This window comes from Monodelphis domestica, chromosome 6 (assembly GCF_027887165.1).
Source record: "Monodelphis domestica isolate mMonDom1 chromosome 6, mMonDom1.pri, whole genome shotgun sequence".
NCBI classification, from domain to species: domain Eukaryota; kingdom Metazoa; phylum Chordata; class Mammalia; order Didelphimorphia; family Didelphidae; genus Monodelphis; species Monodelphis domestica.
The window spans coordinates 48679654-49256369 of NC_077232.1; the positions used below are offsets into that span (position 1 = coordinate 48679654).

A 576716-nucleotide genomic window follows, 5' to 3' on the forward strand; every position below is an offset into this window, starting at 1 on the left:
TCAAAATAATATGGTACTGGCTAAGAGACAGAAGGGAGGATCAATGGAATAGACTTGGGGTAAATGTCCTCAGCAAGAACCCACTGTTTGACAAAAACTGCTGGGAAAACTGGAAAATAGTAAGGGAGAGATTAGGTCTAGATCAACATCTCACATTCTATACCAAAATAAATTCAAAATGGGTGAATGACTTAAATATAAAGAAGGAAATTATAAATAAATTAGGTGAACATAGAATATTATACTTGTCAGATCTATGGGAAAGAAAAGAATTTAAGACCAAGCTAGAAATAGAGAATATCACAAAATGTAAAATGAATAATTTTGATTATATTAAAAAGTTTTTGTACAAACAAAAACAATGCATCCAAAATTAGAAGTGAAGCAACAAATTGGGGGAAATATTTATAACAATAACCTCTGACAAAGGTCTAATTTCTCAAATATATAAGGAGTTAAATCAATAGTACAAAAAAAAGGCATTCCGATTGATAAATGGGCAAGGGACATGAATAGGCAGTTTTCAGATAAAGAAATTAAAGTTATCAATAAACACAAGAAAAAGTCTTCTAAATATCATATAATTAGAGAAATGCAAATCAAAACAATTCTGAGGTGCCACCTCACATCTAGCAAACTGGCTAATATGACAGCAAAAGAAAGTAATAAATTTTGGAGGGGATGTGGCAAAATTGGGACACTAATGCACATTGGTAGAGTTGTGAATTGATCCAACCATTCTGGATGGCAAATTGGAACTATGCCCAAAGGGTTTTAAATGACTGCCTACACTTTGACCCAACCATACCCACTGCTGGATCTGTACCCCAAAGAAATAATAAGGAAAAAGACTTGTACAAGAATATTCATAGCAGCGCTCTTTGTGGTGGCAAAAAATTGGAAAATGAGGGGATGCCCTTCAATTGCAGAATGACTGAACAAATTGTGGTATATGTTGGTGATGGAATACTATTTTGCTAAAAGTAATAATGAACTGGAAGAATTCGATGTGAACTGTAACAACCTCCAGGAATTGTTGCAGAGCAAAAGGAAGAGAACCAGGAGAACATTGTACTCAGAGACTGATACACTGTGGCACAATCAAATATAATAGACTTCTCTAGTAGCAGAAATGCAGTGATATAGGACAATTCTGAGGGACTTTGAGAAAGAACGTTATCCACATCCTGAGAAATAACTGTGGGAGTAGAAACATAGAAAAAAAAGCATTTCCTTGATCACATGGTTTGATGGGGAATATGATTGGGGATAGACTCTAAACAATCACTCCATTGCAAATATTAATAATATGGAAATAAGTCTTGATTAATGAAACATGTAAAACACAGTAGAATCGCTCATTGACTATGGGAGGGGGAGAGAGGAAAGGAATGAAAGAACATGAATTATGTAACCATGGAAAATTATTCTGAATTAATTAAATAATTTTTTTAAAAGAAAGCTTACATTAGACTTCTAAGGGTTGAACCAACAAAAGGTCAGGGTGAGATATTCTTCCAACTGAAGACACCTTAGGTTCTGAGTTCAAATACCACCTCAAAGCCTGAGAAACTTAGTGACTCTGAGTAAGTTAGTTAACCATTTTCAACCTCAGTTTCTTCATTTGTAAAATGGTGAATATAATAGGACATCTTACAGGATTGTGAGGGTCAAATGGAAATTTACATATGTATATATATGTATGTATATTTGGCATATATTTATATCATATATTTGTGTAAATATGTGTATACATCCTATATATACACATACATATACATATACATATATGTATAGCACTTTGTAATCTTTAAGACTATATAACCCTTAACTATTATTGTTGTTGCTCTTCTTATGGTAAATAACATTTTTGTTTCTTGTTTGGTCCAATTTCTGCTTTTGTTTTGTTTGACCTCTTAATTAAGTTTATGACCAGAAATTTTCTACTGCCTCTGTCTTCCAGAGTTCTAATCTTGCCCTTGATTTCTTCACTTCACAATTTCTGTAATAAAGATTTTTAGTTCATTTTTATTTATTTATTTTGTGCTTTGACTTCACGTATCATCTTGAACTATTAAATTTTGCTTTTGGTTATGGATTAAAAGAATCTAGACCTAGTGTGTGTGTTTTTTATTTCTGGATTCTTTTTCTTCATTTTTTTACTTTAATTGGGCAAGATGATATTTATTTTCTGCTACATGGATCAATTGGATGTTAAAGTAATCTTCCCCTGATTTTTCACAGATCTTCAATAGTTCTTTGATGTCTCTTCTGCCATGATAGTGTTAAAGAATATTCTTTGACAGCTTCCACTTTTTCTTCTATGATTCCTAACATGTCAACATTTTTGTGTTGCTGTGTGCATTTCTTGAAATGTTTTTATACTTTCTGTAAAATATTGCGAAAGATGTGTTTATTCATGAAGGTTATAACAGATATCAGCTTTTTTAGTTACTCTTTTAGTATTATTTGTTATCCATTTGGGTTCATTAAGTCAAACTAAAGAAGAGTTTTATGGAATTCCAGGTGCAATTGACTTTAACTCTTCTTGAAAATCATTTGAGATTTTGGGGATGCTTTATTTTTAGGTCTAATTTTTGAAATTGGCATTAAGAGAAGATTTTTCAGGTTTTTCAACTTTTCCTCCTTCAGAATTTATTAGCTAACCATTTTTATTTTTGGTTCTGTCTAATTTAAGCTTAGGAATGAAGTGTAATTTTAATAATTGCTCTGTATTAATCAGCAATATGTTATCATTTGGCATTAAGCTGATAATATGGATACATAAAAGTATGAATCATATATAGATATATAAATAATTGGTAAGATCTGTATCCAATTTTGTTATGATGTAGCACTGGTACACAAAGTAGTAATGTCTTCTACAAACCATTTCCTGTGCATTCATCCTTAGAAATCGATGCCATCTGCACAGATAGATTTCCTGGAGGTGGAGTATTGCACTTTTTTGTCATTCTTGTCATCTTGCTTCTTATGATTCCAGGATTCATTTGATGTCTTTTGTGACATACTGGTCATCATGATGGTTTTGAGCATGGTCGACCTATAAATATAATCCTGGACCATACCTCCTATTTCTTAGATTTATATGGGGTGATTACATCATCATCATCAATGTTAATTAGTGTCTCCTAATTTCTACTATGCTAAATATAATCCTTTCAGCTCAGCTTTAGAGCCTGTCCATAATTAATTCTCATTTTGTTTAAAGAGCCTCTCTCCCACCCCCAATTCTAATTTACCTATTTCCTTTTCCTCCATTTAACCATGAAGGCTGTCCAAAAGCAGAAAGGGCTACCTTGGGAGGCAGAAGGCTTCCCTTTACTAAAGGTATTCAAGCCAAGTCTGGACCTTGCCAAAGGGTTGTCTTTTTCAGGAATAGATTAGACTTGGTAAACTTTGAAGTCTCTCCTAGCTCAGAACATCTGTGATAAACCCCAAGATAGTCTAATTATTGGCAGGTTGGTATTCTCCCTTTCTCTTAAACACATTATACTCATTCCAAATCTGTGTCTTTTCTCCTATTATGTTCTACCCTTCCAAATTTTTCTTTCTACTTTTCAGCCTGACTCAAATTTTATTTCCTCTTGAAATCTTCCCCAACACTCTAGCCTACCTTTGTCTCTCTTCTTTGAACTCCTCTGTCTCTTATTGTCTCTACTTTAGCTCTTGGTTGCTTGTATTGTACTCTTAATGTTTTGTGTCTGTTAGTCTAATCTCTCCCATTATGTTATAAGTTCCTTGAGAGTAGGGACCAAGGAATATACTTCTCATATCTCCACAGGATAGAGTAGAGTGTTTGATTTTAGAGGTGTTTAATAATATTTTTTTCATAGAATCTTAATTAGAATGGAGCATGGTGGTCATCTCCATCAACCCATCTGGGAAAAAATTGCCATGACAACATACATGATAAGTAATCATTCAGCCTTTGCTTAATTCTACAACCATTTATTAAGTCTACTAGTAGTAGGCACTATGCTAAGTGCCTTAGTTCATAGAAAGGATTCTGTGAATGCCTCCAGTTGAAATGTTTTAAATAAAGAATATATTATTGATTATATTGGAATGAACTAGTAGTAGTAGTAGTCTCTCGGTAACCGAGGAAGACGATTGTCTTTGTGCGTTTTCATCAATGGTGTACCCTCATGTGACTTTGAAGTCCAAAATAGATGAGTGTGCACAAAGACACTTGTGCGTGAAAGAGATTTAAGTGGAAAAGCTGATGCACAGAGACAGTCCCACTCTCTCGGCGTTGGAAGCCTGGGTCCATTGGCACGAAAAGTCGTTACACCTGGAGACTTCCTCAGCTTCATTGGATGGCCGCATTGTCCTTTGTGCTACAACACACCCTAAGCACTCCACAGTGCTTTGCTGTGTCGCCATCTCAGCCATTGAACCTTCTTATTGGTTTCTTCCGCCTGTTCCGCTGAAGCAGTCTTCACATGCTGGGTGAGCAAAGCCCTGGTTCACCAGGGGTCGACGACCTGATGGCCAACCTCACAAGGTTTAGCCGGCCTGTCGAAGCCATTGCCTGGGGTGTGGCTGCTGCCGCATGCTAGCAGCTACTGGGGGCCACAAGTGAGAGCTGAGTGTCAGTTGGGGGTCAGTGGCTGGAGAGTTGCCCTAGTAGGGCATGACAGGCCCTCCATACCAGAGTTACTACCCCTTCCTGAACACCCCATATACCCCTTCAAACCTTAAGAGTTTTCAGAGCAGCTAGGTGGCTCAGTGGATGGAGAGTCAGGTCTAGAGTTGGGAGGTCCTGGGTTCAAATCTGGCCTCAGATACTTCCTACCTCTGTGTCCCTAGGCAAATTACTTAACCCCCATTGCCTAGCCCTGATCATTCTTTTGCCTTTGAGACAATATTTAGTATTGATTCCAAAACAGAAAGTATGGAGTTAAAAAAAAACTTAGAGCTTTCATCTTGGAAGATGTTTTCGAGATAATACCATTATGTGGGGAGAAATCAGGGCAGAGAAATTAAGTGGCTTTTGTGTCAGTCCAGGCAAATTGAGCCTCCCAAGAAAACTTCAAGTCAGGGATGTGTTGGAGTCAACTCACACTGGTCTGTAAGAGGTAATTGTTAAATTTTCACTGGGATCATTTCTACCTTGCAAACTATCCAACATCACAAATCAGGGCCCAATTATTGTTTTCTTGATTCTCTAGATTTAAGGAAGTGATGAAGAAAATGTTAATAATACAGATTAAATATAAATATACCACACCCCCATTTCACTAGCCCACCTCTGCTTCAAGTATGATAGTCCTGTTCAGCCTCCTCTTCCAAGCTGGCCTCAGAGACTTGATAACTAACCATGAGCTGTATTCATTCAAGATTTCACAAAGTCACATTTGGATATCCTGTTCTGTTGTGAATTATCTGCCTTACAGGGTTCTATTATTAGACAGTTCCGCATGGAGAACATTGTCCAGACCTGTCTCAATCAAACCACTTGGAAGTAAGTGATCCTCTGTTTTAATAAACTGAACATGTGTTTATGCAAACTCTCTTGGAGGAGATATATATTCTACTAAGTAGGTACTTAGGACAGGTGAGACATGGTGCACTTTTGCCACAAATTAAAGCTTTTTACCATGATACTAGGGTGGAGAGGAGAGAGGGCTAGCCTTGGACTCGAGAAGATCTGAGATCAATTCCTACCTTTGACATATGCTTACTGGGTTACCGTTAGCAAGTCACTTAACACTCTTAGTGCCCCAGGAAATTCTTTAAGGACTATAATAAGTTATCGTACACATCAGGTGGAGGGAATTTCAATACTGGGGATTCTCCACATGGTTGAAATCACCAAAAAATGCTGCTTAAAATTACATAATAATCAGTCATAAGAAATCTTGATAGAGGAATTATTTTGCGCTTGAACATCTAACTTGGTCTAATCACCTACTTCTTTAGCCTTCTTTCAGGGCTCTATGGACAGTTTGGGAAGAATCATCATCCCCTGACTATAGCCTTTACAGTAGAATAAACAATGGACCCTAAAACTGTAAGAAGGACTGAAAAGAAAGAGCAGTTGCTCTAAGAATCCAGCTGTTTCCTTTTTCATTTTTTATGTATCCCTGCAACTTGCATATGCTGTTTGCCAGATGTAATTCAAATCTTTGCTTCATAAGATGTTAGGAGTTCAGTTATCAAAGGAGGTAGAAAGCAGATTTGATCTGAGAGGCTGAGTGACCTGCCAGTGGTAACAAAGTTAAGATATGTCAGAGGCAGAATTTGATCCCGGGTCCTGTGATCCCAAATCCAGGGACTTTCCTTCTGTTTCACAACTAGCTTATTTATTTACTTTTTTCTCAACATGTTATGGGTGATGAAAGAGGCCCATAAATTGAAGAGGCTTGGCCAGAGGCCTTAAATTCTGAGATCCAGATTCAGAGCTGGAAAGAACTGGTGGTCAAAGGTCATTGAGCAAAATTTCTCATTTACATAGAAAGAATCTGAATACCAGACTGGTTGAATTGCTTGCCTAAAATTATACAGGCAAGAAGTGGCAGAGATAAGACTCAAAAACCAGGCTTTTAGGCTCTATAAAGTCCTTCTCTTATAGCCCTAATACATGTCAGAGTTGAGTTTTGAACCTAGGTCTCCTGGCTGTTCCTCCCAAAATATCATTGTGGCCTCTTTCCCTATGATTGTAGTCAGCTAACTTTGGACTGCTGCACTTATCTCATAAGCATGCCATTTGTTCATGGTCTCTGCTACCCACTCCCCTCCATCGTAGCTAGGTTCTCCTCTTCCCCCCATCCCTAGAAATCACCTCTTCCATGAAGGCTTCCCTGAACAGCCAGCCCATAGTGATTCCATCTCCTTCTGAATTTTTTATATGTGTATAATCTCTGCCATTTATTTTATATTCACCATATAGAGGGTCCTAAGCTCTTTTCCTTGGTAATGTGGAACAAGGGAATAGATTGCCTCTGGACTCCCATGCTCTAGGGATGTGACCTTTGAGGAGTCATGTGGACTGGATTGAGGAGTTACTTTTAGGTCAGGGTTCCGTTCTTCTCTTTTCTTTTTCTTTCTCTATGCTAGGGATTGGTAAATCTACTTGGCTTCACGTTCAATCAAGCCCCATTGGAATAAGGAAAGTACTTATCAATTAATCATGATTCAATTTAAATTTAGGATTATTGTTAAGGATTTTTATCATGAGAGTCTTTAAAAATATATTTACATGTTCTTTGTAGAATTAAAATTGATTTTAATAATCTCTGTTCTTGGTAGTACAACTTCTACTAGGTTGCTATGTCTGTTCCTGAGCTAAGAATTTTTCTCTAGTTCATAAAAAAGTAATGTGCCATAGTGGGACGAGCATTAGCTATGGAGGGCTCAAGCCACCTTGGTTCAAATCATGACTCTGATACAAGTTTCAAGACCCTGGGAAATTTACTTGACTTCTCCAAGGCTTGAGAGAGTCAATATGACATAGGAATGAGTAAAGTATGAACTGGAGGTCAGGAAAATCTGGGTCACATTATGACCTCATACACTTAATTAGCTGTACGACCCTGAAAAAGTTAATCACTATCTGTTGAAATCCGTTTCCTCACCAATAAAATGAAAAGGTTGGACTCCATGGAAGGTCACTTCCACATCTAAATCAAGAATCCTATGGGCTCTCCAAGGGACTTAACAAAAAAAGTTATCTACCACCTTAGAAAGAACTGATGGAGTTTAAGTGCAGATCAAAGCATACCATTCTTCACTTTATTTCCTTCATGAGTTTTTCCCTTGTATAAGTGACATCCATCTTCTTTCACAACATGATAAACATGGATATATATATGTATATATATATATATGTATTGCATGATTGCACATGGATGTATGATCTATATCACATTACCTGCTGTCTCAGAGAGATAGAAAAATGAGGGAAGGAGAGAACACAAATTGCAAAATATCAGAAAATGATTAAAATTGTATTGATATTTAAAAAATTTAAAAGAATCTTATGGTGTGATGTTTCTATTAATCTCTTTTTTTTGAGGAAAACTGATGGGGGTTAGTGAGCTCTATCAGTGGTGGAAGTTAAGGATTTCTTTTTTTTAGTAGATTGTTAAGCAAACATAAGTACTTATTCATTGATTCTACCAGTATGGTTTGTACTTCTGTCTTAGAATAGTTCCTTTCAGGAAAAAAATTATATTATAACATTCAAAAAATAAGAAAGTCAAACCTGGATTAAGTTCTAGATTGTTAAAAACCTGTGCCATATAAGGGAATAGATCCCTCTCTACTGTGCCTAAGTTACTAGCTTAATCACTGGGAAGTGTAATATTTTAAATGGTTGGTTGTCATAAACTGTAATAATTAAAATAGTTGAAGATATAAATTGCAGTGGATAAAAGAGTGGATGAGTAAATTGTGACCGCAAAGAATATGGTTTCACTTCAGTGTCTTGTTTTAAATCAATATATAAGGTGGTCACCAGGGAAATATTCCCAATTATTTAATATACCCAAGTCAACTGGGTTCCATAGAGAACTTAATCAATACAAATGAAGAATTAAAGAAAAGGAGATAAAGAGAGAAAAAGGGGAATAATGAGAAAAGGGATAGGCCAGCCCAGGACAGCCCTGGCCAACCCACGCCTAAGCCCTGAAGAGAAAGATCAGTCAGTCCTTAATCACTCACCACATGATTTGTCCAAGCAAGGATTTTAGTGACACCAGGCCAGCATCATCTCAGCTGCCTCCACCAGCTCAATCCTCAATCTCCTGATCTAAGTAGAGTTCTCACATTCCTGATCTAAGTACCTTCATTGCCCAAATGGGGTATGGTCCCCATGGGGAATTTTTAAGGTTCACAATCCAACCTTATGAAGTAGGGTCTGAGAATTCTTAAGGTTCATAGAAGTCCCCTATTTACTTTGAAAATATAACAAAAAAAGGCCTGCCCCAATATGAAGTAAACCCAAGAACATACTTAAAATTAAATTCATAAATTTAAGGCAAGGAATTACGGCAACATTCAGACAAGAAAGGGACATCCAATGTGAACATGAAACTCGGCAAGTCTTTAAGCACCCATATTTTGAGCATTACTTAAGAAAATAATTCGAGTCGCTATTAGCATAAACAACACATATTGCCATGTGCTGGGGAGCAAGGAATATGCTTCTTCTTTAGGAATTTACTATTGAGCAATGAAGAAAAGACAGTCATTCACTCATAAAAGGCAGAGCGGTATAGTAAGTAAAGAGAGCAGTAGATTTGAGGGATGAACATCAGATTTCTAATTTAGACACAGATTATCTGGCCTCGGGCAAGCCTCTCCATCTCTCTCAGCCTTAGTTCCCTGAGCAGTTAAATGGGAGTAATATATACCTCTTAGGGGAGGTATAATTCAGAGTCAAAGAGGAAAGAGATTATTAGTGTACTCTGTCCTGTGATGACTATATATGTGGAATATCATATGCAGTTTGGGGGTCCCCATTTTGGAAGTACTACAAGCTACAGCATGTCCCAAGGTGGACAACCAGGACATCAGAGGGCTGGAAACCACATCATATGTAGATTAGCTGGAGAAAATGGGGATATTCAGTCCAGAGAAGAGAAGACAATATAGCAATCTTCAAATATTTGAGGGCCTCTCTCATAAGGAAGAAGGATTAGACTTATTCTGCTTTTGGAAGTTTTGGAGAGGAAATTATTGTCTTGATATAAGGAAAAATTTCCTGATTAGATCTATCTAAAATTGGAACAGGACTTCCTCAGGAAGTGGTAAGTTCATAGAGGTTTCACCTATGACTTTTATGGTTCTGCCTAAATCTGATATTTGTCAGCTCTGTAGTGAACGCACTCTACTAATATAAGCTTATTAATGTCATACATTTATTCAAAAGGCATTGATTGAGGAATGACTACCAATATCATTAAGGGTCCAGTAATATTTGTTGTACTGAGTTAATCAGACAGAAATAGTATTAATATTTTACAAAAGAGGGGATCTGTGTGGGCTACAGTAATCAAGGAATGCCTAATATATACAGAAAGCAGGATTTCTGGTTACATCAATGTGAGATGTGAATTGGGGAAGACAAGATGCGTATTGGAAAAGAATACTCAGTGTTTCCTTGATCAAAGGAAGAAAACGAGGCCCAGAAGTTTAGGGGACAGTAAGGAACCTAACCAACCTGACTATGGCAGAGAGCTTATGTTGGGAAGGTGGGAGATAAAGTGGGATAGTAGAGTGGAGAGCCTAAATATCAGGTGGAATTTAAATATTACTTTGTGTTAATGATGGATCCTATAGTAGCAGGGCAGTGAAGATAAGAGTGTTTTAAGAGGACTAATCTGGTAGTGGTATGTACCATGGTTTGGAATGCCGAGAGAATATGGAAATATGGAAAGAACAATTTGGAGGTCATTTCAGTAATCCCAGCATGAGATGATGAGGGTCCAGAAGAGGATCAGAGCACTGGGAATAGACAGAAAGGAACAGATGCTAGAGATATTTTGGAGACTTAAAAGGAATTAGTGACTGATTTCATATGAAGAATGAAAAGAGACAATGACTCAAAGATGATTGAGGTTTTGAATTTGGACATATGGGAGAATTATGGAACCATTGATGGAAACTGGAAAAGCAGAAATGAAATCTGACTTTTAGATAAAAGAACATAGACTGAACTGAATGCCATAAACAGTGCTGTCATGCTTTTAAAAGACTAAATAATAATGGCACAATACAACCATTACTATTCTATCCCCCAAAGATTTCTACCTTTACCTAAATCTTAAGCATATTTCACAAAATCATACATTGAAAGGTTCTAATTTAACCCATAACTGAACAAGACTTGCTTCTATGATATAGCCAACAAACAGTCATCCTGGCTTTACTTGATGGTCTCTTCAAGGAGAACCCACTAATTCTTGAATAGAACTCTCTCTAACTAGGGAAGGGCAAACTCGATTTTGTCCCTGTGTATTGATAGTACTTGAAATCTTTCAGCAGGTAGAAATATCTGACCTAAACACCTAAATAACATGAATAACTACTTAAAATAGGCTACCAATTGGTTTTCTTCTTCCCATTCCTCCCCATCATGGTTAACCTGCCATGTTCTCTCAGTCCATAATGGTATACTCAGCAGTGGCCTCGCTTGGGGTCTCCACCCATGAAAGTCGATATCTTTAGGTCTCTTACACTGAAGAGTCTTGTCTCAAATACTCTTATCATACCTCCTCCCCAACATTAAATTGATCATAATTTGAAGTTTCATATATTTTTATTTTATTCTACTTGCTCCATTTATTAGAATTACAAGTTACTGCTCTAATCCTGACATGGTCTATTCTATTTTTAGATAACTAATTCATAATAATTATCATTATTCTATGAAGTTAGTGGCAGTAGGGAAAATGTTGACCTAGAAGAGCTGACTTTAGAATCACTTGCCCTCCATTCAAATCCCAGTCATGCCACTCAATACTTCTGAGACTATGTGCAAGTCACTTAATCTCCCTAGGCTTCAGTTTCTTATCTATATAGTGAAGGAGTTGGACTAGATGACCTCTGATGTCCTTTCAAGCTCTAAATCTTGGATCCTCTAATGTCATCATCAGTATTTACTGAGAACTCATTCATTCACTTCATCCATTCAGCAAATCTTTATTGAGCCTCTAATAAGCACCAGCCAGGCATTGTACTAAATCTGGGACATGATGTTACCTTTTCTTTAATCATAACAGGAACTAGTTGATGCTCTCAGGTGTTATGCTCCTATTAGCACTAATAAACTTAGGAAAGAAGGACTTAATTGAGGTATTCCATATATGACAGATTAGTAAAGGACAAAGGTGATCTCCCCTCTCAATCAGTGCTTAGAATAAAATAAAAAAGAGGAAATTTGGATATGGTGAAGAAATTTTGATTTCTTTAGAACTTGAATTCTTAGAACCTGTAAAAAGGTTATTATTAAATATGGTTTAAGGTCTCTTTAATTGGAAATGTCTAAGAATACTCACTCAGCCAAGGCTTGAACAGTATATTTTCCATGGAGACATGGGGAAGAGGGCAAAGCAAGTCAAATGGCATGAATCTGGTTCAGGTTCCACTTGGAATTAACTAAAATGGGTAGAATAGAGTAAATTGACATGGGACTAGAAAACTGTTCAATAACCAATCAATCCATAAACATTTATTAAGCACATACTATTTGCTAGGCAGGGCAACTAGGTGGCATAATGGATAGAATGTCAGGCCCACTTACTAGTTGTGTGGCCTTGACCCTGCTTGCCTCAGTTTCCTAATCTAGAAAATGAACTAGAGAAGGAAATGACAAACCACTCCAGTGTCTTGCCTAGAAAATTCCAAATGAGGTCACAAAGAGTTAGACACACTGAAAAATATGTCTTGCTCTATGCTAAGAGGCAAAAGACAGTTTCTTCCCTTAGAGCTGAGAAGTTAATAGGAACAGATAAAGATGTAGTCCAGAGCTGGGATGGGGAGAATCAGTTGGGAAAATAATGATATAAATGGGATTGGACAAATGTGTTATATGGGTGAAAATCCTATATGAATACTATTCAGATAGGAGCAGAAAAGGGTAGAGTACAAAATTATTCAGAATCAGTTGTTGTTCATCCTTCATTTTCAAAGAGGACTGATGACATCAAAGAGTAATGTCTTTGATGTAATGACTCCTACATGAATTGGATCTAAATTAGGCAGGGTTGCACAAAGTCATCCGTCTCACTTTCTCTTCCAGAATCATCAAAGTCCAGTAGCAAAACAAAGTCAGGATGACCGGCGATAGCCTGGGATGACCTGGGATAACTGTGGATGACCTTGGAATCTTTAATGTCTGACTAAGCTCTAAGAGCTCCTCAGTACCTAATTGAGTCACCTTTGTGGCTGTTGGAATAAATTGTTCTTCTCTGCCCATTCCACCAGAGAAAAACTTCACAAGCTCAAGTAGACGCCCCCCCCAACTCACTGGCAAGTTTGAGGTCTGTCAGTTACCCCCAAACCTGGATTAGCCCTTTTGTTGAGATGGTTTTACCAGGGAGTAACCACTGCATTCTATAGCTTCTTGTAGCCACAGGGAAGAGCTGGGTGAGAGGTAGATATCAGAGGTGGATGAGCAGCTGTGAAAAAAAAGCTTGGTAACCCTCACACCAGAGGTGCTAATTCTCTCTGCAGACTTCATATATTCCTAAGAATCAGTAGCAGTTAGATGGAAAATGACAAGAAAACTCTTAAAACAAAAGTTGAAATAGCAGCTCAGGGTATTGCTCTGGCTTTCAGGCACTTAGAAATGATGATGGACTGGTCTCACACCTGACATGAGTGAATGGACTTGGACACAAAGGGGTCTTGAACATGTTGTTTTCATAATGACCATGAAATGGCAATAAGCCCAGAAAGTAGAAGCCCATCTTCAGTCAGTGTGGGAACTATTGGATGGGCACAGACACAGAATTACAATGAGTGTCATTATCCAAAGTGTCCTGTCTACAATGAGGAGGATGTTGATATAAATAAGAGAAAGGCAAGTGTAAGTGTCCCACCAACAAGAGAGTATCCATATTCCCTTGCTAATGTCAGAGCCCAAGTAACTGAGGACCAGTGTCAGAGTTGTAAACCTAGACACTCTTGATCTGAATAGAAGGCAAGTACCTGGCAATACTGGAGGGATACAACATTTTCTAAATTTGGCAGGCTATTCCTTATCGTGGGCTTCCTGACTATGCAAATATGAAGGCAAAAACAAGTGGAATGAGAACAGAATGTGCACTGTACTTGAGAAAAAAGTAGGCCCTTAGCCAGTAAGCTTCAATCCAGAACAATCAATTTTCCATATTGTTGGACTATTTTTAAAAAAAAAATTGTGAGTGGGACAATTTTTCAGCTCATTCGAAGAGTTTTAATCTACTTAAAAAATAGAATGCAGGGGAGGGGCTTTTATTTGGGTGAATCAGATATAATTCTCTTGTACATTTTATTGATCAAAACCCACCCATAAATTGTGAAGTCAGGATTCAACTCCCCCTTGCTTCCCACCCCCATAAGGGTCCCTGAGATGGCAGCTCATTAACTCTGCCCTGAAATTGTCAGACAAACTGATGGACCATGATAAACAGTGGGCCCTTTGAGAGTGAGTCATGAACATCAGCAATTAAAGCATCCTTGTTGAAAATATACCCAAGACTCTTGAGGGTTGGCTTGACAATCTCAAAGGTCCCTCAGATTCTCTGATGCAAATAATTGTATGGTTAGAACTGAAAAGTATTCCTCATTGTAACCCTGTAAATGAGATTTTGATGATTATCCCTACTAAAGGTGAGGCCCACATCTTCTACTTTGCCATTAATACTTGTCAAATGAACAAATGGAATGAATCCTTGAAATGGGCCCCAGAGTTGCTGAGTCCAATATGGCCCCTTCTCTTTAATCCCTTGAGTCCAATGTTGAGGCTCTCCATTTCCTAGAAAATAACATAGTCTTATTTTCCTGATCATTTAGGCCCTTTACACTTTGCTTTCCACCCAACTTCCCAGCCTTATTCCATGTTGTGCCCTTTTAAGAAGTCTATGGTCAAATTAAATTTTGGGAACCATTTATTAAGCTATTGTTATATTACTCCTATATAAGTCAGGCACTGTGTTGGGGGTTTGGGATACAGAGAATGAATGAGACATTCCACAGCAGCAGGAAGCTACAGCCAGATTGGACTTTTGAGCCCTTCTTTCTTCAAGCTAGGCATGAACTCCCTCCTCATCTTCACCTCTGAGGATCCTTGTCTTCATTCAAGGCTACATTTAGTTGCTACTTTCTCCATGGAGTCTTCCAAGATTCTCCCAGTCCATTTCCTTTCCTCAGTTTTCCTCTTATTATATTTATTTCTGTGTGTATATATACATACAAATATATACACAAATACACACACACACACACACATATAGATGTTGTAAACCTCCTAGGATTCTGTAAGCATTCTGAAGGCACTGGCTGTTTTAGCACAGTGTCTGACACAGGGTCAAGGCTTGGCAAGTGTTTGTTGAATTTCATGAGCTCCTGAAGGCGAGCAACATGAACTAAGACTGAAAAGGTCAGTGGGAGCCAAAGGGCAGAGGGGTCTTCAATGCCAGGTTAGTTGATCATTCTGTACAGAACCACAAATTCTGAGCCAAAAGATTTTTCTAGAAGTCACCACATTGCAATTGGCAGCTCTGGGTCTGAATGAAAGCAATTAATTAATTAACATCACAAGTATTAATCGCCAAATACAAGACATGGGTCTCAACTTTGGTGAGAACTAATTAATTTTTGTATTTTAAAAAAATTAAATGAGACAATGCATATACAGTCTAGTCAGTAATTTTTTTTCAGTCACATCTGACTCTTTTGTGACTTCTTGGCAAAGATACTGGGCTGGTTTTACCATTTCTTTCTCCAGCTCATTTTACTGATGAGGTAACTAAGGCCAACAGGGTTAAGTGACTCGCCTAGGGTCACACAGCCAGTACATGTCTGGAGGCAGATTTGAATTCAGAAATGAGTTTTTCCTGACTCCAGACCTAGCACTCTTGGCAAACTACATTGCTATACAAAGGCAAGCTATCATTACTAATATTATTATCTCCTGCTTCTAGCACAGTCTTGCACATTGCAGGTACTTAATAAGAGTCTGTTGAATTGTGTTTAGGCTCATTGTGACGGTCTATACAGCAGCAACAACTCCAGTTAAAGGGCAAGAAAATATCCTCATGGTGGACTTTACACTCCAGATGTCTGAGTCACAACCAAGAGTGATGAGTGGAGTCTAGGGAACACACCAAGAGGTGCTTAAGCACTTAGTATTTGGTTCTAAGTACTGTGTTTACCCAACCACTCATTTCCTTTACAAAGAGCTGTCTGTCACTGTTGGTTTGCTATACTTGCCAAGAGAGCCTAGACCCAGAGAGGAAGATGACAAATTCTTTCACTTTTCCTAACATCAATGGCTCTTCCTTTAGCCCCGAAAATACTTTTTTTGCCTTAATAAATTGGTACAGTGAGAAAAACAAAACCCTGTTCTAGAGTCAGTGGGCTGGGGTCCTGCCATAGCTCTATTATTTCTATGTGATCCAAGGCAACTCACTTACCTTCCCTGGACCTCAGTTTACCCATCTACAAAATGAGAGGTTTGGCATAAATAGCCTCTGAAGTCTCTTCTAGATTAAATTTATGATCCTATGAATTAATACATTAACAAATATTTACAAAGTGCCTGTTGCCTGCAGAACTCTGCTGAGTAGGGCGGGATATAAAATTTAGACAGCATAGTTTCCATTCTCATTGAGCTGATAATCCAGTAGGGATGAGAATTGCATGTGTGATTTCATGGCTAATAAGACGCTTCCAGGTAAGGCAACTCATGCAACTAAATCAAGCTGGAACCTCCTCTGAAACTTATGGTTCATAAGATCATAGGAGTATAGATTTCCTAGAAAATACAATCTACTTTCAAAACCCTTATTTTCTGTCCTACTAACAATAATAGGACAGAAAGGGAAGGGAAAGGCAAATGAGGATAAGGGACTTGCCCAGTTTCACATAGCTAGGAAGTGTCCAAGGTCAAATTTGAACCCAGGACATCCTGACTCCAGGTCTGGTGCTCTATTCACTCTGCCACCTAACTGCTCCAAAAACATAATCTATTAAGTGTATAATTTGCAAAACAACAGTATAATATATATCACAATCTAAAACAATATCATGAATTAAAATGTAATTATCACTTAAGAGAGATACAGGTAAAGTGCAAGGAAAGTCATGAATTCTAATAATTAAGAGGATAAGGAAGGCTTCATGAAGGAGGTACTATCTGAATTGGATTTTTAAAAAAAAACCCTTACCTTGCATCTTAGGATCAATACTGTGTATTAGTTTCAAGGCAGAAGAGCGGTAAGGGCTAGGCAATGGGGGTTAAGTGACTTGCCCAGGGTCACACAGCTGGGAAGAATCCGAGATCACTTTGAACCCAGTACTTCCCATCTCTAGAACTAGCTCTCAATAGATGGAACCACCTAGCTGCCCCATCTGCATGTGATTTTTAAAAGACATGTAGGAACTTAACAAGTAAAGAAGGGGAGGGAAAGCATGACACACATAAGGCCACATAAGCAGGGAAAACACAAAGTGTGTTGTGGGAGAGGAATAGAATGGACAAAGAACAGGTGCTTGAGTGGAGGATAGAATTCAGAGAGGAGAGTATTATGAGCTAAGAACAAAAATATAGGGCAAAGCCAGACTATAGAACAATTTGAATGATGAAGAAGTTTGACCCCCTCAGTGCACTGACTCTACTATTTTGAAAATATTTTGCTTAAACCTGAATTATAGTGGAAAGAGCAGTGATCAGGGGACCTGGATTTTGGTCCAACTCTTCCATTAACTAGCTGTGTGACTATGAGCAAATCACTTCTCTCAGCCTCAGCTTTCTCATCAATAAAATGCAAGATTTGGACTAGACAATCTCTCAGGTCCTTTCTGGCTCTAATGCATCTTTGATATAGAGCTTTCTCCCTGTGAAATAAGTGTTTTTTAAAAATGGTCTTATGATATCTTTTGTTTTTTAACATGACTATACTTTTTCCTTACTTCTTCACCTCTAAAAGAACCATCCTATATAACAAATAATATTTTTAAAAGAGAACAATAATTAACATGACTGATCAATATATCAAAGAAGAGATTGAAAAGAGATGATATACAATTATGTGCCTACTGCTTCTACAAAGGGTGGGAGTATTTTCTCATATTTCTTCTTTTATGCCATGTTAATTCTTTATAATTTTGCAAAGTTCACTTTTAATTTTTTGTGTCTGGTTTTTCTTCCCATTTATATTTAATGATTATATAGATTGTATCCTTGGTTCTGCTCATGTCACTCTGTATCAACACCTGAAAGTCTTTCCATCCTTCTTTATAGTCATCATATTTGTCACTTTTTATAGCACAATAAAGTTCTGTTACATTGTAGACTACTATTTTTTAACTACTTCTCAAATGATGGTCATCTACTTTGTTTCCAGTTTTTTTATTATCACAAAAATTAATTGTTCTAAATATTTTGTTGCTTATGAAGACTACCTTCCTATCAATGGCCTCCTTTGGGCTTAAACCTAGTAATGGAATCTTTGGGTCAAAGGGGACAGACATTTTAGTCACTTTATTTGTAAAATTCCATAGTGATTCCCAAAATGGTTGTACTGATTCACATTCTACCAATAATGTATTAGTATGCCACTCTCCTAATATTACTTCCATTGACTATTATCCTCCTTTCTCATCTTTGTTAGTTGGTAGGGTATGAAGTGAATCATCAGGGTTGTTTTAGTTTGCTTCTATTGTTACTGGCTTGGAGCACTATGGAGCATTCTTTCATGTAACTATTAATAATTTCTTTTCAATTCTTTTATGATAACAACAAGACTATGTAGAATTTACTCTGGGTTTGAAAAGCATTCTATAAATATTATTTGATCCTTACAATAGCCCTTCGAGGTAGATATTATTATATCTGTTTTAAAGATGAAGAAAAATAACAGACAGAGGTTAAGGATTTGCCCAGGATCACATACTTAGTAAGTATTGGAGTTTAAATTTGAACTCAGGTCTTCCTGATTACAGCAAACCAGTCTGTTAAAAAGCACTTATTAAGCCTCTATTGTGTCCCAGGAACTCTGCTAAATACTGGGGATACAAAGCAAGACAGAAGATAGTCCCTGACCCCAAAGAGTTCAAAATCCAATGAGAAAGACAAACAATTATGCACAAATATACCATATACAGGATAAATTGGAAACAATTGACAAAAGGAAGGTACTAGAATTATAAAAGGTTTCCTGTAGAAAGTAGAGTTTTAACTGGAACCTGATAAAAGCCAGTGAATCCAGGAAGCAGAGGTGCGGAGGGAGAGCAATCCAGGCATGGGGGACAATCAGCAAAACACATAGAAATGGAGTATCTTATTTGAGAAATAGCAAGAAAGTGAAGAGCACTAGATCAGAAAGTATATAGGGGATATAAGGTATAAAACTGGAAAGGTAGGGAGAATTAGATTATTAAGATTTCGAAGTCCAAACAAAGGATCTTATTTGATTCTGAAGATAATAGAGAACAGTTGGAGATTATTGAGCCAAGAGGGTGGCATGTTCGAGACCAGCACTTTAGGAAAATTACTTTGGTGGTTCAATGGAAGATGAATAGGAGTGGAGAGAGACCCGAGACAGGCAGAGCCACAAGCAGACTATTACAATAGGCTAGGCATGAAGTGATGAGAGCCTGCACTCAGGAGGTGGCAATACAAGAGAGAAGGGGACATGTATGAGAGGTTGTGAAGGTGAAACAGGCTTTGGCAACTGACTGGATATAGAGAAGTGGGAGATTGTGAGCTCAAGGATGATACCAAGGTTGAAAACTGAGGGACTGAGATGATGGTGTTGTCCTTGACAGTAATAAGGCAAATTAGAAGCAGAAAAGGGTTAGAGGGGAAAATGAGTCAGTTTGGGACATGCTGAGTTTAAGGTTTCTTAATCCAGTTTGAGATGTCTCAGAAACAGTTGGAAATATGAGAATAGAAGTCAGCAGAGACATTAGGAATGGATAAGTAGATTTGAGAATCATCAGAAGAGATAATAACAAGCATAGGAGCTGGTGAGATAACCAAGTCAAGTAGAAGAGAGGGGAAAAAAAGAAGAGGACCCAGGACAGAGCCTGTTAAGGTTAATGGACACGAACTGAATGAGAATCTAGCAAGAGAGAGTAAGAAGGAATGGTCTGATAGGTAGGAGGAGAGAAAGGAGAAAATGGTATCTTAAAAATAGAGAGAGGAAAATATCAGGGAGAAAAGGGTGATCAACAGTATCAAAAGCTGCCAAAATGTCAAAAAGAAAAAGGATTGAGAAAAAGCTATCTGAGATGGCAACTATATCATTGGTAATTTTGGAAAGAATAGTTTGAGTTGAATGATGATATCAGAAGTTGGATTATAATGACTTAAGAAAAAAGTGACAAGAGGAAAAAATGGAGGTACCTATTGAAGAAACCCCCCTCAAGAGAGATATGGAATGATATGAGTGAGGAAAAGGTCGTGTGGAATTTTTGAAGATGGGGATATCATGGGTATGTGTGTAGGCAGTAAAGAAAGAACCAGTGGGCAGGAAGAGATGAGAGAGTGGGGATGGCAGAGGGAGTAATCTGCTACAGAAGATGGGATGGAGGAGGATCTCTTATGCTAAAAGGGGTTCCAGTATTCCATACACTAGTCAACCCAGCTACCTTTTGAGAACTGTTTGCTTATATGCTTTGCCCCCTTATCTACTGAATAATAACTTTTGGTTTATATATTTGTGCACATACACATGCACATATGTGTAAAATGTATCTGAATTTTTAAATATCATAGATCTCAAACCCTAAACAGAGAAGTCTTATACAAGATAATTTCCCCCCATTCAACCATATTTCTTCTTATCTCACATATATAAATTTTATTTGTATTGTAGCTTTTCATTTTCATGGAGTCTAAATTATCTATTTAATCTTTTTTAAGTACCTTTATCCTTTGTTTGATTAAGAGTATATCTCCCACTTACAGCTATAAAGGTCTATATAGGATTCTGTTCTAATTTTTTGTTTTAGTATGATCTTTAATATTTAGGTAAGGCATTGTGGAATATGGTGTAAAGTGTTGTTCTAAGCCTAATTTCTGCCAGATTGCTTTCAGGTTTCCTAGCAAGTATTTTTTTCCATAAAGAGTTATTTCCTCGATAATTTATGTTTCCTGGATTATGAACACTGGACTATTGAGTTCCATTATTTCTGATCCTCACTCAGTCTGTTCCATTCATCTACCTTTCTATTTTTTAAAACTAAAACCAGATGATTTTGATGACTTCTCCTTTATAATTTAATTGGAGGTCTGGAAGTGATATCCCTCCTTTGTTTCTACTTCTTTTCATAATTTCCTTTGATATTACAGATTTGTCCAAATGATTTTTCTTACCTTAGATATTTCATATAGATATTTATATCATGTTTTATATAGCATATATTTTGATTGCATAGCATTGTCATTTAAATTATGATACATGACCCAGTCAAGAGCACACAATATTCCCCTAGCTATTTATGGTATTCTTTATTGTTTTAAGGAGTACTTTTTAATGAAATCTACAATTAATATTTGGAAAGTAATTTCCCCTTTTTATTTATCTCTTGAATTATTATTATATAGAAATATAGCTGATTTTTGAGTTCTTATTTTGAACCCTGTAACATTGTTGAATCTACTATCTCAAATTGTACCTTTGCTGATCCTCTAGAATTTCCAATATAAAAACATCTATCATCAGTAAATAGGGCAATTATTTCTGTTTCTATCTCTGTCTCGCCTGCTAATTCTTTTAATTTCTTTCTTTTGTCTTATTGCTATTGATAACATTTCAAAAGCCATAAAATGAGTGTGAGGAGAGCAGACAATTTCTTTCTCTATTTTTTGGAAAAAGGATTCATATGATTTTAAAAAGGTTCCTCTCTATACTTTCTGGGGTTTTAGCATAAATAAATGAGTGTTGTACTTTGTCAAAGATTTGTTAATATCTATTGAGATAATCGTGTGATTTTTGTTTGTTTTTATTATGATCATGTTAATTGTTTTTCTACTGTTGAACCATCCTTATATCCTCGATACAATATCAATTTGGACACGACGGATGGTTTCTGGGATGGATTACTGTAGTTTGACAAGATTTTATTTTTAAATCTTGAATGCATATTTATTAGATTTTTCTGAGGTTTTGTGCACTATCCTTTCCTAATGCAGGTATTATTACTATATTTGTCTCATCAAATGAATCCAGAAGGGCTATTTCTTAATTTTTGAGAATCATTTGTTTAGTATTCATAGTAAATATTCATTGAAAATCTAATAGAATTCTTTTGTGAATTTTTCAGTAGTAGGTATTTTTTCTTTGAAAGTTCCTTTACAACTATGGAGACATTAATTTTCTGAAACTAAATTACTGAACATCTCTCATCTTTTGTTAGTTTAGGTATTTTACATTTTTAAGGTATTTCTGTGTTTCTTTTTTACTATTTTGTTAGTATATATCTACATAGGAGGTTCTGATCATTCTTTTTATTTCTTCAACTTTGTTATGATTTCACTTTATTATTTGGATGATTTGATTTTCCTTTATCTTTAATCAGATTAGATAAGGTTTATCAATTTTATTGTTCTTTTCAGAGTTCACTTTTAATTTATTTTTGTTATAGTATTTTTTAAATTTCAGCTTATCTATTTTCTTCATTTTTACTATTTCAGGTTTTGTTCTTTTAATTTACGTTTTGTGTTTTTTTATATTTGTTTATTTTTTTTTACTAATTTGCTTTCTAGTTTTTTTTTAAATGCAAGTTCAGTTCATTAACCTTCTCTTTTCTTATTTTATATGTATGTAAGGATATTATTTCCCTCTCTAAGTGCTGCCTAAGCTATATCTCAGAAAGTTTGGTATTTTGCTTCTTTCAGTATCATTTTCTTTAATGAAATAATTATTAACTTTTATTGTGATTTGTTCTTTGACTTGCTGATAATTTAGGATTTCATTGCAAAGATTCCATTTGTTTTTGTGTCTTTTGTTTTAACTTTCTGAACTGATTGCCATTTTACAGCATTACAGTCTATAAAAATATGTTTATGATTTCTGCTATTTTTCATTATCTTGCAATATCTTTGTGATCTAATATAGCCAGTTTTTGTAAACATGGTTCCTTTCAGCATAAGGTAATTTTCCTTGGTTAACAGCATGATAGTAACTATTAATTTTGGGCTTTAGCTGAAAAAATTTTATTTTGTTTTGTTTTTCCCCGAGCTTATTCTATTCTGTGCCTGCCTTTTGATTTTCCATGGCAGTGGGAGGAGTAGAGAATAGACTCAAGTTACAGTGCAAGCCAGTGAATTGGCCTGCACAGACCTGCCTGAGGGTGAGGGTGGTAGATGGAGAAGAAGAGATGGAGCCCATTTCTATTTAGTACCTGAAAATTTCTCTGAACTGACCCAAAAGGTATGATAGCAGAATATGATTTATTGTATTTCCTTTAGTGAGTAATGCAATTTAGCACTGTAGCATCTCAACTATTTTTTCCATAGTCTTATTAACATTAAATGAAAATGGTAGAAAAGTTGTAAAATTTAGGAACAGGTTAAAAGAGTCTTAGGTTGGATATTTAAAAAGATGCTCTTTTCCTAAAGGACAATACCCTGGGAATAAGCCAGAACAGTTAAATCAATGCACTGCACTGCTTGGTTGGGTGAAAAGATACCTGCATGAACTTGAGTGTTTTTCTTAGGGCATAGGTGGTGATTCAATGGAAAGGAAACTTCATTGTTCCTAGATGAAAAATGTACACAAAAAAGGGTTTAATCATCTCTTTGAGAGAATCTAGAATTTCAAAGTTAGTTTATTATGATCAAAAGTGATTAATTCTTGATCCTGGTGTCTTATGATACAAGCATTTGTTAAAGGTAACTTGAGTAATGCCAAAGTCTACCCTGGGTTTGACCTTTTCAAAAGAGTTCGAGATAACAGATTTGGATGTAAAGACACTCAATTTTGGAGCAAGAGGTCACAGTACAATGGTGCATGGGGCTGCAATGGGGAGATGAGCAGAAATGTATTTCCTTTGGAGAGAAAGGGGGCAAACTCATGGTACAGTTCCCTAATACTCTGAACATTAGTCAACACTGAAGAGTGCCTGTAGATTCTGGGCAATCCATTGTACGCTTGGAGAAATCCATTTCTGGCTTTGAGCTTCTAATTTCAAACATACATGCAGGATGAAGCTTTAAGAATAGTGTAGAAAGAAGCATAAAAATCAAATGTGAATCATGCTGGTGCGAATAGAGAATATAAGTGCGGGGACATGCAGGCTATCAGTTAGGTGCCCCCAGGAAACTGATCTACTGATGATTCAGCCCCACATTCTACTTTACAATATAATCATAGAATGTTAAGGCTGGAAGGCTTCTTCGAGATCACCTCCTCCAGCCCAGCAGTTCTACAGATGAGAAAACTTTCTCTACAGGTTAAATAATTTTCCCAGGACAATATTTCTAGTTAATTACAGACCCAAGTTTAGATTCCAGGTTTCTTAACTTCCTGATAAAGGAGGATTTCCACTCCTGAAAGAATCTAAAAGGATAACTAAAGAAATCAGTTCCATACAACAGAATGAATTAGCTATCAAATGCCTCATGTCCTCCTTACTTGTATATTAAAGAGGATGTTGTTGTTCAGTCATTTCTGACTTTTGGTGACCCTATTTGAGGTTTTCTTGGCATTGGCAATGGTTTGCCATTTCTTTCTCCTGCTCATTTTTCAGTTAAGGCAAACATGTTCAAGAGACTTGCCTGAGGTGAACATAGTTCTGGGGCTACCTCTGAACTCAGGCAGATGAGACTTCCTGACTCTAGACCTGGTACTCTAACCCTTGTGCCACTGAGGGGCTCATTAAAGAGGATGCTCTCCTAACTGATTTTCTTGGAAGAGCTGGAAAATTGTCAGCCATTAGGTATTCAAATTCATAGTGCCTTTTTAATCTAACATTTAAATAGCAATTTAAGGTTTTTAAATGTCTTTATGTTTCAACGGATGAAGGTCAATCATAAGGAGGACTTTTAGATTTCCAGTCTAGTGCTGAGTTTGAATTCTTTCTCTGCTACTTACTACGTGGGTGACTTAAGCTCCAGATGACTCAGTTTCCTTCCCTTTAAAGGATAGGGATTTTGGATTAGAAGACTTCTAAGCTATGATTCTGTGATAAATGCTAATATTTACATAGCATTTGAACATACATTTCAATGGTATTTTATCTGCCTGATCTCATTTGGGTCCAAAATCACTTTATAAATTTGGTACTAAAGGTATCATCACCCCCATTTTAGAAAACTAAGGCTCAGAATGGTTATATGATTTTCCCATGCTCACACACTTTGAAAATGTCAGTGCCAGAATTAGAACACAAGCCCTCCTGATTTCAAATCTGGCAATCTATCTACTATGTCATTTTTAACAGGATAGGATCATAAAATCATAGATTTCAGAATAAAAGAGACTTTTAGAGTTCATTTGACCCCATTCTTTTATTTTACAAATGAGGTAACTGAGGCCCAGATAGGTTAAATAACGTGCCATTAAGTAATAAGAGTTATAAATGGCAGAGACAGTGTTTGAACCCTATTCCTTGGCTCTAAATACTAGACTTCCAGTACTATGCCATGATAGAGTTTTTCACTTTAAAATGTGAAAAATTGTTGCTCCATTCTTACCTTTTCAACTGCTGTGTGAGAATGGAACAAACTCTGAAAAATGTCTGCTGGGAGCAGGTAGTGCTGATTCATTCACCAGAGTTGGTTGTGCTAGAGAAGAAACAAACTTTCAAGTTGGAAAAAAAAAAGAATGGGAAATCTGGGAGTCATCAGGAAATGTTTGATGCTTTAAAAGGACTGACTGAAAGTTAAACAGGTTAATGTGACATTTCAAAGAGATTTTGAAATTCAATAGCCTTCCCTGGCAGCTGATGTTTATTCTGTAGTTGTAAGGCAAATGTTGAATTTCTTCAAAGTAACAATGGTAGTCTAGAATGGCTATATATGTTCAGCACACGGTACAGGGTTGGGTTGTTTCTTCTGGCCAAATACACATACATGCTATACATGCATAGATACATACATAATACACACATATTAACAAATGGAAAAAGCATCTGGTCTGCCCTCCAACCTAGTTTCTTCACAATCAAAGGAAGTTTCGGTTGAATTTATTTGTTTTCCAGGTAGATCAAAATTCACAAAAGAAAGAAATAATTAAAAAGAATATCATATTTAGAATCAGGAAAGGACTGTAGGCAGCTTCCCTTTTGAACCAAATATTGGCTGAGTCCAGAGATATAAGAAGATCATCAACTATCATCTTGTAATGCTGAAGTGATTGGGATTCATTCTCCCTTTTACTTATCAAAAGGTATATTTTTAAAAATACTGTGCTGGTGAACAAACTGATACAATCCACTGAGGATATCTACCTTTCTGTGAAATAATGAACTGTCAGTGTGACCCATGCAAGTTTCTGGGAGCCTATTCAATTATTTAAAGAATTAAAATGGAAAAATGGGAGACATTTCTGAAACAAGCCCCATCTCAGATAAAAACATCTAGAAAACAATGGCTAAATAATGGAATAAATGGAAGTTGTGATGGGAGAGCTGAAGAACATTAAGCAATGAAATATTCAGTGACCTACAATATCATAAGATATTACAGCTAGAAGCAATCAGTGATCATGTAATCCAATCCTTCTAATTTTTATAAATGAGTATATAAGAAGTGGTCTCACAAATCATCTACCACAACCCTTCTTCTTCCACAGTTGGAGCTCAAGGGAGTTGAGGTCTCTTGCCAAAAGTCACACAGCTAGTTAGTGGGAGAAATAAGATCAGAACCCAAACTTTATAATTGCTGTGTAATGAAGATCTTGGATTTGCCCCTGCAGGACATCAGCTAATAAGGCAGGTGCCAATCTTTTGCTACCAAGTTGTGATATAATTATTGAACATTTTTAATCTAGTGTTTTGTTTTTCATCTTCTCACATCATATTCATCTTCCATGAAATTCTCCATGAAATATATTATTCGTTCTTCTCCCTCAACATTCTAATTTAGTAAAAGGCAACCATTTAAGCATTCAGTGAAAGTTTGGAAGAGTTTAGCTGTTACATCTGAATCCCTAGAATCCAAAGGACTTTTTTTTTTAACATTTTGCTATCCCATTCAAGATTCTTCAATGCCTGTTGAACGACAAATGAAATTGCTTCATTCTTTATTGTGTGTCCTGTTCTTATTTTGACAAAATCCAACAATTCCTTTGTTCTCTCTTCCCGACCATTTATGCCCCCTTTCTCTTAATTTAATCTGACTTCCTATACTTTCTTCTTATTCCTAAGGCAAAGGTCCCTTAAGTACAGAAATGCCATACTTTAGGCAAATATGACCTAGACTTGTCATCTGGGATGATGAGAAGAATATGGCACCACTAAAGGTAGTAGGGCTATCAAATGAAATCAAAATTGCAGTGTTTAGAATAGTGCCTAGCATAAAGTGAGTGCTAGGTAAGTGTTAACTATTATTATTATTATTATTATTATTATCATCATCATCCACTTTCTGTACTCGTCAAATTTGACTTGTACTTTCAATTCTGTTCAATTCCAATATTTACCATGTGTAAGTAAGCATATTTACCACTGTGCTGAGTATAACAAAAAAAAATTCCTGCTCTTTTTTTATGCTCTTAAAAATATTATATTCTATTGTGATCTAAGGATCTGGATAGATTATCTGGATAATTAGATACTTCAAGAAAGAGGTTGAGGTAATCATTTTGTTTGTGGAGAACTTTGAAGTCCATCTAAAAGACAGACCTGAGAAATTAATCCTAACAAACCTTGTCTAATTCTTCTAGAAGATATTTCAAAATTGTTCATCTTCCAATATTTAGAATTTTTTCAGTTATTTTTCTTAACCCTCTTGTTTATCTCATTTGTGTTACCAAACATAAGTTGCTGGTAGTGGATAGAAACAGATGAAATCATTGCAAATGAAATAAAGTCTCATTTATTATACAGTCAAGCCTCTTTAGAGTAGAATATTGGTTTTCTTCCCCCAACTATACCTTGCACTGTATACTGTAGCACTGAGAAAAATATATTTCAGGTCAAGATTTCTAGCCTTAAGAGTTTTATTTATAATATGTCACATTGAATTTCCTTTTTGGTTTACTCTCACATTAAAAAACCTGATAATGCTTACATATGCTTAAATCCAATTTTTACATATAAAAAAGATCAAATTCAAACTTTTCTTTCAATAGCTGGGGAAACTAAAGAGAGGGCATGGTTTGCCCAAGGTCACTCAACAAATTAGAACTAAACCACCTTCTAGGGATGCCTTGAACAATTTTTAAAGACTCCATGGGACAATAAGCCAATTTAAACAAAGATCACAGTGTTTTAACTGGAAACAACTCCAGTTAAAAATGACCTTTTATGAGGCTCAAGATACTGACTTTTCATGTAATTTGAATTTTGTTTCATTCCAGCTAGGATAATTTGATGATGGGAGTTTTTTATATGAAAGACTGTAATTTCTGATAGGATAAAATGAGGCAAAGACTCCTACTAACAAGATTTCACCATTGTCTCTTGTTTACTAGTCAAACAACCTGTGCTTGAGAGAACCTCTATTTAATATATGATTTGAAGGTGAATTTCCAGAACCATAACATATTCCCAAGAAAGGCAGAGGGTGATGTACCTCTAGGTTTCTTCAGTAAGGATATAGTTGTCAATAATTTGTGACTTAATTTATTAATTTCAGATCTAATTGGACATCAAATAAATTATAATGTAAAACTGTAGATGAATATAAATACCTATACAAAAGAATAAAAAAAAAGAAGAAGGTCTGGCCTAACGTTATGTGTATTGTATGGAAGTGTAACAAGTACATTTAGTAAGTAACTTCTGTTAAACAAAAAAGTGAATTAAAAACATTAATAAAAACTTCAAGCTAAAACATGCTCCTTGGTCCATTGACTTAATTTGTTTAAAAATAATGCCTTGTTTTTGTGTGTTTTATAAATCTGACTTTTTGATCATCAAAAAAGGGCCTATCTGTATTTTCTTCAGAACTATAAGAGCTAACATTTAACATTCAAACATTTAACTTTTAAACAGTTGTTTGAAATTTGAAAAGGATTCATTTGATCCTCACAACCCTATGAGTTAGATGCTATTGTTATGCTCATTTTATAGATAAGGAAACTAAGGCAGAGAAGTCAATATTTATTTGTGTATATATAAAGTTAGTACTTATATGAGGGAGGATTTGAAATTGGGTCTTTCTTCCTGATTTTAAGTTAAGTGCCAATTAGTTATCATACAAACTATGAAATACAACATTCCAAAAATAAGCAACATCATACTTTAGCAATGTTTTCTGGGATAATTAAAATAAATATTAAAATTTCAATACTGATTGATTTTCCCAATTCATGAAACTGATATAATAAAAGAAAAGCTATAATGCTTGGCACTAAGTAGATGCTTAATATAAATGCTTTTTGTCTTGACTTGATATGATATTATAGCAATTTAATTTTACATTATATGAGCTAAGTCATAAAGCCCCGTTAGATATCAAGCATTGCAATTTCAACAATGAAATTCATCAGTATAAGGCAACTGCTTAATGAGAGACACTTGAAGTCTATAATGCAGCATGATACCTGTGTTTAAGAAAGCTAGATCATTCTCTATTCCCATTGAAAGAAATTAAGTTTGCTTTTCTAGTTAGGATTAATTCATTGAACCACAAAAAGTCTGCTGCAGAATTCAAACTTCTAAATTGAGAATTTAGGGCATAAACTAATGATTACAGTTTCCTACTCTTCTGCTAGTTTGGGTCTATGTATTTAGATAATGTCATAAGGACAGCTGAGACAATTTGTTCCAACACTCATGAATGTGGCTGATACAGGAGCTGTGGAGAACTCAGAACTTGGTCAGACATCAAAGAGCTCAAGGTCATCCACTACCTCCCAGGCCATTGCCAGTGTTGCTAACTTGTCTTGCCACTGGAATTTGATGACTTTGGAAGAGAGAGAGGCTGACAACTTTATGCAACTGTGCCTCCAGTTCAAGAGCAAGTTAAAACATCACCTCCAGGATGCTTTTGGTCATCTTCAAAAAGGACAAACAACAAGTATGGTAAATATTTATTCTCCTTTAAATTGCATTCATTTACAATTTAACATTTTCTTGATTGGGGGCAAGTTGAAAAAAATCCCACAACATTTTTTCCCCTAAAATGAAATTATTTGTCTAGCCTTGGAACAAAGATTCTTGGGCTAAATTTTTCTTTCCATGTTTATGTTCCTAGAGTCTTTCCACAAAATATGATACTAAAATCCCTCAAATCCTGGGTTTTCTTACATCATTACCATTTTATTTGAGCTGTTTCAACAGTTAATTTTTTAAAAAAATGATATGGATAAAAATGAGGGAAAAGGATAAGTGATAGCTTTGTTTTTATAGCTTGATAGCTGCCCGGAGTTTGGCAGAGCGCCCTCGAGGATTGTCTTGGACCTCCTGACTTTCCGGTGTAACCACCTTCTTGTATATCATTTCCCATTCCAAGGGAGATGAACTTCTAAAGAATTCTTCATTTTCTTGATTTAAACACAGACTTTGGGCTTGAATTATCTTCTGTCTCTTTTTTGGACTAAGCTTTTCTGTCACGTCTATTCCATGTAAGAAACGCTTGACAATGCGATCTTCGAGTGAATGGAAAGAAAGGGCAACGAGGCGGCCCCCTGGCCTCAGAAATTTCTGAGCTGTCTTCAGACCCACATAGAGTTCATTCAGTTCATTGTTGACAAATATTCGGAGGGCTTGGAAAGTCTTGGTAGCAATATGGGTCGATCTCTGGAGCAAGTCTTTCCTTTCATACAGAGCAGCAGTAGGAAAGGCACCTGGGAATACATTTGGTAAAGGGAGAGAAGAGAAGGATTGGATTAAAATTTTCTTCTCTGAACTCAGTAGCCCTTTGATGAACTTATGTCCATTAGAAGGACGGTAAGTGCTTCATCTGAGCATCCTACTCCCATCTCCCTGCTTCCTCTCAAATTAATACCTTTCTCCAACTTAGCTATTTTCTTTTGTAATGTCACATATATGCAACCTACCTTAAAGAAAATTAAAGAATGGTGAAAACTTCTATCTGATCCTACTGGGAACTTGTTTTGTGACTATCTATAATTCTTTGAAATTTACTTACCCATTAGTATTTATTTCAAATGCTTAAACTTAAAATATTTCCTTCTTCTGGGCCCATATATGCTTCTCCCCAACCTAAATCAGCAGAAGAGTCAATGTAAGTCTTTTCTCTGTCTGTTCCAACCAGCATGGAAAACGGGAATCATTAAATTTTCTTTGCCCTGTGTGGAACTACTTGACTACAAAGACCCTTAGACAAGTGCTTTTTAGGAAAGGTTTTTCTCCTCGCTACAGCATAGTCATTCATTCTCAGAGAAGGGGAAGTGAGGGTGAAGGATGGGTATGGAAAGGGAACACCTGCCAGATGCTAAAGCCCTTGAGAGCAAAGGCATCTCACGGCAGATTAAATGACTTGTCCAGGGTGGCACAGCAAGCAAGGGTCTAAGAGTATATTTGGACTCAGGTCTTCCCTGACTTCAGACTCAGCCCTCTCTCCATGGTATCATCTACTTTTCAGAGATAATACCGAGCGGCTATAGTAGTGAGCATGTAGGTGGCTCCTGGAATAGAGGTCCAGACCCGGAGTCAGGAAGACCTGAGGTGAGCTCCAAGCCAGCCTCATGTCCTTTCTAGCTGTGTGATCCCCAGTAAGTCACGTCACCCCAGTAAGTCAACTGTTTGTATCAGTTCCTCGTCTAAGAACAGGAGCTGGAGAAGGAAATGGCAAACCACTCCAGTATCCTGCCAAGACAACCCAGATGGAATCACGGACAGTCAGACACAACTGGAATGACTGAACCGCCACAATAACTACTATTAGCAGCAGCCGGAGCAGCAGCAGTCGTAGTACTAGTAGTAGCAATGAAAACGATGATGAGGGTGATGACAAGTTATTTGCACAGCTAAAGAGCAGGAAGTATCTATCACAAGTCTCTAAGTAGAAGATAGGAAAGAGGGAATGCCTGAACTTTGAAGAAATGTATAGAGTGGGAAATCCTCTGCCTCAAATGTACCAACGCTGTTTGCTCTCTTCCTTGTAGAGATTTTATGCCCAACATAACTGAAAGCAGTTGAGGGTGGCCATAATTGAGTCATTATACCCTCCAATTTGTCAGCAATTTCCCCTATTCTCTGTATACAACTGATTGAATGAGGTTAATTCCATTGGCAGCAATCAATCAAGGTCTTGATTAACCAATGACCTGCACATGTAATAAGAGCACCTGCAAATGATTCTGGATTCAAAACAAAACAAAAGCAGTCCTGTGAGTCCTACTTATTCATCCTGGATCCCAGTGTGTAACCAGGCAAACAGAAAAGAAGTCCTGTTCACCATGTTTTTCTTGGATGGATGCCATATTGAGAATGTGATTCTGCTGCTACTGCTGATGCCCTCTAATCCCAACCCATTCATCTCTGTCATGAAAGAGCTGGGGAGGAGCACGACAACAACATAAGATAATGCCAGCTAGGATGATTTGGATGGAGACTGTGCTCTGCTATCACTGTAGTTATCTGTGAAGGCCTGGCAGGAACCCTGAACACTGGCCAGTTGGGTTATGGTGAGACCATTGATTTGATTGTCAGTCAAAAATCAAAGGCACTGAGATCACTGAAAGTCTTCACTTACTGAAAACTACAGCTCTCAGACCCAATAACAAAACTGATGATAAAAGCAAAATCTGATGTTTAAGATGATTTTGAGAGGGCATTTGGGTAGCTCCATGGATTGAAAGCCAGGCCTAGAGATGGGAGGTCCCAGGTTCAAATCTGGCCTCAGACACTTCCCAGCTGTGTGACCCTGAAAAAGTCACTTAACCCTCATTGCCTAGCCCTTACTGTTCTTCTGCCTTGGAGCCAATACACAGTATTGACTCCAAGACGGAAGGTAAGGGTTTAAAAAAAAACCAATATTGATTCTAAAAAAGGAAGGAACTAGTTTTAACTGTTTCCTTCCCTCTTCCTTCCCCCCAAGAATATAACATTAATTTTGGGAATCTTATGTAAGTTTTATTTCACACTTAACACTTAGGCATTCCTGAACCACAAATGTCACAATACTGCAGGATTATAAAATTTTCCCCATAACTGACTAGAGAAGATATCTTAATTTTTTATTTTTGCATTTAACAGTAAGAACTTTCCAATGTCAACGTGGAAATCTAGAGATCCCCAGTTTATTAGTTGGGAGGTAGAAACCCCAGGTTTTGACCTTGTCACAGGAGAGTTTTCCCCATCAGGGAAGGTCCCACTTTGCCAGACAATAATCATCCACTTCAGCTTTGGCCCAGTAGGTAACGATTCAGTCTCGCAAGCCAAAGGTCCCGAGTTCAATCCTCGGAAGGAGGGTGTGATATACTGGGAAAGGCTTCTGGAGACAAAAGAGTTACTTGACTTCGGATGGGGTTTACCTCCCACCTGAAGTGGATGTCTATTGTCTGGTGAAGTGGGACCTTCCCTCAGGGGTCAAATCCTGGGGTTTATACTTTCAAACTAAATAAGCTGGGAATCTCTAGATTTCCATGTTGACATCAAGTTAAACATAACAGTATACAAAATAAGCTGCATCATTCTGAGTGGACACTGAAGAGTCGGTAAAGAGGTGCTATTTAGTTACCATTATTATAGATGCATAAAATGTTAAGTAAGAGCTGACCTTTATATAGAGCCTTTAAGGTTGGCAAAGATATATATATATATATATGTATATATATATATATATATACACACACATATTTGTTATGTTAGTCTTCACAATCACCCCAAATAGTAGGAGGTATAGGTGGACTGGTTTTAGAGATGATGTGCCCTTGACCACATAGGTAGTAAGAATAGAAACACAGCAAAACTTATATGTGTGTGTGTGTGTGTGTGTGTGTGTGTGTGTGTGTATACACATATCTTTTTGTTAAATGATGCTTTCTCTAGCATGGGGAGTGGAGATAAGGGGAGAGAACAGGGAATTTTAATGTAACAAACAAATTTTTTTAAATTAAAAAAAGAGAAAAGACACTGTCTCTCCTGTCTCCAGTTGTCTTTCCACTATACCATTTGGTATGAATAGAAGAACTAGAAGAAGGCCTCCAGGACACTGAGTGGCATCACTATCAAAGACTTATGATAAAGCAAGGACAAGGATTGCTAAAATTTAGAGGGTTTGGATGGGTTGTAATCTGTACTGTTCAAAAGGGGTGTTCGTAGATTATGGATTCATTTTATTATTAGAGAAGATCAGAGAATAACATTTGCTATGTACATTCAACAAAACTTTTGGTAAAATTAAAGACTCCTTGTTTCTTTCAGTAGTATATTATTGGTGATATAAAACACCAAAGGGCACCAGTACCCCTCTTTGACTTGGATGAGTTAATATTTATTTAAAATGTGAAATTTTCACTGTTATATCCAGTTATATCTGTCTAAATATTTATTCTAAAACATCTATGGTTGTCTCTTAAGAATATATTATTAATAAAACATATTTCTTAATAATATGGAAATAGGTATCAAGTGATAACATTTGTATAACCCAGTGGAATTGCTTCTTGGCTCTGAGAGGGTGGAGTGAAGAGGGAATGGAAAAAATGAATCCTGTAAACATGGAAAAATATTTTAAAATAAAATTAATTGCTTTTTTAAAAAAAGTATTTCCTCTCAGTGTGGTATAAATGAAAAGAACATTGACCTTACATTAGATGATCTGAGTTCTAGTCCAAGTTCTTCAACTATGTGAGTATGGACTATATTTACTTAGTTTATCTGCTCAGGCCTCAGTTTCTTGGTTTGTAAGGTGAGTGGAATGTGTTAGGCAACTGAACTCAATGACCAGTCTTGGTCCAGAAGAACAGGCAATCTGTTTTTTCCCTCTTTATAGAAAAATGGGAGACCCTGGATATGGAATGGTGCATACACTATTGGATAAGGTTTTTACATTTACTACTTTTGCTTAATAATTATTCTTTGTTCAAAGGGAGAAATGAGGAAAATATATGTCAATATGGACTATAGTATAAAAATAAAACTTGATAATGTAAGATTAACATAAAAACATTAGGGATGTGCACTTGATCTGGAAGGTTCCTTTTAGATCTATCATTTACTTTAGAATCCACTCACTTTTCAAGAAGAGAATCGAAAATGCAGATATGTAAAGCAAAGATTAGTTAGTCCTGGAATCAGAATTTTACAACTGGAAGAGACTTTAGCCAACATTTAGTTCAAATTTCTTGTTTTATTGATGGGGAAACTGAGGTAAGGAGAAGTTAAGTGATCTGCCAGAGGTCATATCTGTCTAATACATGAGAGAACCAGAACTAGAACTTCAAGTCTCCTGATGCCATCCAAACTTTAGGGGGCATTAGAAGAAGCATTTTGACTTGACACAAACTGTGAATTTGGGAAAATCACTTAAACTCACAGTGAACCAAACTTATAGCTGAGTTGTTTCTACATTGTTAGAGGGAGTTTCTTTATGGTAGAGGACTCACAGTTACAAAAACACCCTCCTGAAAAGAAAAATCAGAATAAACGATCCAAGAATGCAAAAGGAATAATGTTATGCCTATTAATCATATATTATAATAAATCTATTTTTCATTTGTTGATAAACAATGGTATAAATTTGGGAGGTCTGAGACGACAGGAAATACAGAATGAATGAGGCACCATTTTTTTGTAGTTTAATAGTGATTATTTAAATAGTTGATATCGAGTGAATGGACCTTGACTCTTCATTAACCTAAATCCTGCAGGTTGCCTCACAAGCACGTGGGCACAAGATTCTTTTCCCTAATTATACTTTGGCCTCTCCCTCCTTCCCATCCTGCCCTCACTCACCTCCTGCACCTTCTAATTCAGACAACCTGTTTTCTGACATTTAAAGCCACTGCATTTAGTTTTCTATTCCCTTGCCCCTCATTTTAACAGACTGCCTATAGCTAAGGAGGTGTCATCTTACTAACCACAAGTCCACAAGGTTAATGCATATTTTTAGTCTTCTTAATCATTTCCTTTGCTTTACCAGCCCTCAGAGAGCAGTTTACTTGGTCCATTCATAAGCTGTGTTGAAAGACATGCCTTTCGTAAAGAGGCTTGAAAGGTGGAAGTGATTAAAACCAGTATTGAGGTTGTCTGACAAAATGTTGGGAGAAGTTGGGGGAGGGAAGATACTTTCATTTCATTTCTCTATTTCTGGGGATTTTAATATTTTAAAGTAGAAAATCCAGGTTTTCGACAGAAGAAAGCCATTCAAATTATGACTAGTCTGCAATGCCTTCTTTAGGAACTCCAGATCACTTTCGTTCAGATATTTTGGATCAAATGAATTATTTGGGAATTATATCACTTTTGTAACTTTCTTGAAGTTACCGAAGACTTCTAAAGGTTGCATAAAATGAGATAGTCATTGTAAGAAGCCATATTTACCAAACCATTCTATCATAGGTCCTGTGTTTGGCATTTTATTCATCAGGTCTTTTCTGAGAGAGAAGGAATCCTCAAAGCCATGCCTGAATAACCTTATATTGATAGATGTTTTAATGGAACCCAAACCACTCTGCATCAAGTTGCAATACTTTGGCTTTCTAGCTACATTTCCCTTGGGGAAGGCAACATTGTCAGTCTTAAATACTGTGCATCTGGTGAAGGAGGCAACTCCCCTAGTCTTTTATCATGGGAACTGTAATGAATACCTTGTCTTTTGTACTGTTAGGTCTATTGAAAAATAACTTATTGTTAACTCAGGTTATTAAGCTGTGTATCTCTCTCACTCACTCTTTCATCAGTTTTTCTTAACAAAAGTTTAAAAAAGAAATGGTCATTATTGTTGCCACTTGCAACAGAATTAAGAGCACATATTACTTATTTCATGTATAGGATTATGAATTTTTGATCCATTGATCTACACATTGATTTTTCTTGACTTATCATTAAGGAGTAAAGATAAACAAGAAATAAATCCTTCACATAAATTTATTTTTAATAAAAATCAGCTCTTTGTATTCTTTATTAAAATAAATTAATAACTTGAGGATAGAGCAGGGAAGCTCTGGAAATAAAGAACTTAAATAGTTACTGAAGTACATCTAAAGAATGATCTTTAAATCCTGATAAATTGAAGGAGAAAATGCCTTTTGGAGATAATGATCTTTGAAAGAAAAATAGAAAGGCTTCTTGAAAAACGAAACTACAAAGATTCCTCAAAGAGATGATGTTATACAATTCTGGTGAACATATAAATTTCAAGAACAAAAGAAAGACTGTAACTATGTAAGGGGAGGTTCTTATATAGCAAAATTTTATTTGAAAACAGTTACCACTGTTTCAGAGCTGAGAGATATCTTCTTTGTTTTCTAAGGTCATTAATCTGATATGAAACTTCCAAAAGTCAGATAGATTTTGCTGGGAAACCACCTCCATCCTCAAACAAAACAAAGCAAAATGAGCCAAAGCCAAAGAAAAATTAGGATGATTAAATAAAAGTTTAAAGATATTAGGTAGGTTTTTGGATGAATGGATGGATGCTATGAGTATCTATACTTTTATTAATGATTAGCCAATAATAAAAAAAAGAAATTGTGAAGGTGTTTATTGGCATAAATATGAGTGCGAATTTGAACTTCCTCTTGAAATCACTTAAACAAAATGCTGCCTTCAAAATAGTATATACTGCCACAGTTGAAACAAGTATGTAGTCAAGACTCATGATTTCTTACCAGTCATTGACTAAACATACCCATCATCTATTGAACCCTCTGAAATAATGAGCCTTTCAGTGGCAAAGAATGTTAATATTTCTCTTCCCATCCTGAATCTCTTCTTACTCCTTGAAAAAAACATACTATCTTCATAAAAAAATAGGTAATGCTCTGTATATATAAGAATTAACAATATTCACTGAGTATCTACTATATATTAGGTGCTGGGGATGCAGAATGATATGACATTTCACTGGCCATTCCCCATTGTCCAAAATTCTCTCCTCCTGTATCATGACTTTTTGGTTTCCTTCAAGTTTCTGTTAAAATCCCACCATTAATTTTACTCATCTGTAATGATCAGTGCCTGGACAGCTTTTGGCAAGTTATTTAAAATTCTTAATTTTCTCATCTGTAAAATGAGGAACTTAGAACTAGATAATATTGGTGAAATTCTCATTCTTTTATTGGGGCTTCCCCTCTGTAACCAATTGCTAACATCATTTATAAGCATAAAAATTTCAATGCACTTTAACATTTGACATACTACCATGAAAATGTATTACATTTTAAGAAGTTGCACAAAATTATTCCAGAACTAAACATGATTATTTCTCTTGGGGCTATAGAATAATTTATCCAGAGAGCATGAATGGCTATCAGGTCAAAATCCACTGAATAACCATGCCTACTATGCAGACTTTCAAGGAGTTACTAATTTTAGAGCTTGCCACTGTCATATCTCATATCTATTGTAGGGATGAGCTGAAAATATATTTGAGTGTAATGTGGGCTGGGGGCAGGTAGATGCCTCAGTGAATACAGCTCTAGTCCTAGAGTCAGGAAGACCCGAGTTTAAATCCAGCCTCAGATGCTTACTTAGATGGTTGACTCTGAGGAAGCCATTTAATCTTTGTTCGCCTTAATCCACTCAAGAAGGAAATGGCCAACTATTCCAATATCTTTGCCAAGAAAAAACCATGGACAGGGTGGTCCATTGGATCATAAAGAGTCAGATACAACTAAAAGCAATATGTATACCTATATAGATATATGGGCACACACATATGTGTATATATGATTATGGAGAAACAAAAGTAATTAGCAGTTCTTTATTCAAAATAAATTGGTAAGAAATTTGTGTTTTCCTCTTAAAAATTCCTGTGAGTTACAGAAACTTCTGGAAAATTTTCAATTATAATGAATTATTGGTATTTATAGTCAAAGCCAAAGAACTTAAGATGTTTTTCCACAGAATCACAGAACTGGAATGGACTTCAGAAGCTAACTAGTCCTATTCATTCTCAAAAAGACACCCCTCCTACAACATATCCATTAAGTGATCATGTGACTTTTGACTTAAGAACTCCAGTGAGAGACAATCTTTTCCACTTTTGGTCAACTCTTGTTTTACTAGTTTTTCCATACTTGTATTCTACATCTGACTTCTCATAATTTATATCCAGAGTTTTTCTACTCTTGGGGGCCAAGTAGAACAAATCTATTCCTTCTTCCACATATCTGAAGACAATTATCATACACCCACTATGTCTTCTGTGGGCTAAACATCCCACGTTCCTTCAACTGAGCCTCATATGGAAATGAAGTCAATTTGAAGAACACGGATTATCATCTCGACATGACCACCTATTTGTGGAGCTGACATTTACCTCCTAGTAAGACTGACATCAGAGAAGTACACTTACCCTTCTTTTGGTTTGCCTTTACATAACATTTAAGTAAACACACACTAATGTTGGTCGCACTTAAATACTAAATTGTGCCATTTCAGTAAACAATTCAGTAAAGTTCAATGAAAAAAATATGGTCTGGAATTTTGTAGCCATACATAACATAAAGCAGTTTACTGTGATTACAATAAAGAGGAGGATATATGTGTGGATCCCACAAATGATATTTCTTCAAGCTATACATAGACCTGTAGTCAGTTGCAGGAGCATTCATGGGCCTGCTCAGAAAGTCAAGCTAAACATCTCATTAATAGTTTAGGAGATCTGTTGAAAATTCATTTCTGATTTTACCATCCTTTAAACACATTTCAGGGCAGGGGGGAAACCCTGCATTTAACTTTTTATTAAGAGTAAAATTTTTAACATTTTGATCATCAAAACCATACATATTTATTGAGTAATAATAATTAAGATAATAGTTATCTTAATAACTTAATTACTATTTTATATGTATATATATTTTATTATATTTTAGGTATATTAAATATATTATGTTATACATTATATTTCATATATAAGTTTAAATAACTTAATAACTAATAATAAAATAACATTTATATAGCACCTACTATGTGCCAGGAATGGTGCTAAGCACTTTACAACTATTATATCATGGAGTCTAGGTAGTTCAGTGGATGAAGAGTCAGGACTAGAGACAGGAGGTCCTGGGTTCAAATTTGACTTTGGATACTTCTTAGCTGTGTGACCCTAGGCAACTCACTTAACCCCAATTGCCTAAGCCCTTTCTGCTTTTCTGCCTTGGAACCAACACTAAGCATTGATTCCAAGGCAGAAGATAAAGGTTTAGAAAAAAATAGTATCTTCTTTTATTTAATTGAGTATTCACTTGTTGGATTAGAAGGAAAGATAGGAGACAAGATGGCTAATATTCAGGTTCATCCTCATTCACAAAGGAAACTCATATTAAAAATAAAAGAAAATCTTGCTTAGGAACAGTTTGCACTATATATAATTATAGAACACAATTTGTACAGAGAGTCTGTAAGAGATATTTCATTCATAAAAAGCACCATGCTTCTGGCTAGATAAGTGATTTGAAATTCGAGAGAAAAATTATCATTTTGGGTTCCTGGATACTCTTATGCTACTTACACTTCTTAAAATTTAATAGATTCACATGTTAAAATGTATTGAAAATCTTAAGGTTGTGAATGAAATTAGCAATGTGCTGTGACTGTCAATGTGATGTATTGCAATTCCCCAAGAGACTGAGTTTAAAAATTAATTCAAATCTTGCACCTGTTTGCAGGAATTCATCTGTTGAATTTGGAACACATTTAATAAGTCTCTGTGACGCAATTTATGTCATTTTTGCCTAGAGACCCCGAATATAGTGTTAAAGTCTTAGCCATATGAAATCCAAGTAATAACACAAATTTCAAACTGTTAATTAAAATTTGGGAACTAGGATAATTAGAGATTAAAATTGTTTTACAATGAGGAGTGTGTGTGTGTGTGTGTGTGTGTGTATGATTTCTTCAGTGTTTCACATAATCTTTAGCTCCTATTAAAATAGATAACACAATTTTACTATGGGTGCCTAAGGATGACAATTTCAGACGCAATTGGAAAATATCAAGTTATAAGCTTTAGAAAAAAGTAAGACAGAATATTACCCACCCCGCCGAGGTGAAATAAAACTTGGGCTCAGAATAAGACCATTTGAATTTTTCAAACCATATTGCTTAGTACCTTCAATAAAGTCCCACACTAATGCCATTGGGTCAATCCTGGGCTTTCAAAGATCATGTAAGAAGAAACTGGGGACAGTAGCCCTATCATGCCATGGAGTAGAGTCCCAGTGAATGTTGAATTCTATGACATCTGAGTTCACCCAGCTAGATTCACCATCACTAGAGAGAATCCTTATTCATAAACTATTTTTGGAAACAACAACTCCAGAAGATGTTGTATGAAGAAGAGGGTTGTATGCACCACTAAAGGAAGAGGGGCTTATACTGGCAAAGTCATAGTACTCAAAGCCCTGAAAATTATTCTATTACTTGTTTTGACATAAAATGCTAAAAATAAACTGTATATCACAAATAGAGCTATGCGTTCTATTATCTAGCCTAAATTGTCAAGAAGTACTCAAATTTTGGCCCTTAAATAATTGGTTAGAGATGGTCTGAAGAAATCATGTGAGCATAAAGTAAAAGTCTATTTAAGAGGCACCTGCATGTTTAAGCCCCCAAATGAGCTCATGAAAAACTTTTATAGGGGTAACTAAGTGGCTGAGTGGATTGAAGCCAGGTCTAGAGACAGGAGATCCTGGGTTCAAATTTGGTCTCAGACCCTTCCTAGCTGTGTGATCTTGGGCAAGCCACTTAACCTCCATTGGCTAGATCTTACCACTCTTTTGCCTTGGAACCAATACATAATATTGCTTCTAATACAGAAGGTAAGGGTTATAAAAATCTATATAAATATTATGCATTGTATCCACAATATGCTAGGCCCTTTAAGTTTCCTCTAATGGAGGATGGGCCCTTTAAGTTTCCTCTAAATGTCCTCTGTTATGATACAGGAGCTCTGTGGACAATGGGAAAAATCATCGATAATGTGTTTATGTATTAGACACTAAGAGGTAAGATCAATACCTGCTCCTATGGCTAACAACATCAGGGTTTTTTCTGAGGTAAAATATTTTTAAGGGGCAAAAGCACTGGGATAGTCCTGTTGGAAAAAAAGAAGTGCCTACAACAACTATGGTTTCTGTTGTCCTTTTCTATATTCTAACCCAATATTATTTACTGATTCTCCTCCATCCTTCCAACAAAACCTGTGAATGACTTTTGGATTATATGATGAACAAGATAGAGGACTAAATAGTCTCTAATATTCCCATCTCCCAGATCTCTACAAAACAGAAATTATATGTCAAAGATAAACTTTAAATGTCTCCATCATTGAAGCCATCCATCCAGGATCCCAAAAGCAAAAAAACAAAAACAAAAACCATGAACTAACTTCCCACCTAGTATTCTACCCCTACTTCCCACATGACCAATAGTGAGGCTGAACTTAGCTGACCCAAGGATTTGAACAAAGAACCCAACCCATCCCAATGTCATGGAGATCCCCACTCTACGCCGTAGAAGTCTTCTGGGGTTCTGTGCCTTGGCAGCACTCCAGGGACAGAAAGAAAGGGGCAGGAATGGCAACCCAAACTACTCTCCTCCAAAATCCTGAGAAACCTGAACTACAAAAGTCAACTCTGGAGTGCCAGCCCTGGAAAGCTCTGATATGCTGGCTCTAGGGCAGAGAAATGAGGAGTGGATGGGGAGGGATAGAGTACTGCATGGGGACCATGCAACAATCCACTAAGCTTGAAGGAAAGAGCTCAGCATCCAGCTAGCACCAGTTCTGTCTCCCCAAGAGCCACTTGGTCAGAGAACTCACCAGGCAATGAAATTGCCCAGCAGGGGAGGAGGTTGAAGCATTTTGAGATCATCAAAAGTATTCTTAATATAGTGTCCATCACAAAATTGCAAGATGTGCTATTAGTCTGAACAAAATATTTTCCATTATTGAGAGGTATCTGTATTGCAAGGGTAATTTCGATTAGATCCTTCCTCATTACAAATAGCTGAGTTATGAAGAGTGGCTTGTAATGAATGCTCCAGAAAGGATAACAGGTCTTTATAAGGAGGAAAGTTAAAGAAAAATAGAGAAAAGAACAACATGCTTTAAAGCATAGACATAGTAAGTTTTGAACCTGGCACCTAAGTTCATCTTAGATGTATTGAATATGCATAAAGTCAGTAATTCATAAATCCTGCATAATTATTTATTCTGTCAGTAGTTAGATTTAAGGTCATACAACTATTTCATATGGATTTTGTATAACTTGTACCAATAAAAAAGTAAAATGACATATGTAATAAGGCTAAAGTTACCTACAAAATCATAGTTGTTAGAGGATATTATTATTCATCAGCAATCATGATTATTTCAATATGCTTTGTTCTTTTGAAATCTAACCCCACAATATGATATAGGATCAATGATGGAAGAGACAACCCTTAAGACTGGTATACTCTAAATATGTTTGCAGATTATCATGGAGTTCTTAAATTCTGGTTAAAAAAAAACAACGAAAATGATAGCTGAGTAGCAGTAGGATCTCCTCAATCTTCCTATCAGAGAAGAGTACAGCAAAGAAGCAATGCCCCAAAGTTGGAGGGAAAATCATCTTTGCAACAATGAAGTAGAAATGGTTCAAAGTTTTATAACAGCAAGCAAGTTGACTACCAGGGCTGGAGTGCTTAAATAACCATGTGAAACCAATAAGAGTAATGGGGATATTATAGGCTGCTCTTCTAAAGGCCTCCCTTTGTCATAATTAGAAAAAGACACCACAAAGACAAAAATATAGCATAATATTTACCAAATATTCAGATTTGGCAATGATTTAGAAATGTAGGAAATTATTAGGTTGGACATAGAACATTGCAGAAGAATTGATGTTCAAGTTTCTGTATATGTCCTTAAGTGTGAGATGTAAAAAGAAATGGGAATTAGGAAATAAATGAAGAGCCCTCAGTGAAAGATGAAGGAGAAACAGAAGAATAGTGATGGAAATTTTTTAAATAGGCAGTCAAACTTCATAAACAATAGAAAATAACTGAGGGATTGGCTTATTCATTTGTTTATTAGTTTACTCATTCAGCATATTTTTATTTAACACCTGTCATATATGTAAGGGCATTACAAAGAATAAAAAGATGGATATGGTAGCATCACCCCCACCCTTAACTTTTAGTTTGGGAGAAAAGATAAGACAGGCGGTATGTATAGTCATGATACATAAAATACATAAGGGATAAAAGACATGTGCACAAATAACTATGTATTCACAATGCAAAAGGAGAAGGAGATGTGAATGGAATTTTGGAGGAAGGATAGAATATTTCCAGCTAGACATTGTGGAAGTTAGAGCAATACTTCAACTTTTAAATGATGAAATAGAAAAATTAGTTTTAGAGATTTATCTATTGCAGACCCAATGAACTTAATTCTTTTGTACCATACATAGGAAGCACTAATGATATGTTCTCCTCTAGTGTTCTTCCATAAAGCTGGGTCTACATCTATTTCAAGTAAGAGTTGTTAAGCTACTGTTTTGTTGCTAAACATTCACACTGAAGATCAGAAGGCATCTTGTTATTGTATGACCAATGAGTTAAGAATGGTTTTTACAAATTTTAATAGTGTTTTGTTGTATTTTAAATGAAATTTTGTTGCACTTGAATGCATAAAAATTAGTCTTAGCCCACTAGTTGGGTAAAAATAAGAGGCACCCAGTTCAGACTATAGTTTGCTAGCCTCTGCTTTATACTTCATTAGATTTTTTTGAACTGTGTATCCTAGTGGCTGGTCCAAGCCCTCTGTTCCAGGTCATCAAGAGGGAAAATGTAGTCCCAAGGCACATCCATTCATTTACAATAGAAATAGGAAAAGATCTACATGAGATCATGAATGAAAAGAGCAGAACCAAGAGAACATTATATACAGCAACCAAAATATAGTTTGAAGAATGACTTGTGTATATCTATCTCAAGAGAAAGAACTAAATAAGAGAAACAAGAAAGACATAGTTTGATATACACGTATATCTTTTTGTCAAATGATGGCTTCTCTAGTGTGAAGGAGCAGGGAGGCAGAAGATACCTGGGAATTTTAATGTAACAAACTAATTACTTTTTTATAAAAAAAGAAGTGCACTGATTTAAAAAAATATAATAGAAAAAGCTTGGATCCTGGAGTTAGAAGACATAGATTTGAGTTCTAAGATATAATAGTTTTATAACTATACAAATCACAACCTCTTTGAAGCTCTCCATCTGTAAAACAGGGATACTATTTGCAATTACATATAGGCACATGGTAAGAAAGTCTTTTTAAACCTTACAGAGCTATACAAATATAAATCATCATGATCATTAGGATGTGCACAGAACTATGCTGAAATGACTATAAAAAGATGGTAGAGGGGAATAGTCTATAATATAGTTAGGGAGATCCTAGATGATGTCTTTTGGAATTAAAATCCATAAAATTTTTTGAATAAAAAATATTAAAGTAGATGAAGAGTTTGAGAAATAGTGAAAGAGTTGATATTCTTACTTGAAAACTCCATAAAAGTAAAATGGAACATATGGAGGGATGACCTCCATTCCTTAATTTTAAAAAATGTATCCATAACTCCTCAGGGGCTTTCTTTTCCAGATACCCCATACTTTTTCATCTTCATCTCTAAAACAAAAGGAACCATATACAATAATTCAGGGACATTATTCTTGATTCTTACAGTTACCATTGCACTTCAGACATCAAAACAGCTCTTTCATCCATTCTCCCTCCCCCAAATACTATCTTTGATCTATGTGACCCCATTAACATTGGAGTTTTCTCCTCTTGACATTCCTTTAGGATGAAATAAACATTTTAAACTTTGTAAAATGAAAGCAGATGTTTGTCTTTAAAATGTTTCCATATAAAAAAATGTAATAGCTAAAGTCTGAGCAGAAACTCTGAAACCACTGCCTTGGGAAATTGTCTACCCTGTCCACCTATTTCATTCATTTATGCACTCAACAAACATTTCTTCTGCACCTGTTCTGTACAAGATATAAGGAAAGTATTCTTGATACATCTTTCCTTATCATTCCTATTACACTGGAATTATTGGAAGTATATAAATCTCAAAAGCAAGTCAGTAGTTCTATTAAAATGCAGTTCTGGGTAGTCCTCATTCCTAAACTGGCTGCTCACTCTCTCTTAGATCTATTGCCATATTAACTACTTCTTGAAGTCTTCTGTAGCACTGATCAAAGTAAAAGCAGGAAATTATTACTTACTTAAAAAAAAAGCAAAAGGAAGCAGAATAACAAATATGTCTATAAAACTGTGCCAAGGCAAAAAGTGTGAATAAGTAAAACATATACTTGGAGTATATCTTTTCAAATTATTTTTATCTGTAGGCATGCATGAAACATGGAATTGCAAGAAATGGAAAGTAATAGATAGTCTTAGCTCTTCACCATTCCTTAGAGGCTGGTTCAAACCAACCTGGCACCAGAGGAGGCCACAGTGATAGTTCATAGTAGCACTATGTGAGCTGTTTGGGGAGCATCCTTAGACTAGAGTGCTCCATAGTGTAATTATAATTTGCTATGTACTTGATTCATTCTTCCTGGAGTCTTATTTTCTTGGAGATGTCTTGATGCCTGCTCCAGGCTCTTTTCAAGGTTCCTTTTTCAAATAACTTATATTCTGCTAAGGGACACATGTCCATAGGTAAACATATACACTAATTGGGTGGGTAGGCATTACATTTTAAGACTCTAATCAATAAGCATTTATTAACTTCTTATTAAGATCTTACAAAGTGCCAGACATTCTGTTAAATGCTAAAGATTTTAAAAACAAAAGCAAAAACAGTCCTTTACTTCCAAGAGCTTACATTCCCCCTCAGAGGGGGTTTAGAAAGGAAAGCGCTAGCAGTTAGGGAGAGAGAGTACTAGAAAAGGCCTTCTTCAGAAAGTGGCATTTGAATTGAGTCTGAAGGCATAAAGATGGGACGGGCATTGTTATGGGCAAGAAAAAGTAAGTAAGCAATTACTTGCTGTTCTGTTTCCTTTTGTTGTTTTTAGTAAATAATAGTTTCCTGCTATTATTTTGATCAGTGGTATAGAAGGCTTCTTAGAGTATATGGTGGGAAATAAAGTATAAGAATGCTGAAAAGGTAGGCAGGGGCCCAACTTTTGGATTTAAATGCCAAACAAATGATTTCACAATTAATCCTGGAAGAAACAGGTACCCATTTGGAGTTTATCAAGCAGGCTAGTGACATAGTCAGCCCTATATACTTTAGGAAAATCACATTGACAGCTGTGTGGAAGATTGTCTTGAGTGAGACTTAAGTTAAGACAGGGAGAATAATTAGGTGATTATTTTGAAAAGTCCAGGAAAGAGGTGATAAGAGATTGAACCGGAGTTGTGGATGTGTGAACAGAGAGTGGAGAATTTATGCAAGAGATATGCAGAAGGTAAAAATGACTAGATTTCACGATTGTTTGGATATATGGGCTATGAATTAAGGAGGTGAGGAAGACACTGGTGAGGCTAAAAGTCTAGGTTACTGTGAGAATGATGGTCTCTTTGATGGCAAAAAAGAAATTCAATGAAGAGAAAGGTCCAGAGGTCAAAGATAATGTATTTCATTTTGAGCATGTTGAGGTGAGGTGCTGATGGGAAATCTAGTTCCAAATGTCTAATAGGTAGTTGGTGATGTGGAACTGGATCTTAAGAGAAAGCCTGGGGCCAAAGGACAGGAAGATAACATAGATCTGGGAATCATCACCATTGAGAAGTTAATCAAATCAATGAGAGCTGATGAAGTCACCAAGTAAGAGAATAGCGAAAAAAGAGAAGAGGTCCCTGAAAAGAGCCTTGGAGATCACAGATATGGCATGGGAAAAGATATAACAAAAGGCACAGAGAAGCAATGAGAAAGGTAGGAGTACCTAAAGTCCAGTGAAAATCCTGAGGGTACATGTAGGAAAAGATGATCAATATTATTAAATGCTAAAAAAAGGCAACAAAAATAAGGATTGAAAAAAGGCTATTCAATTTGGCTATTAAGAGATTATTGTGAGATACATTGTGGAAGAAGACAGAGTAGAGCATGAAGCTTCCTTAACCTCCTAACACCCTCCACAAGCAACCAAAATTAACTTTTCAGAATCAGTGCTAAAAGAGACAAAAACAGGCAGGAGTCCAGAATGAAGCTGAATAGCCAGAGATAATTAGGGAGGAAGGTTCCTGACTTACCTGGCCTCCATCCCTTCGCCATAGTCTACTGGAGCAAGAGCAGAGCAATAAGGCATTTGAAGAGGGCAGGATTAGTAACCTCACCTTATTTGCTGAGCTCCAGAGCTTGCACCCCTGATTATAGCCCTGGAATTCTCAGGCAGAGGGCCCTGGGAGCAGCTGTGTCTATTGTGGCCTCGGCTCCAAAGATCCTCACTGGCCATAGCTGGATTGAAGGAGTGGACACCACAGAGTCTAGGGGAGTCAGGCCCTGAGAGCAGGAGCTCAAGTCTCATTGCTAATAAACAAAGGACTTTGAAGGACCAAGGAACCCAGACTAGATACCTGCCCTATCCAAGATGTGGGAAGGAGCATGTACCTGTGAGTTGATTTGCTGGGGGACTGGAGCCCGGTCATCTGTGGTCACTCTCAGGAGAGTGAAGTCCCTAGCTGCTGCCAAAGCAAGCTGTATGTTTGCAGCTGCAGTGCCTTATGAACTCTAGTTGAAGCACATGAGGTCATGGTCAATCATAGACTAGAGTTTGAGCAGGGAATGGGGAGTACATCTGACCCTGGATATAAAAACTGGAAAAACTAAATAGGATCTAGAAAAAAACAAAAACACAAAAAAATCCTGAAACCTAATGTAACATCCCAATAAAACAGAATCCTGGTACTCCAGTAAAAAGCCATTAATTAAGTCTATTGGCCTGGCTACTAAAATTAAAATAAGTACATACATAAAATGAGCAAGCAAAGGAGAATGAAGCCAACTGGTATTGGCTCTTATAGGGACAAGATGACCTCTGCTCAAATTCAGAGAACAGTGAGGAAAAAACACTTACTTCAAAAACAGAAAAAAATACAATAAATAGTCACAGGTTCAAGAAAAGCTTTTGGAAGAACTTTAAAAAGACCTCAAAAACCAAACGAGAGAAGTTGAGGAAAAATTAGAGAAAAAATAAGAGAAATGCAAGAAAATATGAGGTAGAGGATTGAGGTGAGGGGATAAGGGAGAGATTCTTAGGACAAAATAAGGAAGCAATTTTTAGAATCAAACTCATATCAAGAAGGAGGGCAGAGTTAGGGAAATAAAGAAGGGATTTTGGGGAAGGTGAATAGAATAAGAATTAAAAGATATGGGTGAAGGGACAAGGGAGAGACCTTTGGAAAGGTCATCCAATTTGGAACTAGGAGGGCAAGGGGAAAGGATAAAGAAAGATTTCTGGGAAGGTTGTGAATTGGAAAGATATTGGTCAAAGGCAATTGAACATTTGAGGAAGCATATGACAGAAGAAAGAAAGAAAGAAAGAAAGAAAGAAAGAAAGAAAGAAAGAAAGAAAGAAAGAAAGAAAGAAAGAAAGAAAGAAAGAAAGAAAGAAAGAAAGAAAGAAAGAAAGAAAGAAAGAAAGAAAGAAAGAAAGAAAGAAAGAAAGAAAGAGAGAAAGAGAGAAAGAGAGAAAGAGAGAAAGAGAGAGAGAAAGAGAGAAAGAAAGAGAGAAAGAGAGAGAGAAACAGAAAGAAAGAGAAAAAAGAGAAAAAGAAAAACAAAGAGAGAGAAAGAAAAAAGAAAAAGAAAAAAAAGAGACAAATAGTGAGGGAGGACAGAGTAGATGGAAATTGTGAATTTTAAAATGATTCCACCCTAATCAGAACGTACTTAGAGGATCTGATTTAGCTATTTCCTGATCAATAACAATAGAGATACTTGGTTTAACAGAATCAAGTCTTGGAAACTATACATTTTTCCACCCTCCTTAGTTCAACAAGATTAGGAAGGTCTGCACCAAACTCAAGATTTAATTAGCTGAGGAAATGGCCTTCAACATACATGTGCAGAAAAAAAGCTGACAGACCCCATGGTTGTCATTGGTACAGAGGAGACACAGGAAAGTGACATAAAATCATCTATATAAGGCATGTCACTTCCTCTCTCTTTCTCTTTCCCTGGAGAGGACTCTGGCTGGCAGCATGCTAGGTAGGCATTCTGACAATCTTGAAGTGGCTACAGTTATTTGTTTAGCGGTGAGTTTTGCCCTTGAGCTGATTCAGGTTTGGGCATCTTGGCTGAGCCCCTTTGGAGGTCAGGCTGATTCCTTCCTCCTCTCCACTCAAAACCTTACTTTCTAGATCTCCTAATCTTCCCGCCTGGTACTAGCCCCTTCCTTCTTCGTTCTTCTTAATCTCCTCCACTATATCAATTAAATCACCATAAAATTTCCAGCTGATTGGGTGTTTCATTAGGATTTTATAAATAAAATCATTGGCGACCAAAATAATTATTACATTCAGTCTCAACCATAATTTTAACCTTTACAAAATGCATGGCTAGTGACTATGACAATGAAAGTAAATGGGGATGAAATTACCCCTGGGAAGAAAATGATAGCAGAAAGGATAAAAAGACAGGACTGAAAATTAGAGACACACAAAGAGTGAAGGTAAGGGATTATGGCTCAGCTGATCCAAAGAAGGTAGTTGTAGTAGTCATGATCTCTGACAAAGTTGGGGCTAAAACGTATACCACTGAAAAGGATGAACAGGCTAATTATATTATGTTGGAGGATACTATGGATTATGAAGTATTTTCAGTATTGGATCTGTATGTACCAAGAGTAATAGCATCCAGATTTTTAAAGGAAAAACTAAATGAGATACAGATAGAAATAGATAACAAAATAATAATAGCAAGGGACTTCAAATTTTCTCTCCCAAAACTAGATAAATCTAACAAAAAAGTAAGTAAGAAGGAAGTTAAGAAGATGAATAGAACCTTAAATGAATTAAATATCATAGCTGTCTAAAGAGCCCATACATACCTCCATGATACTAAGTTCTAAGCCTGAGCATACACATCATCAAAACATAGTTTCTGGTGGAACAACAATTTTTAAGAGAGCATAAATATTATGCAAAAGTCTTACTTTAACACTTATACTATGGATATAATCCTGCATTCCTGAGGGGTTCTGGCATTGGAACAAAAGTTCCACTGTGTAGGACCAAGCTGAAAAGACTTGGTTTTGAAAATGATATGGTCCTGGCAATAAGACTGTTCCTGCTGATTAAGGACTAATCTGGTTAAATATGGTGCTGATAATGTATGCTAACTGAGAACCAGATGGATTAAGCTGATCAAATTAAATGCTGATAAAAACAAGGAAAAACAAGTCTCATATTACGTTACCAGAGAAGCTATGAATTATTTTTCAGAAAACAAGAAGGAAATATACATTAAAGGCTGTAAAACTGTTCATACTCATTGACCTAGGGATCCCATATTAGAATTAGACTCTAATGAGTATTATTGAGAAGGTAAAAAGAAAATAGTCATTGAAGCTTTGTTTGTAATGACAAAATAACTGGAAATAACTCAAATGTAATGATTGGGAGAAATGACTGATTAGATTGTGATATCTGAATGTAATAGATTTTTATGTTATTATAAATGACAAATATTGGAAATATAAAGAAAATAAGGGGAATATAGGAAGAGATGAAAAGAGAAAAAGAGAATAATAGTAACACATACTATGATTATATTTTTAAAAGCCAAAAAATCAAGAGAAAACAGTATCAAAGTAAAACAAATCCAAAAGGAACTAAAAAACAAAGGATATTTATATTAGCACACATATATCACTTACATATTTTAAAAAATTTTAAGCAAGGTAGAATTTGTGTTTTTCACATAAATTTTATGCATGAATTTAAATGTTTTTGATGGTGGTTACTAAGTATATAATAAAAGAATTAAAAACAAAAATAATTTTTAAAAGAGATTTTAAGCTCTTCCTAAATAAGAGAGTGAGAGAGAGAGAGAGAGAGAGAGAGAGAGAGAGAGAGAGAGATATTACTGTACCTTGGTACACATTGTAGGCACTTAATAACTTTTTCTTGGATTAAAAAAGAAATGGAACATTTCTGGGACCACATCATTAACTTGAGTTGCTTTTACAACCTGGGATTAGACCCTAAAATATTGTTAGTCATTAGGGTTGGGAAAAAGCCACTGTGGATTAAGGTTTATTCTGCCCTACTTCATCCTTAGAAACTTAGACCAATCAAAGCTAAAATGAAATCAGATATTCAATTGTTTTTATCTTCCTCTTTATTAAGCTTTGGACTTCCTGTACAGAATTTCTCCAAAAAGACTTATTAAAAGGGAGAAAGAAGTCTCCTTATGAGATGCCACTTGATAATTTACTTGGCATGATACACACATAAAAAATGCACAGTATACAAAGGATTGAACTCAAGAGACTTGCAATGACAGAAGAATAAATGCATTATCATAGGAAGCAACAATTAGAACTATGACTCATTGGTAACCCATCAAAATACTGCAGTAGGTATGACCATTGAAATTTATACAGAATTGGTAATTAAATGTCCTGACAGTTTTATTTCTTAAAAGTGGCAACATTAGCTGGTTACTTTTTGAGATACAGAGTTTACTGAAAAGAATGAAAAAGCATACTTTTTCATTATAAAAGAATATAAACAATGGCAAACTAATTAAAATTTATTGGAGGGATGTAGATAGATTATGGTACAGGTGAAAAATCACTTATAAAGAGTTTATTATGGCTAGGCATTGTGTTAAGAGTTCTAAATCTAAATATATATATATATATATATATATAAATAAATATATATATATATATACACACATACACACAAAAACACACAGTATAATATGAATATAGTAAGGAGGAAGTGTAGTGGGCCTGAGTCCAGGATAGATATGGTAACTATTCATCAATCAGATGCTCAAGATCTCAAGGTAAGAAGTTCCTTAAATTTAATACTTTTTAATAATGTTTGCCAAAGCTTTATGAACAGTATGATTCCTAGTCTTCTCTTTCTTGATACTAAATTCTCCATAGTTCCTAGAGTTTATGTCCCTATACAATCAAAAGAGAATAAAATAAGCATTTATGTTGCACCTACTATGTGCCTGATACTTTGCTATGGGTTTTTACAAAAATCTCATTTTATTTTCACGACCCTGCAAAGTAGATGATGTTATTAACTCCATTTTATAGATGAGGAAACTGAGATTAAGTGACTTGCTCAGGGTCATATACAACTAAAAAGTAACTGAGGTTAGATTTGAACTTTGCCCTTCTACTACATCTCTAGCTGCTTCTTCTAAACAACTCAGTATTCTTCCTTCCAAGGATCAATAGTTATGGCCAGAGAAAAGAATATTTACAAAATTGACAGCATGAGGAGAAAGGAATTTTCTTTCTTGGTATCTTACAAAATAGTTAGATGACTTATTCCAAAAAGTGAAGAAAAGAATATAACTGATTCTCAGCAACTACTTTCAACATAGTTTTAATGTGAATTAATTTTTATTGATTTATTCTTCAACAAGCATTATATTTTGAACATGTATTCAACACGAGTTACAATAAACCTTACTTAAATTTTTCTCGGGTGTTAGCTACATCAAAAATATCAACCAACATTTAAAAAATTCCTCATTTCATATAAACTTTACCAGCATGTAGTTTGGGTCAACTCTAATCATACAATCAAAGATTCTTAAGGGTTGAAAGAGACTACAAACTTTATTTGGTTAAAAAATGAATTACAGAAGTACAAGATGGAAGAGCTGTAGTTAGGAAGCAATCTCAAGTGCCAAAGACATGATAATTGTAGTGGGCTTTGAGTCAAAACTCTGGAGTGGCAATAGAAAAAACTACTAGGACTGTAGATGGAATTAAAAGAAAACTATTATCAATAACTAAGAAGCCTCTGATCCCAATATATTGGAATGGAGTCAAACCACATTTAGAGTGATGTGCTCAATTCTGGGTACCACATTTTAAACTTGATTATGTTCTGGGGAAAGTGTCCAGTATAGGCAAGATAGGAAACTAGGACACAGATGTTGGAAGAACTGATAATGATGAAAAAAGCTTGGAATTGAGAATATTTGTTGGGGGCATGATAGCTGTCTTCAAATATCTGTCACATGAAAAGGTGACTTGATTTGGTCCCAAAGGTAGAGGATGGACTTCTTAACCTCTGGTGTTATTATTTCTAACTCACCTGATATTTATAATCAGAGGAGAAGCAGTACCAGATTTTAAACAGTATTATATAGAGCAATAATTATCAAAACTATCTGGTACTGGATAAGGAATAGAAAAGTAGATAAGTGGAACACAACAGAGAAACCACAGATAGTTGTAAAACACAATAGTAACCTTGTATTTGGCAAAAGTAAAGATTCAAGCTTTGGGAATAAAAATTTACCATTTGGTAAAAATTGTTGGAAAAACTAGAAAGCAATCTGGCAGAAACAAGTTATGGACCAATGTCTTACACCATTTACAATAAGATCAAAAATGGATTCGAGACCTAAGAATAAAGGGAGATATCATGAACAAATTAGAAAAGCAGGGAACTGATCAATCACATAGTCTGATGGAGAAATGATTAGGGATTTGATGTTAAAAGATCTCTCTACTGCAAATATGAATAATATGGAAATAAGTTTTGAACAATGACACATATATAACCCAGTAGAACTGCTTGTTGGCTTCAGGAGAGGGGAGGAAGTGGGGAGGGGACATGAATCATGTAACTATGGAAAAATATTCTAAATAAAAAGGGGGGAAAGAAAAGCAGGGAACATATTACCTATCACATTTATGGACAGAAGAATTTATGAATAAACAAGATACAGAAAGTATCATTAGATAAAAGTGGATCATTTTGAATATATTAAGGTAACCGTTTTTTTTAAATAAATGAAATTAATGTAACCTAGATAGAAAACTGAAAATTGGGGAGGGGGAGTGATTTTATAGATCATTTCTTGGCTAGTTGTCTCATATCTAAGATATAAAGAACTTTCTCAAATTTATAAAAATATGTACCATTCCCCAATTGACAAAAGTTGAAAAGATATAAACAGACAGTTTTTGGATAGTGAAATCAAAGCAATATATAGGCATATAAAAATGTTCTAAATTATTATTAATTTGAGAAATGCAAATCAAATAAACTCTGATATATCTTCTCATATCTATCAGATTGTCTAAATGATAAAAGGGCAAAATGACAAATGTTGGTGGAAAATGTGGAAACATTAGGACATATACCCTGTTAGTGAAACTGTGAACTGATCCCACAATTTTGGAGAGCAATCTGGAATTATGCCCAAAGAATTATAAAATTGTGAATACTTCTGACCCAGAATACCACTGTTTTGTAGGGTGAGCAAGGAAAAGAACTTCTATGTTCTAAAATATTTATAGAAGTATTCTTTGTGGTGGCAAAGAAATGGAGTTGACCATCAATTAAGGAATAGCTAAACAAGTAAGTGGTATAAACTAGTATATGATTGTGATGGAATACTACAGTACTGTAAGAAATAATAAGTAGATTAATTTTACAAAAAACATGGAAAAAACTGCATGAAATTATGAAGAGTGAAACAAGCAGAAACAAAAGAATATTATATACAGCAACAAAAATATTGTTTGAAGAATGACTCATGTGTGTCCACCCCCAGAGAAAGACCTGATAAATTAAAACAAGCAAGATATAGTTTATATATATGTATAAATATGCATATATAACTTTTTGTCAGTTGATGCCTTCTTTAATTCAGGGAGGGGAGGAAGAAACTTGGGAATGTTAATGTAACAAATAAATAAATTAAAAATTAAACAAAAGATGTGGTCTTCTGTAATCAAGTCTTACTTGGGGTCCTTTCTCCAATCTTCATCTAGAATATATGTGTGGATCATTTTTTTAAAAAAAAACTTATAAATACCTAAAAAGAGAGAATAGTTTACAAAGCATAACAGAAAACATCTTGCTTTTAATGAAAAGTAATCATAAATCCGACATATAATTCTCAAGGCTGGGCCACTCATGTGTTTCCTTTTCAATTTCCTTTCTATGCATTTTAAAATTTATTTCAATGACTTTTTTTTCTTAGCAACACTATTTAGCTACCTCCCTGCTCCCCTCCCTCTCTTTCCATGGAAAAAAGAAAAACACAATCCTTCAAACAAGTTAGCAGGGTGAAACAAAACAAGTCCACCACTAACCATGTCCAAAAATTCATGTTTCATTCTGGAGTTAACATTGTTGGAATGTGGGTAGCAGGCTTCATTATTGGCATTCTGGAATTGTCAAGGTATTTAGAGCTTTATAAGTATTTCAAATTTGTTTCATTTTATAAAGCTGTTGTTTCTATATAAATTATTCTCCTGATTCTGCTCACCTCATTTTGAATCAGTTGAACCAAATCTTCCCATGTATCTCTGGAATTCTCTTTTCTCATATTTTATGATGTAATAATGTTCCATGACATTCAGATACCATAACTTATCAAGCCATTATCTAATTGTTGGATATACCTTTGGTTTTCAGTTCTTTACTACAAGACTTTCTAAAAATATTTTTGAATATATGGGCCCTTCTCCTTTTCCTGTGATTTCTTTGGCCATGGGCATAGTAGTGGTAATGGGTATATGTGGTTTTGCAACTTGTGGGTCACAGTTCCAAATTGCTTTCTAGCATATTCAGCACTACCCTGTACAACAGTGCACTAATTGTTTGTCTTCCCCTCAACCTTCCAATTTGTTTTTCTTTCCTTTTGTGCCATTTTTACCAATCTTATAGATATAAGGAGGAACCACAGAGTTGCCTTGATTTGCATTTCTCTCATTAAATATTTGGAGAATTTTTCTGTTGAATATCTTGAATTTCCTTGGATAACTTCCTTTTCACACCCTTTGACCATTTGTCTAACATAGAGTGTCTGTCATTCAAATATTCTAAATAGGGTGTTCCAGAAGTCTGCACCAAAACTCCAGGATCATCTTATTTATCTTGGATATCAGATTTTTTATCAGACAAACTTGATGCAAAGACTTTTTCCTAATAAATCAACTCCCTTCTAATTTGACCTTTATTAATTTATTTGGGCAAAAACTTTTCAATTCTATATAATTAAAATTATTGGCTTTATTTTTTATGCTTTTCTCTTTCCCTGGTCTAGACATGAATTCTTTCTCTTTCAAAAATTATGATAAGCATTTTCTTCCCCCCTCTTTTAATTCATTAACAAGGTACTCTTTTTACATGTAAGTCAAATGTTTATTTGAAGCTTGTGAGATATTGATCTAAAAACTAATTTTTGCTGTAATGATTTCCAGCTTTCTCATAATATTTTTGTTAAATTATATCTTCCCCTGATGTTTGGGATCTTTAGTTTTCTTCAAGTGCTATATTATCAGATATCTTTATACCTAATCTATTCCATTAATCAACTATATGCATGTGTATTTGTATATGCATAGCCCTTACCAGATAGTTCCAATGATCATTGCTTTGTAATATAATGTGAGATCAGTTATTCCCAAGCCACTTTTTCCCCCTTTTTTAATTATTTTGATTGAGAATTTTGATTTTTTTTCCTTAAGATGAATTTTGAAATTTTTTCTAGTTGTCTAATTTGATGCTCTGGCAGTTTCATAATTGAATGAATAAATTAGTTTTGATAATATTTGCATTTTAATTTTACCACACACACTATGAATAATTTCCCTGTTTACCTAGAATTGTCAATTTCTGTAAAAAAATGATTAATAGTTTTATTTATATAATTCTTGTCTTTATAGGTAAGTAGATTTGCAAGTATTTTATAAATTCTACATTTATTTTGAATATAACTTTTCTCCTTCCTTTGGATTTTGTTGGATACATATAGAAAAGCTGATGATTTGTGTGGGATTATTTTATATCCTTCAACTTTGCTGAAGTTATTGTTTCAAATAACTTTTAGTTAACTATTTCTTATGTATACCATCATGTCATCTTCAGAAATTTACAATTGTGCTCCTTTATTTTCTAGCTTATTCCTCAGTTTTTTTCCTTTCCTTGTAGCTATAGCTGGCATTTCTAGAATGGTGTCAGATAATATTTGTGATCATGAACATTCTTGCCTTATCCTTGATCTGACTGAAACATTTATCTTCATTACATATAATACTGGGTCAGAGTCTTCGATTTATAATATTTACTATTTTAAGGAAAGGTACATTTATTCCTAGATTTAAAAGGTTTTTTTAGCATAAACAAAATGTGGTAGTTATCAATTTTCTCCTTGGTGTAAAATAATCTTGTGATTGACTGATTTTGTTATTAATATGGTCTACAAAGTCTATAATTTTCTGAATACTGAACAAATTTTGCATTCCTGGTATAAACTGTACCTGGTCACAGTGAGAAATCTTTTTTTGATGTGTTGATGTTGCCTTTTTGATCATCTTTTATCTAAAATTATTTTGATATTCATTAGGAATACTGCTCCATAGTTTTTTCTCTTTGTTCCTCTCACTGCTATAGGTCATTGATGATTCATAAAAGTTATTTATTAGTATCCTTTCTTTTTCTCATATTTCAAAGTGTTTATGTAACATTAGAATTGTTTTTAATTGACTTATAAAGTCATCTAGTCTATAGTTGTTTTCTTTTGATTTTCATGAATTGCTTGTTCAATTATTTTTATAAATTGGATTATTTAAATTTTCTATTTCTTTTTCTATTAACCTAGGGGTTTATTTTTTATAAATATTTGTATTTCAAACATAAATTTAAATATAATGTTTTAAATATATACCATTTAAATGGTCAGTTTTATTGACATATAAGAAATTTTCTAATAATTTTGGAGACAACATGGTGAAATTCAGAGTCCAGGCCTGAGTCAGAAAAGCAGGGTTTAAAACTGAAATATGATACTAATTACCTATGTCACCCTGAACAAGTCAATACCATTATGCCTCAGTTTCTTTATCTCCTGACTTTTCTCATTTTTTATACCAACTTTTAAAATTTTTTTATAAGTTTAGCAGATTTTTTCTCTTTCAATTCAGCTCATTTCATATTTGATTTACAAAATTTCCATTTTGGTGTTTAAAATCTGCTTTTTTTCTAGTTTATTTTAAATTTATGACCAATTCTTTGATTGTTTCCCTCTGTCTCTGTCTTTCTGTCTATCTATCTGTCTGTCTCTATGTGTTGTGGATCAAAATGTTTAATGCTATATATTTTCCCACAAGGACTCCTCTGGCTACGTCCTATTATAGAGTTTAGATACAGGGTCTTATTGAATCCTTTGTGGCATTTCTTTTCCCCCTACTTATTTTCAATAGATGTTGGAGCATAAGTTGATTTATCTTCCTGGTAATCTTTTTGTAAATGCTTACCAAAAGCACTGCAATACAAGATGAATAACTAAGTCACAAACCAATATTTCTTGTTTTTGGATTCATGTTAACACCAACGCCACTAATTCCATTATTTCCCTCACCAAAGTGAAAGAGCTTTTGAGCCATCCTTTGCTTTTGTCTTCTGATTTCTTTCATAGTATAAATGTCAAGATTGAAAGGGTTCAGAACTTCTAGGAAGCCTAAGAAAAAACTAAAAATACTGTAATTAATGGCTCTTTTCAAAGGTGTGGATCTCTACCCATCCACACCTTCTCATCCTGTGAAATTCTCATTCATATTGTCTCACAAATACTCTAAAGAGGATCTTGTCAATATGCAGGGCACCTTTTGTCTTGTTCTTTCATAATTCTTTATATAGGGGGCCAACCAGGTGGCAGTGGATTGAGAGCCAGGGCTAGAGCTGGAAGGTCCTGTGTTCAAATCTGACCTCAGACACTTCTTAGTTGTGTGACCTGGGCAAGTCACTTAATCCCCATTGCCTAGCCTTTACTGCTCTTCTGCTTTAGAACAATACCCAGAATTGATTCTATGATGGAAGGTAAGGGTTTCAAATAAAATCCTCTAAATATCTGTGGAACATGTAGACTGTTCTACTGGTATAATAATAGCTCACATTTACACTAGCAAAGTATTCTTATATTTTCCTATCTGATACAACAAACTTGGGAGATCAGCATCTTTATGGTCCTCACATTTTCAGAGGAGGAAAGTGGTACTGGAAAATTAATCAACTTGCACTGGGTCATACAGCTAGGAAGCATCAGGAGCAGAATTTTAACTCAGGTCTTCCTGATTCCAAATCTAGCACTCTGTCAACTATGCCACCTTTGCAGTCATACTGCATAACAAGAATCTTCCAATCCTACTGTAAATCTTGAAATTTCTCAGACTTGTGAATGTTAAAAATTTCCCCATCGGGGAATTCACAATTGGAACAATTCCCTACTGGGAACATCCCCCTTTTTGACTGTGAGAACTCGCCAGGATCAGAAATGGGAGGACCTCTACTCCACCCGTACTTAAGACTGCTTTAGGGGAAAAAAACTCCTTGCTAAACAATGACAGTACTTAGACCCATACTTATAATGAGGCAAGGAGTTCTTTGAGCCAGGCCTGTTTTTAGAATTGATACAATGGGATGCTAGGTACCTATAAAGGTCGGGCAACTTGTAAACTTGCCAGGAGCAAAGAGGTGAAAACTTACTCAGAGGTTTTCTCTTGAGGGGATTAGTTGACTCAGCTGTGTTTTCTCTGGTTCAGACTTACTGAGGGGATTAGTCGACCCAGCAGTGTTTTTAGAATGGGTTGTCCTTTGGAAAACGTCTACTGTGATTGGTAGATGTAAGGACTTAAGGGAGGTGACATAGGAGAAAACCCACTATATAAGAAAAAGCAGAATCTCTTGAAAGACAATCCTTTTGGAGAGCTCTTATGAGAATCCTTTTAGAAGAATCTCTTGAGAGAGGCTCTGGAGAAGGGAAGCTCTTGGAGGACAATCTCTAAGGAGGTCTTGCTGGAGCCCCTCTGAGGGGACTCTGTCCCTCTGGAGGCTCTTGAGAGAGGCCCTTTGAAACAGTCTCTGGCTGGAAGGCTCTTTGAGGAGGACTCTGGCTGGAACTCTCTCTGAGGAGATTCTGTCACTAGAATCCTTGCTTAGACAGACCTTGTGGTGAGTGATAAAAGACTGACTGACTGATCTCTCTCTCTCTTAAGACTCAGGTCTAGGCCATGTAGGCTTAAGGCCCTTCATACTTATTCCTTTCTTACTCTCTCTCTATTTCTTTAATTCCTCATTGTATTATTTATTAAATTCTCTATAAAACCCAGTTGACTTGGATATATTCATAATTGGGAATATTTCCCTGGCAACCATCTTATATTTTATTTAAAACCAAGACACTGTAGTGAAACATATTTTCTGCGGTCACAAATTTACTCACCCACTCTTATATCTACTATAATTTATATCTTCCACTATTTTAATCACTACAGTTTACGACCTCAACTATTTTATTACAGTTTATGTCTCTCCCACTCTTTTATCTATCACAGTTTATGGCATACAACTATTTTAAATGTTACACTACCAATTCCTGATGGTATCTCTTAGCACACTCCTTAGGCACATGTCACTGTTGGTAAGGTGTTCTTCTTATACCTATTAAGTATCTTCCTATTTTTGTCTCTTAAATTAGTTGGAATTTAGATTATTTGGAGATTATAGAGATATGATTTACTTCAGACCAGATGCTACATAATTCATATCAGGGACACTATACTATATCATAGATAATTTATATCTATAAAATCATATTAGTGTTAAAAAGGTAACATTTCTGAGATTTTATAAAGATTTTGAGGTCTATTAATTAGTCCCTAATATCAGAATTCCTGGTATCACGAATATTATAATTCTTTTATTGCCTTCAGAGAATCCATCTCTACATATGTGATCAGAGTTAGATACTTGCTCCATCTTTATCTTCACTTATGTTTTAATGGTACTTTCTCATAGATCTGAATAGCTATCATGGTAACAACCACACATCATGCTTCCACTCTAATCGTAGATAAGAACACCTTGTTAAAGAAAAGTTTTTTAAATCACAAAAAATTGTGATTGTTGATATCCTCTTCATTTTTCCTGCCTTTTGACTATAATCACTGCAAAAGCAAAAACTTGGGGGTAATTTGTATTTCCACCTATTTTCTATATCACTGGACAAAAATTCCACTTAACCCCCAGTCTTCTAGTCATGAACCACTTGGCCTGGAGCTGCAGACTCATCTATCACTAGGATTGTATTGCACTAAGTTTTTCTAGCTTGGTAGAACTTGCTGCAATGTGTATTCTGCTGACCAGACTATGAAAAGTGTGGCTGACCCAGATATCTTTAGGAGAACCTGAAGCAGGAATTCTGAAGGTCTAAATCTAAAACTTAAAAATCACATATAAGAAATGATCCCAGTTCAGGGTTTAAGATAATCACTGTCTACCAGCTAGTCTAAACTATACTGCCTTCAAATCCCTTGTGTCTTGTTTCCATGTTTCATCTGGCTAACCATGGTGCTATTATCTGTAGACCTTGAAAGCAGAAAACAACTATACCAGATGGTAATGCACAATGACAGGCAACAGGTAGGATGGAGAAAGTGCTGCTCATGAAGTCAGGAATAACTGGGTTCAAATCCTGTCTCTCACATATACTGCCTATGAGGCCCAGGGAAAGTCACACACCTTCTAAAATTATAAATTACAGAAATGGGTTGCACAGATCTATCACGCTGACATCAGACTACATTAGCAGTGAGGAATTTTCTCTGTTGTTTAACAAGAATCGAAAGATCATTTTACAAAGGGTGAGATTTGCAGAACAATTAATTTTTTTTTAATTCAATAATTTCTGAGAACTTATTTTTCATGTAATGTATTCATTACTTTATATTATGGAAAATTGCTATGTATTTCTATGTCTAGGATCTAGGTCAGAGATACCATCTAGTCTACTGTTTTTTGCATTATCTTTGATCTTGGGAATTCCAAAGAATATCATCCCTTTTAACAGAATTTGGTTAATAGATGAAGGAGAAAAGGGTCCTTTTCCCATGTATGTGACCTGTACATCTGTGGGGATGGGAAGGGGTATAGAGGTTGATGGACCACCTTTTAATTAGTTATTATCAATTAAAGATATCTCAGGATGTTCAAGGGAGCGACTGAATAATGAGCCCTAAAAAATCTATTTATTAGACTTCCTGAACCAACTAGGGTCATTCCTGTTAGCAAGAGATCCATGGAGACCTATATGACTATATTGGTTATGATGGTGGCCTACCCAATAAACCTGATGTAATCAATAAACTTACATTCTTACCCAAAGATCAGTTTGTCAATATGATTTTAATTGTAACAAAACATTAATTGTACCTATTCTGCAATGGAAGAGATATGAAATATATATTAATTTCATTTCTTTATTCATTCAATATGGAATTATTTCCTGCCTATTATGTGCCAAGAGCTGTGCTAGGCTCTGGGGATTCAAAGAAAAAGAAACTTTAAAACTGTGCCAGTTCTCAAGAAGTTTGTAACTAGGAAGAAAAGATTAGATAAGTAAATACTAAATACATGCAATGTGAATAATACCAATTAGTTTAGGACAGAAAACTATTTAGTAACTAAGGGATTAGGAATAGGATTTTTTTTTAAAGAAGAACTGAGCTAAGTCTTAAGGAAACCAGAGTCTCCAAGAGCTGGAAATGAAGGGGAAGACCAAGAGAGATTAAGAAATTTTATAAGATTACACAGGTAATGAATGACCAAGTGGTCTTTGAATTTGGGTCTTTTAACTCCTATCTAGTGTCTTTTCTACCAAACTTCCTTTTTTCCATTTGTCTTCATCACTTTTAATGTAATAATATTTTATGAGTGCCAGGAGCCTGTAAAATAACTTTTTGGAGGGGATAGAAGTGGATACTATTTTTATTTTATGGATAGCCTGGCTGAAGTACTTTCTCCTCACTACTCCCTCTTAGAATCCTTGGTTTTCTTCAAGACTTAATCCAAGTGCCCCCTTCAATATGAAACCTGTCCTCATCCTTCCGATTGCTGGTACCCCCCTCCCACAATTACTTTGTGTTTATTTTGTATGTATTCTCTATATACTCATATATGTAAATGTCTCCGTGTTAGAATATGAGCTCTCTGAGGGGATGGTCTGTTTGTCTTTTACCTTTGTATCTTTTACATTTAGCCCAATGCCTGGCATAGAGTAATTTTTTTAAGAGCAGGAAAAGTATTCACATATTCTTTTCACATATAATTAATATGTCAAAGGCTACTACTTCTGCAAAAAACACATAAATGAACAAGACTTTGTGAGCACATGTTCTTTAGGTTTTCTCATTCAGCAGAATTTCTCATCCATAAATCCCAAAGTCATCGAAGCTTATAATCTTTATATGTTTATCTAGATTTTTAAGGGTTTTTAGAAGGTCCAGTGAAACTGGGAGTATAAAGTATTTTGTAATCAGTAATGTATAAGGTTAGAAAAGAAACAACAATGGGCAGTGAGGGGGGAGGGAATATATAGCCAAAGCCATGGTTTCTCAAGTATATAGAGAACTGGGTCAAATTTGTAAGACCAAAACATTTTCCAATTGATAAGTACCCAAAGGATATGAACCAGGACTTCTTAGATGAAGAAATTAAAACAATCTCTAGTCATATATAAAAAATGCTCTAATTCTCCATTGATTAGAGAAATGCAAATTATAACAACTCTGAAATACCTCTTCACCCCTATCAGATTGACTAATATGACCAAAAAGGAAAGTAATGAATGTTGGAGGGAATATGGGAAAATTGGGAAACCCATACACTTTTGCTGGGACTGTGAATTGATACAACAATTCTGGAAAGCAACATGGAACCATGTCCAAAAAACCATAAAACAATGCACACCTCCCAGCAATACCACTACTGGGTCTGTATCCCAAAAAGATCCTAGATAGAGGAAAAGGATATATATATATATATATATATATACATGTGTATATATACATATACACATATTCTTATAAATGCTCCAAAATGTCCATTATTAATATATATATCATTTCTATGACATAATGCAATTTTATCTTCCCTGGTTGTCAGGTGAGCAGTGTCAGGCAGAGAGGTCAAATTATTTCTCAAGGACAAGTTAGCAGCCACATTTGGAATTCTTGAGTTTCTGCTTTCAAGTCTAGTCCTTACTAATTAAATATATGACCTTGAGAAAGTCTCTTTGAGGCTATTTCTTTAGAAAGGGAAGAGAATGAAGCTCAAACTCTCTAAAGTCCCTTACAGTTCTAACATTTTACATCTTTATTGATTAAATTCAAGTAAAGTTTTTATTAATCACTGAATACATTCAAAGTAGTGTGATAAGCTCAGGGGCTGCAAAGATGAAATAAAGATATAGCCTCCTCGATGCCCAAGGACTATGTAATCTAACATTCTCTACCTACAAAATAATATATTTTTCTTATGGGGCAAATATTTGACTTTTGGTTATATCTTTTTCCGAGAAGGAAGAGGGAACAATATACACTTGGTTGAAGACTGAGAGAAAGGGCATGAGTGGGTCAGTAAGAATGAAGTGGGAAGAGAGAAAGATACATGAAACTGAGTGACAATACAAACACATTTTAAGTGAATTCTTAGGAAAGATACCATGGAATAGCTTATACCCACATAGGATACAAGACCTAACTGTCTAAAATAACCTCCATGTTAAACAAGAAGAAGCATAAATTACAGGGCTTAAAAAATTAAAGGTGTAGTAAATTAGCTTTATTGTGTAAGCCACAATCATCACAATTGTGCAGAACATGATTTTATTAAATTATGTCACAAAACTGTTAAATTATCTCTATGTTTTAATGATCTGGTTGAAATGAAAACTAATTCGAGTTCCCTAAATGATGAGTAATTCTAAGGTACAGGCAGCCAATATCAAGTTCCATTTATAAACAACCCAAATATACCTTCTCAAGGAAACTTGGGCTGCACAATGAAAAGAAACTAGAATGCAGTTTGGTTAGATAAGAGTTTTCTGACTCCTGCAAATGGCACCTGTGAATGATATGTTTCACAGTCCCTACCAGAACTCTCCACTCTCCACCGGCATTAAGCAACTACAGAAGAGGTATTTTTTGCCTCGGAAAACTTTCATCATGGGACACAGCTGTGAAAGAACTTTGGCTTCAAAAAGGGAAACTATAATAAAGCGCCTCCTAGCTAGATTTTGGTTCAGGAGGTTTATGATGGGGAACAGCACAGGAGATGAAATGTTTGGATAAAGCCCTCAGGCTGATTTAGTTAGCATTCACAAAGTGAAATAACCTATACATCACATACCCTTTGTTAGCTGGTCGTTTAGAATAGAGGTGTGAGTCACTAGATTTTATTTTAGGAGCTGGGCAATGCAATGTTACTTTCCCAAAAATATTAAAATGCAGAGATCTGAAAACTAAGGAAGGCTTTGTCATATCTGATATTGGATGGTTATCAACTCCAGGAATGGCTCAAGAATTCCCTTTGCTTTTGTCATTCCATGTTCCCCACCTTGGAAGGCAACAATGATAAATCACTGCATGTAAAATCTATTATTAAACTAATCAGAAAACTACAGTTTTAGAAAAAAAAATAGGAGCTTACAAAACAAAAATAAAGCTGACATTAGAGGAGAGGCAGAATTAGATCCTGCATGACTTCAGGAACAAATAGATTCCTCTGGGAGCTTGAGGGATTAATATATATATATATATTTTTTTTCCTCCTCTCTCAGACACTGTTTGGAATTAATAAGGATACCTGCAACAATGCTGGCAAGCTGCTGGGTTCTGGTGATGGGATAGATGCTGCGTGCCTGAACGATGGCTGAAGCGATTTTCTTGGCATACTTCTCTTCCCCGTATGTTCTCAGGATCAACGCAAGTGCCTGTTGATCTAAGGCATTCACAACATCAGCAGCAGTGTGCATGTCAGGGTACCTACGCACAAGAAGTGCCAATTAGTTCACTGACGTCAGCCTTCATTGACAAGAGGTGAAGCTTCAGAGCTTTGAGACATACATAGGCTATGAGGACTCGAGAGGTTTTAAAATAAGAGCCGAGAATCTTGTAAAATGGAACAAGTATTCCCTTTAGCATCCTTCATATCTATATCAACTGGTCCCATTTATAACATTAGCAAGCATCTAAAACCCATACAATTAAAACATGATCATCAGCTTCAATACATATAAGAAAATGATCTCAACGGAGCTTCTTTAGCCTAAAACAGTGGGAAATATTTAGGGTCTTTTTAATTCTACATCATATCCACATTGTCAGTTATTCTGAATGTTTTCAGTTTGGCAGGTGGTGTAGGAGCTACCAGAGACATCAGAATCTACAGATAAAGAAAATAACTACATTGGTGATGAGAAACTGTATTCGCTGCTTTATAAGTTGGGTTACAATACAAATTCTTTTCAAAGGACCTGAAAGAAACATGTAATTGGCCAGTTTCTGTCATGAGAACTTCTTGAGGAACCACAATGACAATGATGTAATTTGCCACCAAAGAATATTATGAACAAAAAAGTTACACAAAATTGAAACACTAAATCAATCAACAGTATTTATTAAGTACTCATATGTATGGCCTGGTACTATGCTAGTTACTGGAAATTTAAAGACAAAATGACAGTCTTCCCCCTCAAGGATCTTCCATTTTATTGAAGGAAATAACATGTTTGTATTATGTCTCTCTCTCTCTCTCTCTCACTCTCTATCTCTCTCTCTATCTATATATATACACACACATGTAGTTTTCTCATGCACACGTATAAAACTCAAACTATAGAGAGAATAGATATAAAACAGATTACAAGAATTGGCTCAACTAGCAAGATATAGGCAAGAAACACTGCTCAGCATGAATGGGAACTTAGGATGCTGAAAAAAGGGAAACATCATTTTAAAATTGAAATCAAGAACAAGTTAGTAGATTTGAGAGAAAAAAGAATATATAATTTTTAGGATGTCTTAAGTAATGCTATAGAAATGAACCATGAAATGCTGAAGGATTTGAGACTTGACTTGGTTTCTTATTGGGATTCATTAGTTAGTTAGCATTCATTAAATGCTTATTCTATTCCAGGTACTGTTCTAAGTCATCAAAATAATAAACAAAAATTAAATAATCTCTGCCTCAAAGAGCTTATATTCTCCTGAAGGGAAAACAATACATACACAGGTAATAAAATAGAAAATGTTTACAAAGAAGGGCAGCTAGATGGCTCAATGAATTGAGAGTCAGGACCAGAGATTAGAAGTCCTGGGTTTAAATCTGACCTCAGACATTTCAGAACTGTGTGACCCTGGGCAGGTCACTTACTCACTATTGCCCAGCCCTTACCACTCTTCTGCCTTGGAACCAATACACAATATCAATTTTAATACAGAAGGTAAGGGTGAAAAAAAAGAGAAGGAAGGAAGAAAAATTTTACAAAGTAATTGTGAGTTAACACAGAGGTAGCTATGCTAGTAGTAGTAGTATGAATAACTAGGGAAGATAAAAGCTGACATATATTACTTTATAGTTAGCAAAGCACTTCATATAAATTATCTTATTGGCACTTCACAGTAAGTGATGAGAAAACTGTTGTTATTATTCCCACTTTACAGATAAGGTCACTGAGGCTTAGAGTTGTTATGTGCTTTGCCCTGGCAGGTTTCAAATCTACTTTAAGTCCAGAGGTTTGTCCATTGGACTTGAACCTGGAAGGCAGCTAGGGGCTTTAAAAGTCACTCGATGAAGGAGAGTGTTCTAGGTACCAGAGGTAGTCTAGGTAATGGCATAAAGGGTGAAGTGAAATGTCATGTATAAAAAAAGAAAGTAGGCTAGTTTCAAGCATAGGAAGCATGAAGGAGAGTAATGTGAAAATAATTTGGGAAAATAATAGCCAGATTGTGAAGAATTCCAGATGCCAAGAGGGATTCCATGGTTTTGTTTTTTTACAAAATGCAATGGGGAACTACTAAAGTTTATTCCACAGTGGAATGACATGGGCAGCCCCTTGGGCTCCAGGAATATCAAAGTGGCCCTTGCGTGGGAATGGGGGGGATGGTTCTGGGAAGGGAGAGGCTAGAGGGAATCTACTTCAATGGTCCAAGATATAGGTGGTGACAGCCTAAATTTGTGTCATGAATGTGTGAATAGCAAAATGTGTGGTGGTGGGTGATAGAATTGATTAAAGTTATTCACTGATTGGCTATGGCAGATCAAGAGTTAAAGATTACTTGAAGGCTAAAATCCTGGGTCACTAGAAGGAGAGTGATAGAAACAGAAGTTCAGGACAGGAATGGGTTTGGTGGGAAAGATGATGGTGTCTCTTTTGTGTATATTGAATTTTAAATGCCAATGAGACGTCCACATGGAAATACCAAGGAGACCTTTGGTAAAACTGGCAGGGACATGATGGCTGGAGGTGTCAATTTGGTAGTCATTTAGTTATCTATAAGCAGGAACCCCATAGAAGCTGATGAACTCATGGAAGGGGAAAAGAGGGCTCCAGAGTCCAGGCAGAAGGTACAAGACAGGGACAATGAACCAGTGTTGGAAGCCCCCAAGACTGGTTCAGGTTGCTTTCAAGGTGTGCCCTTCAGAACAGCTGGCCCTGAGGCCCTTTTGCTGGCCCTGAGGTTCCTGCTGCTGCCACAGGCTCAGCGCTCTGGGTTGGGGGGGAGGGGTCGTGGGACCTTCCTTCTGCCTTCCCCTTAGACCCGAGTGATCTAGCATTCCGGCTTTTGGGGGGACGTGCCTTTTGACCCGAGTCCAGAAGGAGGGTTCCCAAGCTCTGTCCTGTTGTTAAGTTTGAATTTCAGTCCCCTAGGAGCATTCAGTTTGTGATCAGTAAGGAAGGGTTTTCAGAGGTCTGAACTTTTGCTGCCTCTAAGCCACCATCTTGACTGGAAGTCCTTTTTCCCTTTTTAGAACTTTGCTTTCTGATGTAGTGAAAGTTTTTTTGTACTCGCTCTTAACCTTGCTTGCTTCCAAGATTCAGCAGGATGCACATCATGAGTACCATATTCCTTTGTTTTCATATCACTCTTTAATCAGAAATTGATGGTCACAAAAGATATCTAGGAGTTAAATTTGGTTTGTTGTGCTTTATAAGGTCTGAAGCCTCTTCTTGTAAGACAAATGAAAAGCAAAATGCATTAGCCAACATTTTGTTAGCAGGGCACAACCACCTCAAATTCCATACATGAGAAGATAATTGGCCCCTTTTCTTGTTAGTCACTCAGGGCATTGTTCTTCAGAGGAATTTATTTTTAAAGTTCCTCCTTACACTTCCTGTCACATTCTTCATTTTTCTCTTCTTAGTTCCAGTTCTATATCACTAAGTTCCTATTGGATATTCACAAATGGATGTTTCAAAGGCATCCTAAACTAAACACATTCAAATTTGAACTCACTTTTTCTCCACTAACCCCTCTTTCAACTTCCCTATTTGTTCTGAGGAAACCAACATCATCCTAGGCACTTAGGTTCACAACCTGGGAATCACGGAATATATCTTCTTACAGATGTGGTAAACATTCTCTTATGAGAATTGTTCATGCATGCATAAAGCTACAAAATGGAATTAATAAATAAAATGTCTTGTTTAATCACCATTTTGATACAATTTTATTCTCCTCAAATTTAGCAATCATTTAAAACTGTACAAATATAAAACAAACTGCAAATATAAAAACTTTTAAGGTGACATGCATATTTTAAGGTGCAGCTGGGATGGATGGAGGAGGTGCAGTCTTATTTTGGCATCTTCTGTTTTCTCTACCTTTTTTCCTAGTTTCTCATACGAAAGCAGTCAGCCAGGAAACTTCCCTTGGAATGCTAAAGTAAGAATTGAACACTTTGAAGTCTGACTGTGCATCTTATGTGAAAAACACAAGAAAATCTCCCTTGCCTGCACACCCCAGTAATAGGGTGCTGAGATGGAGGTTAGAGTATTGTGAGACTGGGCAGTCAGGATAGAAAAGAATGGATCAAGGCCTATGAAGAATTTGGGGGAATAGTCATAATTTGAGAATTTCATTTGAGTTCTATGGTTATTATCCAATGTTATTTAGTTCTTTCTTCATCTTTTCATACCTTACATTTTCTGGACAAATTATTTTCTGTATTAGGTAAATATAGTTATAACTGAGGGTGGGTGGGAGTGTGTAGGGAAAAGGGCAAGGGCTATGAAAATGGTTTCTTCTTTAATAGTGGAGTCTCTAGTTTTTATTCTTAAACATTTTTCTTTTGCCCCAAAAAGCAAAAGTAGGAAGGATAGAAATCAGGTTTTATCATTTGTTGGCCCAGGAAACCTGGTTAGAATGGAATGGAATAGAAATAATGACAAAATGTCTCCTCGAACTTCCTTTGAGAAAATGGCCTACAACCTTCAAAAGTAAATTTGGCTTTCATGACATGGCATTCTCCTCCTTTTACCTGTCTGTTTCAGATCAATCTTCTTTGCAAATCATCTTCTATGTATCCTGCTGCCTAAATGCTGACAACCCTCCTAAATCTCTGTTCTGGGATGTCACACACACAGACATACACACACACACATATACTATAAATCTATGTGTAACCCACATACTATAGACATAAAGTATACATACATACATACATACATACATATCTATCTATCTATCTATCTATCTATCTGTCTGTCTGTCTGTCTGTCTGTCTGTCTGTCTGTCTATCTATCTATCTATCTATCTATCTATCTATCTATCTATCTATCTATACACGCACATACAAATTCCAGTCTCCCATCACTAACTGCCTCCTGGAAACATCCACCAAGATATCTTATAAGCATTTCAATTTCATTATGTCCAAAACGGAACTAATCTTTCTTAATCAAACCATCTCTCATCTCCCTATTGTCAAGGAAACCACCATCCTTTTTGTCTCCGAGTTCATCCCCTGCTATTAACCAGGATTCTTTCCTCTCCCTCTGCCGCCTTATATGTATTTCTTGAGTCTTGTTGACTTTACCCGAACATCTCTCCCATCAGTTCTCCACCTTCCTCACCTCTTGACTAGACTCCTGCCATCTTTGAATGGTCATTGTACTGATCAGAGTTCTCACAGCTTTCAAAGCTCTTTGCTTTTATAATGCTGTTTCCTTTTCAATTGTTCTCCTGATTCTGCTCTTCACTCTGCATCAAGACCTCTAAATCATTCCAAGCTTCTTTGCCATCCTCAGCTATTTCCTCACTCCTCGGACGCTTTAATGTGGTACAGCTTTCATTCTCTGCACTCTCTAATCCACAGCTGACAAAAGAATCTCCCTAAAGCACGAGTCTAATCTGTGAGCCTGTGGAAAATGTACTGAACCTAGAATTAGAACACTGGGTTGGAGGCCCTATTCTAAGACTTACTACCAAAATGATCTTGAGTAAGACACTTGATTTTCTTTGGGCTTCAGTTACCTCATGGCTAAGAGGTGGAGCTCGATGGTCTTGAAAGTCACTTCCACTCCTAGATCTGTAATCTTATCCTCAATGTAACTTCCCTCCTCAAGAAGGTTTAGTGTCTCCCTAGTCTCTCTAGGATAAAAGAGGCAGCTCAGTGATACAGTACTTATTAGCAGTATGATCCTGGGCAAGTCACTTAATCTATTTAATTTAATTCACTGGAGGAGAAAATGGCAAACCATTTTAGTATCTGGGCCAAGAAAACCCCATTAACAGTATCGGCATGCTATGGTCCAGTGAATCACAAAGAGTTAGGCACAAATGAATGACTGAAAAAGACCTGGTACAGTGGTGAGAATCCTATTTCTGGAGGCAGGAAGACCCAAGTTCAAATACTGCCTCAGATATTACACTAGGTGGGAGACTCTGGGCAAGTTATTTAATTTTCGATGACCTCAGTTTCCTCAGCTATAAACGGGATAACATCTACCTCATAGAATGAGGATCAAATGAGATAATATTTGTAAAGCTCTTGGCACCGTGCCTGGTACATAGAAGACACTTAATAAATGTTTATTCCCTTCCCTTCCTCTAGGACAAAATATGAATTCCTCACTTTGGTTTTAAGTCTACTCCTCCAGCCAACTCTCCAGATTTAAGACACAAACTCTGTGTTACAGCCATCATGATCTTATTCTTATCTTCATCTGTTTCCTTTGCCTCTCTGTCAAGGCTGCCCCCAATCCTAGACTACATTCCCTCCTCAAGTGTACTTCTGAGAATTCTGACCTTTCTTCAGGGCTCAACTCTTGGTTAGTTCCTATGGGGAAAATCTTTGTTTTTCTCCTCAGGTGTTAGTGCTTCCCTCTCCTCAAATTAGCTTCTCAACTTTGTTTACTCAATGAAAGTCCTGGAAATATATAAACTCCCTAAGAGTTAATTGGGAACAAAGTTAAGACTAACATTTTAGTTGAGCTCAACAGTATCAATTTCATCACAGAAAACTATTAGACATATAAAACTAGAAATTTTTATGTATCTAAAACTTCATTTTGACTAATGTAGCTACAATAATCAAAGCAGGAAAGTTAATTCTCTCCCAAGTGTATGAAAGTAGTAAACAATGATTTTTGTTTAATTAAAAAATTCAAAAATATTCATTTAAAAACTATTATTTTAAATCTAAGGCCCCCAAACAAAAATACAGAGAAATAAAGAAGTCTATAATGGGCAAAAAAAAAACCCAACCCAAAGCTGATTTATTATGTATGTGCAGTTTTAGGTGTGGGTGTGTGATGGGAATTCTACAGTCTAAAAAGGAAATTAAATTCAGAGTGTTGTTGAGAAATTGATTTCTTGTTGTGAGAAGAAGTGTTTTTATCAATACTCACCTGCTACCATCCATCCTCATGTCCAAGGGGCCGTCCTTCCGAAAGGAAAAACCTCTTTCAGGAGTATCAAGTTGCATAGAGGAACACCCAAGATCTAGCAGAACTCCATCAACAGTCCCAGGCTGTACTCCAGCTTTCATTAACATGGCTTCGGCTTGGCTAAACTGGCTTAGCAAAGCTCGAATCTGTTTTCTGGGGTCAAACCATATGTATGGAGAAACAGTTATTAATTATTATATAATATATAATCGATATTATTATATATGTATATAACATTAATTATATATAACATAAATATATATTGAAGAATTTCCCTTCTTGTATCATCATGGATAGAAACTCCTTCTAACAAGTATCATAGATCCTTAAAAAGGGCCATTGAGGTAAACTACTCCGAGTCTACAGATAGATAGACTCTTCCTTGGATTAATACTTATTAGGTAGGGGCTGCTAGATCACTCAGTGGATAGAGAGCCAGCTCTGAAGCCTGGAGATCCTAGATTCAGATATAGTCTCAGATACTTCCTAGCTGTTCAACCATGGGCAAGGCATTTAACCCCAATTACCTAGCCCTTATTGCTCTTCTGCCTTAGAACCAATATTTAGTATTGATTCTAAAGCAGAAGAAAAGGGTTTAAAAATACTTATTAGGTGATACTACTCAGAAATTATCAACATACTCTACTAAATGTCTAAATATAACAGGTAAAACAAAATCTGAACACAGTGATAAAAATATATTATTCTTCCAATCAAGAAAAAATTCATCTTAAACTCTTTGTCCCATGCATGAGCGCATAAAACTTTTTGAATGTTCCTTTATAATTATGAAAAAACCAGATAATCTTTGAATTAATTATTCAGCAAAAGAAACGATTTATACTTGGATTCTCCTAAAATTAACCACATTTTAAAGATTAAGAGTGTCGAACATCTCTTGAAGCATGATAAAACACCAATAAAATAGAAAAGAAATATACATTTTGGTTTGAAAGGATATGTGCACCATCAGAATAAATTCAATACAAAAACAGTCACTGTGATGTTCTGCTTCTTCTATGATAAAAAATGAAGGCCAAATATTATCAAAAGTAACTCTATTATGGGGCAGTTAGGTGGCTCAGTGCACAGAGAGCCAGGCTTGGAGATGGAAGATCCTGAATCTAAATGTATGACGTATGTGACCCTGGGCAATTGCTTAACCTTTATTGTTTTTCTCCCTTGGAACTGATGCTAATATCAATTCTAAGAAAAGGGTTAAAAAAAGTAACCCCTCCAGGACTAATTAGTTATTAGCCAGAAATCTAAAGAAAATTTTTTATATTTATCATCTGTGCTATTTTTCCTTATATTTTTATTTCTCTCTAAGTAGCTGAAATACGTGCTCTGTACAATGCCACTGGAAATTATCTGAGTTGGATTACCTTATATCAATATTCTTTGAACTTAAACAGGTAAATAAAATTTAGTTTTTATTATATGTTTCAACTGAGTGTTTTTATATTCAATATAATTGTTCATTTACTGCTTCTTATACTTTAGGTATAGTTTTACTAAAAATCAATATGAGATTTGGGTCTTGGAATAGCATTGATATTAAATGATTTGTAGTTTAAGAGGTCGAGACATACATATACACATATATGGAATTATTACAGAAACATGTTGAGCTAAAAAAATCCAAATAGGTAAAACACGGTTCAAGATAACATAGTTGCATTGGCACAGATCCATTCCTGTTAACTAGAAAAATATCTCCTAGCTTGGGTACTACTGATAGTATCTTTTCTGTATGAGAAAGCTATAGTATTATCAGAACAAGAATAGAAAGAGACCAGAAAGGACAACTACAGACAAAGCAAGTGAAAAAGTCACTGAAATAAGAAAACTGGATCACATCCCAAAGAAGGAGGGACAAAAAGGATCATGTAAGTAAAAGACTAACAGCAAAGTTAAAATAAATCCTGTGGAAGAAAGTGGTGATGGTACAATTGGTAGAAGTCATGCCAAGCAGACATTAGGAATGAGATGAACCAGACTCAAGTCCTTCCTAAGACCTCATCTTCCCTTTCATTCCCAGCTCATTAGATTGGCTATAAAGTCTGTCCTGAATAGGGATGGAGACTATTATATTAATTGTGAGTTTGACTGAAGAGAGAAAGAGTACTTACTACACATGGACTGAAGAATGAAACACTTGTGAATTGCTTATTTAATACTGCCCTATTATCCAGGTATTCTTTAAAAAATTATACATGGAATTATTTTGCAATTGATATTCAAGTTATATTGTATAAAAATTAATTTATTTCATAAAACTACCAGTCCTTGGCATTTAACTTTATGAAACGTATGAAAATAGGTTAAACTAAAGGAACAAAGTGAAGACAATTTAGCAACTAATAATAGCTATAGGAATCACATTTTCCAGGATGTCATGAAGTAAAGGAATGTTTCATAAGCAAGAAAAAAGAAAGATGAAATGAGTGTTTACATTATAGTACTGCAATTGGGCACTGCCAACCACTGGAAGCTCTTCCGACACACTGTGATGTTCACATTGTGCAACTATTCGATCCAATGACTATAGTATATCACATTTGGATTTTAAAACATTTTCTGTTTTACTGATGCTTTTTTTCACACAACAGTAATTTTTTAATTACCAGTCCCTACTTTCCTACAACCCTCCTCCTTGAACCCCGAGTTCTTTCTGATAAAGAAAAAAATAAGTGAACACTTATCTATATATTGACTGCATTTAACTGCTTATAAATAATAATATAATGTCATATCCTTAATTCCCAATTTTTGAACTGAGAAAAAGAGGTATGTTTTGCATCTCTTCTCCAGATAAAAGTAGTTGTTACAACTAATTAAAATTTGTCTTCCTTTTGACGTTGTTTTTATTCACATTATTGCAGTGGTGGGACATCTTCTTTTCCTGATTCATTCTCTATTAGTTGAGACTTCATGTGAGTCGTCCTATATTTCTCTGAATTCCTCACATTTGTTGTTTCTTACAGTACAACAGTGTTTCATGCCATTCATAAACCACAATTTATTAAGTTATTTCCCAATCAATAGGCATAACCTTTGATTCCAGTTTTTGCTATCTTGGAATACATTTTAGGAAAGATCTTCTGAGACTTGGTGTAGGATTGTGGAAAGCATACTGGCTCTGAAGTCAAAAGACCAGTTTTCAAATCCTACGTGGATACAAAACAATGCATACCCTTTGATTCAGGAATACCACCACTAAGTCTGTATCCTGGAGAGATTAAAAAAAAAGAAGAGAGGGGAGGACCTACTTGTAGAAAAATTTTATAGCTGCTCTTTTTGAAGTGGCATAAAATTGGAAATTAAGGGGACACATCAATTGGGGGATGGCGGAACAAATTGTGGTATAAAATGGTTATGGGATACTAGTGTGTTGTAAGAAAAGATGAACAGGATGATTTCAGAAAGAACTGGAAAGACCTATGTGAAGTGAGGCAGAATGAAATAAGCAGAACCAGGAAAACACTGTGCACAGGAACAGCAATAGTGTAGAATGATCGAATGTGATAGACTTGGCTATTCTCAGCAAAACAATGATCCAGGACAATTCTGAGGCACTTATGGCAAAGAATGCCACCCTCCTCCAAAGATCTATTGAGAACGATTGAGGTCAGAATGCAGATGAAAGCATATGATTTTTCAGTTGTTTATTTGGGTTTATGTTTGGGGGTTTGGTTTTATATATTTATATATATAATATAATAAAACTCTCCCTCACCCTCAGTTTTCTCATCTGTAAAATAAAGGAGTTGGAGTGGATGGCTTCTAAAGTCTCTTCTGGACCTGAATCTGATCTAATGTGTGTATCCTGTGTGTGTGTATCAATATACGAAAACAAAGCCACACATACATAATTATATATGTAAACACATAGCTAACATTTATATAGCACTTACAGGTTCTTAAACTGTTACAAATGTTACTTCATTTGATTTTTTAAATATTAGAATCAATACTGTGTATTGGTTCCAAGACAGAACAGTAAGGGCTAGGCAGTGGGGATTAAGTGACTTGCCCAAGGGCATAAAGCTAGGGAGTGTCTTGAGGACAGAGTTGAACTCAGGACCTCCCATCTCTGGGACTGACTCTCAATCCAAACCTCATTTAATTTTAAAACAACCCTATAGAGGATATGCTATTACATTCCCTATTTTACAGTTGTGGAAACTGAGGCAGGCTAAGGTTAAATGACTTGCCCAGAGTCTCGGAGCTAGTAAGTATCTAAGGTAGGATTTTAATTCAGGTCATCCTAAAAGTAATTTTAACATTTCAAGTTCCTTGACCATTCTGAAAACTGTAGGATCATTTGTTAATTCTCAATGATTGAAAGATTGCTACCCCTACCCCATGTCATTCTCTTTTTTAAATCTCTTAAAAATAAAGTGGTGCCCTAATTTTTAGGAATCTGGAAGGGGTTAGTTCCTGGAATTAAACATTTCTTCTCCATTAAAACTGATTAATTTACTCAGATGCATACATTGTCTTTTTCAAGTCACTAATTGTTTTCTTTTGAAGAATGAAATGAATAGAAAATTAGAATTATAGTGTAAAGTAACCTCACATTTTAAATATTTACCAATAATTATGTTTATAATTATTCATAGAGATGATGACAATGATGGTGACAGTGATGATGATAATCTCACATTTTCAGAAGACCTGTATGTCAAGGATAAAGTATAGGAGAAAGAAGAAGAAGAGGAAGAAAGAGGTAGAATTGTTCTAAGCCTCCCTTCCTGGCCCTTTGCTTTACCTCTGCAATAAACAAATAAATGCTTATTAATGATCTACTATGTGTAATCAACTTAAGACCATATATTATTATAATTCCAACAAGGAGCTTAAAATCTAATAAAGATAATAATACCCATGTACATGAGTAAATATAATAAGAAATCAAATATGTCAAGTTCATAAGAAAAATATAAAGTGCTATAAGGCAGAAATCAGTCAATTGGAGGGATCAGAGAAGACTTCATGGATGTGATATAAGTTTTTTAGGCTCTGATGGATGGATAGGAGGTTAATGAGAGGTGAGGAGTAAAGGGAGGTATCAGGAACAACAAAATCAATGTCACAGAAGTAGAACAACATAGGTGTTTGGAAGATGGGCATAGAGCAAGAACCACAGAACCAAAGGGGGTTACTGTGAGATAAGGCTGGAAAGGTAAAATGCAGCTAATGTGTACTTGATCCTAAATGTCTGGCTGAGCAGTTACCACTTTAATCAGTGGCCATTAAAGATTTTGCTTCCATCAGTAAATGACCCAAGTCTTATACAATGAAGTTTTTCCTAAAACTTTTTTCCCTTTTCTTTTCATATTGACACTTTTTCAGGAATGATATTATGTAAGATCTCCACAATACAGTGAAGAATCCAAACATTCCTCATGATTAAAAATATATATGTATATATATATTTATGGGAAAATTTTGAAAATGTGAGACACAAAAGATAAAAATTTTATTATAGAAGTAACAGTCTTAAAACTGTTTCATAAGTGATGCAGAGCGAGAGGAGCAGAACCAGGAGAACATTGTACACAGAGACAAACACACTGTGGTATCATCGAACGTAATGGACTTCTCCATTAGTGGTGGTGTAATGTCCCTGAACAACTTGCAGGGACCCAGGAGAAAAAAACACCATTCATAAGCAAAGGATAAACTATGGGAGTGGAAACACCGAGAAAAAGCAACTGCCTGAATACAAAGATTGAGGGGACATGACAGAGGATAGACTCTAAATGAACACTCTAATGCAAATACTATCAACAAAGCAATGGGTTCAAATCAAGAAAACATCTAATGCCCAGTGGACTTACGCGTCGGCTATGGGGGGTTGGGGGGGGGAGGAAAAGAAAATGATCTATGTCTTTAACGAATAATGCTTGGAAATGACCAAATAAAATATATTTAAAAAAAAAAAAAAAGAAAAAGCTAAAAAAAAAAAGAGGATAGAAGAAAGCAAAGAGAAATTGGAAAAGAGATGAGAAATGGAAATGTTGTTACTATCCTATTATATTTAATATTTCTGTTACATTTTTACCTAAATGAAGTTCGTGGTTTCATGTAAAAAAAAAAAAAAGAAAGTAGTTTCCTATGTATCAGAAAAATTACTTAGTAAAAGTTGAACTCTGAGTAACTGAAAAAAAAAAAACTGTTTCATAATATACTCAATGCAGGTTCTAAATGTTATGTCAGTGGTAACATATTTCTGAGTGCCTCACCATCATGTCTTCAAAGTGAGAGTGGGAGATTGTATTTTATTTTGTTTCTTTAAGAAAAGCTTAAGAAGGGGGCAGCTAAGTGGCTTAATGGACTGATAGCCTGACCTAGAGAAAAGAGGACCTGGGTCCAAATCTGCCCTCAGTTACTTTCTATTTGTATGATCCTTGGCAAGTCACTTAACCCTCATTGCCTAGCCCTGACCACTTTTCTGCATTGGAACCAATACACAGTATTGATTTTAAGACAAAAGGTAATTAAAAAAAAAGTTAAGTAAAACTTGGCTTGATGTATCTGCTTTTTGGTATTAGAACCAACTTGTTTCCTCCATGTTTTTCCTAGAGTTGCACCAAAAAAATAGCTATTTAATAATGAAACCTATGTTTAATAATAGTTTTCTTGCAGAGATTGAGCTGTGAGTGGGGATTTTGAAGAGAAAGAAGCATTTAGAATTAACAGAACATACAAGGAGACACAGATCACCTGGCAGCAGTATTAATTTTTCTCCTTTCTCAGAGGGGAATGTTCCCTTCACAGTTTCTCAGAAGCCTCAGGGCAACACGCATACCTTTGCAAGGGGGAATGAATATGGAGCAAGAAGAGTCAAGTATAGCTCTCAGGACCTCTTTCTCTCCTTCCTGGAAGTGGGTGGAGTGAGTGAGTGGGGATTTTAGAAGGATTTGAATGAAGAAAATGAATATTTTAGACATGGATGCTTTTATTTAGTGAGAGGTTAAAGACTCATTAAAACAATCTTTTAAAACTCAGATGAAAAGGGTGAATTAAAAGAAATGTCAGAGTTGATAGAGAAATTACAATCTTTAATTTAACCTTCTTATTTAACAAATTGTCTTTGTTTTTACACATGAGGAGACAAACACAGAGAAGTTGACTCTCAAGATTGTACAACCTCTCTATGGTAAAGCCAGGAGAAAATCTGAGTCTAAAGCTCTTTTCATTATTCACTATGAGGATCCTATACCAAACTTGCTATTAATTCCATCACTGAAATAATGACAAATAAGTATTAATGCCAAGTATTAATTGAGAGATTTACTGTGGATGAAGAAGTCCTTTAAATACTCCTGTTTGTGCCTGACATCATGTTGACTGCATCATGCCCCAAGGTTCAGAGATTCTTGGAACAGATCTATAAGTATTCAAAAGCATTTAGCCTGGCCATCCAAACAGGAAAGACCAAGTGAATTTAGAATGTTTGTTTCCTATATTCCAATGTGAATTTGGATAGATACTATGAAGCAGAAGTTCTTAACAATATTTTGTGTTATGGATCCCTTCAGCACTCTGGTGAAGTCTATGGGCCTCTTATCAGAAAAAAAAATAATTCATAATGAAAGGAAATGATAAATATCAGTTTGATGTTAGTGAAAATAAAAATGTAATGTTTTAATCTAAATTTACAGATCCCCTGAAATATATCCACGAATCCCTAGAGATCTATGTGGACCATCTTAGGAATCATAGTTATCAAACTTATCTGAGATAATGAACATCTGGGATAGCCAGTACAAAGAGACAATGATACAGGCCCAGAACCAAAAAGGCAGAGAGGTGGTTGGGAAGGCTATGGGGACAATACTAAATCCTTGTACTAATTTAAAGCTTCCTATGAAAGCATGGTCTAATCTCTTCAAAACTAACATTTTATCAGTGCTTCCACATGACACCAAGCCACAGAGCATCCAAAAAACTAAACAGAGGGCAATGGAAATGGGTATGAGCAGGCTACAACATATAATCCAGATGGAGAGAAACAAAGTTCTGTCATCAAGGAATTACATGTCAGGAAGGAAAGATGGGCTGGTTACAGGATAGGAAGCTATAAATGGACAGTCTAGGCATCCCATGTTACTTGATGTTCGGAGTAAGCAAGAGGGCTCAAAGTATATTCGCTGGATTCAGAAGAACATGGCCAAGAGTTACACAGGACAGTAGGTATGGATGGATACAAAGATCTGTATCACTGGAGGGAACATTCTGAATTAATGAGAACACAAGTCTATTTGAGTACTAGAGTATCTACAGATCTCATTCATAAATGTTGATGCTAGATTAATACAATGCTAAGACCTTGGGGATTTATGGCAACTATAATAGCTATTTTTATGTAATGATTCCATTTTGCTGATTTCCCCACTATATGTTGTAAGATTTAAAATTAGGTTTGACTAAATGTGAGAGTCGCTGTTTATAAAATGTTATTTACAACAAGGTAGAGATATTAAAGTGGGAAATATAGGAAGGAGGCAGAGAATTGTCTGGCCTACCAAACTAAGTGATGATCTGGTGAAGTCCAGCTCAGCCTCCAACAAAGGCTCCCTCAAGTCCAATCTCCACATGGAAATCTCGGTGGCATTTTCAGTCAGAAATCCACCAATGCAAGCCTCTTCCTTCAGTCTAAGTCATGTACCCAGCAAGCCTCTCCAATGCAGAAAGCTCCAGTCCAGGACAAGTCCAAGAAAAAGTGACTGCCTCCAAGAGTCTCCCTTCAGTCCAGCTTACCAACACAGAATGAATGAATGACTCCTCAGAAAAGCAGTTTTCTCCATGTCACTTCCTGTCACTCCCCCACTTTATGGGAACCAATCATAAGCTCCCAATTTGCCTAACACTGGATGGGGCGTGGCCTTTGGTGGTGTGAGCTTTCTCTAGTAAATGACTTGTGAACTCTCTTACTTAATGGTTAGCTAGGTGCTAAGTAGGGGTACTTTAAGTTCTTCATTTGATTAAATTAAATTTTGCTGATTAATTACATTAAGAATAAACTAAGAGAGTCTAATTCTCTCTTGAATTTAAATGGCTCCTGCAAATTATCTAATGAATAAATGTGGTCAAGTAGACACACAAATATTCTTGACATCTTAAAACCATAAAGTGATCCTAAATCTCCAAATGTTATGATAACTGACAATACCTTCTTACCACCAATTCACAACACTTTTGGGTTTCCAATATTTCCTTCAGTAATCAGGATCTTCCTCATTATTTAAAAAAAATATAATAAGGGAAGAGGGGAAATGGATTTGCAACATGTGAAAGAGAAGGATTTTGCAAAGAGAGAAGTTTGCTAGACCCGGACACATGCCATGGAACTGATGATGCTATGTTCTAGAATGCAGGGAAGAGATAAAAATGAACACCAGCAGCTATTGGGGGCTCTTAGATGTCCTGTCTCTTGGGCTGTCTGGAGCTGGAACTTCCTCTCTTTCTATGAAGCTGAGCAGATTTGGTTCCTATTCCCTGGAGTGGATTACCTTTACCCCTGCTGTTCCTGACTGGAGAAACCCCTTCCCTGCTGCTAGTACCTGTCTACTCAGAAGATCGGTGACAGACCAGTCTGTATGGGGAAGGCCAGAAGCCAGCTTAGGCCTAACCCTGCTAGGGTTGAACTCTGCCATAAAGGGTTCAGCCTGAAGCCACTCAGAAGACCTATTTCATTCTTACAAAGCAATCTGGGAGGATTAAGTAGTGTCAGGTTAGCCAGTTAGTCCTGGGAATTTAGACAGACAGGTCAGGGCCTAGGGAGCGTGGAAGCAAAAGAAGCAACCTCTGTGAGATTTTAGTAGGTGGGAGGTTAGCTAGAACCCTTAGAAGTAGGGAATTCTAATACCTTAATCCTCCCCTTTAATTCACTTTGTTTCCAAAATACATCCCTGTCCCATTTTATTCAAACCTCTCCAGGTGATTTGAATAGCTCACTTCACTGAGAGGTACTAAGGAACCAACTCAACCTTGGTACCTTGACTATCAACACCATCTAGGTATTTCAAATCCTACACCACCCTCATCCATGATTCCAACTTCTCCAAGACTAGAACATTAATATTTCAATCAAGATCAATGTAAAGGGTACAATTTTAAATTATATACTCTTTTTATACATCAGTGCATTCATAATGTGAACAAAAATAAAGCCAATCCAAGACAGCAATAATTACTACTAATATAATTTACTCAAATTTTCATCATCATTTTTCACTTTTTTTCCTCAGGGATGTCTGTAAAATTTGAGTTTGCTATCCTGTGAATGAGCCAGTTAAGTATTAAAAAATTTAACAGTAGTAGATTGACCATTAAGCGATGTGTTTTTTAACCACAGCAATCTATGACAATGGCAGAATTGTTGAAAAGTGGACAAAAGTATTCTAAGAATCACAGCTTTTAGACTTCATACAAACACTGATTTAACTATGGATAGGCTAAGTCTAAGTTCTTGGCTTCCTTCAAAAAGACTCAAATCTTAACTTCTGGAGAAGCTCTTTTCTATCCCAAGAATGCAAAGGAAGACATCATCCCTGCACTGAAGGAGCTCACAGTCTAAGGAGGGAAACAAAATCAACTTAGTCCATATCACCATCTTCCTATAGCAAAATGGATCCTTCTCACCAGTACCAGCACACAAGGATAAGCCCATATTATGAGGGTGCTGGACCTTGGCAGGAAGACTCGGGACTGCTAAAGGAAGATGGTGACATAGACTGAGTAGATGAAGCTCCTGGTTAGATAGAAGTCGTTTTCTCCCACAAGTCTTGATGAGTTTCCCTTAAGATGTGTATAAGTTCCCTCTTGTGTATCTTGTAAAGTCCTGAAGCCATCAGACTTAAATTTGTCCTCAGGATAATGTTGCTCTGAGACACTGCATGGCCCATGATGAAAAGCCTAACTGGTCTGCCAGTATAAAATTCATAAGATCACCTTCTCGTCTAATTCTTTCCACCCAAGCAATTTCCTCTCAGGACTTTGGATAAAGCTGCCCCACCACTAAACTGACCAGTTATTAGAATTTTCCTTTAAAATTATAAGCCATTATATATATATATATACATATATATATATATGCATATATGTATTCACACACATCTTTCTCTGATCTCTTGGAAATGTGTTCTGTCCAAATATAGTGTATATGCCAGACCATGCAAAGTTTTCCACTACTCAAGACCATCATTGCTGCCTATGTATGTTGAGGGACCACCTGCTTTTACTCTGGAAAAAAAGGTCGCTTGGATAGGCTAAGCAGTGGCTATATTGTTCTAGGTAAAGATCTGGTAACACTTGAAACATTGCTTGTGAACGTCCACTTGCTCTCTACTAATCAAGGATGCCTGATTTTGTGTGTCGATGACTTACATCAAGAGTGTGTATAGGTAAGATGGTAGGCATTTCAAATGATCATTTTTTGTTTTCTTCATCACTGTTTTTGGTATTAATAATGATCAGCCATTTCCCTTTGCCTTTATCCTCCTCTGCTTCAGATTCATTTTATATCACCTTCCTCAACAGCTTCTTAAGGTTATCTTCTGAAGCCAAGTCCCCTTTACAAAGCTTTGGTCCAGTTAGATTCTTTTCCCCCTTCTTTAATGCCAGTTTTTACCTTCACTATAAATAAGCACATCTAGGACTGTGGCATCGAGACCAAGAGTGGTGGTTCTAGATTTCTTAACTGTGATTGCAGTCTTCTTAACAGGTATTTTTTCTTTTTTTTGTTCTGCTTATCTTCTTTCCTCTTCATTCTTAAGTGCCTTTGGGAAAACTTTGTTTAGTTGAATTACTTGCCAAATGTTTTTTAAGCTGTTTTTCTTCTCTACTGTTTTCCCACTGCTTTATAAAATGATGCTGATCATTACTGGCCTCCATTCTTCTTTGTAAGACTTTGTAAACAACCACTCTTGGCTTTACCCAATATCTCTCTGCTTTTAAGAGAGAGCATGCTGAGTAAGGTGTTTTCTGATCTTGTGGCAACAGACTTATAGTGGTTAAAATTCTATATAAAATTAATGTGTTCTATAAAAATGTCATTTCTGATATACATTTTTCATTGTTAATGTAAATAGTTCAGGATAGAGTTAACTCAAATGTACATGTTAGCTTTTCCTCATTGTTACCTTTATTTCTTTTTACAAATTCTAATTTTTGCTCTCACAAATGACTAACTGTATACCAACAGCTGATTCAGGAATAACTAAAATAAGATCAATAGCAAATTTTTTGCACCTGTTAAAATATATTTTGGTGTGGATCATATTGAACATCTTGGTTTATGGGCATCTGCCAATTCTTTTCTCAATGATAGTGTTCATGATACAAAGACATGAGCGTTTGTGTCCTTTAAATCTTTGGTCTTTCTCATTCCTTTTTCTGGAAACATGCTTTCCCATATTTCTGACTATTCATTTCTAGTTCCTCTTAGAATTTCCCTTCCTCTTCATCCTCCATACTTCTTGCCAATTTCTTTATGTGCTTCTCCAAAAAGGACTGATAAACCTTCCTTCCATTTATCCACAACTCCCTTCTTTCTTCTTGTTTCATTTATAGCAAGAAAATCAAGATTGATATGATTTGTTTCCTCAAGTATTGTGACCATTCATTGATAACTGGGAAAGAATTTCACTTTTAGGGTATCAACATTAAAATGAAAGTTTACATTAAAAAATAAAGTTTATATTCACCCCTTTCATCCACTCTTACTGCATAATGGGATTGTGTAGCCCTGGGGACCATTTTGTATTGTTTTGTGGGGGGGGATTCACTAAATTAAAGTGACTAGGCTATTGGTGTTTAACTTCTCTGTGATTAGCTGAGATGTTCTTCACTCTGTTTTAAGGGTTCTATTTGATGCTTTTCTAGCATTACAGAAGCTGACCAAGCCTCTCTTTTGTTAGCATAGCCTTTTAGAACCCAGGGTAACTTCCACACTGTGAAGACATCAGGTAGGAGAAAATGGTACTACAAAGACAAATCTTTACCCTAAAGGAACTTGCATTCTTATAAGTGAACAGCAACATGTATGTGTGGATAGACGGAATGATGGATACACAAAGAGAGAGAGAGAGAGAGAGAGAGAGAGAGAGAGAGCGACAGACAGACAGACAGACATATGATATCAAAGTAAGGTGTGAAGTGGGCAAAGGAGAGCTCAAGATAAATTGGGGAATGGAGGGAGTATTTTTATTGGAGGAATCTAGGAAAACTTTATGGATGAGGTAGAATTTAAAATTAGTACCAAGAATTCTGAGAGACAGTGCTGAGGGTGTGCATTCCAGAGAGACTGGAGAAAACATTTGAATGGGAAAGGGAAAGTGAATATTATACTTTCATTGAAACATATAACAGAATATGTGAAATTAATCTGGAAGGGTAGTTTGGAGCCAGATTTTGGGTAGCTTTAAATATTACACTAAAGAGAAAAATGAGGTTCAGAAATCACATGACTTGCCCATAGAGACATAGCTAGAAAATGAAGAGACTAATCATGTAGTCTAGTTTCCCTTTTTCTGAATCAAGTGTTCTTTTTACTATATCATAACCATCACTTATGGGAACCATCAACTGATGGCTTTAAAAATATTAAAGGTAGGGGGCAGCTGCGTGGCTCAGTGAATTGAGAGCCAGGTCTAGAGACAGGAGGTCCTGGGTTCAAATCTGGTCTCAGACACTTCCCAGCTGTGTGACCCTGGACAAATCACTTGACCCCCATTGCCTAGCCCTTACCACTCTTCTGCCTTGGAGCCAATATAGAGTATTGATTCTAAGACAGAAGGTAGGATTTTTAAAAAATGTTAAAGATAGACAACAATATTTTTTATCACCTAAAATACGTTGCTTAATTTTGGGGCTTATACAATGTAGAAGCATAGTCCCACATATAAAAATAAAATGACTTAAAACTGGGCTGTTAATATGTATTTGCCAAAACTATAAAATTTAACATATACTTTATTTGGAGCAAAATCATGGATTTAAAGACAAGCTATTTTTGCAACTGCTTAAGATAGATAGAAACCACTCATATTTAGTCACCTACATAAAAGGTTAACCATACGTAATGAATGATAGAGAGGATTCTGTACCCCAAGTCTTACATATTGTGGGAGCAGCACAAAAAGACCAGGGGCTCCTAGGCCCAATGCACGCCAGGACATAAAACTTCTGGGTAGTTAGGAAGTCAGGGGCTTTCCATTCAGCAAGGCTGTGGAAAAAAGCTCAGTGTACCCCAGATTGCAAGGCCTCTGGGTATCCATTAACTTAGGAGCCCTAAGACCCGTAGTCTGTTCTCCAGCATGAGAAAAGCACACATTTCCCTTTCCCCCCAAACACTAGATGTCCGGCCAAGAAAATAATAAGCAAGAGTACTGTAAGAACATACAGTATTCTATGCAAAACTGGGTCTTTCGCTGGCATGTTGAATTGACATGTTACTAATGATTTATCATCCTATAGAAAACACTGCTTAGAACCACCAGGGCAATCTACATCCATTGTTTCCATCTTGTAAATCATTGCTAATCTTTGTTCCTGCAAAAAGCTTACCTAATTTTTTAGCCTCCGTCATTTGTCATTTTCCCTATAAATTGTGCATCCCAAATCAAAAATCAATAAACTAAGTCACCACCCAACCCTCCTGAGTCCCTCGGCATTCTTACCCCTTGGGACCCCCAACCAGGTGGCCCCCAGGGCCTGACAATGTATGATAATGGCCAGTGTGCCCTACACACAAGAACAGACAGAGAATAGATATAAATGACCTAAAGGAACTCTTTTCCACAGAGTCAAGTTAGGATACTATTGCTGTAGGTCAAGCAAGAAATAGCATACGGTACCTGGAATGTTTATCTCCTCACCTTTGTCTTTTGGGAATCTCTGGTTCCCTTCAATGATGAGATCTAATGCCATCTAATGCCATTTCCTTCAAGAGGAGTTTCCCAATTCACCAAGTTGCTAGATCTTGAGGTAGGGACTATCTTATTTTTATATACATATCCCCAACATCTAGCATAGTACTCGTTCCACAATAGATATTATTGATTGATTAATTAATAATTAAAAAGATGACAATTTAATTTATCTAATTGATAATTAAATCTAATTGATAATTAATTGATAAAATAATAATTAAGCAGAAAAGAAAGGCTATACGGAAGATACTACAAAAGTAAGCATGACTATGCCATAATAAATTAGATAGGGAGTTATAGTGGTGAAATGAGAAACAGAAGTCAAAAACTACTCTATTGAGGCTAGGTGAATAAGAGAATTATTAAATTAGTCTTGTCAACAGAAATAGGAAAATAATGATAGTTTTTTGGAGAAAGAGGTATTAAATTTTAGAAATATAAAGTCTGATAGCCTAGTGGAATTCCCAGGTGTAATTTCCAGGTGTAAATGTTCAGAAAGAACCTGAAAATAATTTCATTGCTCAGGAGAAGAGGGAAAAACTGGAAGTATAGATTTGAGAAAGCAATGACTATCTAAGTGAATAAGGTCACCAAAGAAGAGAAGCCCAAGGAAGAACTCTTTAAGGAAGGCATCCAATGAGAAAGTGAGAAAAGGAGCTAGTGTTGGAGACAAAGAGAAAGGAGAATATGAATATTCAGGAGAATGGAAATTAAGGGGAAATTGTCTATCAAGAGGAACAAATGAGATAATATTTGTAAAGCACTTAAGACATTGCCAGGAAACACAATAGATGCTTAAGAAATATTTTTTCCTTTCTCATTTTCTTCCCTTCCCATTCCAGGAATATAACACAATTTGACGTCACTCCAATTGTTAGGAACCTCCTTAAATTGCACTGCTTTGACAAGTACAAAAAGAATTGCCTAAAATTTTTGAATATAAAGGTCCTTTTCCTCTTTCTTTGAGAACTGGCATATGGCACTATCACCTAAGGGTGCATGTATGCTAAGGATAATAAAACCAGTGAATGGCTATTACAACTTCCCATTCCTAGCCTCTTGTTGGAAGGGCACAGTTAGAGTTAAGTCCCTTATGTCTCTGTTGCTAATTTCTTATTTTTTATTAGGCGATTTAGGAAATACTGTCATTCCTTTGTTTTCAATTATATTACTATATACTCTTAAGGATAACAGAGCAGTCTCCTATTGGTACCAGTTGGCTGCCTAAAATTCTAAATAAGTTTGAGTCCTGAGGGACTCTGGCCCTTTGACCTGAGTGGAAAAAACAAAACAAAAAACTGCATGTCTAGAAACCACCCCAGTTTTATGTCCTTGGCTGGGGGCAATAGAGACCATACAAGGAAACTATTCCCTATTGGAATCTGTTCTCCTCTCCACTTTGTGAATAGTAATCAAGTTTTGTGAACTGCTGAACCTATATGACTTGACATGAACTCCCGTGTACTATAGCCTAGGAGTGGTGTTTCTGGGTTAAAGGGTATAAACGTTTTAGCAGTTTTTTAGACATTCATAGTGCCAAATTAATTTCTAAAATGGCTGGACCAATTCACGGCTCCACAAATGCTGTAATGCACCCTCCAATATTTATCATTTTCCCTTTTTGTCAACTTCACCAAACTGATGGCCATGGGAGGAAGTAAAGAGCTGATTTAATTTTCATTTCTCTAATTATTAATGTGGAACATTTTTCTCATAAAATTGTTGATAGCTTAGATTTCTTTCTTTGAAAATTACCTGTTCATATCCTTTAACCATCTATCAATTGGGATATGCCTCTTAAAATTTTGAATCAATTATTTATACATATTGGAAATGAGATTTTAACTGGAGAAACTTGATGCCAACATTTTATTTCCAACTTACCTATTTTTTAAACTTTAGCTATATTTTTATCAAAAAAAATTAAATTTTGAGCAATCTAAATAGTATGCTTTATCTTTTGTGATCTGTGTGCCATAAACTTTTCCTTGATTCAAAGATCAGGAAGGCAATTTCTTCTTTGCTTTTCTAAATTGTTTATGATGGGATCTTGGCATATAGTAGGAGAATTTGATTTATAACAAATTTCTGCCAGACTGTTTTCCAGTTTTCCTAGTAGCATTGTTGAAAAGTGAAACCTTATTTTAATAGATGGAGCCTGGATTTATACTACTATATCTGTTTCCTTCTATATGTTGAGTATCTAATCTGTTTTATTAAACAATCACTTTTTAAATTTAATCTAAATTTTTAAGAAGAACCAAATTATTTTAGTGATTACTGCTTCATAGTATAGTTTGATGCCTTATACCGATAGGGCCTTTCTTATGCCTTTTCTCATAATCATCCCTTGACGTTCTTGTCTTGTCTTTTTATCTATTCAGATGGATTTTATTATTACTCTCATCTAGATATATAGTTATTTGGTAATTGGTAATTTGGAAAGATCTAAAAAAGTAAATTAATTTAGGTACTATTGCCATTTTTATAATACTGGCTTAATCAAACTATGAGCAAATAATATTATTTCAGACTGTCTTCATTTTGATAAATGCCTTATAATTAATTATATTCACATAGTTCCTGTCAGTACTTTAGTGGATGGATTCCCAAATTCGTAATATAGTCAGTAAGTACTTTAAATGGAATTTCTCTTTCTAGTTCTTTCGTAGACTTGCTAATGTCTAAAAATACTGATTATTCATGTAACTTTATTTTATATCCTGTGACTTTGCTAAACTTATTAATTGCTTAGCTGACTCTCTAGGGTTCTCTAAGTAAACCATCATATCATCCACAAAAAGTGATTATTTGGTTTCTTCTTTACCTATGTTTATCCCCTCAATTTATTTTTCTAATCATATTGCAATAGTTATTCTAACACTATGTAAAATAATAGTGGTGATAATATACATGATTGCTTTGCTTCTAAAGCTACTGGCAGGGCCTCTATTTTATTTCCATTACATACAATGCTGGTTCTTGCTTTGAGACATTTACTATTTTCCAAATTAAGAAAATATCAATTTATTCCTCTGTTTTCTAGTGCTTTTACCATAAATCAATGTTGCAATTTGTTGAAAGCTTTATCTGTATCTATTGATAAAATCATATGATGTTTATTATTCTTGTTATATGGCCTTTTATGTTTATAGTTTTCCTAACAAGCTAACACTGCATTCCTGGTATTAATTCAGCATGCTTATAATCTTTCTGGTATATTGCTGTAGACTCAGCTAAATGTTTCATTTGAAATTTTTGTATTAAAATTTATTAGGGGAATGTGCTGTAGTTTTTTTTTTTCAGTGTTTTGAATCTCTTTGTTTCATGAATAAATATTATACTTATGTAAAAGAAGGAAATTAATAGGATTCCTTTTTTATTTTTGTAAACAGCTTGCTTAAACAATATTAGAATGAATTGTACTTTGATAGTCTGATAGAATTTGCTTACTAATCCATCTGTTCCGAGGGCTTTTACTTTGAGAGTTTATGTATACCTCTTTCAATTTCTTTTCCTGGTGTATTAATTTAATGTCCCAGTTCTTGTTCTATTAATGTTGGTAATATTTTTTAAAATAAATTTTCATCCATTTCATTTAAATTGTCAGTTTGGGGAGGCATATAGTTGGGCAAAAGAGATTCTAGTAATTTGCTTCATTTCTATGTCATTTGGTATGTCTTTTTATTTTTGATACAATTTAGTTTTCCTCTTTCTTTTAAAAATTAATTTTGGGGCAGCAAAGTAGCTCAGTGGATTGAGAGTCAGACTTGGGGTCAGAAGGTCTTGAGTTCAAATCAGGCCTTGGACACTTTCTAGACTGGGCAAGTCACTGAACTTTCATTTCCTAGCCTTGTTCTTCTGCCTTGGAACCAATACACAGTATTATTTCTAAGATGGAAAGTAAGGGTTAAAAAATATGAGAAAAGGAGGTAATGAATGGAGATAGAATAGGTTTGGGAAATGATTGTATTTATATAGGCATCTTTTATCTTCTCTTAGCTAATCTTTTTTTTTTTGTATGGTTGATACATAATTACAAATATTTCTTTTTTTATTTAAAAAGTAGATGAAACCCTTTCTAGGTTCTGGTAGTAATCTACCTGAAAATATATAATAACTTCCAACTCACTAATTTTCAAAAATTTCAAAAATAGGTTAACATATAATGCCAATTTTTAGTAGTTATAAGAATCCTGGAGAAGTAAATAATGTATGCATTTGATATATGGATCATTTGAGATAAAGAAGCAAAGAATTTTTTCATCTGAATAATTGTAAGTGTAGGCAAATCTTCTTTAATTAAACATAATTTTAAGTTTTCTAAACTTTTTACCTACATAGGATCTTTGCCCTTTTGGACAATGTTCTGCCATGAGTCCTGACTAGCTAGTTGGTGATTCCCTTACCCAGTCTACTCCTTGGATTTCCTCTTAACCTCCTTCCTTCTTGTTTTTTGCTGTAGCAAGTATATTATCGACTTCTTTCCACTTTCCCCACTAGAATATAAACTACTTGAAGGTAAAATTAGTTTTCTTCTAATTGTATATTTAGATGGTTGTCTCTCTGTCTCTCTGTCCCTCTCTCTGTTTCTCCCCCTCTCCTCCCCTCTCTCCTTGAGGTAGGAAGTCCAGTTGTTATTATCTCCTTTTCCAGATGAAGAATCTAATGTTCAGAGAAGTACTATAAGCTTACCTAGGGTGCTCCTTCATCCTTTGAAAAATTATCACCGTCAATTGAAAAACCGCTTCCTTTTATGTATGCCGAAGGGGACCCGTGATAACATGATCCCTAACCCCTCTTCTTTAGCCAGAAAATGGGTCTTGGGAAAATAATCAGCAAAAGGCCAAGAGACAGGCCAAGGCAGCAGCTTTCTGTTTTTAACAGACTTTTTTGGACAAAATAAAATCTCTTCCTTAAAAATGATCCGTGCCCATATAGTGAACGCCCAATATGGAGGAGAGGTGCAAAGGAGTTAACACTACCCTCTAGGAAAAGGAAAAGTGATCTGCCAGTAAGGGAAGGTGTGAGAAGGGTGCCAGGCAGCACCCAGGACTTCTGCCCTCTGGAGGAACTCCTTCGCTGTCACTCTCTTTTCTTATGCCTTCTACCCTCTTTAGTAGTTTCTTCTCGGTGGTCAGAGCAGCAGACTGTCCTTGGCTCTCTATTCTTAGACTTCTGCCGACTTTGCCCTCCTTTTCATCTGACCATATCAAGTCACAAGTTTTGTAGTTTTTCTTCCTCCTTTTCTCTTTCTCACTCCTCTACCAGCCTAAAAGCTAATCTGCAATTCCATCCTGTGGGAATTAATGTTTGTATAGCCTTGTCTTTAGGGTTATTGCTTGAGAATGACATTCTCAGTTTCTAGGAGTCTTTTCTGATCAATTTGCATATTTATATTGACCTAGAAATTTCCCAGAAAATCTCTTAAAATGTTGTTAAGTTCTCATTAGCTTTTCTACTTCTTGCCCCAAATTGTGCCTGTTCTAGGAAAGTGAGATCCCACTATAAAAGCCTCCTGCTCTCCACTCTGCTAGAGCATCTCTAAAGATGCTACCTTGAAAGGGGGAATCAACTCCTCTTCATTTCTCTCCAGGACACTCTACCAGACAAATCTCTTCACCACGGAAGCTTTCTCGATGACTTCCTCCCGGAAATACTCTCGGCCCCTGGGATAGCCCTCTCTGCTTGGCTGTTCTCTTCCAGAATTTCCATGTTGAGAAGGAAGCCCAGGCTAGCCAAGTCTTTATTCTTCTCCAGGCTATACTCGACTTTCCAGACTTTCTCTACCATGCCCTGCCCTGGGTACCTCTCCCGAAGCACCTGTTTTATGTTCTGTCATTGCCCATTAGGATAGAAGCTCCTTAAAGGCAAGAACTGCCCCCCCATTTACACTCCCAATGGTGAGAACAATGCCTTATACACAGGAAGTGGTTAATAAATATTTCCTAACGTTAGTTCTACCCTGAAATTCTTCTACCAGAGCAGAATTCGCAATAAATTGTGAAAAGAAAAAAAAATTACAGAATTTTAAAGAATTAAGTATTGGTAACATTCGACCAAAGTAAGGACTGGAAGTAAACTCTGAAAACCCATTTCTTCTGGATAAGATCTGGGAAACTACCCTCCACTTCCGCTGGGTATTGTTTCTTACACCTCTCTTCAAACTCAGAGCTTAGCTCATTAATGTTATTAATTAAATGTTTGTCGGTGATCTCAAAAGGCAGAAAGCTTTAGACATAGAAAGATAGTTTTATAATAGAAATTTCTATGGAACAACTTAGATCTTGAACTTGGAAGAGATCTTACAGAGAATTTATTCCAAGTCACCATTTTCCAAATGAGGAAACTGAAGGTCAGATCAATGAAGTGAACTGGTCCAAAATCCCAAAGAAAGGACATGATGGGGCCTGTATTTGAACGTCTAACTTCCAAGACAGTAGTCTTTCTGAAGGACGAGATTCACAATCCTTCATATTAAGAAGAAGATAGATATCGGCGAGTGCTCACAACGTGTGAGGTTGGACAGGGAAAATATGTCCCTCTGACTTTGTAAAGTACGCTTCACAAGTATAACTGAATAAAAGGACAAGGGCAAAGTTTTAAGTACTTATTTTTATGTGTATAATGGCTATAAGAAACTATATAGAGTCACTGTTCAACCACAGGAGATCAATTTAAAAGTTTTTTAACTGAAGTTTTGTTCGTGGAACCCTGCCACATATAATATCACAGCAGAACTTAAATAAATTCAGAGACAAAAAGCTAGTGAAGGTTCTAATAACAAAGGGAATAACATTCACGACTTAGACCAACTGAAGCCAGGAAATTCAGTTAAGGTTGACACTCCATCTTTAACTCACAGAGTGTAGAAAAAACTTTGAAGTTCTGAGCTTTGAAGGTTTGTATCACAATCACAATGCTATTTAAGCAAAAATTCCTTTTTCAGCTTCTTTTTTTCCTTCCTTTTCTGGGGCATTTAAAAAGTCACAGAAACACAATTCATTTAATTCTCAGAAAGATTTATTCATCTGTATTCTTATCTTCCCTGAATTATAATTATCACAGAACATTATGCAAAATCCCCTTTAAATCATCCTTTCCCTAATGTTCCATTTGCTGAGAACCTATATGCCTAAAAATCTACTTTGCTTCCTCCTAACATCTCAATTTTTCCAAAATTCTGATTTAAAGAAGCAAAACAAGGTACATCCATCTCTTTCAAGCATCCCTGTTGAATGTCTGAGATGTGGTTTATTTAACCTCTTAAACTTCAGCTCACATGCTAACAAAGAGAGATATTGATGCCCTTTAGACAGCTGGCCAGTGGTAGAAGTATGGAGGCATCAAGTAGGCACTGTTTGTAGTTCAGGCCAGGAGTATAAACTGCATTTTCCTAGTTTTATACTAGAAGGGAAGAAGAATGCATGAACAACCTTAAACCTTCAATGCTAGATTATTAGAAATTTCAAATAAAATAGAAAATGAAATAAATACAAAGGTGAGCTAATATGTGATATGTTTGATTTTACTTAGATAATATATCTTTTTACTAGTTATTAATATTTGATAAGCCTTAGTTATTAAAGCTTTAATTTGTTTGTTTCAATACTATTAATTCTGAGAACTAGATATCAGAGGTTGATCAGAATGTCAAGGTTAATGAAAACTGTGCTATACTAGAATCAAGGGATACAGAAGAGAAAATAAGAGTTGAAAAGTAAAGTTAATTAAAATATGGTCTTGTGTAAGAACAGAATTTAAATTTCCAAAACAGGCTTTTGACCAAGGATGGAATTCACCTAGCAAGGTGAATAAGAAAATATTTGACTAAAGTTTTGAAAAGCTAATCAAAATGCTTTAAAAACTAATCAAAAAAGGAAAAGGGAAAAGACCCCATATATCCACTAGATACCCTAGAAAAGGGCTACATTACACTGTAGGAATAGCAACAGTTGAGAAATCCATAATTTCACAGAACACAAAATCCAAGAAAGAAATCAGTGATAGTCACAACTACGCAGATTTGTTTCTTAAACGATGTATGCCTTCTGATCCCCCCCCCAAAGTGAATTCTTTTAAAACATAATTCTGTGCACTAAAGGCTATTCAAGAGGGATGAATATGTTGAGGTTTCTGCACCCCTCACCAGTACCTGGCCTCTAGGAGGTACTTACAAAATTCTTGTTCTATGAATGACCAAACAGAAGAGGACTTCACCTGACATAATAAGTCCATTACTACAGTAACACACTGTTTCTTCCCCTGACCTTAAAGGTGTCCTCCTGGGAGGAGATAAGGTCAGATGAGAAGTAGAAAGTTGAACTGTATCAGTGTCAATCTTACAGAGAAAGAATATGAAGGTCTCAGAATGTCCAGGAAAGTTACCAAGTCAATAATTATTTATTGAACACATGCCATGTGTTCAGAGCTATGTTATAGATGGGGAGGACAGAAGAAATTAAAAATATAATTCTTTCCATCTAGGACACAGTATTTTGGCTAGAAATCCAAGACATTTATATATGAAAAAATTACAAACAACAAAGGAAATTAATTTACAATGAAATACAAGCTTCTTATAAGGGCAGGGACTAGTTTATTGTTGTCTTTGTACATACAATAGAGTGCCTGCCATATAGTAGGTTTCCAGTAAATACGTGTTGAGTAGAAACGAGTGACAGGTTTTTGGGAAGAATTAGCTGATTTTGCTTTGATGCATTATGGAAAGAGAATAAGATATGAAGGCTTGAAGTTGATGTGCTATTTTTAAAAATGGGAATTACTATTTTACATTTTATGCCAAATCAACTTGTTAAAAAGTTCTGGTGAGAAAGGTATAGATGTAACAATGTGTAGCAAGCATGCTCACAAACAGACCAAAGTGATGTTGACTTGATAATTTTATAGTTAAGTAACTAAACTTTTCCAAAGAAAAACCACTACATTCAATATTATTAGAAGACTAAGGGCTAGGCAAAAATGAAAGATTATAGAGATTTAGTTCTCAAATAGAAGAAAAAAAATAAGAGATGAATTTTCTCATCATAAAGTAGATTTAAATGCATGGATCTCTTTGGCCAACACAACAAAATTATTTCAAAAACAAAAGTCTGACAATGTTTTCTTGTACAGTTTTAAGAGAAGCCAGGATACTAAGCAAAAAAAAAAAAAAAAGAAGTATTTTCTTCTCCTCATTCCAAACAGTGGTCTCCTTACATTCAGTTTGAAACACTGGCAGAGCTCTGTCTCTATTCTGGCTGGCCCCATTGCTGGCTCAGGTGTTAAGGGACTTGGGCTTCACGCATGGATGCTCAGTGCAGATTTAATACCCTGGGGAGAAGGTCAGTGAAAGCTAAGCAGGAGGAAAACCTGTCTGTAACAGATTAGATTACATTTGTACACAATGGCATTTCCCTCCTTAATTTCCATCCATATGTACTGTTGATAGTAAGCCAAATTTAAGAGGATAAAAAAGGAAAACCCACCTAGTTCTAACAAATGTGGCTTGTAAAGCTTAAAAAGGAAAACTTAAATATAATTTTTGAGAAGGTTCATGTTAAAAAGACATAGGCATATATATGCATATATATTATAGGGTGTAAAAAAGACAAGATAAGTGTTGTGTTTTTATTTTATAAGCACATATATGTAAGCATATATACATAGACCTTTCTTGAACACAAACATGAATATACATACACATAACTTTCTTATTTCTGGGAAAGAAGAAGAATTCTAATTGGTCAAAACTAGTCATAAAATTTTAACCATGTTTCTGAAAAACAGTAGTGCCAAAGGGTAATGCATCGCTAATGGTTTCCAGTGGAATAAATAGCTACTTTGACGTCAAAACTTTGTTACACTCCAATAACTGGTTCACTTGGGGTTTCAGGTACAGCAAGTAACATGTCAGTTTTAAATAAAGTTATAAAAATAGAATGCCTGGCAAATCATAGTGTCGCTATGCAACCTGATACGATATGATTTATATCCAATAAAATGTTAACAAAGGTGATAGATGATACCAAAATAGTATCTGGTGGCTAAGGATGTCCCAGCTTCTTAGATTTTCGATAAAAAAATAAAATATCATATTTCACTCTGTCTTTCTCCCAAAAAAGCATACAAATGGCTGACTATTGTTATAAGGTATGTCAATTTAGAAATATTTACATATTCTCAAAATCCCTTGCTAATGCTCTATAATAGTGTTCTAACTAGCCATCAAGAGTGATAAAGGAGAGAACATTCTTCATAGGAATGTTCAAGTAGTTTAAGTAGTTATTCTCAGAAGATCATTTCCTTTCTGGAGAGAGAGAAAAAAAAAACTCTAACACAGTGCCTTACAACCAAAATTTGGCAAATTTTACTTACCCTCTCCCTGTCACTGAACTAGATGAAGCAAGTAGGTTGAAAAGTAACCAGATATGTATTACAAACATGCATCCAGAACTTGTGCCCTCATGTAGCAAGAACTGTTCTATAAAGTTTTATGTGAAATGACACCCAATTGAGAACAATTACTAGGCAAAATACATAATTACTATATTTTGTAGATATCGTTATATTAAGTGCCTGGTTGCAGAAGAAGATGAATGGGGAAGAGAGAGTCATTTAATGTGTTAATTTGCTCAATATGGATACCTATACCAATCATCTAACAAATGCAAGGAAATGTAGGAGGGAATAAGGAAAACTTTTTCCCTTTTTCCTAGTTCCACGGGCAGATTAGGACAAGCCTCTCTGGAGAATTTTTATGAGAAGATATGAGAAGGCATGAATGAGTTGTGATTTGCTCCATGGTGTATACCCACAGCAATGAGATCATCTGTTAACAGCTTACACGAAAAGTCTGTTGAATTAAAGTTCATGAAATATAGGATGCTGAAGCTGGAAGGAATCTTAAAGGTCATCCTTTCCATGGGTGGAAGTTACCTTCTCTACATCATGGAATGAGATATTGGCTGCTCAAGAACGGGGTCCCATGCCCACTCCTAGTCCCGGCTCCTTCCAACTCACGAGCTAAGGAGACTGCAGGTTATGTACGTGTGTGAACGTGTACATATATATCCCAATTCACCTATGCCTTCTCACTCTATGAAACCTTAATCTGAGTCTATTCAGAAATCCTCTGTCGAGGTCGGACCCAATCTGCCTGTGGTACCAGTCCTTTTAGCCTCTTGTCAGTAGCAGTGTAACACTCAGGCTGCCTATAGTCCATCTCTATCCACAGATAGAGATGGAGAAATAGATATAGAGGCACACAAACCTATATCTATATAATATAAAGTGCTAGCATTATTCATTTAAAATTTTAAAAGGAAATGAAAATATTTTTGCAGGGAAATTTCGGAGGGCATTCATTTGTCTATTTGCTGGCACACATGAGGCATAACTGGAAGAGCATCATTTCATACATGTGGGACGTGTCTCCAAACCTGGGATGCTGTGCTTCTTAGGCTCTGGAGTGACGGGCCTCAAAAGAGAAGGTGGAGAAAGACAAGGTGTATATTCAGAGTTGTGCGTTTTTATTTCCTCTAGAACTGTGTGGCTAATTAAACCTTTACAACTCTCCACCTTGACCCTAGAGTCCACGTTGCTATGGGAGGACACAATGGCACAAGATGCATCTTTTCTGCTACTGTTCTAGAGGAGTACTTGGGTGCCCTTGAGGAGAGGGAGTACCCTTAGGAAGTGTAGAAGAGAATGGAATAATCATATATATAAATACATGTATTTATATATATGGCTTACTAAGTGCCAGATACTGTTCTGAACATATTTATAAATATCTCATTTCTCTTCCTTCAAGGCAAGGAAACTTGATACTAGATATCTCGGAGAGCAGGAATTCTTAATCTGGGGTGTGTCAACTTTAGAAATTTTAGTTTTGATAAACAGGTCAATGTAATTTATTTCCTTTATAATCTTATATATTTTATTTTATGCATTTTACAAAGATTCTGAGAAGAGGGTCAATAGGCTTTGCCAGACTTCTGCACAAGGGGCCCATAACACAAATAAGGTTAAGAACACCTAATTTAGGGCCACTAGAGACAATATGGTTCAATTATATTCAGAGACATAAGATATAGCCTTGAAGAATGGTTTTACCACATATTAAAAAGGATCATACAAATATGTGTGATCTTTGGTATTTAATGTCATTTTCATATTAATTTCCTTATCATTAAAATGGGCATAATGATATTTGTATTATCTACCTCATAAATTAATTGTGATCAAATATTTTTTAATTTTTAAGTAGTTTTGTGTATACTATAAATATGAGTTATTAATATCATCATTCTTATTATTTTGGTTTGTGGACCACTATGATAAGAGGGCATAAGGGCCATTTATTGCCCTGTTCTCATTTGCTATTGCAAAAAGTCATCAACAAAATCAATGAAGACAATAGTGATGTTTTTGATGAAATGCTAATGAAGGCTCTCATAAATGAGTTAATTTGGGCTTGGGTAGAAATGTACTAACATTTATTAAATGTTATAATCTAAACTGCAGAAAAGCTATCACATTAAAATCATTAGAAAGGGCAGAATTAAGTCATAAATACTTCCTCTAAAAAGGTATTTTATATATAAGGTTTTAAATTTTATTCTAAAATTCAAATGAGGGGACAATGGTGTGTCTAGAATTACGCTAGATCACCTCTAGGCGAGTCCTGACGAACTATCTACCTTGTCTGAGCCACAATTCCCTTGTCTGTAAAGAGAATGGATTAGGCCATGCCTGTGGTGCTTTCCAGACTTAAGAATGAAAATTCATTTCAAGGGAAATTATGTGTGGAATATCTAAACTGGCAAATATATTGGGTGTATGGGGTTTACAAATGCTGCAGATGACAATCTTTTGCTCTAAAAGAGGAAAAATTTATGTTGGGGAGACATAATTTATACATATAAAACAATTAAAGAATGATTCTGATAACATATTCTGCCTAGCTGAGAAAGGTAGGTAGCTCAGGCGATAAAGCATTAGGTTTAGAGTCAGGAAGTTATGAGTTCAAATCCAACCTCATGTTTTACTATCTGTGTAAACTTGGGTAAGTTACTTAACTGCTGTCTGCCTCAGTTTCCTCAACTGTAAAGTGGGCATAATTAAATCATCTAGCTCCAAGACTGCTATAAGGATTGAATGAGATAATATTTATAGTGCTTATAAACCCTAAAGCACTATATGAAATTTAGCTATCATTATTGTTATTTTTATTATTATCATCCCGACAATTCACTTAATCCCTCTGTGTTTTAATTTCTTCATGTGTTTTAAGAGGTTGTATACATGACTTCTGTTGTCCTCTGTGGTCTTCAAACAGCTGGAAGGTGATCACATGGATTAAAGATCAGATTGTTTTTAATCTTTGTGAACATGAAGGGCAGAACCAATAGGGAGAATGAAATGGAGGAAGATTTGGATTCTACAAGCATCTGGTTTTACATCCTTATCATCCTACACCTTTCATTCAAGGGGGGGGGTAGGAAACTGAAGGCCAACATCTAGAAACAAGTCCTACACAACTAGAAAAACAAAGGGATCCTAAGCAGAGGTTGCTTATGATGAACTCTAACCTAAAAGACAGAGCTTGCGGACATTCTACCAAATCCCAAGTCATCTAACCATTACATAATGTGTTGGTGATAGCCATTCTGGTCCTAGAATAAATTGTGGAAGATCTCCACCCTCCCTCCAGGCAATGACTTCCTCAGATTTTCTGTGAGCAATGCCAAAGCACCAATGGTACCAATGTATGGAAGGCGCCCATCTGGAGAATCCCTGGTGCTGTTGTCACTCTACTGGTCTTGCTCAAGGACAGGTGTTTTTTTTTTTAATACTTTTTTTTATACTTTATTATATATATATATACTTTTTTTAATACTTTAAGCATTTATATGCTTATTGTCATTATAATATTGTCATTATAATACATCAATATATTAAAATTAAATGATCTGTAAAGTATATACATGTTAATAGTTCTATCAAATTAACTTTATTTCCCTAATTACAATGAAAAAATTTAGAACATTGTCACCTTAAACAGCATGAGAAATATTTAAAAAATTTTTCTAAATGTTTAGAGCTATCAGAATTCCTACATCTCTTCAGAAATAAAATAACATCTAATATCTAGTAATATGATATTAATCCTTCGGAATTTAGTACTAAAATATGAATATTTTCATTTTGAAAAGCCCCCATATAAACTAAGGCATTTGTTACTTCACACCTTACTCTGGACTCTCCAGCTTTCTCCATCCTGCCTCAGCTGTCTTCTCATCCTACAGCATCCCTTCATCCCTTTGGCCCATAACTGGTAAGTTCCTCCAGGAACTTCCGTTTGGAGGAAGTGGTCAGTTTCGCCATGTTCCTCCTTCACTCTTCCCCCAACTTCTCTCCTGTTTGCCATGCTGGCTCTTTTTTCTTGCCTTTGTATTGTTGTCTTTAGCACAGCTCTTGACATATGATAAATGTTTAATAAATGCTTGGGGACTTGACAGTTAACCTTTTTTTCTTAGTTTCAAAAAATGCCTTGCTTCCTTTGACCAGCATTTATCTAATCTAGCACTAATATGTAGAAGGGTTTTGCTAGGCGGTAGGGATTCGAAACCAAGAATGAAAAGCTGTATTTCTCCTCTAGGAGCTCAGAGTCTACAAGAAGGGCACAATATATGTACACATATATCAATACAAAGTATATGCAAATTAATTTCAGAGCTCTGGGAAAATAGCAATAGCTGGCAAGATAAGGAAACATCTCCTTCAAAAGGTGGTCCATGAGCTGAATCTTGAAAGAAGATAGGAATTCTCTAAAGTAGAGGAGAGAAAGGTATGAATTCTAGGCATAAGACAGCCTCTGGAAAGGCATGGAGGACTGAGATGAAATGTCACATATAGAGAGCAATTTTTAAGACATATTCTTTAAATTTGGTATGAAGATATTAATATGAATCCTCCCCAAGTGTTTGAGCCTGGTAGGCCTTGGCTTCCTCATCTCTAAAATTTATATAATAATATTTACAAAATCTACCTCTGAGGGCTAATAAGAGTAGAGCACTTTGTAAAAGAATGAGACATACCCATATACACTATTGTTAATGTCACATATATATTGAAGAAATCTATATGAAAGATTATGTAATTTTAAAGAAACCTAACCTATGGATTAACTTGATATTTCTAAGAGGAATATATTCTAAAAGAAAAAATTATGGACAGTTTGATAACCAAAATAAACCAACTGAGAAGATAACCTAAAGTGAGAATTAATAAACTATGGTCCACATTACCTGTTATGCATAGCCAATGAGCTAAAAATGGCTTTTATATTTTAAAATAAAATTTACTGTCAATATAATAAAGAGAGGCCTTTCCCTATTTCCAAGTTTGCCTACTATAATTTATTTTAAAATTCAAAAAGCATTCTTAGTTCTTTGGTCGCACAAAAATAACTGGTGTTGGCCAAGTTGGCCAGTTTGCTGTCATATTCTAAACTACTGACCCATAACCACTTTCTCATCTCTCTAAAATCTTTATCAGAATCTGGCCTCAGACACTTCCCAGCTGTGGGACCCTGGGTAAGTCACTTAACCCCCACTGCCTGGCCCTTGCCACTCTTCTGCCTTGGAATCAATACACAATATTGATTCTAAGACAGAAGGTAAGAGTTTAAAAAATTAAAATGTTTATCAGCCTTTTATAGATGCCTCTATAGAATGTATTCTTGATTAAAATATGGTCAAAGAAGAGATTGGCTTGTACACCTGACTTTCTGTAGCAGAGCACATATTTATCATTTCCTAGCAGACGGAGTGGTAGAGAATACAAGATTTTTCTGGGAATTGTTGATTACAAAAAAAGCATTTGAGTAGAGTAAAACTTGAGCTCAAAGTCATCTTTCCCCACAAAGTGGTTCCTAAACATATATTAAGATCAGAAAAGATATTCCATTACAGATAAAACATCAGAGATACATTTGCTGAATGATCCTTAGAGTGTGAACATCAAAGTTAGGCACAAAAGGTATCTTTTACCATAATTATGAAAGACAAAATGCACTAAATGCAAACATAAAATATTTATTATATATAAACTTTCCAGGTGTGCCTTATTTGATTGCATCAACTCTGGAACACTAAGGATCTGCCATGCAAATTAGAAAGAAATCAAGTGGACCAGATATTACTCCAAATATATTGATGACACATAGATTACGAATGCTATTCCCTAGTTGACAACATGTACCTGGATGGGCAACTCAGTGATTAGACTATTAGATGTACCCAGTGGGACATCCAGCTTAGGCAAGTCAATCAATAAACATTTAAGTGCTTCCTATGTACCAGGCTTTGTGTTAAATACTAAGTATACAAAGAAAGGCAAAAAACATGAGCTTTGCCCTCAGGAAAGGGGGAGAGAATATTCCAGGCATAGAAAAAAATAATGAAAAGGCACAGAGTTAGGTAAAGAGTTTCTTGTGGGAATAACAAAATGGAGGTCAGTGCAACTAGATCATAAATTGAGGCAAATAGAGGTTAAGTGACTTACCCAGGATCATCAGCTAGTAAGTGGCTGAGACTGCATTTGAACTCAAGACTTTGTGACTCCAAGCCCAGCTCTCTATCTATCCCCTGTACTACCAACTGCCTAGTGGGAAATGTCCCTAGAAAGCTACTTAAATAGTCCAGGAAGAGGTGCTAAGAGCCTGAACTATGGTGTTGGCTCTATGAATGGAGAAAAGAATGAGAAAATAAGAGATTGTGGATGGAGAAATGACAAGAAGAAGCAGAAGATAGCATATGTGTAGTGTGTGTGACATGAACATTAATCGTGGCTTAGAAGAGAACTAGAGGAGGAGAATGGGTCATACTGTACCTTGGACACTTAGCACTTTTGATCATTCTAAGCTTTCCACCTGTCCCTAATGCCCATCATCAAAAAAACAAAAAGACAGTAACCTAATTATATTAATGTGGTTGTGAATCATGACACATAACCTCAGGGAAATCAAAGTTAAAGGAGACAAAAGGTCACTGGAAAAATGCACAGTAGATAAAGAAAAGAGAAAATATAAGGATCATATAATTGCTATCTTTGAAAAAGGAAAGGCAATCCTATCTGAAAGAGAAATTAAAATGACTCTTTGAAGCTGCGGAGAAAAAAAGTTGGTGTCAATGGATAGGAGGGATTAGGAGTCATTTTAAAATCTCAGGCAAATTAAGCATTTTCTAACAATAAAGTATTCTCCCAGGCATGGTTCTGAGGTCCCTGATGTTGGAATCATTAAAATTAGGTTTTGATGGTAATCTGGAAAAGGATATAATAAATGAGATTTTCTTGCACTGTGATAGAGGTTAGCTTAGATCAAGTTATAATTCTGTTTTATCCTTTCCAGTGATATGTGGGTGGATAGGGTGAAGTATCTACCTTGGGTAGGCAAATCAAAACATTATTAATAATGTCATTGTATATGGAACATTAAGTTCAGTGTTCTTTCTTATAGAGCCAGATTTTCCCAATTTTCAAACAATTTTCAGAGAATAAGTATCTTCATAAATTGCAGCAATTTTTTCATTAAATTACCAGTTTAGTAAACTCAAAAAAGAAAATACTGCTTTACACATATTTAACTCTTCAAAACAGCTTAACATTTATTAAATAAATGTCTTCTGAAATGTCTATTTAATCTTATTTTAAGTTGGTCATCCATGACCCAGAAAAGTAGATGAATTATTCAAAAAATGCTTAGCATACTAGCAAAGAATATCTTAAAACACTAAGAAAATCTGGCTCAACGGATCTTGAGTGTACACAAGTTATACACATAATGTGTTAGCAGAAGCTCTCCTCTACATAATAAGATCCCACTTACCTGGTGCTCCAACATTTATTTTCCTACTATATACCAAACCATGAACTAGATAATGTACGTAAAGTATTTTGTAAATTTTAGGGCAACATAGAAATGACCAATAATAGTATTATTATTAATGGAGCAAACAGATACACCTCCCAGTGTGTTAAACTGCTAAAAAAGACAAAGGACACAAATGACATAATGGGCTCTGCGGGAGCCAATACAAATGAAAGGTTTACTCTTATTGGAAGGTGATAACTCTAAACCATAAATCTCCACATACTTAACTGCCTAAACCTCAGTGCTTGGGAGAAAGAGAAGCGGTATGGGAAGAACGAGGAGAAATGCTACTTTTGTTTTTAAGGCAAGGGGATGGGCTGGAAAAGAACACATCACAATAATTCTTGTGGCAGATGACTGTAGAGGTGGAAAGCTGAAATATGATTAATGGTGAGAATGTTAGAAAAACTGGTGACAGTCTAAAGATCCACGAATAGGAAGAGTACCAACACCAAATAGCAGAGTGATCTGGGGACATTCAGTGAGAAGGACCTTCGTTCCCCAATAGTTCTTCAGTTATAACTAGTGCACTGTAACTATTTTAGGCATTTTGCAAAGAACCTGAATGGGTTTCACCATATTTCACAAAATGTGATGTTTCGTTACAATAATCTTTGGGAAAACTGGAAGGAGAGGAAAAAGAAAGGAATAAACACCTACTATGTTCTCAGCATTATGCACTTTTCAGAATCCCATTTGATTCTAAAAGCAATTCTATGAGGTAAGTGCTATTTTAAATATGGAAACTGAGGGACACGGAGGTTAAGTGACTTGGCCAGGGTGATAAACCTTGTAAGTGTCTGCGGCTGGATTTGAATTCAGTACTCCAGGCCTGGCAATCTATTCACTGGGCTATCAGTTGCTTCTTTCCACAGAGTATATAGCACACAATGGAAAACTGAGTAGTATTTATACAAAATAGGAGTGATGTGGCTTTGATTATATCTCTAAGATATATATCTATCTGTCTCTATCTCATAGCTATGTCTATATCTACCAAAAGTCTGGGAGTTAAGCTATAGAATAAACACTATATTATAGTTAAAACACTCTTTAAAGAAGTAAAATAAAACAATTATAAAGAAATATACTACTTATAGTTGGGTCAAACATAATATTTTCTAAATTAATTTAGAGATAAATTAAACAAGACATTAACAAAAACATATGGAACAACAAAAGGTTTGAATTTCAAAGAATATAATATGGAAAAGTACAAATGAAGGGGGCAGAACATTATCATTCTTCAAACTATATTATAACGTCATAGTCATTAAAACTGTTTGTGGTTAATTTTTAAAAAGAGAGAATCAGATCAGTGGGGTTAAAAGTATTTTTTAACATTAGTAATAAGTAAAAAGTATTTTTAAACTAACCAGGAGCATTAGAAGACAGTAGCCCAGTATTTTATAAATGAGAAAAAGGATTGCTTAAGAATAAATTCCTTTTTTATCAGAATGCTGGAAAAAAATTAAAAGAAATGCACAGAAAACTACGATTTAGACCAAAATCTTATACCACATATTATAATAAGCTTGAAATGGCATATGTAACTAGCATACAAGGCGAAAACAATTTTAAAAAACAAGTTCAGGTAGCTTCAACAACTGTAGCTGGGAGGAACATCTTTAACTCAAAAGGAATAGATCATGAAAGATAAAATTATGAATTTTAAATAAATAAAATTTAAAAGCTTCCAAAGCTATTGAAAGAAAATGTTGGTTTAGGTCTTGCCCTGGTCAAATAATTCAAACTAAGGAAATAAGATAGAGGACTTATTAGGAGTGCTGCCATCTTGGAATTCAAATTGTTCAATGCTTTTATAGACAGGAGTAAACAACTACCATATAAGGGCAAAAGTAGTTTTGGGTAAACAGAATTATGAGGAACTGGGATTAGTGGGCATAGACACTTCCACCTCATGAAGGCTAGCTGCCAAGGAATCCAAAGTTTTAAAATGGAGTCACTGACTCAGCACAAATAGCTGACTGAATAATGTAATAAAATCATTGGAGAGTAAATTGGAAAATAAATAGTAGAAAGGGGAAAATATTTTCATCCCTAATAAAAAACATGATGTCCAAAACATACTGGAAATTTATGCAAAAATGAACATGGAAAGCTAGTTCCCCATAGATAAATGAACAAAGGATAGTCACAGTTTTGAAAGAACAGTTTGAAAACTGTAAATCACTACATGAAAATGTGCTTTAAATCACTTTACCAAGAGATTTTCAAATAAAACCCGAAAAATTAAAATGAACCCCAGAACTGAAGTTTCACCACATTTTGCACCAGGTAGTAAAGAGAACAAAAGATGAAAACAAGTCTGTTGAGTGAGTCTGTAGGAAGACAAGTACAATAATAACATGGTGTAAGTAGAGCTATGAGTGAATTGCTGTGACCATTTAGGATTTTAATTTACAAAACTTCGAGAGATATAATTAAAGAATCTATCCTTTTGGCCAAGTGATCCCACTACGCAAAGATCCCAAGGAAATCAAACACAGAAACAGTGAATCAATAAAAAACAAAATATTCATTGGAGCACATTCTTTGTGACAGCAAATAAACAGAAATAAAGTAGATGTCCATGGCATAAAGAAAAAAAAATCAACAACTCTTGTCTATGTATGTAATAGAAGATTTCAGTGCAATAAGAAATTACAACTATGAAGAATGCAGAGAAACCTAAGAGGATTTATGAGAAATGATTTTGAGGGATGTCATTAGAACCAAGGGAACAATTAATATATCCAAAGACTACAATGATGGAGAAGAAAAGGTAATCTAAAGCAAAGACATCAAACATAACAGAAATGCTCCCCAGTGCAGCCAGAACCAAATTAAAACATAATTTGGAAATATTTAACAAAATAAATAAAACTACAATAGAATACTGATCATGTTCACATGTGGTTTTCTAGGATGACATACAGCCAGCCACAGGGATCCACTGGTACACCTTAGTGGTCTTTTTATCTATTTGACTTTGACATCACTGATTAAAAGGAAGTTGAATTTTGAATAAATGAAAAACCATTAAAGGTCCTATAGACTTTCTCTTTCATAAGTAAGAAATAATTAGGAAAGGAAAATGATCTATGCAATTAATGGAAGTTTATGCTTACTTTTTCCCCAAAGCAAAAGATTCAATCTAGGGGAATGGGTGGGAAATGATTGTAATATAAAGCCAAAGAATATTGATAAAACTTTTTTAAAGAAAATATCTAGTTCTAATTGTGGATAGTGTCTTGAACTGTTAGTAAGTTTTTTTTTCTTTTCTCCACAAAGTTATATTTCCCTCTTTGTAAATTATATCTACCATTTCTAGTTCTGTTCTTCATTACCAAGCAAGATAGGATTTCTCATATGAATCCCTATCAAGTATTTCTTAAGCATCTACTACATGCCAGGTGCTAAGTGATGAACATACAAAGAAGGATGAAAAACAATCCCCATTGTTATGTTTGAAAATTAATGTAAACTGAAAGTCCTAAGCATGATCAATTTATTACTTAGGCTAGTAGTAACCAATAAATTGAGTCAATGGCCTCACTCAATGACCAAAGACTATAAAGCAGGACTCAGTAGTCTTGTACAGCTTACTAGTCTTCTTATAGAATTAAGAAATAGAAAAAAACAAAAAATATAACTGAATAAATGGGGGAAACTGTAAATGATTACAGACTAGATAGCATCCCAGGAATGAGACAACATAGTTCGTTAAATCAAGGAAGGTGGGCCAGCACATTGATGGAGCTAGTAACTACCCTGGTCTGATGAGGAATGCTAATTGTTTTATGGGACCCACTTGCATCTTGTAATCTTTGTTACGGGATAAAAACTACCAGGTTTGTTATCTCCTGGTAAGAAAGAAAAATTCCTCTAATTGCACCAAGACAAGAAAGGACACACTATATACCTTTTGGGGATGGTACCAAGTTAATTAGTTGTGTTTAAAGATAATAGATATCCTGAAAGTATCCCAGGGGTTACCAGTATAAAAAATACTTACTTTTCTTTTATTTATAACTTTGAACTAAATCAGAAAGAAAGCTTAATTCTCAAATTCAACTCACAGACATAGAAAGAAAGATGCCTTTAGGTAGATGCAGACTCAATCATAAAAATCAGTACAGCATAAAATCAATTACATTGTAGAATCAATACAGTAGAAATAAACAGTTAAAACTTTTCAAGGTAATATTAATTTTGGTCTCACTACACTCAAGAAGATCACACTCTAATGGGGGGATAAAGCAGGAAATTAAAACATGCAAACAATTATATAACAATAAGCTATTAAGTCAATCAATAAGAATTTATTAAGTATCTACTATATGCCACTGTGCTAAGAAAAGTAAAAGACAGTCCTTGACTTCAAAGAGCTCACAATCTATTGGAGGAAATAACAAGAAAATCTGTACAAACTATATACAAGTAGTAAACAATGGACCGAGGGAAGTAACTAGAACTAAAAGAAATTGGGAAAAATTTCTTATAGAAGGTAGAATTTTTGGTAAGGCCTGAAGGACAGGAGGCAAAAATGAAAAGAGAGAGGAGTTAATAAGTTAATAAGGAACAGCAGAGAAAATATCAGAGGAGAGGTGGAGTGTCTTGCTTTTGGAATAGTAAGGAGTCCAGGGTCACTGGATCAAAGTCCAAGAAAGATATAAAGTATAAGAACGCTGGAAAGGTGGAATGTTATCTATCTATAAAAAGTTTTTAACACCATACTTGATTTTTGAGGTGCTAGAGGTGTCATAGTCAGACCTGTGCTTTAGGAAAGGCACTTTTGTGGTTAAATGAAAAGACTTGAGACAAGGAGACCAAACAGCAGGCTATTATTATCCAGGTTAGTGGCTGTAGGAGAAGAGAAAAGGAAGTATATTCAAGAGATATTGTAAAGGCAAAATTGATGGTCCTTGACAACAGATTGGATATATAGGGAAAGAGAGATAGGGAGGAGTTGAGGATGACTCCTAGAATCTGAGCCTGGGGGTCTATTTATAGCATCTTGGAGGCCTTTGGTATATATTCTCCCAAAATATAAGACTATATCTTGAATATTCTGTTCAGTTTTTGCTGCCACGTTTGATAAATAACATTGGTTGTATGGAAAGCATCTAGAAAGTGAGCAAGATGGTGAAGTCTTAGGATGTCAAAGTTGAATAGCAGGACCTGGGGATGGTGAGAGAGCTGAAAAGGAGGATTAAAGGCACAGGATAACTTTCTGAAGGGTCCCTGAAGACTAAAGTAGGAATAATACATAGAAAGCATCAAAGGGTAGATTTAAACTTAATACGAAGAAAAACTTGCCAACAATTAGATCTATCAAAAAAGTAGAATGATACTTATAAGGTTGTGAAAGAGGACACAAGGAAAAAGGGGATGATATTGGGAGAAGATGAAGAGAAGATTCTTAGTTAAATATAAATTGAACTAAATGACTTCTGGATAGCCTTCCAAGGCTAATATTCTGTAATTCTTTGAAGTTTGGTTGCTATGATACATTCTGTTAATGATGACGAAATTACATTACTTTGAATGTTGCTGACAAGTCAAAGAATGTGGATAAGAGCAGTGAAGATGACGTCCTGGAAGATTATGGATTTTGATTCAAAATTTATTTTTGCAAAAAGAATCCATGACTCACTTTTCTGGAAAAGAGGCAGATTGCCAAAAAGTAAGCACATTTTTTTTTCAAGAAATCAAAATCTATGACTTTCCTGATATTAGCATCTATTCAGTCCTATGTTCCATCCAGAACATTTGTGTGAGCTACATATAATATCATATAATATCTATATATAATATCTAAGATGAAAGTATAGTACAATTGACTTTCATAATGATGATATGAGTCATTAATAATAGATATTTCAAGTCATCTGTAAACAGTACTAACCTAAATTAATGATAAGGACTTATAGTTTAGAAAATACATATTGAATTTATATGTACATTCAAAATTAAAATATAAAAAGGTAATAATCAATTAAAAAAAAAAAAGAAACTCTTACCTTCTGTATGAGAATCTATAAAAGAATTGGTTCCAAGGCAGGAGTGGTAAGAGCTAGGCAAATAGGTTAAGTGACTTGCCCAGGGTCACACAGCTGGGAAGTGTCTGAGGCCAGATTTGAACCCAGGGCCTTCTGTCTTCAGGCCTGATATTCTAGGCACTCAGCCACCTATCTGCCCATGGTAATAATTAGGTATTAAATAATTAGCATAGAATATAAGTCACAAAATCTTAGAATGATTCTCTTTGTTCCAGAATCTGAACACACCCCACAGGTCAGCTATTATAATATATGCTCTAATCACAAATCCTGTGTAGAGCATCCCCAAGAAATGGAAACCTAGCTGCCATTTGCGATGCCTCGCACTGAACATGGCACTTTGGAGGTCATCTTAACACAGCAGGATACAGAAGATTCTCTTAATTCTAACAACACATTCTAAGCCACATTAACTTGGTTGTCTGTCAAAAGTCAAAACCGGACTCATTTCGAGCTCATAGTGCACGGACACCCTGAGGTCCTTTTGTACTTGTTTCTTGTTAACGTGAGCTGCTTTCTAGATACATTTTCTGGCTCGTGGAGTCGTTCAGGTTTTACTTTATACATATCCGTACTCAGTGTAATCCATAGAGCTTCATAGCACTGTTTCAGTCTGCCCAGCACTCTGTTTCCCCACTTACTGAAAAACAAGAAATGTTGCAGACATGCCAAGTATGCCTTCCTCAAAGTGGTCAATGGAGCAGCCCTCCTTCTTACTCATGAGAAGGGCAGCTAAGCAGTGCAGTGCATAGAGCAGCTGCCCCGGAGGCAGGAAGGTCTGAGTTTAAATTCAACCTCAGACACTTACTGCGTGACCTCGGGCAAGTCACTTCCCATGTTTGCCTCAGTTTCCTTCTCTGTCAAATGAGCTGGAGAAGGAAATAGCAAACCACTCCAGTATTTTCGCCAAGAAAACCCCGAATGGAATCATGAAGAATCAGACACAACTAAGCAAATGAACAACAACTCACTCGTGGGCTCTACAGAACAAACTAAGCCCCAATTCAAGATACCCCGTGAGTAAGTCCAGCTCACAAGCTCTTCACAACACGCTTATTTTTACTAGTCCAGAATATATTGTGCTGGATGACACACTGATTTCAAAGCGAAGGCATTTACTTCTGAAATAGGATCGTAAGAAAAACCGTACTAGAACCTTCCCCAGACCTAGGGAGATCCTCTCCCAGGAATCCGGGGAAGCAGGCGATAGGGGCGGGTCGTGAGGGCAGGCGCGTGGCTGGGGTGCCACAGGAAGGGGGATGTATGTATGGAGAGAAGGAGAGAAGGTGGAATCCCATGACCGACGCGGCAGGGCTTCTGATGCTTTCTAGTAATAGTCATTCTGGTCTTACCGGGTCTCGTATCTTCTTATTGTGCCTGGTCAGATACTCTAGACAAAGGGCCAAGTATGGGGCCTCGGGGGTAGTCTAGCGCGATGGATAACAGAGTCAGATAAAAAAACTTCATCTTAATTTAATGAAAGTAATAAGGATTTAAGAAGGGGATAAACAGGAAACCCTAAACAACTAAGGAAATACGAAGCTTTTACCGGCTTCCAAGGGTTTTTTTTTTTCCCCTCCTGGAAACCAGGATACTCTGTCTCTCCTTCCCTAAATAAAACCCCAAATTCCCGATCTAAATAACGTTTTTCCAATAACTTATGAATAATATTTATCTTAAATCTGTCTCCAAAATGTCAGAAGGAGCAGGCAGAGCAGTTTGACTGAGGCCGAGCCAAAGCTCTGCCGATCGCTGGGTTCCCCCAGAGCCCAGAGAAAAGAAAGGATCTTCTGGGTTTTTCTCCGTCAGTAACTTCTCTCCAAGCACAGCCAAATGGTGGGCGAACTCTAAGTGCTGGCACTCCTAAAACGCCACAGGAGCTCAGGGACATCGCTTCCTCTAGGACCAAGTTCCGCTCCCCAGAGTCAGTCAGACCTTGGCCAGCATCTCCGAGCTCCCGGGGCAGGTCAAACCCCAGCTGGGAATGCCGGCAGAAGTCTGGCTTTGCATTCTGAACTGGCTTGAGCCCTTTAGACAGAAACTTCTCTCCCCTGTCACTCAACTTCTCCGAATCAATGACTAATCAAGACTATTCCCAATAGTCTCCTCAACCACTGGTGGCCCACTTTTTCTCTGCCTCCGAGGGATGGGTTTCTATTGGGAGAGCAGCTATTGATGAGCATAACGTAGATGAGAAAGCCTCTAATTAACAAGGGTGGTTGATGCCTATTAGATCATAATTCAATCTACAAGCCATCCGAACCAGTTAAGGACCATGGAGCGGAGCCAGAGATATGATGCCCCCAGACTCAGATGAAATCTATTTCTTTCACTCACTTCCTCATGCTAGCAGACATCTCTTTCCAAAGACTCTAAATGGCTTTGGGATAGGAACTCCCCTTTACTTCAGTCAGCTCTTAAGGGTCACTGCATTCCAAAATATTCTTTTAAATCCCAAAGCATTGTGTGGGTCTTAGGGGTCATGGCTTGTCCCAAACCCCTAAATCCTCTGAGCTAAGGAATACAGACAAGATTAAAACCTAAATCCAGGGGGCAGCTGGGTAGCTCAGTGAATTGAGAACCAGGCCTAGAGATGGGAGGTCCTGAGTTCAAATCTGACCTCAGACACTTCCTAACTGTGTGACCCTGGACAAGTCACTTGATCCCCATTGTCTAGCCCTTACCACTCTTCTGCCTTGGAGCCAATACACAGTACTGATTCCAAGATGGAAGGTAAGGGTTTAAAAAAAAAACCAAAAACCTAAGCCAACAGGTCAAGGTTATCTACTCTTCAGATCTACTTTATAGACCTTATTGGAAATGTCTGACTATCAACAAACCTCGTAGGTTACAAACACTCCAATATGTAATGGGCAGAATTTTATGAATGGGCACCATCACCCTTCAGTAGCTCAGGTTCCCAACTTTAGAGTCAAGCCCAGTTCTTCATTGCTTCTCATTCCCCACATTCCACCATATCCAATCAGTTTCCAAGTTTTATCAAGTCTACTTCTACAATACAACCCACACGCATTCCTTTCTACCCATTTAATGCCTCTGGTCTGTACTTCTCTTCTTTCCTAGATAAAATAAAATCATAGACATCTCATTGGTGTCCCTGCGGCATAAGCCATCTTCCACACAGCGTCCACAGAACATCCCTAAAGCAGAGGCAAAGCCCTGTGGCCCCGTCCTCTCAAAGGGCCTGGGGAGCTCCCGATCGCCTTCAGGACAAACAGCAAGTCCTCAACTTGTGGCCTCTCACATTCCAACCAGGGATGAATCTACCTTCTACACATCTTGCTCCATGGCCAAAGGGCCATCCAAATGGGCCTATACTTGCTGCTCAAGGAATTTCAAGTCCTGTCTCCAGTTTCTGCACCTTGGTATGGGCAGTCTCTGAAGCCTAGGATGGGCTTCTTTGTTTCTTCCTCAAACGATCATTAGTTTCCTTCAAGACAATGGCTGATAAAAAGTAATTACTTAATAAATGTTAACTGAGGGGGCAGTCAGGCAGCTCAAAGGATAGAGAGTCGGCGGGTCTAGAGATGGGAGGGACTGGGTTCAAACCTGGCTTCGGACACTTCCTAGCTGGGTGACCCCAAGTAAGTCATTTAACTGCCATTGCCCAGCTCTTCCCACTCTTCTGCCTTCTAAGAGGAAGTGAAGGGTTACAAAACAAATATAATTAAACAAACAAATAAAAATGTGTGCATATAGGTATAAAGCTAAGCCCATGTGTACATACACAAATGCACACCAAGAACCATTCCTGGATAAATAGACACCAACCCATTTTGCTCTATAGTTTAGCTAAACTGGCCTTCTTGATATACTTATGCTATTTAATGTACCATCTTCTACCTCTGGACTTCCAGACCTGGAGTGCTTCCTTTCCTTATGCCCACCTCTACAATCCCTGGTTTCCTTAAAAAGCCACCTGCCACCGTTTACATGAATCCTTCCCTGCCTCTCTCTCTCTCTGTCTGTCTGTCTGTCTGTCTCTCCTCTCTCTATCTCTCTGTCTCTGTCTCTCTCTCCCTCCCCCTCTCTCCCCCTCTCTGTCTCTGTCTCTCTGTCTCTCTCTGTCTCTGTCTCTGTCTCTCTCTGTCTCTCTGTCTCTGTCTCTGTCTCTCCCTTTCTCTCTCTCTCTCTCTCTCTCTCTCTCTCTCTCTCTCTCTCTCTCTCTCTCTCTCTCTCTCTCTCACTCCTGCCTCCAAACACTCGCAACACTATTGTCTGTGTTTGTGGATGCACCGCCCTCTTCAGAGCTCTGACTCTGCCCCACCTGAGAGCCAGCTAGCTCAGGTTTAAGGGGCCCTGCGGTCCCCCCTCCTAAACTACCAACACAGATGGATCCATCTTTAATACTCTGCCAGAGGAACCAATTACCTCCCATCAAAAGCATTTGCTTAAAGGACGCCGCCTGAAGAGTAAGAAGATGGTCCCCACACAAAGCCGGGCACGCTCTCTCCCAGTACAGTATCAGAGTAGGGCAGATATACATGTCTACAGCTGAAAAGCAACTGAGCTCTGGATTTGAAATGACTGGTCTTGGGGATGATCACGCGGAACTGATGATCAAACAATTCTCTCTCATCTCAGTATAAAAGTAGAGTATTACAGAGGTAAGATTTAGTATATAGCATCATAGGATTTCATTCTGTCAGTTGGTTTCACTTAACTGTTTTGTTGGTTCAAAGGAAATGATTATGGAATGGGAACAAAAGGGAATGATAAAACTTTTTTTAAATGGGGATGGGGAATAAATCTGTAATTTTGTTTGTAAAGGGAACTCCCAGAGGAAGAAACTTCTTTTCCCAATGCAAATCAGTACTTTCTTTGCCACTTGCACTTTTTAAGAGCTTCCTAAAGCCTTGAAAGTCATTGCAGCATCATAGGTCATAGGTATTAAAGGTGGTCCTTCAACTTCGATCTTCCTGGCTTTAAGGCCAATGCTCTATTCACTATGTGAATGATTTAAAATAAATTTTAAAAGAAAAAATCCTTAAAATGTCTAAATAAGTTAAGTCCTCTTTCATAGCTCTCTCCTGTCTCCATGCCAACTTTGTGATCTATATCAGAAAAGGGCTCAGCCAATTTCCCCTACCTGGTATGATCACCTATGAGGCACTCCCACCACATCCCTCCTGGCCCCCTCTCTTTTGATCCTCCTCCAGAAGACCTGGGTTATACTTCACTCACTCAGTTCCATGGACATGATCCATTCCAAAGAATGTCTGCTTGATGCACAATGCTACCCTGCTGCCACTTCTATCTAATTTGTTCTCTCTGAACAAGGTGTCCTCTTCTATTGACATATTGCAGTCATGAGACACATCATACCAAGACTCCGTGATAATTATGAAGCCATATGTACTTCCTCATGTTAAGATCTAGCTTGTTGATTTACCCACATTCTGTTCACTGATAGAGAGACTGTGCTTATAGTTCCTGCTTCTTTTTCTTCCCTGTCATAGCCTCCTATAAATTATTGCTACTCTTCCTGCTATATTGTTCCTGCTATTCTTCTCTACGATGTCTGGATTACCAAGGAGTATCTGGCTAGCATCTCCTCTCCTCCCTTCCATTCTAGCTTGAATTATTCCTAAGAAGTTCACTCAATCTCCAAGTACATATATTCTTCCTAGGCCTTATTAACTGCATTCTATCCCTGGATCAAAGCCTGACATTCTTATAGCTTGAGCCAAGGTTCTAAAAAACAATTACCATTCTCTAATAACTACAATTTTTTTTTCCAGGAAGCAACTTGCTTCTCATATACTCCCTTCCCTTTCAGGTTCTCACTTTCCAAAGAAAACAAAGATAAAAATAATACCTGTATGCTATTCCCAAGACTTCCAGTTTCTTCCTTTTGTCTTTACAATGCCTAAATAATTTTCCAAGCTCCCTATTAAAAATAATGTGATAAGAGTTCAATCACAGAAGAAGAGACCAAAATTGCTTAAGTTGTCAGAGAAGGTTCCATGAACAAGTAGAGAAATTGTTAAAAATTAGGGAATCAAAGGGGAAGGAGAGGACATTCAAGGGAGGGGTAATGATCTAGGAAAACTTACCAAGAAAAGTAGGCACATTTGGTTGGTAGAGACCATTAGTTTAATCTGTATTTGCTGTAAGCAAGTTGAAAAATGTTATTTTGAAAGTAATAAAGTGTAATTATTTTTAAAAGCATTAGACACAGTCAGGAAAGTCCTGGGTTTAAATTTCACCATTTTCTTATCTTTTTTTTTTCTAATTTAAGAGCTATGTGACTATGGGCAAGCTGCATATTCTCTATGAATTTCAAGTGGCTCATTCACAAAATAGAAATAAATATGAAGGTTGTTATGAAAATTAAAAAAAGATAAGGCACATATAATACTGTGAAAATTTTAAGATACCACATAAACATGAGGTTTCACCATGAATAACAGAAAATAATCTTTTTTGTTGACTAATGTTATGACTTCTGTCTTCAGTTTTTATTGTTTTCTCAAAACAATAAATGACAGCATCCTTGAATTTCACCAGCTTATAGCTCTGCTTGTTACACAAGTCTAAAACATTTAAAAATAAATTTAATTAGGATATTGGGTGCAAAAAACACATTACAATTCTTTCAAGTACCTTATAAATGGGAACTATTACTATTATATTTATTATATTTTAATACTTTTAAAATGATAAATATATACATTTTATAAGCAAACAAAATTATAAGTAAAATATCTTAATGTTCAAAACTAAAAAAGATGGTTTAAATCTGTTTTAAAAGGTGTTCTAAAAACATGTATTGTATACATAAGGATATATATTGTATATATAAGGATGTTTTTTAAATATGTATTGTATACTTGCATCATCTTTTTTGAGGAAAAAATATGTATTGTATACTTGCATGATCTTTTTTAAAACTATAAGGACTAGTAAGTCTAGTCCTTATAGTTTTACATCAATTAAAAATACAGACACTCTTTTTAAACCACATGGTTTTAATATTTTATCCATTTCACCCTTTTTGATAGTTAGGAGGCAACAACAATACCCAGGTGCTTGATGGCATGGTTCTGAATGGGACAGTGATACTGGTAATGGGAAGGAAGAGGCACTGCTTTGCCACCAAATAAGCAGACTAATATAATAAAAAGAGCAAGAGGCTTGGAGTCAGGAAATATGGGCTCAAACTCTAGGTCAATGTGACCTCAAGTGATTAAGCTCATTTCCCTATAATATTTCCATTACCTACCTCATGGAGTTATTATCAAAATGAAGTGAAATCATTCATCCAATAAACACTGAAAATAATGTTTTTAAAAGGACTTATAAGCAAGGATGATATAAAGGTTATTTTATTTTAATTTCTCTTTGGAAGATTTTGTAAGCATGACTATCCCTCCTCTTTCTAACTCCCTTTTATGGGTTGTTTTCCATAGAATGTAAGCTCCTTGAGGGCAGGGACTATCTTCTTGCTTATATTGTATCCTTATAACCTAGCATTGTACCTTCCACACAGTATACACTCAATAAATACTTCTTAGCTACCTATTAATCCACCTATTCCAATCTGCCAAAAAGGAAGTCTTGGTAGGTTAAAGGTTTGGAATCAAATACAAGCACCTTCCAAAATGTAAGACATGGAATATGGGCCTGTTGAGCAATTTTATGTTGATCCTCTCAGCATCAGTTAACCAAAGTATCAAGAAGCTCATTCTGGAAGACTGGGCAGGAAGTAATAAAAGTTTTTCAACCATTCAAGTATTTTGATTATCTGTTGAGCTATATTTCAAAAGAAGGATAAACTGACTTTAGTGACTAATACGTGAAAGAAAAGTGGAAGGTGGGTAGAATGTAAGCTACTCACAGTCAAGTTTTACTGTTTTATTTCCATGTTTGTCTCCCAAAAACACAGTATACAGTAGGCAGTTAATGGTTACTTCAATGACACTTTAGTTTCAGTCTTAGATGGTGGATGATAGATACCTCGATATACTGTGCATTTATTAAATGCTTAGTGTATTCCAGGAATGGTGGCAGGCACTGGGTATATAGATAAAAATAAGAAAGTCAGCCCCTTCTCTCAAGGAATTTATGAAAGACAATACACAAAGGCTCTAATAGCTATTATCTTCATCTAATTATAAAATGGTTTCCAAAATTAAATGAGACTAAACCTGGTTAAAGTCCCAGATATGATTTCATAAAATGAGGCTCAATGACTAATACAGAAGTCCTGTTCTCATTTCTGTGTTTTCCATTTAGTTTTCCTCAATATCACTTGGTCCACAGGTTCCCTTTGGTTATTTTCCTGGTCGATTTCAAACCCTTGGGAAACTTGTTAGCAAATGATTTGGAAATAAAAAGTGACGCAAAAAGCTGTGTAAAGCCTTACTAATCGTTAACTCACTCTACCTTCAAGCCACCTGCTGTACCTCTAAAAGTTGATTATGGGGCAAAAGACGTCAGAAGGCCAAAAGGAGAGAAAGTGCGTTTCGTTCCGGATAGGCAGAATGATGCATTATTTCAGGAAGCGTTGTTCTAATTGCCACTCAAGTTTAAATTGTGCCCTGCTTGTGACCTTATGGCTTAATATGTGCGTCAAACTATACAAACTGCCAGTAGACTGACTTACAGCAGTTAAATATAGACAAAAACATTCCACATACCACCAAAACATGTACATCAATCAACTCCCTATTTTGAAAAGTGTATCATTTAGTAGAAAATAGTTCAGTAGCCTTAGAAAACTAGTATTTGGAAATCAGATTATAAAATATTTTCAAGCAGCTATAAAAATAGAAAGATATTTATCCAGGTAGCCTCATTGTAAAACTTCTCTCTCCTAAAGACAATTAAGTTCAGGTTATGAAATGCTTCAATTTCATATCCAAACAAGTATCAAACAAATCATCAATGTTATTGTAAGGCTCTTGATGAGATGGTGAAAATATTAGGAAGCAAAATAAGTATATGTTAAAGAATCAGATGGGAGCTTTTTTTTTTGTTCTAATAGCATTTCATATATAGTTTCTCCATGAAGGATGGACTATATATGTACACATTCACACATTTTTTATAGATGCTAGTTTCAATGATATCTTAAATAGCTCCTTTCAAAACATAGAGATTATCACAATTTATGTCACTCATATAGGGGTTTTTTTTAATTTAAAAGTTGGTTTTGTTTTTAAAACAAAATTTTAAAATTAATCAGGTTCTTCAAATTTTGAAGAATCTTTAGTGTTATGTCCAAATATGACCTATGCCATTATATATATTTAATTAGTCCTTGAAAATAAAATTCTCAGGCTAGAGTATAATCTGGAAGTATAAAGAAACAAACGACTCAAAATGAATTTTTTTTAAATAGAAGTGTTTTCTGCCAGGGTCATGAAAAACTGAATGTAGAAAAATCTCGAGAAAGATTTTAAGTCTTTTATAAATTATTTTATATTATATATATACATATTACATATATATTATATATATCTGTTATATATTATCATAGGGGTATATGGGGTTCTCAGGGAGGAGTAATATCTCTGGTATGGAGGGCTTGTCGTGCCCTCCTAGGGCAGTACTCCAGCCTCTGACCCCCACCTGACCCCCAGCTCTTACTTGTGGCTCCCAGTAGCTGCTAGCATGTGGCAGTGGCCACACCCCAGGCAACGGCTTTGACAAGCCGGCTAAACCTTGTGAGGGTAGCCATCGGGTCATCGACCCCTGGTGAACTAGGGCTTTGCTCACCCAGCATGTGAAGACTGCTTCGGCCGAACAGATGGAAGAAACCAACAAGAAGGTTCAACGGCTGAGATGGCGACGCAGCAAAGCACTGTGGAGTGCTCAGGGCATGTTGGAGCACAAAGGACAACACAGCTATCCAATGCACCTGAGGAAGTCTCCAGGTGTAACGACTTTTCGTGCCACTGGACCTAGGCTTCCAACGCTGAGAGTGGGACTGTCTCTGTGCACCGATTTTTCCACTTAAATCTTCATACACAAGTGTCTTTGTGCACAAAAACACACAAAGACAATAGTCATCCTCAGTTACTGAGAGACTACTACTATATTATTATAATAGTACATATTATAAAATGCAAAATATCATTCTTGGAATATTCAGTATTATAAGTATTATAGTAGAAATATTTAAATTACATGTTACTTATTATATTCACTCAATTAACTTTTTTTTTATGTCAAATCTGTGCCAGGCTTCGGACAAGTGGGTATAGAAAAAGAGTCAAAAAACAGTCTCTGTCCTCAAGGGGCTTACATTCTAATAGGGAAGAAAACATGGAAATTAATATATATGAAGCAAGCTATAACCAGATAAATAGGAAATACTTCACTGAGAGAAGGCAAGGAATTAAGAAGGGTGGAGGATGGTTTCTCAAAGAAGATGGTATTTTATTTAGGACTTAGAGGAAGTCAGGAAGTTTAATAGAGTGCATGAAAGAGAGCATTCCAGGGGGAAATAGCCAGAAACAAGAGTCTAGAGCCAAGAGAGGAAGTGTCTAATTTGGGGAATAGCCAGGAGATCAGTGTTACTGATCAAAGAATACATAGCAAAGAGTAAAGTTTATTTATTTATTTTAAAATATTTTTCCATGTTTACATGATTCATTTTCTTTTCCTCCCCTCTTCCCTCCTCACTCCTAGAGTCAACAAGCAATTCCACTGTGTTTTACAAATGTTGTCACTTGATACCTATTTCCAAATTATTCATTTTTGCTATAGAGCAATTTTTTTAAGCCATAAACCCCAAGTCACATACCCATATATACATGTGATAAGTGATGTCATATGTTTTGCTTTTGCATTTCAACTCCCATAGTTCTTTCTCTCAATGTGGTTATTATTCTTTAACATAAGTAGTTCAGGGGTATCCTGGCTTGTTGCATTGCTACTAGAAGCAAAATCCATTACATTGTATTTTCCACAATGTTTTACTTTCTGTATACAATGTTCTCCTGGTTCTGCTCATTTCACTCTGCATCAGTTCACTGAGGTTCTCCCAGTTTGTATGGAAAGACGCCAGATCATTAATCCTTATAACACAATAGTATTCCATCACCATCATATACCACAAGTTGTTCAACCATTCCCCAGTTGAGGGATACTCCCTCATTTTCCAATTTTTTTGCCACCACAAAGAATGTGCCTATGAATATTTTTGTACAACTCTTTTTTATTATCTCTTTGGGGTACAAACCTAGCAGAAGTATTGCTGGATCAGAGGTTATGTATTCTTTTAAAGACCTTTGCACATAACTACAAAGTCCCTTCCAGAATGGCTGGATTGATTCACATTTCCACCAGCAATGCATTAGTGTCCCGATTTTTCAACATCCCTTCCAACATTTGTTATTTTCCATTACTGTTATATTGGCAAATCTACTAGGTGTGAGGTGGTACCTCAGCATTGTTTTGATTTGTATTTCTTTAATTATGAGAGATTTAGAACACTTTTTCATGTGCTTATTTATAGTTTTGATTTCTTTATCTGAAAAATGCATATTCATGTCCCTTGACCATTTGTCAGTTGGGGAATGGCTTGATGTTTTTGTACAATTGACTCAGCTCCATATGAATTTGAGAAATTCGACCTTTGTCAGAGGTTTTTGTTATAAATTTGTTTTGCCAATATGTTGTTTTCCTTCTAATTTTGGTTGGATTGGTTTTGTTTGTTCAAAGACTTTTTAATTTAACATAATCAAAATTATTCATTTGAAATTTTGTAGTGTTCTCTATCTCCTACTTCGTCTTAAATTCCTTCCTTTCCCATAGATCTGAAAGATATACCATTCCATGTTCACCTAATTTGTTTATGATTTCCCCTCTTCATATTTATGTCATTTACCCATTCTGAGTGAATCTTGGTATAGGGTGTAAGGTGTGGACCTAAGCCTAATTTCTCCAATACTGTTTTCTAATTCTCCCAGCGGCTTTTGTTGGTTCTTGTCCCAAAAGTTGGGATCTTTGGGTTTATCAAACAATATCTTGCTACTGTCATTTACTCCAAGTCTATTCCATTCATCTACCCTTCTATCTCTAAGCCAGTACCATAGAGTTTTGATAATCACTGCTTTATAGTATAGTTTGAGATATGGTAAAGCTAGGCCTCCGTCCTTCTCATAATTTTTTTCATTATTTCCCTTAATATTTTTGATCTTTTGTTTTTCCAAATTAACTTTGTAATAACTTTTTCTAATTCTATAAAAAAGTGTTTTGGTAGTTTGATAGGTATAGCACTGAGTAAGTGAATTAATTTAGACAGGATTGTCATTTTTATTATATTAGCTCATCATACCCATGAGCAACTTATGCTTTTCCAATTGTTTAGATCTAGTTTTATATGTGTGAAAAGTGTTTTGTAGTTGTTTTCATATAATTGCTGAATTTGTCTTGGTAAGTAGATTCCCAGGTAATTTATTTTGTCTAGGGTGGTTTTAAATGGGATTACTCTTTCTAACATTAGCTGATAGGTTTTTCTGGAAACATATAGAAATGCTGATGATTTATGTGGGTTTATTTTGTACCCTGCAACCTTGCTAAAGTTATTGATTGCTTTTACTGTTTTTTTTAGTTGATTTTCTTGGATTCTCTAGGTATATCATCATGTCATCTGCAAAGAGTGATAATTTAGATTCCTCATTGCCTACTTTGATCCCTTTAAATTCTTTTTCTTCTCTAATTGCTACTGCTAGCATTTCTAGTACAATATTACTTAGTAGTTGTTATAATGGGCAGCCCTGCTTTACTCTTGATCTTATTGGGAAGGTATCTAATTTATCCCCATTGCAGATGACACTTGTTTATGGTTTAAATAAATACTTTTGTTATTTTCAGGAAAGACCCTTATATTAATATACTTTCTAGTATTTTCAAAAGGAATGAGTGTTATATTTTGTCTAAGGCTTTTTTTCTTCATCTATTGAGATAATCATGTGATTTCAATTAGTTTGGTTGCTGATATGGTCAATAATGCAGATGGTTTTCATAATATTAAACCATCTTTGCATTCCTGGTATATAGCCCACCTGGTTATGATAAATAATCCCTGTCATAACTTGTTGTAGCATTTTAGCTAGTATTTTATTTAATATTTTTTCCATCTATGAGTTCATTAAGGATTTTGGTCTACAGTTTTCCTTCTCTATTTTTGGTCCTCTTGGTTTGAGAATCTGTACCATATTTTTTTTATCATAAAAAGAATTTGGTAAGACTCATTTTTTGCCTTTTTTGTCAAATAGTGTGTAGAGTATTGGAATTAGTTGATCTTTAAATGTTGGATAGAGTTTACTTGTGAATCCATCTAGCCCTGGAGATTTTTTTTTTCCTTAGGGAATTCCTTGATGGCTTGTAGAAGCCATTTCTTTTTCTGATATAGGATTATATAAGTATCCTATTTCCTCTTCTGCTAATCTAGGCAATTTATATTTTTGCAAATATTCATCCATTTCAACTAAATTGCCATATTTATTGCCATATTCTTGGGGGAAATTGTTCTTAATAATTATATTAATCTCCTCTTCTTAGAGGTGAGATCACCTGTTTCATTCATGATACTGTTAATTTGGTTCTTTCTTTTTCTTAATTAGATTAACCAATACTTTATCTATTTTATATGCTTTTTTTTTCAAAATACCAGCTCCTAGTCTTATTTATTAGCTTAATAGTTTTTTCTTTTCAATTTTATTTACCCTTTGATTTTTTTAATATTTCCAATTTGGCCTTTATCTGAGGGTTTTTAATTTATTGTTTATCTATTTTTTTATTTGAATACCCAATTCATTAATCTCCTCTTTCTCTTTTTTTTGTTAATATGGGCACTCAAGGACATAAATTTTCCAGTATCCCCAAAATTTTGATATGTGGGTTCCTAACTGTCATTCTCTTCAATGAAATCATTGTTTCTATGATTTGTTCTTTAAACAACCATTTTTCGAGAATCAGATTATTTAAATTCCAATTAATTTTTATTTACCTCTCCATGTAACCTTACTAATTATAATTTTTATTGCATTATGATCTGAAAAAGTTACATTTACTATTTCTACTTTTCTGTATTTGTTTGCAATGCTTTTATGCCCTAGTACATGGTCAAACATTGTGAATGTGCTACTGAAAAGAAGGTGTATTCCTTTTTATCACTATTTATTTTTCTCCATATATCAGCTCTAATTTTTTTTTAAGATTTCATTCACAGCTTTTATTTATTTCTTATTTATTTTTTGGTTTGATTTATCTAGATCTAATATAGGAAAGTTGAGGTCTCCCATTAGTATAGTTTTGCCATTTATTTCCTCCTTGAGCTCCAATAATTTCTCCTTTAAAAATCTGGGTGCTATACCATTTAGTGCATACATGTTGAGTACTGATATTTCTTCATCGTCTATACTGCCTTTTATCAGAATGTAATTGCCTTCCTTATTTCTTTTAATTAGATCTATTTTTTACTTTGACTTTGTCAGATATCATGGTTGCAACTTCTGCCTTCTTTTTCTCAGTTGATGCCCAATAAATTCTGCGCCAGCCTCTTACCTTTACCCTGTGTGTGTGTGTAACTGCCTCATGTGTGTTTCTTGTAGACAACATATGGTAGGATTTTGGTTTTTAATCCACTCTTCTATCTGCTTCCATTTTATGGGTGAGTTCATCCCATTCACATTCAGAGTTATGATTACCACCTGTGTTATTCCCTATCATTTCAATTTCCTCTTTTATTCCTATCCTTTTTTCTTTCACTATTTCCTTCTACACCAGTTTTTTGCTTTTAATCCATCCCCCCTTTTCCCCACCCTTATTTTACATTTCTTTCCACCACCTCCCTTCTTATTCCCCTCTTATTTCCCTTTAAGGTCTATTAATGACCAACCCCAACCTTTCCCTCCCTTTTAATACTCCCCACCCTTCTTCCCCTCTTCATTATTCCCTCTCAACTTTTCTTTGGGCAAGATAGAATTCTCTATCCCAATAGATCTGGCTGTTCTTTTCTCCACTGAGAGTAAGGTTTAAGTATTACCTATTACCACGCCCTTCCTCCCTTTCTTATAATGGTATTCTTCCCCCACCATGTGCCTCTTTATGTGGTATAGTTTATTCTATTTTTCTTATTCCTTCAAATTTCTCATAGTACCATCCTCTTGTTTTGTTACCTCCATTGTTTTTTTTTTACAGATCATTTTACACAAAATATCACACGTTCTATGTAGGAATAATGCTTCTATCTACTATGATAATGAAAACCATTTTAAGAGTTACAGATATAATTTTTCCACATGGGAATATAACCAATTTGATCTTATTGAAGCCCTGATTTTTTTTTTACTTTCTTGTTTACCTTTTTATGATTCTCTTTAATTTTGTATTTGGACATGTGAAGATCAAATTTAACTCTCCCCTGATTGTGAAAATAAAAATAATTAACTTTCCCCTGATTGTGAAGATTAAATTGTAACTCCTGCATATTTTTAGATTTAATCACCAAAAGTGTAATACCATACTTAAAGTTGAGTGATAAGATCTGCCAATTTTTAAATTTCATACAAAAGGTGTAAACCCCCCATTCACACTTGAGTGGGAGAGGTCTGTGACCCAAGTGTGTGATAGTGGGTGATGAATCAGAATCAACTGACTGCCTCCTGGGCAGTCCTAAAGCAGGACTTCAACTGTGATTGGTAGACATAGAATTAGGGGAAGGCACAGGAAGTGATGAAAGAGAAAGTGTCTTTAAAAGGGAGTTACAACTTCCAGAGTAGTTCTACTGGGAGCCTACTAACGGTTCTTCATTTCTTGGAGTGGAGTCTGGTGGAGAATCTGCTGACTGGACCCAAGACCCTGTTCCTGTTCTAAAATCTCTTCCTTTCTACTAACACATGGTGAGTGAAAAGCTGACTCTTAACTGCTGATTAAAAAACAAAACAAAACGAAACAAAACTAGCCTCAGGAGAGACTTACCTTTTGAGAAAGCCTATCCCAGGTCCTTGGCTTTGCCAAAGCCTAAGGACTAATTCTCCCTGCTCCAGGTGAGCCAGGGGCTGAGAGTAAATTACTTCATGCTTAGACTAGATATCTTAAGCTATCCTCTCTCTGATTTTCTTCACTCTTTCCATATTTTGTAAATAAATTATAAATAAATCTCTTTTGAATTAATATAAATTCCTGGTGACCCTAGTTTAAATATAATCCAGTCCAACCTTTTTAATAAATAAACTCCCTTTCCCCCCTTACAGACATCACATTTTCCATTTAGTTCTGGTCTTTTCTTTAGGAATGCTTGGAAATCTTCTATTTTCTTAAATGACCATACTTTCCCCTGAAAGTATGTAGCAAGTTTTGATGGGTAGGTGATTCTTGGTTGTAGACCCAATTCTCTTGCCTTTCCGGAATATCATATTCCAAGCCTTGTGGTTCTTCAGTATGGAGTCTGCCAGATCCCATGTTATCCTGACTGGGACTCCTTGATATCTCAATTGTGTCTTTTTTGGCTGTTTGCAATATTTTCTCTTTGGCCTGGAAGTGCCTGAATTTGACTATAACATTACTGAGTCTTTTGGGGGTTTAATATTGGGCGGTGATCTTTGGATTCTTTCAATATTTATTTTGCCTTCTTCTACAAAAATATCAGGGCAGTTTTCTTGGGTAATTTCTTGTAATGTTATGCCAAGGCTTTTATTTTGTTCCAGGTTTTCTGGTAGACCCATAATTCTTAAATTATCTCTCCTGGATTTGTCTTTCAGGTAAATTGTCTTTTCAATGAGATGTTTCACGTTTCCTTCTATTTTTTAATTCTTTTGATTTTGCTTTAGTAATTCTTGCTTTCTTATGAGATCATTAGCTTCTACTTGCCCAATTTTAGTTTTTAAAGACTGTTTTCAGCTATGACCTTTTGATATTACTTTTCATTTTGGTCTATCTTGCTTTTCATGGTTTCTAGCAGGTTGATTATGGTCTCCAATTTGCTTATTACTTCAGTTGATTGCTGTGCCTCTTTTTTATGGGAAATTTTGTCTTTTAAGCTATTATTTTCTTTTTGCATTGTTTTCTTTTTCCCACTTTTCTTCCCATTTTTCTTTTCTCTTTCTTACTTGGTTCTTGAACTCCTTTTTGAGTTCCTCAAGAGCTTGTGACCCATTTACATTTAGGGGGGGGAGTTTGGATGTTTTTATTTGGATATTTGTTTATTACTCTCTGATGTTGCTTCTGTATTTTGTTCTTTTACTCTGTAGAAATTATTCAGGGTCAAGAGATTTTTTGCTACTGCTTATTCCTTTTGCCACCAGTGGGTTTGGGATCCTACATATTAAATGCTTTCTTACCTTCTGTCTTGCTGGGATTTGCCTTGGTTGTATCTTCCCTTTCCAGTCAGAAGCCTGAGTGAGGGCAGGTCGTAATGTGATATTCTTTGTGTAGTGTGCTTTAAATCATTTTGCTCTGAGCTATCTTGCTAGCCCCTACTGCCTTTGCTGTGTCTAGCCTTGCTTCTGCCCAAGATCCATTCTCTGCTGCCCAGGCTCCAAGCTCTTCAGCCTTGAGTCTCAAGTCTTGCTGTCAAGGCCTTTTACTTCCCTCAGTGATAAGACTGTGCTGCTTTCAGCCAGCCCCTAAAAATTTAGAGCTTGCCCAGGTCTCACTCTGACTCTGGCATGGTAGATGGTGTGGGGGAGTGGAAATCCCCAAACACTACCTACCTTTAAGGCTGCGTCCAGTGGAAGAGCCCCTTTACTTGGCTGATTTTGATTTCTTTCCTTTTGAGACACTTTATAATGATCAGTTGGAAGGAAATTCAGAAGGATCCTGCTACTATACCATCCTAGCTCTGCCTCCCCCAAGAATGGAGTAGAGTTAAAAAAATTTTTTTTTCCTAAAAATTTAGTCATGTTTGAAATAAATATGCTTCAATTTTTACCCTGATTCCATCACCATTTGTACTCTGGGTCCATATTTGGAGGTGGATAGTGTGTATAAATTCTTTGGAACTCTGGTTAGCTCTTCTGTGTTGATTAGGGTTTCTAAGTCTTTTCAAGTTGTTCAACTTTACAGTACTGTTGTTTTTATATAATTGTTCTATTTCTGTACACTTCACATCTATTCAAACAAGTCTTTCCAGTATATTCTAGTAGTTCTTTATATTCTCAGTGCTTAGCACAGTGTCTGGTTCATAGTAAATACTTAATAAATCCTTATTAACTGATGAATATCAGTAGCACTGTGGAATCAGTAACCTCTAACACAATCAATCTTGCAATCACTGGCCATGGATCAGCAACTACATCAATCAACTATTATGCATTCAGATAGATACAGAGAAACAGAAAGAGATCAAGTGTTTATGTGACAAGTACTGTGCTAAGAGCTAGAGATACAACTATAAATCTTCATTATTTCTTAGAGTACATTCCAACATATACACAAATATGTAGGTTATATAACATAACTTCTTCAGTCAATCCCCAATGAGTGACTACTCTCTAAGTTTTTAATTCTTCACCATCATGAAAAGGGCTTTTGTGAGTATTTTTGTACATATGGGTCATTTTTCTCTTTTTTTTAAAAATCTTTTTGGGGTATAGACCTAACAGTGGTATTGCTGGGTCAAAAGGCGTATACAATTTAATATCTTTTGGGGACACAACTTCAAATTGTTTTCCAAAATGACTGGATCAGTTCACAACTCCATCTACAGAGCATTAATGTACCTGCTTTTCCACAGCCTCACCAGTATTTGCACAAGATTGAATGTTATACATCTTTAAATTTATATGATCCATACATATACATTCTTCTGCCTCTAAAGGATTCTTAGGAATCACTTTGTCATGTAGTCCAATTAATTGCACAGATTAAGTACCTCATATATTCCAAGTACTATGCTAGGCACTAGAGATGAAAATATAAAAATGAAATAGTCTCTTTCCTTGTAGAGTTAACATAAGAGATAATAAAAAATAATAAATAAATAATATAAATACATGTATGTATATCAAAATGCATATATAATAAATACAGTGTATTGGGGGTAGATAGAAGCACAAATTCCTTGGAGCATCAGTAAAGGTCTAATATATGAGGTGGAAATTAAGCTGAGCTTTGGATGAGACCAAGAATTCTTATGAAATTAAGAATTATTATCAATGGAGGTGAGGACATAAGAGATAACCCGAACAAGCTGAACAAGTTCTACAGGCCAGCTGTGGAGGAAGTATTAACAAGACTTGGCAACTTCTTTGATATATGGGTAAGGGTGAGGAAAGAGTCAGGGATGATTCGGAGGTTATGAACCTGTGTGAGTAAATTTAAACTTTTCATGAGATGTTGTATATTTTGATTAAAAGTTATGAGAATAAATATTATTAGAGCAAATTCTCCTCCCCCAAATCTACTTAAAAGGAAGTACTGACTCCCCCCCCCCACAAAGTCAAGGAATTCAGTCTTAGAAACAATAATTTAAAATGAAGATTAAATTGGAAAAGTTAAAAAAGTAGTTCTATTGTATTATGCAAAGGAATAGGTACAGGAGCTAGTAAAAGGAGCTGTGAGTTGACTGGTAAAGGGTATGCCTATATAAAGAAACTTCTAGTAATAAAGGTCGGTACCTTTTTTGCAAATTATGATTTTAGAGAGTTTCTTAGGGCATTGAGAAGTTCAGTGACTTGCCTAGTATTTGCACAGCTAGTATATGTCAGAGGTGAGACTTGAACCCAAGTCTACTGGGTTTGTGCTATCCAACTAGTTGAATAGGAAGTAAAACTTCATAGTTGTTTTAATTTGTAATTTTCTTCCAATGAATGATTTTATTTTTTTCTTTAGATGTTGAAACTTTTCAAATCTTTTTGAAACTAGTCAGATCCTTCATCACGCGTTTATTTATTGTCAGAGGAGTCCATGAGTTTTTTTTTTTTTTTAAATATATTTTATTTGATCATTTCCAAGCATTATTCGTTAAAGACATAGATCATTTTCTTTTCCTCCCCCCCACCCCCCATAGCCGACGCGTAAGTCCACTGGGCATTAGATGTTTTCTTGATTTGAACCCATTGCTTTGTTGATAGTATTTGCATTAGAGTGTTCATTTAAAGTCTATCCTCTGTCATGTCCCCTCAACCTCTGTATTCAGGCAGTTGCTTTTTCTCGGTGTTTCCACTCCCATAGTTTATCCTTTGCTTATGAATGGTGTTTTTTTCTCCTGGATCCCTGCAAGTTGTTCAGGGACATTACACCGCCCCTAATGGAGAAGTCCATTACGTTCGATTATACCACAGTGTATTAGTCTCTGTGTACAATGTTCTCCTGGTTCTGCTCCTCTCGCTCTGCATCACTTCCTGGAGGTTGTTCCAGTCTCCATGGAACTTCTCCACTTTATTATTCCTTTTAGCGCAATAGTACTCCATCACCAACATATACCACAGTTTGTTCAGCCATTCCCCAATTGATGGGCATCCCCTCGTTTTCCAGTTTTGGGCCACCACAAAGAGCGCAGCTATGAATATTTTTGTACAAGTCTTTGTGTCCATTATCTCTTTGGGGTACAGACCCAGCAGTGCTATGGCTGGGTCAAAGGGTAGATATTCTTTTGTCGCCCTTTGGGCATAGTTCCAAATTGCCCTCCAGAATGGTTGGATCAGTTCACAACTCCACCAGCAATGAATTAATGTCCCTACTTTGCCACATCCCCTCCAGCATTCATTACTTTCCTTTGCTGTTATGTTAGCCAATCTGCTAGGTGTGAGGTGATACCTCAGAGTTGTTTTGATTTGCATCTCTCTGATTATAAGAGATGTAGAACACTTCTTCATGTGCTTGTTAATAGTTTTGATTTCTTTATCTGAGAACTGCCTATCCATTTCCCTTGCCCATTTATCAATTGGAGAATGGCTTGATTTTTTGTACAATTGATTTAGCTCATTATAAATATGAGTAATTAAACCTTTGTCAGAGGTTTCTATGAAGATTTTTTCCCAATTTGTTGTTTCCCTTCTGATTTTAGTTATATTGGTTTTGTTTGTACAAAAGCTTTTTAGTTTGATGTAGTCAAAATTATTTATTTTACATTTTGTGATTCTTTCTATATCTTGCTTGGTTTTAAAGCCTTTCCCCTCCCAAAGGTCTGACATGTATACTATTCTGTGTTTACCCAATTTACTTATGGTTTCCTTCTTTATGTTTAAGTCACTCACCCATTTTGAATTTATCTTGGTGTAGGGTGTGAGGTGTTGATCTATTCCTAGTCTCTCCCACACTGTCTTCCAATTTTCCCAGCAGTTTTTATCGAATAGTGGATTTTTGTCCCAAAAGCTGGGATCTTTGGGTTTATCGTATACTGTCTTGCTGAGGTCGTTTTCCCCCAGTCTATTCCACTGATCTTCCTTTCTGTTTCTTAGCCAGTACCAAATTGTTTTGATGACTGCTGCTTTGTAATATAGTTTTAGGTCAGGGACTGCAAGGCCCCCATCATATGTGTTTTTTTTCATTAATTCCCTGGATATCCTTGATCTTTTGTTCTTCCAAATGAACTTTGTTATGGTTTTTTCTAAATCAGTGAAGAAGTATTTTGGTAGTTCAATGGGTATGGCACTAAATAGATAAATAAGTTTGGGTAGGATGGTCATTTTTATTATATTGGCTCGTCCTATCCATGAGCAGTTAATGTTTTTCCAATTGTTCAAGTCTAGTTTTAGTTGTGTGGCGAGTGTTTTGTAGTTGTGTTCATATAGTTCCTGTGTTTGTCTTGGGAGATAGATTCCTAGGTATTTTATTTTGTCTAAGGTGATTTTGAATGGGATTTCTCTTTCTAGTTCTTGCTGCTGAGCTGTGTTGGAGATATATAGAAAAGCTGATGATTTATGTGGGTTTATTTTGTATCCTGCAACTTTGCTAAAGTTGTTGATTATTTCAATTAGCTTTTTGGTTGAATCTCTAGGATTCTTTAAGTAGACCATCATGTCATCCGCAAAGAGTGATAACTTGGTCTCCTCCTTGCCTATTCTGATACCTTCAATTTCTTTATCTTCTCTAATTGCTACTGCTAGTGTTTCTAGTACAATGTCAAATAGTAGAGGTGATAATGGGCATCCTTGTTTCACTCCTGATCTTATTGGGAATGCATCTAGTTTATCCCCATTGCAGATGATATTAGCTGTTGGTTTTAGATATATACTGTTTATTATTTTTAGGAATGACCCTTCTATTCCTATGCTTTCTAGTGTTTTTAATAGGAATGGGTGTTGTATTTTATCAAAGGCTTTTTCTGCATCTATTGAGATAATCATGTGGTTCTTGCTAGTTTGCTTGTTGATGTGGTCAATTATGTGGATGGTTTTCCTAATGTTGAACCAGCCCTGCATCCCTGGTATGAATCCTACTTGATCATGGTGAATGATCTTTCTGATCACTTGCTGGAGTCTTTTTGCTAGTATCCTATTTAAAATTTTTGCATCTATATTCATTAGGGAGATTGGTCTATAGTTTTCTTTCTCTGTTTTTGACCTGCCTGGTTTTGGAATCAGTACCATGTTTGTGTCGTAAAAGGAGTTTGGTAGAACTCCCTCTTTGCTTATTATGTCAAATAGTTTGTATAGTATTGGGGTCAACTGTTCTCTGAATGTTTGATAGAATTCACAGGTGAATCCATCAGGCCCTGGGGATTTTTTCTTAGGAAGTTCTTTGATGGCTTGATGGATTTCAATTTCTGATATGGGATTATTTAAGAATTCTATTTCCTCTTCTGTTAGTCTAGGCAGTTTGTATTTTTGTATATATTCATCCATTTCTCCTAAATTGGTGTATTTATTGCCATATAATTGGGCAAAGTAATTTCTAATGATTGCCTTAATTTCCTCCTCATTGGAGGTGCTGTCCCCCTTTTCATCTTTAATGCTGTGAATTTGCTTTTCTTCCTTCCTTTTTTTAATTAGATTGACCAGTACTTTGTCTATTTTGTTTGTTTTTTCAAAGTACCAGCTTCTTGTCTTATTTATTAAATCAATAGTTCTATCACTTTCGATTTTATTAATTTCTCCCTTAATTTTTAGGATTTCTAATTTGGTTTTCTGCTGGGGGTTTTTAATTTGATCGCTTTCGAGTTTTTTCAATTGCATTTCCAATTGATTGATCTCTGCTCTCCCTTGTTTGTTAATATGAGCTTTCAGGGATATGAATTTGCCTCTGATTACCGCTTTGGCTGCATCCCAAAAGGTTTGAAAGGATGTTTCGCCATTGTCATTTTCCTTGATGAAATTATTAATTGTTTCTATGATTTCTTCTTTAGCTAAACGGTTTTGGAGTATCATATTGTTTAATTTCCAATTGGTTTTAGATTTGGTTTTCCATGTACCATTACTAATCATTATTTTTATTGCCTTGTGATCTGAGAAGGCTGCATTCATTATTTCTGCTTTTTTGCATTTGTGTGCTATGTTTCTGTGACCTAATGTATGGTCAATTTTTGTGAATGTGCCATGTGGTGCTGAGAAGAAGGTGTATTCCTTTTTATCCCTATTTATTTTTCTCCATATGTCTATTAATTCTAATTTTTCTAAGATTTCATTCACTTCTTTTACCTCTTTCTTATTTATTTTTTGATTTGATTTATCTAAATTTGATAATGGTTGGTTTAAGTCTCCCACTAGTATGGTTTTATTGTCTATTTCTTCCTTCAATTCTCCTAGTTTCTCCATTAGAAATTTGGGTGCTATATTATTTGGTGCATACATGTTGATTAATGATATTTCCTCATTGTCTAGAGTCCCTTTTAACAAAATATAATTACCTTCCCTATCCCTTTTGATCAGGTCTATTTTTGCATTGGCTTTATCAGATATCATGATTACCACTCCTGCCTTCTTTCTATCAGTTGAGGCCCAGAAGGTCTTACTCCATCCTTTAATTCTGACCTTGTGGGTGTCAACCCGCCTCATGTGTGTTTCTTGAAGACAACATATGGTAGGGTTTTGGATTCTAATCCATTCTGCTATTCGTCTACGTTTTATGGGTGAGTTCATCCCATTCACGTTCAAAGTTATGATTGTCATTTGTGGACTCCCTGGCATTTTGATTGCCTTCCCTAATTCTAACCTTTTCTTCTTCGGCTCTACCTTTTAGTCCAGTGATTTACTTTGAATCAGTCCCCCTTGTCCCCTCCCTTGATGTTTCCCTTTTTAGTCCCTCCCTTTTTGTTCCCTCCCCTTCCCCCCTCTCTTTCCCTCCCTTTTTGTTCTCCCTCTACCCCTCCCCCCCTTGGTTTTCCCTTCTCCTTACCCTTGTTGGGTAAGATAGAATTCAAGATCCCAATGGATCTGGATGTTTTTCCCTCTCAGAGTTGATTTCCCTGAGATTGAGGTTTAAGTAAACCCCTCCCCCTCTCTTCCTCTCCTTCTTATAGGAGTTTTCTTCCCCTCCCCTTCCCCTGTGAATCTTTGTGTGAGAACCATTATTCTATTTGGTCTTTCTTTACCCCCTATTTATACATTACATTTTCCCCACATATTAGTATACATAGGTTGATATAAATGTAGTCCTTATAGAAGAGAGTTTGAGTAAAAGAAGATAACATTTTTCCCCTTTCCTTAATATTTACCTTTTCAGGTATTCCTTGCTCTTTGATTTTCGGTATCAAACTTTCCACAGAGCTCTGGTCTTTTCTTTGCAAAAAGTTGGAAGTCTTCTATTTTGTTGAATGCCCATACTTTCCCTTGGAAGTATATAGTCAGTTTTGCTGGGTAGCTGATTCTTGGTTGGAGACCCAGCTCTCTGGCCTTTCTGAAGATCATGTTCCATGCCTTACGATCATTCAGAGTAGAACTTGCAAGGTCTTGTGTGACCCTGATTGGCATTCCTTTATATCTAAATTGTCTTTTTCTGGCTTCCTGTAGGATTTTTTCTTTTGTTTGATAGCTTTGGAATTTGGCAATTACATTCCTGGGAGTTGTCTTTTGGGGGTTTAGTGTAGAAGGTGTTCTGTGAGCTCTGTCAGTGGATGTATTGCCCCCTTGTTCTAGAATCTCTGGGCAATTTTCTTTGATTATATCTTGTATCACCATGTCCAGTTTGGTGTTTATTTCTGGCTTATCTGGGAGTCCAATTATTCTTAAATTATCCCTTCTCCCCCTATTTTCCAGATCTATCACCTTGTCGGTGAGATATTTTATGTTCTCTTCTAATTTCTTGGTATTTTGGCTTTGCTTTATTGATTCTTGCTCTTTTACACGATCATTGTCTTCCAGCTGCCTGATTCTGGCCTTTAAAGCCTGGTTTTCTTTTACAGTTTGGTCAAACTGGTTTTGTAGATGCGTGAATTTCTTTTGCATTATTTCCAACTTTTCCTCCCAGAAGGCTTCCATCTTTTTGGTCATTTCTGATTCAAATTCTTCATAGGTTTGTGGAGAGTTTCCATTTCCTTTGGAAGGTTTTGGAGCATTTTCTTTTATATTATCTTCTGTCTGCTCTGTATTTTGTATTTTGGCTCCATAGAATGTGTCCAAAGTCGCCCCTTTCTTCTTATTTTTCTTGGTATTTTGGGGCTTCTGTGGTTCTGTGGAGTTTGCCATTTCTGAATGTGGAGGATTAGTTTTTCTTGTCTCTTTCTGGTGTTCAGGGGCTTTAGTCCTGGGCAGATAGTTCTATGAGCTTTCCCTGGGTTAAACTGAATATGCCTCACTGGAACTGGAATGGAAGGGTCGGACCACGAGGCCACACTCTCCCCCTGGCTCGATTTCCGGAAGTTGCCTTCAGAATCGCTGGCCGTGAGGCTGTTTCGTCGGCCTGCGGGGGGATGGGCTGCCGCTTCCCCAAGCTCCGAGAGCACAGACTTTCACTGAGACTTGGATAGCAGGATCCAGCCCGTGAGGCTGTCTTGCCCGCCCTGAGGGTTGCTGTTGTTTTGACCAGCTCTCTGCAGCGGAGGCCCCAGGCAGTAACTTTCCCCCGGACCAACGGGCTCTCTGCAGCGGAAGCCCCAGGCAGTAACTTTCACCTGGACTGGGACTTGGGTAGAAGACCCTGAGGGTTGTTGTTCCTCAGACCCTGCTCTCTGAGCCCGGCGCGGCTGCCGCTTCCGGGAGCCTTGGACTCTGCGCTCCTACCCCTGAGGTCCGAGTGATCTCGGGTTCTGGCTTTTAAGGGGAGCCGTACCTTTTGAACCGGGTCCAGGTCCAGGAGGAGGGTTCCCAGGGTCTGTGCTGTTGATCGTTTTGAATTTCGGCGCCTTAGGAGCTTCTAGTTTGAGATCGGTCGGGAAGGGTTTTCCGGAGATCTGAACTTCAGCTTTCTCTAAGCCGCCATCTTAACCGGAAGTCGAGTTCATGAGTTTTATTACTTGATCTTTTAAAAATGTTATATACTGTGAATTTCTGGCTATCTCTTTTACTAGCCTTCTTCCTACACTGGACTATTATCTGGGGAAGCTAGTTTGGTAAATATAGGCAGTTTGGGGGCATGGGCAGTTTTTCTTCCCTCTTACTTTTTGGGCTATGTATCTTTGGGCTTGTTTGTAGATTTGTAGAACTCAAGACAGAAATGTTCTTAAAAGCCCTCTCTGGTCACACTTCATCTTTGTCCAGGAATCCATCATTCCTGTCATCTGACATAGATTTGGATTCCATCCTTAAACACCATCTCTTTAGCTAATTGCTCATTTCACAAAGCTGCCTTTTCTGCTCAAATTCAAAATGCCTTTGAGTGGTAGCAGTAATAATTTGTGTCCTTCTAAGTTGTTCAAGATCTAGCCCAAGACTGCAAAATCCTAACAGAAGTACAAACAAGGAAATGTTATCAATTTAAATATATAATTTGAAATTGAGGTCACTGTTTTAAAAGACTGAAGTTTCAGGAAGTCTGGTCTCTAGGAAAAAAAGGCACTTTTGTTCCTCTTTTGAACTAAATCTGCCAAGTAGAATTGTGAAATCAGAGATTTTATTAACAAATCATAAATTCATACAGTAGATGCTGGGAACAAGGGTAAAAGAATCACAAAAACTCAGAGGTAAAAAGGACCACAAAAATTATCAGGTCCATCATACATCATGAATCCATTCCACAGAATCTCCAACAACTAATCACCTTGGCCTCCTGTTGTAAGAAATCTCTCCCCATCCCACCCCAAAGTCTTAAGATTCTTGATGGGTGGAGAGGGACGTGAGAATGCAGCCCTTAATCAGAAGTTTAGAAACAGAGCTACTATTAGCTATAGAGAGTTATATATGGCACTGTATCCTGGATATGGACCATTCAGAAGAGAGGAAAATACATGACAGAAAGAGTATCATGGATGGTAACTTGGCACTCTGCCAGGTTGAGGCTTTGAGATATAAAAAATATCTACTGGTAGGAGATAGCATTAAATAATAAAACAGATTCAATGTTCCCATTATATATATATGTGTGTGTATATATATATATAGATGTGTAATCTTTTCTCAGCTTCTGCTGTATACTGTGTGGCTACAAGATTTCCCAATTACAGGTAATGTAGCACTTTACCAAATTCAAACAGATAGCTCAATAGAAAGCCTCAATCTATCAGTTAAATAAGAAAACATTAAGTGGGGAACAGAAAGGCTGACACAGGAATTCACACACATTTGCTGATCAGCCTCAGAAATTTGCTAGTTGCTAGACAACTCCATGTCCCAACATATATTAGGATGTACCTTTTTGGCTAACTAGGGAAGGTACCTTTCAGACTTTCTTTTTAGTTGCTCCTACAATATAATATCTGAAGATACTATAATAGAGAGCACACATTTTACTTAACCAAGCTGTAAATCTTGAGAAAGACAGTGATTCTTTTAATGTATTAAATGCAACAATGCAAATCATTGCAATCTGACAGTATGTCAGAACTTTTGGAACCAGGACCAAATAATCATTTAGTAAGCATCTGCAACAATATCAAAAGGCTGATGGTGTCATTTTCAACATTTCCATTTTATATTTTGAAAATATTATCACATCTTCTTATTTATTGAGTAGTGTTGATATTTTCAGCATTATAATTAACATTTTTGTCAAAATGCTATATGGCATAGGGGAAAAAAGGTTAGTGAAGTCAGCAAGACCAGAGTTCAAGTACAGCCTCTCTCACACTCTGGTTTTGAATTGTGGAAGAATGGCTTTTAACCTCTTGGTTCTCTAAGGAAATGTCTAAGCCTATAAATGAAAAAGGAGTTCCTGATTTTCAAGAAGTAAAGAGTTCCTACATGGAGAGTATTCTCCATTTATGAAATCACATGTATGGGCCAACAACCACAAATCATCATTAGATATCATTAGAGGAGCTTATTTTTAGTTTTATCTTGGTTACTGTGAAGGGTTTAATTTTGGGTAGGATTTTGACAAAATATGAGGAGAGCAGTTTGGTAAAAAACAAAACACTTAGTTTATTTTGAGGAGAAGTTCAGGTAAGAAATAGGAAGGAGAAAATGATAATATTACCCTAATATCTTATAACTATATCTAAAATCCCAATCCTAACTAAAATTTCTAAGAAAATCCTAATCTAACTGCCTTTGAGGACATGTGCTTTTTCCCTGGGCCGGGCCTGGCCTATTTTAACTACACTGTCTACATAAGATTTTATTCACTATCTATCTACATGCCTAAGCTAATCAATAAGCATTAATCAAACTCCAACCTAATTAAATCCATTTTCTTTACCTCAGCTGTCAGTTAGAAACTCCAACTGCTACTTTGACTGAGACAAAGACCCCCAGAGCTCCTGCCCTCTAGGAAACTTCATAGGCAAAAGCCTACTTCAAAATATTCTTTCTCTTATAGAATTCCTCCATCTCCTAGATAACAGAACCTTTAGAGCTCTTACACAGCAGCCTGTCAGTTAAGAGACTTACTGAGAAATCTTTCTGCTCCCTTGCCTCTTTTTTTTTAAGAAAAACTCTTTTAACAATATCTCCCCTGAGATCCATTAGGTGACCAGTCTCCCCAGTGGATCTTACAAACAAAACTATCCTAAACTATATTAGAAACAGGGAAGTAAAGAGAGAAAGGTAAAAAGCAAAACACATCTTGTAACATGCAAGTCTCAACTTATATATAATTATAAATATTTACAGTTATAGAATAATATAATCCTGATTATACTCTACAGAAATAAGACTCTAAAGATACTAATTCAAATTCACCCTAAAAAATACAAGAACATTATACACATAATATCCCCCCCTCCAAGGTGGGTGTTGATCAGCACTTATAATACTTTCTATAGACATTATATATTATTAATAATTATTATTTCTATATAAAAAACTTAAATCCTATAACATAAATTATACACTTACCTATTGGATATTGGTCATTCTGTTTCAAAATTAAACCTTTATGTACAGGAAAATCAAACCATTTATTAAAAAGCAAAATATTAGTTCACCAGTTCAATGTTATTGAAAATAGTGTCCAGTTGTTTTTGTGGTCTTGTCCTTGATACATGCTGTTAATCATTTTCAATGGCAAGTACTCTTTTCATATGAGAACAATGAATCTATGATGTCTTTTCTACCATCTTGATTGCTGCAGGGGTTGTTAAAAGTACTTGGAGTTGACCTTCTCAGGCCAGCTGAGGTCCTCCCATGTGCTAGAAGTTCTTTATATGAACTGTATCTCTGGGATTTAAATCTTATACAGAAAAATCTATAGGTCCAGCTTGCACTACAGCTCCCGATTAATGAAGTTCTTTTATCTTGATTTGCAGATCTCTTATGTATGTGGCAACAGAAGTATCTCCTTCCAGTAATGGTGTGTATATAGGATTAAATGGTTTTGCATGAATAGGTGGATGACTAAACAAGATCTCAAATGTTGAGATGTGTAGATCTTCTCTTGGTCTACTTCAAAGGTAGAGTGTCACGCCATTTCAAATGAGTCTCGGTACATAATATGCCAATCATGGTCTTTAATTCCCTGTTCATTCTCTCTACTTGCCCTGAGCTTCATGGGTGGTATGGCACATGAAATTTTGGTGTTATAGCTAGGCATGATTGTATTTGTGCTAAAACCAAAACTATAAAATGTGTTCCCCTGTCTGAATCGATTCTTTCTGGTAAATCAAATCGAGGTTTATTTCTTTTAGTAATATTTTGGCCCCAAACACTGATGTGGCTCTTGCTGTTGGGAATGCTTCCAGCCATCTGGTTAGCTGGTCTACTGTAACTAAACAAAATTTTTAGTGTCCAGTTTTTTGCATAATTCAGCTTGGATTGACATTTATCAGTGAGCAAAGAGAATACCCTCCAGGAACCTAAATGTAGCAAATATTGAATTTAAGGAGAGCTGTTTAATACAGTTTATGGGTGATTTGCTCTTGGCCTCAACAAATGCTAAAGCATGCCAAAAAGACAGAAAACATCTCCTGTTGGAATTATATAAGAGAGGACACAAAATCTGAAAATCAAAGGTTCAGTGGTGTCTCCCAAAAGTGGAATATTTAAGATTTGTTTTAGATGAAGGTTTGTATTTCATTTCTCCTAAATGTATTGAAGATATCCAAAAATTGAGTGCCCAATCCACTAAAAGAAAATTGAGAGCAATTTTGGGAATCACAGGATTTTGCAGACAATGGATTCCTTGCTATGGGGAAATCACCAAGCCCCTTATATCACTGACAAAAGATGTAGTCACTGAACCACTTAAGTTGGGTGCAGAACACTTAACAGCACTTACTAAGTTAAAAAAAGCTATGTTATCTGCCCCTGCTCTAGGCATCCCTGATTACAAAAAACATTCACTCTGCATGTATGTGAACAAAGAGGAATAGCCTCAGATATTTTAACACAAGCTTTAGGACCTGTTCAACATCCAATTACATATTATCCAGCTCAATTAGACTCAATAGCTTCCGGAGCACCACCATGCCTTGGAGGTGTAGCTGCAACTGCTTTGCTAGTAACAAAATTCAAAGATTTAATACTGAGATGCCCGCTAACAATAGTGTCCCCATGAAGTTAAAGCATTACTATTATGACATAGAACATAGTCATTCTCACATCAAAGGCTTACAAGATATGAAATAACTTTATTAGCCAGTAAAAATATTTAAAATGCTGCACAATATTCAACCCTGATACCTTACTTCCAGATTTATCAATCACAGGGGAGCCACTGAATAGGTGTGATCCTAAGTGTCTATGGTAGAAAAACCTCATAAAAATCTCCTAGACGTTCCTTTAGAAAATGCAGATCTAGTTTTGCTTATGGATGGCTCTTCCTTTATAAGAGATGGTATACGTTATACTGGAGCAACGTCACATAATTTTCAACTCTGTGGTCAGCTTTACTTCCATCAAATATAAGTGCACAAGGTACAGAAATAAGGGTTAAAACAAGCCTATATAATTGCAAGAAACAAATAAGAAGCAATTTATATTGCTTCAAAATGTGCCTTTGGAATATGTCATGCTGTGGGTACCCTTTGGTTTCAAAGGGGTTTCTTAACATCATCTGGCAAAATGATCACAATGCAAAAGTTATAAATGAGATTCTTTCAGCTCTCCAACTACCTGTAATCCTGGCTGTATGACATTGCTCTGCCTGTACAGGTGGAACTGACTTTGTTTTGAGAGGAAATCACCAGACAGATGTTGCTGTAAAACTCAGTGCCATAAAAGGCTCTGAATTGATTTTAAATTTGGCAATAATCAGTGAATCAGATTTACCCCTGACATATAATGAAAAAGAGGTTAAAAATGGAAACAGAATTTTAAGGCTAAACAAGTTAATGGTGTATGGGCGGCATCAGAAGGAAAACCAATACTTCCTAGAACTTTTTCATCAACAAATCTGCCAATCAATTCAATAATTGGTCATTTTGGAACACAAGGCATTATAGATTCTGTAAAGAAAGTATAGATAGCCCCTGGCATAACCAACATCACCTCTAAAGTATGTGCAGCTTTTGAAACTTGTCAAGCATATAACCAGCATAGGTTTTGAGGAAAAGCATTTGGGAGGTGTCTTTTAGCCTACATACCATTAGAACATATCCAAATGGACTTCATAGCAATGCCAAAAGCTAAACATTACAAATTTCATTTAGTTATAGTATCCTAGTTACCAAAGGTGGAAAGTAGGATTTACTTAAAAGAAATCCTTTTGGGGCATCTAAGTAGCTCAGTGGTTTGAGAGCACTTTCTAGCTGTGTAACCCTGGGCAAGTCACTTAAATCCCACTGACAAGACCTTAAAGCTCTTGAGCCCCAGAAATAGTACATAGCACTAATTCTAAGATGGAAGGTAAGGTTTTTTTAAAAAATAATCATTTGTTGCTTTCCCAACAAAGTTCCTAGGAGCACACATTTTATTAGGTAGCCCATTAGGCATGATGGAAGGATGAGCTTTCCTTTTTTAGCAAGGATTGGGCATTTATACTTAATGCAATGAAGATAAGCAATTCAAGGATAGTATAATTGTACTATTAAAGGCCAATATGAATATTATTTGATTTCATATTTGAATAAAGTAAGCCCATTTGCTAATGGGAATATACAAATATATTTTAATTGAAAAAACTCCTCAAATTCCATGTTCCTAATTAAGCCACAATACTTGACTTAAAGGTCAAATAAAGTACAATAAAGAAGAAGAATCACATATTTTTAAATGTACAAGACTTGGCCATGGAAAAATAAGACATATTATATTTTCTCCTTTCTCACTTGTCCACATTGAGGTTGAAATATTATTTGGTAGTAATCTGGGATCAAAATAAAGCAAGCAATCAAAAATAAATGGGAAAATTACATATATAGTATACAGTTTTCTGATTTATTATCATTACTGTAACTTTATAAAATCTAATTAATTGAAAGTGAAGTTAGGGTTTTAGGTGAATTTTATGGCTGGCACATCCAGAAAATCTGAACTTTGATATCTCCAATTCTAAATGATACAAAGCACATTCTCAGATGACATGACTACAAAATAGTCCCACATTTTTTCCACTAACAAACTGTCTTCTGATTTCTACATAAGATCAGCAGTCAGCAAATTATATAGCAGAGTTGCAATATAGAACTACAGAGACAATTTCTAGACAGACTAGAAAAAAATTTCCCTAGAAAGAATGCTAATGTTCCTAGTGATTTCTTAATTTTCTCTCCTTGACAGATTTTTTTGTCTACTACAATGTCTCAAAGTTTTCAACTAGTTATCAACCTTTTCTCAGTAATAAAGGGAAAATAATAATTTTTCTCAGAAGAATTATAAAATCAAATTATTTTAAAATAGTTGTCTCTATAACACTATTTGATTAAGTTGGGGAGAGAGCTTTTAGATTTAGCAAATACTTTCCTTCTAATTGTGAGGGGATGATAGTTCAAAAAAAACCAATACCCATTTAATAGATAAGAATATGCACTGCACATGTTAAGTAACTTGTCCAGGAGATGAGCTACAGTACCACCGTCAAAGTTTAACTAGTCCTGAAAGTACAATTTAACTGATTCAGACAGTAATCTTATTTTAACACCTAAGGTCAGTTAGATGAATGAATCAAAAATTTTTCAGCTGCTGATATAGGGAAACTCCCTCCTCCTTGTCATCTCTATCATCCATTCACCACAGAAGCCACACAGTCATCTTTCTTTTCACTTGTTCCATCATTAATCAAATTATATACAATTCTATTTTAGCTATTTATGGTTATCATAATGCATATGACAATACAGTATGGAAAAATTGGCAATTAGAATGAAGGAATTTAACATTGAAAACAACCATCACCTTATAATAAAGCAAAGGTCCCAATTCATTAGCTGGGAAATGAGGATTTACTATAGCCCCATGGCTAAACATAATAATCAAATTAGAGTAAAATCAAAACTCTCCAGACCCCTGGGAAAAATTTGGAAAAGTTGAGATTCTCCACCCACTCCCATCAAGATGGCTGAGGATTAGTTCTTTAAGAGTGGAACTTTTTTGAAATATCATTGTTTTTTGAAAGCTGAATGTTAAGTTGTTTTCTTAAACTGAGTATCCTGAATATAATTTAATCGTTAATTGAGAAGAGACGAAATTCTACCAGCTCTAGTAATTTGATAAAAGTCTTCTGGCCTTTACAAGTAACCCTTAACTCCCAAAGCCCCCATTCCATTTTTGATCCACTACAATTATCCAAACATTTTCTTGTTTAGGATCAGACACTGTACCCACTGATCATTTATCTTTTCAACTCCTGGGAAAAGGCAGAACAAGTCAAACCCTTTTTGCACTTGATAACCCTTTGAATTTCTAGGGCAACATGACAAAAGTAAAAGAATTCTGAGTCTGGGGTATGTAGGACCTCAGTTTGACCTCTCCTGGGTGATCTAGGACACAATACTTAATCTCTTTGACTTCTAGTTTCTTTACCTATAAAAAAGGAATTCTGTTCCTGCTAATAATTACCTCTTAGTATTACTCCAGAAAAGGCATGTATTGTAGTCGTAGGTACGAAATGTATGTTGACCTAGGAAGATTCTTATTTATCCTTACTCCTTCCTTTCTCTAGCCTACAAGTCACAAGTTCCTAGTCCTCTTTGTATCCCACATACACTCCTTCAATCTGTAAAAAGTACTTCCTAAAATGTAGCTCTCAGACTGAACACAATACTCCCACTGTACTCTGATAAAGCAGAGAACACAGGGAAGACTTTCACCAAGTTTTTCTAGATGGTTCATTAACAAGACTTGAAATCACATCATTGCTTTTGGTTACAATATTATACTCCCAACTCTTACTGAACTTCTCACTTCACATTTAAAATTTTTTATTTTTATTTTTTACCAATTGTATATAATAAAAAATTTCTACACAAGTTTTCCCAAGTTATACGATAGAACTTACTTCCCTCTCCTGCTTCCTTTTCTCCTCCCAGTGCTGGCTGCACTTTTACTTTAGAGAAACTCCTAGATTTTTTTCATACAAACTCCAATCTAACTACACCTTACCCATCTTTTACCTGTGCAATTGATTTTTTTTAATCCAAGGTTTTATTGTCCTGCTTATGTCTATTCTATTATACTATGCTCTGGTTTTATTGTGAGTACAATTAATTTCCTAGCATCCCGTGTAATATTTATTGGGAAAGATGGGGAATTGGAAAAACAGGGGATAAGGGTTAGATGTTGATATATACCTAATTTCCAGTCTGATATTAGGTCTGCCCATGTTACTCTCCTTCCTTTATACACATCAGTTGCTTTCTACAGCCACTAGGATAAAATACAAACTTTTCACTTGAAAGTCTATCATGATAAGGTTACAGATTATCTTTTCAGTTTAATTTCACAATGCTCCCACTTACAAATTCTATGTTTTAGCCAGATTAACTTACTTGCAACATACACAATATTCCATGTCCCACCTCTATAATATAAAAAGCTATGATTGTCTCTCCAAACTTGAATAATGATATCTCATCTCACCTATAAAGGACTCCGATTTCATTCTCCATGACAGCTCATTTCAGGAAATGGAAATACTTAACTGGAACCCAGAAGAAATAGGAAAGACATCCTCTTCAGTTGATAAATGTTGTTCACAAGAGGCTAAACAACTAATATCATATATATCATATATGTTATAGGGAAAATTCTTTTAGAGCATGGGTTAAACTGTCTACTGAGGTCCCTTCATAAAATTTTTTTATTCTAGTTGCATCTGTCATGTTCTCTTATGTGACTATATGTGTGCAAGAGGCACCTTATTAGTGGATATTCTTTAAAGCTATATTTTGTCAAGAGACAAAAGATGCAGTGGGTTCTTATTCCTTTTTCCATTCAATTTCTATTAAGAAAAAAGTTCCTCAATCATCAATTTTATATAAAAATAGTACCCTTCCAAATTTCATCTTTCAAAAAATATTGATGGGTTTTGTTTTGATAAAAAATAAAATTCTCAATAAACACCTAAACAAGCTCCTTTATAGAACATATTCCTGGTAGGAGTGTAGGAGGGAGAGATGGTCAGAGGGAGGATCATCTATTACTAACAGAAAGGAAGGACAAGTTTTTCAACTTTTATTGTAGGGTATTAACAATGTTATTTGGCTAGACTTTTTCTATTTCCAGTGTTGACTTTAAATTGTTATTATGGGATAGAGTGAAGTGACCATTTTTATAGAGCTCTCTCAACACAACCCTCTAAACAACGTTTTGAAAAATCTCCAACTGAATTGAGTTAAACCAAATTCTGAATGGGATCACAAAGGAGAAGTCATTATGTCATTTTTTTGGCCCAGGGTAGTTTAGGAGGACAGAAAGAGGTCAATGGATACTGTGATGAGGGCTCATTGGGGACATAGTATAGTGGAACCAGCATTATGTGTGGGGCTTAAAAATGGCTGAGGTAATAGTAATATAGACCTTATAAACATAGCAGTAGCATCAGCAGATGGATGCAAAGCCAGTAATATCCAGTACATTGGAACATTAAAGGAACTGAATACCTGCTCAGAAAATGGTTCCAGGGGACCTCTGTGTTAACACCGGACCAAATATGAAAGCAGAAGGACATAAAAGACTGAAGTTCAGACTACTCATTCCTCCTTTCACCCTTCTGAGCTGAGCAGAGCAGAATCAAATTCTAACATGAAGTCCAAAGTCAAGAAATAGGCTAGAAAAATGAGTCAAAAATAAGAATCAGACCATAGAAAGTACTATGATGACAGGGAAGTCCAAGATACAAACTCAGAAGAAAACAATGTCTTGAAAACATTTATAACCAAAGCCTCAAAAGAAATTGGATCAAATCCAAAAAGAATTCCTAAATTAGCTAGGTAATTTTTAATTTCAAAAAGAATTTAATAAATAAAAGTAGTAGAATGAAAAATGGTAGGAAATGAAAACAATACAAAATATGAAAAAAGAATTAACATGTTAGTAAAAGGCACGTAACACTGAAGAAAATATCTCCTATCTCCTTAAAAATCAGAATTGGCCAAATTTAAAAAAGATAAGCTCATTGATGTAAATAATTCCTTAAAATTTAGAAAGTGAAAACTATTGATTTTGTGATATACCAAGAAACAATAAAACAAAGTCAAAAGACAAAATATAAAAGAAAATGTGAAATATAAGAAAAGCAACTGACTTGGAAAATAGATTGAGAAGAGAAAATTTAAAAATTATAGAATCACCTGAAAGCTATAATCAAAAAAAGAGCCTAGGCATTATAGTTCAAGCAATTATAAAGGGAAACTACCCAGATATCTTAAAACCAGAGGATAAAGTAGAAATTGGTCACCTGAAAGAAATCACAAAATGAAAACACTCAGTAATATTATACCCAAAATTCAGAGTTCTCAGATCAAGGAAAAAATACTAAAAGCAGTCATAAAGGAATCATTAAAAAACTATTCACCCACAATTAAGTTCATATAATACATAGCTGCTACCACTAAAAAGGAGCGGGGGTCTTTGAATATGACTTATATGCTATTTTGGCTTAGTTTTTTAGTTTGTCTGTGATTTTATGTTTTTATAATAATCATTCCTTATGGCTTGATGAGAGTCTATTACACTATAGTGATAAATATTTATCTACTATTCCAAATAATCAGACACGTATTTTGTTTTACAGATTTCTTTTTGCTATCACAAATAAAACTAATGTTTACATTTTTGTGCATATGGCCATTTACCTGCTGGTCAAAAATTTCTGTGGGATATATTCCCTGTGGTCAAATCACAAGATTAAATAGTTTAGTAAAGTTTATTGCACCTATCCTCTAATTTTATTTTCTTAGTTAACTATTTTCATATTCTAACATAGTACAAGAACAGTTTTAATGGAGCTTAAACATGGTGCTTTTGTTGTCAACATTTACGAAAGTTTTAAACATTGGTAGATCAGATATATTACATTTATGTCTATTTGTTATCATTCCAGTTTTGTCAGTAACTGATATTAAAGTGATCTGTCTTGATTGTATTTCATACTATGTTCTCTGTAAGTTCAACTATTTACCCCTAAAACTCACATTTTTGTGAGGTGATACTCTTCATAATCATGTATTATTTTCTTTTATTCTATTTTTAATGAGTTTATACTCATTAATAATTCAGATATTAAATTATCATAGAATGATGATAGATATTATAGAATCATAAAATAATTAAGGATAGCATCTAATTATTTTTATCTGATTCCTTAGCATCTCCATATGAACAAATGAGAAAAGAACATATTGAATGGAATGTAAAAGCAGAGTGGATTCACAGCATTGAAAGATTGCAATGATATTGTTTAATTGTGAGATTTTAGTAACCTTTTCATTCTACCTCTTTTTTTAGTGGGTGTGAAGTTTATTTGTAATACATATTGCTACTGACAGAATTTATCTTATTCTCTTGGAATCTCAGTAGCAATTCCCATGTTAGAGGTTTCCCCAGAAAACCCGTCAAAGGATTTCCACCCACGAACTGAATATCTAAATAGGACTTGACCTATTTTTTGCCTTATTAAAGCACCATTACACACAACATAGGGGGTGGGAATGAGGTGGGGATTAAAGCGAGACTGAACTTTAAATAAAAAGAAAATAATTGCCAAGCAAGGAATTGAAGGTTCTACCTTGGCTATATTTCATTTCAAGTATATATTAAATGATAATCTAAAATGATGCCCTTAATCAAGAAGTGGCATCTGTTTTCAACAGCATAGTTTTGTTATTTGGTTTTTAAAAATTTATATTCATAAGCATGAGAAGAAATGAATTTTAATGTTAAAAACAGAATGCATTATAAACCAGCCATATATCTTTCTTCCTGTGCCTCAGGGCAACAGAACATATTCCTTAAGGGTTAAATAATTCAGTATTAAGAACATAATAAAATGATTAAATAATGAATAAAGACACTCTGTGACTATGCTATGAAAATAATCAAAATACTAACATTGTACAGAAAATACTATAATACATATTTTAACCTTTAATTTTATTTTGTAACTGAACATATTCCAATATATTTTTCTTGCAAAAATATGAATCAATGAAAATATATTTTCTGTGCCATTACAGAATCATAGTACTTCAGAGTTTGATGGGTCCTCAGCAGTAATCTAACCCAAACTATATATGATGGAAAATCAACCTTTTCTATGTCTCCAACAATAGGTTTCACTTGAGTACCTCTAATGAAATCTGCTAATTTCTCAAGGCAGCCCATTTCATTATTGTTTTTATTTTCAAAAAAAGATCTACATTCTTCTATCTTTCCCATCTTCCCCTTCCCACTTTCCCCTCACCAAAGCAAAAAGAAAAATTGTTTCAAACATGCATAAGCCAGCAACACAAATTCCTGCATTGGCCAGCTCCAAGAAAACCCATTTTTCAAGTTGTACTCTGAGTAATCTCTCTAAGAGGAGGTAGGAAATGTATTTCCCCATGAGTCCACTGGAATTGTGGTTGATCATTGTGTTGACAGATTTCCCAAATCTTTTCAAAATAATTTACATTTACTATGGTTTTGTTATTATATAAATATTCTCCTGGTTCTAGAAGCTCACGTAATTCTGCAACAGGTCACAGAATTCCTTCCAGGTTTCCATAAAATTGTTCTTTTCATCATTTTCTATAGCAAAATAGTATTCCATCACATTCATATATCATAATTTGTCCATCCACTCTTCAACTGATGGACACCCCTTTCAGTCTTCAGTTCTATACATCACAAAGAGAACTGACATAAATATATATTGTGCATATGGGTCCCACCTCTCCTCCTCTGATCTCTCTGGGATACATATCAAGGAGTAGAGTTGCTGAGTCAAAGGGCATAAAATGTTTAATAGCCTTTTGGGCATGGTTCCAAATTGCTTTCCAGAATGGCTAGGCCAATCCACAGCTCCACCATCAGTGTCTTAATGTACCTGTTGTCCAGCATTTGTCATTCCCCATTTTGTCAACCTTGCCAATATGATGAGTATGAAGTAGAACCCCAAAGTTGTTTTAGCATGTGTTTCTCTATTAGTGATTTAGACCCTTCTTTAATATGGCTATTGATAGAATGAATTTCTTCTGCTGAAAACTTCTGTTCTTATCCTTTGACCACTTATCAGTTAGGGAATAAGTCTTATTCATGTAAATTTGGATGAGTTCCCATCCTTTATTCAGTGTTCCCAATTCTGATCTTTGGGGACAAACACAAGACTAACCCTTTTTTATATGGTATCCCTTTCAAATATTGGAAGATTATCATTCCTTGAATGGCCTAGCCATCCAATTCTTCTTTAAGCTCAACAGCCCCAGTGTCTTTCACCAATCCTCCTAAGGCTCATTGAGCCTGAGGTCTTTTACTCTCTTAATCATCTTCCTCTGATAATTTCCAATTTACCAATTTCTTCCTACAATCCCATAACTGAACACAATACTCCAGATGTTTTCCCTGACTAGAACAAGCTTCAAGATGACCTCTTTTATTCTGAACACTTTTCATTAATGTGGCATAATTCAGAGTTGCCTTTTTTAGCTTCTAAATTGCATGTATATTAAGGCTCTAGTCCTATTAAAACACATTTTTATGACTGTCTCAATAAACTTTTCCATCTTATAACTGTGAAGTTGATTTGCCAAACTCAAATGAAGAACTTTAACTTTAATCTGATTAAATTCCATTTTATTCAATTCTGCTTACTGTTTAGGACATTTTTATTCCCTCTATGTCATCCTTTCAGTCAGCTTGCTTTTCTAGCTTTGGGTCATTTACAAATTTGACAAGTATACATGTCTTTAACACAACTATTGATAAAAAAAAAACATTGAAAAGCATAGATTCCTAATGTTTTTCCCCAAATATAATGTTTACAATGTGTTAAATACTTAGTTTACAATGCCCATTAATCATGATTCTTTGGGTAAGTAAACCAACAACTTCTAACTCCTCCTTATTGAGCACGTCACCATCATTTTCACAAGAATAACAAGTGAGACTTTGTCAAATACTTTGTTAAAATCTAGACATTATATTTATACCATGTTCTTGTTTTCCTAATCTAGTAACCTTTTCCACCTTTTCCAAAAACATGTAGTTATTCCAACATGATCTATTCTAAAAGAAGCTGAGCTATCTCTTTGTGATTCTACTTCCTTTTATAAATATTCACTAACTATACCATTAAGAACTGGGATGTCCATATTTCTTCTTATATCAAAGTAAGAATTATTGGCTAGGAAAAGGCTTAACAGAAATGTGGACATTAGGGCATTACTAAGTTTATCTGAAAATCCCAGAAAAGCGGTACATGTGGCCAGATAGAGATTTTTATGCCTTGCTAACTCCAACCCACACTAATCTTTCCATCTGTGAAATTCAACTGCCGTTGTACTCAGTACCACACAAGTGAATACATTTTATCTTATGTCTTGTGGACTTGTCACCCTACCTGGATTGTAAATTCTCTAAGACCAAAAACAATGTCTTATATTTCTTCCCGTAATATGGAAGAAATATAAGACATTTCTCTCCTTTACAATAATTAGCACAGGCCTGAGCATATATGATATGTTTTTAAAAGAGTCTTTTTGGCTGATTATGCTGCCTTCATCCTAGGGCCAATGGAAAAAGTCTAGTGTAGAAAAATATTGACCTTGGCCATTTCTAGAGAACTTGGAACCTATTACCAAAAAAAAGGAAAAGGAATTAGTTTCCTTTGATATTGTTTTTCTTCTCAAAAAGTTTATTCTACATTCTAGACCTTAGTATATGGCATGGATTTCAGTCAATAAATTTCCTATTATAATAGCTAGGCAGAGACTCAACACCTAGGAAAAAGGGGACTTTATGGGCTCATTTTGGAAACTCTCCTAATGCTCAGGTATGAGCTCCAATTTACTTTACAAACCCAAAAGATGTAAAGCATCTCAAAGATTTATATTTTAAAAATCTAATCAAAATAGATACCTTGAAACATTCTACTACTTTCCAAATTTAGCACCTTTTAACAAGATGGTGAGAAGAAAATTCTTCCCTAGAAAAGGAACAAAGTGTTCAATATGTCACTGATATAACTGGTATCACTTCTCAACTTAAATAATGCCTGAGAGTCATTTGGTACAGGTAAAATTTTAAAATATTCAAATGGGACAAACCATAATGGACTTTTTATTATCTTCATGATGATAAAAAGCTACAGATCATTATCAACAGTTAAAATAGTCCAATTAGGTCTTTCTCATTTGTCTTTTTTTTCTTATTTGGAAATTCAGAAATTCATCCACTTTAATATCACATAACAGACATGACATCCTATAACTACTGAAACTCACAGTATTCTCACATGGGAATATTATTATTTGACAGTAAATATGAATTTCAGTTACAAGAAATGTTTAATAGAACTACTTTTTCTTTACTCCTCTCCAAAACCATACACATAATGAAGTTTTAGCAAATAATTTAACAACAAAAGATGGTGGGAAGATATTAGTGAATTACTAGGATAAATTAATTTCCCTACCCTTCTCTTGGCTGAGTTAAAGGTAAATTTGGACATTAGCTGCTGAAAAGAAGAGTCTATTTTTTAACAAGTTGAATTCCTGAAGGCTTTGTCAGAGCAGCTAACCATTGCTATCACTTCTTTGAGAATTACACCCCCACTTACAGAAAATACGGTTATTCATGCCCCTTTGACTACTCTTAGAAAAGCTTTAGACACAATTTAAAACAGCTTGTCAAGAGAGAAATAAGGTAGACAGATGAAAAAAATCACATTTCCTCAAATAGCAAAGGAAATGGGAAGGGGGAGACAAAAATGCATGAGTGGTGTGAATATACAAAGATTTATGGTATCCCTTTTAACTTTGGGTGGTGAAAGTTGGTTCATATCATCTCTCCAAAGCAGTCGTTGAAACAGGAAATACTAAAATTGAGTATAACCAGAAAGTACTTACCTGTATCCAGTGCTATTAAAATGAAGATTAAATTAGACATTCTGCAATAAAACACATACTCCACTACCACAAAGATCTGTAAGTGAGTCAATATGGACACTCCTCCAGCCTCCCTAAAGCAAATCACAATTCCTCTTGAATGAGTAAGAAGCTTTCCGAGTGCAGATGGAGGATAGAGGGAACAAAAAATGTAACATCCTGCCTGATGAAGAATGTACGAAAAAGACACCTCAACTTTGTCCTCATATCAAGCTAGGTGGCACAGTGGATAGAGTGTCATACCTGGAGTCAAGAAGACCTGAGTTCAAATCCAGCCTCAAACCTTTACTAGCTCTGTGACCTTGGAAAACTCATGTATCCTCATTTGCCTCTATTTCATCTGTAAATATGAGATCGAGAAGGACATGCAAACCACTCCAGTATATTTGACAGGAAAATCCCAAAGAAGAGTCAGACATGACTGAAAAAATGATTAAATAACAACAGAAACAAGATCTTCACCCCAAAGATACTAAGGCACTCATCAGGCCCCCGGCCTATTAAGCTCTGCTAAGCCTTCACAAATACTGAAAAATTTCCACTTCAGGATAAAGCATCAAAGAATAAGGGGGTGGCAGCAAGTAACATTTTCTGTAAGTAAAATATATATGCTATATATCTAAATGGCATACTTTCCCAAACTGTGGTCCTTGAACCCTCAGGAATCCACAGTTTGTACAATCCTCATTATCCCAACCTTTTTCCACTATGTGTCTTCTACTATTATTGTATATTGAATACTTTAAGGGGACTTGGGTCAGTGATATGGTCTATATGACAGATGAGGCTAAAATAATAAATAAGAATTTTAGTTGTAGTTGATAAATTAAGGGAAAAAAACTACTATGGAACATACCACACTATAGGTAAAAAGCCCCAAAAGGAAAAACTTGAAGCAAATACATTGTCACTCCCTTAAATTTCAAACATATTTATATGCCTCTTGCACATATGCTATTATGAACAACTATATATACGCACACATAGCTCCAAGTTCTATTTATGAATTCTTTCTTATGCAGAATATTATTTTGATACTTTTTGATATTTTATTATTAAAAATTAAAATAACTCCCTATTGTTACAATTTATACTTTTGCTTCCTCTTGTTCCAGTGGAGAAAGGCTATGTCGATTCCCAACAATATATGATTTGACATGTCCTTGCCTACAATGTCTAGTGGGTTTTAATTACAACCTTATATTTTAATTACTTAGCTTTTATTGACATCATAGGATTATGGTTCTATGTGACAGTCTGAAAGAGCACAAAATATTTCCTTTTAGAGGAAAATTGTAACATAAACAAAATAAACTTCAGAAGTTTATGTTGTAGCATTTTCTCAAGGGATTCAACATCTTTTCTCTGATGAAATAATTACAAGAAGCTCTACTAAAATCTCAGTTCCTAGACTGAAGGAAACATGGGGTATTCTAATGGAGGGGAGTCAATTTATGACTCTGGCAGGTCATGACAAGCTAGAAGGGCTTTAATAGGAGTCTTGTGACAAACTCTGCATTTGTTGTTCTATCTACAGGCTTATCTGCATGAGGAAGAAATGACCACCAGAGCTTTAGTCACCATGAGATCTTTTTTTTTTTTTTAATAATGGTGATGTTCAATGATTGTTGATTAAAAGTGAGAAGAAACTGTGTTGTCTGACAGTGATCCCAAACTGATGAAAACATAGCTTTTGGAAATATTAAATTAATTGTAAGATGGGAAGATAATCATCTAATCGAATAGAAAATAAATGCCTCAATAGAGTTTGTTGATTGAGAAGACATGCTGATATAAAGGAAATTATCCTAGCCTGAAAGAGAGAAAGTAGATGACTTTAAACAAGTCACTTAAACTCTTGGGCCTGAGTTTCCTCTCTAACCAAATTAGGGGCTAATGGGAAAAGAGGGAGGAGAAGGCTTTAGACTTTGTTGTTAAGAATTTCTAAGGTATATTTCAGCTTTAATGAAGTCCAGGTTTTTTTGAGGTTCAAGTCCTAAGAGTGGTAAGAAAGGAGATAAAATGGATCAAAAGAACTGGGAAATAGAAATCAAAGAAATAAAAGATATGAGACATTTCATAATTTCCCCAAATAATTCTGAAGATGGTGGGGGAAAGATTATGAAGTGAGAGAATTTGGAACACTTCAAGAAGAAAAGTGTTTTAATTGTTTCTTTTATAAATCTTGTTTTAAAATCACAAAATGCTCTTGAAAATGAAACTGCTAGCATTCTAGGTTAACCAGAAGAATCCCAGAAAGATTGAATTATGTCAATTTATTTAAATTCCTAGATAAAAGTATAGAAATAAACAAACTTGACATCTCAAGTCCCAAGTTTGAGACTAGAATTTGCATCTATGTGAATCCTAATACAATGAATGTTTCATTCATCCAACTATCATTCCATACATATCTACTTTATTCAAATCACCAAAGTCTAAAAGAAAATTTGGAGTTCAAATTTAGCATAATTTCTTATCCAATCCAGTAATATGTCATAATACAGTCTGGCATTTCCCATCATGGGAACTAAACACCTATTTCACAAAGCATGCCATTCCATTGTTCAATAGTTCCATCTTTAATAAGGTCTTTATTCTGTTAAATTCCCATGTTATTTCTACATATATGTTCTAGTTATACTCTGATAAAGGAAAGAGAAAAAGACCACAAACTTTTATGCATGAAAGATAGCTCTTCAAATATCTGAGATAAGCAGCATTTCCTCCATATGTCTTTTTTATCTGCATCAGTGCATTTTAAATAACTTTTCATTTCAACTTAATTTACTCTTCATCACCATTTTCTCAAAAGAAAAATGTTATTATCTTATTTTTTATTAAGGACAATATTTTCCACAACTTCAAACTATACTAGTAAGATAGCACTAATTTAGGTTTTTTAGGAGAAAGTCAATCTGAATAATGGGGAAAAAATTAAAGATGTCTGGTCATATTGCTCTGAAATGTACATAATATTTTGAGTTTATATGTATTATCTCATGCTTGTTTCCTCTAAAAAATAGTATAGGAGTTCTAGTATATTCCTGGAATCTGAAACCATTAATGTTCTCACTATTTTTTTAAGAGATAAGTTTTATTTGCCATATTGCTTTATGTACTAATATATATATGTACACACACACATATATATATGTATATATATATATATATTTCTTCAGTTTTGTGGCAAGAGCCAATTATTGTATTTGTCTATGTGTGAAGGCAGTAAGAGGAAAAAAATATAGCACAGAAAACATGTCATCAAAAGGTAATTGTATTCATTACTGGGGCAAGTCATGGAAGGATTTAAGAGGAGAGACAGCAAAGCCATAACTATCATACAGTATAACAGTATAACAAAGCAGATGATTTCATTTGAATTTTAGTACTTAAACTATATAAAGGAAGGAGCACAATACTTACGGATACAATTCTGAAAGCTGTTGAGCTATGGCATAAGCGGTTGGATCTCTGTCTAAAACATATAAGGTAACATCCAATTCTTTCTGTAGAATGGCTCTTGAGTGACCTCCTGAACCAAATGTCATATCGAGAATATTCTAGTAAACATACAAAAGAAAAACAAAAAAATAAATATGAATTTAAAATCTTCATGGCTTTTTCTTTCATGAAACTTTCAAGTTAATTTCTAAATATGTATAATGATTTCCCCAATAAAAGGAATAAATATTAATGAGTTTATATAACTAGGATCCAATTTGCTGTATAAAAATTCTGCCTCAGCTAAAGACAGAATACACACTGTGTGGGTCACTTTACCTCAATGTTCAAAAATGTTATATACAAATAGTAAAATATTAAAGAACATAAAAATAACTCCATATATTAGATCCATCCAACTTCTACCTTTTTAAAAATAAAGAACCAATAATTAAGAAAATCCTCTTACCATGGGACAAACTTAAAATTGTAAATGGATCAAGTTTTTCTTGAGTCTTTGTATATTTTTTATTAACCAAACTATAAAGTCAACAATTCAAAAATATTATGCTTACTAGCATTTAATATGTGCCAGACAATGTGTTACAAGAAAGGATCGAATTTCTGGCATTTAAAGATACCTTAGAGGTCATCCATTCCAAATGCATCATTTTATATATGAGGAAGGTAAGTGACTTGAATGAGGTCATAAAGAAAGTAAATGAAAAAAGCAAGTAGTACATGAGCCTGAGGGAGGATTCATTCATATGTCTGACCTATTAAAGCATAAGAAAAATTTTATAAAGGCATCACAGTTTATTTCATGGCTCTTTAAAATTACATATTTAAATCCTACAGCAACATTAGCAACTAAGAATACATTTCTCTGAGATTGCTTACATTTCCCAAATCAGAGTAATGCTAATCAATTATAAATTTTTTTCATTAAGATTTTTCTGGAAAATAGGAAATAGATTACAATTTACATGATTATTTTTATTATATCATGATTATGTCTTTGGAAAGGTACTGATAATCAAGTAAGTTTCCATAAGAGGAAAAAATCTACACTGCAGTCAAGTGTAATGCTTCAGCCCCAAAGAAGAGAAAAGGAACATCTATCAGACCCTAAATAAAAGAGACCATTGCTCAAGCTCTGCGGTTATCCAAAAAACAAAATTAGCTCCACTTTTAATTCTTATTTAATTTGCTTATCAACTTTAACAATGACATCTAGCTTTTAAAAGGGGATCTAAAGTGCATGCAGAGATAGGAGACAAGAAAGCTTTCATCCAGTTATTAAAAATACTGTATAGTTCAATGGAGACCAAGAAAGGATAACATAAATTATTTAATAATCTGAACATCAACATTTATTAAGTACCAACTATAGTAAAGGCACTGTTTTAGGCACCAAGTAGACAAAAGATAAACATATAACTGTCACCAGCCCTCAAGAAGCTTACATTCTACGCCAGAATTTCACAAGAATGGTGCTCTTTAAAACAGTCAAAATAAGAAAATATACTCTAAACTTAGTAATGGGTGCACTATTCAAACCATGTTGGAAAGTTTTGACAATAGCCTTTGAAGTCAACTGGTGCTTATTACTGACTATTTTTACCAACAGTGGATTTAAATGCCTTTTGGATCAGTATAAGACAAATTCTCAAAAATTTAATGTCTGTAACTACTGAAGATTTTCAAAGGAAAGTGATAAAAGCTCTCAAGGTACACAAAAAGCCTAATTCTAGTCATCAACAAATCTTATCCTGAGAAATAGAAACTTCAATGGAATAGCATTTCAACTCGAATGGGTAAGTAATATGGCTCAGTGTGCCTGGATTTGAATTCCAGTTTTATCACTTACCACCTCTCCATGATCTTAAATAATTCATGTTACTTTTCTCAGTCTCATATGTGGTGTTTGACCAGATGACCTCTAGGCTATTTTATAGCTCTAAACCTATGGTGAGAATTCAATTTTTATGCTCTTTCGATTTTAGCATTCATTTTGGATGCAAATTCTGCTGTTTTTCAGAGCTGGTCTCTAATTGTAATCACAACTGAGTGATCTGCGTATAAGAAATTCTATAAAAATGATACTCAGTTACTGTGAACCACCTACATAAATTCATTAATTTGACTAAATAGTAGGTCTTAACTTATTCCTAATGATAAATATGCCCCTCTTGATGAACAGACCTCTTTTGGAAATTTACCCATGAGGTGAAATTAATTATAATATCATATAATTTCAACAGCAGAGTATTTTATTCACTATTCAAGTTTTCTTTATATTTGAAATGAAAAAATAAACATTTCTCCCTCTACAGCCCTATTTAACTCTATATTTAAGATTTTGGGAAGTGTTTTTTTCCCATTTTAAAGTTTTAATTGTGGTTTTCTGTGATTTTGAAACATATATAAATTTATATAAATGATATTTTACTCTTATGGTTTTATAATTACTATTAAATAATTATTCTATTTAGCCATATTTTAATAAAAGCAATACCAGCTTATCATGAAAACTGAAGAATTTTTCATGTGTAAAGGTCCTTAGAGATCAGCTCTTCAAACCTCTTCATTTTTCTGATTAGAAAGAGTCCAACAAAGATGAAATGATTTGTTGAAGGGTAATGAAATGAGTTAGTAGCAGAGCTGAGACTTCAATTCATATAGTCTAACTCCAAATTTCATAATAGTATGACTACACTGTACTGATTCTCATGTAATACATGTAATAGTGTAGAAACAGTTGAAGAAATCTTACTGATAATCTAATCTAATACCTTTATTTCTCCTGGTAAAGGAAGTGAGACTCTGAAGGGAAAAGTGGCCTGTGTAAGTAAATACAATAAATTCATAGCAAATTTGCGTACTCATATTCAGGTATTTCTATTCTCTGCTTAGCCTCTTCTTATAACACTTGATTATATTCCTCTAAGAAAATTTTATAACGACAGAGACAAATAAGAAAAAATTGGGTGGGAGGGGTAGAAAAGAGTCAGCTTTTCTTATAATATTTTGTGAAGAACATGTGGAAATATCATAACTTCAAACTATTACTTTCCTTTCTCAGAATGATATATATTTACCCATAACAAAGTAAGAAAGAAATTAAGGAAATAAATATGATTTTTGAAAATTTAGATATGATAAAACTCTGGAGAAAACAATAAGGAAAAGAAAGAAATATACCTTTTTGTAAGCTGTACATAGCAGCTCCCCCAAAATTGCCAATGTCTTTGGGCACAAAAACCTCACAAAAATGCATAAAAGCAGATATATTAAATTTTTACTTTTCAGAACATGATTCAATAAAAGTTACATTCAGTAAAGGACATTGGTAGCATAGATTAAAAATTAATTCAGCTCTAAATAATGTAATCATAAAGAATAATTGGTCAAAAATGAATATAAGAAACAGTTAATATTTCATTAAAGATAATGACGATGAAAACAATATCCCAATATTTGTGAGATACAGCCAAAGGAGTACTAAATGGTAAATGTAATTTTCTTTAAATATTTATCAATAAAAAAGAGAAAGCTGATTGATTAATTGGACAAGTAATTTTAAAAAGCTAAAATAAAAGAACAAGGTAAAAAACTATAATTAGAAAACAAAATAAAATTTCTGAAAAATCAAAGGAGAGATGAAATGAAATTTAAAGTTTATAAAAGACCGTTGAACTGATAAAACTAAGAACTGATATTATAAAAAAACAAAATAAAGTAAACCATTAGCTAAATATATTTTTTTAAAAGAAAGATGAAAACTAAATTAAGGTATGAAACTGAAAGGGGTGAATGAACTGCTAGTGAAGAGGAAATTAAAGAAATTAATAGGATTATTTTGTCCAAATATACACCACTAAATCTGGCCATCTAAGTGAAATTGACTAATCATTATAAAAAATAAAAATTGCTCAGATGAATTGAAGGGGAAATTGAACTTTATCTTTAAAAAAGAAATTGAATAAGCAATAAATAATTTCCCAAAGGAAAAAAAAATCCCACAGATTGATTGACAAGTGAATTCTACCAAACATTTAAAGAACAATTAATTCTAATAACACATATAGATGATTTAGGGAAATACATAAAGAAAGAAGTCTATAAAATTCCTTTTATGACACAAATATTGTTTTCATGCTTAAGCTAAAAAGAGCAAAACCAGAGAAAGAAGACTATAGATCAATTTTCCTAATTAATATTGCTACAAAATATTAAAATAAAAAGTTATCAAGGAGATTACACAAGAAATCACAAAGATCACATAGTATAATTAGATGGAGCTTATGGAAAAAGGAATGTAGGGTTGTATTAGGAACACTATCAGCATAAATTATCACAGCAATTGCAAAACCAACTAAAATCATATGTTGTTATCAATAGATACCAAAAAAAGCATTTGAAAATATCCGTTCCTACATAAAACACTATAAAAATAGGAATAAGTGGAACATTTCTTAAAACTTTAAGTAACAGTTTTCTAAAACAAGGAGCAAATAAAACTGTACTTAGGGAATTTATATCTCTAAATATTTGCATAATAAAATAAAGAGAATATCAATAAATTAGGTATGTAACTAAAAAAAACAGAAAAAGAACAAATCAAATCTAAAATTAAAGACCAAATTGGAAATCCTCAATATCAAAGGAGAGATAAATACAATCAAAAGTTAAAATAGCATTGAGCTAACAAATAAAGACAAACAGCTGACCTTATGAAAAAAAAGATAAATCCTTAGTTAATTTGATTTTTTAAAGTTAAGAAGAAAACCAAATTATCAGTATCAAAGATAAAAAATGTGAAATCACAACCAATGAAAAAGACATTTAAGGAATTACTGGAAATTATTTTGCCCAACTATATGCCAATTAATTTGACAACCTAAGTGAAACAGATGAATATTTACAATAATATAAACTACCCAGATTAACAAAAGATGAAATCCCATTGCAGTTACAAAATACTTTTCATATAATAAACACAGATCTACACAACTGAAGAAATATTAATTTCTCATGGGGAGGTGAAGCCAAGATAATTAAAATGATAATTCTATCCACAGTAATGAATTATTTAGTGCCATACCAATCAAATCACCAAAAATTATTTTATAGAAACTTTAGAAAAAATAACAAAGTTCATCAAGAACAAAAGATAAAAAATGTGAAAGGAATCAATTTTTAAAAATATAAAGGAAGTTGGTATAGCAATAACAGATTTCAAATTATATTATGAAGTGTCAATCATCAAAACAATCTGACACTGGCTAAGAGAGTGGTAGATGAATGGAATATACACAGTACTAAATGACCATAGTAATCTAGAAGTAATTGACAAACTCAAAGATCCTAGCTTTAAGGATAAGAATTCAACATTTGACAAAAATTGTTGGAAAAACTAGGAAGTCGTTTTGTGGTAACTAGGAATAGACCAATCCCTCAGGAGGACAGAATGGTGAAATGATTTAGACATGAAGAGTAAGACCATAACTAAATTAGGTGACCATGGAAAAATGCAGCAGTTAGATATATGGATAAATGAAGAATTCATGATCAAATAAGAGACAGAGATGGTCACAGGAAATAAAATAGTTAATTTTGATTATGTTAAATTAAAAAGGTTTTACACAAATAAAATCAATGCAGCCGAGACTAGAAAGAATGCAGGAAAGTGGGTAAAATTTTAGAGCAAGGTCCTCTGCTAAAGGCTTCATTCCTTGAATATATATGTAACTGAGACAAATTTATAAAAATAGGAGCTATTCTCCAGTTAATAAATAATCAAGCAAGATGAATGGGCAGGTTTAAGAAAAAAATAAAAGTTACTAATAACCACATAAAAATGTTCTAAGTCATCCCTGATTAGAGAATGCAAATTAAAATAACAATGAGGAAGCACTTCATATTTATCAGATCAGCTAATGTAACAGAAAAGGAAAAATGACAAAATACTTGAGGGGTTTTCGAAAAATTGGCCCTGAGGTAGAGTTGGAAACTGCTTCAACCATTCCGGAAAACAATTGGGAAGGATTACATACAACTACTAAGTATGCATCCAAAGATATAAAATAAAAAAATAAAAAAACAAAAAGGATCTATTGGTAAACATATCTATAGGTATATAGATATCAGTTCTTTTTGGGGAGGCAAAGAATTGGAAAGTAAGGGAACATCCATCATTTGGGGAATGGCTGAACAAGCTGTGGTATATGATTGGGATGGAATAATATTGTGCTATAATAAATGACAAACAGGAAAATCACAAAAAGAATCTGGGAATACATAGGTACTGATGCAGGTTGAATTGACCATATCAAGAACATTGTATGTATTAATATCAATATTGTAATGACGATGAACTGGGAAAAATTTAGCTACTCTGATAAAGATAATAATTAAGATAATTCCAAAGGACAAAATGAAAAATGCTATCCACATTTAAATAGCAAATAAAATCTGAGTACAGATTGAAGTATATATTTTTCTTATTTTTTATTTTTGCAATATGGCTAAAATGGAAATATATCTTGAATGATTTCATCTCTATAGTTGATATCATATTACCTGCATTCTCATTGAGTGGGGAAGAAACTGGAGAGAAGGAAAAATCTTGAACACAAAATTTTCTTTTAATATATGTTAAAAATTTTTTTTAAATTCTTTTAAAAACTATTATAGTTTTTTTTAAATATCACTACCATAGCTTTGCATTTTAATATGCATCAGTTAATTTGATTACATTTTAAAGAAGATTAAATTATGTCATAAACTCCCAGAAAATATAGTATGGAAACTGGAATATTGTGTTCCATTTGGGTGCCATAATATGTCCTTGACATATTGGAATGTGACCAGAAGATCACTAAGTGAATAGGAATCTAGTCACTAGTGACTAGCAACTTTGGGTATGAAAATAAGTTAATGGTTTAGGCAATGTCTAGCCTATAAAAAGAACACATAATAGATATAGGATCACTTATCTCCAAATATTTTAATAACTATCATAAGAAAAGAGATTAGAATTGTTCTTATTGCCATAGTGGGGCAAAACAGAATTAAATGAAGTTAAAGTTTCAGAAAGGCACATTTTGTTTCAGTGTACAGAAAAACTCAGAAATAAAGAGAAAACACATAAGACTGGTTGTGTTGTAAATCAATGTGTTTCTCTTCCCTGGAAATCTTCCCAAAAAAGGAAAATGGATGATGACCACTAAGAAAAGGCATTGAGGATATTCCTATTCAAGGACAGTTTGGCCTACATTGGCCTTTGAGGTCACTTCCAGTTTCGAGATTCTATGATATTATGGAATTTTAAATCTTCACACACTGAATATGTAATTGATAAGTATTTATTGACTTTACATGCTGTGCAACTACTATTATTTATATGCAATAAAAGAGATATTTCCACAACTAAAACTCATATTCAAATTGATCTTAAGTTATGAAATATTTTTTTACATATTGGATGAGAAAATACTTTCCAATTTTCCCAATCCAGTAGTTAAAACATAATTGCTAGTGACATGCTAGAAAATACTGTTAAAATTGGACATGGAACCATTTTTAGACATTAGCAACACCAGTACAGATTTTCCCTTTTTATTTTCCTAATGTTGATTAGTCATTTCCAATCTGTGCAAGATTTTTAATTAGTAAGTCCTCCTCCCATTTTGGAAGCAATATGGCCTTATTTCACTTTAAGTTTTCCTCCCATGAATATATTTTACTTTTTTGCTAATTACTAATTCCTGGTGTTATAAAGTGTTTAACTTTTTTCCATCTAATTTACATATTTTTTACCTTAGACTCATTGCTAGTAAAATTTAATAAATATATCCTTAAAGGCTGAGTTTCTGAAAGAAACGTAAATGAAACATGGATAGAATTTATAAGGAGATTTCAATATTTATTTGTTAAATTTATCATATACAAATAGACATTTATTGGTCTGAATATAGACAACTATTTTCTCATTAATTTGGCTCTTCTAAAATGAGTGCAACATTCACTATTTTTTAACTTTTAAAAATATGTTTTTATTCAGCAAAAACCCATCTTTTTCACCATCCCAACTAGCACACTTTCCACAGCAAATTTAGGCTGTAAGCCAGGATTGAAGTACAGGGAGAATTAGTGCTCAGTTTTCTATTCACAAATGATTGTGTGTGCTATAAAGCCTCTGAAGCTAAAATATAACACAGTATGGATTGATTGTCTGCCACTTGTGCTAATTTTGGCCTGACAACAACAAGATGATCAAGGTTCTCCACTATCCAGGATCACATTATCCGTATATGAAAGCATCAGTCCCAGCAAATAGAGAAACTTTGAATGCTCAGGGTCAGTTCTCTGACACTGGAAGTATGCTTCCCAAGGATGTGTGCATACATGAGGTTGATACACTCAATGTCAATGTTGGAAGGCCCCAAAGGAAAGAGAAGAGGTATGAGGATGTCTACCAAAATGAATGTCAACAGAGTCATTGTACTGACCTCATTGTCATATGCCTGTGAATCCTGGATGGTATATCAATGTCATGCCGGGAAATCAAATCACTTTTCTTTGAATTGTTTTGAGAAGATTTTGATGATCACCTGGCAAGATAGGGTACTGGACACTGAGGTTCTTTCACAAGCTGAACTGTCAAGAACTCAAACTCCACTAGAGAGTATGCACCATACTATTTGAATGCCAAATGTATTTTCCCTAAAAGATTATTTTATGAAGAACTCACACAAGGCAAATACATGAAAATCAGAAGAAGCAATACAAGGACACTCTCAGGTTATCAATTGTGAGACAGAGAAGATATTGGCACAGGATCATCCAGCATAGTGTGCCCACATCAAAGAAAACACTGCGTTCTGTGAGCAAAATAGAATTGCAGTAGCTTAAATGAAACATGAGTTGTGCAAAGTTAGAGATGTTTTCATCCCAAATAGAGACTAGTTGTTGCCAACTTTTGATAGTCTTCTGAGCTTAGACCAACGTCTGATCATCTACAATTGGATACATCGGGTAATGACCTCAACATATTGATGTCATTTTGGTTCTCTTCAAGGTTCTCAACAAAAGAAAAACAAAACCCCTGTTACCAATAAGCAAAATAAGAAGTTAAAAACATGTCAAGCAAAACAAATTTCTACCTTGCCCTGGTCCTACAAAATGTGAAGATTGGATTTAGCTCTCCCCTGATTGTAACAATGAAGGTACTTAACCCTTCCTTTATTGGGAAGATAGAATTGTAATCCCCTGTCTATTTTTAGATCTTAATCCCCAAAAGGTTAACTCAGTATTTAAAGTAGATTTACCCATTTTAACTACAAAAAAGGTGTTAACTAACTACAAAAGGTGTTAACCAACCAAAAAAAGGTGTTAACTAACCACAAAAGGTATAACTAATAAAAAAAAAAAGTGTGAACACCAATTTCATATATTGAGTGGGTAGTCCTGGAGAGGAGTGTCTGCTGTGATTGGTAGACGTAAAATTTAGGGGAGGTAATACAAGAGAAAACGGTCTTTAAATAGAGGAAACAGAGACACACAGGAGCAATCAATCGATCGAAGGATCAGTCACTTGGAGCTGGACTGGAGATCAGTGACTTGGGCTTGGAGTGAAGAAGAGTCACTCGGAGGAGAGACTGGAAGACAGACACTCAGACTTGGAGTGAAGACACTTGGCTGTGGAATTGGAACCCTGGGAGAACTCATGCAGGAGACCTCAGACTGCTTTCCTTTTAGAAGGTCACAATGATGAGTGAAAGGCTGACTTAGTTTCCTTGCCTTTCTGGAGGTATGAACCTCTGAGAAAGGCCCATTTTCTTGAGACTCCTTTCCCCTGGCTGGGGCCTGAGAATTTCTACCTGGCTCAGAGGAAGCCAGAGCTTTCTCTCTCTCTCTCCCCCCTTTTCTCTCTTCCTTAATATCTTCCCTCTATTGTAAAAATAAACTACCTTAAATTCCATTTTACTTTAGTAATTCATTTTGGGATTTTGAGATTAAATCCCTGGCAACCACCAATTTAAATATTAAGTCCAACCATAATAAAAATTTAACAAAAAATATATCTCATTTAGTACCTTGAGCCCTTAATATCTCTAATAGGAAGTTGCAGCATGTCTCATCATTAGTTTGTTTGTTTGTTTGTTTGTTTTTAATTATGATCAAGTCATTATGCTGAGTTTGTCTTTACTAAATTGTTTATTCCTCTCAGTTGTTCTTCTGGTTCTGTTTACTTTACTTTATACCAGTTCATGCAATTTTTCTCAGATTTCTCTGAAGCCAACTACTTTATAATTTCTTAAAGCCCAACAGTATTCCATCACATTTATTTAACACAACTTGTTCAGTCATTCCCAAACATAAGGATATTCCCTTAGATTCTCATTCTATTTTCACCTCAAAAAGAGCTATAAATATTTTGTGTACATTCTTAAGAATTTGTTTATCTTAGGATTAATCCTTTCTTTATCCTATCCTCTATTTCCCTTTCCCCTTCTCCCTTTTCCTTCCCATTTCCCTACTGAGTAAATATGTGTTTCTTTATGTGTGTGTGTGCACACACATGCATGTTTTCTTATCTCTTTTGTTCAGTTCAGATAAGAGATCAAAGTGCAGGCTATTCATCCCATTATCTCCTCTTTGTATAGACATTTACATGTGTGCAATTTATATGAGATAATTTTCCTAATCTTCTTTTGCCTTTTCTGTACCCCACTCCCAACCCCTCTACTGGCTGTAATCCTTTCATCTTCTCTCTCAATTTTTAAAATCATCAAAACATAGCAGAAATACTCCGAGGTTGGTCTAATTGTGCTCCTTTGACGGATATAGTTCAGAAATGACACGTGAATAATCTTCCCATCTTGAAATGTAAGCAATTTATCATTGTTTAGTTCTTTATAATTTTTCATTCTTATGCTTCTCTTAACTTCTGAGTTTGAATTTCCAAGTTTTGAAACAGCTCTGGTCTTTTTTATCAGTAATATTTATAGGTGTTTTATTTCCACAGAAGTCTTATTTTTTTTACCCCAGCATCATTATGCTCAATTATGTTATGAAAAATTCTTAGATGTCTGCAAATATCCTGTGTCTTCTAGACTATCATATTCCAAGTTCTCTGCTCTCTTTTAGTTGCCAGTGCTAAATCCTGTGATTCTGATTGTGCATCTGACTTCTATTTTTCTAGATATTTACAGTATTTTTTGTTTAACCTGTTAACTCTGGATTTTAGCTATGATTCTTCTGGGAGTTTTTGTTTAGGGGTTTCTTTAGTGACTGGTGCATTCTTTTCTTTATATTTCAAATTTGCCTTCCAGCTCTAAGAGATCTGGGCAGTTTTCTTTAAAATTCAAGATTAACTTTTGGACTTAATCTTTCCACTTTTCTTTTTTTGTTGGTTTTTTTTTTTCCACTAAAAGAGGTCAAATATTAGCAGCATGTTTTTGTTATTCTAAATAGCCTGTTTTCGGACTAATTTGGCAATATACATTCAATAAACTGATAAGCATTAATTAAGTCTCCACTATATGGCAGGCATCTTGTTAAACATTGTGAATATAAAGACAAAAGTAAAACATGACCTACCATCAAGGAATTTATATTTTAATTGAAAAAGAGAACATAATTGATTCATCCTATGTATATTACTGAACTGGTCCAAAAATAGGTTACTTGAAGTAATATATATATATATATATATATATATATATATATTCAACATATTCTGTGTACAAAAATACACACAATGCAGAAAGTAAATAAAAGGTAATTCGGAGAGGGGGAAAACTAGGAACCAAGAAAACAAGAAAAGACTGATGAATTAAGTGGTGTTTGAGCAGTTTTAAAAGAAGACAAGAATTCCAAGAGACAGAGTTGAGGAAGGAAAACATTCTGGAAATGGGAGACAGTTAGTGTAAAAGGCAGTGAGATAAGAGATTTAATATGTATATGAGGAACAAAAAGCAGGCAAGTATGATTGGATCATAGTAGTCTGGTGGAAAGTAATCTGTAAGAAAAATGGGGAAGTGTAGGCAATGACAAGGCTATGAAACTAGAAGTCAAGGATCTGTGAATATATTATCTAAAAATGGAGTCCAAGATGACCTTTTTTTCCATTGAAAATTTTAAAAAAACTAAACATTGCATTCTAAGTACCTACACTGACTGCACCAGGTAATATGCTGTGCATTAGGGAAACAAAGCTAACATCAAACCAAAAACATTCCTGAGACTTAAGATGTCTACATTGTAGGAGGAAATAAAATGTACAAACATAAATTAATATACAAAATAAACACAAGGTATTTTTATGCGAAGCCACAAACAACTGAATGATGAAAGACCTCATGTATATAAGTAAGTGATGGCGAAGAAAGTGAAGGAAGCTATAAATATATTCTAAGAAGAAGAGAGGAGTGGAGACTTCATTGGATGAGAGAGTAAGAGACAGAATGTCACATATCAAAAATATCAAGTAGCTAGACTGTAGACTACTAAAAGGGTGGTAAAATAATAGTTATACTTGGAGTTAAGATAAAAGGTATATTTGCAGCATGTGTTGAAATGCTTGAATGGAAATACATAAGAAAAAACTGATGAGTAATCATCTGATATTTACCTATAATTCAATAAACATTTATAAATTACTTATTATATATCTGTTAGAGCCTACTTATTCAACACCTTAACAATCAGAGATATCATCCACATGGATAAAGTCTTTAACAATGGAAAACCGAAGACCTCTATCCTTTAGAAGCCAGTGGCCAATCTTCCAGCAGTGAGTTACTACAAATGCAACTAGGCTGCTTTTTAGAGACAAGACATATTATCTGTAGTAGAGCATATATCTCGGTACTATCATTTTTACTATATTGGCTTAGCCTTCTCATGAGATATTAATATTTTATCAATTATTTATGTGTCTTTATTTGTAGAGTATTTTATTGTTATCTTCATACAGTTAATAATGAGGAGGAGGAGGAAGTAGATGATAGCTAGCATTAATATAATACCTATTTTATGCCAAGACCTGTGCCAAGAACTTGACAAATACTACCTCACTTGATCCTCACCATGACCATGGGAAATTGTTGCCATTATTAACACTGCTTTGTACTTTAGGAAAATGAGGGGGGAAAGGAGATTAAATGACTTCCCAAGGGTCACACAGCTATGAAGTATCTGAGCTCAAGTATTCCTGACTTTAGGATTAGCTCTCTATCTACTGTACCACCTTGTTAGAAGGTAGTCTTGCAATCATTTTTTTTCCTCTCTCTCTCTCTGCGTGTCTGTTTTTCTATTGATCTAGCTAGCTACCTAGTTAGCTCTAGATCTAGTTCTCTTTCTTTGTTACTAATATACAGAAATTATGATATATGTGATATTATTTTGATACAACTTTGCTGAATTTGTTAATTTTCTTAATAAGCTTTAATTGTTAGGATTCTCAAAATAAATTATCATGTCATCGTCAAAGAGTAATTATTTTGTTTTTTATTTCCCTAGCTTGCTCCTTCAATATGTATTCTCTATTCTTATTGCTATAGCTAGTGTCTCTGGCATTAAATTGAATAGTAATGTTGATAATGGATATCCTTCCTTTACCTTGATCTGAATGAAAAGGTCACTAAATTATCACAATCATGGATTCTGGCTCTGAGTTTAGATAGATACTAATGAACATATTAAGGAAAGATTTATTTATTCCTATGTTTTATAGTTGGTTTTTTTTTAAGGAAAAGATCTTATATCTTGCCAAAACCTTAATTTTGCATCATTGTTTTTTCTTGCTATTAATAGTCAATTATGTTTCTAATTTCACTAATATTAAAACCAATATTTTCCTGGTATAAAACCAACCTGATCAAAGTGCACAATCTTTCTGATATGCTGTTATCATCTGACAATACATTCCAAAAATTTTGTAACAATATTAATTAAAGATCTTGTTCTATGAGATTTTTTTTCTGTTTTGACTTGTTCAATTTCTTTTTCTGAGATTGAGTTACTTAAGAACTCCATTTCTTCAATTAACATGAGAATTTTATATTTTTAGAAATATTAATCCATTTCATTTACATTATGTCTTATTGGTATATAATTAGGTGAAATAGTTCCTACTAATTTCTTTTATTTCTTATTCATTGGTTGCAAATGAATCTTTCTAATTTTGATAATAATAACGGTTTTCTTCCTTCTTTACTAATAATTAAGTTAGCAAATAGTTTTATTTTTTCTTCAAAATTATCTCCAAGTTTTATTCATTAATTTAATATTGTTGCTTTGATGTTTTCAATTTTTTTCACCTCTTTGATTTTCAAGATTTCAAATTTGTGGCTTAACTGGAGGCTTTTAATTTTTCGGTATTCAAGTTTATATTGCTGGTGGTGGTTTGTTAGTTTGATTGTTTAGTTGCATTCCCAGTTCATTAATCTGGTTTTTTGTCTTTTATTGAAGAAAGTGTTTAAAAACATAAATTTTCTCCTAAGGACCACTTTGACTATACCACAAAAATTCTGGCATGTATTCTTTTTGTTCTTTTATTTTTAGTAAAATTGTCCATTTTTTCTGATTTTTCTCTTTGATACATCTTTAGGATTGTTATTCACAAATTAATTTTAAATAATTTATTCAGTCTTCCTTTATTGTATATAGCTAATGCCTATCTCATTGCATTCCATAAGAGATATATTTACTTTTTTGCATTTATTTGTAAGCCTTGTAGGCTCTAACAAGTGGTTAATTTTTTTAAAGACGCTATCCACATTTGAAAAATATACAGAGTTCTTTCTATTTTCATTCAATAATCTCTAGAGTTCTGGCATATATAAGTTTTCTCAAATTCTATTAAGGTCTTTCACTTTTTTGTTAGATTTATCTAGGTCTGAGAAAGGTAAATTTAGGCCTCCTGACATTTCAGGTTTTTTTTTTTTTCCTATCTAATTCTCCTTGTAACTCATTTAACTTTTCCTTTAAATGTATAGATTTGAATTCAAAATATGACTAATTGAGATGTTTTTCTTTCATTTCTCAAACAGAACTTTGGCATATTTCTAGGTCATTGTGGAAGAACAGTGTTGGGAATCTTGGCTGTGTTTCTTCCTATTATTCTACCATCTACTACCATGGTTTTCTTCATTGTCCTTCAAATGATAATCAAACTAAATTCATTTGAGAGTGGATGTTTCATGACTTGTGGTCATGAGGTAATATCAGAAGGATTTTGGTATGTTTCAGGGAAGCCTGAAATTATTAAAAGAAGAATTTCACAAAGGCAGCTGGACTTCTTTAATCCTCATGTTCAATATAGGGTAAAACTCACTGTCCAAATATATTTTATATTCATAATTTTCTCCCTATGTTTTCCCTCTACATCATATTAGGTCTTTGAGGCCAACTTTTTTGCTTTTGTCTTTATATTTCCAGTGTCTAACATATAGAACTACTTAACAAAGGATTGTTGAATGTTAATTGTAATTTGAAGCATGTACACTGACAAATGAAATCTATAGATCATTTATCTAGACTTCACATCATAATGGGTACTATTCCTTCAGATAATATAGATATCCCTTCTACATTGGTACTTATCCCATCATGGTTTTGCTACATCACAGATCTGCATAAGAAATTAAAAGTGATTTGGGGGGAGTTTTTCAGATTTCACAGAAAACACACAAAGTCTAGCAGATGATACAGAAAAAAATTATAAACTCAGAAATACATAAAATATATGTATATAATATCAACATATTTTATCTTTTAATGCCATAAATATTCACAATTTCTTTTTTAAAGTCAAAATAAGTAAAAAGTTAGTAAGTGAAAAGAACACAAAAGTCAAAATGTTTTATGATTTTCCAGATCACAAAGATATCTCACTCCTAACTAAGATACCTGTATTTCTGAACAGGTAGGCCAAAATAGGTAAAGTCATTATGGACTTCATTTGAGAACTTCTGTAAAACATTTTAAAGCTCATTACATCAGTCTAATGTCATCTGTAAAACATAGCATCAGCCTGTTCTCTGTGCTAGGCCTCCTCCACAACAGATGCAAGCATCTTAGTAAACATATAACTTAATATTTGTACCTGTCTGGAAATTAATGATCACTGACTCAGCTATTAAATATTTCAAAGAACCATCTATAAGTCTGACATACATAAGAAGAACTCTGTGATAAGAGAACTTTTAAGAAGGCAATGAATCAGAAGCTTATTTTTTATCATCAATTAGTAAGCAGAGCAGAATATTGTATTTTCTCTATCTTTAAGAGAATTGCACTATGGTAAAGATATAGTTTCCTATGGAGTATCTCTTGTGAAAGTTTGGCTCCTCCTAATACCCTTAACAGTAGACCTCTATGTAGATTATTTTCTTCATAATCTCATACAGCTAAGGAAGGAGGCATAGATATTGGTAGTTATAGATATTTTTCTCATTGCCTTTTGGGGAAATTTTTTTATAATGACCAAGGTTTTTCTTTACCTTGGTATTTTTTTCATCTTTTAGCTGCCTTTTACTTTCCATGCCCTTAAAATCATATCACTTCCAATGCAGTTGACTTTTAAGTATATTTGCTCTAGGTAGACCAATTTTCTCATCTATGTTTTCTTCATTGTATCATATCTATACCTCTGGAAACAGTCCAAGACTGTGTTTAGTCCAATGACTTTTGCCTTCTTCTGTTTATTATCCATCTTCCAGCATCTTCTTTTAATGTACTGAGGACTCTTTTGCTCATATTTTTCTCTTGATAAATTTTCCTTAAAATATTTTCCCCTTGCTACATATTTTTGCAGTCTTAGAAAGCAATGGTATTTACAGTTTTCCATGATCTTTCTCTAGAACATTGGAAAAATTAAGTCTATATTCTAAACTGACATTGCCCTTGGCTATGATTATTGTCTACATGGCAAGTAAGTCAAATGGTTGTTTACTAAGGAACTTTTAAAACTGTGTTAGTTTTCTAGTTATAAGTAAATAACTTATACCAGTCAAAATTCTGCATAAAATTATAGTTTCTATATGCTTTTTAAATCTAGATCTTATTTTACTACATCAATAACTTGTTTAAATAGGTCAAGATGGATTTATTTTAATTATGTGCTTTATCTTTTTCTCCTTTTTATTTTTTTCTTCTAGTTTTGTTTTAATTTTGATCTTTGCTCCAGTAAGTCAGTGATCTTAATGCACACAGACATCTGGTTCATGAATGACTCCTACATCAGTAATGAATCATTTCCTGCCTGTTAGTATCGATTTCTTTCTTTTTTTTTCCTTATGTTATTTAGAACTCATGTCTAGAGCTTAGTATTTTTTCAAAGTATTTGAAGTCTTTGTATAGTTCACAAGTCCCATTTCCTACTCCCAAACCATATATTGCAACATAAATTTCATCATTATTTATTCTTACCTTTACACTAAATTCAATAAAGTATGTACTCATTATGCACAAATGTAGAGATAATTTATATATAAATATATAAATCATAATTTATGTGTATATTGATTTAATTTGTAGGGTCTTGTTAAGTTCTTTGTAGATTTTTTTTCCTTTACATCTTCTGCATTGGACTATGACATATAAGCTAAAATTATTTTCATGGTGATCTTTTTGCCAATAATTATAACGAGCTCTATAATGCAAGATGACCAAATGCCACATAAAATGTTCTTTGTTGATTTTGTTCATTTGATAGAACAATTCTTAACTCCTCCTTTATTTGGTTCTCCAAGGAAAACTTGTTAACAAAGAATAAATTCTCTATTTAGTTCCAATTTCCTTCTATCTTCTCATTTCATTTTATTTCTGGTTAAAATGCCACAATTGATATAATTCAACTCCTCTACTAGAATGTCTATTTATTTGTGTTGTGAAAAGGATTTCAGATTTAGTATGCCAATAATTAAGTTAATGTTTATGTGATTAGAAAATCCACATAATTAAAAAAAAAACTCTCCTGTCACTATAGAAACAAAAAATAAGCCACATAGGACTTACAGTATTTTTGAATTTTCTTTGTTTCAAGGTCTGCCAAAAAATTAGCCAAGTGGCCAGCCTATTCAGACATACTCTGAACTTTGCTTGGCTGGTTTGTAGAAAGAAGAGGCAGTCTTTGCCTAGGACCAGACTTAGAGACTTTTCAACATGGTAGAACCTACTGGAGACTGCACTCCACTAAGAGAACCTTCAAGAACTCAGGGTCTCCTTCCACACCAAGGTGAGTTATCAGAGTAGGACTGTGGAAAATATTCCATGAGGAAAAATAAACATTATCTCTTCTATAGATGAGAATGAGCAGCTAGTAGACAGAGCACCAGACCTGAAGTTAGAAAGACCCAAGTTCAAATCTGGCCTCAGATACTTACTGGCTGTGTGATGCTGGGCAAGTCACTTAACCTCTGTTTGCCTCAGTTGCATCATCTGTAAAATGGAGATAACAATAGTACCTACTTCAACCCATGAGATAATGGTTATAAAGTGTTTCGTACAGTGCCTATCATATAGTAAGCACTATGTAAATGGTAGTTATTATTATTTTGAAAAACTGAAATTAAGTGAAATTAAAGTATTTTTGCTCCTTCTTAAGAGTGACCATGGGTCCTCATGGCTAAAGATTCAGCCAAGTGGCACAACTGGTATTTGAACAAAGTCTGAAGTCAGTGGTTCTTTCCCCTATTCAAAACTAACTCCTATAACTAACTGCTTCTAAATGTTGATTTTTGATCTCCAATTGAATGGACTTACCTAGTCAATTCATGGAAGGAATCTGTACCTCATTCCCTTTCTAACAGGCAGTATAAACTTAGAGTTGAGGGGATTCCTGGATTTAAATTCTGCTGTAAGTACTTGAGAGGCAGCATTATATAGTGAATATAGACCCATAATTAAAGCCAGGGAAACATAAGTTCAAGTCTTACTTTTAGGCTGCCTTTAGGGCAGTCAGGTAACTCAGTGTCCAGAGAACTGAATCTGGAGTTTGAAAGACCTGAGTTCAAATTCAGCCTCCCAGAGTCACTGACCCTGGACAAGTTACTTAACCTCTGATTCAGTGTCCTCATATATATAAAGCAGGAATAGTAATAACAACTAACTCTCAGGGTTGTTGTGAGGATCAGATAGTATAATAATTGTAAGCCTTAGCATAGTGCCTAATACAGTAGAAATATTAGTTACTAATATTAGCTTTAACACACATTGACTATAATCTTCAGTAAATCACTGAAGCTTTCAATATTCTATTCTAGTATTCTCAGTGTTTTAGGCAACAATAAATTGCAAGGAAGGTGCCAATCTTGCACTGATAATGAGAAATTCCTCCAGGGAGCTCCATATATTATCAAAATCACACACTACTTTGTCTTAGCTGTTTGACTCTGGGCATATTTTTTTAGATCTTCAGATCTAAAGTTAATAAATTCTGAATGATTAATTAAATATAAATTAATTAAAAATTAAATTATAATCAAGATTAAGATTAATGAAATCTAAAAAATAAAGATAACGACTATAATTTGTAAAGATGGTCCCAACCAGCATTGGTAGATTTTTCTTCATTGAGGAGTTTCCTAAATCAGTGATATTAGAGTCTCAGTCCCTGTTCCTATCCCTGCACCAACTACTTACTAGCTATGTTGCCATGCCCAAATAATTTAACTACTTACATCTTCAGTTTACCAGTCTGCAAAATGAGGATAACCACTTATGTGCTATCTACTTCATGTGACTATGAAAATGCTATATAAATGTAAGTTACCATTATTTTTATCTTGTTCTCATTCTCATTTGATGGAGTTTGGATTGATATAGTCCTGGGGTAGGTATTAGATACAAAATAATAATCCTACTATTGTTTTGTATTGTAGAAGAGGCATGGAGGAAGAAAGAATTTCAAGCTTGCAAAAGAAAGCTGGGGACCTGATCTGTCAATCAAGGTGAAGATTCCAAACAGAATGTTCCCAGGAAAGGCAGTTGGAGCTGGCCAGAGGAGATGAACGGAGATTTCTTCTCTGGGGGTTACTGACCAAAGGAGCTAAACCTCTTCTCTGGGGTTCCTGACCAAGAGAGACTGGCTTTTTCTGATCTAGGCAGAGAGAGACCTTGGGGGGCAGGGGGGATTCTGGAACTAATCTTAGAAGAAATTAACTTTTGTTGGTGGCTTGGTGTAATTGGAAGAAGAAAGAAGATTTAATAGTTGTCCTCCATCTCTCTGGCTGTCTGTGAACTTTCTCCCATTGTAAACATAGGAGGATCCATCTGTGTATAACTCTATTTCTGGATCGATAAAAGGTGTATCTTTAAGGCGTTCATTTGGCCTATGCATGAGTTCCACTATCTGATCACAATCATGCAATACTTCTCCACCCATTGGAAAATCAGGAATCAGAATTGCTGGGTTAAACAGTACACATCTATGAATTGTGATGTTATCATTGCCTAACAAAATGACTTTATACTGGGATACTCTTGCATCGGTGAATGAATGCATATTCTGCGACCATAACAGATTTTACATTTGGTGTGCAGAATACACATGCAATTTACATCCCAGTACTATATCACATGACTTCTTGACCATTAGAGCTGTAGCTACTACACTCCTGAGGCAATGTACCATACCTTGTGCAACTGTGTCAAGGATAGAACTGTAAAACGCAATAGCCCACAGATTTAACCCAAAATATTGTGCTAACATTCCAGAAGTGATGCCTTTTGCTTCATGGACATACAAGTAGAATTCTTTCTTATAACCAGGCATTCCCAAAGCGGGAGCTGATAGAATAGCTCCTTTCAACTGTGACAAAGCATGCAAATGTTCCTTATTCAATTGTAATGATTCTTTAATATCTTTCTTTGTCAAATCAGTTAAGCACTTGGAAATATGAGAATATCCCACTATGTACTGCCTTGAGAAACCAGCCACCCCAAGAAAAGCTCTAAGTTCTTTCTTAGTTCTAGGGATGCCTAACTTCTGTATGTCTACTATCCTTTTATTAGAGATTTTCCTGGTGACCCCCTCCAGGACAAATCCTAAATATTCCACTGTTGGAAGGACCCATTGAATCTTCTTTTTAGAAACTTTATGTCCTCTCTTATAAAGTTCTATCAATAATTTCTTTGAATCTTTCAGACAAGTTTTTGGGTCAGGAGATGCTAGCAACAAATCATCCATGTAATGTATCAATCTACTACGTTTGAAAGTTATGGTGGCTAGATCTCTTTGCAACAGTTGACAAAATAATGAAGCAGACTCGCAACATATCCTTGCACTAATCTATATAGCACAGAGATAGCCAGAGAGATGGAGAACAACTGTTAAATCTTCTTTCTTCTTCCAATTATACCAAGCCACCAACAAAACTTAACTTATTCTCAGATTAATTCCAGAAGCATCCTCCCCCAAAGGTCTCTCTCTGCCTAGATCAGAAAAAGCCAGTCTCTCTTGGTCAGGAACCCCAGAGAAGAGGTTTAGCTCCTTTGGTCAGTAACCCCCAGAGAAGAAATCTCTGTTCATCTTGTCTGTCCAGCTCCAACTGCCTTTCCTGGGAACATTCTGTTTGGAATCTTCACCTTGATTGACAGATCAGGTCCCCTGCTTTATTTTGCAAGCTTGAAATTCTCTCTTTCTCCATGCCTCTTCTACAGTATCTAATAATTTGAGGACTTTTATGCCAATGGATGAAGTGAAAGCTTTTTGTAATTGAATAAAAATGTTAATTTGAAATCTTTTATTGTGTGGGCTCACTAAAAGCATCTTTGAGGCAACTCTAGTAACAGAAAGGATGATGGGAGAGAGAGGGGAGGAGAGAGAGGGGGGGAGAGAGGGAGAGAGAGAGAGAGAGAGAGAGAGAGAGAGAGAGAGAGAGATCCTTCATCTATCATAGGAGTTATATTCCAGAGACCCCCATGATAAGTGAAAATCCACAAAGTAGCATAATTATATTTATTTTATTATATATATATATATATATATATATATATATATATAAAGGCTTTATAAACCCCTTTCACTCTCCAATAAATCTTTTCCACACTCTTAGGTTACTACAGTCACTGAGCCAAAAAGTACCCAGGATACAGAACACAGCCTTTTGGTTGGTTACCTCTGATTCCATGAGTCAATAGTGTGTCTCAGTAAGTGTAACTCTGCATTACCAAATTAGACATATATATTTTTAAGCCTGCAATACAGTAAAGCCCCAATAAGTGAACTGCAATATAGGGAGGGATAACTGTATATATAGAGATATATTTTATCCTGTTCCTGCATAGTATTGATTTATTCTTTCAGGTCTCTATTTTGCAATGTTTTTTTATTTCATGTAATTAGGAAATTATAAGCATTTAGAGTGGTAACATCAATCTTAAAAATCTTCTTTTATTTGTATAGATCTTTGGTAGATCCAAGAAACTGTGGGCAATAAATGTGCCTATGATAATACTCCTGGTCAAGTATACTTTGTGGAATTCTCAAGGCCATTTTGAGGTATATATTTGCAATAAAGGGATTTGTCCTCTCTCAGTTTATTAATGATAGCCACCTTCCAGCAGATAATTCTGGAAATAAATTTTTCCCATCAGTAGTGCTATGTCTCATAGTTATTGTTTTTCCTATTGTTTCATAGAAGTAATCATCATCCAGTCTTTGCTTGAAGACCAACACTTAGAATAAACTACTTCCTCAATGAAGCCCCATTCCATTTTGGAAGAGCTATAATTATATATACTTTCTCCTCAACATTATCTAAATTAGTCTCTTGGAAATTTCTACTTATTGCTCCTGGTTCTGCCTTGTGATGTCAAGCATGATCTCTCCTTTATGTAATACCCCTATAAATACTTAAAGACAGCTATTATTGTCTCTCTGTGTATTCTCCTCATGGGCTAATCACCCCCAATACATTCAACTTTTTACTTAATCACACTTTGTATGACTTGAAATTAAGACTACTCACCACTCTATTGGTCCTCCTGAAAATTATATAGGATAAGAAGGCTCAGATGAATTATAGCTGTACCATTAAAATGAAGACATTTATTAGATCATGGATTTATAAAGAAAAAAAGTTCAGAATAAGTAAGACTCAAATATAGCCATCCCTTGTGGTCCACTTATTGTGGCTTTACTATATCACAAGTTTTTAAAAAATTCTGTACTGTGGAATTTTCACTATATCTCGGGATTTTGTGGATGAATACCATACTATACAAAATGGAAATGCTGTTCGTCACTACTACTTGCTCAAGTTTGCTAACATTAGATTGTACTTGGCACACTATTGGCTGATGGAATGAAAGGTGACCAAACACAGCTGAGTGCTGATTGGTCCAGTGTTTATAAGAGTGTGGGAAAGGTTAATAAAAATGTGGAAAAGGTTTATAGGACACTGGGAAGGGTTTATAAAGCCTTAAAATATATATAAATAATAAAATAAATATAAAGCCACTACTTTGTGGATTTTCACTTATTACAGGGGTCTCTAGAACCCTCCCACAATAGGTGAGGGATCACTGTAAATATGAATGGACTGACTAAAAATCAATAGATTAAGATCCCTTTTTCTGTAATTTAGTTTTCCACAGTTTCAGTTATCAATGGTCAACAATGAAGTGCTGGAGGTTCACTTGTGGTTTCAGTCACTTGAGCTCAAAAAGTGCTGGAGAACCACCAGCAGCAGGGATCGGCTATGCCTGTCCTTATCTCTACCCCCATGCTGCTTTCACTTTCACCTTTTTGGGGGAGGCAGGAAAAACTAAGTTGAGGGTCAGGAACAAGAAGAGAAAGCCCATACATGAGGTCAGCAGGTAATTACTTATATCCAGTATTTCAGTCATCTGTAGTAGGTCTCTAAATGTATCTCCCCCCACAAATACAGAGGCCTACTGTTATTAAGATGTAGCAAGGGAAATTACAGGGTGCAAGAGAATGATTGACAGGGCATGAGAAACAGAATCTTCCTGAGCCTGATTGAGTCAGAACTCCTAGGAACAGTTCCCCAACTGTCACTCTGAACCTGGAAGGTGAAGGAGAAAGGTGTGTGGCTGACCTTCCTACTTTGATGAGACCATCTGTGGACATCGCACCTGAAACTTCAGTATCTGACTTACCAAGGACTGTCTATTTGTGAGTTTTTGATTCCCTGTTGGACTTGCCCTTAGGAACTTAGGTTTTAGTTTAGTGTGAGTTAGATAATGTTGATTTAGTAGATAAAACATTTAGATTTCACCTTCTCCCACTCTCCTTCCCTTCATCCCTTCTCTGTTAAATATATTCAATAATTTTATATGTACTGATTTCCCACTGTATTACTTTCCTTTCCCCTTTCCAACTTATATACATTTTTAACAAGGATAATATGTTTCTATTGTTAAACCTATATAAACATATCTAATTATATTTCTGTGTCTATTACTAATATAACATGTATATTTGACATGTGCATATATACATGTATGAATATAGTTATATGCATATATGCTACATGCGTACATGTATATACATTTTTCTGCTGAACATGGGATACCAATATTTTAATCCTATAAAAAACAAATTTTAAAATTCCCTATGTTTAATCAGTAAGTAATAATAGTGGATAATTATAACAGATTTAGACAGTCAGTAATAATAGTTTGTTAATATGATATAATATAATATGCTCAATTTTTAAAATAATTATGAATCCTTCAAGAGCTACTTCTAGAACACAGAAGCAGATATACAAGTCAGTCCCCTTCCATGAAATTTGTTACTACTTTTGAATGCTAAAATTGAAATTCAGTCATCAATTTGATTCATGAGCTAAAAATGCCTATTATGTGTAGACACTGTGAATAATAAACAACTTTTTTAAGGCTCTTAAAGAACTTATACAAGTCTAAACCATTTTCATTAAGGCTGAATTTTCATTACATTAAACTTTCATATTTAGTTTATTCTTTCTTTTAAAAGTCATTTTTATCTTATATTTATCTTATTTAAAAGTCATTTATATTGACAAAGGTCAAAATCTAAAAGAAATTATTTTTATTTAACAGCAACATCATATTACATAGCATTTTAGGGATTTGGGGCAAAACTGGTTTCTACATGGTACATCTTCTCTGAAAACAACCAAAGGCAACCTTTTTGATGCAATTAATACATCAAATGGCAAAAGAAAGATGATATTTTCTGGCATGATTATGCTCAGTTATTCTGGTTAACAAAATTCACTGGAACTAATTATCTGCTCTGACATGCTACTGACATACTTGCATTTGCTAAGCCAAACAATCACAAGCACATGTTGAATCAGTCAGAAACAGTCCACTGACTTCTCTCAGATTTTACCTATGTTTCCTGCCTATTACATTGACAAGGAAACATTTGTCACTCTAATGCATTTCTATATCTGAAATGATTTACAGCATGTATCTGTGAACACAGAAGGTCAACTCAATATTCTTAACACTGTGAACCAACAATTTTGCCATCCAAGCTCTTTATTTTTTATTACACTGCTAAGCTTGGCTGGGCAGCTGTCTGCTAAACATTTATTTTGTTTTATTTGTAACTATTACATGAGCTTATGTTTGGGGGCAAGGGTAACCACAACCATCAAAGAAGATAGAAGTTATATCATAAAAAATCAATCTATTGCACTATATTGACCGCTTTTCCCTTTTATCAATAGTATTAATATTACTCCATCCTGCAAACGTTCCATCTTTCTGTCACTCCTATTCACAAATAGTCATTGTCATTGTTCACAACTGATTTTTTTCTACTGCATCTTTGAAACAAAAGCTCTAACATATTAAAATGTCATAGAGGAGACAATGTGCCCTGCGAGTTGAAGCTGGGACTTTTCCTTGGTCACAATTGATAAATAGCTTGCTTTTCAGTCTGGAGAGTGCCACTTTCCATTCTACAATTGCCTTTTGATAATCTCACTATCACGAAAATCCATTCAACACAAATGTCTACAAAGTGGGCTTCAGGGGAATCTCCTTGCTTATAGAACTTTAATTGGTCAGGTATTTTCTATAAATAAAATGTTTGATCTACATATAGACTTAAATGTCTTAATTTTTAAATGAAAAACTTAGACCATGTGTTCCTGATCCTCCCAACTAGACATAATCTTTCCATTTAATCTCACAGTACTTCATCTTATTAGAAAGCTACTTAGGTTATATTTAAATAGTGTATGCTTTGATGCTAGTATCCAAAACTCCAATTCTCACTGACAAGCTAGGTACCCATAGCGTGACCATTACTTCTCCCCTCAGAAATCTAAATCATGAGGGGGTAAAAGTGTCTTTCTTATACAGTTGCTTATAAACCCCAACCACTGTCTTTCTCCCTGTAAATATTAATTAGATAACAAGACTTAATTATCTTTTAAAATATATTTTATTAATGTGGCATGATAAAAAAGAATTGCTACAAAAATTAGCCCAAATTTAGGGCACACTCTCCTATAAATACATACTGAATGTTGGGGAAAGTGAGTTAAAGTTTAAAGAATCCATGTGGGGGTGGGGGGAGGACCTGGGTTCAAATTTGAATTCAGACACATCCTAATTGTATAATTGTAGACACACCACTTAACCCCTATTTACTCCTCATTGTTCTTCCGCCTTGGAACCAATATCCAGTATTGATTCTAAGACAGAAGGTTAAAAAAAAAAAAAGGATCTAGGTGATGAAGGACTAACAGAGATCCTGGCTGCTGGGAGTCTTTTCTTACTTTTATGGAGTATTCATTAGATTCCTCTAAGTTTTCTATTGGTTTCTTTGCCGACTCCTAAAATTGCCTTTATTCAATAATATATCTAATTTGCTCTCAGCTCCCAATACAAACCTTCCTGCTGGTCACTACTATTCTGGGGACGCTGAAATGAAGCTAAGGAGAAGTCCAAATCCTCCAACCTTACAAAGTTCACTAGGTCCACATCTGGTTAAGAAGAGGGAAAGGACTGAGGCTCCTCTTCTGTCCCCAAAACATTCATTTTAAAGACCTTAGCTGCAACTGCTATCTCTTCTGCACTGTTGGATGTTTGAATAATCTGGGGTTCTGATCTGGTTTGCTATTTTGTAGAAGAGCCACATGGAACAATATGGTGTATATTAGTTTAATACAATTGATTACTTAACACAATAGAGTTGTTCTCATCTGATAAAGGCATCATGACTAGAATATCCTGTTAGTGCGGGGGGATGACTGATTGATTCAATTATCATTCTCTCCCCAATTTAATATTTGCTGTCCCCAGGAAATCTAATGCAACGTGAAGGAAAGAATAGAGTACGTTTATTAAGCACCTTCTTTTTTTTTTTTGCAAAGAATTGTGCTAAATTGGGGATGAAAAGAGAAAGGAAAGACAGTTCCTACTCTCGTGGAGCTCATGCTCTAACCAGAGAGACAAAACATGTGGGAGGTTGCAACTGCAAATCAGATGGAAAGGTCCTATGGTCCTTTCCATAGGAAAGAGAAATTGTAAGGGAGTCAACAAGGTTAAACTGCTTAAGTCCCTCCATGTAAATATGATACATGCAACTCCTAAGAACTTAAGCATTATTTAAAATACTGGTGATAACAGTAATATGGTCAACAGAACAAAGAACTGCAGGGAGAAACAAGTCAGGTTTCATTTGTATTATATAATATTGGCATTTTTTCCCTTAAAAAGTAAGTTTCCCTTAACATTTACTGCAATAATATTCACCAGAATGACTATACAAGATGCTTCAATACATCAAAGAATACATTTCATTTAAGTGCATTACTTCCTCCAGAAATGCAAATCTGTGATTTAGGAGATGGTCTTCTAGAGTTTCCAATGGCCAAGAAATCCACTAGCTTAAAACATTCTTGGTAATGAGTCTCTCCAAACTTGGTCCTCAAACAAGAAATAGGGAAGCTTTTAAGAAGATGATATTTTTAGCTTTTTTTTGGACTAGCAGGACCTACTAGAGTTTCTGCTTCACTAGCACAGTCTGAGTCCACTAGCACAGAGGTCCTCCCAGTGTGCTGAAGGGCTTTCACACTTTCTTGTGACATAAGAATATTGGTGGAGTACTTTAGCTGGCAAATGCTTGTCCACCTGGCCTGTCACCACATATCTAGCCTATCTTCTCTTCTTATCATATGTTTCTTAGATGACACTTTTATTCCTGTTTCTCAGTTTACTCATTGGTTAGATGTTATAGCCTCACATTCCCAAAGACTTCACTGCTAGAGTAAGAATGGAGTTATACCATTCACCAATGGCGTAACATTGTTTACATTATATTGTTTTACATTCTATAAGCTAGAATTCATATAGCACTTTAAGATTGGCAAAGTGCTCTCACAATCTGGCCTCACAATGATCTCAGGAGGTAGGTCTCACTATACAGATGGGGAAACTGAGGCTTGGAAGGGCCACAATCCATTACACAGATTCTAAGTATCTGAGGCTGGATATAAACTTGAGTATCCCTTATTCTAATGTCAGTACAAATACCACAGCCCCACCAAGCTCCCTACTGTCAGTCAACTGTTGTACCTTACATCTTGGGAAACATATAAAAACACTGGTGGGATGTTGAAATTTTTAAATGGCTTTTATTTCCATAGGAATCCTGTGGTCCCTAAAAAAGCTTTGTAAATTTCCTCCTGCAAAACAGCCTGCTCTCTTCCTTTTCAATTTGAGATGCAAAATCTACTTTATATATACATAGATGTGGACATATTCTATGGTTTTTCACACACAAATGCACATCATAACTTAGGAAAAGCCATTCCACATCTACTTAGTCTCTTCTGTGTAACTACCCAGGATAAATTTTTTGAGTCAATAAATTTTTTTTCTAAGAGGCTTCACAAGGGACTAGGATAGGCCCAATGGAACCAGCCTGAGAAGTTTGTGGAGTCACTCCAGCACCCACAAGGAACCCTCCTCTTGGGAGAGATCAGTGCTGAGTTCATCACAGTGACCAACTTCTCCTGGGAATACCCCATTAGCTAGTTTCATGCTTGGCTTAATAGTGATGATCGTTGGGATGCTGAACAGGGCTATTGAGACCACATTTTTTTTTTCAGAAGACCTTGAGTGAATTTGAGGAATTGGTGGGAGACAGCTTTTGTTTTAGAAATTATAATAAACAATAAAATATCATAAATGTCATAAACAATAGAAATATCTGCTCGTCGTTTTCACATGCAGTCACTGTTAGAAATCTACCTGCAGAACTGGTTCTAATTTATCAATTAATCTAAACTTTTAAGTAACATCTTTATGTGGTGTTAGCTATCATTTACTGCAGTTATAAAGGCTGAATCTTTGCAAACCCTGAAGTTCTAGACAAGTATTAAATTTTATTATTATCTAAAGAGGGCAAGTTTTACAAATAGGTTTGAAAAAGATCTAATGACCTGCCTAGCACTGTGGCACAATGGATAGAGAGTTGGTCCTGGAGTCAAGAAGACTTGAGTTCAAATGCAGCCTCAGATAATGAACAAGCTGTGTGACCCTGAGAAAGTCACATAACCTCTGCCACAGTTTCCTCAATTGTAAAAAGGGGAGATTAATAATACCTACTACCCAAGGCTCTTGTGAGGATCAAGTGAAATACTTGTAAAGAACTTAGCACAGTGACTAGCACCTTCCTTCCCTTCTAATGCTATATATGACATATATTTTATATCTTTATGAATTTTATGTATTATTATATATACATATACATACATACAAGCATAAAACATTAATAGATTACAACAAAAGTATTTATAATTTCCTTAAAAATCTCTCTGAGGGTAACTAGATGCTACAGTGGATAGAGTGAGGATCCTAAAGTCAGGAAGACATATCTTCCTGAATTCATATCTTGCCTCCAACACTAACTGTATGACCCTAGGCAAGTCACAACCACATTTGCCCTAAAAATTTTTTTTTGTAAACCCCACACTATTTAGATACAATATTTTCCACTGAGATTATAGATAGCATATGAAATAAAAATGTTACCTAAAAGTCTAGATTAATTAAGAACTTAATGATTTTTTTGGAATTTGAGGCAGAGAAAATATCTATCAATTAAAAATTATAACATTATCTTTTCATAGAGCTTGTTTTTAAAAGTCTTCAAATTATTATTAATATTTTTAAATCATGAAACTTCAAGTTAATATAATATGGATGAGATTTATTTTTAAAATTTATTGGTAAATTGACTTTCTCCTCTAATCTTGACTAAATGTGAACATTCCATACCATGTGATATAAGTAATATAGTACAGGGGCAAGAGGTATGAATTCTATTACATTGTACCATTGAATTGCTGGATGAAGGTGGGGGGGTTGCACTAGAAGAAGATGCCTGAAAAGCAGCAATATTGTTCTATGTTGGCCTAGATATGGCAATGGCAATAAGCAAAAGGGTAGTAAAAGTACTTAGTTGCCCTGTTTTAGTCTGAATAATTTGAGTACTAAAAGAACTTTCTGATTTTAAATCATTATCATTGATTTTGGGGACAACATTATGAATGGGAAAGATGCTGAAGTCCTAGAACAAGTAATTCTGATTTTCAGAAATTGAAATGATATGCTTCATATTAAATACTGATAGAAAGATATAGCAAATTAGTAAGAGATAAGTGTATTCATACAAAGGGAAGAAGCTCATTAATATGAATCAATTTGAGCTCCTTAACAACAACATCATATCAGACTTTGATGTCTGAAATAATTGTTAATTACGCAATTATTTGTTTGTGTGACAATTAATAATTGTTAATTACACAAGTACATTAATTTTGAGGGAGTGTCAAAATTATTGGAAAAGAAACAAGTTCTTTTGGATTGAAAGGGGTCATTTAAGGGAAATGATGTACCAATTTTTTAAAAAATCATATAAGACTAACTTCTTATCTTTTTTCCCCAAAAAAAACTTATTATACTGGTAACCCAAGGTGATAGAATACATAGAACTATACTTTGATTTTTGAAAGACATATGTTGTGTATTTTATTACTATGTACAAGACAGAGACATGTAGACAAGATGATAGCATAAGTAAATGGATCTGCTAGTAATTTAATTGAAAGGACTTTAGTGGTATTGATTTATGAATTCATATCAATTTGACGAGAGTAACATATAATTCTCTTTAGAACAGATTTTGCTTAATATTTTTATCAACCAAGGTGATAGCATAGACTATAAATTTACCAAATTTCTTAACTTCACAAGTGATAGCCATCTTGTCCAAAATTAAAATAGGATGCCTCAAAAGGCACTGAGTTCTTAATCACTGAGAAGTCCCCAAGCAGAGACTACACAATCTTTTGTTAAAATGTCAAAAATGTGATTCATGTTTTATGCAGGTGCTGAGATTCCTTTCAAATTTAAAATCCTGTGATTTTGGCTCAGGGATCTGGCATGTGGTCAAGCAAACAAAAATTTGCAAACATAAATGAGTATCAACTTCAATAAATTAGAAAACTGATATACTATTGATATCAATGGTCTTAAAATACAAAAGGCACAAAAGTAGATGACAAGTTGTAGGACCTCATTAAAGATACACGTGGTCAAGCATTAGTCAATATGACTTCCTGTTTTAATTCCCAAGTTTTTTCTTCTACAAAAAAAAAATTAAAAAATTGATTGGCAGAAATTGACTAAAACAATATGTTATACTATATACAATAATATGTTCCAAATGGACATGTGACCAAACATAAAAAGTAAAATTATAAGCAAATTAGAGTAGACAAAAAGAGTAGACAACTATGAATAAAGAAAGAATTATTGAACAATAAAAGGATTGAAGGATTATAGGAAAGAAAATGAATAATTTTTATCGCATAAAACGGAAATGGTTTTACATGAATAAAAGGAATTTAGTTAAAATTAGAAGTCAAACAGTTATGGGAAAAATATGTTCAGCAAAATTTTCTGAAACAGGTAATATATCCAAGATATATAGGTAATCAATATAAATATCTAAGAACAAGACCCATTCCCTAGGAGATAAATGGTCAAAGATGATTAAATGAATATATAGTATTATTTGTTTTAATTTAATTAATAAATTTTAACTCACAAAATCATTCAACTTTATTGTTATTGATTATTTTTTATCTAATTTACTAAATTGGCTAGTTTGATTTAATTTATTAAAATAAAGTAAATATATTTTTATTATATAAAATGAACAGGTTTTTGCATGAACAAAATTTAAAATTATGCAGCAAATATTGCCACAAGTTTCTCTGTTAAAGATCAGTTAGATATATATCTAGATTCCTAGATATGTAGGGAATCAATACAAATATCTAAGAACAAGTGCCAATGCCCAAGAGACAAATAGCTAAAGATTAGTCAAGGGCAGTCCTCAAAAAGAGAAATGCAACTCAACGATCATTTAAAGAAATTGCTCCAAATCACTAAAATAAGACAACATCTTTGAAATAAAGGTTAATACTGATGAGTCCTACATTTAACCAGCTAATCACTATAAAATTCTTTCAGTTAATCTGAATTTTAGATACATAATAGGATAAAGGTTAGGTTCTTATAAACCTACAGAAAGTAATTCAAATGCAAAAAAAGATTTCTTGTCATTTTGGATACCAGAAGGGGAAAGCACGCTATCAATTCCTAGAACAAGTATTCTAATAGTAAATTTGTTTTCTGTTAATTTAGTTAAGGTGTTTCAGCATTAGAAAAGAATGCATAGCTATTTTCTACTTGTTAACTTAATAAGATACTTAAAAATAAATCAACTTTGTCTCATGTGAGTTAATTTTAGACACGTAATTGTTATTTCTTTAAATATTTCTGCACCAAAAAGACTCTTCTATAATATAGCACCAAGGCTTGTTTACATTTGAAGTTCATAATTAGATACCACAGAATTTTTTTTTCCTATACTATTTTTTTTTTACAAAAGGGGAATGGGATTTTAAGAGTTTACTCCTGTTTACAAAGAATCATACCCCCAAAAAGCTACTTAGGAAGAGATCACAGTTCTAGAAAGGTAAATTCTCTTCAATTTAAATAATTAAGAATTTGAACAATTATAAACAAGTTTCATATTTCATCCCTTATAGAAACATTTATTCTATACTTTCAATTCATCTTATAATTTTAATCTTTTATATATAAATCTATACATATATATGTATCCATACACATATATATACCCTTAAGAGTTTTTCATCTTATAAGACCCAAAGATAAAGGAAGAGCAATTTGTCAAACCAGGATATTTATGAACTCAGTATTTATAAAAAACAATTTTTACTGTAAAATTTCAGAAACAGATTTAAACTAAATTAAGAAAAAAATTTCAATTAATGGAAAATGAAAGACCTACCCTTTCTATGGCAAATCTACAGTTAATACTGAACAAAGTGATTTATATGAACTCAGTTACACTTGGCAATGTGAAATGTCAGGATTGACTTTGGAATATCTACTATGGTAACAAACAATCTATTAAAAAAAGTCACTGGAAGCAGGATCACTTTTCTTCATATGGAGTCTCAAACATATGGAGTCTCAAACATATGGAGTCTCTTTTCTGTCAACTGAAGTTCACTGTTGGACTCAGTTTACAACAGTCCTTGGTATAAAACAAACATGGAACTCAAGATGATTCTCATCACTGATGCTCTATATCTCTCTCCCTAGAGCTGCAGTCAATGAGAAACAGACAAAAAATGAAGCCAATGTTCCTCCTGTCTTCCTTCATTCCTTCCTTCATGATTACTGATCATCAAAAAGTCACCAAGCTTAGAACCAAACATTAACACGATAATGTGACAGTACATAAACCTTACTAATCATTCATTTAACAGTTCAGAGCACACACTTATAGATATAGAGTTGAAAGGGACTGGAACATCCTCAAATCTGATACTTTCATTTTAAAGAAGCCCTTTAAACTAAGACTATGAAAGAATAAATGCCTTGCCAATATTCATACTGCTAGTCAGTTCAAGGATTTGAACCTTGGTCCTCTGACATTGCATCTAGAATTCTTTCCCTTGCATCATTTTATCTCGTTAACTGTGCTTAGTTATATTCACTTGCACAAATTGAGTAGGACATAAACGTTAAAGACATAATGAGCCAGTGCAATCTGGCCTTTTAGACCTTGCTATTTCACTGTTGTGACCCTAGGCAACTCACTTCTGAGTTTCTGTCAATTCTGCTGTGAAATGAAAATATGCTACCCTCCTTCAAAGGATTGTTTGAGAAGTTAGAGCATAAATCTTAAAGCATTTCATAAATGTGACCTATTATTATTATGGACACCTAGCAGTTTGGATACGAAGACAAAGAAATCTACAGTTAAAAAGGTTTGCACATAACATACAAGCCTTCCTTTTTCACCCACAAAATTTAAAATAGCCATGAAAACATCTAATTGGTATTTGACTCTTATCAGAATTTCAGTAACAAAATTGATCCCCACTTCCCCAACTGTGATCAAAATCATTTCCTAAAATAGTAGCCAAAATTTACTATCACTAAATGAATTTGTAGCTCCTTTTATGAGACCCAAAGTGTTAGTTAGGTGAAAATAGTCAATTTCTGTTCAGGACTTGGAAGATTTCTAAGTATAGGAACAAAGACAGTTAAATGAGCTTAAGATCATCAGGGGGACTAAAGAATAGAAGGTATAAATTTCTGTTCATGAAAATCATCACTTTTAAGCTATATTTAATTTATTTATAAATAATTACTGGTCAATAAAAATTAAAGGAATAAAAATATAGTAGAAGCAGAAGCAGTTTTATCATTTCAACAGAAGAAAATAAAACAGAGGATTCTAAAGAAAAACTTTCATTGAGCCCCAAAGTAAAATTTTTGTTTATCATTGCAACTACAAATACATAAGAAATTCATTACAAAGAATTTCACAACTATGGTTTCATAAGTAAAAGGCAGGTGAGAATACTAAACAGAGCACTCACACTGCACCTTAAGTCAAAAGGTCTGGATTTGAAGATCTGCTTCGCCACCTGCTTAGTTCTATCACCATGATCAGGTTCCTCCCCTACTCTGGCTCCAAAGAGAAGAACAGAGCTGGGAAACATCTCTTGCAGAAGGTAGAATTTGAGGTATGTAACTCAAGTACAGAATAAATGGAAGGGAGTGAAGTATAACAAGCCTGATAAGGGAGGATGGACCCAGGTTGTAAGTGCTTTTAAATATCAAAAAGGATATTTCTATTTGATCCTAAAAATAAATAGGGAGATAGTGGGGTTTATTGACTATATGTGTATGTGGGAGAGAGTGTCAATAAGTTCACAAAAATATCATAAACCAGTTCTTTAAAGGATGGATAAGAGTAGGGAGTAACTATGGCAACAGTTTAGACAAGAGGTGATGAAGGCCTATATTAGCATGGTGGCCATATAAGTAGAGTGATGTTGTAACAGTGAATACAAAAGGACCCAACAACAAACTGGATGTGTGTGTGTGTGTGTGTGTGTGTGTGTGAGTTGAAGATGACACTGAGATTGGGAACCTGGGTGACTGGTGGGAGACACGCCAGAGCAGGGAAGAAAAGATAAAGGGTTTTGTTTTGACATATATGGGATGCCTTTAGGACATTCAATTTGAGATGTTCAAAAGATAACTGATAATGTGGCCCTGAAGTCAGGAGACAGACTAAGGTTTATTATATAATTTGGGAAATCATCTGAGTCGAGATGATAAAGGAATTCAGGGGAGCATATGAGATCACCAAGTAAAAGAGAAAAGGAGGGGAGAGAGAAAGAGCAGATAGGTAATGTGCCTGGCTTTGGAGAACCAGGAGCAATCCATGCCACATGCCTAGAGAAGGCTAGAGAGAGGTCAAGAAGGAATTAGTATTAGTAAAAGAACACTGGATTTGGCAACTGAAATCATTGGTAACCTGGTATGAAACAGCTGAATGATAAGGCCTTTCAAATATAATGAAACTACTGATTTCACACACAAATCATAGAGTTTTTAAATAACATTTCCCCATGTAAAGACAAATTTAATATTATTTTAGTTCCAAATTCTTTCCTTTCTCTTCTCCTCCCTTCCCTGTCATCCTCCTTTCCTGATATGGTAAGCAATCTGATATAGATTTTACATGTGCAATCATGTAAAACACTTTTTTATGTATTAGTAATTTTGAGGATGACATCTCAAACAAATAAGAAATGAAGAAATAGTGAAATATAGTACATTTTGATTTGCACTCAGGCTCCATTAGTTCTTTCTCTGGAGGGAAATGACATTTTTCATCATAAGTCTTTGGGATTGTCCTGAATCACTCTATCACTGAGAATAGTTATGTTATTCATACTTGTTTATCATACAATATTCTTCTTACTGTCAATAATGTTCTTCTGGTTCTTCTTATTTCACTTTGCATCAGTTCATGTAAGTCTTTCCAGGTTTTTCTGAAACCCTCCTGCTTATCATTTTTTATAGTGCAGTAGTATTCAATAAAAATTGCTTAGCACAACTTGATAGCCATTCCCCAGTTGATGGACATCCCATCAATTCCCAATTCTTTGCTACCACAAAATAAATGCTATAAATATTTTTGTGCAAATAAGTCCTTTTCCATTAAAAAAATCTCCTTTGCATACAGACCTAGTAGTGGTATTGCTGAGTCAAAGGGTTTGCACAAGTTTTATGGCTCTTTGGATATAGTTCCAAATTGCTTCTCAGAATGGTTGGATCAGATAACTCCACAAACAGTGCATTATTGTCCTAATTTTCCCACATTCCCTCCAAACATTTATCATTTTCATTTTTTTTCCATATTGGTCAATTTGATAGGTAAAAGATGGGACCTCAGAGTTGTTTGAAGTTCCATTTCTATAATAAAGAGCAATTTAGAGCATTTTTCCATATGACTACAGATAGCTTTGATTTCTTTATCTAAAAATTACCTGTCCGTATTCTTTGACCATTAATCACTTGGAAAATTACTTATATTTTTATCAACTTGACTCAGGTCTCTATTTATTTGAGAAATAAGATCTATATAAAAAGATATTTGATATAAAAAATTTTCCTCAGTTTTCTGCTTTCCTTCTAATATTGGTTTCATTGGGTTTGTTTCTATAAAAACCTTTCAAATTAAAATAATCAGAATTATCCATTTTATATTCCATAATGCTCTCTATCTCTTGTTTAGTCCTAAATTCTTATCTTATCCATTGATCTTACAGGTAAACTATTCCATGTTTCTCTAAGTTGCTTATGGTATCACACTTTATGTCTAAATCATAGATACATGTTGAAGTTATCTTGGTATATACAACATGAGATGATGATCTATCTCCAGGTTTTACCATACTGTTTTCCAGTTTGCCCAACAATTTTTGTCAAATAGTAAATTCCTGTCCCAAAAGCTTAGATCCTTTGATTTATAAACACTAAATTATTATTGTTATTTATTACTAGGTTTTGTTACATGATATATTTCATTGATCCACCACTCTATGTTTTAGATAATACAAGATTGTTTCAATGATTATCACTTTATAACATAAAATCATTATGTTTTTAATTGATTGTGCCACTGATCCTTTAAATCTTTATCTTGAAAGAGACATTTACCTTCATCTAAACAAACAGCTGCATAATATGCTTAGAGGTCTTCAATCAAACAGAGGACACCTTAACATCTCTGGGTAGTTTGATGGATGTAGAAGAGGAAAAGATATTATTATATTGTATTTCTTTATTATATTCTATCACCTGTTTTGTCAGGTGATATGATGTTTATGTATATACAAATTTAAGTTGCATTTTTTCAAAATGAAGGAATAAAAAGGAGTTTTATATAGACTAACCTAGAACCAGTAGAAAAGAAAGCTGTCTCAATAAGGTTTCTTTCTCTAATACCAATATTAGATATCACCATTGAAATTCTACTCTAATCCTCAATCTAGAATGGAGGTGACTTTGGGTTCTTAAAGGAGAGTGTGAAGATTGGATTTAGTTCACCCCTGATTGTAACAATGAAGATATTTAGCTCTTCCATGATTGTGAAGATTAAATTGTAATCCCCTGATTGTAACAATGAAGGTACTTAACTCTTCATTTATTAAGAAGATTGGATTGTAATCCCCATTCTATTTTTAGATTTCAATCCCCAAAAGTGTTAACTCAGTAATTGAAGTAGCTCTACCCATTTTAATCTACAAAAAGTAACTAATTGCTAAAGGTGCGAACTAACTACAAAAGGTGTGATATAACCAAAAAAGGTATAATCTAACCAAAAAAAAGGTGTGAACTAAAGAGTGGGCAATCCTGGAGAGAGCATCTGCTGTGATTGGTTAGATGTGAAATTTAGGGGAGGTGATACAAGAGAAAAGGATCTTTAAATAGAGGACCACAGAGGCCAGAGGGAGGATGCAGATTGAAGAACTCTGACTCAGAGTTGGACTGGAGGATTAGTCTCCAAATCAAGAGTGAAGAAGAGTCACTCAGTGGAGAGGCTTCAATCATTCACTTGGAGTCAAACTGGAAGACAGACATTTGAGGAGAGACTGGAAAAAAGACACTCAGACTTGGAGTGAAGACACTTGGCTATGGAACTGGACCCCTGGAGGAGCTCATGCAAGAGAGACCACAGACTGATTTTCTTTTAGACAGTCACCTTGGTGAGTGAAAGGTGGACTTAGTTTCCCTGCATTTCTGGAGGTGTGAACCTCTGAGAAAGGCCCATCATCTTGAGACTCCTTTCCTGTTCTCTCTCTCTCTCTCTCTCTCTCTCTCTCTCTCTCTCTCTCTCTCTCTCTCTCATTCCTTTTTATCTTCCCTCTATTGTAAAAATAAACTACCTTAAATTCCATTTTACTTTAGTAATTCATTTTGGGATTTAGAAATTAAATCCCTGGTGACCACCTATTAAATATTCATGTCCAACCAAATAAATTTAACAAGAGGCTGGCAGAGTTAAAGCTCTTACAAGTCTCAATGAATGCCAGTTTCTCTTATGTAATATGAAGAGGTAGTACTGATGATTTTCATGAATCTGAGTACTCCATGGTTTTAATTAAAATGTTGGTAGTTCTACAAGTCTAAAAAGTCTGTGAATATCAGGTTGGTGACAAATTCTCTGAGCACCAGTCCCATTATCTAAAATTGAAACCATTACCATTGCCATTAGCTTTTCCTTTCTTTTGTATATAAAACTTAAAATATAAGAAGAAGTAAAACCATATAACAGCCAATATACAAACATCTTATATTTTATAGTTAAAATTATTAGCAGCCTTGAACAAATCCCATGTCCCAATATTTCAGAATAGTATGTGAAGGAAAGGAAATCTGAAATTATGAACTGATACTAAATCACATACAGTTTCTTATGGGATTTAGGTACAAAAGAAAATATAACAAAATGCATTTACTAGAATAGTATTTCAGCCAGTTTATAATTTTACCTATAGTGCTACATTTGATTTTGAGATCAACAATGTTTTTGGAAACAAAAATGATAAAACATACCAAATAGCTAAGCTATAACAAAGGCAGTAAATGATACTTCACAAATGTTAATATTAAAAGGAACTAAAATGCAATAAATTGCTGAGAAATTATGTACTTAACAGTAGCAACTTATATGAATAAAAAGTTTTACTTCATTTTTTAAAAATATCCAAAGTAACACTGATACCATTATCCAATGGAAGGAGACAAGAATTGAACTCTCAGGAGTTATATCACTTGGATTTCCTTTTGGAGAAACAAAGGAGAGGAAAAGATGAGAGGTTTTGTTTTGGTCATGTCTGGGAAGTCTACAGGACAAAGGCATTTAGTAACATGGCACCAGAGCTCAGGGAAGAAACTAAAGCTGGCTATATGAATCTGTGAATAATCAGTATAAAATGATAAAAAGATATAACACAATAACCTGGCTGTACATTATTTTTGTTTGTTTGAAATTATAGCATAACCACAATGAGAATATGGAAGCAATAACACTTGATAACTAAGCAGCAGAAGGAAAATTCAGGTGAATTCTAATAAATCTGTCTTTAACATTCTGGTTAGTCTTAAAAGTATTTGGCATCCTTATATATATTTTTATTTACTTCAGTAAAATAAGTATTGATCATTACAAAGTTTTGTGTTTCTTTATTTGAGTCAATTTTCAAGAGGTTACTCCTACACAATTATATTCTTACTTCAGAGTAGGAATATAAAAGTTACAGAACAAAACCTGACCCTTTCTTTCATAAATCTAAACAAAAGAATCAAATCCAGGCACAAGACAACATGGTACAATGGAAAAAGAAGCAATGTGGTTGGTGGGAAGGACAAAGCAATGAGTCAGAACACTTGGAGTCTAGTGCCAGTCTTCTATAAACATGTTCTGGGACATAAGACAAGTGACAACTTCTCTAGGCTTCTAATGCTTCCTCGTCGATAAAAATAAGGGGGCATTTAGTTTTCTTCCTGGTTTAACACTTTCTGTGGCTGAGACATCAAGGCTATCTATTCTATAACACTCAGTAAAATAAGAGAACACGTCACAATAAATGAAAAAAAAAACCCTGAACATGAAGCAAATATTAGACTATACATACCAGACACTATGCTAAGTGATCAGTTTTACATGTATGGTTTTGAATATTAAGCTATAAGGTGATCTGCTTACTAAATGATTTGGAAATGTTTTAAATAAGCCATATTTATATTACATTTTGTTTACCATAGAAGAGTCATGGTCTGAATCCACTGTGATGTGTTCCTGAATGATGGGATAATCAGCAAATATTTATAAGGTGATATTTTGCAATATAAACATATCAAAATATGATTATAAACATAAAATATTATTTTAATTAAATATTTTATGTTATGTGCATTTTATTTAAAATATATTTTAAATTACATCAAGATTGGTGTAACAGTGATCAGCCTAGTGTTCTATTGCTCTTAAAGAGGAAAGCTTGCCAACTAGCTGAGAGATGTTGGGGCCAACAACTGTCCACTGGAACTCTAACCCAGGGGAAAATCTGTAGTTGTTTCCCAGATCAAAACTGAAGTCAAGAGCCTACAAAGCCAGCAGAGTAACAATCAGAGGAAGGTTTATCACAGAAATCTTATGTCAGCTCAAATGTTGCAGCATCTTAGGTCTCTGAGAACCTAAAAGATAAAAACCTGAATACATGTGGAAAGCAGGGGCAGCATACTGAATACTACAGATCAGAACAACACAAAGTGTCAATATTCCCTCAAGAAATGAATGTGGGGGCAGCAGGGTAGCCCAGTGGATTGAGAGTCAGACCTAGAGACAGGGGTCCTATGTTCAAATCTGACCTGAGACACTTCCCAGCTGTGTGACCCTGGGCAAGTCACTTGACCCCCATTGCCTAGCCCTTACCTCTCTTCTGCCTTGGAGCCAATACACAGTATTGACTCCAAGACGGAAGGTAAGGGTTTAAAAAAAATAAAGAAATGAATGTAACCTAAGCCTTACATAAAGTCCTAATTTAGGAATTAAGTCTAGAAGAATGAGAAAACAAAAAATATACTACAGATAAAGGTCTATTGTAGAGCCAGGGACACCCAAGATACAAACTCTGAAAGAGATAATAACTCTCTAATACCTAGCAGCAACTACTTGAAAACAAAACAAGACAAACAAAGTCAGACAGAATTTCTGGAAGAAAGTAAGAATCAAAAACCTTAAAAATTAAACAATAATTATGGAGGAAAATTAAAATTAAAAAGAAATTAAGTGCTAGATTAAAGAAGTGGAGGTAGAATTAAGAGTTTATTGTTATTGTCCAGTCACACTCTTCATGATCCCATTTGATTTCTTGGCAAAGATACTGGAGTGGTTTACCATGTTCTTCTCCAGCTCACTTGAGAGATGAGGAAAGTGAGGCAAACAGGCTTAGAGACTTGCCTAGCATCATACAGCTAATGTCTGAGGCTACATTTGAACTCATCTTGCTGGCTTCAGGCCCAGTGTTCTACCCATCACCTAGCTGCCCAACTACACAAAATATAAAATAAGCCTTGTTTGATGGGATGGCATGGGAGGGAAGGGGAGGAGAGAGGAGGAAATGACCAAGGTCAGAAAGAACTATAGAAAAGCAAGACAACTTTTAAAATTACATGAAGAATTTATAAACCCTTACCTTCCATCTTAGAATCAATACTGAGTATTGGTTCCAAGGGCCAAGCAATGGGAGTTAAGTGACTTGCCCAGGGTCACACAGCTGGGACATGACTGAGGCTACATTTGAACAGAGGACCTCCTGTCTCTGGACCTGGTTCTCAATCCACTGAGCCACCTAGCTGAAATAACTGATTCTATAATTTAAAAAGAAAATTCAGGTATATGAAAAACCATTTTCAAATAAAATTCTCTATTTGATGTTTAAAATGAGAAACAAACAGAAATTATCAAGCAGCTTTTTAAAGGAACTTGGCTGTTAATGAGAGACAGACTGGGAGAACATGGGGAGATGATAAAGTTAAGTAAAGAGAGAGAGGTAGAGAGAGAGAAAAGAGAGAGGGGAAGGAGAAAGAGAGACAGTCAGAGGCAGAGGCAGAGGGGTGAAGAAGAAAGAGGGAAGGAAAGAGACTGAGACAGAATGAGAGACAGAGACATAGTGAGGGGGGAAGAAAGAGAAAGATAGAGAGAGGAGGAAGAGAGGGGTGGGGAGAGAGTGAGGGAGAGAAAGAGAGAGAGAGAGAGACAGAGAGATAGAGAGAGAGAGAGAGAGAGAGACAGAGAGAGAGAGAGACAGAGAGAGAGAGACAGAGAGAGAGACAGACAGAGAGACAGACAGAGACAGAGACAGAGACAGAGAGAGGGAGGGAGGGAGGTTAGGAAGGGGAGAGAGAGAGGGAGAATGAGAGAGAGAGAGAGACAAAGAGGGAGACAGAGAGAGAGAGAGAAAGAGGGGATGAGAGGGGGGGGAAGAGAGGTTAGGAAGAGGGAGAAAGGGAAAATATGAATTGTAGAACCAGATACCAGAAAAAAAGTTGTAATGACGATAAGGGGACAATCATTTTATAATATCAGATGTAATATGTCAAAATCAACATTATTTACTTCTGAAATATTCTGAAGGTCTTTTTTTTGTATTTTGTAATGAATACAATAACATTATCAAATACAATAATAATGGTCTGGGTAATTAGCACCAGTTAAAAGGGACCTTTCAAGCTCTCAGCACCACAATAAAACCCTAAGTCAAAATAGGAATCCATAGTAATGATAGCAAAGCAAAAGCAGAATAGTGACCTGAGCACTAGTCCAAATTGAACACTAATTATCAGCATAAGTTGGGATCTATAATTTCACTGAAAAAATGCAGTTGTTGAACAATATGACCTCAAAAGCCCCCTTTCTGCTCTAAAATTCTGAGTCTATGAGAGACCAAACATTAAGATTACATTCATCTTTAGGCATTCTCAGCCTAGGTTGTATAAAGACAACCAAGAGAATTTGAGGCAAACAGATTTATAAACCTGCCATCATTACAAGTCATTTCTAATTGCCTTTCTTTTTCTGATTTACAACATCTTATATATTTTATATAAAGTGTTATAACTATAATTTTTCAAGAACTTTGGAAGCTGTGGGCTTTCTTAAGGATGGGAAGTTCTGAGGTAATAGTTTTATGTACTTTCTTAGTTCTAACAGTACTAAATATTTACTTTGTGAATTCTCTCAAAGTTAGCTGAGATTGTATTTGACTGGATTGGTATTGAAGATTGAAAATCCCTGATTAATAATGTTTTTATTTCTAAAGACACATATGAGAGAGAGAAACCAATGCAATTGCTTATAATTAACTTTATATATTTGAAACAAGGAAACTCCTTTTTGTGAGAAATTTTCATTATATGACAAAATTAATTATCTCAGTTAATAATGGCACTTTCTTCTCTAAACATACTAATAACTAATTGCAAATGTGTATGTATGAGTAAACTATACTTCAAGGCAATCAAGGTTAACATATTTTATTTTGTCATTCTATACAGTAATACACCCCAACTAAATATCTCTATAGTAGGAGGATTTAATGACCTCCACTACATTATAACTTAAGATACTCATATTCTCATCTGGCATACAAATACAATACACTAATACATAATTAAAGAACAAGCAGTTATAGTGATTTATATTTATGTGAGGTCAGCTTTACAAGGCAACATTTTAGACTCGGGGGGCAACTAAACTAAGATTAATTTCTTACCACAAATATGAAATTCAAATTGCTAACAATATTATATCAGTAAACAGTAATAATAAAGTAAGAACTTTTGAAATATAAAAATATTAAGTCTCAAATAAACATAAATCAGAAAAATTCATTCTGCTGTATTTGTTTCAAAAGACCTGTGAAATAGTCTTTTAAAAAAAGGAAATCTGAACAACTGATCTCTTTATTTTCTTTTTCCATTGTTCATTAAAATAAAATTTAAGTCAACTCTAAAAATAAAAATATAGGACAGGTTAAGATTCTTTTTTATCTAGAAGCATTATAAGAAACAAGTATTACTTGGATAAAGATATGAATAATTTATAAAGGTAATAGGCCAAGTTTATCTTAAACAATTATATTTTATCTGTGCTCAAATATTTTTCAATTATTATAAATAAATATATGTATTTTTCAATGGGGCACGTGTCTGACTTCTGAACAACACAAATATTAAGATTTTAACTTTAAAAAATACAGCCAAGGATATAACTATAGTGTGGAAATAGTAATAGATCTACCATATTTTACATAATATTCTTAAGTTCATCAAAGGAAAAGTGATCATAGTATCAGGGAGTGATTATCTCCAGAAAATGCTATAAGTGGCCAACAAACAACATCATTAAAGCAGGGCCTCAAGGTTCTTCATTTTTATCTGCATCCCTGATCTACAATGCTTTACATATAGTAGACATTTAATGTTTATTGAATGATATTGACTATGGTAAACTTAAAAGAGCTGATTTAACTTTAATATTCCAAATTTGCAGCTAACTGGGCCTTATATTATTAATGAAAATAGAATACAGACATAGCTCTATTACGCAGAGTAGAGCAATCTAGCAGTCTCATTACCAGTGGATCTTATTTGTTTTCTCCATCTCATTCCTCCAGAAGGCAAGCAATAAAAAGAAGAAATAACACTTCAATCATTTTATCTTTAGCTACTGCCAAAAAAATCTGGGTAGAACGTTGAAATGGAGGTTTTGGATTAGATGAGAATTTTATTCTTATATGATTTCATGTTTAAAAATTAATAACTGAAAGTTAGTGGTAAATTGCTTAATAACTGGAAGTTCATTTTTCATTTTATCTGTTTGAAAATCACTAATTCCCAAATATAACTTTGCCTTCTCCCAAACCCTGGCCAATGATGGTCAATAGAGCCAGCTTCCTAGAGTATCCATTGGATATTCCTCTGTCATTTCCAGTTCAAATTACATAAAAACAAGTTTTTTTTTCACTTTTTCCTCCCTATACAATCCTCTTTCCTAATATTCTAATATCTTTGAAACAGAATTACATTTGACTTTCCTCTCTCATGTATCAATTCACAAGCCAAGATTTGGGGATGCACAGCATTGTTTCATTTTATTTTTATTGATATTTTATGTTCTATACCACCATCCTTTTTAATATATCCCTTGCCTCCCCACCAATTCACAATATATAACCAAAAAAACCCTCTAAAATTTAAGAGCAGAAAAAAAAAGGAGTTCTGCAAAATTATCTATGGATAAACATCAATTGAGTAAAGGCAAAGTCTCTGGTGAGAGTTTCCCACAGATCGATTGCTCAGAGGGATAAATATTTTCTTAGGTCTTCATTGAGACCAGTTTGTATATCATAATTACCTCCGTGCTCAGTTACTTCTAATGTACTTTCCATTTAATATTTCTGTAATCAATGAGTCTATTATTTATCTAGTTCTGCTTACTTTATCTGATCAATTAATATAAGTATTACCATGCTTTTCTAGTTTCTTCATGCTCATCATTTCTTTTTACTTTGAGGAATACAATAAAATATGTTCATTTTTGCCAAGTTTACAAAAGTTTAATGTAAATGAGGAGTTGATCATTTGACTGGGTCAAAGAAAGAAAAGAAGATAAGTGATTTCTTCTTTCCTGGAACTAAAACAATGCTTATGCCCAAATATGAAATCTAGTGACAAAGCAAATCCTAATAGAGTAGCTTCCAAATATTGAGAAAAGTAATCTTTTTTTCCTTCTTTCTTTCTAAAACTCAATAGCAATCACTACTGAAGGTCAACCCTTCATTAAAAACCTTTCGCCAGTTTTCAAGAATTGGACTGAAATGAACATTGTCACCACATTTTGGCAAATGGAAGAATGTTAAGAATAAAAATGAGAGAGGCAATAAATAACAACAAAAGTATTTGTGCAATATATTTCCTACTTAAAATTATACATACATATATATGGAGCATTGTGATTGCATTCTGTTCTCAGTTAAAGATGTTTAAATTATTTATAGGGTTCAAGAAAAGTTTCACAGTTCCATAGCCTATTTGTATTAAATAAATATAGAATCTGTATCTGTCATATATTTGATGTAGAAATATGTAGCAACTTTGATTATATTAAATTTAAAAGATTTTGCATAAACAAAACCAAGGTAACCAAGATTAGAAGGTAAACAACAAACAAGGAAAAAATTTATAACAAGTGTTTGGCAAAAGTCTCATTTCTCAAATATACAGGGAAATGAGTCAAATTTCTAAGAATATAAAGCATTCTCAAAGTGACAGTTAAAGAATATGAACAAGTAATTCTCAGATGAAGAAATTAAAGCCATCTTTAGTCATATATAAAAATGCTCCAAATCACTATTAATTAAACCTGAGGTACCACCTCTTAATGGTCAGATTGGCTAACAGGACAATAAAGGAAAATGATCAATGTTGGATGAGATATAGAAAAACTGGGACACTAATACATTGTTGGTGGAGCTATGAACTTATACAACCATTCTGAAGTATAATTAGAATCCTGTTGAAAAGGCTATAAAACTCTACACACCCTTTGATCCAGCAACACCACAACTAGATCTGTATCTCAAAAAGATCAAAGATAGAAAAAAAAAGGACCTACTTGTTCAAACTGAAAAAAGGTTTTTTGGTGGTAGCAAATACCTGGAAACTAAAGGGATTTTGATCCAACTATACTACTGCTGGATTTATATCCCAAAGAGATAATAAGGAAAAAGACTTGTACAAAAATATTTATAGCCACGTTCTTTGTTGTGGCAAAAAATTGGTAAATGAGGGGATACCCTTAGATTGGGGAATGGCTGAACAAATTGTGCTATCTCTTGGTGCTGGAATACTATTGTGCTCAAAGGAATAATGAACTGGAAGAATTAGGAATTCCATGTGAACTAGAACTCCCTCCAGTAATTGATGCAGAGTAAAAGGAGCAGAACCAGGAAAACAATGTACACAGAGACTGATACATTGTGGTACAATCGAATATAATGGGCTTCTCTACTAGTAGCAATGCAATGATCCAGGTCAATCCAGAGGAACTTATGAGAAAGAATGCTTTCCACATCCAGAGAAAGAACTGTGGGAGTAGAAACACAGAAGAAAAACATATGATCAATCATGTAGTTCGATGGGAATATGATTGGGGATGTAGACTGTAAATGATCACCTCAGTGCAAATATCAATAATATGGAAATTGGTCTTAATCAATGACACATGTAAATCCCAGTGGAATTGCACATTGGCTATGGGAGGGGGGTGGGAGGAGGGAGGGAAAGAACATAAATCATATAACCATGGGAAAATTCCCTTAATCAATTAAATAATTTTTTTAAACTAAAAGGATGTTCAACAATTGGGGAATGATTGAACAGACTGTGGTATATGACTGTAATGAGATATACTGAGTCATAAGAAATGGCAAAGAGGATGACAAAAAAACCCTGGAAAGACTTAAATGAAGTGATACAAAGTGAAGCTGGTATAACCAGCAGAGGATTGTACACAGAGAAACAGCAATAAAGTACTATGGTCAACTGTGAATGACAACTATTATTAGCAACACAAAGATCAAGGGCAATCCCATGTGATTCTTGACAAAAAAGATATCTACCTCCATAGAAAGAATTAACACTATGAATACAGATTCTGTGTTTCCTCCATGAATTGTCTCTAAAGTAAGTAATGTGTGTCTTCTTTCACAACATGATGAACAGAGAAATGTGTACTGTATGATGACATACATGCAATCTCTATCGTTATCACCTACTCTCTTGGGGAGGTGGAAGAGAAGAAGAGTAGATAACAAATGTCAGAAAACAACTGCTGAAAAGTGTGGCAAGAGGTAGCCAAGTGGCTCAGTAGATAAGACAACAGGACTTGAGATGGGAAATGCTGGGTTCAAAACTGGACTTAGATATTTTCTAGCTGTGTGACCCAGGGCAATTGCCTAGCCCTTACCATCCTTCTTCATTGGAAATAATACTTAGTATAAATTCTAAAGCAGAAGATAAGGGTTTTTTTTTTTTAAAAAAAAGAGAAAATTGCATTAACAAGCAATCTGGGGGGAAATATATGCGTGATAGAAATAAAATGCAATATAGTAGTGAATGTGTATTTATATATACATAAGTGTTCAATTTTGTGATTTTGTCAAAGTAGGGCATTCTTAGCAAAAGTCTGTAACCTTGACTCATTATGCTTCCATATTTTCTAATAGTTTGCTTCACTTTCCCCAATTATCACCTCTCTCTCCCCCACCCTTCTTTCTCTCTCTCCCTCCTTCTATAACTCCCTCTTCCTTTCTCTATCCCTCCCGCTTTCTCCCTCTCTCTAACCCTCTCTTACTGTCTCTTTCTTTCTCTCTTCCTAAAGACATGGATTTAATGCCACCTTTGATACATAGTAGCTATGTCTTGGGCAAATCACTCAGACAAATTTCTGTGGTTCTAAATTGCAAAGGGAGGTACATGAGTGTGTGTGTAGCTATGGGATCTAGTTGACCAGAATAATATGCATTAGGACATTGGTTTGGTCCTAAGCTCTTCATCAAAACTACTGAAGCTATTCCCTTTTACTTGTGGACACAAAGTGAGAATGGTTTTGAATAATTAGGAATACCAAGAGCAAGAGCTGATAATTTTGTTTCCTTTAATTTTGGAATTGCTTGCAAATGCTCTGGTTTTACCTTCAGTGGGTCTTTCATTAAAGCAGTCAGTGGTTTCTTTAATTAATTCTTTAATTAAGTTCACCATAATTAGGTATCCATTGTCTGCAAAAACCTGTTTTTCCTAAGATGGTTCTGAGTTGCCCTTTTGTCTTAAGGGCACTCAGTTTTTCTGTATCTGCTACTCTCTTTTGGGAAATGCTTGTGGCCCCCTCAGAGAGCACAAACCCTAAATGGTCTATGTGAGGAAGACACCATTAAAATGTTTAGCTTTTGATATTGTGTGTCCCCTCTTGTAGAATTCACACAGAAGATGTTTACTATCACGCTGGCACACTTTTACAGATGGTGACTCTAGAAGTAGATCATCTATAAAGTGAATGAGCTTACTGTCCTTGAACTGGATGTTTTTCAAAACTTTGTTTAAGATTTAGGAAAACAATGGAGGTCTTTCACAAGTGACAAATGTGACCATGAGTATTTATTTCCCTGCCACATGAAGGCAAATATCTTCTGTGAGTCTTTGTGTATTGGTATTGAGAAAAAAAAGCAGAACATAAATCAACCACAGTAAAATATTTTGCATGACTTGGGATAGATGAAATGATGGTAGCAAGACATGGTACAACTGGGTAAGATTTTACTACATGATTAACAGCTCTTAAATCTTGAATGAATAAATGAACTATTTGTCCTCCAGCATCTAGCTTGGATTTCTTAACAATTAAAATTGGGGGATTATATTCAAAGATGCATGGTATTATTATGTTTTGATGCAATAGTGAGTTTATTATCAGGATGATCTGATCAATAGCCTCTTTACTAAGTGGGTACTGTGGAATGCATGGTGGTGAACCTCCTTTAGTCAGTACTTTAACTGGGGTTGCGGATTTTAATAAACCTACATCTGTGGAATCTGTAGTCCATAAGCCTTTTGGAATATCATTTGGTATCTGATAGATGTTATTTCCTTCCCCATCTGGCTGTACTGTATCCAGGAATAATACAGGGAAAAGGTTCAGGGATTCTTCTGAAAGTTTCAAAGAAATATCTCCAGTTGGTCTACATACAATACTTTCTCTCCATTCATAAAGAAGATCCCTACCCATTAGATTTACTGTGGAATTTGGCATTTAGAGGAAAGAGTGGTCTACACTTAGAGGTTCAAATGAAAACATTCTTGGTTCTAATTTCTTTACTCTTTGTGATTTTCCAGTCACACCCACAACGTCCATTAAACCCACTGCTTTGCACTTTTCAGGGGATTTCTGCAACACAGAATTGGCAGCACCTGTGTCCAAGAGACAATTGTAAACTTGGATTCATATTTTTAGGGTTACATGGGGTTCTGTACTATTTTCTGGAGAATGGACAGGTATTACAGGAGCTAACACATCAGGATTGGGAAAATTCAATACTTGTTCCTGTTCCTCATTCTCTAATTCTTCATTGATTTCTCCCCTACTAGTTGCCATATTTTTAAAATCTCTTTGTAATTTTAACTACTTCTTATTTCATTGCCTATACTTCCTAGTCCATTTTCTCCATATACTAGATCAATAACTGCACAGTCCTTGGTACACCGTGATAATGAAGTTGCACCTTTTTGCATATCAAGTTTTGGGGATTCACACCAGCTACCTGGGAATATTTTGGATTGCACCTGCTTTGATATAGTCTTGTATGTTTTCATGTCTGGGGCTTGTGAATAATAGTGGCCTCCAGTATCAAAATTTTGGTAATTTGGTCTCCAATACTGGAATGCATTGTTAACCCCATTATTGAATCTGTTGTTAAACACATAATTTCTATATTGATTTTGCCTGAATCCACTAAAGTGATTAAATCTATTGTCTCGGTTTCCCCTGAAGTTTGTACAAAGAATAAATCTGCACTCATGAGATAACCAGATCTGTCACAAAGATAACATCTTGGGGTTTGTCTGTATTGTCTGGGATTGTAGTTATTTCTGGGTTTTCTATAAGTTCTTAATGCAGCTACTGTTTTTTTCTTTGTTGGATTTCAGTTTTAATTTAAGCTCTGATTTCTTTAGTTATCAATTATATCATTTTTCTCTTCTGATTACGTATCTTTCTCATCTTAGAAAACATAATTAGGAATTCTCAAAATTTCATCAAGACCCATATCAAACCAATTTGGACAGTTACTCAGAAAATAATTTTGGATAGCAGGTCATGCATTTTTCACAAACTGCCTGCAAATGTGATTTATGTTTTCCTCTGTTAAAATATCCAACCCAATCCATTTTTCAGCACAGTCAATAATTCTATCAAGGAAAGTGGAGGGGATCTCTCCCATTTCCTGCTTTAGGCATTCAAATTTAGGTCAGGTTTCTGGGCATTGGGAATTTTGTTTCATAGTTTCAATTATTGCCTCCCTGGCTGTAATTAAGTCTCTGTACCCCACAAACAAGTCAGCTTCCCACCCAGGATCCTAGGTTTGCCAATTGGCAATTCAGGAGTTCCTATTAGTGTACTCTATAATCTACTATTTCTCCCTCTTTGTCAATAATTCATCCATAAGGATGTCAAAGTCCAAATAAGAAGGATGGTTAAGCTTAATTAAGCACTTAAACTGCTTTACAACATCCATTGGTTCTTCTTCATATTTTGGGGAATTTTTCTTAAAACTGTCTATATCTGTTTGTAAAAACCTTCTGTGGCATATGATATTCAGGACACCACACTCTGGGGACACTATGGATACTTCCCTTAAAGGAAACATATGAGTTGGTGTGTTTTCTAATGCTTCAATTTCCATTTATAATTTAGTTGGTTTATCTGATTTAATTGCACCCTCTAATTTAGTTTGCTTCATGTTCTTTAATTTCGGTCATTTTCCCTTTAGCTTTGAGTAATTCCTCATATTAAGTTTCTATTCTATCTAGTTTAGTCTCTAGATAGTTCACTTTTAATGTTAGATCATTCTTTACAGTAGCTTGCTTGATGTTTCCTTTTAAATGTTTAAAAATGACTGCCAAAGATTTGATCATCATGTAAAAACACAAGAAAAACAATGCTAGCACAGGGACATAAGAGATTAGTTCCAGGAGTGTCAATGAGAGTAATGGCATTAAAAAGTCATAGGCAAGTGAATTTTGTATATATTCTGGTATAATAAAGAAAAAGAAATTTGACAGAAAAGCCATATTTAACAGAAAAAGACCTATGGTGATTTTATGCAGCTAATTCACCAGCTTTTCTGAGAACACAAAGCCTTTTAAACAAGTTGACTAGGAGATGGGTTTTGGAGCCACCTAGAGTTCAGTTCACTGTCACTACAGCTCACAGTAAAACTCAGTTCTAGCTGCTGTTTGTTTGCCATGATAATGGTTCCAACTGCACAAGTTGGCAGTTGGCCAAAATCATTCTTTGTCCTATTTAACTCACCACAACTGTAAAAATAATATAGCAACGAATTGATTATTGATTATAAACTGATTAGATACTCTTTATGCTGTGCTTACAAAGTATCTTCAGTTTATATAATTGAAATGAAGCTCCTAAGTGAACTTCTCTTCAGGTTCAGGTGCAAAGACATTAAGGAGACTCTTGTTATATAAAAATAAACTATTTATTGACAATATAAGGGGGGAAAATGGATTTCTAACTCTAAGGGATTCTAACTCCACCCAAATAAAACTCCCTGGTTCTGCACAGAATTGGTCCTCTTGTTTTCATAGGCTACATCGATCCTTCCTGATCTGACTAACCCAAATTTTCACTATTCTACAATAAACTGAACACTATTTATCTTTATACAAAGTATATAACTCTTAACTTTGTCACCAATTCATAAAAAGGCTAGCTGGCTGAGCCACAGCAAGAACCAAGTTAGGACTCTGAACCTTAACAGACGCGGAGTTGTTATATTTATTGGGAAAGGAAATGGGGAATTGAAAAAAAACAGGGGATAATGGGAGGTTTGTATCAGGGTATGGAGGAGTTGAGGGGAGAGAGGGAATAATGCTTGGTGAGGCAAAAGAAAGAGATGCCCCCTGCTGAGAGGAAGCAGCAGGGGTCTGATTAGGACTGTTTGTCATTGAATGACTGAACTGATGTTCAGCTCCCTCTATGTCCAGAAAGGATAGGCCAATTATCTGACTGTGAATTCAAATAATATAAAGTTTAATAACCAGTTGGGATTGGAGTTTTTTTTCCTCAGCTTCAGATCTGAGGCCAGGCCCCAGAGGCTGGCGGAGGGTTTCTCCCACTCCCATCTACTCTATATCAGTCCTCGCTTTGTCTAATTCAGAATCTTAGCAGTAGACAGAAAGCAAACAAGAACAGTTCTGACCTTCAGAAGTGATTGGGCCTGAATCTTCGGGCTGAACCAAGAAGAGGCACACCACACTAGACTGGGCTGAATGAGGTCCTCCCTCCTCCAACATCAGGAAGGAAGTCCAACCCAAAAGGAAGGAAGTGCTAGTCACAAGACCCCACTGCCCCTCCCAGCAGGAAGTGTTAGTCACAAGACCCAACTGCCACTCCCAGTTGCCCCTTCCCCACCAACTGTCAGTCTTGTTTCCTTTCCACAGAGTCCAAACCAAAGACCAGATCTTTCTTTGGTCTACTCAGATATAAAAACAGTTTACAAAACAGCAATAGACAGTCACTCATGTTTCCCAATTAGGAAATGGAAAATCACTTAGTTCCTTTAGGTTTTTCCTTTCTTTCCTTTTACCTCAGACAGTGAGGAGAGAGAGAAAAGAAGTCACCTCCTCCCAGCACACTGAGAGAGTAACTGCCAACTACCTCAGAGTAACAAAACAGCCACACCCAGAGATTAACTGCCACTCCCAGAGACCAACTGCCACAGAAAAACCATTAAAACTCACACACACACTGTCAACATTTGAAACTGACACTCTGTCTCAAATCTGTTTGAAACTCTAATTCTTTCTCAAACCAGCATCTCTACTTCTTATCTCTAAACTAATAACAAGACTTGATTTCTCATACCATCCTCTGTGTGTGTGTGTGTGTGTGTGTGTGTGTGTGTGTGTAATTTTGTCTGCACAGAAAAATATTGAACTCAAAACCATCTAGTATCTGGAACATTTGCCGACAAATAAAACATCTGCTTTACCAGCAAATGTTTCAAATCTTCAAACATTTGTTACAATCATTTTTAGAGAAATCAGCATTTTCTTTGGGTTACTTCCAAGTATTTTGGGAAAAAAAAACTAATTCAGTTTATTACTTTTGCTTTGGGGAATATCATCTTTTATAGAACATGTAAATACACTTACAGTAGTATGGTTGGGACATGAGAAAGGTGCATCGGTCTTTTCACAAAATATGTGATGTTTAGATTTTTAGAAAAAAAGTTTTTTTTTAAAATGCTTGTAAATTTTTGCACACACTCTTTCAGAAACTAAATTTTTGTTTTTATATTTATTTGTATATATTTGATAGAGATGTTTATCTGATACTGGGTTCTCATATGAGGATGAGAAAGTAATAATTAGATTGTGAATCAGCATTCATTTATTTGGTACTTTTCTTAATCAGCCCTGAGTGCTATAATGATACTCAAACTAAATTGTGGACATAGACACAGACATGTAGCCTTCCCATATGCATTACTTTACAATTTCAGGGATTCATCATTATTTTTACATTGTATGTATTTTCTCCATTGAAATAGTTTGCCATCATGCTACACCTTAAAGAATACCAATTTTGAGTTTATATAACTGAAAAAATGTCATTGGCAGATTAATCAAATGAATAAAAGTTGGTCTTAGTATGACCAACCTTAATATGGCAACCCACAGCTTGGCCCTTCCTCAAAGCCTTTCCAATTCTGTAAAAGAGACTAGAACTTGAAGATACCAATGTTGTTGTTGTTCATTCTTTTAACTCAGAGAACCAATGACATCATAATACTGGTGTAGGGATCCAGTTTGTTCAACTTTGGCCTATCAATCTAATACGAGATCAGAAGGTTCTACCACAGGCCTAGCACAGATAGTCCCTTAGAATATTTGGGATGGAAATGTCTCTAGATTTGCATCTCATCTTTTCTTTGGGCTACTGAGATTCTTCTTTGATTGTAGGACACAGTGCCTTTTTTAATGCAGGCATTACATGGTGGGTGGTTCTGGGCCAGTGTCTCCCATATTCCACAATTAATACCAAAGTTCTTCAGAGAGACCTTGAGTGTGTCCTTGTACCACTTCTATATCTCTATGTGATTGCTTGCCTTATTCAAGTACTCCATATAATATTATTTTAGGTAAACATGTGTTTGGCATTTAGACTGTAACATACCAGGCATGTTAGCATCTTAGAAGTATGGTTGATGTATTGATATTGTATCCTATATATTCATTTACCAGACATGTGATCAGATCAGTTAATGATCATTGTATAGAAGTTACAGTCCAAAGGGCAAGAGAATTCCTGAGCGGTCACAGGGTCCTAGCTCACACCTTGTCAGACCACATTCCTTTATGAGGCGCATGTCAGGTTAATCTCCACCTCTTTGATATCCTCGTTGTCAACTCAGCCAATGTTAAAACCTATGCCATGTTACGTATTCATTGATCACCTCCCAATCCACATTCCTAAAACCTCCAATAAATATTGGGGAACAAGTGTGAATCTCTCTCTTACATCCCTGGATCTTCTGATTGCTCTGTCCTATCTTATTCCTCCTGACCTCTCTTTCCTGTTGCCTCCATGCTTCCTATTAATCCTCTGACACTCTTGTCCATAGGAAGCATTCAGGAGTTGTTTCTCCCCACCTGTTTTCTTGTTCCTCATATGTCCCATTAATTACTTGTCCATGGGAAATATAACGGAGGTCGCACCTCTCCCCATGTGTTTTAACTTTTTGTCTCTGAGTCTTTATTATTCACCTATTTCCTTCAGTCTCCTTTCTCCTTCTCAGGTTATCACCCACAGGTAAAATATATAGGGATCACAAGTCGGTCCTTATACAGACTATATGGCCAGCACATCAGCATTGAGCTCCCTTTAGAAGAGTTTGAATGCTTGGCAGTTCAGCTTGAGAAAGACCTCAGTATCCTCTTCCTTATCTTTCCCAGTAACCATCAGCATTTTTATTAGTCAATTCAAATGAAAGTGGTTCAATTTTCTGGCATGGCAACGGTAGACAATTCAGGATTCATAGGAATACAACAACGAAGTCAGCACAATAGCTCGGTAGACCTTCAGTTAGGTATACAGACTAATACAGTCTAGAAGTCATGAATGATCCAGAATCAAGGACCTTATACTTCTCTAATTAAAAAAAATGAATTTGTCACTCAAAAATGTAGTAGGATTTTCTCTCTGATGTCACTTAAGAACTCAAAATCATACAATAATTCTTATTCCTAATTCCACTACTCTGTAGAAAGGGACAAGTGAAATAATATAAAGGAAAAAAAATTTTTACCATCACGAAAAGAAACCTTGGAATATTAGTGGCAGTAGCAAAAATGGTAGTAAAATCTGATATGGTGACAGACAAACAAGTTAGTCTTCACAGAAGCAGGTTTTAGAGAAAAGAAATACAAAACATGTATTTTCATCATCAAACCAATAACTTGACATCAACATTTTCCTTTCTAGTTAGTACTTAATGCATTTTACTACATGGAATTCTGAACTGTAATACAGTGTTCTATAACAGTATTTCAATAAGTAAGATTTTGTAATCATAATTAAATCCCTCAAATATTCTGGCAAATATTTACTTCTTTATAATCTAAATACCTTTGTTTGTGTTTGGAATACACAATAACAGAAAAATAGAAATTTATCTTCAGAAAACGAAGCTTAAAATTTTCCAAGTGAACTACTAAATGAGACAAAAGGAAATCTTTAATATAAAAGCATATGCTCTGAAGAATTATTTTATATTGAATGTCATGTAACCAAAGCAATTTATTCAAGGTAAGAGAATATCATTCAAAAAGGAGAATATCTGGATTTTGTAATACTTGACATACAAACACTTCTGTTTCAGATGTTTTTAGTATGGATGGAAGCAAATTTGGTCCCAGAATCTTCATTTCTTAATTAACATTTTATCAGGAGTTGGTTTCCTAAGTCAAATTGCCAAGCATTTAAATGCTTACTATGTGGTGGGTACTAATTAAGCCCTGTGACCAAGAGGGGGTGGGTGGAGAAAAAAAAATGGACTCTGTTTCTAGGAATTCAGATTAATCTAGTGAAAACGGTAACACGAAAACAACTATGTTCATAAAAGAAGAAGCAGCTAGGTGGTGCCATAGTGCATAGAGCACTGGGCCTCTGGTCCAGAAGATTCATCTTTCTCAGTTCATATTTGGTCTCAGACACTTAGCTGGGTGACCTTGGTCAAGCCACAAAACCCTGTTTACCTCAGTTTTGTCAAGTGTAAAGGGAGCTGGAGAAGGAAATGACAAACCACTCTAAGATCTTTGCCAAGAAAACCCCAAATGGGGTGAGAAAGAACATGTCTGAAAACAACTGAATACCAATAACGAAGAGTAGATTAAAATGATTAGGAGATATCAGAAGAAAGACAAATTAGAAAGTTATTGTGAAAAAATAAAAAGTAAATGTAAAATTATGAAGAACAAGTTTGGCCCAAAGTAAAAGATATAAGATTCCCTCTCAATATTTTGCAGAGATGCAGGAAAGATGTATGGAATATTGCCCATGTTGTCAGATTTGTTTTTCAATGTAGTGACTTTTCACATTTTCCTCTTCTTTCCTGTTTTTCATTTAAAAAAAAAAAACATCATATGGAATGCCTAAGAAAGGAGGAATATAGGGACACATTGAGATAAAGCAAAAAAAAAACAAAACAAGGTATTACTAAAAATTTGTATTAAGAAGAGAATTGACCAGAATTCTACAATGTGCTATTTACAAGAATCACACCTGAAGCAGATAGCTGCATACAAAATAAAAGTAAGGAGTTAAAGAAGAATGTATTACATTTGACCAATGTCAAAAAAAAAAAAAGCAGGGAGAGCAATCATAATTTCAGACAAAGCTAAAGTAAAAATAGACCTAAGTAAATAGATAAGTAAGGAAATTAGATTTTGATAAAAGGTATCATGGAAAATGAAATAATATTAAACTATAAGTACACCAAATGGTAGAGAATATAATTTTTTAAAGAAATTAAATTAGTTATAGGAGGAAATAAACAGTACAACTATACTGAGTGAATGACCTCAATTTTCCCCCTCTCAGAACTAGATAAATCTAACCAAAAATGAGAAAGAATATACGGAGAATAGAATTTTAGAAAAATTAGAAATTATAAACATCTGGAGAAAGCTGAATGGGAATAAAAAGGAATATATCTTTTTCTTAGGGACATATGACACACAAAAAGTAACTATTGTATTAGGGTATAAAAACCTAACAAATGTAGAAAAGCAGAATACTTTTAATTAAATGAATGCATCCTTTTCATATCATAATGCAATAAATTTAAATTCAATAAAAAGCTGTGGACACAAAGATTAAAAATAATTGGAAACTAAATAATCTAATCCTAAAGAATGAATGTGTCAAAGAGCAAATCATATACACAATCAATAATTTCATTAAAGATAATGACAATAATGCATCAATATACCAAAATTTATGGAAAACAGCTAACATAGTATTCAAGTGGAAATTTATATCTCTAAGCACTTACATCAATAAAAGAAAGAAAGAGTAGATCGGTAAGGAGGGCATACAACCAAAAAAGCCAGAAAGAACAAATTTAAAATCCCTAAATAAAAACCAAATTGGAAATCTTGAAAATCAAAGGAGAGATTAATAAAATTAAAACTATTAATCTAAGAAATAAGAGAAAGGACTGGTTTTATTTTTTAAATAAAATAAAGTAATGGTTAATTTAATATTTTTAAAAACATATGACTAATATAAAAAAATGAAAAGGGTAAATTCACCAATGAAGAGAAAATTAAATTATTAGGAGCTATTTTGCCTAAGTATATGCCAACAAAATCTGACAGCCTAAGCAAAGTGGTTAAATATTTACAAAAATATAAATTACCAAGGCAAACAGAACAGTAAGTAGAATATTTAATAACCTTATCTCAGAAAAAGAAATTAAACAAGCATCAATGAGCTTCCTAAAAAAAATTCCTACAGCCAGATGAATTTACAAGTGAATTCTACCAAACATTGAAAGAACAATTAATTCCAATGCCATATGAACTATTTGGTAAAAGAGACAAAAATCTATCAAAATCCTCTTAAAACACAAATATGGTAATACTATCTAAACCAGGGAGAACAAAAATAAAGAAAGAAAATTATAGAGCCATTTCCCTAATGACTATTGATGCAAAATTTTTAATAATAGCAAGGAGATTGTAGCACTATATCACAAAGATACTATAACCAGGTGCAATTTATATCAGGAATGCAGGGCTGGATCAATACTGAGAAAACCATTAGCATAATTGACCATATCAATTAAAAAACAACAACAGAAACCATATGATTATCTCTGCAGATGCAGAAAAAGCTTTTGACAAAATTTAATTCATTCATATTAAAAACACTAGAAAGCATAGGAAAGGAACTTTCAATAAAATAAGTAGAAACTACCTAAAAACATAAGTAAGCATTATCTATAACAATAATAAGTTAAAAGCCTTCCCAATAAAAGGAGAGGTTAAGAAAGGATGCCCATTATCACTATTATTATTCATTATTATAATAGAAATACTAGCTACAAAAGAAGAGAAAGAACTTGAAGGAATTAAAATAGGCAAGAAAATAAAACTATAATTTTTTGCAGATGATATGATAGTATATTTGGAGAATCCTAGAGAATAAGCAAAAAAAAAAAACTAGTTGAATAATCAACAGCTTTAACAAAGTTACAGGATATAAAATAAAACCCACATAAATCATCAACATTTCCACATATTACCAACAAAGTCCAACAACAAGTAAAAGAAAAAGAAATTGCATTTAAAATAATTGTGGACAATATACTTGGTGTGAATTTTAGATTTTACTCCACCTTGCTTAGTCTTTAGAATTCTAGCAACCAGGAATGTATACACCCTCACCTAAGGATTAAATGTGGGGAGGATGGTCTGTGAACTGCATATGCTAGCAAGTGACAAATTAGAAACAACTGACTGACCCCCTGGGCTGTCCTTAAGCCACCTTTGGTATATGTGAGACACAGGAAGTGATGCAAATAACTGCCTATATAATTCACATCACTTCCTGTGAGGCTCTCTCTCTCTCTCTCTCTCTCTCTCTGTGGTGTTGGGAGCTTTTGGAGGTGTTTGGTGTGCTTGTGGCTTTGGCAGATTTGGTGTTGGAGTTTACTGGGAGCAGCTCTGTATCGTGGTCTAGCTGAGGCGACTTCCCTGAATTGGACTTGGTGAGTAAGAAGGCTGACTGCCCTTTTCCTTGACCTTCTAAAGGCACTATCCTCTGAGGAGGCCCTTCATCTTGGAGGAGGCCTTGTGGCTGGAAGCCAAGCTAGATTTAATCTTCTGAGAAGGCCCCTTGGCTGAGGACTCTGAACTCCCCTTGGCTTAGGCCAGATTGGTCATATTGGCCAATCTGCTAAGTGTGAGGTAGCATCTCAGAGTTATTTTGATTTGAATTTCTCTAATCAGGAGGGATTCAGAACACTTTTTCATGTGATTATTGATAGTATTGTTTTCTTTACCTGAAAATTGCCTATTCATATCCTTTGACCATTTGTCAATTGGGGAATGGTTTGATTTCTTGTACATTTGACTTCATTCCTCATAAATTTGAGAAATTAGACCTTTGTCAGAGAAATTTGTTATAAAAAGCTTTCCCAGTTTATTGCTTCCCTTCTAATTTTGGTTGCATTGGTTTTGTTTATACAAAACCTTTTTAATTTCATACAATCAAAATTATTCATTTTACATCTTGTAATGTTCTCTCACTTGCTTGGTCTTAAATTCTTCCCTTTCACATAGATCTAACTGGTACACTATTCTATGTTCCCCTAATTTACTTATAATATCCCTCTTTATATTTGCCATTTACCCATTTTGAATTCATCTTAGTGTAGGATGTGTGGAACTCAAACTTTTAAAAAACAAATGTTTTACATATAAATTTTACATATAATTGGAAAACAAAATATTATTAAAACAACTAAAGTGTATTTTAATAAATGAAGCAAGAGGTGATACTAATCTATAATAGGGTACCAGTTGTATAAGTGAAGAAAAGAAAATAAGAGACATATTTTAAAGATAATAAATTAAAAGACTTTATAATGGATTGAGTACTGGGGGAAGGTGGAATGTGAGTGATCAAGGATAATATTGTGGTTGTGAGCCTGTATGAGTGATGGCCTTGACAATCACTGGGAAGTTGTAAAAGAAGAGAGGCAGAGGGGAAAAGTTGTATAGGAAAAAAATAATGAATTCTGTTTTGAGTATGCACTGGAATGAATGTCATGCTTTCTATTACTTTTAAATAGGGAAACTAGATTGCAAATGGTTAGAGCCTGGGGCATGAAGTCCATAATTAGTGACATTATGAGGTCACCTACACTTACAATGGGGAACTAGAGAGAGAGAGAGGTGTGTAGGAGCTAAAGAAATGGAGAATGAGGAAGAGATTGATCCTCCACTCTCCTCCTCTTAGGGAAGGTAACACAAACTGTCTTCTAGAGGGACAGAGTATATCCCCTCAGAGATTAGGTTGAATATGTAGGTTAAGGAATGAAGGAGGGGATCCTAGAGAATTGACCCACTGCCTCCCTTCTTGATCTTGGCTGTTGTTGAAGAGCAGAGTAATTGTCCTGTCCCTGGATTTCCCAATCTCCCAATTGTCACCTTTCTCCCTTATAGACCTGAGTCACTCTACTAGGTTTGAAGCTAACTTCCCTCCTTGGGGAGAAAGATATAATTCCCCCCAAAGCTTCATTCCCCTTCAGTGATTTTAGAAAACAGACCTGGGGGGACAGCCTTTCCATCCATGCTGTCCCCATGGAGGGACAGCCTTTCCATTTATGCTGTCCTCCCAGGAACTGCTCCCCATCTTGCTGTCCCACCTTGCTATCCTCCTGGCCATTCTCAACATTACTTTCTAAATTAATATATTTCTCTTTTTGTTTTTAAGCTGTTTTGGAGTCTTGCATTCTTGCAAAAGGTATCCTTCCTGAACCCCAAAGGTATCTTTCCCGCCCATAACATTTTGACGCCCAACGTTTTTGGCTCTCCTGAAAGCTACTCCTGTACCCCAGGTCATCCACGAGGACATAGCTTCTCAGTTGCTTCTAGGGTAAAAGCACTCATGTGAGTCACCCAGATGCCAGATGCCAGATGCCACTTTAACCTCGGCAAACATCCCAGCCTGATGCTCTGGACATGGCCTACAGTCAATACCTCTCTCTCTTAACATTGGGAAGGGACAACTCTATGCCCATTCTCAGCTGTGAAGAAGTTACAGAATACTGAGACCACCGTCCCTTTTCCCTTACATATTAGGAGAGAGGGGAGTTGATATGGGCACCATACCCCCAGAAACCCAGGCGAACTATTATCAGGGAAACTCCCTTGCCTTTGCATCCTCTGACTCTTAACCTAGAAACACCCAATGACCCCACCTAGGGTGCTGAGATGTTTATCCTCTTTTGTCCTCAAGATTTAAGATGGACAAAGAGATGAATCTTTATGCCTCCAGGCAAACCCCAGTCAGATGACCACCCCACTCCACCAAATGCCTGAGGGACTAACACTCTATAGATCATGTCCATACCATGACATAGTATCTCTTGTAAAAAGTATAAAATCCCCAGAACTGATGTCGTTTGGGGGGGGAGGGGGGGACAACTTGTCCATCCATGCTGTCCCCATGGAGGGAAAGCCTTTCCATTTATGCTGTCCTCCCAGGAACTGCTCCCCATCTTGCTGTCCCACCTTGCTATCCTCCTGGCCATTCTCAACATTACTTTCTAAATTAATAAATTTCTCTTTTTGTTTTTAAGCTAAAAAAAGAAAGAAAGAAAGAAAGCAGACCTGATCTAAAAGGATGATTCCTTATTCTAGGAGACACACAAGTCATGGAGAATGGGGTGGTTGAATGAGGAGAGTGGGAAGTGGGAATTCCTATGAACTAATAACTGACCTCCCACCCACTCCTTAGAGTTCAGGCTATCTGCCTGACCCTCTTTTGGTCAGTTTTGAGGTTGTCCTTCCTCCTAATCTAATCTAGTTGTTAAAGGAAGTTTGAGGACAATTTTGGGGATAGAGAGAATCTTCTTTGGTAAAAGGCTTTCTACAAAGTCCCAAATCTACTTTTATTGTCTTATGCTGAAACCAGAGGAATTTGGAGTTCACTGGAAGATGATCAATGTTCAGTGAGGCTTTCTGTCTCAGAGGCTTCCTCTCAGACCATCCACTCCAGGAGGGCTCCCAAAGGGAAATGAAGTAAATGTTTTGAATCCTCTCAGCTCTTTTGGTCCTTTTCTGCAATCTTGGGTCTTCCTTGCCCTTCCCCTCTTGGGTTAGTCTTTTGCATACTGGATCTGATTTTTCTCTCTTACAAAACCATTTCCTTTATAATAATTCATCCTAGCAATAATTGATAATTTAAATGAAACAAATGAATAATCATACAAATACAAGCATATAGATTAAGAAACAGAATTTAAATAACCCAATCGCAGAAAAAAAAAGAAATCAGATCAAGACAAAGGACTTACAAAAGAAAAATAAATCCATGAATAGATCAATTTACAATAGAATTCTATCAAATATTCAAAGAATAATTAATTCCAATGTTACATACATCATTAGCAAAAATAAAGAAAAAATCCTGCCAAACTGCTTCTATGAGACAAAAGATACTTAAAAGCTTAACAATGGAGAAATAAAGTAGACTAAGAAAGTCATATGTAAATAACTAATTAATATTGATGTAATAATAATGAACAAATCAATACATGATGCTAGGTAGAATATATATGTACTATATATAACATATATAGTATGTGCATTACATTATTGTATTATATATTATAGCATAATATATTATATAATTACATAATATTTTATATATACATAGGGTTACAACATCTGAAAAAGAAAATGCATTATAATCAGATTGTATTTATGCAATGAATGAAGGACTGGTTCAATATTCAGGAAACTATAAATATAATATATTTTATTAACAGCCAAAATAATTTGGAGTCTAAATGGAATAGCAAATAAAGTCCTGGATTTGGAATCTAAAAGAGATAGAATACTGCCTCAGACATTGGCCCAAGGTCAACCTCTTTCAGCCTCTTTCCTCATGTAAAGACATGGAGATAATAATAGTACTTTAAAAGGCTGTTATGGAGCTCAAATTGGATAATATATGTAATACCCTTTGCTAAACATAAAATACAAAATAAACACAAATGTTAACTATATTATTATGAAGACACATGGGAATTACACATATTTAACTACAAAATAGTTTTCAGAAGACAACTGCAGAGATGGTAACTGCTAATTGGTAGGTGGGAACATGAAAAATGACAATATATAAATTAATTTCTAGATTTAGATTAAGAAAGTTCATGCAGAGGGACAAAGAAATTCATAAAAAAGGAAGAAAGATACTTGTAGCAGTACTTCTCAAACTTTACTACATCAAAACCATTTGGTAGAGAAAGTTGATTAACTGAACAGTTTCGGTACTACTGATACAGAAGCAGTTAAATATAGCATCATGATGTTCAATAAAATCAAGAACACCAAGGACTTACTGGGGTAAGGGCTCATTATTTAGCAAAAACTGCTCGGATAATGAGAAAATTGGCAAATACTGGGTTTACACAAGACTAGCTGAACTGTGGTAGATCTCAGTCATTCCATTGAGTGAATCAGCTTCAAGACTTTGTGTTACAAAGTCTTGAAGCTAATTCACAACATTGGATGGAGCCCATGTCATAAACTTATGGACAGGTATGAACATGAGTCGATCAAGATGAACAGACAATCTGCACTACTAGAGAAACATTCATATTAGAGTAGTCAATTTGGATAAATTCAGTAGGTATCCAATTTTGACTACTTCAAATTAAGAAAAGAATTCCACTTAAGTTACACAAAACTGAAAATAAAATATCTTACAAATAATATTATTTTGAATATTCAGTTAGTCTTATTACTGATATGCAGCTCTTTGTATAAAAAAGTATAAAAAGAGTGACAGGAGATTAACAGAGGCTCAAAAATAAAACAAGAACCTTCTCAAATACAAGTAATTATTATATTTAGTTCATGTTTCCAACTCTACCACAAGAACTGTTTCCTAAACTGTTAGAGTCTCTGTCTAGAATCATCCTAAATTGGTACCTTAATTGTTTCTTTCATGAGTCAGTGGGTGTTAAATTTTATCTGCTGGATTTTCTAAATGCCAGTTCCATCATGTTCTGAGCATTTACTCTTGCCCACTCAATAGCCTGGGTCACCAAGACAAGCCTTTAGGATAACACTTACTAAAACAAAGTTTTTGGATTCTTTACTTAATCTCTCTAACGAGTGACCAACAGACAAAAACATTCTTTGGCAGGTTTTTAACTACATACTTCTTTATTTTTCTTGTCCATTTAAGAGAACTATACAAATTTCATTTCACCACATTTCTTTTATAGAAGCTATTTTCCAAAACTAAAATAATTCCCAAAGGCAGTGAGCAATTCTTAAACAATGTCCCCAAATAAACATTTTTCCTTCAATTTTCCTGGAACTACTACTCAATTATATATAAAAGAGTAGTATGGTTGTAGTAAAAGCAATCAATGGACTAATAAAATATGAAAGAGTTTTGTCAGAAATTTACTAAATGAACATCTTTTGGACAAAATTGGCTAAGAAGCAGATTAGATCTTTTATGTCATTTTCCTTTTGGAATATGTTATAACACTTGTTTCTACATCTCTTTGACATATAGAAGGGGCAAATACACATTTCATGTTTTCACAACAACTTTATATGGTACAAATGGCATTTTACAAATGAACAAACCATTTTTGAGATTGGTAAACAGACTTGTCCAAAGTCACAAGAAGCACCATGTGGTAGAGATAGGGCTGAAGTTCAAATAATGAAAGAGATCCAGACCAAGTTGCATGAGAGTATATCCCTCCCTTTACATGGCTTTGGGATGGTCTCTTCTCTCATATTTAAATTGATTAATCCAGGCAGCAATGACAAACTTTTATGAGTAGGTAAGACTGTGAAATTGAGAATTCTATCTTGGTAAATCCAGAAGACAGTGAAATCATTCCAGGATGATTGAAAATAGAGGGACCTTCTCCAGAACCTGTTTATCCTCCTACAGCACAGTCCATTTTAGCCCTCTGGGTAGCAAGAAAAGCCAATTCTACCCTACTTAATCCTTTTTTGCTGCCTAGCAAAGCCACTTTCTGACAAAAACTGACTATAGCTGAGTTTTGACAAAGTGACAAGCAGAACTGATCATGTCATTACCTCTGTATAATAATTCTGAAAATCATTAAGAGTTTTACAGAAAACATTCACAAAGAAAATTCTAGACTGATAAGGATAAAGGAACATTCAAAACCATACAGAATTAATTCTCTCATTTACTAGAATATCACAAAAAGAGAGTTCTATCTTCTGGATTGCCCAATATCAAGATACACTCAAAGTTTATAAGAACTGAAATATTATATTTTCCAGACACCATCACATTCAATAGTATATGGTATTCATCATATTCTACATGCTGAACTTTAAATTCAAACAGCCAAAATGAATAGTTGCTTAGTATTCTATTTAGAAATATAAGATTAAACATTACTAAATTTCAAATATTTGTTTCACAAAAAAGCAAAAGATTACTATCAATTTAAAAAAAAAATTATCCTCCCCCTCCAAAAAAATAGCACCAAAGAAAGTATTGTCTCAATTGTCAGTTTTATTTTATCACTTCTCTTTAATCTTGGGAAATGTATTCTACATGCAGAAATTTTAAATGACAAGACCTTTCTGACACAGGCTTACAAAAGATCTTTATATCTACTAGAACTAAACAGCATTGGATTACTTTAACATAGACTGACCCAGTTACAGGTCTATCATTACTACACGAGAATATCTTTGACAAATAAAAGTATTCAAATAAGGAAAGTTTAAGTCTCAGTTCTGATGAGCCAACATTACCAGTTCTTAAAAACTTCCATGGCAAGGTTGCTCTCCACTTTTAAGCAGAAAATAGTTATAGTACAATCTCTTTTGCAAAGATTAATCAGGTTATCAACTAAATTGTGCTCTCTATGTCTAAGATTCCAAGTCAAGTCACTGCTTTGCATTAGGGAAGGGAGGTAAGTTCATTTTAGAGTCGTAACTAAGATCTTCTCCCTCTAAATCCTGCCTTGGTCTCCCTTTTCTTCCACTCTGCTCCTCCTTCAAAAGCCAAAGTGGCAGATGACTGAGGATGTAAGCTGTGCTGAAGAATCCTATACCTCTTCCTACTTGGTGTAGTCTGTATGCCTAGATTTTTTTTTTTAGATATTGGAGAAAATGCAAGATTTAAGGTAGGTCTCCCAAGAAGAGCTAGAAGACTAACAAATACCATGGTTCTATTCACAGGACAAGCAAAATGGAAACTAGTAACAGCAATTTGCTTCCATACAGAAAATCCCAGGCTACTGGAGGCTAACAATCAATGAATCAAAGATTTATTAAGCACCTACTATGTGGCAGGCTAAAACTTTATCCAGACCTCTCAGCTAGAAATACTACCAGACATTACAAAAATAAAATCAAAGGGAAGTATATAAGCATATAATCAAAGATAAACAAAAAGGAAGGGCATGAGAGAGGAAGGTGTCTCCAAGACTATAAAAGATAGAATAAGCTGAAAATAGTGGGAAATACTAAAGAAGACAAAAAGAGCTCCTTTGGAGGCCACTAATATTTAGATTAGAAAGTACAATATAAACAGATGACAGAGAAGTTCTCTGACAAGGGGTGTTATAGGTAAAGTAAAGATATAGGTAAAGATAGTTCAGAATGCTTTCCTACTCAAAAACATTCATGGTTCCTTTTTAGGAAAAAAAACATCTTAATCTGGATATCAAGTTACAAAGGTCAACCTAGGCCCCATCTAGCTTTCTGAATGACAAGACCCAACATTTCTACAGCAAACACAGCCTTAAATTGAAGAGAAAGCCCTAAAATAGCAACAATAGGCATATATAACACAGCCTTATTAGAGGGTGTCAAATTCAATCTCAGGCTATGAAAGGAATGAGCCCTGAAAGAGTCACATTTGGATAGGGCCAGTACAAAGAACCTAACAAATTGAGAGCCCAAATTCTGTTAATGTTCAGAAGGGAAAGAAGAAAAATTCCAATTATCACAAAGCATCAAATAACAACAACAACAACAAAAATAAAAATGAATTTAGGGTAATCAGAATCTGATGCAAAGTAAATGATCAATGGCAAACAGATTTGTAGAGTCAAGATTCAAAGGCAATTTCTGAGGCTTTGACCAATGTTTCATAGATCTGGATCAAGAAACAACTTGTTTTGCTCCATGAGAATCCTACAGCACTAGATCAAGTGAATTCCTATTAGTGTATTATTCAATTCCCTTAAAGTGGCAATAGCTCTGATCTCTACACCACTTATCTCTGTTGCTGCACACAGACAAGATACTTAGATGGACACTCTACCTGAGTAATGGGACAGGTAAGAAGACATATCCCCTGGGCACCATCTCTACTTTGGTGTTCTGTTGGAAACAACTATGGGAAAAGAAAGAAGAACGGGCAAGACTTATGAAAGGAATTTGGAGGACACTGGAAATGTTAAGAGATTGAACTTAAGAAGACTTGAGGGAAAGTGAAAAGAATTGGTGCTCAAGTTGAAGTAAAGAGTTGAAGAAAAAAGCCTGGGAGAGAAGAACTTGAATAGAAAGATCAAAGGAAAAATAGGAGAAAATGAAAGAAGAGAGGGAAAATTCAGAGGAAGAGGAAAAATGGAAAAAAGATTTAAGAAAATATAAAAGGGGATAGTGAGTTGGATCAGTGGCTTTAGTGGATAGAAAGCCAGTCCTGCAGATGGGAGGTCCTGGGTATAAATTTGGCCTCAGACACTTTCTAGCTATGGGACCTGGGAAAATCACTTGGCCCCCATTGCTCAACCCTTACTACTCTGCCTTGGAACCAATACTTAGGATCCATTCTAAGACAGAAAGAAAGGTTTGGTTGTTTGTTTGTTTGTTTTTAATAGAAACTATGAAAGGTCATTGACAAAGCAAAGAAAGGTAGATGAAGTAATAGAAAATGATAAGATAAGTTTGAAAATGAATATTGTTGTCAAAATGTCAAGAAGTTACTAAAGATTTGATAGTAAACTCAAGAGCTAAAGAGGGCTTAAGAAAAATATGAAAGGTAATTGGTGAAGTAAGGGAAGGTAGAAATAAACAATAGAAAATAAGACAAGTTTGAAAGACAAAGAAAAATCAAATGAATGTGCTGTCAAAATGTCAGAAAGTTACTTAAAGAGTGAGGAGAGTAATAACTCAAGAGCTAAAGATATTCACAAACAGGGGAGCTACAAGCAAGAAAATTAAAGTTTGAAGATTCTCACTTGAAGTAAATATGGGGAACTGAAGGGATTTATCAATGACCAGCCCTAAGAGGCCAGTTTTTTTTTTCATTTCTTCAATGACCAAATGTCACCTATCCATGCTCAAAATGAAGATAGCTTTCTCTTCTCAAAAAGATCAAGGTGTTAAAAAAAGTTCCTTTCTAATCTTCAGGTTTTTCAGGGAAAATTAAATCTTCCTTCAAAAAAAAAAATAGAAGGGCTTCAATGGAAAAAAAAACAAGGATATGAAAAAGTCTCTGAAAAGGAAGAGGGGAATATGGAGTTATATCAAGAGGCTATAAGATTTTTTTAATGTCACACAGAAAAGAAAAAGAAAAAATAATTTAAATCAAGAATAAGGTGAAAAATGCTGCTTACACAAATACGTGATAAAAAAAAAGGAGGAGAATGTTGCAAGGTCTTATTGAGATAAAGACTCATTTTTAAAAATATTAGTCACCTAATCAATGAAACTTTATAACTAATTACTACATAAAACATTTAATTTTCTCCTGGAAAATGACAGATGTATAAAATGATAAGTATACTTAAATTTCAAGTGCACATATTGCTTCATTTTTAACAATGTTTATATGTGTACTAAGGAAAATATCTCTAGAGATGTGGCTTTCTTCTCTTATTCTTACTATTATTCCAGCTATATTTTCATGAAACTCTACCTGACTGAATAGTGCTACCAAATAGTTCATTTGAAAAGTAGACAGTTAGAAAAATAGTAAAATAAGTAGGTCTTATAGGTTGCACAGGGACAGCGAAGTGGCATAGTGGAGAGAGTGCCAGGCCTTTAATCATCTTCCTGAGTTCAAATCTGTCCCTCAACATTTACCAGCTGTTGGACCCTGGTCAAGTTACTTAATGAGCTAGAAAAGGAAATGGCAGACTACTCCTATATCTTTGGGCATGAAGAGTTGGACGTGAATAAAATGACTAATCAACAATAAAATAAGCAGAGAATAACTTAAAATTAATAAATAGTCCTAATATTGCAATGAAAGGAAATATACAGTTTGTTTCTATAGATTTTTTTGTGACAGCCCTTGGTGGTTTCAAAAGGCTTCATAATACACTCCATCTTGATCATAAGATTACACAGCTGATGACACTTCAGAGGTAACAGAGAGGAATGAGGAATTTACTAGGGTAGAATATACACAATGTAAATAAGACATGAGTATGCATCTCACCATCCATGGGGAATGAATTTGTGATCAAATGTTGAACTTTTATGGCAATCTGGAAACAGTCTGATAACAGGCTAAGAAGCTGAAAGAACATATTTAATCATAAATGGTCAAAGTCTGATGGAATCACTGCCCAAACACCAAAAGTATCATGTTCATGATCACTGCTGAAACAAACCTGTAACACTTTAAATATGCACATAATTGTTAATACAAAGGAAAAAATATATTTGTAACATAATTAGGTATTTTCCATTTAAGGTGCCATTAAAAGTTTTAACAGAAATATCTTAGACTATAATCATGGACTCTCTGGGGGTGCATGAACCACTAAAGGGAAACCATTTCCCTTATGTGACTTAAATCATAGTTTCAATCCCTGCTTATAGTGTTTTAATTTTTTTCTAACAGGCAGATGATCGAATTACATATGTGTGCATGTGTATATGCATATATTGACAGCTGATTCAAAAACAACTTTAGCATAAGTATCAATTGCCGACTCATTAGAATACGATCAATTTCTTTTCTTTTTCTGGTGATAGAACATGGAACTTGATATTTATTGTGTCTTCCAATTTTTTTTCAAAGAAAGTATTCCTGAACTAATGATTGAGAGGTTTTGTGTAGTCTCTAAGCTCTTGAGTTCTCTCATTCCTTACTCATAAACCATATGATTTAGTAACTCTCCAATCCCATCTTGGTAATGACATCACCAAATAACAAGATTTGTTTCTATTAAGGGGGAAGGGTCTCTCCCAAATTGAACCTGTGATTTCATAAGTTTGGGGAAATTCTGAAGTGGAAAATTCCCTCATTGATATATAGCAATAACTCTATATTCCATAACATAACTCTTAGAAATCCTTAGAAATATTTGAATGAAGTAATACAAAGTGAAGTAAGCACAGGCAGAAAAACAAAATACATGACTAAAACAATGTAAATGGAAAAAATAACCACCATGAAATAAATTATTAAAGAATGTTCTATAATTAAAAAGAGCAAGCTTCTCCCCAAAGAAAAGATATTTTCCCCTACTCCTTTAAAGAGATGTCTAGGTTGGAAGAAGAGAGGTGACTAAAAGGAATAGAACCTTTCATATAATGACAGATTTTCAGGAGATATTAATTAGCTTCAATATCTTTGGATATAATAATTTTTTTCCTTTTCCTCTTTTCTTTTGATTTTTGTTGTTATTGTTGATATAAGTTATAGTACTCTGGTGAGGGGGATACAGGAAAAGTCTAGAATATAAAAAAGGTATTGGTTTTTTTAATAAGGTTTTGATGCACTGTGAGATTACATTAAACTCTGGAAAAGTACAAAAATAAAAGGACCTTAATGTTCAAAAGTATTTTGCTAGACCAAGATCTAGCATTATTTTTATTGAAAAAATACTAGAAGCTTTCACCATAAGAACAGAGGTAAAGTAAGGAGGATGCCTCTCTCACTATGATTTGACATTGTTCTCACATTGCTATTTATTTAAATAAAAATAGAAATTAAAGGAAAAGTAGTGGGAAATGAACAGATAATGCAGATGTAAAAATATGTTTATGTGAAAATAATATGTGAATTTACTTCGGAAACCCTAATCAGTGACAATAGCTTCAATAAAGTAGCCTTATGCAAAATAAATCCTTAAGAATCATCAACTGACAGCACATTGCTAATAAGCTAGGGAAGAATAAATGGTGAAATAAATTACACTTAGGGCCACAAAAAGTTACATGAAATATATGGCAATCAACCTATAAAGACACCTAAAGGACTTGGATGAATACAATTACAAAATTTTTTTAACTCAAGATTTAAATAGAAGCAGAGACTGTGTGCATGCCTAGGCTAAATTATTACATTAAAAATAGCAAATAGTACACAAATTATACTATAAAGTTAATGTTATTAATTGATTTTATTCATTTTAATTAATGATAAATTAATTAATAATAATAATAAATAAAATAAATACTAAAAATAAATAAAATAATAAATAATAAAATAAAATAAATATATAAACAAAAAATAAATAAATAAAGTAAATAAAAAATAATAAAAAATAAATTAATAATACTAAATTAATTAATTTTAGACAAGAAAAAAGATTATATGAAGGAATAAAAAGTTGAGGTTATAAAAAGATAAACAGTAAATGTAAAAACATAGTTTAATAAATTCTGTTAATTAGAAAGTAGATATTTGTATTTGTAAATTTGTATATTTTATAGGAATTATTATCAAAAATACCTAGAATCAAATAAATAACAGAAAAGTAAAACTGTGAACAACCAGATAAGTAAGACCTAAAAGATAAATTAACATGGCATTTTAGAATTTGATAAAATGAAGAACACAAACTAATGGAAAAGTGACTCCTTCAACAAGAACTACTGGGCAAATTGGGGAGAAGTTTGATAAAAAAAAAATCAGTACAGAAAGTATCTTAATATACATGCTGTAATAAATTAAAAATACACAAAAATATAAAGAAAAAATATCACAAAAATGAAGCATAATTGAAGATAATGGCTTACAAAATTAAAAGTAGGAGAGATTTGCAAATAAACTAAGGATAAAATTTCATAAGACAAAATTAGGCAATATTGATCCTGTAAATTTTTTAAGATTTTGTACAAATAAAGACCATGCAGTTAAAATCAGAAAAAAATATATAAATTGAGGAAAATATTTTTGCACTAAATTGCTCTTATTAAGAAATCCAGCATTTCAACTATACAATGAATATAAAAAAATCAAACTAAATCATTCCCCATATGACCATAAAAATTGTCAATGAATATGAGAAAATTTATAAAGAAAAAAATAACTCCCTGGAAAAAAATGTTCAGTGTCATAAAACTCAAATATATGCTAACTTAAAACAATCCAAGTAGTTCCTCATAGCCAAAGTTAGCAAAGATGTTAATAGCCTGAGATGTGGAATACATTAAAGCAAGTAGTCCCAAAACAATTATTCTACATCAATGAAAAGAAAAAGTCAGCTTTATCCAGCATGATAAATTTCTACCTTATGATTCACAGTTTAGCCAGAAGTCTCTAGCTCCCTAGAAATCTTAATAAAACTCCAAATCTCTTGGCAATGATTTTCAAACATCACAATTTTCCTGAAAAAGAAAATGTCATGGTTTGAACCATAGACTAAAAAGAAAAAAAAACATAAATTGAGAATTGTTAATATTATTGTTATGATTTTCTGATTATCTGGGAAACTAGAAATATTTAAAAGCTATAAGAAAATAAAACTTATTGAAATTCAGTGTGGCTTCTCACTTTGAATAAGATAAATGTCTCAACCATCAGGGACATCTGTTTTTCTATCCTTTTAAGGAGTCCCAAGGAAACATGCCCTAAGTTATCCCTTCTATCCAACCAAAATATTCCAATCCAATTTTCTTCTTATTCAGTCCTCTTTAAATCAGAATTGACTTGACTGCCATACTCTCAATTTTATGAAGGCAGTAATTAAAGTAAACATTTTTTTCAAAATGAATATGAATAAAATGTACAAATAAAAAACTTTTATAAACAAAAAACCTTTTATAAACTTGTCATCTTAAATTCATCTACCCTGGTCAAATAAATCTAACACAGTGATACAAACATAATACATTTTGCTTTTTCACAAAGTACATATATATATATGTTACAGAAAGGGGTCATATTTGACAAATCAATATAACTTCTATGATTTTATAGAGTAAGAAAGATTTCCCTCCTAAGAATGTAATTAACTAATAAATTAATGTAATTTAGATAATAAACAATAAGGTATTATAATGTCTAAAGAAAAAAAGGAATTTAAAAAGAAAAATCTAACATAAATGGCACAGGGTTCATGTAAAATCTTAGGGAAAAAATCAAATGATAACTAGAAGTATATTCAATACAATGTTTTGTTTTGTTTTAAGATCTAAAGGCAAAGAAGCAAAACAAAAACCCAAATACCCAAGAACAATTAAAGCAAGTTGCCAAAAAAAACCCAAATACTTTGGTGGGATGTCAATCAGTACACTGGGCTGACAGCTGTGCCTTAATTAATTTTGAAACTGTTTCCAATTAGTTAGTCTAGAACACTAGAGGCTTCATGCAGCCGATGACTCAGGGTGCTGACTCATTCAGCAAAAGTTTTCTTACAGAAGAAATATCCAAGCACCCTCCAGGATGCAAGATCAAAAAGAGAGAAGGTTCACCAACCTTCTTAGTTAGAGCCTTGTGATAAATTTAGATGACCGGAAGAATGGAGAACAACCTTACAGAAAGATTTAGTAGTCAGAAAGTTAGAAAAGTTTGATTTTTGTATTTGATAACAGAATATTTCAAGGTATATTTTAAGATAATTTTATACACTAAGAATTCTGATTTATAGATTTAAAAAATCAGGTAGGATATAAATAATAATTGGCATGTAATAGGCTTTTAATATTATAATGAACTTTTGCATATCTCTCCATTAAAATATTCAAGTTTCTTCCCAACCTATTAATTAAAAAAAATTAATGATGACAACCTAAAATGAATTAAAGGGTCTAAGTACCAATTCCATTCAGCAGAAACACATCTCTCCTGACCCTAACAGCTGGGACTCTCTTTAACCAAAGGTCCTACCCACAGCTGCAGGAGAAATCAACATCATTAAGATTTAGGGTGGAGGGACTTCAGCAGTAAAGAGGTACTGATGGGGGGGAGCTAAAACCTATAAACTTTTAAAGGTGCTTGCTTCGGTTGGGGTAAAGGATTTGGACATTTGACCTATCTTAATAATTACCAATTCTATCCTTATAATATTTCTCTTCTCTCTCTATTCCTTTTCACTCTTTCCACCTTCTAGAGGGAAAAGAGAGTTACATGATCCAATACCCTCAGTTTACAATTATGGAAACAAAGATTCATAATTTGTCCAGGATGACAAACATCACTGTCTTCTACCTAGATTTTTAAAGTATCCTCCTAACTGTTCAACCTCTCTGGTTCGACATGCTCCAATGTAACCATCCCACGGTTATTGAAGCAATCTTATCAATACCATGCTCAAAGCACAGTTGAAAACCTTTATTCAGTCCTTATCACTAAGAAGACAAAATACAAACTGATTTTGAAATTCCGTGCCCCCTACAAACTATCTCCAACTTCATTTTCACACTATCCTCCTTCAAATATTCCATATTCCAAACAAACTAGATTATCTACCTGACATGTCTAAGCTCCTGAAAAAAACACAGTCTGTCTGTTAAACAGAGATCTTCCTTTCCCATTAAGTCTTCTATACCTTACCTTTTCTCTCACTCCTCCCCAAATCTCTCATACGCCTCTGTTGATGTCACTTCTACATTTGTCAAATTCTAATTCATACAATTCTTATTTGGGTACATCTCAGCCAACTATAACTTGAAAGTTCCTTGAAGAAAAGGACTATTTGTTTTTTATGAAATTTTTCCTCATGGTTGGTTTAACAAAGTAGTGGCCCTAAGTTAAGGCTACAAAGGTGGAGGCTTCAACAGCATCTATGGAAATAGTAGCAAGGGGAAGTGTCCCCAGTAGTAGCAGGGACAGTACTGTTACTTCCAAAGTTACCAATGATCTTTATCTTTATTTTTCTTTACTTAATTGGCAAATCTAATGATCTTTTTTCCAGCTTCCTCTTTTTGACCTATCTGGAAAATTTGATACCACTAATTACCTTCTCCTCCTAGATAGTCTTTCTTCTCTATGTTTTCTGGACACTACTTTCTCTTGTTTCTCATTCCATCTGTTTGATAATTCCTTCTCAGACTTCTTTACTGGTTCTTATAACAGGTCATGCTCACTAACTATGGGTTACCACTGCTCTTTCCTGGGTCTTCTTTTCCTTTGACTCTATACTATCTTTTGATGATCTCACAAGCTTCAATGAGATCAATTATTTTCTCTATCATTCTTTCTTCACTCCAGCCATCCTTCCCACAGAAACCCAGGATTCAACCCGTGGAACCATCCTGGCCTCTGTTTGGAGATCTTTTACCATATCTTACCAGAAACCAGGCTTCCAAATCACTTCCTGGCCATTTTAACACCTTTTTTCCAGCTCCCCTTTATAAGTTCCCCCATTAGGTGAGATCAGGGCAAAAACTGTCTTGCATGCTTTATTTATATTCCTAATGCTTAGTAGTGTCTGGCACACATTATATAATTAATAAATGTTTTATCTCTATTCAAGTAATTGGCAGATCTTTATATTTAAGTCTATTCTCTCTTCCAAACTACATTAATTCATCTCCAAATTTCAGTACTGTCTCCAATGCTAACTAGCAATATGACAAGGTAATCTCTTTGTATGTTTCTGCTTCCTCATCTAAAAGAATATTAGATTCAATGGCATCTGAGGTCCCATTTAGTTTTGAATTTATGATCCAATGTCCAAAACAGAACTAATTATCTTTCCCCCAAAACTTTCTCTCATTAAAATTTCCTTGTTACTGGTGAGGGCACCATGATCCTTTCAGTCACCTGGGCTTATAACTTCAGTGGACATCCTCAGCTTCTCACTCTCACTCACCCCACATTTCCAAAACAAACTCTGATTCAGACTCAGAATCTTATTATTTATACCTTCACAACACCTCTCCTCTCTATTCTTTCTCTCCATTCACATGGCCATCACTTTAGTTCAGTCCCTCTTTACATCTCACCCACCTTTCTAACTGACCTACCCCAAGTCATACCCTTCTGTGACTCATATTCCACTGCCATCCTCAACTGTCAAGGTGATTTCTATAAGGAGAGTGTCTGACAGTGTCACCTCTCTCTAATATCTCAATGAGTTTCAACGATTCCATATTATCTCCAGGATTAAAAATAAGTATATAATAAGCAAATATGTAGCTTTTAAAGTTCTTCAAACCCTGGACCCTTTTACCTTTCTGGTCTTCTTACATTTTGATCTCCATAAACTAACTGATCAAATTTATATTCCTTGAACATGACCTTCTATCTGGCACCTCAGGCCTTTGCACCTGGCTATTTCCTATGCCAAGAATGCTGCTCCTTTCACTGCCACCTTTTATATAAAAGACATTTCCTCTGTCTTTAAGACTCAATTTCAAGGGGCAGGTAGACAGATCAATGGACTGAGAGCTAGGCCTAGAGGTTGTCTTAGGTATAAATCTGAGGTTGACATAGGACAACTTTGGGATTCCAACAACAGAGCTTCCCACACCCCAGACCCACCCTTTAAAATTCCAGGCTCTACCACCCTATAATGAGGTTAGGAGATTCATAGAGCTTGGCCCTTTCAAGCCTGTGCTGTAGTGAAGACCTAAACAAAAGGTAAAATAGCTTATAGGAAGCTATCAGGAGAGGAGACAGAATCAGCAGCTTTCAGAATTCTCAGTCCACATGCAAAAAAAAAAGGCTGGGAAAATGAATAAACAGCAAGAATCACCTAGCCCTACAAGATTTCTATGGTGACAAAGAGCAAAGTGCAGAGTCAATAGGGGATTGTGAGAACTAAGCAACCAACGTGTAAAACTTCAAGGTAAAATGGAAATTGGTCTCAAGTGCTGAAAAAGCTCAAAAAGGAATTCAAAAATCAAATAAGACAGAAAAATGGAAAGAAAAATGAGGAAAAGAAGTAATTCAAAAAGAAAATAGCTTTAAAAACAAAAATTAGTCAACTGGAAAAAGGCATGGAAATCCAATGAAGAAAAATGTTTACTAAAAAAAAAAAGAAAAAAAGAATTGACATGCTGGAAAAAGGGGGGAGGGGAGGAGCAAATGAAGAAAAGAATTCCATTAAAAGTAGAAAGGACTAAATGGAAAAAAAGAGGATTAAAAGGTCATGGAAGAAATTCATTCTTTAAAAATTAGAATTGATCAAATAGAAGCTAATGACTTTGTGAGACATCAAGAAACAATAAAAAAATCATGAGGATGAAAAAATAGAAGAAAATATGAAATATCTCATTGAAAAAAATCAACTAAACTGAAAAATAGATTCAGGAGAGACAAGAAGTATTGGACTACCTCAAAGTCATGATTTTTTAAAAAAAGTCTAGATATCATTTTACAAGATGTATAATGTAAAAAAAAAATTATCAAAGGAAGCAGTCCTGATATTCTTAAAGAGGATAAAATAGAAATTAAAAGAATGCATAGATCATAGAAGACAGAATCCCCAAACCATAACTCTCAGAAATTATACAGCCAAGGTCAAGAGCTTCCAGGCCAAGTAGAAAAACACTGCAAACAAACAAACAAACCAAGAAACAATTTAAATATCATGAACACCCAGACTAGATTACACAGGATTTGGCAGTTTCCACATTAAAGGATTGAAAGGCTTGCAATATGATATTCTGGAAAGCAAGGGAACTTGGTTTACAACAAAGAATCACCTACCCATCAAAATTGACTATATTCTTCCAGGGAAAAGTATAGTCATTTAATAAAATAGATTTCCAAGCATTCCTGAAGAAATGACCAGATTTAAATAGAAAATTTGATGTCCAAATACAAAATTCAAGGGAAGCATAAAAAAGTAAATAAGAAAGAGAAAAAAAATTTAAGTGCTTCAATAAGGTCAAATTATTTCTATTTCTACATGGAAAGATGGTATCTATAAATTAAAAATTGTTATCATTATCATAGTAATTAGAAGAATACATAGACAGAAGGTGTGGTAGAAGCTATTTAAGGTGATGTGTAAAAAATCTAGCTGTGAAAAAAAGACTGCACAAACAAAAATGGGAAGAGAGAAGTAAAATGGGGCAATTTATGTTACATAAAGAGGTGCAGGTGAAGTGGGGGGGACTATTACAGTGGATGGGAGAATAAGGGTTGCAACAGATAATACTTAAAATTTACTCTAATTACAATTGGCTCAAAGAGCAATAGCCAGATTCATTGGGGGTATAGAATCCTATCTTACACTATAGAGTAGGGGAATACAAAAGAGGGTGGTGGGATGGGAAGTAATTTAAAAGAGGGAAGTTGGGAAGAGGGTTATTAAAAGATCGTATAGAGAAGTAGGAGGACAATAAAACAGGTGGTGGTGGAAAGTGTAGTAACATAAGGGAGGAGGAAAGGAGAGTGTCATTAAAATGCATATATCTTATATATACTTAATTAATATTATCCTTCCTCATTAGAATATGAATCCCTTCAGAGCAGGAACGATATGGCTTCCTTTGTATCACCAGTATTTAGCACAGTTCTTGGCACTGGTAGGCATTTAATAAAATGTTTGTTAACTAATTTAATGGCTATTAGTAGTGGTTTATATGGATAAGCTAGTTCTTAAATCAAAGCCTTGCTACCTATTTAAAGAAACAAAATTTACATCTTTTAATAACAAGGATTTTACCTGATATGAATTTTTATTTCTTTTAACTCTTGCTCTAAGGAGGGTAACTCATAGCTCACTAAAGGAACAAAAAGTCACATACAAAAAAAAATCAACAATTTTATATACTCTTTCAATAATATATCCTATATATAATCTGCAACTCCATGAAATTAAAGTATTTAATCTATGGGGAAATTAGATGTCAAGGAACAGAAAACAAGATTGAGTTAACAAAAATGGATAATAGCAAATATCATAATGAAATTAGTTAGTATAGTTAGCATTTCTATAGCACATACCATGTATCAAGCCTTTGTGCTAAATGCTTTACAAATACTATCTTATTTTATCCCAATAACATACCTTGAGGTAGGTGATATTATTATCACCATTTTACCTTTGAAGAAACTGGAACAAAGAGAGATTAAGCGACTTGCCAAATTTCATGAAGATATTAAGTGCCTTAAACAATATTTTAACTCAGCTCTTCATGACTCAGGACCAGAGAATAATCCATCCACTACCACTTAGATTTATAATAATAATAATATATTAAAACCTTTATATGCAAGGAGAAGGTAATAAAAATCAGGAAGAGAATCAACAGTAAAGAAAAGGAACATAGAAAGAAAGGCAAACAAACACGGTTTACTTTAGCAGGATCATATGGGACATGGCATATTCCTAAATAAAATGGTAGCCAACAGTAAGAAATAATAAATGATCCTCTAATGATTTCTTCAGCCATGCCCTAGAAACTATAAAGAAGCAAAATTAGTAGATGTTTTGGCCAGTCTAGGGCAATGAGTGGTAGAGGTCCTTCTCTCCCATATATATTCTATCAGTTAGTAAATCATTTGGGGTCACAGCTTTCTTCTTTTAAATTATGATTATCTAATCCAAGGGCCAAATCCAATATTTATTAAGAATTTGCCATAAAATAGATTAATCATATGATAATAGAATCTTGGGGTTAAAAGGAATTTTAAAGGTTACCTAGTCAAATATTTATTAAATGACAATCTACATTTTAAATATTTTTCTGAACATTTTAATTCCAAACCTCTTATGTCTACTCCTATATCTCTATGTAAAAAGCCACCACCCTGGTACTAATAGATCTCCCTTCTATACCCCATCACTTCTTACCTGGACTACTAGAAGAGTCTAAATAGTTGACTTGATTCTAATGTGTTTCCTTGTTATTTCATCACCATTGTTCTGTTCCATCTAAGCTCTTCCCTGTGGAATGTTTGAATATTTCCAGATCCTCCCAGATGAAAGTGCTATAACTTCAATTTCCTATAACACTTGGACTGGATTCTCTCCTTAGACTCTTTGCATTCTATATTCTATTATATTTATATGGATCAGAGTGTATCCTTAACAGAATATAAACTCAAGGGCAAAGATTGTCTATCACATTTATTTTTTTGTATGCCAAGCAACTTAAATAGTACACTGTAACTAGTGGATTCTTAGTAACCTGATAAATTCAAGAGAAAGACTTAAAACTTATACATTTTAAAGACTGGTTTCTTTTTCCTTCTCTGTGTCCTGAAGCTCAAAAATGATTTTTAAATTATTCTTTTCTGCTCTAAGTCTTATGAAAATCAAATTAAGCTTTGGCTTCCTCTTCCCTAACTCCCTATTTATACCCCTTTAAGCAGTGAAGACCTAACTCCCTGAAGATGAGGGATCATCAATTTAGAACTGAAAGGGACCTTAAAGGTCCTCAAATCTAATACCCTTATTTTTATAGAGAAGGAAAATGAAGCCCACAGACTTCATAAGTATAGGTCCTCTGACTCCAAAACTCAATTAGAGGAGTTTGGGGTAAAAATTTTAGGTATTTTATCCAACTCTAATATAGTCTGTTTTAGAAGACACTGATCTAAACTATATGAACACAACTACAAAACACTTTCCACACAACTAAAACTAGATCTGAGCAATTGGAAAAACATTAACTGCTCATGGGCAAGACAAGCTAACATAATAAAAATGAACATCCTACCCAAACTTATTTATTTATTTAATGCCATACACATCAAACTTCCAAAAAACTTTTTAACTGAATTAGAAAAAACCATAACAAAGTTCATTTGGAAGAACAAAAGATCAAGGATATCCAGGGAAATAATGAAAAAAAAAATACAAAGGAAGGTGGCCTTGCAGTCCTAGATCTCAGACTATATGATAAAGCAGAGGTCATCAAAACAATTTGGTACAGGCTAAGAGACAGAAAGGAGGATCAGTGGAATTGACTTGGGGTAAGTGACCTCAAAAAAACGGTCTATGACAAGCCCAAAGACCCCAGCTTTTGGGACCACAATCCATTATTGGATAAAAACTGCTGGGAAAATTGGAAGACAGTGTGGGAGAGATTAGGCTTGAATCAACACTTCACACCCTAGACCAAGATAAACTCAGAATGGGTGAATGACTTGAACATAAAGAAGGAAACTATAAGTAAATTAGGTGAACATAGAATAGTGTACATGTCAGACCTTTGGGAAGGGAAAGATTTTAAAACCAAGCAAGACTTTGAAGGAGTCACAAAATGTAAAATCAATAATTTTGTTTACATCAAATTAAAAAGGTTTTGTACAAACAAAACCAATGCAACCAAAATCAGAAGGGAAATAACAAATTGGGAAACAATCTTCATAACAAAATTGACAAAGGTCTAATTACTCAAATTTACAAAGCGCTAAATCAATTGTACAAAAAATCAAGCCATTCTCCAATTGATAAATGGGCAAAGGACATGAATAGGTAATTTTCTGTCAAAGAAATCAAAACCATTAATAAGCACATGAAAAAATGTTCTCAATCTCTTATAATCAGAGAGATGCAAATCAAAACAACTCTGAGGTATCACCTCACACCCAGCAGATTGGCTCACATGACAGCAAAGGAAAGTAATGAATGCTGGAGGGGATGTGGCAAAGTAGGGACATTAATTCATTGCTGGTTGAGTTGTGAATTGATCCAACCATTCTGGGGGGCAATTTGGAACTATGCCCAAAGGGCACTAAAAGACTGTCAGCGATTTGATCCAGTCATAGCACTGCTGGGTTTGTACCCCAAAGAGATAATAAGGAAAAAGACTTGTACAAAAATATTCATAGCTGCTCTCTTTGTGGTGGCAAAAATAATTGGAAAATGAGGGGATGCCCTTCAATTGGGGAATGGCTGAACAAATTTTGGTATATGCTGGTGATGGAATACTATTGTGCTCAAAGGAATAATAAAGTGGAGGAATTCCATGGAGACTGGAACGACCTCCAGGAAGTGATGCAGAGTGAAAGGAGAACCAAGAGAGTTCTCTGTACACAGAGACTGATACACTGTGGTACAATCGAATGTAATGGACTTCTCCATTAGTGGCAATGCAATGACCCTGAACAACCCGGAGGGATCTATGAGAAAGAACACAATCCACATTCAGAGGAAAAACAATGGGAGTAAAAACACAGAAGAAAAACAACTGCTTGATTACATGGGTGGAAGGGATATGATTGGGGATGTAGACTCCAAATGAACATACTAATGTAAACACCAACAACATGGAAATGGGTTCTGATCAAGGACACATGCAATACCTTGTGGAATTGCACATCAGCTATGGGAGGGGTTGGGGGAGGGGAGGGAGGAATAGGATATGATTTTTATAACCCAGGAATAATGTTTGAAATTGACCAAATAAAAAGAAAAAAATTAAAATTAAAAAAAAGCAATTAGCATGGAACTGACACTGTCAGATTAGAAACTGTAAACCTCAAAATTTCTTAGACTTGTGAATGTTGGAAATTTCACCATTGGAATGTGAACCCCATTGGCAAGGGAGGTTCTTCCTCCTCCCTTCTTAAGATTACTTTAGGACAGAAACCTTTTGCTGAACAATGGAAAGGGCTGCAGCATAGATCAAAATTTAATTATTCCAATCTCCACCCTACTCAGGGTAACAGGATTTAGGAAGGGCTGCAGCAAAAGATCAAGGTTTAATTATTTGAGAATATGACCTTCAACAGACACGTGCAAAGCCACAGACCTCTAGGCGGTCCTGGGTTAAGGTAGAGCCACCATTGGCACAGGGAAGACATGGACAGTGATTGGTAGATGTGAGAACTGAGGGAGGGAACTTGGATGTTTTCCTTAAAGATAGCAGGGTCTGAGGACTGAGGGTTGGTTGGAGAGTTTTGGCTCTGAGAGGTGGTGCTCTGAGAAGCTGGCTCTGAAGGAAGCTGGAGGTGGAGGCCCCTGAGACTGTTTCTCCATTTTGGTCACGTGAGTGATAGGGACTGATCTCTTTCCTTTGCCTCAGCTATCTAAGGGCTTGGGCCTTTTGGCCCAGCCTAAACAGAGGGGGTATTTAAGCCCTATTCCCTTCTCTCCCCTTTCTCTCTTCCCTCTCTCTCTCTATCTCTAATACCTTTCTTCCTCCTGTTTGTAATTAAACTCCATAAAAGGTTAACTGCTGACTTGAGTTTTCATTTAGGAATTACATAGCTGAATTCTTTGGCGACCTTAAATTAATATATATCAGTCTTTTAAAGTGATTTCCTCGTCACAAAACCATCTTTTTGTGTTCTACTGTGTATGTAGTGAGGAATACTTTTTTTAATGTTTAAATTCAGAATAAAATAGAAGTATAATGGGAAAAAAAAGAAAACACTGATCTAGGGCAACCACCACCTAAAGAATGAAACTATTCTACAATATCTACAAAAACAGTTATTTCTTCTCAAACCAAATCGGTCCACTGAGAAGGAACTAACCACCTTTTATTTTTACTTTTGGATGTATCTCTTTGTGAAGAGATACCCTGGATTGTCAATTTAGAGATGCAAAGTTCTCCTAGAGGTCTTCTCTGTTAGGGTTCAGAAGGCTGATGCACTTTGCCCAGGAGTCATACAGGTGGTAAGAAGCAAATCCAGAATTCATACTTAGGTGCTGACATCTGGAATCAATTCTCTCCCCTGTGCCATGTTTTTCCTTCTGCTGATTTGAAATGCACCTCTCCAGCAACTACTAACCAATCATGGATTTTAGTGATGCTCTCCTCAGATTAAAAGAAGTTTAATCTTTGTCTTCCACATCACAGTGTATCCATTGTGTAAAGAAAACAACCATCACACTTCCCTATCAATTCTTCTCTAAATTAAATAATCCCTAGTTTTGCAACTAATGCTAGGGTGAGATGATTGGGATGGGGGAATCCAAATTAGAGTTTAATGATCTTGAGAAAGTAACTGAAAATATCTTTGGATATTCCTGAAAAATTCTACAGCTTCTCTTTAAGAAAGATTGCTAGGCAATAATGCTTGATTATGATATGATGTTTAAAACCAAAAACAACAAATAAAAATGGATTATATGTGTGTGTGTGTGTGTGTGTGTGTGTGTGTGTGTGTGTGTGTATATATATATATATATACTTAAGAATTTAAGCATCTTTTTTTCAAAATAATTTTGTGAGAAACATGACCATTATAATTATTTTCTTTTCACAGATAAAAGAAAATGAAGTTCAGAGAGATTGTGATTCATTCAGGCAATACCTTGTGAGGGCTAGAACCAGAATGGCCAGAATCACAGCCTCTGGCAGGGATCCAAGTGGCCATCTAACCCAGCTCAATTGCAAAAGAAAGTATTGGTGAAATATTTGTGATAAGTTATACTATTTGTGAAAACGGAAAATATAGCATTTGCTTAAAGGACTAGAACACTTGACCTCCTGAGACAGGACATTCTACTTCAGGAGACTTCTGATGATAGGAATTTTTTCTGACAATCCATTCTAAATGTACCTCTTTGCACCTTCTTCAACTGACTCTAATACTGCCCTCTGAAACTGAAGAGCAGAAGATCTAATCTTTATTCTATGTCTCCTAGAAAAATACCTCATCACCATGGGATCTCTGATGCAGTAGGGGCCAACAGGCAAAAAAGCTGAAATAGTGAGTCATAAAATAATAATAAATACATTAATAATAGCTGGCATTTATACATGTACTTTACAAATGCTGTCTCATTTAATACTCACAACAAATCTGGGAGACACATATATTATTATCCTCAATTCACAGTAAAGGAAACTGAGACAAAGAGAGGTTCAGTGACTTGCCCAGGGTCACTCAGTGACCTCAGGCCACTCAGTCATACTGTCTAAGTAAGATTCAAACTCAGGTTTTCTTGACTCCAAGTCCAGGACTTAGAATTAACTTTTCAAAATAACATCCAGTCTAGGCTGATAAAAAGTACATGCTATAGGGCAGCTGGTTGGCTCAGTGGATTGAGAGTTAGGCCTAGGGATGAGAGGTCCTAGGTTCAAATCTGGATTCAGACAGTTCCCAGCTGTGTGACCCTGGGCAAGTCACTTAACCCCATTGCCTAGCCCTTACCACTCTTCTGTCTTGGAGCCAATACACAGTATTGACTGGGATGGTGATGGAAAATGGAAGGTGAGAGTGTAAAAAAAAAAGTGTATGCTAAAATATAGATCAAATCTAAGTATGATATCATTAAAATACAAGAAAATAACTGAAATTTCAAAGCCCCAGTCAGTTACCAACTTATTTAAAACAGCATTCAAAACAAAACATCTCTATGACAAAAATATCTGGATAGTTTCTAGAAATTTATAAGAGGGAAAGACCAGAAGCAATGGAAAATTGAATTTGAAAGATTGTCTCAGGAGAAGAGGAAATGGAACCCCAGCTGACATTGGGGGATGGTATGGAACTTTTCAGCCAAGCTCAAAAAGTCAGCAGTTGGGGGAAAAAAAAGAAAGAAAGAAAGGTTCTTTGCTCTTTGAGCTGAGAGGAGAGGGAACTACCCTTTGCTGTGAAGATACCCATGTTCTCAATCCTTTTGCCTGAGCCATAGAAGATTTTCTTTTTCAACTGGTGACACCTTTTAGGATAAAGACTTTTTCCCTTAGGGGAACCTCAGAGCTTATCCTGAAGAAGACCCTGGTTTAAACCCCCCAGATCTGTATAGGAAATAGATAGGGATTTCCTTTTCCCTCTGTCCTCATTACTCTTCAACCCTTTATACCTAAATAAATAGACATCTTGATTTTAATAGAGACTTCAATCAGATTCAGTGTATTAGGAGGGGAACTTCAAAGAACATCATTTCAAGAAGGAGGGCTGAAGAGAAATTTTACTTACCCTTTTAGTCCAGTCAGAACTGACTCCATTTGTTAACAGTCCAACTTGGGGGAAGGGGAGGAAGGAAGTAGTGTTACTTTGTATTTATTCCCCAAGTAGCTGGCAACTTTGGTTCCTTCTTAATTTCCCCACTAATACAAAATTCATTAATTTAGGACTCAATCTATAAAAATAGAAATACACCCACTTTTTTCTGATAAAAAAATAATAGGTCACTTACCTCTTTAGCATTCAAATTAAGAAGGGACATGGATGAAAGATGAACTATAAACTACAATGAATTTCACAAAATAATTTTCCACAAAATTCCAAACTATGATCCATGGGTATATGATTTAGGGTTTTGGTTTTAAAAGATTATTACAAAAATGAATAATATGGAAATAGATATCAATTGATAACATATATACAACGCTGTGGAATATATACAAAGCTCCAGGAGTGGGGAGGGAAGAAGAGAGGAGAGAACATAAATCATAAAACCATAGAAAAAAATTTTAATTAAAAATTTAAATGAAAAAGAAAAAAGCTGTGACCAATGCTTCTATTCAATAGCCTAACAAGTTCCAGAGTATGCACATGGGTATAAAACAAATATAAAAAATGAAAGCCAATTTTTTCAGATTGTTTACATTGCTTTTCATGGAATTTTAACTAAGTTCAGTTCACATTTGTTTTACTGAAAAGTCAAAGACATATAGCACTTGTAAATACAATCAAAAGTACATGATTTTAACTGTTAAGGGAACCTATTGGCCATCCAGTCAAATTCCTTGAAAAATGTCCAGGAATATATTAGAAAGAGTAGAATGTTTGTGATAAACTTAGTCTTAGACTACCATCTTCGTTTCTTTATCATATAAGGAACACTAGTTTGTAGAATGAAAACTATCAAGAGTTTAGGATTTCTTTTCATGTTGATATAAAAACAAAGATGTTGTCTGAAGGTTTTGTTCTCTAATAATATATTCCTAAAATAAAATTCTCGTTTTCACCTCAACATCTGCTGGCAACATAAACTAATATTAGACCCAAACTTACTCTCTATTAATGCTATCATCATTTAAATATTTACCAGCAAATCTGTTCTCTTTACCTATTGATTTCAGCTAAAAGCAGTAAGCAAAAACAACAACAACCAAAACTGAGTAAAAATTAAAAACAGGAAAAATCTGTAAAAAAAAATGCCTTCAATGAAATAAAGGTAATAGGGATTAAAATACCCAGATCCCCAGATCACTTACCTATCTGAAATTCTTAAGTAATTGAAGAATTTTAAGTCATTTTGAATTGTAAATTAATTCCATAACTATTCCCTAAAACTGTTCTAGAAAATTCTAAAGTTGTGACTACTATCAATTAATATTCCACAAGAAAATACTAATGCTAATAATATTATCTTCCTTAAATACTATATATGAAAATATACATATATGAAAAAGTCTAATTTTTCAGACAGTACATATAAAGAATTTTCTCTATTTTGCTCCAGAATTATCCTAACCCTTCTCTGCTTCATCAAAGGGATCTTTAACAAGCACTGAGATGAGTAGTTATGGGTTCTTTAAATGTATTTCATTTCAAAAGTGTGCTGTGGCCAGATTCCTTTTGAGAAGAAAATGCTTCCAATTTAATAGACTCTTCACTACTTCACATTTCTCTTTAGTGGGCTCAGTTCTTGACTCTCACAACTTTTTCTACCATGTCCTTGCACAGGTACCTTCTCTCTCCTCCCTAAACCTTTTGCAATTTCTGTTTTTATGTTGTGTTGTATTCCCATTTTATGTTGTATTTCCATTAGAATAGAAGCTTGAGTACAAGGGCTTTCAGCTCTCACTTTCAATTTTCTCTCTTTTTAATATTTTATTTCCCCAATTTCATGTAAAAATAATTTTAACATCCATTTTTAAAAATTTGAGTTCTAAATTCTCTCTCTTTCCTACCTTCCCTCCATCATTCTCTTCAAACCCTCCCCCCTCCTTGAGATGGTAAACAATCTGATATGAATTTTACACATGCAATTGTGTAAAATCTTTTTTCAATATTAGACATTCGGTAGAAGAGGAGGAGGACCAAGAGTAAAATATAATATTGTAACTTTTGGTCTGAATTCAGATTCCATCAGTTCTTTCTTGAAGGCAAGATGACATTTTTCATCGTGAGCCTATGAAATTGTCTTGGATCTCTATGTTGTGGAGAATAATTAGATCATTCACAATTGTACATCAAAAAATATTGCTGTCATTATGTACAATGTTCCTCTGGTGCTGCTCACTTCATTTTGCATCAGTTCATGTAAGTCTTTCCAGATTTTTCCAAAATTCCACTACTCATCATTTCTTATATACAGCAGAATAGAATTCCACCACAATCATACGCCACAATTTGTTTGGTCATTCCCCAATTAATGAACAACCCCTTAATTTCCAATTCTTTAAGACCACATAAAGAGGTAAAATAAGTATTTTTCTACAAATAGGTCCTTTTCCTTTTTGTTTTTTTTTTTAATTTCTTTGAGATACAGACATGGTAGTGATATTGTTGGACCAATGGTATGCCAGTTTCAGTATTCTCTGGGCATAGTTCCAAATGACTTCCCAAAATTGTTGGATAAGATGAAAATTTCACCAATAATGCATTCAGGTCCGAATTTTCCCACATTCCCTCCAAACTTCTCATTTTCCTTTTGTGTCATATTGGCCAGTCTGATATGTGATTTTCACTTGGCGATGAGAGGCTACACAGAATTGAGAGACAGGATCAAGGAACAGGAATATATATTATATATATATATATATATAATATATTTAGTCAGCAGGTATTCCATTATGTCAGTGGTTTCAGAAATCCACACTTGCTTTTGGAACATAACCCCTGAGGATATGGCATATTTGTATTTCTAGTGTTTAGTACAGTGCTTAAGGCACAGCAAGCACTTAATAACTGCCTGATGACTTTAGTAGCATGTTAGAAGATCAGGTCATGTCTCAATAAACCAAGGGGAAATGTGGCCCAGTCAAAAGAATAATGAATTTTGAACCACAGGAACTCAGTTCAAAACCCAGCTCAACTTTTCTAGGCCTTGGGTTCTTCAGCTTTAAAGTAAGAATGAACCCTCTTTATGTTTCTTGCTTTCTATTGGTTCTTTTTTGCCACATGGCTAACATGGAAATGTTTTACATAACTTCACATTTGTGATATTACATTGCTTGCCTTCCCAATGGATCTGGAAGGCACAAGTGAGAGGGAGAGAACTGAGAACTCAAAAAAATTAATAATTATTTAAAATAAGTAAAAAATATTAAAATTAAAAAACTCAATCTGTAAAGTAAGAAATTTGGGCTATGGCCTCTAAGAATCCTTCCAACATAGGAATCCTTGGCCCTTAAAATTGAAGAAATAAGAAAAATCTCATTGAAAGAGATCACCCATCAACTGAGCTTTAAAGGGGGTCCAACTGTTCTGATAAGCAGAGGAAAGGAAGAAGAACATTTCAGATATGAGGGACAACTAATAAAGAGGCACAGAGGCAGAAATAAAATGTGTGGGGGGAACAGCAAGTAGTCAAGTTTGGCTAGAACAGAGAATGCATGAGGGGGAGTGATGTGCAATCACCCTGCAAATGAAGGATGAAGCCAAATTGTGAAGTGGTTTAAATGCCAAACTGAGAAATATGTATTTCATTCTAAAGCAGGAGTTCTTAATCTAGGGTCTGTGAACTTTAAAAAAACCCATACTTTAATAACTGTATTTAACATTTAACATTTCCTTTGAAATCTCATATATTTCATTTTATTCATTTTAAAACATTATCATGAGAACTCCAAAGGTTTCACCAGAATGCCAAAGAAGTTCTTAACAGTCCAAAATCCGTGTTCTAGAGGCAATGGTAAAGTTTTGATGATTACTAAGCAGGTGACAATGTCAGATATATGCTTTAATAATACCCGTTTGGCAAACATGTAATAAATTGATTAGTGAGGTAAAGAGAGGTCAATTAAACAATTGTGACCATTCAGACAAGAGGTAAGGTGATCCTGAATTAGAATGGTTGTGACATGAGTAAAGAAAGGAATGCATGCAAGAGATTAGAATCAACAACATTTGACAATTGATTGCACATGGAGTTGAGAGAAAAGATAAAGTTCAGGATGATTCCTAGCTAGCAAACTTGGATGAATGGAATGATTGATGGTGCTACAATCAGGAATAAAGAAGTGAGAAGGTTGGATAAAAAAGAAAAGGTCAGGAATCTCATTTTGGACAAGATGAATTTGAGAGGCCAATAAAACACACAGGTATAGGGTCTAGCAGACAGCTGAAGTTGCAAGATTAGAGTTTTGGGGAAAAAGATGAGGTCTAGACATTGAGATCAGAGATTCGGCTCTTTACATATAATAGCTGAGTACAGGTCAGCTGATGAAATAATATTGAAATAGAATACATAAAAGGAATAAAGAACTCAGAACATATTCAACCCTATAATCCCATCTTTTTAGTTCCTTTTGGCTAACTTTTTATTAAGATGTTATGCCTAATACTTCCACCTTCTCACTGTTCATTCTCTTGTAGTCAGGCTTCTATATCCCACTATTTTAAAAGAAAAATGTTTTCTCAAGGATCACCTAATCTGACAATTCAACAGTCCTTTTGTAGACTTCGATTTCTTTAACTCTGGAATAAGTCTAACCTTTACCTTTCACTGGATAGTCTCCGACACCTTGGATGTAGAAATACCACCTTCTCATTTTTGGTTCCCCCACCTCTCTAAAGCCTTTATTTTGTTTTATTTCACTTATTATTCAATTTCTTCTCCACTTTGTGTTCTAAAAAAGCCCAAGCTTTCTCAACAAGAGAATTTGGCAACCAATTGGATATGTTAGGTGAGAAAGAATGAGTCAAGGCTCAATGAATGGAAGAATGGTGAAGTCCTCAGTGAAAAACAAGGTAGGTCTGAAGAATGTTGAGTTTTGGAAAAATAAAAAACAAGGTCTGTTTTGACCATGGTAAATTTAAGAGGCCCACAAGATCTTTACTTCTAGGCTTGACTTCCCTTCCAAACTTCAGACCTGTATGTAGCTAGCTATCTACAGAGTAGCTTCACTGAATCGCAGGGTCACTGATTTCAAGTTCAAAGACAACTGTGAGGAAGAGAGTACAACGTCAGTGAGAGTGGCAAGCAAATGCAAGGAATGGAAGCTTGGGAAGATTCTAAAGAAGAATTTGGTCAGGAAGGCAGTTAAGAAAGTTAGTACCTGGAACTGATCACTTCTTCTCTCCTGAACTGTGGAAAAGGGGCTAGAAGGCAACTACTCTGGATTCCTGGCTACTGACTTAACATTGAAAAAGATTGGGGCATAGCTCTAAAGATCCTTTTAAATCTATCAACAATATCCCCTCAGAGGATGCCCTTCAATTGGGGAATGGCTGAACAAATTGTGGTATATGTTGGTGATGGAATACTATTGTGCTAAAAGTAATAATAAAGTGGAGGAGTTCCATGGAGACTGGAACAACCTCCAGGAAGTGATGCAGAGCGAGAGGAGCAGAACCAGGAGAACATTGTACACAGAGACTAATACACTGTGGTACAATCGAACGTAATGGACTTCTCCGTTAGTGTGAATGCAATGTTCCTGAACAGTCTGCAGGGATCTAAAAAACACTATCCACAAGCAGAGGATAAACTTTGGGAGTAAAAACACGGAGGAAAAGCAACTGCTTGACTATAGGGGTTGAGGGGATATGACTGAGGAGAGACTAAATGAACACTCTAGTGCAAATACCAACAACATGGAAATGAATCAAGAACACATGTGATACCCAGTGGAATCGTGTGTTGGTTATTGGAGAGGTGGGGGGAAGGGGGGGATGGAGGAAAAGAAAATGATCTTTGTTTCCAATGAATAATGTTTGGAAATAACCAAATAAAGTTTAAAAAAAAAGGTAACAGGGGAGAGCAAAGGTTCTAAACTTTAGGATTTTATATATATGTACATACATATATATTATAGATTGTCTTTGTAATCCTAAGTATTTTATTGTCTGTGAAATAAAACACATAAAATAAAAAAAAAAGCAATATCCCCTCAGATACAAATCAACTGTACTTCCTTATTTTGAATTTCATAGTAGATTAGGGAGATCATAAATTCCCTCTTCCCTATCCCAACTCCCTAACCATTCTTCTTTAAAATAAATACCTTTTAGACAGTACTATAGTGTGAAATTAGTCTTTTGAAAGCTGCTGTTAACTTACCATCTGAGAAGAGCAGTTAGGACCAACTGAGAGAGAGACAGGAAGTGGGTGGGGGGAAAGAGTGAGAATCCCAGCTTCTCCTCTAACTTATTTCTTACTGTCACTGCTCCAGCACTTCTCTTACATTAAATATCCTAGTGAGGAGCATCTACTACAACATAGCACCTCAGAAAAGGTCTTACCCTTCCCAAACAGTGAAAGAAAGAAGATGATGCTGCAGATTATCTGTGAACTAATAGTGCTCTCAGCCATGGCATGTTATTGGGTATTATACTATCATGTGTAGTGCAGTGACTACTGTACTGATGGACACTATAGGCTTTACATCAAATACAATGACTTTCATAAGAGCTATACTGTTTACCACTGATAATGTGGTATGGCAAGTCATTACCTAAATATATGTTTTCACCATGGCGGCAATACAAACTTTCTCCTATATTAAGAATAACATCAAGTTTATCACACGAAGAAAACATCTCAGATCTTGGTAGTAGACACTAATCTGAAACAGACGGTGAAGAAAATATTTGAAGAATTTCTACAAAAGCAAGGGAAAGGACCTAGGGACTTCCAGGTAAGCATGGCGGCAGATTAGACACGGCTTGCTTCCCCTCCTCAGACCCAATGATACAGACGACCTCAAAAGACCCCCCAAAAAAACCATCCTCATAAGAATGGAGGGACTCCACAGAAGGGTCCAGCACTGAAGGTACGTGGGATTCGGACATTCCCACAATATAAGGGAACGAAAAATCTCCCACTCAAACCTGAGCTGACCTACCTTCCCCTACCACACCTACGGAGTCAGAGTTAAAGTCAGCGTGTGCCAGAATCAACAAGTGAGAGAGGGGCACCACAGGACTGAGCAACAGGCAGCACCAGGTCTGGGGAGCTGACTAGGACCACCAAAGACTTATTATTATTTCTGGAATCAGATGCAAACATTAATCACAATCTTATAATATTTAATCAATAAATGGCAGGTCCCCATAGTTTAAAGTTTTTGGGGTATGCATTGATATTATACCAAGAATATATATATTAACTTGTATTACTGCAGAAAAAATATTAATAATAATTATGTGTACCTTCAGTACAAAAATGAGAAAAAATCAAATATTCTGATCAAAATAAAAAAAGCAATAATAAAAATAAGGAAAAATCAGTAATTCAATGTGTTCTCAAAAAACAGCATCTACTTGTCAATGGATTATTATCTCCAATATATATGATATGATAGAGTCAATCAGTCTCAACAGAAGATGCTTTCTTCACATGTGAGCAATGAATCCAAGAGTCTCTTTCTCCAACCTTTATAGATGTTGGAGTAGTTAATAATATTTGGAATGGTCCTTCCCACGAAGGTTGAATTGCTCCAGTTCGCTTGAAATTCTTAATATACACTTTATCTCCTGGGTTCATGTCATGCAGAGAAAAATTTAGTGGTCCGGCTTGTACTGCAGCTCCGGATTAATGAAGTTCACGTAGTTTGTGCTGTAACTCCTGTATATAGGAAGCAATAGTAGCATCTCCCCCTAATAGTGATGTATATGCAGGGGGAAAAGGTTTAGCCTGTATAGGCAGATGTCCAAAAAGCATCTCAAATGGTGAGATGTGTAAGTCTCCTCTAGGCCTGCTTCTAAGATAAAATAGGGCCAGAGGTAGGATTTCAGGCCATTTTAAATGTGTCTCAGTGCATAATTTTCCAATCATAGTTTTAATTTCTTTGATAATTCTTTTTTACTACTTGGAGTGGAGACAAAACTGAAAAAAGGTTAATTAATATCAACAAAATCAATAGAGTCTAAGAAGAATCACCTTCATTATATTAGGGAAGTTCCTTGGGCACCCTCCTGAAGGTCACCTCTCTGAGGGTCATTAGCACCTCGAGTATGTTTTGGACGAGCTCCATTTCTCATATATTGTTGTTGGTCATTATCATTATAATTTTCTTCATTTGGAGCATTGTCATTATTTTCCCAGTTCCTATTTCTATAATTCTGGTTTCTAAAGTTCTTCTTTCTATATTCATTATACTTATTTCCATAATCATTATTATAATTTCTAAAATTTTGGTTTCTATGACCATTACCATCTCTATAGTTGTTCTGGTTTCTATGACCATTATCATCATTTCTATAGTTGTTCTGGTTTCTAAAGCTATTATTAAATTGCGTATTCCTTCCAATCATTTTAAAAAAGGTTCTACATTCCATCATTTTGTGGCCCTTCTTCTCACAGAAGTGTCAAGTTACTGATTTATTTGTGAATTCCCACAAAGGGGCTATAGTCTCTCCCTTATTTTTCAAATGTCTCTTTAACATTTCAATTTCGTTCTTTAAATCTTCCACTGATGTACTGTCTTCCTCAGGTCTTTTTACACGACCTTTATAAACATAGGTTGCTACTCTCCTCAGTTCGTGTCCCTTCGTGGTTGCCATAAACTGTGAGATTTAAAATAGTTTTGAGCGTCAAATAGTTGTAGATAAGAGAGTGGGAGTCATAAACTGTGATAATTAAAATGTTTTGGGAGCAAGGGAAATACATAACAATTATGATCTCTGAAATATGTTTTCTACTGTGTCTTGGTTTTATATAAATATAAGATGGTCGCCAGGGAATAAATTCCCAATTTATGAATACAAGGACTTTGAGAACTTGCTACAGGCTTTTTTAACTGAACGTGAACAAAATAAATTACTCATGTCAACAAAACCCGGGGGCTTAATGCGGCACATTGGCCATCTCAGGATCCCAAATGGGACTATAACAATCCTGAGGATTATCTACAACTATACCTTTGTAGAGAGGCCATCCTCACGGCAATGAAGGAATGTGCAGACAGTACAGATAAGTGGATGGAACTTGAAAAAATTAAGCAAAAGGAAGAAGAAACACCCTCCAGATTTATGGATAGAATAATCGAGTTTGGGGACAGATACTTAGATTGGGACCTAACTAAAGAGAGTAGCTTAAGACAAGTTAGAAGGATCTTTGTAAATAACTCTTGCAAAGCAATTAAGAATTATTTTAGAACACAATGCCCAAGATGGTCAGATATGGACCTTGAAGAATTGAGAAAAACAGCTATATATGTTTTAAAGGGAAACAAAGAAAAGGAGGAAGAAAATAATGATGACATGGAGGAAATGAAGAAAAAAATGAGATATTTAATAAATAGGATAACTAAATTAGAAAGTGGGCATGATAATGAACCAACGACAATTGCCCCTCTCCAGAAATCCAATTATCAATCCATTACTTGCCACTTCTGTGAGAAGAAGGGCCACAAAATGATGGAATGTAGAACCTTTCTTAAGATGATTGGAAGGAATACACAGTTTAATAATAGCTTTAGAAATAATAACTATAGAAATGATGATAATGTTTATAGAAACCAGAATTCTAGAAATTATAATAATGACTATGGAAATAACTATAATGAATATAGAAATAAGAACTTTGGAAACCAGAATTATAGAAATAGGAATTGGGAAAATAATGACAATGGTACAAATGAAGAAAATGACAATACTCAATAACAATATATGAGAAATAGTGCTCGTCCAAAAAATACTTGAGGTACTAATGACCCTCAGAGAGGTGCCCTTCAGGAGGGTGCCCAGGGAACTTCCCAGTATAATGAAGATGATTCTTCTTAGACTGTATTGATTTGGTTAATGTTAATTAACCTTTTTCAGTTTTTTTTTCTCCTCTCCAAATAGTAGGAAAGGATGAATAAAGAACTTAAGCCTATGGCACTGAGACCCATTTAAAATGGCCTGAAATTCTCCCTCTGGCCCTATTTTATCTTAGAAGCAGGCCTAGAGGAGACTTACATATTTCACCATTTGAGATGCTTTTTGGACATCCGCCTATACAGGCTAAGCCTTTCTCCCCGGCTTATACATCGCTATTAGGGGGAAATATTACTATTGCTTCCTATGTACAGGAGTTACAGCACAAACTACGTGAACTTCATGAATCCAGAGCTGCAGTACAAGCCGGACCATTAGATTTTTCTCTTCATGACCTGAACCCAGGAGATAAAGTTTATATCACGAAATTCAAGCGAACTGGAGCAACTCAACCTTCATGGGAAGGACCATTCCAAATATTATTAACTACTCCAACATCTATAAAGGTTGGAGAAAGAGACTCTTGGATTCATTGCTCACATGTGAAGAAAGCATCTTCTGCTGAGACTGATTGACTCTATCCTATCATATGAATTGTGACTATATCTTATCATATGAATTGGAGATAATAATCCATAGACAAATGGATGCTGTTTTTTCAAGAATATATTGATTTACTGATTTTTTTCTTAATTTTATTATTTCTTTTCTTTTATTTTTTGATCAGAATATTTGATTTTTTTCTCATTAAAAACACATAATTAATATTAATATTATTTTTCCTGCAGTAATACAAGTTAATATATATACTCTTGCTATGATATCAATATATGCCTAAAAGCTTTAAACTATGGGAACCTGCTATTTATTGATAAAATATTATAGGACTGTGATTAATGTTTATGTCTGATTCCAGGAAAAGGGATAAAAACAAGGAGCACAGACTAAACCTGAATAGTGCCAATAGAGCACACAAGAAATATTAAAGTGAGACTCAAGGTTGCGACGCTTAACTTATGTTTAAGTAATAGACTTCCTTGTATCTACACTCTTTACGAAGTACTCAAACAAGTACAAAGCTTGACTATCATGCTGGCTCCCTATATCCCTGAAGGAAAAAAAATCAGACGAGGGAATGACATTTCCCCATCAAAATAGAATTCTATTTCTTTTCTTATATTATGGCAACTTCCTGTAGTCTTGACTACAAATGGCTAAGTGAAATATTACTGCATTCTGTCCTACATACTTGTGGGATAGAAATTACTTTAAACTGGACCTATACAAGGCCTATTTTGAATTTTTCTTATGTTTTTTATTATTTTTCTATTCTTTTGATAATTGACACATACACCCCCATAACTAAACATTGCATTCTGAGCTAAACTTGATATTTTTTTTTAATACTTACTTCAGGGGGGATTGTATTTTAATTTAAAATCTAAGATTTTTTGAATTTTTTTGTTTAAGATTGTATTTTTATAAAAATCCAAGAATTTTGAATTTTGTTTAAGATTGTACTTTTGTAAAAATTCAAGATTTGATCTTGTTCAAGAAAAGATCTTCAAGAAATAAGCTTGAAACTTTTATATCCAGAGAATGAACTGTTGCAGAAAGATGCTGAAAACCTACACTTCATCAAGAAGATCAAGAATGAACTTTGGATATGATTGATTGGACTGAACTTTTGATTGAACATTTATTGTAATTGTACACATTTATGCCAAAAGGGACTGCCCCTAATTTGGCTTTCTGTCAATGCGCCTAGCAAAATATTGGTTTTGCTTTCTTTTCTTTTCTATTTCCTCTCACTATTCTAATTTCTCTTAGAAAATTGAATATTGTGTATATCTATAGTTAGAAGTGCATTTAGAACTACAAAATGATTATGTTAAATGATCAATGGGGAGACTAGTCTCTCAATGATCATCAGGGGGGATTGTAAACCTTAAAATTTCTTAGACTTGTGAATGTTGGAAATTTCACCATTGGAAAGTTTCATACTTGGAAAAAATTTCCTACTGATAGTAAGAACTCTATTGGAATGTGAACCCCCTTGGCATGGGAGGTTCCTTCTCCTCCCTACTTGGGACTGCTTTAGGACAGAAACCTTTTGCTGAACAATGGAAAGGGCTTTGACCTATGCTTAAACATAGAACAGGAAGTTCTTTGAGTCATGATTGATTTTAGAATTGATACAATATAGATACTTGGAATGACAGAACCAGGTCTTGGAACTTACAATCTCCACCCTACTCAGCCTAACAGGATTTAGGAAGGGCTGCAGCATAGATCAAAATTTAATTATTTGAGAATATGACCTTCAACAGACATGTGCAAAGGGGGGAAGACCTCTGGGAGGTCCTGGGTTAAGCTAGAGCCACCATTGGCACAGGGGAGACATGGACAGTGATTGGTAGATGTGATAACTGAGGGGAGGGGACTTAGATGGTTTTCTTAAAGATAGCAGGGTCTGAGGACAGAGAGAGGTGCCAGAGGAGGTTTTTGCTCTGAGCGAGGTGGCCCTGAAGGAGGACTGAGGAGGTTGCTTGGTGGGAGGACCAGGAGAGAAGGCTGGCTCTGAAGGAGGAGAATTCTCTGGAAACATTTCTTTAAAGGAGGCTCTCTTGAAGGTGGAGCCTGAGGTTGGCATGAGAAGCCTTACCTAGAGAGAACTTCGGTGAGCGATAAAACCAACTGACTGATTTATTCATTCTTATTCCTTTCTTACTTTCTCTCTTTTTCTATAGATTAATCAGTGTATTATAAATTAAATTTCTCTATAAAACCCAGGTGGCTTGGGCATATTCATAAATTGGGAATATATTCCCTGGCGACCATCTTATATTTATATAAAACCAAGACACAGTAGAAAACATATTTCAGTGGTCATAATTGTTATATATTTCCCTTGCTCCCAAAACATTTTAATTATCACAGTTTATGACTCCCACTCTCTTATCTACAACTATTTGATGCTCAAAACTATTTTAAATCTCACAACAGGCATTCTCAGATCAGAGAATTACAAGGTATGAAATAACCTTGTTAAATAGAGAAAACATTACTTTGAAGCTCTGTACAACCCTTAGCCCTGCCACCTTAGTTCCAGGTTTAGCAACTTCAGGAGAACCATTACACAATTGTGAAACACTAGTGTCCATGGCAGAAAAGCCTCAAGATAATCTCTTGGACACTCCCTTGGACAATCCAGATCTGATCTTATTTACTGATGGTTCCTCTTTTATGAGGGATGGCATATGCTACATTGGAGCTGCTATAGTCTCAGAAGTTGCCACTGAGTGGTCAGCTTCACTGCCCTCTAATATTAGCTCTCAAAGAATAGAACTCATAGCTTTGAAGCACACTTGTATAATTGCCAATGATAAAAAAGCAACAATTTATACGGATTCTAGATATGCTTTTGGCATTTGTCACTCAGTCTGAATGCTATGGCTCCAGAGAGGATTTTTAACCTCAGTTGGAAAATCTATAGCTAATGCAGAAATTATTAATGAAGTTCTTTCTGCTCTCCAGCTGGCTGAAGCCCTAGCTGTAGTTCATTACTCTTCCCATACAGGTGGCACTGACCCTATCTCTAGAGGAAATGATCAAGCAGATGCCTCTGCAAAGCTAGCAGCCATAGAAGGGCCTGAATTAATTTTAACATTAACAACCACTGATGATTTAAATTTATCACTTTCCTATAATGAAAAGGAAGTGGAAAAATGGAAACAAAAATTCAAAGCAAAACAGATCAATGGAGTATGGGTGTCATCTGAAGGAAAACCCCTGCTCCCTAGAAGTTTCTATCACCAAATTTGCCAATCAATTCATAAAAATGGTCATTTTCGGTACTCGGAATTGTGGACTCTGTTAAGATAGTATGGGTAGCCCCTGGTATAACCACTATAGCCTCTAAAGTATGTTCAGCCTGCTCTACATGTCAATCATATAACCAACATGCATTTTGTGGAAAAGCCTTTGGTGGGAGTCCTCTGGCTTACACACCTTTTGAACATCTACAGATAGATTTCATAACAATGCCAAAGGCTGGACATTATAAATTTTGTATAGTCATAGTAGATCAACTGACCAGATAGCCGGAAGCATTTCCTGTGACCTGAGCCACAGCAGCTTTTGTTGCTAAAGTACTTTTAAAAGAAATTATTCCTCGCTTTGGCCTGCCAGCATGTATTGATTCAGATAGAGGAAGTCATTTTACTGATTCTATCCTAAATAAGATATATTCTTGCCTGGGGATAACTCCCAAAGTCCATATCATCCCCAGAGCTCAGGCCAAATTCAGAAGATGAACAAAGAACTTAAAACTATGATTGGAAAATTATACACTGAGACCCATTTAAAATGGCTTGAAATTCTCCCTCTGGTCTTATTTTATCTTAGAAGCAGGCCTAGAGGAGACCTACACATCTCACCATTTGAGATGCTTTTTGGACATCCTCCTATACAGGCTAAACCTTTTCCCCCTGCATATACATCACTATTAGGGGGAGATATTACTATTGCTTCCTATATACAGGAGTTACAGCATAAACTGTGTGAACTCCATGAATTTGGAACTGCAGTATAAGCCAGACCACTAGGCTTTTCACTTCACGACCTGAACCCAGGAGACAAAGTGTATATTAAGAATTTCAAGCTTACTGGAGCAACTCAGCCTTCCTGGGAAGGACCATCCCAAATAGTATTAACTACTCCAACATCTATAAAAGTTGGAGAGAAGGACTCTTGGATTCATTGCTCACATGTGAAGAAAGCATCTTCTGTTTAGACTGATTGACTGTACCCTATCATATGCATTGGAGATCATAATCCATAGATAAGTGGATGTTGTTTTTCAAGAACACATTGAATTCCTGATTTTATTTCTTATTTTTATTTTTGCTTTTCTTTTATTTTTGATTAGAATATTTGATTTTTTCCCTTTTTTCTCATTTCTTGTACTAAAGGTACATATAATTAATATTTTTTCTGCAGTATTATAAGTTTAACATATATATACTTGCTATAATATCAATGCATACCCAAAAGCTTAAATTATGGGAACCTGTCATTTGTTGGTAAAATGTTATGGGACTGTGATTAATGTTTCTGTCTGATTCTAGGAAATGAGATAAAACAAGGAGCACAGACTTAACCTGAATAGTGCCAAAAAGAGCATACAGGAAATACTAATGTGGACTCGAGGTTTCGATGCTTGACATATGTTAAGTCGTAGGACTTCCTTGTATCAACACTCTTTGGGAAGTACTCATACAAGTACAAAATTTGACCATCATGCTGGCTCCCAATATCCCTGAGAATGTCAAAAATCAGATGAGGGAATGACACTTCCCTATCAAAATAGAATTCTAGTTCCTTTCCTTCTCATATTATGGCAAATTCCTTTAATCTTGGCAGCAAATGGGAAAGTGAAATATTACTGCATTCTGTCCTACATACTTGTGGGATAGAAATTACTTTAAATTGAACCTATACAAGGGCATATTTTGAATTTTTTTCCTTCTGTTTTTGGTTGTGTTTTTCCCTTCTTTCGACAATTGGCTCACATACCCCCATAATTCAACATTGCATCTTGAGCTGAACTGGATGTTTTTTAACACCTACTTCAGAGGGTATTGTATTTCTATAAAAATCCAAGATTTTGATTTTGTTGAAAAGATCTTCAAGGAAGAAGCTTGCTAACTCCTAAATCCAGAGAATGAACTGTTGCAGAAAGATGCCAGAAAAACTACACTACATCAAGAAGATCAAAAATGAACTTTGGGTGTGGTTGATTTAACTGAAGATTGATTTAACATTTATTGAAAATGTACACTTTTATGCCAAGGGAACTGCCCCTAATTGGGCTTTTTGTCAATGCGCCTAGCAAAACATTGGTTTTTCTTTCTTTCTTTTCTATTCCTCCCTCACTGTAATTTCCTCTTAGAAACTGAATATTGTATACATCAGTAGTTAGAAGTGCATTTAGGACTACAAGATGATTATGTAAAATTATCAAAGGGGTGACTAGTCTCTCAATGATCATCAGGGGGGATTGTGAATCTTAAAAACTTCCCAGACTGTACCTTAGAAGATTTGGTTAAGCTATTCCCTTATTGTAATAAATGGAGGTACTTAGTCAGGAATATATTGAGAACTTTAAAATTACTCCACCCTGCTCAGACAGTGCCTTAGGAGAAGATAAAGTTGTAAAATTCCTGATTGAACAATGAAAAATCCCCAACTCATACTTATAGTGAAGCAAAAACCCTAAGCTAGGTGGTCTATTTTAGATCTAATACAAAAAGGTGATAAGTACCTATAAATGTTAAATTAATCACTAAAATGTGTGATATGGAAATCACTTTAAAATGACTGATATATATTAATTTAAGGTCACCAAGGAATTCAGCTATGTAATTCCTAAATGAAAACTCAAGTCAGCTGTCAAACTTTTTTATGATGTTTTAATTACAAACAGGAGGAAGAAAAGTATTAGAGGGAGAGAGAGAGGAAAAAGGGAGAGAAGGAAATAGGGCTTAAATACCCACTCTGCTTAAGCTGAGCCAAAGGCCCAACGCCCTGGATAGCCAAGGTAAAGAAAAGAAATCAGTCCTATCACTCACATGACCAAAATGGATAAACAGTCTGAGGGCTCCTCCACTCCAAGTACCAGGCTCCAACAACCTCTCTCCCTCCACACAGGAAGTCCCCAGAACTCCTGAGCTGTCCTCTACCTCACTTCCTATCTCTCACATGTGCCAATGGTGGCTCTAGCTTAACCTAGGTCCGCCCAAAGCTCTGTCCTTTTTGCACATGTCTGTTGAAGGCCATATTCTCAAATAATTAAATCTTGAGTTTTGCTGCAGCCCTTCCTAAATCTTGTTACCCTGAGTAGGATGGAGATTGTAGTTTCCAAGACCTGATTCTATTATTCCAAGTATCTCTATTCTTATTGATCAGGAAATAGCTAAATCCCATCTTCTAAAGAATGGTTTGAATAGGGTTGAGTAGTTTTGAAATTCACAAAGGTCAAGCAACTTACAAAGGGCAAGCTTAGCAAAGAGATGAGAACTAAGAATGGACAGTCCTGGGGAAAAGCGTCTACTGTGGTTGATAGATGTGAAAATTTAGGGGAGGTGACATAAGAGAAAATTCTCTTCAAAAGGAGGTCAGGAATTCAGAGGCGATGCTCTGAACTTAACTGGAGTTTGGAGTTAGTTACTATTTTCTCTTTCTCTTCCTTCCCTTAATTCCTTCATTTGTATTAATTAAAATCTCCATAAAACCCAGATGACTTGGGTATTTTCATATTTGGGAATTTTTCCCAGGGCAACCACTTATTTTTTATTTAAATCAAGCCACTAAAAATTATCTTTACAGTTTTGGCAATTCACAGTCTTAGGTTACAAAATTAAATAAAATATTGAGTGAAAAACAGAGAAGTACAGGAATTAGATAAAGAAATTAAAAATCTAATAGGACAGATACAAGCTGATATTGGAGACTCAGACAGAAGGGGAATAGTAACCAGTCAAGAAAAAAAGCAAAGAACAGATAAAGATATATCTGGAAAACTTTTTTTTTTTTCAGTGCAAAGTGGGCAAGGGATTGAAATGAAAAGAAAAAGAATTCATGAAGACTCACACAAACATGATCATGAGCTGTTGAATGAAACAGTAAAAAACAATTTCAATTCCCTGCAAGATAATAACCAAATGAAAGCACAGACTGAGGTTACTATAGCAGATACAGTTACAGAAGCAGTAAAAAAAGTACATAAACTCACAGAAAAAGATAAAACCCCACTTGGACCTTTTAAAACTTCAAAAAGCTATATGGTACAGACTTCCTTAGAAAAAATATCTAGCTTGAACCCAGAAGCTGACATTTTTTATCCTACATTAAATAATTTGGAAATTTCAAATCTAAAAGAAAATGAAACTGAAAATACAGTTGATGAGGATGACCATATTCAATGTATTGGAATTGAAACAGCAGTTAGATTTGAAAATACATATAGAATGGAGGGCACAGCAACTGCCATGAAAGCCAAGGGTTCAGGAGATTACCATGAAGCCAACATTCTAAATGGAGGGGGAAGGTCTGGCCAAATAAAACTATATGAACTTACAGATAACTATGGTTTAAATCCATATTCCAGTGAAGGAGAAAACAAGATACAGTCAAATTTGAATGAAGATCAATTGGGAAATGCTTTAAGCCAAGAAGATTTAACTGGTTCAACCATAAAATGGCAGAAGATAATAGTGCAGTGTGAAATGGATCATTAGCAATTAACTCAATAGCTACACAAAGTCCAGAACCATATGTATAGATTAAGGTGGGAAAAATAATAAGAAGCTCTTGTGGATACTGGTGCTTCAAAATCAGTCCTAAAGACATTTCCAGGGGATACCACCATAAGGTTTCAGTGGCTGTAGCTACAGGAGAGATACAACAGTTCCCTGAGCTCAAAAGCACAATGGTTAAGCTAGGTCTTCTCACCACTGATCAAACATTCCTATTGATCCCTTCATGTCCAGATAACCTTTTAGGATGAGAATTTTTCATGCAAGATTGGGGAAACCCTGCAATGCAAACGTTCTGGAAAGATATACCTGCATTTGCCTAAGCATTCTCTAAAACATTACCCATTGCTATATCTGGAGCAATCAGAAGAAAAACCTGAGCAAATTCAAACTTTGACATCAATGTATGATACACCAGATGACATTCCACAAGGGGTTTTTGCTAAACATCAGAATGATGTGGGTAGAATAAAATCAGTGACATCAGTAAAAATAAAAGTCAGGGATCATGTACCTCCTAAGATACCTCAGTACAAATTGAGCAGAGAAGCCATAGAAGGCATAACACCAATTATTAACAGTTTATTGGAACAAGGCATTTTAAGACCTACAGTGTCTGAACTTACTAGTCCAATTTTGGCTTTTACAAAAAAAAACAAACTTAATGCAGACAGAACACAATGCTAGAGATTTGTACAGGATCTTAAGGCAGTAAACAACTTCATAAAGAAGACATACACTGTGACACTTTCACCAAATGATATTATCACACAGATACCACTAGATGCTTGGTGGTACACCGGGTCCTGACTCTCATAACATTTTTGCTTTCCAATGGGGACAAAATCAACTCTGTTATACTAGGCTAGTCCAAGGATGTTGTGAATCTGCCTCTATATTTTGCCAACTTCAGCTGACATCACTTTCAAACACAGCAAGCTGGTATACTATGTAGACAACTTGCTGCTAGCATCACCTGACCCAGAAACATGCTTGGAAGATTCAAAGAGGTTATTAATAGAGATTTATAAGAGAGGACATAAAGTCTCTAAAAAGGAAATTCAGTGGGTACTCCCAAATGTTGACTATCTCAGATTTATCCTGGAAGGGGGAACCAGGAAAATTTCAAGTAAAAGGATAGCAGATATACAGAAGTTAGACTTCCCTAGTACCAAGAAACCACTCAGGGCATTTCTGGAGGTTGCTGGTTTCTCAAGACAGTATATTGCAGGGTTTTCCCATATTTCCAAGTGTTTAACTGACTTGACAAAGAAAGAAGGTAAAGATTAAAGATTAACTAAAGAACATCTACATGCTTTGTCAAAGTTGAAAGAAGCCATTTTGACAGTTCTGGCTTTAGGGAGACCTGCTTACAAAAAAGGAGTTCCACTGGTATGTCCATGAAGCTAAGGGCATCGCTTCTAGAATGTTAGCACAATATTGTGTGCTTAATTTAAGAGATGTTGTATTTTATAGTTTTATCCTAGATCTGGTCGCACAAGGAATGGTGAACTGCCTAAGAAGCATTGTTGCAACTGCTCTCATGGTTGTGAGATTTAAAATGGTGAAGCCCATAAACTGTAGTGAGTTAAAATGGTGAAAGATATAAATTGTGATAGATATAAGAGAGGGTGAGTAAATTTGACCGCAAAAAATATGTTTCACTACAGTGTCTTGATTTTTAAATCTAATATAAGGTGGTCACCAGGGAAATATTCCCATTATTCAAATACCCAAGTCAACTGGGTTTTATAGAGATTTTTAATTAATAATATAATGAGGAATTAGAGAAAGAGAGAAAGAATAGGAAAGGAATAATTATGAAGGGCCTCAAGCCAATATGGCCTAGACCTGAGTCTTAAGAGAGAAATCAGTCAGTTTTTAACACTCACCACAAGGTCTGACTAAACAAGGATTCTAGTGACACCAGGCCAGCTCCATCTCAGCTGACTTCACCAGAGAGCCTTCTAGCGAGACCTCCTTAGAGATTGTCCTCCAAGAGCTTCCCTTCTCCAGAGCCTCTCTCAAGAGATTCTTCCCAAGTGGTCCTCATCAGAGATCCTCCAAAAGGCTTTCTCCAAAAGGATATCTCCTCAAGAGATTCTGCTTTTTCTTATATAGGGGTTTTTCTCCCATGTCACCTCCCCTAAGTCCCTACATCTACCAATCACTGTAGACACTTTCCAAAGGACTGCCCATCTGAATTCCTGCTAAATCGACAAATCTCCTCAGTAAGTCTGAACCAGTGAAAACACAGCTGAGTCAAGTAATCTCATTAAGACAAAACTTGCCCGACCCTTTTAGGTACCTAGCATCTCATTGTATCAATTCTAAAAACAGGCCTGGCTCAAAGAACTCCTTGCCTCACCATAAGCATGGATCCAAGTACTTTCTTTGTTTAGCAAGTTTTTTCCCCTAAAGCAGTCTTAAGTACGGTTAGAGTAGAGGTCCTCCCATTTCTGATCCTGGAGAGTTCTCACATCAAAATGGGGAATGTTTCTCAGTAGGGAATTTGTTCCAACTAAGAATTCCCTGATGAGAAAATTTTTAACATTCACAAGTCTGAGAGATTACAAGATTTACATGGTGAAGAAAGCATATGATACTGTATTGGGATGCAAGTTACATGTGTATTCTGCGCATCAAATTGAAAAACTATTATGATCCCAGAATATGCATTCTTTCACAAATGTAAGAATATCTTGGTATGAAATCATTTTGCTAGGAAATGACAGCATTCACAGGTGTACACCATTAAACCCAGCTACTCTGATTCCAGATTTGCCATTAGGTGGAGAACCACTGCATGACTACAACCAAGTTGTGGAAATGATGTGTAATCCTAGAGAAGATCTTAAAGATACACCTCTTAGTGATCCTGAGATGAAGTTATACATTGATGGATCCTCATACATTCATAGAGGACACAGTGTCATGGGGGCTGCAATAGTTAACAATGACAAAATGCTTTGGTATGCATCATTATCAAGTCATGTTAGTGCCTAGAGTGCCAAGTTAAAAGCTTTGCTTGAAGCCCTGGAATTAGCAAAAGGCAAAAAAGTTAACATTTACATAGATTCCTCTTATCTTTTTATGACCATACATTCCACCAGTTTTATTTGGAAGAACAGAGAGTGCATAACATCAGCTGAAAAACCAATTTCATATGGAAAACTTATAGACCATCTTATAAAAGCTACAGAACTTCCAAAAGAGTTGGCTGTAATTCAATGCAAGGCACATACTCATGAAAAAGACAGAATATCCCTAAGGAATGAAAGAGCAGATATTACAACGAAATACTCCACAAGGTTTGATTCCTACTGCATGTTGAATTTTACTCTGATAGACAGGCATGATCTTACTGAAGCTTATCATAGAGATGAAATTCAATCATGGAAAGAGCAACTTGGTGCTAAATTAATCAAAGGTATTTGGGTAGCTCATGGTGGGAATTCTTCCCAGAAACTTGTACCAACATCCATGTACTGTGATCCAAGAAAAAGGACATTATGTGGTTCAAGCCATTTTGGATACAGTACAATGTTTCTGGACGGCATCAGGGATAACAACAAATGCCACTAGAACTTGTCAGGCATGTGACATATTTAGAAAATTCAATCAAGGACATTTCAAGAACATAGCACTGGGAGGCCAACCTCTAAGTTATATGCCTTTCCAATCTCTACAAATAGACAACATTAACATGCCTAAAGACAAGGGATGTAAGTATGGATTGGTTATTGAGGATAGATTGATGAGTTGGGTTGAAGCATATCCAGCTAAGAAAAATGACACAACCACAGTAGTGAGATCTCTACTAAAAGAAATATTTCCTATGTATGGAATTCCTGATACCATAGACTCAGATGCGGGGGGGTCACATTTTCCCAAATTTTGCAAGAAATATACAAGAATCTGGGTATTAAGTGCAGTTTAACAACATCTATAGGCCACAGAGTTCAGGACAAGTTGAAAGAATGAACAAAGAATTAGAGACACTAATAGGAAAACTCTGTTCAGAAACACAAGAAATGGACAGATGTTATTTCGCTTGCATTGTTTCACCTAAGAACAAGACCCAGAGGTAACTTGCATGTATCCCCATTCGAGATGTTATATGGTCAACCATTATGGTATGGCAGGACTGCAAAACCACCTTATGTATCTATGTTAAAAGGGGGATGTGTACTTCATAAATACCAAGTTGTAATACAAAACAGGCTGAAAAAATTAAGAAGTCTAGGATTACTAGTACAGAGAGAACCATTGGATTTCTCATTGCATAAAATAAAACCAGGAGACAAAGTATATGTCAAGAATTTTACTAGAGAATCACCCACAGAACCCAGATGGATAGGTCCTGTGGATGTTGTTATAGTAACTCCTACATCGATAAAGGTAGATGGCAAAGATCCATGGTTTCATGCTTCACATGTAAAACTACATTATACCCATGACATTACCAGCGATGAAGAAGAAAATGCATAAGGAAAATCTGCAATACTGTCAACAACCCTAGCAATGTTTAACAACAGTCCCTATAAATGGAAAGCTATAAATGTGAAGAACAAATATGAAAGCATTGCATATAATAACATAAAGAAAAGACACAAGAGTAAAATTTACAACAAAAATAAGCACTGAAAAAGCAATGATGATTTTGAAATATGATACTATCTTATATTTGATGTTTGATTTCACAAAGGGTTTCATTTTATGTATACTTGCTTCTTCAAGATGTTCATATTAAGAGATTCTCTTGACTTTTGAATTTTTTTTGGAGATAGAATTTTCTTTTAGCCTATGGGTTTCTGTGTTCTTGTTGGTGTAGATAAAATGATACACGATATAATGTATTTTGCAGAGATGTGTCTTCTTATTTAAGTAATTTTGTTTCCTTTTCATTGTTGTTGTAGGCAGAGACAATTTTTCATAGGAGCTGTAATCTTAATATATATATGGGGCTATTTCATCATTGCTTTTTCATCCTGAAATATTTATACAGCACAACATACTATATACACCCACAAATGAAGATTATCATATGGAAAAGCATACTTCCATGCATGAAGAATCAACTCATGAACACTGGTAGGCACTCATGAAGAATTCAAACTTACTCTCATGCACAAGCATACAAAATATCAATCTTACATACACTCATATGATGAGCCTACACATGTGCATGCTCCTATATGTTAAAGAACATAGGACTTCAATCAAGGTGAGACAACAGACAACACGTGTATGCTGCATAGATGAAAAACCCAAAACATGTATGTTTCTACAATCAATACCAAAGACATGGAAAAACTTTGAAATCTTGAACTGATGGTGATGAGGTCACGTAAGAATGTGTCACATATGTTAACTTTACATATAGGTATATATACATATATACATCTACACATAAGCACAACATGCAAAGGAGTCTCATGAAATGGGTGAGTATACAAAACATTTCAGTTACACATACAGGAAATTCATACTGATATACTTGTGAGTGTCTGTGGAAAATTCAAACAGACAAAGGGAATTTTCTTATCTGCATGATTTTGCACAGAAATCAGATACAAAATTGTATTATAACTGTACATATGTAAAATCTGTATAGACAAACTATGTACATTCGTAAATACTAATAGAATTAACATGCTAACAATAGAAGGTTAAGTTACTGACATCCTAATTACTAACACAACAGGGCAAGATTTAGGAAAGTTTTTCAGAATCCTAGATGACTTAGGGACAGTTGAATAGCATAATTAATATAAGTTAAGTTTTATAATAATTGTAGTAACAGTTGTTTATAGAAACTTTTACTCAGAACAAACTATAGTCATTAGGATATAAGAAAGTTACATTGTCAAAAATATTGCTTGAATTGATGCATTGTTTACTATTATGTTTAAAACCATATTTCTGTATTGCATTTCTAAGACCTATACCTCTTTCCTTAATCCCAAACTTTAGGATAGAATTAGATAGTCTGAATAGTGAAAAAGGTTAGGATTTTTTTTGGGGGGGGGGTAGTAGAATATTTTCAAATAGTATAGTTCAGAGTTTACATAGTTAGGAATTCTTCATAGTGAAATAATAAGGTAAGTATTGTTTATGGCAAAATTCCTCATTGTAATTTTGCAAAGCAGGACAAGTGGGGAATTGTAAGGAAAAGATTATAACATCAGTGAGAGTGGCAAGCAAATGCAAGGAATGGAAGCTTGAAGGACTATCAATCAAGGAGAGAAAGGAAGATTCCAAAGGAGAATTTGGTCAGGGAGACAGTTAAGAAAGTCAGCATCTGAAACTGATCACTTCTTCTCTCCTGAACTGTATAGAAGGCGCTAGCAGGCAACAACTCTGGATTCCTGGCTAGTGACAACACTGAAAAAGATTGGGGCATAGCTCTGAAGATCCTTTTAAATCTATCAACAATATCCCCTCAGAGACAAATCAACTGTACTTCCTTGTATTGAATTTCATAGTAGATTAGGGAGATCATAAATTTCCTCTTCCCTATCCCAACTCCTTAACCTTCCTTCTTTAAAATAAATCCTTTTTAGAAAGTACTATAGTGTGAAATTAGTCTTTTGAAAGCTGCTGTTAACATCTGAGAAGAGCTGTTAGGACCAACTGAGAGAGAAATAGGAAGTGGGTAGGGGGAAGGAGTGAGAATTCCAACTTCTCTAACTTATATCTTAGTGTCACCACTCCAGCACTTCTCTTACCTTAAATATCCTAGTGAGGAACACCTATTACAGACCTCAGAGGCCATCTCTTCAAATCCTCCTATTTTACAGATAAATTGGTCCATGAGTGGTATCACTTCCCAAGGTTATCCTGGTAATAAATGTCATAGACAGGATTTGAACTCAGGTGCCTTGACTCCAGACTGAGTCCTCTTTTCCCTAGTCCATACCTCCTATCATTGGAAATCTCAACAGGAACTTAAATTTGACATGTCTACAACCAAGCTCATTAGATTCTTATTTTACAGTGTCTGTTGGAAGCACAATCATTCCCCCAGGCCACCACAGTTTTAACATCAGAATTATCTTTAATTCTTCATTCTCTCTCCCTATTCGAACAGTTACCAGATTTTATGTATTCTGTCTTTGAAATATCTTATGAAATCTATCATCTTTTCTCAATATCTATTACAGTTACCTGGGGGCAGATCCTGAATGCCATCTACCTGGACTACTGCAACAGCATTTTTCAATCAAGCAATAAGCATTTATCAACTACTTACAATTTGCTAGACATTGTGCTAAACATTGAAGATACAAAAGCAAACCCAAACTCAAACCAAGCCTGTCCTCAAGAAAACTACATTAAAATGGAGATGAATACATACACATATCAATATAAGTTTATAAATCCATATGTGTATAAGTATCCATATATATGAACATACATCATAACAGATGGAAATGGAAAGTTGATGTCTTTCTGTCATTTCCATCATGTCTGACCCTTTATGATCCCATGTGAGGTTGCCCTGACAAAGATATTATGGTTTACCATTTCCTTCTCTAGCTAATTTTACAGATGAGGAAACTGAAGCAAATATGGTGAAATATGATGTGCACGGGTCACATAGCCAAGCATCTAAGGCCATATTTGAACTCACAAAAGGGGATCTTCCTGAGTAGACCCAGCATCTATTCACTGTGTCACCTAGCTGCTTAAGTATAATATATTCCTACAAAAGCCAGAATGATCTTTCTTAGGTATCACTCTGGTCATGTCACAGTTTTATTCAAAAATTGTTTGGTGACCTCCCCCAATGCCTGTCAAGTAAATTTCAATTTCTTATGCTTGACATTCAAAATGCTCCACAATATGCTATCATTTCCATCTCCAGCCTTATCTCCACCTTTTACCCTCTTCACATACTCTAGTCAAACCCAATAACTTCCAATATAATTTGAAAACAACATTCTCTCAATTTTTTTAAGCTTGTCCACTCTACCTTGGAGAAACTCTCCCTCTTTTCTTCACTTAATTTCCACCTATTCTTTAAAAAAACAAATTCTACATCCTCCAATCCCATTGATTGGTAATAACCTCCCTCTCAGAACTCACATAACATTTTGTTTTATAACTAATTCATTTCTGTGATACTATTTATTGTAGCTATCTATTGGTTGTATTTTATCCTCTAGGCAGTAATAAACTTTTTCAGGATAGGAACTGAAAAAGTATTAGTATATTTGGTAGCTTATTCACACCGCTGATTCTTTTTTTACTTGAGGTCCACCAAAATTCTCAGGTCTTTTAGTCAATATTTCTATATAATTTGCAGGGAATCTATGAGAGATTTTTTTCAAGGAATCTTATCATCTACTAGACTAGTAACTTGCAAGCTGATTCCAACTAAACCCCAGCTGTGAGATCTATACTCCATGAAGTCCTCTTTCTATGATCAGTAGTGTGCTGAAGAAGGGAAAGAATGATAATGCATTCAAACCCTGGCTCTAACATTTAGTAAACTTGTGTGAGTTTGGCAAGTCACTTTTCCAATTTAGGACTCAAATGTCAAATGAAGGAGTTAGACTAAAAAAAAAGTTTGAGGTCCTCTAGTTCAACTCTAGGATCCTATGAACTTTTTCTCTTATCTCTGTACTTCCTAGATGAATGATTGGTTCCTCATGGGACAGAAGATAATCATTTGGGGTCTAGAATATATCTTGTATATAATAAGCATTAAATAAATACTTATTAATTAACTTTTTATAATATATAAAATTTTGAGAGCTAACATACTTTGTGGAGAAAAAACTGAATACACATAGAAACAGAATAGTACACATTATTCCAAAAGCCTTCAAGTATAAAACATTTTTAAATGAGCCACAGGGAATGAGCATTCGTGGATATATAAGGAGCTGAGAAAAAAGAGAATGGTCTTATAAAATATTCACAATACTGGCCTCCATGAAAAAAATAATATTGGGGGGCAGCTGGGTGGCTCAGTGTATTGAGAGCCAAGCTTAGAGACAAGAGGTCTTAGGTTCAAATCTGGCCTCAGACACTTCCTAGCTGTGTGACCTTGGGCAAATCACTTAATCCCCACTGCCTAGCCCTACAACTCTTCTGCCTTGATTGGCTCGAAGGCAGAAGGTAAGGGTTTTTAAAAAACAATAATAGTAGTAGTAGTAATATTACATTAATAGAAATCATTTAAAAACAAACTTGTCAAAAAATTTAATAATAATAAAAAAATAAAAACAACGTATTATTCAAAACTTGGCATCCTCAGAACTCTGTTTCATAAATAAAGTATTACTTAAGATGTCAAAAATATTGATTCTAAAGGTTCCATGTTCAACAGATCTTAATTGACATAATAATACACTTAAAGTCCAAGTGACATTGGTATTGGCAATAGTATTATATATTTGAGTGTAAAAAGCAAGGAATTATCTTTGCTTCTTCAATGGTTCAATAGCTTCTATCGATGTTATCAAAATCACAAAATATTTGAATGCCCAAATTGAATATTTTATTTGATCTTCAGACAAGATATAAAGATTAGTGAATTTTTAGATTAGAGCAAAAAGTATCCCAATATTTGTTCTTTATGAATCTGCTGAGATCAGATGGAGGACTGAGTTGTAAAATAGATACTGCCCTCCCCTACCATCTATAAGAATGCTAGCTTTTTAAAACTAACACAGGATTCTAGGACACAATAAAATAGTACATTTACATATCATAAAACAATTTTAAATACATATATTGCTTTTTGAGAGACTATTAGAAAGAAATTTAGATTTTTAAAAAAGACAAATATAGACTTTGGTTTGGAATCTGTTTTTGCAGAATTAATAGCATAAGCATGATACAGAAAATATTAGAGAAAATTGGAAGAACAGCATTGGAAATTGTGCTAATACAATATTTTGAGGAAGTTAGGTGGCCCAATGGTTAAAGCACTGGACCTGGAAAGAAGATCTGAGTTCAAATCTTGCCTCCCTGGGCAAGTCATTTAACCTATCTTTGCCTTATTTTTCTTATCCATAAAAGCATAATAGCATCTACCTCTCAAAGGTTGTTGTAAGGATAAAATGAAATAATAAATTTTATGCACTTTGTAAATCTTAAAATACTATATAAATGTTCTTTATGCTAAATAAATTATTATAAATTGCTCAGAAAGGAAGCTATACAATGATAATCTGTTTGTGGGAAGGATGTATATATATATATATATATATGTATATATTAAAAGTATATCTAGCATATGCATAATACATACACATGTATTATGTACCTATATGTAGTATAACTATAGCATATAACTATATATTCTGTATAGAATCTGTATATATATATATTATATACATAGAATATTTATTCATAATATATATTACCATACTCTGAATTTTTCTCCTCCAATTATGAATTAAAACTGAAAATATCATTTAAGTGTGAATGTCTATGTATACTTACCATTTAAATGTATTTATATAAATATACATGTAAATTTTTAGTTTTAATTGAAGAGTAGAGGAGAAAAAATCAAAGTTTAGTAATTTAGAAGGAAAAAATCCTTTATTTTTATGAAATAAAATTAAGAAAATTACACTAATTACCTGGGTTGAAATCATTATCACAAACAGTTAATGTATGCCTGCTACACAGGCTACTATGGTAGGTAACAAATTTAATTAAGGATAGGAAAAAGCCCAAATCTCCTCATTTCTAGCTTTTCATGGCATAATATTCCTCCCTTCCCCTAATTCCCACCCCCAAAATTTAAAAAGCAGAACGTTTAATATACTACTCTAACAGACAGTTTCCTGTAGGTTAAAGAATTAGATTGGTTGTATTATAAAATACCCAGCAAATAATAGGAATGAAAATAAAAGCCTTAGTTAATAGACAAGATTAAGTTTTAGCATGAATGATGAAAGACAATTCTAGATGGTATTAATTAGCATCAATTGTGAAGTTCATGGCATGAAAGTGTCTTTGGTACCCTACTACCCCCTCCAATCAATTTGGTCCCTCCAAATGCCATCACTTCCCTAAGGTACCCTTCAGATACCAATCATTCAAGCCATTCTTCTCAGATGGTTTTCAAATGTTTCAGCTAAGTGTTCAATGAAATCAGCAAATACTTATTGAAGACTATTATCTGTAACTCACTAATGAAAACACAAAAAGCCCAATACTCAATCTCAGCAGTTACATTAGCTAGTAATTAAAGTGTTAGCTAATAATAGATGAACCTATCTATTTAGATAATGTAGTCAAAGTGGGCCCTTGAAGCTGAGAAAAATGGAATGAAATGATAGGTAGCATTCATATTATGAAACAAGGCAATCTTACACACAGGATCCAAAATTGTAAAAGAAAGGTACACCACACAGGGGAAAGAACTTTCCTATTGCCTTCCTCTACTTACTATCTATAAATTCTTCTTTCAGGAACCTAAACTAACCTCTAAGGACATAAATACTTCAGTCAATTCATGATTTCAAAAATGTGAGTGCTCCCTCTTTCAGTACAGATCACAACTCCTCCATGTCTTGTTGTGCCATGAGGTTCTTACCTAATTCCTCTAACCAAGAATCTAATCAAATACAGTCTTCTGATTCTTTCCATATTTCTTGGATGCTTGCCCAGCAGTCAGGTTTCCACCTCATTTCTCTCACTCACACTGCATGAAGAGACACTCTTTTTTTCTGATCCTATGCTTATTTAATGATGTTTTTTGCATTGCATCAAACCACAGTACATTTTTCATCCACTTCTTTGTAAAAGTGGCATCCTTCATATAGAATTCAGTATGTAATCAAGAAGGAAAAGACAATGCATTTTAATATTCAAAAACAAATTACTCCATATATTCACAAAGTTTCTAATATTTCCTATAACCTTTAACACATTAAGCCCTTAAGAGTTGTGTAAGATTTAATGAACTGAACAATAAAGATTTTTATAACATACATAGAAACCAAATTGTAGTAATGAATGGTACAGCATCAAAACAGATTTTTCCCCTAGATAAGCAACAAAAGAAAGAAAAAAGTAGAAAGATATATCTTCTGTTGTGCACATACTATCTGAGTCTACTATATAACAAAGTCAATACCTAAAACCAATTTAAAGTGTTATGGTGGGGAAGAGTAGAGACAGTGAGCAACTTCAAAAGTCCAAACATGACATATTTATAATGTAAATGTATCTTACACAATGACCCTGAGGTCTACAAAGCTGCTATGAACATGAACAGTACTTCTAGTAAAAGGTCCCATCTCAGTTCTCCATTACTACAGTAGGGTACAAATTTACATAAGGGAAAAACACACACATTGGTTGATGTATTATTATCAAATAAAAGACTTTCTACAATATTAAAATAATTTTTGTCATTCTTAGTCATCCACATCTGACTTTTTGTGGACCTATTTAGGGTTCTCCTGGCAAAAATACTGGAGTGGTTTTCCATTTCCTTCTCCAGTTCATTTTAAGATGAAACTGACGCAAACTGGGTTACATGACTTGCCAAGGTTACAAAGCTAGTAATTGTCTGAGGCCAGATTCGAACTTGGGAAGATGAGACTTCCTAACTTCAGACCCAGCACTCTATCCACTGCACCACACCTAGCTGTCCTAAAATATTTTTACCTATCTAACTTGAAAAAGGAAAGTTATTGTCAATTCATCCCCAAATCTAAAAAGAATAAATGTAAATGTTTATAGTACAAGCGTTACCTAGACATCTAGTAGAAAACATTTCATCAGATTCAGGGAAGCAGGTCTTAATTCTATAATAAACCAAATAAACTGAAAAGAAGAGGGGAAAAGATTGAACAAGAAATATATATACCAAAGTACTTTATAGGGTAAGTAATGAATACTTAAGTTTGCTTAGTTATAGAAGAATATTGGAATAAATAAGGCAAGGATTCATAGAAAATATTAATGTTAATTCATTATTAATTAATTAAATTTTAAAACTTCTAGATTAGTTATCTAATATGTATATTGGGAGAAATACATTTTTTACATAAAACAGTATTATTTTACCACTAAATGCTCTACTATAAGAATTTTATATTTAAGCATATATAACTAGCAAACTCATTTACATTAAATTCCAGGAAATAATAGCATGTATCTAAAGAATAGACTCCCGATTTATCCCTAAAATCTTAGAGAAGAACCATTTCAAAATTTTAAAGTTCCAGAATAATCAATAATTGAACGAATATTAATATAGCTAATAAGTATCTGATACCACATTTGAACTCTGGTTTTTCTGTCTCTAGGTCCATTGCTCTATCCTCTGGGCTACGTAGATGCCTCTAGCTTAACATGTGCAAAACAATATAATAAGCATTGAGGATAAGAAATACAAATCAAACAGTATCCTCTAACACAATTCTTGGCCTTTATTAAATGCTAAATAAGCACTTTATCTCTTTGTGCTTTCAAATATATATATTATTTTTACTTCTTTTCTTTTCTGAACTTAATCAACAACCAGAAAACAATTACATTTTCATTTACCTATAGAACACTATGAATATGAAACTATGAATCTTTATTATATACTGCTTATGTACACATGGACATGCACAATAAATTCCATACATGACTTTCAAAACTATCCAACTTGTCTAATCTTCCTTCTGAATTGCTTTTTCATTTTCTAGAGTACATGTTTATATGTAGTTCAAGGTCCCTCTTTTTTGTATCACTCTTGTTACCTATCCTCCCCACACATATACTCCCCGATTTTAAAAATATATATAAAATATATGATATTCAAGATGCTACATAGAGAATTTATAAAAACATATTAGACAATGATTCTCCCAAATTCAACAACTCTATTCAATTAAAAAAGTCATAGTTGTAGGCATTGTGCTAGAAACTGGAGAAACAAAGACATAAATGAAATACCATAAGAAATATGCAGACAAAAGGTATGAACAATTTTCAAGATTAAAAAATACAATTCCTCAAAAATCTCATTAGTAAAACTGCTCTAAATTGATCAAAGGAGAAATGCTCATTAAAACAATTCTGAGTGTTAACCTCACTCCCATTATTTTGGCAAGGATGATAAAAAATGGAAATATTCAATATTATTAGAACCATGGGAAGAAAGGTATAGTACACTTAACACTCTGTTAGAAAAACACTGAAAATCATTTTGGATTTTGTAATAGATTATTTCTTAGTTAATTAAGAGTTAATCAGGAAACTGGGTTAATTCACAAGGTTGTGTATAAGAAAGTCTCCAGTTTAGAGAGAGTGTGGACAGTTTACCTTAAGAAATCAGCTGAAATTTTTTTCATGAAGGTTCTTTACGAGATTTTTCCAAGAGCCTTAAGGGTCTGAGGAAAAATAATGGTCACTCTGGGAGTTTGACTCTTAGAGATTGGAGTTTTTGGTTTTTCTTTGGAAAATCCTGAGATTTTTGTTGTTGGTGATTGTTGGTGGATTAGATCATTGGTTAGGAAAGAGAATGGCTAAGATCTCTCTGTGTGACATTAGAGAGGTGAAGGAGGCCAGCAGGACGTGAGAGAACTATCTGCTGGGAACCTGTCAAGAGCTGATTTCTCTAAAGCTGGAGAGAAGGAAAGGAATTACTTATAAAATGAAATTAGAATAGTTTACATCGATAGAATAAAGGTGTAGTCAGAATAGGAAGTTTTAGGTCAGCCTTGATTTTATCAAGGAAGAAGATAGCTCTTGTGAGCTAGAATTTGAATTTGGGTTTGGTTATATATAGAATCTTTAGATTTAGGGTACCTATATGTCAATAAGAAAATATGTTTCTTACCTGTTTTCCTTTCCCTTTCCTATTATTTTTATAGTCAAAATTAATAGTTTTATATATATGGTCTGAGCAGGATTCTTTCAACTGCTTAGACTCAGTCACCTTTTAACAACTGTCAAACTCAGGATTTAACTCAACTCAAGAACCTGACCACAGCCACCATCAACTGTTGATTAATACCAATACTAATCAAGGTTCATATATCCCCATTCTATATATAAACAAACCCAAATTAATTAGGAAATTGGATTAATTAACAATGTATAGAAAAAAAGTTGCTATACTATTAATTTGACATAGGAATATCATTTTTAGGCATATAAGCAAAAGATAAGAAAGGTAGAAAGGCTTATATTTACCAAATTATGAAAAACATCCTCCTTAATGGAGTAACCAAAAAAAGACTAAAAAAAAACTTGTAAAACTAACTGCAAAAAAGCAAAAAAAAAAAATCCACATAAGAACCTTATTCAAAAATGTATATCTTTCAGCTCTCTGAGTCTAAGATCTTCCTATCAAGAGTTGGATTAGGATGATTAAGTTGTTGAATGGCTAAACAAACAGTGGTAAATGAATACATGATGGAATTTAATGTAAGAAATTGTGAAAATGAGAAATTAAAAGAAGTAGATGAGCTAAAAGAGTACAGAAAGAATAAAAAGAGAGCGTACAGTCAATGACAACATTAAAAAACATCAGAACTCAGATTAAAGGCAATGACCAAAATTGGTTACAATTAAATAATAAAGAAATGGAGGTACTTCCTTCCTTTCCATGAAGACATGGTAAACTAGGACAGAATGTTGTAGATGCTGTCAGCCCAGGTCCCTGCACTAGTTATTTTACCTAAAGTGACTGTGGTATAATGATAATAAGAGTTAAAATTTATCCAGTATTTGTTATATGCCAGGAACTTTGCTGAATACTTTACCAAAATTTAAAAAGTTTTTAAATGTTTGAAAAGGCCCTAAGGGAGGAGATGTCATACAAATACCAAAAGATTTAAAGATTTACTTTTTATATTAAATATTTTTCCATAATTTTAAAGGGTTTTATTTGGAGGGATATGAGGAGTGTATATGTTAGGCAGACTTTCATTGTTTAAAGTAGTGAAAAACACTTATTAAAGTCATAAAAAGTACCTTTATCCTTTCAACAATTCTGTCTTGATAAAAAGTTACCTTGTGAAAATGTTTGAAGAGTATTCGATAGAAAATAAACCAAAACCCTTGCTCTGACTCATATAGGAAAGACAATTGCTAAAGACACAATTATGAAATCAGAAAGTATGTTCTTGCCTCAAGTTGCTGGGTCCTAGTGTTTGATTCACAAAGGGACACTAATGGCAAACCTTTTGGAGATCAAGTGCCCAAACTGCAATCCTCATGCTGCATATGAGCCCCCAACCTTACTCCAGTAAGAGGAAGGAGGAAGCACTTCCATTGGGCTTCTGGGCAGAGGAATGGGTGATGTGAGAAATGTCCTTAGGTGCAGTGAAGAGGGGGAAGGGAGTAGCCCCCTCCAGCACACATGCCATAGATTTGCCAGACTTAGGATATTAGCCATCTTCTTAAGTTATTGAGCCAGCTAATACTGCCCATTATTCATTGGAACAAAGAATCATAGATTCCTAGCTGCCAAATCTTAGAGGTTGTCTACTCCAACCCTCTTATTTGGAAATGAAATCCATAAGAGCAGAGAGGATACATTCTTTGCCAAAGGTTGCTTAGAGTAGATGTGTCACAAACTCCATGCTGAAACCAAATCAAAGTATAATTGGAAGATAATTTTTAAAAATCAATTAAAATACAATAGAACATAGATGATGTTAATACATCATTTTTAAGTCTCTATATGGACACAGGGATCCTTATGTATAGTTTTGTGGCCTCTGTTACTATTTGAATTTAACACCAATGTCTTAGAATGTAAAAGGGGGCTAAGCAGGGGCTCAAATTCAAGTCCTCTGATTTTAAATATTCTTGGCACTTTACCATTAACTTTTAAAAACAGAGCCATAAGACCTCTTAGCAATGCTACACTAACATTTCTGGAATTTATTTTTTAATTGAAGATATTATGCATTTTGGTGATCTGTGGAATAAAAGAGTATAATGATAATATGATTTGACATGGGACAAAAAATAATCTTATTAAATAAATATATGGTATTTTAGAAGGTTTGTATTGTCAAATCATATTAAAGCACTTAATTTTTTATTCAAAATATTTTATTTTCCTAATTTCATGTAATAATTTTCAACATACATTATCCCCTTCTCTCCCTTCCCTCCCCACTCCTGGAGATGGTAATTTGGACTGAGTTTTACATGTATTATCATGCAAAACATACTTCTACACTGGTCATTCTACAGTGGTCAAGAGAATACTCACACAAAGCCAAAACCCCAGAATGAAAACATCAATAAACTAATATGAAAAATAGTATGCTTTGATCTGAATCTGACTCCCAACAGTTTTTTCTCTGGAGGCATTCTTTATCATAAGTGCTACCAAATTGTCCTAGATCATTGTATTGCTGAGAGAAGATAAGTTTTACACAGATTATTATAGTATAATATTGCCATTACTATATACAGTATTCTCTCAGTTCCACTTTTTTTGTTTTGAATCAGTTCACACAGAATTTTCCAGCTCTTTCTGAAATCATTCTGCTCATCATTTCTTATAGTATATAGGTATTTGATATTTTGTTCAGCCATTCTCCAACTGATGGACATCCTCTCAATTTACAATTCTTAAAGCAAATAATTATTAGGTATTTATGAAATAACTAGTGTAGACCAGACACTAAGGGAAGGAGGAAAGCATGTACATAGTACCTACTATGCACCAGGCACTGTGCTAACTACTTTAAAGCATTACCTCATTTTATCCTCACAACAACTCTGTGAAGTAGGTGCCACCCCCATTTTAGAGCTAAGGAAATTGAGGCAAACAAAAGTTAAGTGACTTGTCCAGGGTCAATCCGTTAATAAGCATCTGAGTCTGAATTTGAACTCAGATCTTCTTGCCTGAAAGCCCAGTACTATAGCCATTATACTACCTGTCTTCCTTAAGGAAAACAAATACAAAAATGAAATCATCCATTCCTTCAAGAAGCTTATATTCTATCAGGTAAAACAGCAATAGAAGTAAATGCCAAATATAAAAAAAAATTAACCTAAGGTAATTTCAGGGAAGCAGGTGAAGTCTTACATGAAGTAAAACAAGTGGCTTGACTAGAACACAGCATACATAAAGGAGTGTAGTGATGCAGAAAAAGGCAGGAAAAATAGATTGAAGCCAAATAGTGAAGAGTTTTCAATGACAACTTAGAGGTCCTGAGATTCAATGCCTAAGATCCCAGAGTTCCTTGAGAGGATATAGAATGTAGGCCTCCTGATTCCAGCCCATTTGTTTTTTATTCTATTAGATGTCCTCCTCCTCTAAAGTCCCCTTCTGCCAGTTTACATTTCTAAACTTTCCAGGCTTTGCAGGAAAAGGAGGATTCAAAGAGGTGAGGATGGAGTACGTGTCAATTATCTCTTCAATATATATTTCCTTAAAGTAGTACAAGTCCTGTGGAAGGCAGGAATGTTTTCACCTATTCTTTCTATCCCTGACTTTTACAGTTAATGTTTGTTGGCTGAATGATGCACAGAACAAAATCTGCACAAAGGCACAGGACAGGAGATGGAATGATGTGTTTGAGGAGAGAACCCTTATGAAGGCATGGAAGAACCCTTATGAAAACCATGAAAATCAAAAGGTTCTTAGCCACAATAAACACTTACCTAAATTTTTAGATTTCAAACTAAAACTAAGCCTTAAAGGCAAATCTCTCATCTCTCATGGTGGTTGTTTCAATCTTTTCCCTTTCTTGAAATCCACAAACACCTCCTTTCCTATATCCTATGTTCAAAGCAAAAAGCCCATCCTATCCTCTAAATAAATGGTAATGATCTTATGAGTGCTCATTTTCACTCCTCCAAAGAAATCATTATCTTCATTGTTCTCTCCTGGTCAAAATATTCCCTAAGGTCGAGGTCCCATATCAATAGGAGAGATACAGAAGTAGGATAAACAAGATTCAGTAACTAAAATGAACCTTAGGAAGAGGGAGAAATGGATTATGATCCAAATTGCAAACCTAACTAATCAGCATCATATTAGTGTTCTCAACAGAAACAGGAACGCTCAGGAAAAAGAAAGGTTTGAATCAGAAGATAAGTTCTAGTTTTGGGATATGTTGAGTTTAAGATCTTTGTAGAACATCAAGTTTGAAATGTCCAAAAGGCAGGGGTTGATATGACATTGGATTTCAGAGGTCAGACTAAGGCTGGATATAGATCTAGGAGTCACCTGCACAGAGATGATAACTGAAGCCATTAGACTAATGAAATCACCAAAAGAAAAACTGTAGAGACAGAAGACCTAGGATAAAGCTTTGGGGTACAACCCTCTTAACAGGTTGGATATAGTTGATAATACAGCAAATGAGACTGAGTTATTAGACAAGTATTAAAAAACTCAAGACAATGACTACATTCATATACATACATATACACATGTATCACATATGATATATGTATGTGGACACATGCAGCAAATTCTTTCTGGTGCCAAAAGAATGCCTTAGCATAGTGTGTAACATAGACTCCTTGACTGGGATCAATGATTAAGAGAACACATTGACAAAATGGAAGTACATTCTTCTCCTTGAAGAAAAAAAGCGCTCTCACACAAAACATACCAAATCAACAACCAGCTCAAACAACTTACCAACATTTATTTAAACACTGGAACAGAATGAAATTACTATAAGTATTTAATCAAAATCAACATCTAATTTACTTTGGCAGCTCATTCATACTCTATTCTATATCAAATCAAAACATGAAATCTTGGTGCATAAAATATAAGACTGCACTGCAGGCTATTCATCTTTAAATAAAATATGCTCAGAATGTTTGTCAGGAAATGGAATAAATGTAAACTGATGGGCCTTCACAATACATAGCTATTGTCTTGAAGTTAACTGAATCTATACTTCAGTAACAAGAATAAAATTTCCTCTTTCATTTTAAAGTTCATAAACAATAGTCCATGAGTGGATCTTAGTTATACAGTTAACAATCTGAGAAAAATAACGCTATAGTAAGCTACATAAATTAAGAAATTTATTATACATAAATTTTTAATTTGGCTCTAAACCCGAACAACAAAATATAAAAATGCAAATAAGTATTGTTATAGAAATACACATTTCAAAACTATAACATCTACAAACTTCTCTGTACCAGATACTGAACAATTTTTTAACCCTTACTACATGCTATTTCTAACTAAAAATAGTGCTTCTTGGAAAGTTTTATTTCTAGAAACTCTGATCATTCATAAAATAGCAATGAATGAAGGAGGGGCAATTTTTAAAGGCCTCTTAGCAGTGACAAAAATAGCCATCATAAAAATCTATATACCTTATTTCTCAGAAGACAATTTCAAAAATCTTCAGCCAGAATTGTATAAAATCTATGACTTCCATTTTATCTTACATATATTTTGTTTGCAAATAGTTATTTGCATGTTGTTTCCCCCAGTAGACTATGAGCTCTTTGAGAACTGGGACTTTTTTCCTTCTTTCTTTGTATCCTCAGAGCTTAGCAATCGTAAGTGCTTACTCAATGCCAGTTGACTGACTTTTTCCTGCAATTATTTTCATGGTACACATATTTAATGTGAGCAATAATCAGTAGCTCATGAAATAACATAGGAAAGTTATAAAAACAACTCCAGTACTTTTCTTTTGCCCCTCTTTGACTCTTCAAGAATTATCTTATTAAGGAAAATTGCCCTGATATTCTAGAGCCAAAGGGCAAAATAGAAATTGAAAGAATTCATTAATAATATCCTGAAGGAGATCACAAAAGGACAACTCCCAGGAATATTAGAGATAAATCCCCAAACTCCAAGGTCAAGGAGAAAATATTACAAACAGCCAAAAAAAAAAAGCCAATTCAAATATCATTGAACTAAAGTCAGGACAACACAAGATTTAACAGCTTCTACCTTGAAGAACTAGAGAGCCTGGTACATGATATTCCAGAAGGCAAAGGAGATAGAACTGCAACTAAGAATCACTTACCCAGCAAAACTGAGCACTATCCTCTACGCGAAAAAATGGGTACTCAATGGAAGAGAGGACTTTCAAACATTCTTCATAAAAAGGCCAGGGCTGAATGGAAAAATTGACTCTCAAATACAAAACTCAAGAGAAGCATAAAGGGGTAAATGGGAAAGAGAAATTTTAAAAAATATTCAATAAAGCTAAGCTGTGCACATCCTTACATGGGGAGATAATTCTTGTAACTCCAAAGAACTTTATCATTATTAGGGCAGTTAGAAGGAGGACAAGGGTGTGAGCTGAATATGATGGAATGATATAAAAATAAAATAAAATAAAGGCATGAGAAAGAGGAATGCATTAGGAGGAGGAGGAAGGGGAAAATATAATAGGGTAAATTATCTCATATAAAAAAGACATGAAACAGCTTTTTACAGTGGAGGGGAAGATGAGAGAAATGGGAAAGGGAATATGTGAACCTTACTCTCATCAGAATAGGCTCAATGAGGGAAGAGCATTCACAATAAACTAGGTATAGAAATCTATCTTACCCTATAAGAAAATAGGAGGGGAAGAGGATAAGAGAATGGGAAGGAGAACAGGGAGAAGGCAGGTCTGATAAAAAAAGAGGATAAATTGGGAGAGGGGTAGTCATAAATTAAACATGGGGAAACAGAATGAAGAGCAATACTCAATAATCAAAATGGTGCCAAAATATTTTACAAGTCTCTAAAAAAGCCTCATTTCCCAAATACATAGAGAAATGAGTTGAATATATAAAAATATAAGTCATTCCCCAATTGAAAAATGGTCAAAAGATATAAACAAGTAGTTCTGAGAAAATAATTAAAACTCTCTATAGTCAAGCAAAAAATGCTCTAAATCACTACTGATTAGAGAAATGCAAACTGATCTTCCATCCCATCCCTATCAGATTGGCTATTATGACAGAAAAGGAAACCAATGAAACTTGGAAGGTATATGAGAAAATTGAGATACTAATACACTGTTGGGGGAGTTGTAAACTGATTCAGACTCTCTGGAGAACAATTTGGACCTATGTCCAAAGGGCTATAAAATAGTACATATGTTTTGACCCAGCAATGCTACTACTAGATTTGTATCCCCAAAAGATAAAAAACAAAAAGGAGGACATCTATGCAAAAAAATATTTAAAGCAGCTCTTTTTGTGGGACAAAGAATTGGAAAGTGAGGGTATCCACATCAGTTGGGGAATGGCTGAGAAAGTTATAGTATATGATTGTAATGGAATATTATTGTGCTATAAGATGAGCAGGAGGAGTTCAGAAAAACCTGGAATGACTCACATGAACTGAAGCAAAATAAAATAAACAGAACCAGGAGAACATCGAATACCATGACAGGAACACTGTACAATAAGACATAATGAACAACTAACTACATATGATTATTTTATCAAGGATAAACAAAATAAATAATTTAAAGCACTAGAAGTTAAACTGTGCCAATTTAATTAAGTCAGTCATGACTATTTGGAGCATATTTTTGCCACAATGGCTTCAGAAGCATCTATCATTAAAAAAAGGTTGTTTATTTTAACATGGTTTCAATGGATGCATTTCTTTCCCATTCTATTGTCTTACTGCTTTAATTATGAGATTTCTTTCTTAATTGAGAGGAAATATTCTTCTCTTTAATAGCTACTCATTAGTACTATCTTCTGGAATTACACAGATTAGATCTAATTTTTCTAATTTTACAAGATAATCATTCAAATTTTTTTACTATCCTTGTAGTTCTCATTATACATTCTACTTTTTTCAGAATTCTTCATAAAATCTGGTTTCCTGAAGTGAACATAACCCTCCAAATATGTAACTGAGATCAGAAGTCTTTGATCTAAGTGGGAATTCTCTACTTCCACAATTGCTATCAAGGCCTAGTTGAGAGTAAAATTCTCTCTTGTGAAAAACAAATTAAGAGCAAACAGAAGGAAGGAAGAAAGGAAGGAAGGAAGGAAGGAAGGAAGGAAGGAAGGAAGGAAGGAAGGAAGGAAGGAAGGAAGGAAGGAAGGAAGGAAGGAAGGAAGGAAGGAAGGAAGGAAGGAAGGAAGGAAGGAAGGAAGGAAGGAAGGAAGGAAGGAAGGAAGGAAGGAAAGAAGGAAAGAAGGAAAGAAGGAAGGAAGGAAAGAAGAAAGGAAGGAAGGGAGGGAGGGAGGGAGGGAGGGAGAGGAAGGAAGGAAGGAAGGAAGGAAGGAAGGAAGGAAGGAAGGAAGAAAGAAAGAAAGAAAGAAAGAAAGAAAGAAAGAAAGAAAGAAAGAAAGAAAGAAAGAAAGAAAGAAAGAAAGAAAGAAAGAAAGAAAGAAAGAAAGAAAGAAAGAAAGAAAGAAAGAAAGAAAGAAAGAAAGAAGGGGAGGAAGGAAGGAAGGAGGGGAGGAAGGAAGGAAGGAAGAAAGAAAGAAAGGAGGGGAGGAAGGAAGGAAGGAGGGGAGGAAGGAAGGAAGGAAGAAAGGATGAAAAGAAAAGAAAAAGTTAGAAAGAACTAGAGTGAACATAGGAAATGGGATTTTTTCTGGAAATCTGGTTATAAATTTTTAATAGTAATATACTCAAAGTGGGTAGAAAACTGCAAAACAAATAAAATATATATTTGAATCAGTATTTTTTCCAACAACTCAAATACTTAAGCAAGCAAATTGAGCAAATACCTTACACAAAAACAGACATGAAAGAAAATGAGTAGCAATAAGAATTAATTAATATCTTTTCTGTAATCACAGTTCTTAGTAAGAAAAAACCTTAAATATATATTGTATATATATATATATATATATATATATATATATATATATATATTTATACTACCTCCTGTTTTACCCAAAGAAGGCAAAGATTAATAAAGGACAAAAAAAACAAGTTCAGAAAACATTATTACAAAATGAGTCACTACAAAACTCTTCATCTTGGTTTATTTTAACATCATAAGTATGCTACTAAAGCTCTCTAACTTGTGAAAGAAAAGTAGTAGCAAAATAATGACACAATAAAAAGGAAATGTTTTGGAAAAAACTCATGAGGTCAAGGTATACTTCCTACTACCCTTTACAAAAACAGTATAACACTTGGAAGAATGGTGGTAAAAGATAATGCCAATTCACCAAGACCCTGGCAGAAGCTATGATTAGACTATTGATCAGGGACTAGTGCTGACCTAAAAAGAAATTAACTAGTACCTAGCATGACTCATGTGAATGTGCTCTGTGAATAAGAAAACATCATCTGCTTTTCTTCTTTTTATTTCTATTTGTTTTCTTATAGGATGGACCCTATTTTTCTCCTAAGGTACCCATTTCCTAAACTAGAAGTTATTTTTAAGTATTTTAAATAGTATTTGTAAATATCATACCTTTAAATATGGGAAAGCTAAATTTTATTAACTGAATTATTATTAAAAATTCACAATCATATTTTTATATATTTAGTTAATTGGAATTATAAGAAGTAGTGTCTTACTTCACTTTTTTTACAAGCAAAACAAACATAAGGAGGGAAAGCTTATATTCTCTCAGACTTTTCAAAGAGTAGTTCAAACTAGAGAATATAAATGTAAATATAGTTAATAAACCAAATGTGCTAAATACGATAATTGTCACTTACTATTCTACCTGCTTTTCTTAAGTACTCTCTTCTAAATCTTAATGAGGAGATCTATGGTACAAGGGAAGAGCTAAAATAAAACCGATAGAAATAACAGGAATGTTTTCATAGGCAATAAGGTTTTTTATTATATTGCAATGATGTTAATTAGAAATAAGAATTTTGCATTCAAGTGCTAACTGAATGTTTCATGGTGCCTTAGAGGTAATCTTAGCCTTCAAAGGTCCTTTAAGCAAAGTCTCAGTTCTGGTGTGTCCTTCCCATCTGGATCAACTTTGAGGACAGGTAAAACCATGGAATCCCTGTAGATTGTCTAAAGACCAAACTAGCTTAGTTTAAAGTTAAGTTTGGAATTCTAAAGAGAAGGCTGGCCAATCATTGATAAATTTCTTGGAGCATAGTACATCTTGGAATCTTTCACAAAACACAGAGGTGATCTGTATTAACAAAAGTATTATCTACATGAATGAAATCCCAAAACCTTCATAATCCTCACTCACAAGTGATTCTATTCTATCCCACCTTTTCAGCAGATTTCTCCCTAAAATTTATCTTCAATCTCTCCTTATAAATTATCTGCTTCTCTTCTGTCTATAAACATATCTGTCTTTCCCATCTGAAAAAAAAATTCTTACTTCATACATCCATCCCTGCTGGTGATCATTGCTCCTTTTGTAGCTCAACAACTTGACAAGGTGATTTACAATAGGTGTCTCTACTTCCTTTCTTTGAACTCTTATTAACTTTCTCTAGTTTGGCTTCTGACCTCATCATTCATCACCAATTGAAATTGATCTCCCCTAAATCAATAATGATCTCTTAATTGCCAAATCGAATGACCTTTTCTCAATGCACACCCCTTTTGACCTCTCTCAACACAGTTGATCACTTTCTACTCCTTAATATGATACTCTAGGTCTTCACTAATCTCTCCTGGTTTTCTTTCTACTTCTTTTCCCACTCCTTTTCAATCTTTCTTGCTGGACTTACATCCAAATCACAGGAGCTAAATGTGAATTTCTTCATACAAATTAGACGAGCTAAATCTTAATTTCTCCCAAGGCTGTCCTGGTTCCTCCTTTTCCGACTATACTTCCTTATTTATTGATCTCTTCAGTTTCTAAACTTTAATTATCATCTCTACCCTGATGATTCTCAGATCTTCATGGTCAATCTTAAGCTCTCTGGTGATCTCCAGTCCTTAAACTACCTATTGAACTTCTTTAACTAGATGTCCTATAGATACCTTAAACTGAATATGTCCAAAACTGGACTCATTATCTTTCCCCCAAAACTTTGTCCTTTCCCTAACTTCTGTATTACTATAGTAATATCACCATCCTCTCAGTCACTCAGCCTCACTCTTTCTCACCATTCCTGAATTCATAGCTGAATTCCTTGGAGACCTTAAATTAATATATATCAGTCTTTTAAAGTGATTTCCTTGTCACACCATATTCAATGTGTTGCCATGGCCTGTCTATTTTACTTTTGTAACATCTCTTACATATACATTCTTCTCACTTCTGACACTGCCAGTACACTGGTGCAGAAAGAGTCTCAAACCTGGACAATATAGAAATGGCCTGATTTATTTCCTGACTACAATCTCTCTTCAGTCCTTCTATCCTATGCTTTGCTGTCAAAGTAATCTCCTAGAAAATTACTTTGACCATATCACCACCCTACTCAATAAAGACCAGTGGGTTCCTCTGACTTCTAAAATAAAATATAAAGTCCTCTGACCTTTAAAGCACCTCATCCCTCACTCCCTATCTTTCCGATCCTTCCTTTCCAATCTTTCCAAATCTTATACCCACCTACCCCAAACCCCTTCCAACCCCCTTCCCATATACTTTTTTTCTTGCAATGACATGATCTTCCTTGTCATTACAAGGATAAAAAAATTTACCCAGCTTCAGGTATTTTCACTAGTTGTCCCTCATGTATGAGATGCTCTCACTCCAATCTTCACCTCTTAACTTCCTGACTTCCTTCAAATCCTAAACAAAATTCCAGTCACCATAAGAAGCCTTTCTTAATTTACCTTAATGTTAGTGCCTTGCCATTGTTAATAATTTCCAATTTGGCATGTATATAGCTTGTTTGTACGTAGTTATTTGTGTGTAGTCTCTCACATTAGCGTGTGAGTTCCTCGAGAAGAGAGATTATCTTTTACCTTTGTGTCACTTGTCATCCTGCCTGGAACCTAGAAGGTGCTTAATAAATGTTTATTCACCAAAAAAGGCTTTCCTGAGGATGGTTATAGGCACTTATAAAACTATGTTTTAAAAATTAAATCACAGATATTACAGAACTATTTCTAACTACCTTTTCATCATTAGAGTAAATATTCTGATTTAAAATAGGCCTAGGTATAATAGTTAAAAGGCTGCCAAATTGTGATGGTTAAAAGGTCATCAAATTATAATAATTAAAATTAAATTATGAGTCTGTTAGTAGCTTTAACAATTTAGTTTCATCAAGAGGGGGAAATGTAGGAAAAGAGGTAGGGAGCAGTTTAGCTAAATACCCTTCTGAAAATTCAGGTTCCAATCTCCTGTCAGAAGTCTGCAAGAGTCTCTTCAGCAAGAGTCTCCAGAGTAAGCATCTCCCTTTAGCAAGAGTCACCAGTGCAATAGTGTATCCAGCAAGAGTGACAACAATGGGGACTTCCGGTCAAGATGGCGGCTTAGAGAAAGCTAAAGTTCAGATCTCCGGAAACCCTTCCCAACCGATCTCAAACTATAGGCTCCTAGGGCACCAAAATTCAAAACGATCAACAGCATAGACCCTGGGAATCTTCCTCCTGGACCTGAACCTGGATCAAAAGGTACGGCCCCCCTCAAAAGCCAGAACCTGAGAACACTCGGACCTAAGGGGTAGAAGCACAGAGTCCAAGGCTCCGGGAAGCCATGGCCCTGCCCCCCCCTCAGAGAGCAGGGTCTTCTGAAACAACAGCAACCCTCAGGGCTGGCAAGACAGCCTCACGGGCCAGATCCTTCTATCCAAGTCTCAGTGAAAGTCACTGCCCTCGGAGCTCCGGGAAGTCACAGCCCCTCCCATCTCAGAGAGCAGGGTCTTCTGAAACAACAGTAACCCTCCAGGTGGCAAGACAGCCTCAGGGCCAGCTATTCTGAAGGCAACTTCCGGAAAGCAACCCGACGCAGTGGAGGGGGCACCCAAACAGCAGGGAAACAGAGAGAGCCGGGGACGAATGTAACCCCCTGGCCGGATCCTTCCATTCCAGATCCAGTGAAAGTCACTGCCTTAAGGCATACTCAGTTCAACTCAGGGAAAGCTCATAAAACGGACAATCTGCCCAGGACTAAAGCCTCTGAACACCAGATAGAGATAAGAAAAGCTAATCCTCCCCATTCAGAGATGGCAAACTCCACAGAAGCACAGAAGCCCCAAAATCCCAAGAAAAATAAGAAGGGGCGACTTTGGACACATTCTATGGAGCCAAAATACAAAATACAGAGGACATAGAAGACAATACACAAGAAAATGCTCTGAAACCTTCCAAAGTAAATGGAAACTCTCCACAAACCCATGAAGAATTTGAATCAGAAATGACCAAAAAGATGGAAGCCTTCTGGGAGGAAAAGTGGGAAATAATGCAAAAGAAATTCACGCATCTACAAAACCAGTTTGACCAAACTGTAAAAGAAAACCAGGCTTTAAAGGCCAGAATCAGGCAACTGGAAGACAACGATCATGTAAAAGAGCAAGAATTAATAAAGCAAAGCCAAAATACCAAGAAATTAGAAGAGAACATAAAATATCTCACCAACAAGGTGACAGATCTGGAAAATAGAGGGAGAAGAGATAATTTAAGAATAATTGGACTTCCAGAAAAGCCAGAAATAAACACCAAACTCGACATCGTGATACAAGATATAATCAAAGAAATATGCCCAGAGATTCTAGAACAAGGGGGCAATACAGCCACTGACAGAGCTCACAGAACACCTTCTACACTAAACCCCCAAAAGACAACTCCCAGGAATGTAATTGCCAAATTCCAAAGCTCTCAAACAAAAGAAAAAATCCTACAGGAAGCCAGAAAAAGACAATTTAGATATAAAGGAATGCCAATCAGGGTCACACAAGACCTTGCAAGTTCTACTCTGAATGATCGTAAGGCATGGAACATGATCTTCAGAAAGGCAAGAGACCTGGGTCTTCAACCAAGAATCAGCTACCCAACAAAACTGACTATATACTTCCAAGGGAAAGTATGGGCATTTAACAAAATAGAAGATTTCCAACTTTTTGCAAAGAAAAGACCAGAGCTCTGTGGAAAGTTTGATACCGAAAAACAAAGAGCAAGGAATAACTGAAAAGGTAAACATTAAGGAAAGGGGAAAGGAGAAAAATGTTATCTTCTTCTTTTATTCAAACTCTCTTCTATAAGGACTACATTTCTATCAATCTATGTATACTAACATGTGGGGAAAATGTAATGTATAAATAGGGGATAAAGAAAGACCAAATAGAATAACCTTTCTCACACAAAGATTCACATGGGAAGGGGAGGGGAAGAAAACTCCTATAAGAAGGAGAGGAAGAGAGGGTTTTTTACTTAAACCTTAATCTCAGGGAAATCAACTCTGAGAGGGAAAAACATCCATATCCATTGGGATCTTGAATTCTATCTTACCCAACAAGGGTAGGGAGAAGGGAAAACCAGGGGGGGGGAGGGGGAGAGGGAAAACAAAAAGGGAGGGAAAGAGAGGGGGGAGGGGGGAAACAAAAAGGGAGGGACTAAAAAGGGAAACATCAAGGGAGGGGACAAGGGGGACTGATTCAAAGTAAATCACTGGACTAAAAGGTAGAGCCGAAGAAGAAAAGGTTAGAATTAGGGAAGGCTATCAAAATGCCAGGGAGTCCACAAATGATGATCGTAACTTTGAACGTGAATGGGATGAACTCACCCATAAAACGTAGACAAATAGCAGAATGGATTAGAATCCAAAACCCTACCATATGTTGTCTTCAAGAAACACACATGAGGCGAGTTGACACCCACAAGGTCAGAATTAAAGGATGGAGTAAGATCTTCTGGGCCTCAACTGACAGAAAGAAGGCAGGAGTGGTAATCATGATATCTGATAAAGCCAAAGCAAAAATAGACCTGATCAAAAGGGATAGGGAAGGTAATTATATTTTGTTAAAAGGGACTTTAGACAATGAGGAAATATCATTAATCAACATGTATGCACCAAATAATATAGCACCCAAATTTCTAATGGAGAAACTAGGAGAATTGAAGGAAGAAATAGACAGCAAAACCATATTAGTGGGAGACTTAAACCAACCATTATCAAATTTAGATAAATCAAATCAAAAAAATAAATAAGAAAGAGGTAAAAGAGGTGAATGAAATCTTAGAAAAATTAGAAGTAATAGACATATGGAGAAAAATAAATAGGGATAAAAAGGAATACACCTTCTTCTCAGCACCACATGGCACATTCACAAAAATTGACCATACATTAGGTCACAGAAACATAGCACACAAATGCAGAAAAGCAGAAATAATGAATGAAGCCTTCTCAGATCACAAGGCAATAAAAATAATGATCAGTAATGGTACATGGAAAACCAAATCAAAAACCAATTGGAAATTAAACAATATGATACTCCAAAATCATTTAGTTAAAGAAGAAATAATAGAAACAATTAATAATTTCATCGAGGAAAATGACAATGGCAAGACATCCTTTCAAACCTTTTGGGATGCAGCGAAAGCAGTAATCAAAGGTAAATTCATATCCCTGAATGCTTATATTAACAAACTAGGGAGAGCAGAGATCAATCAATTGGAAATGCAAATGAAAAAACTCGAAAGCGATCAAATTAAAAACCCCCAGCAGAAAACCAAACTAGAAATCCTAAAAAATAAGGGAGAAATTAATAAAATCAAAAGTGATAGAGAACTATTGATTTAATAAATAAGACAAGAAGCTGGTACTTTGAAAAAACAGACAAAATAGACAAAGTACTGGTTAATCTAATTAAAGAAAGGAAGGAAGAAAAGCAAATTCACAGCATCAAAGATGAAAAGGGGGACAGCACCTCCGATGAAGAGGAAATTAAGGCAATCATTAAAAATTATTTTGCCCAATTATATGGTAATAAATACACCAATTTAGGTGACATGGATGTATATATACAAAAATACAAACTGCCTAGACTAACAAAAGAAGAAATAGAATTCTTAAATAATCCCATATCAGAAAATGAAATCCCACAAGCCATCAAAGAACTCCCTAAGAAAAAATCCCCAGGGCCTGATGGATTCATCAGTGAATTCTATCAAACATTCAGAGAACAGTTAATCCCAATACTATACAAACTATTTGACATAATAAGCAAAGAGGGAGTTCTACCAAACTCCTTTTATGACACAAACATGGTACTGATTCCAAAACCAGGCAGGTCAAAAACAGAGAAAGAAAACTATAGACCAATCTCCCTAATGAATATAGATACAAAAATCTTAAATAGGATACTAGCAAAAAGACTCCAGCAAGTGATCAAAAGGGTCATCCACCATGATCAAGTAGGATTTATACCAGGGATGCAGGGCTGGTTCAATATTAGGAAAACCATCCACATAATTGACCACATCAACAAGCAAACCAACAAGAACCATATGATTATCTCAATAGATGCAGAAAAAGCATTTGATAAAATACAACACCCATTCCTATTAAAAACACTAGAAAGCATAGGAATATAAGGGTCGTTCCTAAAAATAATAAACAGTATATATCTAAAACCATCAGCTAATATCATCTGCAATGGGGATAAACTAGACGCATTCCCAATAAGATCAGGAGTGCAACAAGGATGTCCATTATCACCTCTACTATTTGACATTGTACTAGAAACACTAGCAGTAGCAATTAGAGAAGAAAAAGAAATTGAAGGCATTAAAATAGGCAAGGAGGAGACCAAGTTATCACTCTTTGCAGATGACATGATGGTCTACTTAAAGAATCCTAGAGATTCAACCAAAAAGCTAATTGAAGTAATCAACAACTTTAGCAAAGTTGCAGGATACAAAATAAACCCACATAAATCATCAGCTTTTCTATATATCTCCAACACAGCTCAGCAGCAAAAACTAGAAAGAGAAATCCCATTCAAAATCACCTTAGACAAAATAAAATATTTGGGAATCTGTCTCCCGAGACAAACACAGGAACTATATGAACACAACTACAAAACACTCTCCACACAACTAAAACTAGACTTGAGCAATTGAAAAAACATTAACTGCTCATGGGTAGGACGAGCCAATATAATAAAAATGACCATCCTATCCAAACTTATTTATCTATTTAGTGCCATACCCATTGAACTACCAAAATACTTCTTCACTGATTTAGAAAAAATCATAACAAAATTCATTTGGAACAACAAAAGATCAAGGATATCCAGGGAAATAATGAAAAAAAAAACACATATGATGAGGGCCTTGCAGTCCCAGACCTCAAACTATATTACAAAGCAGCAGTCATCAAAACAATTTGGTACTGGCTAAGAAACAGAAAGGAAGATCAGTGGAATAGACTGGGGGAAAGTGACCTCAGCAAGACAGTATACGATAAACCCAAAGATCCCAGCTTTTGGGACAAAAATCCACTATTCGATAAAAACTGCTGGGAAAATTGGACGACAGTGTGGGAGAGACTAGGAATAGATCAACACCTCACACCCTACACCAAGATAAATTCAAAATGGGTGAGTGACTTAAAAATAAAGAAGGAAACCATAAGTAAATTGGGTAAACACAGAATAGTATACATGTCAGACCTTTGGGAGGGCAAAGACTTTAAAACCAAGCAAGACACAGAAAGAATCACAAAATGTAAAATAAATAATTTTGACTACATCAAATTAAAAAGCTTTTGCACAAACAAAACCAATGTAACTAAAATCATAAGGGAAACAACAAACTGGGAAAAAATCTTCATAGAAACCTCTGACAAAGGTTTAATTACTCAAATTTATAAAGAGCTAAATCAACTGTACAAAAAATCAAGCCATTCTCCAATTGATAAATGGGCAAGGGACATGGATAGGCAGTTCTCAGATAAAGAAATCAAAACTATTAATAAGCACATGAAGAAGTGTTCTAAATCTCTTATAATCAGAGAGATGCAAATCAAAACAACTCTGAGGTATCACCTCACACCTAGCAGATTGGCTAACATGACAGCTATAGGAAGTAATGAATGCTGGAGGGGGTGTGGCAAAATCAGGACATTAATGCATTGCTGGTGGAGTTGTGAATTAATCCAACCATTCTGGAGGGCAATTTGGAACTATGCCCAAAGGGCACTAAAAGACTGTCTGCCCTTTGATCCAGCCATAGCACTGCTGGGTTTGTACCCCAAAGAGATCACGGACAAAAAGACTTGTACAAAAATATTCATAGCTGCGCTCTTTGTGGTGGCCAAAAACTGGAAAATGAGGGGATGCCCTTCAATTGGGGAATGGCTGAGCAAATTGTGGTATATGTTGGTGATGGAATACTATTGTGCTAAAAGGAATAATAAAGTGGAGGAATTCTATGGAGACTGGAACAACCTCCAGGAAGTGATGCAGAGCGAGAGGAGCAGAACAATTGTACACAGAGACTAATACACTGTGGTATAATCTAACATAATGGACTTCTCCATTAGTGGTGGTGTAATGTCCCTGAACAATCTGCAGGGATCTAGGAGAAAAAAAAAACACCATTCATAAGCAGAGGATAAACTGTGGGAGTAGAAACACTGAGGAAAAGCAACTGCCTGAATACAGAGGTTGAGGGGACATGACAGAGGAGAGACTCTAAATGAACACTCTAATGCAAATATTATCAACATAGCAATGGGTTCAAATCAAGAAAACATGTAATGCCCAGTGGATTTACGCGTCGGCTATGGGGGAGGGGGAAAATTATCTATGTCTTTAATGAATAATGCTTGGAAAAGATCAAATAAAATATTTTAAAAAATATTTAATTAAAAAAAAAAGAGTGACAACAATGCAAGAATGTGTGTCTCAGCTCTCTGAAAACCTTTATAAGCCATTTTCTCCACCCACTAGCTCTCCCATATTGCATCTTAGGAACCAATTATAGTTCCTTAATTTGCCTGGTACCACCAAGTGGGGCAGTGCCTGTGATATCAATTTCCTGTCTCTTTGGTTTCAACTTCCTTTCATTGTGGGTAGGTGTATCCTTGCACATCTCAAAGGACATCAGGTCCCTCATTGATTAAATTAAAGCAAAGGGAAGTGAATTGCAATCTCACATAGGATTATATATCTAGAGAAAAAGGAACCTCTGAGATCAATAGCTTAATCACTTAATTTTACATATGAGGAAAATATAACAAAGAGAGCTTATGTAACTTGCATAACATGAGAACACAATTAATTGGCATGTCCACAATCTGAGCCCAAGCAAACTCATTTTAAAGTCAGCACTCTTGGAATCATGGTAAATATAAGTAAGCAGGGATATTCTTACTTTCCCATGAAAAACAGAGCTATTCCACAAAATTTAAGAGTTGGACATAATAAATAGGACTTTGGACACAACCCAAGTCACTCACTAATGGGATCTTGCTATTAATATGCTACAATTATTAAAAACAAAACTTGAAATGATACCAGATAACAACTTTCATATACTTTCCATAACCTTAAACAAAAGAATATTTTTTAAAATAACATTACATAAATGCTTTCATTAGAGAAAATGCATTATTTAGCAATTGCTGGCAATACTTTTTCCCTATACTGCAAAAGAGAGAACTTCTAAATATTAAAGTTTTAAGTTAACACTTTTACTGACCAATTCAAATTCCAAATGTTTAAAGAAATATATTTTTAATCAAGTCAATTAAAGTTTCACAATTTATTGTTCTCTAACTGCTTTAGGCAGTAGACAAAGAAGACTAAATAATGGACTCCTTAAAGATAAAAACTATATCTTAGACATGTCTTTGGATCCTTTATAGTTCCTGTTAATGATAGGCACATGACAAGTACTTAATACATCTTTTTTTAAGAGAATTATTTAGGCCAATATTAATGGAATTCTTTTTTAAAAATTAAAGATGTTTTTCAGGGAATATAAATGAAAAGTTATATAAAGTCATAAATAGAAATATATTGCATTTAAGGCCAAAAATTTAAGTAATCCATATTTCACTTCTATAATTATTATAACCTTTACCTGTATTTCTAAAAATGGTCATGGTGTAGAGTATAAGGAAAGCAATACCTATTTTCTTTGAAATGTCTTTCTTTCTTACTTTTCCTTATAACAATATGTTAATACATTATAGCTTCACCATAGAAGATGTCTAGCTATCATACAAAATTTGGATTAACACTCATTTTGAAAGTGTCCAAACAGGGGGCAGCTGAGTAGCTCAGTGGATTGAGTGCCAGGCCTAGAGATGGGAAGTCCTAGGTTCAAATCTGGCTCTTCCCAGCTGTGTGACCCTAGGCAAGTCACTTAACCCCCATTGCCTAGCCCTTACCATTCTTCTGCCTTGGAACCAATACACAATATTGATTCTAAAGTAGAAGGTAAGGGTTTAAAAAGAAAAAAGAAAAAAAGAAAGTGTCCAAACAGTTTCTATCCACTATTCTTTAACATTGTATACTATGAAAACCAAGGACAGAAAAAACTCTAAGCCAGTTCTTGGGGCTGCTTCAAGATGAACTCCAATTAAGTACACTGCTCAGCTAGTTCTTATGTAAAGTCTCTCAGTTTAGTTCCAACTCCTTTTTTTTTTCTTTTTCCCAAATTTCTTACAATTCCTTTCCATCAAAATACTTAATTCCATCAGCAAAGAATGAAAAAAATAAACTTTTCAGTCTCTCAAGACTTCTTAAGTAGGGGGATATTCAGGAGCAACTGAATGTTTGCCTCTAGCTTTTTCCTTGACTTGCCTACAAGCAGCAGAATCCAAGGGAGTGAAAGTCCCCAACAAAGAGTACTAATCACTGGGAACCCTCAGATGCTCTCTTGCCTAGCAAGATGAAGAAGAATGGAGAAAATCATAATGTAAAGACTCTAGAAATAGACAGCACACCCTGAACATCTACTAGATGAAGAATCCAGGTTTTTCATTGTCGCCCACACTTTATCTCCAGTCTTTTTGGTCATTAATTCTCTTGGTATTTCATCCAAAAATGCCTAGAAGGTGAAATGTTTCAAAAATATGTGAGATAGCTGCTGGACATAGGGCATCAGAACTCTTATACATTCTATTATAATAGCTTAATTCTATTTAATCAATTATATTTCATTCAATTTGAAAAAAAAATTATCAAAATATTGTCAAACATTACTAACAGTTACTCAATGATATTCAACAAGTGGCAATTAAACAACTTTTTTTTTTAAGTGGAAAAGATTGCTAATGTTATTTACTTTATTTCCATCCGTAGTTCTCTTCTGGGTATGCACAATTAAATTTTTTGGGAAAAGAAGATAATATTTTGACCTTATTTTCAAAAATGAGTTAGTCCATACATATTAGATTGTTCTTGGTACTAAACTACTTCTGTAATTCAGTCCCTTTCCTTAGGTAAACATATTCTTAAATTTGAAAATAACCAGAAAATACTATGGGCCTCAAAAGCACACTACTTCAGGTATTAAAAAGTTAATGCTACAAGCAAAATTCTCATTTGTAGCAACAGTGTTGATGGTGATACTGAAAACAGTAATTAAGTGGGTGATGGATACAAGTGAAGTGCATGACTCATAGATTATGAAGGAAAGGGATTTAGAAAAAAGGCTTAGAAGGAAAAGAAGCAAAATCTGAATTAAATGGAAGCCTTCCTAGTCTAAAGTCTGCAATGACTCTTTATTACATCAGATATTTAAAAGAATGAAAAATTAAGCTACCTGTGCTATAGCTGAAATCATATTTAAGAAAAGATTTACCCATATCTCTAATTCAACACAAATAATACTTAAAAATGTTAACTAACTTAAAAAAGGATAACTAACATTCCCAGTAGTCAACAATTATGTTGGGAAATTTACATGAATGAAATTTAAGTTAGAGAAAAGTATTTTGATAATGTTTCCAATAGAATTTAAAAGATCTATTATTTCAGCACTATGGATTTTCCAACTATCAACAAAGATTGTAACATTATAACAACTCTGTAACTTAGAAAACTTGTGATTTGGAATTATGCCCAAAGGGCTTTAAATGACTGCCTGTGCTTTGACTCAGACATAACACTGATGGATTTGTACCCCAAAGAAATAATAAGGAAAAAGACTTGTACAAGAATATTCACAGCTGCGCTTTGTGGTGGCCAAAAATTGGAAAATGAGGAGATGCCCTTCAATTGGGGAAAGGCTGAACAAGCTGTGGTATATGTTGGTGATGGAATACTATTGTGCTCAAAAGAATAATGACCTGGAGGAATTCCACGTGAACTGGAACAACCTCTAGGAATTGATACAGAGTGAAAGGAGCAGAAGCAGGAGAACATTGTACACAGAGACTAATAAACTGTGGCACAATCAAACATAATGGACTTCTCTACTAGCAGTAATGCAATGACCCAGGACAATTCTGAGGGACTTGGGAGAAAGAACACTATCCACATCCAGAGAAAGAACTGTGGGAGCAGAAATCCAGAAGAAAAACAACTGCTTGATCACATGGGTTGATGAAAATATGATTGGGGATGGAGACTCTAAGTGATCAACCTGGTGCAAATATCAATAATATGGAAATAGGTCTTGATAAATGACACATGTAAAAGCCAGTGGAATTGCTGGGGGTGGGGGGAAGAGTGGAGGGAAATAACATGAATCATGTAATTATTAGCAAATAGCCTCAATTAGTGAAGTTTATTCTGGCTGAGAGTTCTGGTCTTTGATTTCTATTATGTCTAACCAATCCTTTAATATAGGACGATTTTTCAAAGTAACATTTGGGTTTACCATATTTCTTCATTATAGCCCCTTTGGAGTACATGGACAAATATAAAAGAAAATGTCTTGTCATGTCATATGCTTGTCATATTCCCACTCAGTTGCCTTCCTGGGTTTCATGATCTCAAGAAAGTTGTCATTCTACAAGATGAAATCCACTCTGAAATTGAAATCTTCTCTAATCATTTCCTTCCATCAATATAGGCCTTCATCAAGTCCATCAGTGAAGCAACTATTGCCATTCCCCACCCTTCACCTTCTTTTGAGTTGTCTCTATGAATTAGACTGTGAGTTCCTTGAGGGCAAGGTCCGTCTTATATCTTTCTTTATATTCCCAACAGTTAGTACTGTGCCAGGGCTCAATGTATGGTCCGTCTTATATCTTTCTTTATATTCCCAACAGTTAGTACTGTGCCAGGGCTCAATGTATGGGCTAAATAAATGCTTATTGACCAGACACTTCCCTGTTGTGTGACCCTGGGCAAGTCACTTAATTTTAACTGCCCAGCCTTATCACTCTTCTGCATTAGAACCATTTAGTATTGAATCTAAGACAGAAGGCATGGGTTTAAAAAATAGATGTTTGTTTACTACTGACTACTGAAAACAATAATTAATTAAACTTTACATTTATATATATGGCTGATGATCATAGCTGGAATGTTCACCCTTCTCACTACTCCTGACATTACTGCTTTCCTTCATGACTTACCTTCTACAGAAAGCATTCCCTCTCTCCTATACCCAAGCCAAATGTACCTTCTCCTCTAAGATTACCTTCCTTCCACTCTATATACCTTATAAACACCTTTTCATTACTATTTTATCTTCTCTATTAGAATGTAAGCCCCTAAAAAATAAAAACTTTTTTGCTTTTCTTCGTTTCCCAAGCAAATTGCCAAAGATGATATACGAGGAAAAGTCAGTGTTGGTGGCATTATGAGAAGATAGCCACTCTGGTACATTATTGGTGGAGTTATACAACCATTTTGTAAAACAATTTAGAATCATGCAAATAGATGACCTAGTAATTCCACAAGTAGGTTTATATCCCAAGGAAGCCATTTATAATAAACCAATCTCCACAAATATCTAATTTATAGCAAGAAATTTTTGTGATAATAAAGAACTGGAAACAAAGAATATGCCTACCAATTCCGAAAAACCTAAACAAATTGTGGTACATGAATGTAATAGAATATTACCACAGTATAAGAAGTGATGAATACAGAGAAACAGAGAACGTTTTACATGAATGGATACAGAGTGGAGTAGGCAGAGCCAAGAAAATAATATACACAACAACTGTAACAATGTAAATGGAAAGGACTACTAAAAAAAGAGTGAATATTGTGAAATTATAAAGAGCAATTCACAGCTTGAAAGAAGAGATACAAGAAGATACTTCCATTTTCATATCTTTGAACAAGTGGGAGGAAGGTCCTTAAAAGTTGCTATGTTGCACCTATTTTCAGATTTTTTTCAATATATCAATCAGTTATGCTGCTTTTATTTCCCTTTTTGTCTTTAAAAATTCTATTTCTTATATGGGTGATTCTCTGGGAAAGAAAAAGGTTAAACTATTGAGGAAAATTATGCAAAATGTGATACCAAAAAAACATTAATAAAAACTTATTTGGGAAGAGAAAGAGTATAAGTACTCCTTTGAGGGCAGGGGAATGACTTTGCGTTTTTTGTCTTTCTTTGTATCTTCTGAATTGAGCATAGTACACTAGCACACAGGAAACCATGTTAAGGTCTGCAAAATACTTTAAGTGTCCAAAAAGTGAAGTGCAACCAGGGGAAAATCCCTTAAAATCTCAGACCTTCACTTCCTGATGTGTAAAACGGGATAATAATCTCTGCCACATCTCACATCATATAAACTGCAATATGATATACAGAGCAATTATTAATTTTATTAAATGATATTCCCTATTACCCCTGGGTCACAGTTATTAAATAACAGAGCAAAGCCTCAAAGCAAGGTAGAGAAGTAATAGGTCATCTGAGAGGTCTACTAACACTGCCAACATAGGAAAAGAAAAAAGAATGAAGTGTCTAGAATGTTGTTCTATTGGGGAGGATTTAGAATAAAACCAGAGAATAAATCATACAGGATGAGGTCTGATGCAGATTCAATCTACCTCCATGGATAGTTATTGAAGCTGGCAAGGTCTTAGGCTTCAACAATGATGAAATTAATAATCTACCAAAATCACCAGTACTCCAATTTTTAAGGAAAGGAAAAATATCTTTGAAGGATCAAAATGGAGAGTAAGTTTATATTTTCATAGATCTTTTTGTGCTAATGAAGCTATAAAATTAACACCAAAAGTAGTAACTAACAATTTGTCAAAAAAAGTAACAATTCAGCTTTGGAAATAATAATTTCATCCATAATGACAGATAGAATCCAAAGGCTTGAGAGGATCTCACTTTTCACTATTTCAGAAACCATATAGATTTTCTTTGGTCAGATCATATATATAAACCTACAAAGAATTATACTGTCTTTAAGTTTTAATAAAGTCTACAATGTCTTAAAAGAAATCTAATTCAATGGGTATGTTCAGTATGTTCTCTGTTCTTCCAAATATATTTCGCAAAATTACTAAACTAGATTCAGATGTTTTTTGCATTCATGCCTATAGTTATAGATAGGTCATGCTTTTTTTGTAGGTGAATGTTGCAGTAAAAAATACTTTATTATTTTACAGTCTATATATTCCACCTAAGGAGAGAGAAATAAGGGAAAATAATGTCTTTGAGTTGGTAAAATTTTAGGAACATTAATCATTTGGCTGCCTACATTTTAATACTAACAGTAAGGAGTTTATTAATATTTCCTGTCCAACAATCTGAAAGACCATCTAAAAATTGACTACCTAAATATTAAATAAAATTAAATATGGATAGCTTCCCTACCATAGATGACAAGCTGACATATGAAAAAGAATAATGAGTAAAGTTTAGCTTAGGCTATATATGCCCAAAAGGCAGGAAATACTACTTAGTAGAGTAGTCATCTTTAGCTGAAAATAGCTGTGTCTATAGGGTAAAAAGGAATGAGATGAAGGTCAAGATATAAAAATTACAATAGAACTTTCTAGGAAAATAGCTATATTAAAGTTGTTCTTTTAAAACAAATGTGTAGTTATGATACAGTTTTTACCATTTGTCTTTAAGATACAAACTTGTACATTTTTAAAATAATCAGCTAAACAGAAAAACCAGTTAACTCACCTGCCCTTGTCGTGGTGCTAAACAATTAATAACTTCATTGACCATCACTGGTATGTGTAATTTTTTCATAGTTTCATGATTTTCGCTTTGAGAGCTATGTATTTCCTGACCTTTGGACCCACTTGCATGCTCTCCCTCTTCAATTTCATTGTGCCAGCTGACCGAAGAATGAATTTCTTTTGTGCTTCTGCCTATATTGAATATGCCAGATTCAAAACTGTATGGGAAGAATCTTTTGTAGACTCTGCAAAGATACTGGTATTGAAGCATATTGAAAGTTCATATGATCTGGAAGGAAAAAAAATAATCCATATGAACTTTTTTTCATTTAAACAATATTTATGGATAATGCAAAGTTGAAAATTCTGGAAGTATGATTCCTTCAGAGTATACTAAAAACTAAAAAGAAAAACTACTACTTTCTGAAACTTAATCATACAAGTCATAATTTATTTGAACATCTTAGCCAAAAAATGTTGAGTCCTCTTCTTACATGGAGCAAAGAGCCTAAAGAAAAAAAAAGAGATGGCCATTTTCCAAAAGTGTCCCAGTTTGTAAATGGAATTCTGATTGAACATCTATTTTTTACCACAGTCATTGTCATATTATTACTTTTGATTTAAAACATTTGAGGAAGATGATAAATATTATATGCTTATCACATGAACTTATTTGTTTTAATCATTTGTAAAAAAAAATTTAATTTGGAGTGTAATTTCTGCTTTTTTGTTTGTTTATTAGGAAGAAGTAAAAATTTTTTTAATCTGCAAAGACCAATTTTATTTAAAACAACCAGCAACTATATCATGTCAATATTGATGGATTGTACTTTTAAAATCTTGGATTCTCATTTCTTTTTAGAATTACTTTTATACATTAATATTTCAACTAATTACATTTATTACAAATTAAGTGACACACTTTTGAAATCCAAGTAAAAAAAATTATTTTGTGAATGATTCCTGTTCTTATTTCTCTGTGCCTCCCTCATCACCTATATATTATGGTTCTCTATTCTTTTTTTCTTTAACCCTTACAGTCTCTCAGAATTAATACTAAGTATCATTCTCAGGCAGAAGAGCTATAAGGTCTAAGCAATTTGGACTTAAGTGACTTGCCCAGGGTCACACAGATAGGAAACACCTGAGGCTGAATTTGATCCAAGGCCTGGTACTATATCAATGGTGCTACCTATCTGTCCCTAGGTTTCTCTGTTCTTTTAAAAAAAATGTTTATATGATACTGCTACCCTCTCATCTTTTTGTATTCAGAACCAAATGTCTGTATAAATCTTTTTTTCCATGTTTCTGTCCACTTTTTCATGTCTGACTCACTCCTCAACTTCTTTCAATCAAACTTTATGTTTCTTACATCTGTTCATTTTTTCTCTTTATTATGAAAATTATTGCTTCAGAGAACAAAATTACAATTCAGATAAAAAAATTGAAATTGAATAAATATAATGTTCATCTCTAGATAAAATTCATTGGCATATTGTAGCTATTTTCCCAGATGATGTTAAACAATATTCCCATTCTTATAAAAATGTAACTACCTAATTAATCATCATTCCAAAAAACTTTTTTATTTCAGCAGAAACAGTCAAATCACAGGGGGAAGTTAAACTTCCTAAAATACAATTGTGGGTATTCAACCTCCCAACAAGACAACAGAAATCATTCTACTTCCAAAATATTCCAAAAAGATTCATAAGATCTTGTCTAAAAAGATTCCTCCTTTCAGAAGATAAAATGATAAAGATTGAAAAGGTGATCATGCAAAAATCTGCAAAAACAGGGGGCAACTGGGTGGCTCAGTAGATTGAGAGCCAGGCCTAGAGATGGGAGGTTCTAGGTTCAAATTTGGCCTCAGACTGTGTGACCCTGGGCACTTGACCCCTATTGCCTAGCCCTTACTGCTCTTCTGCCTTGGAACCAATATACAGTATTGATTCTAAGACAGAAGGTAAGGGTTTAATTTTGTTTTAAAATATGCAAAAATATGAACCTGAAAATGTGGTACAATTGAACAAATTATCAAGGGAAAAGATTTTACTTAGTTTAAGTTCAAAGAGAAACAAAGGTAAACAATACACTGCCCAAAATATAGCTGAGAATAGCTCATTAAAAGGGAAAAAAACTGAACAAGGGTATATAGAGAAAAAAAACTATGTCAATATAGTAAAATGTCAACAGAATAAACAGTAATATTATACATGGTAAAAACTAGAAACTGGTAAGGAAGGTAAAATGATAACAATTTGAACATAAAATAATGCCTTCTATTTTTCAGAATAACACCAACTACTCTGCTATCTGATAGTAAGACTGACATTTATACACATGCGTACATATATACATATATACTCAGAATCACAGGTTCTCAAAGGTGAAAATGACCTCAGAGGCATATAGTCTAGTCCTTAACTGAAAAATAATGTCATATCCACCCCACCCCAGAGTATCCAGTTTTTGGTTAAGAAATTCTGTCATTTCTTTCATCTTTGGAAATAGGAAGAAATATTATATTTTAGACAATTAAAATCAAGTAAGTCTGGTTTTGGTTCATTGTCCAAAGTATGTAAGCATGTGTATAAAGTGGTAGATTCCATTCATCCAGGTTTTAGTAATAAACAGAGGAAGCACTAGGTTCAATAATTAGGATCAAACTAAAAAAGTTCATTGTAATGGAGGAAATAAAAATGAAGAGAAGAAATATTGGAAATTCTGGGAAAGTAGCACTAACATTTCATTAGCCTTTTGAATGCTTTTAAAAAAAATCAGATTTTGTAAAGGCACTCAAACAATAATCAGAAAAGGGAAACCTTTTCTGAGTTCAAGTGCCTAGAGGGCAAATTCAAACTGTTTGTGAGCCCCCAGATTACCCCAGGGAGTAGAGGGAGAATTTGCTTGCTTTGGGCAACTGGACAGTGGGTTGGGGCTTGCAAAAAAATATCCTTAGGCACTGGGAAGTGGGGGAAAAAGAGCAACTCTGTGAGTGCTGGCTCTCTTCACTTATGCTAAGCACGAAGATATTAGAAAGACCTAGGGGGTATAGGGGTTTAGAAACCAAAAGATGGGGGGAGGCGGGGAATAATGCCTTAGCTTAACTGAGAAAGTTTTCTCTATACGACTAATAAATACATTTTAAGGTAGCACGCCTCACTTATTTTCTGATTTATTGACTAGTCCCTTAGGTTCTCTAAATTGTAAAGGAAATTATTTTTTGGGATCAGAGATAGGAAGTCTAGACTTAAAGGAAGATCTCAGGTAAAAACTTGGCTTGGATTTGCTGCATGAAATTTGTCAAGGCTCTCAGCCTGCCAGAGTCTCCTCATCTGTAAAACTGGGATAACAATAGCACCCACTTTTCAGAGTTGTGTAAAGTGCTTTGCAAATCTAAAAGCACTATCTATATTATCATTATTACGATTCTCCTTCAATGTGAACTGAAAATGGTGATTCTTTCCCATGTACCTTTTCAGAACCTGGGTGCTGTGGCTTTCCTCCCCGGCTTTCGGGGCTTGATTTTTGTCTCAAACCCAACAGTGGAAGCTGCCCCCCTCTTTCCCTTCCTCCTTGTCCCCCCCAGAGCCCCCTGCATGGCTGCACCCAGTTATCAGTTTGGACATGGTCGCCAACACCCCCCCCCCCGCCACACCCCAAGTGGCTGTCAGACCGCTTCCCCGCCCCAGGGGAGATGACCGCAGGCCGGCCGCAGGCCCCCCCAAGCTAACCCCCGAAGGCTTCCCTTTCCTTCTCTGCCAAGACCGCGGCAGTTCAGGGGGAGGGTCTTCCTCACCTGGCTCGGACTGGAGGACTTAAGTCCAGCTCGCTCTAACTGGCCTCAACCTGGGCCCTGAAGGCCGAGTAGGGGCCGAGCGAAGCGGCCACAAGTGGCCCGGAGGGAAAGGCCACGTACAGGGAAAGCGCCAAGGAAGGACGCGCGGGGCCCGGTTCCCCCGGCAACCAGCGGCTTAGTCTTTGGTTCCGGGGGCTAGAAGCCAAGTACCCGGCTAAGCTTCAGAGCGGTGGGCTGACCGCGCCCCCATCCCTCTGAACTGGCCAGTGAACCTCCGCACAGCCTCCCAAGCCAAAAAAGCCATCTCGGGTTTTTTCCACAGTTTCTTTACTCCCGAAAGCTGGACATTGTTCACCTGACAAAGAGCTGCCTCACATACTTTTCATAGTTCTTTTTTTTTTTTTTGTGTACTAGCGCCAAATTAGGAGGGGTGGGGGTTGGGGACAAAATGGAATGACAATAATTGTAGCTTTTGGATTCTGAAAATCATGTTAATGTGAGGAAAGCTGAGAGATGAAAAACATGCAAGATTAGCCATCTTCATTTGGTGCAATACTGTATTTAGCTAGGCAGGGAACCGATCCATTTGATTATAAATCCTGGTAAGAAAAACAGACCAGGCCACTGTAAAATGTCAAAAATTAACAGATAAAAGCATGATCCTATGACTAAAATTTCCTTGTTAAAGGGGTCAGTGCAATTGTCAGACAAAAAAGAGATAAAGATGTACCAGCTTCGAGGGTAAATAAATTCTATATTGCCCCTACCAAATTCTATCATTCTTCTTATTTAATCTTATAACTGGACTATAACGATTAGTGCAAATGTATGCAAATTATTTTTAGAATTTTCTCCCATACTGTCCTAGGATTAGAAAATGGGTTTCTGTGGACATTTGTTTAAAAATACACAATCCCTGCTCTTTCCACACACTTTGCTTCTCATCTTTGCATCTTGGCTTCCTTTCATTCCTAGCCAAAATCTTTTTAGTATTTTCCCTCTTATTATCTCCAAATTATCATATACATATTTTTTCAGCTTTTAGCTCAGTGCTTGGTACATAGTGCTTAATAAATGATTGTTAAGTGACAACTTGAATCTAAGTTAGTTTTATTGTCCAAGGAATGCAACAGAATTGAAGGAGTCAATTCACAATTTTTAATAGTAAGAATGGCTCAGATTCTATAGCATCATGAAGTTTACAAAGCTCTTCACACATTATTTCACTTGGATAGCCAGCCAGTATTGAGGTGAACTTATGTGTATAACAGCCATGCTTTCCTCTGTTTTTTAATTCTTTGAGTTAGACTGGGTTTAAATTCTGTCTCCTGATGCATAGTTTGACCATGAACAATTGTCTCATCCTAAACTACCCTCTGCCTTCCCACTTATCACTATAATTTAGAAAAATTGTTCATTAGCATTGACGTTATTTGTTGAATTCGCAAATGCAGAGCAATTGGAAAAATTGTTTTAGTGTGTTTTAATAGATAGATGAAGAAAAAGAATCCTGATAAAAGTCTTTTATTCATGGCCGTATCCATTTTATGGCTTTTTTTTTTTTTACCACTCATACTCTCTAATAACAAATACATAAGTTTAGAGGAAAGGATGCCCACCTGTTTTACCATTTATATGCCCTAGTAATTCAAAAGTAAATAAAACAGCTAAGTATGGCTGTTTAGCTGCTAATATGCCCCAATAATATGAAAGTATTAATAAGGAGTAAAGGATGACTGTCTTGCTATTATAAACTCTGATTTTTAAAAAGTACTAACAAATGAAGCATAGAAGCCAAATCAAGTGCCTAATTAAAAAAAAAAAAACAACATATTTTCAAATGAACATATGCCATAGAAAGGAAATTCTTCCCAGGTTTGCCACTTCGATATCTTACAAATTTTTACAAGTTTGTAAGGAAAAAAATTATTCCCACAGCATCCATTTCAACTCCCAATGAGGTGTATGATCTTACAACACTTCAAAGAACCCCTTCAAATCTTAACACACCAAGTCAATTTTTATGTTTTTCTCAATTATTTTAGATTTATGAGGCCAGCTGGGATCACGAAGACAGACTTGGAGAAGCTAGATCTGAAGTAACGCCTGTTCAAGGGGAGCCCAAATAATTCAGTCAATAAGCATTTATTGAGCACTTCCTATTTGCAGGGCACAGATCAAAGCGCTGGGGTGCAAAGCCAGGAAAAGACTGCGCTTGCGCTGCCCTCGAGGCGTTCACAATCTGACCGGGAATCAAAGCACAAGTAACCAAGTACACAAGATCAAATTAAATGGGGCTTCCAGGCAGGCAAAGGACAGAGGCTTTCAGGAACAAGAAGCCTGAGAAGAGACCTGGGCCTACAGTCGCTTGACACACGCAGGGGAATGGAGCAAGAGAGCCCTCCTGGCAGCTCCCGCGACGCCGTTCAGCTACAGCTCAGCCTCCAACGGTTGTCGCCGAGCCAGTCCAACCACCGCCGTTGCCAGGGTGACACAAGGGCCCTACAGGCTCCAGCACGGGCCAATGTAGCTCGGGTACGTACACGCGCAGCTGCGTTCGGCAGACGGGATGACGTCACGCGGGCGACAGCCAATGAGGTGAGCCGGGAAAGTGACTGGCGTGGGTTTGAATCTGTAGTAAGGAGCGGGCCCAAGTAAGGACCCCTCACCACAGCTGTGGCGGTGTTGGCGGCGGCAGCGGCGGCGGCGGCGGCAGCGGGGTCAGGCGCGGCTTCGGGGAGCTTGGGCCGCCGTGGGGTGAGTGAGAGCAGAGGATGGGGGGACCGTGGCTGGGAATGCCGGGACTGCAGCTGCCTCTCTACCTTCATGGCCCGGGTCCCGCCAAGGCGATTGGCCCCTGAAGGAGCGTCCACTCTAGTGAGCTGGGGGCGGGGCCCTCCGTTTCAAAACATACGCCCCAAAGGAGGGAAAAATGGGAATCCTCCCAACCCTACCCGCCACCTTAGAGTCTTTGAGCCACCTGAACGTAACTCAGCTTGGAGGAGCTGAAGTCAGAACCTCCTTCACACCTGTCTTGTTCATTTCTGTCTCTCAACTAAATGGGAGTGGTAACAGCCCATTCCGCACTGGGCAGGGATAGGGGGTATGAGGATTCCAGGAGGCAGTGACTAGGCCTTTGGAGAAGATTGTGAGAGGGCAGAGGATCCAGTGTGATCACGCTTGTATAGCGTCTAGCAGTTACCTACATGTAATAGGTGCTAAATAAATGCACGTTTCCCTCCGTAGATGCTAAGAGATCTGAGTCCAAATCCATGGAACAGCCAACCAGACGTTTTCATTGATAGTGTATTTTGGACAATTGTAACACAATGTAATATATAATATAATGCATCTAGATACATTGCATAATATATGCAATAACATATGTAATTATTAAGTGCTTACATAGTGCAAAACTCCTAGGCACTGGAGATACAAATACAAGCAAGCAAGATTGTCTCTGCCCTCAAGAAGCTTACATCCTAAAATAACAACTAATAAAACAATATTAGTATTCTGATATGGCTTATTCAGCCAAAGCCTGTTACATCCTTTGTATCTGGAGCCATCAGTCTTTGTGCAACTCTGCATCACTTAAGTACAATTTATTTCTGAATCAAAAGACAGTACCCAGTAATGTCACTTTAAAACTCCTGGAGTTTGAAAGACAGACAACCAATTAAGCGTTTACTAGATGAAATGTTCTGTAACTATAAAATGTAAACAGCATTCCCTCATGTACCTGACGTTCTTCAAGAGGGCATAATAATAATTATCATAGTTTACAGCTATTTGTCTAAAAGTTGCCAGGGCTCATTACTTCTAGTATCCTAATTGAATCCTCACAGCAACCTTGTGAGGCTGGTATTATAAGCATTCATATGCCCTTTTTACTGATGAGGTTAGGGAGGCTCACTCACTAAATGATAAGTTCCTTTCCATTATATGTGTGTGTGTGTGTGTGTGTTTGTTTTAATTTCTCTGTGTTGTATGTCAGGCAGCCCACAGTAGAGGTATTTTCCCTCTCTTTGGTAGGTGACTGTTCACAGTCTTTCTTGTTGATCCAAGTCCAGGCTTGGAGGCAGGAACTGGGTTTTGATGTGCTGGTGTTCTTCTATCATGCCCATAGCTCTTCACCTTGCTTGTCTTCCTGAAGCTATCGGCACAACTTTCACTGATATATGTAATGTTTGACCTTCTCTGGAATTTATTTGAAAAATGGGATAGAAATGTGTCATCAACATTATTATTAAAAAATGGATTGTATGCTTTTGAAAAAAATATACTTTACATTTTGCAAAACGCTTTCTTATGCCAGCCCAATGAAGTAGATAGTGCTGGTGTCGAAGAGTGTACCAAAAGTCTTAGGGTGGTTTTAAACACTAGTAGCTTTGAATAACCAACCCTCTGTTATCCCCAAATTACAGATTAGGAGGCTGAAGGTTCACTCAAAGAGATCATGTAAATTGGGCTGTGATGGTAATAACTTGCATAAATATAAAGATAACACTGGGCTCGTGGCAGCCTTTCCATATAGAAGTGTTATCATCTCAATTTTACTCAAGAGGTGACTTATCCACAGTTGCTTGGCCAGTAAATTTGTAAATTAAGATTAATACTCACTTCTCTGCTGACTCCATATACAGCACTATCTACAGTGCCATATTAATACTGGCAAAGGAGGCATTCAAAGTCCTTTGCTTAGACTTAGCTTTTTGGTTTATCTTGAAAAGGTTTTTTGTCTTGTTTAGAAAATGGAGAGTTCAGAGGATGAGGGAAGAATAAGGATTATAGATGTTATAGAGAATAAAGTAGCAAATGTGGAAAACCTGAGTTCAAATCCATGCTTTGACACTTACTAGCTATGTGGTACAGAGTAAATTATTTAACCTCTGCCTTAATTTCCTCACTGTAAATGGGAATAATAATGGTACCTACTTCCTAGAGTTGTGAGGATCAGATGAGAAAGTGCCTAGCACTGTACTTTACGTGGTACATAGTAAGCACTATGTAAATGTTAGCTATTATGAATATTACTGATGTTATCATAGCTTTGGGCCTTGAAGATATCTTGAACACCATCCAGTTCCCAACCCCTTCATTTCATGGATGAAGAACTAGAAGCTCCAGTGGATAGCAAGACTTTTCCAAGGTCACAGAGCAAGAAGCATAGCTGGGATTTAAATCCAGGTGTTTATCTCCAAATTGAATTTCTACTCCCATGGCACCATATGTGTCCACCTTGAAGAGATGGCTTCTGGGCTGAGCCCAACTGAAAGCTAAGAAGTCTCAGTTTTGAGGGGCAGAAATGAGGAATGAGTATATCCCACAAGTGGGAAACTAACTCATTTCTCTGTAATCAAGTTATTCCCATGATAACAATATGATCAAAGAAAGTCACAGATATTATCACAATGGACCTGGAATCAGAGGGTGGGGTGATAAATTTAAAATTTCTGGTAGTCCAGTTTGCCTGGGAAGGATGAGCTAAAGCAAGATGAACAGCCTTACATGTTTCATTCTAGACATAATATTTAGCCAGCTTTTAAAGCAGAGAAGTGATCTGATTAGACCTTCACTTGAGGAAGATGGTTTTGGCAGCTGAGTAGTTAGAACAGAAGAGAAAGACACAAAAAGGCAGAGAAAACTTAGGAAGCTCTCCTAGGCCAGTGTACTATCCATTAATCCTCTGTTGCTTGATATTTTAAAGAATGTTCTCCTGTGTCTACACATTTGGGAAGAGCAGCCTTGATCTGCCTCCAGTTAGAAACCTAACTATTGCCTTCTTTCATATGCATATGTATTCAGGTTTGCACAAGTTGGATACCTGCTTAGGTGAACAGTGTTCCTAAGGAGGTGACATGTCATCTCTGACATGTATAACCCTAGAATTGTTAGCTTGTGCCTTTTGCCTACCTTGCTTCATTCAGTTCAATCACTGACTGGCTAAGTTGTGCCACCTTAACTTGGATTGTGATTACTTCTTTGTGTTTATATTGGTGCCCTACCTGAATCTGTAAGAGCAGAAACTTAAAAATACTTTTTTGTCTTTGTAATGCCATTTCTTTGCCAAAAATAGTTTTTTTCGTGTTTCTCTTAGAATTGAATTGAATTGAATTTCTTACCCAGACAAGAACTAGAGGAAAGAAATGATGAGGTGAAGTCTGAGCTGTACTTAAGATGAAGGCAGAGGTCTGGGAGATGGGATGTCATGGATGGAAAACAACTAGGAGATCAGTTTGATTAGAAGGGGAAGTATAGGAAGGTAAAGTTTAATAAGACTAATATTTGAAGGGGCAGTGAAGTGGCTCAGTGGATAGGAAGTCTGGCTCAAAGATGGAAGACTCTAGGTTCAAATTTGGCCTCAAACACGTACTAGCTGTAAGACCTTGGGCAAGTCATTGAACCTCAGTTTCCCAGCTCTTCCCACTCTTCTTCTTTGGAACTGATTCTTTGTAGCGATTCTAAGATGAAAGGTAAGGGGGATTTTTTGTTGTTTTTTTTTTTTAAGGCGTGAAAGGTATGTGGAATCCATATTGGAGAGGACCATGATTGACAGCCTAGGATTTCATATTTAGTTCTGAAGACATTGATTAGTTTTGCTGTTCAAGCATTTTCAGTCACATCCAACTCTTTGTGAACCCTTTGGGGATTTTTTGATTCACTGGAATAGTTTGCCATTTCTTTCTCCAGCTCATTTTACAGATATAGAAACTGAGACAAACAGGATTAAGTGACTTGTCCAGGGTCACACAGCTAGGACATATCTGAGGCTGAACTTGAACTCAAGTCTTCCTCACTTTAAGCCCATTGCTCTATCCACTTGAGCCACCTCACTGCCCATCAGATAAGTAGTTTATTTTATTAATTTATTAATTTTTTTTTAAATCCTTACCCTTCTTCCATCTTGGAATACTGTGTATTGGTTCCAAGGCAGAAGAGTGGTAAGGGTTAGGCAATGGGGGGTCAAGTGGCTTGCCCAGGGTCATACAGCTAGGAAGTGGCTGAGGTCAGATTTGAACCTAGGACCTCCCATCTCGAGGCTTGGCTCTCAATCCACTGTGCTACCCAGCTGCCCCTCGGATAGGTATTTTAAAAATATCAATTTACCAACTGTAATAAATGTAATAGAAGATGGATTGAAAGAGCAATGACTAGATATCAGATAATGGGGTATTGTAGAGTTCCACATAGATGTTAAAGAGGGCCTAAGGTTGAATGGGTAGAGAAAATAGCCCAGACGGTAGGAGAGGTGAAGATATACTTAAGACAACTTGGCAAATGATCAGGTATAGAAATAAGAAAAGTCAAGGATGACTCCAAGGAGGCAAATCTTACAAACATAAGAATAATGATACCCTCCACAAAAAAGAGTAAGTTTGGAAGAATTTCAAGGGAAATAGCTGCTCCTTTTGAGACTTGTTGAGTATAAGATGCCTTCAGGACATCCTGATGATGATGTCCTATTAGCAGTTGCCTGTACTGATAGTAAGAGGACTAGAGAGAGCTAGAGAAGTGCAAAATGAAGACAACAATGAATGTACAGCCCATCTCAGAAGCTTATTATAAGGATTAAATGTGATATTACATATGTACTTTATAATTCTAAAGTATTATATGAATAGAAGTTATTGTTACACTTGCTGTATTACCTTTGCAAATATATAGTAACTCAAAGAAATAGATAGGAAGGTCCAGGACAGAGCCATAGGAAATACTCACACTTGATAAGTGGAAATTGGATGATGTTCCAACTAAGGAAATTAAGAATATACAGTCACAAGGTAGGAGGAAAGCCAAGACATTTCAGGGAAGACAAACTGGGTAGCAAAGAGAGTGAATAAACATTTAGTAAACACCTAATATATGCCAGACACTGTGCTTAGTCCTTTACAAATATTATTTCATTTGATACTAAAGACAAACCTGGAAAGTAAGTGCTAGTACGATCCCTATTTTACTGGTGAGAAGACTAAGGCAAGCAGAGGTTAAGTGATTTGCACAGGGTTACACAGCTAAGTGTTTGAGGCTGTATTTCAATTCAGATCTTTCTATCTCCAGACCTATCTACTCTACTATCTTCAAAAGCTCCACAATTCTAACAATAATAACTGAGAAAAGACCATTAGATTTGCTGCTGAATAATACTTCGATGAACTTGAGTTTCTAAAGAACTTTTTAATAACTAATTGACTCCTAGATAACTCACCATACATCATAGGAAATCATAGGATTTATAGCTGGGAAATAATCTGGACATCAGCCTTATGCCCCTATTTACAAACTGAGGCCCATGCAGGAGATTGGACTTACTCATTATACAGATAGTTTTAAAGTTGGGATTCAAATCCAGGTTTTCTAATTCCAAATTGAATATTCTTTTGACAACATTGTTAAAAAGCATATTTTGTTCCAGTCTGTAATCATACCCCTTCTTCATTCTACTCTATAAAAATGCCTTATTCTGTCAATTCTCCTACCGCCATGTATATAATAGAGGCACAGTATCTCAGCGGGACTGACAGCCAGGCTGATTGGTTTCTCCTCCTACAGCTGAATTTGCCTGGTCTTTCCTAAGGATTGTGGAAAGTAAGGGAGGCGATAGCATTGATGATCATTACAGAGTGGAGGTGAAAAACCCAAGTGATCATATGCTTTTCCCAGTTAAAAGAAGTGACAGTTTTGACCAAGGGTTGTGTGCTTTTAACTGCTATCTCAGTTCAATCTCTTTCCTCACAATTCACCTCCCACACACTATGTATTTCTTATTTTATTGATGTTAGACGCAGAGTTGAGAAAGTAAATCTGTCTATTAAGAACTGATTTGCTGTCAGTAAAAATAAAAATTGGCCACAAACTATGAAAAATGTGGGACAGATGCTGGCCCATATAATATAATCTTATCTATACTGTAAAGCATTAGTCTCATCTTAATGCCCTCTTCAGAATCATGGTAATTGCGTAACCACTAGTAAGAAGCATGCCTCTTTAACATACTTAGGCCATTCAATACTGGCCTGATCATTAGGTACTTCACCCCATCTTCCCAGCTTGGAACTAATTATTTTATAAAGGTGAGAGATGACACCTATTTTTGAACTTGATTTGAATTTGAATCAGTTTTCTAGAAAAAATATATAAATCACATAGTATCACAAAATTACAAAGCAAACAACCCACTACAACTGTTGAAAACATTTCCCCTCCTCTTATCTTCAACTCTTTCCTCAACTATACCCCCTTTCAGTGGAAAAATTAGCTTCTCTGCTTTGATCTCTTTGCTGCCCATCCCTCATTTCTTCCTTTTCTGTGGTCTTTGTTGAGGTAGCCCTTCTTAACAAAGCCAGGTTTACTACATGGATCCTTGATCCCATTCTCTATTTCTCTAACAAAGTGATATTTCTACCCAATTATCTGTCTTCTCTCTCACTCTAATCTTCATTCTCTCCTTACTTAGAGACACCTTCTCTCCTACATGCAGACATATTAGACATTATCCAAAGCTCTCCCATCTTTAAAAAACCAGTAGTCTACAAACCATCATGCTTTATCTGTCCTTTCTTTCTCTGCTAAACTCTTTGAAAAAGATATCTGAAAGGAGTCTATCTTTCCTCTTTAACCCTCTGTAGTCAGACTATCAGTCTCATTATTCAATTGAAACTTCCCTCCCCAAAATTGCCAGTGGTCTTCTGTTTGCCAAATCTAATAATTTTTTTTCTAAATTCTCATCCTTTTTGACCTCTCTTCAACATTTGATGCTATTGACCTGCCCTCCCCTCTAGGAGATCTGGATTTTCATGATACTGCTCTCTCCTAATTTCTTTTCAGTTCAATAAGCATTTATTAAGCACCTGGTATGTACCAAATACTCCACTAAATACTGGAGATAGGAATGAAAAAGAAAGGTAATTTTTGCCCTCAAAGAACTTATAATCTAACAGGGGCAATCACCATGCTTTTTTTGTTGAAAGTTGAAAAGGAAAGGAGCTGCAGGGGAGGATACCAGAGGGCACCCAGTGCATTGCCAAACTAAGCTGCAGATAGAGAGTACAATGAGCTGCAAAATCCTGTTTTAGCCTCCTTTAAAGGAAAGCTTTCAGAGTTGAGTCCTTTCTATCCTTAAAAATTCCTATCCAAAGGGAAGGGAGACTGAGGGAGGTTGAAGGTGCTGAGTATAACATAAGATTTATGTTCATCAGCTTATCCAGGAGGGCATCTTATTGGAATTCTCTATCAGTCTTCTTCACTCAACCCACTGATTATAGGTATATGCCAAGACTCTGTGCTGGGCCCTATTCTTTGTTCTCTATAATTTCATACTTGGGTTCAGTTGTTAGCTCCCATAGTAATGACTCCCAGATTTCTCTATGCAGCCCTAATTATTCTCCTGATTTCCAGGACCAACTGTCTGTCTATTGGATATTTAGAACTGAATACCCATAGGTATCCCAAACTCAACATATCTGAAGCAGAATTTATCTTCCTTTTTCCCTAGCAGCCCAAACTTACACTGCTTTGTCCTTCCATCTTATTGTTGAGAACACTACCATTTTTCCAGATCCTGACATTTAATTAGCCGGATCTTATCAATTTTACTTCCTCTACTTCCTCAACACATCTGTAATACAACTCCTTCTCTCTTCACATAACTGCCTCCTAGTTCAGACCCTTACTTACTTTTCCCATGAAGAATTGCAGAAGCTTCCTAACTGGTCCACACATCCCTTCCCTCTGGACTATCTTCCACACAGTCACTTAGTGATTTTCCTATATTTCTGACTATGTCCATCAACATGGTTCAAAATAAAACTCCAGTCCATCCCCATTTCCTCTAGAATCAAATATAACATCCTTTTGGCATTAAGAATTCTTTACAACTGGGCCCCATCCACTTCCTTCCATTCTCCTTTCACACTATTTCTCTCCCAGTGCTCCAGACTTTAGCCATACTGGCCATCTTGCTGTTCCCCATAGATAATACAAAGCTCTGTTCATGTGTCTGCTATGGCAGTGAACATTGCCCAAACCTAGAATGTTCTCCCTCATCACTTCTGACTCTGAGTCTATGGCTTCCTTCAAGATATAACATAAGAACTATATTCAGTATTCTCTTTCCAGTCCCAGAATACTAGTGCCTTCCCATCGAAGGTACCTTTTTTCTGCTTTCTTGTTTATAGACTTATATAGGTCCTTGGGGTCTCTTGTGATAGAATAATGAAAGTCAAAGTAAGCAATAGCTTCATTTTTGTCTCTGTTCCTCTAGCACCAAGTTTCTGGAACATATTAGGTGCTGAATAAATGCATGTTAATTGACTTAGTTTCTATTCTCACGTCCTGAAGGCCTCAAAACTTCTGTAGTCTCTGATTTTCTCTTCCATACTTCTTTATGTTAGTGGATGAGGTTGTTTTCTTCCTTGCTGGAGCTAAGCTTTCAAAGCTTTCTCAATCCATCCTCTCTTAGTCTATATTGATCATCTCTGCTATGTGTCTTCTTCAACCTCTTTCACTTCCCCATTTATCTGATATATTTAGATAACCTCCCCCCAATTCCTTACAAAATGAAACAGAATTTCCTTTGACCTCTCAAGCTTTGGCCCTAATTCTTTACTCCCTTCAGAGCTAGACTTATAGGAAGAACAATTTGTACTTATCATCACTACCTTTTCATCATCCACTCATTAAACCCTACTTAATCTGACTTCTGACCCCACAATTCCCCTGAAATTTTTTTCTCCAAACTGTCAAGTAATTGTGAAATACAATAACTGTCAAATAGAGTAATCTTTTCTTACATCACTTCACACACAAACTCCTTATTGATATTCTCTTTTCTTTCTCATCAGTTATCTCCTTGTTCTGACTGTTCTTCTCATTCTTTTCCTTGGTAACTGTTCTTTCTCTGACTGTCCCTTACCAGCTCCACCACATGTGCAAAGACTCTGTCCTTACTCATCCTCCTTCCTTTTTCTACAGTCTCCATTAGAGATCTTTACCCAATGCCTTATTACTTCTTTGTGAATTGTTCCCAAATCTCCCTCTCTCTAGCCCAAACATCTCCCCTTCTCTCTAGGTACCAGAAGCCCTGTTGACTTCAACAGTAATGACTCCCCCCATGTACACACAAAATCTGGTCAACATGCTATCTCTTAGGCATGGTATTCCATCTGATGCCTTCATGCTTTTACACACAGGATGCTATTCATCCTACCTTCAGCTTTTAGAATTCCTAGAGTCTCAAAGGCTCACAGAGGTGCCACCTTTTCTGATTTCTTCTCTCTCCTCCTCTATCTGCTTTAATTATCACCTATCAGGGAAGGGGGAAAAGGTTCCTTTGTATTTACTGAGCCATATACATGTCTCGTCCTTCTAGTCTGAATTCCTTGAAGATAGGGACTCATGTTCTTCTCTTTGTAGTCCTGTTGACCAGAGATAGTACCTTTTCTATGATAAGTAGAGTTTAAATGAATAAATGAATACAAAGTTGTAGCTTGATCTGGTATTAATAATAGGACTAAAGCTCAGTTAAACTGAAGTTAGGAGGTTTACCAAGGATAAGGAAAAAATTATAATTATATATTGTGGGAGTAAAACAAAGTACAGGACTGGTGTTCAAGGTGTTTAGTAGGGATGTTAATAGACAGTGGTGAGAAGATTGAATTACTCAATCCTTATTTTTATTTTCTTTGCAAAATAAAATGATTTTTGGTACATAGCATGACTTAACAAATGCTTATGGACTTCCTAAAAAGGATTCAACAAAAATGGCTAATAAGAAGTTGAAACCCAAAAATAAATAGGGAGATGGTTAGGAGAGCATCTCATAGCCTTTAATGAATTTTGAGTTGCCAAGTCAAGAACTACGCCATTAGATGTGATTACTAAGTCACTATCAATGACTTAAAGAAAGTGGAAAGTGGGAGAGATGCAGATCAAGGCAGCCAAGTTTTTGACAAAATTTTTCCTGCTTTTCTTGTGGAAAAGATGGAAAGCTGTCAGCTAGGCGGCCATCTAATTAGGTGAATGAGTGAGTGGTTGTTTCATTGGCTACACTCCAAGAACAGTAAGCTCAGAAGTGGAAGTTTAGCTGATGTGTCTGTACATGATGCTTGCATTTATGTTGATAGCTTGCTTATCCAGCTTGCAGGTGGCACAGAGCTGAGTGAAACAGCTATCATGTCAGTTGATAAGACACTAAAAATTTGTACAAGATAGGACAGAGCTTGTTGCAAAGTCTGTTGAGATTTAATAGGAATAAATGTAATTTAGTCTGCAAGAAATAAGTGTGTTTTAGAAGGGATTATTGTCCTGTGTTTGGCCCCATCTGTCTCTAGGGCAAGTAGGTAGTATAATGGATATAGTACTAGGTTTAGTATAAGGAAGACCTGCCTCAGAGACATACTAGTTCTATAATCCTGGGCAAGTCACTTAATCTGGTTGTGCCTCAGTTTCCTCGTCTCTAAAATGAGAAGATTAAATTTAATGGTCTCTTATGTCCCTTTTCACTCTAAATCTGTATTGATGTTGTGAACAAATGTTTCTGGATTTCTTACCATTTGTAAGATAATTTTTCTAAGCACTAAGGAAAATATATTTAATTATCATGTAGCTAGGTAGCATACATTTGGAGGTAAAAAGACTTTGGCATTTACTAATTGTATGATCCTAAACAAATCATTTAATCTTTTTTTGCCTCTGTTTCATAACACCTACCTCCCAGAGTTGATTCAAAGATCATATTAGTTAATATTGTAAAGAACTTAGCACATGGTTTTGTTGAGTCATTTCAATCATATCTGACTCTTTATGATCCCATTCGGGGTTTTTTTGGCAAAGATACTGGAGTGGTTTTCTTTTTCTTGTTCATTTTACACATGAGGAACTGGGGGAACCAAGATTTAGTGACTTGCTCAGGATCATACAGCTAGTAAGTGCCTGAGACTAGATCTGAACTCTGGAAGATGAGTCTTCCATATTCCGGGCCTAGCACTACACTCACTTCCATAATATCTAGAATTAGTTCATAATAGGTCTTTAATAAATACTTATCCAGCCATAGCACTGCTGGGCTTGTACCCCAAAGAGATAATGGACAAAAAGACTTGTACAAGAATATTCATAGCTGCGCTCTTTGTGGTGGCCAAAAATTGGAAAATGAGGGGATGCCCTTCAATTGGAGAATGGCTGAACAAACTGTGGTATATGTTGGTGATGGAATACTATTGTGCTAAAAGGAATAATAAAGTGGAGGAATTCCATGGAGACTGGAACAACCTCCAGGAAGTGATGCAGAGCGAGAGGAGCAGAACCAGGAAAACATTGTACACAGAGACTGATACATTGTGGTACAATCGAAGGTGATGGACTTCTCCATTAGTATCAATGCAATTTCCCTGAACAATCTGCAGGGATCTAAAAAAAAATACTACCCACAAGCAGAGGATAAACTGTGGGAGTAAAAACACTGATGAAAAGCAACTGCTTGACTACAGGGTTGGAGGAGATAAGACTGAGGAGAGACTCTAAATGAACACTATAATGCAAATTCCAACAACAGGGAAATGGGTTCAAGTCAAGAACACATGTGATAACCAGTGGAATCTAGAGGGAAAGGCGGGGGGGGGGGGGGGCGGGGGGGGGGGGGAGAAAACGATCTTTGTTTCCAGTGAATAATGTATGAAAACGACCAAATAAAATAATGTTTAAATAAATAAAAAAAAGAAAAAAGAAAGAAATACTTGTAATCTTCCCCCAAACCTTACACCTTGTCTAAGAAAGTATAGAGATTGATCTTTCCATGAATGATCAATTTGCAACTCCAGAATGATAAATTCAGAACCTCCCACTGTAAAGGACACTTAACAGGGAAATTTTGTGAAACTATGCATGTTCTTCACACATCTAGAACAGTATTTGAACTTTTATTAGCCTTTTCACATTAGACATGATTCAGGATTAATTTACATATTGTAACATCTGGTCAACTCAGGAATCCCTCCTTATTTCATGTATTCTAGCTTTCTAGTTTAAGAACCTGGGATTATCTTTCTCCAAAACCCTTGATTGTCTTTGCCTCTGGGATAAAGTTTAAAATCTGGAAATTTTTGATATGCCCAAGCCTGTCTTCTATTTATCATAATTAATTCAATCGATTTCTGTACCACTTACAGAGTTTAATTAAGTTTAATACTGGATATCTTTGTGTTATGTCTATTTAAATATTTCATTTGTATATGCTTTAACTACCTATTGAAATTACCAGCCCTTTTGGAGGCAGAAATGGTATTGTTTAATGCATCTTTCCTATTCTTCCCCTTCAACCCCCAGCACCTAGCATCGTGATGAGTGTACAGTAGGGTTGAATGACTCTTAGTTGGAAAAGAGGACATCGAGCAGAGAGTACTTGGTAAGTAGGAAGCTTTTCTTCTGATGTTCATTATTTACAAGCTGTTCTCAGTCTCCTGGGTGAGAATTGAAACTCAGGTCTCTAGGAAGGATTTCGAAGGACAAAAAAAAGTGCTAAAAACAAAGGAAATGTGTCTCTATTCTGGGAAAACAGAGGGTATTTCCAAAAACTGAAAAAACCCAAATTCCCCTGGAATCTGGCTCTTGCAATCACAGTACCTCTTCTTTAACCTCTTCCCTTCCAGAGAGGGAACTGCTGTTTCATGCATGTATTTATATTTGAAAAGACAAAAGCTGAAGAATACTGATGCCTGCTGAATTGGTCAAGTCAAGAAGCTCTTTTTAGTACCACCTTCCTTACTTTGTCCTTGGGGATTGAGCCATCCCAAACCCCATACCCTTTAACAGAGACCAAGGGATTCTGCCCTACCTAGTGTACGGTTTTCTCTCTCCAGGAACAAGACAGGCTAAACCCTCCTGTGTCTGAACCTGGCAGCCCAAGATAACAAGGAGACATACTACCACTGAGTAAATTAATTGTGCTTCAGAGAAGTTCCCTATGTCCATGTGTATAGGCTGCTCAGGCACCAAGTTATAAGAACTCCACTACATGTAAATAAACTGCCCTTCATTCTCTCTATGCTAATAGTTCTCTTGGAACTATATACCTTAGAATGCTTGAAATTTTGTGAAATACAAATGAATAGGATTAAATAAACTGTAAAGGCATAGGATTATAAAGGAAATTCATTAAATATCAGTACAATTGGAAAAGCCATGAACTGCCATTTTCTACCTTTATTTAAACTTTTTTTTTTTTAAGAATTGATAGCATTCTGAGGCAGGAGAGTGGTAAGGGCTAGGCAACTGGGGTTAAGTGTCTTGATCTGAGTCACATAGCTAGTAAGTGTTTCAGGCTAGATTTGAACCCAGGTCTCCTTTCTCTAGACCTGGTGCTCTAGCTACTGTGCTATCTAACTGCCCCATGTTCTTCCTTTTTAAAACTTTAAAATGCAAGCTCTTCCTTGAGTTTTTAACCTATAAGCTTATCAGAGAAAGCCCAGTTATTTTTATAAGTAATGTTGAAAAACATGTCTTGAATGACTTTTTATTTTATTATCCCACCTTGAAATTAACAGTCAAAGAAATGGTCATTATGGAATTCCACTGGAAGAAGAGTGATTGTGTGTACTTATCATAATTTTGTTGCACTATCTTGTTCCTAATCAGAATCTCTATGTGCTATTTTTGTTTTTTAATTTCAGAAAAATCAGGCATTCAATTAAGCAAAAGAAGCAAGATAAGTAAAAATGGCAGTCCCCCAAGAAGATACGTGTAATCACATGAAAGTGGTTGTTCGTGTGCGGCCTGAAAATCAGAAAGAAAAAGCTGTTGGCTTTTATAAGGTGGTTCATGTTGTAGATGAGCACTTACTGGTTTTTGATCCAAAAGACGAAGAAGACAGCTTCTTTCATGGGAAGAAAACTATGAATCGAGATATTACAAAGAGAAAAAGAAAGGATCTGAAGTTTGTGTTTGATGCTGTTCTTGATGAAAATTCCACACAGGCTCAAGTTTTTGAACATACCATCAAGCCTGTGCTTGATGGTTTTTTAAACGGGTATAATTGCACAGGTAACATAACAATTTCAGCTTCCCTTTTTTCTGCTTCTCATCTGTTTGTATACAATTACCTATTAACCTTTCTCCTAAATATCATTCATAGAAAAATGCATGTGTGCTGAAAAAGTAGCTAAAATAGCACAATTGGTTTTATCTATAGGTTTTAGACTGCTGAAGTGTTGGTAGTTCATTTATGATAGTTTCAGTTTAACATATGAATGTAAGACTCATTTACATTATCACAGCTTATTCTTAGTAAATTATTTCCTCCAAATTCATTTCCTAGCTTTGTCTTTATACATAAAGTTGACTTTAGACAAGGTGTTAGTATATCCATGCTTAATACTTTTAGAAAGATGTCCTAGGTTGAAACTGTGGAGCAAGCTAACCTTTCCATGCTCACACAAGATACTCCATCTGCCAATTCTGCTTTTTGCAACTGGCTGTCCCCCATGAATAGAGTTATCTCTTTCACCTTCAACTCCTGGGTTTCTTCAAGATTCAGCTCAAATTTCACTCTTCACAGGGGGTTATTTCACTACCCCACAAGATTACTTTTTACATCTCAGACCATTCTTAGCTATATGATCCTAGGCAAGTCATATAACCCCAGTTACCTAGCTCTTGCTGTTCTTTTGTCCTGGAACTGATACCCAGTATCAATTCTAAGGCATAAGGTAAGAGTTTAAAATAAAAAAAAAATTCCCTTCCATGCCTTGTATGTACATAGTTTTCTGTATATTTTCTTTCTATTAGAATATGACCTCTTGAGAGCTTGAGAGCAGGGTATATGTTTTGCAACTCTTTGTTAACAATAATACTTTGACATAGGGGGCAACTGGGTAGCTCAGTGGATTGAGAGCCAGGCTCAGAGATGGGAGGTCCTAGGTTCAAATCTGGCCTCAAGACACTTCCCAGCTGTGTGACCCTGGGCAAGTCACTTAACCCCCATTGCCTAGCCCTTACTACTCTTCTGCCTTGGAACCAATACTGTAAGACAGAAATAAGGGTTTAATAATGATAAAAAAATAATAATAACACTTGACATACAGTAAAAAACTTAAATTTTTGTCCTCTTAAGTAAAGCTCTTTTTAGTTGCCTGAAATGAGAAAATTCCATAATGACTACCTTTTATAGAGCAAATAAGCTGCCAGTTAGTATTTTAAAAATTCCTCTCGGGGGCAGCTGGGTAGCTCAGTGGATTGAGAGCCAGGCCTAGAGACGGGAGGTCCTAGATTCAAATCCGGCCTCAGCCACTTCCCAGCTGTGTGACCCTGGGCAAGTCACTTGACCCCCATTGCCTACCCTTACCACTCTTCTGCCTTGGAGCCAATACACAGTATTGACTCCAAGAGGGAAGGTAAGGGTTTAAAAAAAAAATTCCTCTCATTTTTCATTGTTTATAATACTCTTTAGGATTTCTTCATGGCATACCTAACCTTGGTATTTTTGTTTTGAAGTCTGAATTATTACAACAAGAAGGTCCCTGTTCTGTCTGAGCACTGTTTTGGAAGTGTGTTACTATTTTTTCAAGGTTTATTATGGTGATTTGGGGCAGTTAGTTAGGGAAAAGCTTTTAATTAAGACATTAAGAGAATATAAATATCAGGTAAGAAAGAAATGAATAGACTCGTTCTTATTGCCCATATAGTAATGATTATAACCACATATATCTAGAAGTGGTAGGTAGAGAACAAGCTGCCTAGAAGAAAGAATCCAACCATCCAGGGAAAACTAACAGAAGGGAAAAGGAAAAACTGTCCTTCCTTAAATTGGACCAGACAGACATATTTACAGTATTCTTCTTTCTTCTCTGATGGGTTTCAGTGGTGAGTAGGGAGATCTATTAGCCTCTCAAGAAAGCTGGAGTCTGCTCATGCCATGTGCTCATCATTATTCACTAAAAACTCCTGAGTTTAGGGATGCAGTGACAGAACATGTCCTTCTACTTTCATCTTTCTGTTTCTGACTCATGGCAGCTGAAGAACAATACCTTAGGATTCCAAATGCTAACCCAATGGCCTCTTGATATTACACATGTCTATTTTGCCCATCGTGGTAAATTTCATGTTTTTACTACCTATTACATCTTCACATCTAGATGCAAGACCTTATGGGAATCTAACATCCCAGATATTTCTCTATTTAGCTTCAGCAACTCCACCCTGTCATTCTGGGTCCCAAAGCTACAATGGAGAGATCCAATTAAGGATACCTTGTCTCTCATTAACAATATATTTCATTGTTCTAAGTAGTCTTTAATCATCCATAAATTACATTCTCCTCCCTTTAGAGCAGATACTCCTTTCTTCTTTCTGTAAAGATTAAAATTTAGGGGAGACTGAGGCAGGTAGAAATTAGTTTCTCTCTGCAAGGAGTATTATATTTTATGAGGTTTATTAAAGATTAAGGATTTAAGAATATACAAGCAAGAAAAAACATGTGCCTAGGCCAGAGGCCTAGACAAGATAACCTCACATCATGGAAGAGACGCGTCTGCTCCAAAACGGAAGTCCAAAGAGCCAAAAGCCTTTGCAATCAGCTTAAATCCCTTCTTGATCTCGCCCACCTCAAAATTCCTTGAGATTACAAAGCATTTTGGGGAAGTGGAGCAAGGGCTTGTGGGGTTTGACATCCAGAGTTCCTTCGAGTCGATTTTTTACATATCCCCATTTGATCGTTTGAAAAAAAATAATTTTTTTCTCAAAGGATCATGAAAACATAATCAATTTAAAGATTAAAATAATTTGAGGATAAGAGAAAAAAAATAAAACCAATAATTGCTGAACGCATTGACAAAAGCCAGTTAGGGGGCAATCCCCTTTGGCATGAAAGTATACATACAATTAAATGTTCAATCAACTACACCCAAAGTTCATTTTTGTGCAGCTTGTGGTCTGGAGGCTTCTTCATTATGTCTTCTCCAACAGTTCGTTTCTGGATTCAGGGAAGTAGCATCTTCTTTACCTAAAATTCTTCTCAAAAGGAATTTAAACTTTGTAATTTAAATAATGATATTTTTTACATTCCCCCGTTAAGAGGGTGATTAACAAATACAGAATCACTTAGGGATGCATGGCTGAGGTATGAGGTATATGAATCAATTGGTAAGAGATATTAAAAAGATATCAGAAAAATCAAAAAGAAAAGAATTTTCTGGATGAAAATATAGACTATCAAAGTCTTATGTGTAAAATTCCAAGTAAAAAGAAAATAAATCTATAATAGGTCCTTGAATCAGAGCCCAATTAAAATGATCTAAGCAATGATGCATTTACCCATTCAGTAGACAGGACTACAGAAAGGTACCACACTATGAGAGGCAGAAAAGGGACCAGATTATAGGAGCCAAGATTTCCGGGATACTCGTCGTGAGTATTTTCAGAGTGAGTGTAGACACAAGGAAAGTCTATGTCTAACAATGTTAAACACAGTAACCTTGAGTCTTCACACAAGGTTCAAGACTTTTGTATTGGCCTAGAAGTGCATCAATCCATCCTGATTTGGTTTTCTTTGGCTCTGTGCAATGGCTCTTGTGTGTATATCTTGTCCTGGAATCAGACAGAATCATTAAGCAAAGTCCCATCATTTTTTAAATAATTAGTGGCATCATTTTTATAGTCACAAGCTTTTTGAGCATTCTCTGACAAATGTATTTCAAACTTATAGTACTGAAAAGTCAAAAAGTTAAAGAAAATCTTAATACTGGTGACATGTGCTTCAATTATAAAAGGAGAGAAAAAAACGTGAAAAAAGTATATTGCACATGCAAGAAAAATATAATAAAGAGCTTTTAAAATTCAAAAAAATATAGCTTATAATCATTGACACTCTATTTCAGCTAAGAAAATATAAAATGCAAGACTTTCTCACCAAAAATTAGATCCATTTCCTCTTAATATCTGGCCATGATCACTGTCAGTATGACAAATGAATTGAACAGTAGTATAATTTTCATTTTAAAAGAATAGTAGTACAAATATGTAGTATCAATATCCCCAAAATTCTCAATAGCCCAATTAATTACAATAGCAAACAAACACACTATCATATTTCACATAAGTTGCTGTATGACATTTTTAAACCCTATGAATTGATGGATATTTGTCACAATTTTTACAAATGTAGCAATCTTTCAACCTTGATATTTAAACATACTTTTAAACAAAGTAAAACTCATCTTGGGTTAAGAACATAATCAAGAAATCTATATATCATTCTGGTGCAAGTAAAGTAATGAGCTGAAGAGTATAAATAAAGGGGTGCTCCTTTTTTTGGAGGCTTTTTAGGGATACAAACGCCCTGAGATTAACTGCCCCAACTTCCATTCACAAATTTAGAAATGTGGGAAGGTTGGGAGTTATAAATAAATTTCACTTCAGCTACTGTAATGGGCCTTACCTTGTGGTAGGGGCAGGCAAAAATGACCAGAGATTGTTAAAAAAAAAATTACAAAAATTATATTTAAAAAACCCTTAAAATCATTGAGATATTTAGCATATTAAATTTTCCAAGGTTGTTATAGCAATTGTAACCAGTTCTGAAGTCCATCTATCCTCGGCAAAGTAGAAAAAAGCTGTTTTTTCATATATGGGCTTATTCAGTAATATTTGTTCAGCACAGTTATAGGGGAAAAACAACAGAATTTTAAAAGTAGTCAAAACTCAGTACATTAAAATGAACAGTATGACAGAATAATATCAAATCCAGTAATATATGAACTTAAAATCACAAAGTTATATCTTAAAACAATCAGGAAAAATGCAATAGAGTACAGAGATTTGTATAAACCATTGGAGTCTGAAATGCCTTAGAATATAGCCATTAGTCTCTTCAAAGTTCCTTGGGTTTTTTTTTGTTTGTTTTTAATTATCCATTTAAATGTCTATTATCAGATGGCAGAGTGGTAAGGGCTAGGCAATGGGGTCTGAGCCATCTGCTCGGGGCCACACGGCCATAAAGTGTCTCAGGCCAGATTTTAACCCAGGACCGCATGTCTGTAGGCCTGGCCCTCAGTTTGCTGAGCCACCCATTTGCCCCTTCAAAGTTGAATCTTTGGGCTGAATCTTTCTTCTGGAACACAGGTGAAATCAGTGAAATTATCAGAACAGTCAAAAGGTATCCTTTTAAACAGCCCATTGCTTTTTTAAGTTTCTGTTTGAAAAGTCTGTTTCTTTCTCCCTTGCTATGATCCCTCCTACTGCTGTGGAGCCTAGGCCACCCACGTGGAGCCAATACCCCCCCCCCCTCCTTTTGTTACCAGCCAAGGATCTGGGTTTGTTGGGCATGCAGGTCACCAGGTGATTGCAGTCTTGGTTGAATCAGGTGGGCCAGGTGAGCGAGAGAAAGGTCAGGAGCAGCAGCAGGAGAAACAGGCAGGCAGAATGAAGCAGCCAGGAGCCAGGTGGGCGGCAAATGCAACAGGTCTGGATCAGGGAAGTGGCCTGCTGAGCTGGGTGGGGGAGCTATCTAATGGCTGGAACGAGCAGCAGCTTTGCGAGGGTAAAAAAATCACCTTGACCAGAGAAACATGGCTTAAAAAAAAAATTTCTAGGCACTAGCTATTAAAGCTGAACAAAAGATCAGAAAAGAAATCAGAAGATTGAGATATTTCATTTTCCCGAAGTGGTTACACCAACTGTAAAGATTAAAATTTAGGGGAGACTGAGGCAGGTAGAAATTAGTTTCTCTCTGCAAGGAGTATTATATTTTATGAGGTTTGTTAAAGATTAAGGATTTAAGAATATACAAGTAAGAAAAAACACATGCCTAGGCCAGAGGCCTAGACAAGATAACCTCACATCATGGAAGAGACGTGTCTGCTCCAAAACAGAAGTCCAAAGAGCCAAAAGCCTTTGCAATCACCTTAAATCCCTTCTTGATCTCGCCCACTTCAAAATTCCATGAGATTACAAAGCATTTTGGGGAAGTGGAGCAAGGGCTTTTGGGGATTGAAGTCCAGAGTTCGAGTCTATTTTTTACATTTCAACAGTTAGGTACTGTCTAAAGAAATTCTCTTAATTCCTGTTGCCCCAGAGAATAAATTTATATCAATGATAATTATAGTAAATATTTTAAGACATGGCATCTTCTCCAGCATTTTCTTCTACCTTTACTAAAATTTACCAATATAATCTACTTTTAAGTTTACTTTCATTGCTTAAAGAGCAAAATGAAACCTTATTGTGCTTTTGTATAGTAGAAAAGATGCTAGATTTGGAGCAGAAGTCTTAAGAACAAGCTTTGTGGTTTCTTAGCACAGAACTTCCACTTCCCTATGTCCTCACTTTTATCTCTAAAATGAGTATTGGACCAAATAATTTCTAACCTTTCTAGTTCTAGTTCTATAAAAATCTCTTAGTCTAAATTATGTGCTTTAAAGAATGTGGGTGAGTTTTCTAAAAATATTTTCCACCTGCATTTATTCAGAATTGAAAGGGACAGTGGGTGGCTCAGTGGATTGAGAGCCAAACCTAGAATATGGAAGATCTGGGTTCAGATATAGCCTTAGACAGCTCTTACCTGTGTGACCCTGGACAAGTCACTTAACCCCCATTGCCCAGCCGATACTTCTCTTCTGCCTTGGAACTCATATATAATATTGATTCTAAATGGAAGATAAGAGTTGTTTTTTTTTTTTAATTTTTAATCTTTCCCTCTCCTATACATGTTTTTACAACTAGCCAAATTCATCACCAGTTAATACACTTAATTCTGTATTTTAACAAATAATATGATTTGATCCTTCTCTTTCTTCCCCTTTAACATTTTCTCCAAGAAAAACAAAAGAAACCTTTAAACTATTCTTTCCTTTAGTTGTGCTTTCTCATAACAATAATCTTTTATTCCAAAAAAACTTTTTTTTTCTGAAAACTTAGTGCTTGCATATGGTGCAACTGGAGCTGGAAAGACACACACAATGCTAGGATCACCTGAAGAGCCTGGAGTTATGTATCTAACAATGTTAGACCTTTATAAATCCATGGATCAAATTAAAGAAGAGAAAGTTTGTAGTATTACAGTTTCTTACTTAGAGGTAAGTTGGAAATTATTACTTTTAGAATAATTCAGAATGCTTGTAAATTCTCTAGAAAAAAGCTCAATGGAGGTCACTATTTTTAGAGCAGAATTTTGTTAAAGTGAGTAGAGCTTCATGACTCATTTTTTAAAATAACATTTGCAGTGTCCTGTTAATTCTACAGGCACTTCATCCATGTTCTTCTCTATCTAGCTTTCCTTTCTCTATACTCTTTTAACTTGGTTGCTAATTAAAAACTCTTCACCATTCATGGATGCAGCAGAGTTGGGATGCAAAGATTTCCCTATTTTTCAGGGGCAAAGGTGTCTCTAGACATATTTATTCTCATGAAAAAAGATTAGAGATTTCCTGTATCTTGCACAAAATCTATTTACATTTTGTAAACTCCAGAAATTAAAACATCCAGAAGGAGATAGTAGTACGAAGTAATCTAACTAAGAAGGAAAAGAGAAAACTGAAGGGGAAGAGTGAAGTAGAAAGGTGTTATAATTTTCTTTAAATATTAGAGATCCAACTTACTGTTTGATCCAAAAGGATAGAACTGTGAGCAGAAGATGGATGAAATTTCAGAGAAGCAGATTTTGGTTCAACATAATGAAAATCTTTATAAAATTTACATTTGTCCAAAAGTAGAATAGTCTACTTCAGGAGTTAGCAGGCCTCTATAGAAGCCTTCAAGCTTAGGTTGCACAAATTTACAGCAGGACCATAAAACCATGTAAGTCAAATTCAGGTCAGAACAACTGTTGTCTGAGAAATTTTTCTCACTCATGATTTTCTGGGAGGAAGGAGGAAGTATCCCACATAACACCCCTTTCTTCTTCTACCTTGTTGGATTCTTTGTGTGAGGTCTTTTGTCCTTAATGAGTTTTTCGGTTTAGATCTCTGTGTTTCTGGTGTTCTGGTTGGGATATTTGAAGTGATGAGGTATGAAATGTCAGAGCAAAAGATTTGTGGAAAGAGCTCTGATCTTTCCACATCATAGCAGGGACTTTAAAGTGATAGAATATTTGTTATTTGGCTTATTCATCACAAGAAACTATGAATCATAAGGAAGTGATGTTATGAGCCATTTTCAGGAATGCAGAAATCAGTTTTTACCAAGTGAGACACTGTTGTAATAATGTGAAAGTTTTCAGCTTTAAATTTTCCATTCTGCAATCACAGTTTGGGTAATCAATATAATGATAGAAAGAATAGTAGAATTAATAGCTTCATTAATTCAAAGTAACCTATTTAGATAAAAATATTATCATTGGACAGAATGCGACATTTGGAGTCTGTCATCATGAGTTCAAAAGTTAGTTCATCCACTTGGACCTGACTTTAAAGGGAGGATTAGCACTTTTGATGTGAGGGCTTGTTGAACCTTTGGTGTCTACCTTCAATACAAATCTCACCTGTGGCTCCAAGAAGCTTTAAGCATGTTCAGCAGCCACACCCTAATGAAATCATCTCTGCAGATAGGTTTATCCAAGGTTAGGATAATCATTAGGCCCTAAGTGACTTAGGAGGTGTCTATTACAAGTATGTAAAGACTTTCTCCTTGGAAAGGATGAATGAGAACAATTTATTCTAAGGGCCATGGAGGCAACTGAAGCTTTAGCCAAGGGCTAAAGCATCCCAAGCCATTACCAGTTGTCCTGATTCTTGCCTTGCTGTTGGACTAATATGACAGTGGAAGAAAGGAGAGTGAGCTTAATGGCTTTGTGCATTTCAGCCACACTTAAATTCATGCACAAATCAAGATATCACCTTGTAATCTCATTTGGACCTTTTAAAAAATTAAGGACAAATAACTAATCTCTGAGATTTCACCTTTACATCCTATAATCTTAGTCTATTGTTTTTTTCAAAATTAGCTTAAAAAACACATACAACTGAAGCTCCAAAATACAAAAATTCATTTGTTGTAGTGAACAAGAATCCAGACTTGCATTTTAGTACCAGCTCTTTTCTTGATTGGCTATATGACCTTAAATGAACTCTCATTTTGCTTGTTTATAAAATGAGAAAGTTGGCCACCTGAGCCAAGACTCTTCCAATTTTCAGTTTATAGTTATTTAACTAGTCCAAAGTTGTTTCCATCTCCAAAAGTTGAGAATTGTATCCATTTTACCTTGAAACTGATGTTAATTCTAAATTGAACTTCGAATTAAATTCTTGAAGAGAAAATAAATTAGGCAAAGATGATGGCTTATAGATTAACTCTTGACCTTTCCACACTCAAATTCATGATTTGACTACACATAAGGTGATAGGTGCCTTCCTTTGCAAGAACTATATATACCATTGCATTCTAACTTTAGGCAACACAGCAAACAAAAGTCAATGAACATTTATTATGTGCTTACTGTGTGCCAGACACTGTGCTAGCATTGGAGACATAAATAAAAAGAAAAACCAACCCAGATGTGCCAAGACTCCATCTCCTTTCTTTTCCCAGGAAACAACAATGATAATGATGTCACTGACTTTTCTCATTATCATGCAGGGGAGATAAATTAGTCTATGATGATTTAAATTTTAATTTTTAAGTTGTAAACTGGTGGCCATTTGGGCTTTATGTCACCCTCAGGAGAAAAAAATGCCAATTTAAGGCCATAGAGGGGGCATATTTTTCATGTATATTGAGAAGATGGGAGAGTAAGGGATTCCTGGTGGAAGTAAAAAGTCTTTTGAGAGATCTTTTTATGCTTAAAGATCAAATTATATACTTAGGTATAAAAATTTGTTAAAGAATATTGATGTTACTACAAAACACTTCACAAAAATAAAACTAGATCTAAATAATTGGAAAAACGTTATTTACTCATGGGTAGGATGAGCTAATATAATAAAAATGACAATCCTACCTAAACTTATTTACTTATTCAGTGCCATACCTATCAAACTACCAAAAATCTTTTTAACAAAGTTCATCTGGAAGAACACAAAGTTAAGAATATCAAGAGAACTAATGAAAAAAAATGTGAAGGATGGGGACCTAATAGTACCAGATCTTAAATTGTACTATAAAGCAGTGATCATCAAAACAATTTGGTACTGTCTAAGAGATAGAAGGATGGATCAGTGAAATAGACTAGGGGTAAATGACCTCAACAAGCTAGTGTTTGATAAACCCAAAGACCCCAACTTTTGGGACAAGAACTCACTATTTGAAAAAACCTGCTGGGAAAATTGGAAAACAGTATGGAAAAAATTAGGTTTAGATCAACATCTTACACTCTATACCAAGATAAATTCAAAATGGGTAATGACTTTAAAAGAGTCAAATCGTAAATAAATCAGATGAATATAGAATATATATACCTGTTAGATCTGTGGTAAATGAAGATGTTTTTAAGACCAAGTAAGAGATAGAGAACATTACAAAATGTAAAATGAATGATTTTTATTATATTAAATTAAAATAGTTTTGTACACACAAGACCAATACAACCTAAATTAGAAGGGAAACATCAAACTGGGGAAGATTTTTATAACAAAATTCTCTGACAAAGGTCTAATTTTCCAAATATATAAGGAACTTAGTCAAACTTATCAGAAATCAAGCCATTCCCCAATTGACAAATGGTCAGGGGACATGAATATGCTATTTTCAGATAAAGAAATCAAAACTATCAATAAGCACATGAAAAAATGTTCTAAATCTCTCATAATTAGAAAAATGCAAATCAAAACAACTCTGAGGTACCACCTCACACCTAGTAAATTGGCCAATATAACAGTAAAGGAAAATAATAAATGTCAGAGAGGATGTGGCAAAATGGAGACACTAATGCATTACTGATGGAGTTGTGAACTAATCCAGCCATTCCGGAAGGCAATTTGGAATTATGCTCAAAGGTTTTTAAAAGAATGCATACCCTTTGATCCTGCAATACCATTGCTGGGCTTGTACTCCTGAGAGATAATAAGGAAAAATACTTGTACAAAAATGTTCATAGCTGTGCTCCTTGTGGTGGCAAAAAATTGGAAAATGAGGAGTTATCCCTCAACTGGGGAATGGCTGAACAGATTGGGGTATATGATGGTGATGGAATACTATTGTACTGTAAGAATTGATGATCTAGAGGCTTTCAATATGAACTGGGAGAGCCTAAATGAACTGATGCAGAGTGAAATGAGGAGAGCCAGGAGAACGTTGTACACAGAAAGCAAAACATTGTGGAACAATCCAATGTAATGGACTTTGCTACTAATATCAATGCAACAAGCCAGGACACTCCTAAAGGACTTATGGGAAAGAATGCCAACCACATGGAGAGAAAGAACTATGGAAATTGAAATGAAAAAAACATATGACATCACTTATCACATGTATATATGGTTACGTGATTTGGGGTTTTGGCTTTAAAAAATTGCTCTATAGCAAAATGAATAATATGGAAATAGTTATCAAATGACAACATATGTACAACCCAGTGGAATTGCTTGTTGGCTGGGGAGGAGGGAGAAAGAAAATGAATCATGTAAACTTGGAAAAATATTTTTAAGAAATAAATTAATTTTAAAGTTTTTGTAAAAACAAAACACATGCAACCAAAATTAGAAGGGAAGCAACAAACTGGGGAAATTTTTTTATAACAATTTTTAAAATAAATTTCTCTGACAGATATAATTTCCCAAATATATAAGGAACTTAGTCAAATTTGCCAAAAATCAAGCCATTCCCCAATTGACAAATGGTCAATTTTCAGATGAAGAAATCAAAACTAAATAATTACATGAAAAAGTGTTCCAAATCCCTCCTGACTAGAGAAATAAAAACCAAAACAACTCTGAGGTACCACCTCATACCTAGCAGATTGGCCAATATAACGGTAAAGGAAAATAATAAGTGTTGGAGGGGATGTGGCAAAATTGGGACCATAATGCATTACTGGTGGAGTTGTGAAATGATCTAACCATTCTGGAAGGCAATTTGAAATTATATCCAAAGGGCTTTGAACGATTGCATGCCCTTTGATCCAGAAATACCACTACTGACTGTAACCCAAGGTGATAAAAAAAAAAGATGTTTGTACAAAAATATTTATAACTATACTTTTTGTGATGACAATAAATTGGAAAACAAGGAATGGCTGAACAAATTGTGGTATATGATGGTGATGGAATTAATGGAATACTGTTGTTCTGTAAGAAATAAAAACTGCTTGATTTCTATATGAACTGGAAAGACCTCCATGAACTGATGCAGAATGAAATGAACAGAACCAAGAGATCATTGTACACAGAAAGTGAAATGTGGAACGATCAAATGTAATAGACTTTGCTACTAGTAGCAATGGAATGATCAAGAACAATCCCAAGGGATTTATGAGAAAAAACACTATCCACATCTAGAGAAGGAACTACAGAAGTAGAAATGCAAAAGAAAAATATATGCTTTATCATTAGGTTATATGGGTATATTATTTGGGGTTGTGGTTTTTAAAAGCTGACTCTATTATAAATATGAATAATACAGAATAGGTTTTGAGTAATAAGATATGTATAAGCCAGTAGAATTGCTTGTTAGCTCTGGAAGTGGGGACAAAGGAGGGGAGGGAGAAAGCGTGAATCATGTAACCATGAAAAAAATATCCTTAAAAAATTAAAAATAATAATAAAAATAGATAAGAAAGAGAACAAAAAAAAAGAATGTTGAAATTTTAACTTGGCAAATAATATAAGTTGACAATATTGTGTAATCAACTCTAAGCAATTATGTCTGTTTTTGTTTTAAGGTATACAATGAACAGATTCGAGACCTCCTAACAAATTCAGGACCACTGGCTGTCCGTGAAGATGCCCAAAGAGGGGTAGTAGTTCAGGGATTAACATTACACGAGGTACATAGAGTAGATTGGTTTTGTTTTGATTAGAATGTTAATAAGTAAAATTTTTAAAGCATCATCCACCAGTTTCTTTTTTGTTTTCTATTTTACCCTCAAAAAAGGAAACTATTTTCAAAACCATTTCAAAATATGAAATATAAAATTATAATTAATGAAGCATCCTTTTTATTTTGTGTCATTCAAAAAATAGCATACAATTGTATGACACAATATTATAATTTCTTGGTCTTTTTCCAAAATGAAATTCATAAGGTCTTTGAAAGGGGAGCAGATTCTAATGTTTAAACAAAATACCCTATGATCTTGGACAAGTTACCTAAGTACTTAAGCTCAATTTTCTCATGTAATAAATTTAGGGTAATGGTTAAAATTATCTCCAGCATCCCTTTCATGCTGGAGATTTTCAATTTTAAGATTATTCTAAAGTATCTTCAGTATTAGAGATGACTGGTTTTCCCTGTGTTCCTGTTGTGTCTCTTCCCCTCTTCCTGTACCCCCAACACACAGACCTCAAGGTGTTAAATTGAATTTATAATGAGCCACTTTGTTTTAGTTTTTTAATTTATAACTTTTTGCACTCTTCATCATAGATTTAAAGATGGAAAGAATCTTTAAAAGACATAATGCTATTCATTTCATTTTATATGTGAGGAAATTGAGACAAAGAGAGGATAACTTACTTCCCCAAAGCCATACTATTTATTTTGAGGTTCAGTAGCAGAAAGCTAATTTCTGAATGCTTCTTTTCCAAAATTTTTTAGCCTAAAACCTCCCAGGAAATTTTACAGTTGTTGGACGATGGAAACAAGAATAGGACCCAACATCCCACTGATGTAAATGCTACCTCCTCTCGTTCTCATGCTGTTTTTCAGGTAAAGTGAGGCCAAGAGATCTCAGTCCTGATGTCTCAAGTATCATTGTTTTAAAATGCTATTCTAAAATTCTTTAAAAGATAAAGAACAAAGTTTTGGAGTTAATAGATTTGTAGAATATTTTCTTCTTTTTTATTTATCCTTAGCTTCTCTCTTAGAATCAGTACTAAATATCTGTTCCAAGGCAGGAGAGTGGTAAGGGCTAGGCAGTGGGGTTGTGACCTGCCCAGGTTCACATAGCTAAAATGTATCTGAGTCCAAAATTGAACTCAAGACCTTCCCTGGTCTCTAGGCCTAGCTATCTACTGAGGTACCTAGATGCCCCTAGAATATATTCTTTATGCACACTAGGAATTCATTCCATTAAATGCTTTTCTACTCCTAATTTAATGTGTTCTATAACATGTAGTAGATTTTACCACAAACAATGCTTAGCATTTAGATGACATATAGAACTTACTCCTGCCTTTGTCAAACCCCAGGGTCAGTGTTTGTTTTTTGTTTTTAATCTTTAATTGATGAAAGATATTTGAGCTCAATCAACTTTTGGTGTTACTACTGCACATTTGAAACAAACCACAAACCATTCTGAAAAATAAAGACATTTGAAATTAATTGCTTTAATTATACTATATTGCCCATAGAATTCTTTAAATTGTAAGATTCTGTTATGCTGTTAAAATATAATTCCAAAATGTAGTCCCACCAAACTTTTTTAGACATGAAAGTCCAGGGCCTCTCATCTCAGAGCCTGGCTCTCAAATCCACTGACTTACTGACTTACCCAGCTACCCCTTGAATACACATTCTTATGAAAACTTAAGAAAGTTTAATAAGGAGAGTGATAACTGTGTTTTCCTTGGTGGCTCTGCCTGTATTGTATAAACTTCTATTTGCCGCCAGATTTCTTTCACTTGTGAACACATGTGCAGTGGATAATTCTAAACACCAAGGATACAGACAAATAAGTCAGAATGTCACTGTACTCAAGGGCCTCCCATTAGCTCTCAATTTAGTCTTGATCAGGAAAGGCTTCCTCACACTTAGTCCTTCTAGAACTGGACTGACCTGCCCTAAAAACAATGAGATTTTCTTCCTCTTTGTTATTCTTCATACAGTTTCTAAATGGGCTCTTTTCAGATGTGGTGAAGAAGGGATACTTGGCTGGTTATTGGCTGAATAATATTGTCTTAGATTCTCTAGTAGTGATTCTCTGGTTGTGAGCACTGGAATTTCTTTCTCTGATTATTGTCTCCTGGACTTCCTTAGGTCTCAGATTTTCAGAGTTGGAAGGGAGCTCATTGCTATGTAGTCTGAGCCACTTAAAAGACTCCTCTTTATGATCCTCCTAGTAAATGGTCATGTTTTGTTGAAGACCTCCAGTGATGGGAGGACCCACTCCATTCTGAGCCAACGCTCTTCCCTTTGGAGTGGTCTCATTGTTAGGAAGTTTGTCCTGATATTAAGACTAAATTTGTGCCTCTGCAATTTATTCTCATTAGTTGAAGTTCTGACCTCTGGGACCAAATTGAACAACTTCAATCTTTCCTTCAAATCCATGAATACAGTTGTCATTCCACTGTACTTATCCCCAACTAAACAATCCCAGTTCCTTAGGTGAACCTTATATATCATGAACCTGAGGCTTTTTACTATTCTAATTCCCTCCAAACATTCGTCAACTTTTCAGTTTTTAAAATGTGGTACCTAGAATTGTACATGATACTTCGCCTTAGCTTAACTGTAATAATGCCTTTTCCCCTATCCTTTTGGTATATCATAGCAAAACCAAGATCACAGTAGCTTTTCAGTTGCCTAGTTTTATACATGTTGTCTTCCTATTGGAATGTCCACACTGTGACAAGGAAATCACTTTTAAAAGACTGATATATATTAATTTAAGGTCGCCAAGGAATTCAGCTATGTAATTCCTTAATGAAACTCAAGTCAGCCGTCAACCTTTTATGGAGTTTTAATTACAAACAGGAGGAAGAAAGGAATTAGAGATAGAGAGATAGAGAGAGAGAAAGGGGAGAGAAGGGAATAGGGCTTAAATACCCATTCTGTTTAGGCTGGGCCAAAAGGCCCAAGCCCTTAGATAGCTGGGGCAATGAAAAGAGATCAGTCCCTATTACTCACGTGACCAAAAATGGAGAAACAGTCTCTGGGGCCCCCACCTTCAGCTTCCTTCAGCGCAAGCTTCTCAGAGCACACCGCAACCACTCCGACCAACTCCTCAACCACCTCGAGTCTTCAGACCCCCCTATCCTTAAGGAAACCATCCAAGTTCCCTCCCCTCAGTCCTCACATCTACCAATCACCTGTCCATCAATTTCCCTGTGCCAATGGAGGCTCTAGCTTAACCCAGGACCGCCCAGAGGTCTCTGGCTTTGCACATGTCTGTTGAAGGTCATATTTTCAAATAATTAAATCTTTGATCCTTTGCTACAGCCCTTTCTAAATCCTGTTAACCTGAGTAGGGTAGAGATTGGAATATTTAAATTTTGATCTATGCTGCAGCCCTTACTCAATCCTGTTAGGACTGAGTAGGGTGGAGATTGATTCCAAGTATCTCCATTGTATCAATTCTAAAATCAATCATGACTCAAAGAAATTCCTGTTCTATGCTTAAGCATAGGTCAAAGTCCTTTCCATTGTTCAGCAAAAGGTTTCTGTCCTAAAGTAATCTTAAGAAGGTAGGAGAAGGAACCTCCCATGCCAATGGGGTTCACATTCCAATAGTCAAGACCCACTATCAATAGGAAATTTTTCAAGTATGAAATTTCCCAATGGTGAAATTTCCAACATTTATAAGTCTAAGAAATTTTGAGGTTTACAACACCTTGAAAGAAGGGCCTGCTTTTTACTTTTCTTTGCATCACCAACACTTAGCTTTGTACCTAGTGAGTGTTTAGGAAATGCCTATTGATTGACTGCCATGTCACAATGTTGACTTGGATGACTTTTCTTTAAATTTTCAACACACTTACCTTCTGTCTTAGAATTCCTTTTCTAAATATTCACTAAGCAGCCCCTTAATAAAGCCCTCAAGAATTTTGCCAGAAAGTGAAATAAAATTCACTGGATTATTGTTTGCAAAATTCTTTTTTTTTTTTTAAATAAGGCCATTTTCCCTTCAATTCTGTGGTATTTCTTCAGCTTTCAGAGCTTGCAAACAACAGTCATTCCCCAGTTTTCAGTACCCCCAAGATGTACTTCATCTGGTCCTGGTGACTTGTACTCAGCAAAGGCCACTTAGGCTCAAATCCTTACTACTAAATAACTTATTTATTGATTTTAGGTATCAACTTCCATTTAGCCTTTTCTGTTTTGTCCTTTCCAGTCCAGAAATTATTCCTCTTAATAGACAGAAAGAAGCAAAATATAACCTCCAACACTATCAGCTATCATTAGCCCATTCTGTCTGAGAAGTACTATCCTTCCTTGAGCTCCTTTTTCTTATCTTTCAACTTCTTTACCAGCCTCAGCTCTTTCTGGGCTTTTTATTGCCTTTGTTAATATGGGATCATACCATTCATCCTTTATTACTCATCTTTGATTCCATCTTCGCTATATGCCTTTTTTACCCCTAAACTTTTATCTTTTGTCTTAGAAGCAATACTAAGTATCACTTCCAAGGCAGAAGAGTGGTAAGGCCTAGGCAGTTGTAGTTAAGTGACTTGCCCAGGGTCATATAGCTAAGAAGTGTTTGAGGCCAGAATTGAACCTAGGACTTCCTGTCTTTAGGCCTGGCTTTCAATCCACTGAGCTGCTGAGCTTCCCTTCTATGTGCCTTTTTAAAACTCTTAAATTTGTTGGAGAGTTTCCTATGTGACCGTAGTAGCCTTCTTAAATTGTTGCCTTTTTTCTTCAACATTAGATTTATTTTTCTTTTCATCTTCAGAATTTCATGCTTTCAAACTCTCCTGGGACTACAGAATTTTCATCAATGAGAATCTGCCTATCCTTCCTCTGAACACTTTGAAGTCTTCTCTCTAAAAGTTCATTATGTGTATCTGATTCTTATTCCCACCACAATCTTCAGATTAAAATACCTAAATATTCTTCCACTCTATTAGCCCTAATCTGGTCTCACTGCCCTAACATCTAATACCCTTCTCCTTTTTTCCAGTCAAATGGCTACCTTCACCTCTTGCCGTAAGTCCCTGTTCAGCATCTTTCCTCTCCACTCCATCTTCTAACACAGCAGAAAATACTACTTTACTAAGTGACGCAAATGTCACTTCTCTATTTAAAAAGTCATCAGGTTTTTCTGTCATTTTGACTCAGGGTGGGAGGTCATTGGACTTCTGGTACCAGCCTGCCTTGACAGCCTAATTTTATAACCTTCTCTTTCATATTCTGTTCATTCCAGCTAAACTGGCCTATTCTCTCTGTTCTTTGACAAGCTGCCACCCATTCTGTGCATTCCTGCAAGCTATCTACAGTGTCTATAGTGGATTCAGTCTTCATTTCTTCATCTTAGAAGCCTTATATGTACCTTGAGGCTCAACTCTCATCTTCTTCTGTGATGCCTTCTCAGATATCCAGTTGCTGGAGCACCTTCTTTTCAAATTGTATTTACTTATCTAGTGTGTATATCTCCTTCTTGACCTCAGCCCCTAAGGAGAATGAATATTCCCTAAGGGCAAAGACTGACTTTTCTTTGTATCCCCACTTACATTAGTACCATGCATTCAGTAGGTGTTTAATAAATGTTTGTTGGATTCTAGTCTAAGAAGTACCAGCAAAATGAAAAAAATTGTTTTGCCTGTATTTGAGATCTATGGCCCTTTGATATATGGTATGTCTATATAAAGTTATTATTATACTGTGATTAATGAGGATTTTTGTTATTTTTATTAATTTTGATAATACTGGAAAAATTTGTTGCATTTTAGTTTTTCTAAAGATAAATATTATTAATTGAACCATATATTCTCCCATGTACTCTAGACCTAGAAATAGTGACCTCCTTGCTGTTCCCAGAAACACTACACTCATCTCCAAACTCTAGACATATTCACTGGCTATTCCATATACCTGGAATGCTCTCCCTCCTCATCTCCACCTCCTGTGTTCCTTTAAGACTCAGCAATAATCCCACTTTCTACTGGATACCTTTTCCATCCTTTTTACTTTTAGGATCTTCTATCTTTTGATTATTTCCAATTTATCTTGTATGTGGCTTGTTTGTACTGTTGTAAGCATTAGCTCTTTGTTACAAACCAGGAGCAGGAAATCCTATTTCAGTACATAGTTGTTTAGATGTTGTCTCCTATGTTTAGATTGTAAGCTCCTTGAAAACAGAGCCTGTCTTTTGCTTTTCTTTTTAATCTTAGTGCTTCACATAACAGATTTATTAAATGTTAATTGATTGACATTGATTTTTATCACATTTCACTTTTAATTTTATGGGATTTTTTCCTGTATTTTACAAAAGATTTACTTAAGACAACAAGACAGAACAGCAAGTATAAATCAAAATGTCTGTATGGCCAAAATGTGTCTCATTGACCTTGCGGGATCTGAACGTGCCAGTGCCACAAACGCCAGAGGAAGCCGTTTTAGGGAGGGCGCAAACATCAATCAATCACTTTTGGCCCTTGGAAATGTCATCAATGCCTTAGCAGATGGGAAGGTTAGTATCTTGGACAAATGTCTTATACAGAATATTTAAAATTTCATGTGAGAACAATAGCCCCAGTAACTACACCCACCCAACAAACTTTAAAGAGGATAAACAGATTTTTACATGTAGTTCTGTTCTCTCAGAGTATATCAGGTAATATATGTTTTTAATTTTCTATTCTTCTAATAGATATTACTTGAACTAAAATTATTAAATATCAATGAATGTGCTTTATGTAGAATGTTCTTCAACTGGGATGAAATCTAGCTAGAATGTGTAAAAGACTTAGTTGTCATAAAGAAGGCCAGAATTAAATAATTTTAAAGAAATAAAACCTTAGAATTTAATATTTCTTAACATTTTATGTCATTTTTAGACAAATTATATTTATCAAATACATCATGTTGGTATTTTTGCATTTATGTAATATGCATCTGACGTGCTCCTTGTTTTAAAGTCATTTTAAAGGTTTCATTGATTACTAGGTGAGAACTTATTCACTATATTTATTTTGAATTTCAAACATTTTCCCCTGAAGGAAAAGTAAATAACTTAAGGGATCATGGATTGGATAGAGGGCTTTTGAATTGCCATCTGTCTAGTGTATTCTGTGTTTAAATATTGGATTAAAATTCTAGTTATTAAATTTTATTTTAATCCTTTTTGGTTTTGTCCTAATTCTAATAACCAAAACCACAAGCGAACTGCCCATGTATTTATACTTGTAGGACTTCCTGACTCAGGGTAGTTTTACACCCTTTAACAGTACAATATTTGTTTGGGGTAACAGATGAGTGAAATTGCAAAGTTATCATTGGTTTGTATAATAAATAGGCCTCTCATGAAGAGGAGCCTCAGCTTTAGTTTATTTTCATGTTTTATTTGTTTTCCTGTTGTTCTCTGAAAGGAAAAGCATAGGTATCCTTGAGAAAGTAAAGGAAAAATATCAGTAAAGAACTTTCTTATACACATGTATGAGTTGATGTTTTACCTTCTCCCTACCTGAATTCTTTTCCCCCTTGACTTTGTTGCCCACCTTTACTTTGTTCTGATGTGATAAATGTGGGCAAGGTTGAGCAGGGCTGAGAATCTCAAAATGCCTTGGCAAGTGGTTTACATTTGAATTTGGAAAATGACACATTTTTGTTCTTTCAGAGAAAAAATCAGCATATTCCTTACAGAAATAGCAAGCTAACTCGCTTGTTAAAGGATTCCCTTGGAGGAAACTGTCAAACCATCATGATAGCTGCTGTTAGTCCTTCTTCTATGTTCTATGATGACACGTATAACACTCTCAAGTATGCCAACCGTGCAAAAGACATTAAATCATCTGTAAGTGAATTTACACTATTACACTTGTGAAAGGATTTTCCATATGCTTGTTGTTCTATGGAGCATCTTATTGAGGGGGAGCATTAGTGGGCTGGGAATTACTTTAGGAGAATTTCTTCATTCTGCCTCACTGTTGAGTGTAAAAGATTCTTGAGTAACTACTTGGTTTTATTTCTCCATTAGGATATCTGAGGAAATATTAACTTAGACTATTTTGAGAGAAATACTTGCAAGTCATTTTTCTCAAGCTTTTTGTCATACATACATATATATGTGTATATGTATTTAACTATCATATTAATTGCTTATCTTAGTCTTCTTTGTTCCATTTGCTGCAACTTCACTATTAGCACAGCAGAAGAGGAAGATATCCTTATAAGATGGAAAGCCACAGGGTGGTTTTCATCTGTTTTATGGCCACCATTATTCAAAAAAATAAATAAATTAGAGGGTCCCCACCTGGTGCTGACTGACTGAACATAGAGGGATTAGGTCTACTGACAGCCAAGAGTTTGTTACCAGACTTATTTTAAAAGCCTTTCCAGTCTGGTTGATCCTGAGAACTCAAGGTTATTATTCTCTTAATCTTTTCTTACCAATAGAATGAGCCCTGGCCTGGAGTCAGATTCCAAGTTCATATCCCACCTCTTTCACTACCCATTTGATCTTGGGCTAGTCACTTTTAAATGAAGGTGTTAGACTAAATAGCCACTAAGGTCCCTCCTGTCTCTAAACCTACGAACTTAGGAACCTGTCAATATCTACTAGTGGAGAGGCTGTTGTTTATGAGCTCACAAGTTTAAAGTAGTAAGTTTCCGAATAAGCTATAGGGCAACTTGATTGCACATCTATAATTATGAATATAATTCTTACTATATCTATCCCCAGAGATATTTGATTTATTAAGATCACAGGATCCAGAGCTGAAAGGGACCTTTGAAATCATCTAGTCTTATCCTCATAAATTAACCATAATGAACCTGAGATGCATTGAAGAAAACATAACTTTCTAAGGACTTTGAGCATTAAGTCGCATGGCCCATTGTGAACCAAGATTGTTCCCAGATCACTACCTACCCAGTATCTACAAACACTCCAAAAACTACCTTTTCACAACTAAAAGCCAGCTGTCTCCTAATGATGTTAAAAGCACACCCACAAAACTAAGGAGCAGGAAAGCCAATAAAACTTCTGGAGAATAAGAAGGTAGAAATAGGGTAGAAATAGAACCTTCAGACTTGAGACCACTTAATGTGATTGCAGTTTCTGGAAAATTCTAGTACCACTAAGTGTTATAGGAGGAGAAAGGCTTCGTCAAGAACAGATCACAACCCAAACTTTATTGTCTTTTTTGTCATGAATACATAAATTAGTTGATACCATAGATGTCATTCACCTTATTTTGCCAAATAATTGGCCAGAGTTATTCATACTATTGTTGAAAAGGTCAGAAAGATATGTGTGGGATGATATGTGAAGTGTTAAATGGTTCAGTGTCCTCAGAACAATCATTAAGGCTTCAATATCACCTTGGTAAGTGGTCTTTAGGAAAGGCCTCCTACATTTCTGCTTGGTCCTTTCACCTTCTTATCAGTTTAACAGTGGATGGGTAGGTGGGTGAGCAACATTTTCATCAGCCTTATGGCTAGCTGAAAACTGCAAGACAAAGCCAGCAGTGGATGGCCAATTCCAAAAAGATCATGAAAGACAAGATTATTGAGACCAGTCCAATAGGATCTTAGCTGAAAAAGGAGAAGGGCAGCTAGATGGTGCAGTGAATTGAGTGATGGGCCTGAAGTCATTAAGACCTGAATTCAAATCTGGCTTCAGAATCTTACTAGCTGGGTGGCCCTCAGTTTACTTATCTATGAGATAGAGTTGCAAACTACTACAGCATCTTTGCCAAGAAAATTCCAAATGAAGTCATGAAGAGTCATGCATGACTGAAACATCTAAACATCAGAATCAGGAGAGATGTAATGTCTTACCTGTGAGTTTTTAAAAATTGGCTTTATCGGTGCAAGATGTGAGGAATGTCAAAACCAAAGTGTTTTAGAGAGCTGGAAGTTCAGTATGAGTCAACAAACAAAAATGTTAATTCAACCTTGGCATACTTGAAGAAGAATGTTTCCCTTTAGAGGATTGTGGACTGACTCAGAAGGCACCAAGGCCTCAAGCAGATCCTACATCTCAGCCTTATTGGCCATGTGGTCAGCATAGTCTACAAGCACAGGTACTAAGGTGATAATCCTGTAGTACCTGCCCTGTCCAACTGCATCTGGAGTTCTGAAAGAGGGTAGGTAGGCTGGAGGGTGGCATTTACAGACAGACAAGAGCTTTGGAGATGATACCCTATGAAAATTACTTGAAGGAATTGAGAGTGCTCAGTGTTGGAGGAAAGAAACTTTTGGTAGGAGCAGGATAATTGTCTTCAGATCCTGGAAGAGCCTTGAGCTGCCAGCTCTGAACTTAAATGATTCTCTGTGAAGAGTTAGAAGAAAATTAATTATATACCACATTACACAGGTATACTTATGACCACAGCTATCAAAGAATCATATAATATTAGCATTGAAGAGGATGGAGAAAGTCAATATTTATTTTAAAATTTATTCTAAGCTACTAGGAAGACAGTGTAAATCATTTGAAATTCTGTCCTATAAAACTTTTCAAGGTTGGTTAGGAGCAGACTCATCTGCTAAAAGCCTTAGTCCAAGAATTAGCGACAATATTTTTTCCAGCTTTCTTTTTCCATTTATCTTTATTCTCTGAGGAATTAAACTTTAGACCTCTTTGTCCTGAAGACACGTGTTGATTGTCAGAGGCTGTGCTTGCAGAAAACAAATCCTGGCAGACAGACCTGGTAAAAAAAACTCTTATCATCTAAGGACCAAACTAAGTTCAGAGAGGTTCATTGCCAGAAGGTCAGCTGACATATGGTAAATGCTTATTAGTGAGCAAAGAGGGAAATTGGCTATCATCATCATAACTGAGTCATGGTTTTTTTTGTTGGTTTTTTTTTTTTGTGAATAGTATTAAATAAAACCAAGCAGCTGTCAGGCCTTTACTTAAAGCATATCAATAACCTGTAAGGAAGAATTTGTTAAGTAATTGGAAATGAAAACTCTCAGTCTAGTGTTCCCTGATCTATCTCCCGCCTCTACATTGTAAAAGCTAGATGTACCTAGCTCAATAATGTACCTTTTCTTCATCTCTACTTTCCAGAACTTACTTTAAGGTTCAACTCAGGTATTAGATATCTATGTGAACTCTTTCCCAATTCTCATACACATTACCACCACACCAAGCAGCCAAAGGTTCCCCTCCCTCTTCACATTCTTTTAGATCACTTTGCCTAGAACTTGACTTGCTCCCATTACACCCTTCCTTGGGTATTTAAGCTCTTTGGGAATAGTAGCTGTACTTTTATCTTTTTATCCCCAAATCCTTGCAGAAATATTGCTTTTACATCTTATTTACGTGATTGAATTGCTTAGCAAAGCATATTTTTGTGGTTTGGGAAAGTAGAGTTATTGTTTTTAATTAATGCAAAGGATAAACTTTGGCCTTATAAATGTAAAAATTATCTCAGTTTCCAAATTAATAAATGACAAATTAATGATATTTTCATGTATATTTTATTCTTGCTGCATGAAACAACTATTTAAGCATCTTTCCCCCACTCCCTTATCATCTATACCAAAATTAGATATGCATCTTAAGAATTTTTTAAATAATGTGAATAAAGCTATAAGTTCCATTTTCCTGTTCCCAAGTTTCCAGTTTTCCTTTGTAAGCTTTAACTGCAGGTGTTTTGGAAAATATGTTTAAACGGTTTTAGTTTATTTGTCATTTTCTTGGACTGAATAGGACATAATGGCACAGCCTTGATGAAATCTGCATAACTGGTTAATATTACCCATTTCATCTTTTAACAGTTGAAGAGTAATATTGTTAATCTGGATAATCACATAACACAGTATGTCAAGATTTGTAATGAGCAAAAGAAAGAGGTAGGTTGGTTATGCATTACTCTTATTATTCTATGGGCATCTTAGTTCTAACAATTTACCATGCTAGTAACTGTCTCCTTTTTTAAATTTCTTTCTCTGGTTCTTTCACTCACAACTTGCTCATGAAATCCACTCTGATTTTTCTACAGTTGAACTATTTTAGTGTTAGAAGAGTTAACAGAGATCTACTTTTATATTTCAATTGAAGTTTTCTCTCATTTAGATTATGATGTTAAAAGAAAAATTGAAAGCCTATGAAGATGAGAAAATCATCACTCATGAAAATATTAAAGGAAACCTTGAGCTTTCCAACCAAGAGGAAACAGAACTACAAAGGTAAGCTTGTAGAAGCATTAAATTTTAGACAAGGACTTCATTTTGTGAGTTTAGTTGTAGAATTCTTTAATTACTTTTTTATTCAGTATTTATACTTTAATTCTTTCTGACAGAATAGTTTCCTATACCCAAATCATCTCTTCATTTATAGAAATTATCTGGTAATAGTAGAACAATCTGCAAGCTATCATTTTAGTATAATTAAAACTCATTAGCCAAGATACATGCTTTAGTTCAAAATTTTTCAGTTATCCATAACTTTTCTCCTAGAACCAAATGCTTATTCTCCCATTCTTGCTGTTTTTTAAACCTTTATTTAATTAACTTCTCTTATTCCATAATTAGTATGCTTTATTGAATTAATTAGCTTCCTTATGAACCACGTTGCTTGTTCTTTTTGCCTATTTAATTGGGTACCATAATTTTCTCCATAACTAAGAAGTAAGTTCAAATCTGGGCTTAGATATGTACACATGATTGATTTTTTCATTGATGATTGGTGATAAAAAAAAAAACATTGAAATATAAGATACTTGTGAATATGATGCAATGGTAAAGAGCTGCCTTTAGAGCAAGGAGATGGCAGGCTTTGAATCCTGTTTCCAACACTTTCTATGACATTAATTTCCCCTGGATTTTGTTGTTGTTAAAAGTAGTAATGATTGTGTTTTATTATTTGGGTTTTGCTTTTTCCACAGAGCATTTCATGTCTTCCTGCATTTATATATTTCTTATTCTATATATCTTGTGGAACAGTAACATTTATGTCACAAATTGTTCCACCATTTTCCCATTGTTGGGTACTTTGCTTCTGTTCAAATGATTACTATCAATGCTGCTGGTAGAATATTTTTATGCCACAAAGTCTCCTTTTTTCTGTTAATAATATCCTGAATATGGGAAGCTAGATGACTGGGTAGATTGAGTCAGGCCTAGAGATGTGAGGTCCTAGGTTAAAATCTGTATTGATTCTAATATAGAAGGTAAAAGTTAAATAAAAATTTTAAGTGTCCTGAATGTATCATCCTAAACTTGAAACACTTGTTGAAAAGATGAATAATTGGAGATCTTTTTTTTTCCTAATGAGTATCTTCTCTCTTAATATTGATACTAAATATTAATTCCAAGACAGAGTTGCAGTAAAAGCTAGGCAGTTAAAGTTGTCGCTTGTCTAGGATCATACAGCAAGGGGATTTCAGATTTGAACCCAGGTCCTCCTGTCTCTAAGGCTGGCTCCCTATCCACTGAAAAACCTAACTACCTAACTACCTAACTGCCCCTGTGTAGTTTTTCTTACTAATGCCATGCAGCTTTCCAAATAGATTGTGATCCCATTCAGCTCTATAGTTAATAGTGTGACTATATTTCTACAACCCTACTAGTGATGATTTGTGTTAACTTTAACTACCTTTGCCATTTTAATAGGTATAAATCTGAGTTCTTCCTTTTAATAGGCATTCTCAAATAGTTTGAATAGTTTTTTTTAATGGTTATTGATCCTTTGTATTTATAATTTAGTGAACTGCCAGGTTATGTCCTTTGACTACTTCTTTTGGGTAACCTATCTTCAGAAATTAATCAATTTTCTTCTCAATTTTGAAAACAAATTAGAAATATTTACATCAAAGATTATTTTCTTCCAAACAGTTTCTTTCCTTTTCATTCTGGTCACTTTGCTTTTTGTTATATGTAAGGTTGTTTTATATAATATAATCCATTTATTTCCTATAATTTATTTTTTAATGTTTTTAATAGCTCAGAATTTTCTATATCTGCATAGCTGTGATTCCTTTTTAAATTATTTGTTTCATCTTATTCTGCTCTTTTTTTCCTTTTTAAAGAATAGGCTATATTTTTGTTTTACCTTACTCTTCTTTGACTAATTCCATATTGAAATCCGGAATGGTTGGCCTTTTTTACAGCTCTCCCAACAATGCATCCTTGTGCTGTCATCCTACAACACCAGTAGCATTGACTATTCCAACTCATCTTTTCCCCTTTTTTGCTATTTTTATGATATAAGCTGAAATCTCTAAATGGTTTTTAACATTTTCATTTCTCTTATTAATTATTTAGAAGCTTATTTTCCTGTAGTCATTTAAAATAGGTAGTTCTTATTTTGAAAATTGTTTATATCTTTTGACCATTATCTGTTAGGAAATGACTCTTAGACTTGTATATTTGTGTCAATTTCTTCTATGTGGTATATACTAATAATTTGCTGCAAATGATTTTCCCACTCTAGTGTTTAGTTTTTTTGTTTTTTTTTTTAAATTTTGCCTACATCAATTTTATTCACACAAAATCTTTTTAACCATTGTACATGTTATAATCTCTTTTATCTCTTGTTTATTTAAGAAATTTCCTCTTCTTCATAGTTGTAAAATATAGCTGATGTCATTCTTTTGTAATGACATATCCCCACTGTGAGTTTATTTTAACATCTTGTATAATAGATTGATCTAATCCTTATGTCTGCCAAAATGTTCCCTAATTTTACCAGAAGTACTTGTCAAACATGGACTTCTCACCCCCAATAATTCATGTAGCTGGGTTTATTGTGCAACTGTTTTTTGACTGCTACCAAAGTGTTGTTCCATTGATCAGTTTTTTTTAACCATTACCAAACAAATTTGATCTCTCCTTTTTGATCTTTACAATGCAATTTCAGGTCCAGTGAGCCATGCTCTCTTTATTAAAAATTTTCTCATTTTTTTGCCTGGGGATTCCAGACCTTATTTTTTCCAAATGAATTTTGTTATTATCTTTTTTAGTGCTAAATGTATCACCTTAGTAGTTTTTTTGGTGTAGCTCTGCAAAATAGTTTAGATAGTATTGACATGAGCTGACTTCGAAAAGTACGTACCTGCAATTCCTTCTCACCTCTTGCCCCAATGGCCTTTTATAAGGCCATTTACTCTTCTTAAAAGTTTCCTTTTAATTCCTCTTTTTTTTCTTCTACCTTCTACAATCCTCTAGATTGACAACAAAGGGCAGTCCCAAATGTGAGGGGTGAGTAGAGAGAATTATATTCTCTTCTCTTTTCCTTGTAGCTTATGCCTTTTGATGTAATGTTCTGTGTCCTTTGAACCTGTCGCCTTTTTTCACCCTCTACAAATCTTGCCCTTGCAGAGTCCCAGCCACTCCTCGCTGACTACCGTTAGTACTCAACTGTATCTTCTGGAAAATAGTCATCTATCATGTCCACAATAGTCTCCTGTTATCTTGTAATGCCTTTATCTCTTCCTTTTCTCCCAACTCTCTTCCCTCTTGTTAACCCCTTCCTTTTGGCCATGCCCTAACTCTACTATTCTCTCTGAAGTCACATCATAATTTTTGTTTACTTTCCCATCATCCCAAAGACACAAGAAAAAATCAAGTCTTTTATTCTCCTTTCCTCTAGAGACCTAAACAGTCATTACCCAAATCTGTCTTGCCTTCACCTCCTCTTCTGAAAGATAGTCCTCTGTATTATCTTATATTAATAAATATATATATATATATATATATAAACTTTTATTGTCCTTTTTGTTCATTTGTTTCAGTCATGTCCAATTCTTCATTGCCCCTTTTGGGGTTATCTTGGTAAAGATAGTGGAGTAGTTTGTCATTTCTTTCTCCAGCTCATTGAACATCTAATGAAACTGAGGCAAACAGAGTTAAGTGACTTGCCCCAAGCCTCACAACTAGTTAATGTCTGAAGCCAGATTTGAACTAGCCCAGATCTGAATCAGACTTCAGGCCCAGCACTCTATCTACTGTGCCACCTATCTGTCCCCTATATTAATCTATTAATGTTGAAATGCAAGAGTTGTTTCCCCTTAAATAATTACGTTTTTTCTAGGAGCTCTGCCTAATTCTGCTATGAGATACTTTGCTACTTAGATTCTTCAGCTCATTGTTGCTTGCTTTGCTTCCTCACTCATTCTTAACATTTCTGGGATTTTTTTTAAGATAACCAACCAAAAATTAAAACTTGGCCCACACAATGTCTCTTTCTAACTGTAGCCACATAAAAACAGAGGCTTCATTTCCTGATACTTCAGGAATGTAAATGATCAAACAAATAATAAATGGATGAACACTTATTAAGCCTTTTTATGCTGAGCACTGTGCTAAATGCTGGAGATATGACCAGAAGAGCAAGACAGTTCCTACTCAACAGGAGCTTATATTTTACTTGGGGGAAAAACACCACCATAGGAGCCTTCAGCTTCCAAAGTGTCCTGCCTTCCTTAGTGGCAAAGCACATGGTGACACACCATCTTTAATGTTCTTTCCATTACGTAAACCTTATTGGCCACTGTAAGTAGGACTGTACTTCTAGATTTGCTTGCTATTCCTAAGGCTTTTTGGCTTACATATTTATCACTGGAATTGGTCAATAGTTGGTGCTGGTGGTGACAGGAAAATATCTCAAGTGTTTACCTGTTCACTATTTATTCAGTTTAGCATGCTCTGTTCACATTCTTTTGAAGGAATAATTAAAATTCCTAATACCAAATATTAATTTATTGTCTTTGACATTTTATTGCAGTTTTCTTAATTGTGTTATTTTGAGATGCCATCAGATAGTCTTTACTCTTTGGAATAAGCCATTCCACTTTTTATTGTGATTTGTTTTAATAAAGGATTCATTCCATTCTATGTTGATTTGTTGTTCTTGGATTTCAAAGGGTTCCTTTGTGCTTGTGAAATTTCAAGTGAAAATGGTAGTAATCCTACCCTCTTTCTCAGTTGGCCTTCTACACAGGATATCCCTTTTAGCTCCTAGCCCTTTTAGATGCACAGTGATATAGTAACCTTCTTTTTGTATTTCATCAATACAAGTTCTCAAGGCAGCTAGATGATGTAGTGGATAAAAAACTGTCTTGATGTTTTTACCTGTAATATCTAAAACCAAGTTCTCTTCCTCTTCTTTTTTTTTTTAACAATTTAAATTTTGTTCAATATGACACTTCGAGTTGTTATTCCTCTGGTAAATAGATAATTGCACATTTATTTTACTATTTATCTTGATGGAACAATTCAAGCTCTTTGCTTTCATTCCTTTTTTTTTTATTAAAACTGTTGTCATTGGCCCTGATGTATGAAAATTGTTCAACTCATAAATTTTTAAATAGTCATCTTTTGTTTTTGCAAAGAATACTTTAGATTTGCTGGCAAGCAGATTTGGGGATTTCCCTTTATATCTTAATTTTCAATATATACCATATGCTAGCATCTCTCATTTATGATTTTTGTAGAAAGCTCTTATGCAATTCAAATCTTCTTTAATGGTTTTTTTTTCCTTCATTCCTGCTGGTAAAAACATTCTCCTTATCATTGTATTCTTGGAGCTTGATAATGATTCACTTCAACAAACATTTATTTGTTGAGTTTTATAACATACTTTGAATTCTGTTGAAGCCTTTCCCTCTGTTTCATTATTTTGGGGAAATGCTCTTATACCAATTCCTAAAATAAAATGATCAGATTCTATAATTTCTTGGAAATTTAATAATTCTTAAATTTTCTCTCATTGCACTTTCTTCTATATTTTTCATTATTTACTCTGTACATGTCAGATCTTTTTCCAGGTATATAGTTTTTTGCTCATAGTTTTCTACTTCCTCTGCTGTTTTTTCCATTCTCTGCAAAGCCATTTTAAAAATATTTTCCATGAATATTTTCAAAATAATGTTTTATTGATATCTTTAGGTTTTATATCACTTACATTTCCCAATGTATTTCTTTATTAATTTCCCCCCAGAATTAATTAGCATTTAACTGTGTCTTGAGGAAATTCTGGTTTTGTTTCTGGTTTATTGATCTCTGCTTTTAAAAAGTTGTTATATTTCTTTCATAGTCCAGATTCTTGTTTGTTTCTTTGCTTTGCCTCAATCCAAATTAATCTTCATTTGGAGGAATTGTTTTATGTTTTAGTGTTGTTTTGAAAAGACATATTGCAAAGATAGGATCTATTCCTTCTTCCCACAAGAACAAGGAATTATTCCTTATGTCAGAATTCAATATTGTGTATTGTGTGTTTTGTTTAAGATTAATAAAGAACTAACATATAACTCTTAAAATTGTTTTATTTGTAGGTAGCTGACTGTTTTATTTTAAAATTCCTGTTCATGATAAGAGCATTTCAGTTTTTTTAAAGATCAGTTGTTGTTTTTTTTTGTCATTATCAGTATAGACAGCTAGATGGTACAGTAGTTCAGGTTCTCTTGACCTGGAATCAGGAAGGCCTAAGTTCAAATTTTGCCTAAGACACTTAGCAGCTGTTATCTCCCAGGGTTGTAAGTTTCTAGTGAAATACTATGTATGAAGTGCTTAGCACAGTTCGTAGCACATACTAGTTGCTTAATAAATATTTGTTCCCTTTCCTCCCTCCAAGGATCAACTCTATCCCTCAGTTAGCCAGAGGATGATGTGAACTTCCATGGCCACCCCCTCTACTGCTGAGCATTCTTTAATCGAGCCAGGCTGTTCTCTGAACAGTGGTTGACGAATCATTGCTAGGGTTCCACTCTCACCTTTCTGGCTTAGTTGCACTTGCTAGAACTTAACATCTACCCATGTGTCCTAGTTAAACTTCACTATAGTGACAGTACTTGAAGAAATAACAAAGATTATTGTAATTTTTAAATGAAGTTCTGGAAAAAGAGTTACTGTTGCTAATTCCCTTCTCGTTTTGTCTTTTCACTACCTCTGACACAAACCCAATGCAAGAGTTGACCACAAACTCATGAGATTGACAGACGCTACTTCCCTTGTCCTCAGATAAAACATTGCATGGGAAAGAAGCCACTGTTCTGTGAATGAAACCTAAAGATAACTCATCCAATTCATTTACTGGCATTCTTATTGCTATAACATCATCTGATGAGCCTTTAGTGTCTCTATGACTTGCTCCATTACTTATTTATCATCAGTTTGACAAAACTACAGTAAAGCCTAGTGCTGTGATTTGTATTCATTCCCAGCAGATTTTCATTGAGAATTGTTGATGTAAGGAAGGCCACAGTGTTTTACCCCTAAACCTCACAAACAGATTTCCAGATCCTTCCAAAGGACACATGCTTTAAAATGCACGCGCGCGCACACACACATACCCCAGGCCAAAGTCGACTTTTTTTTTTTAATTCTTCTCTTAAATGATTGTGTCTGTTTGTGACTATTTACATTATTACTGTAGCTGAGGCCTGACTCTTCTATGACCTAAGGCACAGATTTTATTTTTATACTATTAGAACATCTTTGAAGCTTATTCTTTGCTGACCTTGGAAGAATGTAAAAGCACAAGTTCATTTTAGGGTTTCTCTAGAAGTCCTAGCCTGCTTCAAGGGAATCTAGGAATCAGTGGGAAGTTTACATTCACCAAGACCTCTCTGGATTTCTGCAAGAGGGCTGACTTTGAATTGATGGGTTGTAGTAGATAACTGGGCCTCCAAGAAGTGAACTTAAATCTCTGGGGATCTAGATTGTTGAGGGTACCCTACCACCTGTTGTCTTTCATTGTTACATACACAGGCTAAAGCAAAAAATGGGCTGTCTGATGATGGTGCAAACTGGAGAGTATAGTGTCATTTAGCTATTCTGATTACTGCTTACTCCTTATTTCTGTATCATAGGCACATCAGAAAAACTCCAGGTATTTTGTGTACTTGCTATATATCTGATTGAAGAGTAAGGTTAGGCACCAGAGATGCTTTCTCATCCCTTTTTTTTTCCTTTTACCAGCACAAATGTGTAATTTTCCCAGTCTGTCACATTCTCTAATATTCTTCAAAATAACTGTTAAGATATTTTGCCTTATAGAAATTCCTTTTAACGGAGTCCATGTTTATTTAGAAGAGTGATGACTTGCATTGTTCTAAAATTTAGTTAAGTGAAAATCTTATCAATTGTGCATTCCTTGGAGCACGTTTGTATTCTAGAAGCAAACCTATTATTACTAGTAGAAACAAGGGCTTGTGTAGCACCATTTTTCGTTTGAATTGTTCTCTATGCGAGTTCCTTAATTTTCTCTTAAGTTTAATCTGCAGTATGATATTTGTTGTTTTTGGTAGGTTTCGGGGGATTTTAAATCGTTTGTTCCAGAATCGTGAAGGAATCAGACAAGAATATTTGAATTTGGAAATGCTGATTAAAGAAAATGAACTAAAAACATTCTACCAGCAACAGTACCATAAGCAAATAGAAATGATGTGCTCTGAAGAGAAAGTTGAAAAGGTAGTTGAACCTTTTATTTCTCCACTCTATGACTGCTTTGGCACTAAGGGGATTTTTCCTGGTTTAGCCCCACTGGTGCTAAGGGCAGCATCATTTTATGTACCAAAAGCTTATCTGTATTTCCTATACCAATAGGAGAAGTTCAGCATTTTTTAAAAACAAGATCCTTTCAAATAAATCTGACATTGTCATGTATGAAATTAGGGAGTAAGCTGAATTTAAAGAAACCAAAATGAAATCATGAAAGCCTCTATTTTGTGAATAATCACCACATTTTCAGAAATATACTAAAAGGAAGCATGGCTTGGTAGAGAGTCAAGACTTAAAAATTAACATAGAGGACCTGGGTTCAAGGCCTATTTTTCTTACCTGCTAGCTGAGGTCCCATGGGCAATCCTTTCACTACCCAGTGCCTCAGGCAAGAAGGTAAGTGGTAAACCATTCTCTGTACCCATGAAGAGAGTTTCCATGAAGAGATTCCAGTGAATCATGTAGTTTTACTTTCCTCTGGTTCCTCTGTCCCCTCCCAGTCACCCCTAAAATGTACCCAATATATTTGTTATACATTTTATATTAAAGGATCTTTAAAATTAAAAAAAGCTAGACTTCAGGACATTAAGACAGTGTCTATTGTTTTAAACTGCTAGTAAAATTTAGTTTTAAAATTCTGAACATATTTTACCTATATTTTTGACAGACTTCATGTTTTCCAACTTAAAAAAACTTAATATTTAATTTTGTGCTATGCGTGGTAAAACAGAAATCTTGAATGGGCCTTTGTTATATTTCAACAACATGTTTTTTTTTAATAATCTTTTCTAGTCCTTATTATATAGTAACTTTGAATTCAAAATAGTAAGTCCCCTTTCTTCCTTAATCTAGTACAGAATGACCATTAATTACATGGCAGTCCTGAATGACCAGCCTTTGAGGTCATTTTTCCCCAAAGACAAGAAAAGGGATCACAGGAAGTTGATCTATCCTTATATACTTCTCTTTATAGGTGACTTCTTAAATCACTGTCCATAGGTATTTTATTTCCCATTATATACAAAGCACATTACATAGAAAGTGGCACATGTTAGAGGAAGTGTGGAAATCTTTGTCACTTCCTCTACATTTTAGAAGGCAAGAAGTATTTAAACACCCAGGAGCTCATACTTGAACTATAATTGAAAAATGAGGTTTTTAAAGATTGTTTGGAGAAATGAAGCAATAGAATGATGTCAGAACTAGACTAGATCAGTTTGGCAGGAACTAATAGTTATTGTAGAATCACTAAAAAATTTTGCAAGTTAAAAGTAGGACCATACTGTAGATGGCTTTGAAAGCCACACTAAGGAGTATTCTGATCCAAGAGAGTTAGCTAAAAGTATTACTGGTCCAAGAGTCAGGAAAATAAAATACTTATTACTCTGAAGATAACAGGAAAGATTTTTGCATAAGGAAATAACATGATTTAGTTAGAGGATACTATCAGTGGAGTTATCAGTAATAATTATATTTTTAAGTAGAATGTCCCTTTAAGAAATTCAGTAAAACCAACTGATTCATGTAAACCCATATTTATCTAAGTCAACATCCTGCTTTATTCTATTTCCAATAAATTCTGAACCTTAATGAAGATTTAAGATTGAAGAGCAGATTCAATAAAATTAGCTCCTAGAATCATCTTTATGATTTTTGGTGATTTAACTTTCTTTCTCATCTTACCCTGCCCAGTCTCAAAAGACTGAGCAGGGTAGAAAAGCAAACAGTAGAGAAAATTATTTGTTTTAGTTACTTAAGAAAAGAGGGAGAAAAATTTGGAAACTACTTTGACTTGGAAATGTTAAGCCATAAATACAACTGAAACTTTGTCATAATATTACTCATGTAGTATAACTTAGAATTAGGGATTTGTTTTTGGCCCTCTGAGAAGATACCAAAAAGAACTTCATATCAGTGATTCAGTTATAATAATGAAAAAAAAATTTATTAAGCACCTACTATGTGCCAGGAACTTTGCTAAGCCTGGGATTACAAAAATAGAAATGAAATCAATTTATATCCTAATGGAGCGTGGACTTACCCTGAGAAACATTATTAAAGGGAAGTTCCTATATAAGTCATTCTTTCCTCCGAATTTATCATACAACATAAGCATTTACAATTTGCTTATAGCTAAAAACCATTTGCAGGATTTTCTTACCAAGATAATCATGAACATTTTGATTATTTCAGGATTTTTCACCTACATCAGACTAAATTCTCAAATGTTAGAAGTAGTTGTGCCCATAGAAAATATAAGAAAACACATACTAATATCACCTATGTTTTGTTGTATTTTTACTTATTTTAAGTTTTTCCCAATTACATTTTAATTTGATTTGGGCTGTACTTAAGAGTTTTATAGGCCTCATGCACCCTGTGGGCCCCATGTCTAACACCTCTGCTCTAATCTGTTAATCTTCTGGAGAACTGACTCTTCCCCATAGTACTAGCTATTTCTCCTTACTTGATGCCAACTTCAGATTTGAGAAGTACATCATCTTTTTGTACAAGTCACTTAAAGAAGTCTTAAATCACATGGGGACAGGTGCATGAATCAGCTTCCTGGAGCCCTCTTCTAGAATTGATTCAATAATTACTCCTTTTTGAACTTGGCCCTATAACTACTTCCAGTCCCATCTAATTGTTTTATCAGTTAGTCCATATTCCTTCCTCTTTTCTACAAGAATAGTAGGAGTTACTAGCAACTGCTTTGTTAAAATCCAGACAAACTATATAACATTAGCCTTGTCTACTAATTTAGTAATAATCCTGTCAAGAAATGAAATAAGGTTAGTTTGGCTGTTGATGAAGCCTTGCCTGACCTTTGTAATCACACTCCCTCTCCTGGATGTTTGTTAAAACTCTCCTTGGTGATCCATTCTAGAGTTTTCCCAATAATTGAAGTCAAGCTCACTTACTGACCAGTATTTTACAGAGCCTTTTCTCTTTCCTTTTTTGAAAATTCAAGCATTTGCCCTTCTCTAGTCTTATGGTACTTTTTCTTTACCTGATCTTTTATATATTACTGATATTGGCCCAGTGGTTACATGTGCAGTCCTTTTTATTCACAAAAATGTTGTTAATTTGGGCTAAGGAAGTTCTGTTATACCTGATTCCATATTTACCATATTTATTTACCATTCCATATTTACCACTATCACTATGCTTCAGTGCCTCTCATGAGATAACTCTCTCAAGAGATAACTCACTTATGAGATCTGATTCTCAGACTGATTAAAAGGAGGTAGATGTCTTAGCCCCAAAATACCATTAGATTCCCCTGATAAGATCCTCGAATGATAAAACTAAAGAGCAAATCTGATCTATTTTGGGCCAAATATTAGAAATCAGAGAATTCATTGTACTATGATTCAAGAAGTAGAGTATACGCATGAATCAGAAGCCAGTCCTGAAATAGAGGCAAACCTACTTTTTTTTTTAAGTCTTTTATGATTCTTTCTAGTCAGTCAGCTAGCATTTATTAACTATCAAGTATATGCCAGATTCTGTGCTAAAGTCCTGGGGATACCTCAAAAAAAGGCAGTCCTTGGTCTCAAAAAGCTCCCAGTCTAATGAAAGAGGCAATATGCAAATAACTTTGTACAAACATGATCTGTACAGAATAAATGGAAACCAGGAAAGTTAGGTGATAAAGATGAGGAAGGAGAGTGACCCAAGCATGGGGGCATGCCCAGTCAGGAAATGGAAAGTCGTGTGTGTATCCTTGTAGCTTTAGCATCTCTTCATAAGCAGGGTCAAGGAAAGATGAACTCAGACTAGAGCAAAGGCCATGAAACTTGAAGGTGATCCAAAGCTAGGAGAAACTAGCCAATATGGTAGTGACGAAATTAGAACCCAGAATGATTTAAGTAAGCTAGAATGACAAGGTAAATCTAAGAAGATGATTTTCCTAGAGATCACTGTACATTCTTGCACATTTCCAAAAATCATCTAAGATAATAGAAAAGTATCAAAAAACAGTACATGTGGATATATTAGAGGACTACACATTCCAGATGAGTATGGTGTATTAGCAAAAAAAAAAAACTGTTAATACTGTCTTGATTATGAGTCCTTTGAGATCAGCAGCTATTGTGTCTTCTATTTTGCATTGTCTTCCCCAGTATATTAAGCTTTATACAGAGTTGACAATGCATTTTTAAAACTGGGCTAAACTAAAAGAAATAGAATATTCAGAAGAAGAAAAAGGTAGTCCTACTCTCTTTAGAAGTAATCAGATCACATATGAAATATTTTATTCTCTGGGCACTGCGTTTAAGAAGAAACATTGAAAAACTAGAGATTGGTCACAACAGAGTGACTGCAGAATCAGGCCTTCCATCATGTACCAGACACTATGATACAAGAGAAAAAAAAACAAGATTGTTTCTGCCATCAAAGAACTCCCATTCTACTGAAATCATTAACTCTTCCACAATCATGAAATCAGTTTGAAGGATATATCAATATTTAGTTTCCAGAAGAAAAAACTTGGCCTCAGCTAGACATAGTAGATAGAGTGCCGGACCAAGAGTTTGAAAGCCCTGGGTTCAAGTGTGACCTCAGACACTTTCTAGCTCTGATCCTGGGAAAGCCATTTAACCTTTGCCTAGCCCTTATCACTCTTCTGTGTTAGAACTCATATCAAGACCTAAGGTAAGGGGAGAGAGAGAGAGAGAGATTAGGTTTGTCACTCCTTTGTCACTTCTCTTTTATGCAAGAGCATATAAAAGAAATAGCTAGGGGTTCAAGGGCTTTGTTAGTCATGCCATATACATATTATTTAAAAGAACTGTGAATGTTGAGTTTGGGGGTGGGGAGAGGACTTATTGGTGTCAAATGTTGTGAAAGAGAGAATCTTAGAATCTTTGTTCTGCCTGGTACTGGAGGGGCAAAGCAGAAATAATAGACATGAGATTTAGCCTTTGTCTAAGAGAAACTTCCTAACAATTAGAATTATATATAAGTTGTACTATACTATTGGAGAAAGGAGAGATAATCTTCATGGAAGGCCTCAAGAAAAGACTTAGAACTACTTGTTAGATAGTTGTGTGGATTCTTGTTTGTGAACAACTTGGACCAGATGCTCTCCATGGTCTCTTCCAATTCCAAGATTCTGTGATAGATATTAGGTAAAATATTTAATTATAGCCTTCAAATTCCTCACCTACAAAAATGACTTAGGTGAGCAAGATCATGATCATCTCTAAGGTCCTTTATTCCCTAATATTTAAAGAATAGAAAAGGTGCCTGTCCCCCATGTGTTAATTATGAAATCACTGTAAATGGCGAGCTCTCCCTCATTAGAAATAATTCAGATAGTCTAAGGACTAATGGTGAGTTGGAAATATAGAGAACATATATGATGACTTTGAAGATTCTTTTCAACTTTGAAATTATAATCACACTCTTCTTCCTTGGAACTAATACTTAGTATTGATTCTTGGGTAGAAGGTAAGGGTTGTTTTGAAAAGGAGGTGGCAGGGCAAGGGGCAGAAAGCCAGGTGGTTGAGTGGATGGAGTACCAGGCTTGGAGATGAGAGGTCCTGAGTTCAAATGTGGCCTCAGACACTTCCTAGTTGCATGACTCTGGGCAAGTCACCTAACCTCCATTCCCACACCCTTACTACTCATCTGCCTTGGAACTGATACTTAGTACCAATTCTAAAACAGAAGATATCAGTAATATTTTTTTAAACCCTTACTTTCCATCTTAGAATCAATACTGTGTATTAGTTCCATAGCAGAAGAGCAAAAAGGGGTAGGCAATGGAGGATAGGTAACTATCCCAGGGTGTCACACAGCAAGGAAGTGTCTGAGGCCACAGTTGAACACAGGCTCTCCCATCTCTAGGCACTGAGTTACCCAGCTGCCTCCATAAGGGTTATTATTTTTTTAGATTGTATTCATTAATTCAGATGTTTGTCTCAGTTTCATATGAGGTGACTTAAGCACCACTTTAATTGTTTGACCTATTAAATGAAATATATTTTAGTGGAAATAATTTTAGCCTTTAATTTGGACTTCATGTTTCTTAAAGCTATAAACTCTTTATATGAAATTTTATAAAAGTGATTCAATTTCCTGTTTTCTTGCCAGCGATTGTAAAGATTTCAAGAGTAAAATAGCTTTAAATATGAAAGCATAACCTCACTTAATCTACTAAAATAGCCTATCTACAGTAACCTGCTAAAACAGGTATGTTACTTTACTAACCTTATATAGATCAGAGAGCATTAAAATAGACTTGACTTTTTGATTATGGAATGCTAAGAAATCTTTTGTTTGAAACAAAACTCGGCATCTTCACACTATAATTTCCTATTAAATATGTTGTATTTCAGGCCACTTGCAAGCGGGATCATAGACTTGCAATGCTCCAAACCCGCCACTTTCACCTAGGGAAGAAAAGAGAAGAAGAAATTAAAAGGTTTCATGAAAATACTAATTGGCTTCATCAGGTTGAAAATGAGATATGTGCCCTGAGCAAAAATGGCCCTGTTTCAAAGGTACAGAATTGTCTTTGCATTCAAGCTCACTTCATCAAAGTTAAATTTTATGAATTGTTGCCATTTTTAAAGCAAGTATCTTTTATTCAATGATTTTCCCAAGCCTTGAATCTATTAAGTTCATTTGCCTTCGATACAAACTAGATCTTCTGGCTGACTCATAAACTGATACTTTGTCTTTTCGGTGGTTCAAAAGATTGCAGTTATCTGTAAAACTTGTATTACACTTCAGTAATGAGAACCTGATATGTTAATTCTTGTATTTGATTGAGCATGATCTATTTCAAACTTGATTTTAAGATTAATCCTCTTGTTAATTTTAATCCAGCTCTAAATACTAATTTTTAAAGTAACAAAATATTTATTCTTGCTCTTTGTTTTTAATATATAAGAAATGCCTTACAAAGTCTTTGGCTTCTTAGAATAATAGAATATAGATCTAAAGCTAGGAAATTCCACCAGAATTGTTAAAACAGGTGATTTTTGAGAAAGGGCAACTGGGTGTTAGTGGTAAAAGTAGCAACTTTTGTTATGGCTTTGTTTTCTTCCTTTTGTGGCAAAGTTTTTATTTTTTAATTTTCAACTCCAGAGAATGATAGAATTGGAGCTGATAGAGACATTAAGTGTTCAGTCCACCCAACCCTCTCATTTTTCCAATGTGGAAATTAGGACCCAGAAAGACTAACTGATTTGCCACATATTATACAGTATTTACACAGATTATTAAGTTGTAAGTTTCAGTTGGACTGAAAATCAGGTCCTCTGACTCAACATCAAAATTATTTCTTCCCTACTATACCATTCTCTCTATCTTTCAGCATAATCTAGCAGTGAGGAGCACCAAAATTGTTCCTTGTGTTTTTGAAACCTTAGCACTCTAAAATCCAGTCTTATGGACCTTCAGATTTCTAGAACAGCTTTGGACCCAAAAGGGGGGGAGGGGGAAAAGAAGACCTTGAGTACCCCATCCTAAATAATCATGACTAGGAAGAGTTAAGAAACCTAGTTTTGAAAGGGCTGTGGACTAAGCCTGCTCTGGGTTTGTAAAAGGGAAGTGGACAGGAAAGAAGAGGAAAGGTAAGGAGAGAATATAAACAGGAGCAGCAGCAATTTGGAAAAGCAGCTAGAGCAGGGAACTGAGGAACATTTGATAGTCAGCCTGAAAACCAGGAAACAACAATATAGAATTGCCCATCCAGCCTGAGGAGGAGAGAGGCAACCAATAGGAGGGGACAAGAGAGACAAGATACAGAAGAAGGGGCAGAGAAAAAGAGGGAAAGATAAAGAGAGATAGTGAGGAGGAGAGAAAGAATGAACAGGGAGAGACAAAGAGGAGGAGGGGGAGGGAAGAGCCAAGAGGGACAGAAAGAAGAGTGAGAAGAAAAAAGAGACAGTGAGAGAGAAATAGGGAAGACACAAAGTAGAAAGGGGAGGAAAAGAAAAAGACAGGAAGGGAAAGAGAATACAAAAATTTTATGATTAGTAAATGTACAATAGGGAAGACACAAAGTAGAAAGGAGAGGGAAAGAAAAATAGAGGAAAGGAAAGACAACACAAAAATTATATGATTAGTAAATGTGCTAAAGCTTGTTCTGCTGGCACAAAGGCACTTGTGTTCAAGAAGCTTGCATTATTGGGATCTAAGTCCTATATTACCTTAAAAGAAAATATGGAACATGCACAACCTGGTAAGGAAAAGTACAAGAAAAATATCAATATAATTCTTATGATCTAAGTCTTCTGTTTATGACATTAACATCCCCCCAAAAGATAACTCTTGAAATTCTTGTTTCAGACTGGCTCCTCTAAAGGTAATACTTGGTCAATTTAAAAAATCAAAACTGTGTTCTAAATGATTTGTTTTCCCTAAAAGTACCTAAATATATGTGTGTATCTTTCCCTTTACATTAGCAACTTTAGAGTGATGGTGGCATTTTTAAACTAAACCTTAGTATTATCAAATGTTGTGGCCTTCTGAAATAGAGAACTCATTGATCTTATAGCCTTTCTACTGAGCAGATTTTTGATTCCAATGAAATTATTCTATTTGGGTGATGCTTTCTTGCTATCTTAGGTCCTGTGCTATCAAAACAAATGTCCTTGGTTTTAGATAGCCATTCTTATAAATATGTTTATAATTGTTACATATGTTAATGCTTTAGGTTTTTATGAAGAAATACCTTTGGTAACCATAAAATGTCAACACAGTGGTTGGTGCCTTCCAAATTATCACACATTATTACAGAATTGCCGGGAAATTGCATTAACTTTGGCTTTGGAAAACTAAGATTCAACTCCTTTCTCTGGTGCTCATGACTGAGATGACTTTAAAGTCACTCAGCTGCCCAAGGCATCATTTTGTTTCTCTGTAAAATGAAGAGGTTGGATTCAAAGATCTGTTGTCCACATAATAGGAGCTAACGTGGCAGAATAAAGAACGTTGCATTCCCCTAATCCCTCCACACACAAAAAAAGAAACTCAATTGCCTCAAAAAGGGTAGCTGAAAGAATACATCTCCTTGAGGTAAGAGGAGAGAGCAGACCAGGCATACCAGCATCTTTAAGAACCAGTAGAGCTTGGAGAAGCCCAACACATAACAATTCTACTAGAGGCAACAAATCTACAGAATGAGAGCAAGCCAAGCTTAAGTTATTCTATATAGGTAGAGAAGGCAGTAACCTTACAAACTCTCACTTGTCAGTGGAACCCTGAGGCCACAAGGAAGCAGAAAGGGAAAACTGGAACAATAATAACCTACTAAGTCCCACTTTGGCACAGAGCCCTGGGCTACAGGACAGCAGAGAGGGGGAAACTGGAATTACAGTAACCCACTCACTCCCAGAAAGCAATTGTTGGTAGTTATTTTACCCACAACTATATGCCTGATAATATCTGTGATATATATCTGCCATACTGCTTTCCAGTTTTCTGATAATATAGTGAAACAGAAGAATATTCACAAAAATATAAACTACCCAGATGAACAAAATCGAAAATGAAATACTAAAACAACTGCTTCACAGAAAAAGAAACTGAACAAACCAACAAAGACTTCTCTAAGAAAAAGACCCCAGGGCCAGATGGATTCACAAGTATATTTTTCCAAATATTCAACAACTAACTCCAATACTACATAAACTATTTAGAAAAATAGGATAAAAGAGAATCTTTCCAAATTATTTTTATGACTCAAATATGGTACTGATAGATAAACCAGGAAAAGCTAAAACAGAAAAAGAAAACATTCTCCCCAATGAAATTGAGGCAAAATTTTTAAATAAAACAGAGATTACATGTTATCACAAGATTCATACACCATGATCAGGTGAGTTTTATATAAAGAATGCAGGCATGATTCAATATTAGGAAAACCATGAGCATAATTGACCATTTCAGTAATTAAACCAACAGAAACTACATGATTATTTCAGTGGATACAAGAAAAGCATTTGGCAAAATATAATGCCCATTCCTTATTAAAAAAAAAATTAGGATGTATTGAAATAAATGAAACCTTCCTCAAAGTGATAAATGGTATCTATCTAAAAGCATCAGCAAGTATTATCTATAATGGAGGAAAACTAAAACCCTTTCCAATAAAATCAGGTAAAAAGCAAGGTTGCCCGTTATCACCACTCTTATTTAATATTGTACTAGAAGTGTTCCCTTCAGCAATAAGAGCAGAAAAAGAAACTGAAGGAATTAGAATAGCTAATAAAGAAATAAAGGTTGTCTCTCTTTGTAGGTGTTATGATTGGTATACCTAGAGAATCAATTAAAAACTCATAAAAATAATTAACTTCAGCAAAGTCACATCATACAAAATAAACCCACAAAATCATGAGCATTTCTATTTACCACCCACAAAACCCAATAGCAAGAGACAGAAAAGGAAATGCCATTTAAAATAACTCTTGACAATATAAAATACCTGGGGACATACCTACCAAAAAAAGTCCAGCAGCTATGAACATAATTACAAAACACTCTTCACACAAATAAAATCAGACCTCTAAACTGGAACAATATTAAATGCTCATGGATAGGCTGAGGCAATATAATGAAAATTATGATCCTACCTAAATTAATTTTGCTTTTCAGTGCCATACCAATCAAACTACCCAAAAATTATTTCATAGAACTAAAAATAAAATAAAATAAAATAAAATAACAGCACAATTCATTTAGTGGAACAAAAGACCAAGAATATTAAATTAATGGGGGAAAAGTATGAAGGAAAGAGGCCTAGCTGTATAAGATATCAAACTATACTATAAAGCAGTAATCATCAAAACTGCTACTGGCTAAGAAATAAAGTGATGAATCAATGGAAAAGATTAGGTAATCAACACATGTCCATTAATGTTCATAACAACTTAGTGTTCAATAAACCCAGTGATTCAAATTTTAGGGAAAGAACTCCCTGGCAAAAACTGCTGGGAAAACTGGAAAGCAGTATGGCAGAGATTAGGCATGGACTAACAACTCAGCATACACCAGTATAAAGTCAAATTGGATACTTGATCTAGAGATAAATTAGGAGAACTTGGAAAAGTTTACCTATCAGGCTTATAGATAAGGGAAGAATTTGTGACCAAACAAGATATAGAGAACATTATGAAAAACTCAACAGGAAGGTAAAAGGACCTACCTGCACCAAAATATTTTTAGCAGCTCTTTTTGTAGTGCCAAAAATTGGAAATTTATGTATTGGGAATGGATGAACAAGTTGTGGTATATAGTTGTAATGGAATACTAAGGAATAAAGGGTTCAGAAAAACCTAGGAAGACTTATATGAACTAATGCAAAGTGAAGTGAGCAGAACCTGCAGAACAATGTACATAGTGGCAGAAATATTATATGATCATCAGCTGTGAAGGACTAAGCCATTATCAGCAAAACAAAATAACCACAAGGGATTTATGATGCAAATGCTCTTCACAGCCAAATTTGACAACCCAGAAACTATTGGAATCTGAGTGCAGATCAAGGTATGCCATCTTCTACTTTATTTCCTTCATGAGATTTCCATTGTATGTGTGATATGTATCTTCCATCATGACATGAGCAATATGGAAATATGTATTATATGAAAGTACAGGTATAACCTACTGATTCAGATTATTCACTGCCAGGGTGCTGATGGAGTATTTCTAAGATGATCCAGGGTTCTTGTTAGGCTCTTTTATGCCCATCATGCCAAAGAATTCCACTCAACTTAATAGAATCAGAGTAAAAAGAATTCATTTTAAGTGTAGTAAAATAAGAAAATGTGTCACAAGTGATTGATTGCCTGAGATAGCAAAAAAGTCAGATTTAAAATAGGTCTTATGAAGGCATGCTGAACAAGCTTCTACCCAAATAACATAGAATGTTTCTTCAATATAGTTTCATGAACTAGGTTTTTCCTGAAAGGCTTTCTGTATATCAGCTCAGATTTCATATATGGAAACCTTAGAGAATGAAAACCTAGAATTAATCATTTTGAAAGTGAATCATTCTTTCCTAAGCAACATCAACTGGAAAAACATACTAGTTTATTCTTTGTTTTTAACCTGTATAAACAGAAGTTCCCACTTTGCTTCTTGCTTATATTTGCCACCACCACCCCACTTTATTCCTCCATTTATCTAATTACTATTCTTCTTTTAAAGTCTAGCCTCAAGTCCTAAACTTTTCAAATGAGATAGCCTTTTTCAAGCTACCCACAGGCCTCTGGGATCATGGTCTCCTTTGAACTCATTACAGCACTCATTCTATAGTACTCATTAGCATTTAACATTTATCATTTTTTTGAGCCTTATCCAATAAGATCTTGATTGTCAGTAATGCACCACTCATACAGTGTCAGATGATAGCCTCATTATTTTTGATAGGGGAGAACAAGACAGCATCCTCTTAGGGGAAAAACCACAGCTTTACATAGTAATGTACAATGGAACCACTTATATTAAAACATTGAGTTAGAAATCAAGGCATTGTGAAGACCTGTTAGGGAAATGAGAAGCAGTCATAGTATGAAAAAATTAGATTTGTTCTCTTTGGTCCAGAAGGCAGAGATCAGAGCAGTGGGTGGAAGATACAAAGACACAGATGTAGGTTTGACATAAAAAACCTAATAATTATAGATATCCAAAAGTGAACTGGGTTATTTTGTAGTGAGTGAGTTCTCCCTGGAAAACCATTTGCATTATCTATTGAAGAAAAGGATTCTTCAACAAGTTTATGATTGGTCAGGATAACCCTCTCCAAGGGCCTTTTCAGCTCCAAATCTGTGATAGTCACAATTTACTAATGCTTTCCTTCTTCATGATGACAAGGAACTAATAATGTCAAAATATTCATGATCTGACCTAGCCAATTATCTTGGTTCCCAAAAGGCAACATGTTAGGATCCTCAAGGAGAATGCTTCAGAACAGTGAAACACATTTCTATGTTCATTGTGCCAAGAATCCTATCCTTCCTGTCCACTCATATGAGTCAATGTTCTCATGAAAGCTATTTAGTGGCAGATCTTGACAAAAATGTTTTACTTTGTTACATCTTTGGTTGAGACCATAGTTTGTCTATTCCATTTTGTGAGGTGGTAGAGGGAAATATGGAACTGCCTATAGTTAAAATTAAAAGCTTTTATTTTTGATGGGGAAGAAAACATTTGAAGCTAAATGGTTCCCAAAGAAAAATGTTTTGGACAGGGAAGCCAAAGAGACTGGTAATTGACAACTTAAAGGACATGGTTGGCATGCCCTTTCTAGGAGTGTTAGTATTGATTTGAGTTTTCATAGCTAGAGTTGCAGAGGGAATTTGGGGGAGGAAGTCTGTTAATTAAAGATGCTATGCATGGGGAAGATAGGTTTGCATGAAAGACATGAAAATGTCATACAGCGACTTTGGTGGGCATGAAATCAAGATGAGATATGGTCCATCTTATCAGTCCAAGGTCACATGAGTAAATTTGAATTCAGCCTTAGTTGCTTCTATTCTTTAGAGTTTAGTTAGTACCTTAGCAAAAAGTCAATTGCTAGCTCCTATTGCTGTAGTGGTCCAGGAGGCTATCCCTTAACAAGGGCCATTATCCAAAATAAAATCAAAGGTTGAGGAAATATGGAATGGAAAGGGGCAAGAATAGAAACTGAAAAAAAAATCACATTACAATATTTTAAAAATTATTTGGAAAAGTAGTCACTGGCAGGAGTGGCGCTATATCCTTAGACTGGAGTATTAGAACTAGGAGGCAGGTTCTCTGAACCTTCTGTGGAGGCCAGGTATAAAGACCTATCAATTGAACTTATAAGGAGACTGAGGGAATTTACATCCTCCATATTTCACAATTAAACACCATTGCCTACAAACATGTTCATGACTAACCTATCCTTAGAAAACTTCTCTTGATCTCACCATCATGTTCCTAGAAAGGAATCTTTATTTTCCATGCCTTCTCTTTCTTGCCATTCATTCACTTCTCAACCCCTTACAATTAGACTGCCAGTCCCATCATCCTATTGAAACTGCTCTGTAGATTTACTAAGCATTTCTTAATTGACAAATATTAACAGACTTTTTTAGTCCATCTTCTACTTCAACTGCCAGCTGTTAATAGACTTTTTTAGACTATCTCATACTTTCTAAGTCTCTTTCAGAGCTTTCTCTGCCTCCCCTCTAGGTCATCTTTCTTTCTCACTGTACATTCTCTTAGTGATTCTATCAGTTCTAGTGGAGTCAATTATTATCTCTACATATCTAGCCTTAATCTCAATCTAGAACCATATCACTAACTGCTTGTTACTTTACCCTTATGTTTTGGCAGCATCTTAAATTCAAAGTGTTTGAAACAGAATTCATGGTCTATCATTATATTGAACTCATCCTGCCACATTATTATTGAGTGGTCATTTCCCCTCACCCTTCACACCTAAGTCTTCACATAGAAGAGGGTTTTAAAAATACTCACATTTTACTTTACTTGAACTGCTGCTGATATTTGTTGCCACACATTTTGTCTCTTTCAACCCTTCTTAATAAACAACAGCATTTTACTCTGTTGTTAAAAAGAAGGCATCTAGGTGACATCTAGTCATACAGGTTGTTCTTAGACTTGGAGCCATCTTTGAATATTCCTGTTCCACCTCCCACACCCTAATTCAGTCAATCATCAAATCTAAGCCATTCTACTTCCATAAATGCTTCATGAATATCTCTCCACTCCTTTTCTATCACATAGGCTCTGCCCTAGTTAAGATTCTTATAAGATTGTAGTAGATTCCTAATGGGTCTCCCTGCTTTTAGCCATCTTCTACACAGCTACCAAATGCAAATCTTTCTTAGCTATAGGCCTGACCATTAGTCTCCTTTTGAGATTTCAGTGGCTCCCTGATGTCCCTAGGGTAAAATAACACATTCTTCAGCCTGGTATTTAAGGCCCTTCACTCTCCCCAGCCAACCATATCAGCCAGGTGGAACTGTGGACAGAGCACTGGACCTAGGATCAGGAAGACCTAACTTTAAATCCAGCCTGAGACTCTTGGCAGCTGAATGACCCTGAGCAAGTCATTAAGTCTGCCTTAGTTTCCTTATCTGTAATGAGTATGATAATAGGTTTCCAGGACTGTTATGAGTCTCAAATGAGATTATGTAACGTTTTAAAAACCTTAAAGTACTATATCAGTGCTAATACTTATTATTATTATTATTATTATTATTATTATTGAAAGCAACTTCAGTATTCAAGTCAACTAGACTGTTAGCTAGTCCTTAAACTTGGCATTTCATTTTTTATCTTACAATACTGTATAATGTAATAACTAATTATAATGTTAACTCAGTGGTAACGTACAATTTTGCAGAATCACTCATCATTTTTTAGGCTATTCCTTTTGCTGACACAAGTCATAATACCTTCACACCTCAAAAAATGGTTTTCATGAATTCCTTTGATCAAAAAAATTTATCACATGGCAAACAATTCGATAGTGAGAATCATCTTGTCAGAAACTATAACCTTGTCCTTGAACAACAAACATTTTAGGCATTTCCAGTTTGGTAGACTTTTCCCAGGTCTGCACTTCTCTTACATGGCCTTTTAGAACTCAGTTCATCTCCATGGTACACTAAGATAGCCTATGATATGAGCACCATGATTGCAATTTAAAACATGTATAGTTTAGGGAGGTGGAGCCCAGTAGATCCTCCCAAACCCTACTAAATTGTCCTCCAAACAACTTTTATATCATCCCTCAAAATGAATTCTGGAGTGGCAGAACCCACAAAGAGATAGAATGAAACAATTTTTCAAGCCAAGATAGCTTAGAAAGTTGTCAAGAGGAGTCTTTTGCACCAGGTTGAGAATGGAGTAAACCAAGGCAGGACCTACTTTGGCAAGGTAGTGCAGGCCTTGAAAAAGACTGAATCAGCCATAAAGTGTTCTGGAGCTCTCAGCCATAGATGGTAAGAGAGTCAGACAACTGATCAGAAGGAAATTACAGATATCTTTGATGGCTCTGGGTGTGGAATTTGTAGCATTGCCCATATGCAGATCCAAAGTCACAGTCCCAAGGTGAGGGGAAGCACCAACATACACCAGTGCTTGCAACCACAGGAGACCCTGGTCACAGTTTCAGAGCATAAAGGAGTACCTGTGGTCACTCACAGATCAGAGGGCAGACCAAGAGAATAAATATTAAGCACACCTCTCCTTGGGTAAAACCACTTGGAAGATCTAAAAACTTCTAGATTCCCAGAGCTAGCTCTGAAGGCACTACACAAAGAACTTAAAGCTTAGAACACCTTCACCACAGAAACAGTCACCTATAACAGATTTTTTTTTTTAATTAAAAGACAAAAAAAACCCTGGAAAATCTATTTTGCTGACTGAGAAGACCAAAGCACAAACTCAGAAGGAGACAACAAAGTCAATACTGCTGCATTCTAAGCCTCCAAGAAAATTATGAATTGGTCTCAAGCTCAAAAAATATTTTAAAAATCAGATAAGGAAAATAAAACAAAAATGGGTGGGGAGTGGTGGAATGAGAATAATGGAAAACAATCATGAAAAAAGATTTAACAGCTCAGTAAAGGAGGCACAAAAATACTGAAGGACATAATACCTTAAGAAACAGAATAGGCCTACTGGTAAAAAAGAGGCATGAAAAATTCAGTGAAGAGAATTTCTTAAAAGGTAGGATGGGGATATGGTACTGATTCCAAAGCCAGGCTGGTCACAAACAGAGAAAGAAAACTATAGACCAATCTCCTTAATGACTATAGATGCAAAAATCTTAAATAGGATACTAGCAAAAAGCTCCAGCAAGTGATCACAAGGGTTAATCACTACAACCAGGTAGGATTCATACTAGGAATGCAAGGATGGTTCAATATTAGGAAAACCATCTACATAATTGACCGTATTAACAAGCAAACCAACAAAAAATCACATGATTATTTCAATAGATGCAGAAAAAGCCTTTGACAAAATACAACACTCATTCCTATTGAAAACACTAGAAAGCATAGGAATAGAAGGGCCTTTCCTAAAAATAATAAATAGTATATATCGAAAACCATCAGCAAACAACATCTGCAGTGGGGACAAACTAAAAGCCTTCCCAATTAGATCAGGAGTGAAACAAGGATGCCCATTATCACCTCTATTATTTAACATTGTACTAGAAACAATAGCTGTAGCAATTAGAGAAGAAAAAGAAATTGTAGGTATTAAAATAGGCAATGAAGAGACAGCTATCACTCTTTGCAGATGATATGATGGTCTACTTAAAGAACCCCAGAGAATCAACCAAAAAGTTAGTTGAAATAATCAACAACTTTAGCAAAGTCGCAGGATACAAAATAAACCCACATAAGTCATCAGCATTTCTATATATCTCTAACCAATCTCAGCAGCAAGAATTAGAAAGAGAAATTCCATTTAGAATCACCACAGACAATATAAAATACTTAGCAATCTATCTGCTGAGACAAACACGGGAACTATATGAACACAACTATAAAACCCTCTACACACAATTAAAACTAGATCTAAACAATTGGAAAAACATCGATTTTTTTCATGGGTAGGATGAACTAACATAATAAAAATTACAATCCTACCCAAGTTAGTTTACTCATTTAGTGCAATATCCATTGAATTACCAAAAAACTTTTTTACTGAATTAGAAAAAACCATAACAAACTTCATTTGGAAGAACAAAAGATCAAGGATATCCAGGGAAATCATGGGAAAAAAATGCAAAGGAAGGAGGCCTTACAGTCCCACATCTCAAACTATACTATAAAGCAGTGGTGATCAAAGCAATTTGGTACTGGCTAAGAGACAGAAAGGAGGATCAGTGGAATAGATTTAGGATAAGTGACCTCAGCAAGACAGTCTACAACAAGCCCAAAGATCCCAACTTTTGGGACCAAAACCCACTATTTGATAAAAACTGCTGGGAAAATTGGAAGACAGTATGGGAGAGATTAAGTTTGGATCAACATCTCACACCCTACACCAAGATAAACTAAGAATGGGTGAATGACTTGAATATAAAGAAGGAAAGTATAAGCAAATCAGGTGAACACAGAATAGTATACACGTCAGATCTTTGGGAAAGGAAAGGCTTTAAAACCAAGCAAGAGCTAGAAAAAAATACACAAAATGTAAAATCAATAATTTTTATCAAATTTAAAAGTTTTTGTAGAAACAAAACCAATGCAACCAAAATTAGAAAGGAAGCAACAAATTGGGAAACATGACAGTAACGGAAAGTAATGACTGCTGGAGGGGTGTGGCAAAATCGGGACATTAATGCATTGCTGGTGGAGTTGTGAATTAATCCAACCATTCTGGAGGGCAATTTGGAACTATGCCCAAAGGGCACTAAAAGACTGTCTGCCCTTTGATCCAGCCATAGCACTGCTGGGTTTGTACCCCAAAGAGATAATGGACAAAAAGACTTGTACAAGGATATTCATAGCTGTGCTCTTTGTGGTGGCAAAAAATTGGAAAATATGGGGATGCCCTTCAATTGGGGAATGGCTGAACAAATTGTGGTATATATTGGTGATGGAATACTATTGTGCTGAAAGGAATAATAAACTGGAGGAATTCCATGGGAACTGGAATGACCTCCAGGAATTGATGCAGAGTGAAAGGAGCAGAACCAGGAGAACTTTGTACACAGAAACTGATACACTGGTACAATAGAATGTAATGGACTTCTCCATTAGTGGCAATGCAGTGAAATTGCGCGTGAGCTGTGGAAAGGGTGGCGGGAGGGGAGGAGGGAAATAATGTAACTCTTGTAACCAAGAAGTAATGTTCTAAATTAACTAAATTAACTTTTAAAAAGGAAATAGAAAAAAATAAAGGGAAACGTTTCAGTTTCAAATAAAAAAAGGTAGCATGGGCCACATGAAAAAAGATGTACAAAAATTCACTGAGGAAAAGACCCTCTTACAAAATAGAATTGGCCAAAAGGAAAAGTAGATACAAAAGCTCACTCAAGAAAATAATTCTTAAAAATTAAAATTGGGCAAATGGAAGCTAATGACTCCATGAGACATCAAAAAATAATCAAAGTCAAAATAATGAAAAATAGGGGGGGAAATGTGAACTAGCTCATTGTTTTAAAAAAAAAATTATCTGGAAAATATATCCAAGAGAGATAATCTAAACATTATTAGACTACCTGAAATCTGCGATCAAAAAAAAAAAAGACCTTAGTCATCCTTGTTTCAGAAATTATCTAGAAAAACTGTTCTAATATTCTAGAACCTGAGGGTAATAGAAATTGAAAGAACCTATCAGTCACCTCCTGAAAGAAATCCCCAAATAAAAACTCCTGGGAATATTATAACCAAATTCCAAAACTCCCAGGGCAAGTAGAAAATATTGTAAGCAGCCAAAAAGAAGCAATTTAGATATTACAGGGCAATAGTCAGGAGATAACATAAGATTTAGCAGTTTCTACATTAAAAGATTGGAGGGCCTGGAATATTATGTGCCAGACAGCAAAGGAACTAAAGGATTACAAGGCAGAATCTCCTACCCAGCAAAATTAAGTGTAATCCTTTAAGGGAAAAAAAAAAAGGGAAAAAAATTCGATGAAAGAGAGGACATTCAAGAACTCTTGATAAAAAAAATATATATATACCAGAGCTAAATAGAAAATTTGACTCAAATACAAGACTCAAGCATAAAAAGGTAAATGGGAAAGAGAAGTCAAAAGGGATTCAGCAAGGTTAAACTGTTTACGGAATTTTTATAGGAAGATGATACTTGAACATCCTATGAATAGTCAGAGGTCAGGTGTGCAAGTTTAATATGATAAAATGATATTTAAAATAATGAATTTAAGAGATAGACAAAAGGAATGCATTGGGAGAAGGGAGAAAAAGAATGGAGTATCACATAAAGGAGGCATGAAAGAATTTTCACAGTGGTGGGGAAGATGGAAAAGGTAGAGAAGAGGGTGCTTGAATCTTATGACCCAAAGAGAAAAGAACATACACAGTCAGTTAGGTATAGAAATCTCTTACCTTACAGTAAAAAAGGGATGGGGTCTGATAGAAGAGGTGGCAAATTGGGGGGAAGACAAAAACAAGAAGCAAAACACTTTGAGGATGGACAAAATTAAAGGAGAAATTAAGATAAACTAGGGAAAATGGGATGGAGAATAATATGCAGTAATCAAAATGGTGGGGGGAAATGTTTTACTCTAATGCCTTGTTTCTCAGTGGCCTTTTTTGTACAAAAGACAGATAAATGAACCAAATTTACAAGAATACAAGCCACTCCTCAGTTGATAAGGGGTTTAATGATATGAACAGGCAATTCTCAGACAAAGTAGTTAAGCTATCTTTAGTCATGTGGAAAATATGCTCCTAAATTACAATTAATTAGAGAAATGAAAATTAAAGCAACTCTAAGGTACCACTCCATACATATTAGGTTGCCTATTATGATGAAAATGACAAAAGTTGGAGGAAATATTGGAAAACTGAAACACTTAAAAATTGTTGGGTCAGCTGTGAACTGATTCATCCATTTTGGAGAACAATTTTGATCTATGCCAAATGGCTATTAAACTGTGTATATATACCCTTTGACCTAACCATACCATTACTAGGTTTGTAGCTCAAAGAAATAATAAACAAAAAGTAAAAGGATCTATATCTACAAAAACATTTAAAGCAGCTCTTTTTATGGTGGCAGAAAATTGGAAAGTAAAGAATTATTTATCAATAGGAAAATGGCTGAGTATATTTGTAGTATATGATTGTAATGGAATACTATTGTATTATAACGAATTACAAGCAGAAGGATTTCATAAAAACCTGTACTTAAACGAACTGATGCAGAGTAAAATAAGCAAAATCAGAAGAACATTATATATGATGGCAGCAATATTGTATGATGAACAACTGAATAATAACTAAGCAATTCTCAGTAGAACAGTAAAACAATTCCAAAGGATTCATGGGGGAAAATCTCATATGCTTCCAGAGTACTGATGAAAAGAGAAAGAACTGATGGAGTCTGGATCCATATAAAAGTATACTTTTTTCATTGATTTTTTTTTTGGGGGGGGGGGGGTTGTTCCAGTTTCCTTCCACAAAAAGATTAATATGGGAAGATGACATGTGATTGCAAAAATAAAAAATAATGTTATTTGAAAAGTTCTGGAAAATTTTAGACCATTTTTGTTGTTGTATATTATTCCTTTTAAAAACGTAGTCATATTGTTCATTTATTTTTCTTTAACTTTCTTTAAACTGCTATATTTTATATGAAACTTTTAATCATTTCAGTGGGTATTGATTATCTTTTCTTAATGATATTGGAGTATCCATAATGGTGAGTGAAGATAATACTCGTAATTACAAGTTACAAACTTTTAGTTGGGCCTAGGAGTTCATCCTTTCTTTACATATCAAATAGAATTTTTATACTATTATTTATTTTTTAACTTTGCCATGTCATTTTTACATAACTTTTTTTTTCCTTTGAGAATTGAGCAGAACTTTATTTCCCTTTAGATTGAAAATGAGGTGGCAGTTGTACCCCCTCCCTAAAGTTTTCTAAACAAAATAAACAAAGTTCTAATAAAAACAAGACAAAAAAAGATTGTTTTCCCCTTCCACATCTAATACAAAAGATAAAGATCTCATGGGGAAGAGTAAACAGCAGCTGGGGACACTGAAGCGTAAATGGAGTGCCATGAGACTGTCATGAGACACTAGTGAGACACTAGTACAATAAAGGGTATTTGGGGCCTACACTTATAAAGGACAGGTCTATTCTATTCCCTGGCCTACCTGGCCAGGAAGGATAAATCTGAAAGCAAGCAGAATGTGTCAGTATGGGTATACAGAGTTTGGGTAGGGGTAGGGAAGAGGCTGAGGGTATAAGGAAATACCTTTTCACTAGTACCTAATTAAAACTCTGTTTCGAATCTTTTGAACTGAGGAAAACATGTGCCTGGAAAAATGGGGGCCTGAGAAAAGAAGGATTAGGAGGTGGTATTAGACAGCTGTCTTTATATAAATAGTTTATGTTTTCTGGGCAAAAACATCATGGCATGGTTCTCCAACAGGGATTCCCTGGAATGTGGTCTTCCACTCACAGGACCATGAGGATGGTAGTCAACCTCTCATGAGTTGATTCGATCCTCATTGGAGGAATATAGGAAAAAGGAAGATTTCATGGAATGGATGGTTTGCAAAGGAATCAGTGAACAATATATTTACTAAAACTAATTAAAAGATTCTTGTAGAAACTTCCCTATATGGATAATAAAGCTTTTAGCTGATCATCTTAGTATGACATTAAACTCCTTTCATTTACGTAATTTGACCCTCCTTTTTCCAAGGAACTCAGTAAAGATATCCACAAGTACCACTTGAAGTTTGAGATAAAAGATTTGAAAACACAAATCAAACATGTGATGAATCTTGCCTCTTTTCAAGAGCAACAACATAAACAGACAGAGAAGTAAGTATAATTTTATCCCTACAAGTCTTTCCCTCCCCCCATCCCAGCACTAACAAGCAATTCCACTGGATTATATGTACATGTATCATCACTCAATACCTATTTCTATATTATTCACTTTTCATCCTATAAGTCTTACTGCATTGTTTATTATTCCCACCTTATTCCTAGTCCATAGAGGGTGAGAGTTGGAATCATCTCCATCAGCCCCCTCAGTTTGGAGAGGAGGAGGCTAAGGCCCCAGAGGTAGGGCTGTTTGACCCATGGCACACAGCTGATAATAACCAAGCCAGTACAGCTCCCTGTCACCATGGGTGTTCTTATGAACTGAAAACCTTGGTTTCAATTCACCATCCGCCATTAGGGGTGTTATGGATGATCACGTACCAACAGCAGAAAGCTTGTTAAAAATTACAAAAATTTGAAAGACTTTTAAATTTTATCTACTCAGAATCTACTTATTTTCTCAGAATCATGAAACTCCTTATTCTATGAGCAATGTGACATGTGACTTAGTAATAACCACTCAGCACATCCTGTATTTAAACATCTCAGCTCTGCTGTGAGATCTCTTCCTCCACTTTTCTGCTCCCTCTGCTGGCTAAGGAGCAGTTTATTTATCTGGCCATATATATACAATGTTGCAATTTTCATGAGCAATCTCACTTTTAAGAATATTTTAACGAGAGAGACATTATTTCCTCTTCTGTTCCAAATAATGACCTATTAAAATGCACATCCTCTTCTCCCTCCCTACATATTTCTGGGTTTGCTTTCCCCCTAAAATTATCTTCATTCTATAAATCACAGAGAGCCATAACTAGTTGCTTCTCAGAACCCTTGGTACTCTCCTGCTTTCTTTTGCTCACACAGTTCTCTTCCTGGATTGGCCTCTCTGCCTATCTTCTCTCCCTTGACTAAGCAATCTAGATGTACCACAGATGCTATCTACATCTTCCCCAAAATGAAGGAATCAGTGAAGCATCATAGCAGTCAGTGATTTCCCCTGATAAATTCCTTTTCCAGTTATTGGCTATATAATGTCATTTAGCTTTTGACATGTCATGATTGAATCCTTTCTTTTGATATTTAACTTTCATATTTTTATCTTGCTTCCTCAATGAGATCCTAAGTTCTTTGTGGGGTGGTAGCTGTGTCTTAAACTTTTTTATATCCTTTTGACACTTCACAGAGCCCCTTAGCTACTCAGTGACTCTTTCTTGGCTTCATTTAATTTTGAAAAATATATAATTTTTGCTTTATTTTTTTTTCATTTTATTGGATATAAAATGTTGCACTAAAATGTATATCAATTTTTGAATTCATTTTTTAAAAACTTAAATCAATAAACTAAATGCCAGTTGTTGTTTTTTTCCAAGACTACAGTAGTACCTTAGTAAAAAAACTAAGTAAATTAGTAAGAAAGAGGTCTAGGCATGAGAATTATCCTTATCCTTCATAAAGTCTTTACACATTCATTTCCATTCAACTCATCTTTATAAAAGAATGTGTAAATCAGTCCTTTCAAATTATATATATATAAGGGTCGGGGTATCTTCATTTCTCATGAAATCAGTTAAATTGTCATTTAAATCCATCATTCCTAATTGTAAGAAACTGATAATACTTTACAAGTATATACTTATTTATCAGTTTCAAATCCTTTTATATCCACTATCTCATTTAACATTCTCAAAAGAATAGCCCTGTTAAATTGGTAATACAAATATTGTTCTCTACATTACAAATGGGAAAAGTATGGCCCAGAAAGGTAAAATTTCTTAACCAAACTTACACAATTTATTTAGAAATAGAGGTAAACTTTACAACACTAAAATCCAGCATTATTTTAAATGCTTATTAATTTAATAAGATATTATATTGTTTTAGCAATAAAAATGCCAAAACATTTGATTGTTGTTATAATTTGTTCCAAAATAAAATATCATAGTCATTTGTGTTTTAATAAGTCTCTTTCATTCTTTGAGAGAAATTGGTGATGACTGTGATTGGCCCATTTCTTAGGATTTAATTATAAGATATTTTTTTCCCTTGCTTGCTTTAGTCTCCTGAACACTTTGCTCCCAGTACTAAGAAAACAATATGAAGCATTAAAAGAAGCTGGGCTGGCAAATTCTGATTTTGAATCTGATTTCAAAGAAATTGAACATTTAGTGGAGAGAAAGAAAACAGTAGTTTGGGCAGACCAAACGCTTGAAGACTCAAAGGAAGATGACCTTCCAGAGATTGCTTCTCTGATGGCCTTTTCAGAACTGGAACCAGGCCAGTCCATTCCAAGCTGTAAGTAAACTTGGTTTTTCTACAAAGAATATTATTATTTGGGGATATTTGGCTTTGTCTATATGTAGTTAAATTTCTAAAGGACTAGAATTATCCCATAAAGGCTAAGGGGGGGAAATGTTTACAATATATTGAAATATACTAGCTATTGTCAGTATTCTAGAGAGTAGAAGTGTTCCACAAGTGAATTTTTTTAATTAAGTTTTTTTTCTTTAAACACTAACTTTTAAAATATCTTTAGATTATTTTATGAACATTAGTTCTCAACTGTATTTTGCAATCTTCTGACTTCTTAAGCAGTGTATATACCAAAGATAATTCAACCCTTTCTGATGACTTGTATTCATCACTATAAAGTCTCCTGATTTCTCTGTAATCCAGTGATGGTCCCAACACCCACTAAGAAAAAAATGGAATGTTATTTTCTCCTCTTCTTAGTGGCCCCATAATGCTCTGCTTTGAGAGAATTCTGGTTTCAGCTTTTCACAGTTTTTTTCTTTCTCCTTGCTATTACTTCTGTTTTGCTTTGCATTTTATTAGTTTTCCCAATCCTAGCATAAGGTTCTCAAGAACAAGGATTGTCTCATTCATTGTTTTTATAACCCCAAGTGCCTAACAAAATTTCTGGAACATAAGAGTTGTTTAATTCATGACAATTATTAATACCTTCGTTTTTCCATTACCTGTAATTCTGAATATATTCCCTAACTATCCTTTGTAACAAAGAATAAAAAAAAAGAGGAGGGATAAAAAATATTCACATGAAACTAATCAACCTATTAACCATTTTTGACAATATCTACAACATTGCATACTTGGAGATCTCAACCACTGCAAATAGAGAGGGATATTAAATATCTTAAACTCTTCTGCAGCAACACTTTGAGACATTCTGGACTTTTTTTCTTATTCTTTCCACTTACTTTAATAATTGCATATATTGTATATGTTTATGTTAATGTCATACATTGATTGGCTGTGAAGTCATTATTATATATTTTATGTGAATATTATTTTCAATTGATAATTTCCCTTTTTATAATAGTTGCATTGATTCTATTAATGCAAAGCTTTTCAATTTCATAAAAATGGAATTATCTGGTTTTTCATAATATCACTTCTATTAGCTATTATTGTGCTTGCCTCTCACAGGATGCTTCCCTGCTAACATTCTCTAGACTGGTAATCAAATAATGAAGTCTGTTCTAATTATGTTTGAATAAAAGTAGATTATGAATAAGAAGAATACCAGGACCCTATGAGTAAAGTGCCCAGCTTTAGTGTCTGGACTTTGTGGCTTCTCTTTCATCTGCTTCCAGGCCTTTGGGAGGGAATCTACTGCTAGCTTTGTACAAAGTGATATTATTGAAATAACTGTCTGTCAGATAACTGAGTCGTATGTATGTATATTCTGTTTTGCCTCTCTTGATTATATCATGATGGATAGTCATGAAATTATTGAATTTCTTTCATTTAACCTTATTATTTAATGTCACTTTGTAAGAGTACACTGAATTTCAAGTCTAAATAGGAGTTTACAACTGAGTATTGCTACTAACTATTTAGGGCGAATTACTGTACATTTCTGAGCCTTAATTTCCTTATTTGTAAATTGATATGCAAATGTGCTAGATGATTTCTTGGATCTTTTTCAACTCTAAAAGATTTTGTCATTATGGTCTTTTTTGGTAAGGAGTGTATCTAAGGAACAGATCAGAGTGAACAAAAATCTTCTCCTTTAGCACTGTATTCTAACCATGAAACAGTATGGTCTGAAATCAGTTGTTATGATCCCTTATGATAGAAAACTGACCTCAGGATCAAGAAGTCCTGGGTTCAAATCCTACCTCATGGCACATGTTGGCTATTTGGTCCTGAACAAGTCATTTGATTTCTTGGTCAGTATTCTGGTTGATTCTTTTCACAGAGTTTAGAGAGAAAGTGCTGATCTGCCCTGTTAGAGAATTTTAGTTCCCTATGACAGAGAAATCACAGGGCTAAATCCTATCCCTAGTCCTATAGAACTTTATTATCAATCACCAACTCCTTTAATGAATAGTAATTGTTTTCATTCTCTTTAAGAAGATACAGATTTTATCAGACATTATGTCATTCAAGGTGTTCTAAGTCATCTATACCAACCCTTTCTGATTTTTTTTAAAGGAAGCCTGAATAATATTGTGATTTTCCTAAAATCCTGGAATTTGGACACTTTCAAATGCAGTTTGTCCTAAGACACAGACCAGAAAAACTATCCTCTTTTGGCTCCTCACTGTATTTCTAAGATTGCTTATAGTCAGATTAGTTTCAACAGCTGCCATGTTGTACTTCTAATGATATTTACAGTTCATTGAAACTCCCATCTTGTTCACATGAATTACTGCCAAATCTTTTCCATATTACATGTGAAACAATTGATTTTTAAACCCATGTAAAAAAGAGTTTACATTTATCCCTCTTATGTTGTTATGTATTATTATTGTTCATTACATCATCCCCCACAAAATTAAATTTAACAAGCCTATAATACTTTAAATCAACAATGCAGGTATATCTGTGTATATTACATACTTATTTACTTTATGTGTGTATGTGCATTTTAAGTCACTTAGATCCCAATTTATAGGATCCACATGTTGATAAGACATTTTCTGGCTTTCTAGATGACATACAATTTAGTGGTTTCTAAAAGGAGCCACCCAAAGTCTCACAATGTACTTATTGACTTTTTCTTCTATTTTAGGAATTCTGAAAATATCTGGCAAAATCATTTTTAACCAATGAATAATATATATTCACTATTGAGCAAATATAGTTGCTGCCAGTTCACATTTCAACTATGAGAATAACCATTCGTTTCTAAGGTTTAACCTATACATATACTCTTGGGTTGAATGAATCTCTAACAAGACTATTTAAGTTGGTTTTTAATAGCTTTTTCAAGAAGCAAAATCATTAACAGGATTTGTTATTCATCATATTTGGATTATATAAATATTTGAAAGTAGTGTGAATATTCACATCCCTGAGAAGTTATTCCTTTGCCTTTTTTTCTACTTGTCCAAACTTCTTAATCAATATTATCTATTTTTACACACTTCAGGTTACGTGTGTATTATAGGTGCTTTGATGTAGTGGGAAGGACTCTGTATTTAGAGGCAGTGGCCTGCCTTCTTCTACTTCTTCCTAGCTCTGTGACCTTGCTTGGGCAAGTTCCTGAATTCTCCCTACATCTTTCTGTAAAGTAGAGGGAGGCTTAGAAGCCTAAAGCATCATTAAATGCCAGCTATTAGCCATTATCTTAATGATCTTATTCCTTATTGCAGGTGGTGAACCTTTGAGCTGCCTCCTAGTGCCTGCCTCTCCTTCTTTATCTCCACCTTGCCCCCAATCCCTGCATTTCATAATGGAGCTACAATCATTCTGAAATACAGCTTTTGCTTCCTATTTGTGCATATATACAGCTGTGGTAATAATTAACAGTTACTGTAGAACAGGAGCTCATGACCCTTTTCCTGCCTTGGACCCCTTTGGCATTTTGGTGATGCCTTAGACGCTTCTCAGAAAATAAGAAAGTAATTGGCATAGGACTTCATAGGAAACCAACCACACTGATATGCATTATCAAAATGCTTTTTTTTTTTTTAAAGTTCACAAACCCGTGGGGGGAAACTTCCATGGGGGAGTAGAAGTATTTTTAGGCTATTTTACCTTTACCTCAACAGTCAGGTGCCAAGTGTTCTGTGTCCTCTCCATCTTCAGTCCAGACCTTGTTAGACCTCTCAACTGGACCATAGCAGTTGGTCTCCTGTTGGTTTCTTCATTAACTCTCTCTTGTCTCCATCCTCTACACCATGTCACTTTCCAGCACAGTAAACTCACATGGACCCTTCTTGGTACTGAAAGTCTTTCCCATTCCAACTCCCACATACCTTTCCAGGCTTAATGTATGTAAGTGCCCTGGTGAACTTGGGCCTGTCCAGACTAACTTTCTTCCTCTTCCTCATATATCCTGTTCCATCTGCCATCTCTATGCATTTTTGTAGAAGCTCTTATACAGCAGTGCTTTCCTTTCTCGCCCCACCTCTTAGATTCTTAGGGTCCTTTGGAGTGTAGCTTAATTGTGTCCTTATTCATCAGGCCTTTCCTGATAATGCCAACTGCCAATACTCAATCCACCCTATCCCACCGTCTTATAATTCTTTTGTGTAGACCTTTGTTTACATATAGTCTCCCCTGATAAAGTGTGGGCTATTTGAGGACAAGGACTGTTTGATTATTGTCTTTGTACCCAGCAGAGAGCCCAGTGCCTGACACAAAACGTGGGCTTACTAAAAATGCTTATTTACTGATTGGTTTGGATTTCAATAGGATTTGATGGGTGCTTTAAATGATATTATAGATTACAAGTTCTTGATTTGGGATCTTTGAACTGTTTTGTGTAAATTTTAAATGTCTTTATGAGAATTGCCCTGTAAGTGACTTCCTTTGAAAACATGCATGTGTATTTTTTAAAATTCTGAGGACCATTAGTTTTCACCAGGCCACAGTGAGTCCATGACACCAAAAATATTAAGAACCTTTGTCCTAGATCTGTGATGGCAAACAGATGGCATGCATGCTATCCCTGGCAGAGTTAGTTACTAGAAAGGCAGAGGGACTGGGGTGGAGGTTCTCCCCTCCCCCTTCCACCATGCCTCCTCACTCCTCTGTGCTTCCTCCCTCCCCTGAGTGGAAAGCTTAGGCCACTCCCCTTCCTTTCCCCCTCCTCTGTCTGGGATGAAGGGCTTCAGGGTTGGTAGGAAGGGGATGTCCTCTCCTACCAGCATAGAGTCTGGGGGATGACTCCGCCCCTGGAGGCTCACTGAGCTCCCTCCACCACCCCCCCTTCTTCCACCCCCACGACAGAGCTAGGCAGAAACCCTATGGGGCTGCATTCAACAAGGATGCACCCCACATTGTAATAAGAAGCTATCTCTCCTTTCCCCACCTTCCTGACCTTACTATTCTTCTCCAGATGAGCAGTGCCTAGCAGCAGCCCCTTCACTTGGCCCTGGTGCTGCTGGATGGTGGCTTCTGAGGCTTCAGCTGGCTGGGGACCCAACCCCTACCCAAAACATGCAGGTGGGGGGCACTGGACACAGTGGGGGGAGAGCAAGGCATGTGGTCTCTAAAAGGTTCACCATCACTGTCTTAGATGATTTCTCAAATTAAAAAAAATGAATTATTCAAAATCTTATAAAATTTGTGGTCCCTTTCCTTTTGCAATAAGCTTCTTGAGAGTAGAGCCTGTATGTTTTTTCTTCTTTTTATCCCAGTTCATTGTTCATTTCATTGAATTTTATTTCTCACTTAATTAGATGGTAAACTGAAGAAATGTAAATACACTTTGTTGTGATTATTAGCAAGTTTTATTGTTTTATTGATCGTCTTCCATTTTTGGTAACAGTACCAATGTAGTTTGCCATTTTCTTCTCCAGCTCATTTGACAGATGAAGAAACTGGGCCAGACAGGAATAAGTGATTTTCCCAGGGTCACACAGATAGTGTCTCAGGCCAGATATGAACCCAGGTCTTCCTGACTCTGGTTAGGACTAGTACTCCATCCATTGTGCCATCTAGACTTCTACATCATTGTTTTTTCTGGTTTGCCAATTCATTGCTTTTCACATAATAGGTACTTAATTTCATTCAATATTTAAGTGAACTTCCTTTATAAGAATAACATTACAATATAATTGTCAGCCTTTTGAGACTCCTTGTTGGTTGATGATCCCCAGGTTTTCGAAACCAGGCTGGATACCCAGTGTCTTCTTGGAGTATTTAATTGGTGAAAGAGAATTTTGCTGTTATTTGGATACTAGTGACCCTTTTACTCACCCTTAGAAATGAACTTTGAGTTAGTCCTTAAATATTGATGTATTTTATCAAATCATATTTATACTCTCCATCTCTCAGCTTTGTAAAATTTATGTTGTATTAGATGGAGAGTGATATTCTACTATATGCTTCATGTTGGTTCTCTGGTGTTTTCAAAGGTTTTACAAATGGTTTAAGTCCTTTTTGTTTCAATATAGGTAAATTTCCTTTATCCTATCACTAATTTGGTGGTTCCTGTTTTTTTTTTTTTTAATATGAGAATTTTAAATTTCGGCGCTCTACACAATAATATTTGTAGCCATTGATTAAGAAAATGTTTGTTTTTCTCTTGGTGCTATTTATTTTTCTCTGCATATGTTCATACAAGTCTTTCCATGCTTCTCTGAATTCCTCTGACTTTTCTCTTACTACACATCTATCCTATCTTTCCAGCTTTGTATAACATTTTTACCCTATGTACCCTAGGTTCCAGCCAGCCAAACTGGACTACTAACATTTGTCAGAACTTGGCCTTCCAAATGGCAGGGATGATTTTGTTTTTGTACTGCATCCTCATTCCCCAACACAAGGTCTTGTTTAGAGTAGATATTTAAAATGTCGAATTGCTGAGTGGTACAACAGCAACCTAATCCCAGAGCCTTTATTTCCATTAACCCATTATATCTATCTATAGTAGACTAATGTTTTGGTCAGTTTGGGTAATATATTCTGCATTCATAAGCTTTGCTTCTTTTCTTCCAAAAAAGTTTTATAAATTATACTATTTTACATTAATTTTTTTCTTTGAAATACCTCCATATTCAGAGACTTGAGAATAATTGCTATCTCTTAAGTGAACTAGCTCAATACACTCCTTTCCTGTTACAGTCCCTTGGCTCTTTATTAGCAATGTCCATTGTACATACAATTCACATGATAGGAATGACCAGATTTTAACTGTTTAAATTATTTCCAAAAACATTTAAACAAAATGTTCGGAATCCCCCAAAATAAACTTGTGACACAATCCCAAGAGGGAATACTTACATATGAAATATTGTAAGTCTTCAAGGCAATGTTCTTACAGTTTGAAACTGCTGGGAAAAAGAATTCAGAGCCAAAAAAAACTTATTTTACTATATTGTTGACAAGTATAGTACTTGTATTTATGTTATTTGTGAAATATAGATTTTTAAATAAGAAATAATGACCACTGTGTAACAGGTGGTCAGTATATTTTCAATATTGATATAAAACCCTGTTTCCTCTTTAACATCTTGAATAGATTATGGAATCCGGGAAACCATGCACAAAAGGTGTGAGACAATCTCTTTAAACATCTTTTTACCAAAGATCTTAATTAGGGCAAGACTACATATTCCTCTAAAATGTCTTAATAAAAGTATCAAACTTCCACCCCCTTTCCTAAACCACCATTACTTACACTACATATCATACATATGTGCATATATACACACACACAGAGTTATACTCACATCACATATACACATGTTACACACCAATAGCTTAATCTTAAAGACATTAGGAAATAGTTCGTGTTTTGTCATATTCCATTGACTTTCGTTTGTGTTTCTTTTTTTGTAATTGGTGGCCTGGGAGCTAAGGCCTACAAAAGTTGATATAATTTTAATAAAATTTGCTTGAGCAGAAATCATTTAAAATTTTATTATGATATTTGTTCTATAATAACTGCTTTTCTTCATCTTTCTTACCACACCATTTCCATTTATATGGTTAAAACCAAAGTCCTTTGAGTAATTGTAATTCTGAGGAGGTTTTACAGTGTATTGGGGCTTAATGAAATTAGCAGAGTGTATCATCCATAAATTTCAGCCTCTTAGGCGTTCAGTCATCTATAGGAAATCCCACCCTATTTCCACTCTGATATGGAACATGCTTCATGCCATGTTGTTGGGTCTTTAACAAATGTGTTTTTCCCTCTATCACTGTTAAAAAGCAGTGGCCTGCTGAGACCTCTAGAAGCCTCTTGACCTAGGTATGAGGTATAGTTATGTACATGGGCCATCTGACCAGTCCATCAGAGCACATATCTTAGATGCTCGTCATGGGCAATGGATGTGGCTAAAACTAAACAAGAAGGAAGCTACCTAGAAGGCATTTGAGGGGGAAAAGAACCTAAATTTTCCTTTTAAAATGCCGTACTTTAACATCACTTTCTCTGGTAAAAATGTAGAGCTTCCTGTCTTAGAATACAGCTATCTCTGAAGAACTAAGGTTGCACTTCACTCTAAGAGCAATGGACAGGTACTTGTTCATGATCAATAATCTATACGTTTTTTTTGTTGAAAAATTATCTAGGTGAGGCAGTGTAAATATGGGTAATTTTGATCTGAAAGGCCTTCTGATCCAAATGATTCATTTTCCAGAAGAAGAAAGTGAGGTTCAGGATGAGGAAATGACTCATCCACATTCACCTGGCTGAGATAAACTGGTGTTCTCTGCTGAGATGTAAGCAAACTCTTCCTTCCATTGTTCCTGGCAAAGTCTGATTGCACCTTTCAAAAGAATCTTTAAAATGGACCATACATGATCTGTTATAAACTTTCTAGCAATACAGATAATATGGCTCAGTAGGTATAGTACTACAAAACAAGGTCAGATCTTCTGTTATTTACTATGTTTACAATCTTGGACAAGTTAATTTCTGTGATCACTAAGTAACTCCCTAGTTTTCATCAAGTCATAGGCTTTTTGGTGGAGAGAGTTCCCTAGGCTGAGGAAATCATAGATCCTGTGTATGTTACACAGGAATAAAGGCAAAGGGCAGGAGGGGAGAAAGATGAAGAAAAGAAGGGAAGAAGAGAATAATTATAAATGTTTACTCAGTTATTTGGTAGAAATGTAAAGGATAGCATCAAAGAAACCAAGGACTAGAAAAGATGAACTGGTCATATAACACTAGGTAAGAATGAGCATTGAACAGATTATGTCCCCATTGGTAGCCACACAATGTCAAGCAAGGTAAAGGGTTCCACAGAATGAGAAAGCAGAGATGAGTTATCCTTACCACTAAATAGTTACTAAAGTAATGAGGTTATAGATCCCTTGAAGTATAAAATCATTAAAATCTCAGAGAGAGGCATATTTAACAGTGCCATAACTAAGCTTAGATAAATCATGTCTGCCTCTTCATGACCCCATATGGGGTTTTCTTGGCAAAAAATACTGGAGTGGCTTACCATTTCCTTGATATTCCTAAAATGAAAAGAGAAGTCCCAGATCCCTTTGTAAATGTATCTACACCATTGCTGTTCAGATTGTTCAATGGAAAGAACCCTGGTGTTCTTTACAATATGAGTTTGGGCTCCATAAGAATTTCTGTTAATCGTGGTTTCCCTTTTACACAGAATTTCTATTGTTTTGCTCAGAAATGTCCTTAACATCTCTTTTTCCCTTTGTTATTATTCCAGGTTTTTCTGGATCATTGTTTATGTATTCCCTCCTGGAAAGGCTGATAAGAATATTCTTAGATATTCAACATTTCAGAGTAAATGCTTTTACAAGGTTACAACTCATACAATAGTACTGTGCTGATTGATTTCATTTAAACACTTACCCTTTAACCTTATTTAAAAAAAAAAAAGCTACAGTTACTTGGTATGACTATATATGACTATTTGAACTTGACCAACTAAACATGCTTTTTAGAAGCTTATTTGTTACTTAAACAGCACTATTTTCAATTATAGGAAAGGAGATAGAATCCAAGTTTCTGATGATTTAGTTTAACTGGACCAGTTTAACTGGAATGCCAAGTGCATGGGAAGGTGAGGGAGGGGATAATAAAGTACTTGAGTGAATGAGATGGTTCTTAGCCCTGTCATTTCCTGTCTTCAGTGAACTTAGTAGGAAAATTAAGACCAAATTAGACACTCACATACTATTTGCTCTTTCCCACTAAGCCCAATATCAAAAGACTATATGATGAGGGAGATAATGGAAAATGTTCAAGGCTCTCTTTCCAGTGTTTATATATGACTGATGTGTTCTGAGTACAACTAATGATCAAAGTAATATGTCTCATGATGCAAAGCTTTTGATTTCTTCCTTCTACAAAAGTTATTATAAGAATAATATCAAATTGCTTAGGACAATGTTGCCTTAGAGCATGAGGTGGCCAGCTATAGCCTATGGTTCAAATCTGGCCCACTGGCCCTTTTTTTTTTTTAATGACCCAGCCCATAAACGAAAAATGTTTTTTATATCTTTTAATAGAGTCTTGATCTACTTTAATATGTAAAGCCACTAGTAGCATGGAGGCCATAGTTTGCCAACTCCTGCCTTCAAGTTATATAGTTAGGTAGAATGATGCAAAGGGAAAGTGTACAAGGTCTAAAGTCAAAAGGACCTGGTTCCTATGTGACCTTGGAAAGGTCCCTTAACTTTAACCTCTCTGCCTCTCAATATTCTCATCTGCAAAACCACAGGGAGGAAATTAGATTGAAGTAGACAGGAATGGATAACCTGAAATCTCTTCAATGATCTTCATTGGATAAAATTTAAATAGTTAAAATTCATTCAGTAGTATTATATCATTATATATTGTTATATCATTTGCAAGTGTGTATTCCATGAGTCAGAAAGCTGTTAGGAATCCATATTTATGATTAGTATAATAGTTGTATCAATCATTTTTAGCCTTGAAATGTTTATTCAAATACATATAATACATGGTTTTACTTTAGGAGAACTTTGCCGACTAATTTTGATTTAGCACAATTTCCTGAAATATCTCTTCATGCTCATATTAACAGTCAGGCTAGAAGAAGAAAAATCCCTGCCATCATTCTTTTCCCAAACCTCAATTAGCTTTAATCCCATTCATCAATGTCTCCCTGTCATGGATCCTACTTTGCAGACTCTGTGACTCATGTTTGTTAAATACTCCATTCTGCTTTCCACGGTAATTTCCAGCTCTGTAAATCTCTTCAAGTCTCTAAGTGTCATTTTTTGATAAATTAGTTCCTCTGGGTAAAGACATTCAGGACAGTTGATATGGCATACCACAAAATGACCTCAAAAGGCCTGCTTGGGTTTTGTTGTCATTTTTTTTCTTTAAGGAGAGGAAGATTTTTAACTTAACTCATGAATACATAACATAATGCATTCACTTAAAAGAACCATCTATAGAAGTCTTCTTTTCTAAGGCTTAAAAATAAACATAAATGCCTCTCATCATAGAAAGCACACTGACCCAATATTTAAAAAAAAATAAATGATTGTTTGATAATAAGCTCTATTTTTTAAAAAAGCAAATACTGGTCAGTCTTGGTTATATTGTTCTGCTTTAATATAACATCAAGAAATGGGCATATTTTCCTCTCAGTAAAGAGAATACAATCTATATGAATTTTCCATTCTTGGTAGACTCTTTCTCAGGCTATCAGAGAATATCTCTTTTAAAACTCAAAATCACATAGTTTCTACCAAGAGATAAATGCCCTGTTTCTGGTTCTACAAGCATTTTATTTTCTGAGTGCTAAAAAAAATCAAGGAATGACTGGACAAAACTGTTAGTCCCTTGACAACAAAAACTGGCTTATTAATCTTTGTATTTTTTTCTTAAACCAACCCCACCATCATCCTAACAAAGTGCTTTGAATATAACATAGGCATCCATGTGACTTAGAGCTGGAAAGGAAATGTGGAAACCATATAGTCCACTCTCCCCACTTTATAAATAAGCAAAACTGAGGCCCTGAACTACTAATAGGCATGCTTTATTCAAGGTCAACCAAGTAAGGAATTTGTAGAGCTAGAAACCATCTGCAAAACCAGTGCTTTTTCCCATTCTTCTGTTCACCTTTCAAGGATGCTTATGAATATTCAAATAAGTGAAAAAATGATTTTTGTATTTCTATCTCCTGGTGCCTAGCATAGTACCTAGCACAGAGTAGACATTCAGCATATACTTCTTTGTTTACTTACTCATTGATTTGTCTGTAGTAGTTTCAGGTGGGGGAAAGGTAGAGATGTTTTCATCCTTTTCAAATTAAAATCATTTTGCATAATTCATATCTCTATGAAAGAATTTTTAATATGCCTACTTACAGAATGATTCCAATTAGATCTATAGAAAGTACCTCAAATCTTCCTTTCCTTAAAATAGTATTATTGGGAGCAAACAGATGTCTTAGTGGATAAAGAGCCAGGTCTGAAGATGGGAGGTCCTGGGTTTAAATCTGGCTTCAGACACTTCCTAGTTGTGAGACCCTGGACAAAAGTCATGTTAATTACCATTACCTAGCCCTTAGCATTCTTCTGCCTTTGAATCAGTGGATAGAATTGATTCTAAGACAGGAGGTAAGGCTTTTTTTTTAATCATTTATTGCTGTTGACTACCTGAGAACAGTTACTACCATCCACGGGTGTCTCCTTGGTCCCAAAAGTTATGACATTTAAGTGGCTAGCTCTTTCATAAGGGGTACTACTAGATAATGCCTCTCAGACTATATTTTTGACTACCCATTTCTGTATCAATCTTTCAATTGAAACCACTCAGTTATCAAAATGTAATGTGAATTTATTAGAAATTAAACTTCAACAGATGTTGAGTCATAATCTCCAGCATCTTAAAGCAGTTTCCTTTTTATGTTACTGATGATTGTCCCATGGTGAGAAGAATAACCAGAAAGCAAAAATTAAGCACCTACTGTGTGCCAAGCACTGTGCTAAATGCTGGAATACAAAGGCAAAAGACAATCTCTGCCCTCCAGGAGTTCCTAGTCTAAACCATGAAACAACATGCAGACAAGGTCTCTCTAGGATAAGTTAAAGCTAATCAGCAGAGGGAAGTCACTAACCTTAAGGAGAGTTAAGAAAGATTGCCTATAGAAGATGAGATTTTAGCCACAATGGAAAGGAAGCCAGGGAAGTTGGTCTTCAGAGGAGAGAAGGGAAAGCATGCTAAGGGGAGCAGGACAACAAGAGCCAAGAGATGGAAAGCAGCTGAGAGGTCATGGTACTGGATCAAGAGTCTGAGAAGACTGGAAAGATGGAAAGATGGAAGAGGTCAGGCAAATGCCAAAGAGAAAATTTTGTATTAATCCTGGAGGTGGTAAGGAACCACGGAAGTTTATAGCTGTATGACCCTGGGCAAACCCTTAACATCTTTTAGCCTCAGTTTCCTTATCTCTATAATGGGAATAGTAGTAACATCTACCTCACAAGGTTATTTCTAGAAATAAATGAAATAATATATTTGATGTGCTTTGTAAAAATTTTACTTAGTTCTTATTCTCTGAAATGATGTTCTTTATTATTACATTGAAATTCAAGATGAAAGCAACTCTTCTCTTTTATTGACTTCTTCCAATAGAACTTGAGCCATTTTCCATTTGTTCATAGGTTTTTTCTTTTTCTTATTTCATTTAGAGAAAGAATATTAATATGTATGTAGTTTGGTTCTTCGTCTAGTATATCAGTATATCATTTTGTTTATTATTAGACAGGTTTCACATTTATATTTCCAATGTTACTTTAATACTTAAAGAGTTGTCCAAAATTTAGCCCTCTCTTCTCTCCAATCTGCCACTGTATCATTATGGAACAGAAATGACCTATATAGAACTAGATGCTCTTTTGTAAATTTTATCTGTTGGATTCAGGTGGAATCTGATTGCATTTGTGTGGGTAACTACCAATCACACACACACACACACACACACACACACACACACACCCAGCAGTTGAGGCACTGAGAAGGAATGGCAACTTGCCCAGAATCACACAGCCAGTGTGTATCAATGGCAAGATTAGAACAAGAGTCTTTCTAATAACCCCAAAGCTGTCTTGACAGGGTGTTTCCCACTTGGGTGGGGGAGGTCTGTGAGCCACATGTGGATAGTGGGTGATGAATCAGAATTGGCTGCCTCTTGGGCAGTCCTAAGCAAAGCTTTAGCTGTAATTGGTAGATGTAAAAAATGGAGGAAGGCACAGGAAATGACACAAAAGCGTCTTTCAAAAGGAGTTACAACTTCCTGTGGGGAGTTCTCTCATTCTTTAGAGTTCGATTTGGAGGTTGATGAAGAATCTGCTGACTGGACCTGAGACTCTGAACTTGGTGAGACTGTTCTTAAATCTCTTCCTTTGGACTGACATGTGGTGAGTGAAAAAGGCTGGCTCCTTTTCTGGATTTTCTGAAGTGCCTAGCCTTAAGAGAGGCCTACCCTCTTGAGAAAGGCTTCCTGCATCCCCAGGTCCTCAGATCAAAGCTGAGGCCTCTCCAGTTAAGGACTAATTAGCCCTGCCTGGGTTGAGCCAGGGGCTGGAGCAAAATACTTGGTGCGTAGGCTGGATATCTTACCCTATCCTCTCTCTGATTTCTTACTTCACTCTTGCTATATTTTATAAATAAACTATTAAAATAAATCTCTTTGGAATTAATTAAATTCCTGGTGATCCTATTCTTAAATAATCCATTCCAACCTTTTATAAAAACAACTCACATTTCTACCCCCTTACACCACCATCTACTTTTGTTTTGTGCAAAAGCTTTTCATTTTCATGTAATCAGCAATCCAGTTTATCTTTGTAATTGCCTTTGTCCCTTGTTTAGTTAAGAATACATCTCCTAAGCATAGTTGTGAGAGGTATATATGATCTGCTTCTCTTCTAAATTTTTTTATGGTATAATCTTCAGTATTAAGGGGCTGGCTATATCCATTTAAAATATATCAGATGTAGAATATTATGTAAAGTGTTGATCTGTGCCTAATTTTGTCCAGATTGCTTTTTCCCGTTATCATATAGAGTTTTTTCCTAAGAATTATATTTTTTTAATTTATAAAATATTGGATTACTGGTTCCATTTTTAAAAATTTTCCTTTGTCTGATCTGTTCCATTGATCTACCTTTATTTTTTAACTAATTCTAAATGGTTTTGATGATTGCTACTTTATCATTCATTTTGAGGTCTCGAAATGCTATTCCCTCAACATCTTTTCTTTATTTCCCTTGATATCCTAGATATTTTACATTTTAAAATTAATTTTATTTTATTGAGCTATCCCTTTTATAGTTTGTCTACCTAGCATTAAGAATATAAATTCGGGAAAAGGGAATTAAACAGGAGGAGATCATGAATCATGTAACCATGGAAAGATGTTCTAAATAAAAGGGGGGGGGGGGAATCATGAAAGAATTAAAATGAAAATGGTATATACTTCAAAAAAAGAATATAAATGAATTATGTTTTCTTGGTCCATTGCTAAATACTGAATAGAAATTATCTTTTTTTTTTTTTGGTAGTCTGCCCTTTGCTAAAGCTCTTAATTATACAAATTAGGATTGCTATTGGTTTTTTTTACAGATTCCCTAGGATTTTCTATATAAACAAACCATTATGTCATGACCAAACAGGGATCATTTTAGTTCATTTTACGTACTTGTTTTCTAGCATTTTTAAGAGTTGTTTCAAATAATAGTGGAGAGTGGGCATCTTTTCTTTACTCCTACATTTATTGAAAAAGTTTCTGATGTATCACCATTTAATATGGTCCTTGGTTTTGGTAGATAGATATTTTTTATGAAATTAAAAATAGGTCCTTCTGTGTCTGAACTTTATAAGATTTTTAGCACAAATTGTATAATTTAGCATAAATGAATGCTGTACTTTATCAAAGACTTCCCATATCTAATGAGAAAATCATGTGGATTTGGATGTTTTGGTTTTTAATATGATTATGTTTACCATTTTCCTAATGTTGAATGATCCTTGAATCTTCAATCTAAATCTAATTTAGTCATAATGAATGATTTCGTGAATGAATTACTTTAGTCTGACAGTTTTTTTTAATTTAATATTCATTAATGATATTAATATATAATCCCATCAGTGCCTTATCCTTTCTGGTTTAGGCATTAGGAGTTCTCTTGTGAATCTATCAAAACCAAGAGTTTTATGGAGTGCCCATCCCCCTTTGGTCATTCTTTTTCAGTGAGTTCTTTTTCTTTAAAACATCATCTTTCTAAAAAAAGAGAGAGAGAGATGGGGCGGAACCTATCTGTTCAAAAATATTTAAAGCAGCTCTTTTTGTTATGTTGTATATTTTATTTTTAGAGTTAGGTTCTCCCCTTCCCACCAGTTTTTATTTATGGTAATGATGTACTTTTGTAGTAGACAAATAAATGCTACTAACTTGTATTTAATAGTGTAAAACTTCAACAAATTATTCTGAAAATACTGCCCATCTGCTTCATGGCTTCAGTGTATACATTTACTATTTATTTTGCAAGAGGATGCAATATTTAAAAATCTTTTTAAGAAGCTTCTAAATCTTGGAGGTCTCTGACAAAATGTTTCTGTCAGATTTTCTAGCCCACTGAGGGCATCACAGAACCCCTAGTGTCTTACAGTAAACCCAATTTTTTTTCTGAAGCGGGAACCTCTGGTGATCATAAAGGAATAGATTAATAGAGCATTAACCACTTTTCCGTGAAATGCACAGTTTCAATTGCATACAAGTTCCCTTAAAGTATCATATAAATATTTTAAAATGTTTCCTGAAATGTTAATGGATAAGTGTTTTGCAAATCAGAATTGGATTCATTGAAGAAAGGGTATTGTTTGGTTTGAGAAAGCAGCTCTTCAAAACCTTTCAGTGTGTGTGTACCTGACAGCTTTTAAACCTGGATTTCACTTGTACCTAAGTACTTTGTGATGCTGATGGTTCATCATATTCCCCACCCTTACTCTATCCCCAACCCTCCTCTCCCTTTCAAAAAATTAAGTGCTTTTGAAGAAGCCAATCTATAGAGTCCTATGGTTGGTGTAGCACTTGCTAAATTATTACTTCTCTTAGTGTTGACCTTTTGTTTTATAAGCATTAGAACTTGAAATGCTACTTGATTGAATCTTTAAGATACCTGTGAGTCTATAAAGATGTTAACCATAATTCATCGTGATGACAATTTCAGGGTGCTGTATTCATTGTGTGGTATTATAGTGCTCCATTATGATGTACCATCAAACCTTACACACAATAGGCTGTCTGCTGTTTACAAATAAGCCAACAAAGTACATCTTTAATTTTAAGACAGTTTTAAACTTTTTAATTTGGGGGGATTGCCTCTATCAGCCTTCCCCAAATCCCTTCTCCCTCATTGACATTCTTGGATTCCATTTTCTCTTGGTTCTTCTCTTATCTCTCATTTTTTCCTGGTTTTTCTTATTTCTTCCATTTCCTACTCTGTGTGTTTTCTGATGAACAGAATCTATATTCTCTCCCTGCCTTCTATGTTTTTATGATGTCATCCATTCCCATGGCTTCAGTTATCTGTTGTATGCAGATTATGTCCAGATCTCTGTAGCTAATCCTAACATCTCTTTTGTATACTACTTCCATATTTCTCATATTTCTCATATCCTGCTCATATCAAGTTCAACTTGTCGAAGACCAAACTTATTAATTTCCCCAAAACCTCTCCATTCCATTTATGATCTTGTCATTCTACTGAGTCCCCAGGCTGAAAATCACTGTTTTGCCTTTGACTCTTTTTTGAGTGCCATACTCCCCATATCCCTTTAGTTACCCGGTTTTAGGGAGCCTATCTCTACAATTTCTCTCCTGTAATAACCATCCTGTTCTTTTACCTTCCACTGCTGCCATCCTAGGTTAGGTCTTTCTTACCTTTTATATGGAAGATTGTAATAGCTTCCTAACTACTCTTCTATCCCTAGACTCTTCTTCCTTCCCACCCATGCTACAATATATTCTTCTCCCAAATACATTTTTGTCATATATGGATCTTATCCTGCTACTTCCCTGCTCAAAAAATCTTCCAGACCCTAATTGGCTTTCACATCCCAAACCAACCAGATTGTTGAGATTACTGATTCTTATCCTGCCCTTTTCCTGCTTGCTACGCATTAATGCCTAAAATACATCTCCCATGTGCCAGGCAATGAACCAGCATTTGAGAACATATATGTACGGAAGTCATTTTGTTGGAAGAAAGCCTTTATAGTAGCATTTTATTCTCCCAAATCAAATGTATGTGTGTGTGTATATATATATATATATATGTAGTTGTCAAACATAGTGGCATCTTAAATATTGCTCTTTGTAGTAAACTATGTAACAATAAAAATCTGAGCTGCTATAAAATGTGAAAACCTGTTCTCATACCTTCATCAAAGATACCCTTGGTGCTTGTATATGTTATCCTCTTAAAAACTGTTTAGAAATTGGACAGTAGATGTATTTATCCATAGTTGTTATTATTTTCTCTTTTTTTTTCAGCAATAGTATCTAACATCTGTAATTTTTTCCCCCCTGGAGCATTTTGGTATCCTTTCCTCTTTCAGACTGAATCAATCCCTCAGGGCCCTGACAATTTTGTTCTGACTAACCCAGACCTCCACTTTTACATTCATTCTCTTCCAATTACTTTCTTACTACTTTCATTTTCTTTCTACTAGCTCATATCAGGAAAGTTCTGAGTTAATTAAACCAGCTCCCTCTAACAATTCCACAGCCTAACATATTTATATTTGAAACCATTGATTTTTTAACCAATAAAGCATGTTAAACTGTGTCTGCTGGAGTTCAAATATGGTAATTCCACTGCCATTATGAAGGGAAAGAATGTTACACATACGATACTGTTAGTATCCATTGGTAACCATTATCTTGATTACTTTTCCCAGAGCAAAAAGTAGAAAATGAAAGCACAAGACCACGGGCAAATGTTAAGGTGCCTTGCATGGAAGGAGAGATAGGTCGTAAAGGTGAAGCATGGTTTAGTATGACACTGGCACTTATGCAGCTACCCCTAGTCCAATAGCTGACCCAGGGCAGGAAATCTAAGAATGAGGGAATTAACTATGACCATACTAAATGTTAGAGTACTAAAGAAACATTCAGACTCCTTTCTTTAAAGATAAAGAAACCAAGACCCAAAAAAGGGCCCATGACAGTAGGTTCTACAGCTTAGTAAGCTCCATTTGTAATTTATGACAGAGTATATATTTATCCAAAGTCCACAGAGTTGGAGCATTTTATAGAATGAAACCTAAAAAAGAAAGTAAGGAATTAGAGGAAATTTAAAATGTTTTTTAAACACCAGGTGGAATTATTAGAAAATAAGTGATGGCTTTCCCCATGCAGGTAGTCATATTACTTATGTCTATATGACATCCAACTGAACTCAGAGTAGTTTATTGATGTCTAATCCTAGAAAATTCCCTTCCAACATTTCTAAATGGTAGGTGATGGGGTATTGGCCCTTTTTACCACAGGGCATTAAGGGGAGGGTTTCTTAAGTGAGTTGCCCAAGGTCGCTCAGCAAGTCATTGGTGGAGACAGAAATAGAAGCTGAGTCTCCTGACTCCCAATTCAGTTCTCTATCCTCTCAATAGTTTTCTATCCTCTATACCCCTGCTGCCTCTCATGGGAAAAGAAGTTAATCTTCCAGCTATTAATAGCCACCAAATTGGTGGTGGCAGCACAGTGGAGAAAAGTCACTGTCTTTACACGGCAGCCTTAGTATAAAAATATCTGGTAATGGAAAATTTGACAAATGTCATGTAAAAGGGAGTGGAAAATTATTTTAAGATCTGGATCTCATTTATCTAGTTCTCAGAAAAGTCAAATTCCCTGGTACCAGAGGGATCAGAGATCTCTTTTTTTCTGTTTTTAAATTTCATTTCCTAGACATTAATTGTGCACTTAGCCATTGTGTAACACAATGTCGACAAACTTAAGAATAAAGCATATGCTGTAGGTTAGTGGTAGGTTGTGGTAACTGTGTTTTCTAACTTGGCCAAAAGTTTCAATCAATTTATTGAAATATATAATGCTTTATCTTTCAATTGTTTTGTAGATCACTTTTTTTAAAACTATAGCACAAAGAATGGTTTTAATGTAGTTAAATATGGAGGGTGGTTTCAGGGAATTTTTTTTTACTTGTGATGCTAGCAATCCTCTATTATTAGCCTTAATTGTGCATATCTGGAAGGTCTTATTTGTTTTTGTCAGACAATCAACTTAAATAACTCTGGGTCATCAAGTTTTCATATAGCCACCAGAGAAAAAGGAATGTTATTCAATACCTATAAAACAAATACTAGAAATAATAGGTATTGTTTTTATTCATATAATAATTTTTAATTATCTTTAGAAGCTTAAATTACTTTTAAGTGGTGAATAAAATTTAGGACTATAATTTGCATTTAACAACTTAAGATCAGTCCATCATTTTTTTTATTCTGTGAATTCCTGCTCATTTAAACAAAATCAAGATAACACAAAATATTATGCTTTAGTGTCTATCCCTTCCTTAGCTCAGTCAAGTACTTATTTTTCCTTTTTATTTCCCGTGTTACCTTTTTTTTTACATTTTTTTGCCCCATACCCTCCTAGAAACCACATTGTAAAATAAATCAATTTCCCCCACAAAGGAATATTATTTCACCAAAAATGTCTATACCATTCAACTATCTTTCTCCCAATTCTGTTCCTCTCTCCTTCCAAACTTATTAAAATAGTTTCCATTTCCTGCCCTTGTTTCCTATCAGATGAGAAGATGGGCTTTCCTCACATATGCTGGAAAATGTTTAGCAACTGGTTCTCTAAAAAAATAATAAAATGTACACCAGAAACACTTTTTATTTTAATCTATATTATTAACATTACACCTATCCTTTTCTTAAGTCTAGACAATCAACAAATCAATAAATCAAACCTTTATTTGTAGCATTTAGCAATTTCTGAGGTGTCAGTGCTCACACTGAAAATTTCACAACCAGATGTCTCCAGCTGGTAAGAAATGGCCTCCTAATACCCCGTAGATTGAAATCCCTCTATCTTTGTCCTTTTACTGTTCCTCTAGAATGGATTCCTACTTCCTTTAGAACATAGATCTAGCGACCAGTTTTCTCATTCATCTTTAATCTCTTCCATATCATCTGCTTCTTTCCATTGGCCTACAGATTTCCTGGTAATTAGTCCTAAAATTACTCACCTTGATCCTCTATTCCATTGAAATGTGCCACCTCTCTTTTCACCACTTCTGCTGTTATTCTTTGAAAGCATCGATACCTAATGCCTATGCTCTCTCTTCCCTGTTCCAACTTTTCATATCAACTCAGTTAACAAGTCCTATTATTTCTGCTTCTATAAAGCCAAAGAAAATCTGACCCCCAAGTTCCCTTCCCTCCCCCAGTTTTAGATGATATCTCTCACCTTGAATTCCACCATTTTTCAGTTGTATTACCCTAAGACTTCCATATATTGCTTTGTACATGCATGTCACCTCCCTACTAAACTAAGTTTTCTAAGGATAGAAATTACATCCCAATTTTGGTGTCTCCTTCCCTCACCTACCATATTATTCTTCAAAAACCAGGCACTTAATCAATGTTGTTCAACTTAATTAGAACGGAAGATTGCATTGATGGGAAAATATAATTAGAAGAACCCTTAGGAGATCATCTGCCCCAAATCCCTCGTTTTATAAATAAGGAAATTGAGAAAAAGACAAATGAAATGATTTCTCAAGACCATGCAGGTAGTGGGGGCAGCTGTATAGCTCAGTGGATTGAGAGCCAGGAGGTCTTAGGTTCAAATCTTGCCTCAGACACTTCCCAGCTGTGTGACCCTGGGCAAGTCACTTCACCCCCATTGCCTAGCCCTTACCACTCTTCTGCCTTGGAACCAATACATGGTATTGATTCCAAGTCGGAAGATAAGGGTTTAAAGAAAAAAAAAAAGATCATGCAGGTAGTAAGTAATAGATCCAGGATGCCAGCCCTCATCTTTAAGCCTCTAATTCTACTTTCTACTGCTCTATTATTTCATACTGCCACTACTTTGGACACTATTGATCACTTCCTTCTTTTGTATAACTGCCTCCATGATTCCTGAAACCTGATTTCTTAAAACATTAAATAATCAGAATCACTTAAATCACAGTTGTATCTTTCAAGTTATATATATTGTGGGTTGTAACTATAAATATTTAAGAATTTAAAATAGTAAAATCATCCTCCAGTCCTACAAAATGAGCATAAATATACTGTTTATTATTTGATAATTATCAGATCATAAAAGGACCTTATTTACTACAATTTATAGAGTATATCCAGATACTTCTATATTATAAGTTTGACTTCTCCAAAACTAAAATGCACTAACAGTATATAAACATTAAACAATATTTTTCTGAGATATGGTTGGAAACTTTTTTCTGGAATGAGCCTTGTTAACAAGTTATTGAAGGAAGTTTTAAGCCAATGCCTTTCTTCTCCTGATAAATTTTCCTGTAGCAAGCATTGGCATTCAAAAATCATTAAAGCCAACTCTACTGTTACTCTTTCCAAAGCTAATCATTTCAACTTCTAAATATTTAAAGATCTCTCTGGAGACTTTAGTTGTGATGGTTTGAAATGGAATAATGTCTTGAATTGAATCTTCTTACTGTTCATCCTGGCAAAGGCATTACCTAATATAGAGAAAGTATTTGAAAGAAGGAAAAGACACCCTAGCACCCTCATGGTGTTTGGGAAGTATTTATGGACTGATAACATGAATAGGAAGTTTCAAAACTTTTTTTTTTTGGTATCAGCCAATAAATAACTAGAATGTAATTAAATTTGGGGAGGGTCTCCATATTTTCTTTTGTACATTTTTTTTCCAAATTTGCACCCTTCTCACATTTCACCTATCATTATGAATTTCCAAGTCCCCGGTATGGTTTCAAAACATTCTAAGTAGCCACAAACCCCTAATGAAAACCAACCATGTGACTTTGAATATGTTGCTTTCTTTCTGGGTCTCTTTCCACAACTGCAAAAATGAGGAGGTAGGATTTATGTGATTTTCAGTGCCCTTTATTAGTTGCTCTATGAGTCTGACAAGTTAAGAACATAAGAAATTCCAACTATGGAATAACACAATGCATCATTTTGGATGGCTAGAAACATTTTTTCTAAGCCAAGAAGTGAAAAAGCAAAGTACAGTTGATTTTGTAGAAAAGATTCTTATGCCAATTCAGTGCATCCTCTGTTAACTAGTTTATTGAATTAGCCAGAGCTTTGAGTTTGTTTGTTTTTTTCTTCACTAAGCCTTTTAGGCAATATAGAAATGGAAAAGGAAAAACTTCGAAGAGATGTCCATGGAATATCCCTAGAATCATTTTTGTATGTAGTACCAGATTGTGAAAATTCATGTTTAAAACCATGTTAAAAACATTAGAGAAATAATCTTGGCTCCTCAACTTAGTAAAGCCAAAAAGGGTGCTGATTAGTTTTAGAAATTATTTTCTTTAACAGTAATGGCTGAAGGAGAATGCATTTTCTGATTTACCCAAAAACCCAACTCTAGGAGCATTCATTGAACAAACATTTGATAGTTGCCTACCTACCATGTGTAAAGTACTGTGCTAGGTATGGGTGAGGGGAAAATAAAAGAATTAAGCTCCTCCTGAATTAGCTTACAATCTGATGAGGAAATAAAATTCTTGTGCCCAAAAAAATAACATGAAAGGTTCCAAGTTCTGTGGTCATTCAACATGTTTTGCGCTTCTGTCAATATAAGTGGAGAACTTTAGCTAGTGTGTCAGGTTCAGAAGGGGAATGATGGAAGGCAAAGAATTAAAGGCAAACCAGGATGAAATTAGGCATAGCATTCCACAAAATTTGAACTTTCTTTAGTAGGTGGTGGGGAGGCATTGAACTTTGAAATTGGATTGAAGTGACCAGAACTATGGTAATGATGACCACATCTGTCCACAGAGTATGGAATGGATTGGGAGCCAATGGGGACAGACTATTCTCTAGGGGCTCTGTTAAGAGTTTAGATAAAGCCTCTGCAGCCTCCCCCATTCCCTCCCCATAATCCTTACCTGAGGACCTCAACTCTTTATCAAAAAAAAAAAAATCTAGACCATTTTCCCCTACTATCTTCTTTATTCCAGTCATCATGGCCAAGCTCTCTAAAGTACCCTTGACTAAAGTTCCAAGATTTCTTGTTGTTTTTTTTTTAGCAGAATGACCCCATAATCATGTATTCTCTCTCATTTTCAATCTCTTTGTATTAATTATTCCTTTACCTGCACCCAAATCTCCCCCAAACTTAAAAAACCTTATTCACTCATCTTTCTACCATCATTACTCATTGATTCCATTTCCACTCCTATTTTTTTCTAAACTCTCTGTGGTCTGGACTCTTAATTTCATCACTCAGCTAAAATCAAAATGACTGAATGCCAATTCTAATGGCCTTCCCTCCTCCTAAAATCTCTTCTCTTTTTTTGTTTTGTTTTTAAACCCTGAGCTCTGTCTTGACCTGTGACAGCTTGTTCTCTTTTCCTTTTGTAGATCATGCATGCCTTTCCATTGTGGATATACCCAAGTCTGGGCTTTAGGCCTCTTCTCTTTTCTGTCTACTTTTACTTGGGGACCTCATCAGGTCCCATGGTTTTAAGGTACCCTATAAATAGCTCTTTACCCTCACATCTACCCCTTCTTTCTATTGATGGCACCACCTTCCCTCTCCCTAAGCTGAGTTCTTAACCCTGGTGTCATCATCCTTGCCTGACTCTCACTACATGCATCCAAACAGGTATGAGATCTTATTTTGCTAGCATTATTGCCAGCATCTCTTCCCTATGTCCCCTCGGCTCCACTTACATAGCTGCAGCCCTAGAGCAGGCTCTTATCACCTCTGCTTGAACTCTTGGTTGGTCTTTTTCTGCCCCAGGGATCTCCCCTGTTCATTTAGCTACCAAACTGACTTGTAAAACTCAGGTGTAACTGTCCTTCCTGCCAGTGTCCCCCACTCCCTCTCCATGGTTCCCTATTAATAGCTAACCTGTAACATTATTTCTGTGATCTAATTTAAGCTCTGTTTGAGTTTTAAAGAGACGCCCCTCTCTGTTTCTTTGCAGAAGTAGGGAACCCATGGTTATATTACAATATATATATAAATGTCAGATCTTTTTCAACATGTTGTTTAATTTTGCTCTATTTTTATCCCTTTTTTTAGTCTTTGTTTTAAAAGATTGTTTTCTAGGATGGAGTAGGAGGAGGAATACATTGAGAAATATATAGGGGCTATGAAGAATAAACATATCAATAAGAATTCATTTTTTAAAAGTAGAACAGAAAATATACCAATGTCAGATGTTCCCCAAATAATTAGTATTGTCAAAGAAAAAGACTAAAAAGTCATTTCTTAAATTTCATCAAATAAATGAATGAATGAATGAATAAATAAATGAGTGAACAAATAAATAAATGAATGAATAAATAAATAAATAAATAAAGGAATGAATGAATAAATAAATAAATAGCTCTTCATGACCTGACCCCATCCTATCATTTCAACCTTATTTCACATTATTCCCCTCTAATCCTTCTGCAGTCCAACCAAACTGGCCATCTTTCTTTCCATTCCTCACATATGATATTCCATCCTTCGTTCTGTCCAGGTCTTAGTACAGGCTGCCTCCCCATGTCTGCAATTCCTGCCCTGTTCAAGTTCATTCCAGACTCAGCTTAGTGGTTCCACTCTCTTCTGCACAAGACATTTCCTAGATCTTCTGGATGTTTGGTGTCTCCCTTGACTAGATGTCCTTTCATGGGTTTTGTAGATGTTCTGTCTACACACCTCTATGTGCATGTTGTCTATCCCTTAGAATTTAAGTGCCTTGAAAGCAGGGATGTTTTCATTTTGTCTTTGTATTCCCAGGGCCTAGCATGGCACCTGGTGCATAGTCGACAATTAATAAATGTTGATTGCTTAATAAAGTGAATTATTACTTAGGCAAAGAGTATCAAGGCTCCAAACTAGAATAATAGCAATGACAATGAAGAGAACAGATGCAAAGATTGTATGACATGTAATGGTTAAAATGACAGAATTTTATTAATAGGACTTAAGAGATGAAAAATTGTTATAGCTAATTTAAATATTACTATATATTAAAAAGATAAACAGTGAAGGCACAAACATAAAAGGTCCAACCATTTTCCAACTGTGCTTAGAGATTTGGATCAGCAGTCTCCAAATTCAGTGCATTTTAATCCCAAATGGTACATAATAAACCCATCAATCAAAGGAGGGTAAGCTGCATGCCATTCACCTTGTGTTGGCAGCCAATCATAGGACTTGTCTCCAGAATAACTACACATACCCATATCCTTCAAAATTTGCCTACTACCTCCACTGTATAAATTCACAGCCTTCCCACTTCTGGGTTTGTACTTCCCTTGGGATAGTTATAATACAGTTAAAAGCCAGCTGCTGTATAGATATATTCAGCAGCAACTACAAAGGTACCTATTATTCTAGTTTAAATTGTTATTTTGACTTCATCATATCTTCTTGTTTATGATTTATAAGTAAATAAACACATTGATTTATATGCTTCAAAATATTTTTAATGGTAATGGTATGCAGTCACAAAAGTTCCAGAGTCTAGGGTCAGAATCTTGAAGAATATAGGAAATGGCAGAAGTCAATTATAGGGCAACTATCCAGTCAGAAAAAAGATAATTTTAAATATAAATTTTTTTTAAAAGATAAGAATTTTTAAAGTGTAATAATTGATTACAAATCAGGGCAAGAGCTAAAAAAGAAGATCCCATGCTGTTCTAGATCCAGGTAAAAGGTGTCACTGGCTAAACAAAGAAAATACCTAGAGGCTTATTAAGATTGGGGGTTTGCTTTTGTTTTGTTTGTTCTTGTACCAAAGGGGAAGGAGTGTATCTGGATAATTGGTAAATGAGTTAGGACAAAGTAATAGGCATCTGGAGCTTCAGAAATAGAACAGTGAAAAGTCAACGATTTATTTAGAGATCGTTGTTGGAAGAACGAGTTTGGAATTGACTTAAATATTTTTCAAGCAGCTAGGCACTATGGCAGGACTTGGGAGTATAGACATAGAATGAGAGGACCTTTCCCTTCAGGGGCTTACACAGATAAAAGTTTCTGAGAGGCAGAAGAGGAAGAGGAGTGTATTCTAGATAGACCCCCCCCCACCCCAAAGGATCCACCCTGATTAGGCTTACTGTAATTACTTAAAAGCAGTGAATTTTCTGCATGTGGTATCCTATTAGCCATAGCTCTCTTAGTCAGCACTTCTGTGTGGTCACCATAATAACCATCAAAATGGTTACATCTCTTCTGAATCAGAGATTAAAATATTCTCTGTGTATTTTATTGCTAATGTATATTGTTGTAGCCTAATAATTTAACAATCTAAGTTAAGTGGAATTAGTGTTGAATTTAAAATCAGAAAACGTGGGTCTGAGCTCCTGCTTGGCCATTTATTACCTGTGTAACTTTACACAAGGGTACAGCTGGGTGGCTCAGTGGATTGAGAGCTATGCCCAGAGACGGGAGATCCTAGGTTCAAATCTGGCCTCAGACACTTCCTAGCTGTGTGATCCTGGGCAAGTCACTTAACTCCCATTGCCTAGCCTTTACCATTCTACTGCTTTTGAACCAATACCAGGTATTGATTCCGAGATGGAAGGTACGAGTTTAAAAAAAAAAAGACCAACCAAAAAAAAAACTTTACACAAGTGATTTCACCCCTAAGCTTCATCTCTTCTCATCTGTCAAATGAAGGAGTTGGATTCAATCAAGGATTCTTAACCTTTTTATGTCTTGAACTCTTTTCACAATCTGATGAAAACTAGGGATACCTTCTTAGAATAATGTTTTTAAGAGCATAAAATAAAATACTTGTAGTTACCAAAAATTATTTAACTATAGCTATTAAAATATTTCTTCAAATAAGATCATGAGTGTCAGATTCTATCTTTAAATCCATGATACTGTGATATACCAACTTGCATACCCTTATCAGTAAAAAGAATTTAGCACATTTCCCCCCTATGTTCTACAAATATCTGATTAACTAAAACCTTCCTAGCTATATGAGATACTGTGTTTTTAGTCAATTCAAAGTAGCCTTCTCCTCAGCAATTCCAAATTAGGTTTTGCTGTAGTTTAAAGGTTATTGATTGGTATACCCACCAGTTATTATTGTTGTTTTTTCCTTTGGAGTTTTAACCCTAAATCAGGTATAAAAATGAGAAGTTCCCGTAAGATCTTCGTAAACCTTTTTTTAATATATTCAGGACCCCCCAATATTTATTATTTGTTTGTGGACATATTGTATGTGATCAATTTCCAGGACTTCTATTACAAATTTTTAAAAATTGATTCTTAGTTTTACATTTGGGTTCATCTTTATTACTTCTATAGCTTTATTGTTGTCTGTGATTTTTTTCAACTAATTGCAATTAAATGGGCTCTTTCCCCCTTTTGGGGGGTAGCTATGTCATGATTAGTAGGAAAAACGTTTAGATTAAGCTGTTGGGTTTTGCTTTAATTTGTTGAACAGGTACACCTTCAGATGAATCCAGTGGGAAAATGCAGCCAGGAACTAATCAACAGAAAACTCCTTCACAAAAAAGAACCCGAAGGAAATTAATCCAGTCTCCCTTGATGACCGACCATTCCAGAGGACCTGAATTGTCTAGTAAAACTCAGCTCAATGATTCTTTCACACAGGGACTCCAAGCAATTGTATATACACCAGAAAATTGTAAAAAATCCATTCAAAATCCCAGTTTACAGTCATATGGAACCAGTTTTCAGGAAATCAACAGTTTGAATACAAACAGTAGTCCCTTTCATGCCCCCTTTTCAAAAGATTGTATACCTCTTGACAGAAGGATAGAGTGTGTGAAAGAGAATTTAGAGTCTACATTTATTATCCATGAAGATACTAATGGCGCAAATGCTATATTATCAGAAAAGGAATTACTACCAAATGGAAATGATAACATTTTACCAAGGTATGGCACAAGGGTTTCTATCAATGGAATTTCCCAAATGTGTTTACTCTGGATATTTTCAAGAAGATTTAATTATTCCTCTCCTTTTCCTATTTAAGGTTTAGTGTGGATTTATTCATGGAAAGAGCCAATACCTGAAACTCAGATGATCTGAGTTCCTATACCTGGTCTCTGACACTAACTAGATGTATAACCTTATGCATATTTTAAGTTTGATTGGATTGAATGAGCTACTTTGTCCATTAGTTTTCATCCTACACTACCCAAACCATTTTAAAAGGATTATTGTAGATACTTTTGAATATAGGAGAAAATTCCACAATTTCTTATGGTGTCTGACAACTCTTGGTACTCTAGCAACCCTTAGATAATATAAAATATTCCTAGGTCTAAACCAGTTTTCATAGCATTGCATCCAAATCATCAGCACTCACTTTTATACCTCATGTGTCTAGTCACATTTCATCCATCACATTCTCTACATGTTTTATGCAAAGAAAGGTACCCATGCCTTTTCTTGCTACTGGTATCAAGACAGTTTTATGATAGCAACTGTTTTTGTAGATGGGGAGACAGAGAGAGAGAGAGAGAGAGAGAGAGAGAGAGAGAGAGAGAGAGAGATCTATATAGAGATATGTCTTCACATTTATATAGGTATATGAAATCTTTACTAAAGTCTCATTCCAATGCTTCATCATGGTATAGAAGTGATTCTCTGTCCCAGCAAGGCACAAATTCTGCTAAGTCCTACCATCATGCTGGATAGCTTGAAGCACAATGCCTCACCCAGAGAAGACTGTAGATTCATCCCCATTACTTAGTACACGGTCTCCTCACTAGCTGCTCAGCAGGGGATGATGACTTGTTACTACATTTTTGCCACTGATAACTGCATAAGCTTCTTCCAATATCTTTATCCAATATCTACCTCCCTGGGCCTCAGGTTCTTCATCGTTACATAAAAGATTGGTTTAGATATGATGTTTGAAATACATTTTTGATCATTGAAAATGTTTATGGTCTATATGACCACTGTGAAAAATAATAATCATTTTTTTAATGTTATCTCTTTTTATTTTCCACCATTGAAAACTAGGCTTAGCCTCCCTTCATTGTTGACTAAAGCACCTCTCCATGCAACAAATGAAATACCTTCCTACATGGCAATGACGGCCGCTGCCAAGAGGAAACGGAAATTAACAAGGTAAGATCCAAGAATCCTGGGCCATTGCTGTGTCCATGTAAAACTCATCCATCACTCCATTGTGTCTCCTTACATATCCTGATGCTCTCCTTTTTCTATAACTCTTTAGACCTAGAGTGTGTCAGTAGCAACTCATGAGGATGAAAGAGTCAGAAAACCTCAGTTCAAATCCTCACATTGCTGCTTAGATTCCATGGGATCCTCCCTAGCTATTAGCTCCTCTCTTTGTGTAATGAAGATAAAAATTCTTGGCCTACCTTGAACAGGACCTTGTTGTAAGGAAAGCATTATATAAAACCAAGGGCTATGGCCACCTAAGCTGTACTCCCAAGGATGAGACATCCAATGTCTGTAGCACAATAGACCCTTTAAGATTATTTGTTATTGCCCTTCAGGAAGTCTAGAAAGGTTAGATTTAGTAAAATCTCCAATTTGGAGGGTGAGGGGGTTACATCTTAAAACTGCTAGAATACTCTTTAAAATCCTAAAAATGGTGTATTCACCTACTGAATTTCTGCTACTTTGGAATTTAATATCAATTCTAAGACAGAAGATAAGGTATTTACAAAGTGCTGCTTCTGCTTATCATATATTATTAGTAATTAAAATCATTCCTGACTTTTTCCCAGCTCAAGCCAAGTGTCATATTTGTTCCTCCAAATTGTTCCTCCTTCCTTATTGTTAATTGATTCCTCACTTCCCTATCCCCAGTCCATTGTTGGTAGACTGCTTTGTTTTATACAAAAGTCAAAAGCAAGCTCATGGAAAGATTTTAAGATGTTGAAGTAAAAGCTATTTGAGCCTTCAGTTACTTTTGATACTTTGAAATTTCCATAGTTGTGTGAATCATGTTTAGTGGCATATAAATAAAGATATATGCTTCTAGGATAACAACTAACACTATAGTGTTCAGTAACATGATGTGTAAAGAAAGTAAGTTGATTTTTTCTAAGCATATGAATTGCTTCTGTTAAGTTCCCTTTGGAAACAGTAATTAGATCCTGTCATTAACTAAGGTTAAGAGAGATTAATGCTAGAAATGTACATAATTACTTTTTTTGATCCTCCTTTTCCTTAATTAAATCTACATGAGCGTGATAGTAATAAACCCTGGTATTTTCCACTTATCCACAAGCTTAATCTATATGTGTGTGGATATTCTGAGTATGTCTGTTTTACTTCTTGCCCAAATATTTAGATCATAGTCCAAAAGTACTAGTAATTCCAACATAATACTAAACTGTTCATGTTGAATGACCATGTCAGTTGGAAAAATACAATTTTAGTCTTATAAATTAAGAGTATAATAACAGAATTACCTGACTGAGAATATGTTTACCAGATATAATCCCACACGATACGTCAGATAGACTCTGCTTATATCCATCTGATTGTTTCAAAGCTGGAATATTTCATCTCATTCTACAATGAATGACCTCATTCTTCCATTAAGGTTGCACTGATTTTGAGAGATTCTGTGATTAAGAAACAGATTAAGTTTTAAATAGTATGTATTAGTACTTTGCCTATAACTCAAGAATCTCATATCAAACAAAACTTTCTAGAGAACGCAAGACATTTTTGGTAGCTTTCAGCAGCAGTTTTAGAGAATCATCTAACAACAGTTTAGTGAAAAGGAAGGACAAAACCTCAAATCCCTCCCCTCATTGGCCATTATTTTTGTCAATTTAATTTTGTACGCCTACCTACACATTTTATGTCTTTCTCTTTACAGCTCTAACCTCAAAACCAGGACTCAAAGCCCTCTTGTGACATGAATATTGAACATGTTTCATCAGTGGAATATTTAACTAAATCTTAAGACTTTTTTTAAGTGTAGCTACAAAGCTTATTAAGCTGGATGTATATTTGACCCACACATAAACATTCCATTTACTTGATTACACTGGGATTACATTCCTGGAAATGTGAGTTTTATTCAAGTGGTGCTATTTATTCATAGCCCAGATTTCTTATAGGAAAGATGCTATATAAAATGATTGTGTTCTTGACACAATCCAAAACAACCATAAAATAAGATGTAAGAATAAACACTCATCCAAGATAGCCAGTGAGTCTTATGCCTATAAGATGCTCTTTTGGGGGGGAGAAGGGGAATGGGGTGGAGAAGAAGGGGAAGCATCTAATCATTTGACTAAATGAAGCAAGTGTATTAATTTAAAGGGAGCATGACAGGATGATAGTACCTTATTTGGCATTAACTTTAAGTTTACTCAATAATTAGAATCTTTATTTTCACAATTTTGGATGGAAATTTTTCTAAAATAAAACCTTTGCTTTATGACTCAGGGTCATTGTTATAAACATCTGTCACTTGTATAATGTTGTAATGGAAGTGAATGGCCCAAGGGCATCTTGAGATGTGTGTGTTCTTTACCCCTAGAGTAAATGTCCCCAGACAACTATTTTTTTTTTTAGTTTCTCTGTCTACTTTTCAGTATTTTTTCTCTCTTAATACATCCCGCTTGTTATGATCTAGGCTAGGGAACTGTATAACTAAGCTTGTTAAAATTCAAAATAAGAGTAAATTGCTTGTGGGGCTTCTCATTAATTATAGTCCGTCTTAATTTTGTATAGCACTTTACAGTTTTCTAATCACTTTTATGCACAGGATCTCATTTGATCTTGTTTCTGATAGTTAAAGTTTATAAGTTTTTGTTTTATGGGCTTGGGAACCTCTCTGTCACTAGAGCTTTTTTTTTTGTTCCTTTCCTTGCTCTTAGCTGAGTTCTGGGTTGTTGAGACAGCTAGAAAACAGTCGTTCACCTCTCAATTTCCATTGACGGTTTATAGAGTGCTTTCCTCACTGAGATAAAACCTTCAAAAATAAATCCCTGTGGTCACAGAAGCGCTTTACATACCCCATTTCAATGACCCTCACAGCCTTCCTTACAGCAACCCTGGGAGAGGGAGGTAATAGAGGTCCTTTTATCCTCTTCTATAAAGCAAGGAGAATCCTTGGGGCATCTCTCTCGCCTGCTGTGTCTGTGTGTGTCTGTGTGTGTGTGCGCACGCATGTGCAGGTAAAGCTCTTTGTAACCAGACAGCATTATGCATATGTCAGTTCTCTGTATTATATTGTAAAAATCACAAAATTTTTTCTATCAATTCTTTTCAAGTTCTGCATCCAGCAATTCGTTAAGGACCATACAGGATTCTGTAGCTACTAAGCGTGTTCGAAAGGATATTTCCAGTCAGGAATGTTCAAGGATAAGCAGACCAATGAAGGGTAAGTTGTAGGTCTCAGCTCTTAACCAGAATTGGAGAATATGGCTATTGATGGGCAAGACATAGTATACAAGTCAATGGGCTGTATCTTAGATTAATTTTTAAAGGAGTTATATCCATTTGAAGCTTTTGTTTTATATGATCTATCCAAAAAGCAGCCTAGCACCAAGAGAACTGGGCTTGGCATCACGGGTCCTGGGGCCTTAGTCTACCCCTGGCATATGCTGGCTTAGTTATCCTAGGTATATGCCTTACCCCAGTGCATCAAGCATCAGGCAGCTCTAACCCTCCAAACTGGGGAGGGGCTGCTTGCCTTCCTTATTGCAAAGAGCTTCCGCAGTGAGAGTTCTCTATACAGGACTAGACTGTTTAAAGAAAAATCTATACATCAGGCAGTTTGAAAAAAATTGTTTCTTCACCTGCTACCCATTCTCAGTCTCTGACTGACTCCCAAGCTCCCAGCCCACCAGCTTATAAAAGCAACTAATGGGAATAGAGAGAGATTCTCAGTGTTCAAATAAGCCAACACCTACTAAATGCATACTCTTCAGGGAGTATTAGGAGGTCCTAGGGTTCTGCTGGTGAACGTATGGCCCACGTGCTGGAGCCTGCCAGAGGGGGCTGCTCCCTTCCTCCTCTCCATGTGCAACTGAGGACATTCCTCCCATCCCCCACTCCTCTGCCCAGCAGCCCAATGGGAGCGCTTCCTCCCTCCCCTATCTGGGGGAAGGGGGAAGCTCACATGCTTATAGTTTAGTTATAGTTTGGGCACTCGGTCCCTAAAAGGTTTGCTACCGCTGTCCTAGGAGTATAGAGAAAGGGCTTCAAAAGGCCGGTGTTCTCCTTGGGGATACAGGTTGTTCACCTGTATCACAGAAGTGTGATACATGGCCATTTGGGAGAATAGCCTTCCACTAACAATTGTGCCACGCAGCCATCTTCCTAGTTTCTTCTTCACCTTTACTAACATCTCCTCATGGAACTAATAACATTAGCTACAATTACCCAAAATATATGTAGAAAATAATGTTAGTTATCTATCATATCATTCTAGCCCTCAGATTTTCAAATTAGAAGCATGGAACCTAAAAATTGGAAGGAACTTTCAAAACTGTGGGTTGGGCAGTATGGTCAACCTTAATTAGAATGGTGTTTTAGATGCATAAAATAAAATACATAGGATTATAGAAAGAAAAATAACAGTCTCGGTTTTATATGTCCTCTCAGTCTTCTTCATTAAAAGGAGGTGACCCTGAGGGTTATGCTGGCATAGTGGTTCAGGTAGATCTAACCAATCGGGACAATTGTTATAAGTACAGACACTGAAATGGACTCTTTGTCAACTCAGCTATTCTTAGACAGTGATGTTCTAAGAGAAAGAGTTCCAGAGCAATCAGTTTTTTGACTCTTCTGTGTGGGGTCATTGCAAACAGGATTAGAAGAAGCAAATTCATATACAGAGGCTGTTTTTGAATCTTACATGAAAACCCTTAATTTCACCCTCTCTTATTAGTGTTCTATTTTCATTTTAAAGTTCTTTATGTTGCCAAGCTTTATTGGTGTTTGCATGCTGTGATTGTGCAGTGTCAAGTAAAAAGTGATTTATAGACAGAGCTTTAAGACACCAAAGAAAATCTTGAGAATGAAAATGTCCTCAAAATATTTAACTACTTGCATTGTATTTAGTGATATTTAGTGACAGCTATTTGTTCTGTAGATGTGTGCTAACTCATGAATCCTTGAGTTCCTTATAATTTTGCAAACAAGTAACATATTGTAACCTATTACTCTAAATGCAAACCACACCCCTTAAAATCAGATCTCTTTGGGAAAAAAACACACACTGAAAAATAATCCAAGCCTATTCTGCATGTAATTTTTATACATGCCAGGTTCAAAGGGAAGTTGTCACCTCTATTCAAACCAATTTAGCACATAAAATTGAAGAAAAACTATTTTGATAGCTATATTTTAAAAAGGAAATTTAATATACAAATGCAAAAAGAACCTCTGATCTAATGAATGGCCTTATTTTTAATGGGATTTCTTCTCTTTCTTAGATCAGTCTCCCTTCTTAGGTTATTAGGCTCTTTCCTTTTTGTATTTCAAATATTTGCACATTTCCCTAGTATAGGAGGAGTTATCATTTGTTTCCTCTGCTTCTTCCAGGTCTAATTTCTCCTTAAATCTCTTTATCGACCTTCTTTCTTCCTTTCTTGTTTTTCCCTACCTCCCACCAAGGTTCATATAAGCTTATCCTTGATGATAATGAAGAGTTTGAGAAAGGGTTAGTTTGCAGAGAAAGACGATGTTTTAAAGTGGGAAGATGCCAAGCAAAATAAACTTCAAAAAAATATAGAATTGAACTCTGAAAAACAATTTGGAATTAATTATGCTAGCAAGATGGACAAACTGTATCCTTTGACCCTCATATTCTACCTACTAGGCACATATCCCAAGAATATCAAAAACAGAAAAGCTTCCTATATATCAAAATGATCTCAGTGATCCTCTGGCAGCACTTTGGGGAGTAGCAAAGAACTAAAAACCAAGAAGATGCTCACTTACTAGGGGGATGGCTGGCCAAATTATAGTACATAAAAAGATGGAATATTACTGTACCTAGAGAGATGAATATTAATTCAGAGAAACATAAAAATACTTACATGAGCTGATGCAGGCTAAAGTAAGCAGGAATAGGAAAGCAACATTTTACCCAGTGACCATGGTAACATAAATCAAAAGCATTAAACCAGAATGAAAATGAATGCTGAATGATGATAATGACCAAGCTTGTTCTTGAGAACTCGGAGAGTTTGAGGACTATGGGTGTGGACTAGTATATACACTATTGGATTTATTTGTTGGTTAGTTTTATGGAACTGCTTATTTTTTCACTTTTCTTTTTAAATCTTAAATCTTTGTTATGAAGAATGACTTGCTGAATGGAAGGTGGAAAGGGATACATTCAGATATCAAAATTAAATTAAAAACAAGCTAGATCAATGAAAAAATACCTCTTTGTTTTAAGACCATAAAATTGAAAGAAGCAGTGAGACCAGTGATAATTTTTTTCTTCAGGACTGGAAAAAGGTACATGTATTTAAGACAGAAAAACAGGGACAAAAGTTAATGAGGTAAGAAAAGCAAGGGGAATGACAGTGAAAATAGGATCTTTAATTAGATGAGAGGGGAAAAGATAGAAAGGTTACTTCACGTTCTGGGATATATGAAAGAACTCTACTCCATGAGGACTTAATGAAATCATTGCATTTAGCTTCTAAAAATTTGTCTTTAGCATCTCTAGATAGGACTTTTAATAACTTTACTTTTTAACCAAAAGGACTGGTATTTTACTTTTTACATGGTTGAATTCTGTGAATGTGTTTTCCTTCTTGGGTTTATAATTCCTACAAGTATTAAGTGAATGAATTATTTCTTGAATGGCATTTTAGCATTCTATTTCTCTTTTTCAGCACATAAAAGAAGTATCCATGAACTAAATCAAGGCGTGCAGAGAAAATTTGGGAGAAGTATTTCAGAAGGAAACATAACATTCAGTTCAAAATCAAAGTCACCCACTTTTATCAAGCCTAATTTTCTAAAATATTTTCCCAAGAAGAATTAAAGTGTGCTTTTTGTGTGTCTTTCTAGGTACTTTTGAAGAAGCTTTTGAAAATAGACTTTGTAGGTTTCTGTATAAAACATCCTAGAATAGAAGGAAAAAATGCCCCTTTCCCTTTCATGTGTTCTTTTAAATAAAATGTAAATTTCAGCAGGAAAATTAGATGTAAATTTTTTATACTTTTAACATGTTTTGATAGCCCATTTCTTGTCACTATGTCTCATTTAACATGGTTTTTGTTTTTGTAATTGTTTCTTATCATAGGATATTTAAATTAAAATTTTCATACCTGTGGTCTCCTTTTCCTGAAATATTTTTATGGAAATAGCTTGTAAACATATAGTTGGAAATAAATTACTTAAATAATTTTCATGAATAAAATACACCAATTTCTTTTGTCTACTTTTTGGTATATTTGAAGTACAGATTCTACAGCTGAGTTTGGGCATGGGTTTTCAACTTGATTTCATGTATTACAAATAGTTTTTTATTTATATTTTGGGCTTCTGTCATAACCATTCATAGCTGGTTATTTGAAATTTTCTTATAATTCAGGTTAGGCCTGCCTTTTGGGTACCTAAACTAGATCTGAAAATAATTCACAGATCTCTGATAATAATGTAAACTATTATTTGAATTGATTCATTTTCATTAATGTCTCTTAGATTGCTATTGTTCAGTCATATCCAACTCTTCATGATAACCATGGACCAAAGCACACCAGGCCCTTCTGTCCTCCACTATCTCCCACAGTCTGTCTGTCTAGGAGTTCATGTTTATTGTTTCCATGATAGTATCCATCTTATCCTCTGCCATCCCCTTCAGTCTTTCCCAACATCAGGATCTTTTCCAATGAGTTCTGTCTTCTCATTGTGTGATGAAAGTATTTAAGCTTCAGCTTCATTATTTGATCTTCCAGTGAATAGTCCGAATTAATTTCTTTAAGTATTGACTGATTTTATCTCCTTGTTGTCCAAGGAACTCTCAAAAGACTTCTTCCAACACCACAATTCAAAGGTGTCAAATCTGCAGCACATTGGTACTAGAAAAACCATGGTTTTGACTGTACAAATCTTTGTCAACAAGATGATTTCTCTGCTTTTTAGTATACTGTCCATATTTGACATCACTTTCCTTCTAAGCAGTAAGTCTTTTAATTTTATTGCCTGCAGTTGACATCTGTGGTGATCTTTGAGCTCAAGAATATAAAATTTGACATTGCTTCCATTTGTTCTCCCTTTATTTGCCAGGAGATCATAGGACCAATTGCTGAGAGATAAAGGTTTTTTATGTTCAGCTTCAAGCCAGTTTTTATATTTTCTACCCTCATAGTAGTATCATCTACATATCTGAGATTGTTGATATTTTCTCCTGGCAACCTTAATTCTGACTTTTGATTTGCCCACCCTGGTATTTCGCATGATATACTCTGCATGTAACTCAAATAAGGTGACAATGTACAACCTGTCTGTATTCCTTTCCCAGTCTTCAACCAATCAGTTGTCCCATATTTGATCTAACTTGCTTCTTGATCCACATCTAGGTTCCCTGTAGACAAGTAAAAGAATCTGATTTTTCTCTCTTTGAGGACTTGCCACATTTTATTGTGATCCACACAGTCTATGGTTTTAGTATAATCAGTGAAGCAGAAGTACATTTTTTTTTCTAGAATTACCTTGTCTTCTCTGTAGTCCAGCAAGTGTTAACAATTTCATTTTAAGTTCCTCTGCCTCTTCAAAAAACCAGCCTGCTCTTTTGGTAATTCTTGGTTTACTACCTATTGCCATATTTTAGCTTGCAAAATCTTCCACATAACCTTGCTGGTGTGTGAGCTGTACACAGCTGATTAGTTATTTGAGCATTCTTTGGCATTTGCCTTCTTTAGGATTGGGACATAAATTGATCTTGTTCAATCCTGTGGCCACTATTGAGTTTTCCAAATTCACTGGCATATTGAATGCAACTCTTAACAGCATTATCTTTTGCAATTTTATATAGCTCAACTGGAATTTCATCATCTCCATTTACCTTGCTGTTAGCAGTACTTGCCTGTTATTCCAGTTATCTTTTGATTTCCTACTTTAGCATTCTAATCTTTTGCAATGAATGGGGTGGATCTTTTTTTCTTGTTAATTCCAGAAGATACCATAGGTCTTCTTAGAACTTAGCAACTTTGGCCTCTTTGGTATCAATAGTTGAAGCATAACATTGTGTTAACTATGTTAACTATGTTAACATCATAACTATGATGTTAAATGATTTATCTTGGCTTCAAATACATATCATTCTGTCATTTTTGAGATTATGCCCCAGTACAGTTTTTCTCACCCTTTTATTGACTATAAGGGCTACTCCATTTCTTCTAAGGGATTTTTGCCCATGGTAGTCCATATTATGATCACCTGAATTAAGTTTAACTATTCCCATCCATTTAAGTTCATTGTCACCCAAGATATCAGCATTTCATAGGAACCTGGAATGTAAGATTTATGAACCAAGGTAAGCTAGATGTGATCAAATGGGAGATTGAAAAATTAAACATCAATATCTCAGTTTCCTCATCTGTAAAAAGAGCTGGAGAAAACTCCAATCTCAGAATTGGAGTACTATGGTCCATGTGGTCAGAAAGAGTCACACATGACTGAATGACAGCAATAACAAAATTTTGCTCCAGTCATTATCTTAACTATGTTGAGTTTTGACATTTCAGGTGTTTTAAATATATATTTATTATATATTAAATATATATATATATGTTTGAATTCTGCTTTCTTTTTCAATTTTATTGGCAAGCTCATCAATTCACATTTGAAGTAATGACTAATTGAAATTCTCTTTATCTTATCCCCCTAAGATTCTTACTCCTCATTCTTCTCTTTACAAAGAAGGCAGTCAGAAAAAGAACTAGTAAATGGTTTGCTTCCTTTCCACTGCTTTTATTCTCTCTTCCCTCATTCAGACACAAATCACAGTTTTTTGTCTTTCCTACTCTTTTCAATTTCCTTTTAGGATCCACCTTCTGACCAATCTTTCCCTTATTTTCATTCCTCTTAACTCCTCCCCTACTTTTCTCTCACTGTCCCTGCCTGTTTTTCTGTTTTATATTTTTCCAAACTCTCTTTCTCTGTCTCTGTCTCTGTCTCTGTCTCTGTCTCTGTCTCTATCTTGCTAGCCTTCTCTCTCTCTCTCTCTCTCTCTCTCTCTCTCTCTCTCTCTCTCTCTCTCTCTCTCTCTCTCTCTTTCTCTCTTTCTCTCTCTCTCTCTCCTCCTCCTCCTCCTCCTCCTCCTCCTCCTCCTCCTTCTTCCTCCCTCCTTCCCCACAATGCTGTATCGCTGTATCCTTTGTATTGGCTCAAATGAAAATGAGGTACCTGTGGTGTCCACTTGCCCAACCCTTTCTTCCTTGCTTTTATGTTCTCATTTTTATATATAACAGTAAACTCCAAACTTTTCTCCATCCTTTGTTCTCTAATGTATGCCTTTCTTTCTTAAAATTATCCAAATAGAAAATAAACCACCTTATGCCCCATCTTATTAAACTTTCTCTATGATGCATAAAGATTATTATAAGATACTCATTCTTTCTCCCCATTAGAATGGAAATATTTCCTCATAATATAGAATTCCCGTTGGTTCAACATATTTACCATTCTAGAATTCTCTTGACTCTCATGTTTGCATTGCAGAGATTCTGTTCTGCTTTGGTCTTTCATTTGGAATACTTGGATGTCCTCTATTGCATTACAGTTCCATTTTCCTACATGGAAAAAAAAAACAACTTAGTTTTGGCAGATAGATTATCTTTGGCTATAAACTTTTTTTTATCTTTTGCCTTTTGGATTATCATTCCAATCTCTCTTTTCCTTTTATTTGGCAGCTACCAAGTTTGTCATTATCTTTACTGTTATTCTTTAATACTTGAACTTTTTCTTTGGTGCTTGTAGTTTTTGTTGTTGTTTTTTACATAAAAGTTCTGGATTTTGGCTGTGACACTATTGGGAGTTTTCATTTGGGGTTACTTTCAGAATATTAACCATTGGGTTCTTTCTGTTTTCACTTTGCTCCTTGATCCTAAAAGTCTAGGAATTTTTCACTTATAATTTCTTGGAATATTTGTTGGGGGGTAGAGGGCAGTCCATGGTTTTCTGACAATGATTAGATTGTTCCTAGATTATTTCTCCTTAAGATGTTTTCTGCATCAGGTGTTTTTGATAGGATATGCCTTATACTTTCTCCTAACTTTTAAAAATTCTTTTGGGTTGTTTTAAATTATTTTGTCTTATGAAGTTATTTATTTCTATTTAGTCTATTCTCATTTTCAGAGGATCTCTTCTTAGGTAAAATTTTTCAATTCCCATATGAATCTGTTCAATTCTCCTTAAAATTCTTTCCGTTAGACCTCTCATTTAATTTACAATAGCTCTTTTAATCACTTATGTCATCTCTTCCATAAATTCTAATAGGCCTTGTGGGCATGTTATATCTTTATCTGAAGTTTTGCTTGTGGTACCTATGTAGTAATTCTTTTCCTTTAGACTTGTGGCCTGGACATCCCTTGGGTCATAAAATTTTCTTGATTACCAATGTCTTCTGTTTCTTCATATTTCAAACTTTCTTTCCTGCATTGGAACTTTTTATCAGGACTAAGCTCAAATAACTTCTGCCCACATAGTTAGGATGCTAGGACCCCGCTTTGTCTCCTCCTGTATTATCTACAGTTGGGCTTCAGGTCTTCCCCTCAGCCACCATCTCCTGTGTATAAAGCACTGGCAAGTCCAAAGCTTACCTTTGTTCTCTAGCTATAGAGGCTGAGCCTTTCAAGGTTTTTGTTTGGTTGCAAACTTTCTGAGCCTCTACAACATGTGGCCTGATTACTGCCTTCTATGAAGGAACTTTGCCTGCTCCCCTTCCCATCTGTGCCTCAGGGATGCTTAACCACCCTGGCACTTCCTCACTCTGTGATAAGACATCTTTGTCTTCTCCAGCACTCTCTCTCTCTGCAGCATCCTAGTCTTCTGGCCAAGGCCTTTGTCAGGGGCACTAAAGCTGGAAGTGTCCCAGTGCTGGCTTTCCCTCACCTTAGCGCCTCTGGTCAGGCCAGCCCCCTTAGCGCCCAAAGGCTGGACGGGGATAAAGACATTCAGCCTAGTTTCTCTATTTCCACATCATTATTCAGGAGGCAGCCATCAAGGTCACTCGGTGGATAGAGCACTAAGCCTGGAATCGAGTTCAAATTCAGCCTCAGCTACTTTGTAGTGACCACTGGAGAAGGAAATAGCAAACGTCCCCAGTATGTTTGCTAGGATAACCCTATGAACAGGATGGTCCCTAGAGTCAGGCATGCCTCAATGACCGAACAACAGATCTTTACTTAGGGTAAGACTTGTGTGTCATCCTCTCTGCAGTACATGTGTTGGAATTGGGCTATTCCCTTTCCTACTTGGCTGGGATTCTATGCCTTTTTTTCCTTCTTTTTAAGATCAGGTCTCCCTCCTCATCCAGGCTGGTAGGACAGCAGCTACTCCGAGATGCTACATCACCGATCTTCAGCATGGAAGCTTTGACCTGCTCTTTTTCTTTTTTTTTTAAACCCTGACATTCCACCTTAGAATCAGTACTGTGTATTGGTTCCAAGGCAGAAGAGTGGTAAGGGCTAGGCAATGGGGGTCAAGTGACTTGTCCAGGGTCACACACAGCTAGGGAAGTGTCTTGAGGCCAGATTTGAACCCAGGACATCCTGTCTCTGGGCCTGACTCTCAAGCCACCCAGCTTCCCCCCCACCCCGTGTTCTTTTTCTGAAATAAGCCAGTACATCCCTCCTTAGGCACCCCAGTGGACCTCTGCTTCCAGAGCCTCATCATACTGGTTCCAGATTTAGTGCCAACACCCAATTAGCTTTAGCCCTACCAAACTCAGAACTCCTGAAGACAAGACATCCACCACCCTCAGCATCCCCCAGGTGCAGGGACAGCCAGGGATGCTCCCCTATCCCTGACCTTATCTGTATATTTGTAAGAATTCCATAATTAGAGGTCTTGACCTTAGAAAGTAACAATTTTACAGATAAGGAAACTGCCTTTTTTAAAGAGGAGGAAAAGGGTCCTAGAGGCCATGACTTGCCCAAGATCACACAAGTATTCATTGTTGAGCATTTAAATCCAAAAATACTTTCCATTATACCACACCAGCTCCTTACATTAATTACCATACATTAATCTGTTTCAAAAATTCATCCTTTTATTAATAAAATACCTGGTTTTATGGACAATCTAAGTTGCAAATTAAAATTTCCAGACCTACATTAAGAATTATATCTCAGAAGATAAATGTAATTATAGTTTGATTCATTTTACCCTGTAAAGATAATTTTAGTGTTGTGACTTGAAATCTAGATTTAAATGGTCACCAAATTAAATTCCCATGTCAGTCTGGAAATTATGGAGATTTTAATTAATATAGAGAGAAGGAATTAAGGAAAGGAGAGAAAGAGAGAGAATTTATCTAAACTGCTCTGGCTCAGGCTTGAGCCAGGTAGTAGTTAAAGGCCTTGGCCAAAGTGGCCTCCCTGAGCCTAAAGGTAAGGGATTCAGTCTTATCATTCACCACGAGACCTTCAGAATCTCCATCCTGAACTGAATTGCTTCAACTGACTTTTTACCCCTTCCTTTTAAAGAAAATTTCTCTTATATCACCTCCCCTAAATTTTCACACCTACCAATCACAGTAGACACTTTTTTCCAAGACTACCCATTCTTAGTTCTCACCACTCTTTAGTTCTTACCTTCTCTGGTTAGATTATATCTTTTGAGTACTTCACACTTCTTTGTTAAGCTTTGCCTTTTGGTGAGTTACTTGACCTTTTTGTGATTAATTTAACCTTTACAGGTACTTAACACCTTTTTGTATGAGAGCTAAAAATAGACCTAAGTTAAGGTTCTAGCTTCACTATAAGGTATGAGTTAAGTACTTTCATTGTTCAATCAGGAGTTTACAACTTTATCTTCCCCTAAAGTATGTCTAAGTATGGGTGGAGGAATGTAAAGTTCCCAAGACATTCCTGATTCTTGTTAGACCAAGTATCTCCATTGTTACAATAAGGGAATACTAAATTCAAATCTTCTAAAGTACAGTCTGAGTAGTTTTTAAGATTCACAACCCAAGTCCAAGTTTTTTGGCAGAATCTTATGCAGATTCTGATTTTGTTAAATTTTAACTTATATTCATTGCCTAGGCCACAAGAACCCAGAGTCGGTCAGAAGGCTTGAGTTCAAATCCGGGTAGTCCCATTATCTTTCTAGTAACTCCAGGCAAGTCATCTAACCTGTTGCATCTTTTATAGAATAAGAAGGAGGACTAAGGACTTTGAGTGACTTCTCACTCAAAACATTTGTTTAAATGTATTTAACTGATAGCCATTTCTGACAAAAGAACAAACTTTTCTATGGTTTTCCAAATGTAATTAAGTAGTCAGCCAGAAGGCATCAGTTCTAGTCCAGGATCTGACACTCCTTAATGTGAGGCTGGGCCAGCCACTTACCTGCTCTAGACTCAGTTTCCTTTTATCAGTAAAATGAGAAAAATTGATCAAATGCTTTCTAAGAACCTTTCCAGTCTTTAATCCTAGGATCTTCTCTCACAAGATTACTGTGAGAAAAGTGCTTTATAAACCACAAAGCTACCTAGATTAACCTCTAAACACTAAGCTCTTTGAAGGCAGAGAAAAGGCCCTTTCTAAAAATCAGTATCTTCTGCAGTACCCAGTATGGAAGTCTATACACTGTGGGTTTTAAAATTAATAATCAATAACTAAATATATTTTAGGCTCAAAATTTCCATTCATACACACAGTAGGTATTTATTGAATATTGTATATATTAGACTCAAATATGTGATTTAGTGAAAACAGCCCTGGAACTGGAGTCAAGAAATAAAAGTCATTTCCTTTCTCCAAGCCTTTTCCCTCTTCTAGAGGGGATTAGACTCCAAGATCTTTCCCGTCTCCAAGATCAGTGTTCTGGGTTCTACTCTAAAGGAAACATGAAAAGCGTTCCTTTTCAGTGTACCTGAACCAGAGAAGTACCTCTATTCCTCAGAACTTTCACTCCTTCTTTGGTTAGACAAAGCACCTCCTTTAAGCCTATGTTGGCAAATTCCACAAGACCACCTTCTCCTTCCCTTGGATCCCTTAGATGCACCAGGGGAGCCTCCAGATTTAGATAGCAATTGACTGGAGTCTGGATTTATTCCTCCTCCCCCAAAAAAGAGCCTCCTTCCTGATATTCGTGATGATCATTTCGTGATATTCACATCCTCTGTAGGTCCCCGGTAGGTGACATCAGCACTTTCCTGCCACTCTTAGAAGTTCATTTTTCACTAAGGGATGGTGGGAAGTGATGGCTGTCAGAGCTAGCTGGAACTCACTTCAAAATTCTCCATCTGTCAGTAGCGGAACATCACAAGCCCAAGCGGAGCTGGTTCATTTCGCAGGGAAGATGTTTCCAGGTGAAAAACATTTGCCAAAGTAAACTCCTTCCTAGCGATGACCTTCAGACCCTTAGAGAGTCCCCCATCTGCTGGAAGTGAACTAGAAAGAGAAAATTAAGTGCAAGGTCTCTCCTGGGTGAGACTCTGGGGCTGGGGTGTACACCTATAGACACACGCATACGCATACACATGCACATATTTAATGCTCATTTAGAAATGCACACTCAACAGGACTTGATATTTAATTCTTCTGCAAACTATAAACACATCACGGTGGTATTTGGATATCTTACAGACTTTGTCTGTAAACAGAACTTGCCTTAAGGCTTATTCCAGATACTTACTAGTAGTGAATTTCTAAATGCTTAACAAGTTCTTCAAATGAATGCCAATAATTTTATAGCATTTGGAAGGGAAAAACACATTTTGTCTAATGCATATCTTTATAAATGTTTACGTTTGCTTGGCACTATTAAGTCACTGCTGAGCCACCTTTCCAAGATAACCCTGAATCATACACCATCTTGAGAGGACCTCTACCTGGAGCCCATGTTGAAAGAGAATCACGGAACGCTGTGCCCTTTCATGGTGCATCCTACCAGATGGGATGTCATAAAATATTGCACAACATCATATGACTCAGCCATGCAGGCGGCTTGGATTTTGAGTATTTTTCAATTAAAAGCAAGCATCATTAGAAAGAAACGTGTGCAAAATCATCGACGGCATTGCTGAAATGTATAGTTCCTGTATTCTTTATTTAAACCCTTACCTTCTGTCTTGGAATCAATACTGTGTATTGGCTCCAAAGCAGAAGAGTGGTAAGGGCTAGGCAATGGGGGTTAAGTGGGTTAAGCCCAGGGTCACACAGCTGGGAAGTGTCTGAAGTCAGATTTGAACCCAGGACTTCCTGTCTCTAGGTCTGGCTCTCAATCCACTGAGTTACTCAGCTGCCCCCCAGTTCCTGTATTCTTAAGCTCATGAAGTAAGAACTGGAAGAGACAGCAGACATCATCCAGACCTATCTCCTCACTTTACAAATGGGGAAACTGAGGCCCTTGGAGACTGAATGACAGAATGGCCTATTTAGCATGATAACTGCATAGAGGTACTCCTTGTGAATCATTCTTGGAAAAGAAAAAAAAAGTCGGCTCAGGGAAGCTGGACCTATGATCACCATAATAGTGTGACAGTTGGTTTATATAGGTTTCAGGGCCTCTGGCTACCCAGCCATGTCAATTGGGGTCACTCTGGTCATGATTGATTTTACTTAATAGGGGCAGGGGGGGATATCACATAATGATGACGGTATAACAAGAAAAATAAACCACTGAAAAATGTTTAATTTTCATTTTTATTTTGGTTGGTTCCAAGTAGTTTATGCTTTTCTATATCTGCTTTATCCCTTTACAGAAAGAAACCTTTTCTTTGCCAAAACTGGCCCCATTTTAGCCACTGGAGAGTCCTGACACTCTGCCACCAAGAGGACAATCTTTTCTCCAGTATCCTCTGGGGCCAGAATTGGTCTATGCATCCAATATGAGATCAGCGGCATTTTCGTGTTCTTTTAATTTGTATTCAATACAAATTTGCTGTACAAATTATAATATCTGAATGTAACAGAATATTATTGTTCTGCAAAAAACAAATATGAAGAATTAGAAGATGGGGAAGAATTGTATGAACTGATGCATTGTGAACTTCAGATTATTCCACCCTACTTAGTCTAACAAAAATCAGGAAATTGTGAACTTTAGATTATTCCACCCTACTTAGTCTAACAAAATCAGGAATGTCTACACCCATACTTAAGGATTAAGTATCTAGGAGGATGGCCTATGATAGACATGTACTAGCAAATGACAAATCAGAAACAACTGACAGACCCCTGGGCTGTCCTAAGTCAAGCCTAATATATGATTGGTACATGTGAGATGCAGGAAAGTGATATAAAATCGTCTATATATTTCACGTCACTTTCTCCAGCCTCTTTGACGGCAGAGAGGTGGCTGGCGGCAGCTTGCTGAGCTTATTGGCATCTTGGTTTGGCAGCTGCTATTGTCCAGATTTAGCGGTGAGTTTTCCTTGATACCATACTGGAGGAAGCCTAGTATCCTAGTCCAGGCATGGCATCTTCTCTGGGATCTCTCGGAGTTTAGGCTGATTTTTCTCTTCTTTACCTTCTAAACACTATCCTCTTAGGGAAAGCCTCTAATATTCTAAGACCTCATAGCAGAGGAATTTGAACTCCCCCTGGCACAGGCTGGGTGGGAGAACTCCTATACTTTTCCCTCTCTCTTCTCCTTGATTTCTTCCCCATATATTGATTAAACCACCATATATTTCCAAACTGACTTGGGTATTTTATTTGGCATATCCCCTGGTGATCAAACTTAGATTAGGTCACAACCCTAAATTATCCTTACAGCATCAAGAAGAAAAACAGAATGAGGAATGATACAAAGGAATCATGATTCTTCTTCTAATTTTTCATACTCCACATCTGGATCTCTATCCACCTCGCTGCCCCTAAACTCAACATATCTTAATGCAACTTAATAAAATAACTTTTCTGTTCTACTCTACCATGCCATGCGGAAGGTGAGGAATTCAATAGTCCAACTGCACATAAATATATTAAACATCTCTTATGCACCCTTAGGACAGTACAAGAACCTGAGGATACAAATAGAATCACTGGCTCAAGCTTTGTGTTTGGAGAAGGGTAGAAACTAGATATAATCTATAAACAGAAGGAAAACTGAAGAAGAAGAAGAAGAAGAAGAAGAAGAAGAAGAAGAAGAAGAAGAAGAAGAAGAAGAAGAAGAAGAAGAAGAAGAAGAAGAAGAAGAAGAAGAAGAAGAAGAAGAAGAAGAAGAAGAAGAAGAAGAAGAAGAAGAAGAAGAAGAAGAAGAAGAAGAAGAAGAAGAAGAAGAAGAAGAAGAAGAAGAAGAAGAAGAAGAAGAAGAAGAAGAAGAAGAAGAAGAAGAAAGAAGAAGAAGAAGAAGAGAAGAAGAAGAAAGAACCTTGGGATGTAGAGGGGGATCAGGGCAGGCTTTAAGGAGCAGATAATAGCCCTGAGCCAAGCCTGAGCCAAGGCCAATATATGAAACTAGCCCCAAATTGGACCACAGGAAAAACTTGCCAGCTTTGCCTCACTGGCCCTGCCATTTCGGATCTACCCTCTCTTCTTTCCACCTTTTTTTCCTCAGGGAACAGTAATCAAATCAACACACCCACTTCCTCTGGTAAGACCATGTCTGTTGTTTCCCAAACCAAAGCATTATTCCTGGCCACATGGTGTATCCTCCTCACCATCCTTCTCACCCTCCTCTGAAAACCTCACCGATTTTCGATGTGCCTTTTAAAACATGATCCTCAAACTTGAGCACAAATCTCCACATGTGCTCTTATTAACCCACAGTACAATGGCACTGCCTTCTCTCACTCTAAATAAACTGTGCGCTTCCGGTAATACCACCTAAATTAATCCCATGAGATTTGCTGCACCATTGAAAAGTTAGGCTCTATCCAGATTGGTTCAGGAATTAAATGTCATGCTAAGGAGTTTATATTTTATCTTAAAGGCAACAATTATTATCCTTCATGTTCCAAAGACCAAAATGACATCACTGAGTGATGTTTTTTGACTCATGAATAAATTGGATTTAAGTGGGACAGAGTTGTAAAGTTGTCAGCCCCACTCTCTATTCTAGTTATCAAAATCCAGTGTGATAAAATAAAGTCAAGACAAGTGGTGATGACTCAGGATGCTGTGGATGACCCTGATGTCTTTGATGTCCAACCAAGCTCTTAGCACTCAACAGCATCCACTTCAGCTGTCTTTAAGACCATTGGAATCAATTATTCTCATCTGCCCATTCCATTGGGGAAAGTCTTCACATGCTTGGTGTAGACATCCCTTTTCCAAATGACCAAAGGACTTGAGGTCTCTTGGTTAGCCTCAGCCTGGTTTAGCCTACCAAGATGGTTTACTGCCTTCATAGCCTTGGTACCAATTGTTCTCATCTGCCCATTCCACTGGGAAAAGTTTTCACATGCTTGGAGTAGACACCCCTCTTCCAATTGACCAAAGGACTTGAGGTATCTTGGTTAGCCTCAGCCTGGTTTAACCTACCAAGATGGTTTACTGCCTTCATAGCCTTGGAATCAATTGTTCTCATCTGCCCATTCCACTGGAGAAAGTCTTCACATGCTTGGTGTAGACACCATCTTTCCAACTGACCAAAGGACTTCTCTTGGTTAGCCTCAGCCTGGTACAGCCTACCAAGATGGTTTACTGGGGTGTGACCTATGTTTCTGCTACAGCTTCTTGGAGTCACAGGTGAGTGCTGGTAGCAGGTGTCAATCAAAGGTGGAATAACCCTAAAAAGGACTCAGCAAACCCTCACAGCAGAGGTGCTAATCTTCCCCGAGCACCCCATGTACCCCTTAATTGGGCAATGAGATACTGCTGAAGCTTCATGAACACAGAAGTAATAGGGTCAGACTATTATTTAAGAAGATTATTTTGCCAGCTCTGTGTAGGATAGATTGAAGAGTAGAGAGAATGTAAGGGAGAGACCAATTAAGAAGGCTATTAGGGTAGTCCAGGTGAGAGGTAATGAGGGTTTGAACTAACAAGGCAATTGTGTAAGTGGAGAGAAGGAGACCAATTTGAGAAATGTTGAAGGGGTAAACTTGGCAACTGATTGGATATGAGAGGTGAGGCCTATCCCTGAAGTATGAAAAGCAAGATCTTGTTGCTTTGCATCACGCAGGTATGGCCAAGGAAGTCTAACTCAGAAGAATACATTTCAGAGGCTCTACAAATGGCAAAATTGCAATATATTCCTTTTCCACTGTTGCTGACAATAGGGAGGTTGACTTATTTCTAGCAATTAGCTTTGGAAAATATGCTCTGACACCCCCAGAGTGGTCTGGGTCAGATGTTCTCTATCTCACAGGTAATGAGTGAGTCATATCACTTGAGAGGTACATGCCATTTTTTTCTCCATGAGTGGGCAGAGGGATATATGGCTAAGCTGTTCTTGGCAAGGCTCTCATCTTTGCCTTAAATGCTGAAGTGTTTTCTAATCATTCTATTTGTTTAATTAAAAAATGTATAACTTCACACTTTGAAGTTTCCGTTAATGTCAAGGTAAGGCAATAATGACCTGGAATAATTGTTAGTTCATAATTTAATTGGTAGCAACGTGTATTAGTCTATTTTGTCATACAAACAAAGCCCTTTGACTTCAGGATGTCCCTCATTTATCTGTTCCATATAAATTCAAACTTTAGGTACATTTATTTATAGTCTGAATTTTTACTGTAATCCAATGTCCCCATATCATATACATTTGCTCACAGGATGATTCAGCCTCAGAGATAGAAGGATCCTCAGAGCCCAGTACTTGCCCCGATAGAACATTTGGTCATCCATTCTCCACTTGAAGACCTCCAAAGAGGCTTCCCATCCCAACTAGAATAGCCAGGAAATCTTTTTTTTTCCTTCTCCTCTTAACTGGAAACTGCTGGGTGGTACAGTAGATAGAACATCAAAACTGGAGTCAGGAAAAGCTGAGTTCGAATCTAGCCTCACACTCTTACTAGCTGTGAAACCCTGGAAAAGTCACTTAATTCCCATTGCCTACACCTACTTTGGAACTAATTCTTAGTGATTCTAAAACAGAAGGTAAGGGTTTAAAAACAAAATGCAATTCTGATTAGCATACAGTACATAGGGACTACCTCTCCCTCGTTCTGAACTCTGTCCTTCTGCTAAAATTCCATCGTATTTGTTGCATTGTAGGCTCACCTAGAGCTCCCCATTCACTAAGGGTCCCAGGTGTGATTTGGTTTTTCCCTTATGTTAACTTTTTTTTTTTAAGCCTAAACTTCCCCAGATCTCACCTGATCCTACCGCTGATCCACCCAAGGGGCCTTTGACCTGCTTTGTTTCTGACTTGGGACATCCCTTAGGCAACAAATGCCTCTCTCTGGTCCTGGGGGCTCAGTATATGAATACCAAACAGAAGAGTCTATAGGCAATTGCAGCTCAGAACTCCTGAACTCTAGAAATCCATCCATCCTAGTATATAAATGGAGATTTTAAACCTTTGACTTCATTCCCCAGAAGTCCTTGGTATTTCCCAGAATTCCCTATAATCTCTCCTTTGTCTCCAGGTTGACAGATCACATTATTTAACTGGCAGTAACGCCTCCCATGTCCTTTTTTTTTTTTTTGCATGATGTAGCATCAGCAATGATGGTGGTAAGGTGGGGAAAATTTGAAAATGGCCAACCAGCTGTGGGCATGTGGTTTTTATTTTGTATCCTCTTTATTCCTTGATTTCTAATGATCCTTAATAAACCTCATATTATTTTTATTATTAGAGATATAAATTTAATTTTTATACTAGCTGACGTGTATCTCCATACCAATCCATACGTCCCTGCTCTGAACTTTTGCAATTCATTTTTTATGTGCCAACTTCATTTTATTTTTTTAAATGTATTAGTATTTTTTTATCTACTCCCTCCTTACTGACAAAATATGTAGATCATGTCTTTCATGTCTCCACTTCTCAGTTGATTCTCGGGAGGTGAACATTCACAAGTCATTCTTCAAATATTAAATCTGTAGCTGTATATGATGTTCTCTTGGTTCTACTCATTTATTTCCCTCTTCATTATCTCATGTCATTCTTTCTAAGTTAAAAAAAAAATAATCTGCTCATTGGTTTCTTACAGCCCAGTAGAATTCCATCACCATCATATACCACAGTTTGTTTAGCCATTCCCTAATTGATGGGGCAACTCATATTTTAATCCACACAAAGGACTTTACGTCCATCCCAATTAAATTCTCCTTTGCCTTACTTAGCTTATCAGTCCAAGCCTGCAGAATATTTGGAGCTTCTGAGTGTCAGAACTATACCTCTCAGTTTCAAAGCCTTCACGAATTGATAAGCATGCCATTTATGACTTCATGCAACTCACTGACAAAGATGTTGGTTGAACCAGAACCCAGAGCAGTTAGGTGATGTGGCCCAGACCACAAAAGTGGCAAGCTAAAGATTGGGAATTCAAACCCAGGTCAAAATAATGGATGAATGAGTGGATGGGTGGATGGCTGAATGAATGGATTAACAGATGAATGAAAAGCATTTCTTAAGCACTTACTATGTTCTGAGTACTATACTGGGAATAAAAATTCAAAAACAAAACAATCCCTGCCCTCAAGGAGATTACATTCATATAAAGATGGGAACACAAATAAGGGTATGGTGGCCTGGAAGAGAATCACACTCTGTGAAGTCATGTCCTTTATAGAGGCAATTATAGTATTGATTTGATTACAAAACTTGGAGTAAGTTCAAGGTAGCAAGGTCTGGTAACAGATATAGAACTGGCTCCATAACCAAGTCTTGGGTTCAAATCCTACCTCTGGCACTAATGACTATGTAATCCTGGGCAAGTTATTTCATCTCTGTTCCAGACAAAAGACTATAAATTGAAGAGAAGGTGCACATTTGCATTCTCATCTAAGGTTCCCTATTCCAATGAAATCACAAGTCCTCTCAGGCCAATGGATGTGTGTGTTGTCTCCTGTGTTAGATTAGAAGGTCCTTGAGGTCAGGGACCCTTTCACTTTGCCTTTATACCCCCCGCACCAAGAATAATGCCTGCCTGGCATATAGCAGGTTAGTGTTTTTTACTACTTCAACTTGCTACAAAACATCACTAAAGCAAAAAATATATTTTGTAACTAACTACTGAAGGACTTAACTGGGAAAATCCTCAATCCTTTAAAATCGACCTTCATATCCCAGGATTCTAGAATCTCAATGTCAAAACCGTTTTAGAGACTACCTAATATTTATTCTAGTTTTCTACCACATCAAGAATTCCTTCTACCACATTCTTAACAAGTGGTTATCCAATTTCGGCAGAGCCATTTAATCAGTCACGGTCTATTGGAAGTAAAAGAGACCTCAGAGACCAGCTAGTACAATGTCTTCCTTCCTCACATGAGGAATCTGAGCCTTGGAAAGTTGAAGAGATTCATTGAAGGCCATGCAATTGGTCAGTGGCAGAACTGAGATCTCATAATATCCAATTCCATATTCTTATGATGTTAGCAAAGAATATAGAGCCATGATATCTTGAATACCATTCTCCTTTTTCAACCCTTTTATCCCCCTTCATGGTGCCCCCTCAAACTTTCAAATGGAAGCGTAGATGGGAAACTTATAACCTAATGCAGTTCCTTCCATTATTAGACAGCTTTATTATTAGATTTTCCTTCATGTATTTGCCCTCTATTAACTTCCATATATTGCTCCTAGCTCCGCCATGTGGAGTCACAGAATATTCCTTTTGAAGAGCTCTCATTATGTCATTGAGCATTACAATAAAAAAAGATTCCCCTGTAACATTTGCTTCTACCTAAGCTTCTGCTCTTCCCCTCTACCTCCACTACTTGCCTTCCCCTTAACTTTGTGTTCAGAGAATCTCCAAAAGGAGAAAAGAAATGTGGACTCACTAGAGGCAAAAACTAGATCCTTCATACAAGCATACTCTGCCGAAGGTCATTATTTGGTTTTGTGAAAACCCAGCATTTGGCGAAATGACATTCCATGGGAAAACTAATTCCAAAGGAGCAACATTATACATGGACAATCAGTGAATAAAGATACAGAGAATGTTCTCCAGGAAAGAAATACATTGAGGAAATGAGATAGTTATTCCCAAATATGTCATATGGAAGAAGTATTAGACACTTTGTGCTTGAACCCAAAGAGTGGAACCAGAAATAAAAGATAGAATTTCCAAAGAGGCATTTCCTCCATTTCTGAGGACTACACAAAGAAAGAAAAAGAACTTCCAGTAATCAGTAATTCTGAATTCATTCTTTGACCACACGTATCTTCCACAATACTCTCAATTCAAGCCTATTCTTTCCCCAGACTCTGTATGTATTTATGGAGGAAAGTACCCACAGACTTTTGGGATGATATGTTTGGTACAGAGAGAGCTGATCAGGAAACCTGGGCTGGAAGGGATATTTTCTTTAGGAATGACAAGCCTCCAGTAATTAGTTTAAAAATAGAAAAAAAAAATTGTAAAGTTTAATGCAAGTTGAATTATTGGGCTGAATGGCAGGAGCAGGTGGACTACTGCCTCTCAGAAGAGATGGAGTTTGGGATACTTATACCCTCCTGACAATAGGGTCTATGTGACTAGAGATGGGATGATGGTGGGGTGATGGAGTAACTTGTCCAGTTTAGGGGATGGTTGGATATATGAGTTCAAAACATACTTAGCAGAAGGAAGCTGGGAGGTACTTATCTGTGTTCAACAAGAATGAGGGGAGAGAAAGAGATAACAAAAGGGTTGTACAAAAACATTCATAGCTGCCTTCTTTGTGGTAGCAAAAAATTAGAAAAAGAGGGTTGTCCCTCTATTGGGGAATGGCTAAACAAATTGAGGTATCTGTTGGTGATGGAATACTATTGTGCTCAAAGGAATAATGAACTGGAGGAATTCCATGTGAATGGAAATGATCTCCTGGAATTGATGCTGAGTGAAAGGAGCAGAACCAGTAGAACATTGTACACAGAGAGTGATACACTGTGGCACAATCAAATGTAACAGACTTTTTTACTAGCAGCAATGCAACGATCCAGGACAATCCAGAGGAACTTATGAGAAAGATGTTATCCACATCCAGAGAAAAAACTGTGGGAGCAGAAACACAGAAGAAAAACATATACTCAATCACATGGTTCGATAGGGATATGATTGGGGATGTAGACTCTAAATGATCACCCCAGTGCAAATATTAATAATATGGAAATAGGTATCAAAAGATAATATTTGTACAACCCAGTGAAATTGCTTGTCAGTTCTGGTAGTGGGGAGTGGAAAAGGGAGGAAAAGAAAATGAATCATATGAACATGAAAAAATATCTTAAAAAATAAATTTTTTAAAAAACAAATATTTTTAACTTATTTTTTTTTTACAAGAAAAACAAAAGAATGAGGAGGAGAGGCTAGAGGGGAGGTCCTCTCAGCTCAAAATCACCTTCCCTCAGCACTGCAGGAATGCAAGGGAAAATGAATTCTTTATGCACTCTCTCACATGGGACACCTTTGGGGGTTGGGAGTGCCTAGGGGAAGCCCGTACCCCCATATCAGTACCAACTATTTTTACTAAATCACCTTAGAGAATACCCTTTGCTTTGGAAAAGCTAATTAAGTTTGGCTGATTATCAATGGGCACTCAAGAGCATGAGTTTATGAAACCCAGTGCCTCAGTGGTCCCTAATAGAATCCAGAAAGCAGAAGCATTCTCTTCCCCCAACTAATTTTACAAATGTGGAAACTGAGGCCCAGTGAAGCAAAGTGGCTCAGATGCTCCAAGTTAAACATTGAGGTAACCTTCCCTTAAGTCCTAAACATCATTCAACAAACACTTATAAAGTATCTACTATGTGTATGACTCTGCCCTATGTGCCAGGAGAAATGATGATGATGATGATGATGATGATGATGATAAACACTTTTATAGCATGCACTATGTGCCAGATACTGTGCTAAGTACTTTATAATTACCAGCTCATTTGATGAGAGGTACTATCATTATATTCAATTTACAGATGAGGAAACTGAGGCAAAAATGAGTTAGGTAACTTACCCAGGGTCACACAGCAAGCATTTAAGGCTGGATTTGAACTCCAGTCTACCTTTTGGGGGACTCAAACTGTGTGTTCTAGTTCAGGCTGGTGGAATGGCCTCACATGGGATGTTTTATACTGGAATTTACAAGACACATGTAAGGACAAAAGATATAAGGTAACCTTACAGGGAAAGTCACTGTGATTTATGATGGGAGAAGGTTGAGAATTAGGAAAAAGCCTCAAGTTGAATTAAGTAAACGAGCATTTATTGAGCACCTATTATATGTGATGCATGGAGGACACAACTATAAGACAAAAAATAAACACCCAAAATTATCTTTCCTCTGAACTCATAGTCTAATGGGAGAGATAGCTAGCAAACAACTATGTACAAACAAGATATAGAGAGGATAAAATGGAGAAGTATCATATAGCTGGAACAATTAGGTGGCCCAGTGGATAGACTGGCCCTGGAGTCAGAAAGACTTCCAGAGTTCAAATCTGGACTCAGATACTAGTTGTGACCTTGAGCAAGTCACTTAACCCTGTTTGCCTCAGTTTTCTCATCTGTTAAATGATCTAGAGAAGGAAATGGCAAACCATTCCAGTATCTCTGCCAAGAAAACCCTGAATGGGGTCACAAAGAGTTGGACATGACTGGAAAATGGCTTAACAACAAATTGTATAACAAGTTGAGTCCTTGTATAACAAGGAAATGAGGAACACTAAGAGGAAAAAATGAGAAGGGAGAGTATACCAGCCAATCTACTGAATTCTAAACTGCCTCAACCACACCTACATGTTTCTAAATGTCATTGTATTTCCCAGGTTTAAAAAAATGCATTTGAAAAGGATGTATCCAATTCTCAAGATGTCCCACATAAAAAAATAAAAATAAAAACTCTTGACAGTAACCAATATATCCTGAGGTAGAGGTGGGTATCTATCCTGTCATTTTACAGATGGTGATTCTGAGAGAGAAAGGAGATTGTGAGTAGGGTGGAGCTGAGACTACAACAGGAACCTGAATCCTAGCCAAGCCAAGTACTCACTACTCCTCAGAACCTGAGCCTTGAATCTAGGGAAATGAATTATTTTTTTTAGATGTGGATAGAAAAAAGGGTGGGGAGGGGGCCACAGGGCTCTCTTTTTGGCAGTTGAGTGGGCATGACCCATTTAAAACAGAATCAAAAGCCCAGGAGTTGTTTTTCCACCTGTATCAATTAAGTTAAATGGCACCCAGAGCCCATCAACAAATCTTCATTTCCATAGTCATCAAGAGCCAAGGCTGGGCTCTAGTTGGCTTGACTTGGCTCTATGACAATGCACTTGGGTCTCCTCCCCAGGAGAAATCAAGTCTGCAAGTATTTATGAAATGTCAGCTCACCTAGCACTGGGGGAAGTCTTGGGGGCAAGGGAAAGAGCAGAGGTGCACACCTTATGGAGAAGGTCCTGTCCACAGACTCAAGCTCTTGAGCAACATACAACTGAGACACTGACAAGTATTTGGCTAAATAATTATAAAATATAACTGTGGAAAAATATTCTAAATTAATTAAATAAAAAATTTCAATAAAAAAATAAAAGGAAAAAGAATACTTATAGAAGCCATGACTTAATGAAACACTATTATATGAGGGGGTGCAATTCCTCTTCTTCTCACGCTCTTTGGCCCTACCAAACTGGCCTTCTCCCAGTTCCTCCATCTCCCACTTATGTGACTGCAGTGGCCATCTTCTTTGCCTAGAAAGAGGAATGTACTGGAGGCAGTCTTCATTGGTGAACCTTTTTGGAGTTCGAGTGCCAAGAAGGCAAATTCAAACTGTCATTGAGCCCCCAGATTGCCAGAGAGTTGAGGGAGAAAGTGCTGTTTTGGAGGACTAGACAGAGAGGTGGGGGCATGCAAAAAATGTCCTCAGGGGCTAGGAAGAGGGGGGAACTGATCAGTTCCCCAAGGGTGGGCTCTGCAGGTGACCCTGGTACTGAGTACTCATGAGTATTTATGCCTTGGGGATCAGCAAACTCCACAAATCAGACCTATTATATTATTTTGTCAATTGTCTAGACTTAAGGAAGTGATACATAATGTAGTGTAATAGAAGTGTAAATAATGCTGATTGTTTCAAGATGTGTGGAGGTGAAGACAGGTGGGAGGCACCAGTGGATTGAGAGTCATTCCTAAAGATGGAAGTTCCTGGGTTCGAATCTATCCTCAAATGCTTCCTAGCTATGGGACCCTGGCTAAGTCACTTTACCCCCCTTGCTTAACCCTACCACTCTCCTGCCTTAGAACCAATACTTAGCATTGATTGTAAGATGGAAGGTGAGGGTTGGTTTGGTTTGTAAGTGTATTGGGGGCACATTTTTTTAGAAGCCCATTGTTAAACATTTACCAACACATTGAAGCCTGGAATATATTCCTTCTTCAAGTCTGCCTTCACTTCCTCCACAATCATTCCCATTTCCCATGAAACCTTTCTTGATGCCCTCAGAAGGACAGTGGCCCCTCACCATTTACCTTATGTTTATTCTCTATCTATGTTTTCTGCATGTGCTTTTATGTCTATTTGCTTTCTCCTCAAATTGAACATAATCTCTTTAAGAGTAGAGACTTTTCTGGCTTTTATCTTCATATTTCCAGTGCTAATATCTAGATTTTTTTTGTTGTTTTTTAATGCTACCCTTACCTTTTGCTTTACTATCAATTAAAAAAAAAAACCCTTACCTTCTCTCTTAGACTGAATACTGAATATTGGTTCTAAGGCAGAAGAGCAGTAAGGGCTAGGTAATGGGGGTTAAGTGACTTGCCCAGGGTCACACAACTAGGGAATATCTGAGGCCAGATTTGAATCCAGGACCTCCTATCTCTGATCTTGGCTTTCAATCCACTGAGCCACCTAGCTTCCCCCTTTACTATCAATTCTAAGACAGAAGAGAGGTAAGAACTAGGCAATGGGGATTAAGTGACTTGCCCAGGGTCACACAGCTAGGAAATATCTAAGACCAGATTTGAACCCAGGTCCTCTGAACTCCAGGCTTGGCTCTCTACTGTGCTACCTATTGTAACCCCCATAATAGGTTCTTAACAAAGGATTATTGATTGAATGATCCTAAGAACAAAAAAATACATATTTTTTAACTTTTCCCAAGTATTTCTACTTGGAATTCATTGAGCTATAACTCATTTCAGTTCTACATTTATTAAATCCCTACTATGTATTTGGCGCTGTGCCAAATATTGTAGATGCAATGACCCCAAATCAGCAGTCCTTGTCCTTGAGCAACTTATGTCATCTGGTCTCATTCTCTTCCCCCAACTAATTTTACAAATGTGGAAACTGAGGCCCAGTGAAGCAAAGTGGCTCAGATGCTCCAAGTTAAACATTGAGGTAACCTTCCCTTAAGTCCTAAACATCATTCAACAAACACTTATAAAGTATCTACTATGTGTATGACTCTGCCCTATGTGCCAGGAGAAATGATGATGATGATGATGATGATGATGATGATAAACACTTTTATAGCATGCACTATGTGCCAGATACTGTGCTAAGTACTTTATAATTACCAGCTCATTTGATGAGAGGTACTATCATTATATTCAATTTACAGATGAGGAAACTGAGGCAAAAATGAGTTAGGTAACTTACCCAGGGTCACACAGCAAGCATTTAAGGCTGGATTTGAACTCCAGTCTCTGTGACTCCAGAGCCAGCTCTCTATCTACTATACTGTCTAGCTACCCTGTGATTTAGTTAATCCATAGTTTGCACCATTTTGGAGTTTACAATCTAGTAGAGGGATGAGTGCAGCAAAGATAACTATAATACAATATCATATTAGGAAGGTGAGTAGTAAGATGGAGCAGTGGATAGGGCATTGGGCTTGGAATGAGGAAGACTCATTTTCTTGAGTTCAAATCCTTCCTCAGACACTTACTGGCTGTGTGACCCTGGGCAAGTCACTTAAACTTGTTTGCCTCAGTTTTCTCATCTGTAAAATGAGCAAGAGAAGGAAATGGGCAACCCACTCCAGTATCTCTGCTAAGAAAACCCCAAATGGTTTTGTTTTATCTGAGTATTCTCTTACAACAATGACCAATATGGCAATATATCTTGCATGATAATACAAATTGCTTACCAGCTCCAGGAAGGGGGAGTGAAAGGAAGGAAGGAGACAATTAGGATGGTATAAGCTTGGGAAAGGCATGTTGAAATTTCTTTGTGCATGTAATTTTAAAAACTAAAATATTTAAATAAAACAACAACAGCAACATCAAAAGAAAACCCCAAATGGAGACACAAAGAGTAGGACCTGGCTGAAAAACAAGTATTAGAAAAATGTAAGATAAAGGGCTGTGTGCGGCTCAAGCAAAGGTGGGGCAAATCAGGGAAGTCTCTCTGGAGGAGGTGCCTTTGAGGTTGGCTTTAAAGGATGGAGAATAATTTGGCAGGAGAAGAAAAATAGGAAGGACAGTCCAAGCATATAGAACAACTGAGCCAAGTCTCAGAGGCAGCAGAAAGAAGTAATAGGACATAAGCTTACTAAGTTGAATCAGTTCTGAACTGAGGAAACCTTTGCATATCTGGTAAAGGGTGTGGCTCAATCAATGCTTGTTGATTGACTGCCTGACTGATGACTCCTTCCTCTCAGTTGCTCAGGCTGAGAACCTTGGTTATCTCTCCTTCAGCACTGGCATCCTTTTGACTCTGGGTGATTGCTTAGCCTACTTAGTCCCTAGTTGAAGACCACACTAAATGACCCCTGAAGTCTCTTCCTGCTGCATATCTAAGATCCAAGGATAGATTGATCCCATCTCCACAATGCCTGGCTCTTCCTTACCCACCTTGCTTCCTCCACTTTTAATTCAGACTCTCATTATTTCTACCCTAGAGTATTAAACATTTAAGTGGGCTCCCTGGCCATGGTCTCTCTTCTCCCCAATTCACCCTTCCATTAGCTGCCCATAGGAGCTTCCTAAATACTCTTTGATCAGATTACTTTTCTGCTCAAGAGTCTTCCATAGCTCCCCAATGCCTATCAAGTAAATATTTTGGCATTCAAGGTTCTCCAATGCAATGAATATTTATCAAGTACCTACACTATGCCAGATACTATGCTAGGTACTGGGGAGACCATGAACAAAAAGACAGTCCCTGTCTTCAATGGGTTTACAATCTAAAGCTGTTTGATAATCTAATTCCAGTCTATCTTTCTAGATTCATCTCACTCTGTTCCCCATCCCATACTCTACCTACTTTTCAACCTTTGTCTACCAATCTTCTCTGTGGGACGGGGCTCAGGGAAAGACAGCCATGGGAGGAGAGTCTAACCAATGTGAGGAGAACAGAACCCATCTGGTTTCCCTTGTTCTTCAGGTCTGAGAAAGCATTCTCTGCTTACTTCACTCACCTCTTCTTATCTCACCCTTTCCCTGCTCCTCCCCTTGGCTCATCTCTTCTTCTTCTTCTTCTTCTTCTTCTTCTTCTTCTTCTTCTTCTTCTTCTTCTTCTTCTTCTTCTTCTTCTTCTTCTTCTTCTTCTTCTTCTTCTTCTTCTTCTTCTTCTTCTTCTTCTTCTTCTTCTTCTTCTTCTTCTTCTTCTTCTTCTTCTTCTTCTTCTTCTTCTTCTTCTTCTTCTTCTTCTTCTTCTTCTTCTTCTTCCTCTTCTTCTTCTTCCTCTTCTTCCTCTTCCTCTTCCTCTTCTTCCTCTTCCTCTTCTTCCTCTTCCTCTTCTTCCTCTTCTTCTTCCTCTTCTTCCTCCTCCTCTTTTTCCTCTTCTTCCTCTTCCTCTTCCTCTTCTTCCTCTTCCTCCTCTTCCTCTTCCTCTTCCTCTTCTTCCTCCTCTTCCTCTTCTTCCTCTTCCTCTTCTTTTTTCTTCTTCTTCCTCATCTTCTTCTTTCTTCTTCTTCCTCTTCCTCTTTCTTCTTCTTCCTCATCTTCTTCTTTCTTCTTCTCCTTCCTTCTTCCTTCTCCTTCTCCTCTTTCTCCTTCTTTTTCTTCTCCTTCTCCTTTTCCTTCTCCTCCTCCTCCTCCTCCTCCTTCTTCTCCTTCTTACCTTCTGCTTAGAGTCAAAACTATGTATTGGTTCCAAGGCAGAAGAGCGGTAAGGGGTAAGCACTGGGGGTTAAGTGACTTCCCTAGAGTCACACAGCTAGGAAGTATCTGAGGCCAGATTTGAGCCTAGGACCTCCCATCTCCCATCTCTTATTCTTAAAAAAGAAGGTGGTTCCAGGTTTGAGGAGTCCTAAAGTCAGAGAGAATGTCAAGGGACCTTCTTCTCATCCCATTTCCACATACCTTTACTGTCTAATCAAGGGATATAATAGAATCCTCTGCAGATCCCTTGATATTTGCTTCCCTAATTCAGAGTCTGTTAGCTTTGACCCTCATAGATATGTGTGGGTTGTCTCACTGGCTACTCTCTTGATTTGCCTGGTACCTTGTAAGGCAAATGTACCTAGAGCATGAACTGCCTGCAGGCTGGGCTGCCTTGGGTCATTTGAGTTTCTGTAATTAGCTTGAGACAGATTCCCAGAAACTGGGTGGAATGAAGTAACGTGGAATATAAAGTTCTTGTGTAAGCCCAAAGTTATCTGCTACATTATGCTCCATCACTGGCCCCTGGGTCCTAGCCCAAGGGGAGCCTGGGGATTTTTCCATAGGTAGCCAAGTTATCTGTCACTCATCATCAAAGTCACTGTCAAAAGGTTCAACATTGGAAACCTATGTAGTTTTTATCAATGGAAACAGCATTAAAGATAATACATTCCCAACTACTTTGTTGCTGTCTTCTGGGTCTTTCCATTTGACCTCCTATTAGGATGTGGGCTCCTTCAGAGCAAGAACTGTCTTAAATTCCCTATTGATACTCCCAGCACTTAGCAACATACTTTGCATATTTTCTTAATTGGTTTTTGGTTGTATCTGACTCTTTGTGACTCATTTGGAGTTTTTTGACAACGATACTAGAGTTGTCTCCCATTTCCTTCTCCAGCTCATTTTACAGATGAGGAAACTGAGGCCAACAGGGTTAAGTGTTTTGCCCAAGGTTCCACAGCTAGTAAGTGTCTAAGGCCAGTTTTGAACTCATGAAAATGTTTTCCTGAGTCTCAGTTTGATACTCTTTCCACTGCACCATCTAACTGCCCTGCTTTGCATGTAGTAAGTGTATAATTAATGCTCTCTCATTAATTCATCTTTACCATTGATTTTCCCATCAATTAACAAGCACCTCTTCAATGATCAGTCATTTATCTCCATAACTATTCTATCCCCCATATCAGAATCTCTGAAGTTCCTCTTGGATCTGTCAATCTTTCACTCTGCATCACCATGACCTACAGTCTCTACTCCCAGCTCTCCCATTCCATCCCTTAGCTTTGGCCTCACTTTCTTTCCTTCATAATCCTCCTCCAAACTACATTTCCAAACTTATTCCATATTTCTCCCCTTCATAGACTATAATACAGACAAAGCAGCCTGCTAACTTTACCCCAAATTCAATGGTTCATCTCTCCCCTTTTACTTTTGTAAAGATTGTTCCCCCATATTGAAATGTTTTTCCTAACACACAGTGAATAGTATATGGTGGACACTTCATAAATGCTTTAGAATTGAATTGAAGTGATTTAAGGAAGGAAGATCTTATTAAGGACTTGACCATGGGCTTTGTCTGTTTGATAAGCTTCATTTATTTTCCATCATATACCATCAGTTGCCCCCAAACACCAAAATTGGCTATTGTCAAAGGGATAGCTTTCCTGAGGCCAGTTCTTTTTTACTAAAGCTAAATCCTGCTATAGAGACTTGCCCCTGGCCAGAATTTTTATTTTCAAAGTCATAAAATTCATATTTTTATTACAAACAAAAATGGAAAGAAATAGACTTTAATCTGAGCCTACTAGTGGTACCACTGGGTCAAAAGGTATGCACACTTTAAGGTCTTCCTTTCAAAATATTTTCCAGAATGGCCAGAGTACTTCCTAGCACCACTTTCCATGCCTTAATGTGCCTGTCTTTCCACAGATCTACCAACATTTGTCATTTTCCTTTTGTTTTTCCCACCTGCAAATTTAAGTCACTTTTCCAATCTAGACCTGAGTTCCTCTCTGTGTAGCATAAGTGTTTTAGACAATCTGTTGAGTTCCTTTAAGATCTGATGATTTCTCAAGAAACAATAGGATAGCTGGGCCAAACTGCTCAGTGATTAAAAAAAAAAATCTAGGTGACTCTGAGACAGTCTTCCTGCTCTCAGCTGAGCTGTTTAATTTCTGTCTCTTATCTTGATACCAATAATGAGTGTTATCTTGATGTTGCACATGGGAGCAGTTGGTTTCTGTTGATTAACTTTCGCCCATACAGTGTAACCACATGTACATTCCAGCTCACCCATTTACCAGGCAGATTTGGGTTTCTTCATTTGGAGTTCTCCCTACTGGAGGTTCCTTATAAGTTGTTTATACCTGTGATCATTGGATCTGCTCCATCTTTTAGAGTCATCTCATGTACTTAAGAACAGAGCTGTGATATGGAGGAAGGAACCAGGTCTACAAGAATTGGATGGCTTGTATTCAAATCCAAGCTCTATCTACCATTTGCCTTTCTTCTGACATGGCAAAAATCAGTTCATCTATCTGATCTTGCCTTCTGCCATTTGTAAATGGATCATTTTAGACTTGATCTCCTCTAAAGTCCCTTATAATCTTGACATTCTAAGATCTATGTTCTAGATTTCATTCTAGCACTGACATTCTCTGTTCATTCTCTATAATTTTATTTTATATTATTATTTTTTAAATTAAAAACCCTTACCTTCCATCTTAGAATCAATACTGGGTGTTGAGTCCAAGACAGAAGAATGATAAGGGCTAGGCAATGGGGGTTAAGTGATTTGTCCAGGGTCACACAGCTGGGAAGTGTCTGAGATCAGATTTGAACCCAGGACCTCCTGTCTCTGGACCTGACTCTCAATTCACTGAGCCACCCAGCTGCCCTCTATTTTATTTTTTAAACAAGCAATTCCACTGGGTTTTACATGTGTCATTGATTGAGACCCATTTCCATATTATTAATATCTGCATTAGGGTTATTGTTCATTCTCTATGATTTTAGATGCTTTTGAGCTAGAGACCCAAACAGGCAAAGGTGGTTGATAAACATTTAACAATCAGTTCTCCCCACCAAAAATTATGTGTGAATCACCTTTAAGTTTAATCAGTATTATTAACATTTTTCTCTATCACTTTAAGTCAAAATAATCAACGAAGCCCTGATTTGTGGAATTTTAATCAACGAAGCCCTGATTTGTGGAATTTCACAAGGATTCCTAAAGTGTAAGTTCTCACACTGAAAATTTAACAGTCAGCTCTTGGGAACCAGTCCAAGTTCCTTGACTATACTACACCCTGGAAATGGGTGACCTGAAAGATTTCTTTCTATTTCAGAGTCTCTTCCAAGTGTGACAGTCTTTTTTTTTTTTAAACCTTTACCTTCTATCTTGGAATCAATACTGTGTATTGATTCCAAGGCAGAAGAGTGGTAAGGGCTAGGCAATGGGGGTTAAGTGACTTGTCCATGGTCACACAGCTGGGAAGTGTCTGAGGTCAAATTTGAACTCAGGACCTCCTGTCTCTAGGCCTGGCTCTCCATCCACTGAGCTACCCAGCTGCCCCCTGATAGTCTTTGTTTTAAGGCCCCTTCCCACTCAAATGTTCTTTAATCTATATTGTAAGGTTCCTTCAACCTCTAAAATTCTGTGCTTCTACAATGAATTCATGCCTCCACCAATTTTCATTAGTCAGGAGAATTTTCCATTGAGTGTTTGTGTTTCCAGTCTTTACCTGGCAAAAGCTAACAAATCAATGTAAAAACTGCCACGTTTTGTCATTTCAATCTGAAGCGAGTCCTGTTATCAATTATGCAGCCAACATGATGCTTAGCTTTATCAAAGCCAGGAAAGTGAGCTGCTGGGGAGGGCTGTCTGACAGAGAACCATGTCTGTGACTTGTTTAAAAAGTTATAGCCTCCATGTCGAGCAAGCCCCGAGCCCCCACCTGCCCTATGCCCTTCCTGGTGAGCTCAACAGATTGCTCTTCCTCCTTTAAAACCCAAGAGGAGTCCTTTGTATTTCCTTAGCATCGTCCCATCACATACAAAGGAGCTGAGACTGGGGTAGTGAGGAGACATCCCAATTCACTGATATTTGAGGGATTTCTTGAATTAATTTCTCAGATATATTCTGGGAAAGTCTTGCTTCTCAGACACTAACTGAAGAGAGAACTGAAATGATGGTGTTAGAATTGCACAGATAGGAAATGCACACATTCAGCCATTTTTTCAACCCACTGAGAAACCATGTGACCAGGAGCTCTTTGAGGGCACGGTCTTGTTTTTGCCTTTTGCTGTAGAAGAAGCCTGTCTGGGACACTCTGAGAGTGGCAGGAGGTGCTGGTTCCAAGAGCCAATTATTAAATTTTCTATATGGGCATTTAAACCTTGGATATTTGCAAATGGTAGAGAAAGGGGCTTGGTTTGTCATTTAATTGATTATAAAGACTTAAGAAGGTGATAGAGAAAAAAAATTAACAATGCTGACAAAATTTAGGACCTCCCTGCCAACTTAATCTCTCTCAGCCTCAGTTTCTCAATGTAGAAAACCAAAATGAACCCAGGTCTTCTAGACTCCAGGCCTGGCACTCTACCCACTGAACTTCCTAGCTTCCCTGAACACTCTGTGGGGCTGCTCATCCACCTTTGGTGTCTACCTTTTCCCCAGCTCTCACCTGTGACTCCAAAAAGCTGTAGCATGTACAACAGTCATACACTGGTAAAACCATCTCAGTAGATGGGCTAAACCAGGTTGAGGGTAACTGCCAGGTCTCAAACCCATTGGTGAGCTTGGGGGATTCTACCCCAATCATGAGAATATTTCCTCTGGTGGGAGGGATGAATGAGAACAATTTGTTCCAGTGGCCATGAAGACATCTGAAGTAGGTGCTTTGGAGAGCCTAGAGCTTGGCCAGACATAGAGGATGCCAACATCATCCACTGCATCCCTGGCCATTACCAGTCATCGAGACTTTTGTCCTGCCACTAGACTGTCTCGGGAAGAGAGAGGGAGGCTGATGAATTTGAGTAACTTTGTCTCACTTAAATCCAATTTAAGCACAAGTCAAGACTTCCTCCTGTGATGTCAGTGGTCCTCTTTGAAAATGGAGGAGGGCAACAACAAGAAAGATTTATAGAATTAATGAAACATGTGGTAGCTCTGGTCAAAGCCTTTGTCCTGGTATAAAATGACTGTGGGGTTATAGTATGGCCAGGCTAGTTTTGGACAAATGGCTTAAGCAGTGTCCTGAGCAAGTTTGAGTCCAAGAGTCAGAGTCTAGAGAAATGCTGAAAGGCAGGAAGAGCTCTGCAAATGGCCATAACTAAACTCGCTTGCTTTGACATCCTTCTCTTCCCTTAAAACCTAGATCAGGGGGCAGCTGGGTGACTCAGTGCATTGAGAGCCAGGACCAGAGATGGGAGGTCCTAGTTTCAAATCTGGCCTCAGATATTCCTAGCTGTGTGACCCTGGGCAAGTCACTTACCCCCCACTGCCTAGCCCTTATAACTCTTCTGCCTTAGAACTGTAGGAGTAAAAATGAATAAATACTCTTAGTATTTAAAATATATATAGGACTTTTAATAATAAATAAAAAAGAGGGAAAAGAAAAAAGGTTCTTTCAGTCAAGTGAGCAGAGCAAAGAGAGCCAGAGAACAGAGCAAAGAGAGCTCATATCTGCAGCATTTTACCAAAAGCACAAGCTCCAAAAAGAGAGCCCTGCAGCATGAGTCTCAGTCAAATTTATCTCCTAAGCATCCTTACATAAAATGAGGACATAACTTAAAAGGATGCTGGGAATGTTGCTCAGGTGTGGCAAATTTTCCATCTGCACAGAACCAATACATAGTATTGATTCTAAGATGCAAGGTAAGGGTCAAAAACAATAACCTTAGATCAGGAGATACCTCCTCTGATCCCCTGGGCCAGAAGTGATTCCTCCCTCCTTAAAGCTCTCAGTCCTCTCACTGTTGAACCTCTTCCCACATACTTAATCATTTTCTCCCTTGCCTTAGGGTGATTTGTGTACAGATCTCATTTCTTCTTTACAAGTACAAGTTGGGGGAGACATATTTAAATACCATTTTTGAAAAAGTTCCAAGGATTTTTTTGGTGGACCATAGGTTCCATATGAGTCAACTGTGGGATATGGCAGCCGAATCATTTGGTCTTGGACTACATTAGGAGTGGCACGGCTTCCAAGAATAATAAAAGTGATAGTCGTGCTTTGCTCTGCCCAGGTGGGGCCACACCTGGAGAACTGTGCCTGGTTCTGGGTACCATAATGTGAGAAGAATATTGGATGTCCAGAGGAGGGCAAGCAGGATGCCAAAGGGCCTTGAGTCCATGCCATAGTGTGTTGAGTATTGACTGAAGGAACTGGGCAGTTTAGCCAAGAGAAGGGAAAACTCAGCAGGTATTTGACAGGTAACTTCCAACACTGATAGGGCTTTCATGTGGAAGAGGGATTCCATTTATGCTGTTTCATCTTAGAAGTCAGAATCAGGACAACTGGGAGGGGAAGTTGCAGAGAGGGACATTTAGGCATGATATTGAGAAAAACATTCTAAGACCATTTCAAAGAGGATTGGGCTGCCTTGAGAAGGAGTGGGTTCTCTCTCATTCAAGGTCTTCTAGCAGGGCTCAGATGACTATATATTTAATATACTGTGGTGGGTAGGCTCATTCAAGTTTGGGTTGGATCAAGGAGCTGTGCTATTTCCTTTTGCTCTAAAATTTTGTGATTCCTTCTAGATAAGGGTTGCTTAAACTCTGTCATGTCTTGAAGCCCCTTGGCAGTCTGATGAAGTCCAATACTGCTGTGAATTGTTACTCATATTCATAATGGAAAGAAATGCTAAATTTCAATTAGAGTTTGGTAAAAATAAAAATGCATTTCCCCCATTTGAACTCACGAACTCTACCTTGACATACCCCCCCCCCCCCGGTTTAAGAACTCTGATTCTAAAATGTAAAGTCCTAGAAGGTAGGGACAATCCTTGTCTTATATCCCAAATGTCCAGCCCACAGTCACCAGTTAATAAATGATCATTGGGATGAGGAAAAACAGGAAGACTAATACATCTTTGGTGGAGCTGTGAATAAATACTACCATTTTGGAAATCAATTTGGAATGACACTCAGAGAGTTATAAAACTGTATGCTCTTAGACCCAGCAATGGGTATATTTTTAAAGGAGATCAGAAAAAAAGGGAAAAGAAGCTAGTGGTTCCAAAATATTTATAGCAGCTCTCTTTGTAGTGGCAAAAAAAAAAAAAAAACTGGAAATCAAGAGGATGCCCATGAACTGGGGAGTGGCTAAACAAATTGTGGTATGTGATTGGGATGAAATACCATTGCACCAGAAGAAACAATGAGCAGGCTATGTTTTTTTTAAACATGGAAAGAACTACACGGGGTAATGAACAGTAAAATGAGTAGGACCAAGAGAATATTATATATAGCTACCTATTTGATATTTGAAGAATAACTCATATATGCCACCTCAAAAAGAATAAACTGAAAAATGGAAACACTAGCAACATAATCTAGATCTATCTATCTAGTATCTACCTACCTACCTAACTATCTATCTATCTATCTCTATAGTATCTATCTAGTATCTGTTATATTATATTGGTAGTCTCTCGGTGACTGAGAATGACTATAAATCTATCTTGTATCTATCTACCTATATATCTAGTATCCATCTATCTATCCATCTATCTATCTATCTATCTATCTATCTATCTGTCTGTCTGTCTGTCTGTCTGTCTGTCTGTCTATCTATCTATCTATCTATCTATCTATCTATCTATCTATCTATCTGTCTGTCTGTCTATCTGTCTATCTATCTATCTATCTATCTATCTATCTATCTATCTATCTATCTGTCTGTCTGTCTGTCTATCCATCTATCTATCTATCTGGTATCTATTTATCTATATTATATATATGTTTATATATATATATATATATATATATATATATATATATATATATATATATATATATCTGTCTCCTGGATGATAGTTTCTATGATATGGGGAGGGGAGAGAGGCTGAGACACTTATAAATACATTTTTTAAAAATGTTGAATTGATTCTCATAGCAGCCCAATAAGGTGATGTGTCAGATTCTTCATGATCACATTTTGGGGTTTTCTTGGCAAAGATACTTGAGAGGTTTCCATTTCCTTCTTCATTCGTTTCATGAATAAGGCAAACAAAGTTAGGTGACTTGCATAGGGTCACACAACTAATAAGTATCTGAGCCTGGTTTTGAACTCATAAATCTGAGTCTTCCTGATTCTAAACCCATTGCTCTAGCCACTGTACCATCCAGGTGGTATGGAAAATCCTATCTCTGTTTTATGGATGAAAAAGCTGAGATTCATGGTAACAGTCACTTGCCTATAGTCACAGAGCTGATAAAAGTCAGAGTTCAGACTCGAATCTAGTTTGTTTCCTCTCAAGTCCATTCTTGACCACTGTATCACAGAAACAAACTGTTTAAAAGCTTACCTACATCTATACCCAAGAAAGAAACCAACTTATTCCTTATAGTGTTTTTTAGTCCTTGGAGTTCTTCAGAAACTTCCTTTCATGTTATTCACACAAGTATAGAAGTGAGACATCCCGAGATGACTTTGCTGGAGTTCACAATGGCTCTTTTGGTCAGTTCACTGGGGATGAGTCCCCCAGCTGTGCACAGTAATCAATGACAGGTAAGGTAGAGAGGTTTTCAGAGACTTAAAAAGTAATTGCCCCAATGAAAACCACACCAAACCTTATCCATCAATTATTCTGACAGTGGCAATGGGAGGAAAGCTGGCTTTAATCAAGGACCTCTGGCCACAGGGCTTATTTTTCAAAATTCTTGTATTGCCTCAATCTCTCATAGAAAAGAATCAGAGAGAATGTTCCTCTGCCCCCACCCCATACTCATAGAGCCTGTGGTCTTCAGCAAGTTTCCATTACGCCAGGATCCCTAAGGGAAATGAATCAAAAGGGACCATTACAACAACCTTGTCAGGCAGGTCCTAAAAGCAATGTTATCCCATTTTGTAGGTGAGGAAACAAGCCTATATAAGAGGAGAACCTGAAAGTTTTTTTTTTCTGGTACAATCAAAAGTTGCTGAAGACTCAAGAAGTCATGAGTCTTCATAGAAAATTAGAACTGGAAACATTTCTTATATATCTTTCCTTGAAGAATCTTTAATCTCTTACATGAACTGATGCAAAATGAAGTGAGCAAAACCAGAAGAACATTGTATACAATGACAGTATTATTTCTTGATGAATTAACTGTAAATTACCCAGCTGTTGTGAGCAGTGCAATGATCCAGGACAATCCCAAAAACTTATGATGAAAAATACCAGCTGCCCTCTGAGAAAGAACTCAAGGAGTCTGAATGCAGCCTAAAACATACTATGTTTCATTTTCTTTTTTCTTCTTTTTTTCAATTTCAATTTCTTCCAGAAAAGGACTAATATGGAAAAATGTTGTATGTGATTATACATGAGAAATCTATATCAGATTGTTTACCATCTCAGGCTCAAAACTTAAAAAAAGAATGTTAAAAATCATTTTTACATATGATACTATATGTATCATATTCTTGTCTTCTTGGGAAAAGAGAGGGGGTAGGATGAAAAGAGAAAACATGGATTGCAAAATATCAGAAAATGAATATTTAAAAATCATATTGACATGCAATCTGGTGAAAATGTATAATTAAAAAATACAAACAAAAATCATCAGTCTCAGAGATCTAGGGTTTTTGTTTTGTTTGCTTTTTTTCCCCCTTTACTGTGCAATACCATCATTTGTCTTTGAAGGCCAAATTTAAATTCATTAACATTTGATAGAAGAAAAGGTTGTATTTTGGGTTTGAGGGCCAAGAACAAGTTTCTGGAATAAGAAGAGCTGTGATCTGGTGAATTAAAATAGATAGAAAAATCTTCTGCAGTCTAATAAAAACAGATGGTCGGGAATAGCTAGGTGACCCAGTGGATAGAGATCCAGGCCTGGAAACAGGAGGTCCTGGGTTCAAATCTGATGTCAGATACTTCCTAAATGTGTGACCCTGAGCAAGTCACCTAACCCCCATTGCCTAGCTCTTACAACCCTTCTGCCTTGGAGCCATTGGTTGCAAGACAGAAGGTAATGGTTTAAAAAAAAGAGAATAGATGATAGACCTTTGATGGTCTTCCTGGTGGCCCTCTGGCTTATTGGTATAAGGAGCTGCCAGTGAGAATCTTCCTTTATTATGAAGGCAGGTGAACTTAGTGAATTCCAGTCTTGAAGAGTTGTTCCATCCTTTGAGTAAGGAAAGACCTTGCCATATTTATTTGGCACGTGTCCTGGCTTGCAGATCAACTCTTTCCACCAGGACATACTGTTTGTCTTTCAGCTCACATTTTAATGGGACTTAAAACTTCTCAAAAGTGCTTTTTGAAACAAGAATCTCATAAGGTGCTTAGGATAACTGTTTGGCAGGTAAGAAAATATACTCAGAGACATTATGCAATTTGCCCAAGGTCACATATCTAGAACTTCCATCTGGAAAAGCGGATAGCAATGGGAAATTAAGTAACCTTCCCTGCTGGAGCCAGGAGAGTAACTCTACTGCAGGGTCCCAGGAAACCTGTGCTTTCAGGGCAGGACAGAGAAAATAGATGTGGTGTTAGGAGGGTGATGGTCAAAGCATGGAGCACACACCATGATTTTAGGAGCCAAAATCGCCACAACACAAAAGGCGATGGAAGATTGCATGGAAGGTAAAAACCCAAGCAGCTTTGATTCCTCTTAATGTTGCTGCCTTCCCTCTGCTGATTATCACCAGGTTATCTTCCATTAGCTTGTCTGCACATAGTTGTTTATCTCCTCTATTATTCTGGGAGCTCCAGGAGAGCAGGGGCTGTCTTCTGCCTTTCTCTCCAGCACTTAGGACAGGGACTGGTCCATAGCAGGCACTTAATAATGGTGTGTTGACTGACTGAATGTTCCAATTGGGAATCCACAAATATTGTTCATCCTTGACATCACAGGATGGCATCATGACTTGTGCTTGAATCAGATTTAAGTGAGGCAGAGCTGCACCAAGTCATCAGCCTCATTCTCTTTTCCAGAGTCAGTAGATTGGCAGGACCAAGTCAAGATGATTGGTGATGACCTAGGATGGAATGGAAGACCTTGGCATCTTCCATGTCTGACCAAGCTGTAAGCACTCCATAGAGCCTGCCTTCAGGAATTTGGGAATAAATTATTCTCAGCTGCCCATTCTCAGAGGAAGTCTTCACATGCCTGGAGTAAATATCCCGCTCACTCCTCAGCGGATTTGAAGCCTGTCAATTGCCCTCAACTTGGTTTAGCCCACTTTATCAAACTACTTATTAATTAATTGATTGATTGAATTTTTTTTCTCAAATGATTTATTTTTCAATATTCTGCCATAACATCCTGACTTCTGCACAATTGTTGACCTAGATTCCTTCTAGGAGTTTTATGAATGTCACATAATTTATCAGAACAAATTGGAAAGAAGTTTGAAATCCAAGAAGCTTTCATAGTCCTTTTAACCCACTCAATCATCCAGTTAGACTTGCCTACCTGCCATTTCCTGTAATCAACATTCCATCGCCTGCCTTCAGGCCTTTGAAATGATTTGAGGAATCTGGACCTCACTCCCTCTTTACCCTGACCTGGTATAATCTCTGACTTATTTCAAAATATAAGGTAGGTACCTCCTCTGCAAGGCATTTCCTCATCCCCCTTTAAAAATTATTTTGCATTACTTTGTGTTGAAAAAGTTGGCACACTATAATATACAGTGAGCCAGATGGGCTGGAGTTCAAGTCTTACTTCTGACATACACTGATTGAGTGAGCCTGGAAAAATCATGAACTGTGTAAGCTAGAGAAGGTAGCTATCACAGGGGATAGAGCACTAGACCTAGAGTCAGGAAGATCTGAGTTCAGATCTGGCCTCAGACACTTACTTACTAGCTCTGTGGCCCTGTGCAAACCCCTTAACCTCTGTTTTCTCAATCTCCTCATCTATAAAATGGGGTTAAGAATGGCACCTATTGTGAAGATCAAATGAAAAAACTGATAAGCTCTTTGCCAGTGCCTGGCACATAGTAAGCACTATATAAATGTTAGCTATTTCTTACCTGTAGTCAGTTCTTTTAGACTATGAGTTACAGAGAAGCTTCTGAGTGTCCTCATCTGAGACTTTTCTAAACCAATGAAAGTCCAATTCCAATCCCAATGACTTCATATATATTTATCTCTATACATGTATGTCAACAGAAGACTGCCTGGAATCTCAACTTCAAGGATTAGAGCCCAAAGGAGTCTAGTGACTATTTAGTTCAGATTTCTTCCTTTTAGAGAGAAAGAAATAGAGGCAGAGGGAACTAACATGGATTTCTTAAGGTCATGAAAGCAGAATTCAAACTCAGGTCCTCTGACTCCAAATCTGATGTTTTTACTACTGAACCACACTACCCGTGGAGGAAAAGGATGGACTTATTTTTCTTTTCTTTGAATAGGAAATATTAAATCAATATTTGCTTAATTGAATTGAAGAGCTAAGTTTTCTGAAGAATGTGCCTTCAGGCCACAGGTTCTACATGGAAACCAGAACATCCTCCACACACACTGACCTCCCGTGCCAATGAATCCCATATCTCCCAGTCTTCTTCCAAGGTAAAACCAGAGAGACTCAAGAACTACATGAGTTTTGAACCTTATTGATTCAACAACATAAATTAATTCAACAAACAAAAGAGATTGCATCCCTTTATCTCATTCAGGCAGAAAGTATAGGGGCCACTTACCACCTCGTCCCACTATTCTATGGGAGCTCTGACCTGTTCCATTTCTGCCTTGGGCTCTTTAAACAACAGGGAGGACCCACTGATCAAATGGTATCTCTTTATGATGTTGAACCATCAGATGCTACCAAGAACTTTGGAGATGAAAAGCTTCTTTTCTGGGTCTTCAGGAACTGTAGTTACTGACTGAGGAAGTGAGGATTACAGCAATTAGAGGTAATTAATGGATATGAGAATGTGCTATAAACAGGGCCAGTGGTCTAGACTTAGTAGTGATATTCTGGGGGCTCTTGGGTTTAAAAATGATGGTCTGTGACAACTGGTCAAAAGTCATCCTTTGGATGGTGAGCCCCTTCTCCACAAGGATTGATTCTCTCCCTCTCTGTCTCTGTCTCTCTGTCTCTGTCTCTCTCTGTCTCTCTGTCTGTCTCTCTCTCTCTCTCTGTCTGTCTGTCTCTTCCCCTCTCTTTCTGTCTCTATCTCTGTTCTTTTGGTCTCTGCCTTTCTTCTATGTTTGTCTCTTTCTCCCCTTCTGGCTCTCTCTGTCTCTGTCTCTGTCTTTGTCTCTCTCTCTCTCTGTCTCTCTCTGTCTCTGTCTCTCTGTCTCTGTCTCTGTCTCTGTCTCTGTCTCTCTCTCTGTCTCTCTCTCTGTCTCTCTCTGTCTCTCTGTCTCTCTCTCTGTCTCTGTCTCTCTCTGTCTCTCTCTCTCTCTCTCTCTCTCTCTCTCTCTCTCTCTCTCTCTCTCTCTCTCTCTCTCTCTCTCTCTAAAGTAAACAGGATTAAATTACTTACCCAGGGTCACATAGCTATTAAGTGTCTGAGGCCAGATTTTAATTCAAGACTCCAGGGCTAGCACTCTATCCACTTGACCATCTAGCTGCCCCAAGGATTGCTTCTCTTAATGATGACTATTAAGTCTACTTGAAAGCAGGAGTTCAGGGACTGGGATTCTTCTGTATGAGATCCTAAGACACTTCTACTTGTTTCTGAGAGAAGTAATGGTCATGGTGGTCAAGGTGATGGAAATGGTTTGACCCTCCTGACACATGCCAGGTCTTGTCTCTCCCTCAGGGTCCCTTGCTGCTATGGCTAAGTTGACAAGGTTGTTCTGGTTGCAGTTGGTTAGCAATTGGTATTGGTGGTTCTGGGGATGGTGGGCCCCCTTTCTGCACAGGAATTGATCCTTTGGGTGGCTTGCTGGACTGGGTAGGACTGGAAGCAGAGCTGGTAGCAAATAAGGGACTGCTATTCCTTGGGGCTCTGCCCATTAGGTCACATAAAACCCAACATATCCATCAAACCAAACAAATAAATAAAACACAAGTGCTCTGAAAATGTTTTTTTCCATGATGCCCAAACCAAATGTGGGGAAATTCTTTTAGGCACTTCCTTCCGTTGGCAAGTCTCCATCCCCTTATTGGGAGCAGCCGGGGTCTATTAAACCTGGGAACCAACACCTTACAATTTGTTATTTCCAACACTAATAATGATTTCAGTTCATTTCCTGTTTTTCTTCTCTGCCAGCAGCAGTGTTGGTCAGGCACTAAAATAAGTACATGGGAAAACAACTGACAAATTATTGGTAGAAATTCAGTAATTGCTTTACATCTTCAGAGCATTTGGAAAGAGAAATGGCTGTTCTTAGGATCTGCTTAGCACAGGCATCAAAAGCAGGCATTGGTAAGAAAGTGGGCTTGATGGAAAGGTACAGCCAAGAGGGGAAAAAAACCCCACGCTTATCCAATGACGTGCTTGTAAACTTTGTTTGAATCCTTACATTCTATCTTACAATTAATACTAAATATCAATTCCAAAGCAGAGGAATGGCAATTGGAATTAATTGACTTGCCCAGGGTCACACAGCTAGGAAATTTCTGAAGTCAAATATGAACCCAGGACCTCCTGTTTCCAGTTCTGACTCTATCCACTGAGTCATCTAGTTGTCCTTGCTCATAAACATTTAACAACCAGCTTTCTGGGTGAAAATGTACACAGGACACATGTTTTAGTTTAATCTGTATTAATGATATTTTTTCCATTACGTTCTTAAATCTAGACAATTATCTGAACAATAAACGAAGACCTAATTTGTAGTGTTTGCTGGTAGTATATTTCACTCTTAAATTCGGATGAACTTTCCCAGGTGATTGAGCTGTTACAGCCCTTGGATTTAGAACAAGAAGTAATCTTAAAAGTAATCTGGCTAAACCCTTAATTAAACTCACACAGGTAGTAAACAGCAGAGCTAGAATTTGAACTCAGGTCTACCAATACAAAACCTAGAAATATATATATATATATGCCTGAGAACCATATATATATGGTTCTCAGGTTTAACAGGTCTTGCTAGGTTGATGGGAAAGGGGGCAAAGAATTTGAGGATAGAGAATAAGGATGAAGTTGAACCAATTTAACAAAAGACTGAGGCAATTAAAGGAGGAGAGTAACTAGGAAAAGAATTGAGGAATGGAGAAGTAGATATGAAGAATAAAGTTAGAAATCAAAAAGCAGAAGGAAAGATGAAATGATAAAAAACTATGTTCAGATAAAGGAATTTTTGAGTTCATGATCATGGAAATAGAAGACTTGTGGGTTATGACAAAATCAATAGTATGACCATCTCTTCTGGTGGAGTAGATTAGAGAAATTAGTAGATTAAGGAATGGGGAAATTAAGGTATTTGAGGAAGTATTAGTATATATGTTGAAGTCCCCTAGTATGAAGACACAGATTGGAGAGGAAAGGCTGATCGAGGAAGAAGAAAGGAGAACATGCTGGAGATCCATAGATAATGGCCACCAGGACCTAGATTGGGTGACAGATTTGGATAGCAGACTTCAAAGGAGCAGTTGCTGACCAATTGTGGAAGAGAGAGTTTGGAAGTGTCCATGGGGTGCAAAGAGCCTTCAGGTTCTTCTTTGATGAGGGTTATGAGTAAAAGGGCAAAAATGGTAGAAAGGATGGCCGTGATGTAGTGCTTTCAAGAGGGAGTCAGAGGATGAAAAGACTGAGAAAGGGAATGGTTTAAGGCAAAAGAAAATATTTTACCTATGGAGCATGCCAAAAAGCATCATGGAAGGCAGGGAGTGGGGGATAGATCTGGAATGGGACATCTGGGAAATTGAGTTGACAGGGACGGAAGTGGAGAAGTGCCCTATAGGGAAACATGGTTTGTACTTTAGCAGCCAATGGTTCAGAGTCTCTGTGATGAGAAGAGCGTGAAGGGATCCTGGTCTTCAACCAACTTTTAATGTTTAAAGAGGGAATAGAAATGGTGGTTGTGGGTATATACGTATGTTTTAGATGTTCATGCTCAAACAGCATTACACCAAATTGTGCAGTGGTATACTCAGAGGAATCCTTTGCATGCTCGGCTTTGTAATGGTGAAATTTAATTAGGAAAATGAGGTGGGATTTCAAATCTGGTTTCACACCAGTGGTTTTGAAGCTTGCACTGTATTTTTCATCCTTATTGCTTTCAGATCTATATAAATCTCTTTTTTGTTTGTCTTAAAGTTGAATGTATGTGAAACGCGATCCTTCTCTCTGTTCTGGTGTTCTTTTGGAATCCAGATACTTGTCTTCCTCCACATCTGCTTTGAAACGAAATAGTGATTAATGTGACCTGTGAGTACAACCGGTAAGTGGGGCCAATGACCAATTCTGAAGTCTGATGATTTTGAAGGAGTATCTATCATTTCCCTTAATCTGCCTAATATTCAACAGCACAAGCTTTCTGCCTTATAAAAAGACCGCAGAAAGAAAATTCCTGTGTCAAAACCTCTACCACATCTGAAGTTTGTAATTTAAATTTCTTATAAACACTTTGTCACTCAAGGCAGACAATCTAACTCAAGTCCAGATAAACGAGTCTGCTGAACATGGTACGGCACGACATTAAAAACCCCACACGTATACATGTGTAGATAGATATGTGTATATATGCACACATGTGTCCTGTGTGTACATACGTACATGTGTGTATACTTGGATGCTACTAAATATTACCTTGCTATGTTTAATAAGGTAGAATTTGGTTACGTTCATTCATTCATCCATTCATCCATTCATTCACTTATTTGTTTAAATTTTTGTGTAGGTTGTTTCCCCCAACAGAATATAAGCTCCTTAAGATCAGAAACTGTTTTCTTTTTTCACTATATCAATAATGCCTAGAGTAGTGCTTGGCATATAGTAGGCATTTAATAAATAATTAATATAAATATATTTAATTTAATTTATATATAATTATATTATGTATAGATAATATAGTAAATTAATATAAAGATTAAAATAAATAATAAAAATAATAAATGCTTATTGACTTATTAACTAGGGCAGTGAAAAGAGCACTAGATTTGCAATCTGGGGACCTGGGATGAAATCTTGGCTCCATCTCTTTGCTAGTTGGGTTACCCTGGCTAAGTCATAACTTCACTAGCTTTTAGTTCCCTCATTGAGAAATGGGAAAGAGTGTTTATATTGCCATATTCATTCCAAGGCTATTGGATTTGAATGAAAGAACATATCAAAAGCACTTTATAAATGTTAAAAGTATTATATAAAGGTCAATTAACTGAAAAATGATGGAGGCTGGATTAGATAGTCTCGTAGGGTCCTTTCAACTCTAAATCCTGAGACCTGGACCTCTCCACAATGTACATCTGTTGCTTCTTTTGAAGGACCCTACATTAAACACTCACATTTATAGAATATCTTCAGGTGTTTTGTTTAATTAAAAATCTTTTTAAAACTTCTGTCTTAGAATCAATACTACATATTGATCCCCCCCCCAATAAAAAAAGCGATAAGGGCTTAGTGATGGGGGTTAAGTGATGTGACCAGGGTTACACAGCTAAGAAGTGTCTGAAGTCAGATTTGAACCCAAGACTTCCTCGTGTCCAGGACTGGCACTCTATTTCTGAGTTACCTAACTGTTAAGGTTTAAAAGGAACTTTCCTCATATTATTCTCTGTGAGATAAGTAGTGCAAATATTGTTGTCCCCATTTGGCTGATGAGAAAAAGAAGGCACAGATATAAAGTGACTTGCCTGGGGTTCTATGAAGTGCTAGAGCTGGGATATGAACCAGATCCCCCACTCTTCCACCCAGCATTCTTTCTATTGCGTTATGCTGCCCCTTACATATGATCCTAAGCAGTTAGTAATGAAACAAAAAGGCATCTTTAAGTGATTCCGATGGAATAAAACCAATCTCTTGGAGAAAACTGAACTCTTTAAAAAAAATTATTTAATTGATTAATTAAGAAAATTTTTTCCATGGTTACATGATTCGTGTTCTTTCTCTCTCCTCCTCCCACCCCCTTCCCGTAGCCAACGAGCAATTTCACTGGGTTTTACATGCGTCATTGATCAAGACCTATTTCCATATTATTGATATTTGCACTGGGGTGATCCTTTAAAGTCAACATCCCCAGTCATATCCCCATCGAACCATGTAGTCAAGCAGTTGTTTTTCTTCTGTGTTTCTGCTCCCAGAGTTCTTTCTCTGGTTGTGGATAGCATAGAAAACTTAACACTTAGAGGAGTTCCAAAATCTGACTTTCTGTAGTGAATTATAGTTATGTTTTAGATCAAAAAACATTTTTACTATTCATTCAAGTCCTTAATCACCCAACATGATGAGAGCACAGATAGACTGAATACTATCAAAAATCCCATACTTACTTTCTGTGTTTTCAAACTGTTGATCCCATTGAGTTTTTTGACTTGAAAATCGGTTGGTTGTGGCCCCATAGGATCTAGATTGGAAGATGAATAATTTGTCTCAAATCCTTCATCCAAGATATATTTGGCTTCATATAATCTGGATACCTTGAAGTGGAACCATAAGGCAATGTTACTGAGGCTCTAATGAACACATAATTTATTGTTCAAAGAGAATTGACCTTCAGAAAAGTCCCTTTGGGAGACTACACATTTTTGAGTAATGCTATTCAAAACCTGTTTGGATTCCTCTTGGGGAATGGCCAGGGCCCAAGAGAGAGTCTCTTGAATATCTTTGATGGCGACAAATATCTATTTTTTTAAGAGTAGGTTTAATTTTTTCCCCTTAAAGAACTAAAGTGATTCAGTTGCTAAATCTGGTGAATGAGATAGGTGATCAGGCTTAGGAAAACATTAAAAGTTTTTTAATGTAATTAAAGAGTAATTAGATTGACATAGGCCAGTGAGCCTCACTTTAATTCTCAACAAAACTCTAGAATATATTAATGAAGGGATAGCTTCTGAGCATTAAGAAAGGGAATGAGCAATCCCCAAGAAACTAGGATGGGGTAATCAAGAATAGATCAAGCCATAATAGTCTCATTTCAATTTTTTTTTATAAAGTCAAAAGGTCAATGGTTTAGACACAGTATATTGAAATATCATTAAAGAATGTAATAGTCTCATTTTAGAAGAGGATATAGATATAAGCCAGATGATAGTATTATTGGGTAGATTTTGAATTGGTTTGAACAGGTTATTGTCAACTTAGAGGGTGGTCTCAAGTGCCCTAGGTATTCATCCTTATATTCTTGGTCTACTATTGAATATTTTCATTAATGACTTGGATAAAGGCATACATGATATACTCATCAGTTTCACTGGTGCCATGAATCTGGAAAAGCTAATTGACATGTTGGATGGCAGAGCCCAGATCTCAACAGACCAGACAATCAGTTGACTTAAATTAATTTAAAATTTAACAAGTATAGATGAGAAATTCTTCACTTAAGTTAAAAAAATCAATATCATACATACAATATGGGGGAAGAGTGGCTATATAACAGTTCATGTGAAAATAAAACTCAATAGAAATGAATAGTATGACGCAACAGCCAAAAAATTTAATGTGCTCTTAAGCTCCATAGAGAGACAATGTAGAGAGAGGAAGAAAATAGTCCTGCTATATACACACCACTAGAACACTACTATGTTTAATGTTGGATTCCATGACTTAGGAAGGCCAGTAAGAATTGAGAAGAGCAAGGGCCAGAAGACCATCCGGGAGGATGATTGATCAAAAGAATTGAGAACATTTAGCTTGAAGGTAAAGAGTCTTAAGGAGACTTGATAGTCCTCTACCAGGATCTGAAGGAGTATCATTTGGAAGAGGGATAAGATTTGTTCTGTCTGGCTCCAGAAGGCAATGGTGAAAGTTGCAGAGATGTTAGTTTAGTTGTGATATAAGGGGAAAATGTTCTAAAAATATGAACTCTCTCAAAGTGGAATGAGATGCTTCTGAAAGTTGTGAGTTCCTTCTCTCTAGGAGTCTTCAAGTGAAGTCTGGTTGATCACTTGTCTTATGATGCTTTGGAGAACTTGCCTATTCAGGGGAAGCCTTTTCTGATTTCCCTTAGTACTAGTGCCTTCCTTCGGTGATGATCTCCAATTTTCCCATTGTGGAAGTGAGGAATTGGGAATGGTTTGTAGTGGAGCTGGAGTAGCTGGCACTGCTGACCTGTCATTAAAATGAGAACATTCTATTTGGAATGTGACCAGGAGAGACTGTTGGGGGAAAAAGATCTGACCAACTGAAAGTCTGAAGTCTCTTTGCTTTGGAGACAGAAAGAAGTCTGAGGTCTCTTGGGCTTTTGAGACAGAAGGAAGAAGGTATCTTTTAGCCTTGGAGACAGAAAGGAGGAGTCTCTTGGCTTTTGAGGCCAAAGGAAAGAAGGACAAAGTCCAGCTCCCTCTGATTTCTCTGCTGTTACAGAGACTGAATATCCAGACCTGTTAATGAATTTCCCAATCTGAACTACATTCCACCATCTTCCAACCTAGGAATTATTCTAGTGTTAGGGAAACCCCAAACCCTCTTTCCTTCCATTTCCCTATTTTTCCCATCTTCCCCAATAAATCCCTTACTTAATATTAAAGAAGAGAAAGAGTATTTTATTTGAGACATCATAAAAGTCACCCTGAGTTGATTTAGAAAGATCTACAGAAGAAGCAATTAGAAAGGGAAGGAGGAAGGGAAGAGGAAGGGAGAAAGGGAGAAGCCCTGATCTTTAGTTACAATTTATCATTCAAATAATCCTTTATTACACCATCTATAGCTTATTTGGACATAATTATTTTCCTGTTGTCTCCTTCATTCCACTGTTGAAAGCTGGGGCCATCCTTTGTCTGTCTTTGTATTCCTGATGTTTATAACAGTGACTAGCACATTGTAGGTGCTTAATCAATGCTTATGCATTGACTGACCTCTGAGGTCACCTTTGAGAGATTTGTGATTTTTATGTAGCATTCAAGTGACCCAAACATGATATTCCTAAGCAAGAACTCCAAGCAAGTTTTTTTTTAAACCCTGACCTTCTGTCTTAGCATCCATACTGTGTATTGGCTCCAAAGCAGAAAAGTAGTAAGGGCTAGGCAATGGGGGTCAAGTGACTTGCCCAGGGTCACACAGCTGGGAAGTGTCTGAGGCCAGATTTGAACCCCAGACCTCCTGTCTCTGGGCCTGGCTCTCAATCCACTGAGCCACCCAGCTGCCCCCTCTAAGCAAGTTTTGACTTTGCTAGAATATATGCAGAGCAGAACAAGGGGCTTGTTATTGAGTAGGTGGCTGATGTGATCAGTCCTGCATTTTGAATTATGGATAAATAATTCACAGAAAGTTTATCTCGTTGGGCTTGGGGCTTTCACTATTTGATAGACTCAAGTATAAGTCCTTTACTATATAGATATTATCAATAGACACCCTCAGAAATATCTATCTAGTACAGTCCTTTGGAATTTTCATTAAGTCAAATAAAGCCTTTCTTCTGTTAAATGTTTTGTCAGCCTGAATGCTTGCGTGGGAGTTTTGAGACCTTTATTTTTTATGTAAAGACCTAGATATAGGCCAACTTTAATAATTTCAAAGAAAACTCAAAGTGGGGAACAAAATGAGCCAAATTCTTATGTTCCTAGATGAAAGTCTGGATTCAGATATGAGATAAGAAAAAAACAACTTTAAATAACAATTGCAATATCTGGAATTTATATAGTGCTTTAAGGTTTATAAAGCATTTTATGAAGGTTAACTCATTTCAACCTCAAGATTGAACCAAGTCTGCATAAACTCAGAGTCTGTGGTTCTGGGCCAAAAGTTAGACATAATTATATGTAAAGTATTCTTTTGGATCTGTTTTCCAATCGAATGTTTTCCACTAAGAAATCCTCATTCTCTTTATGAGTACAAATAGAAATGAGAAGACTTAAAAGTTTCTCGAGGTAATCTTCCTTCACTCTAAGAGAATTTCAGGGTAAGAATAAATCTGGGTTTGCTTCTTTTCTCATCCTTTTCTTTTCTCTTAAAAATCAAACATGTTCAGCCTCATTGAGCACGAGGATTTATTACCAAACTGAAAGAAAGAAATGGTGCATACGGTGTGATTGATGAGTCTATTTGAAATTGGAAATCTTTACGGCTTCCTTGATGTGACCAACAGGTGAATTTTGAAAAAAAAATGACTTTCCAGGAATTATGTGGGTTCATAATCAATCCTTCTTTTCATGCCCTTTGCAAGACAGCAACTTTTTTTATGCTTATAGAATCATAATGATGAAAGTTCTTATCATCAAATCTATTGCTTACAGACAGAATTCCATCCCTTAAACTCAAAGTGACCAGAGGAGCTCGGTCCATCTCTACATATGCTCCAGGAGATGGATTCCAATCCAGCGACTGGATGAAGGAAGTAGATGAAGGAAGAGATTTTCTCCAGGTCACTTGGCTAGTCAATGAAAGAGCTGAGACTAGTTCTCTTTTGATTCCTATGGCTAGGAGAACTCTTTGTACCAGAACCATGACTCTATCAGTAGACAGGATAATGCCTGGGAATATTAATGACATCCATAAATAAAGCCAGCCTAATATTGCCACAAAACCCACGGGTTAAATTCAACTTACAATGTTGATACTACCTTGCTCCAATGAGAACAAGCAGCCTTCTAATTTTTTAAAATGTTAATTTAAAAAGAGTAGTTTATACTTATTGAGCACCTACTATGCACCAGACACTCTACTGGGCACTTTACCAATATTATCTCATTTGATCCTTATAACAACCTTTCAAGGTAGGTGTTGTTTTCATCCCTGTTTCATAGCTGAAGAAACAAACAAAAAGAGGTGAAGCAATTCGCCCAGGGGCACAATTAGTAAATGTTTGAGGCCAGATTTGAGCCTTCCTGACTCCACACTCTGTCTACCGCATCACGTAGCTACCATTTTTTGTTATAGATGTTCTCCTTCTCCTCAAGGGCTGTAAACTCCATGAAGACATGAGCCATGTCTCACCCAAGGTTTGCTTCCCTCTATAACACGTCACACTGCATTCTGTGCAGTCTAAGTGTCTCTGATTGACTGATTGATCCTCTTTTGATGCTTGCCTCTCATTCTTGGAGCTCCCTTCAGCAGAACTAACTCTGTCCTGGGAATTCAGAGAAGTCAAGGAATGAAGAAATTTGTTCAAGATCAGAGTCAGGATTGAAACCTACATCTTCCAATTCCAAGGGCACCATTCTTATTGCTGTATCATACTCCCTCTGCAATCATCTCATGCATTTCTGTTGGAATGCAGTAAAGGACATTCGTATCTTTTATTTTTCCCTCTCATGATCCAGTTATACAAAAGTGGGTGTAGTAATAATAATGACAAATGGCTCTCAGTTTTACAGTTTATATTTTATCATTATATATTACAAATATTATAATGATATATTATAATATTACAAATTATAAGATTACTTTATAATCTACGAAGTAAACTCACCACAAGCCTATGGAGTAGGGAGTGTAAATATTATCATCCCCATTTTACAGATAAGAACAAAGAGGCTCAAAGAGATATAACCTGATTTCATGGGCATTTTAGCTCCACTGGATGTTGTGTTGTTGCTTTTTCTGCCTTTCCATCTCATACTTGAAGAAAAGACAACTTCCATGGTTTGGGGATGTGTTTCTGACCGTGGCAGAAAGAATTGTGTCATCATGCCTTGGCTCTGACGTTTAATAGCTTTTAATTTCATCTAATAGTATGATCTTGGGGAAATCATTTCCCTCCTCTGTAGTGTAGCTTTCCCCTTGGTCAATTAAGGGGGATGACACTTCTATGATTTGCCTCTCACAGGGCTCTTAGAAGAAGGAGGAGCACAATTTGGTTCAGTGGAACTAACTGTCCTGGGAATCAGGAGATATGGCTTGACATCTTATAAACCAGGGGGAACCTCAGCTTTTTGACTGGGCTTTAGTTTTCTCATCTGAGAAATGGGAGGGTTGGTCTAGAACAATGGTTCTCAACCTTTCTAATGCCATGACCCCACAATACAGTTCCTCATGTTGCAGTGACCCCAAACCAAAAAAATTATTTTGGTGGCTACTTCAAAACTGTAATTTTGCTACAGTTATGATTTGAAATGTAAATATCTGATATGTATTTGTATTCTCCTTGCTACAAATTGAGAAGTTGAGAACCGCTGGTCTAGAATGATCTCAAAGATTCCTTCCAGTTCTAACGTTCTTTAAAACCCATTGAACATCAATGAAAATCCTTGGTAAGATAGTGCAAATAACAATAATATGGAAATAGGTCTTGACCAAAGACATATGAAAGACCCAGTGGAATTGTGCGTCAGATATGGGAGGAGGTTGGGAGGAGGGGAGGGAAAGAACATGAATCTTGTAATCCTGGAAAAATGTTCTAAATTAATCAATTAAATAAAATTAAAAAATTTTTTAAAGATATCATTTTCCTATATATAGTAATTTTCCTATTATATTATATATATATTCCTAATATATATAATATATTATATTATAATAGGAATATTCCATATACCTATTATAGTAATAGTAATAATAGTAATTAAAATAGAAGTAGTTCATAGTATTGGTAGTAGTTGTAATAATAGTAGTAGTAGTAGGAGCAGCAGCAGGAGAAGCAACTAATATAATATAGCACTTTAAGGTTTACAAAGTGATTTCGTGATTTGTTAAATTTGGAAGTGACCAGATAGCAAACTTCCCACTCCCCCCCCCCTTAGGGAATCACTTCCATAACCTTTCTCTGTCCTGTGGCAGCTCCAGCGGTAGCCTTGAAAGGTCCCATGGTCCCCATCCCTGGGTTTTTCTCTCCAACTCATACTGACCCTACAAGGTATATTCTGTTATTCTTCCCATTTTACAGATGAGAAAACAGGCTGAGAGACTTGTCCAAAGTTACACAGTCAATAAGTGTCTGAGGTAGAGGATTTGAACTCAGGTCTTCCTGATTATGTCAATCCAGCCCTCCATCCATGACACTATTTGATGCTCCCACATGCCCATCAGGTGGAATTTAATTGAATGACAGCCCAGATATACCATGTTCCAGACAGCATATCCATTCTTGAAAAGTCTCACTTCCTAGAGCTGTTATAAATTGGATCCCATTTTCCTACTGACTTCATTAAACTAACCGAAATGTGTTATTATCATTTGATGAATCTTCAATGGAAAATTGCTTTTAACGTCTGAGCTTGGGTTTTCTCTGCCAAATCTCTGTCCAGTGGTTAATGGTCTAGAAACCAACTCCTAAATGATTGAGAGAGGCTCCAAATTTGAGGGGAATTTGGATGAATTCTGTGAAGCCAGGAATCCTTGTGTGTCATTCAATTTGTATTTATACAAAAAGCAGAGATAAAAGGTCTCGATTTTCGTCCAGCTCTGATGCTTATTTTGTTGTGTCACTAACTTTGGATGAATTATCTCTCTAAATGGTGGCTTCCTCATTGGTCAAATGAATGAATGAATGAATGAAAATGAATGAACCAGCATTTCTTAAGGATTTACTCTGGACAAAACGGAGTTAAGCATTGGGGGTACAATTAGATAAGCGATACAATTCCTACTCTCAGGGAGCTCCCATTCTTATGGGGGAGGCTTCAGCTACAAGTCCGATGGTTCTTAGTTTCCATTGTCCAACATAGATGTTAATGCTTCTTTAATATTATTTCCACAGATGAAATTATATCAGCGACTGATGCTGAACCACTTCCCAGTGCCAAATACTTTGGTGACAAGACCTTCAGCAGAGTAGTTACTGCTGCTGAGAAAACAAAGGCTATTGCATCTCCACAAAGATGGTTGCTCTGGATGATGGATGCTGGGGTTGGGCTGGAAGGAGATACTGGGGTCCCATGGGAGTTGGGTGGGGTGTGGAAAGGAAGCAGTTCCCATTTTTCTGATTGTTATGAGGCCATTTGGCAAAAGAGAAAAAGGAAAGTGACAGGACTTAGGATTCCTGGGTTCAGGTCCTGGATCTATCATTTGCTAGACACATTCTGGTCCTCTCTTCCTCATTTGAAAGATGAAGGAATATCTCTGACATCCTATGAAATACAACTTAAATAATGCACATCAAAGCATTTTAAGACCATAAGGAACCATGTTGGCTATTATTATGTCAATCTTTTTAGACTCTTTTCTCAAATTCAACCCAAATTTCTTTTTTTTTAATTTAATACTTTATCTTTCTAATTATATTTGAAAATACTTTTAATATTTATTTTATACATATATTCTATAATACAGTTTATTTTACTTTTAATTTATTTAAAATATTTTCCATGGTTACAAGATTCATGTTCTTTCCCTCCCCTCTTTCCTCCCCACTCCTGGAGCTGACGAGCAATTCCACTGGGTTATATATATGCCATTGTTCAAAATCTATTTCCATATTATTCATATTTGTAATAGCATTCTAAAGCCAAAACCCCAGTCATATATCCATCAAATCATGTAATCAATCACATTGAAACAATTTTTAACACTTATTCCCCCAAAATTTTGAGTTCCAAATTCTCTTTCTCTCCTTCCTTCCCACCTTTTCTCCTTCCCACTTTCTCCCAACTCCTCCCTGAGATGGTAAGCAATTTAATCTAGATTAGACATGTGCAATCCCACAAAATATATTTCCACATTGGTCATGTTGTAGAAGACTCTCATAAAACAATACAAAACCCCCCAAGAAACTAAAGTAAAAATAATTTGCTTCGATCTATATTCAGACCCATCTGTTCTTTCTCTAGGTCACTCCAAATTTCTAATCTGTGGTCCAGTTTCCTTTTTTTTAACTTTACAATGGAAAACAAGTCTCCAAATAAAACTTACATATCAAATTTTTCAGAAATTATCAGAACTCAAATCTACTCTCTACTTTTATAGATGACAAAACTAAGGGACAGTTGGGAAGACTGTGTGGGGAGTGGAGGTAGGGAGTGAGGGGAAAGGAAACTAGGTGGTTCAGTGGAGAGAAAGAGCCAGACCTGGAGCCTGGAGATCTTGAGGTTAAATATCACTTCAAATACTTCCTAGCTGTGTGATCCTGGTAAAGTCCCATAACCTCTCCTGCCTTGCCCTTACCATTCTTCTACCTTGGAACCAATACACAGTATTGATTATAAGATGGAAGGTAAGAGGTTTTTTTGTTTTTTTTTTTAAGAGTAAAATTTAGGATTATAAATTATGAGAATGCCATGGGATTTTAGAACTCAAACTTAACTCTCTAGTTTCATAGATGACAAAACTTGTTGTTTTGGGGAAACAACTAATTAGTAGGTAGAATGCCAGGCCTGGATTTGGAAGAGTTCAAATCTGGACTCAGACACTTCCTAGCTGTGTGACCCTGGGAAAGTCATTTAACTCCCATTTTCTAGCCCTTATTGCCCTTTTGCCTTAAACTTAATCCACAGTATTGATTCTAAGACAGAAGATGGGAGTTTTTTTAAAAAGGAGTTATCAGAACTCCATGAAATCTTGGAATTCAAATCAAACTCTCTCTACAGATGACTAAATTAAGGGAAAGACTTCCCTAAGACCATAGAGCCTGCTACTACTGCCAGAGCTAGGAACAAAATCTGGTTCTCTTTCATTGTAGTAGTCCAGGATCCTTTCCGCCATATTCTAGAGCCCCTGCTAAATCTTGGCACCCTGGTTCAATCCCCACTAGTTATGACTCTGAACAAGGCAGATTTATAAAACCAGAAATTTTATTCTACCCATTGGAATTGTTGGTTCCTCAAAAAAGAAACAAATCTTCTCAATTTGTTTACTGTTTTATAAAGCTATTGCTATTTTATCAGGTCCTTAAAACACATGTATTGGAAACTTGAGTCTGGAGGACAGACTCAAAGTTAGGTTAGAGTTCCAATGTGTTGAATTAAATATTATGGTCTCAGGAATTGACTTTGGATGGAGCTATCCTTAGGGTAGGTGGAATACAAGAGTGTATTCTGGGTTGCCAATATTTATCAGGAGCAATGAATACCTTGAGCAAGTAGAACCAATTAAACCTAGCATCTTGTTAACAAGAATGATTTGTTAAATTTGGGATTTAGCAAATCTAATGGAAATTTAGCCAAATTAATGGAAATTTAGCCAAATTAATGGAAATTTAGCAAATTTAATTGAAATTTAGCAAATTTATTTGAAATTTAGCAAATTTAATTGAAATTTAACAAATTTATTTCAAATTTAGTAAATTTAATTGAAATTTAGCAAATTTAATTGAAATTTAACAAATTTAATCAAAATTTAGCTAAATTAATGGAAATTTGGCAAATTTAATTGAAATTAACAAATTTATTTGAATTTTAGAAAATTTAATCGAAATTTAGAAAATTTAATTCAGATAGCAAACTTCCCACTCCTCCCTTAGGGGATCACCTCCATAACCTTTCTCTGCCCTCATGATTTTTCCAGCAGTAACCTTGAAAGGTCCTATGGTTCCCATCCCTGTCTTTTTCTTTCCAACTTCATTTGTCCTTGAAAGTTGAGTTGCAAATTTGTTTTAGAGTGGTTCCCTCACTTGTCATCTTCTTAGTTAGTTAGAGCTGTGGCTCTGGAGTGTGAGGGGCACATTAGAATTCTGCCATCCATAGGGCTTCTGGGTTGCTTTGATCCTGTCCTCATGGATTGGCAAACATATCACGAACTCCCAGGGTTATAGCCTGCATCCATCGTTAGTCAGCCTTTAAATGTCATCGATGTGTTGGGATACATCGGAGAGAGTGTTTCCAAGCCAAATGGCCTTTCTAATCTGTTGTGTTAACAGCAGAGTGAGTGGGCATAATTGGAGTCCTCTGAGGTCATCGTTGGTGAGACCCGAGCAGGGAAAGGATGGAAAGGTCACCCTCCACCTTCTAGGATGCTCGAGGTCAGTCTTGGAACGAGGCTCCCAGGTCTCCCGGCGTTTAAGATTATTACTCGGATTTCTTTTCGACGTCCCCATCCCCATTCAAATCAGGTTTACCTCCCGACCATCGCATCGTTTTTGTGTGTTCCTTAAATGTTAACTTTCAGATAATCATAGTGTATTTATGTAATTAGTGTAATTCCATGTAATTATGTGTCTACAGTGTATAATTATGGAGAGCTAACAGCTAACAGTGCGGTGGCTACGCTCAGGAGTGAGAATACGCTGTACACACAGAGCGAACGCTTGTTATTGGTGTGCAGTTGGGGCTCTTCTCATTTCGAGGTCTGGAGATAAATAATGGGCTCATTGTAGACTTATTATCTATAAAGGAGGCTTTAGTGAAAACATGTGGGAGGGGGAACAGGAGGGGGGCAATGACAGAACTTCAGATGTAGCCTTAAATTTTGTATCACTCAAAAATGAGGCAGTAAGGGACAATGTGGAGAATATTGAACTGGGAGTTTGAGGACCAGTATTCAAATCCCACTGCCGTCACCAAGTGGGTCCTTGGCCATGTAAAATGTGGGGTGGTGAATAGAATGCCGGACTCATCTTCCTGACTTCAAATATGGCCTCCAACACTTATTGGTTACATGACCACGGACAAGTCACGTCGCCCTGTTTGCCTCAGTTTCCTCATTTGTCAAATGAGCTGGAAGAGGAAATGGCCAGTCCCTCCAGTCACTTAGCTGTGTGACTCTGGACAAGTTACTTCACCTTGTTTACCTCAGTTTCCTCATCTGTCAAATGAGCTAGAAGAAGAAATGATCAGTCCCTTCAGTCTTTTAGTTGTGTGAATCTAGGCAAATCACTTAATCCTGTTTGCTTCAGTTTCCTCATCTGTCAAATGAGTTGGAGAAGGAAATGGTAAACCACTCCAGTATCTTTACCAAGAAAACTCCAAATGGAGTCATGAAGAGTCAGATATGATTTTTTTAATCTTAAAAAATTTATTTAATTAATTAATTTAGAATATTTTTCCATGGTTACAAGATCCATAGTCTTTCCCTTCCCTCCCACCAATCCCCTCCTGTAGCTGATGTGCAGTTCCACTGGGTTTTACGTGTGTCATTGATCAAGATCTATTTCCATATTATTAATATTTGCATTAGGGTGATCATTTAGAGTCAGACATGATTGAAATGACTCAACAACAACAAAATGTAGGGGTTGGAAGGAATACCTTCCAGCTCTAAATCTATAATCCTTTCATGTTTGCCATATTATGATGGCCCTTATAGTTCTAGATATTTAGAGAAACTAGAGGTCAAGTCATTTGCCTAGGTCACACAGCCATTATAAGAGAGGCAAGACTTGAACCGAGGTCTTCTCAACTCAAAGATTCTCAATCTGCTACATCATGCTACCTCTCAGAGTCAAGAAGATGTAAGAATTAAAATTAATCTCATTAATAAAAATATTATATTTTAAGAGATTTATTAATGATCATTAGAAGTAAGGGAATAAAAGGGATACAAAATAAAACCACGTGCCCATGGCTAATCAGTCTGTTAAAAACCTCCCTTGCTTACTACCACCATGCTCGCTGACAAGAAGGAAAAAAGGGCAGAGCAGGAATGCCCACTGAATTTATCCCCTGTCTACAGGAAGTACGTAATGACAGGAAGTCAGTGAGCTCCCAGGAAAGGTAGGTTTTTTTTTTTAGGGTAACAGATTTTCAATTATACAAAGACTTGGGTCCAAATTCTGCCCCTGTCTATGTGATCCCATACAAGCTATGCTACCTCAGTTTCCTCACATGTAAAATGAGAATGTTGGATTAAATGACCTCAGAGATCTCTTCCACCTCAGGATTCAGATTTAGACTCATTAAAACACCATTCTTTGGGGGCCATGGATTGTCTGTTCACTTTCTAACAATCAGAGTTAGTTAAGAATGGAATGGGCTGCTTCGGGAGATTGTGAGCCTCCAGATCCCTGTAGGTGTTCAAGTTGAAGCTAGATAATTTCTTCCTGGGAATATCATAAAGAGGATTCTTGTTCAGGCAGACATGGCTGCTGACATCTCTTCTGACTGTGAAAATTTATGATTCTAAACTCCCTGGTGTGTATTGTAATTGATGAATAGACTTTCCAAGGAGAATATACAATGATCAGGTTGGATCATGGGGAGAGAGAGTCCTCTGGATCACTTGGGGTCTGAATGGGTAGATGAGGTGAGCAAGGAATGGGATCAGACACAGAATCATTTCAAGATTAACTTTGACAAGAAAAGAAGCGATACTTGATTTTTCTTGCAACATGATGAATAGGGAAATTTGTTTTGCACAACTTCATGTGTATAATCGGTATCATCTAACCTACCTTCTCAATGACTGAATGAAGGGGGAGAATTAGGAACCTGAAATTAAAAAAATCAATGTTGAAGATAAATAAATAGATCCAAAAAAGAAAAGAAAAGAAAAGGAAGAAAGTGATGAACTCCAATGGGTTATAGTCTCCTCAACAGATCTAGCCATGTTTTGCATTGCATTAATAAAGATCTCAGACCACCATGGGCCACATGGATCTGCTTGAGATGCTTCTCTCATTTTCCTCCCCCTTCAGAAACATCACAAAGCCTTTTGTATTTTTGTTCTGCTGAATTAAATAATAATATAACTCACATTTACTGAATATCGTGGCTTCCTTCCTTCCCTTATAAAGGGGGTGGTGAAGTATTCTCATATACATTTTAATAAAATCACACATGTAGAATTCAGAGGGCCCTCAGAGGTATTGTTTTTTCAAATAAGGGAATTGAAATACTGTGTGGTTCAATGACTTGCCAAGGTCCCCCAGTTAGCAAGTGTCAGGATCAGGAAGTGACTGCAGGTATCTAGATTGAATCAAGGGCAATCTTTACTCTGCCATGCTATCAGACTAATAAATCTTGGAGAAAGGAAACAAATGTTTAAGTAACAATAACAAAAAAAGATCATAAATTCCCATAGATTTAGAGCTAGATGGGACCTCACAGATCATCTACTCTGTTCCTTTTCATTTAACAGATGAGGAAACTGAGGCTTAGATAGATTAAGAGACTTGCCGAAAGTCACAAAGGCAGCAAGAATCAGAAGCAAGATTCTGATTCTGATTCTGGTCCCTGATTCTGGAACCAGAGCCCTTTACTCCATACCAGGTACACCAAAATAACATTCCCTCCTGGTTAACTCACACTCATACTAATGATTTGGGATTCCCACAGGGTGGCTCCTACTCAGAGTTCCAAGGGTAGCCCTAAGTGTCAAGGTTTCTAGTGCTGTTACTCATGAATAGCCATTGGTGTACTTCCCATTAACACGCAGCTAGTAGACTTAATTAGATTTTTTAAACCCTTACCTTCTGTCTTAGAATTAATACTAAGTATTGATTCCAAGGCAGAAGAGCACTAAGGGCTAGGTAATGAAGGTTAGGTGACTTGCCTAGGAGTGTCTGAGGTTAGATTTGAACCCAGGACCTCCTAGCTCTGAGAATGGTTCTCTATTGAGCCATCCAGATAATCCAACCCAATTAGCTTTTATGAAGGTGCTAGAGTTAGAATGGTTGATACAGATGTTCCCTCCAGAATTTCAGGGCATGTCCTCCTACCTATACTCACATTGTCCACGAGAGTACCTTGTTTTTTGCTTCTCTTTGTATCTTCAGTGCTTAGTACTGTGCCTGGCACTTAACAGGAGCTAAATCAATGTTTGTTAACTGGCTGACTGGGTTCAAACATAGAATACATTGGTAGAGAAGCATGCATGTGGGATACTCATGTGCAAAGTCCCGGCACTTTGTGTTTGGGAAATCCTTCTTGACTGGCATTCTTTGGCATGAGACTTCTTTCTCCTTGAAGTTACCTGACTGTCTTTTGATACCCATTGGTCCTGCCACAAAGCACCCTCTGTGGAAGAGCCTGGAGGCAGCATGTGTCAGGCATGTTAAACCACCACCACCTTGATCAACATCTCCTCTTAGGTCCTGATGAAGACAGCCCAGGATCCTGAACCCAAGAGACTTGGGAAGAGCAGCGAATCTTCGAACTGTTGTTGAGTTGTATCCAGCTCTTCAAGACCCCATTTGGAGTTTTCTTAACAAAGATACTGGAATGGTTTACCATGTCCTTCTCCAGCTCATTTTATAGATGAAGAAACTGAGGCAAACAGGGTTAAATGACTTGTTCAAGACCACACAGCCAGTAAATGTTTGTGGTGAAGTTTAAACTCAGGAAGGGGAGTCTTCCTGACTCCAGACTCACATTCTATCCACTGTACCACCTAGATACTCCACCAGACTACCAGACCTATTTTCAGACCAGGCATCACAGTCATCCCCAAGGGGAAAATTTATCACAGTGAAGGAGCTAAACTTCTTCACCATCATCATAAACACCAACTGCCAACCAGCTGCTCCCAATGGGCAGATAAACACAAGATCCATGGGAGTGGGCAGCAGTCTCCTGACCACTGGTCCTGCTTCTGGACTGAATTGCATCTCCTGATGAGGAGGCCAACCATTCCCACCAATTGCCAACTGATTTCCAGACCTTCTTGGAGCAAGTCAGCCTAGCTGAAGTAGCGAGGGACTAGACGGGAGGTGAAATATGGCAAGCAAGTCAAATGATCACTACCACCTTGACCACCATTTCTTCCAAGTCTTTGATGGAGACAGTCCAGGACTATTAATCCAAGAGACTTAGGAATAGCAATGTTTTTAGTACTATAACCAGAGCCAGCAGCCTGGGATGCAACCCTTGTAGAAATGCAGCCTGGCAACTGCTCCTGCAGGTCTTATAGCTACCAAAGTCTCAGATTAGAAGCTTGTGGCACCAAAGTCCTTGGCACTGTCAAATGGTTCTGTGTCAGATAATTAGATGATTTTATTAATGGGAATGACATGAAAGAAGAAACATGAATGTCTGCTTTGCTATTGTACTCTACGGATCAGGAACTATTTCCATCTGACTTGTAGCCAAAATTTTCTATATGTGTTGCTCTCCTCAGAAATGTGAGATTGGGGGCAGCTGGATTGAGATCCAGGCCTGCAGATGGGAGGTCCTAGGTTCAAATCTGGCCTCATACACTTCCCAGCTGTGCGACCCTGGGCAAGTCACTTGACCCCCATTGCCTAGCCCTTACCACTCTTCTGCCTTGGAACCAATATACAGTATTGATTCTAAGAGAGAAGCTAAGGGTTAAAAAAAATCTAGTCAATTTAAGATTATGTTGATTGAGTTACTGATGCAGCTAAAATGTCCAGGTCTTCTGTTTTTGTTTATTCATGTTTATTCATTTGGGTGAGTGAAACTCCCATCCTTATATTTTAAACAATCATGCAATTCCAGTTTTAGTCTATTGATCTCTCAAATCCCCTAAACTCTTAGAGTCTTGGAGCTAGAATAGACCACAGAGATCAACTGGTCTTTGGCTCCCATTTATTTTGCCTTGAAACTGAAGAAAACAGGAGCCCAGACCTGGACAGTGACTTTTTCATTCTCTGGGGAATCAGGGTGTGAGCCTAGATCTGCTCATTCTTGTTCTAGCTCTTTCTGTTTCACTTGCTGATCATGACCAGGCAAATGAAATAAACATTTTAAAAACTAATTCCTTTCCTAAAAAAAAATTAAAATTTAATTTTATTTTTATTTTCAAATCTACATTCTCATGGAGAAGGCAAGAAAAACAAAATCCATTACAAAGATTTATAGTCATGCAAAACAAATTTCCGCATGAAATATACTTTGTTATGTAGGACATTGGTTCCAGATGCCATATGCATACACAGAAGACCCCCATTACACATTTTCCCTTCCCCATTGCCTTTCTATATACACATGAGGAAGTCTGCCTTCCTTGTTTGCCAAGACACTTGAGGGTTCATTACCCTTTCATCGGGCTGTCTTAGCTAAAAAAACTGGGTAAACCTTGAATCACATCTGGGGCAAAAACATGGAGACAGCTATTGTATAAAAACCAATGGGGTTCAATGTAGGCATTTTCCTTCCATTAAATCTTGGAAAGTCAGAGCCGGAATGGACTTTAGAGACAGACCATCATGGATCCCTCCTCATTCTTCAGATGAGGACTTGAAGGTTCAGAGAAAAGATCTGCCTCAAGAAGAACTTGCTACTCTTTCCAGAGTACATTTATTAAGATCATAGGATCTGAGCTGGAAGACACCTGAGTGGCCATCTATTCATAGGATCATAGCTATAGAGTGAAAGGAGCACAGTCATATAGCTAGAAGGAAGTTCAGAGATGATCTGGTTAATCTCTCTAAACACATAGATTGGAAAATGAAACCCAGAAAGATTGAAGTCATTGCAATAAGGACATATAAGTAAGTAGTTGAGATGAAACTAGGTCCTTTGGCTGCAGAAGAAGTCATGGCACTCTACTCATACCCATTTCTTCTAGATAAAGAAATTGGACAACTCAGGAGAGAAAGTGACTTGCTCAGGGTCTCACAGGTCCATCAATGACCATTTGGAGATTTGTGAAATTAATTAAGTAATAGCTTATGGGTTCAAAGAAGGCAAAACATTTGCCAAAAAATGGGCTGTTTATTATCATGCAAACATAACAATAGCCCCAGATATGTCAAAAAAAAGAATTATCCCACTGGGTACAGGTGGAGTACAGGTTAATTGTAAGTCACTGAAATAGTAGGCAGCTTCTCATTTCTCTTGGTTTCTCCATAAAGGACATACTGGCTTTGTCATCAAAGTGTGAGATTCCTGGGGGAAATGCATCATATTTAAGGACCCTGCGGATGGCTAAAAGTATGCAAATGGTGTTCAGGTAAGGGTGGTGTGATGAAGAAGGCAACAGCCTGGGAATCTGGAGACCTCAGAGCTCTTTTGGCTTTGTGCCTTCTTGGGCAAGACTCGTTTGATCCTCTCAGTCCTAGTTCCCTCATCTGTCAACTTTAGGGGTTGAAATAAGTAGATTCTCTTATCTTTTCCTTTTCTACGATCCTAAAAGGGATAATTTGTTGGCAATGGTTCTGCATACCTGGTTGCTGCCTATCCAAAGGGTCACTCTTCCCTGTAATGATCATTAGAATAAAAATGATTTACAGATGCACAAAGATTATGGTATAGGAAACCATGCTAGCAAGTAAAAGAAGCAAGTCAGAACTTGGCCTTGGAGAGAGACCAACAAAACAAACAAGAAGAATTGAACAATAAAGTTCACACACACACACACACACACACACACACACACACACACATATTTATAACCTTTACCTACTATCTTAGAATCAATTTTGTGTATTGGTGCCAAATCAGATGAGCGGTAAGGGCTAGGCAACTGGAATTAAATTACTTGTCCAGGGTCATACAGCTAGGAAATATTAGAGGTCATTTTTGAACCCAGGACCTCCTGTGTCTAGGCCTGGTTATCAATTCACTGAGTCACTTAGCTGCCCCCTCTAGGCAACTTTCTAAGGCAAGAAGTTACATAGATGGTGCCAACGGGCATCGGTAGATGCAATTTCCTCATCTGGGGCTTCCTTATAGTAATGAAATCTCAAGTCCCTATCATCATTTTCAAATGGACTTCTCTTTTCTTTTTTTTAATGTTTTTAATTGAAAATTTTTATTTAATTAATTAATTTAGAATATGTTACATGATTCATGTTCTTTCCCTCTCCTCCTCTCCCCCCATAGCCAAAGAGCAATTCCACTGGGTTTTATTTGTGTCATTGATCAAGACCTATTTCCATATTATTGATATTTGCACTTGGGTGATCATTTAGCGTCTACATCCCCAATCCTATCCCCATTCACCCATGTGATCAAGCAGTTGTTTATCTTCTGTATTTCTGCTTCCACAGTTCTTTCTCTGGATGTGGAGAGCATCTTTCTCATGAATCCCTCAGAATTGTCCTGGATCATTGCATTGCTGCTAGTAAAGATGAACTTCTTTCTTAACCATCACAGAGAAACAATTTCAATTGTGTTTTAATGTTATGAAAAGTCAACATCTAATTGTGTAGGTAGAACTTACTTCAAATAAATAAAGGTTGATGAACTAACTCCAATATTAAATAAATTATTTAGAATAAGAGGCAAAGAAGGAATTCTAGCAGTCTCCTTTTATGAAATAAATTATGGTTCTGAAACCTAAACCAGGAAGAACAAAAACAGAGGAAGAAAATTATAGACCAATTTTACTAATGAATATGGATACAAAAATCCTAAATAAAATATTAGGTAGGAGACTATAACAAAATATCATGACAATTATACATTGTAACCAAGTGGAATTTATGTCAAGAATACAAGACTGGTTCAATATAAGGAAAATGATTAATATAATTGATTATATCAGCAATAAAAACATTATTATATTAATACATGCAGAAAAAGGTTTTGACAAAATATTCATTCCTATCAAAATACTCATTCTTACTAAAAACACTTTAAAGCATAGATACAAATGGATTTTTCCTTAAACTGTAAGAAGCATTTACCTCACACCATTGGCAAGTGTGATTTGTAATGGGGATAAGCTAGAAGTCTTCCAGTATGATGAGGAGTGAAACAAGGATGCCCATTATCACCAACATTATCCAATATTGTACTAAAAATACTAAAAATTGCAATGAGAAGAAAAAGAATTTGAAGGTATTTGAATGGGCAATGAGATAATAAAACTATCTTTTTGCCAACAATATAACGATATACTTGGAAAATCCTAGAGATTCAACTAAAAAGCTAATTGAAACAATTAATTTTAGCAAAGTAGCAGGATATAAAATAAATCCTCATAAACCATTAGCATTTCTATATATCCCCAATAAAACCCTTCAAGAACAGATAGTTCATTTAAAAGAACTATAGACCATCTAGTTAGCACAGCAGATAGAGCAACAAGTCTAGAATCAGGAGGACCTGGCTTCAGATCTGGCTTCAGATGCTTCTTACCTGTGTACCACAAGCCAAGTCATTTAACCCCAATCAATGGTCTAACTCTTGCCACTCTGCTGTCTTAGTATTGATACTAAGAAAAAGTAAGGGTTAATAAAAAGTAGTAAATAAAATGAAGTAAATGTAGACAATATAAAGTACCTGGCAGTATATCTATCAAGACAAACACAGGAATTATATGAACATAATTATAAAACATTTTTATATAAATAGAGTCAAATTTAAATAATTGGAAAAATCTTAATTGTTCATGGTTGGGCTGAGCCAGTACAATAAAAATGACAATATTACCTAAACTATTCTACTTATTCAGCGCCATTCCAAATAAATTGCCAAAAAAATTATTTTATTGAGCTAGCAAAAATAATAGCATAATTCATTTGGAAGAACAAAATGTCAAGAATATCAAAGGACTTAATAAAAAAAAGTAAAAGAAGGAAGTCTTATAGTGTAGGTCTTAATTTGTACCATCAAAATTATCTGGTATTAGCTAAGAAATAGAATCACAAATCACTGGAACAGAGTAGATATATAATACATAGTAGTAAATTATTTTAGTAACTTTATGTTTGAGAGATAAGAAGATAAGAATAAGAATAATTATTCAAGATAAGAATTCTCTCTTTGGTAAAAATTGTTGAGAAAACTGGAAATTAATTTGGGAGAAATTAAATATAGATCAATACCTTATACCCCTTACCAAGCTAAAATCAAAATGGATATATGACCTAAGCATAAAGGGAGATATCTTAAGTAAATTAGAAGAAAATAGAAAAAATTAGATCTCAGATTTACAGATAGGAGAATTGATAAATAAGCAAGAGATAGAGAACATTGTGAGATAGAAAATGAATAATTTTGAGCATATTAAAATTGAAAGGTTTTGAACAAACAAAACCAATGCAGCCAAGATTAGAAGGAAAGCAGAAAATTGTGGGGTAGGGAATTTATAGCTAGCTTTTCAAATAAAGGTCTCATATCTCAAATTTTGTCAAATTTATACGAATATGAGTCATTCTCCAGTGGATAAATGGTCAAAGGATATGAACAGGCAGTTTTTGGAGCAAGAAATAGAGGGTATATATAGTCATATATCATTATTGGTTAGAAAAATGTAAATTAAAACAACTTTGAGATACTAACCTCATACCTATCAGATTGGCTAAAATGATAGAAGGGGAAAATAATAAATGTTGGAGGGGGTATGGAAAAATTGGGTTACTGATACAATACTGGTAGAATTGTAAACTGATTCAACCATTTTAGAAAGCAATTTGGAATTATGCCCAAAGAGTTAAAAAAAAAAAAAACTGTATACCATTTGACCCGGAAATGCCATGATTAGGTCTGTTTTCCAAGTGGGTCAGGGAAATGGAACCTGTGTGTTTTCACATATTTATAACAGCTCGCTCTGTAGTGGCAAAGAGCTGGAAGACGAGAACATGCCCATCGATCGGGGAATGGCTGAATAAGTTGTGGTGTATGACTGTGATGGAATACTACAGTGTCGTAAAAATGATGACTAGGTTGATTTTAGTAAAACATGCGTGGAATAATGAAGTGAAAGAAACAGAACCCCGATCGATGGGCATGTTCTCGTCTTCCAGCTCTTTGCCACTACAGAGCGAGCTGTTATAAATATGTGAAAACACACAGGTTCCATTTCCCTGACCCACTTGGAAAACAGACCTAATCATGGCATTTCCGGGTCAAATGGTATACAGTTTTTTTTTTTTTTAACTCTTTGGGCATAATTCCAAATTGCTTTCTAAAATGGTTGAATCAGTTTACAATTCTACCAGTATTGTATCAGTAACCCAATTTTTCCATACCCCCTCCAACATTTATTATTTTCCCCTTCTATCATTATAGACAGTAACAACAATATTTTCCAAAGAGTAAATGTAAGTGACTTAGCTATTCTGTGTTATATGAATACTCAAATCAATTCCAAAGGACCTATGAAGGAAAGAAGATGCTCTCCACTTCCAGAGAAAGAACTAATAATTAGAATTCTGTATTGTACAAATTCACATATAGATCCGAGTCGAATGTTGGCTTTCTCTAGTGTGGGGTTAGGAGAAAAAGGAGGGAAACAGATTGAAATTCAAATGTAACAAAAATAAATGAATTTTAAAAAAGATATAACTTTATGAAATGACCTCTCGAGTCCCTTTAATCTTTTTCTTTTTAAATCCTTTACCTGCCATATAAGAATGAATACTGCATGCCGGTTCCAAAAAAGAAGAGTGGTAAGAGCTATGCAATGGGGGTTAAGGGACTTGCCCAGGGTCACACAGATAGGACACATCTGAGTCCAAATTTGAACCCAAGACTTCCTGTCTCTAGGCAAAGAAGTCCCTTTAGTCTTAAATTCTGATTAAGGATCTTGGTTGTTAACAGGAAAGCAGATTCTAATGCCAAAGAAATAAACTAAATTCAGATGTTCCCAGTTTGACTATCTAGGTAGCAGCAAAATGAGTCATAGTGTATTAATTATTCATAAACCTTCAAGCTTTAACCTAGGTCCATGGGAAACTGGGGTGTTGCTTGCTTGCTTTCCTATGACTCTGGGCCAAGGGTTATATATGATTAAAATGCCTCCTTATCTACTTCTTGGGAAATAATTTCATGCTTTTAGTAACCCTGAGCTTCTTCCTGAAACAAAGGTCTCTCTTGATTTTATCTGGTTAAGAAACATATAAAATGGCAGACTCCATAGATTTAAAGTTTCAAGTCACTAAAAAGACAATGAGGAGACCCATGCTGGGTGTGAGCAAACTGTAACATATGACTAATAAAGAATTTCACAAGAGACACAGGCAATAGATATTATCAAAGAAATATATGACTAGAAAAGGAGGTGAGCCTGGGAGATCAAGAGATGACCAGTAAAAAAGTCTGTCATACTCCATGTAAGGGCAACAGCTCTAGAAAAAGACTTTCAGCACATAGAGTGGATCCAAAGAGGTACTGGGAAATGTTTAACAACCAGCTCTCTAAAAAAAAGGATGGCATGTTTTAAAGCTTAATCTGTGTTTTTAACATTTTCTCCATCACTTTCTAAAGTTCTTCCTGGTATTCTCTTTTGAAATAATAGCATATGGCTTCAATGTGTTCTATTAGTTGAAAATGACAGAATGATTTTGTTTGGCTATAAAATTTTATAAAATTGACTATAAAATAAATCAAAGTCTGATTTATAGTGTTTGCCAATTTCTGAGGTACAAATGCTTGCACTCAAAATTTAACAATCAACTCACATGAGCCCAATAGAGCTGATTCTAGCACATTCCTGGGTTAATCCTTGGTGGAAGATTGATGGGAAGGAGGATTCATGGGTTATGAAAGGCAGTTTACTTTAATGGAAAGGGCAATGGACTTGGAGTCAGGAAGATCTGAGTTCAATTCCCATTTTTGGATACTTACTAATTGCATAACCCTGGGCAAGACACTCAGATTTTGAGGATTCCATTTAATCATCTGTAAAATGATGGGAGTGGAATTAATGACTTCTAAGGTTGCTTCCTGTTGTAAACATGGGATTATTTAAGGTATGAGTAGGTGGTAGTCCACACTATCCAAGGGAGTACCCACATTGGCAAGATCATACACCTATATATATATATATATATATATATATATATATATATATATATATATATATATACCTAACTAATATACCTCTGAGACAAAAAGATATCAGTGAAGGGAAAAAAATAAATGCATTGGTGATCCTCCCAGAGTGATAAAACAAAATGGAAGAAGGAAAAGAAGAGTGGAATGGTAAAGATATTTGGATGATAGATTTAGAGCTGGAAGAGACCTTAGAGGCCATCTAATCTCTCCCACTCATTTTACAGAACAGGAAACATTTTACAGAACAGAAAAAAGATAAATGACTTGTCTAAAATTACATAAAAATTCAGTGGCCATGTTGGGATTTGAACATAGGACCTGACTACAATCTCATACTCTTCCAATTGCACCATGTTGTGTCTACCATTTCCTTTGACTATGGCTTGTCCTATACTGGAGTAAGTTTTATGGATTTTTAGTATTGAAAGGTCAAAAACAAAGATTTCTATTTTATTTCTGAGTAGGACAAATTTCTAGGATGTTATTTCTAAAAAGGAAGTAGACTTTCTTTTTCACTCTGGCGAGTACATTGGTACATGAGCTGTCTTTATTTTTTCTTTTTTAATTATGATTCTGGTCAATGAGGAAGAATGAATGAGGCTTCCTTAGTTTTCCAAGCACATATTTTTTTCTTCATAAAAATGACTGACAAGGGATACCAGAAGTTATAGATCCATCTCACTGGTTCTGTCTTTGTCTGTTTGTCTCCTCCTGGTATTCTCTTTTGAAATAATAATATATGGCTTCAATGTGTTCTATTATTTCAAAATATGTCAGAATGATTTTGTTTGACTATAAAATTTGAGAGAACTAGACATCATTAGTGATACCAGAAGGGATCATATTGAAGTTTAATATTAAATGTTAACATCTGTTCTGGACTCTGACGTTATTGAAACTTGCATCAAAACTTTTCAACTCTCAAAAGAAATCTCAAAGTTAAAGGAAAGATACCTGACTTTATAAAGTATTTTACATTCTCTAGTAGCCGGGGGAGGGGCCAAATGGAAGAGAAAAATCTGTCTCCAATATGAGAAATGAGAGGGGAAATCTTTGAAATCTTGTCTTCATTAGACCAGGAGAAGGATTTAGGGTTCAACCATATGAATTCAATTTAAAAATAAATTTTCTGCATCTAATGTCTGGCTACCATTTATGCAATAATCTCTATAAAATAGCTTTTTATAAACTGGAGACATCATCCATACTGCAACATATGCTACCTTTTCCCCAACACAGAATCCTTAGCATGTTAGGGCTGGAGGGAACCTCAGAGAATTATCCTTCCTCTTTCAGAGCTCCCTGAACCATGATGCTACTGAGGACCAGATTGGTGAAATGCATATAGAAGCAACCATTTTGAGCTCTGGGTCCCCAGCTAAACTTTAACTAGGAAGTTGGCTGGGATAAGAAAATGCCATTTTGTATCGCCCAAATGCATTCTTTATCCAGAGGAAGTTCACCTCTAGTAAAGGGGATGATGCAAAAATTTAATGTAAATAAATGACCTCTTTGGCACTGAAAACACAGGCAGATATGTTTGATGAGTCATAATCAATGGCTTTTTAAAGATTTTGGAGGCTAGAAAAGGTGCTGCAGAGCTGAAGGACAGATTTCAGGAGGTGGCTGGGTGGATATAGAGGTCTGGACTGAGATGGACTTGAGTTCAAATCTAGCCTCAGACATTATCTATGTGACCTTGAGATAGTCACAGCCTTTTTTTCATCAGTTTCTTCAACTGTAGAATTAGGATAATAGCACCTGCTTCCCTGTGTTGTTATAAGAACCACATTAAGTCTTTGTGGAGTTCTTAGCACAGTGACTGACACAGAGTAGGTACCTAACAAATGTCTGGTCCTGCCATTCAACTTTCAAAAACAAAAGGGAGGAAGAGAAGAGAATGGAATTAGGAAGCTCTCTCTGAACTTCACAACAGCTCCTCAATGTAGGTGCTATTATTATTCCCATTTTACAGATGAGGAAACTGAGTAACAGAGAGGCTTAATGATTTACTCAGTCACACAGAAAGTATCTGAAGACCATTTCTAACTCAGACCCTCCTCACTCTAAGTACTGTGCTCTGTCCACTGCACTATCTGTATGTCCTGGACATATAGATTCATATCTGGTTGAATGGCCCAGACCCCAAAATCATCACTAATTGTATAATGTCAAGTTGGAAGGAGATCTCCAGTGGAGTACCTCAGGGATTTGTGCTTGGTCCTATGCTGATTTAACATTTTTATCAAAGACTTCCATAATTATATAGAGGACATGCTTATCACATTTGCAGATTACACAAAACTGGGAAGAATAGCTAATCCACAGGATGAGGGAGTCACTATTCAAAAAATGTTAGAACACTGGACCAAATCTAGTAAAAAGATTAAAATAAATGTAAAGGGTAAATAATAAATGTAAAGTGTAAAAAAGTAAAAAAAAAGTGAAATAAAATTTAAAAACATTAAAACTTAAAATGAAATTTAAAAGTATAAACAAATTTAAAAATTAAACAAAAATAACTTCACAAGTACCAAGATGAAGAAGAGGGGACAAAATCAGCACTTTGAGAGCTAGAGCTTTAACAGCTACATGGCCGGTCATCATGGTCAACAGAATAATATTTGTAGTAATACTTTTTGGGGAGATAGTGAAAAAGGGGAAGGGATGCTCAAATGGTGATACGTCAATGTATTAGAATAGTTTTGTGCAATAAGAAATGATACATATGAAGAATTCAAAGAAACCTGGGAAGACATACATGAACTGTTGCTGAACAGAGAAAGTAGAATTAGGAGAACAATTTACTCAATTATAAAAAGAACACAATTAGAAGACATCAGAACTCTGATTAATGCAGTGACCAACCATGATATCAAAGTATTCATGGTGAAATAAGAGCTCTACTTAGAGCCAGGAAGATCTGAGTTCAAATCATACTAACTGAATGATCCTGAGAAAATCATGCAACATATCTGGGCCTCAGTTTCCTCATTTGGAAAATGATGAGATTGGACTCAAGGGCCCCTAAGGTCTCTTCTAATTCTAAATCTATGATGCTATAGTCAGGGATGCCTCTTTTTTTTTTTTGTCAGGAAGGTGATACACTGTAGTTGTGGAATGTACACATTGCCAGGTATGGTCAAAATGTTGATTTTGTTTTTTCCTTAACTGTATTTCTTGGTTAAAAGGGAGAGAGACCACATGCTCACTCTAGTTGCCAAGCTCTGGGTCTTAATGGTGGAAGGCCAGGGCTCTTTGAAAGAGCTGATCTTATGGTAGCTAAGTAACAGTCTGAGAGCTGAATGTCTCTTGTTGGTTAGGGTCTTCACCAACTTGGACCAAGGGGGATGAAATAGGTGCCTACTACACTAGACCTTCAGAGGGAATGATGAGGGGCTTAAACTAGGGTGGAGCCCAGGATCTGGAGAGAAAGAATTAGTTGTAAGATATGCAGAAGTAGAAGGATTCATGGGAAGTAAGAAAATTCCCTCTTCTAATTCAGATCTGCAACTATTCTGCAATTTATAGTCTTAGAGAGTTACCAGGAGTGCATTGGGTCATGATCAATGGTTAGTCTATGTCAGAGGTGGGATTTGAACCCATGTTTCATTGACTCTGAGACCAGTTCATTATGCCTTTCTGAGGTAATATTAGATGTTTTGTACATAAGAATGACACCAGAAACAACAATAACACAACATTTGGTAAATGAAGGAATGAATTTCAGTTTCCCAGCTACCAGGAGTGAGTGTGGCAGTAGCCAACTCACCAACAGGCATTCCACCATTATTCAGGAGAGTTTGGTCATCCATCAAAGGGCTAATCATTTGTTTCAGCTGCCTTGATATTGCTTCACTAACTGTCCAAACCTCAAGAACTTTGTTTGTTTTGAGTCTAGTCTATCCTGAAAAAAAAATGATCAGATTCAGGTGGGTGGATTTCATTACACACTCATCAAATTACAGGTATTGATTGCAAGTTACTACACCTTAGCATATGATACTCTTAAGATGTTCTAAATAGGCGCTATCTCATTTCTTTGGGGGACAAGTGAGAGGAGGGGGAAGATGGGGCTAGCATTCCATAGCAAATTTGTTTTCTTACCATTTGCATCCCAGATGAACTAGAAATGGATGGACTACTCTTAGGACTTAGGGAGACCTTGATTATTGAAAGGGAAATTGCTAATGTTTTTGTAAATATTATCCTAGGGTTGGATGTCCCAAATGCTATCATTAGTAGGCAAGGCAAATGGAGGGTCTTCAGCACATTTTTGTTATCTGGCTCCATTTATTGTCTCTTATTGCTCTTTCAGAGAAGGAACTTTCTCTAGTCCTCCTCTAGAAAATAAGTTCCAATAATCATTACTCTTCTGATCTTGGTAAGAATTCCAAAACAAGATTTTACTGATTTAGAACTTGCTATGTTGTTGCCTCTCCATTTCCCCAGAACACTTAAAATCTGTTGTCTTTCTATCCTGAGATGTTATTTGTGACAGACTGGGGGTTCTGTGACCCTTGTGAAGTGACTATCACCAGCTAACACCTGATGGAGAGACTGATGTAGTGGGAAGAGACAAAGGAGCTGATGTCAAGGTTTTATTATCAAAGGATCTATAATGGAAAGAGGACTCGATTTATTTGGAATCCAATGACTTGGTTTCAGATCCTAGCTCTGCCATTTTGCTTATTGTCACTTGGGCAAGTCACAATCTCCTTGGACCTCAGTTTCCTCATCTGGAGAATAAAGATAGTGGATTACACAATTCATAAATTCTCTTCCAACTTTAATCCTTTGGAGCTTATGTTAGCATTGAACCAGTTTGAACTTTGATGGTAGCCATGGGGACAGAAAGGGGATGATGTTCCTCATGCATTCCTTTCTCTAATTTTTGTTGAAAAATACTTCTTGGTGGAGGAAGACAGACTTTGATCCTCTGGGTGAGGAATTGTTTCCTTCAGGATGTGTCTCGTTGTTTGGATAAAAGGTGAAGGAATGACGGGTCCAGTTACCCATTAGAATTGGATGTGAGGGTTAAGGGGAAAGGACGCTTTAAAGTTGAAACTCCCCAAAGAGCTCACTCCACACAGGCAATTAGTTGCCAGGTTTTATCTAGTATCCCTTGATATTAAGCCTCCTATTCTATCTTTTCCATTCTCATTCCTATCATCCTAGTTAAGACCACCACAGCAACCTCATGACTGATTCCTGGACCCCTCCACTTTCACTCCATTTTCTATTCTTTCTCCTTTACAACCTCTCACTCATTTTACTCAAAAACCATCAGTGGTTCCCCATAGACATTGAGCTTTTGCCTGTGAAATATTAGAGAATAGCTTTTAACGATTAGATTATGAGCTCTTCCATTATACTATGAACTGCTTGGGAATTCCTTTAGAATAGAGACTAGTTTTTGTCCTTTGTGTATCTTCAGTGCTTAGCACAGAGCTTGGCACATAGTAGATGCTTAACAAATGCTCATTGACTTGACTTAACCTGATATTCAAGGCTCTCAACAATTTAGTCCCAGTCCCGCATTCTCATCTTCCATAACATTACTCCCATGCACATACTCTGTGCGCTAACTAGCCAAAGTGGGTTACATGCCATTCCATGATTTTTTCTGCTCATTTTTCTACCTCCAGACTTAAAAAAAAAGATTTTAAATGATATCTTTTATTTTTACATCACCTAAATTTCCTTCTGTGACCTTTTCTCTCCCCCTTCCCAGAAAGCCATTCTTTGTAATGAAGATTAGTTTTTAAAAGAAAAACAGGAAGAGAAAGAAAATTCAGCAAAACTGATCAACACATTGAGGAAAAAAATCTGACATTCTAAGCAATGATCCACACCCACTGACTCCCACTTCCATGCTTTTATTCACATCCTCTTCTAGGCCTGGAATGTTCTCCCTTCTTCCCTCCCCATCCTCCCATCTCCAACAACTGAAATCCTTCCTGTTCTTTAAGTCTCTACATCATTGGCCATTTTCTCTAAGTAGCTCACCTGAGCGTCTCGCTGTACTTCACCTCTACCTTTCTAATGCTTTGGTGTGTTCATTTGAATCAAAGAATGTGGGGTGCATGTGTGTGTTATAATTGCATTATCCCCCTGATTAGCTCTTCAAAGATGGAAATTGTATTTTTATTCATCTTTGGATCTAAAGTGCCTAGCATATGGATTTACATATTGCCAGTAGTCAAAAGATGCTTACTGAATATAGTAATAAACTGAGGTCTTTCTCCATCAGCCATTCTCTTAAATCCATTTTCAATCATTTCGTCTCTGCTGGGTCCTTTCAGCTTATAAACATGCTCAGAAATCTCTCATCCCCCCAAAACAAAAAAACAAACTCCTCCCTTAATGGTACTTCATTAAACTGTATTTTTAAAAAAATAATTTTTATTAATGTCTTTTGGTTTTATATCAAGCTCATTTCTGAATCTACCCCATACCCCTATTATAAGAGGGTTAGCACCCTTATCATAAATCCAACAAAAAACTATATTTTGCCTGTTGGTGCATACAAAATTTCACATTTTTAGTCACCTCTCTCTCTTTTTAAGGGAGGTATGTGCTCAAATCTGGCCTCAGACACTTCCTAGTTGTGTGACCCTGGGCAAGTCACTTGACCCCCATTGCTTAGCCCTTATTGCTCTTTGCCTTGGCAACCCAATCTACAGTATGAATTCCAAGATGTTTCAAAAAATAAAGGAGGGATGTATGCTTTATCATTCTCAAGATTAATCTTATAATCATTGTTTCCCTTTGTGTTAGCATTCTTTTTGTTTGCATTATTGTGACCATTTTGTCTTTAATTTTTCAGGTTCCTAGATAGGAAGTCAGATTTGAACCTAGGACTTCTAGTCTCTAGGACTGACTCTCAATACACTGAGCCACTCAGCTGCTCTTTCTTTCTCTTCTTCTTCTTCTTCTTCTTCTTCTTCTTCTTCTTCTTCTTCTTCTTCTTCTTCTTCTTCTTCTTCTTCTTCTTCTTCTTCCTCTTCCTCTTCCTCTTCCTCCTCTTCCTCTTCTTCCTCTTCCTCTTCCTCCTCCTCCTCTTCCTCTTCCTCTTCCTCTTCTTCCTCTTCCTCTTCTTCCTCTTCCTCTTCCTCTTCCTCCTCTTCTTCTTCCTCTTCCTCTTCCTCCTCTTCCTCTTCTTCCTCTTCCTCTTCCTCCTCTTCCTCTTCCTCTTCCTCTTCCTCTTCCTCTTCCTCTTCCTCTTCCTCTTCTTCTTCTTCTTCTTCTTCTTCTTCTTCTTCTTCTTCTTCTTCTTCTTCTTCTTCTTCTTCTTCTTCTTCTTCTTCTTCTTCTTCTTCTCCTTCCCCTTCTCCTCCTCCTTCTTCTTCTCCCTTACTTTCTGTCTTGGAATCAAAACTGTATATTGGTTCCAAGGCAGGATAGTGGTAATGGCTAGGCAATGGGGGTTAAGTGACTTGCCCAAAGTCACAGTTAGGTCTCATTTGTCTGAGGTCAGATTTGAACCTAGAATCTCATGTCTCTTGACCTGGCTCTCTATCCACTGAACCACAAAGTTGCCCCAGCTTCTTAACCTGACTTCTACTAGTCTATTGAAGTAGGTCTCCCTAAGACCTCTTCCTTTTTGAGGTAGACATTATATTTCCAATTTTTTGATGAGGAAACTAAGGCAGTAGGGAATTAAGCAACATGCCCCATGGCATATAGTAAATGAATGGCAGAGCCAAGAGCAGAAACTAGATTTCTTTGATTCCTAGCAACTGGTCTTGCCTGTTAAGCAGTTCTGAGACATGCTCATAAGGCAAGGTCCCAATATGACATGGGGAAAGAGCATTGGTCATGGAGTTAGAAAATTGGTTCAATTTCTGTTTCTACCACTTATTACCTGTGTGATGACCTCAGGGAAGATGTGTCTAGGTCTCATTTCCCTCATTCTAAAATTAAGGGGGTTGGATTAAATGAGACCAAAGTTCCTTTCAGATTCTCTATCAATATGCCCAATGAATCTGTTCCTATAGTTCACCAGTGAACCTTGGTTCTTGGGGGTCTAGAAACTTCTCATCAGAATTCCAGTTCCTGCTGAGATGTTTTGGAGAGAGTACTAGATTTAAAGTCAGAGAATGGGGGTTCAAATCCCAGAAAGCCATCATCATCTCTCTCTGGGCCTCAGTTTCTCCCAGCAGAAAATGTGGAATTGGAATGGTTTTCTCAAATCTGGTATGGCTTTTTACATGCTTTTTATAGACACCTTCTCTGCCCAATATTTATCAGAACAGCTGGAGAACAACCAACAAAGACTGACTTATTGTTTCCTTTGTCCTCCCACCCCTGAAGCTGATCAGACAACAAATAGATTTTAACCAGGACAGATTTCCAGGGAAGGGCTGGGTCCTGAATCTGAAAAAGAAGCCTGGGAACAATAATGATGATGGATGATAATGGTGGAGAGAATAGTTGCCATTTATAAGGTGCTCTGACGTTTGCAAAGCACTCTATAGAGGTTATGTCATTGAACAAGAGTTCTTAGCTGCCATTGTACCCTCACCTCTTGGCATCTTTACAGAGTATGATTTCCAATCTGTGTGACACTGAGTCTGAGGCCAAATACCACACTTTCTCTGGGAACAAGTGTGAAGACACATTCCCTTCCTTAGTCATAGAATCTCTCGATGTCAGAGAGACCTCAGAGACCAACTAGTCTAGCACTTAACTTGGTCAGTCAGTTGCCAAATATTTATTCAGAGTTTGCTCTATGCCAGGGACCATGCTCGATGCCAAGGATCCAAAAAAGGCAAAAAAGAAATCCCTTCTCCAGGACTCCGTCCATTGTACCATTTAGTTGCCCCTGGAATAAATCTTAGCAACCATGAAATCTAGTTCTGCCATTTTACAAAGGAAGATAGTGAAGCCCCAAGAAAAGAACACAGCTACTTAGGAGAATCAAGACAAGAGTTGAATTTCCTGACTCCTCATCCAGGACTTTTCCCACCTATATTATGTGGCCTCCTTCCATACCCCTAACTGTCATAGAGTTTGAGAGTTAAGAAGAGATCTCAGGTATCATCTAATTCAGACTTCCATCAGATGAAGGAAGCTGGTCCCTCATTGTTACTATTGATTGTATCTCCAGTCCAGTCTTGAAATAGTTTGAGATGTCACCATTAGGGTATCCATTAATGGGTCATCTGTAAAAAAATTAAATCATAGATACAGAGCCAGAAAGGTCCTTGGAAATCAATTCAACTCTCACTGAGGAAAGAAAGACTCATAAAGGGAAAGTGATTCTTCCAAGGTCAATCATGCAGTGACTTTTTAGTTTTGTCTGTCTCTTTGTTACCCCATTTGGGATTTTCTTGGTAAAGGTATTGGAGTGTTTTGCCATTCCCTTCTCCAGATCATTTTATATATGAGGAAATGAGGCCAACATGACTTGCCCAGGGTCACACAGCTAGTGTCCGAGTAGCAAGGTGGTACAGAGTATAGAGTGTAAAATCTAAAATTATATCTCTAATAATAAAAATATTATATTTTATGAGGTTTATTAAGGATCATTAGAAATCAAGGAATAAAGTGAATACAAAATAAAAATCACGTGCCCATGGCTGGTTAGCCAGTTAAAAATTTTCCCCACCTTACCACCATCACTGCTGATGCTACAACACGCAATAAAAAGAGAGTCTGGGAGGCAATATCACCAGTTAAATACCAATAATGTGATCTCATCAATGTGGAGATGCAGGAGAGATTATAGGGAATTTTGGGAAATACTAAGGACTTCTGGGGAATGAAGTCAAAGGTTCAAAATCTCCATTTAATCAAGAGCCCTGGAACTGAAGTCAGGAAGACTTATCCTTGTAAGTTCAAATACAGCCTTAGACATTTGCCCAAGATCAGACAGGCATTTAGGCACAGAGCAGGGACTTGAACCAAAGTACACTGGCTTCAAATTCCATGCTCTGATTTTTTTTTTCTAACTCCATGCTGTTGTGGAAAGAATTTCTTTCCACTCTGGCCTCATATACTTACAAATTGTGTGACCTAGGCAAGCCACTTAATCCTTTTGGCCTCAGTTTCCTCATCTGTAAAATGAGTTGAAGAAGGAAATAGCAAACCACTCCGGTATCTTTGCCAAGTAAACCCCAAATAGGGTCAAGCGTAAGACAAGACTGAACAGGAACAGCAAGACGGATTCCATTCTAGGTCTATCAAGTTGGTTCTGGGGACCTCTGTCATTCAGTGAGGTGGGCAAGGTGAAGCCCCGCCATGAGAGGATAATTCCGTAGCCGTTTGAATGGCTAGGACTGTTGTGAAATATCAGTCCTCACGAAGCCTAGGAGGAATATCCTTTGGTTGTAAAAATGTTTGTTGGATTCCAGCTGTTGTGTGATGGCCAAGTCAAATCCATGGGAGGATTAGGGGGTCAAATCCATCATTTTGCTGCTGCCACACTAATCTTCCTTTGCATGGATCTAAGTGTGTTATTACACCTCTATGCAAAATTCTTCAGTGGATCCCTATGGATACTGAATAATGTTTGCTACTCTGCCTGGCATTTAAAGTGCTCCATAGTCTGGTCTCATCACACGTTCCCCAACTTAAGCTACTCTTGTTTTTTTATTATCTGCTCAAGTCATACAAGAGTATTTATGACGCCCTCTTTACGACTCCCTCTGCATAATGCTTGTGTGTGTGGTGGGCATTCCAAAGATTGTTTTCAATGTGAGCATTTACACCCCAGAAATGAGCAAACGCTACCAATCAGGCCCTGATTGGTCATTTTAGTGACTTAAGAAGGTGAGGAAGAAAATGTGAATAATGCAGAATAAGTTGAAAAGTGTGGGGTTCTCTCTTTTCTTTTTTTTTTCTTTTGTTTTGAGAACTTATTGTTTAGTGTTTGCCAACAGACCCTTGTTTATATCCCTCTCCTAGACTATAAGCTCACTGAGGACAGGGACCACCTAAACTGCATTTCCCACAGTAGTGTTCTCGGCATACAATATGGCAGATGTTGAGTAAAAATTTTCAATTTTTCTTTTCCTTATCCTTAAAAAAAATAACAACAAGAACTCAGGGGCAGCTAGGTGACTGACTCAGTGGATAGAGAGCCAGGTCTGGAGAAGGGAGGTCCTGTTTTCAAGTTTGCTCTCAGACACTTCCTAACTGTGGGACGCTGGGCAAGTCACTTAACTCCAATTAGCCTCTGCTGCTCTTCTGCCTTGGAACCAATACTTGTATGGATCCACTTAGTATGGATCTTAAGATAGAAAGTAAGAGTTTAAAAACAAACAAAGGAGGATAAATCACTCAAATGCTTCTAGTCTTAGAACCAGAAGATATGGCAAAAGTCATCTAGTTCAACTCCTTCATTTTATAGATGAGTCAATTTGGTCCTGCAGGGTTGGAACAACTTGACCAGGATCACACAGCAAGCAAGAGCAGAGCCAGCCTTCACCCTCTGGCTCCAAAGCTGGTCCCCTTTCCATGTACCACAAAAACTCAGAGCAGGTGAAAGCCTCTCTCCATCTGACTGGATGAAGTGAAATCATCCAGCATGGAGCCATGAGGTGCAGAAGGACTGCCTTCCCTTTGCCAATGTGGCTCCAACCTTTCTTTCCTTTCTTACTTTGTTCCTTCTCTCATTTATTCAATCATTTTCAGTCATACCCAATTCTTGATCACCCCATTTGGGGTTTTCTTGGCAAAGATACTCCAGTGGTTTATCATTTCCTTTTCTGGCTCATTTGACAGATGAAGAAACTGAGGCAAACAGGGTCATTGTCCAGGGCTACACAGCTAGTGAGTGTTTGAAGACAGACTTGAACTCTCAAAAATTAGTTCAGCCAATATTTTCTCCATCATCTTTTTAATTCTAGACAATCAATAAAAACAACGTGTGCTCATTTCTGGAGTATAAATGAGCACATATCTAGCTCCAGCACTCAAATGCCTCAGATTTTTTTCCTTTTTACCACATGGGTCCATTTGCTATTCTCAGAACTTAGCACAATGCCTGGCACATAGATCGGCACTTAATAAGTGTTTGTTGATTGACTGACTGTTGACTATTCTCCATACATGAAATGCCAATTTCTATCTCCATGGAGACTTGTGCTGGTCCCCATAACTGAAATATTCTCTCATTTCACTACTGCCTCTTGGGATTCCCAGTTCCTTTCAAGGATCATCTTAGAGATCACTTCCACCATCAGGAGTTTTATTAGTATTTTCCCTACGCTCCTAAAATTACATTTATTTTGTTCATGTTGAATGTCCTAAAAGTCCAAGTGCAGTCAAAGCTGTATTTTGTATTTACTTAATGAATCATTCAGTTCATCAACAATCATTTATGAGGAGCCTGTGTGTCAGGTGATATGGTAGGCATTGAGGAGAAAAGAACACAATGAAATCATCCTTATTTACTTAGAATCTTAGATCCTAATTGGGGGGGGGGGGGGTCTGGGTTCAAATATGGCCTCAGGCACTTTCTAGTCACTTAACCCCAATTGTCTAACCCTTGCCCCTCTTCTACCATAGAATTTGGTTCTAAGACAAAAGATAAGGGGTTAAAAATTAAAAGATTCTAATGGGGAGATGAAATACATGAATAATGATAACAACATTTATATAATATTTTAAGGTTTGCAAATCACTTTATGAATATTGAGCTTGATAACCCTGTGAAGTAGGCATTATCACCCCCATATTATAAATGAGGAAACTGAGGCAGAGACCCCTGTTAAACCAAGGTCACTCAGCTGTCTGAGGCAGAATTTAACCACAGGCTTTCCTGACTTCATGTCCAGAATTCTATCCATTGGTCCATCTAATAACCTATATAAAAATATGTGTAAGGGACAGATAGATGGCTCAATGGATTGAGAGTCAGGAGTGGTTCAAATATGGATTAATTAATTGGGTTCAAATATGGCCTCAGACCCTTGTTAGCTGTGTGACCTTGGGCAAGTCACTTCACCCCCATTGCCTTGTCCTTACTGCTCTTCTGCCTTGGAACCAATACATAGTATTGATTCTAAGATGGGTGATAAGGGTTTAAAATATAAAAATATAGGCAGCATAAATAAAAAGTGAATATAAAAATAAGTAAGTTACTTAAGGAGAAAAAAGTTCCTTGAGGTTCAGGATTATTTTCATTTTTTTCCTTGTATGACCAGCACCTATATGCTTTGAGAGCTTAATACGTATTTCTTGAATGAGTGAACAAGTCCTGAAGCGTCCACTTTGCCTCTTGATCTTAACTATGTTTTTGAAGATTAAGAGTCTGTCACCCCACTCTTTCCTCTCTCTTCTCCCACTATTGCAGTTGGAAAAACTGTCCCTTACTTAGGTTCTTTCTATTTCCTCTACTTCAAGTGATTATTAATAAATCTTATAAAATATAATACTTGGAGTTATTAGATATTCATTTTAATCTTACAGGGGGAGAAAAAAAGTTCCTTTCCCTCCATTGGGCATACAATGGCATCATGCCAGAAAGAGTACTACAAAATTCAGGGACTGGACTCTATGATCTCTAAGGTCCCTTTTGGCTCTGAATGTATAATTCTATGATCATACTTGATTCTTAGTTTGTCCTTTGAATTATCTCTGGCTGGTTTGCCCTAGGCAATTTTTAGTGTAATTTAAATCACTGTCATCATACCTGGATTCAAATGGTATGACAGCATCCGTCAGGTTACTTGGAGCCAGGATGAGGGGTTAGGCTAGGCAGGTATAGGGTAGCACAAGACAAAGGTAGGAGGGTCAGATTCAATCCCCAACAGCTCAGAGAAGACAAACAAACAAGCTGATATAGGTCTAGAGAACTCAAAAAGGAGAGATTATCTAGAAGGAGAGAATGGGCAACTGTGTTAAATGCTATAGAGAGGTCAAGGAGGATAAGAATGGAGAAAAGTTTATTGATTTTACACTTAGGAGCTCATTGGTGACTTTGGAAGGAGCCGTTACAGTTGAGTGATGAGGTGGCAAACCAGACTGCAAAGGATTAATAAGAAAGGAGAGGAGAGGAAATGGTGGTAGTGAGTGTAGACAGCTGCTTTTAGGAGTTTGACTGTAGAAAAGGAGTAGAACATAGGAGGGATGGACTGGACCTAGGGAGGGATTTTTAAGGATGGGGGATTGTAGGCAGGAAAGAAGGAACCAGAAGGTAACAATATATTTAAAACTAGAGAAGAGATATTAATTGAAGAAGAGACAATCCGTAGAGGACCTGAGAGATGGAGGAGAGTGTAGAGAAAGTTTGGTCTTGTGAAGGAAAAGCAATGCCTTTTCATCAAAGACTGGACCAAAGGAGGCTCATGAAACAAAGTAGGTCGTGATATCTAAGCACAAAAGGAAGTGGCAGATTCCGCTTTACTGTTAGTCTCAAAAAAAGAATGAATGACCAATTGTCTAGGGTTTTATAGAAGGGAATTCTTGGTCAGATTAGTATTAGCCTTTAAGACAAGCCTTTACTAGAATGAAGCAACCAGGGTTTTGTCACAGAGCTCTAAATTTTATTTATTTATTTATTTTTTGAAAATGTTATTTAATTAGTCAATTTAGAACCTTTTCCCTTGGTTACAAGAATCATATTCTTTCCCTCCCCTCCCCCCACCTCCTCCTGTAGCCAATGAGCAACTCCACTGGGTTTTACATGTGTCATTGATCAGGACCTATTTCCATATTATTGATATTCACACTAGGGTGGTTTAGAGTCCCCCAATCATATCCCCATCAAACCACGTGATCAAGCAGTTGTTTTTCTTCTGTGTTTCTACTCCCACAGTTTTTCCTCTGAATGTAGATAGCAAAGCACTAAAATTTAGAGGGTATTGATAGCCATTTTGCAGCACAGAAAAGCTAAAAATCATACTTTTCAAATGTTGCTCTTATGGTTTTTACATTATAGATAGATAATGACTTTGTAAAGGTATATAGATTCTAAGTTTTTATTATTTTTCATGCACTATTATCTATTTGGAGAGAAATTTCTGATTGGGATCATTGTGTAATAATGGTGGGGAATTTTGTTTTATTAGAATATTAATTGAATAAATTAAAAAAATATATCTAGCAAGTTTGAGGGGAACAAGTGTGGGAGGAAGGACTAGGGTCTGTGATTTCATCCCTTTAAGGAGCTCTAGTTGAGAGTCTTCCTTTATCAACACAGATAATACTTTCTCTACATCTTAGGGAATTAAAGAGATGCCTGGGCACATTAATTGAGCTGGCCAGTCAGTATATACCAGAGATAGAACTTTACCCAGGGCTTCCTGCATCTGAGGACAGCTTTCTATCCAGCACACCGTGATGCCTTTTCTCTGCAAGAATAAGTAGTCAAATAAAGGAAGCTACCAAATTGTTGGGTGGTTCTTGCTTCCTTCCTTGGGTGAGCTACTCTGCAAATGAATTCTTTCCTGGTCTTCGCTATCAGTCTTGCTCCATTATTCATCTTCATGCACCCTGCCAAAATAAGCTTCTTTCTGTTCTCCTCATGTACCATCTCCCATCACTCACATCACTATGTCTTTGCCCTGACTGTCCCTGATGCCTGGAATAAACTCCCTCCTCACCTCCAACTCCTGGAAGCCCAGATTTCCTTTGAAACTCATTTTCTGCATCCTTTCTGCATCACTGCTCTCTTTATCCCCCTTGTTGCTAGCATTTTCCTCATCATGATTATTATTTATACACATATATGTATGCATATATATATCCGTATTTTGTATATACCTATTTTTGTTCATAGTTCTACTTTAATAAATGTAGACCTCTTGAGAGCAAGAACTGCTTTGCTTTTTAATCTTTGAATCCCCAGTGCCTAGCTCAATGCCTAGCATGCAGAAAGGATTCCATAAATGCGTATCAAGTAACAATAGTAGCATCATAATAGCAACTGCCATGTGCCAAGCACTGTGCTCAATTTATTTTATTTATTTATTTAATTTGATCTTTATTTAATTGCTTTAACTAATTTGATCTTAACAATAACCTGGGTGGTAGGTGCTATTATTATTCCCAATTTACAGTTGAGGAAACTGAGGCAAATAGAGGCTTGTGACTTGCCCAAGATCACAGAGCTAGGTAACTGTCTGGGGCCATATTGGGCTTAGAGCTCAATCCAATAAAGTATCTGACTGCCTCTATCAAGAGTTTCATTGCATGAGTCCATCCTAACTAAATGGAGGGTAGATATCTTACTCATACCTTGGGCTTGTTTCTGTCTCTTGCTCCCATTGCAAAAATCACTAGTTCTGTTTTTTGGCCCCTTTTGAGCTGAGATTCTATAATTAGTATTTGGCACCAATATATGAGGCTTCAGGGCAAGCCACAGATGGACTTCTTTCATCATGCCATATTAAAAAGAACATGGTGGGGATAGCTAGGTGGTTCAGTTAGAGCCAAAGCTAGAGATGGGAGGTCTTGGGTTCAAATCTGGATTCAAACAGATCCTCATTTATAACCCTGGGCAAGTCACTTAACCCCCATTGCCTAGCCCATTACCGCTCTTCTGCCTTGGAACCATATATAGTATCAATTCTAAGTTAGAAGATAAAGGGTTTAAAAAAAATTTTTTTTTATTTAAAACCCTCACCTTCCGTCTTGGAGTCAATACTGTGTATTGGCTCCAAGGCAGAAGAGTGGTAAGGGCTAGGCAATGGGGGTCAAGTGACTTGCCCAGGGTCACACAGCTGGGAAGTGTCTAAGGCCATTTTTTTTTAAGAACGTGGGATCATCAACTTAGAGCTAGAAGGAACTCCAGACATCTTCTAATGCAGTTTAATCCCCTTGTTTTACAGATGATAACCCTGAAGCCCAGAGAGGCTAAGGTCTCCCAAGGTAGCTTATGGCAGAAACAGGATTTTGGCCCAGGTTCTCTGACTCAGTCTTGCTCCCTTTCCATAGCATCCTGGGCCAGTCCTCCAGCTTGGAGTAAGCCATGCTTCATCCTTGTCGCTGTGTGCTGGTTAACCCATGATGACGGACCTTCCAGTTGGTAGGTCCATTTGTCTGTTGGCTCCCTGCCTCCCTGGGGGGTTGGGGGGTAGACAGACCCCTGGAGCTATGGGAATGCAGCCCCGGGAGGTTCCTATGTGGCTGCCAATTAGCTGAAACATCCATCTGGCTCCTGCACCCGCACCCAGGGAGGACGTGAACCAGTGGACTGGGAGAGGTCAAGAGGCAGCCGCTTTCTGTTGGGGAGGGAAACAAAGCTGGTTTCATCTGGAAGTCGGGCTTTGCAGATCCTGTTCTCAGCCTGAAAAGTAATCCTGTGATACTATCCTGGCTTTAGCAGCCCTGGGACGTGAAAAATGGGATAAAGGTTAGGGGGATGTCACAGATTGTCCCTGACGGGCAACTGTCCCTGTAAACCTGAGCCCAAGGGACCTTGTTGAGATGTAAACCAAGTTGTAAAATAGACCCATTGGGCCGCTATTGGATTTCAACCCCCAGACAGTGGGGTGAGTGTTATTGGTCTGGAGCATTTGTTGAACAGCTTCAGAAGTCCTGGGTTGCTGAAAAGATAGAAGGGGAGCTATTATATTAATAGGCCAGTGATTAGATTAAAAGGGCCAGAGAGCCAGGCGCCTGGTGCTCGCTTCTGCTGGTATGGGTTTCATTTCACTAGGCGTCCTGGGGTCCCACAGAGGCAGGACAGAGGGAGGGTGGGTGCCCCAGAAGGAGCAGAGACAAAGGGCAGTCTAGTCAGAGCCCACAATAGAAGGAAGGAAGGAAAAGTCCTCCCATTATTGGTTTTTTTTTTTCTTTCATAGAAAGACTATAGAGAGAATATTTGGTTTTTTTCCCCCAATTTCTTGGGTTCCGGCCACTGCTGGAGAGGATGCCCCCTGCATGCCCCAGCTATTGGCAGTGGGTTTTTCAGACTTGAGGAAAAGATTTAGAAAGTGGGAGAGAGGGCCTGGGAAGGTCTGGGTCTCACAAGAGCATCCTTGGGGAAGAGAAACTATTTGGGATGGGTGGTTGGAAGGTCCTGTTGTCTGGAGTTGGAGGAATGGTTAGTTCTTCTCCTCTTTGGTTAGTTCTTAGGTTCTTCCATAGGGCTACTCTACAGATATCACTTGGTATGTGGGGAAATTGAAGCTCTTCCAACCAAATTACAACTGGGAGGATGGAGTTTAGTCCAATGGTTCTCCTTTCCCTTTTTTTTTTAAACCCTTACCTTCCATCTTGGAGTCAATACTGTGTATTGGCTCCAAGGCAGAAGAGTGGTAAGGACTAGGCAATAGGGGTCAAGTGACTTGCCCAGGGTCACACAGCTGGGAAGTGTCTGAAGTCAGATTTGAACCTAGGACCTCCCGTCTCTAGGCCTGGCTCTCAATCCACTGAGCTACCCAGCTGCCCCCATGGTTCTCCTTTTCTAAAGACACTTTCTACATCTCCCAATGCCAGCAGGGAGAGGTAGGAGCCCCTTAATTCTTACAGGTGTGAGTAGGTACTCAGGATAAAGGAAATCATTGGAGAAATGTCCCACTACCCACAGAGATGGCTTGAGCATGCAATGAGAATGAGGTATAATAACTGATGGAAAACCCTCTTATCCCATGAGTCGAGAAATTATCGTTCATTCCTGACCAACTCTTGGTGATCCATAGCATGCCAGTGCTGTACATGGGAGTTTCTTTGCAAAGATACTGGAGTGATTAGCCATTTCCTTTTCCAGTGAATTGAGGCAAATGGAGATTAAGTGACTTACTCAGGGTCACATAGCCACTGTCTAAGACTAGTTAGTATCAGGAAGTTTCCCTGACTCCAGGTCCGGTGCTTTTTCCTCTGAATCACCTAGCTGCTGAGTTCAAATTCATCCTCAAATATTTACTAGCTGTGTGACTTTGTCTACTTCAGTTTCTTCATTTACAAAATGGAGATAATCAATAATAGTACCTACTTCTCAGGTTGTGGTGAGAATAAAATGAGATATTTGTAAAATTCTGTATAAACTTTAAAGCCCCCTATAAGTGCTATTATTTTTACTGTTGTTGTTTATTTATTGTCAAGGACTCTAGTAGAAGTCCCCTAGCACATTAAGAGGATACCCTGGGACTTCTCTACTAGCAGCAATGCAGTGATCCAGGACATTTCTGAGGGACTTGTGAGAAAGAAGGCTATCCACGTCCAAAGAAAGAACTGTGGGAGTAGAAACCCAGAAGAAAAACAATTGCTTGATCACATGGTTTGATGGGGATATGACTGGGAATGTAGACTCTGAATGATCAGCCTGGTGCAAATATCAACAACATGGAAATAGGTCTTGATCATTGACACAAGTAAAACCCAGTGGAATTGCGTGTTGGCTATGGGATGGGGAGAGGGGAGGGAAAGAACATGATTCATGTGACCATGGAAAAATATTCTAAATTAATTAATAAAATAAAATAAAAATCAGACAGACACCCCTCCCCCCCCCACACACACACCACACATTTGTGGAAGGTCACCAATCAGAGCAACACAGGAGGACAGAAAAGCACGACTGGGTGTGATCAGCATCAGTAAAACATTCATATCATTAAGAGGAAATATTGACTATATCAGGTCCTATTTGAAAGTTTCTATTGTGTCAACACAAACTTTATAAATGCAATAATATCCAAAAATGATTTTGCAAACCATAAAATGCTCTATCAAGGCTAGCTATTATTATTAGCTATCATTACAAAAAAAATTAATTAACTAATTGATTCATTCCATTCATTCCACAAACATTGAGTATTTAGTATATTCAAGTCTGTGTAGCTAGTGAAAAGAAGATTTTTAAAATGGCAGAGTCCTAATGGAGGTGTGGGAAACCCACAACTGGGGAAATGACATCTTTTCATAAACAAATCAGCCTGATACAAAACAGAATGTGATAGGTCACCATGAGCTGGCCAGAGCGCTACAAGAAATCCGAGGAGAGAGAGATCATTTTTACCTGTGGAAGTCAGAGAAGGCCTTATGGAATGGGTGAGAGGAGGAACGTAGAGACAGGGGAAGGTCTATTCCAAGGATGGGCAACAGTGAGAGCAAAGGGTGGGAGATGGGGGAAGGCACAGTAAGAATGGGGAAGAGTAGTCAGTCCAGTTTGACAAAAACATAGAAAATGTGAAGGGGTGGGGTAGGATTGGGAGTAATGTGATCCTCTCCCATTGTGGAAGGTGTCTGGATGCCAGGGTCAAGAGTTGATTCTTTCTTTGGTAGGTTTTCCTTTTGTACGAAAGGAAAGTTTTTGACAAGAAGAATGATGTGATTGGAGCCATGTGTTAGGGTTGCTTATTTGAGCAACACTGTGCAAAGATGTCAAACCCCCACTTGCTGCTCACAAAATAATTGTGAAATGTTTGACAAAATATATAAATATATAATATAATACAGAGAATGTTAATTTATGGTTTTCTAAGTCAATATGCTGGGAGCAAGGATCTATTTTGATTTAAATTTGATACCACTAAGTAGGAGTTATCCTAAACTCTGTATCACCCTGTCCCCCTCCCATAGCCAATCTGTTGCCAAGGCCCATTGATTTCACCTTTGTGACATCTCTCTAATATGGCCCCTTCTCTGCCACTGTCATCACTCTAGTACAAACTCTTACCACCCAATACTTAGACCAGTGATGGCAAACCTTTTAGAGACCAAGTACCCGAACTACAAACCTCAGGCTGCATGTGAGCCCCCCCCCCCCCCCTTACCCCAGACAGAAAGGGAAGAAGCACTCCCATTGAGCTTCTGCGCAGAGGGGGATGATGTGAAAAATGTTCTCAGGCACAGGTGGAGAGAGAGAAGGGAGCAGCCTACTCTGGCACACATGCCATAGGTTTGCCAACGTGGACCAACATTATTTCAATGATTACTGATGGAACTGCTTTCCTTAAATCTCTCCTCACTCCAATTTATCCATATTAAGTAACTAAAATGATTTTCCTAAAATGAAGGTTTGATCAATCACCCCATCCCCTCTCCCCACCTCCCTCAATAAACTCTACTGGCCTTAAAAAAATCCTTATTGTCTGTCTTAGAATTAATAGTGTATTGGTTCCGAGGCAGAAAAGCAGTAAGGGTTAGGCAATAGGAGTGTTAAGTGACTTGTCTAGGGTCATACAGCCAGAAAGTGTCTGAGATCAGATTTGAACCCAGATCCTCTGATCTTTAGGAATGGCTCCCAATCCATTGAGCTACTCAATTGCTCCCAAGTGGCTTCTTTTTTGACTCCAGAATTAAATGCAAAATGCTCTGGAGGGTTTTTTTTTCCTCTCTCTTTTTTTTAAATTTGGATTTTTTATTTTAATAACAAATTTCCACATTTTTCCAAAATCTCCCCCTCTTTTTCTCTCCCTCCTCCCAGAGTTGGCAAGCAATTCACTCTGGATTATATATGTATTGTCACACAAAACATGTCAAAATGCTCTGTTTGGCATACTAAGCCTTCATAATCTAGCCCCCTCCTAATTTTCAAGTCTCCTTACACCTTATTCCTGATGCATACTCTCCTAGTGACAATGACCTCCTAGCTAGTCCCTAAATGAGATACTCCATCTCTCAGCTCCAAGGATTTTTTATGGATGTCTCCTATGCTTGGAATACTCTCCCTCCTCCTCTCTGACTACTGACCTCTCTGGCTTTCTTTTAAGTCCTATCTAAAATCCCACCTTCTATAGGAAGCCTTCCCCAACTCCTCATAATTTCAGTGCCTTTTGCTCATTAAATATTGTTTTTGTTAGGCCATTTTCCAGTCATGTTCCACTCTTCTTGGCCCCATTTGGGCTTTTCTTAGCAAAGGTACTGGAGTGATTGCCATTTCCCTCTCCAGCTCATGTTACAGATGAGGAAACTGAGGCAAACAGAGTTAAGTAACTTGCTCAGGGACACACAGCTGCTAAGTGTCTGAGACCAGATTTGAACTCAGGAAGATGAGTCTTCAGGACTCCAGATCTAACACTCTAACCACTGCACTACCTACCTGACCCTGGAACATAACAAACACTTAATAAATGCTTGCCAATTAATTACTATCTTTATGGTTGCATTTGAGACCATGCTCCTTTCTCCTTGTCCTTTAACATCTCACTAGAAAAGCTTATATAGTACAACAAACTAAATGATAGATTTAAACTATATTTATTTATATATATATATATATATATATATTTGTAAATATATATATATATATTTATTTAAACTATAGATCTGGTGTGAGGAGGAAGAAGGAGAAGGCGAGCTCTAGAGTTCTAGCTCTCCATTTCTTCATTTCACCTGGGATCCACTGAGCTCCAGGCTATGAGTCTGTTTTCCCCTTCTACTAAAGCTTGCCCTTCTCCCTCCTGCCATCCTTGGTTTACATTAAGAACACTGGGAAAGGCTTTGATCCTAAAGTGTTTCCTATTCTGAGTCCCTGAGGTTCTTCATCCCCTTCTCGCCTGCCCTTCCCAGCTTCCCCTGTAACCCCCCTCCAGCCATTAGTTTTGGTTTAGTATCCATATGCTTCTCGGAATTCAAGAATTTCATCACTGTAGAAGCTCTTTCCCAGGCGTGTTCATTTCGATCCAAGTGTTCCAAGTTTTGCAGCAGTGCTACAGGCATTCCTCTTTTTATTGCAATTCAGTTACTGTGGATTTTTTTTTTTCAAATTGAAGGTTTATGGTCCTGGTCAATGAAGTCTATCAGAACCATTTTTTCCCAATAGCATGTGCTCACATCCTGTCTCTGTGTCATATTTTATGCCACACAATTCTTTCAATATTTCAAACTTTTTCATCATTATGATACCCATTAGAGTCTTCTGCGATCAGTGATCTTTTTTTTAAATTTTCTTTAATAGATTATTTAAGAAAATTTTTCATGGTTACATGATTCTTTACATGCTCTTTCCGTCCTCTCCCATAGCCAATGTGCAATTTCTCTGGGCTTTACATGTGTCATTGATCAAGACTGATCTCCATATTATTGATATTTGCATTAGGGTGATCACTTACAGTCAACATCCCCAGTCATATCCCCATCGACCCATGTGATCAAGCAGTTGTTTTTCTTCTGTGTTTCTGCTCCAACAGTTCTTTTTCTGGATGTGGATAGTGTGATCAGTGATCTTTGACGTTACCTTTATAATTGTTTTGGAATTCCACAAACTGTCCATGCAAGACAGTGAACTCAATTGATAAACGTTATGTGCCTTCTGAATGCTCCACCAACTGACTGAGTGATGGCTCTCTCCCTTTTCCAGGATTCCAATATTGAAATTAGGCCAATTAATAAGCCTACAATGACCTCTAAGAGTTCAAAAGAAGCAAGAATGTCAAAATTCATTGTTGTCTTCTATTAAGACACTGCCACAGCTACCCCAGCTTCCAGCAACCACCACTTTGATCAGGGAGCAGACATCAATATGGAGGCAAGACCTTCCATGATGCCTTGTTTGAAGGCTCAGAAGACAGTGAACATTTTTTAGCAATAAAGTGTCTTAAAATTATGTGTATTTTAAGACTGATTATATTGCATATTAATTGACTAGAGTAGCATGTAAACATAACTTTTAAATGCTTTTTAGATTTGGACAACCCCAAAGTTCATGTCACTCCTTTTATTGTGGTTTTATTTTGGTGATCTAGAACTGCTATCCCTGAGATATGCCTGTATAGAGAAGAAAATGATGTAAAAATCTTAAGATCTGGGTTCATATTCCAGTTCTGCCATTTTTTTCTGGGTGACCTTGGATAAATCACTGATATCTCCCTGAGCCTCAGTTTACTCATCTTTAAAATGAGGTTCCTGTAAAATGTTTAACAACCAGGAAGACAGTACCCACCTTGAAGTTTAAGCTACTATTATGAAAACTTTCTCACCCCTTTCTAAAGTCTAGACAATCAACAAAAGAGTAAATCAAGCTCTGATTGCGGTGTTTGTTGATTTCCAAGGTGTAAATGCTCACACTGAAAAACCAGGACACCTTTGGCCCAAGGGGTAGCATTTGTATTCTCTGCTAGGTTGTGGGGATTAAATGAGATCCTTGGAAGGGTGGAGTTGATTGATTGCTTCAATCAAGAATGTTCCATAATTTAAGGAAGTGTACTTTCAAGTCCTTTCTGGGTCAGAGATCAGCTAATCCAAAACCTTCATTTTAAAATTGAGAAACTAAGGCACAAAATGACTTTCCCAAAGTCTCATGGTGACCTTGACTAACTTCATTGCTCACTGCTGAACTGAGGGCTAAGCACAATCCTTGGCACACACTGGCCATATAATGTTTATTGACTAACTCAACTGAAATACATCTTCCTCCCTAATGTTAAATAAAAGTGAGCCCTTGGTATGTGGTTTGAGGGGTTCATTTTTCATCCTAAGCACATTTAGGCTTGCTTTTTCAGCCATCATTAGCCACAGTCTTAGCAGAGGTTAATTTTTCTTGATCATGTCTTTAAAAAAAAAGCAAAAAAAAAAAACCCTTTTGTGGCTTCCCATGGCCTTTTGGAAAAAAGTGCTATCTTAGTGGGAAATGGGCTCTCAGGCAGATTGATCTCAAGTTGGGAAGAATGTGAGTCCCTTTAGTCCTGATCCCTCATTTTACAGAGAAGGAGACTGAGATCCCAGAAGGTTAAGTGACTTGCCCAGGAGTCAGAGGCAGTGTTTGAAACTAGGCCTCCTGCCTCTGGAGCTAATCTTCCTTCATGCACAGCCTTGTCCAATGGCTCCATCATGCCTTTCCAGTCTTATCTCATAGAATTCCACTTTTAGGCAACCTGGATTTCTTACTGTCTGACAGTTTTGTTCAGATCATCTCTTGAACCAAAAGCTATGTTCGTTCATTTCCTTCTTTCTTTCTTTCTTTCTTTCTTTCTTTCTTTCTTTCTTTCTTTCTTTCTTTCTTTCTTTCTTTCTTTCTTTCTTTCTTTCTTTCTTTCTTCCTTTCTTCCTTTCTTCCTTTCTTCCTTTCTTTCAAAACCATTGCCTATTGTCTCATCATAGAATTAAGTATTGGTTCAAAGGCAGAAGAGTCATAAGGGTTAAGCAATTTGGGGTAAGAAACCTGCCCAGGGTTCCACAACTAGGAAGTGTCTGAGTCCTGATGTGAACCCAGGACCTCCTAAAACTGTTTCTAGGCCTGGATCTTTATCCAGTGAACCACCTAGCTGCTCCTTAATCTCTACTTTCAAGGAGAAACTGGGTGATGGCCTTGAAGTGAGAGACATCTCAGTTCAAATCCCTTCTGAGACACTTGTTAGCTACTCAGCCTTGGACTGGAAGAATCACCTAACTTCCTCAGTTTCCTCCCCCTTAAAGTGGGGATAAATAAAAGCACCTACGATACTTAATAATATATGTAAAGTTCTTTGCCAGTATTAAAGCTCTATATTAATACTAGCTCTTATTTTACTATTTGTTTCCAACTCAAGGGTCATTTCCTTGGGGAAGTCTTCCCAGGTCTCATTAGACCTCTCAAATGCCCTTGACATGTTTTCTTTTCTTTTCTCTCATTCCCTACTTGAGTTCAATAGCAATTTTCTATAGTTTTTCTCTAATCCTGAGGGCCAAATAGCCAGTTGTTCAATTAATCAAAGCATTGTTTTAAGCATCTATAATGTGCCAACACTGTCCTAGGTGCTGGAGATAACAAAGAAGACAATGAAACTGTTACTGACCTTAAGCTTACATTCTATCATGGAAACAAAATGAAGCAAATATAATAAATACTTGGTAATTGGGGGTGAAGTAGGATTTGACTTCCAGTTATTTTTATCCCTAACACTGATGATAACTGAGGGAATTTAGGCCAGATTAAGAAAGAACTTCCTCAACATTGAACCAGATTAGGGGACATAGGTGGTCCAGTATACAGAGTGCTGAATTTGGAGTCAGTGAGATCTGAATTCTAATTCTGTCTCAGTGACAAGCTGTTCAACCCTGAGCAACTTGTCATTTCTATGCCTCAATTTCTTCTTATGTAAAATGGGGAAAGAAAATAACACCTTGTCTTCACAGGGTTGTTGGGAAGAATGAATGTGGCAACAAATGTAAGGTGTTTTGTAAATATTAAAAGCCCATATTAGTGATTATTTTTAACTGAAGAAAGTTATAGATTCTCTTTCTGTAGAGATCTAGTCAAGCCTCATTAATCTGGACTCCATTATTGGGAAACTGTAATCATTTGGCCTGGACTGAAGTGACCCTGGTACTACTAATATTGAATATAAGGCTGGCTAAGCAATTGAATAGGGCTAACAAGATTGATGGAATATCTTTCCCCTGTTTAGAAGGGCAAACTTTTAAAGGACTTCTGAACATCCTTTGTTTGGATGCTGCTAATTGCAAGTTTTAACTATTCATTAAAGCAGGCCCCTAGGGAGTTCTACTTGGAAACACTTTGTTGGCAGTTAAAGGAATGGGGGAAGGAAGGGTAACTGGAAAGTAAGAAAGCTTTATTTATTTAAAAATATTCAGACTGGCCTTCTCCCACCCAGGTAGTTAGAATTGAGATTCATACTTACGAATGAAGCTTACATTTGTGATTAGGCATTGTGTGTGTATAGAGTGGGGGGAAAGAGAGAGAGAGAGAGAGAGAGAGAGAGAGAGAGAGAGAGAGAGAGAGAGAGAGAGAGAGAGAGAGAGAGAGAGAGAGAGAGAGAGGAGAAAGTGGGAGTGGGAGAGACAGAGAAAGAGAAAGAGGGAGTGGGAGAGAGAGAAAGAAAGGAAGAAAGGGAGAAAGGGAGGAAGAAAGAAAGAAAGAAAGAAAGAAAGAAAGAAAGAAAGAAAGAAAGAAAGAAAGAAAGAAAGAAAGAAAGAAAGAAAGAAAGAAAGAAAGAAAGAAAGAAAGAAAGAAAGAAAGAAAGAAAGAAAGAAAGAAAGAAAGAAAGAAAGAAAGAAAGGAAGAAAGGAAGAAAGGAAGAAAGGAAGAAAGGAAGAAAGGAAGAAAGAAAGGAAGGAAGAAAGAAAGAAAGGAAGGAAGGAAGGAAGGAAGGAAGGAAGGAAGAAAGAAAGAAAGAAAGAAAGAAAGAAAGAAAGAAAGAAAGAAAGAAAGAAAGAAAGAAAGAAAGAAAGAAAGAAAGAAAGAAAGAAAGAAAGAAAGAAAGAAAGAAAGAAAGAAAGAAAGAAAGAAAGAAAGAAAGAAAGAAAGAAAGAAAGGAAGAAAGGAAGGAAGAAAGAAAGGAAGAAAGGAAGAAAGGAAGGAAGGAAGGAAGGAAGGAAGGAAGGAAGGAAGGAAGGAAGGAAGGAAGGAAGGAAGAAAGAAAGAAAGAAGAAAGAAAGAAAGAAGAAGAAAGAAAGAAAGAAAGAAAGAAAGAAAGAAAGAAAGAAAGAAAGAAAGAAAGAAAGAAAGAAAGAAAGAAAGAAAGAAAGAAAGAAAGAAGAAAGAAAGAAAGAAAGAAAGAAAGAAAGAAAGAAAGAAAGAAAGGAGGGAGGGAGGGAGGGAAAAGGAAGGAAGGAAGGAAAGAAGGAAGGAAGGAAGGAAGGAAGGAAGGAAGGAAGGAAGAGAGGAAGGGAGGAAGGGAGGTAGGGAGGGAGGAAGGAAGGAAGGAAGGAAGGAAGGAAGGAAGGAAGGAAGGAAGGAAGGAAGGAAGGAAGAAAACAAACAAACAAACAAACCAGAACCTATGATTTCACTCAAGTATGCCATGGAGGCTTTCTCAATGCAGATAAACACCTTGTCTGTAACTCAGAGTTTTAGAGAATTTTCTCGAAGAGATGGCAACCTGGCCATGGACACCCAGTTTAATGAGTCAGAAACAGGACTTCTCAACTGTAAGGCAGGTACTCTACTCGCTGTAGCCTGCTACCTTTTCAGGAACACAAATGATAAGGAAACCAGGAATGGCTTTAATAACCACAGAATAATGTCCATTTTCATCACCCATATTTAGGATTCCCAGATGCTTAAAAGTGCTATGCTCTGAAGGCTACTTGCAGAAGGTCATATTTGAAGAAATCCAGGGAAACTAATAAGCAGAGAGATGAGGAGGGAAAGACTCTAAGGCTTGAAGGACAGATAGCAAAAACCTCTTGAGTTGAGAGTTGGAGTATAAAGTATAAGGAATAGCCAGGAGACCAGTGTCCCTGGATCTCTGAGTAGATGGAAGGTAGTAAAATATAAAACACACACACAAACACACACATAAACACTAGAAAGATAGGAAGGGACTAGGCTATGAACTAGGAGATAGTCTAGGTGCATCTGAAATGGTCACACTTCAACATTTTTGTTTTTCATGTTGTGGAAAGAAAAAAGCATAGATGAGTCCTAGTAATGAATCTGTCAGTAGCAGACCTGCAGTAAAGCCCTTTTCTCTTCTAGAGAGCAGTGTCTTTATAAGTGAAATGGAGGAATTGGTCTGGATCATGTCCAAAGTCCCTTCCAGTTTTCATCTCTATAAGTATCAACTTCCCAAGATTGTTGCAAAGATCAGAATAAGAATGAGGGCAAATAGGTAGTGCTGTGGAAGAGAACCAGGTCTGGAGTTGGGGGGAATCTGGGTTCAAATATGGCCTCAGATACTTCCTATCTTTATGACCATAGGCAATATACTTAGCCTCAGTTGCCCAGCCCTTGCTGCTCTTCTGTCTTAGAATTGATACTAAGACAGAAAATGAGGTTTTTTTTTTTTAATCAAATAAGAATGTATGTGAAGTTTCATTGAATCCATCATATGGACAACCATTGAACCATGGTGCTTATCCATTGAAAAAGAAAGCTAGTTAACTGGCAAGGGTGAAGGATTGTCCCATATGCCTCATGGGCATCTCCATATCAGGAGTAAGCAAGAAAGGTCCCAACATGATGAGAGGATCTCTTAGGACTACATTTATGGGAGGACATAGACAAGAGTCATTCAGGATGAGCAGTCATGGATGGGTCATGATCCATATCTTTGGAGAGTATGGCCACATTGAGGAGATCATGTCTACATGGGAGTATTTGAGTATCTCTTAGACCTCAGCACAAGAGTTACTTAACAAATACCTTTTGAATTGAATCGAATATTCTTTGATTGCTCTCCCTTCTCCCTTGCCCTTCTCTCCCCTATTCATCTCATCTCCCTTCCCATTCTCCATTCTTTCCATTAGCCTCTCTGGTTGAAATTCCTTACATATTACTCTGCTACCTATGAGTCATCACAGTCCTTTAAGCCCTCCTCAGATTTGTTTCTATGACTGGATACTTTGCTGTTTCCTTTCTTCATCATCTCTGAGTGGATAATAATTCAAGAGTTTGTGTTTTTTTTTTAAATCAGAATCATTAGCTATGCAAATCACAGACACACGCAAAAATTCAAAAATCATTTCCTCCAGATCTAGGTTCTAAGACCAGTAAATAGTATCAGGGATTCATTTCGTTGGGATAGCTCCCTTAAATCACCCTGGTAAGAAGCTAAACAGGGTCTGAGCCTGGAAGGAGGGGAAGGAGCTCCCTTCTCTGCTCAATGGCAGTCATCCTAGCTTCCTCTTTGACCTTTCAGGGCTACTTCCAATTTCATTGGCCATCCTTGAACCTCATCATTCCTGGACCTGCCCATTGAACACTCAGCAGAGAAATTGCCTGAGTGTAGGCTAGAGTATATGAATATGGGACTCGAGGACTTTAGTCTCCTGAATGGAATTTTATACATGGATGGCTGCTGGTGATTTATGATTGGAGGTAATGGAAATTAATTTAACTTTTAACCTTGGTACAACAGAAAAAAAATGCCTAAGTGCTGAGCCATTTTCAAGAAGTAGCAATAAAGCTGCAACTCCTAGCGGCCTCTCCCATGGGCTGGTAGTGACCAGTTGTAAAACAATGGGCCTGAAATAGGTTAATGAGCTGGCTGGTCCAAGAGCAGGCCCTCGCTCTGATCCCCAAGCATGGGCCACCATCAACCAACTGCTGTCAAGAATCTATTTTCTATTTCTTGGCACCAAAGATAAGAGATACTGAAGAAGAGCCTTTATCTAAAAGGAGAAACAAAGAGAAGGAGCCGAAGAAACCTCCCCAAGCATTTTCTCCCTCTGCCAATGACTAGACTATTTGTATAAGGATTTAGAAGGTTGGTGGGAAGGGGGAGGGATGGGAGATGACCACATCTCTGAGGAGTGCCCTTAGTAGGAAGCAGAATGGCTCACAGCTATAATTGGACTCCAGGGAGATCCTTTTACTAAAGATGGGACTGAGAGCAGGATCTCAGAGCCTAGCTGAGTAAAGGGGGTGTTTCTAAAGATGTGCTACCATGACCATTCTCAAACTAGAATTCTCTATTTTATATAGAGAGTTATTTTATATATAGAATTCCCACTACAGGGCTCAGAGACTGTGCCTGAAGTACCTTCCAAGTTGCCTGGAGGAATACCCTAGACCCTTCTTGGTGATTCATTTATGTTACAACATAAGACCTTAGATAAAAGTTGCTTAAGATGTTTGTTGGAGGATGGGGTGACTTAGAGGAAGACTGAAAGTTGGAATGCATGGAGTGCAGTCTCCACTCTCCTATGAACTTGCTGGGAGCAGACCAATGGTCTCCAAGACTAGAAGACGTTATAAATAATCCAAGTATCCAAGTAGGGTGTATGGAATTGGGCCTCTTCCCTCTGCCTCCTCTCCCAAAACAAATCCATTATTGGACCCATGTTGTGTATTCTTTGATGGCGCTGAAACCAAACCATTAGTCAATCATCAAGCATTTCTGAAGCTCCAACTATGTTCCAAGCCCTTTGGTAAGTGTAAGGGATACAAAGACAAGAAAAAAAAACAACCATTTCTTTTTCTGATTGGATCTCCTTGGACAAGGCATTTAACCACTCAGAGATACAGGCAACACTCAGATGTTAATCTGCATTGTTAAAAGAATTTCCTTCTTGGGAGCTAGAAAAAGAAAATTGTGGGTTTGGTTCAAAACAAAATACACCAGACATTTTGTTTTTGTTAGTTTTGCTTTGTTTGGTGGGGCAAAGAGAGAGCCAGGAAAGGTTTCAGGTAGAGGGTAGTGCTTAAGAAAGGGTTTAGAGGATTTTGAAACAAGAGATTCTAAGTTTTGAGAACTGTCCTGAGAGCAAATGTGCCTGCTGTGGGTGAGTGGGTGAGCGTGTGCGACTATTTTTTTTTCTTTTAATAACCCTTAACCTTCTGTCTTAGAATCAATGTCAAGTATAAGTTCCAAGGCAGAAGAGCAGAAGGTCTAGGCAGTTGGAGTTAAGTGCCCAGAGTCACTTAGCTGGGAAATATCTAAGGTCACATTTGAATTCAGAATCTATCTCCAAGCCTGACTCTCCATGCACTGAGCCACTCGCCTGCTCTACTGCCACTCCTTACACCAGTGATTTTTAATCTTTTTTGTGTTCAGGACTCCTTTGGCAATCTGGAGATGCCTACAGCCCACTTCCCAGAGTGATGTTAAATGGATAAAATAAAATGCATAAGATGATAAAGGAAAAAATATATTGAAATAGTTGTCTATCATGTCTATGTCTATCTATACCTATAGATGTATGTATATCTGGTACATATGCACATGTATTGATATATGTATAACTAATGGCTCAGAGCCTAAGGATGTAGAATCTTTGTCTCTCCAGAGGCAGTTGGCCCCATAGAGTACACAGAGCCCTGGACCTGGAGCCATGAGGATCTGAATTCAAATGTGACCTCAGATACTTAGAGCCTGGATAAGTGACAACCTCAGTTTCTTTAACTGCAAAATGGCGGTCATGATACCTCGTAAGGCTGGTGTGAAGATCAAATGAGATGATTTTTGTGAAAGCTCTTAACACAGTACTTGGCACAGAGTAGGCAATATATAAACACATTCACTACCTCTGTCTCCATCTTTTTCTAGGTTGATCCTCGGATGACAGACTGAGCCTGTCACTGGGACTATTCTTGAAGCCTTACTAGATTGGTAGGGTTGACCAGAAAGTTCACTTTGTGGGCAAAATTTCCAAAAATTTGAGGCAACTGTTATGCTAAAATAAGGAATTGGAGTAGGACTTTTGTGGAAACAAGAACTAAATTATATTATAGAAGCATTAGATATTTTAAGATAGCATGACAGACAATGAGCAATTCCACTGGGTTTTACATGTATCATTGATCCAGACCTATTTCCATAATATTAATATTTGCATCCATATCCCCATCGAATCATGTGATCAAGCAGTTGTTTTTCTTGTGTTTCTACTCCCACAGTTCTTTCTCTGAATGTGAATAGCATTCTTTCCTTATGAGGATTTCTCTCTGGGAATGAGACATAGATATAGGGATGTAAATATATACAAATATATATTTATATCAGTCATTATTAGTGTTATTATTTAAGATGAAGCCAATATGAATACAGGGCAGCTAGGTAGTGCAGTAGATGAAATGCCAGACCTGGAGTCAGAAGATTCTTCTTCCTGACTTCAAATCTAGTCTCAGACATTTATTGGCTATATGTCCCTGAGCAAGCCACTTAACCATTGCTCTAGGTTCCTCATCTGCAAAACAAGCTGGTGAAAGAAATGGCCAAGCCCTTCAGTATCTTTGCCAAGAAAACCCCAAATGGGGTCATAAAGAGTTGGACTCATCCAAAACAACTGAATAACAATATGAATATGAATAATCAGTGGGAAAGGAACGTAACTATTCCAAGCAGGTAAAAGAACTGAGGAAACCTTGAGGTATAATGTATTAGGAAAAGTATAGATTTAACTCCTTCTGAAATCATGACAGTCCTGATCTTATATTCCAATGTAGTTGATGTAGTAAAATAGAGGCCAGAGAGGGATATTGGTACCAAGAGTAACAGGAATGGTGAGTGAGTCCCTAGGACTGTCAATAGACACACCTATTCACACCTATTCTAGTAACATGGTAGACTGACTAGAGCCTAGTTCCAGAACCAGAAGGGACAAAGAAATTGGCCATGGTAGAAATAGGGAAGAAAGTGAAACATGGTCAGATGGTGAGGAGGTTATCAGTCAGATTATTTCACTAAAAGCCATCCTGTTGCCACAAAGCAACCTTCTCTTAAGAGCTTGGAACTAATGGTGGGTCCATTTCTCATATATTTTTATAGGTCTGTCTATCTATCTATCTATCTATCTATCTATCTATCTATCTATCTATCTATCTATCTATCCATCTATCTATCTATCCATCTATCTATCTATCTATCTATCTATCTATCTATCTATTTACCTATCTATCCATCTACCCATCTATCTATCTATTCACCTATCCATCCATCTATCATCTATCCATCTATCTATCTATCCATCTATCATCTATCTATCTATCCATCTATCATCTATCTATCCATCTATCATCTATCTATCTATCCATCCATCTATCATCTATCCATCTATCTATCTATCCATCTATCATCTATCTATCTATCCATCTATCATCTATCTATCTATCCATCTATCATCTATCTATTCATCCATCTATCAATCTGTCTATCATCTATCCATCCATCTATCCATCTATCCATCTATCTATCTATGTGTGTGTGTGCATTGTTACTTATGTCCCCAGACTGTAAGCTCCTCACTTCTGATTCTTGTATCCTTAGCACTTAGCACATGCCTGACGTAGTGGAGACTTAAATGCTTGCCAATTGACAAGTCTCACCTCCACAATTTTCCTGCTCTTTCCAGGAGGTAGACAGCAGAATGTAGGCACAAGTCTTATTTTTATAGGTGGAGAAGCACAAGGGATTAAGATGTTGATAGAAGCTGCTCAGGATCAGAGAGATTCCTTGAAGGAGACTTTCAGATACAGGTCGACTTAACTTCCCCAGCTGTTTTACAAGTTTGAGGGTTTCTGTTTCGGCTTTTCCCATCAGAGGCTCTCTAGTCATGATATGATGATGAAACTAATCCCTAGGGATTTAGGGGTGAAGAAAGAATGGTGTTGGCTTCCATCTTCCCCTTTGACATTTTTCTGTGTTCTTTGTTAAAGTTCAGACTTCTGAGCTGAGCAGGATTCAGAAAAATCTTTACCTGGCAGTAAACTTAGACTTTGATAATCTTTTTTTCTGTTTATTTAGGGAAAACCCCTAGCTTTCACCCTCAGGTCATGTAACTAAGAGGTCAGCTGATGAGATAATCCAAGAAGAGAGTCCAGGCCCTTACAATTAAATTCAATCAGAAACACATCTTGGACATAGTATGTGCAAGGCACTGTTTCATAAAGTCTCATTTTTCTATCTGTATCTCTAGCACCTAGTATAGTGCCTGGCATATAGTTAGCCCTATCACATAGCCCTACATATCAGGTGATTCATTGATTATTTGTACTAATGTCTATACTAGATTAATGAGGATAGAAGGATAAAATAAAAACAGTTGCTACCCGCAAGGAGCTTATATTCCACACATAAGTGGATAAGCATTTAGGTGATAATTTGAGGCTGAGCAATATCTAATAACCAGTGAGATAGAGAGTTCAAGAACAGCTTCCTGGGGACAGCTAGGGGGCTCAGTGGATAGAGAGCCAGAACTAGAGATGGGTCCTGGGTTCAAATCTAGTCTTAGACATTTCCTAGTTGTGTAACCCTGGGCAAACATTTACCCCCCAGTGCCTAGTCCTTTTCATTCTACTGCCCTGGAACCAATATATAGTACTGATTTCTAAAATAGAAAATAAGGTTAAAAAAAAAAGAAGAGTTTCCTGAAGGAGGTAATGCTTAAACTGAGTCTTGAAAGAAGCCAGGAATTCTAAAAGACAAAGATTTGAAAAGGGAGTATATTCCATGAATGAGGCACAGTCTGAGCATAGATATGGAGTTAGGAAATTCTTAGCAGTCATTTAAAAATTGCTTTAAGGTTTAAAAAGTGTGCTAGAAGCATCATCTTATTAATTCTCAAGATTAATTGGAGAGGTAAAGGTACCATAATCCTCATTTTGTAATTGGGGATATTGAAGTTCACATTGAGGAAATGACTTGGTCATGGCCACACACAACCAGTAAAGGTCAGAGGTAGGATTTGAATTCAGGTCTTCCTGACTCCAGAACCACACAGACTATCTACTAAGCCATGTTTTCTATTATATCATGCTGACAATGGGTCAGGAGACAAAGAGTTCATAAATGAGGTCCAGGACATTCTCTCCTTGCACTGTCATCACTGTATAATAGAACGATCATTGGACTTTGATCCTCAAAGACCTGACCTGGAATCCTAGTTCTAAAACAGATCACTCAGTTGTTGTTGTTATTCAGTCAGCTCTGACTCCATTTGGGATTTTCTTGGCAAATAGAATGTAGAGTTTTGCTGTTTCTTTCTCCAGCTCATTTTATAGATGGAGAAATTAAGGCAAATGGGGTTAACTTACTTGCCCAGGGTCACACAAATATTAAGTGTCTGAGACTGGATTTGAACTCAGGAAGATGAGTCTTCCTGGACTCCAGGACCAATTCGCTATCCATTGTACCACCATGTTATTGAGCCTCCGAGATTCTCTCATTCCCTACCAATCTTGGATCCCAGCATAAGAAGTCTTGATCTACTTGAATCCCATCCTTTTGCAGATGAAGTGATTTGTCCAATGTCCCACAAGTTGTAAGCCACAGAGTCAGAATCTGACCAGTGGTGAGCTGACTCTTCCCTATGTCCTGTGAGCAGTGCCTCCATTGTGTCTCCCCAGTGAACAGATCTTAGTGAGGAAGGAGAGACCTCTCAAATTCCCCATCAAGAAAAAGAGGGGGTTGGACAAGTTGATCTCTAAGATCCCTCCCTTCTCTAAAACCTGCGATCCCAGATATACAGCCTTAATATTACTTCCCTGCAGCTTGTTCCACCGGGTTCAGTTCTCTCCTGTGTTGTTACTGCCTATGGCCTTTAACTTCTCAATCACAGTGTGTGGGATTTTGGCTGTGAGACTCTTATTAAAGTCAGTAGGAGCTAAGAGCCTCAAGCCCACTCAGTCCCATTACAAATGTTCCCCTTCCGTTGCCTCACCCTGCACGGAGCAGTATAAGAACATTATCTGTATTGGATGGGAAGAAAATGAGATTTGGGGTTCTCAGAAATTTGGGTGGTCTTCTGGCCAATCCTAGGACAAGCTCCGATTAGGTTTGCAGTAATGATGACTTGTGTACATTTCCCAAGGGCTTGAATGATGGGGAGGTACTCAACAGAAGAGGATGCTACATTGCTTATTGGGCTTTCTAGTCTTCTCTTCTCTCTTTTTTAAATACACGAATTTTTAAATAAGATGAAAGTTTTCTAGCCTTTTCTCCTCCCCTTCCCCATTTTTGGCTTCTGTTTCTCCCCCTTTCCCCCCAACTTAAGAAAGTCAGAGGTTTTTCTTTTGTTTGTTTGTTTGTTTTGCTTTGTTTTGTTTCATTTTAAAAGGGAATTCAGGTTTCACGGAAGACATCATTTCTGCTGCAGTGGGTGGAAGGAAATACGGGCCTATTTGCTCTCTGATTAAGCCAGAGAGGCAGAGAGAGCAGCCGGGTAATGATGTGAAAAGTAGGCTCTAGGGTCTGGAATGAGGCTGAAGCCAATTGGATGATAATTGTGTAATATATTATCTTTATTGTCTAAATTGTATCTTTTGAATTTCCTGAATCTTAATCCCAGAAATCTCTTGATGTTGCTCAGGTGGTAAATTATTTATCTGTGTTTCCCCCTCTTTTATTAGCCTCAGTTCCTGAGGTTCCTGTGAGATCTCATCAGTTACTAGCAACCTGCCTGCAGACCTCCTGAATGGAGCCAGTGGGAAGGGTTACTGCAAGAGACAGTCTGGGCTTTCCAGGAGCGGTAATTGACACAATTAAAAAGTGATCATTGATGATGTTTTTACCTGTGTTAGGCCAGTGGAGGGTAGACTTTGGGATAGAGAGGGAGGAGAGCAATTCATTCAGAAAAATCTATTAACCCATATTAGCTCACCATGCTTGGTTGCATGTAAACATCAGAGTGAAATCCTGCCATACTCCCATGCCAAGAGCCTTCCCACACTCCTCTAATCCACCTCAAGGGGCTAGTCTAGCTCTGGATCTGCCAGGAAATGAGTAGATCCATAGAAAAGCCTTCTCTGGTCTAAAGACTGCCTCCAAGTGATTTCTAAGGCCCTTAGTCATCTACTCTAGGGTGGTCCTAAAAGCAGCAATAGGACCCAGAATCCCCTGTGAGATAAAGTCACATGGGCATATCTATATTTCTGAATTCATATTACAGATCCACTATACTCCATATTACTTAGCTGCTGCAACATGATATAGTGGGCAAGGAATTGGGTACAAAAACGGGAGATCTATGTTCTATTTCCAGTTTGCCATTAACTAGCTTTGAGACCTTGGGTAGGTCATTTCAATTTGAACCACAGTTTCATTTATACAGTGAAAGAACTGAACAAGATGACCTCTCATCCAGCTCCTAAATCCTATAAGCTTCTCTTACTGGAACTGAAGTCTTTTGGATCTCCACTACAGTGTGGCTTCCAGTGGGGCAGAGCTGGACCAGGACTTTTCATCAGTCATCCAATTTGTAGTTCGTCTACTTCGTGTCCACAAAGGATAAACCTGTATACAAAAGTGCAGAATCTAAGAACAAGAAGGGACCCATATATAACCCAGAATGCCCTCTACAAACCTGTCCCTAGGTCTTTGCCAAGGTTATGTCATGATCCATCCTTTGCTGGACCTATAGTGAGTGTGAGCCTACTCTCTCCCAAAGCAGTCTATTCCATTTGGGGATTCTATTTCAAAGAATCAGAGATCTATACCTAGAAAGGATCTCAGTAGCCATGGAGTCCAAATCCCTCATTTTACAGAGGAAGATTTACAGAAGACCTCACATAATCTGTCTAAGCCTCAGTTTCTTCTTTTGAAAACTAGGTGGGCTCTAAGGTCATGTGAACTCGTGACACTTAAAGGGTTTAGCTTTTTCTCCCCCCTCAGTAATCAATGGAGTGCACAGAACATTTTGAGAAGAGTGACATGATTCAGCAAGATGAACTCCAGATAAGAAAATGACTCCTTAAAAGACAAAATGCTGGGGGCAGCTGGGTAGCACAGTGGATTGAGAACCAGTCCTAGAGATGGGAGGTCCTAGGTTCAAATCTGGCTTCAGCCACTTCCCAGCTGTGTGACCCTGGGCAAGTCACTTGACCCCCATTGCCTAGCCCTTACCACTCTTCTGCCTTGGAGCCAATACACAGTATTGACTCCAAGACAGAAGGTAAGGGTTTTTAAAAGAAAAAAAAAAAGACAAAATGCTAAAAATGCACATATTCAAGATGAAAACCAGATCCTTGGAGCCACAAAAGGACAATACCTCTCTTTTGTATGGCACCAGGGAATCCGAAGAAGTGCATTCCCAAATCTATAGTGGAAGGAGGAGGCAGAGGAGAAATAGAAGTAGTGGTAGTAATGATCATGGTGGAAGGTTGAGTAGTAGTAGTAGTAGTAGTAGTAGTACTCCTAATACTTGTAGTGGTAGAAGCAGATTGACATTTGAGGGGGCTAAGAGTCTTGCCCAAGCACAAAGGTAGTTTTCCTCATGTTAAAACTGTCTTTTTGCAATTTCTACCCATTATCCCTAGTTTTGATATCTTGACCAAATGAAACAAGTCTATTCTCCCTTCTATTCAATAATAGCCTTTCAAAACAACTGCTTGATCACATGGGTTGATGGGGATATGATTGGGGATGTAGACTAAACGATCACCCTGATACAATTATCAATAATATAGAAATCGACCTTGATCAATGACACATGTAAAACCCAGGGAAATTGTGTGTTGGCTATGGGGGGGTGGGGGGAAAGGGGAGGGAAAGAACATGAATCAGGTAACCATGAAAAAATATTCTAAATTAATTAATTAAATAAAATTTTAAATTAACAAAATAATAATAGCCTTTCAAATATGTAAATGCTATAATGCCTCTACTAAGTTTTCTCTTCTCTAGATTAACTTCTACAGTTTTTTCACCCAGTTCTCATACTGGATGGCCTTGAAGCACTTCACCATCCTGGTTGCCCTCTTCTAGACTTTCATTAACATATTAATGTTCTTCCTAAAATCTATCTTCCCCTAGCTTCAAGGGGAATCTGACTGTGAGGATACCTTGGGGCTAACAGCTCTTTTGTTTGGGACACACTGCCCTAATAAAAGTTCATCAACTCTTTCATCTTCCATATTGTATAGTTGATTCACATTGATCTTGCAGACCACTGAAACCCAGAGAGGGAGATGACTAGAGCAGTCAATTAGGTAAGAGGGAAAAAATAAGGATCAGTAGCCATATTGTCACTTGGAAAGTGTTGGCATATATGAAGTGCAGCATCATTGACTGCCTAGAATGGAGCAAGGTTGATGGTTTCCAATGTCTGTGCAATGTGGCTTCATTTCAATGAGGAGATGGATATGCTGCTTTCTGGGTACCTACCCTGGCTAAGGCACCACGGTAGGTGATGAGGGATACAAAGGAATAAGTGGCGTGCTCTCTGGCCTCTTCTTTGGCTTCTCTGACAACTTCCAGTTTAACTGGGGAGGTGAAACATAAGGACAGAAACATGTCATTTGAAAGTACCAGGCACTAAATGATAAACACCCAACAGTATTATAGGCAATAAGTGCTGGAGAAGCAGAGCATAGGTTTGAGAGGGAGGCGTCCTTCATAAAACAAGCAGGATTTGAGCTGAGTTTGAAGGATGTGAAGGATTTTGCCAGGTGGGAACAAAAGGGAGGGGAATTTCAGGGAGAATGGTGTAGACAACTATGTAGAGGCAAGAAAGACCATTTTGATTAGAAAATTGAAGATTGGGGTAAGAGATTAATGGGAAATAAAGGGCAGAAAGTGTTGTCTTTGGGGGATATTGGGTGACTCAGTGGATTGAGAGCCAGACCCAGAGATGGGAGGTCCTGGGTTCAAATATGGCCTCAGATACTAGCTGACTGTGTGGCCCTGGGCAAGTTGCTTAACCCCCCATTGCCTCGTACTTACCACTCTTCTGCCTTAGAACCAATACACAGTACTGATTCTAAGATGGAAGGCAAGGGTTTTGATTTTTTTTTGTTTAAGTGTTGCCTTTGAATATCAGACTGAGAATGTATTTCAAATATCCCTTCCAACTCTCATGTGTGATTTTGTGACTTTGTCTCATTGGAAATGGTCTACAGAATGACCCAATCAAGTGAAAGATGTGATTGGAGCTAGGCATCAAAACAATCAGTCTGAAGAAACCAGATGTTATTAAGTAGCATGCAAATAAAAGCATTTCAGGCTTAGGGTAATAAGTCTGGTAGGTGATAGGAGAAAGAGGAGAGAGGGGGGGGGAGGGAGAAGAGGGAGAAATATAACTAAATTAGCAGATAGAGCTCCAGACCTGGAGTTGGGAAGATCTAAGTTCAAATCCAGCCCCAGACACTTAGTAGCTGTGTGACCTTGGGCAAGTCACTTAATCATGTTTGCCTCAGTTTCTTCATATGTAAAATTAGCCAGAGAAGAAAATGGTAAATCATTTTAGTATTTTTGCCAAGAAAATTCCGAAAGAGTAGGACATGATTAAATGACTGAATAATGACAACAAATACAAGGGAAAGAGAGACTGGAGACAGGCACATGAGTTAGGAATATGAACTCAACCAAAGCATGCTGTGAGTATCAGTCAAGCTGCTTCTTCCTATCAGGACAGTTAATTACTCACCTATTAGATCTGCTCCCTACATACCCTTCCTAGATCTATCATTATGTCTATAGGTATAGCAATGTATCCACCAGTCAAATCTCTCTTCCCACCTACTTAGCCAATTCTTTCTTCCCTTCAGAGATGTCCATCAAAAGCAAAGCTTCATTATACTAGCAAATAGTTTGGATTATATTAAGTGGTAATAACATACAGGCAGAAAGCTCATGCATCTCACTTCTCTCCATCTCCATCCACAATGTAGAGCATCATCTCTGTATACACTGCTCCAGGAAAAAGAACCGGAAAACTCAGAGGCTAAATAAAAAATGTATTAACTCTAGTTGTTTTTGGAGCACCTTGAAAAGTCCCTATGATCTACCACCACTGGGTATTGACATTCTCATACACACTATCAAACTTGTAGGATTCTGTGCCTTGCTGCTCTACTCTGCTCTTCGTAGGCTCAACTGGATGGGTCTTTCATCACTCAAATGTTCACTCCAGTTGGCTTCTCTCCTAATGGAATGGGACATTTCTTTGCCAAGTGCAGAAGCAAACCAAGACAAGGTTGGTCACCATTCCTCCAAGACACTGCCTCCAGCCTTCACCTTCAAAAATCTCAAGACTTCCATTAGTCATGTTTGAGGTTCTTAGAAGAACTGCACCCCCCCCCCCCCGTGAACCCATGATTCATGTATTAGGTGGTCTGAAAACCTGAGGTTCATTGTTCATAGAGGAAAGCTAAGCAAGTTGCCAATCACAAGTGAATTACCAGAGTCTATTGCAATACTGATGGGCATAAAGTTATGAATACCTGAAAGAGGCTAAAGGATGAGGGATTAGTAACAAGGGTATACCTTTTCTCTTAGGAAATTTATTTGGACTCTAAGAATTATGATGGGATGTTGGGTCTCCATGCCTGACTCCTGGTCGGTTGAATAGCTTGAAAGAAACCTCCCTATCTTGATTAAATGAGAGTAGGGTAGAAGCCTTGAAAAACTGAGACCAAGATGGAAGAAGAAATGGGAAGACCAATGTCCCATTTAAGTTGAAGTTCAGTCAGGGTAAGTGAGCAGGGTAGCCATTCCTTCCACTTAACTTTTAAGTCTGTCCTTCCTGGAGAGCCTGTTGATATTATTGCTTTTTTTAAAAATGTAGTTGATTAAAAAGCTAGCACTGAGGACAGATGATGATATTGCCTTTTAGAATTCTTTGAAGACTTCTGATCAGGAAACTTTAGCCCATGTTTTTTTCTTTTGTGTGTGTGTGTGTGTGTGTGTTTTTCAAGAATCTGCTACCAGGGAAGGTCATCTGATTCATATCCATCAAATGTTGAGGATGACTCACCATCAAACAAATCTTACTTTTAAAACTTATCTTTATAAATACACAAGAAGAAATCACTTCTCTTTCATTTGAGAGTGCTCCTCATTTCCTTTGCCTTCTCCCTCCTTGCCCCCAACCCCCTTGGAGAAACAATAAACCAAAGGACTCACTGGATAGAGACACATTATAAACCAAGGAGATTCTAGATGAATTTTAGATTATGTCAAATTCCCCCTTGGCTATTCCTCATTGTTCTTCCTCTGGCCCTTCACAGGGTTGACTCACTGGATCCCCAGGCCTTTGTTTCCATCAGGGTTATGGCCACAGGAAGGAAGGCATGCTGGGGCTGGACTGGATAATTACAGAAACATGTGCAGATCAATGGATGGCTGCTGTGACTTGACTGGCCCTCCATTGAGCTGCAAAGCCCAATACTGAATGGTCTCAGAGACTTAAGAAGTATAGGTTTTTCTCAGGATCTCCCAAAGTGACCTTGTCATTCATTCTCTTCATTAAATAACCTAAAGGAAGAGACTTTCCAGAAAACCATCACCACTGAAGTTGTTAGCTTTTCTCTCTGTCTTTTAAGACCAAAGATTCTTTGGTTTTCATGATTCGCCAATTTGAATTCTTCCTTCCCTTCCCACCTTTTCCTTTATACTTGGGAGAAACTTGTTATGATAATCTAGTTTGTTCCTAGTTTTACTCTACTTGCCATCAGAGAAACTTCCTCAACAATCCTAAAAAGATGGCTATCCACTGACATGTTTTTTTTTTTTAAACCCTTACCTTCTACCTTAGAACTAATACTGTTCTAAAGCAGAAGAGTGGTAAGGGCTAGGCAATGGAGGTTAAATGACTTGCCCAGGATCACACAGCTAGGAAGTATCTGAGGTCAGATTTGAACCTAGGACCTCCCATCTTTAGGCCTGGCTCTCAATTCACTGAGCCACCCATTGATTCTTGAAGATATCCCTGAGGGTGGAAGGGAGGAAAGTTAGGTGGCTCAGTAGATTGAGAGAAAGGTCTAGAGCCAACCCATAGCCAACCCATGATTCCACTGGTTATCACATGTGTTCTTGACTTGAACCCATTTCCCTGTTGTTGGAATTTGCATAACATAACATAACATTTGCATAACATAACATAACATTTGCATAACATAGCATTTCTTATTGATAGCTACAAGTCTCCATAACAAGTATTTCAGAGAAAAAGTTATTCTTTGAATCAATTTCCAGATCAAGTTTCTCCTAATGCAAATCTAAGTTGATAAAGATGGGAAACAATTGAGTAACATCTGCCCCATATTCAGTCAGTCAGCCAGTCCACAAGTATCTTTTAAGTGTTTACTATGGGCCAGGCATTTTGCATACAAAGAAAGGACAAAAGTAGTCCCTGCCTTAAGGAGCTTACAGTCTAATAGGAGATACAACAAATGAATAAAGCATATAAAAATTACTAAATAGAGGAAGTTTTTTTTTTTTTTTAATTTGGGGTCCTTAACTTTTTTGGGTCATTTTTCATTGAATTCAGAACTAGTCGAGGAGAAAACTCATCAAGTATTATTATTATTTTAATCCTTACCTTCTGTCTTAGAATCAATACTGTGTATTGGTTCCAAGGCAGAAGAGCAGTAAAGGCTAAGCCATGGGGGTTAAGTGACTTGCCTAGGGTCACCCAGGTGGGAAGTGTCTGAGGCCAGATTGGAACCTCAGACCTCTAGTCTCTAGGTCTGGCTCTCAATCCACTAAGCCACCCAGCTGCCCCCCAAAACTCATCAATTAGACAGAGGCCAAGATCACAGGGGTGGGAGTTCAGAATCTGGGTAGTGAAGATGGAGGCTGTGGATTCAGGTGTCATGGCCTAAGACTAGACCTATATGAGGAGGAAGCTCACCAGAGTCCAGAGTTGCAAGGTCCTAGGAGGAAGAATAAAGGGAATTAGGTGGGCCCCTTGACTCTTATACTTCCCTTTATCCTTTTTCATAGACTCTCTTTCCTCTCCACCTTTCTTGCTTCTCTTTGAATGTTAGGGTCAAACAGTGGGTGAAATATAAATAGTGGTAGGATTTGAGGAAGGCCAGGGAAGATCTTTCTCCTCTAGAATATCTCTGACTTGGCCCTGGAGTCTCATTCATTCACTCCTTCACACAAAGTCATTGACACATTGAATAATTTAAAAGGAGCTCTGGTTGGGAATCCAGGAGATCTGAGCTCTTTTCCCAATTCTGCCATTCATGACCTGAGTAGCCTTGGGGAAGCTCCTTCACCAGTCTGTCTAGAAAACAAGGCGGATGGATGAGATACTCTCCAAGGTCCCCTCCAGCTTTAATTTCCATGATTCTTTGAACTCTCCTCTTCACATTAAGCTTTTATTGGCTTAACTTGAATACATTGATTTAGTTAGCTGGATCATGAAAGTGGGGAGCCCGGAAGGAATGAGACAGAGGTCGGCACTTTGGATTAAAGGGAGGAGGGATAGGATCTGGAAACAGAGGGGACCCTGAAAAACACTACAGTGAGGAGCCCGGGTTTCAGGGATGGAGAGCTGGGTCTGGGGGACAGGGCAGAGAAAGGAGAGGCAGACCTCATCTCGATGACTTTACTACAGCTGTCCCTGTGCTTATGCATCCCAGAAGATGACAGGCTATCCTGAAAGGAGCCATATTTGGAGAAAGAGGGGAAATACAAGGAGAAGAACTGCATTTTCTCCTTTTCCTATTCTCCCCAGGCCTATTGGCCAGTGACTCTCAGCTCCCAAAGAAGGATTGCAAGTGGCTGGAGCGTGCCTCTGCTCCACGCCCTCCTAAAGAGCCATGCCTCATTAGCGACATGTTCAGCATGCCTTCTCCTCCCTGGTTCAGTGGAAACTAAGCCCTTTCCTTGCCCTTGTTGCTATTAGCAACTGGGATCCCAGGTGCTAATCCATCAATCAATCTCTAGCTGCCTCCCGCTAAACAGTTGCAGCCTCCCAGGAGCTGAGCAGGAGTCCTTCTGCCTTGGACTGGGCCCCAGGACAACAAAGGATTCTCCTTCTCCTCCAGTTCTATTCCATTCAATAACCAGCTAATGGCGAGTCGGCTCCTGGGCCATCTGCTAAGCAGCGTCGCCCTTCCCTGCCTCCATCCCCGCCATCCACTTCTGTTTGGTTCAGGGCTCTCCTGAGAGCTCTTCTAAGATTCGGGCGGGTCAAGGCCAGGTTTATGTCTTCAGCTCAGAGAATGTGAGAGCCCGAAAGCACTACAGCATTCTATTAATATTCTGGCACTTTTTATAGTGCTTTGAGGTTTATAAAGCTGTTATGGGGTGGGGGGAGTATTCGGGGACTGTATCCTGACCCCAACAGATGAGATCAACCAACTGCAAGGTGGGAAGATGGTCCTCATCATAGCATAGCCAGTCATGGGGTCCGTCTTGTCTCCAACACAGCCCACTTAATCTTATCCCCATTCTAGTTTTCTCCCTCTACTCTGCAAACTCCCAGCTTCTTCCTCCCTTTGGAGTCAGGCTCTGGACCTTCAAGTGGTTGCTGCCTGGGCACCAAGTCTCCCCACTTCCTGCCTCCCATGGTGCCAGGTAAGACTCCTTGTCCCTCCTCCTCCTCCTCTTCTTTTAAATTTGAGTGAGCCCCTGAGGCTAAGCAAGCATGGATAAGTTGTGATGTTTCTTTCTTGCTTTGTTTTTGTTTCTCTGGAGGACACCATCATCACTCTTTCAGTCACCCAGGCTCATCATTTCAGGTTATTTTTCAGAATAAAACTAGATAAACTGGGGCAGGGGGAACCCATTCACTCTATTATCATAAAGAAGTGCCATCCAGCAGCCATTTACTCTGTTATGCCTCTATGTTCAGAGCTGGGGATTCGAGGATGAAGAGCAGGACTGTGCTTTCCCTCAAAAAGCTTCCATTCTACTGAAGGAGGTGGCTAGGATGTGCCCCCAAACAGGAGTCTTGCAAAATGGAATGTGATACAGATGAAGCATTCCAGAGAAATCTGAACAGGGAATGATCTCTTTCAGCTGGGGCATCCAGGAAAGCTTCACAGAGGAGGTGATATGTGAGCTGAGCTCAGAAGAGGAATTGCTACAGGCTGAGATATAGAGATGGATGTTCCAGGTATGAGAGGACAGCCCACACTCAGGTTTGGGAGGAAGAAAATGCAGGACAAGCTTGAGAAGAGTTAATATGGCTGGAGTATTGTGTATCTGCAGAAAGACTGGAAAAGTAGGTTTGGGGTCCGATTCTAGACATCCTTGAGTACAAGACGAGGGAGTGGGGTTATTTTAATTCTCTAATCAATAGGGAACCCCTTGGGGGTTTTGAGTGATGAATCTAGGCACTCATAGAGCTAAGGATTGGGTGTGCTAACATAGCCACTCTCTGGAATACCCATGTCAGAGCATGACACAATCAGACATTTGTAAAATAAAGGGTGGTTCCCTCTAGCTTTGATTCTCTGCTTGCATGTGTGCTGAAGGAAGATTGTTTTGGCAGCTAAGTGAAGAATGACCTGGAGAAGGGGAAAACATTGTATATCCTAGTAAATTTGTATGAGGAAATCCAGGAACCAGATGACCAAGGAAGGGAACATGATATAGGGAAGTCGGATAAAGATCAAGGGAGGGGAAAATGGAATTAATTTTGTCACCAGAATGTAACACAGACCACCCGGGCAGAAAGGGGAAATAGATGAGAGGTTCAGGAAAATCATAAGCCTGGCACACAATATAGTAGTGATGAGAGACTTCAGTCATCTGGACATCTGCAAGAGTTCTTTCTCTGCCAAAAGCAGAGCAACTAATAATTTTCTTGACTTGTCTTAATGATCATCTCACCCTTCAAAAAATAGAGGAACAAGGGGAAATTCTATTCTGGATCTGTTTTTCACTTGCAGAGAGGAATTGCTTGTGGTGTGGAAATGATAGGCACCTTGGGGGAAAGTGACCACTCCTTCCTGGAGTTTGTGGTGGAAAAGGAGAAGAAAGCCAGGCATAGGCTGACATGCATCCTGCATTTTAGTAGAGCAGGTTTTAAAGGAAGATGTATGAGATGCTGTGAGCTAAAATTCTAAGGGGGAAAGTCTGCCTAAGAGAAATGGGAAATTCTCAAGAATTCTGAATGCACAAACAGAAACAATTCCAGTGAGGAAGAAAAAGAGGAATTGTCCAAAAATATCTATAAGGATGAATAAGGTGCTCACTAACCAACTTGGATTTTGAAAAGATTTTACATTGAAAAGATTTGTACAGAAGATGAAACCAAGTACAAACAAGAGAATAACTATAATAAGAATAAATAGAAGGTTGTGGCAGAGTTCTGTAAAAATAGTATGAGGAGTTCTGGAAGTTCAGATGGTCCTGAGGCTGGTGAGGACAGCTAAGAACAACAAAAAGGGGTGTGTTTTTCTGAGCTGTGTTGGAAGAAAGAAGGCAAAAGGAAAGATAGCCAGATAACAGAATGAATAGATTCCTGAGTCTGGAGTAAGGAAGACAAATCCAAATTCAGCTAAAGACACTTATATGACCTTAGAAAAGGCACTTAAATTATGTTTGCTTCAGTTCCCCTAACTGTAAAATGGGAATAATAATAATAATAATAATAATAATAATAATAATAATAATAATAATAATGATAATACCCTCCCCCAGGATTGTTGTGAGGCCCAAATGAGATAATACCTGCAAAGTGTTTAGTATAGACCCTAGCACAGAGGAAGTGTTTCATAAATGCTTGTTTCCCCTTCTGTTTTCTAGGCTGAAAATGATCCAAAGTTGTACACTGGAAATGACAGAACAAAAGTGGCTACTTGGGGCAAGGGGCGGAGAGTAACATTGATCTTCTGGCAATGTTTCCAAGCTGCCATGTTACTCTCACAATAGCATGATCAGCTCCTACCCTGCAGGTTAGCTTATTGGTGGAAAAAATAAATTTACTAGAAATTCGCAATAAAAGGAAGGAAGGGATAACTAATTAAAACTAGCATTTCCTGGTTAAATAGCATGATTCAAGTCTTAGAAAATCTCCCAAGCAATTTAAGGAGTTATAGCATTCCAAGAGGAGTAGTCAAGGTCAATTTTCGTGAGATGGGCACATTTTAGCTCAAAAGCAGCTCTCTCAGTTCTGGAAATGAGAAGAGAAGCTTTTGGTTCAAATAGAAAAGAATATCTTTTTAAGGTTATGATCAAAGCATCCAGATGATATCATTAGAGTTGGACTTAAGGGCTAGGGAGTTTCTTTTTTGGTATCCACATAAAATATATATCTTCAAGCTTTTTGGCCTATCCTGGAATTTCACATTTCTGAGCCAGATAGATCCCAACCACATTGCTGAGTAGAAATCCAAGCAAATACTGTATCCTCTATCATAATGGTAGTTTAACTGGTCCAAGCTTCCCAACTCTGTATTTTTCCATCTTATGCTCTTGGAACAGCAATCAAAGGTACCCTGTGCCTCCATTCACTATCCCTGTTACTTCATCCTTTTCTGGGCACTTCTTTCCTGTATGCATTGTCTCCCCTATTAGGGTATAAATTCTTTGAGTACACTGATTCTTGTTTTTGTATTTTTATCCCTAAAGTTTAGTATGATATCTAGTAAATAAGGATTGAATGAGTGTTTCATTCATTCATTCACAAGGGAAATAAAGAGATAGGAAGAGAGGATCCTGATAGATTCAAGTCAATTACTTGGATGAATTACATCATGGAGGACTGTTTTATTATTAGGGATACCTGAAATATCCTGGGAAATGGAAGAAGACTGAAGAAAAGCAAATGTTGTCCTGATTTTCAAAGTGGGGAAAAGAATTGAGTCTACTTATTTGGCAATCTATAGTTCTATGAACTTGACTTCAATTCATGGGAAAGCTCTAGAATGACTCATTAAAGAGACTGTAAACATTTAGAAAAGGAACTGATTGTAAGCAGTGATTGGGAATAGATCATTTCAGACAAATCTTATTTCCTTTTTTAAAAAGGGTTTCTAATCTGGTAGATCTAAGGAAATGCTAAAGATATTGTTCATTTAGATTTGAGCAAAGCATTTAATAAAGTATCTCACATTATTCCTATAGAAAATATTTAAATATTGGCCTAAATGATAATACAGTTAGATGGATTTGGACTGGTTGAATGGCTTAGACTAAAAAAAAAATAGTCTCCAATGGAACAATATCAGCTGGGGAAGAGGTCTCCAACTGGAGTGCCCCAAGGATCTTTATCTGGTCCTCTTTCAATTCAAAATCTATGGACCTATGTTTCACATTTTCAAAAATTCCTTCAGTAATAGCATTTGCTACTTATGTGTTTTGTGCTCATGGTGTTTTGACACAAAGCTAGGAGGGATAACTAACACCCTAGATGACCAGCTTAGCTTCTAAAATGGTCTTAGCAGGCTAGATGGAATATTGGGCTGAATATTATAAAATAAAATAGAATGTAATTAATGTAACATGTAAATGTACTTGAGTTCAAAAATATGTACAGGATGGAGAAGGCATAATTAGGTAGTAATTTGCTGGAAAAGATCTGGATTTTCTTAGTAGACTACAGACTCAATAGGAATTGTCAGAGCGATGTGGAAGCAAACAAAAAACATGAATGCAATTTTAAACAATAGTTTCCAGGAATAAGGAAGAAGTAGGTCTTCTCTACTCTGCCCTGATCAGACCACTCTGAATCATTCAATTCTGGATGGCCCAGTTTAAGAAGGGAATTGATAAGCTCAGAGAGGATCCAGTGAAAGAAAGTAAAGATGGTGAAGGACCTTGAATTCACCATATATAAGGGTCAATTGAAAGAAATAGTGCTTTTTTACTTAGAGAAGACTCAAAGATGCTGTGATAAGTGTCTTCAGATATTTTGGGTGGAAGTTGCAAAGAGGTCAAGCTAAGTCTGAGTTTAAGAAAAAAACTTCCCAACAATTAGAGAGCTTTGGGTATAACAAATTGAATAGAGTGCCAAGTCTGTAGTCAGAAAGACTCATTTTCCTGAGTTCAAATCTGGTCTCAGACACTTCCTAGCTAAGTGATCCTGAGCAAATCACTTCACCCTGTTTGCCTCAGTTCCTCATCTGTAAAAATGAGTTGGAGAAGGAAATGACAAACCATGCCAGTATCTCTGCCAAGAAAACCCCAAATAGTCATGAAGAGTTGGACATCATTGAAATGATTGAACAGCAGCATCAAAACTTGGAATGGGTTAGCCTTAAGAGGTGATGGGTTCTCTTTCATTGGAAATCATCAAGTAGAGGCTAAATGGCCACTTATTGGACATTTTATAGTTGGGATTATATTTGTAAATAGATTGCAATAGATGGCCACTGAGACCCCTTCCAGTTCTGTGTTAGCTAGAGCAGACAATTCCTCTAAGGAAGGAAATTCCTTGCCCCAGGTGCCTAGCTCTCTGGAACCCAGAGCTGACCTAGTTAACAAGGGTCTCGGGCTTAACTTTGTGTTTTGAACCATTTTCTTAGTCAGTAAAGGATTCATCTCTGTTAATGATCTAATTAGGGCCCAAAAGACTACAGAACTGGGTGCTTGATTTCCTTATGCTTAAGTGCTTTCAGCCAGTTTCCATTTGGTTGGGTACTCTTCTAGCCAAGTTGCCAAGGGTTTTTAAGGTTCAGATTCCCCCAGTTTTCTTGACTCTAAAATTATTTTCTTCTCTCATGAAGATGGTAAGGAGAGGGAAAGGCTCTGGGACCAAGCTAATTCCCAGAGGCAAGACCATTGTCTCCCTCCTGCTCCATCTTTCCATCCCTGAGAAGTTTTATAATTCTAGGAAGGTTTTGATTATGATCCTGGCAAAAAACAAAACCAAACCAAAAAATGCTTCACTGAGTCTGCTTTACAAGGACCAATCCTACACTTTGTAACTACACAGTTACAAAAGGTGAAGAGAAATAAAAAAATTCTATAGATAAGAACTGCCAAATTAAATAAACATTTGGTCATCTCTTGCTGTGAAAGAGAACTTGTATTGGAAAAAGCTAATGCAAATCTGCAGCAAGATGCAAAAAAAGCCTAGTACAGGAGACAGATTTCCCTATTAAAATGTGTAATGCCTTGTGCCTCTTCTGAATCTATGTGTTTTGGTTTGGGTTTTGGTTTTGGTTTTTTGGACTCTTACAGGTATCAACTTCTTGGGACTTTGGATTTAAATAACAACTTGTAGGGAGAAGGCTAACCTTTCATACTGATTTCAGAGATCATCTGATTTAGTACTTTAGGAGACTTTAACAGTCATTTAGAGTCAACTCTTGCATTTTATAGATGAGGAAACTAAGACCCAAGGTGGTCAGGTCAAATGATTTGCTCAAAGTCGGGATGTTAAAGAGGAGCAGAGCTGGGATTTGAACCAAAGTGATCTGACTTAAGGCTCAGTGTTCTTTCTATTTCTCAATGGAATAATAGGGCACCACATTGCCCTTCCCTTCCACCACATTATAGAACCATAATAGAGAAGTAGCACATCAAATTAATAAGTTAATCATCATATCATCAATGAATCTTTAGGGAGAATCTACTACTACTACTAACCTATGTACTAATTCACACTAAGGTATAAATGGTTGACACCAGTTGGCAAAGCCACCAAGTAGGAGGACTTTAGAATGGGACAAAGGAGGAGAAACTGAGAATTGGAGCCATGGGTCTATTGGAGGATGTTCCTAGTTCAAAATAACTAGGAGAGTTAGCAGTGGTCACACAAATATGGGGCATGAGGTACAGAAAGGGTCTTTGGAAGCAGGAAAGATGAACTTGACTTGCTTTACAACTTTGCCCAGGGCTGTTTCAAAATCTCAATGGAATTGTTGTAAAAAGAAAACTAGGATAATATGTTTTGGGCTTATTTTCTGAGACTCAGGAAACAGAATGACGTTTTCAGAATTCTTCTGGTTGAGACCATGAATGTGAAATTATAAGTAACCTGGGGCCAGAGGTAAAGCCTGACCTCCTCATGTCTGCTCCTTCTTCCCACTCTCAATCTCCAGGTAAAGGTCCTCTGGGGTTCCATTTTTTGTTTGTGGATTCCCAGTGTGGACACAGGGTGTGGCATAAAGTACTTGAATCACCTTCAGGACTGGATAAAGTAAAAAAGGAAATAGTCCCTGCCCTGAAGGAGCTTATATTCCACTGGGGGATAAACAACACCTATGCAAATAAGTAAGTACCAAATCAGTTCAAAGTAATTGGAGAAGGGAGCATTAACAAGGAAGGGAAAGGGGGTTAGGAATGTGGAAAGACTTTCTGTAAAGTCCTTGAACTGGACCTGGAAGGAGCGCAGTGTTTGCTCCAAGAGATGGAGGAGTCAAAGGATAGTTTTCCAATCCACATAAAGATATGGAGATGGGAGATAAAGAACATGTACAGGAAGAAGCCAGCTATATTGGAACATAGAATATGAGATGGTGAGCCTGGGAAGATAGGCTGGAGCCAGGGAAATAATGAAGATGATGATAGTTAACATTTATATAGCATGTTAAGGTTGACAAAATGCTTTACATTACTCATTTGTTCATCACAAAAATCCAGTGAAGTCAGCACTATTATTATCTCCATTTAATAGATGGAGAAACAAAGACTGATGGAAGTTGAGAAACTTCACCAGGGGCATACAAATAGCAAGTGTGAAAGCCTTCAAATTCCAGAGGAGTTTATATTTCATCCTAGAGGTATTTGGAAGCCACAGAAGCTTCTTGAGCCAAGAAGTGACATGGTAAGACCCATACTTCAGGACCATTGACAACTTTATGGAGGATGGATTAGGTCTTTATTTCTCATTGGATTTTGTAAGTCTTTCCTCCCCCTTCATTTTCTCTCTTTCTTTCTTCCTTCCTCTTTAATATTCTCACAGCACCCACCCCAGCAGGACCCTACCTCCAGGATAACTGCTACCTCCTAAACTCTCTGACAGCTCTGAGCCCCCATGTTCCCCCCAATTTCCTCTCTCTGGTCCCTGGACTGAATGCAGGAAGGTCAACTAGGCATCTTTTACTCTACTTGGAATGGGGCAAAGGAGGAAAAATTGAGAATTCTGGAGCCTGGGACCTGCTGGGGGACATAGCCTTTGTTAGGGTGTTCCTAGCTTGAAATCCCCAGAAAGTAAGATGGTGAAGGATTGAATCAGAAGGTCTATGATGCTGAGTGGAGAGAGAGCAAAGAATGCAAGTGAAATCATGATGAAAGGAATCTTCCTGGGAAGAGGGCATCTTCCTGGGAAGAGGTACAATGCGAGCACCAGATGGAGTTGGAAGAACCTGGCCTCAGACACCCCGAGCAAGTCACTGAACCCCATTTGCTTAGCCCTTGCCCTTCTGTACTAGAGTTCTTACTAAGAAAGTAAGAATTTAAAACAATTCCTAGAAAGCAGACCCCATTTCACTTGCTTTTCTGTCCCACTCCTGCCTCCATTGGAGGGGATCCATACTGAAAAATTAGGTCTTGCCCAAGTGGTAAGTCAAAGTCAGTGTCATGGGGGTTGATCCTGTTTCAGGTGACTGAGGCAGGAAGGAATGAAGAAAGGATACCTCTGTAAGCTGGTGCTAAAAGCAGCCTGACCTCCTTGTGTTCTCAGCCTACAAACCAGCCCTGCCACCACTCCTTCTACTTTTACGCAGCCCTCTCCGGCTTTCTTTGGCTCATCCTCTTCCCTTCAAGGCTGCCCTTGATATTCTCTTTAACCTGATTCCACCTGGATATCGTGGGAGGTAGGTGAGGGGCAAGGCAGGGTGATTTGCTCAGGCCAGCACCAAAACATAAATCCCCAGGTGACCAGACCAGATGTGCCCAGATGAGATGGAACAAATCAGGGCTTCCTCCTGAGGCCTCTTATGGGGCCAAGAATAGCCCTCCCTTCTCCCACCCCCACTCGGGTTCCCATTCTCATCAGTAACCCCAGCTGAGCTATAATAACGCATGCAAAAACACTTACCGGGTCATTTGGTACAGAGAGAAAACACCTGGCCTGTTTGTCTTAGGCAGGGGGAGAAGGTTGGAGATTAACCAAGAAAAATGAAGTGGTCAAGCAACAAAGAGAACCCTGGAGGAAATACGCAGTGACAGCTACTATTTATTTTTTCCTCAAGGGGATTGTTGGCTAAGGAGGCATCCCAGGGGCATAGATCTCACTTTCCTCATTTTCTGGACTTTTCTGTTTGGGAAAGAGCAGAGCCCTTCCGTATTCCTGGTGTTTATAAGTGATCCAAAATGTCACTTCAATTCAGTCTGGTAAAGGATGGGATGGGCTGCAGAGACTCTGACACCTTAAGGCCACTCCAGGGAGGGCTCCACGCAGGGGTGTGTTGGAGCCAAATCAAGCAGGATAGCAAGAGAAGATCCATTTGTGCAATTTTGAGCATGAGCATTGATGCCTTGGGAATCTTCAAATGCTACAACTTGTTTATTGTTTTGTTGATGACTAGCTTAAGAAAGTGATGGAGAGGGGGCAGCTGGGTAGCTCAGTGGATTGAGAGCCAGATGTAGAGATGGAAGGTCCTAGGTTCAAATCTGGCCTCAGACATTTTCTAGTTCTATGATGCTGAGCAAGTAATTAATTTCCATTTCCTAGTCCTTACCACTCTTCTGCCTTGGAATCAATAAACAGTGTTAATTCTAAGATGGAAGGTAAGAGTTTAAAAAAAAAGAATACTAAGACAGAAGGTAAGGTTTTTTTTTTTTTGTTTTTAAGTATGTCTTGTGTACAATTATTTTTTTTAAAAGGAGAGCTGGTTGTTAAATATTTGGAGGCTGAAGGGAGAAAGCTGTCATTTTTTAGCTTCCTATTTTAACTAATCCTAAACTTAATTGTTATATATTGTTTAAGGAATTAAAAAGTTAGTGTTCCAGCTAAATTGTGGTACCCTCAAGTAAAGTCCCAGATATCTTTCCCTAGTCCCTAATGAAGCCATAGGTAGAGGAGATTTGTCAGCTTTTATTGGGAAAGTAGCCCTTCCTTGGGCAACTCTGAGATAGCCTAGCTTGTATTTGCCTAATTTCCAGTATTGGCTGACACAGAATGAAAAAGTTCCAGTTGTCCACCTGTCAGTACTGAGTAAAGGAAAGAAAAATCTTTTCCTGGTCCTGTGTGCTGAATGGGGATGGGAAGAAGAAATGAGTTTCTAAATTGTTGAAGTAGACTAGACTTTGGAGCCCCCAATACTTAGCACTCAAATATTTGCCTGATACATTCTGGTCAATGGAACTGTTGAATATATAACAAGATGGCAGCCTCTACCTAGGAGACTCCCTCATCTTCTCAGAGTATTAGCAGTGTCTCTTCTAGATCCCTCTACTGTAAGGTCCAGCAATTGAATTCAGAGTACAATAATGGAAGCATTGATACTGATTTTTCACTCTCTAGCAAGTTTGATGTGATCCTGGCAGTAAACAAAGATGATTATCTAGCTCCTCACCCTAGCTGAAGACCCTCTTTCCTGCCCATTCTGATCTCTCTGATCCAGGATTTTCACATTAATCTTCCTAAAATTCTCTTCATCCTGTCACCTCCTGCTCAAACATCTTGAATAACCTCTCTTTACCTATAAGATAAAGGCCAGACTCCGATGCCTGATATTCGAGGCTCTCTAGAATATGGCTCCAAACCAATATTCTAAGATGATTTCCCATTTTTTCCCAATGGAACCACCAGTTTCAGGCAAATTGGTCTGCTCTCCACCTTCATGTTTTACTTCCTCCACATCCTTGCTAATACTGTACTCCTTCCTCTAGGGTCTGTCCCTCTTTGGAAAGACCTTCCTAACTGCCCCCGACTCCCCATTTCTGTTTTTCCAAATTGTGTCCATCCTTCAGGGCCAAGCCATAATCTGCCCCCTTCCATCATTCTAGCCCTGACAGTCTCAGAACAAATTGGTTCTCCCTTTTTTTAAGATCATATAGAAATTATTGCTTGAATCTCAAAGACTAATCACTTACAATCTTGTTTCATTTCTCCTGTTATGGACTGGAATTATTTATGAAAAATTTCACAAATAGGAGAAAAACATTTCAGTCACTGCAGTTTTCAAATGTCTTCTGTTAAGTTGTACACAAGTTAGGAACTGTGATGGTGGGGCCACACCAATGAAATCACAGGTTCTTAAAACCTTGAAGTGTAACAGGAGTCATTTCCCAACTTCTCTTTCAGAACTGCAGTTCCCATATGCTAGTACTGTAGATGTTGGGTGATGAATGTTCCTTTCACAAGAGGTTAAAAATTTTATTTGGGAGGGACTCTCAAGAATTAGTTGGAGGTCCTGGATTCAAATTTGGATTCAGATACTTCCTAGTTGTGTGATCCTGGGCAAGTTAATCCTCAGTGCCTAGCTCTTACCATTCTTCTGCCTTGGAACCCATACACAGTATTGATTCTAAGATGGAAGGTAAAGGTGTTTTTTTTTTTAAGAGTTAGTTGACAAGAGGGAGGCCAAATAAAAAAGTGCCAGAGCAGCAGTATAGAGTAGAACAGGAGGAGTTCTATACCTAACCAATGGTCATGCTGGTGGCACTCTCAGGCTGTCTCAGAAGGAGTCAGCACTCAGGAAAAGCATCAGCAGTAGGTGATTCTCCTTACCTGGTCTCAAGAGGAAGTAACAAGACTCACTGCCAATCCTCCCAGGCTGACACAGTACTTTGAGGTTAGAGCAATCATCCCCCAGGCAAGTCATGAACATCCTTTGGGTCCCCCCACTGGCAGAGATGCAAGGATGAGACAAGTAAGAAGTAGAAATAAGTAAATTTATTTCCTCCTAAATTAGAGGAGTAAAAAGGAAGTTTTAGGAAATGGGAGATGTGGGAAAGCTTGTAGATTTAACCTTTTGTTCTTCAAGTTCTTGCCTTTTGTTTCAAGTCATTGACCTTTACCTTCCAAGGATGTCACATGTTTAATTGTGAACTTGGTTAGGGGGATCCAGTGGGAAATGGGGGATCAAGAACAATGGGTTTTTCTGTTTTTAACCCCTTACATTCCATCTTAGAATCAATGCTATATATTGGTTCCAAGGCAGAAGAGCAGTAAGGGTAATGGGGGCTAATGACTTGTCCAGCATCACATAGCTAGGAAGTAAAAGTAATGATTTTGAATAGATGGTGTACCCAAACAATGTCCAGGAACTCCTTTATACTACTTTGGGTCTCATGTTCCTAACATGATTGTAAACTTATGGAGGGAAAGGAACCAGATTCTCAGTAAAACTAGGTCCAGCCTCTCAAGACACCCAACAAGGTGTTCCAAGCATGGTAAATTCTCAAGTGGTACAGCACTTTCCCCAAGTCAGGAAGATGGGCATTTAAAAAATCACGTACTCTCTCCTTCTGGGTAATCACCTAAACTCTATCTGCCTCAGTTTCCTTGTCTGCAAATGAGGATAAAAAACACAGTATCCACTTCCCAGGGTTGTTGTAATAATCAAATGAAATGATATTTGTTAAGTGCTTTATGAACTTTCCAGTACCACATAAATGCCAGCTATAATAATGATGATGGTGATGATGACCATAATTTTTTGTTGAACCTAATTTGTTATGTTGACCTCGAATGAACAAATAAAGAGTGTGAGTCAGGGAGGTTTATAATCCTTCTAGCCCCTCTGAAATGGAGAGCCTTTAGCCCCACGCACCATTTTGGCATGGAGACAAAGCGAGAGCTGGTGGTCTCTGTCATATTTCTATTTTCTCTGCCCCAAGGGACAGAGAATGATGAATCTCCTTGCCTTTTCCATGCCTCGATTTTTAGATGACTCGGGCATAGCAAGCGATAAATAACATCACCAATGATTATGTCTTGTAGTTAATTGACTGTGTAACATAGGCTACAAGCCCATAGGCAGTTACATCATGTTGAAAGCAATTAATCACACTGATCTTAGTCTGACTACTAGGCTGCATTAGGTCTTGGAGCACTGAGCAGTGCACCTACATAGAGGCTTTTCCTTCTTGAGCTTTATTTCTTCCCCAGTCCTTTAAACACACCAGACTCTTCCCATGCTTTAAAAACAAAACAAAGCAAAATCCTATATATCTCTTTCTTTTCTCAGCCAAACTCCTAAAAAAGAGTTACACACACGATGCCTCGAGGCATTTCTCCTCTCATTTACTACTCCTCAACCCTTGGTAATATGACTGCCTACCTCAATATGAGGCTGAAAATGCTCACTCTCCAATCACCAAGGACCCTTTAATTGCCAAATTAAATAGTCTTTTCTTAGCCCTCATCTCTCTCTCTCTCTCTCTCTCTCTCTCTCTCTCTCTCTCTCTCTCTCTCTCTCTCTCTCTCTCTCTCTCTCTCTCTCTCTCTCTCTCTCTCTCTCCCCCTCCCCCTTCTTTTAAGAAACCCTTATCTTCTATCTTGGAATTGATAGTAAATATTGGTTTCAAGACACAAGAGTGGCAAGGGCTGGGTAATTGGAGTTAAGTGACTTCCCAGAGGTCTGACAACTAGAAAGCATTTAAGGTCATATTTGAACCCAAGATGGGCTCTCTATCCACTGAGGCTCTTAGCTGCCTGCCCAGTCCTTTTCTTTCGTGGCTTGTGTGGGATTTGACACTATCTCCTCCTGGATATTCTTTCTTGGTTCTTATCCTCCCTACCTATCTCTCTCTCTCTCTCTCTCTCTCTCTCTCTCTCTCTCTCTCTCTCTCTCTCTCTCTCTCTCTCTCTCTCTCTCTCTCTCTCTCTCTCTCTCTCTCTCTCTCTCTCTCTCTCTGTCTCTCTCCTCTCACTCTCTCACTCTCCCTTGAGTTTGACCTCATCAGTTTCCATTGGTTTACTATCATTTCTATGCCAATAAGTCACAGATCTACAACTTCAATTTCTTTCCTTAGCGTTAATTCTATGTCACCAAATGTGTATTGGACATTTCAAACTGGGTGTTCCAAAGACATCTCAAGATCAACCTGCCCAAAACAGATCTCATTATGTCTACCCCTACCCCTATCCCTAACCTCCCTATCTTCCAAATTTTCCTATTTCTTGTGAAGGTACCAACTTTTTCTGGTACCCCAACTTCATAGCTTTGGCACCCTTTTTGACTCTCTCACTGTCTCTAAACCCATATAATCAGTCAGTTGTTAAATCTTTCCATTTCTATCTCTATAGCATCTTGCCCATCTGTCCCCTTATTTCTACTCACACAGCTTCATTACCTCTTGCCTAGATTATTGCAATCACCTCCTAATTGGTTTTCCTGCCCCAATTGTCTTCCGACTCCAATCCCTCCTCCACATAGCTACCAGTGATTTTCCTTAAGCTCAGAACTGACCATGTTCCTCTCCTACTTGATGAACTCTAGTGGCCCCCTATTGTCTCTAGGATGAAATAAAAACTGGTCTCTTGGCTTTTAAAGCCCTTCACAACCTTGTTCCAAGTTATCTTTTCAGCCTCACTGTACATTACTTCCTCTGCTGTTCTCTCTCCAGTCCTTTCAAACTGGCCTCATACGGAACATTGTACCTCCCTGTACCCCATGCCTTGAATATATCACCTCTCCTCTTCCCTCTCTTCCTTCAAGATGCAGCTAAGCACCATTTGCTGTCTTTCTTGGCCCCCTCAACTGCTAGAACCTTCTCTATCAAACTACCTTGTATTTAACTATTTCATATTTATTTCTTTATTCTGTATATGCTGCTTATATATGTCCTTGTTGTCTCCCCTTTTAAAATTCAAAACTTCTTTGCAGTAAAGATTATTCCATTCATTGTATTTGTATCCCAAATTGAGTGCCTGGCATATATATATATATATATACATATATAATTTTTATATTTATATGCTTATAATATGTTATTAGCATATATATAATATTTTATAAATATATTTATAAATGGATCAATACATGCTTATTCATTGGGAACAACTTCCCAGTAGAATTGAAAGAATACTGAACTTGGAGTCAGAAAAGCTAAGTTGGAATGTTATTTCCAATGGGTGTGGGTTTCTCTGGACCCAATTTTCTTAGCTACAAAATAAGGATGTTCATACTTACATTGCCTACTTCACAGGGTTATTGTGAGGAAAACACCATGGAAACATGAACCATTATTAAGACCTTCCTTTCCTTGGTCAACCTACAAAGATGGCAGCTAACTCAGTTAATAATGACCAGATTTCTGTTTTCAGAGCAGGTTATATTTCATGTTCTCATTTGAGTTTCACAATAATGTAGGTTCCCCAAGTATTATTTTACAGAAGACATCTAGGTGATCCAGGGGATGGAGTGTTGGTCTAGAGTCAAAAAGACTTTGAATTCAAATCCAGTCCCAGACACTTACTAGCTATGTGACCATGGGCAACCCACTTAACCTTTGCCTCAGTTTCTTCAACCGCAAAATAGGGATAATAATAATAATATCATCTACCTCACTGGGTTGTCATGAAGATCAACTGAGATGAGAGAGTACCTGGAATACTTTCTTGTTTAGATGTTTTTCAATCATATCCAAGTCTTTGATTTCTGGTAAAAAATATTGGAGTGGTTTGCCATTTCATTCTCTGGTTCATTTTACAGATAAGAAATTGAGACAAACAGGGTGAAGTGATTTGCTCAGGATTATACAGCTAGTAAGTGTCTGAAGGCAGATTTGATTTCAGCAAGATGTCTTTTTAAAAACTTTGACCTTCTATCTTAGTTTAGTTCTAAGACAGAAGAGAGTCAAGGACTAGGCAATCAGGGTTAAGAGACAATGTACCAGGTAGGAAGTGTATCAGGCCAGATTTGAACCGGGTCCTCTAATCTCCAGACCTGATCCTCTATCTGCTGTGCTACCTAGCTTCCTATCTGGCACATAATAGGTACTTTTCCTTTTCCCCCTTATATCCCACTGGTTCTCTAGGAAGCATTGCCTAGCCACGTGACTATATCCCTCTTCTCCCCTACTACTGTATGCTCCTTGAGAGAGATACAAGAAAAACATTTATATAGTGTTCTAAGTTTTCAGAGCACCTTATATATTATTTCCTTTGATCTTCACAACCATTCTAGGAGGAAGGTGCTATTGCTAGTCCCATTTAATAGATGAGGATAACTGAGGGTCAGAAAGGGAGAGACATCAGAGAAGTAGAGTGGAAAGTCTTGACTCTAGAGTCAGAGGGTCTTTCAAATCCTCAACTATCACTGTGTGAGCACCAACAGGTTATTGATCTTTTTCCTCCCCTAATTTTTCTCATTTGAAATATGAGGGGACTGGATTAAATAAGATTTAAGGACCCTTATAGCTCTAAATGATCCTAGAATGTAGTGTCACACAGCTGTAAAGGGATTTGAACTCAGTCTTCTCTGAATTTCTCCTTGAAGTAATGGACTCCAAGGTCAGTGGGGTCCATTACACAAGACTGTCTCTCTTCTGGACATTTAATGAATGGTTATTTAATCAAAATGAATTTAAATTAATCAAATTTCTAACAACTTGTAGCTGATCTCAGATGTTCCTCAGTCAGATATACCAATGCTTGAAGTAACATTTCAGAGCAATTACAGGTGACTGTTATTATAACATTTTCTTATTTTGATCTCTTTAGAGAGACTCACCAGTAGCAACTAGGTGATCCCCCTGGGCAAGTCACTTAACCCCAACTGCCTAGCCCCGATCACTCTTCTGCCTTGGAATTGATACTTAGTATCAATTCTAACACACACACACACACACACACACACACACACACACACACACACACACATACACACACACACACACACAGAGGGAGGAGGGGTAGGAAGTTTGGCAGAAATTGGGTTTAGACCAACACTTTAAACCATATACCACAATAAATTGGAAACTGACATATAACCTGAATTTCAAACACTGATCATAAAATACTTAGAAGAGAACCAGACTTTTCACAGCTTTGGCAATGGGGAAAATTCTTAACAAATAAGAGATAGAGGTAACCTAGATACAATACAGATACAAAGAGATACAATATAGAATTTCAGTTACATAAAATTGTTACGTTTTTGAATGAATAAAATCAATTTAACTAGGATAAGATAAAAGCTTTCAGTTGGGGGGATCTTTTCATGAAACCCCAATATCCAAGCTATTTGGGAAACAAAAAACATATAAAACTAAGTGCCATTACCCAATGGATAAGTGGTCAAAGAATGTATATAAACAGTTCTTAAAAGTAGAATTTCAAACTATAAATAGCCATGTCAAAGATGACTATAAATCATTAATTTTAAGAGAAATGTAAACCATATACCCAGCAAGAGTCTGAGACTTTTCCTAATAGTGAAAAACAGATCAAAGTCACAACTGGTCTAGTGTAGACTCCCAGCCCAACCACAAAGTAGCCATTCTACTTTATATCTTTTTGTTATTAATTCTTATTTTCACTGTTTTTTCTCCTTAGATCTGCATCAATATTTTACTAGTAAGAAATGGCTATGTTTTCAGCCTAACCGTAGAAAGCACAGACAAAAGCAATGTGTGAGAAAGAAAGGTCTGCATCTAGATGGAGCACATAGAAGGGCATACTTTTAGCTGCCTGCTCCAATTAAGACTTCCCATCAAGTACTTTTCCTCCAACAAAAGAGGGACAGCTATAGTATAACCTAATGTTCATATACATACGTAAATAAATTGTCAACCAATACATTTTTAAAGGGAGCCCATTATGCTTATTTATTGAAGCTCTCAAGTGTTATGTCTAATACTATAATCTGGTAAATAATTAAGCATCTCCGAATCTGCTTTAAAAAAAATATCATCCTAGTTCCTTCTTTGGAGACTGGTTTCTCATTCCACCTTAGAGCTTTCCTTAAGCATTTGAAGAAATCCTCATTTATCATCCACAGTTACTTTCTCTAATCAGGGGATCATAGAATTTTTGTATTGGAAGGGATTTCCAAGGCTACGTACTCCTCCTCACACCCCAAAAAAGAATCCCAATAATGATGCATCTGGTAAAGTGGTCACCCAGCCTCTGCCTAGAGCCCCCATCAACTTCTGGATAGCTCTTATTGTTGGAAAGTTTTCCCTGACATCAAAACAAAATCTGCTTCTTTCTGCGTCTTGTTCTTGATTCTGCTTTTTTTTTTTTCCTGAGATCATAGGCTTCCAGTTTTTGTACAAAACTCAAGAAATGTATTTACGAGGAGTAGTTATGTGGCTCAGTGGATTGAGAGTCATGCCCAGAGATTGGAGATCTGGATTGGAAATGTGGCCTCAGACACTTCCTAGCTATGTGATCCTGGGCAAGGCATTTAACCCTTACTGCCTATCCTTTATTACTCTTCTGCCTTGGAACCAATACACATTACTGATTCAAAGATGGAAGGCAAGGGTTTTCAAAAAAAGAAAGATATTTATAACAGGGGGACAGAGAAGACCAATTTGCATTCACCACTTCTTTCTTTTGGGTAGTACCTCTTCCCTTCCATCCCCCAACTCACCAGCATCTTCATCTTCCATTCTTACCTTAAATTCCCGTCATAGGAAGTTATTTTCACTCAATAGAGATGGGAATTGACTGATCCCAACAATTCAACAAAGAACTAGAGCTGTCAGCACCCACCTAGCTTTGCCAGCTACCAAGGAGATTTCACTTTCAAAGCAACGATAAAATATGCTCTAGCCAAATAAAAGCAAATTGGTGACTCCAGCAATGGAGAAAGAGCAATGTTTACATTTTATAAAGGTTGTTCTGGATCTTTCTTTGCAATTCCTCTCTACTCTCTCCCTGGCATACTCTAAATTTTAGAGAGGTAGAACACTGGAGGGACATACAAAGCAAGTTATATGCAGGTTTAATTGAATATAATTAACAGAACAAGGCCATGGAATTAATAAAAATTGGGGAAGGCTTCTTGTAGAAAGTTGGATTATAGTTGGAACTTAAAGAAAATCATGGAGAGCAGAAAATGGAGAGTATTCCAGGCATGGAGGACAGTCAGAAAAAAAAAAATGCCTAGCCTCTGGGGCAACTGAGATTGTACAGTGGATAGAACACCAGATCTGGAATCAGGAAGAATTAGGTTAAAATCTGGCCTGAGAAGCTTCCAAGTTGTGTGACCCTGGGCAAGTCACTTAACCCTGATTGTCCAGCCCTTACCACTTTTCTGTTTTAGGATTAATACTAAGATAGAAAATAACTATTTAAAGGAAAAAAAGAAAAGAAAATGCCTAGTCCAGAGCTGAGAGATAGAGTGTCTTATTTGAGAAACAAATAAATTCTATTTTTAGTGAGTTTAACATATCTCCCCTAGTAGATTATAAGGTCCTTAATGACAGAGACTGTTCCATTTTTTATTTTTGCTTCCTTAACTTCTAATGCTTGGTAAAAGTTGAATCAAATAATAATATGTTTTGGAAATCCTTAACTCTTCTAAGTGGTACCAAAACCCCCCAACAAAAACACTTTTTAAAAAATGTAATTTTTATATTGTATTTTTTTTAACATTTTATCTAATTAGTCAATTTAGAATATTTTTCCATGGTTACAAGATTCATGTTCTTTCCCTCTCCTCCCACCAAATCCCTCTTGTAGCTGACATGTAATTCCACTGGGTTTTACATGTGTCATTGATCAAGAACTATTTCCATATTATTGATATTTGAACTAGGGTAATTGTTTAGAGTCTACATCCCCAATCCTGTCCCCATCAACCCATGTGATCAAGCAGTTGTTTTTCTTTTGTGTTTTTACTCCCACAGTTCTTCCTTTGGATGTGGACAGTGTTCTTTCTCATACGTTCCTCCAAATTGTTCTGGATCATTGCATTGCTGCTAGTAGAGAAGTCCATTTCATTCGATTGTACCACAGTGGGTCAGTCTCTGTGTACAATGTTCGCCTGGTTCTGCTGTAATTCTTAATTAAATAGGAATAAAGTAGACATTACACACACACACACACACACACACACACACACACACACACACACACACACTCACACACAACTTTTCTCTCTGGGTGAATATTTTAAGAAATCATCAGCCTAACACTCTTTCAATTGTCTATGGGCCGATGGAATTGTTCCAGTACTGGAAGGTAAAGAGGATGTTCAAAAATTGGTGCTTTCTTTAAAAATAGGTAATTATATCAATTAAATAGTTTAGACTCACAGGTTTCCCTTTCTAATCCTTATTTGATTTCCACTTTAATTTCCTAATAATGTGCGGCTGCACTCATTGTTATCAATCTCTTTGAATTGGCTGCGAATCCATTTGCTCTGGGTAATTGTTCTTCAATCAGGCACTTGGCTGTCACATCAACAATGAATGAACAGGACGAGGGGATGGTAGGGCAAAGAGTGGCTCATAAATTTACTGCTATCATAAAGAATTGTTCAAAACTCGGTGACTATTGCACGGACTCACCGGCTGATGGTACTCCATTAAGGACCATATGAGAATGATCATCTAAGTTGTAAGTGCAATTCAGAGCCTCTCAGATATCAGAGAATGGCTCCAATATTCACATTATTTTCCTAGTACCTCTACAGCTGCTTAAAAGCCACGAGTCATGAACACAGGAGCCTGGGAGTCTCCAACATGTCTTCTGCACTAAAGAGGTATGACTTATTCAGGGCCATTGTTGTCTCTCCCAACCCCCCAGCCCTCAATCCAACACTCCAAGTGGTAATGGTTCTCACAGCTGCCTCCAAACATACCTGTCTAGAGACTCTCCTTATGTGAATAACAAGAGAAAGAAAGAAAGAAAGAAAGAAAGAAAGAAAGAGAGAGAGAGAGAGAGAGAGAGAGAGAGAGAGAGAGAGAGAGAGAGAGAGAGAAAAGAAAAGGAAAGAAAGAAAGAGAAAGAGAAAGAAAGAGAGAGAGAAAGAAAGAAAAGAAAAGGAAAGAAAGAAAGAGAAAGAGAAAGAAAGGGAGAGAAAGAAAGAAAAGAAAAGGAAAGAAAGAAAGAGAAAGAGAAAGAAAGAAAGAAAGAAAAAAAGAAAGAAAGAAAGAAAGAAAAGCTCTTTGATCTGTGCAGTCCTGTGTTTGCTAATGTTGATTCATCTATCAAAAATATGGAGCCATTCATCTTCTTGCCTGGCTTGAAGGGGAAGGGAGGTGCTTTCAGTTTCAGGAAAAAGTCACAGGACATGGAGCACATGGAACATGAAAGACATTTCAAAGTTCCCTGAAACACCTGTATTTAGCAAGTACAATACAAATCATCAAAGCACAATAATATGCCCCTCTAGAGGAGCTCTGTGGTTCCATGGATAGAGAGCCAAGCCTGGAGCTCAGGGACCTGCCTTCATATTTGGCCTCAGACATTTCCTAGCCATGTGACCCTGGGCAAGTCACTTAACCCCAGTTGCCTACTCTTTCCTGCTCTTCTGCCTTGGAACCTATCTTTAGTATTAATTTAATATTTTAAATTTAATATCAGAATATATTAAATTTAATATCAGAAAAAGGTAAGAGCTAAAAATAATAATAATTATTATTATTATAATAAACCCCTCTATATGTACACAAAATAATAATAAGTCAGCATTTAGAGAGCACTTTTAAAGCACTTTACATATATTACCTCATATGATTCTCATAGGAGCTTTAATTATTCTTGTTTTACAAATGGGAAAACTGAAGGTTAAGTGACTTCTCTGGAGTCACACAGCAAATAAATGTCTGAGGCAGGATTTAACCACAGATTTTCTTGACTTAAAGTTCAACTCTCTATTCAGTACCCAATCTCACACCCATTATACATCCAAAGTCTCAGAGAACACAAAGACATGAGGGACATCTTCAATATTGTTTGAGATACTTGGCCATGATAGGCTGGCAGGTGTCACTTGTACTGAGAATCCCAGCGATTGCACACATGTGTAGGCAGGGAAAGGGCTTGAGTAGTCTGGCTCCACACTTGAAATGGATTTCCTCTTTAACAGCCTCTTGTTCGGTGGTCAAGCTCAACCAAGATGGCCCTCGGGGAAGTGAAATTGCCATTAATGTTTATTGAAGGAGACATTTTGGAGAAGGACTCTGGACAGGGAGAACAGCAGGGTAGAGTAGGAAGGAGGCTGTGTTTAGAGACAGAGGTTGAATCCTGGCTCAGTTACCCACTAGCTGTGTGACCAGGGGCTAGTTAATTGACCTTTCTAGCCCTTTCTGAAAAATGAGAATGTTGGACTAGATTATATCTCAGGTCCTGTCCAGCTTCATAGTCTATAATCCTGGGAATGGGCCACCCCTAGCTAAGAAAGGATAAGATTTCAGCACAGTAATGATATTAGAAAGGTGAGCTAGGGGAAAACTTTTCTGTGAGCTCTGTGAGCTTAGGAAATCCCCAGTGGTAAAGAAATCAAAACAGGTCTGCTGATAGACCAAGTCAAAATCCATTGTTTTTTTTTTCTTTTTTAAAACCCTTGTCTCCTCTCCTAGAATTGAGACTAAGGCAGAAGAGTGGTGGTAAGGGCTAGAAAATGGGGATAAGTGACTTGACCAGGGTCACACAGCTAGGAAGGGACTGAGATGAGATTTGAACCTTCTCTAGTGTTCTTTCTACTGAACCACTCATTCTACCTTCTTCACTGATTAAAGTTGGACCCTTGTCATGCATCATTCTAATCTCTCCTTTGCCTTGTTTAGAGAGTGCCTAGAAGTGTGGTCTTGGGGTAATTGGCTCTAGTGAAGCAGGGTGTTTGCCAGAGCAATAAGAGTAAGGGGGGCAGCTAGGTAGCTCAGTGAATTAAGAGCCAGGCCTAGAGAGGAGAGGTCTGGCCTCAGATACCTCCTAGCTGTGTGACCCTGGGCAAGTCACTTAACCTCTGTTCCCTAGCCCTTACCACTCTTCTGCCTTGGGACCAAAATTCAGTATTGATTCTAAAATGCGAGGTAAGGGTTAAAAAAAATTAGTATCCTGGTGATTATGACCTCACTCTTTTTTTTTGGGCATCTAAAGACCAAGATGCCGAGTCCCAGCTCCCACCCTTCCCAAATGGGTGTCTTCCTACTTAGCCTCTATGGGCCCATGTCCTTACCTTGAAAATGGGGATAATAATTCTTGTCCTACTTGTCTAATGAGGGGCCAGTAAGGAAACTGCTTTATGACATTCAATGTGCTAATCAAAGTAAACTATTATTTTAAAATAATTCTCAGATTCCACTTGAAACCAATGACTACTTTCTTCCTCCACCCCAGCAGAGTTCTATCTCTTTTACCTTCTTGCTGTCCAAAATGGACCTTTAACAGTTGAGAGAAACCAATGGATCCCTTCTCAGAATAGTCTTTTTTAATGCATTAAAAATAAAGTAAAATACAAAGGAACCCAATTCTATTGGAATAGACTTATCAAAGTGGATTTTTTTTTTAAATTAAGTTTATAAACACTGAGTTGAGAATATCTGATAATATAATAAGGTCTCTCCAAGTCAAGCAACAGCCAATCAACCAAACCAAAGCCCCATTGGGGACTAAACCAAGCCAGGGGAGGGAGACACTGATCTGTTCTGAAGATGCACCCCCTAAAAAAGAAGGGTGTCCCCAGTAATATTCCTTAAAAGCTAAAAGTGGTGTGTGTAGGGGAGTGGGAAAGGATCAGGTCAGAGGTCATTCCTAGCTGTAACCAGAGACCTATGTCTGTTCAGGGCCACTGTGTCGATGTGCTAAAGTTTCATGGCTGAAACTCAACTTCCTCACCTATTGACACAACCCCACAAAGCAATCATTGCAAAGCGATACCGACCCACGGGCAACTGATTATTTTACATCCCTCCCTGACTCTGTGAGAGGTAGGCCAGCAGGCTCCCCTCTCTGGTTTCTCCTCTCTTCGCTTAGGAGCTGTTCCCCACAGGCATCTGCAAAGGTCGGGGTGCTGGAGAGTGGGGAGTAGAGAGGAGTCTGACCCTTCTCTTTCTTCCATTGCCTCTCCCTCCATTTTGTTTTCTGCTCTCAAAAGGCAGCTTGCAGGGGAATGGCTTTCCACTATTTTCCCTAGTAACTTGGTAGAAATGGATGCCACATGGGCTGAGGTCATGGAGATCTGGATGGGGATGCCAGTTGTGGGTATGAAAATGAGAAAGTGGAGAGAGGAAACATTAGGAATCTATGGGAAGGCTGATACTAATGAACTGGAGTCAGATCTGCCAATGATACTGATCTGTTTGACCATGGACAAGTCTCTTTAGACTCTCTGAGGCACAGATTTCTCCTCTGTGGATATTAATGAGAATTAATGAGTATGTAATAAATAATGGGTAGTTTAAAAGGATTAACTTGTTAAAATAAGTCATTCCTGGAAGGATAAGCAGCAAGGGGAGGCAGAAAGAGTCTAAATGATGGGCATTAAAATCCTATTTCTGACCTGTACTAACTGTATGACCCTAGGGAAGTCAATCCTCTTCTTGCTCTGGAAAACTAAGACTAAGAATTGTTGAGTAGGTACAGATAAGGGTTGATAAAGGAATTTTCCTTATCAAAAGTTTTCGATACCAATGATATTACAAAGCAGTCCCCACCCAAAATATTTACTGCAAAGAGCCTTTGTCATTGTGGGAACTTTCCCTACCACTTCATCCCTCTCATCTGCCAATTAATGACAGTATTTGGAGGGAAATCTCTATCAGGGTCAGGTCACAACTCATCTACCTATATCTATCAGATATGGTTATTGAGAAAGGTACCTCGTTCTCTAGAACCAAAATCTCAGTCCTTGTTTGACCTGATAAATCCCAGAGTGGTGGGTCTTGTTTTTTATATATTTCTCTTTTCTCTTTTAAGTGACTTTTCCAGTGTTAACTAGGTAGGAAGGGTCAGAGGCAGGATTTGAACCTTCAAGGTTGGTGTTCTAAACTTGGTGATAGATTATCTTTACTATGTAAATGTGAGGTGTTAAAAAGTCCTATCACCCCCTAAAGTAAGACAAGGAAAAGTGCAGAGAACAAGGTATCTTTCCCAGTAATCATACGTGACACATATAGGCAGATATGATGCTGTGTAACACTGGAGCTTTCCCTCCAAATATTAACTGATCAATTGGCAAAAGAATTATCAAGCCTCCTAGGATGCAATAGTAGGGAAAGAGAGAAAAGGAATTTCCAACCTCCCTTTTAGAATTTCGGGACTAATTTTTAAAGCTCAAAATTGGCTACTGAGGCCATCACAGCATAAGCTGGAAATGGTGTGGGTGGGTAGATACTACAATATCACATATATACACACTGCTGGGACACATGCTGCTAAGTCGCCTATAAGGGCTTTCCAGAAGAGAGACTGCCTAGGAAACCAAAAGAAACTTGAGTGTCCCCATCCAGAGCAAGAGTCCAGATGTGTGCCATTGGGCACAATCTTGTGAAGTTATTGAGGTCCTTAAACCCTTTCCTCATGAAATTCTTTGGGCTGGGTCAAGGAGAGAACTTGGGGACTGGCTTCCACCTGTCACCAGCCAAACCACCTTCTCTCTTTCTCTCTCTCTCTCTCTCTCTCTCTCTCTCTCTCTCTCTCTCTCTCTCTCTCTCTCTCTCTCTCTCTCTCTCTCTCTCTCTCTCTGTCTATCTCTTTCCCTCTCCTCTATCTCCCTTTCTTTCTCACTCCCCTTTTCTCCCTCCCCTTTTCTCCCTCCCTTTCTCTCTCCCTCTCTCCTCTCTCTCTTTCTCTCTCCTCTATCTCTCTTTCTTTCTCATTCCCCTTTTCTCCCTCCCTTTCTCTCTTTCTTCCTCCCTTTCTCTCTCTCCTATCTCTCTCCCTCTCTCCTCTCTCTCTTTCTCTCTCCTCTATCTCTTTCTTTCTCTCTCCCCTTTTCTCCCTCCCTCCCTTTCTCTCTCTCCTATCTCTCTTTCTCTCTCCTCTATCTCTCTTTCATTCTCATTCCCCTTTTCTCCCTCCCTCCCTCCCTCCCTCCCTTTCTTTCTCTCTTCCTCCCTTTTCTCTCTCTCCTCTATCTCTTTTCCTTTCTTGCTCCCCTTTTCTCCCCCCTCCCTTTCTCTCTCTTCCTCCCTTTCTCTCTCTCTCTCCTATCTCTCTTTCTTTCTCACTCCCCTTTTCTCCCTCCCTTTCTCTCTCTCTTTTTTTCTCTCTCTCCCTCTCCACTCCTTTTCTCTCTCCTCTCTCTTCTCCTTTCACCTGCCAGCAGGGTGGGGATCCTGTTCTACTATCTCACATTAACTTGGATGATTGTTAACTCTGATTCTGCCTTTCCTATTTACATACCATGAAGGCTTCACTGCTGAACAGTTCTTTGCATTTCTCAGAAAATGCCTTGGAAATTGAAAGCATAAAAGCACCATGTGTCAACACAAATGAGACTTTGTTTATTCAAGCCCCATATATCCATGGGGCTTCCTGGCCACCTTCCATCTTTTGAAGCCTTTCAGAGTGAGATGTCTAGAATCTAAGGCCTCTTCTGCAGACACAAAGCAAAGAGAAACCAGGACCTGATCTCCACTAGCCACAGTATTTATTAAGTGCCTACAAGGTACCAGCCACTGTACTAGTGAGAGAGTTAAACAGTCCCTGCCCTCAAAAAGCTTACAGTTTGATAAGGGGGATATACATGATGAAGAAACTAAAGTTGACAGAGGTTAAATGATTAGCCCAGAGTCACACAGCTACTAAATGTCTGAGATATGATTTGAATTCTGGTTTTTCTGACTTCTGTACACCCAGGTAGGGACATCAGGAAAGGCTCATTGTAGGGGAGGAGGTAGAGAGATCACTAGAGGAAATGGTTCTCTCATCCTCATCTTTCCAATTCATCTCTTCATCTCCATCTCAGCAAGTCCTAGCCAGAGCCTTGACTAGTCTTTGGATGGGATCAGAGAGGACTTGCTGCTCAGCTTTGATCTGGAGAGAAGCTGAAAGATTCACTTGGCCCCTCAGTAATTCCTGAAAAAGGAGTGGTAGGAATGACACTGTGATTCCAGTGTTTTATCTTGTATTTATTTAATATATACTTTGAATATACTTTTGAATATGTACAAACTGTCTCCCCAGAGAGAATTTAGAAATTCCTGGAGGGAAGAGATTGTTTAATTTTTGTCTTTCAATCCCTAGCATATAGTATAATGCCTGAAATATAGTAGATTATCAAAAAATAATTGATAATTGACTGACTCTGTGTATGTGTGTGTGTGTATGTGTGTGTGTGTGTGTGTGTGTGTGTGTGTGTGTGTGTGTGTGTGTGTGTAGGGAAGGTTCAAGAATGGCCCCTTTTCAGGAAGCTGCCTCATATGGTGAAAAAATATTTTTGACCCCTGTCAAGAGACTTGGCTTCAAGGTCTGCCTCTAACACTTTGTGACCTTGGAAAAAATCCCTTTCTTTCTCCAGGACTTTGTTTCCTCATTTGTAAAATGAAGGTGTTGGACTTGATAATCTCCAAGGTTGCTTCCAGCACTAAATCCTGTCATGGTTGGGGAAAATCATTTAACTCCTTGTAGTCTTAGAATCACAGAATAACCCAGGAACTCAAAAGCCATCTAGTTGAATCCCTCTCTGAAAAAGAATTCTTTCTACTATATACTTCTTTTGTTCAGTTGTTTCAGTCATATATGCCTCTTTATGACCCCATTTAGGGTTTTCCTGGCAAAGATACTGGAGTGGTTTTCCTTCTTCAGCTCATTTTAGAGGTGAAGAAACTGAGGCAACAAAGTTAAGTGACTTACCCAGAGTCATATAGCTACCAAGTGTCTGAGGCCATATTTGAACTCAGGTCTTCCTGACTCCAGGCTTGGCACTTTATCCACTTAGCCATTTACCTGTCTCAATATACATACCTGATGGTTATTTATCATTTATTTGAAAATTTTGACTATGGGAACCCATTGCCTCCTGAGACACATTTGGATTCCATCAGTAGATAGCTTCCATTGTTAGAAGTTTTTCTTTATATCAATCTGTAAAGATTAAAAATCTAATCTCTAATAATAAAAACATTATATGGAAGCTTATTAAAGATCATTGGAAACCAAGGAATAAAGAGGATACAAAATAAAAACCATGTGCCCATGACTGGTTAGCCATTTTCAAAATCCCCACTCACCACCATCACTGCTGATTCTACATCATGCCAAAAAGAGAGGAGGAGCCTCAACGCCCACTCCCTTTATCCTTTGTCTACAGGAAGTACGTAATGACAGGAAGTCAATGGGATCTCAGGATATGTAGTTCTTTTTTTTAGGGTCACAGATTTTCAATTATACAAAACCCAATTTTCCTCTCTGTGATTTCCCTTCCTATCCCCATCCCCCAAACTCTTAGTTCTAACCTCTGGGACCAAGTTAGCAAATCTAATCTTAGTGATCACTTTTCAAATACTCCCATGCTTTCCCTAAGGCTTCTCTTCTGACTACACACCCCTACTTCTTCAATCAGTCTTTTCAGAGCATAGATATCAAGGCTTCTCACCTGCCCCTTCACTGCATGCTCTTGATTTTGTCATTGCCCTTGCTACAACATGGCAGATAGGACTGAACCTAATACTAAAGATGAAGACTGCCCACCAGCAAAGAACAGAGGTGAGTCTTTATGGTTTACAAAATATTTTAGTTTACAATTTTTACAAATTTACCAAAAATTTATAAAATTTCATTTACAAAGTTTACAAATATTCGGTCCTACCAATGACTTCACCAATAGATGGGTGTATTATTATCCCCATTGTTCAGAGGCATTATTATCTACCTAGACTTGGAGTCAACATAACCTAATGTCACATTGAGATTTTGGACTGCTATATAAGCTACTGTTGTTTTTTACTGAGCTTGTAGAACAGCATGGCACCATATATTTGTCAACAAACTGATATCTGGCCATTCCTTCCATTTCTTCCTCTCTAAAATAAGAATGACAACCCTGATATTATCTACTTTGCAGTGTTGTTATGAGGGAAATGCTTTGAAAAGTTTAAAGAGCTATAAGAATTTGAGCTACAGCCCACTTGATCAAGGCTAGCCTTTATTCTCACTTATTTGGGAGATAGAGAAACAAAGGGATCTCCCAGGAGGAGCATCTGGATGTATCCACTTTACCATCCACAGGGGAGAGGTCTGATGAACCATGCAGGAGATGTTGAACTGAAGAAGAGAAGATCCTGGCATTCTTCAATTATCTTCTATCTTCTATAGGTGTTGCATATTGGAAAATGCTGGCAAATTGGTTCAAAAGCTCAGCAACGACAAGAAAAAAAAACCACAGCTTTAGAACTGGTGTTTTTCAATCCTTTCAGTTGAGTCTGACTATTTGTGACCCCATTTGGGGTTTTCTTGGCAAAAGTACAGGAGTGATTCATCATTTCCCTCTCCAGCTCACCTTACAGATTAGGAAACTAAGGCAAATAGAATTAAGTGACTTGCTTGGAGTCTTATTTACTTACATAGCTGGTAAGTGTCTGAGGCCAGATTTGAACTCAGGGCTTCCTGACTCAAGGTCCTGTGCTCTATCCACTGAGCCATATAGCTGCCCCTTAGAACTGAAAATCACCCCCCAAGAGATCTATGAATAGATTTGAAGAGGTCAAAGAACTTAAATGGGGGGAAAATTACATCTTTATTTCAATATAAGTAGTTTCCTTTGAAATTCTATATTGTTTATTTCATGCATTTAAAAAATTATTCTGAGAAGGGGATCAGAAGCTTTATCAGATGATAAAAGGGTCCATAACACAAGCCCCTTCAGGCCATCTCATACCACTCGATTTTATAGAGAAGGAAAATTAAAGCTCACATGGTAAAAAGTAGTTGGGTCAAGAATTCATTCCAGGTCCTCTGATTTTAAATCTAATACTTTTTTCCAGGGCACTTGCCTGAAAAAGAGTTTACCTTAATTTGTCATTTGCTGCTCCTTTCTGATGGGAACATTTTTATTGACCAAGAGGGGAAGAAACAAAGGAGCCTCCTAGTAGATATTCAAAAGCTATAGCTGTTAGTAATAGTAGAGTATTTCTCCCCATCATCTACTTGCCCACCAGGATGACCGCTAGTTAAAGCAGTATAGTTACTCTCTGAGAGACCCGTGTACCAATTTTCATCTCTGAAATTGCATTATTCTATGGTTCCAAGGCACAAAGACTGCCTCATATCAAGACCTCAATGCATGGAGGTAGACTCGGAGTAGCCCAAAAAGAATAAAGAGAGAGAAGATGGCTATCAAAAAACCTTTCTTTAAGCATCCCTCAAGAAAAAACCCAAACAACTTTCCCTTAAAGTCCACCAATGGGGAAAAGCCTACTATGTGACTTAATAATAAGTCATTTATTAAGTAAGTTGGTTCAATAATTGAATCCATTTAGCACTTACTAATTGCTCACTGACCAACTGACTGACTTTCCAAGGCAAACTTTCCCACTTTTGGATTACTCCATTTGCAAGGAAGTTTTTCCTTTATTCTTCTTCTACTTCTACCATGGATCCTAGCTGTGATCTCAGATGCCAGGTAGCAGAAATCAAATCTTCCAAATGATACCTCCTAAAGATAACTTTCGTCTCTCCTTGTCACCCCCAATGCTATCCATCAAGTCTTCTCTTCTCCAGGTTAAATAATTCCGGTTTCTTCAACCATTCCCCAACTGGTGTAATCCAGAGACCCTTAACCATAATAGAATCAGAATGATGTAAGAGGTAGGGTATTAGACTTGGAGGCAGGAAGTCTTTGAGTCCAAATTCTCCTTCATCTAGGTAGCATGGTGGTTAGAGAACCAGGCCTGGAAACAAGAAGTTTGGGGTTCAACTCTGACTTCAGATATTTCTTATCTGTGTGACCCTGGACAAGTCACTTAACTCTAATTTCCTAGCCCTTCCCACTCTTCTGACTTGGAACCAATATTTAGAACTGGTCGTAAAAACAGAAGATAAGTATTAAAATTTTTTTAATTAATAGATAAATAAATTCTCACACACTTACTAATGGACGACTCTAGAAAAGTCACTTAACTTTTCTATGCCTGTTTCCTCATTTATATAATGAGAGGGGGTTGGACTTAATGGTCTCTAAGGTTCCTTTAGCCCTAAATCTATGATACTTTGACCATGATCTCTTTCCAGCAGGGCAAAGTCCTTCTGATAGTGGCATGTTGAGAAGTGAATCCAGTACTGTAGATATCTCACCAGGACAGGGGACAGCCAGTTCAGAACTTCCATTTATGCAATTCGTGTTTCAAAATCATGTTCCAAACAAGATTCCTGTGAGGTGGACCAGGATGTCATGAATTGCCAGGCCCTTTTCACAGATGGGCAAAATAAGGCTCAGCCCTTCACTCAGGCAGAGCAGTATCCAAAACCCAGGTCTCTGGCATGCAGATCTAATGTTGAACCAAGTGTCTTTTCATTGCCAAATGGATTGACCACGGTGCCAGCCTCTTGGGAGCGGCTGTGGTATCTACATCAAAGACAATTCCAAGTAAGAGAAGAGAATGTTTTAGAATACGGGTTGGCAAGCTTGGTCAGAAGTGCCAGAGATGGCATTTGGCAGACGATACCCAGTGACATAGCAGATGAGACTCTAGAAAAAGGAGCAGGCATGGGCATGCAGCTCTACCAACAGGATCTGCTGGGCTGCTTGGGTGTGTTCCCCAAACACACGAATGCAAGGGCCAGCTGCCACTGCCTCATGCAAGAGAGAGAGAGAGAGCTGCCATAACTCTCCCCACCCCATACTAAGGGAGGGGATGACTAGAGACCTGACTTGCCATCTTGGAAAGGCTCCTGAGATCTGATCCCAGCCATCTCCTAGGATGATCTAGTTCCCTGGCTCCATTATCATTGACATGATTCTCATCAACAACCTCCTTTTGTTTCCCCTCTTCCTATGGACCAAGACCAGGCATTGTCTTTTAGCAAAGGTCTAGCTTCAAAGAGTCCAGGATCCTACACCAAGGGTTCTTAACCCAGGACACCAGGAACTTCTTTTTTATTTATTTTCTCAATTCTGATAACTCTATTTCTATGTAATTGGTTTCTCTTGGAAACTCTGATCCTTCCAGTGGCAATCAAAGCTCACGGAGACCACTTGGAAGATGGTACGAAGCAGCAATTCCTAACCAGAAGTGCATTCACTTATTTTTCAGATATTTTGATACCCACATTTTGATATAATTGATTTGCTTTCTAATCCTGTGTATTTTGTCTTAAGCATTTAAAGTCATTATTGTGAGAAGTCTATAGGCTTCCCAAAGGGGTCCATGAGCCCCAGAACAGAAGGATTAGACCTTCTTCTAAGGCGTCTTCTTGCAGAGCAGCCCTGGGCAAGCCACCGAATCTCTTGGCAAGGAACTTCCCCTGGGGTGGTCAGTTCCCATAGCCCCACGGTTCTTGCCAAGGGAACTGCCCCAACTGGCACTGAGTGCAAATGGCTCTGGGAGGCAAACACCTGGTCGGGCCTCCCGACAGGTCCTGGAATGTTGCAAAGGGCACCGCTCTGCATTCCAGAGTTGGGGGGTGGGGATGAGGATTCTAAAGTCCTAATTAATTGCTTCCTGGCAGGGTTCAAAATACTAATAAGTACAGTTTCATTTCATTGCTGATGACAGTTGATGGGCTTGCCTTTAAGATCCCAGGAAGGCCTTCCAACTGGCTCTGGCAGTGGTGGGCAAAGGTAGGAGCTGGCTAAAGTCCAGCTGGGCCATTTAGAGCCAGGTACATTCAGCAGCCTGGTGAGAGGGTGGGGGGTGGCTTCTCCCTCAGCCCTGGGTTCACATGCCCCAGGCCCAGCCAAGATAAAGGCTGCCATGGGTGGGGTGCTACCCTGGAGCTGGCTCCCTTTCTCCAGGCAGTTACAGCTTGTTTGACATTTGAGTTAGTGGTGCTGAAAGGCTGGAGCATCCACCCTTGGGGAAAGAATGTTATTTCTCCGGCTAATTGACTGGCTGACACCTCCATTGGCAAGGCAGTGCATCTGTGGTTATTTACCACGGCTGAAGGCCTCCGCGATTTATGGCCCATTGCTGCTGTCGCTGCCCCTCTGTCCAGCCCCCCTGGCTGCTGCCCAGCCAGCCCAGGCTCCTGGCCCGGGAATTTGTTCTACCCAAAGAGATCTGCCTGGGATGGGAAACTTTAATCACTGCCAAGCCAGTTTTCCAAGAATGACTGGACCTGAGCAAAGGCTTAAAAGGAATGGGAGAGAGGATCGCCCTGTTGCTCTGGGGCCTCTCAGTCTAGTCCAAGGAGGTGATGGACCCCTTGTCCCATGTGTCTGGGCTGGCCTCCATCCTGTGAGGGGAGACTGGGCGACGGGCAGAGATCTCGCTGTATCTGCTGAGGATGAGGTGGGCATTAACTTCAGTTCAACTCAAGTGGGTTCACATGCACTGGAAGGACCACAGAGGCCATCTAGTCCAAAGGTTCATTTTTTTTTTTAACCGAATCATCTGTCTTAGCATCAACACTGTACACAGCCACCTAGCTGCCCCGAGAGCCTGGACTTAAACAAACAAACAAAAAAGTAATTCAGCAAGCATTTATTAAGCCCCTTCTACACTGGGCCCTGGGAAATACACAGATAAAAATGAAATCATCCTCGCCCTCTAGAAACTCATGTTCTACCGGAATGTAAGTAGAATGGTTCCAAGGGAAGGTCCTCGTGCTTCACTTTTTTCTCTGTCCTGTATCCCATTATTTCCATCTTGCTGTCCCCTGTGGGTCAGCTGGAGAATCTCATTAGCCAAGCCATATGAATGTCTTTGTGAGTTTTAATGGGTAAATGTGCCACTGCTCTCAGAAAAACACTGTAACCCAATTAGAATCTCGAGCTTCCTTCAAAGGATAGCCCAGGTGCCATCTACTACAGAAGACCTTTCCTGGTACTCTCAGTCAATGCTTCTTTTCCCCCCCCTCAATTATTTTCTAAATATTTCCTATTTACCCATCTGTTTTTACATATATTATCTATCCCTTCTTTATTGAGTAACTCTCTTTGAGGACAAGAGCTGTTACATCTTTTTTTTTCTTTTTTTCCTTTCTAGCCCCAGTGCCTAGCATGTGATGAAGTTGTGTATACATCTGCCTCACTTAAATCCAATTCCTGCCCATGACGCCATTGGTCCTCTTCAAATCTAAGCATATTTATAAGGGATCTTGCTTCTATTTGAATCCTTAGGCTCTGGCACATAGAAAAGGTTTAATAAATCCCTGTTGATCAACTAAGAGGAAATTCCTTCTACCAAAGCAGACCAATAACTATTATGTAGCTTACAGTCTTTGAGAGTTGTTTCATTACTTCATTTGTCCAAGGACCCAGAAAATATACATCAGAGGTATAGAGTTGAACCCTAGTCTTCCTGACTCTGATCAACCAACTCTCTATCTGATATACTATTCTGAGTTTCACCGTGCATATAGCAAGCATTTAATAAATATTTATTCTTATGAAAGAGAACCTAGGGGTAACTAGGGGGGCTCAATGGATAGGCAGCCAGGCCTGGAGATGGGAGATCCTGGGTTCAAATCTAGCCTCAGATACTTCGTAATCATGTGACCCTGGGAAAGTCACTTAACCTCTTTTGCTTAGACCTCACCATTCTTCTGCCTTGGAACTGCTTAGAATTTATTCCAAGCTAGGAAGTTAGGAAGAGAGAAAGAGAAAGAGAGAGAAGGAAGAAAGGAAGAAGAAAGCATCTCATGAACTTACAAATTACCCACACCATGTCTTCCTTGTATTGCAATCTTACCTTGCGCCAGTTTCCCCCAAGGACCTTGACTTGAACTAATTTTATGAAATATAGTCTTTCATGCCTTCCTGGGACTAGGCAAAATAAAAGAATCCTTACTCCCACCCATTTCACCCTTTTTCTTCTCACCAACACTAGCAGGACTCTCATAGATTTGTAGCCTGTTAGAGTTGGAAAGAACCTTGACATTTTTCTTTCAGGAGAAAAGGAAGAATCGTAGAATGGCAGCATGGGAAGAATCACCAAACAGAATTTGCAAGTTCTTGGAGAATGGAGATTTTCATTTGTGTCCTTAAGTTCCCAGAGTCTAGCATAGAGCCTGGCACATATTAGCCATCTAAAAATGCTTATCATAAATCACATGCTATCCTCCAATCTTTGCATCTTACAAATAAGAAAACTAAGACGTGGAGAAGACCTTGCATGGGAACCACAGCAAGATGTTGGCAAAGGCAAAGCTAGATCCTGGGTCTCAGGAGACCCAGATTAGTTTCTGTTCCCTCTTTATCACTGCATCTCTGCTTCATTTTCTACATAAAATACAGGTTTGTTTCTTTGTTCTTGGCCTAATCCACAGAATATTCATTTTCTCAGCTTGTTGTACTTTTCCTAGGTGTTCTATTTCTTGCTTCCCATGTCTATGTATGGCAAATCCACACTGTGTAGGCTGCTTTGGAGTCTAGGTCCCTAGGGAGCAGGGCTATTTGTACGTGCTAAGGAAAGTGTCACTCATATATAGGCAGTTAGTACAACTGACTGTTGGAGATTTCACAGAAAAACCTACTCTTTTTTCTGAAGAATTTTTCTTTTAAGTCTCATTTCTACTAATAAGTTGGGTCCCCAGAGCTATGCTAGCTACATATTTCCTTTAGGATTCTAGCGACCACCCAGAGAGGACAGAAGTCAATCTTTAGGGCCATCAACGTGAGCCCCCATTGATATACTTCCCCCAAAGCTTATCAGTTGAGAATCAATTCAGTCAGATCAAATCTAGTGGTTCCTTATTTTCTTCAGAATCAACATAAAGTCCTCTGTTTGCCCTCTAAATAGTCTTCCATAACTTGGTACCTTCCTACCCTTTCAGCATTCTTCCACCAAATACTTCTCCATCACTCTCAACTCCATCCATGTACTCTGAGTAGTTTTTAGAAGGTGGTATTTACTAAGGTGGTTCAATTAAAACAGTTGTTATAAAATATCTCTCCTCCATGGCCCCAAATCTAAAAAACACTCTTCCACAAGTACATAGAGGGTCTAGAATGATCAGGTTCTAGCTTAGAGAACAGATGTGGCAGAAGAATAATTCACAACTCCTGGTTGTAGAAGCCTTGTTCTCCCATTCACAGGGTGCTCAAGATATACTCCTTAAGCATGACAAATCTGCATTTATCTTTTGTATTCTTTGTTCCTGATGTGGACGCTCCCACCAGCTGTGTTCAGAATGGCATTTAGGCACTGCTGGGAAATAAAATATCCTCTGGACTCTTAAAATATGGAAGGTCCTCAAATAAGGCCAAAAGTGGAGCCTCTCCTAATTCCCCATGGCAGGTCGTCCTCAGAGATGTACAGAAAAGCCACCCTTTCTCCAGTATCTGAAAATTATTCTCTTTTCAGATAGTGTAAAGATCAAATTAGTTTCTCTACTAAAAGTATTATATTTTTATAAGGTTTATTAAGATTATTAAAAATCAAGGAAATAAGAAAATACAAAATAAGAAAAGCATGTGCCTAGGGCTGAATAGCAGGTTCATAGCCACTTACATCTTGCATGCCAGGTAAGGAGATGTGTGTGCTTAGAAGTGGAAGAAGAGAGCCGAAGTAGGCGTTGCAGCCAGTTTAAATACAATTTGTGTTCTCGCCCAGGTGGGGACTCAGGTGAGATTATAGGGAATTCTGGGAAGTACCAAGGACTTCTGGGGATTGAAGTCTAGAGTTCAAATCTCCATTTTTACAATAGCCTAATACTTTATGGGCAATTCCTGGTATGTGTCAGGTCAACTAGCACTGATCAATGCCTTCTCTGTGCTAGGTTTTGGGGATACAAAGAAAACTGTCCTCAGGGAGCTCCCATTCTGATGGAAGAGACAACAACCATGAACAAATCAGGTATATGAGGTATATGCATTATTAGTGAATGGTCTCAGATTAAGGTGGAATGGGAAACATTTCTTTCAGAAGGTGGGACTTTGGCTGAAACTTGAAAGAAGCCAGGGAAGCACAGAGGCAAAGAGGAGGAAAGGGGGAATTCCAGACATGGAGAAAGCCAGTGGAAATGGCCAGAGTTGGGAGATGGAAGATTCTTGTGTAATGAACATCAGGGAGGCCAAGGTCTCAGGTTCAAAGAGTATATGGGTCAAGGTGGGGATGAAAGGGTAGGATAAGGTATAAAAAGACTGAAAAGGTAGGCAGGGACCAGGTTATGGAAGACTTTAAAAGGCAAACAAGGGGACTTTATTGTGACTTTGGAGATAATAAGGAACCATTAGAGTTGATCGAATGGGGAATGTAATGACCAGACCTGTTCTTATGGAAGATCAATATGACAGCAGAGTGGAGAATGGACTGAAGTGGGGAGAGAGAACCTTGAGGTACAGAGACTCACTATAGCAACAGTCCAGGCATGAGATGATGAAGCCTTGAATCAATGTGGCAATGTCAGGAGAGATGACCGAGTTACCCAAGAAACATTATGAAGATAAAAATATATAGTCTAGTTTCTCAGATTGTTTAAACATGATTATTGTGTGTAATGGTCAAAGTCCTTTTAGTATTTAGTCTAAGGCCTAATTGTGATTTATTGGTAGAGACATATTCTTGCCTGGTTAAGGTACCTTACAAAATATGGGAATGACTAATGGGGAATGAGATGATTTATCTCAACACTTTATAGTATTCCTTAGCAGGGTAGAAAATATGATCCAGTGGAAAGACCATTGGATGGGGGCAGCTAGGTGGCTCAGAGGATTGAGAGTCAGGACTAGATATGGGAGGTCCTGGGTTCAAATTTGACCTCAGACACTTGTTAGGTAAATCACTTAACCCCCATTGTCCAGCCCTTACCATTCTTCTGCCTTAGAACCAATAGTATTGATTCTGAGATAGAAGGTAAGGGTTAAAAAAAAAACACTGTAAGAGGAGTCAGGAAAAATCAGTTATAATCCCTGATCTTCCATTAACAAGTTGTGTGACTTTTGTTTCTCTGGATTTTTATCTGTATTATAAAACAACTATACTAGAAGGTCACTAAGAACCCTACCTCATTAAGTATAAAATTGTAACAAAGATTAGAGACCTTTTTTGCCCACTAATTTTTTTTTTCTGGATTTCCATTTTAACCTTCTACTAATGTTATTCTCTGTGTTCTTTGTTATAAATCTCTTTGAACTAGCTTCAGATTAATTTACTCCTGCTAATCACTCCTTGAGGGCAGGGAATGTTTCATTATAGTCTTTGTATCTCAGGTACCTCTCCCAGTATCTAACATATAGTGAGTATTTAATAAATGAATGAAATGAGTAACAAATGAAAGAATACAATGCCTGGCACACTGGAAGCACTTAATTTATGCTTGTTGAATGATTGGTTTATTGACTAGTTGACTGACTGACATGGCCCTTTCCTGTTCTGCTCAAAATTTCAAAGGATGAAATTCATTGATTCAATAAGCATTTATTAAATTTGTACTAAATTTGCACTGACCTAAGCCTTGAAGGAAACCAATGTTTCTAAAAGGAATAGGTGAAGAAAAAGTACATTCTAAGTGTGAGAGACTTACTCAAGATTTTATGATTTGCATTTCCCAAGGTCAGTAAAACATCTGTCAACTCCCCATTATCTTCTGAAAGATCTTCCATCCTCACTCAACTTAACTGTATTCCTTGTTGTCAGTCTCTTTGAACAGTCTTTAAATGGTCTTTAAATTTGTTGACTCCAAAGAATCATGCCTCTATGTAAGTTTATTGAGGACCATGATTGTCCCATTTCTGTCTGTATTTCTGATTTCTAGCCTTTTTAAACACTAAAGTGGGGCGGGGGAAGAAGCAAGACCCCATAGAAGCATGAGTACATTTGAAAGAAAATATACAAAATATTTCAATATTTTAACATGTTCAGTACCTGTGATCCATTTGGGACTCATTCCACCAATGTGCGTTGCAACTGCCCTATAACTTAGTAGATAGTTCAGGATCAAATATAGCTAAAAAAAACTCATTGCATTGTGGTGAATTTGTCAATCAGCCTCTCCAACCTCAAACAAACTAGTCCTTCAGTAGTAAGACAGGGAGCCTAGGTTTGTCATCAATACCTTTCCAGCTTGATGGAACCCAAAACCAGAGCTTGAGGTCATCTTCAGGACCCCAGGGTCACTTCTGTACTTCAACAAGTCAGTAGAGTAGGTCTTTAGTGAAGAAAAATAATTATGTCACCATGAAAAAGGAAGTGACCTAAGAGAAAGAAAAAACATGGTTTGAGTGGAGTCAAGTCTGCTTTACTCATCTGAGGTCCCATCTCAGTTGTTTACCTTAGGTCTTATTTTGCTCCAAGCTATCTTGTGATTGACTTGTACTTGATACAGTTATTTGATATCCCCTATTAACTAATCCCACCATATGGTATGAATTAAGCTATCCATCGCCACTCATTTCTCCACTCATATTTGCTAATCTCATGTGAAGATCTTCCTTCTAGCTAAATTATTCTTGTCCCTTCATCAACTTCTGGTGCTTTACCCTGGTTGCCTCAAGGGCTAATAGAGAATGGATTTGGGTTATCTCAACATTTCCCATGTCCTGACCTATTTGAAACCTTTTCTGCCTTTCACATATTTTGCAATCAGAGAGCACTTGGAACTAACCTAGGTGCTAGTTTTATCAAATAAAGTTTGGTGTAAGGAAGAACAGTCTAATAATGAGAATAGAATATAAGCTCAAAGACAGGAATTGTTTTATTGTTTTGCCTTTGTATGTCCAGTAACTAAAAAAGTTATTTTTTTCTTTATATTTATTTACCTTAAGTTAAATGTGTTGGGGGTAGTGGATGAAGGGAACAAGGCACTCGCTTTATGACTCTCCATATCTTGCTTATCTCCAAAGCTTAAAGGGAGACAAATTGGTCTTTTATATTGTTATGACGCTGAAAGCCAACTCATCTAAAAACTTCCTTATAAAGGTCACAAATCAAAGTTCTTAGTATTTAATGCAGTTACGAAGAACAATCTGACCTCTGTGGGTTTTTAAATTAATATACAATAACTGAGGTGTTATATTTTATAAAGTTTATTAATAATAATTGGAATAAAAGCTACCTAAAACACCCAGCCCTCTCTTGAAAGAAGGGAGCAAGAGGGAGAAGCTATAGAATTTATATAAGAGTAATATGACCACACAAAGCATTCTGGGTAATATAGAAAGGAATTTTGGGTAGTGTAGTTTTAGGGGTTCAAGAATTTCCATCTATACACCTCAGTCTGATCTTCATCTCTCAGGTTAGAAAAAGTTTCCTATAAGCCAAGGAGAATAAGGTATAGTTGAATTGGTTAGGATTCTGAAATTACACTCCCCCCCACCCCCAGTCAAGCCATCTAAAGTCCTTTGAAATCTTAAATGATAACTCAACAGACTACTTTAGTTTACTAATGAGTGGTGCCATTTTTTCATTCATTTATCTTACAAATCTTTAATAGGACTGCTCATATAAATTCCCACTGTACTAAATTCGAAAAGAGTCACTAAAAGATAGCCTTTTAACTCAAGGACTAAGGCAGCTAGGTAGAACAATAATAGATATGTGAGTATAGAATCAGACATACCTGAGGGGGCACCTGGGTCGCTTCAGAGCCAAGCCTAGAGATGGGAAGTCCTAGGTTCAAATCTGGCCTCAGATACTTCCCAGCTATGTGACCCTGGACAAGTCACTTAACCCCCATTGCCTAGTCCTTTCCACTCTTCTGCCTTAGAACCAATACACAGTATTGATTCCAAGACACAGTATTGATTCCAAGACAGATTCCAAGTATTGATTACAAGAAAAAAAAACAAACAAACAAGAATCAGACTTACCTGATTTTGAATCCTGCCTCAGGATGCTAGTCATATAATCCTGAGTAAGCTTCTTAACATCTTAGCCTCAGTTTCCTCAAATCCATAATAATAATAATAATAGCACCTATCTCACAGGGTTGTTATGAGGATCAAACGAGATATTTGTAAAGTGCTTTGGAAACCTCAAAGCACTATATAAATGCTAGCAAAAATATAACATAGTAGAAAGAGTTTTATATCTGGAGGCCAATAACTTGGGTTTAAATCATTGGTATTTTGCTCCTTGTGTGTCCTTGGACAAATCATTTAATATCTCTGGGCCTCAATGTCTATAGAATAATGGGGATTGATCTAGATGGCCTCTAAGATGCATTCCATCTAAGATGCAAGTCCATCATAGGACTTAGTCATCCTATGACTTTGCAATCCAGTACGGAACATAAACCATAGATAGATAAAGATATAAATATAGACAGAACTTTTTTTGAGGCATGCCCAGAAGTTGTTCAGATGGTTAGAGGACCAGGGAGCCTGCCATTTGAGAATCAATAAAAGGAATTGGTGATGTTTGATCCAGAGAAGAGAAAATTTAAGGGGAACACAATGGCTGTCTTCTAGTTTTTTAGGGGTTGTCATTGGAAAGATTTTTCTGCTTGGTCCTGAAGGGATAACAATGGAAATTGTAGAGAAGTAAAATTAAGTTTGGTGTAAGAACAGTTTAATAATGAAAATAGAATACATTAAGCTCAAAGACAGGATTGTTTCATTTTTTTTTACCTTTGTATGTCCTGCACTTAAGACAGTGCCTAGAACACAGTAGGTACTTAATAAATGTTTGTCAATTGATCTGTCCAAAAGTGCAAGATTTGCTTTGAGAAGAAACAGCTTCCCCTTTATAAGAAATCTTCATGATGAGGCTGGATAACCACTTGTTGGGAAGATCATATAAGGAATCAATCCTTGGTCAAGCCCTTATAGGACCAGGCAATCCTCAAGTTGTGCTGACAACCCCAGAATTTGTGACTGCAGTCAGTTCCCTATTTATGTGATTGATTGGGAATGACATAGGAGCTGATGAGGCTCTTGAACCCAGGAATACTCTAAAGCCATTGTTAAACTGGGTACTTTTAGCTCTGCATACTGGATGAATCACCCTACCTTAGTAAGATGACCTCTTGAATGAGAAGGTTCCAGTTCTCCACTCCTCTAGTTCTATTTCTTGTGCCTGATCTTTGGGCTTTGTTCCAGCAAAGTACCCAAGGACATCAGCAAAAGGGATCCCATTGTCTCAGATCCCTTTATACTCCTTGTTGTTGTTTATTTCTAGTGGAGATGGCTGGAGGACCTGCCCAGCCCTACACAGAGCAAACAAAGATCCAGTTCCTGCCCCAGGGACTCAGAAAGCTCATTTTTTCCTCCCCAATTACTCTATTTTTGCTTCTCTCTTACCATGAGTGGCTGAACTGTGGCAGTTTCTGAAATACTCCACTGTGTTTTGTTTTGTAGGAAAGACTCGAGTTTTATGACTAAGAGTTATAAAAGGTTTTCTTTCTCTGGGATTTCTCTGTATCAGCATGTAATGGGTGGGTCCCTTGCAGATGGTGCTTGCAAAGAAGAGTCAATGGTCAGCATCCTGCATGGTTGCCTTCCTTGGCCGTGGCCTGGTCCTAATTTTGTAAAAGACACCCCCTCATTGGCTTTGTTTATTGGGATTAATATTGCATATAAAAATTTAATATTTAACTTTCATTTTCAATATTTAATGTTCTACATCTTGCATTTTGGATGTCTCCTTTCTGGGAGTGGTCAGCTGCACTGAGTGAAGCAACCAAATAATCCCCCTTACTTCCAGTAAAACCAAGTCTTCTCTTCCCTCTCTCTCTCCCCATCCTTCTGTATTTAAAATAAGCAAACAAACCTTTCCAAGGAAGTCCTGCTTTGCAGTCCATTTGATGTCCAGCCACAGAGAGGCCTTGGAAAGTCTGTCTGATAGGAGAAGATGATGGGAATGGAGTTGGCAAGTATTAGAAATTCCTACTGTGTGCTCAGTACTCTGCTAGGTGCTGAGAGGAGGGAATTCAAGAACCATAGAAGGCACAGTATCCTTATTTCTGAAGCCTTTTCAGTCTGGCTAGGGAGACAAGACAAACACACACAAAACAATTAGGGAAAGAATGTAAGACAGTATGTGGGTTATAAATTATGCTAAATTGTGTGCTGAAGCTGCTAAGTGCTGTGGGAGAGATCAGTGTGGGCCTGAGTCCTTGGCAAAGGCTTCTTGGAGGGGGTGGGGTGTCATGCTAGGCTTGTGGGTGGTGGAAGAGTTGGTCACTAGGCAGAGGCTGGGATTGGGAGAACCAGGCACCCAGACTGGGATCAAGAGTTATCAGGGTTGAAGTCACAAGGAAACCTGGAGAGTAATCTACAAGTTAAGGTATCCAGAAGCCAGGGGATGGTGAAAATGCCTGAAAGAATGTAAAATAGTTGTTAGATTCCCAAACTAGGAATCATTTGAACAACTCTCTGAAGCTACTATTATTATTATTATCATCATCATCATCACTTTACATGTATGGAAACTGAGGCTACAAGGTTAAATAACTAATGGGAACCTGATTCAGAGGCAAGGTCTGCCCCAGCAGAAACTGAGGCACAGATAGATTTGCCCAAAGTCACATATATATTAAGTAGAAGAGCAAGGATAGAAATACAGATCTTCTAAGTCCAAACTCAACACTCCACCATGGTGCCCCTCTTGGAGTCTTTTTTATTTTTAAACCCTTACCTTCCACCTTAGAATTAATTCTGTGTATTAGTTC

The 576716-nt window shown here is 36.4% G+C and overlaps 2 protein-coding genes across 4 annotated transcripts; one reads left to right on the forward strand and one right to left on the reverse strand.

Moving 5' to 3' along the window:
- Nucleotides 1-29870: 29870 nt before the first annotated feature.
- METTL15 (methyltransferase 15, mitochondrial 12S rRNA N4-cytidine) lies at nt 29871-309874 on the reverse strand. Its single transcript, XM_007497205.3, has 6 exons — nt 309578-309874; nt 305777-306064; nt 159174-159310; nt 73845-74036; nt 66797-66975; nt 29871-30638 (listed from the first exon to the last, which is right to left on the reverse strand). Exons 2-6 carry the CDS (start codon nt 306044-306046, stop codon nt 30196-30198), a joined length of 1221 nt encoding a protein of 406 aa, XP_007497267.2. The 5' UTR covers nt 306047-306064; nt 309578-309874; the 3' UTR covers nt 29871-30195.
- A 1937-nt stretch (nt 309875-311811) lies between these two features.
- On the forward strand, nt 311812-421921 carry KIF18A (kinesin family member 18A). Of its 3 annotated transcripts, none has more exons than XM_056801993.1 (18): nt 311812-312175; nt 324902-324980; nt 326245-326614; nt 333482-333639; nt 339375-339479; nt 340247-340357; nt 345801-345998; nt 347145-347321; nt 351260-351334; nt 351558-351670; nt 359731-359893; nt 366271-366435; nt 382305-382426; nt 384492-384727; nt 412985-413441; nt 414538-414645; nt 417786-417895; nt 421371-421921. In XM_056801993.1, the coding sequence occupies exons 3-18, from the start codon at nt 326290-326292 to the stop codon at nt 421520-421522; spliced, it is 2775 nt and encodes a 924-aa protein (XP_056657971.1). In that variant the 5' UTR covers nt 311812-312175; nt 324902-324980; nt 326245-326289; the 3' UTR covers nt 421523-421921. The 3 variants fall into 3 exon arrangements, 2 of the variants coding, with proteins under 2 accessions (XP_056657971.1, XP_056657972.1); XR_008912762.1 differs by lacking the exons at nt 311812-312175; nt 421371-421921 and adding exons at nt 312194-312334; nt 416381-416573; XM_056801994.1 differs by lacking the exon at nt 311812-312175 and adding an exon at nt 312195-312334.
- Nucleotides 421922-576716: the final 154795 nt, after the last annotated feature.

Excerpts from the sequence above, each read along its gene's own strand:
- KIF18A (XM_056801993.1), top strand. The coding sequence starts at position 326,290 with ATGGCAGTCCCCCAAGAAGATACGTGTAATCACATGAAAGTGGTTGTT. Across the intron at positions 351,335-351,557 it reads GTAATGAGCAAAAGAAAGAG|ATTATGATGTTAAAAGAAAA; the intron begins GTAGGTTGGTTA and ends TCTCTCATTTAG. Across the intron at positions 366,436-382,304 it reads AAAATGGCCCTGTTTCAAAG|GAACTCAGTAAAGATATCCA; the intron begins GTACAGAATTGT and ends CCTTTTTCCAAG.
- METTL15 (XM_007497205.3), bottom strand. The coding sequence starts at position 306,046 with ATGCTTCAATACCAGTATCTTTGCAGAGTCTACAAAAGATTCTTCCCA. Across the intron at positions 159,311-305,776 it reads TAGCACCACGACAAGGGCAG|AATATTCTCGATATGACATT; the intron begins GTGAGTTAACTG and ends TATGTTTACTAG. Across the intron at positions 66,976-73,844 it reads ATGAGGATGGATGGTAGCAG|GTACCCTGACATGCACACTG; the intron begins GTGAGTATTGAT and ends TCTTGTGCGTAG.